The 550,519-nt window shown below is 51.7% G+C and overlaps 35 protein-coding genes and 2 non-coding genes across 83 annotated transcripts in view; 19 read left to right on the forward strand and 18 right to left on the reverse strand.

Annotated features, from left to right (window-relative positions):
• Positions 1-1,333: 1,333 nt before the first annotated feature.
• Positions 1,334-11,927, reverse strand: SLC12A9 (solute carrier family 12 member 9). Its single transcript, XM_055817465.1, has 13 exons — positions 11,681-11,927; positions 9,345-9,479; positions 9,049-9,186; positions 8,540-8,839; positions 8,208-8,315; positions 8,015-8,126; positions 7,778-7,935; positions 7,431-7,513; positions 6,953-7,077; positions 5,406-5,598; positions 5,060-5,234; positions 4,065-4,211; positions 1,334-3,617 (listed from the first exon to the last, which is right to left on the reverse strand). The coding sequence occupies exons 1-13, from the start codon at positions 11,865-11,867 to the stop codon at positions 2,773-2,775; spliced, it is 2,706 nt and encodes a 901-aa protein (XP_055673440.1). The 5' UTR covers positions 11,868-11,927; the 3' UTR covers positions 1,334-2,772.
• Positions 11,928-14,353: 2,426 nt separating this feature from the next.
• PRSS56 (serine protease 56) lies at positions 14,354-21,643 on the forward strand. Of its 3 annotated transcripts, none has more exons than XM_055817585.1 (17): positions 14,476-14,619; positions 15,443-15,604; positions 16,235-16,432; positions 16,977-17,030; positions 17,382-17,571; positions 17,675-17,783; positions 17,863-18,022; positions 18,181-18,323; positions 18,470-18,629; positions 18,746-18,934; positions 19,042-19,203; positions 19,344-19,407; positions 19,675-19,837; positions 20,240-20,384; positions 20,515-20,610; positions 20,896-21,002; positions 21,130-21,643. In XM_055817585.1, the coding sequence occupies exons 1-17, from the start codon at positions 14,598-14,600 to the stop codon at positions 21,301-21,303; spliced, it is 2,298 nt and encodes a 765-aa protein (XP_055673560.1). In that variant the 5' UTR covers positions 14,476-14,597; the 3' UTR covers positions 21,304-21,643. The 3 variants fall into 3 exon arrangements, with proteins under 3 accessions (XP_055673561.1, XP_055673560.1, XP_027643145.2); XM_027787344.2 differs by having other exon boundaries at positions 20,237-20,384; positions 21,130-21,642; XM_055817586.1 differs by lacking the exons at positions 15,443-15,604; positions 16,235-16,432; positions 17,382-17,571 and having other exon boundaries at positions 14,354-14,619; positions 20,237-20,384; positions 21,130-21,641.
• Positions 21,644-21,818: 175 nt separating this feature from the next.
• CHRND (cholinergic receptor nicotinic delta subunit) lies at positions 21,819-26,667 on the forward strand. The gene is made up of 12 exons (XM_055817587.1): positions 21,819-22,432; positions 23,107-23,252; positions 23,444-23,488; positions 23,598-23,707; positions 23,813-23,968; positions 24,205-24,320; positions 24,547-24,747; positions 25,095-25,206; positions 25,329-25,443; positions 25,661-25,862; positions 25,965-26,083; positions 26,166-26,667. The coding sequence occupies exons 1-12, from the start codon at positions 22,381-22,383 to the stop codon at positions 26,346-26,348; spliced, it is 1,557 nt and encodes a 518-aa protein (XP_055673562.1). The 5' UTR covers positions 21,819-22,380; the 3' UTR covers positions 26,349-26,667.
• On the forward strand, positions 26,495-32,707 carry CHRNG (cholinergic receptor nicotinic gamma subunit). The gene is given in 14 exon segments (XM_005237761.3): positions 26,495-26,498; positions 27,239-27,399; positions 27,401-27,458; positions 27,887-28,026; positions 28,139-28,183; positions 28,392-28,501; positions 28,596-28,751; positions 29,034-29,131; positions 29,925-30,128; positions 30,422-30,536; positions 30,805-30,919; positions 31,264-31,468; positions 31,571-31,704; positions 31,788-32,707. Coding segments are annotated over 14 exon segments (1,713 nt in total). The 3' UTR covers positions 31,956-32,707.
• Positions 32,708-36,892: 4,185 nt separating this feature from the next.
• On the reverse strand, positions 36,893-57,107 carry EIF4E2 (eukaryotic translation initiation factor 4E family member 2). 2 transcript variants are annotated; one of them, XM_055817023.1, is made up of 8 exons: positions 56,974-57,107; positions 56,075-56,189; positions 54,678-54,812; positions 52,135-52,239; positions 49,007-49,159; positions 48,782-48,918; positions 39,925-40,003; positions 36,893-37,382 (listed from the first exon to the last, which is right to left on the reverse strand). In XM_055817023.1, the coding sequence occupies exons 1-7, from the start codon at positions 56,991-56,993 to the stop codon at positions 39,958-39,960; spliced, it is 711 nt and encodes a 236-aa protein (XP_055672998.1). In that variant the 5' UTR covers positions 56,994-57,107; the 3' UTR covers positions 36,893-37,382; positions 39,925-39,957. The 2 variants fall into 2 exon arrangements, with proteins under 2 accessions (XP_055672998.1, XP_055672999.1); XM_055817024.1 differs by lacking the exon at positions 39,925-40,003.
• A 162-nt stretch (positions 57,108-57,269) lies between these two features.
• On the forward strand, positions 57,270-177,031 carry LOC101917686 (cytochrome P450 2J2-like). 2 transcript variants are annotated; one of them, XM_027787240.2, is made up of 15 exons: positions 57,270-57,384; positions 65,546-65,652; positions 67,781-67,882; positions 69,272-69,361; positions 107,093-107,186; positions 151,590-151,655; positions 166,738-166,851; positions 167,903-168,065; positions 168,623-168,772; positions 170,154-170,314; positions 171,814-171,987; positions 172,216-172,357; positions 172,989-173,176; positions 173,989-174,130; positions 175,895-177,031. In XM_027787240.2, exons 7-15 carry the CDS (start codon positions 166,756-166,758, stop codon positions 176,071-176,073), a joined length of 1,395 nt encoding a protein of 464 aa, XP_027643041.2. In that variant the 5' UTR covers positions 57,270-57,384; positions 65,546-65,652; positions 67,781-67,882; positions 69,272-69,361; positions 107,093-107,186; positions 151,590-151,655; positions 166,738-166,755; the 3' UTR covers positions 176,074-177,031. The 2 variants fall into 2 exon arrangements, with proteins under 2 accessions (XP_027643041.2, XP_013154870.2); XM_013299416.3 differs by lacking the exons at positions 57,270-57,384; positions 65,546-65,652; positions 67,781-67,882; ... (1 more) ...; positions 107,093-107,186; positions 151,590-151,655 and having other exon boundaries at positions 166,439-166,851.
• On the reverse strand, positions 75,243-93,531 carry LOC101921222 (cytochrome P450 2J6-like). Its single transcript, XM_005237763.3, has 9 exons — positions 92,597-93,531; positions 91,124-91,286; positions 89,835-89,984; positions 88,597-88,757; positions 86,520-86,696; positions 84,655-84,796; positions 82,743-82,930; positions 81,458-81,599; positions 75,243-80,356 (listed from the first exon to the last, which is right to left on the reverse strand). Exons 1-9 carry the CDS (start codon positions 92,765-92,767, stop codon positions 80,178-80,180), a joined length of 1,473 nt encoding a protein of 490 aa, XP_005237820.1. The 5' UTR covers positions 92,768-93,531; the 3' UTR covers positions 75,243-80,177.
• LOC101917344 (cytochrome P450 2J2-like) lies at positions 109,698-126,450 on the reverse strand. 2 transcript variants are annotated; one of them, XM_055817022.1, is made up of 10 exons: positions 126,162-126,450; positions 124,018-124,131; positions 122,692-122,854; positions 121,437-121,586; positions 119,455-119,615; positions 116,773-116,949; positions 114,188-114,329; positions 111,676-111,863; positions 110,848-110,989; positions 109,698-110,158 (listed from the first exon to the last, which is right to left on the reverse strand). In XM_055817022.1, the coding sequence occupies exons 1-10, from the start codon at positions 126,168-126,170 to the stop codon at positions 109,980-109,982; spliced, it is 1,425 nt and encodes a 474-aa protein (XP_055672997.1). In that variant the 5' UTR covers positions 126,171-126,450; the 3' UTR covers positions 109,698-109,979. The 2 variants fall into 2 exon arrangements, with proteins under 2 accessions (XP_055672997.1, XP_013154871.1); XM_013299417.3 differs by lacking the exon at positions 126,162-126,450 and having other exon boundaries at positions 124,018-125,095.
• LOC101921395 (cytochrome P450 2J6-like) lies at positions 131,531-140,114 on the reverse strand. Its single transcript, XM_005237764.3, has 8 exons — positions 139,758-140,114; positions 139,246-139,395; positions 138,095-138,255; positions 135,749-135,925; positions 135,053-135,194; positions 133,454-133,641; positions 132,238-132,379; positions 131,531-131,713 (listed from the first exon to the last, which is right to left on the reverse strand). Exons 1-8 carry the CDS (start codon positions 139,918-139,920, stop codon positions 131,535-131,537), a joined length of 1,302 nt encoding a protein of 433 aa, XP_005237821.2. The 5' UTR covers positions 139,921-140,114; the 3' UTR covers positions 131,531-131,534.
• On the reverse strand, positions 149,108-164,907 carry LOC101917519 (cytochrome P450 2J6-like). Its single transcript, XM_055817025.1, is given in 11 exon segments — positions 149,108-149,522; positions 150,699-150,840; positions 151,189-151,192; positions 151,983-152,166; positions 153,456-153,597; positions 154,373-154,549; positions 155,207-155,367; positions 155,807-155,956; positions 158,068-158,230; positions 159,531-159,581; positions 159,583-164,907. Coding segments are annotated over 11 exon segments (1,467 nt in total). The 5' UTR covers positions 159,697-164,907; the 3' UTR covers positions 149,108-149,343.
• A 140-nt stretch (positions 177,032-177,171) lies between the features above and the next one.
• CAPN10 (calpain 10) lies at positions 177,172-191,515 on the reverse strand. Of its 10 annotated transcripts, none has more exons than XM_013299487.3 (15): positions 191,408-191,484; positions 191,065-191,144; positions 190,766-190,973; positions 189,800-189,931; positions 189,367-189,563; positions 187,853-188,070; positions 187,163-187,304; positions 185,536-185,702; positions 184,699-184,982; positions 183,992-184,194; positions 181,730-181,985; positions 180,602-180,691; positions 179,865-179,910; positions 178,018-178,043; positions 177,172-177,836 (listed from the first exon to the last, which is right to left on the reverse strand). In XM_013299487.3, the coding sequence occupies exons 3-15, from the start codon at positions 190,907-190,909 to the stop codon at positions 177,759-177,761; spliced, it is 1,983 nt and encodes a 660-aa protein (XP_013154941.1). In that variant the 5' UTR covers positions 190,910-190,973; positions 191,065-191,144; positions 191,408-191,484; the 3' UTR covers positions 177,172-177,758. The 10 variants fall into 10 exon arrangements, with proteins under 10 accessions (XP_013154941.1, XP_005237822.2, XP_055672991.1 ...); XM_005237765.4 differs by having other exon boundaries at positions 180,492-180,691; XM_055817020.1 differs by lacking the exons at positions 177,172-177,836; positions 178,018-178,043 and adding an exon at positions 178,055-179,081.
• A 4,671-nt stretch (positions 191,516-196,186) lies between these two features.
• RNPEPL1 (arginyl aminopeptidase like 1) lies at positions 196,187-216,356 on the reverse strand. 2 transcript variants are annotated; one of them, XM_055817015.1, is made up of 11 exons: positions 215,550-216,353; positions 208,839-208,979; positions 208,028-208,179; positions 207,484-207,600; positions 206,066-206,301; positions 203,637-203,750; positions 202,488-202,600; positions 201,451-201,559; positions 199,797-200,024; positions 199,350-199,492; positions 196,187-198,685 (listed from the first exon to the last, which is right to left on the reverse strand). In XM_055817015.1, exons 1-11 carry the CDS (start codon positions 216,264-216,266, stop codon positions 198,413-198,415), a joined length of 2,343 nt encoding a protein of 780 aa, XP_055672990.1. In that variant the 5' UTR covers positions 216,267-216,353; the 3' UTR covers positions 196,187-198,412. The 2 variants fall into 2 exon arrangements, 1 of the variants encoding a protein (XP_055672990.1); XR_008749366.1 differs by having other exon boundaries at positions 198,548-198,685; positions 199,241-199,492; positions 215,550-216,356.
• A 3,274-nt stretch (positions 216,357-219,630) lies between these two features.
• On the reverse strand, positions 219,631-268,850 carry ABCC5 (ATP binding cassette subfamily C member 5). Of its 11 annotated transcripts, none has more exons than XM_055817006.1 (32): positions 268,667-268,850; positions 267,142-267,316; positions 256,055-256,093; positions 253,772-253,932; positions 253,375-253,530; positions 252,519-252,666; positions 247,610-247,843; positions 247,326-247,499; positions 245,862-246,009; positions 245,209-245,357; positions 244,461-244,568; positions 242,331-242,681; positions 240,752-240,823; positions 239,893-240,017; positions 239,226-239,298; positions 238,470-238,673; positions 237,921-238,064; positions 236,021-236,123; positions 235,124-235,308; positions 233,918-234,064; positions 233,436-233,565; positions 232,733-232,886; positions 232,459-232,587; positions 230,920-231,106; positions 229,545-229,634; positions 227,126-227,315; positions 226,236-226,395; positions 225,726-225,804; positions 224,651-224,764; positions 223,430-223,594; positions 222,636-222,719; positions 219,631-220,085 (listed from the first exon to the last, which is right to left on the reverse strand). In XM_055817006.1, the coding sequence occupies exons 2-32, from the start codon at positions 267,268-267,270 to the stop codon at positions 220,026-220,028; spliced, it is 4,392 nt and encodes a 1,463-aa protein (XP_055672981.1). In that variant the 5' UTR covers positions 267,271-267,316; positions 268,667-268,850; the 3' UTR covers positions 219,631-220,025. The 11 variants fall into 11 exon arrangements, with proteins under 11 accessions (XP_055672981.1, XP_055672982.1, XP_027643138.1 ...); XM_055817007.1 differs by having other exon boundaries at positions 253,772-253,929; positions 268,667-268,849; XM_027787337.2 differs by lacking the exon at positions 268,667-268,850 and adding an exon at positions 267,873-268,040.
• A 19,437-nt stretch (positions 268,851-288,287) lies between these two features.
• EIF2B5 (eukaryotic translation initiation factor 2B subunit epsilon) lies at positions 288,288-307,975 on the forward strand. Its single transcript, XM_055817301.1, has 16 exons — positions 288,288-288,470; positions 289,718-289,842; positions 290,659-290,844; positions 290,943-291,120; positions 292,176-292,256; positions 293,008-293,085; positions 293,166-293,478; positions 294,099-294,244; positions 294,561-294,699; positions 295,335-295,436; positions 296,076-296,183; positions 297,102-297,192; positions 297,921-298,044; positions 303,372-303,497; positions 305,025-305,135; positions 306,199-307,975. Exons 1-16 carry the CDS (start codon positions 288,318-288,320, stop codon positions 306,262-306,264), a joined length of 2,127 nt encoding a protein of 708 aa, XP_055673276.1. The 5' UTR covers positions 288,288-288,317; the 3' UTR covers positions 306,265-307,975.
• A 3,584-nt stretch (positions 307,976-311,559) lies between these two features.
• On the forward strand, positions 311,560-347,246 carry DVL3 (dishevelled segment polarity protein 3). 6 transcript variants are annotated; one of them, XM_055817328.1, is made up of 17 exons: positions 311,560-311,823; positions 334,322-334,391; positions 338,268-338,389; positions 338,796-338,902; positions 339,476-339,611; positions 339,896-339,989; positions 340,391-340,460; positions 340,748-340,887; positions 341,085-341,161; positions 341,599-341,711; positions 342,029-342,079; positions 342,201-342,350; positions 343,195-343,326; positions 343,583-343,750; positions 344,369-344,581; positions 344,868-345,266; positions 345,734-347,246. In XM_055817328.1, the coding sequence occupies exons 1-17, from the start codon at positions 311,657-311,659 to the stop codon at positions 345,763-345,765; spliced, it is 2,241 nt and encodes a 746-aa protein (XP_055673303.1). In that variant the 5' UTR covers positions 311,560-311,656; the 3' UTR covers positions 345,766-347,246. The 6 variants fall into 6 exon arrangements, with proteins under 6 accessions (XP_055673303.1, XP_055673307.1, XP_055673304.1 ...); XM_055817329.1 differs by having other exon boundaries at positions 311,561-311,823; positions 341,599-341,666; XM_055817332.1 differs by lacking the exon at positions 342,029-342,079.
• Positions 347,247-347,732: 486 nt separating this feature from the next.
• AP2M1 (adaptor related protein complex 2 subunit mu 1) lies at positions 347,733-377,369 on the forward strand. 6 transcript variants are annotated; one of them, XM_055817200.1, is made up of 12 exons: positions 347,801-347,863; positions 348,832-348,900; positions 359,869-359,981; positions 365,424-365,689; positions 367,068-367,150; positions 371,305-371,440; positions 371,538-371,679; positions 374,044-374,163; positions 374,674-374,809; positions 375,554-375,651; positions 375,809-375,920; positions 376,266-377,369. In XM_055817200.1, the coding sequence occupies exons 3-12, from the start codon at positions 359,908-359,910 to the stop codon at positions 376,398-376,400; spliced, it is 1,302 nt and encodes a 433-aa protein (XP_055673175.1). In that variant the 5' UTR covers positions 347,801-347,863; positions 348,832-348,900; positions 359,869-359,907; the 3' UTR covers positions 376,401-377,369. The 6 variants fall into 6 exon arrangements, with proteins under 6 accessions (XP_055673174.1, XP_055673175.1, XP_055673177.1 ...); XM_055817199.1 differs by lacking the exon at positions 348,832-348,900 and having other exon boundaries at positions 347,733-347,863; XM_055817202.1 differs by lacking the exons at positions 347,801-347,863; positions 348,832-348,900 and adding an exon at positions 348,337-348,358.
• A 680-nt stretch (positions 377,370-378,049) lies between these two features.
• On the forward strand, positions 378,050-389,257 carry ABCF3 (ATP binding cassette subfamily F member 3). Its single transcript, XM_055817466.1, is given in 22 exon segments — positions 378,050-378,223; positions 378,450-378,597; positions 378,667-378,746; positions 379,066-379,121; positions 380,901-380,998; positions 381,115-381,237; positions 381,466-381,732; positions 381,938-382,018; positions 382,562-382,621; positions 382,967-383,023; positions 383,232-383,254; positions 383,892-383,947; positions 384,091-384,291; positions 384,468-384,544; positions 384,785-384,829; positions 385,167-385,299; positions 385,936-386,024; positions 386,227-386,318; positions 386,918-387,050; positions 387,432-387,489; positions 387,491-387,520; positions 388,371-389,257. Coding segments are annotated over 22 exon segments (2,139 nt in total). The 5' UTR covers positions 378,050-378,150; the 3' UTR covers positions 388,530-389,257.
• A 501-nt stretch (positions 389,258-389,758) lies between these two features.
• Positions 389,759-395,309, forward strand: LOC101916414 (PHD finger protein 13-like). Of its 2 annotated transcripts, none has more exons than XM_055817450.1 (5): positions 389,759-389,958; positions 391,946-392,038; positions 392,220-392,832; positions 393,146-393,184; positions 393,294-395,309. In XM_055817450.1, exons 1-5 carry the CDS (start codon positions 389,833-389,835, stop codon positions 393,518-393,520), a joined length of 1,098 nt encoding a protein of 365 aa, XP_055673425.1. In that variant the 5' UTR covers positions 389,759-389,832; the 3' UTR covers positions 393,521-395,309. The 2 variants fall into 2 exon arrangements, with proteins under 2 accessions (XP_055673425.1, XP_055673426.1); XM_055817451.1 differs by having other exon boundaries at positions 393,149-393,184.
• Positions 395,310-395,481: 172 nt separating this feature from the next.
• On the reverse strand, positions 395,482-398,301 carry LOC129785397 (FH2 domain-containing protein 1-like). Of its 4 annotated transcripts, none has more exons than XM_055817448.1 (2): positions 398,193-398,301; positions 395,482-397,342 (listed from the first exon to the last, which is right to left on the reverse strand). In XM_055817448.1, exon 2 carries the CDS (start codon positions 397,316-397,318, stop codon positions 396,191-396,193), a length of 1,128 nt encoding a protein of 375 aa, XP_055673423.1. In that variant the 5' UTR covers positions 397,319-397,342; positions 398,193-398,301; the 3' UTR covers positions 395,482-396,190. The 4 variants fall into 4 exon arrangements, with proteins under 4 accessions (XP_055673423.1, XP_055673424.1, XP_055673420.1 ...); XM_055817449.1 differs by having other exon boundaries at positions 395,482-397,339; positions 398,193-398,214; XM_055817445.1 differs by lacking the exon at positions 398,193-398,301 and adding an exon at positions 397,766-397,875.
• A 2,968-nt stretch (positions 398,302-401,269) lies between these two features.
• Positions 401,270-413,755, forward strand: VWA5B2 (von Willebrand factor A domain containing 5B2). The gene is given in 28 exon segments (XM_055816784.1): positions 401,270-401,457; positions 404,903-405,058; positions 405,485-405,646; positions 405,969-406,182; positions 406,303-406,457; positions 406,891-407,022; positions 407,143-407,267; positions 407,398-407,574; positions 407,651-407,761; positions 407,884-408,086; positions 408,388-408,502; positions 408,577-408,762; positions 408,859-409,018; positions 409,094-409,383; positions 410,522-410,750; positions 410,835-410,902; positions 410,904-411,047; positions 411,049-411,196; positions 411,276-411,414; positions 411,466-411,611; positions 411,854-411,931; positions 412,151-412,217; positions 412,448-412,473; positions 412,476-412,519; positions 412,521-412,567; positions 412,875-412,902; positions 412,904-413,167; positions 413,169-413,755. Coding segments are annotated over 27 exon segments (3,903 nt in total). The 5' UTR covers positions 401,270-401,457; positions 404,903-404,919; the 3' UTR covers positions 413,475-413,755.
• Positions 413,756-413,891: 136 nt separating this feature from the next.
• Positions 413,892-416,944, reverse strand: ALG3 (ALG3 alpha-1,3- mannosyltransferase). Its single transcript, XM_055816780.1, has 9 exons — positions 416,759-416,944; positions 416,324-416,423; positions 416,081-416,228; positions 415,738-415,898; positions 415,468-415,588; positions 415,042-415,247; positions 414,732-414,809; positions 414,385-414,528; positions 413,892-414,279 (listed from the first exon to the last, which is right to left on the reverse strand). Exons 1-9 carry the CDS (start codon positions 416,907-416,909, stop codon positions 414,090-414,092), a joined length of 1,299 nt encoding a protein of 432 aa, XP_055672755.1. The 5' UTR covers positions 416,910-416,944; the 3' UTR covers positions 413,892-414,089.
• A 23-nt stretch (positions 416,945-416,967) lies between these two features.
• EEF1AKMT4 (EEF1A lysine methyltransferase 4) lies at positions 416,968-421,149 on the forward strand. The gene is made up of 3 exons (XM_055816782.1): positions 416,968-417,209; positions 418,065-418,348; positions 420,787-421,149. The coding sequence occupies exons 1-3, from the start codon at positions 417,038-417,040 to the stop codon at positions 421,087-421,089; spliced, it is 759 nt and encodes a 252-aa protein (XP_055672757.1). The 5' UTR covers positions 416,968-417,037; the 3' UTR covers positions 421,090-421,149.
• A 1,047-nt stretch (positions 421,150-422,196) lies between these two features.
• Positions 422,197-426,309, reverse strand: CAMK2N2 (calcium/calmodulin dependent protein kinase II inhibitor 2). The gene is made up of 2 exons (XM_055816783.1): positions 426,041-426,309; positions 422,197-423,532 (listed from the first exon to the last, which is right to left on the reverse strand). Exons 1-2 carry the CDS (start codon positions 426,207-426,209, stop codon positions 423,462-423,464), a joined length of 240 nt encoding a protein of 79 aa, XP_055672758.1. The 5' UTR covers positions 426,210-426,309; the 3' UTR covers positions 422,197-423,461.
• A 5,551-nt stretch (positions 426,310-431,860) lies between these two features.
• LOC101912500 (mitochondrial ubiquitin ligase activator of nfkb 1-A-like) lies at positions 431,861-434,750 on the reverse strand. The gene is made up of 5 exons (XM_055816781.1): positions 434,587-434,750; positions 434,049-434,208; positions 433,718-433,805; positions 433,514-433,634; positions 431,861-433,326 (listed from the first exon to the last, which is right to left on the reverse strand). Exons 2-5 carry the CDS (start codon positions 434,163-434,165, stop codon positions 432,630-432,632), a joined length of 1,023 nt encoding a protein of 340 aa, XP_055672756.1. The 5' UTR covers positions 434,166-434,208; positions 434,587-434,750; the 3' UTR covers positions 431,861-432,629.
• Positions 434,751-434,837: 87 nt separating this feature from the next.
• Positions 434,838-444,227, reverse strand: ECE2 (endothelin converting enzyme 2). Of its 3 annotated transcripts, none has more exons than XM_055816778.1 (19): positions 443,775-444,227; positions 441,952-442,038; positions 441,419-441,563; positions 440,996-441,211; positions 440,768-440,892; positions 440,486-440,632; positions 440,342-440,407; positions 439,963-440,151; positions 439,400-439,542; positions 439,144-439,258; positions 438,778-438,888; positions 438,488-438,586; positions 438,317-438,394; positions 438,005-438,108; positions 437,580-437,690; positions 437,183-437,250; positions 436,347-436,537; positions 436,170-436,265; positions 434,838-436,056 (listed from the first exon to the last, which is right to left on the reverse strand). In XM_055816778.1, exons 1-19 carry the CDS (start codon positions 443,814-443,816, stop codon positions 435,880-435,882), a joined length of 2,310 nt encoding a protein of 769 aa, XP_055672753.1. In that variant the 5' UTR covers positions 443,817-444,227; the 3' UTR covers positions 434,838-435,879. The 3 variants fall into 3 exon arrangements, with proteins under 3 accessions (XP_055672753.1, XP_055672752.1, XP_055672754.1); XM_055816777.1 differs by having other exon boundaries at positions 441,952-442,041; XM_055816779.1 differs by lacking the exons at positions 434,838-436,056; positions 436,170-436,265 and adding an exon at positions 436,941-436,999 and having other exon boundaries at positions 436,352-436,537; positions 441,952-442,041.
• A 1,277-nt stretch (positions 444,228-445,504) lies between these two features.
• PSMD2 (proteasome 26S subunit ubiquitin receptor, non-ATPase 2) lies at positions 445,505-453,075 on the forward strand. The gene is made up of 21 exons (XM_055816776.1): positions 445,505-445,697; positions 446,502-446,558; positions 446,946-447,110; positions 447,347-447,468; positions 447,848-448,072; positions 448,177-448,335; positions 448,622-448,766; positions 448,945-449,005; positions 449,297-449,443; positions 449,641-449,747; positions 450,129-450,256; positions 450,344-450,431; positions 450,823-450,985; positions 451,081-451,182; positions 451,269-451,414; positions 451,632-451,715; positions 451,835-452,003; positions 452,103-452,197; positions 452,369-452,495; positions 452,575-452,693; positions 452,775-453,075. The coding sequence occupies exons 1-21, from the start codon at positions 445,563-445,565 to the stop codon at positions 452,955-452,957; spliced, it is 2,727 nt and encodes a 908-aa protein (XP_055672751.1). The 5' UTR covers positions 445,505-445,562; the 3' UTR covers positions 452,958-453,075.
• A 920-nt stretch (positions 453,076-453,995) lies between these two features.
• On the forward strand, positions 453,996-472,810 carry EIF4G1 (eukaryotic translation initiation factor 4 gamma 1). The gene is given in 35 exon segments (XM_055816775.1): positions 453,996-454,073; positions 455,171-455,231; positions 456,583-456,691; positions 456,790-456,876; positions 458,373-458,447; positions 458,449-458,547; positions 458,900-458,999; positions 460,809-460,921; positions 462,031-462,123; positions 462,200-462,266; positions 462,635-463,510; positions 464,687-464,775; positions 464,973-465,159; positions 465,529-465,662; positions 465,917-466,036; positions 466,228-466,401; positions 466,476-466,673; positions 466,942-467,088; positions 467,183-467,419; positions 467,496-467,600; positions 468,001-468,154; positions 468,261-468,361; positions 468,461-468,563; positions 468,684-468,786; positions 469,443-469,524; positions 469,526-469,700; positions 469,795-469,910; positions 470,077-470,249; positions 470,407-470,532; positions 470,625-470,706; positions 470,938-471,036; positions 471,161-471,295; positions 471,388-471,469; positions 471,544-471,684; positions 471,802-472,810. Coding segments are annotated over 33 exon segments (4,830 nt in total). The 5' UTR covers positions 453,996-454,073; positions 455,171-455,231; positions 456,583-456,616; the 3' UTR covers positions 471,984-472,810.
• On the forward strand, positions 454,127-455,235 carry LOC129785391 (basic proline-rich protein-like). Its single transcript, XM_055817388.1, has 2 exons — positions 454,127-454,947; positions 455,175-455,235. The coding sequence occupies exons 1-2, from the start codon at positions 454,487-454,489 to the stop codon at positions 455,233-455,235; spliced, it is 522 nt and encodes a 173-aa protein (XP_055673363.1). The 5' UTR covers positions 454,127-454,486.
• On the forward strand, positions 464,815-464,893 carry LOC114011604 (small nucleolar RNA SNORD66). Its single transcript, XR_003553581.1, has one exon. It is a non-coding gene; the product is annotated as a small nucleolar RNA SNORD66 (small nucleolar RNA).
• Positions 466,078-466,153, forward strand: LOC114011605 (small nucleolar RNA SNORD66). The gene has a single exon (XR_003553582.1). It is a non-coding gene; the product is annotated as a small nucleolar RNA SNORD66 (small nucleolar RNA).
• Positions 472,811-474,350: 1,540 nt separating the features above from the next.
• Positions 474,351-480,956, forward strand: FAM131A (family with sequence similarity 131 member A). Its single transcript, XM_055817667.1, is given in 7 exon segments — positions 474,351-474,750; positions 474,752-474,795; positions 476,414-476,538; positions 477,627-477,720; positions 478,012-478,194; positions 478,380-478,508; positions 478,925-480,956. Coding segments are annotated over 7 exon segments (1,077 nt in total). The 5' UTR covers positions 474,351-474,694; the 3' UTR covers positions 479,371-480,956.
• A 106-nt stretch (positions 480,957-481,062) lies between these two features.
• On the forward strand, positions 481,063-482,913 carry LOC101917280 (heat shock protein beta-7-like). Its single transcript, XM_013297739.3, has 3 exons — positions 481,063-481,320; positions 482,099-482,250; positions 482,725-482,913. Exons 1-3 carry the CDS (start codon positions 481,218-481,220, stop codon positions 482,911-482,913), a joined length of 444 nt encoding a protein of 147 aa, XP_013153193.2. The 5' UTR covers positions 481,063-481,217.
• Positions 482,914-483,043: 130 nt separating this feature from the next.
• CLCN2 (chloride voltage-gated channel 2) lies at positions 483,044-495,566 on the reverse strand. Of its 3 annotated transcripts, XM_055817594.1 has the most exons (24): positions 495,453-495,566; positions 490,764-490,920; positions 490,153-490,284; positions 489,910-490,038; positions 489,225-489,358; positions 489,066-489,143; positions 488,899-488,977; positions 488,157-488,282; positions 488,003-488,087; positions 487,777-487,878; positions 487,608-487,692; positions 487,375-487,530; positions 486,796-486,865; positions 486,499-486,609; positions 486,032-486,245; positions 485,801-485,934; positions 485,527-485,678; positions 485,340-485,445; positions 485,197-485,270; positions 484,786-484,836; positions 484,245-484,283; positions 483,943-484,047; positions 483,786-483,872; positions 483,044-483,702 (listed from the first exon to the last, which is right to left on the reverse strand). In XM_055817594.1, the coding sequence occupies exons 1-24, from the start codon at positions 495,501-495,503 to the stop codon at positions 483,499-483,501; spliced, it is 2,661 nt and encodes an 886-aa protein (XP_055673569.1). In that variant the 5' UTR covers positions 495,504-495,566; the 3' UTR covers positions 483,044-483,498. The 3 variants fall into 3 exon arrangements, with proteins under 3 accessions (XP_055673569.1, XP_055673566.1, XP_055673568.1); XM_055817591.1 differs by lacking the exon at positions 484,786-484,836; XM_055817593.1 differs by lacking the exons at positions 483,044-483,702; positions 483,786-483,872; positions 484,786-484,836 and having other exon boundaries at positions 485,336-485,445.
• Positions 495,567-497,753: 2,187 nt separating this feature from the next.
• Positions 497,754-505,834, reverse strand: CHRD (chordin). Its single transcript, XM_055817224.1, has 23 exons — positions 505,622-505,834; positions 505,168-505,271; positions 504,496-504,622; positions 503,924-504,070; positions 503,726-503,843; positions 502,745-502,841; positions 502,499-502,640; positions 502,284-502,424; positions 501,666-501,748; positions 501,429-501,576; positions 501,225-501,331; positions 501,026-501,142; positions 500,782-500,938; positions 500,452-500,693; positions 500,251-500,364; positions 499,774-499,986; positions 499,597-499,690; positions 499,408-499,464; positions 499,200-499,303; positions 498,927-499,029; positions 498,651-498,805; positions 498,392-498,485; positions 497,754-498,228 (listed from the first exon to the last, which is right to left on the reverse strand). Exons 1-23 carry the CDS (start codon positions 505,743-505,745, stop codon positions 498,161-498,163), a joined length of 2,856 nt encoding a protein of 951 aa, XP_055673199.1. The 5' UTR covers positions 505,746-505,834; the 3' UTR covers positions 497,754-498,160.
• Positions 505,835-511,730: 5,896 nt separating this feature from the next.
• Positions 511,731-515,495, forward strand: LOC101917806 (erythropoietin). 2 transcript variants are annotated; one of them, XM_005235555.3, is made up of 6 exons: positions 511,733-511,968; positions 512,917-513,372; positions 514,244-514,371; positions 514,459-514,545; positions 514,771-514,935; positions 515,046-515,494. In XM_005235555.3, exons 2-6 carry the CDS (start codon positions 513,360-513,362, stop codon positions 515,190-515,192), a joined length of 540 nt encoding a protein of 179 aa, XP_005235612.1. In that variant the 5' UTR covers positions 511,733-511,968; positions 512,917-513,359; the 3' UTR covers positions 515,193-515,494. The 2 variants fall into 2 exon arrangements, with proteins under 2 accessions (XP_027639756.1, XP_005235612.1); XM_027783955.2 differs by having other exon boundaries at positions 511,731-511,968; positions 512,917-514,371; positions 515,046-515,495.
• Positions 515,496-515,875: 380 nt separating this feature from the next.
• Positions 515,876-518,287, reverse strand: POLR2H (RNA polymerase II, I and III subunit H). 2 transcript variants are annotated; one of them, XM_005235529.4, is made up of 5 exons: positions 518,129-518,287; positions 517,540-517,623; positions 516,735-516,828; positions 516,511-516,594; positions 515,876-516,395 (listed from the first exon to the last, which is right to left on the reverse strand). In XM_005235529.4, the coding sequence occupies exons 1-5, from the start codon at positions 518,199-518,201 to the stop codon at positions 516,278-516,280; spliced, it is 453 nt and encodes a 150-aa protein (XP_005235586.1). In that variant the 5' UTR covers positions 518,202-518,287; the 3' UTR covers positions 515,876-516,277. The 2 variants fall into 2 exon arrangements, with proteins under 2 accessions (XP_005235586.1, XP_005235589.1); XM_005235532.4 differs by lacking the exons at positions 516,511-516,594; positions 516,735-516,828 and having other exon boundaries at positions 516,298-516,395.
• Positions 518,288-540,730: 22,443 nt separating this feature from the next.
• Positions 540,731-550,519, reverse strand: part of EPHB3 (EPH receptor B3) — a 28,254-nt gene continuing 18,465 nt past the window's right edge. Inside the window, exons 4-16 of one of the 2 annotated variants that reach the window (XM_055817406.1) lie at positions 546,625-546,780; positions 546,142-546,477; positions 545,217-545,341; positions 544,884-545,052; positions 544,684-544,789; positions 544,229-544,281; positions 543,921-544,043; positions 543,581-543,828; positions 543,141-543,356; positions 542,901-543,050; positions 542,620-542,813; positions 542,299-542,454; positions 540,731-542,001 (exon numbers count right to left, since the gene is read on the reverse strand). In XM_055817406.1, the coding sequence (XP_055673381.1) occupies positions 541,893-542,001; positions 542,299-542,454; positions 542,620-542,813; positions 542,901-543,050; positions 543,141-543,356; positions 543,581-543,828; positions 543,921-544,043; positions 544,229-544,281; positions 544,684-544,789; positions 544,884-545,052; positions 545,217-545,341; positions 546,142-546,477; positions 546,625-546,780 (2,141 nt within the window). In that variant the 3' untranslated portion in view covers positions 540,731-541,892. Of the gene's footprint in view, positions 542,002-542,298; positions 542,455-542,619; positions 542,814-542,900; positions 543,051-543,140; positions 543,357-543,580; positions 543,829-543,920; positions 544,044-544,228; positions 544,327-544,683; positions 544,790-544,883; positions 545,053-545,216; positions 545,342-546,141; positions 546,478-546,624; positions 546,781-550,519 lie in introns of both variants that reach the window. The other variant, XM_055817405.1, reaches the window with a different exon arrangement.

Raw genomic sequence — 550,519 nt, forward strand, 5'->3', positions numbered from 1 at the left:
CGGCGGGGGAAGCGCGGCTGATGGCAAAGTGCCTTTTTGTGTGTTTAATATGCATTTTTTTTCCAGCGGTGCATTTTCAGGCGGGTAATTTGCTGTCTTTTCAGACCCCGATCAGTATCATTTCTCTGGCAATGACAGCTTTTATTTGCACTGAAATGAATGCTGCGAAATTTCCAAGAAATAGCCAAGGCCCCGTTGGCTGCCCACCCCCGCAGGGCCAGGCCACAGGCACCCACTGGCGCCTGCCCCATGCAGCCCCTCGGCCAGCCCCTGGCCCCTGCTGCCCCCCGGCCAGCCCCAGCCCATGGCCCCACTCAGCAGCAGCGCCCAGGGGTGCTGGGCACAGGCGTGTGCCAGTTTGCATACCCCGTGTTCATAGGTGTGTGCGCTCCCCCCACCCACTGAGCCCTGTGTGCACTTCAGTGCATCGCACCTAGGGGTGGGTATAGATAGACCCCAACGCACGCGCACATATAGACACCCCTTGTGCGCATACACACACACCCAGCACAGCACCCCCATTCTGTGCAAGCGTGCTCACACACACGCACACATTTCTAGTACCCCTCCCACTTGGTATCCCCCCAGACCGCAGCACAGCACCCCTGACTCAGGGCCCCCAGCCACCAGGAGGGTTCGGGGGTCCCTCATGCATCCCTCTCTCCCCAGCACAGCATAGCCCATGGGGAAACTGAGGCACAGAGAGGGCAGGCACAGGTGAGTGCTTTCCTGGCAGCCTGTCGCCTTCCCAGGCACCAGCAGCGATGGGTGGGAGCCTGGAGAAGATGCAGCGTGTGTGTCTGTTTGTCTGCATGTCTGTATATTAGGAGAGAGGAAGAAATGCTGTTCGTGTAGGTGTGTGCCACGTGGGCGTTGTGCGCCACAGCTGGTGCGTCGGCATCCGATGCTGCCTTTGCAGCAGCCATGCATGCACATATGCATATCCACATCTGCACATCTGGGTGTGCACTGTGTCAGCCCCCCGCCCACGTCCTAGCATGTGTGACGGCATGTCTGCAGGACTAGCATGGGCACACACGTCCATGCGATGCCATGAGGGCACCTCTGACTGGGACAGCATCCCCATGTGTGCTCCCCCTGTGTGCCCAGGCACATGTGGCCCAGAGGTGATAAATGGGTGGGGGGTGCCCATGCATGGGCAATGCCGTATCCCCCCTACGATGTCAGGGCTGCATACTCCTGGCCTCAGGTCCCGTACAACCCCAGCCACGCGTCCCCAGCTGCGGTGGAGCTGGTGCCTGGCACAGCCAAGGTTAACTCTGCTGGAGCCCGTCGGCACAGTGCGGGGAAGCTTTAATTTAATGAAGTGTGAGGCTTTTTATGGGCTTTTAATTACGTGGTGATAATTAACATTATAGGCCGCTGGGTCCCACTGGTGCCCGGCTGCCCTGTGCCAGCTCCCGCCTGTTTGTAAATAAAGCCTGCGGGTCGCGCAGTGCCCACCCCAGGGCACCCACCTCTGGCAGCAGGGAGCAAAGCCAGCCCAGCCCCCTGCCCACGCACCAAGGTGAGGATTTGGGCACAACCCACTGCAAAGTGTGGGGAGCAATGCCCCCCCGCCCTTTTTTCTCCCCAGCAGCACCCAGCCTCCTGGGTTTTTCCAGCCCTCCGGCTGAGCAGAGTAGCAACGGGCAGTGCCAGGCTTGTGGAGAAGGGGCACAGGCAGCAGTGCCATGCTTGTCCCTGCCACTGGCGTCCAGCCTGGCCCGGAGCAGCCCCCTCCACCGTGCCGGGGCTAATAGGAAGCAATCCATCAGGCAGGGTCTGGGCATGCTGCCCATCTGCCAGGTACCCGATGGATTTATCACCCAGCGCCCAGGCAATTTCCTGCCCTCCTCTATAATCAATAAGGGAAGGGCAAGGGGCAAAAGCCAGCTCCTCCGTGCAGGTCACGATGGGTGCAGGGAGATGGCAACGCCCCATGAAACAGGTCCCAGAGCAAGGCCAGAGGACCCAGGTGTTTGGGTGAGCCCCCCCAGACCCCGGATCATTTCCATCCCTCCCTGCCAGGACCAGAAGCTCAGACCCCATGGTGGGGGTGGGGGGAAGCTACAGATTAAAGCAGTACTGGGGCTGCTGAGTAAGATCCAGAGTGCCATACCCACAGCCATCATGGCCAGCACCTGACTGCTCCCCCCTGCCACCACCCCCAGCCTCACGCAGGGAACCCAGGCATCCGGGCTCCCCTCCCCCACTCCTTCCCATTTAATTTTTCCTAATGAAAGGCAGGGAGGATGGCGGGGAGCCGGGGCACCAAGGTCGAGGCTGCCTTTAATCAATCCCCGCTGCTGGCTGGGTGCCCGGAGGAGCTGGCGGAGGAGAGGCTGGGGGCTGTGGGAGGGGGAAGCAGGGGGAGGGAGGGGGTGCAGGGTGCAACCAAGGGGCTCCCAGCAGCCAACTGGGCCACCCCGTGCTTGGCATTCCCTGGGACCCCAATATCCCCCCCTCCCCACCCACCCCAAAGAAAAGGCACCGTGAATGCACCGCGCTGCGCAGCCGGTGCCAGGGCTGTGCCCGGATCCTGCCAGGGCCAGCTTTAATCCTCTGCAGGAGACACTCCCCCAAAAACCAATCCATCCCCCCAACACACACACACACACACACACCCCCCAACCTCCCAGCCTGGGGGCACAGACCCCTCCCTGCCCACCAGGGTGAGGACGCCAGGGCTGGGGGCAGCCCCAGGCTCGGGCTGCTAAAGGCACTGGGCGAAAGAGAGTGCAGGGAGCCGAGGGGGAACTCGGGGGTGACCTACAGCTGGGTGCTGGTGACGGCACTCACCCCGTGCACCAGCACGGTGGGGCCCAGCCCACGGGTGAGCAGCTCCAGCTGGTGCAGGTACAGCGGGTAGAGGCTGGTGTCGGCCGGCGGCCGCGGCAAATAGAGGAAGCGCACGGCTGGCGCAGGGCTCTGCTCCAGGACGAGTTTGTTGGCGGCGCAGACGTACTCATCCGACACTTGGGCAGCATTGACCGGGAAGTTCACGGACCCTTCCTCCTCCTCCTCCTCCTCCACCTCTCCGGCAGGCCCCCCAGGGGGTCCCCGGCAGGTTTGCCAGTGTAGGCGGGTGATGGTGTCCCAGGGCACCAGCTGGATCTGGGCCTGGATGCGCAAGTCCTTGAGGAGCTGGCGCAGCTTCTCCTCCTGGGCATGGGGCATGGCGCCTGCCTCCACGCAGAGGAAGAGGCGCAGGCGGGCCCGGCGCCAGGCCCGCGCCATGTTGAGGACGCAGGCCATCTGCAGCAGGAAAAGGCTGCAGGTGTCAGCATAGCGGGCGCTGTCAGGCCGCAGCAGGTTGACGGGCCAGACGTGGATGGTGGGTGGGGGGCTGGCAGCCCGCCGCAACTCCCAGGCCTTGTCCAGGCTCTCCAGCTGCCGGGCCAGCAGGACATTGCGAAGCATCTTCAGGGCATCAGCCACGATGCCCACGTACTCCCGGGCTGACAGCAGCTTGGGGGCGGTGGGCGCCCGCAGAGGGGGGAAGCCCAGGGGGACCTCCTCGCGGGCGCTGGTGAAGGCAGGGTGCTGGGCTAGACCATCCTGCGGTTCTGCGTCATCGTAGAAGCCCAGCACTAGTGTGTTGGGACGCATCCCACCTGCCGGAGAGACAGCGCCGGCCTGGCTGAGCAGAGGTGGAGGGCTCCAGCAGCCCCCCTGGCACTGCAGGTGCCAACAAGCCACAGCTTGGCTCTGGCATTGCTCACCCTGCTGATCTCAATATCATGCATCCAGATGCCTCCAAGACTCAACCTGGCTTTGGCATTGCCCACCCAACACCTTTCCATATTCTGACTTGGCTTTGGCACTGCCCATGCTGGGTGCTTTCAAGCCCTTTGGCATTGCCCGTCCAGGTGTCTTCAAGCCCTTCAAACATGGCCAACAGGGACTCTGTCTTGGCTTCAGCATTGTTCACCACTGATGCCTCCAAGCCCCAACTCAGCTTTGGCATTGCCCATCCAGGTGCCTCCAAACCCCTTGGCACTTCTCACCCCGCAGGGGCAGCATAGTGGACCCCCACCCATACCAGCCCCAGCACCACTCACCAAGGCCAGAGGTGAAGAGGAGCTGCCGGACACCATGTCGCACCGAGGGCGCAAGGGTGAGGCTGACAAAGGCCTTGACGTTCAGCTTGTCCACCAAGCTCAGCCACGAGTCCTGCTGGGGCTGGAGCGGGTCTGAGGGCAGCATGTCTAGGTGAGGAGCAAGAACAACACCAAGGGATCAGGCATCCCATGCCAGGGGAACACCCTGGTATCCCTGCAGCACCTCCCCCTGCAAAACCAATGCCAACTCCTATGCCCACCCCAGCAGCCATGAGACAGGGAGAGTGGAAGCAGGTGCTTCCAGCCAGAGATATGAAATTACACATAAATATACAGGAAAAAACCCCCAAGCAGCCCCATCCCCACTCCCCAATTTCAGGCCATTAGTCACCATGGCAACGGGGGGGCGGGGGAAGGGGGCGTGGGGCAGTGATGGGGACAGTCACGGCATGTGCCAGGGAGCACATGTGCAAACCAACATGCACCAGGGTGCAAACACCACTGAAGCTCATAGACACACAGAAGCAAGCATGAGGTGAGAATGGACTGGCACACACACGGGCAAGGCTGTGCCAAGTCACGTGTGTTCTGGGTGTGCACAGGCACTGACCTGTGCAATGGGACCATGCTGCACAGGGGCCCAGAGGAGCCTAGGTGGCATGTGCCACATGCACACACCAGCACCAACACATGCAGGAGCCCTATGTGCACATGTAGGGGTGAATACTTGAGCACACACATGTGCAAGCTTGCAGCACACATGTGCACGCACGTGCGCACAGGAGGCATGGGACAGAAACAAGCCATCTACATCCCTCATACCAAACCAAGCCCAAGGTGCCATGCATGTGCCCAAAATGCTGACATTCCCTTGCTATGCCCACCCTGCCCAGCCAGCAGCTGGGCAGCCGTGTCACCCCAAGGACCCCAGGAGCCCACCCGGCACCACAGCAAGAGCAGAAGCCATCAGCGCTGGGGACAATGCAGACCCTCACCCAAGTCCTGCAGCTCGACATGGCCCAGGACATAGAGACCGCTCTTCTTGAGGTCATTGACAAAGTCGATGAGGCGGGCACTGCCCCGTGGGTTCTGCACCATCAGCAGCATCTGTGGGCGCCAGAACTTGACATGGTCCTTCCGCACATCCAGCATCAGCAGGTACTTCCGCACCTGGAGGGAGGAAGGGAGAGCAGCAGGTGAGGAACCCTCCTCCTTTCAACAACCCACCCCATGGAGATGCCAGCCTCAAGGACACACTGCCCAGAGCTGCCATGCGGACACCAGCCTGGGGACACCTGCTCTTCACCCCATGAGGGTACAGCCGAGGGGGACAGGGCTCACCTGGTGGAAGATGAGAGCCTGGCTGATGTAGCCCCAGGTGCTGCTGGGTGAGAGGTAGTGGAGAGCAAGGAGGAGGACGAGGAGGAAGCCCAGGCTCGCTGAGGCTGACACGGGGCTGATGAGGAACATCATGACGCAGCAGCCCGCAATGCCCAGCAGGCACGTGTGCCAGGTGAAGTACCGGAAGGTGGGCCTGGAGCAGGGACAAGGGGACACCCGCTACTGTGTTGTTCCCATGGCGGCTGCAGGGTGGGCATGGCAAGGGTGGCTGTGGCAAGGTGTCACACCAGCCACCACCAGTGAACTCCTGCTGTGCCAGCTCAGGGCATATCAGGCTCCCCAGATGCCTGTGGAAGAAGGCACAGGGGGAGATGGCACCTCCCAGGTCACCGGGCACCCCTTTGCTGCCAGCCCCTGGCAAACAGGGGTGACGAGAGTTATGGGGCTGGCACTGCCCTGGCACACCCAGGGGCCAGGTACCGTCAGGCAAATCGTGGCAGTGCCGGCAGCCGCAGTGCCCGCTCAGCCTGGCACAGGGAGGCAGAGGCAGGGAGGCGAGAAGTTGTTATTTTCTCTAATTGTTGTTTTTCCTGAAAGGTAATTAAAATCCTTTTCCGCTGCGCTTGATGGAGACTTCAGTGTGGGGAGGAGGGGGGCACCACCAGATGTGGGGTGGGCAAGAGAGGACTGTCACCACCCACCCCAGCATCTTCACCCCCAGGCACCGACCCTGCCCCATCTGTGCCCAGCCAAGGGAGCAGCTGGGGCTGGGGGGGGGGGGGCAAGCTCCAGCCTGGCACAGACACCAGATCTCCCTTGGAAATGGGGCACTCTGGGGGGCTCCTGGGCAGTGCCACCCAGCCCTGCTCAGGCATCACTTCTGTTGCACCTGGGGGACTCTCCCTGCTTTGGAGTCGCAGCATCCTGCGCCGAGGGCAGCAGGCATCACCCAAGAGGGAGATCAGGCTCTCCCCAGCCACCCTGCAATGCCCCCCTGCCACAGATTTGGGCAGCTCTGTACCAGGGTACCCCACGCCCCACGCCCAGGCTGGGGCTGCCTGCCACACACATTCCTCCCTTCCTGGAAGACCTCTTCTCCTCCCCTCACCCAGGATCCCCCTTCCCTTCCTCCCCCTTCTCTGTTAGTTTAATTAGTGCTAATGGAAAGTGGGCTCCATCACCTCTTGGCAAGCTGCCTGGGGGATGCCGGGCGGGCACAGGCTATAAATTATCTCCGGAAAGCCTAAGGGGAGGGGGCGGGTGGTACCCGGTGGTGCTGGATTTATCTGTACCTGCTCAGCAAAGTGGTGCCAGGGCATGAGGACTGTGCCAAGACAGCGTCACACTGGCACCTGTCCTCTCCTCCCTCCCCAGGGGTGGGGGTGTCTCTGGCCCCTCAAATGCCCAGGAGAGGGGTGGTCAGCATCTCTGCCCCGCAGAGGGGCAGTGGGCACATGGATAGCAGGGGAACCAGAGGCAGACGGATGGACAGACGGGTGCCTGCCCAGCATCTTGGTGCAGCCTCCCTCTCCTGTGCTAGCAGGTACCTGAAGTTGGGGGCTGATGCCCACTCCAGTGCCAGGCAGGCCAGGTTGACAGTGGCATAAACCAGGAGGAAGAAGGTGGTCACAACCCCTGCAATGGTGTTGAGCTTCCCAGAGAAGAGCACCAGCTGCAGAGAGCACAGGAGGGGCACAGTGTGAATGCACCCCCCAGGAGGGCAACCCCGGCACATTCCTGAGCCATCCCTGCTAAGCTTGGGGCATGCAACAGCGGTGTGCAGGGAAAGGGTACGGGCACTGCCACACAGGCAGGAATCCCCACCCTTTGCTACGATTCATCCTTCATTTATGGGCTCAGGGAAGGAAGGACACAGTCACAGCAGGATACCTGGGGCAGGGGAGCTGGGGTAGTGGGGGGGATCCCAGGGTTAGGGGGCCATGTCAGGCTCCACAATGCCCAGCCCAGGTGCCAACCCACCTTCACCTGGTGAGGCCAGGAAAGGAGCATTGCTGGCAAACTCACCTGAACCACCAGCCAGGAGAGGATCACCGCCATCACTGGGTTCCCACTGGAAGATGTCTTCTTAGCCAGCGCCAGCGCCCGGCCTGTGGGCAGAGTGGAGAGGCTGGGCTGGGGCACCCCAGCAGGCACCAACAGGCTCGGCCACCAGCCAAGAGTCCTGTTCCCACCATGGGTGCTGGGGCAGGGGCAAACACCGGGGCACACAGGTGACCCAAATGGGCACATGCCAATCCACAAAGCATGAACCCCACACCAGGAAGGGGGCTCCCCGGTGCCAGGGCTGGTCCCTAGCAGGGACAATCTGCCAGGTGGGCTCTGGCGGGTACCAGTGTGCTCCAGGCACTCACCAAAGAGATCATCCCGGGCCAGGGCATAGAGGATGCGGGATGCCCCGATGAGGTTGCTCATGGCCGCAGAGAGGGTGGCAGCATAGATGCCCACGGTGACCAAGGGTGGGAAGATACTGATGTCACGCAAGAAGCCGTAGTCTTTCTGCAGGAGGATCCTGGAGAGGGACACAGATACACTGGCACCTGCCTCGGCCCTGGCACCGATGGCCCTGGTGAAGGGACAGATGGCCGTACCTGTTGCAGGTGGCACACATGAGGAAAGCCAGCAGGTTGTAGACGAGGTAGGTAAAGAGCACAGCAGAGATAGTGCCCCGCGGGATGGAGTAGCTTGGGCGCTTCAGGTCTCCTGTGGGCAGGAGCGGGCAGCATTAGTGCCCATACACAGCACACCTCTGCTCTCCTCCAGCCCAGCGCCCCCTGCCCATACCTGACATGTTGGAGCCTGCCATGATGCCGGTGCAGCCATTGAACATCACCGCAAAGACGGAGCTGAAGCTCATCACCTGCCCGGTGGTGTAGTCCACCCCGTACCCACCTGCAAGAGACACAGGCACAGGCTGCAATGGTCTGTCCAGGGCAGCAGAGCCCCACCATATACCCTCGCAATGTCCTGATACACAAACCATGGGAGAAACCACCCCCACAGCACCTGCTTTGTGCCCACCAACTGCCCCCAGGCTCCAGCAAGCCCCTGCTGGTGTGGAGCTGCCAGTGCCACAATGGGTACCGCAGGCAGGGGTGGAGGGAGCCTCTCCTCACCCCCCAGGTTTTCTCGCAGGGTGGCAAGGGAGAAGCCGGTGAAGGAGCCATTCTCAGTCTCGGAGACATTGAAGTGGGGCAGATGGATGGGCACCCCAAGGGGCTGTGTAGCAAAGAAGCTGATGAGGATGGTGCCTAGGACACCTGCGACGATGAGGAAGATAAGGAAGGTGGCTTTGGCGTAGATGGAGGCACCCACAAGGCACACGACGAGGCAGAGGGCCAGCAGCACGGTACCGTAGAGCAGCTCATACCAGTAGCTCTGGGGCAGGACGTGGACGCCTGTGCCCACTTTTTGCCCTGGGCAGAGATAAGCCAGCATCAGTGGGGCTCAGAGGCAGGGGCATCCCTGGGATCTGAGAGCCACCGGCATTGTGCCAGGCATGAGAGGCACCAACTCACGGGCCAGAGGACTGGGAGAGCCATACATGGTGCTTGGCATGCCTGGCAAGATGCTGGGACTGCTTGGGTAAGGGACACTCTGCCACCCATCACATGGGGGTACTCACCAGGTGGGATCCCAAAGCTGTCCACCACCGCCTCCACCAGCCCCAGCACGTAGAGGGCACTGCCACACACGTTGGCCAGGAAAAACATGATCCCGATGCTGCCCCCGAACTCCGGGCCCAGGGCACGGCTGATCATATCTTGCTCAAGTCAAAGAAGACACCACCATCGGGTGTCCCCACCCCTCCCTCTCAGGCCAAGAGGGTCCCAGCCTCAGCATGGCACCCCGAGGCCACTGGGTGGTCCCCAGATTTTGTCCCACGTGCTCTGCCCCAGCAGCACCCACGGCAAAGGATACAGTAGGCTCCTCCGGCATCCAGTGCCCCGTTGGTGGCGATGGCACACACGGAGAGCACCGTCATGCCGATGATGAAGTATGCCACTGCGAACATGGCCAGGGCTTGGTACAACCCAGCATGGCCCACCACGAACCCTGCCAAGGACAGGGCAGAGGTCAGCATGCTTGTTAGCTGGGCAGGGAACACTCCCAAGACAGGGTCCCCGGGCACAGCCACCACGCACAGCTCGTCCCACTGAAGCATGCTGGCTGCTCCCATCCCCGTGCCTACAGCTTCCTCCAGACATGCCACCCCCCTTCCCTTCCAGGGTGAGGGGATATCCCAACCCTGGGGTGCTGCCACCTCCCACCCACAGCAGTGCCTGGGGCCAGCCCAGCCGGTGCCCCCCCCCACCTCAGGGCATCCCCACCCTCCTGCCGTGCCAGGATCAGGCCCAGGCGCACCCAAAAAGCAAACAAACAGGGCAGGGGCTCTGCTGCTGCTCGCCCAGCCCCGGGGCACTGCGGAGGGGTGCCAGGACCCACCCTCAGCGGGCAGGGGCTGCCTTGCACGCCAGCTCGGGCACCAGGAACTGATGTGCTCCCCGCGGGGTTCCGTTGCCGCTCTGCTGGCTCACTGCAAAGCGGGAAGCAAGAGCAGCCCTGGGGCGTCCCTGCCAGGTGGGCCCCTGCTGCCTGGTGTGCTTCCCCCCGCCTGGGGACAGGGCACCCAGGGCGCCCCACGGGCCTGCCCAGGGTGACGGGGAGGGGAGCCTGGTGGCGCTGAGGGCAGGAAGGGGCTGCAGCGGCTGCCGGGAGATGCCCTATCTCAGCCGCAAGCCAGGCCACAGCCATGCCCGCAGGGAGGCGAGGGGGGTGCCAGGGCACGGCCACCACAAGCAGCTCCAAGGGAGACAGGCTGGGTTTGGGGGCACCCCCTCTGATCCCCAGAGGGCTGGAGGGTGCCCAAGTGGCAAATGTGAGGGTAGGGGAAATAAAGGGATGCCCTGAAAGCAGTGTCGGGCTAAGTAGGAAGAGCTGCTCAGCCTGGAGATCTGAGGGGTGTTTGAGGCATGGGGGAAGCAGGGGGCTGCCGGGGGGGGAGCCAAGGCCCCGCCACAGTGGGACAGTTCCTCTTCCCGGCAGCTCCCCTCCCCCTCCGCCCTGCACTTCCCTTCCAGCCTCAGGCTCCCTGGGGTTACGCACCCCGGGCTGGGGGCTGGGGCAGGCGGGGGGGGCCCCCGGTGCCCGCCGTGGGAGAGTGGGAAGGTGGTGAGTGATAGCAGGGGAGAGCTATGCCCACAGCCTGGCAGGTTCCCCAGGCAGGGGAAGGGGCCCAAGGCCCCCCCCCAGGGCCTACTGGCCCCCCCTGGGCATGCAGCCAACTCCTGCCCTGGCCTTTCCGTGAGCTGGACAGAAAGTGAAAGAGGAAAAACATTCCCTGTTCCCGGACCAGGGCAGACGCTTTGTCCTGGGCCTCTCTGCCTGCCCTGGGCCAGGCTGGAGCATCTTTCCCCTGCCAGGGCCCCTGCAAAGGGCGAGCGTCTCCCCCAGTCCGTGGCCAGCCTGCTCCCCCTAGTTCTCCCAGGCTTCCCAGTAACAGACTGGGAGCAGACTGGGATCCAGCCTGTGCTGTTTGAACAGCACGGGGGGGGGGCAGGGGGGGGCAAGCTGGGTACCTGATGTGGGAACACCAGGGCCCTGCCCCTAGGACACCATACGGGGTCTGGGAGAAAACTGGGGCGCTGTACTGAGGTGCCAGAGCCCAGCACTGGGGGATGCCTGGGGACCAGTGGGTCCTCTGCACCAGTGGATGGGGGGATACAAGGGCACTGGAATTCTGTTTTAAGGAAGGCACAGGAGTCCTGCCCCAGGGACACTAGGGCTTTGGACTGAGGTCCCTTAGCGGGGACACCGAGGTCCCTAACTGGGTTCCCATCCTGCGGACAGAGCAGGAGCCCCTGAGCCCCAGGCCCCAGACTAGAGGGGTCTGGAGAGAACAGAGCACTGGGGGAGAACTGAGAGAACACTGGGACCCCAGACTGGGAGGGGGGGTGTGTGTGTCAGGAGAGGGCACTGGGAGGACAGTGGGATCCAGACTGGGGGAGCTCAGGGGGAATACTGGGACGTCAGACTGGAAGGCTGGGGGGAAAGCACCGGGAGGGCAAAGGGAGGACACCAGGGCTCCAGACTGGGGGGCTCGGGGTGACCACAGGGGGTCCAGACGCAGGAGGCCTCGGGATGCCACGGGGACCGGACTGGGGGGTACCAGGCAGGGCTGGTGGTCCCGGGGGACTCGGGATGCAGCCGGAGGGGGAGGGGGGGCGGGGGCGTCCCCGGGGGGCGGCGGCACTTACCGAGGCGCAGGAAGAGGACGACGCTGAACATGGAAAGCAGCGTGGGCACCACAACGCCCAAGAAGGTGGGCAGCTTGCGGGGGGCGGCGGCGGCGGCGGCCCGGCCGCGCTCCCGGCCCCGCTCCTCCTCGCCCGAGCCGCCGCACAGGCGGTACGTGAGCAGCGCGCTCCGCTCCGAGCTCGCCATGGCCCGGCCCGGCCCCGAAACGCGCCCGGCGCCGGTTCCGGTCCCGGTCCCGGTCCCAGTCCCGGCCCCGGCCCCGGCCCCGGCCTTGGCCCCCGCCGGCCCCGCCCGCCGACCCGGCCCCGACCCGCCGGGCCCCGCCCGCGGGCCCACCCCTCGAGATTGGCCCCGCCCACATCCCACCCTATAGACCCCGCCTCCGGCCCCGCCCCGCCCGATCGCCCCCGCCCCACTCCCTGGGTAGGCCCCGCCCCGGCTGCCGGATAGCCCCGCCCCTGTGCTGCCCCCGCCCACAGCCCCCCCGGCCGTACCCCACCCTTATCACAGCCCCCGGCCCCAAATGTACCCCCACAGCGTTCCCCCCCCGCCGCACCCCCAGCCCCAGAGCTGTCCCACCCAACACCCCCCCAGTGACCCCCAGCCCCAGCGTCACCCCACAACCCGAATCCCCCCAATCCCCGTCCCCCCTCCCGGGGTCTCCCCAATCCTGGGACCCGGCACTTCCTCCCCCCCCACCTCCGAACTCCCCCCACTCCTCCCGGCCCCCCAGAACGGACCCCGGCATCACCACACGCCCCCTGCCCCCGAGCCCCCAGCGGCCAGCACCCCGGTACCGACCCCCCGCACCCCCAAGCTGCCCCCGGACACCGCAGGGGCTCCGGTGCTGCCCCGCCTCCCTCGGTGCCCGCTCCCCGCGCCCCCCCGCCGGTGCCGGCCGGGCTCGGCTGCCCGCGCCAATTACCGGACAAGCGGGGCCCCCGGGGGCGCCGTCCCTCGCCCCCCTCCCTCCCTGCCTCGCTCCCCGCCGGGACTGGGATCTGCCCGGGCCCCGGGGTCCCACTGCCGCTGCTGCCCGGGGCGGCCGAGCGCCTCGCCAATTAGGTTAATGGGGTTGGCACCGGCACCGGGACACGGGGAGCGGGGGGGCAGGGCACGGGGGGGGGGGGCACGGGGGGGCCGGGGGCGAACCCCACGCCGGCCTCGCGTACCCGCGTGGGCGCCAGCTGCCGTCAGCCGAGCGCGTGACGCCCGCGGCGCGAGGCCGTGCCACCAGCGGGGGGATCCGTGCGGGGACACCGACGCGGGACGGCTCCGCGGGGTGCGGTGGCGCTGTGCGTTTGTGCCCCGTGGCCCCCGGCCCCGCCGTCCCCCGTGGGGCGGAGGCGCAGCGTGCCCCGCGGTGTCCCCGCGGCCGAGGTGGGAGCCCGGCGGGGCCGGGGCTTTCATCTGCGGCGGGCCTGTCGCCGTGCCAGCCGCGGGCAGCGCCGCGCCTTTGATGTGCCACTGAAGCGGCATTGTCCGCGCCCCGCTGGCACCATCGGGGCCGGGGGGGCCCGGGGGGGAGCGCGGCACGGCCGGGGCTGAGGGCACGGAGGCGTCCCTGCCCCTAATAGGGACGGGGGTGGCGGCACGGGCACCCCCCGGCCCCTAAATGGGGATGGGGACACGGGCATCTGCACTGCACGGGGGACAGAAAGGTGGGCGTGGGCAGCCCCTGCCCCCCAGTGGATGTGGGGACACGGGCACCCCCTGCCCCTAACAAGGACAGAGGCCCGGACACGAGCACCCACCCCTGCCCCTAACAGGGACAGAGGTGGGGGCACAGACACCCGCCGCACCCCAAAGAGGTGATGGGGTTGCAGCCGCACCCTGCCCCACCGCAGGAGCTGAGGCCCCCCCACGGGCACCCCAGGATGCAGTGGGGGCAGGGGGGTGGCGCGGGCACCCCGAAAGTGTGGGGCCAACCGCAAGCTGAGCGGCAAGCACGGAGGGGACCGTCTCCAGCCGGGTGGGCAAGCGGAGCACCCCCATCCGTGGGGCCAAATTGTGCCCCCCAGCCCGGGCACGCTGCCCGCTCGCTACCTGCCACTGCCAAGCAAGAAAAGCAGCCGTTGCCCTGGCCCCACCTGCCGCCCCCTGGCATCCCCCCCCGGGGCGCACCCCTCTCCTGCACCCCAGGCCAGGAACGGCTTTAGAGTGGACACGGGGTGCTGGGGGGTCCCCGGGGACAGTTGGTGCGCAGCACGGGGATGCAGTGTCCTTTCACGGGGCGGCCCGTTCAGCCACGGCTGGGCTGGCACAGAAAGAGGGACCCCCCCGTCCCATGCTCCCCTCCCCAGACCCCCGCCAACCACCCCCCCTCCGGGCGATGTCCACCCCGTCCCGCTGCCCGCCTTTGAAGCCCCCGGCGGGTCTCCCACGCCCAGTCCGGGCCCCCCGCGCCCCGCAGCCGCCGGTGCGTTCCCACCCGCCCGCTGTCCCCCCCCCGCTCCCCCCGCCCGGGGCCCGCGGGAGGGACGGTGGCGCGGCCGGGGCTTGGCGTGAAAATGATCAAGGGCCGCGGGCAGCGCCGGAGCGCAGCGCCCGTCTGATGCTGCCCGCCCGGAGGCCCCGTCGAACAAAGGCGGCATTGAGGCCCCGGCTGCGCCCCCCCCCGCGCCCCCCGCCCCGAGCTGGCATCTTGGCGCGACATTAATGAACTCGCCTGTTTGTGCTCCCCCGGCCCCTCTCTCCTCCCACCGCCCAGGGGGCACCGTATATATCCATCCCTCCTCGCCCGCCTCGGGCATTTCGGGGGCTCCCCCCACCTGCCCCCCTTTGCCCACCCAAGGATGGAGAGAGGAGGGAAGAGGATGCAGGGAGCTCTTCTCGGGGCCCGCCTGGTCCCCCCCCGTGCTGCTGCTGCTGCTGCAGCTGGTGGGGGGGGCCCCCCTGGGCCAGGGGCTGTACCCCATGCCAGCCAGCGTCCTGCAAGGTCAGTGGGGCACAGGGGTGGGGGCATCTTTGTGGGAGGGTTGGGCTGGGGCAGCTGTAGAAGCTGGGACTCTTGGGTTCACTCTCAGTAAGGGGGGGAAGCACAAGCAAGATGCCTGGGTCCCTGGCAAAGACCCCAGCCCACGGGACATGCCTGCAGTGCCGGGACTGGGTGCCAAGTGCTTCCCACAGCACTAGGGGACACAGGGGTTGCAGGGAGTGGTGTGGGTCATGGCCCATGGCCACCAGTTCTCCCTCCTGCCCAGGCACCTGTGCCAGACCCGAGGGACCCTCTGCCAGGGCACGGCCCACAGCAGGGTGGCTATGGGTGGGTGCAGGTGGCCACAGGTACAGGCACATGTGGGGATGCACATACAGGACACGCACAGGACTGCACACACATGAGCACATGCAGCGACATGTAGACACAGGCACAGAGATCCTGGCCCGCACAAGTGTGCACCCACGGTACGGGCACAGGTGTGCACAGAAGTAGATGCACACCGGCACACACGGGCACACCTGTCCGGGCTCATACCCTGCTGCAAGCACATGTTCTCACAGGGTCTCCACATACAACGGGCACACACAGACCTGGGCAGGCACCCTCCCCACATCATGTGCCCATGTACCAGCCCCAGCAGGGAGGTGAGCCTCGTGCCTGTCACCCTAGGCGATGCCAGCAGGTGACAGGCCCTGCCCAGCCTGACACCATGGAGATATGGGGGGCGCGGGCACCGGCCAGGCTGGGGGCACTCTGTGGCCACTGTGGGGGGCAACGGTGGGGGTGCCGGGGGTCTGAGCACCCTGCATGTGCCTGGCAGCACTGTCCAGCCGGGGGACGCTGGTGCTGGAGGCGGCGCTGAGGAGCGCACTGCTGGCACTGGAGCGGGCGCTGGCCGAGCAGCAGCAGCAGCGGGGCGCCTGTGGGCTCTGTGCCCCCTGCCTCTTCCCCCCCTGCACCAACCTCACCCGTCGCTGCCCATGTGAGTCATGGCCCCATGGCCCCCACTGCCCCATCCCCAGGAGACCCTGCCCAAACAGGCCCAGTCCCTACCCAAACACTGCCCAGCGTCCCTATCTAAATGCTGCCAGGGGTCCCTGTCCAAATACCACCCCATGCCCAGGAGACCCTACCCTAACACAGACCCATGCCTGGAGATCCTACCCAAATATTTCTTTGGGTCCCTACCAAAGCACCACCTCATCCCCTACAAACCCTACCAAAATGACACCCCAACACCCTACCCAGACGGTACCCCCCTCCCTTATAGGCTTTGCCAAAACAGTGGCCAGATTCCCAAAACATATCCCTGACTGCTAGAGACTACAAAACCACCACCCAGAGACCCTACCCAAGCAGTTCCCCATCTTCTCTAGATCCTACCCAAACATCACCTGGAGCCTTACCCAAAGCAATGCCCAATCCCTTGTCTCCTTCCCAGATATCCACTCAAAAACGTCCCAGCACTCAGGAGACCCTACTAAAACATGCCAACAGAGCAGCCCCATCATGTCCCCTTCCCATCTGCCCCAAAGCAGAGCCTGGACTGGCCTGGGCAGAGGTGGGCAGGGAGGACACAGTGGGATGCCCACAGCCCTGCTTGTCCTTGCAGCACCAGCCGTGCCCCTCACTGTGCCCCCCAGCTGCCAGGTCCTGCTGGATGCCCAGGTGCTGCCTGAGCTGCCTCAGCGCAACTGGGCACTGAGCCAGGCTTGTGCCCCCTACCAGCGCCTGTGCCCACCCGAGGGGGCCCAGCATGCCTGCACCCAGCTCAGTGCCCAGCTCTGCCGCCACCGCCTCCAGGAGTGCCGTGAGTGGGCACCCGCATCACCCATGGATCCTCCCAGAGAGGAGAGACCCCACAATAACAAATGGGGCACCCCCAGGGATGCCTGGGATTGTGTGTGGGGATATGGGGCACTGGGGGTGACAGGAGGTGCTGTGGTGGGGTAGGGAGGCTGAGGAGGTGGAGGTATGGTAGGGTGATGGGGAATCTGGTGGGATGGGAGATTGGCAGGGAGGGAGGGATCTGGGGTGAGAGGTTGAGAGCTGGGGGATGGAGGCACTGGGAGCGATGAGTGGATTGGGGGGGGACAGGGCACTGAGGGGTGATGGAGAATCTGGGGTGGGAGAGGGGAGTATGGTGGAACAGGACAAGGCGGGGTGGCAGAGAGTTTGGGGACACTGAGTCACTGGGGCTGACGAGCACTCCTGGGGCAGTACGAGGGTGCTTTTTTTGGGATGATGGGGGTCTGGGGGGCACTGAGAGCAACCAGGGGAATTGGGGACAGGAGGGACACTGTGGTGACATTGGGAGGGGTGTCCCCACATGCTGTGACAATCTGTCCCCGCAGGAGTGGCAGCCACAGCCTCGGGCCCTGTCGCAGCAGCAGAGGCGGCGATGCCAGGTGAGCCAGGGCAGCCCCACGGTGCCCACCACCCCCCTCCAACACACACACACCGGCGGGTGCCCCTGGCCCCCCGGCTGCCTGCTGGGCCAAGGGGCAGAGGTTAGCGTCGGCAGCTGCCGTGCCGCGGGGTGCCCCCGGCCCGCCGCCCGCTCGCCTCCGTGAGCACAATGAGGCTTGACAGCGCGCCTGGCGTGGCATGACCCCCCCCGGGGGCCACCCGCCAACCCCTCCGCCACCACGGCCATCCTGGCACCACCATGAGTGGTCACCCCGTGCCCACCCGGACGAGGGGGTGCCCCAGCAGCAGGTCTGCAGGACACCCCCCCTTACCCTGGCTTTGTCCCCCAGGGAGCTGCGGGCACCGTGTGGGCCCCCAAGCCAACGCTACGGCCCCCCGAGGACGGATCATGGGTGGCAGCGTGGCCCCACGGGGGGCCTGGCCCTGGCTGGTGTCAGTGCGGCTCCATGGGGAGCTGATGTGTGGAGGGGTGCTGGTGGGACACTCCTGGGTCCTCACCGCAGCCCACTGCTTTGCCGGGTATGGCGAGGGGCATGGCAACATAGGGATGATGTCCCTGCAGAGGGTGGCATGGGGTGGCACCCCTGTCACTCCTGTAACTATCTGTCCCACACTCTGCCAGGAACCAGAACGAGTTGGCGTGGACGGTGGTGGCAGGCAACTACGAGCTTGGCAAGCCAGGCGTGGGCGAGCGGGCAGTGCCCGTCCGGCGCATCCTGCCTCATCCCAAGGTCAGTGGAGGTGGGCACCCCCCTGACCTCTCTGGGCATGCCCCAGGGCCCCCCACTGACTCCCCCCACCTCCTTCCAGTTTAACCCCAAGACATTTCACGGGGACCTGGCGCTGCTGGAGCTGGCAGTGCCACTGGTCCCATCGCCCACCATCAGCCCCGTGTGCCTTCCCAGCGGCCCTGCAGAACCCAGCCCTGGCACCGCCTGTTACATCGCGGGCTGGGGCTCCCTCTACGAAGGTAGGTGACACCCCAACACCTGCAGGGTCTGTGGGGCATCCCCTTTGGTGCCCTCTCCAGTGCCCAGCGCCAATCCACTAAGCCAGGGCAGGGAGGGTGCAAAAAAGAGGGGGGTGTCCGGGCATGGGGGACCCCATAATGGGTACCTTGCCTGGCAGAGGGGCCGGCGGCCGACGTGGTGATGGAGGCACGGGTGCCCCTGCTCAGCCAGGAGACATGCCGGGGAGCCCTGGGCAGGGACCTGCTCACCAACGCCATGTTTTGTGCTGGGTACTTGTCTGGGGGCATTGACTCCTGCCAGGTAACACCCGGGGCTGGGGGCTGCCAGCCCCCCAGCTGATAAATCCCTTGCGGCACACAGTGTTGGGCACGCACCGCAGCCCAGCACAGCCTGGCAGTGCTGTTGGGGTCCTGGCCCAGACCAATGCGCAGGCATCCCCCCCTCAGGGTGACTCGGGGGGCCCGCTGGCGTGCCAGGACCCCTCCTCGCACCGCTTCGTTCTCTACGGTATCACCTCGTGGGGCGACGGCTGCGGTGAGCAAGGCAAACCGGGCGTCTACACCCGCGTCACTGCCTTCACAGACTGGCTCAGCCTCCAGATGGACCGTGAGTGCCACTGGCCATGCCGGGGGGACGGGACAGAGATGCCCAGGGTGCTGTGGGGATACATCGCCCTGGGGGGCAGGATTCAGCACCTCATGGCAGCCCCGGTGCCCTCACAGCCGCCCCTGGCAGCCGGGAACCGAGCTGCTTTGACCTGCTGGCCCTGGCCCAGCTGCCCCCCGAGCGGCAGCCCCCCGAGCGCGCCCGCCTCTGCACCTTCTACACCGGGTCCTGCCGGGCCCCCCAGGGCCGGGCTGCCTGTGCCCGCCTGGCTGAGGAGACCTGCCGTGCCAGGACGAAACGATGCGGTGAGCCAAGGGGCTGTGCTGGGGCCAGGGTGTGAGGAGGGACCCCGCTTCTGGCAGCACGGGGCCAGCATGGTGTCAGGGCCATGGCTATCCCGCTGTGCCCACAGAGCTGCACTCCTACGCCCAGACCCTGGTGGATCTCCTGCGCCGGGCTGGGGACTTCATCCGCAACCAGTTTGACTTCTCCTTCCTCACCCGCACCCTGCCCCAGCTCCTGGGCAAGATCTACGGGCATCTCTTTCCCCACCGTGTCCGCAGGGAAGCCCCAGGTACCCTCCCGGGCTGGGCCACCCTGTGCCTGCTTGGGGTCCCATTAGTCCCCCCTCTACCAGTGGCCGGAGCTTCAGCAGCTTGCCCTGGCTTGGGACCCCTGCCCCTTGTCCCTCCTGTCCCTTTCTTGTCCCCACAGGTTCAGCGGTGGCAGGAGGCCAGCCCAGCCCCACAGCAGAGGGACCTCGAAGACCACCCACCAGGTGAGGCATGGTGGGCCACAGGACAAGAGGGGCTACAGGGTTTGGGGAAGCAGGCAAGATGCCTGTGGGCAGACATGGCTTTTTGGGGACAGCCTGTAGCATTGGGGTCCTACTCTTCCTGCAACCAGGGCACACCTGGAGGGAGGTGGGCATGACCCCTAGGGTGCCCAGGGCCACCCAGGCCCCGCTGGGGGTACATGGGGTGGCATTGCCCTGGGGATGGGTGCCACCGGGCGCCTGCCTGAGCTCGCCCCACTATGCTTGCAGGCGGGGGGCTGGGCGGCCACCCCCCTTTGCAGGGCTCTTCGGGGCTGTGGGGCCCCGGTTGCAGGACTGGGTGGAGGTGCTGAGGGCCATGGCGGGGGGCAGCCCCCTGGCACCCACTTTGGACGGGGGGCAGCTCCCCGAGGAGACGTGGCTCTTCCTGCAGGTATGTGGGGAGGGAAGGCTGGGGGGAGTCCCTAACCCTCTGGTGAAGGTGCCACCAGGGACCAAGGCCCCATCACTTGCCCTGTGTCCCCTCCTGACATCCCTTGGGTCCATCGTCCCCGGTGCAGCCACGAATGTGGTATCTCCCACTCTGCCACCACAGAGAGGCCATCTCATCCTTTCCAGCTGAAACCAGTGCTCCCAGTCCAACCATGGCAGAGCCAGCCATGGGTCTGACCCCACAGCTTAGAATCCAACCCAACACAGCCATAAAGCAGTCGCGTGTCCCCATCTGACACCAGCCCAGCCGTGCCCTGCATTCTGCCACTGTGCACCTGGCTGTGCCCACAGGTGCCCTGTGGGTGCCCCACCACCCACCCTGTCCCACCCTTCCCTTCAGCAGGGTGAGGAGTTGGTGGAGGAGCTGGTGGGACAGGGACGAGCCTTCCTTGCCCAGCTGCGGGCAGAGCTGGACCTCAGCACTCCTCTCGAAGCCACAGAGCCACGCTGGGCACCTGGAGAGCTGGCAGGGACCCTCGCGCAGAGCCGTGAGCCCTGGGAGCCTGTGGGGGGCTGGGGCTGACGGGACAGCGGGATATCCATCCACCAGGCTCTGTGCCCGGGCAGTGTCCGCTAGCCATGTCTCCACCGGGGTTTTCACACCTCTCTTGGTGACAGGGTCCGCGCCGAGGGAGAAACGTGAGCTGGTGCCCGTGGAGTTGCCGGGGATGGAGGAGGAGGAGAAGGAGGAGGAGGAGGCAAGCATGGGCAGAGGTAAGTGCCCAGCAGCCCTGGCCACTGCAGGATGCCGCGCGCCACCATGGGTATGGTGGCAAACCATGCCTCAGCTTTGCACCCCAGTTCCAGGGCTGGTTGTCCCATGTTGGTGAGCCAGCCCTTGGCCATGCCCCCCTCCAAAGGCACCCTCTCTGCCCCTGTTCCCCTGACATCCCCAGAGCATGAGTGCTCCTCCCTGGGGTGGGCAGCAACACGGTGCCCCCTCAATTCCTCTCTGATGTCCCCCCTCCATCTCTCCCCTGCCCATCCCCGGGGTTGCAGCCTGCCCTGGCCTCAACGAGTCAGCGGTGCGGGTGGGTGAGGTGCGGGAGCTGTACGCCTGGGTGCTGCGGGTGCCTGAGCCGGACCTGGCCATGACCTTCCAGGAGGTGAGCACCCTGTCCAGCTACTCCGAGCTCCCACCCTGGCAGCCAGGCAGTGCCACCCCCCAGCCCATCACCATCCCGCTGTGCTTCTGGCTCCCCTAGGACTCACGGTGGTGTTGTCTCCCTGCAGATCCTGGTGGACTTGGGCTCCAAAAATGCCAAGGGACTTTACCGGGCGCAGGTGCGGGCCATGGTGGGGGGTCGCCCCACAGCCTTTGCTGGCCTTGTGGGGCTGGAGAGCGATTCGCTGGCCCGCAGCATGCCTGGACTCGTTGCTCTGGCACTCGAGGCACTGAAAACCTAATGGTGCTCCTGGGACACCGTGCCAGCACGGGGATGGGGTGCTGGGGCAGGGGTCTCTCGTGTCCTTCAAACACAACCCCCATCCCCAGTTCAGGCTCTTCCACCATTTTGTCCTCTATCAAGCCTCAGTTTCCCTCTTCCCACCAGCACTGCCTGACCTCCCAGGGGCAATGGGGCACCACGGGGCACCTGGAGCGTCTCAGCTAGGGAACATGGCCCCCCTCTCCCCTGGGACCCTCACTTTGGCAAGCCCACCCCAGCCCCATTTCCCCAGAGACACCTGGGCTGTTATTTATTTGTACAGAGAAAGGTTTATTTTTCAATAAAGGGCTCTATTTTCCAGTAGCCAGTGAGTGTGAAGTGAGTGCCCGTGCCACACAGTGCTGGTGAGGGGACTTCCCATGGAGGATGTGACATCAGATAACATCCCCCATCCTGTCCCTCCCCGTACCCTGAAGCAATGCCCTCAGCCTCTGCTCCTGGCCCTGGCACTGGTGCTGTGTCCAGCCCGGCACAGACTCCTCAGCCCCCTCCCCAGGGGCCAGACACCCATCCTGCCCCCACAGCACCCACAGCACAGCATCAGTGCCCACCCCTGCTGCTGCCCCATCAGGGACCCACATGAAACCTCCTGCTGGCGTAGGGGCTGAGCGTGCCCTGGGCCAGTGGCAAGTGCCAGGGTGGTGCCATCCATGCGCTCGAGCATCGGTGGGTACCAACCCCTCCTGCTTGTGGGGACCCTGCCCACCCTGAGCAGCATCGCTGAGGCTGCTGAGCAGTGGAAGGCACCGCTCCTCCCCACACCCAGCAATGCCCATGCTGGGGTGCCCAGGCGCAGGGTGATGGGCTGGCACCCACGGGGCCGGCAGGGCCAGCTGTGCCTGCCTGTCTCCCCTTCTCTGGGCGCTGGAGTGCCGGAAGAGCGGGGTGGGAGCGGGTATCCAGTGCCGGTACCCTTCCCCCTCGGCACCTGGCACCATCCATCTCCCGCTCCACCGGCAGCCGGACATCCGCTCGGCCAGGCCAGGCGGGGAGGCAGCCAGGGCCTGGCACGGCGTGAGGGCACCGCAGGCGCTGCATGGGGGACCTGCCAGCACGGCTGGCCCTGCTCGGGGCACTGGTGCTGTCGGGTGAGCAGGATCCTGGGGTCGGGGCTGCCCTGTTACTGGGAGGGAGGGGGTTGGGCTCCCTCGATGGGGTCTGTGGGGGGTGATGGTGGCAGGGTCCAAGCTGGGTGCAAGTGTCCCCAGGGCTGCGTTTTGGGTATTGCCTGGCAAACTCCCATCACTGAGCAGCCCCTGTGCTTCTGTCCTGACTGTGCCACCTGGAGCCATGTCCCTGCCCGGGCTGTGTGTCTGTCTGTCTGTCGGTGAACAGTATCACTGTGTCTGTGTGCAGAGTGACACTGCATCTATGACATATGTCCCTGCATATACTAGCTTCGTGTCCATCTGTCCATGTGTGCCTCTGCGTGTGCATCCACCTACGTGCACAGTGCCACTGTGTCTGTTCCCCAGTGTCTTGTGCTTGTGTGTCCCTGTGTGTGCTGGTTCTGTGTCTGTGTGTCCCTCTGTGTCCATGTCCTTGTCCCATGCCCATGTGTGCCCATGTGCCTGGGCACATCTGTCATTCCTGCATGTCCCGTGTCCACACCCCTGTGCAGCACAGACATGCAGTGTCCTGACCTGCTTCTGTCCCCTCCATCCTTATACCACCCTGCCCTAGTCAAGCATCCCTGTGGGGTGTCGCTGGGCCTAGTAACCCCCCCCAACCCCCTATGGTTTGCCTGACCCCCCACCCCCAGGCGGGCTCTGTGTGAACCAGGAGGAGCGGCTCATCCACTACCTCTTCGAGGAGAATGGCTACAACAAGGAGGTGCGCCCCGTTGTCTCCACTGACCAGGTTGTGGACGTCTACCTGGCCCTCACCCTCTCCAACCTCATCTCTCTGGTGAGCCCCAGCAGGCAGTGCCCACCGTGAGGTGCCCCCCGGCCATGCCTCAGCCCCAGGGCTGGCTAGGTCAGGGCAGCCCTAAGGCTGCTGCCCCAAACCCTGGCTGGTGAGGGCTGGGGGGCCTGGGCTGGGGGGGCTAGCTGCTGGGCATAGCCCTGGCATCTCACTGCCCCACACTGTCCTTGCAGAAAGAAGTGGACGAGACGCTCACCACCAACTTATGGCTCGAGCACGTGAGTAGGGACAGGCATCATGGTGTCAGTTGTGCCCTGAGGCACAGGCAGCGGGGGGGGGGGGGGGCTCAGTGTGATGGTGGGGTGACCTGGGAATCCCTCCTGCCAGGGCTGGACTGATTACCGCCTGCAGTGGAACAAGTCTGAGTTTGGGGACATCGAGGTGCTCCGCCTGCCAGCAGACATGTTGTGGCTGCCTGAGATAGTTCTAGAGAACAAGTGAGCCGTGCCTCAGTTTCCCCTCCTAAACACCCCACGCTGTGCCTGGTGCATGCCCAGGGCTCCCTCTGTCCCTGCCATCACCTCGGCTCTCTTCCGACACAGCAATGATGGGCTCTTCGAGATTGCCTACTACTGCAACGTCCTCATCTACGACACAGGCTACGTTTACTGGCTGCCACCTGCCATCTTCCGCAGCGCCTGTCCCATCAATGTTGACTTCTTCCCCTTTGACTGGCAGAACTGCACCCTCAAATTCAGGTGCCAGGGGGGTGGCTGGGGCAGGGCAGGGGTGGGCAGCAGGGTGGGCATCCTGGCCCCCCATGGTGCCCGCTGCTGCCAGCACCTTCCCTTGCTATTGGGGTGCAGCAAGGTGCCAGTTTGCAGGTGACTCAGTGGCCCAAGTCCATCATGCTGGAGGTGGGGGTGGGGTGGGGGGTGGGTACCAAGCAGCAGGTACAGCCCCTCACTGCCTGTGTCCCCTGGCCGTGGGGCAGCTCGCTGGCGTACAATGCCCTGGAGATCAGCATGCACTTGAAGACAGAAAATGACCCGAAGACGGGCAGGGATTACCCAGTGGAGTGGATCATCATCGATCCCGAAGGCTTCACAGGTAATGCTTGAGCTCTCTGCCATGTCCTGTGGCAGGGGGACATCTGGCATTGGTGCAGCCTGCCATGGAGACACCTGAGTGCCCAGGGCTTTGGCACCCTGGCACCCATCCCATCAGGCCTGGAGCCACCCAGATACAGGATGGGGAGACCAGTGTTGGTGGGGCTGGCAAGGATGGACATGGCAGGTATCCCTCACACCATGTGCTGTACCACATGCCCTGGCAGAGAATGGGGAATGGGAAATCATCCACCGCCCGGCCCGCAAGAACATCCACCCTGACAACCCTCCGGAGAGCAGCGAACACCAGGATATCACCTTCTACCTCATCATCAAGCGCAAGCCGCTTTTCTATGTCATCAACATCGTCACGCCCTGCATCCTCATTGCCTTCATGGCCATCCTCGTCTTCTACCTGCCTGCTGACAGTGAGTGAGCCCTGTGACACCTGCACCAGGCACCGGGGTCACCCCATGGGGCACCTCCATGTCCCACACCAGCACCAGGTCCTGGGACATGGGGACACCCCAAAGCCCAGCATGGGGACATCCTAGTACTGGGACATCCCCATGTAGGACACCATCATCGCAGCCAGGCACCCTGGCAGGGGCATGCTTGGGCACAGGATACCCTGTGTGGGACCCCGGGATACCCTCATAATGGGAAACCCTATATGGAGCACTGCATGGTGGGACACTGGAAGGGCAATCCCAGCATTGGGGGCACTGGGGAGGGGCCTGGAGCAGGGTTTGCCCTGAGCTCCCCTGTTCACCAGGTGGTGAGAAGATGACCCTGGTGATCTCAGTGCTCCTGGCCCAGTCTGTCTTCCTCCTGCTCATCTCCCAGCGCCTGCCCGCCACCTCCCACGCCATCCCTCTCATCGGCAAGTGAGTCCTGGGCACCGCTGGTTGCAGTGGGCACATCACAGGGTCCCTGTGGTGCCAGAGTGCTGCTCTGCCCGTGCCCAGCCCCTGTGGCAACCCCAGCTCCAGCTCCGTGCCCCCCACAGGTATCTGCTTTTTATCATGCTTCTGGTGACAGCTGTGGTGGTGATCTGCGTCGTGGTCCTCAACTTCCATTTCCGCACCCCTAGCACCCACATCATGTCTGACTGGGTCAAAGAGGTGAGCAGGGTGCTGGGCTGGGTGAACTGGTAAGTACTGGGGTGGCACTGTGGCCCACAGAGGCCATGGGACATCACAGCCCCAGCATTGCATCGGGGTGTCCCATCTGCACCCCTCCAAGGGGTTGCACACCCAAGTCGGGGGCAGAAGGTGGGGACAAGGTGCCACTGCAACAGGGAGGTGGCCAAGGGACCTGACACCACCTCCTATGCCACAGGTCTTCCTGGAGACCCTGCCCCACCTGCTGGGCATGTCACAGCCGGCCGAGAGCCCAGCGGGCACCCCGTGCATCAGGCGTTGCAGCTCAGCCGGCTACATCGCCAAGGCAGAGGAGTACTTCAGCGTCAAGTCCCGCAGCGAGCTCATGTTTGAGAAGCAGTCGGAGCGGCATGGGCTGGTCAGCCGCATCACCCCTGCCCGTGAGCCACAGCCCCTCTACAGGGACACAGGGAAGGGGGGTGGAGCGGTGGTCTCCAGGGATGGCCTTTTGGAGCCCATCTCACTGCCCCCCTCACTCCCAGGTTTGGCACCACCAGGCACAGACGCAGGCGAGGAGCAGCTCTACGAGCACATAAAACCTGTCATTGACAATGCCAACTTCATCGTCAAGTACATGCGGGAGAAAAACAGCTATAATGAGGTAGGGGCCATGGGCATGGGGGGGCAGGGGGGCTCCCTGTGCGCACTGCTCCCCACTGCCTGGATCCTCACTCCCTCTCCAGGAGAAGGACAACTGGAACCATGTGGCCCGGACTCTGGACCGCCTCTGCCTCTTCCTTATCACCCCCATGCTGGTGGTGGGCACCCTCTGGATCTTCCTCATGGGCATCTACAACCACCCGCCGCCACTGCCCTTCGCTGGAGATCCCTATGACTACCGGGAGGAGAACAAGCGCTTCATCTAGTGCAGTGTGTGTGTGGGGGGGTCCCATATGCCAGACCCCTGCTCGCTTACCTTGGCTTGGGAAAATAAAGCTGGGTACTTCTTGCTGCAGGGTCCTGAGCTGGTGGCTGCTCTCAGTGTCCCCCATGAGCATGGTGCCCAACCCGAATGGGTGCTGTTGGGTGTCCCGAGCACAGCGGTTCTCAGGCGTAGCTGGAAGGTGTGTTTTCCAGAGGGGATGCGGTGGTGCTAGCCCTGCTGCTCCCACTGGGCTGGGCATTCAGGACAGCATGGGCTGCGGAAGGGGCCGGACCCCCCCCCCAGAATGGCACCATCCCCTGCAGGCCCACTGCAGTGGGCAGAGATGCCATTAGTACCCACATCTCCCCCCATCCCCGTGGCCCCCCTAGTCAGACCCACGAGTGTCCCCCCCAGCACACCCCCTCCCACAGTGCTGCGCCGGGGGCCGAGACGGGTGTCTCCTTGCCCAGCACAGCAGCAGGACGCCAGGGCTCCGGTTTCAGGGGGCGCAGCTGACATCCCCCCCGCAGCGGTGGCCCAGGACAGCTGTCATCCTCTCCGCTGAGCCAGGAATCTCACCCCCTCCACCACCGACCCCCCTGCACAGAGCCTGGCAGGACCTGGAGCCCCGAAGTGGGCATCACTCCCGGCTGGCGTGGTGGGACTTGGCTGCTCCTTCCCTGCCCTACGTGGAGGTCACAGGGCACTGCTGGGGCTGCTTGCCAGGGGACACCCCTTCCCCACGGGCTTCCAGCGCAGGGAGATGCATCCCTCTGGGGGGGGGATGGGGAAACAGAGGCACGGAGCTCATTTTATCCCCAGACCCAATCCCTACCCTGCGGGCACAAAATGCCAGAGGAGCTTCCCAGCAAACTGGCACTATCCCGCCAGCGGGGGGGTGGGTGGGTGCGTGGGGGTGGTCACCCGTCCCTCCCCAGCCCCTGAGGCTGTTGGGAACAGCTGACGGTAGCAGGGGACAGCTGTTCCACCCCACCAGGCGCCAGGCCCAGGACACCACCGCACAGGCAGCCGAGTGGAGCCCCAGCCCCTGTGCCCCACGGCACCGCCATGCGCTGCCACAGCCTCCTCCTCACCCTCTGTGCCCTGGCAGGTAAGGGGTGCTGGCCCCGGGGGGAGGTCTGGGGGGGCGCCCAGGCACTCCCTGCTTTTGCCCTTGGGGGTTTGTCACCCATGGGTGTATGGTGCTGCGCACCGTCCCACCAGGGTGTCCCCATACTGGAAGCCCGCTGTCCCCATGCCCTGCCCTTAGGAGGTCCCTGGGGTGGGGGATGTGGGGGGAACACCCCCACCTCTGCTTGCATGCTGGGACACTGCTACACGCCATCAGGCATGCACAGCCGCATGTACATACTACAGTGTATATGACACATGTGTGGGTATCCCCTCCCCATGCACACCCCATGCCCCGCCCCGCCCCCCCCCCCCCATCCCCCCCTTCCCCCAATAGCGGGTCCCGGGGACATTGGTGGCCCCACCACCCCAACCCTGGGGTGCCCCCATGGCATGTGCCCTCCCCAGGTGTGGGCTGCAGGAACCAGGAGGAGAAGCTGCTCCAGGACCTCATGAACAACTACAACCGGCAACTGCGTCCAGCCCTGCATGGGGACCAGATCATTGATGTCACCCTAAAGCTCACCCTCACCAACCTCATCTCCCTGGTGAGAACCCCTCCAAGTCCCCAGGTGGGATGGGATTTGCCCCCACACGTGGGGCAGCAGGGAGAGGTGGGCAGGGCACTAAAGCAGTCTTCTTCCCTTCCTTCCTTGCCAGAACGAGCGGGAGGAGACCCTCACCACCAATGTCTGGATCGAGATGGTGAGACCCCTCATGTCCAGGCAGGATGGCCCCAGCCACGTTTGCATCTCAGGGTGGCACCCCATGGAGGGCTGGCACCGTAACCTGCACACCATTTTGTGGCTGCTCCCAACCGAGCCCATTTTGGGGGCAGCACGGGACAGGCAGCTGACAAGCTCCCCTCCCTCAGGGAGCACTGTAACCCCTCCCTCTTCCCCCCTTCCCCCAGCAATGGTCTGATTATCGCCTGCGGTGGGACCCTGAGAAATATGACAACATCCAGACGCTGCGCGTGCCCTCCACCATGGTCTGGCTGCCTGACATTGTCCTGGAGAACAAGTATGTGACAGGGCAACGGGGACATATCTCTGCACAGGGGGTGGCAGCTGCCCCTTGGGCATGGTTTGGAGCTAAGCCCACCCTTTCTCCCCAGCATCGACGGGACGTTCGAAATCACCCTCTACACCAATGTGCTGGTGTATCCCGATGGCAGCATCTACTGGCTGCCCCCTGCCATCTACCGCAGCGTGTGCTCCATCCACGTCACCTATTTTCCCTTCGACTGGCAGAACTGCACCATGGTTTTCCAGTGAGCACTGGCTGGGCATGCACAGGCACCATGGCATGTCCTCCTGGGACACAAAGGATTAGCATGGCATGTCTGCCTCTGCCCTGGGGCAACAAGCCCCTGGGCAGACAAGTGCCACATACCTGTCCCCTGGCACCCTGCTGGTGGCAGGAGGCACCTTGGCCAAGCCAAGCACCCCAAAGCAGAGCTGGAGGTGGCCAGCGTCACCCAGTGCCACACTGGCACTCTTTGCCTATCCAACCTGCTGCTGCCAGCCTGTGCCACCCCCTTGTCCCTCCCCAGGTCCCAGACATACAGCGCCAATGAAATCAACCTGCTGCTGACAGTGGAGGAAGGCCAGACCGTGGAGTGGATCTTCATCGACCCGGAGGCTTTCACAGGTAACACCATGGCTGCCCCCGTGGCACAAGAGCATCCCAGCACAGGGGACACCCAACAGGCCTGGCACTACACCAGTGGCTGCCAAAAGCAGAGCTGCAGGGGCTATTAGCAGCTCCCACCGTTACATGGGCACTTAAGTTATTAGTGGAAGCAGAAGTGTGAGAAAGATTTGTTTTTCTAACCCCCCCGGCTCAGGGCTCTCACTGCCTGGCAGCTGCTCCTGGAGAGCACCGTTCCTGGGAGCTTGATTGATGCTGGGAACGTAGCTGTCACGGCCAAACGATGACGTTTTCCATCACATTTTAATTGCATATTGAAGGAACAAAATGCTTTTCAGGCAGTGAGATTTATTTTTTCATTACCGGCCCGAGCTACGATCTTGACTAGGAAAAAAAAATCTATCGCTCCCGCAGATGGCAGGGGAAAACAGTGTGCTGTCACCCAGGATCATGCTCAGCTTCCCCCCATGGCACCCAGGGGGCAGGGAGATGGGGGGACCCCAGCTCCACGTGTAACACCTTGGGAGCTCCCAAGTGGCCTGAGGTGCCCCATATGTGCCTGGCTGCCCCCTCCAACAGTTTTTTGGGTTATTTTGCCAAGGCAACACTTCACAGTGCTCATCTCCCTCTCCAGTGGCTCTAGTGCCTTTCCCTGCACCATGCCCAGCCTGTGTGCCCTGTGGGGCCCGTGCTGATCACCAGCACTCCCCTTCCTCCCACCCCGGGCTGGGGGGCTGGCAGCCCAGTGCCCCTGGCAGCGCGGTGGGACTCACGTGGCACCGCTGTGTGGCAGAGAATGGCGAATGGGCTATCAAGCACCGCCCGGCTCGGAAGATCATCAATTCGGAGCAGTTCACCCCAGATGACATCCAGTACCAGCAGGTCATCTTCTACCTCATCATCCAGCGCAAGCCGCTTTTCTACATCATCAACATCATTGTGCCCTGTGTCCTCATCTCCGCCATGGCCGTGCTGGTCTACTTTCTGCCTGCCAAAGGTATGCACTGGTACCATACCCACTGGGGGCATGGCGATGTGCAAGGTGGGGGCAGTGACAGGCAAGGAAAGGCTCATTGTCCCCTCTGTACTTGGGAACCATCAGTGCCATCTCTCACCCACACCTGTGGTATTTAGCAGGGTGTGTGTGTGTGAATTTCCAGGTACTCCATGGTTAAAGCTTCATGGCAGAACTTGGCCAGTTCAGCTTTGGGGTGGGGGCTTTTCGCCAAAGGAGGGCAATGCCCACACCACTGCCCTGTGCCAACCTCTGCCTTCCCCCCTCCTTGGCAGCGGGTGGGCAGAAATGCACTGTCTCCATCAACGTCCTCCTGGCCCAGACCGTCTTCCTCTTCCTCATTGCCCAGAAGGTGCCCGAGACCTCCCAGGCTGTGCCTCTCATTGGGAAGTAAGTGATGCATGGGGACAGGGGTGCCTGCCCTGTTGTCACACTGTGCCAGCAGGACCTCCGGCACTCTGGTAGCAGCCAGTGCGCAGGGACAGGACCCTGGTACAGAAATAACCCCCAGCTCAGTGGAGCTGGTACAGGGCTACCACGTGCCTGTGTCCCACTGCTGGTCTTCAGTTTCCAGCCCAGGAGGGCACTGAGATGGACCTCACATGCCCATAGCTTGTGACCTACCAGCCCCACGTGAGGCTTTGTGCCCCCTCCCTAGGTACTTGACCTTCCTCATGGTGGTGACGGTAGCGATTGTGGTGAATGCTGTCATAGTCCTCAACATCTCACTGAGGACACCCAACACTCACTCCATGTCCCAGAGAGTGCGCCAGGTACCTGCCGTCATCCCCCTACCTCTTATACATAGGGAATGGGGTAGGTATTTGGGGACCAAGGTCACGTCCCTTGTGGGGTGGGGTGGTGGGCATGCCTTCATCTGAGGGCAAGTCCTCTGGCACAAAGAGGGACCCCAGACTTCCCCAAGAGACCACCAAACCCCACCAAGTCACTCTGAACACTGGGGAGCACAGCAGATGCCAACACACCCAGTGTCCTGGTGGCACTAGGATACCCCACGTGGATGCTCCAGGCAGCGCAAGGGGACCCGGTCACACCCATCGGGTGCCCTGGGTGGTGGTGGTGTGGGTGAGGTCCCCACAGGTGACACTGTGCCCAGGTGTGCCTGCACCTCCTGCCCCGCTACCTGGGCATGCACATGCCAGAGGAGACAGCGGGGCCACCGCAAGCTGCCCGGAGACGCAGCTCCCTGGGGCTCATGGTGAAAGCTGATGAGTACATGCTCTGGAAAGCCCGGACCGAGCTGCTCTTTGAGAAGCAGAAAGAGAGAGATGGGCTGATGAAAACGGTGTTGGAGAAGATTGGTGAGTGCCCCTGGGGGTTTGGCACCACCCTGTGAGGCTGGGAGATGTGCCAGGCAGCCAGGCACTCACTGTGGCCTGCTGAGCCAGCTCTGCTGCCTGCAGAACGTGGCCTGGACAGCGGCAGTGCCCAGGACTTCTGCCAGAGCTTGGAGGAGACAGGCCCCGAGATCCGCGCCTGCGTGGACGCCTGCAACTACATCGCCAATGCCACACGGGAGCAGAATGATTTCAGCAGCGTGAGTCAGGGCTGGGGGGAAAGGGGGACCCAACTGGGGGGCAGGGGGGGCAGCCCTCACCCCCCTCCTCGTGCAACTGGCAGGAGAGCGAAGAGTGGATCCTGGTGGGACGGGTGATCGATCGTGTCTGCTTCTTCATCATGGCCTCCCTCTTTGTGTGCGGCACCATTGGCATCTTCCTCATGGCTCACTTCAACCAGGCACCTGCCCTGCCCTTCCCCGGGGACCCCAAGCAGTACCTGCCGCAGTGATGTCCGCAGGTGCCCACCAGCCATCCTGCTGCCGGGACCACCGGAGCCAGGGGCTGGGCACCCTCAAACCAGCCTGCCTCATTGAGGTCCCCGCAGGCACAGCAGCTCCTGGTACCAAGCATAACACTGGAGGACTGGGGATGGTGGGGCTCTGCCAGCCCCCAGCCGTGGTGGTGATGGGGAAGGGGGGAACACGGGGTGGCCATGCTGTGCTGAATGTAGAAGTAAAGCCTGCGGCAGTCTCGCGAGCCTCCGTGGCATCATTGCTGCATGGCCACTAATGGCATTGCCCCTCTTGGACAGACCGCACGTGCCACCTGTGCAGGCTGCCCACAGACCTCTAAGCCACACAGTCCTGTGCCAGCACCACACAAGGGTGCTCAGAGACAAGACAAGGGGGAACCAGAGCAGAGTCAGGCATCTGCTGGTGCACCAGCACTGGCAGCAAGAGCCACGCAAATTCACGGCAATGGTGGCAATGGGGCAGGAATCACGGATACAGCCCCCCATCCTGGGGCAGCGATGGAGCCACAGAAAGGCTTAGGGACAGGTCATTCCCTCCTCCCAGCCATGGCTCTTGGGGGCAGCTGAATTGCTGTCCCTGCTTCCTAGTAAGCAGCTTGGGGTGGGAAGACCATGGGCCACCAGGCACCCACACCCCCTCAGGGATGGGTGCCCCTTGGCACCCGCTCTACTACGAGCATCATTACGTGACTCCCTCCCCTGCTGGCCCTCCTTGCCATACAGGATCATGTCTGTCAAGCACAGCCCCTTCCCCCCACCCCGGTGCTGCCGCATCCCCCCTCCCCATGCCCCTTACTGACCTCTGGGGCCCCCATGGCTTTGTCCCTGCTGGCAGGGGAGATGCGGGAGGTCAGCCTGGGAACAGTGGCAGGCAGCGTCTGCTCCTCTGTGGTCCAGCTCATGCCACCTGCGCCTGGCTCCAGGACGTGCTGTGTCTCTATCAGCGTCACTGTCCCAGCACTGGCTGCCTCTGCTGCTGCAGGGAGAAAACCAGCTGGTTACTGCCCGTGATCAGCTCCTGGCACTGCCTGCCAGAGGCGAGGGCACCGCAGGCACAGATGGTGGAAGGAGGCAAACACCCAGCAGCTGAGACATCACCTCTTGGACACCTGCAGCCTGGTCACGGCCTGGAGCCACCCTCCAGCTGTGCCAGCCTGCCCACGCTCACTGCAAGGTGGCTTTTCCTGCCCTGTCCCCAGGAGGTGCATGACACCTACAGCACCAAGACCAGATGGATCCAGCGCACCAGGCTGGCACCTCGAGGCAGGAAGGGATGGTGCCCACCAACACAGGCAGGAGTGCCCGGAGGAGCTCACTGAGCATGCAGGGCCCTGGCTGGGTCCTGCCTGCTGTCCCCCTGGCTGGGTCACCTCCCATGGGGGCAGCCCCCAGGGCTATGATCTCAGTGAGGTGACCAGGTCCTGGGGCACCGTACTCCGCCAAGCCATAGCCTTCTTGCCGGCGAGCGACAGCACTGCACAGCACTCCTGTCCCCCCACAGCAATATCCTCTCCCCAGCCCCACAGTGGGGGAGGACAGACAGTCCTGGCCAAGTGTCCCCAGCCCTGTGACAGCCAGGAGCTGCCGTAAGCTGCCCAAACCACAGCACCAGGCACGGTCTCAGTCCCTGAGCTCTCTCTCCCCAAGAAAGTGCAGAATTAATGAGCTCTGGTGTGTCTTTGCCAGGCCGTTTCCCATTGATTACTGGGTCCCTGTTGCCCTGCTGCCAGCCTCCAGGGCAAGGGAGCTCTGAGCAGGGCCAGGTGCTGTCACCCACTTCTCCCCACTCCACAGAGCTGCTGCTTCTTCCAGGTGAGCTCAGTTGCCAGCATATCCATACAGCACAACTGGGAAGAGACAAACTTCCAGCCTGCCAGGAGCACATGACTGAGATCACATTCTCCACCTTCCCCAAGCAGTGGTTTTACCTGCCCTCCATAACTCCCTGGGGTTTATCACCACACTAGAGACAAGGACTGAAACAAAAGCAGTAGCTGGATGCCACGGGTCTTGGGCAGCAGACGTGTCCTCCAGGAACTGGGCTGGGAGGGAACACTTTGCAGGTCACTCCATCCAGAGCTAGCAGGGTGCTGCAGGAAGTGCACTGACAGAGGAAAAGCCCCCCCAGCCCAGCATCAGCCCCACATGACCACACCCCATCAAGAAGCACCAAGACAGGGCAACATCATGCTCCAAGCATCCCCCCAGCTGCTCCTCTCCAAAACTGCCATATTTTCTGTGGGCTGGGAAGCAAATTTCCTCCTTAGCTCCGGCTTGGAGACATCCAGCACGCTCCCTAAACCGCTCCCTGAACCTCCCAGCCAAACATCAGCTCCTGCTTGACCAGCTGTAGCCAGAGACACCCAGGGCCCATAAGCCCACCACAGCCAAGCATCCCCTTGGGAAAGCCCTGCCAGTTTCCCCAAAGGCCACAATGTGGGGCTCTGAAGAAGTTTAAGGGTTGATAAAGCCTTGAGGAGAGCAGCAGGTCATGACTCACCGCAGATTTGGGGCTCCCACGGCTCCAGGCTTGCTTCCTGAATGAAGAGGATCTGAAACCTTTTTCTACAGCATGACAGAGGCTCCTATCCCTCCCAAACAACCCCATGGCTATCTTTACCACTCTTATTAGGAGGACACTGTAGAGCACAACCCAAAAGCCCTGCTCAAAAAAAAGTCTGGCTCCATTCCTCTCCAAGCCATAGGAGGCACCAAATGTGGTGCTTGGCACTGATCAAACACTGATGTTCTTCTGATCTCAGGAAAAGTTGTAGCCTGTAAGAGCAAACTCCATCCCCAGCCAGCTTGCTCCCTTCAAGGATGAACAAGAGGAACCAGTGCTGAGTTCCTCCAAATCTCAACCACAGTAGCACCGGGAGGAGAGGAACAGCCTCCTAGGGAAGGGCTCTTCCACAGCTCACTTGCAAAGCGTATTTAGGGGCAGCACAGCAGGACTGCAGCATTTTCAGATTTAATAGCGAGCCTGTACTCATCAGCATCAGCTTAGATGCGGGGCATCAGCGGCGAGAAGTGGGCGAGTACATGAAATAGCAGAGGTGGACGTGACGCGCAGCTGGGCACAACAGGACTAAAGCCCTAAGTGATGTCATCTGCAAGAAGCTAAATGTGCTGTGAATAAAAGGAGCCTGCAGCTAGTATTTCAGCCTTGCCTTGCAAGGCTATTTTTGCTTAGATTGCCAAAATGTAATTACAACTAAATCCCCCCTAACAAATACTGGAGAGCCGCAGGGGAGAGTTGTACTTAAAAGGAATTTTAAGTAGCAGCCATAGTAGTACCTGATCACAGCAGGGAAAACAAACTGCACCTCGAAAAGTCTTTTGTAGAGAGCTGGTGACAAACAAGTGGCAAGAGTAGGAATAGGACTGTGGGGTCTCAAGAAACACACAGAGGGAGGATGCCACCACTGGCCCTGCTCCCTGCCCAGTGAGGTGCCAGCAGACGCAAACTGCCTGACCACAGGGAGCAGTCCATCATTGGTGTCAGCGAACTGAACATTTCCCGAGACAGCCTGAAAACAAACCCTTCAGAAAACTGAACATTTTAAACTGTTTTCTCTGGTAGTCCTGGCTGATTTGAGTCTAGAGTTCAATAACACAACAAATTTGCAATTGGAGTCACGAGTCTGAAGGTCTCCTGGTCCCAAAGGCCAGTAATTGTCCCAGACACGGGCTGTTAGTTCTGCAGTTGCAACCAAATCAGAGCAAGCAGACCCTTCTCTTGGGAGACTATGCAGGCATGTAGGGCAGGATGTGTGCCCCATAGTTGCAACCCAAGCAGCCTCTTCTCCTGGGAGACTGTGCAGGCATGTAGGGCAGGATGTGTGCCCCATAGTTGCAACCCAAGCAGCCTCTTCTCCTGGGAGACTGTGCAGGCATGTAGGGCAGGATGTGTGCCCCATAGTTGCAACCCAAGCAGCCTCTTCTCCTGGGAGACTGTGCAGGCATGTAGGGCAGGATGTGTGCCCCATAGTTGCAACCCAAGCAGCCTCTTCTCCTGGGAGACTGTGCAGAGCATATAGGGCAAATGTGCCCCATCCATCTCTGGCCACAGCCTCCCCTTCTGGGCCCAACGCAAAAACTCCATTAAAAATGAAAGGCAATTGTGTAATTCCCCAAGGAAAAGGGAAAAAGGCTGGAGCTGTTAATGAGTACAATTAGCATTGTAGTCAAGCAGAATCAGAAGAAATAATTAGCTCCTATTGTTTCTGTGGCATGTGAACTGCAGCCACGCTGGCTTTCCAGGCAAGAACCCATCAGTCTAGCCTCACCCCGGAGGACAGGAGACTGGGTCACTCGCAGCCTCTCTTCTGGTCACAGCTTTCAGGCAGCTGTAAGCAGCAGCCTGGGCCATCACCCTGTTCTGCTGCATCCACCAGGGGTCCAGTTTCCCAGATGGCCGGAGACTTGCAAACCTCAGTGCACCCCAGAAGCACGCATGGCCCTGCATTCAGCGTTTCCTTGGACCCAACACAGAGCAGCACCACTGCCTCTCCACTGAGACAGCTAGAGTCAAGGCAACAAAGTGCCACCAAACATCTCTCTGTCGTAGTTTAAGGGAAGTTTGCAACCCTTTTCCCAAGAAACAGGGCTGGGTGCAAGGCACTGCTAACCAGGGAGTATGAAGAAGGGGCAAAGACAAAACAAGCATCTCATTTTTTAAGCAATGTTACATTTCTAACTCCTCTGCCCATGTAACTCCACAACTACAGCAAAGTTTGGCCGCTGCTGGCACTTGGGGTGCTTTGCTGCTTCGTGTAGGTGGGCAGCTCAAGGAATGTATTTTATGGAGCCAGCAGAAGTAGGCCTGGAGCCTTACCACAGCCTAGAGAAATATCATCCCACTGATTTTCAGACAGAGCCAAAAAAAAAAAAAAGAAAAAAGAGAGAGAGACTGAAAGAAACAAAGAGACCCAATAATTTATTGGCAGAGCTGAAAGGGGGCATTTGAAAATCATAGGGCTGACTCTCCACTGGGAAGCTCCTCCCAGCTGCAGAGAGATTTGTAATACTGGTATCCCTCAGCAAAAGGCTCTGATGTTGAGGCAGAATCCCAGAGATCCTGCATGCCATGTAGAGAAAGAGAGGAAAGTGCTGCAAGATGCGGCCCCAAGGGCACACCGCTAATTGAAAGGTTGGCCTCCCGCCCCACTGCTAAAAAAAAGTTTGTGTATGACAAAATCAGCCTGTATTGTCACCGCTGCTGGAGGACTTCAGATGGATCCTTCCTCCAAGGAAGAGTGCGACAGATTGGCCCATGAGTCCCTTCAGAGGTCAGAGGGCACTGGTGGAGACCTCTCAGTGCTTTCAACACGGAGAGAGGAGCTTAGTGCCAACTCTTGTTCTCACAATGTGATTTTTGTGTTTCGAAAGCTTGAATTATCCCTGGAAAACAGAGGAAAGAAAGAGGTTAAAGGTGTTGCATTCCCTCAGATGACAGCAACACCCCCATTCTACCCACCATGGCTACCAGTGTTACTATCCCAGTATGTCACTGAAAACCAATGCTCATTAAACCTCCTAAGCAGATCTGCTTTCTAACTAGAGACTGTTCACATGAATCAACCCACTGCTCCACAACACTTGGAACAAGGGAGATCCTGGTTCATCCTCATTCACTGAGAAGAAAAAAAGTGTCATCATCTGTGAGCAAAGCGTATGATAGACCCTGGAAACCTCCCTGATAAATTCTGGTGTTTAAACAACTTGCAAGATCTCTTCCTCCCCAAGCATCTCTCCTCAGGAATTCTGCTTGGAGCACAACTATACCGTCAGTCCAACCTCCTCCTGCCTCTGTCCCTCGTATTTAGGCTCCTTCTGTCCTGCTGTCAACAAGCGTAGCTTTCTGGTCTCTCCTACCTTAGAAGAATATCTAATTTGAAGTTTCCCTCAAGTTTAAACAGAAAAGTTTCTTCAGCAGCTTTTACTCACATCAGTACAGCCACATGAGTTGCACAGGCTACTGACAAAGAAAGGACTGCTGGTCCACAAGCTTCATTTGTATAGCCTTGCAGCACATGGCAGCAATTGAAGACGGGGCAGGTTGCAGAAACCTGTGTTAATGCTTACTGCTAGCCTGTGAGGTAGCAGCAACAGGCAAAGCATATTTACACATTAACTGAAAGGCGGTGTAGGTTTTTTAAACTCAAATGGAAATAAATGAGATTACAATTATTTTGAAAGCATAGGCTGGCAGCTCTTCTGATAACAGGGTCAGGGCAGTAAGTTGCCCAAACCAAACACCTAGGGATGCCTCAGCACCCATCACACCAATTGGCAGAGCTGTGCTGAAAAGCAAAAGCTTCAGAAGGAAGGTGCTCTGCAGGACTGTAAAATCCTGCTTAAACCCTTAAGCTGGCATTGTGTGCTGCTAAGAGCTGTAACATCACAGCAAAGTGCATGCTGGAACACCTCCAGGAGGTGGGCTGGAGAGCTGGAGTGGCAGAAGGAAGTAAAAACCCTTAAACAAGTTACTCTGCAGAAAAAACCATGCCGGAGGCCATCTGCAGAAAACTGGGGTTCACCTTTGCACTTGCAAAGTAGGCTGTGCTGCTGTTTGGGAACATGATTCAGGATTAACTGGATTCCAGTTAATTTGCAACAATGGTTTACCCATCTATCCCATACTGTACTTTTCACCCATGACATCTACCTCAGGAGGACAGCACGCTTCAGTTCGCTCTTTCTCAGACAGGTTTCTACATTCCCCCTCCTTTCACCCTTACTGGGGTGCCCTCATCACTACTCTCCCTGCCTAGCATAGGTAACCCAATACAGTTGAGAGCTAAGTCAGCTCTGTCGCTGTTTTTCTAATACACTTGGCACATTTACTGCCTTCTGAGACTGGTATTTCATGAACTGAGCTGGTTTCCTCTTCTGGAAGGTCACTTGAATATCATCTAACAATAACACCACTACTAGATGCCTGCGTAACATTTTGTAACCATTGATCCTCACAAAAAGCCAAATCTGTGAGGAAAGATAGATATTATTTTCACCCGTGACTTCAGAGCAAGCTATGAGGAACACTGCTTCCCCAAAGCTATCGAGGGAAGTTTTGGGATTCCCAGTGGCCCCTTGGAGCTCAGCTGTGTTGGGAGCAACAACATGCCACCATGGGGTGGGAACTGAGCAATGTTATGTTTCCTTCCAGCGGGTTTCTCTGCTCCGGCACTCGGGAGTGCAGCAATCCCACTTGGCTACAACAAAACACAACTCTTATTGCCAGGCCTCCTGCTAGCCCTTTTTAAGAAAAGGGCCTGCCATCAGGAAAGCAGGCACTGGAGGGGAAAAACAATCTGAGCCATGAGGCTCAAAACAGCCCTGGGCTCACCTTGGCTCTTTTCTCTGCACATCGCTGATTGCCACTACCAGAAGTAGCAGGTGGTTTCATCTCATCAGCCACAGCATTAATTTTTCTAAATACAGTAGCTACTGTGTGTCCTTCCTGAACAAGCTTTTGACAGAATATCTACTCTGCTTCAGCCCACCATCAAGAGCAAAGGCACGTATGCCAAGCTCCAGACGCCTCTCTCTGTGTCCACCACATGGATGTGCTTAGCATTCATTACCACTCCGTATCTGCTTACAGTGAACCCTAGGCAACAGCCCAAGCTGAAGACATATCTCTCAGCCTCCTGGGACCAGATCTGGGAACAAGTGCCTTGCACAGAAGAGGACACATTAGCAAAACAGCACACAGCATCACAACAGAAAATGCTGCATGAATGGAGACCGTGGTGAATGTTGGCATCTGGTTAAAAAAAAAAATTAAAAAAATATCATTATGACCTTTGGGAAAGAGCCAACAGTAGAACGGGCCCACCACTAGGCCTACAAGGCAAGAGAACATGCCAGTCCACTGGAAGAGGTTTGGAAGCTGAGAGGTATGCCATGAAGTCACATAAGAAGAAAGATGAGGCCCTACCCTGGGTGTGACAGAGGGAGGGGGAGCGCTCGATCAGCGGCCACTGCTGTTCACCAGGCCATGAAACTCCTCCCAGGCCCTGGCAAGCCAGAGGGAAAAAAAAAATGAAACAAAAAAACCAAAAAAACAGCACTTCAGATCAAAGGCTTCTTAACTTTTAATGCAAGCAGAAACATTCAATGGCGTTTGAAAGGCACTTGTCTTCAGAGAGCAAGGCAATATTCTCTGATAGCCCTAGTGGATAGAAGCATCCTTAAAACCCAGCCAAACATCTGACAGCGCAAGGCAGCTTTAACGTTCTGCACAGACATGAAGCGTTCCCACTGGCTGCTGGTGATATAGTCACATTAATACCCTGAGACAGGTATGACCTTCCCAATCGCAAATAGAATATCCATTTCCTATTGCTAATAAAATAGCTGATGTTACATCTTTCTGGAGGATTATCACGTTCCTTGGCTGGTTGAACTCAGCCAGTTACTGGCCTCATGCTTCACCACATACCTGCATATGTAGTAATCTTGCCAAAAGAGGCTTCTTTTAATGCCACATGGCTTAGTTATTACAAAATTCTTCGATCAGGTGGCAGAATCCAATTGTTATTAGAAAGTCTCATTTCCTATTGTAAACCTGCACTGTTAACGACGACCCAGTAAAAACATTACAGCTATCTGAAACAAAAATGTTTTCAGATAAGTTAGAGGGACAGGCCTAACGCTGTATTCCCTGGTGGAGAATGTTACTGACGGACGAAGCTAGCAGACTGAAAAATTGCTGTCTGTTTTACGAAGGCAGCATACTGAAAGCCCTCTCAGGGAAAAGATGCCAAGGTTAATGTGAGCATGACTATTATCTTCTGGGATCAGAGACATCAAAGAACCTCATAGTTCTCCATGCCCAGCAAAACAGTGCTGGTGCCTACAGCACATGCCAAGCCGTTTACTGAACCCAGGGAGCCCCATGGAGTTGGAGGGACCTTAAAGGGAACCCAGGTCAGTCAGAAACCCAGACTGCCCTGCAGATTTCATTGCTGGTACTAATCCAGAAATGGAAAACCTGTATTAGTCAGCACCTGTGCCAAAACCAGACCACCAGCTTAGCTCTTACCTGAGCTTCACAGAGTCAAGCTCCCAATCAGCATTTGCAAAAGCAGCTCAGGTGTCATATGCTCTTTCCCAGAAAAGTCATAGCCCAAACAAACACAGTCTACTGGCAGAGTGCCTGTCACGTGCACTCTGCAAGACTGTACACCACATACAGGCATAAGCAAGAAGTCTGTCACTGTGGTGTACAGCTTGGAATGTGACACTGCCTTCCCAGACCACAGGACAGCAAATCCCTGTTTTGAAAGCGTTGAAGGTGAAATCCTAAAGATCACAGACTTCAGTACCAGCAGTACAAGCCTGGTGAGTAAAAAATCACTTAAGTTCTTCCCAGTTCAAAGCTTCTTTGACAAAACTTCCAAGAAACAACTAAACCTCCATAGCCCCCCAGGGCACAGGCTCCTGTGACTGCCAAGGTGATCAGCTGGTCTAAGAGAGTTCCTTACCTATGGTGGCTAGGTTTTCTCCTCAGTCTCCCTCCACCCATGGTAGCTCAAAAGCCTCCTGATCTTGACTAGGATAGGCAAGCGAGTAACAGTCGCCCATGGCAGCTCCAAAACTACATGGTATCTCTAGCCAACCCTCAGACATGAGCCCTTAAAGCCAAAGGAAATATGAGGGGAAAGACAGCAAAGAGTGCTGTAGATGCAACAGGACAGCACACAGGACACAGCTGTTGCACACCAGGTCAGATCTGCAATTCAGCTTGAGGTACAGCAGTGTCCTTGTTTCAGCTGGGATAGAGTTAATTTTCTTCTTAGTAGCTGGTATGCTGCTGTGCTACGGATTTAGTACGACAATAATGTTGATAACACACTGATGTTTTAGTTGTTGCTAAGTAATGCTTACTCTAAATCAAGGACTTTTCAGTTTCCCATGCTCTGCCAGTGAGCAGGTGCACAAGACGCCAGGAGGGAGCACAGCCAGGGCAGCTGACCCAAACTAGCCAAATGGATACTTCATACCACAGAACACCATGCTCAGTATATAAACTGGGGGGAGTTGGCCAGGAGCAACCAACTGCTGCCTGGGGACTGGCGGGGACCAGTCAGCAGGTGGTGAGCAACTGTATTGCACATAAAATCCAAGGGGGGGGGAGGGTGAGGGGGGAAGTTATTCCTCTCTCTCCCTCTCCTCTTCATTGTAAATATTATTGTTGTTCTCACTGTTACTAATTTTCACTTTATTTCAATTATTAAACTGTTCTTATCTCAACCCATGGGTTTTATGTTTTTCCAGTTCTCCTCCGGATCCCACCAGGGCTGGGGGGGGCAAGGATGAGTGAGCAGCTGCTGTCTGGGGTTAAACCACAACAAGCAGTATGCTGCTTGGAGGAGAGAAACCCACAAATGGCTCTTTCTGAGCAAGGCAGCAGCTCAGAAGCCCCTAATGGGTACTCCCCCACTGCCAAGTCTCCCCAAACACAGCCCCTTTCAAGGCCACAAGAAATCTTCCAGAGAAAGGAAAACTGCCCATGTCACCCAGTCAGCACATGGTACCAGACACCATGGGAACAACTGCCTCCCTCCAGAAGTTAGGGGGAAGAGAAACTGGCTCTGAAGCCCTCTTAGCTGCTGAATACAGGTTGGAAAGCTTCGCCTGTATCTCCAGCCTTGTCAAGAAGTCCCTGCCTTCATGGTCTTCCCTCCAACCTGCCATGTCTTGAATTTCTACCCCATTTCCATCACCCATAACCACATCTCTCTTTCCTCTCCAACTCGTAACTTCTGTCCTCTACAGAAAGGACATCAGGGAAGATTATTTGTCAACATAATCAATAATTTATTACCCCTTTCAAACCAAGGAGTTCCCTGTTCCAACGTCCCAATAACATCATGCACATAGTCCTTCAGCTGCCAAGTCCTTCTCACAGACACAGAGAAAAAGCTCTTCCAGCCAAGAATTTTTAAGCCAAGACCCTCATACATATTATAGTACTAATTACTCCAACTATCTGCTGACTTGACTGAAAAAAAATCCACCAGGATGTGTCTGCCCTAATGTACCTAAACTATGCTAGCAGAGCAAACTGCTCTCCATTTCGTACTGAACAAGGCTGCCAGTTAATTTCATCTGGCAGGATCTTTACGACCTGTGACGTGCCAAAGGCACAGTGCCAGAGAGTCTAAGAGGTTATTTTTATGTATGGACATTTTTAGTACCTTATTGCTATACTGTCTGCACAGCGGTCAGATACTCAGTGAATTGATCCCCAACACTTAGGTTATTCCCATTGAACAGATGGGAAATGGAAACATTAGCAGGCTAAATAAAGCCAGCCAGAGCTGCTCTTCCACACTCATTCCTGACCCACAACTGTTGAAAACTTCCCACCTTCTCCCACATTGCCCAGGGTCAGGATCCAAGTAGCGTTCCCTTTATCCCCATCAGGTAAGTTGGGGGAAAAACAATGCAAAAAGGAGCCACTATTGGAGATTAGCAAAAAGAGGAAGAGCAGCCACAGCTGCTTCAAGGGGCTTTCCAAGTCACTGTTGTGCAAGCAGCACTAGCTGTTTTCTCCAATCACACTCTGTCTTTAAATCCTAGCAGTTCCCCTTCAGTATTTTTGTGTAGGCCCACCTCCTTACCACCTCCCTCCCCACCTAAAAAAGGAAACAGGGAGCCACAGTGCATGCTACCCTCACAACAGTCACCAAGGTCTTTCCCTTCCACCAGTCTGTATGCGACCTCCCAGCACATTGCCCACTCACTACACCCTGCAGATAATGGTGTCCAGAGCAGCACAGCCTCTTCCTGGGTGTTCCTTACGTTCTGTCAGAGTGATTTGGATTTGTTCAAATCCAGTCAAGAACTTTGTGACAGCCCTGAAAACTAATAGCTTTAAAAAAAATCTAGGATATTCTGCTACCGTGAAATAATTCTTTCACATATCTGGCAGTATCTGTAGCAAAGGCAAACAGGGAAGCCATCATGACTTTGAAATGAACACATCTGAACTCCTTGAAAAGAAACATGAAATAAATAGGTTACAGTCACTTTTTTGGCAAGAGACAGGCCACCAAGATAAGGAAGCCTTTTACAAAGTCACAGACACTTCCAAATAAAGCACACTACAGTGACAGAGGACAAATCAATGAATCCATCATTTCAAAGCCCAGGTCTGCAGAAGTGCTCTTAAGACTTACAGCACCTGGAAATATTACTGGAATTGAAGAATGGAGTGATAAATGAATAAAGCCAGTACTGCAGACTCAGGAGAAAAGGACAGCGATCAGATCTGGAACCTTACTGCTCTCCTCTAGCTTTTACTCCTGCTCTCAGACTTGAAGGAATGACGGTAAAACATTGCAGCTCTCTAGAGCTGGCAAGACCCAAGGCAACCTGCCTTCCACTGACAGGCATCGGGCAGTGTGATGGGTCCCATGTACAAACCCTCTAACTTTAGACAAGGTTAACCCTGCCCACACCATTTAAAATACAGCCAAAGATGACACAACTAGGACAGCAGCACTGAGGAGTCTTTCTAAAGTCTTGGAAATTAGCAATCAAATGGAAACCAGTGCCATAAAAACCAACAGTTATAGAATTAGCTGAACTTTAATGTACGAATGGAGACTTCTCACAAGCACCCCACCACCAGCCTAACGTCTCACAATCACTGATCTTCTTGCCCAACACCTGACACTTTTATAGGAGCTTCTCTTCCTCATTCCTCACTTTTTCTGTCATTGCCCACTTTTTTGTCCCGAGAACCTTACCCCTGCAGTCTCCTTACAGTGCATACCCTTATTCCCTCCACAGGATATCTGCTCGTTTCCTAGCTAAAATATAGTCTGAGGCCATTTCCTCCAGCTGCCTGCAGTGAAATGAACCCAGTTCTAGCCCTATTAAGATCAACTATTCTTCTCATTTACTCGAGCCATCCCATTAGTTATCAGTGGTGACTTTGAAAGGAAAGGATAGTTTTATACCCTGCTCAGCTCTCACTGCAGCAGGCACTTACAAATAACTGAAGCTTTGTTTTCAGAAAAAGCAGCCTTGCTTTAGAGCTGACAGGACAATCCATAAAGTCACACAGCAACCAAAATATTTCCAGACTAGCCTGCCCAGCGGCAGCCTACTGTATGGCCACAGGTCTGGTCTATCCTGGTGTATGAGACAGTATTTCTGAATTTGTCCAGGATTCCTGGATGGCACTGCAGGTGAGAGGTCTCAACACAGGAGACTGTGACTAACCACACAAGTTATCACTGCAGGAAAAGAACCTGGCAGGGGAAAGGTGCATGCAAGACAGCCAAGCACTTCACGCTGCAATGCTCAAAAAAAAAAAAAAAAAAAAAAATCAAACTTCACAGAGATCACTTCCACTCCGCCCCTCTTCCACTCCTCTTCCAACTGCAGTTCACTTGCTACAGGTACTAAATATTTTCAGTGGCTTCACTGAAACATGACCAGACCGTGGCCAGCAATATTTTGCTTTCAGAAAAAGCACAGTGTACCTCCTAAGGCTAAGAGGTTAGGGTTGGGGTTTTTTTTTCCCCCCCATCTTCTTAATTCCAAACCACAGGGACCACCACTGTCCATAACCCACTGTCACTGTTGGACCATGTCACCTCCAAGGTTAACAACGCTGACGAACAGAACCTATTAAGTGGTTCACTACTTCCAAGTGCACCTCTCTCAGTCCACCTCCGAGGGAACAAAGAGAAGCGATTTCTCTCCAGCTACTGAAACAAGGTAGCCCACAAAACGTCACATATGTTCTTTTCAGGTGCTCAGCACTGTAACACCTAAGGTACTATAAATCCCCTGGAATTAAGCAGAGTCCAAGAGGCTGTTTTAGCTCTTCTAGCAAGATTGGAAATTAATACAGCCTAGGCTGACCCTTCCACTCGCTGGGATTTAGGCAGCTTGTCAATATCACAAGCAAGAAAAAGGACAAACACAGGAAAATTGCAATGAAAGATCTGCTTATTGAGCTAAATGCACAAGCCCCACCACTGAGAGCAGAAAGGACAGAATGCAGAATAGCTCCTTGGAATAGCTGTGAAGCAACAGATACTTTTCAAATGCAGCTTGGCAGCACCACCGCTTTCTGAAACAAAGGGGGCTGCAGCCTCACTGACAAGTCATGAAAAATGGTGTCTAAAAATGATTTAATATGAAATGCATCATCACAAAAGGAATATATAAAACCTGAAACACAGGGCTCAGGTTTCACAGTGAGGGGCATGCTAGCAATTTCTACAGAAGTGTTCATTTACAGTGTGTCAAAAGCTAATCCAGGTCAATTCACTACCTAGAAGTCAAGGTTTTGAGAAACGCCTGTTCTTTTCTTGCTAAGCGTGCTCCCTTCCCTGAAGCACAATCAATGCCAATCAAACCCTGCACATGAGCAGAGCTCTAGTGGAGAGATGCAGCCCATACAAATGAAAACTGCCACGAGCCCCCCTTAGAAAGGCAGCCCTGACAAAGCCTACAGCACGGCTCTTCCATTAGGGCCTTTCATAAAACACAGCCAGAGTGTGAATATAGAGTGCTGGCTAGAAAGCCCTCCCGAGTCATAAATCACATGGTACATGCGCAGCATAAGTGGAGTTTATTCATGACGGACAGTATTTCAACAGGGCTTGATAGATGGGTGAGGAAAAGCAGCCAGGCTTTATGGAGGATAGAACGAGTTACACAAGAGATTCTTCATTAGTGAGAGAACCTTAATGATCTGAAGCATAGCCAAGCGGAGTGAGACTGAAAGCTGGGGCTGTCCTGCTCTTCTCTGTCAACAAAGCAGGCACCATCACTTCTCTGCAGCTGCTGCTGCTTGCTGTCTGCTGGTACCAGGCAAGAAAGGCACAAGAAGTCTGTCTATGCATCACTGCACAGAAACTTCGCTGACAAGCACTTCTGCTCTGAATTTACACCAGTGCCCTTAGAAGGAGATGCTGGACAGCACTGCAATCAGACTGCTGCAGCTCAAGCGAGGCAATGGAAAAAACAAGGGCTCTGACAATCCCCTACATAGCAGAAGGTTAATTGCATAGATCTACTTCACTTAGGACACCATCAAATGAACTCCTGATTATCCCCCCTACTCACAGAAGAGTAAGTGGGAGAGAAACTAGTCTGCCTCTTTGGAAGAACTGCTCCCAGCTGTAACCGGAGCTACTAAACTTGATTCCTCAAACACCTGTTATTCTTAGACAAGCTCATTTTGCACCATACGTCAGCAGCACAAAATGAAACTCTGATGCTATGCAGGAAGAGAGGGCAGCAAGCATGGCATGTTACACTTGTTGTAGGGAAATAAGACCACAATATTGGATGCACCATCACTCAAGGACTGACATCTGTCAAAGCAAGAACAGTTACAAACACTGCTATAGCAGTATTCTCTATGCTAGGAAGTGCTGGTGGCAATAGCTTATAAGGGAAAGGCCACAATTTCCATTCTAAACTTGCTACATGAACACCACCACAGCTTAGGACAGTTGGCTCAGCACACAGCTTTCCCGATAGAGACTGAGAGAAGCCAAACACCTCCCACCACAAAGCCGCAACACCACAGCCTGCAGTGTGCTGCTGCTGAAGAGGAGTAAGATACCCCGTCGTGTGTCCACAAGCACTTTGCTCTCTCATCATATGGACAGAGAGTCGATAGTGCCCTCTCCTGGCAAAAAGTGCCTGAGAACTGTTACTGGTAAAAACATGAAAAAAAATCATCCGGAGGGGCTACATGGAACACCAGGAGATGCTCACAGGCAGTTTAAATGAGATCTTTGTATTATTGCTAGGGACCCACACTCAAAATTTGTCACAACTGGAAGCTAACCGTCTGCTAAAACCCAGGATTGATCTCACCAAACTGTCTGACAGCACACTGATGACAGGGTGATTACATTGCAAGGACAAGCTAGCATACCAAAAGGAAGTCATGAAAGGTACCTGTACCCTGATTACGGGTTAGATGAGAAAGCTCACTGCTCTATCATGGTCTTATCAATGTACTTCACTTCTTTTTCCAAGCAGACCTTTTCAAGTATTAATTTAACCAATATGACCTAATCACTGTATTGGTTTATAAAATATGCTTAAGAAAAAAAACCTTACGTTATTTACCTCGAACTAATACCTATATATGCAATTTTTTGTCACTTTGTGGGAAATAAAAGTCACGCTGAATGGCCTGGTATGGTAAGCTATAATATGTTTATCTAAAAATACAGCTGTCCTCTCTGTGTACCATGATCTTCTAGTCTTGTTAAAGAGCCTCTGTCACCAGGGCCTGGAAGACTTAATATACGACGTTTATTATGATTAGAAATCATTTGTACAGCACTGTAAATTCACACAGCACTTTCCTAAGAACATTTATAAGTCTAATGGCACTATAAATTCCCGTTAGCTTCCGCACTTTATTCCCCAGTATCTCTATTTATTCAAATGATTTCATTCCCCCCCCTGCAATCTTGTCTTTGAATACATCAAGCCACAGTCCCACACGGGGCTGCCCATCTCCAGGTGACAGGCTGGGTGTATTGCTAAAAAAACCCTGGACTATACACGTCAAAAAATAAGGTTTTACTATTAGAACCAAACGTCCCTAACAGCAGCATGATAATGACAGATACTTGGCTTTCAAAGCGCACTGGCAACAAATGCTGCTGTTTGTATTACTGCTCGCAGCGAACAGCCCTAATGCACACGAGTACTTCTTTCAATTCTTGTGATCTGTATTAAATTGCTCAAGCACGCATGCAACCAGCAGCAGGCCCTCCCCCTGCCACCACACGTACTTGATGCTATCGGTGTGTGTTTTATATTCCATGATGGTGTTGGGAGGTAGGTTCAGCACCCTTCGTAACGTATCACGTATCCGGGCTGTCGTGGCCTGGTCGCTGGCTGTCTTGTTCCATATCGAGATAATATCCTCCTACAGAATAGCATGTGAGGGGTAAGCAGATGGTACTTTTTGTAGCCCTGCCAAATGGAAGTACATGCCAGTTTTCAGAAGCACTTACCTGGAATCGGACAGAGACGACTGCCCCACAGATTTCTTCTCCCACCATAAACTGTTCTCCCAACATTGCCAGAATGAGATTCTCCCAGCATCGTGATGCTAAGCCCTTTCGCAGACGGATAATCCATTTACCACCATTTTTGTTGGCATCATCCTAGGAAGAGGGGCAAGAAATCAATTTGTTTTCTTCTAGCTATTTTTCTGCTTCCCACAAGACAGCAGAGCCACACACCAGAGCAGATATTGATTGGGTGGGGCAAGGGACAGAATGGAGGTATTTTCATGCAAAAGCATTTTGCTTGTCCCCCACACAAGCAGAAGTATACCACTTACTTTGAATACAAAGTACCTGAAACAATGACTCTCAGTGTTCCAGACCAAGCTCTATGTGTGTGCTGAAGACTTGAGCTCTAGTGTTTTGATACCACTAGCAAAGACGAACACCAGCCTACCAATCTGCACACAGAACCAGAGGCAAGGATCCTAAAACTACTCCTAAACCCCAGACCAATTCCCCCTTTGTCTAATCCCCTGTTTATGTAGCTCCACTTGTAAAACAGGAAAAATCCCTCACTGCAGAACATGGGAGGCAGGGAAAGAGTTTGCAAAGTGATGTTTAAAAGCAAGCAAAACGTTGACAAACACTTTCCTTCCACGTTTCCAGGAATGGGCTCACAAGCTGTGTTAACACAGAAAGGACCAGTCCGTTCTCTGGGAACCACTGACATTATCATATATCATACAGTTGAATGTTTGTTCCAGATTACAGTGACCCACGGAAATAACCAAAAATGAGGGGAGAGAGAGTAAAGAAAAAATTTATGCTTAGCACCCAGTCCATCACCTCAATATTGTGATTCCGTATGTTGCACCTGAAAGAGCTGAAAACTGCTACAGACTCCCCTGCTTCACAGAACGCACACTATGTCAAACAGCAGCTCCTCCTCTGTGCAGAATGCTGTGGCATTCTCTCGTACAACACTGTAGCTGGGAAATCTTACAAGGTGAGAGGGGAACAAATTCCATCCAAAGCCGAAGACAGAGAGGTAGGAACAAGTCAAAGAGGTGGCAGTTAGGAAGGGAAAGGGAAGACAGGTCTAGGACAGAAACAGAGAAGAACAAAGGATAACTCAAGAGGGAACTGCACAACACAGGACATCTCTGGTCAAATCACCAGCAATCCCCTCTGCCAAGCTGGGACACACTTCAAAGATGCTAGGCAAGGCAGCCCTACTCTTCTTAATGAAATGAGATTAACTTTATTTTAGCCTTAATGCTTCTCCAGGGCTCAGATAAAACTAAACATTTGTGTGCTTTTAGAGACAGCAAGTGCTAACAAAGCAATCCTGAGCAATCAAGGAAATGTCAAGGAAGTGCCAGCATAACAGCAGCATTCACCAGACTCCCAGTTTTCAGGTATGTACTAAAGCCTGTACTGAAAGGGGAAGGCGTCAGCTCTGGATAAACCTCAAAGCATGACAGCAGCCACACGCATGGCAAAGAATCCAAAATCAACACAAGTTCTAGGAATGTGGCATACTCCCACAAGATGTGAACCACTTTCTGATTAAACATCCTTGTTTTCCAAATTATGAACATCACACTCTTAAGAATTAAGCCATCTAGGCTTCAGCCTTTAAGCAGGGAGTTGGGTTTAACTCCTCAAACTTTCCACAATGACTAATGGGGGTCAGAAGAGAAAACAGTATTGCTCAAAATATTTCAGAGGTGGTTTAAGCAGGTTCAAGGCTAGAAAGAGAACAGTGATTGGAAAGCAGATGCTGTATTGTGTGTTTTACGATTACTGTTAGTTTTCTTTCAGGTTAAACAAGCTTTGGTTCAGTCAAGCATTTGATTTCCCTTTACCAGAATAATAATGATCTGCAGGCCAGTAAATCATCAGGGAACATTAGGCTTAGTGCTTTTGACTTTACCTAGAAAAGGCACAGATGGATCCAGAAAAAGATCAGAGCTACATACACACATATATGTGCCTACAAGAATCACAGCAAGTAAGCATTAGTTTGGAAGAAAAAGGAGCATGAACAAAGCCCTACAGAGCAAGCAGCAAAGGAAAAGTCAACAGCAAGATCTCCGGTCCTCTTCTGTAAATACAAGAAGGGAATGGGGCCAGAAATAAAAAATACCAAAGAATCTCTCCATCTTAAAATGGCTACAGGGAAGCGTTTTATAGAAATTCTGGTATCACTAACTTGTGGACTCTCTGGTCAACACGTTACGAGAGCAGCTAGCTCAGTAGGAGTCCAGAGAGGGTTAAACGTTTTATATAAATTGTATTTGCAGTAACTGGCTGTAAAACACCTTGCTTAAAGTAATTGCCAACTAGGGTCACATATAAATTTCTCAGGACCAAGCAGCATAATTAGGTACTTCAGAACAACACATAAAATCCTTGTATTGCGAATGGTATTGGTCATTGCTGGAAGCAGGCCAGGAACTGGAGGAATGATTTGCTAGGCAAAGATTTTTTCCCCCCCCTTTTTTAACAGATTTTGACAGGAATGAACAGAAACAAACTGCCTGCCCTGGAACAAAAAAAAAAAAAGCAAATAAAGGGCTAAGTCATCTTTCCATCTCCAGCTCTACATACAGCTGTAGGCTTTTAACCATATGCACCTCTTCTTCCTCTGAAAAAAGAAGGGTTGGTTTCTTAAAAGCTTTGCTGAATTCCAAGAACAGAGGATCAGCCCTTCTACAGGAAAGTCCCACACTGCTGTCACTGGGCAAAGCTGTAATAAGTGGCAAGTGTCTATATTAGGAGGCACAGCACTTAGTTGGGGTCCCCTCTTCACTAGACTCCAGGCAACACTGCCCAGGGATCCTCTGGGCCCACAGGCAAAGGCAGTTCTGCAGCCTTTGGGGGAGTGCAGCTGGCAACTCCCTGTGTCTTCCCTCTCCTCTGCCAGCAGGTTACAGGACTGCTAGGTTACATGGTACAGAGTTCTGACGACAAGTTTACAGGGAACCTGGGAGAAAGGACTGCACCCAAGAGAAACCTGGAATGCCATTGACTGTAGAAGGTGTAGAAGGAAGAGTCCCTTCACTGTGGAAGGTTCCCTCCAGAATACTCTGGGAAGTACCAAGACAGAAATGAGAGCTCCAACTCACCTCCCACATGGGTTTGATTCCCTCTTTGAAAAGGTGGAAGTCACTATGGCCTGTCAGGTCCCCGGGACGTACCATGTGACTGTAAAACCGCCAGAACTGCTCCACCTGCAATGACACGGACCACACAATGAGGCTGCTGAAACTGTTCACAGCCAAGATTCCTACAGAAACAGGGTTCCCTTTTTACACCAGCTGGCTAGACCCACCTTCTTCTCTTTTGTTCTACTTTCTTGTCACAAGGGTGTTGGTTAGGATACCCAGAAGGCAGCAGTAGGATCAGAGCTTGAGTGCCTGTTTCTGACTGGCTCCATTACCAGATGACCACTTGAAATATTCAAGGTGCCTCCAAAGTCACTTGGTGCTTGTCTGAAGAAATCTGTGCTACAATAACTGCTGCTCTAAAGAACAGTTTCAAACATATCTTGTAAATCCTACTGTGCAAACTTCCAAACACTGGATATGTGTCAAGTGCATCAGCTACAGCCAAGCCTCTCTACACATTAGCCCTGTGTTAACCACTGCTCTCTGCAATAGTGGAGACTGCAGGAGCCTCCAAATAAGACTTTTTTTGTATTTAATTTTACTGTATCCAGGTTTTAAGCCAAAAGATGCATTCTGGTGCTGGTTTAAGATCTTAAGGCACCATTCAGAGCTTTTATTTAAATACCTCTTACTTCCTTTTACAATCTGCCATGGTACATTTGGACCACTTCACTTTGACCAGTTTTCATTCTGGCATCCCTGCGTCTACTTCAGACAATCTGGCTGGAAGGCAAAGGAATTATCTTTTGTAATTCTTAAAAATAGCATATTTATCCTTTGAGATTCTCTGGATAAGAAAGGATATTAGAGAGGCTGAATCTTTAAAACAAAACAAGGCACTGGAAGAGATCATACTAATTTCCATATTTTAAGAGAAGTCTACTCAGTAAGACAGTAGCTATTAAGCAGACCAGCAATGAACATGGAAGGGTCAGACACCATCCCAACTACCTCATCAGAGACCTCAATGATTTGGTCAGCACTTGGAATTCTGTCCCAATCTCTGATCTTTGCCATCCAAGCAGGAATTTGCTTTTATAGCCAATAAAACTATGAACCAAGACTGAGGTGAGGTCAGAAGCAATCTATTTTTGTCAGACACATCCAAATGCAGTGTGGAAATTACATTCTTACACTGAGTGAATATGCCCTCTAATGGTTAGCATTTAAAAGCTTTTATACTGAAAAGCAACAAATAAATCTGAACGCAGATTTAGCCTCAGACAATTCTTTCTGAAGCATGTTTTCCCTCCTCAAACAGTACTTGGAACCAAACACATTATCAGATCTGCTGGCCAGTCTCTCTCCACCCTGACTGATCTCCAGCACTTCCAGCCTACGATAGCACCCACAAATTCTTTGCAGCAAACAGAATGTGTGAAGTTCTTCCTCCAAGGAGCTAAAAATCAATGTTAAGTCTACACTGATTTCACAGACTGAGAAGTTATTGCCAGATCATCAAGCAGTAACCACGTTTTTCATTCAATGAACTAAAAGTACTTGCTCTCACAGGGGAATAGGAGCAATAACTACCCATAACGATAGGCTTAGAGCTATTCTTTCCACTCTTATCCTGCGTGGATGCAATTAACACAACCCAGCTGCTTGGACAGGTATAGTTTTGCAGCTTTCCTGAAGGGGTATTTTTCTTGCATTGCAGAAGACAGATTTACTGGTTGGCAAAATTTAACATTTGCAAAGGACTCTGGATAATATGGACAAATACTAGATTTTTAAAAAAAGAATAAAACCAGAAAGCTGCCAACAGAATTCCTAGCCTTGAGAATGGTATTATATGTAGTGCCTCTACAATGGAGACGTGTTTTGCTTATGTATCTTGGGATCTTAATGACTGTTTTACACTGCCAGTACCATGCAACAACCCAACACCGCCTTTCCAGGATACACTCAATTTATTGCAGGTATAAACAACCACAAAGAGTGGAAGGGGAAAAGGAGAGCAGTTTGCCTTTTAATGAACTTTACTGCAACACCAAACTGCACCTCAGTCATCACTTCCAGACAGACAACCAGACACCAGCTGCTTACACAGCACACCAGATGCTTGTTCCAAGCACAGTCTTTGTGGTGGAAATATGGACAGGGGGGAAGTGGGGGTATGGACGGACTGCACAGTCTTTGCTTCACATCTACATTGTATCCAGAAAAGCTGTTCCTTTCTGCTTTTGCTTACCTGTCAAATTCTGCTCCAGTTAGATTTAAGCTATGTAGGAGTTCTTTTCATTTTCTACTATTATTCCAGCTACCACCACTGCTGCAGGTGCAGATGTCTAGCACAGGGCAGAGGGGAACTGCTTAAGACATGTCACCTGCTGTAGGTAATCCAAGAACTCATATGTAAGTCATGGCAAATCACTCACTCTGTTCCTTGACAACAAGAGCACAGCCTGCATGTGCATACACCTAGCACACAGGAAGTAAGCCAGCCACGATGATCGTGCCATGCCCAAGTGACACAACAACAACAGAGATATACTCACGGAGGCAAAGGTGCCAATCTGTTTAATGTTCTGTTCATAACTCTGCGAGCTGGTAGGCCTCCCGGGTGTTCGTCTGGAGTACCAGAAGGTGTAATTATACTGCAAGGGGTGCTCAGCTGGCCCTGGGACAACAGCCTGCAGAACACAAAAGCTTGCTTACCCCTTATGCACTCCTCTAAAAGGGGAATGGGAAAAATTACATTCACAGTATCAGAAGTCTACATGTTCCTGACCTCACAGACTATAAACCAAACAACTGTTCCTCATTTTTACTGAAAAATACTATCTCTGTTAATTGTCTGGAGTGGATGATTAGGCTAACAGCAGCTCACTATTTCAAAGAGTATTAGAAATTTTCAGTACAGGGATGGCTAAGGAAATAACTTAAGCTCAGGACAGCATCATAAAAAAAGCAACCCTCCTAACTATTAAAGATAGTTTTATTCAATTTTCTCAAGGGAAAAAGGACAAACTAAAGAGTGATACGAGAGTTTTAACTTTTTCAAATCAGGAAAAAAAAAAGACACTCTCTTTCTCTGGGAATAACAAAACCCATTTGTACTTTTCCCATATACTTAAACCATGATTCAAAAGCAATTATAACTTTTTGGTGACACTAACTCCCTTAAGCAACCAACACCCTAACACTCTGGGAGGATTAGTCTTAGAACTCGTTATGTCAGCTTTGGTGGAACCCATTGCTAGCAGTGGGCAGTGATCATTTTTCAATTTCCAAAACACCTATTTCTAATTAAAAAGACTTCTAATGAGCATAAAAGAGCCTAACACTCATTACCCAAGAGTCAAAATCGAAAGAAGAAAAACCAAATCACAAAGCCCTTATCTTGTATGAGTCACCAGGGCTTAAATCTCTACTCTCCTCTTGTCTATGATAAGTTTATAAGGATTCCATTACTTTAGACAGAAAAGTTTTCCTAAGCATAAGATTAACAACAACAACAACAAAAAGATGGATAATGTACCTTCTTAACTAGGCTACACTACACATAACCCATCTTAAAGAGTTATTTCAACAGTGGCACAAACACAGCTTGGTAAACCAACCACAAGCCACTACTCTCCCACTAACCCGTCCTCCCCCCAAATTTTTTTTGGGGGGAAAATAAAGCTTTATTTCTCATTTCTACTCAAAAGCCTAGCAAAGTACTAGCTGTGTTTGTGAAGGAAGCATTCACCCTTCAGATTGTATGCCTCCAAAAGTGACATCAAATCACCCAAACGCAAATGTAGCCCCTCTGTCTTCATTACAACAGTAACAGAGCACTAAGCGACCACAGCCCATCAAGACTTATTTTCATTATTCCTGAACTCAGGATTGATTTTCTAGCACTCCTACATCATACTTTAGTGATGGAACATAGATGCCAGCACCATACCTTCCTCTTGGTAGTACTCTGTGGTTTCTCTCGATCATTCTTTTCCTTCTCACTGTCTTTCTGTGTGTTATTCTCCTCATTCTGGTCATGGTCTCCACTATCATCATCTTTCAATCTGATAAAGAAAAAGAATAATGAAAGTGAGTCTTACATCACACAGCTGAGAAGGTCTGTACCAAGCCCCAGCATCTCTGCTTCTAAGCTCCCCCATGGTACAAGAGCCACCAGTATTTGGAAATCTATACTTGACAACCCACACAGTAAAAACTACTACTGCTCTGCACGCCCAGAGCCCATCACAGGCATCTTAGGCACATGTTCTTAAGCAAAGTGAGCAACAAAATGCCTTTACAGAACAAACTCAAGCAGCATCGTGCTAGATACTGATCTGCCACAGGAAACTCCAGGTGCCTGTGAGGGTCCCTAACCAGCCAGGAGGCGAACATGAAGACCTGTCACCGTAACTTTGCTGACTCTCTCCCACCCTGCACCCCATGCCCCTCAGCACAGCAGAGGCTGCCCCTCAGGCGAGCAGACACCACGCCAGCACCCAGCACCCCACAGGTCTCCCCGCCCGCCCCATTCCCGGCCAAGGGCCGGAAAAGACGAGCGAGCAGCGGGGCCCGAGGGCGGCCCGCCCCACGGCGGTGCCCGGGGAGGGATCCCTCGCCGGGAGCTGGGCCTCGTGCCGCCGGGCACTGCCTCCAGCCCTCGGCCCCGCAGTCCCTCAGGGCCGGGCACCGGCGGGAGGAAGGGGGCTGTGCGCGGCCCCGTGACTCATCGCGTCTCGCCCGAACAGCACCGGGGCAGCAGCGGAGGGGAGCGGCCGGCGGGCAGCGGGGCCGCGCTGCTCCCCGCAGCGGTGCAGGGGGCCGGGGAGGGCCGCGCCGCCGACTCACGCGTCGAATTTGTTGTTCATCGTCGCTCGCTGCCGCCACCTCCGTCCACCTCAGCGACTTCCGCCCCGCCGAGTCCGCTCCCCAAAGCCTTCCGCCGCTTCCGGCAGCGCCGCCGCGCCTCCCCGCGCTTCCCCCCGGCGCCGTAAGCACGCGCACCGCGGAAGGGACGGCGGGAGAGGGAAAAGAGCGCTCCTGGCTGCCATTTGAGCGAGGATTGTGTCGGGATCACCCCTGCCGGGCGGCCGCCATCTTAGGAGCGGCAGGCGGGCAGAGCCACCATCTTGGGTGTGGCGCGAGGCGGGCGGGAAAGTGCCGCGAGGTGAGGCCTGGGGGCGGCGCGGGCGCGACTGAGGGGCGCAGCCAGCGGGTTCGTGTACCTTGCCGTTTTATTCCTGTCTTCGTTTGTCCCTGGTAGGTACAGTTTTAGGAGTCAGTCACACTTTCAGGGGTCTGCCCGACATATCTCCTGTAGTGACAGACAAGTCCTAGCCCAGCTGCCAGCCCCCATCCATTCCTTGTCCGTTCAGTGTATGGTGAGGGGTGGCACAGGTCTTGACAGGGGCTGGGGTATGATCCCCACGCAGGCCAGTTATCAACGTCCTTCGCTCCATTCTGTGAACAGATCTGTCAAGATCTACAACTCATTGCTATAGCTGCTGATACTATTTCTCCAGCATGCCTTACCCGAGACATGGATAGTGTCCAGGGAAGGGGAGAGGAAAAATATACTGTGCCAGTGAAAAGCCTGCAATGCCTGAAGTGCTAGTAGATGATAACAGACAGTTTATAGAGGGCAGGGGAGACAGTCCCTTCTCCAGCATCTCCTCACACTTGAATCCATTCCCAGGTTACCCCATGAGCACAGAATCTTCTCATAGTATTTTGAAAACCTCTAACCAATAATTTCTGATATCTAGCAGAATTAGTAAATGATTTCTGACTGATCTAGTTTCTGTTTCTCCACCAATTTGTGATTTGGAGAGTCAGGGAAAATCCATAGCATATAGGTCAGGAAGATGGAAAAAAAGGATATCCAATGTATGTGAGGTACTACATGTCCTCTGTTACTATAGTCTCTGAGTGTATTTATCCTTGCAAAGCACAGTAATGTGATGCTGGTATTCCTGTTTTACTATTTGGAAGCAAGGGCAATGGGTGTCTGAGCAACATCCCTGAAATCATAGAAGTATGGCAGAAGAGGGAAAAGGGTTCTTCCAAGTCCTAGACTAGATATCCTTACCACTGGATTTCTAATCCTGTTGTTTTATAGGCTCAAACCTGTGCTTTTAATCTTAGAAGACAGAAAATTATTTAGAAATAAATATGAGCAGAAATAGTTTAAAAACTCATCAGTTCCTAGTTGGTTGCAGTAACACGTAAATCTTTGTGCTCTGAAGACCAGCAGTTTATGAAAATCTTTCAGAAAGAATGTGTTACACAAATTGCTATGGAGACCTGTTCATAGATAAACCTGATGTGCTGCTTCCTTTGCTGGCCTCAGTCTCTGCTGACGTCAATATTAGTATAAGAGTTCTAATACCTTCCAGGAGCCAGTTCTTAATTAGCCAAAAGGTTTGAATCCCCTGCCTTCTGGAGGAGCTTTAATCAGCCTTTGTTTTCCCATAGGACAATCTACCTTATTACCACAGTTGCATTTCATTTCATTGAGAATTTCAGATACCAGCTAGTCTTAGCTTCTTCTCCTCAAGAAAGTGAAGTTGCAATCTGAAATCACCACCTCCGTGGTTTTTTTTGCTACCTAGACCTTAGGCAAATGAATAAAGATACCCGTGGCAGATCAGATGTTAAGAAAGAAACTTTGCCTGTGAAACAGTAACTGTAGGACAACTGTATGCAATACTGAGGATTGCTCTTACCCTGTAGAAAACAGCATAAAGGCTTCTCTGTTCATGAAGTTTCCACACTTGCCTGGGAAATGGCCAGGGTTAAACTGTCAAGGACTCTCCCATTGCTCTTGATCATACAGAACAGAAAATATATTGGGGAAAATTAAGGTGTCCTCCTGAAAGACAAAATGAACATACAAAGATCTTTTTCACAGAGTCAAAAACTAATGACTTAAATTGCCAAGATATCAATTACTTTCTTGAAATTGCCCAGTCCAAGTGCCAACTAATTATTACGAGGTGAGAAACAGGGTCATGCTGTGCTATCTCCTACAGAATCATTTATTTAGAAATTATTAGGCACTCTTAAAGATTGATTTTAGAGCACCGGAGGATGCAGTAATTACAGTAATCAGAAACTTAAAAAAAAAAAACCAAACCAAACACCACTGAACTGAAGACTTCACACTGATCAAGACTCTGGACTTTGATCTTGATTTTCTCAAAGACATCCCCCAAAGCCACATAGGTCTTATCCACTGGGAAGACCGCCTACATGAGGTTGGATATAGATTTGAAGTATTCTGTTGATACAATAAATTTCACATATAGGCACTGTTTTTTCTAGAATTTCTGTGGGGTTTATACTTAGCTTGTACCAGCTTAAAAGAAGCCTAGGGTCATTATACTGGTACCTTTATAGTGATCTAACCCTTGAAATCCTGTATAGAAGAATGGTATAAGTGATACCTGTGCAAAAAAGGAGAGAAACTGAGTACAGGTTTATTCATATTATAGGATGTAGATGATGTCCAGCATCCTATTCACACTGAAGAGTTCCTCAAGAGTTGTTCAAACTCACCCTTGGGTAGTTTTGCAGCCTAGGAAAAAATATAAACAACATGTGGTGTTTAAATTGGTGAGAAGGTTCTATTGCATGGCTTTGCTTTGTCTAAGGATCATCCCTAATTAATATACCTTAGTGCTAGGAAGCCTTGTAGTGTGGTATCCTGGGTGCACCCTATTGCACTTATGCTGCTATAATGATAATCTTCTCTAGAACTGCAGTTGTGTATGGCAGGATCATTCAGTCCTTATATTCAGTTCCACAGCATGGACCAATGACAACATCCAACTCTTCTTGGACTCATTCTGCAAAATAAAAGGCCTAATAATGAGTATTCAAGAAGGCAGTTGATGTATAGATTCTATGTAGAAACTCAACATTTCCAGAACACCTTACACTGCAGGATCTGGGCAGCTGAGTCAACTGCATTTTGCCTATTATCCTGCCATGAGCAAGGACAGCGACATGTGTAAGTGCAGACACACATGTTTCTCACCTTGTGCTTTCAGATATACCATCATGGAGAGCTCAGCATAAAGTGATAGTGGTGGTACCTGAGCCCGCTATGAAGAGATCTGTGATTGATTGCATTCTGAATGTACAGAGTGGGTCATCCTTAGCCTGCAGATATGAGACAGGCAATGACATTTAAGACTGGTTTAATAGCATAGCAAAATCCCAGCAACAGAGCTTTTTTTCATCACGGAGTCCGTACTGAGTTGATGAAGCTGGGGAGACAGCAGCCATGTAGCTCTGTTTAAAAAAATTATCTTGATGACTGAGAAAGACTGCATACAATAAACTTTCTTTCAGTCTATGGTGGAACAACATTACTCTCTTTGTGGTGGCTACCAAAGAATATCCTCAGTACTTACACCAAACTACCTCAATCTTTTGAGTTTGAATTCAAAGAAAGAAATAATAGAACAGTCTCTCAGGAGGAAAAGGAGAAGAAGAAAGTAGGAGTACAGCTAGAAATACCTTAACTACAAGGATTTAAAATATGTTGCAGCTGCACAAGAGGTAATTGTTACCTTTAACATCTGAGCTAGGTATGCATCAATGAAGTTCTGTGGCTCTGCAGGCACCCAGCTCTTCTGGTGGCTCTTGATCTCATCCTTAATAAGTGTTCACAGAACCCAGAAGTGTGTTAGTGCCTCTAGCAGTCTCATTAACACACAGTGATGGGAAAGTGTTGTAGAGCTGCACCTGGAAACACGCACAAGGAACACCATGACATCTTGGCTTCATAGCGCATTTAAAGCCTGAATGTTCACAGCTGAACTGTGCCTAACCATTGCTACGATCCAGATCTATTACTTGTCTGACGATAGGAAATGAATGACCACCTAGTTAAAAAAAAAAAAAAATACCTTGGAGAGAAGAAGTGTGTGAATGATGACCATTGCCATCCAGTTAACTTTCCAGATTGCCTGCTCTCCACTAGTAACTTTCAGATTTGGAGGATTTAAATGCCCCTGAATACAGTTTTTCTTATATTTTCTGTGTGAAGTCTTTCCCATATGACCTATTCCCTCCTAAATCTTAAGTCAACACTTGGCGGTAGTTCCCAAAGCCACAACCATGTTAGTGTGTCCTGTTTTTTCCAGGTAGTTCTTGCAGCCCAGTCTAACACAGGAAATCAGGGCTATTACAAACCCTTTCAAGGCACCAGCTAAGAGGAAAAACCTGATTCTGGCCCCAGGGCAATATTGATGCTGAATAATATCAATGTAAAGTCAGATCCATTTCTCTGAGGAGAGCTAATACAAGGGATTCAATGGACCTGTAGAGAAAGCAAGCCAGGAATGGTTGCAGAAGTATTATTATTGAGAAAGAAGGGGACAGAAGTGAGCCCCCGTGGTTTTAGAGTTCAGTGTTTATTTAAGAGCTCTTCTTCCTCCCTGTGCATTGGCAAAGAACAACCATTTCATGCCACAGCTTACTGAGTCAGTTCTTGCTCACCTGAGGCTAAGGTGCTGTGGAATTCTGCCACAGCCCGGGAGCCTCTGAGCAGCCTCTGACATATGGCATCCTCTGTGGAGAAGCAATGTCGAAAAAGCACACCAGGAATCACGTTGTTGGTAGAAGGAGTGGGACAGAGATCCATGCCTACAGAGCAAGCTGAATTGTTAACTTCTTTTATAGGCTGTGACATTGAGTTCCCATCTAGCCTGCTCTTGATTTGCATGGGATTACACAAGTAGCTGAGCCTGCAGGAGTCAAGATGCAGGAGTCTAACTGGGAGATGGTTCTTCCGGCTCCTTTATGAGTGACGGAAAGATTCCACCTTATATAAAAGTGCATAATCAGCACAATTTAGGAGTCTCTCATCTGTCACTTTCTCCCATAAAGGGTTAGCATGAAAGCAATGAGTCAGGCATGATGTTCCAGCCAAGTGCAAAATGAATTATGAAAGCATCAGCTGCGTAAACCTCCCATTGAGTCTACTGCAGAAATTGAAACTTCCAGTAGAAAAAGCAGGGTTGAGCCCATGTCATGACCACATACAGATCTATATTTCACCTCTTTATCTGGCAAAAAACCTCAGTCAGGCAGCAAGCTTCCTCCTGGATCCAAGCTTCCAGGCTTTTCTTCCCTAATCCTAGGTTCCTCAGAGTCATGAGGCTGAATTGTCTCTGCTGCTTCCAGGTGTGCCCGTTGGCAAAGGTGATGCCTGCAACAAAATGGAGAAGGACTGGGGAGAAGTATGGGGCTGGTGTATCCATAAGCAGGACTGGTGAATTCGTAGTGGTTCCAAGATCTACCACCATGAGTTTGGAAGGATCCCTGGCAGTATTTATATGGGGAATCAGAGGTGTTTATGCTGGTTTTTCACATCTATTTGATCCTTTTTGCAGGAAAAAAGTCCCATGCCTGTCTTTCCTTTTCTGCTCTTTTACCTAGAACTGTGCAGTCAACACACAATGGGTCCTCCTGGCTGACATTTTTACAGTTTTACACCTTTTACTGCGAAGACTTGAGATAGCTTGGTAACATGCTCAGTAACTAAGAATCGCCATAAGGATATGCAAGTATATAAATGGGAAACATATTAGTTTTGTGTGCTGAATGTATATTTGGGACCTAGTGTTTGAGAAGGACATGCAGCAGTGGTTCTGTGTGGATAACTGGCTAGCTGAAAAGGGTCACATAGACATAGTCCAGCTGGCTGGACAAAAATGCACATCGCTCTCAGCTTATCTGAAGTAAAGCAAAATACGCTGTCTTTGGCTGTCCTTGTTACACAGTAACAGGAAGATTTTGGTGGGAAAAGAATGTTGCAGGTGGGAACAGAAAACTACAGAAGAGAAACAAGGGGCGGGCTTGGTATTTAGGCAACTAACCAATAATGAGCTTAACTTTTGTAATATGTATGAGCTAATTATAAGAAGGCATAAAAGGTGACTGTAAGAGACAATAAACGAAGTCTGCTGATCACTCATATTGAGTGACTGTGTCTTCCCTCCGTCGCGACAGTTCTGCAGCATTCATCTTGCTACCAAGAGCAGTTCCACTTGACAAGAGGCATTAAGAGTAGATGCAGTCATTGTACCAAACCCCATTCTCTAAACAGCTCATTCTGCTAGAAATATTTCAGCATATACAACAGAAAGTGTCATAGGGGCCTCCCATGACATCCTAAAAATGAATGTCACAAGTCTCTCACAAAATTATTCTGCATGTCCAGTCAAGGCATCCTTCACTGCTTGAAATCCATTTAGCAAAATAACTGGTGTTTTTCGTAGCCAGAGTGTGTATTTCCATACATCCTGGGCATCTAGCGAGACAGTAAGACACATGATGACCTAAGGATATGTGACACTTATAGAGAGGCCCTTCCAGTTCTTGGTGGTACTCTTAGGCCAGAGCTCAAAGACTACATCTATTATGTAAGGGCTGTTTTGCAGCTCTTGGCATTGCCCAAGAAAGGGGCAGGAGAAATTTCATCCTGCTGTCAGAAAATAGAAGAGGTTGGAAACATGTTTCACTATTAAAATCTTGAAAGGCTTTCACTATTATTAATGCATTGCATTATTTTTTATGGCTGTTATCATTCATGTATCTACAATATATATAGCCATCAGAGCAACACCTGTGTCATGTTACCCAGAAATACTTCAGTGGAATTTCTTCCATTTACATTGTCCCACTAGAGGTGATTGATGGATACTGCAAAACCATAAATATTGCTTTTATTATCTTTTCGTGTTTATTTGTTTTCCAATCATACAGCTTTTTCAGTGTATCAGTACTTCCGCAAGGAACAGCCTTCATGGTTAAAGTGCAAATTATAGTTGTAATTAATACATGCAGCCATTAGATGGTAATGTTTGCTTACTGTTACACTGAGCATTGTGCTTGCGAAGTCTAGCACAGTGAGCAGTTAAGCCAAATTTTTCAGATGTAGCCATAGATCTGAAGCATCTCCTCCAAGATGTGCTGAGTATTATGAACTGCCTGGGAAGTACTTAGCTCCTGCAGATCCTACTGATTGCCACCAAACTCCAGCTGGAGTTTGGGTTCTCAGTAGTTCTGCAAATCAAGTCTCTGGCAGCTGTAAATTAGAGACCAGTTTTAAACTCTTTGACCCTGGGTAGTTGAGAAAGACCTAGCTGCACAGAGGGAGGGAGGATGAGCTGGTGTTCCCTTGCTCAAAGATTTGGGACTTCAGATAGGAACAACTTCAGTTAGCTTGTGACTGTGGGATAGAAGGTAAGGATTTCTAAACATCTGTTTCAGGGATTTTATAGTATAAAGCAGAGGGATGAATAAATACCATGCCTGCACATGGTTTTGGTATTACATATATTTGTATATGTTACACCAAACCAGATGTAATTATATATATTTATGTAACTATATATGTAAAGTGTGAGCTTTTTCTGAGCAGTTGCAGTACTTCAGTAATATAGGATGGACACTCGAAAGATTAAAAAGTGTATCTCTGCTCTAGGGATTTTCAGGGAACCGGTGAAAACACATTTGTAAACTCATTAAGAGTTTGACTGAGCGCATTTTCCACATGTGCCCCGGCTTTTGTAGTCCGCTCTTAGGAATCCACTGGTAATGTGTTGCTGAACTCACATATGTTGCTCAGGAACATCTATCTATAAACATGACTGCATTTCTCTGGAGGTGGGTGCAGACCTCCTTTGCAATTTTTGGAAACAAAGGCATTTCAGGGATTCTGAAATACGCAGACCATACTGAAAACACATGCAAATATGATCAGGCACCCAGCTGCTGCCACTTGCTGTGAGAAATGGCTGTTTTCTATAGTGGAGAATAATTTGAAGAGTGGTTTTCACAGCAGTTGGAGTCCAGTCTTTGGCCTTAATAGCCTAAGTAAGGTGGAAAGGGAGGAAGAAACAAGTGCTTGAATCCCCATATTGGATTCTATCTAGTACTGGAAGGAACTGCAGAGCCTGTTTTTTTTCTTCTGTACATGCAGGAAAATAGGGAGCCTCAATGATGCCTAGTCTCACACGCTTCCCAGGCTTAATGACTCCCCTTTTTATCAACATTGCTGCATTTTCTAGGATAGCCAGAAATGGGGTCATGGCCTGAATCCTGAGCATGAATCCTTCCTGGCTCACTCTCCAGCAGCACACAGAGAAAGAGGAGGGTCCTGTGGGTCTTTTTTGGCAGATGCAGCGTGTAGACCACATTAAGAAATGTCAGCAACATTACTGTCTTCTGTCTGTGCCTCTAGACTGTCCAAGAGAAAATAAAGGGCAGAAAACCAGTGTGATGATACTCTACCATACCAAATAGTACATACAATGTCACCTAGCTGCAGTTCTGTGCAGCTGCTTATATATGTATATAAGCAAATGAATTAAGACTTTAATCTATCCACTTGATTGTTTTGCAGTGCACATCAGCTCTCATGATTACTGACACTTGCCCTCCAAAACAAGCAGAACTCTGGGGAAGAGGAACTTCTGTCTCAGCGCAACCTTCAAAACTGTAACACCACAGGTAACAAAGCTTTTCTTCATCCTTTCCCCTTCATTCCTATCCTCAGAAGCAAGGACTGCCTTTAAGCAGTAACACCTCCAGTATGCTGCAGTATCAACTGCTTCTGCACTGGCCAGGCCAGGTGTCCATCTGAGGAAGCCTTCCAGGGCCTTGCTATGCCAAGACATAACCAGCCAATGGCAACATTGCTGAAGTAAGGGCTACAGGATTCAGTCCTCAAGCGCATAAGCTTTGCTTTCTGCCTCTTTTTGATGAGTGTTGCTTATTCTTACCATTTCCTTTTCTCCCTCCTTGTAATTTGTACTGTAGTAACTGGTTTCCTTTGGCGTTATTTGTGACTGTGTGACTGTTCAGTGATTTGTACCATTTGCAACTGTTGCTACAGGCCCTGTCCACTCACTACTAGTTCTGTCTAAAGTCCAATAGGGAGACACAGGGCTTGAAGTTCTGCCTAGAACGCTTACAGTTCAGACTGAAGCCAGGAAGGAGCAGAAAGATGCTTTTACATTCTAGCCAAGGATACATTAAGAGTCTATGCCTGAACTATTCATGAAACTATAAAAAGCATCAGTACCTTCAAGAGTGTTCCATGGTGAATTTGGAAGTCCAGTGTCCACAGCTTGCCAGCAGAGGGGAGAGGTGTTGGTCCTGGAGGCAGCTTCCTTTGGGCCCCCTGGATGTTCAGGAATATCAGAGAAATCCAGACGCAGAAAGACAAGAACACCCACAAAAGTTTGGCCTTTAGAAAACATTGCTGTCCTCACGTCCCTCCTCACTCAGCTGCTAGCCCCAGAGCCACCAGCCTCCAGATCCACAGTGCCACAGGCATTAGTCCCATCGGAGCACTGGCACAGCACAGGCAAATCAGTCATATCTAGTGCCAAGGGAATGCAGCTGGGCCACAATGGAGTGTGCCCCTTGAACTGTAACAGAGTGAGCAGGAAGAATGGATCAGGTGAACTGAGGTGGGCCACTTTTCAGCTATCTCGGTGAGAACAAGGCTGGTACCCTGGTATGGACATTAGCTTAGACTTTTAAAGACCTGATTCAAATCCCTGCTGTGCTATAGACCTCCTCTGTGATTCTGGGCAAGCTGCTTCATGTGATTTCATGTTATAGCCAGTTTGTAATCTGGCTATAAGCAAGATGCCTTGAAAACAAATAGTCCCATGCCCTCATTTTCTCTTTCACCAGGGTTCAATCTAGCAACCAGAGAACTATAAAGTGACTGGATTCATTTGGCTTCTCTGGTGGAAAGTCTTTCATTTTTAGCTACAGTAATAGTTTTCTGCAGGGTCAGCAGTCTAAACCCGCTCATCTGCTGGCTGCTGTCTCACTAAGCAGAGGGAGAATATGACCAAGGACAAAAGAGGCAGGACCACCCCTGTGTCAGACTCACTGATCATTTTAGCTGCAGCACAAATCTTTATCTGTGTCCTCTGTGCTTCAGAGTCCCTCCTACTTGAGCTCCTAGGGCTGTAGCTGTCACAAATACATTCCCAGTTAACCACTCCAGTGACAGTAGACAGAGGATGACCCTGTACAGAAATTATATTACACTCTCTGGTGGTTGTTTCCTTCTAATGCACTAAAGCATTCTCAGCTAATGCCCTGATAAGATTTTATAGGTAGTAAGTGTACAGATGGCTCAGGGATAGAGAGACATGATAATGGAAGAACTTTATGGAAGACTGAAAAAAAAAATCTGATAAATTTGATACTCTTCAGAAACATTGTGAAAGACAACGGAGCACTGCAAAACACTTCAAGAAACCATGCAAAAAAGCCCAGGAATTGCCAGCACTGTTATCTCCCCCAAATAAAGCCTTTCTCTGAGAGATGTTTTTAGTTTTGTCCATCTTCAGCATCAGGAAATTAAAGGACTTTCAGGGTGTCTGCCACTGCTGGGAAGAGGCTGTACTGTGGGGAGGACAGTGGTGGCCTGTAAGGGAAAAATTATTTTGATCCCGTGTTGCAGCTGGGTGTTAAGGATGGGAGTTTTCCCTCATTGAATGTGCAGCTGACAGCATGGCTGTCTCATCAGGACCACCCTGGGAGGGGCCTGGGCAACTGGTTGGCTCAGCATCATGGCTGCAGGGACACTGTGCTCTCTACTGCTATCTTACAGGCTTGTTACATGCCCAGCTCCCCCTGCTTTCATTCTGACTTCCATGGAATGGAAGAAACAGTGAATACTTCTTGCCAAGGTGCAAGGCAGCAAGATGCCTGGGTGAGTCCATGGTACTTAATAAATCAAAGACATGTTTGTCAGCTCACAGAGAATACGAACTTCCAGTTGGATGCAGTTTTACAAGTTTACAAGTCTTTACCTTTACACTTTGTGCTGACCTCGGTGTGTTCTCCAAGAAAGCACAATCCAAGTGGGCTTGCATGTGACCTCCTCTGGGATAAGAAAAATATGGAGCAGTGCCCAGTGCAGAGTGGTCATTGCGGTTTCTGTTTCTGCCAAAAAGAGATCATGGAGAACCCAGACCAGGTTGTCTTCATCAAATTGCAGAGCTGGGATTGCCTTTAATATTCAGGCAAGAGAGGGGCAAGTTTAGAGTACAACTGACATTACAACATGTGCAGTCATCAACTTCAGCAAACAATGATTTGCAGAATTTCTGATTTTCCAAAGCAAATAAATGTGAAGAGCAGTAGGAGATAGTAATAATATCTGATAAGTCTCTGTTTCTTCATGTCTGAACAATGTATCCTGTCTCATAGGCAGTGTTAAGAAGTGCTCTGAATGATAGCAAAAGATCAAGCTGAAAGTTTTTCACTGGCAGATGTTTCTTTAAGAGAACTGATTGCTGAATTCGGAACACTCCATGGGATTTTCTTATTTCAGTGAAAGCTTTAGGACAAGTTTATAGAGTCCCACTCCTCCACCACTGTCCTCCTGTGCCATACTGCAGGGACAGAGTCCTGTGGTATCCCTGGAAACTGCATCTGTTGTGCGTTCCCTCTTTACCAAAGAATGTGCAATGCATGTAAGCTCTTGACAAGTTAAAAATTTCTTGTGAAGATCTGGGAAATGGTTCAAGAACCAGGGCAAGATATAAACAAGTATCAAACACACAGCAGCCTTGCCTTTATTCTTTCTACTTAAATTCCCAGCAGTGCTCTCAACATATTAAAGCATCCAAGATAAATTTTGGCAGTAAGAACTGCTATTTAATTTTACTAAGAGATGTGTTTTGGCATCATGAAGCTGGTTCAGTTTCTCTGTTTCAGGACTCTGTTTCTCAGTTTCAGGACTCTGATTAGCAGCATCTAAAATATATATGGCTAGAACACCATTAGGAAACATCTGAAACACCTAATCTGAATGACTACAAAAAAAGAACTCTTTGTTTGTCAGGAAAATTAAGATTCAGAGAAGTCAAAATCTCAAGAAATAGTTTCTTCTCATCTGACAAACAAGCTTTTTAGATACTTTTGCCATAGTGCCATACTGTCAACTAGGATCCAACTGCTGCTGTAACTGTCTTGCAGGCTTTTCATGTTTTGTCCTGTGGATCATACCTGGATTTTTCAGGTTTTTTTAAATTTCTTCATATTGTTCACTATTCCATTTTTGCTGCTTATATTTTTAATTTTCTTTCTCTTGTAGGACTCCTCTGTCTCAGTCTTTCTACATCTGCAAGATATGATCTTCAAGCAGTTAATTGGCTCTCCTGGGAACAGCTGCACAGAACCAAAGGTACTTATAGGAGGTTGGGAGATGGTACCCAAATTAAAGATGTCATTCACTATTCACCTGAATCATGTTCTCTACATGACACTCATGGAGAAATAATTGCTGTGAGCCTAGCAAGAAGAGCAATCAATATTTTCCAGGGCATGCTGTGTAAGGTTGTACCAATGTCTCTCTGGAGGGTGATAACAGAAAGAACCCAGCCCACAGCCAGTGGAGGTATAGAATAGAAGTGGTAAGCCCAGCAGCTTTGGTAGTAAGTAGATAATTCTGTGTAATATCATGTCCTGCCTGAGACGCTAATCACAAGGAAACAGAAATGAAGTTTTCTAAAGCAGAGGAGAAATTATGTCCTTTTAAGTGTCTTTTTTATAACGTTGCACTATTATTGCAATGAATATTTTCAAGAAAGCCTATTTCCTCCTTCTTATATCTTATATAGTCGTATGGTGAAATCTGCATGCTCTGCTACGCAGCAATAACCTACATACAACAAACACCTCTGAAGGAATTTTGAGTGCTAATGTATGACAGTACAGGTTGTTCACAGCAGTGGTCTGTTGACACTGAACAACACTGGAACTAGGGAAACTTCTCAAGTCTTACCTGGCATTTGATGATTAAAACCTCTGAAAACTCCTTGCAATTTAGTGGGGCCTCTGCGACTTCCAAACTTGGTCTGCTGTCATACCACAGGGTTTATACTTAACACTGCCTGGTATGGATTTGTCTATTCAGGGGCACCTCTCTTGAGTCACCTGAGTGCACATTGGTTGCCAAAGAAGCTCAGAATTAAAAGAAGAATGGTGAATTCTCGTAATTGCTATGCTAGAAATTATTATAAAAAGCATGAAGTGGGAAAATACCTGTGAAATGGGTCCTTCCTGCAAGCAGACAGGTCTCCTCTGGGTCATCCCTTCATTGCCTTAGCTATAAGCCAGCAGTGGCAGATCCTGTCTTACACCAGACCCTGTTTTGAGACTCCAGGGCTCTGATGACAATACCTGACAACAGACTGGATCTCACTGTGGCAGTAGATCTCTTCATTCTCCTTCCTTCTGCATATGTTTAAGGGCATTTGTCCGTGTTGCAGCTTGGATTAGTAGCAGACACAGGCAATAGCACAAAGAAAATGTCCTCTCAGCTTGTTTGCATGTGTTTTTCATGGACATTCGCTTCCCTGGTGGCATGTTGATTTCTTTCCCTGGGAACCATCTTCCTGATTAGAAAATCATTCAATACTGGCTTGTCTGATTTCTCCTCTCCCGGGACGATATGGCTTCCTCTCCCAGATGATATGGCTCCCCCTCTAACAGCCTTCATGACCTTTTGCAAACTAGCAAAACTTCTGATTCTGACTCAAGGCGCTGCATTACGTCCTTGAAGACAAAACACATACCTTGTGGAATGCCAAAGTGGCTAGTCATTTTCCCCTCTTCTAGCAGTTTGAGGATCTAGGTTGTTCCATGACATCTTCGTGCCTCATTCTGGAGAGAATTTCTTACTGAGAATTTCTTATTCATGAGGTTACACTGGAGAGTGATAGGTCTTAAGGAATAATGGGCTGGGGAAGAGTGAGTCCTTAACTGAAATGTACTAGTGACTGTATTGGTTACCACCAAATGTGGCAAAAGAAAGGTAGGTAAGTCAGTGTAATTTAGGTTGGTATTTTTTAAGGAGAGAGGCTTAAATAAATCCATATTTATTGAATGGAACACCATGGATTTCTTTGGAAGTTCAGTACTGCTAAATACCATGCCACTTTTAATTTTATTTGAACTTGGAAATCTCTCCGTTAGGCTGCCTGTGCTTGCAACAATAAACTAAAGGCTTTTTAATTGACTTAATTGTTCCCTGAGGGTGAAAATACTGCTTTCTCAGTTGGCTTTTGGCTGAGTCACAAACACTCCATTTTCATTCCCTCTCAGGCTCAGATGGCTCCCCTAAATCCATGCTTTTTTCCATGGACTCCGGCAGTGATGTATGTTTTTGCAAGAGTAAGCTACAGGTACAGCATTGCTCCATATATAACACATCTTATTTATGTGGCATCTTTTGATTATTTTATAATTTATCTGTTAGCTAATTTAAATACATAAGTTGTGTAATTTCCTCCAAATGTTTTGTTGGCCAGGGTTCTATCTGAAACAAACATCCCAAAGCTTGTTCCCAGTGGTGGGGAGAGGAGCTGGGTCAGGAGGGCTGGTCTCCTTTGCTCATCGCAGCTCAGACACTGCTAGGCTAGGGAAAAAAAATTGGAGCTGCTAAATGCTTCCTCATGTCCTTGCTGATCCCTGTTTGTCCTCAGTGCTGGCCACGACAAGAGCTGAACTTCTTTTACTCCAACAGTCCCACCACTTCTCTACACTTGTAATTTTTCTTTTCTGGAACCTCCAGCAGGGCAGGGGCTGCTAGGCTGAGATTTTTTTAGTATATGACGCTTTTGCACCAGCCATTTCTCACCTAGTGCATTGTAGTCTCTCAGCTCCTGCTGAGACTTGCCTCTAACCCAGAGGGGAGAACTGTAAAAGCTATTTTGAATGGAAATTTTATTCCATGTACATGGAGGGAGAAAAAAATTGAAATCCTTTTGATTTGGGCTAAAAAATAGGGCCCACAGCTGCTGTGTTTTTTAAATGTGATTGCTTTATTTCCTGTGGATGTCTCTACAGCAAGAAGAAATCTATAGTTAAACGTATGATTTTTTTTTTCATTTTTATAATATATATTTCCATGTATTTGTGCATATAAAGCCATTGATTTGCTCCAGCTAATATGAGCTGCTCATGAGCAGCAGAGCACTGTGGAACCACCTTAACAGATCATTCATACAGATTTATAGTGGCTCCTCAGACCATGCTGGAGAATGACCCAGATAATTTAGGACTATTTTTTCCTCTATTTTATTGTACCCACATCTGTCTGGGTTTATTCTATCTATTATTTTCTACCTTGTGTCTTCATTTTTATGTTCATCCAGACCAATAAAACCCTTTTTCCTCTAAGAGTTCTGCAAGGAGTTTAGAATAATTTTTAAATGTCACATTGCAAAGCTTGTTCTACTCTTCAATTCTTCTAAATCATCAGTGAGGACATTAAATCAAGTCCAACCTAACACTAGATCACTTTGTACCATCCCTGCTAGTATACCTTACCTTGTTCAGGGAGTATCCAGCCATGCCTGTGAGTTTTTACTGAGACTAATTGAAATGAATCTTTTCATACATGTACAGAACATCCCAAAATAGCCAAATCCAGCCATGGCACTGAGCACAGTAGAGTAGGTGTACCTAGATGCCAGAAGGGTATTTGCAGCAGGCAGTGCCTGAAAGCACCTGCTGCCAAGAGTACCAGCAGCAACGCAGGTTTCAGGCACATGCATTAAGTCTTTGAAGCCCTGGCATTGTACAATTCAAAGGAATCACAGGATGGAAGCTGCTCTGTGGAGGATGCCACAGGGGCATCTCAAAGGTGGACAAGATTACCAGTACTCAGGAGTGCAGGTTCAAACTCATTTTGACAGAGACTAAAAGAAGGAAAAGACTTTTTAAAAATATAAAGCAAACTTAAAATCATCCTGAGACTTGCAGTCACTGTGTCAAGCTGCTTTAAGTCTAAAGCACCCTCAGACCTTATGGAAGGCCAGAAGATGGCTTTCTAGGAGCAGTGGATTGGCAGACTGGACAGAAGTTGGACAGCAGATCTGCCAAGGCTGCTTCTTGGTCCTGGAAAAATAACAACGCTGCAGCCAGTGACAGTGGGGTAGAGCACTGAATGCAGGCCTTACTCTGGAGGGAGCTAAGGTAGCAGCTGTTTCAGTGGAGGCTGGGAATTGCCATTGCCTCAGCAAATGGGAGTTTTCACCAGCATGAAATATAAGGATACAGGCAGGTTCCCATGAATATAATGTCCTAGGCACACACTTGTAACTCTGTCCTTCCCTAGGGATGTCTCAGGTCTAGAAAAAGATCTGTCAGCTTTGGTTTTTAGCTACAGTAGGAGGTATGATTAGAAACAGTCCACATTTAGACCAAATTAAGATTCTTACAGGCTCTTCTAACAGCTGCCAAACCTCAGTGAGGAGGTACTGGCTTTCTACCAGTCATGGCCACTTCTCTTTCTTTTCCCCTGGTGTATCCTTGTTTTCTTCCTTTCTTCCCTTACTCCAAGCACTGTTTTTTGCTCACCTGCCATCTCCCCCAAACTCCTATCCACCTTCTTTACAAGACATATTGTTCTCTCCCTCCAACACATCTTTCTTTGTAAGGGCTCTCAGGCTCAGCCCCTGAACCCCAACATCTGTCCCTAGATTCAGGGAACAGTTTTTTTCCCCAGTACTTTCAGTTCCCGGTCAGATACCTTTTCTCCCATCCTCAGCTCACAGCCTTTTATAAAATTCAGTTACGGCCAAGGCTTCCATCAGATTTCACTAGCAGCAGAAGTGTTTTGCTCTTCAGCTGTTTCTAGATTGGCAGCAAAGCTACAGCCCTTGCCTCAGCACTGTCTATGTCCTGCTGAGGCACTGCCGTCCTGCACACTGTAAGAACAGAATGGGTTGCAAGGACCACTCAAAGCTGTGGAGCCAGGCAGTTGTCTCTTTTGTCCACTGTTCACATTCAAACTGATCAGTCCTATGTAACACAAACTCCTGCTCAGGCTGTGGTAAAATGCCTCTTTGAGAACCAGCTACCCCCATCTCCCTTCACTGGCCAAACACAGCAGTGCTAATAATTAAGCAACATTAATACTGACCACATAAATTGAGTGACATTAATACTGACCACTTAAACTTGAGCTCTGTTATACCCCTGCTGGGCAGTGGAAGTGGATTAATAGATGAGATTGGAAAGTTAAGGCTCCCCTATTGAAAGGATAAATTAATATTAAAGATTGGTGGTTTGTTAATAAATACACTGATAATCAAGTTACATGAACCTTATCTCTTACAAAGTTGACTTATCTCTCTTTGCTGATGGGACAGCTGAATCCTGCGTGCTGTCTTGTAATTACAATCACTCAGGAATTTTGTATGCCATGCAGTCAAGAATGTGAGTGATGCTTTTGGTACTGGCACTCCTAAATAAATAAATACCAGATCCTGACTGGTGTTTGTTGCCCTGAACAAGCTTCCTGCAGCTGGCTAGTTGCCTGTGCATTGGCTCTGCGCTATACCCTCTAAAATCCTACAGAATCATAAACTCATCCCTTACTTTTCCTTTATAAATCATGACTGTGAACTGGTTTGAACTCACTTCAGCTAAAAAAAAATACAAGCAAACTGTTGACTTTGTGAGATTTGGTCTCAGAGAAGGCAACTTCTTGGTAGAGCTGATTAGATCAGACCTGTTCTTAATTACTGTTAGAAGTCACCATAGTGTAATTCAGCTCAACAAATGAAACCAATTTCTAACAGCGTGATTTCAGTCTATCTCAAAGGGCTAGGGGATAAGGATGAAATGAAATTTACCCATGTGTGTTGGGAAAAGGTTAAAGAGCTGACATTTCTTGGGTACAATTTTTATCTAAAAATCTAATCTAACAAGATGACTTGCTGATTCAGATCATAGTACCCATATCTCCCACCATTTGAATAACACACAAAAAGCTGTCTTAGCCATACTGTCTTGAGTGAAGTGGCAAAGCTGTTCTTCAGACCCCACGTTTGCCAGCTCTTGTCCTCCAATCACTATGTGATATGGCTTATCTGCTCTGTTTACATCCAGAAGTAAGCCAAATATTCCTTATGCAGTCCTACTCTCAAAAGGATGCCCTTGCTTTGTTCTTCAGTGTGGTACTGCATATGCAGCCCCAGATCTCTCTTTCTCTCCCTCTTCCACTGAATATTTGAGTTCAGGATGATTTTTGCAGGTATGTTAGCTGTGTTTTTCACACATTGATACTCAGCTGTCTCCAAATGTCCATAAATCTGTTCTTTCATGACAATTAAGTTTGTTGTTCCTTTCAATTTAATTCAGCTGCAAACATTATTATTAATATAGCATTTCACAATCGTAAATATAATGGAGATACTTAAGATAAAAAAGAAGTGGGCAGATAATGACATTTACAGCATAAGGGTTTTATAGGGAGGAATTTCCTCATCTTGGGTTACCCACAATTCCCAGTTCAAGGCTGCCCTGACAGCATGGACTCGAATGCAGAGCTCAAATCTGATGGTGCATGGCCCCTTAACAAGGCATTAAAGGAAGTGTATGTAACTCCAATTCAATTAACATATTATATCTCTTTTTTTTTTATAACCAGAAATTTCATTCTAATGCTGAAGAAAATCTGATTTACTGTTCACAATGCATTTTTCTCACCTGAAGACATCTGGCAAATGAATAAATTAAACTTTGAAAAGAGCCAGCAGCAAGACTTTTAATCAAAGGCAAATTAATAACGTTAAGTACATTTTGGCTCATACTCCAGGATTACAAGTTGCTTGGATGAGCATCATTTTCTAGTCTCCCAAGTTATGTCTCAGCAGGCACTTGGTCAGGGCACTGTCTGAAATGTTCAAATGGAAAACATAAGATTGAGACAATAAATGTTCAAACTGAAGATAAATATTGAGCTATTTTAATTCAGAGTAAATGGCATAAAACTTCAGCACAGCTGTAGTGTTTCTGATGAAAGTTCAGCTAGTCTCATGCTCCATTTCGACAGCACATGATAGCAGATGCCTTAGGAAAGTTTGTAAGAACAGGGCAAACCAGAAACACTGTACTGGTATTAAACAACCCAGAAGTAATTTCCCTGCAGACAATTTATCCAGTTGGTTTTTGAACAGAGATAAATGTTAGGAGAAGTCCTGTAAGGAGGCATAGCTCACCAACAAGGCACACGCAGTGCAATCCCCTGTGGTCCTTTTGAGCAATCTCCCTTTTTGTTGCATTTGCCACCTGCTAGTGCTCCCATTGGAGACACAGTGAACATTTTCTTGTCACCTCCTGTCTGTTCAGGGTTTTCTAGACCTCCTCAAAAGTACAAAAATAGTTGCCACAAATGTGCTATGCTGGTGCAATGGACAATATTTTTTTTCAAAATTTAATCCCATAAACATCAGGTTCTCCCACTACACACCATTGATTCACTGTTTCATACAGTGGAGCTTCAGCAGGGACAGTTTAGCCCAAGCCTTTGACACAAACCAGTTTCCCAAAGAGCTTGTTTGAACAGAAGGGGAAAAAATCAGCTCTTGCTTTTGACCTTTAGATGGCAAAATCTACCAAATTTTTTCACAAGGGTCTCTTTTGTATCTAGTTTCTGCTTTTTCCTTTTGACAGGATAAACAGTGTCCCTGGAGTCTGGCACATAGCCAGCCATATGGTTGTGGCACTAACATTGCTACTGAGAGCCCTACCATGAGAAAGAAAGAAAAGCATAAGAAAAAAAAATAGCAGAGGATCCTGGTATCAGACAACTTGGCAATATTTTCCTGAACTGTAACCTTAGCAGAGCTGAGCACCATATAATGTTAGGCAGCTCTCTCCTCTCATATCTATCACCATTAAATATTTTAGGCTGTCTGGATTCACACACTCCTGCTGTCCTGCAAATATGAAACAAAGCAGCCACATCTGCAGTTCTGTGACATGAACTCACTTTTCTCCGAAGGAATCACAATGCTTTAAAAAGTAATACACCCAGTTAGTTGTGTATCTTTCCCTGGAATAAACACTTGCAACCTGGTTTCAAACCCTTTGAAACCATGTTATTAAGGATGACAGTTCTACCACAGCTAAGAGACCTGAGGCTGTGGTTGACACTGTTTATAGAAAAAAAAAAAAAAAAAAGATGGTGTGGAGGATTACTCATTCCACGTAAAAGAAATGTTACATCACTCCAGTCATGAGCACCAGGGTGTACACCCTTTAATCTGGCGGCTCTTTGATGGCGTAATGCAGACATGTGCCTAGGGGCTGTAACCGGTTGGCATCTCAGTGATGACAAGATGATGGTCCAGAGAGAAAGGAGCACTTGGGGGGACAGGAGGGGAACAGGAAGGGCTGTAGGCAGGGGACTAGGGAAGTCAGCTGAGCCAACCAGAGGTGACTCTCTTGTCCTCTTTCAGCAGCACCTGGCCTGGGATCACTTCAGCTCTTTCCCCCTAACCTGCAAATTTCTCCAGTGCCAGAGGTCAGCCAGTGCAGGAGCTGCAGGTCTGTAATGCTGGACAAGTATTGGGAAAATCATCTCTGGGAGAGGAAACAGAGTCATTCTCCATCCTAGAAGTACTTCCAAGCTTCCCAAGGAAGCAGAGGAAGAGCAAAGTTAGTTTTATCAGATTTCCTGAGTTCCTCTTTTCCTTCCACCATCAGCTCTCTTCAAATCTTTATAGGAATACATGGGTGAGAATTGGTGCTGTAAGTTGCCAAACCTACAACACTAGCCCAGAAAACAGGGTCTGGCTGCTTGACCCATATGAACTAATCCATACAAGAAGCTACACACACCACATTGGCTCCACTGCTCAGGAGTAGCAAAACTGTTGTGCAAGATTGTCTGGAAGCTCAGTCTCCTGAAGGAAGAGCCAGGGATCTCATGCCCTTCAGCCAGGTTTTCAGTAGACTCTTCAAAATCAAGTGTGCTGCTTTGTACTGCTTGGCAGGTGTCTGGTGGACAGGGTCCCTGAGTGGGTGAAATGAGCAGTAGATTACCAGTTCTTTCCACATTGTGCCACTCGTGCGTCCTGCCTAGTCACAGCAATGCTATCTATCAACAGTACTGAGTACAGCTGCAGTCTCAACAGACATCATGTTCCAGCCCTTGAGCACAACCAGTTTTACACACATCATACAATTAAGCTTCTTCAGTGAGTGGCAAGGTGACAAGAGGAGTGGGCAAAGGCACCATCTCTAGCAGGATTAGTAGAGAAGAGCAGGTGTGGGAGGGTAGGGTGGAGGACAAGCACAGATAAAGCTGGAAAGGAGGCTGAGCAGAAGTGTGTAGGCCCTGGAACAGGATTTGATATGCTGTGTGGAGTAACAGGCTGGATTATTTATGACAGTTATTGCTTTTGTGAAACCCCTTACTGTCCTGATCTCTCCCTTCCAGCCCAGCAAACTTGCAGGTATCAGGTTGTGCTGGAGCAGGCCGCTGCTAGAGCTACAAGGCATGCCAAGATCTGGCCCAGCTCAGCATGATTTTCAGTAGTTCTCATTTCTTTTTAGTAACATTCCCACCCGTTTAAAATTCAGGAAGTTCAGATATACTGCAGTGATTTAATTACAAATAGTTTATATTCCAACATAGAAGCACTTTCTGGTCCTCATACAAATTCAACCCTAAGTTTACGGCTGTGTTTACAGACAGCTACACTCAACTTCAATATTTGAATCCTTTCCAAAAGTGATTTGCATTCATGAATACTACAGCACTTTGCTTTAACAAAGCTACAGCTGAACTTGGCTGTCACCTCCAGCTGTATGCTTAAATTGTCTCGATCTTAAGTTGAATCAGTGCCAGTGAGCAGCTATGTTAAGTAATGGATATTTCAGAATTCCTGCATCATGTCATCATTTATGTCTTTTCTTACACTAAGTTACCTCCAGTGCACTCTCCATAGTTAGTGTTCTTTTCATGATCTGGAGCCTCAAAAAGCAAATAAATGAGATCTTCCAAGCTCCTTCCTGAAAACTCATTGATCATTGTTTTCAACTCAGCACTGATTCCTCTACTAATACTTGTGCAAAAAAAGAGTAAAAAGAGACAGAGGCTTGATATGAGAAAGGATGTAAGTGATGGAAAGCCAAAAGGGAAGGTGAATCCTGAAATGGAATATATATATATATGGGTAAAGGTAGGTGGGAGCAGGAACTGAAACTGGGGAAGGAGGATTGGAAAGAGATTGAATGGAGAGCAGGAAGTATGGTATGGGTTGTAAAAAAAGAAAAGGGCCCAGAGAAAATGGGGAACATCTGAATGTTCAGATAGCCCTTAGAGATGCCTTCCAAAGTCTGTACATTACCCTGCTGCAAAGTTAGCAGTGAAATCCACTGGCAAAATGAATGTCTTATCCCACATTTATGCCTCATCCAAGAAGGACTGATAATGGGTGTGATCATAGAAACCTCATTTTAAAAAAACAACAAAACACAAAAATCAACTAACAAACAAAGCGCTTGGCAATATATTATAACAATGATCAGGCTGCCAAGTCACACAATCACATTGTTAGTAAATACCAAATTTAGGTTTCTTTCTTCAACTGTAGATTGACTGTATTCTACGAGGGAGACAACATCAAATTCAGATACTAATGTACCTGCATTCTAATGTGTTTCCTGGGGTTTGGGTGTTGGGTTTTTTTTATTATTTGCAGCCTGTCAAAAAAGTGGCTAAGTTGAGGACAGTAAAACCAAAATAGGGCTTTAAAAGTGCATTTTCCAGAGTCAAGTTACTGGAGGTCATCAAACCACTCACAGAAATGACACCTGCTTGGCTTTTACTGAAATCTTCTGTTGCATTTTACTGAGGTTTGGTCAGGAGTGAGCATCATGATGATTCTGCTTGGCTAGGACAAGGAGACACTGCATGTTGGCTTCACCTGGGAACCATAGCATCTTGCTTAGGGTGCTCTTCAAAATGAGAAAATTGTTAAGATACTTGCAAGAATATCTGGGAATTTCACAAGTACCAGACCACAGTACTGGTAGTCTGAATCTTTGTTTGCATCAGCTTTCTGAATAGCCCTATGTTATATATAGCAATATGCTAATATCAATATCCTGGCTAGTAGAAGAAAGTTTATACATTTGAGAGGAAATTCACTGAGGTAAAGGTGGCTGTCTCCTGCTGATCTGTGATGTGCTGTAGCCTAGCGTGGAATGGCACAAACACTGTATGGGTGGGGCTGCAGTGTACCCCCAAAAATGGGCTCTGTGTTGATCTTCGTCACTCCCTCAGGGAGCCGGAAGGTGAATGCCCGCAGCAGGTTGGCAAAGAAAATAAAGAGCTCGGTCCTCGCTAGATGCTCCCCCAAACACACACGGTGCCCTGCAGAAGGAAGAGGGGAAGTACAGTAGGAATATTGCAGTTTCATTATCACTTTGTTCATTCTTGTTATAAGCAGAAGGGTTTTTTTTTGTTCAAGGACAGGATTGTGAAAGCCACAGAACTAAAACTTTGTGAATTCTTTCTCAGGAAGATCCCATCCAATTTCATAGGTTAGGACACACCAAATGAAAATCTCAATGAAAATTCCTGAGGTACCACCATCATTTCTTTCGTGACCTTGCTTGACATGGCAGAAAATTGTTTTCCTTTTACAGGAGATGTTGAGCTTCAGGGTCATACAAAAAAATAATCTGCCAACTCTTTGCACATGGTATTTTAGCAAGTTAAAGTCTGTAGATCAAAATTACTTAGCATTTGCAATTGAACAAAGGCTTGGTCACTTTACAGGCAAAGCAAGAAGCCTACTGTTAATTTCCAAGGGTTCTACACTGGAACCAATAGCATGAGCAGAACAGGTGAATAATACATTCACATTTCCAGATTAGCAGACAAATAAAAGGAAAGGAAAATCCATTTGCATTAAGACATCACTCCTGGATGAACATCCAGGTGACTAGTCTGCTATATCAACAGAGAAACTAAACCAAAGCAGAACTGCAAAGTGTGATTGCTGACTACTCTGTTATCTTATTTCTTTCTTTTGCAACTGGATTTTCAGTTCTTAAGTTTCTCTTCTTGAGAACTTAATCCTTTGTGTACCAGGATGTATTCTGCTTTTCTTTCAGCTTGTTCCTTCAAGAGGGACGCAAATAACTCCAGTACACACAAAACACATTGCTTCTCAGGGAAAAAAAAGTACATATAAAGAACACTACAGACAAATCTTGTGGCTGATTGCAGCATGCAACAAGCCTAAGAGTTTCAGAAGTTTAAGTGGGATTCCCACTACAGTGTCCTAAGAACAGTTTGGAGTCTGACAGCACAGAAGCATCTCAGCTGGCAGAAACAAGCCAGTACTGTTCTTTAAAAGCAGCAAACAGCAGAGACAGAAGACGTTGTCTGAAGAAATATATCATAGTCTCACACTTCTGTATTCTTCATCTAATCTGTTGGATCAGTTCAACCTGCCAGTGCATTTACCTGCTGAGAATGGTAAGAAGGCTTCTCGAGGTATAAAGTTTCCTTCTTTATCCAGAAAATGGCCAGGGTTGAACTGTCGAGGTGTCTCCCATTGCTCAGGGTCATACAGAACAGATGCTATGTTTGGCATAATGATGGTCCCCTGCAAGGAAGAAACTGTTGATTTAGTTCCAACTACTAGTCTGTCACCCATCAGTTTCTGCCTGGTGGATAAAGCTGCTGCTAATTGCCATTTCTCTGTAATGAGCAGATGTGATGGGGTTAGAAGACCATTATCCTTAAAAAAACAGAGTTTGTGATCATCTTCTGAGTATTGACTGCATTAGTGATGTTGGTACAACTGCATTGTGACCACTTTTACTAGTAATCTTAATAATACTTCCAGTAGGATTCTTTTGTTGATATTCAGATCCCAGTGTTGGAAACCTTGCAGACTCAAGGGAGAAAGAAATGCATCCAGAAATCACTGCAGTACCTCATTGACAACAACCCCTGAGCCCTTTCAGCAGTAGTACTTCTGCCTTTTCCTTTACTGGTTGTTCCCAGCAGACTAGTTTGTGTGCCTTAGCTAGCTGGCTGTCAGAAGCAGATAGAACAGCATGAAACCTTCACCACAAAATGAATTAGGTGGGGCCAGTCCCCAACCCAGTAATGGTGCTGGCCTCTCCCATCTCTCTTGCAATAAAAGCTACCAATTCCTGTTTCTTGTTAGTGTTTTACAGTGAGAACTGGCACCCAGCGTAGCTTATGTCACTCTGAAAAATACCTTACTGGCTGTGAACATGTGTCTTAGGCAGTGTTTGGGAGCAACTCCCTCTCTGTCAGCTGTAGCTGACTGTCTCTCAGCTGTTAAAGATTCAGGCAGATCCCTTAGCTCATGGAGCTGTGGACCTGTGAGCCATACTCTCACAAGTCTTCCTCCACCCCATAAGTGCTGACAAAGCCAAGTTGGGCAGGGATGTCTTAACCAGTGCTTTCACAAGCCAGTTTCTCCTCTTAGTCCATCCCCAGCCAAGCAGAGATGGTCTCTGTGGTTGTGCCGTTGGTCAGCAGGGCAGGAGCTCGAGGCTTTCATGGCAGGGGTCTTATCAGCTGTCTGAGCACCAACATGCTGAATGAGAGACTTATTTCATTGCTGGAGCCACAAATTGTAACCCTTCCCCAAACACCATGTTGCTGGGTTGTATGGATAATAGTTTATAGATGGAAAACAAGTTACAAAACTGGAATAAAAACTAAATGCCTTCTGCTGAATAAAGAACAGAGGCTGAAAACGTGTCTGTACCTTTTTGACAGGGAATCCTAGCAATGTTGTGTCCCTCACGCACATTCTGGGCATGCCAACAAAGACAATGTTGCTGAAGCGTTGGATCTCATGGACCACAGCATTTGTATAGGGAAGTTTTCTCCGATCCTCATAGCAAATTAACTGGGAAGGACCTAAAACAGCATCCAGCTCCTTTTGCACTTTCTCTGTGGAGAAATAGTCACCATTTCAGATGAGAAAAATGCATAAAATATTTTAACTGCTCTCTTTTCTTAGAGCAACAGGAAAATGCGTTATTTCAACATGGTACATTAGGCCTATAACCTGTAATTTAATATGATTTAATGTCAAAGTTTAATATATGAAAATAAAAACGAGCAGGAAAAAAGCCCCAACAGTGTGGTCCAGAATCATAAGCAAGGACTATATTGTAGTTATTCCAGCTCTGACATTTATCTTACAGAATGCTTGGAGGGCACAGGGCGGGTCACTTAGCTCCAGGTTTTGAAGGTGTTTAGGGATTGCTTAGTTTATCTCAAAAATCTAAATCTCATTTGCAAAATGGATATAATGCCTTGGATATTAACTCCCAGTGCAAGGGAAGAGATGAGCAGAATTGGTCCAAGTATGGCAACATACTGTGTGAACAAACAACACCTGAATCATCCTAAAACCTTGGATGCAAATATGCACTCAATAATACATCCTTTTCAGTCTCCTGCTGAGGCTGTGGGAATAAAGGTATTTCTCCTGCTTTCAGTCCTCAAGCACAACAGATGGAAAGGCCACCAGCCCCAGGAGAACCCAAGTCCTCCTTAAATCCTGGCCATATCCTTTCTCTTCCTGACATAGATGCAGATGAGGAAACTCAGTCTGTTTCTACAGAGGCATTCATGGAATCGGTGTTACTTAGATAAGCGACCTCTTTTGCAGTATTAACTCAGACAGGGACAATTTGTGTGTACTGCCAGCAGTTTTTGCCTGAAAACACCTGAAAACATCTACATATAAGATGGCCAGAACCCTCCCCTGAAACTTCTTTTTCTATTTCTGCAGTCTTTCCATCCCTTGCAGATGTTCCACATTCATATTTTGTTTTCTCCTAAGGTTTATGTGCTGCTTGTTGTGAACAAATTGCAACAAACTACTGGTTATTTAAAGACTAGATGCTAACACCATCAGACAGTTATGTGGAGAATATGCTCTACTGAAACCCTGAGCAACCCATATTCCATGGATGCCCACTGCCTAGCCTTGTGCATGAAGCACTGAGCAAACACAGAAAGGAGTCATTGCATTCTTCAAGGAAGCATATGGATTTGCACCATGCAAATTATCTTGCAGCTCTCTACCTGTTTCCTGACAAGAAAGATACAGGAAGAGGCAGCCATCTCTACTAGAACCATGGGCCTTCCTTAGGGCAACCTGCAGCCCTTCATAAGCTGCCAAGATCTGTCCAGCTGGTTTGTCCAGTAAGGGATCCAGTAGGTTGTTAGCAGTATTGGTGTGCTCAGCAAGGAGTGTTGTGTCAGGAGGGGAAGAGATCATAGACTGACTGTGCAGCAAACACAGCAAAGCTGCCTTAACACTCCCATATCGGAATGATGTCTGGTGCAGACAGGAGTCATATTAGAGCTCTGATTACTGTTCCTGCTGCCATCAGTGAGCCTGCACAGTCTCCACACAGAGCACCTCACTGACTTGTCACTGCAAAGAGCTAACTTTTGTCTCACTGCAAGTGCTTTCAGCCACCTGGTTTTGTCAGGTCATGGGATGGGCCTCTGATTTTTTTCCTCTGCTGCCATTCTTTTTGTTTTCCGAGGGTGAGCGCCAGACTCAACCAGTGGCTTTTGTGCCTGCAACTCATTATATTCAGCCATCATTAACATTTGTAGTACCCATAGCATTTCACAGCAAGAATCTCTCTCACCTTGGATGTCTGGATGCACTACCATATAGAGCAGTCCCCAGTACAATGTAGTGCTTGAGGTCTCCGATCCACCGAGGAAAAGATCATTTATAACATATACCAAATTGTCTTCATCATACTTGGGCTTGGCCCCATCTTTAGACTGTAGATGATGATAGAAAGTTGAAATTAAAGCATAAAAGTTAAGCTATCCTGTATGCCTCTTGCGTGAGAGTCCTTATTTCCACAGCTTGCATGTGCAAAAAGAGTTCAAAATCACAGTTTTTGATGAGTACTAAGAGATTAATAGTTTCCCAAATGGATGTGGCAAGTCTACATTGCTCTTTTTCATAAGGTGGAATTTTCTTTCATTAAAAAGCAGGCAATTTTATGCCTGTTGACTTAACCATGAAAATTTTAAAGCACACTACGAGTTTTGAAGTTAGTCTAGAGTGTACTTCTAAAGAGAAGTGTCTAAAGAAGCCCCACAATGTGTCACTCATTTGGCCTTGGTCTTGCCAGTAAGCTATCAAATGGTGCTAGCAAACACCAAAGGAAAAGCTATCTGAATAAAAGAATCTCAACAGAACATCTTGAGACTAATATCTTAAAATCATAACATCATTTAGGCTGGAAAAGACCTTTGAGATCATCAAGTTCAACTGTTAATACAGGACTACCAAGTCCATCACTAAACCATGCCTCTAAGTGCACATCTACACATTTTTTGAACACTTCCAAGGATGGCGATTCCACCACCTCCCTGGGCAGCCTATTCCAATGCTTGACAACTCTTTTGGTGAAGAAATTTTTCCTAATATCCAATGTAAACCTCTCCTGGTGCAACTTGAGGCCATTTCCTCTTGTCCTATCGCTTGCTACTTGGGAGAAAAGACCAACAACCACCTCACTACAACTTCCTTTCAGGTAGTTGTAGAGAACGATAAGGTCTCCCCTGAGCCTCCTTTTCCCCAGGCTAAACCACCCCAGTTCCTCAGCTGCTCCTCATACACTTGTGCTCTAGACCTTCACCAGCTCCGTTGCCCTTTGAACACGCTCCAGCACCTCAGTGTCCTTGTTGTGAGTGTCCAAAACTGAACACAGGGTTCATGGTGCAGCCCCACCAGTGCCCGGTACAGGGGGACGGTCACTGCCCTGGTCCTGCTGGCCACACTGTTTCTGATACAAGCCGGGACGCTGTTGGCCTCCTTGGCCACCTGGGCACACTGCTGGCTCACGTTCAGCCGGCTGTTGACCAGCACCCCCAGGTCCTTTCCCACCAGGCAGCTTCCCAGCCACTCTGCCCCCAGCCCGCAGCGCTGCATGGGGTTGGTGTGACCCAAGTGCAGGACCTGACACTTCTCCTTGCTGAACTTCATACAATTAAGTTAATTCTTCTCTCAGTTCAGGATAGACGTGAACTGGTAGGAGAGAGGTACCCAAGTATTTTCTTCTAATAAGGGAGTAAAATATAAAAACAATTAGAGTAAATACATCATGCAAAAACATTTTAAACAGATTGCAATAACTTGCACCCCTGACACGAAAGAAAGCTGCATCTTTGCCTCTAAAGTGCTTATTTCAGTAAATCTTGTCATATTCATTCAGATACAATGTACAAGAGGATGTAGCAGTTCTTTCCAGAGCCCATGAGCCAACACTGAGAACATGGCAGCCTCGCTGGCTGAAAGCTTATCACCAGAGGTAGAAGCTACATAAACTTCATCTACCCTGGGCAAGAGATGCTTCTTTTAACTCCTGGAAGTATTCCAAAAGAAGCCTATGGAATGTAAGAAACTATGATAGAAGGGATCACACTGGCTGATTTAATGCTCTGTTTGGCCTTATACTCCATAAATGTGTGATCAGGCAGAACAAACACTCACTTTCTCCATCTCAGCCAGGTAAAAGTCAATGAAATCCTGTGGTTCATCCGGTATCCCTCTCTCCACATGTCTTCTGATCTCCTTCCTTGCAAAAGAACTCAGGACATCATAGCAAGATAATGCTTTCTTATGAGGACCAGGGAGACGACACACCAGCCAGGGGAAGATTTCATACAGCTGTGGGAGTGACACACAAGAGGTCATGTGAATTATCTGTCAGTAGCAAAGCTGCTTTTAGAAACGTCAAAAGGCTGAGTTGTCCTGTCCGGAAATATTGATAGTGGAATAAACAAATTTGCATTGCTTTGAGCAGATTTTTGCTATCATGTGGGAAAACTTTACTAGTAATTATAACACACTTTTGGGGGTCAAGAGGACTGACAGTCCTCTGCTCATGCCAGTAAGTTTGTATACTGCAGATCGCTAGAAGACTTTACTCCTAGCTCCCATACATGTAAGGACATCCTTTCTGGATACTGTGGGGCTACTAAGATTAACAAGTCTGCAGCCTCAAGTAACTGGTGGAATTTGCAGAGCTCTCGGAAGTGTAGACTGGGTACCACTAAAAGCTAATTTAATTTTCCCCATCAGAGTCCTCATGACTGCTACAGGACAAATATAATTACGTCTTCAGTCTGCTGAGTGTATTTATATACACATTTTGTTCAGCGCAAAATATTGTCACCTCACTTGGGTAGTTCTCTCTTTGAAGCATCTGCCATTCTACCCTGCCAAGCAAACAGCATTTCTATCTCCTCTCTTTGTTCTTTCAGACCTAACAAACAAAGCCTCTCTAATTTTAAGTGACAGTTTGGAAGTCATCCCATTAACGCTTCTTTACATTTGTTTCACTCCGGACTCAAAGCATAAGGTGTTCAACACCCTAGAAGAGGTCCCACAGATTATTATGCACCAAAACCTACTTTAACACTTCTCTGGCTCTAAAGCGAAAATAGTGCTCAAAACAGAGACTCTGAGATTGCATTTGCCTTTTTTGTCCTGTTATCTGCTAGTTTATACCAGTCCCTTTCTTCTTAAGCTTTGCACTGAAATGTTCTAAGCTCATAGCAGATATTAATCTCATTAATTCATAATATGTTACATAATTTAATTTTGTACTATTACAACTTGTTCCATTCTTATAACTCCAATCCACAGTGCTTACAAGCTCTTGCAGCAGGGTATCCTGAATGTCCTCTGTACTGTTAAGGTCTCCTGTCTTTGATCATCCACAGATTTCCTCTATTTTCTAGGTTTTGCTATGGGAAAGTTGTATAGTATTATTCTCATATGATAGATTTGTTGAAAAGGTTTACAATTACATCAGCATTTTAGTTTGCCTTTTCCTATAAAACTCAAATGTCAATGGAATTTGCCATCCACAGTCCCCATTACACCCAGCTTGTTCCTCTTTAAGGGTCTAAACACAAAGTCTAATTCATGGGGGAAACTTCAAGTGCACTTCAAGATACTTCAAGTGCAAAGTTGGCCTTTATGGTATGTTGTGGGAGGTACCTACCAAAAAGTCTGACAGAACTTGAATTGTGAGACTGTCAGAGAATGTATGTGTTGTTTTTGTAATATGTGAATTGCAAGCTATAATGAATTAATGGAAAGATTCATAATGAATATATTACTATTTGTGAGGGAGGAAACAAAAAGAAAATTGTCAGCATACAATTTACAGAGTAGTAAAAATCAGAACAGTGAATTCAATGATAGTCATTTTTGGAGGAGAGAAGTAAATAGCGGTGGGAGAAGTAGCACTGCAGAGTTCAAATTTATTACAAACTCCAGTCTCAAGTTAAGTTTAAAAGTTTCTGTTGATGGTCTCAGAAATGCTCAAAGACTTAAAACCAGGAGTCAACAGAGAGATGTCCCCTAAACTTGCAGAGAAAATGAAGTTCTTAAAAACAGCCTCAAAACCAAGGGGGCTGTAGTAAGTTCCCCAAGGACACTTCTTAGCTCCCAGCTTACATTTGGCAGTTGCTCTGTTTTTAGTGAAGGACCATTTTTATGACTGCATTTTCTTTCCTACCTATGTCAGAAAAAAAATAGTATATTATTATTTACTCACCTGATGAACAAAGCTGCCTGCAAATCTGAATAAAGTCTCTGTGGCACTGATCAGTTCATGGAAGGTTTTGTCCTCATCAGAGAAGTGATATCCAAAAACCAGAGCACAAATTACATTTGAAATAGAATGGAAAAGAGGGAAAGAAGGATCCACAGGTCTTCCTGCAAACACAGTAACTGGTGTTCACTCTCAATGTTTTCTTCAGGTGTTCCTTATACAGATAGGACAAGATGTTATTAGAGATTACATAAAATGTTCTTTTTATCCAGCTGAGGCATGAATGGGGATGGGAATGTGGCATTAATATACACTTACGAAAATTAAACATAGTTTTAGAGCAAAAGACAGTGTTAAGCTGTTTCCTTATAGCTCTAAAACAATCTCATAGCCCTTCCTGTGAAATAAGGTTGTACAACTTAGATCCATTAGAGAATATCATATAAAATCTGCTGTCCTCAGTTGTGGAAAGGAAACAAGTCTCAGTGGAAGAAAACAAGTCAGAATATGAGAAGGAAGAGGTGTCACTGGAAATGAACTAAGAGAAGACAGTGACAGACATGTTACAAAATGTAAAAACTACTTAGGAGGAAAGATTGAAGGAATTTGGGAAAGTTTAAGGAGCAAAGTAGGTGGATAGGAACTGCAAAGTATACATAATATAACTATTACAGTCTCAGCTGTGAACAGCAGATCACCATATCTCTGATTATTTTTTAGAAGTTATGAGACAGATATCCATAAAAAGTTATTTGGATAGAAATGATCCTGGCTTGGACTCCAGGATGAATCTGATAAGCCACTGAAGTTCCCTCCCACCTCCTGCTTTGATTCTCTTGCCAATAGTTACTTAGACAGACACTAAAATATCCGGTTTATGTCTTGGCACCTTATGTTATTAAAATTTAGGGAAATGACTAAACTCTGCTATACTCTCTAGTTACCTATCATAGGCAGTCTGAGAATGGCTTGGCTGTGCAGTTCAGTGACATTGTATTATTGTACAATCATATCATAGACAGATGATAAGCCCATGGAGGTGGAACTTCATTAGGTTTATGAACAGCTTTTTAAGAAAAAAAATCCCACATGATACTATGCTCTGTCTACACTTTGGGCTTTGGTAAATTTAGATACACCACTCTGGACCCACCCTGACCCTAGAAGGGGGTAGGTGAGTTTGCATACTCAAGATACAGATCCAGGACTGAAAAGCATCTGATTTCTAAGTAGATAGATACCTTTTAGGTTCACAAAAACGTCCACCAGGTGAGATGCCTCCTCTTGCACTCGATACTCCAGGCCTTTTTTCCCCATTCCCAGACAGCGTAAAGTCATTATACCAAAGCGTCTCTGCTGCTTCCAGGAGCGACCACTTGCCAGTATAATACCTGAGGGTATTCTCTGGCATATTAATATTTGCCATAGACATTAACAATTCATTTAAATTTATATTATGTACATGGAGTAAATCAGGGAATACACTGTGATACAAGTATCTTTTTAGGTGAAGTTATCAGTAACCAGAAATCATAGCCAAACATACCCAAACTATAACTAGACCATGTGTTCCTAATATTGATTGTAGCTAATCTTTGAAAAGAGCAATCTAAGGATTTGCTGACTGTTCCATTTCTTGATATCTTAAAAAAACCCCAAAACCTTAAGATGCCTTTTTAGAAGATCTGCTTTAGCCATACTCAAGTGATTGTGCTCAAGACAGGAATAACTAGTTGACTTTCCACAGAGTGGTGTCCAGGGTTGGGGGATGTTTATGGAGATGTAGATCAAACAATGTGATGCATGTAGGCTGAGGTGATGAAGGTGAAGGATAAGTGACATTTAGGCCCTGTTTCTCCTCTGGAAGGGAGACCACTCCACTGATTCTTAAATTGCAGTAGTGGTTACCTGAAGAGCCCTGAGCTACTGCTGTGATGATGCTTTACCTAGCTTTAAACAACCTCTGTTGGCTTTGGTATAGCAAATGCAGGGGAGGAAAAAAGAAAGACTGCAAACTGCTGAAATACCCTAAGGAGAAGTTTCATGTGTCAGAGGCATTCTCACAATCAAAGGGTATTCACCAAATGTTTAAGCGTGACTGCAAACACAGCAATAAGACTTCTGAAGGAGGGTGTTACAGGTCTCTTGCTCATGATGGAAGGTGTTTGGCAACTATAATATATACAGTTATCAAACATATAAACAAGCTTTGCATTCATGTGATATACAGCAAAATCATGTGCAACAAATTGGATTATTCTTTGTGGAGGGCAAGACTGCCAAGTTCTGAGCTGGGTTCACATACACTTTGAACACAGCAAAAAGGTCACCTAGAAACAATCTCATTTGGAGTGTTTCCCAGACTTGCAAAAGCTCCGTACAAAAGGCATCACGGCAAATAATATTATTCTCAGGAGCTAATGGAGGATTTGGACAGTATCTAATGGAAGAGCATTCTGAACAGGAGGGTAGAGGGTCTAAAAGGCAGAGTAGTTTGCCAAGTCAACATTCCTGTGCATAACAATCCTACCTTTTCCTTTGGCCATTGCTCTGAAAAAAGGTGATACCATCCGCCCAGAAACATCTTCAGGGTGTGTAGTCATGCCATCCTTCACTGCTTGATATCCATTCAGTATGATCACTGGGGCCCACCCAAACCACAAAGTATATATGTTGCCATGAGTTTTTGCCAGCTGTAAGTGGAATAGATGCCAGAAAAGAACAGATGAAACTCCATACATCTCAGACAGACACTGTACCTGCTATTCACCAGCCCAATGGACAGTTTTGCGCTGAGAACATCATCCCCATGAATATAATTATAGCTAGAAGCAGAATGAGACTGCTGTTTTTCTGAGAACAAGGTTTTCAGCAATCAATTTTATTTACCTGGGGAGGGAAGTTATTTTATTTTCAAAGCACAGGCTGCAGCAGCACTGCAGCAAAAGAAAGAAAAGTTCATATTTTACATAGCATCACATCCAACCCCACCTCATTAATTGAATGGCCACACTAGCACCTCTCTGCGCATCTATGCTTCCAGCTAGCCCTTCCTTTGCAAAAAGAAACCAGCTGATTAAACCTGCTCCATCTGCCCTGCCAGGAGAGGAGATGGAGCCAGAAACTACTCAACAGCCACCAAGTGCCTGTGGGCTGCAGCTGAGTCCAAGGTTTCCACACAGTACTGATGAGAGCACTGACCATTGGAGACAGCAGAAGTATCCAAGCAGGGACAGGTATATGACAGAGAAAATGCAATCATTTGTGGAAAAAGCTTTGTCTGAGAATGGGACTATGATACAAAGAGGTGGTAGACAATGTCTAAGGTGCCACCAGAATTACATCCAATTAATGATATTAGTCACTCCTCCTCATAATTATTTAGATACTGGCTTTCCTCTCCCTGTTACAGCATTGCTGCATGTCTGAGGCTGCACTGCACTCAATGATCTGTGCATACTGTCTCAAGCATAGATCTGAATTAGGGGTCATCTGCAAACTGTTAGAAGAATTACTGCCAGTGTGCAGGGAGGGACTGAAATGGCCTGGGGAGGAGCAGATGTCTCTAAAAACAGGTGGCAAATAGCTTTGAGGAGGTGCTGGAAGATGGGGATTGTATGTGCTTTCCATATTATAAGCATACATATACATGCACCCACTTTGTGATTGAATTAGACAATGTCAGTGTGTCAGAATTCTTAAAAGTAACACATATGGACTTATCAGCAATGGAGAAGCATCTTTCTAATTATTTGTATACTCCAACTTTAATAACAAGCCAGAAACCCTGTCCCCAAGTTTATTTGATTCTTAAGGACATTAGGTTTCTTGTGAAGATGACATATTCCACATAAGAAGGTGACCTGAATCAAGTTGATCTTTGTATGTCCATACCTTGTCTGTAACTTTCTAAGACTTAAAAACATCACTTTGCTATTAACATAACAGTTTTGTTTAAGCTGTGGCTAAAATTAATCAATTAAGAGCATCTTAAAAGAAATACCTCCATCAGAAGATCCCGATGAAACTGGAACTTCAGGTGCACCAAGTTTCCAAGTAATGGGAGAGGAGCTGGTCCAGGAGGGAATTGCTTGCGTGCCTTTTGCAGTTTGAAAAACTCAACAATTAACAAAAAAATTATCAGGACTACAAAACCTTGAGTTATTGTCAGCATTTCAGAGATGATTTATCAGCTTGTCTCTATCAAAAAGAAGGTAGTGGAACTTGGAAAAGGTGACCTTCCTTCTTGTTCCACCAGTTCTTTCTGAAGACTGTAAAGTCTGTGCTCCTTTCCCTCCCTCTGTCCCTCCCTCCTAAGCCCTGCCTGCCCTTTTCCTGCACCCCATACATTTCCCATGCCAAGATACATCGAGCTGATCCCTGACCAAAAGCACACCTCACTGGTTACAGCAAGCCGCAGTATGAAAATGTGGAATCACTTGTACTTGAGGTATTTGTCTCAAAGATTGTGTTAGGGCACTGCTGGTGTGTATCGGGAGATCTGGATTGGAATGACACCAGGTGACCTTGTTGACCATGGATATGAGATGAGTGAAACTCAAACTCAGTTTCATCTGCCTTGGGAACTTTGAAAACATATGTAGTTCATCTCAGAATGACCGAATTCAGGTTATGAATGTTACGTGTCAGTTTTAATAAGTTCAATTTTCCAGGTGCTTTAGTTAAAAATTATTTAACGTATCTTTAAATGTGGTTGTAAATTCAGATTTGCCTGCTAGTACGCACAGTTCACACAGGCAAAAACAACAGTAGTTGCAGACTAAGCATGCAATTAGAAGACAAAATTGTTACATGTAGCTTCTGAAAAGTGGCCTTGAGTGTTCAGTCAACTTTTTTTTTTCCAGTATATGTGAAAAATAACAGTTTCATCAAGTGAGGATTAATAAGGCACGGAGATAATGCTTAAAAGCTCACACTACCATTAAATAATTAGAAAATCAGAATATTAAAATTTGTTATATCAAAAAATAAATTAAATATAAAATTCCAATTGTAATTATTTTATATTATTTTAGTATGTAACCTAATTGAAGGTTTCATTTGCCTTGGTTTATTTTCTACTCTTTTTTTAATCCATTTCAGAATCCAGGCTATTATTACCAGTTATCAGTAAGTTTACAGGACACATTGAAAATCTGTCCTCTGATAATGAAGGCATTAACACCTACTTTGAAACACAGAGCTGTATGTTTGTTACCAGAGGATCCTATCTTGCATTGCAAAGAGAAAGTGTCTTCACTAAAAATGAGCTGCAAGTCTGAACAAGAAGTTGCCCTGCTTTCCAACACGTACATAAATGAGATATTTTGCAAACCTGGCAACATTAAGAAAGTAATGTGACTCAGTGATATCAATCCACCTCCTTCATTTGGCCACACTTTGCAGGTATTGTAGGTACCTACATGCCTGTATTATACAGCGAAATCAGCATGGAAAAGTAGGGGTTTATGACTCTATCTGTGCAAAACTAGAAAGACATTATGGGCAGGACATGTGGGAAGCAGGCTGAGGTAGGGTCAGTGGCTTTGCTAAAATCGGTGCAAGTCAGGTACAACTGCCCAGTATGAGGCTGACATCACCAAAATGTAAAGTCAGAAAAAATTGTTTCTTCAAATCAGAAGTTAAAAATTTTGAAAAAATGCAAGAAAATTAGTTTTGTGCAAACAGCTGAAGTCAGAAGAAATGCCAAATGACACAAAGTTCATGAATAGACTAAACACAATCATATTCATCTCTTATCTGGTCAATATTCCATTGCTTATTTTTAGACATTTCGTACTTGGTGTAGTATTTTGACATGAGTAAATGAATTCACCTCTTTCAGAATGCAGGTCAGAGTTAACTGGAATCAAATCACCAGTGTCAGAAGCAAGATGAAGTCAAATGAGCCAAGCAGCAGTTTATCCTACTGGGTGTTGCCATCATCTTTCCTTTTTCAGTGTTTTCAGAATTTTTCAAATGTCTGAAGTCCAGATGCATGAATAGTTACTTACACCAGTGCCTGATGTCACTGGATTAGCTGTACTGGAAACAAAACCAAGCTGAGGGATCCTGTGTGGCATGGATCTGTTCCTGTCTGATGCCTTCTGGACACACTATCAGCAATATTTGCTGGGTTTATATTTTTGGCAGAAAACTCAGCTTTCCTAAAATGTAGTAAAGCAAGTAAAGAGCAGTACAAAGAAGTGGACTGGGAGGGCAAGAAAAGCAAGCTTTAATGAAAGCTATCAGGAAGTCAAAGTTTCAATAAGATTTTTAGTGAACCTAAAAGCACACTGAATTAAGTTTCAGAAAGATTAGGATGCTTGCAAAAGTAAATCTATGCAGGTAATGTATCAAACAAGCATGGTCCTGATATCCTTAAGCAAGCAAATGTTTCATTTCAGCTCTGGGACATGCATATACTAAGAATAAACTGTAACACATTTAGTAAGAGGGAATGTCAGGAATTGGGATCTCCAAAGCACAAGAACTGTTCATAGACTGGGAACAAAGTAGCAGTCAATTGCTTTGAGTGAGGCTTCAAATATATAATATTTAGAAGTGGAAATTGCAAATATCTTGCTATGCTTATTTTTAACTCCTCACCCAATTACCTTCAGAAACTTGCAAAATTTACAGGCTATAATGTACCTACTAACTGGAAGCATTAAGGCTGGACTTGAGGTGGCACAAAGAGCAAGAAGAAATCAATGTACATGGCCTTAATATCCAAAATAAAAATAGGGAAAACTAACAGAAATGGGCCTAGCATCCCTGACCCAAATTGCTGCAAGAACTTTGCTTGCAGAGAGTTTGCCAAAGAGAAGAGTAACTTGACATTCTCTAGGTGAAATTACCAGGAACTGGATGATTCCTCCATGTAAGGAATAGCTGGATGATTTGTTTTTGAAGTTTTTGAAGATGCAGAAAAACATGAAGTACTGGAGATCATGTCCATAATTTCTGCATAACAAGGCTAAGGATGCAAACAAAATTCCCCAAAGGGTTAAGAAAATCAATAGGAAAGGATGAGTAAAGACGATGGTAGAGAATAAATTCTAAAGCCTGACAGAAAAACAGATCTCTGTTTTTACAAGAGAGGCTGAAATCAGCATTCTTATGGTAAAAACCTTTTTGTAGGACAACAGACACTGTGCAGATGCTGCTAGCGAGTTTCTTCACAGCACTACTGACTGCCAAGAGTAAGGAAAAGCATGATGACAAGACACTGATGACAGAGCACTTTGAAGTCAAGCTAAACAAACAAGCTCAGCAAGAGACTCCCACAAAGTCTAACAGAAATTAAGCACCCAAAAGTGTGTTTCATAATAGCTTGTCACAAAAGATACACTGAAGTTAAAATCCAGGAGAGATGCAATTCTAGAGTGAATGAAAAAGAGTGAATGGCTTGAGAAATGTTGAAAGCTCGTACTGACCACAGATAAAAATATTTTTTGTTGACAGTATAAAGAAAAGACAACAGTACAAGGAAGAAGTCATATTTAGGTACCAAAATGAAGGCACTTAAAAGTTCACAACAATTAGCAAAACTCACAAGTTAAAAACCTCTAGGGTATCATTGTACATGGGGTAAAGGAACTGAACGAGACAAAGTTAAAGCAAGAACAGTAGCTGACTGCCCATGTTTTGACCCTAAGAACAAAGAAAGCATTACCTACCAAAAGGTATGCATTCTACAGTCTTAAAATTTCATAAAGAAAACAATCTCTATCATAAAACAGATTAGATAAAGTTACTTGTTTTCTTTATTTGAAAATATTACAAATCTGGTTGATAAAGCAATAGTATTGAAGTTACATTACTTAACACGGTTCTCATTTACCTTAAACCATTAATTTCAGAAAATCTAAAAATGTTGTTTATAAAGCTTGCAAAACTCAAGATTGAGAGAACAGTGAAACTCCAGAAGCCAGATCATTGACAGAGGTGGCAGCCATTGAGTCAGTTGCAGTGCAGTCAAGTACAAATACACCAAGTAGTTTGTCCCAAAGAAAGTGGGAAGAGCAAGAGTTAGATGCAGTCTCCTGAAGCTCTGCACTGAGAAGTGCAGAAGTCTTGGCACCAAACCTGCCTCAGCCACATCAGGCCAAGGATTAATCTCATTGAGTGACAGAGCAAAAGAGGATTTGGAAGACACATACCTCAGCATACCTGACCAAGAGATCATAAGCACATCCAGACATAGTAAGGGACAGACAAACTCTGAAGCACAACAATGGGCACCCTCCAGGACAAAGGCATTGACCTCAGAACAGCCCCAAACACAAGAGGATGGCTCTGAGGATGGTATTCCACCCCCGCTTAGGTCCCAGCAGTCTGAAATGACCTGGGCAATCTATCGTTGTGTTCAGAATAGACATATTGCAGAGAAAGTCATTCTCAACTGAAGGAACCAGCCCTAGGGACTCACTTGACATAGCTACATCTTCGCAGCACAAAAAATGACAATGATATTTGAGAAAGATCTTGCTTTACTTAGGAAGGTTATGTCCAGCTTACCCAGCAGGTAACACTGTAGATGAGCATTTCACTCTTGGCATGTTCTTCACCAGACTGCAGGTAGTAAGCTTGGCAGATACATGCCCAGAACAACATAGGCAGGAATGTGGCCTTCTGACCCAAAACAAAAGCATTAGAAAACCCACAGCTTCCAGAAAAGCCATGTGCAAGAGAAAGCTCAAAAGGAATAAGCCCATGGAGAAGAAATACAATTTTAAAGGGATACAGGTGTATGCACCAGTGGTTGCAAAACAAGAAGCAGCTTTTAAAATAGGGTAAGACTTGGAGACAAAGAAAAGCTGAGAAGGTTGCAATGACGTACAAAAGTGAACAAACAAGCTAATAAATGAAGATTGCAAGACCAGTGTGACCCTCACCCTGTCTTTGGCTGTAAACAATTCATATGTTCAAAATGAGTACATTTGGGAGTTTGCAATGTGTATTCTTCTAAACCAGCCTTAACAAAAAAAAAAAAACCCAAACAAAAACAACCAAAAAAACCCCACAACAAAACCCCCAGGATATAAGCACTGACCTATAACTCCAATGTGCTCTATAAAATACTAAAAATAAGCAATGATTTCCCTTCTTTAGTTCACACTGTCAAGTATGTCAGGGTGCTTTATCATTAACAACTACAATTTACATCTATCAAGGCAAAGATACCTATTCCTACATATGAAGGCAAGAAATTACATAGCACTATAGGATTATTGATACTTAAAATGTGTAATGGTGCAGATTTGTTAGTCAGGCAAGTATTAATACCCCTGATTTTACATGGTAGGAATTTAAATGCAAAACATGAGAGGCAGAATCAGCACAACTCAATAATGTATTCTAATTACTACACTCAAGTTACAGCAATACATTATCCCAGATTAGTATAAGCAAAGCTGTACCAATCCCATTACCTATCTCTGCCTTACACTTCCCAAATGCTTTGCAGTCAGGTATATACAACTCCCCAGTCTTTAATTAGGTTGTGGAAAACAGAAGTAAAGCAACAGGAGGTAGAGAGCAAGGGAAGACCTAGATAGAAGCAGCCACATGGGCATTACAGGGGGTCAGGATGGCTCATAACCATGAGAAGGTAACACCCTCTGACCAAACCTGACATTGTGACTGGCAGTTCAGAGTCTCAAGTACACCATCATTTCTCACAGGCTTTTTCCTCAAGCAGGGCTATTTTTAATAATATTTCAGGTTTGAGAGGTTGACTTAGCAACCTAAATAAGCCTCCAGAAATACTCTGGAGAAAGATTTAGGTGACTTTTCTTCATTTGATTTTATATATCTTAAGGGGGGGTGGGGGGAAATCAGGCATTAGCTCAGAAGCTTAATAACCCTCCATCATATACACACACTCCTAAATCTCCAGCATGGTAGCAGGGACTAACCTTTTGAAGTACTGTACTAATTGCATTAGGCTGCTAACAGAGGACATCTGTTTTGCTGAAGCAGCAATGTGACAATTAGCCATGTATAAAGTGCAGTGCCCAGAAGTCCGACGCCTGCCTTTCTTCCCTGTTCAGGGAAGCTGCTTCTTCTTGATTCCAAGGAGAGTTAAATGATGGGGACTTGCACTGCAAGGTGCTAGTATGACAAGAACAGGGGGATTGAGTGTTTACACACTGTGTGTGGCAAGAAATTCCCTTCTCAGTTGAGCTCAGCCAGGACTGTGTCCCAACAAGCCCTATTAATCTGCCCTCTCTCCCAGCATCTCGCCTCTGTGCTGGTGGTTTGTTGCTTTTCTGCAAATTCCCTGAAGGAGGGAGGGTCACATCTAATCAATGCCTCTCCACGTTTATCCGAATCTCCTATGGAAGAAAGCCCTCAGACAATGCTGCTTATGGCTTTGCCATTCAGTGCCTGCCCTCAGGAAATAACTTCCAACACCTATAGCAACTCTGCTAGTGGGACTTTCAAGAAAGATGGCAAGCACACTCAGCAGCTTTCAGCATTTGACAATTACTTACGGATCAAAGGGTAAGCTGGGTGGCAGCCATTGATACTATATAACAAATTAATATGCAAGAGATTAGCAGTTGGTGCTGGCAAAGAAAATACAGTTCTTTAGACACAAGTTTCTCAATCGTTTGCACATGGAGTAACTGCAGTACATGCATACATCCCCAAACTTAAGCAAGAAAAAAAAAAGGGAAAAAATTGACATAATTTTTGTTGTTCCAATTATTATGTTACTGCTTGTGCATTACAGTAGCAATGTCCAGGAAGATCCTTTTTCCCAAAAAATGTTTGGTGGGTGTTGAGTTAGAAGGGATTGAGAAATACCACTTGAGGTCAAAGGTGTTGCTCCTCCTATAGATAATATGCTGCAAGAAATTTTATTGCATTAATACTGCTGAGAGAGGCTTCAATGTTTCTCACACACATCAGAAAAGCCATGTTCTACCACAGGAAACAATATGTATCATCCTAAACATCCATCACTTTTATATATCATCCCTGTCAGCAACCCTGCAGCCTCCAGTTTTGTGTGACAGATGGAATGAGGATTTATGGCAGAGAGTGGGGATGTTGAACATGCAAGGGACAGCACAAGGTTGCAGTCCTGGAACTGGGACAGAGGAGAAGAGTTCTTCAGAGGCTGAAGAACTATTGTACAATTGCAGAAAAGTAGGTAGCAGGAAAAGCAACTTCTTCCAGGTTTATTTGCTTCAGGAAAGATTTTTCTTCAGAACATCTTATAAACCATTTCACCGACTGGAAAATCCACTCAGCTTGCAGAGATTCTCAGGATACATACTGAAAGATCTGTGAAAAGCTACCCCTCCTCAAAACGTCTGTGAAACCTTCAAATGCCTTTCTCAGACCTTTTCCTTTTGCCTCAGGTATTTGCCCTCACTTTCATTTTTCTTGTTTTTCATGGCACTCCTTCCTGTCAGGACAGCCACATGCACAAAGTAGCTCTCTGCTGCTCATGTGCTTCTCCAGTTAAAGAGACTGTTAACATTTACACAGGAGTGCTGGAAACAACAGGGACAAGCACACAGGACAGTTGAGTATTTCCGGGCATTTCCTATGTCAAAGTGATCTCACCCTTTCCATTTGCTGTGACTTTCCAGAAACAGGCACAGCTCACATGGCAGCTTGTAGCTGGGTGTCTCCCCTCAGCTCAAACTTCAGTTACTGCAGCGTCTCCAAAGTGAAGATACTCTGCAGATTTACAATCAGCTTGAACTGGATCAGGTCCTGGAAAACACAAGTTAGAAAAAAAATAATCCATGAATAATTAGGAAGAACGAGATCTCTTCACTGACCTATGAACCTCACAGGCTTTGTTACTAATGAGTATGTCCTCTCCCCTATTAAATATTTATACAAACAGTGGGGTAATTCCTTATGCTACTGCACTTGGTAATTTCTGTCCACCTTCACGAGGAGATCACACCGACTGCTTTGTTTTTTCTGAAACCAGGAGACAAAACAACATGAAAGTTTCTATTTGTAAAAGTGCGTATCATAACTCCAGAAACTGTACAATTAGCAAACACAAAGCAAGGCCAGAGAATGGTGTTTGTCCATATTTCATAGCTGGTTTTCTCCACTTGTCTGTATTAAAAAAATATGCCTGCAGCAACGTGAAGGCCAAACTTTTTTTCTACTAGTCCTTCCTACAGAGATTTAACCCTGTTACATACATGCATCACCCATACCCTTCTTTTACCACTCATCTTTTCCTCATCCATTTTAATAACATGTTCCAGGCTGAAGAGAATGTCATTAATTCTGTCACAAGCAAATTTCTCCAGCACAGCAAACATTACTCCTCAAATATGCCGTCTGATCTGTTTTAAGGCAAAATTTTCTAAACAATGTGGTCACAATTGTATGACATATTTGCAACAAACTGCTTTTAATGAATTTGTGGTTTACCTCCAGAGATCCTTAGGGTATTTAGTTTATGAATGCAAAGAGAGAGAACTGCATGACCAAATGAGAACTGGAATCACAGATGGATAGTACAAACACTGGATTTTGAAAAACATGCCTTATATTCAGAAAATCTCATCTACAATTGGAAACAAAAATGAAACTGCTTTTATAAACAGAATTAACTTCTAACTGTTCAAAACAATGGTCTAAAATTTTTTAAAAGCACTGAAAAGTTTTTTATCCTGTTTTGTTTTTTAATTCAGGCTTTCAAAAACTGCACTTCAAGTGGTGGTTGAACAATATCATAGAAATGGTAGATCACAGGGCTGAAATAGCAAGAAATAAATACTTGTCAGCTGAGCACTGTAATAAAGTTTTATGTCCCCTGTACTATAGGTCCCAGTATAATTGTATTAAAGCAAACAGTACTAGTTGCACAGGTAGGGCTGTAGCATCCTAGTATATTTTAATTTCAAGCTAATTGAAAGAGTCTATATGTCAGTTTGAATTTCTTTTCAAGTACAATGAAAAGGTGGACAGCAATAACCAAAACCAAATATCTTCTCCCATGGTAAAGCTCAGTTCAGACTTAGTGTGCGTAAGGTCTGTAATTATGTGATGTGTTATCCACAGCACTGTGCCTGGCAGCCCCTGCTCTGTGAATAAATTCAGACTGCAGAAAGCTTTGTCTGTTGTCTCAGGCTTCATCTCTCTCATGCTGAATGCTGGTGCTGTCATGAAAAGACAGAATAGCAAGAAAATCTTCTGGCCAAGCCAACAGAAAACCACTTTTGAAAGCTGGTTTCTCACCCTGAATGCCCAGGTACTGCTGGGCAGGTCAGTCCCTACTTGCAGGTGTAGCCCACTGACAATCACACGGTCACTAAACGCAAGTCTGTCTGTAGCCAGCAAAGCTCAGGTCTGGGGAAGCGTAATGTCCTCATAGCTTACAGCCACTGCAGGTGTGCTTGGAATACAAATATTTAATTTTCTCTTCTTTTAATATTTTCATACACAAATGCAAACACATGCTAAGCTGCTGAAAAACTTAGGCCCTAAGCTTCTCCAGTGAAGTGCTTAAGACCATTTGTCAATGTTGGCATAGAGGCTACGAGGACTGTTTCCCCATTAGCAAAATCAGGGTGATGGTACCCGGAGCTGTGAAGATTTAGTTGTTATCTTTTGCGCAGCATTCAGACAATACAATGAGGGTGCCACAGGAAATGCTATGGATACATACAGTCATGCAGTATTTGGTTCTGTGCAAATTTTGGTGATGCAATAAATCTGAATATACCACTGGATGATAAGGATGTAGAGAAACTGAGGGCAACCTTTGCCAATAGCAACATCCATCCTGCCAATGGAGATCCTGTAAATTATACGGTGTGTGATCAAACAGCAATGAAATTTTAGCATGCCTCACAATGCAAGTCTACAAAGAGACTAACTTAAAACCATGAACAATCTTAAAACCAGAATTTCCTAAAGCCTGAAAATCCCGCTACGTGCACATAACAAAGCAGGTGTGTGGTGCAATCAAGTAGGTGCCAATGGGGAGCAACACAGGGAGCTACAGACAGACAGACATGAGAAAAGGTTTAACAGTAACAATAGATTACACTCCCTGTGACCTGTTTTTAACATGGAAATCATCTTTCCAACATCTACACTTACAGTGTAACCCCCTAAAGGAGTCAGTGCTCAACACACCTTTCAGAAAGGGAAGGATGGAAAGTCCTCTATCTTTGTTCATTAAGCATTATGGGTTGATCTGTTGAGACATTTTCTACTGTTCAGATTCATGGAGCACATGGCTTTCTCTGATCAAATGATGGTGTTGTTCAAGGAGAATCATTTTGGTTAGCTCTGTGTTAAGCATCCTGTCAAACACATCGTAAGAGACAAGTAATTTTCAGTCCTGACTTCCGTACTACAAAAACTCATCTGAAAAGCTGGATAAAAACCAAGAACAAGCTAAAACTGATGAACAACAGCTGGAATTATTCTATTCAATATTTTCTATTTCGTTTGGGGTTTAAGCTTTTTGGGTGTTTGGTGTTGGGTTTTTTTTAATTATAGGAAAGTTTTTTCTTTTGGCAGTACTTAGCAAGGAAAGGAGAGAGGCAGGGTAAATGGAACAAATGCTCTGCTTCTAAGCCTCATAGATGCAATTCCTACATTTCAAATTGTATAATTACTTTGTTTTTCCAACATCTGGGCCACTATCTCACCTAGAGAAAATGAGGGTTAATATGAGACACACGGTAATTTATTGGGAGCTTCCTCAGTACACTGCATTCCCTTATGTGGGAGAGACTGTAAGTACAGAGAAAATTATAGACCTCATCTTTTTCAGAGGACAGAAGAGCATGGTCAGAGTGAATAATATCCATGTACTTAGTAATCAAGAAACCCCAAAGATACTGTGTTTTATCAAAATGTTCAAGAAATCTATTAAGGACATTGTATTGTAGCATTTGAACCTCATCCTGAACCAGTCTCATACTGATTGCAAATGAACATGTAATGAACTCCAGGACAGCGTGGTGAAACTGGTTTGTTTCAAGCTGGCCCTTGCTAGGCTAGTGACAGCAATGCAGGCACAGCCCTTTCAAAGAGACCTTTGCTGCCCTCTGCCTGGTTCCTCGGAGGATGCACTGCTGAAATATTAAAATGGGATAATTTTGTGCTGTACAATTCATACTTGATCTATGCTGAACTACCCGGCATTCTTTCTAGCAGCTGTTGATGTTCTTCTTAAGCAAGCTGAAGGCTGCGCAAAGACAACTTCCCTTAACTACAGCATCAGACCAAATACATGCATTAGGACTAGATACCTAAACAGTGAACTCCTGCAGAGATGTGTCCTTTTCTGCCATGACTCAGGCCAATGCCACAACAGCGTCAGAGTAGCAAGCCTGAAATCCTGCGTATCTCTGCCTGCAGGTCCCATTGCTCAATAATAGTCTTAAAATTTACGAGTCAGAACCTATGCTCATGTGACTGCATCATTGGAATAAACTTATTTAAAGTATTCAAAAAAGTTATTTCAAAAAGATTATTATACAAAACAGTCCAAAAATTTTCATTTTCTCTGTAATGCTCCTTAAAATGCATTCCTTGTAGAATATCATCATATCACCAGCTGAACCCGAAACAGAATTATATTATTAGCTCATCCTCTGTTTCATCTGCTGTATCTCTACTGAATGAACTATTCAGGGAAAGGACTGCAATGTTATTATTGTTATTCCTTCAACATTAGAATCACTCACTGCAGGACAGCAAATAAATAGTTTCTGGAGTGTTGGCTAAAAATAGCACAGGCTGGGGGCTGAGATTTCTTCACAGATAGGAGGGCAAATTCATAAGCTTTTCACTAAGAAAAAAAGATACGCAAAACTCAGCTGAAATATTGTTTCAAATTAATCTAGTTATTTCAGATTCTTTCAGGCTGATGATCTCAATGGATAAAGACAGTTTCAAGTAACCCCTCTCAGAAAATTCTTAATGAAAACTTCCTGGGTTTCTCACTAAAACTTTTATTCAAAAAAGCCTAAAGGAAAATGTTTTAGCTCAGGACATCAAACTCGAGTTTGAATGCTCTGGCTTTTAGAGGCATTTTGAGTCACTGCAAAACTAAAATGTATTTTTCTGCTGCAACTTACTGCTTTGTAGGAACCATAATGATAAAAAAAAAAGAAATCCAAGAGAAAACTGTCACTCCAGGAAGAAAGGAAGGAGGAAAGAACCAGAGATGTTGGAATAGGGTCATCCTAAGCTCTCTGGCTGTCTGACATTAAAACTGATAAGGAGAAGTATCCATGTTATGATGGCCTGCATGCTTCCACAAAGGTCATAAATCCAAATAAAATGGTCCTGCGTTTAAGTTTCTGTAAACAATGACAAGTTTGGGAATACTTGTTTCTCACCTTGCTGCAGGCATCAGTTTGGGATCTGATAGCATCAAGAAACTAGACCTTATATCCAGGCTTGGTGTTTATACTAACTATCAAGGTCCTTGATTAAATATGGAATAGCACTAGATCAGGACTGAATCCCATTCAGTGCATCTTTCCAGCTTGATATGTTACTATTCATACGTATTTCCTGAGTTTTCCATTAAATTTTGCAATGCTTCAGATACCCCACATTACCCTAGAGTTTCTGAGATTGTGTCAAAGCCACATTAAAGAGTGGTAAATTACAATAGCAACCTCTCTCCTGAAACAAGACCTCTAGCTATGTCATCAAACAAACCTAAGTAACTGACATTATTTGGTGAGCACTGGCTCTTTCTGTTTTCCTCCTAGTGCTTACAATTTGATTATTTTTCCAAGGTATTTCAAGAAGTGCAATGAGGCTGACTGATTTATAACACTGCAACTTCTCTTACCTGCTGAAGACAAGCAAATGTTTGACCTTTTCCCATCCCCCACAGGTTCTCACCGATAATTGCTAATAGCTCTGAGGTTGATACTGTTCCCTAAATGCCCTGGTATGAATCAGCCCAGCCAATCTGAAAACATCACATTTATCTAGTTATTTTCTAACCTCTTCTTCCTAATGTAGACAGAAATCCTCCATGAACATCAGCGGTGTTAAATGTGTTTGCCTCTGGATCACCATTGCCATTTTCATTGACAACCAAATCAAAAAAGGCATTAAATTATCCATCTGCCAGAGAGCCTTCCTGATGTACACCGTTTTAAGAAACCAGCACTTTCCTTGGTCCTCTTTATACTACTGAAATACAGAACCTTTATTCTTTATTACTTATATGTGCTTTGTGTATAAACTTTAAGGATACATGGAGCAAATCTGCCAGGTTCTAGATGCTGAAATTTTCATCTCATCTCAATAGTCACTGGCAAATTTTTCAAGGAATGAGACAGTGCAGAAGCCTTCACTTTAAGTTGCACTTCTGATGCTGTACAGACACTGGAATATGTTTGTTAAGGCTCAAGAAACAAGGGCAAGAACTGTGTGGAAATTTGTTTTATACAACTCCACTTTATTTCTTGCCCTGCCTTTCTCTTATTCTTTGTTAGGAGCCCCATTTCTGTCCCTGTTAAAGGGGAATACTTATCACAGCTGGGAAAGGTCCACTTTTTCCCTGCAGATGCAGCACAGCACAGAGTAGAGACATCCACGCTGGCTTTGCAAGAGTTAACTTCGATGTCAGGAAAAAGCTCACTGCAAAAAGGCAAAATCCTGCCTGGGCTAATGGCTCCACTGAAAACCAGGGCAAGCTCCCTGCACAGCTGGGTTTGACCGGCTCCTGCTGCCCGAGCAAGGTCATTTACAGCCAGTTCAAAAATCTTGGGGCTGAATGTACGTCCTGATGTCCAAGTACAGCTGTGCAACCACTCTCCCTTCTCCTCAACAGGGCATCTGATATGATGTGTTCCTCCTGTTCCATTGCAGTCACAACTTCCCACACTGCCAAATCATGACATTTATGATCACATTTTGTAGTCGACAACAGGCGAAAGCTGACACTGGTCCATTCTAAGTAAGTTCAAAAAGCAAACAGCTAGAAGAGAAATAATTTGAGCTACTGAAGATTTGCTTAGTCTTCATGTCTCCTTGCTGCTTTACCTGCCTTCTAGCTGATACTGGAAAAAAATTAAATTCTCTCTAATTCTAAGGCTCTCTTCCTGGAATTGCCTTGGTTTTTTTACCTTTCCCCTTTCCTCAGAATTCTTTTTTTTTATTATCACTAGGTAAAAAAAGGACTCCTAGGCCAAGGTGTATTTTAAAAGGTCTCTGCACTAAGCAGTGATCTACTTTTCTTAACCTCTTACCTCTGAGAAAACGTTTGCTCCTCTGTTGAGTAAAGATCTGAGAACAGGAAAACATTTTACATGTTAAATTCAGAAAAATCATGTTTTACAAAGTTAAAACTCTTAGAGAAAACCTTTTATTTCCACCTGATTTTGGAAAAAAACCAAGTTGACCTACATATGCTGTTTTAATTGTCATTTATAGTTACTTGTATAATTATTATAGCTTTCTCTTTCCAAATGCCTTCAGAACAGAGACATAATTTTTTTCTCTTTTCTTTTTATAGTTTGGTCTCAATTTTATCCATAAGGACATCACCTCTCACACCTGCTGACATGAGCTACTCCAGAGACAAAGAGTTGTGAAGCCACCTTCACCAGGTAACTCCTCTGGTTTCAGGGTGTCCTTGCAGATTTCAGTGGAAACAGTTGACTTATAGTATCATAAGGCTCTGAGCCTCTCCAAGAGCTGCATGAACCCAAAATCTTCAACTTTGCATCTACATTTTCTATATTTTCCTTTATATGCAGATCTTCTGCTGTATGATTGAACAGTTGCATGATGCTGCTCTGGGGAGTCACAGAGACAGAGCTCAGCAATGAGGGGAGGGCAGGGTGATGAAGGACAAAGCAAAGAGTTCCATATCTGATAAAACCACTGTGCTAAAGCCTGACACCTTTCCATGTTTGTAAACAAAACTGAACTTGCAGTTTATTTGCAGGAAAAGACAGTGTGGCCTAGCCAAGTCAGTGAGTCCCCCTCCTTGACTGGTTACCCAGGCCAACTCCAATCATTCTCCAATGTTCTGTCTAGCAGGATATAAATTTTTAAGTGTGATATAAAAGGTGTGTGAGAGAGACTGACCTACACACTGCTGTGTGACCCAGCAGAACAGCTGCCCATTAAATGGGGGAAGAAATCGCTCCCCAAAGTACAATCAACTTTACAAGGTAAAAGCAACTAACCTTGGCCATCAGAGAGCGGTTGATGATATGGGAGCAACAGCGCCGTGCGCTGACACCAGCAGGCTGACTAGCATCCATGACACAGAGGACAGAAAGGGTGTGAATCCTTCTCGTCTGTCCTAAAAATAGAGCCTGAGCAAACCACGAGCAATAATGCAGAAGCAATAAATAGAGAAGAGGGAGGAATGAAGGATATGGTGGATGTCTCCAAGACACTCCTTAAGATGAGCAGCCCTGGAGCAATGCAGCTCAGCAGCCTGATGGAGGAGGCACCATGCAGCCAAAGCTGAGAGAGTTGGCATGGAACATGGGAGTGACAGCTGCGCTCCTCTCAAAGCTGCTCTCAGCTTTGTTGGCCTTCTGTGGCAACATCATCCAGGTTTTAAAAGGCTTTTAAAAGCTAAAAAAGACCATGCTTTATTAGAACATGAGCTACAGTGAATCGTTTTTAAAATAGGTCAGGCAAGAACAGAAATGCAAGGGCTCTGGAAAACAAACCTTTCCCACCTCCCTGCTGTGAGCCTGCTGCTGAGGTCCTGCTGCCACACTCGTGTGCTGGGCTCTCCTCTCCTGGGCGTCTGCACAATGGATTAAAATTCACCAGCGAGCAGTTCCTGTCACTGACAGACCACCCACAACCATGAGCAAATAACCTACCCACGTACAATGTGTAGTTTTCCTCTGCATCACCCTGCGTGTCTCCTCTTAAGCATCTGGACAAGCGGCCTTTATGCCTGTTGTTTTGTGTTGTGTTATCCCCGTGGGTTCAGGCAACTCAACCTGCTCCGGCTGCACACGGGCCTTCCTGGGCGAGCCTCCGTCTCGGGCGTATTTATGAGCTTCCTTTTTGGAAGGGTACCTGAGGAAGCACGTGGCCATCAGGAGCGACAGCATCACGTAGCAATGACAGTAATGCTTATAATGCTTACTGATGTTTCCAGCTTCATTTTAAAGAAGCAATGACAGCTCCATTGTTCCCAAATCACAGTGGTTTGTGCTTTGCCTTATCTGTCTGTGCACACATGCAAATCCACAGAGACTTTGACATCTGTTTTTAACAGGGCACACAGTTTCCTGTCAAATAAAATGTCAGGATGTGATCTTCCGTATTTCGCCAATTCTGCCATTTAATTTAATAACAGCTAAATTTCAAGTGCTTACTATTTCGATGCTGTGTTCCATCAGCTATTGAATTAGATATAATGAGACAGGTCTAAATTTGTGGTTCATGGTAAACTGCCTAAACTAATCTCAGTCATACCTCAGAACTAGTGATAACTGATTTAACAGATGATCATCTGTTTAGCTGTCCTATCCTCTCTCACAGGAATAGGAATATTAATGAAGGACAAGTTCACTTACACTTTACAAGTCTTTTGCAGACAATATAAATAAATTCATATTCACCACAGGAACAATTTTTTCCTTTTCTGCTATTATAGACTCTTTCATTGAATTTGACCACTATGACAAGCTTTCGTAGCTTCAGGTATACCGCTGAACTTCAGAGGCATTAAAAAAATAACTCTGGTGTTTTCCATGTCTATTTTTCAATTCACCATCAGCTCTAACTACAGCCAGCTCCTCACCCAGACTGCTCCTTGGAGGAGCTCCTTGCACCTGCTATAGCCACCACACAGTGCTGATCCTGACAGGATTCAATTCACAGGACTAAACAGTTTCTCTGTTAGAAAGGATTTTCCAAAAATTAACTTGGCAGAATTTTAAAATATTAAAAGTATCTGCCTTAAAAGAAGTCCTCTGTCTCCATCTTCACTCCTCACTGAGTTTCAGCCTGCACCTTTTCCCTGCTGGACTGAAACCACTTATCCTCTGGTAGATTTAAAGATGACTTATGCATATTCTGCTGCATCAAATCTAGAAATTCTCAGTGAACTCTAAGTCATCATAAACAAAACCAGTTGCTAATTTTTCCTTCATGTCTTTTATTAGTGACCATCAACAAAAAGTTGACTGAAATGTTATGAGTGGTGACAGTAATACAAAGAAGCAGAATTTTCCAGGTACATTTTTCCAGACTCCTTTGCTTTTGCAAACAGGGTAACTAGGAGTTAATGAATTAATTTTTGAAGTCTGCCAGTCAGTTTTGGCATTTGCTCACCAGCATACTGGATTTAAATCTGCCAGGTCAGAAAGGGAAATAAGATTGCTTAATTGATGGTCTGTTACATACTGGACATGTCCACCCTAGCGTGGAATGGCACAAACGCTGTATGGGTGGGGCTGCAGTGTACCCCCAAAAATGGGCTCTGTGTTGATCTTCGTCACTCCCTCAGGGAGCCGGAAGGTGAATGCCCGCAGCAGGTTGGCAAAGAAAATAAAGAGCTCGGTCCTCGCTAGATGCTCCCCCAAACACACACGGTGCCCTGCAGAAGGAAGAGGGGAAGGACAGTGACTAAATTACCCTGACCTCAAAAACAATCGTGTTCAGCCTCACAAAAAGCAAAGGTATTTTTATTGAGTCCAGAATTTCTTCAAGACTTAATGCAATCAATGACATAAAACTTCATGTAATTCTTCCTTTAAAGAATCCTCCCTGCAGCTACAGATAACTGTGGACCCTTTCTGCTCTGAGTTTCGCTTCAAGTACCTCAAAAACCTCATCTTCATTTGACTGACAACTTTAAAGGAATTTGTTCAATCATGTAAATGAAGAAAAAGGACTTGCCCTTCCTGGACGATGTTGTGATCCAGCTTTGTATGCACAAAGAATCAGCACAGCTGCCTTGCAAGTACTTTTCAAATGCAAGTCTGGTGTTGAAATTTATGCCCCAAGTCAATAACTATAATCATTAGCAGAGAATTTCCTTCAAAAAATAGGGCAAGTTAGATATATACATTTGTCAGTATATCTCTGATTTTCTATCTTATTATTTGTTCAATAGAACAAATGTTTATAATTGGATTGGGAAACAGTACTGAAAATAATCATGTTGCTTTTATCACTGTTTTCCACAAAGAGGTTTAAAATAAATGACCAATAGGTTTTTAATAGGCATCTTAATTCTACAGTCCCAATCCAAACCAATAATGCCTGTGCTGTCAGTCCATTTACCTATTGAGAATGGTAAAAACGCTTCCTGGCTCACAAAGTTTCCATCCTTATCCAGGAAGTGACCAGGGTTGAACTGTCGAGGTGTTTCCCACTGCTCTGGGTCATACAAAGATGAAGCGATATTTGGAAGAACTATGGTGCCCTGAAAGGAGAAAAACACTAACTCAGTTCTCACTGTCAGTCCTCCCCCAGCAGTCAGAACTGGCTAGGCAAGACCATATTCGTTTCCTTTCAGAGCTGTGTTGTATGCCAGTAGGTTCATGTCTCCAGTACGAACTGTGAGGAACATGAAGTCTTTTTGTTTCAGAACGGCAGTCCAAGCCTGACAATGGAAGTGACCACATCAGTAGAAACTAACAACTCTATTTGGACTAAACTCATTCTCACTTCTAACGTTAGAAGTTTCGGTGATTTAGTCTCTTCGATGAAAGCTAGTTGCAAACTTTCATGCTTTTCCCTGGATCTGCAGGCAAAATCAGCAAGATCAGTCAGAAATCTTTCCAATGCCTTATCAGCACAAATCAATCACAGTGTCCTTCAGTATGAATCTCCAAGGTCTTGTCTTCACTCTTCTGTAGAAACACTTGCTAAAATCCCCTCTTCCATCCAGGGGCACCTTTCACTCCTGATAACCCTCTCTCAAGAGCTGTGTCGCTCAACTCAGACTGGCAGATAGTTTATTGTCCTTGTTCCCATTCAGGCTATGAGCCAGAGGTATCCAACCCCACTGCTGTTCAGGAGAAGACCATGGCACAAATAGATTTTAATCCACACCTTGCTCTACTGATGCAGGAAAATTCTGTAGGAACAGAGAAACTGTGTTTGTACCTTTTTGAGGGGAAAGCCAAGCAATGTAGTGCTCCTCACACACACTCTGGGCATGCCAACAGAGATAATATTGCTGAATCGCTGAACCTCATGAACCACAGCATTTGTGTAGGGCAGTTCTTTTCGATCCTCATAGCAGATTAACTGGGAAGGACCCAGAACATCATCCAGCTCCTTCTGCACTTTCTCTGTGGAGAAATATTCACCATTTCAGGGGGAAAAACATGTCATTTATTTTCACTAATTCCATTTTCAAAGACATTTCCCATTTAGAACTAGGAGGACAGCAACAAAATTAACGTGAAAATGTGACTTTTACAAAGAAAATAAAAGTAGGAGTGTGTTGCAACAGCTTAAACGTATGAGACCGGGTCTGAAGTTATTGGATTGTAGATTAAGAAAAGACATTTGTTGCTCAAAATTTAGAACTCTTGAAGAGTGGCCTTCTTTACACTTAAATGCAAGAAATAACTCATTTATCATACGTTTTCTTTTGCCTAGGTACTTCAGGCACCTACAGCCAGTTAGAACCATTGAAGCCACAGCTCTCTGGAATTTAAACCAGGTGGATCTGGGCCTTAAAAGCCTAATTCCTATTAAAAGGAAATGGTTCTTATGTAAGGACATCTGTTAAGTGAAGCCAACTAGAACAATGTCCAAATACCTTTAAAAAACCCTGCACCTCGTTCTTGACACCTGCCTTTTGATCAAGAATAGCGTGATTTAAATAATTTTACTGCACAGGAGTGTTGGGAGCATTAATGTAAACTTCAAGAGAGGCAATACACACATAATAAAAATGCCTTAGATTTTTAACAGATGATCCTGTCTTTTGCCAGGCTCTTTGGAGCAACACTAAGATACAGGGAAGCCCGTTGTGCATTGATCAGTTTGTGCTCATTCACATCAAACCTGTTCAGTGACTGCCAACAGTCCTTCAGAAAACTATGTTAGGTAGACCCTGACAACTTACAGAATTTAAAATGTATATCCAGAAAGATTTCTAAGTAAAGTAAATTTCCTTCTATAAAGAACTAGCTTTGCAAAATCAAGCATGACTACTTCAGGATCCAGGATAACTTGATGTGATCAGTCACTGCTTAAGTATAAATATGTCTCTGTTCCAGGAATTCAGAGAACGAGAGCCCGATTCAGTGAGTAGGCAAAAGGCCAAACTTTCCCATTTGGTACATAGTGGAACTGCATAACATTGTCACTGGGTGTCAACACTGGCAAAAGTATGAATGGGTTCAAAAAGAAGCCACCAATTCCATGAGGACAGATATATGGGTGTCAGTTCATCATGAGAATCTAGATGCAAAGTATGACTCAAGAAGCCCAGGAAGGATTATTCTGCACACACCCTGCTTTCCCAAGTATGTGCAAGGTATTATATTTAGATAAATAAAATTATTTGGGTGAGTCAGTGCTTTCATAACCCTAATTACATTAAGTAATAATAAGCATGCAATAACATGAGATTAAGCAGACCTTCTTGTCTGACAGCTACAAGTTGAGCAATTTTTTCTTATCTTCATCTCTTTCCTCCATCTAAAATCCTGTTCTTATCTGGGTATTTGCACATATTCTGCTATCTAACAATGAGATTTCTGTTACCCAGCATAAGAGATCATTCTTTCTTTGGTTTGCATTTAATGCTCTATGGAAGTGTTTGATGGTTATCTAAAAGCTAGACTTAAAAATAAACTTCTTAAATACACATAGACATAACAGATGAGACATCAAATTTTCCTCCCAACAGGAGTAATTTGTTTTGCAAGAAACTCAAATACATCACAGAGTTAATTTAAGAATAGATTAAAGAGACATTCTGATACCTTAGGACCATAAATGGACTGATGGACAAAAATCTAGTCAAAGTTGCCAAGTGACCTTTAGGTGATTATCTTTCCTACTTCTGTGACTTAGAGAGCAGAAAGAAGGGCAGGACTCCTTGTAGCAGAACTGAAGTTAAGTTTCCAAAGAGTGACATCCCTACTATCACACATGAGTTTCTGGTTAATTATTTTCAGCCATCAGTCGTGTTTATGACCAAGACAGAATCCAAGTCAGTTTCTGGAAGTACCATCAGCATCTCACCAATGGCTGCAGCAGTGACTGCTTTTCCTTCAAGGATTATGTGTGTAAATCCTCTGGCTTCCCAAACAGCAGCTCCAGTCCTCTTACTCGGTTGACCACCCTACCATGATCTTAATTTCCGCTAAGACCTCAACCCCTACCTATCAATCATCCACAATCTCCTATACTGATGCATACCTCCCAAACTGTTAACTCTTTCTGGAAACTGCCTTATGCCTGTGACTGCTGTAACAGCTTGTATACAAATACTCTGGATCTACCAATGCTGCTTAGTGCAGATCTACCAGTAAAAAAAAGGTCCATGTGCCACTAGCCATATACCAGTATCTAGGAATAATCTCTGATCCATGAAGATGTTATGACTTGGCCATTCTATTGCATCAGAGATATTTGTGATGTGCTTTCTACTCACCTTGGATGTCTGGATTTGCCACCATATAGAGCAGTCCCCAGTACAAGGTTGTACTTGTTGTCTCTGATCCACCCAAGAAAAGGTCATTTATGGAATAAACCATGTTGTCTTCATTGTATGTAGACCTGGGTTCACCTTTGGACTGCAAAGGATAAGAAAAGTAGATGTTTATATATGAAAGTTAGAAAAAGCAGAATAGGGTTAAATGTGATTTTGTCACTGGTTCCAAGCTGCAGTGTGTTCTGCCTACAGTACAATACAGAGGGACTGATAAAGGACACCAGACACCAAAGATCATTATCAATACAAAAAGCTAACATTTCACAAATGGACAAACCATGTTTACTCCACTCTTAATCATGAAGCTAAATCACATGTTCTCCACAGAACAGGATTATTGGCTTAATTGTGCAAACAGTGCTATGTTTAGAATGTTTCATAAGTAAAAGTTCCCCTTAAGATGTGTACCAGCATGTGATTCTTCATGCTTCAACCCATATTCCATCCCATAGCTTTCCTACCAAGCGATACAGTGACCAGGTAATGAACGCTGGGCTATCAGAAGTTCTAGCCTGTGGTATTCAGGCTGCTTCTCCACTACAAGGCCACAATGACTCACATATAGCTGCTCCGGGGTTTTACAGTTTTCCGTTAGAAGTGTGAGGACATGTCTGTGCATACTGAAACTAAGAAAGAAGATTATTATGGTTTTAGGGGAATTCATCGTCTAAATTTAGGGAGGTTAGGCTTAGGGGTCTTGAACCTTTATTTTGCCGATGGAACAACTGGAAAGCAGGAAGAATGTTTTCCCCTGTTGTAATAACATCTAATCTTTTTATCTTGCCCCTTCATACCTATTATGGACAGTTCAAATTTTTTAATAAACAAACCTGGATGATTTCCACCCAGGAGACTCCCAGAAGAGCTTGCTGAAACATTTCTGGTCCACTGATGTTAAAGTCTCATAAATCTTAGAACAGCAGTGAAATGCTTTAGAAGCAGTTACACACTTTGGAAGACCAGACATGTTAATATTCTGCCAGTATAAAAAAACCTAAAACAACAGGATCCAAGGAACTAGAAACCAATTAGGCTGGCATCTACCCTGGACATAAAAATGTATGAGCTGATATGGGAATCAATTGATAAAGAATTACCAGCTAGAAATGCAATTGAATGCTCTTTACTATGATATAGAAAACTGATCTTGGCAAGGAGGTCTATTTGGTTCTTTGATAGAATTACTAGCTTGGATGATAATGACAATTTCACAGTTGCAATATACTTGCAGTTCCACAAGACAGTTGCTTTTGTTCCCCACAATAATAAAAAAAGTAAAGCACCACAAAGTATTCGTAAGACACATGCTAAAAAACTGAAGAGCTGGCTGAAAGAAATAGCGAATAGACATTCTTCCCTGGATGCATGTCTCTGTAATGAGACTGAGCACAACAGCAGAGCCAAGTCAGGGAGTACACAAGGCAGGCAGCAGTCCTGGAGGGCAGATCAGTTTCAGCTGTGCCAGGAGATTCAGGATGGGTGCCTACAGCCTGACAATGTTGCAGTGCCCTCTGTTATTGCAACCAGCACTGGACCATGCTGGAAGGGGCAATGGCTTTCCCCAAAGCAGCAGTCACTACACACTTCTCCTGGGGCTGCAGGAATAGATACCCCTGTCTCTAGATATCTCATTTGTCTCTCTGAGCCACCGTTGCCTTATCACCCCCCATTAACACCAGTCTCATCTTGTCACTTTCTCCTCTTTCTCCTTTTTCTTCGTATCACCAAGCAGAACAGGAGGCCAGGGATATGGCCTGCTGCAGTCAAGAAGAGGAGGAAGAAAGAGTGATTAAGTGGAGGCAGAAGGAGTCACAGAGGGGAAGGGCAGCTGCTAGTCAAGGGAACAGGTAGGGGATCCAGTTCCCAAGAGATTCAGACAAAGTGATCCTGGTAAGGTCTAGAAAAGGGAGAGAGCTATGTCCCCACTCACAGCTTATGCAAGCCCCCTACAGCCTTTCAAAACCATAGATTCCCACCTACCTCTACTACGCCTGCCTGCCCCAAATGTCCTTATTTCTCCTAGTTACCTTTGTCTGCTTGAAACTTCACTGATCCTGGCACTCACCTCTTCTCCAGCCTTGTCTGAAACTCCACTGATCCTAGGTTATTTCCCCACAAAATGCTCTCAAAATCTAACTGTCCTCTTGCAGCAACCTCTCTTGACAAATGCTTACCAGCCAAATATCCTATTCAGAACATCCCACTCTGTCTCCCCAAGACCTTCCAAGTTCTGCTTTGGTCCATTTAGAAATTCAGTGTTCTCTCCTTGAGGCCTTAAATCATTTTGTAACTTGTGCCAATGAGAAAAAACACAGTGTATTAACCTGCCCTTTAATGAAAGAATTGCAAAGTGCTGTGGCATATCAATAACTAGAAAGGATTTAGCAAGTCCATGGTTACTGTTTTCACATTAGGATGTCTGTCAATGGTAAGAGATTGTGATAAAAGGGCTCAGAGTGGATTATTTAATGGTCCGTTTCACCTTATTCCTCATGAATGTATGATCAGGCAGAATAAACACTTACTTTTTCAATGTGAGCCAGGTAAAAGTCAATGAAATCCTGCAGTTCATCTGGTATCCCACGCTCCATGTGCATTCTGATCTCTCTCCTTGTAAAAGAACTCAGGACATCATAGCTAGATAATGCCTTCTTATGAGGCCCAGGCAGTCGGCGCATCAGCCAGGGGAAGACTTCATACAGCTGTGGGAGTGACACACAAGAAGTACCATAAAGTCTCTATTACTAGAAAATGCATTGTAGGCCTACTAAAAAGAGAAGGTAGTATTCACGTTAGCGTGTCGTTTTGACGTCATTAGTAAAATATTCTGACAAAGACTGTGCTTATGTTTTCAAGTTGTGAAACAGTACATAAAATTTCTAGCTGTGTCGATGGTGAGATTCAGAGTTCCACAGTCTTTCAGCTCAACCACAAGCCAAATTAGAATGATTATAATTAGAATTAGCTGTATTTATTTATTCAATTATCCAATTCATGTATTCAATTACAATGAACTGTATTCAGACATCTAAAAAGTGAGATCCTGCCCTCCAGTGGAGAATAAATACCAAGAAGGAAGAAGCAAAACCGTTGAAACTGTCTTCATCTGGATGTGCAAAAGCAGCTGATACAACCCAAAGCAAGGGCCAGCTACCAGCAAACACGGTAACCCACCAATGCACTCTCTACTAACTGAGTTCTCGGGGGACCTCAATAAAACTTGAAACATCTGAAACCCATGAAAGCTGAGAAACAGCTACCTGACAATTTTGAGTCTCTCCTCTAGAAAAGAAGATGATGTCAGATGACACAACCAGATTAATTTTATCTTTCTCTTACTGTTCGGGGACATCTGGCCTAAGAATAGCTGCTTGCTACCTATTCTGATAGCTAGGCTAGAAAGTTAATTCTGATTTTCAGCCTATATTTATTCCTGGGTAATTTGTATACATTGTTCTTGTATCTGCAGTGTATTTTAATAGTTCTTTTCCTGCTCAAAACACAATCCCATCATTTATTCATCAGAAGAAGTTTTACCCTTTCTCAGTCTTCATTCTGCTGAGTTCTTGTACTCTCCTAATTATACCACAGAAAGCACATTATTAGATGTTCACTGAAGTCTGGCTGAATTAGATACACTATACTTCTGTCTTTTTGGAAAATCAGTTCTTATTGTCAGACATCCAGTTATCAATTAATCATTGCCTTGTTACAGAAAGGTAGTAGTGCAGCCCTATGTAAATTCACATAGAACTTCATATCCTTTTTGTTTAGTTCCATCTCTGGTAATTTTTCTTTCAAAATCTGTTCAAAAGCCTTACATACAACTGTGGCCTGACTAGTTATGTATGGTTGCCCAGATTACATGCATTCCCACTCTGAAATGTATGCACTTTCTGGCTACTATGGCACCCTAATTATAAATGGAATTTAGCTGTCAATATTCAAGATAGGAACTGAGCCAATCCACTTTCCTGGCTACCAGTCCTGCCAAAACTCCTCCTCTATTTCTGGAGAGGCCCATGCCGCAGTTTTATCCTGTTCAGTGCCTGACAGCATGTAATCCAGTTAAGAAAAGGTGATGTGGGTGCAGCAGTGTCCACTTTTTATATAATACTGAGTACCCTTTGCATTCAGGAAGTGGGAAGACTCCATCTGGAATCGTTTGAACCCCTGTTCTTATTTCCCAGAATAGCATCTTATTGATTGGACTAAAGCAAAGCTAGGATAGGAAGGAGAGAAAAAAAAGAGGTACATTGGCTATGCCAAAACCAGGTCTCACCTGCCACCATTAGACACAACTTACAGGACCAAAGCTAGGCTAAGCAAAAGGGAACCTGATCATCATAACTCAGCAAGAAGAATGCTTCATGGGATGGGGGGGGGGGGGGGGGGGGGGGGGGGCGGCGGAGGAAATCTCTGTATTACAGAGGGACTGCTTGAGTGTTTTACATAATAAGGCTACAGTATAAGATGTATGGGACAACTTTAGAAGTATAACCAGAACTAGAACTCCTGGGCCACTCTGAATATGCTTTTGTGCGAAAAAAGCCTCTTCTAGTGTCAGGTAAGTCCCTGACTCTCAGAAGAGTGCTGATTGTTTTGATTGCCCAGCTTACAGGTATATTTGCTGGCTTAGCATTTTCTGTCTTCTGCTGCCTGCATTTAGAGCTGCTCCTCACTCAGGGTGAAGGAGTGGAATTTCTCTGGGAAGTCTTCATGTCTCCACTTCTTATAGAAAAAAAGGAGATAAGGGGCCACAGGCAAAACACTTAAGTATTTGAATCATTCTTCTCTCTGTTGACTGTATATAAAACAGTGCCTAAACCTGGCATGTGAATCATGCTTTCAGATCTGACATTTAGTATTTAACAATCATGATGCCCAAGGCAGGAATCCGTTATGCGTGGGGGTTGAGAAATGAAGTAACAAACATGACCCAGGAGTAGTCCATCAGCTTGTGCCTTGCTGCAAAGATTAAGGGGCAAAGTACCTTATCACAGTACTCAAACACAGGACAATGAACACAAATGATCAAGGCTGGTATGTAGAGCATTACCACTATGCTTTGAGATAGTGCACTGCCCCGTAAAGCTGCAAGAAAAATCACTCACCCACACGAAAACTTTTGCCTAACAGTTACCTCTTGAATCTGCATTTCTCACTTTCTGTCTTATTTGGAAGAAGGCAACAGATCATTTACTTACACGATGAATAAAGCTGCCTCCAAATTTGAATAGATGCTCTGTGGCTCTAATCAGTTCATGGAAGGTTTCATCCTCTCTAGAGAAGCGATGTCCAAAAACAACAGCACAAATTACATTTGAGACAGAATGAACTAGAGGGAAAGAAGGATCCACGGGTTTCCCTGCAATCATAATAATAAATGTCACTGTTAATACCCCCTATCTGCTTTAGCGAAATGAGAGAGTATTATAGGTTACACAAAGAACTTTCAAGAAAGCATTGCATTTCACAGAGAAGCAGCAATCTTCTTAGAAAATTGTAGTATCAAACTGATTCTTGACAACTATGGTGCAACCTCATAATCCCAGGAATGTGTGGCACCCTAAAGAAATGCCGGATATGTAAAATATTTTGTATATTAGATAGAGCAATTTTAGAGGTAAGGGAAAAAAAATCCATGCAAATCTGCTGTCTGGGAAATTCAAAATAGGTCTCAGCCATGGGAATGACTGAGAACACTGTGGTCAAAGGGAACCTGAGGGGGAAACTGTAAAAAAAGAGGCAGTCTTATTCAGCAAGGACATAAGCACGTGCAAGGCTACTACATTTTGTCTGACCTTGTTAGAGATGTAGAACATCCAGCAAGCTAAAATGCCTTTTCAACCAATGGTGTCAATGATATAATAACTAATGTTAAAGCAATTACTTGAAAACCTAATCCCAATAAAACTATTCTATGACTCCAGAACAAATTACTATAAACAACGATATTTATGCATATATGGATGCAACTGTCCAACACCCAGCGCATGATTCTGATTAGCAACTTATTGTTCTGGGCCTTTTTTCCTGCCCACATGGTCACATCTCAATCCCTCCTAGTTCTTATAACATGGGATTTAGGCTAGATTTAATTACTTTTAAATGATACAGTGCTAGCCCCAGCCTGTCCTGATTTACTGTGCTTTTGCATAATGGTCCATATTGGGAAATCCAACTCACATGCTCCTAACAGGGGTGATCAGGGTAAAATGTAATGAAGACAAGATTCTAGTCACTGCTTTACAGAGTGCATGCAAATGGAATTATGAGATTTAATTCATCAGCACTGATAATGTGTCCATGTCTTTATGCACCAGCACTGTATATGACCCAGCAATGCATCCCTGAGGCTAAGGCGGCCAACATCATCCGGGGCTGCACTAGGAAAAGTATTGCCAGCAGGTCAAGGGAGGTGGTCCTTCCCATCTGATCAGCACTGGTGAGACCCATCTGGAGTGCGGGGTCCAGTTCCAGGCCCCCCCGTACAAGAGAGACATCAACATACTGGAACAAGTTGAGCAAAGGGCCACAAGGACGATTAAGGGTTTTGGAGCATCTGACATAAGAAAGACTGAGAAGGCTGGGACTGTTTAGTCTGGAGAGGAGAAGGCTAAGGGAAGTATCTTAAATGTGTATAAATACCTGGTGGAAGGGAATAAAGAACATGGAACTATACTTTTTTCAGTGGTATCAAATGAGGCAATGGGCAAAAAATGAAATACATTAAATTCTACCTAAATATAAGAAATCTTTTTACTGTAGGGCTGACTGAACACTGGTAAAGTTTCCTCGACAGGTGGTGAAGCCTCCATTCTTGCAAGGTATTTAAAACCCAACTGGATTCAGCCCTAAGAAACCTTCTTTGAGAAGGGGTCAGTATAGACAATCTTCAAAGATCCTTTCCACTTTAAGCATTCTATGATATAAATAATAAATAACCTCCAGTTTTGCTTCCCATTTTTAGTAGTTTTGTAAATAACTCTGGACAAGGATAGTTTCCTTGAAAACACAGGACTGGGGTTTTTGCATTTTCAATCCTTTCCACATAGACATTGTAAGACCATGCACACTTTCTTGTGGAAAAAAAGCTGCCCTTAATTTCAGAGTGGGACACAGAAGTTCATATACAAAAGACATCAGAGTAATGACAAAAAGGAATCAGTATTTATTACAGAGATACCTTTCATACTTGCAAAGAAGGCTACCAGGTACTGGGCCTCTTCTTGAACTCGATGCTCCAGACCTCTTTTCCCCAGACCAAGGTTACGTAGAGTCCTCAGTGCAAACCTCCTCTGCTCCTTCCAGGTGTGACCAGTTGCCAACATAATCCCTGTATCCATTCAAGGAAAATCTCTTTATCTTTCTAATATTTATTATAAACAAAGACTACATCAAAAGATTTACTAGCCACAGAATATAATGAAACTATTATTATGCATTGCCTATGAACACAAAGAAACAAAGGAACAGCTGTGGCATGTAAGCATGTGAGCAGGGCTAAAATGGAAAAATTCAACTGTGTAAAAGGACAATTTGTAGGATTAAGCTTGATCTAAGACAACCAGTTATCTCAGAAGGTTTGACAGCTGCTTCTCTAGACACTCTGAAGTGCGCGCCTCCTGTTCTCTTCTATGATTGGAGCGCACCTGACCAGGGTAATGATTCTCATGAAGGGAAATGGGGAAAGAGTTTTGACTGTCCACAGTCAGGGAGAAAAGTTCCTAAGTTCACTACTTAGGCTTTGTGACAAATATCATCAGGAGAAATAAACATCATATGCTAACAGGATCTTTAATGAAGTATAAGAATCACAAATGACTGAAATTCAAATAAAAAATATTTAGGGAATTAAGTTTCCTTAAAAAATACTGAAGTCCCCCCCCCAGAAAAGTTTGTTTCATAATGTATGTGTTCATGAAAATCAGGAGTTTGGGAATTTCCAGTATGGTTGGGGAATATGAAACCTACAGCAAGGTTGAAACAGAAGTGCACTGAATCTCTAGATGCAACTGTGAGAGTAAGAAAATATTCACAAAAGGAAGGGAATGGGAAGAAGATCCCACCATCAAGCTCACTCTTCAGTTGAAAACGTATTGGTGGGAGGCAGTAATTTCAGGACAAGGAGGTATGTTTCCTGCTCTTCCTCCACTTCTCTGTGGCACAGACTACCACTGCCTCACCTCATCACCTATGAATCTGCTCCAGTGAATGCTTCACACAAGATATTATGAGTCTTTTTTATCTTGCTGATCTTTTCCTCCCTCTGCTATCCAAAGGCTATTTCAGCCTTCCCTTCTTTGCAGTTCACCTGGCAGGCATTCCTCATAGACAAACCCTGCTACTGTGGTACCTTTGGAAGTGGTTACAAGTTACAAAACAGCTGCAATTTGTCAAGATTATGTTTCTGTGCAATATTCCTGGCAAGAAATTCTCACCTTTTCCTTTGGCCATTGCTCTGAAGAAAGGAGTCACTAGCCTCCCAGAAACATCTTCAGGGTGCGTGGTCATACCATCCTTAACTGCTTGAAATCCATTCAGTATGATCACTGGGAACCGTCCAAACCATAAGGTGAAGATGTTGCCATGAATTTTTGCCAGCTTTAGACAGGAGAGAAGCCAGGAAAGCACAGATTAAATCCCACATACTGCAAACAAACAGAGGATGAACCTGTTTTTACACTGATTACAAGACCAGCCCTAAGGTGGAATGGTGTTCTCGATCTTTCCCACAAGATTACAACTATCTGTGACAAAGCATGAATGTCTTTTCTAGTATTCACTGTTGGAAACAACTGAGTATTCCATCTTTGCTGAGCCACAGATCTATGTCAAGAAACATTAGGGAGCTTTTATTATTGTATATAAACCAAGGCTCAGTTCACAATGATTCGTGTGATAAAAGGGTATTTTCTACACGTGGATTTGTTTCAAGAGGGTTTCTATCATTTGTACTGGTAAAGTGGCACAAAAAGAACACAGAAATGTAAGAGAAGGAACTAGCTTTTGGAGACTGGACTAATTACTTTCTTCTTTCCTTCTGCTCATTTGCATATTTAGGTACTGAAATGTGAGAGTGTCCTTACTTCCTGACTGAACCTGCCCTTTGGTCAGAATAACTGCCTTGTCCAAATCAGAATGACAAAAGCCACCTGCCTACTGAGAATCCCAAAAGCACTGTGAGCACTAAAAGAATGAAATAGAGGTGGCTTTGTGCACAGATGTACTCCTCAAAAAACAATTTACAAAATGTTCTTGGGTTTTTTTAGATTCTGTCAATGCAAACAAGCATAGACACACATAGTGCATCTTAAGTATCTATTTACTGCTCAAGCTAGAGAATGGCAGTGCTCAGAAAGCTAAAAAATCCATGCTGTAAAAGTGATTTTTTTAAATACTACTTTTTCCCCTAACTGCAAATCTGATATAATTCTAAATGATACCAATTTTCACATTGAATTCGTCAAATTTAGTGTTAAGGGGTGATGGGTTTAAGCATCAGAATGATTTTCTTACATTCAGAACTTCTAATACCAGTGTTCGTAGCTTGGCGAACTACTTTATGCTGCAATAACTATTTCATATTTTGCCAACTCAACCAGCAATCCCAAACCAGACCAAGTGCAGTACCACAGTGGCTAGTTAACAATTACAGTATGTTACGAATGTAGTTTTGGGAAAGGATGTTTTCACATAGCAAACAACATGAGAAATGGGAAATGACAGACACTTTTATACAATTAGGAGTATCTGAAAATAAATACCTTCATAAGCAGATCACGATTAAACTGAAAGTTCAGCTGTATCAAGGTCCCAAAAATTGGGAGAGGGATTGGTCCAGGAGGAAGCTGTCTCCGTAATCGTTGCAACTTTAAAAACTGCATAATTAGAAGAAATACAGCAATGGCTATAAGAACTTGACTTATTGTCAACATATTAGCAGCTGCTTTTACCAGCTTCTCTTTATTAAAAATAGTCTACCAAAGCTATTAAGGCTGGTTGCTCAACCAGTTTTTTCATAAGGGTTTAAATTTCATGTAATAACTATTCCCCGCCCCTAACCCTCCCTCTTTATTATCAGCCACTCCCTTTTTGTCCCACTTATTCTTATGCTCAAGCATATTTAATCGATGCATACTCCTCTCCCTCTTCTCATTCAGATTATATTTATCAAATATGGATCACAGGATTTGTAGGAATGGTGTCTTAAAAGACTAGGGCCAAGATTTTCCAGGCAGTGTAGATACACATATCCATACATAAATTCTCTGGAACATATTCTGAAACAATTGTGAATAGTATGTGCTCCTACAAATATTTCCTGAATGCTTTTAGAAAAGCAATAGCCATACATACAAATTAAGCATGCAAATGTAAGTGGATATTAAATCTTGGTGGTTTTAAAATGTTTTGTATATATTCCATGTACAAGTATACCCAGTAATGGTGAGGCTGATAAAAGTTAAAAGCCTACATTTGTCTTAAGATACATATATGAGTACCTAATGCTTAATACAAAAAGCAAAATTTGTTAGGCTTTCAAATGTAATTGAAAACATAACTGATTTAATATATAACCTCACTTTTTTTCCCTAATCTATTTGCAATAGCTAACTTCATTGAGGGTTTTGCCTACTTTTGAATTTCCCCTTTCAATCTCGACGTAAAGGTGGATACCCTAAAGCAGGGGTTCTCAAACTATGGCCCGTGGGCTGGATACGGCCCCCCAGGGTCCTCAATCTGGTCCCCGGTATTTACAGAACCCCCCTGCACACACACACCCCGCTGGGGGCTGGGGGGGGAAACCAAGCAGCTGCAGATGACTGCCTGCCACTTCATCCATGCCGGCCCCCTGTTTAAAAAGTTTGAGGACCCCTGTCCTAAAGGATATTTTGATCAATCATCAGAAAGCTTGCCAGAGAAATAAAGCATATGCATACAGAAACTGCATCTAGTGTGAAACACAGGGGGTGGGGGGGTGGGGCATGGTGGGGTGTGGAATATGGGTAAAACCTACTAGGAACCTTGAACTACAACCAGAACTAAGAGCCCCAGCAAGAACTAGTCATGACATGTGTGTACCATACTTGGTGGCTTGAGAATAAACACAAGTCTGTAGCCAGAGCTCTTTGCCAAGACTCAACACACAGAGGAAGTATAAACCTAGCATCAGGGGTGTTTACATGCCTGGAATCAGACCATGAAAACCATGTGAGAGGGCTTCTTCTGGGCACCACCTAACAATGACAGTTTTAGCTTTGTGTTACAGATCCAGACTGAAATGCCAACAGATTAAATGCTTCCTTTGAAAAATGCCCATCCCCTGAAAGCAAAACACTCATAAAAGAAATACATTTTCATTAATCTTCTGGAAACCTGCCAAGACCACTTGTGCATCAGCTTGCTTCTTTCAAGTGCCCTGTCTTTGGGACAGAAACTATTTCACAGGATTTGTGGCTCTGGGACATGAAACACCCTTATCCAGAAAGAACAGCCTGCAGTTTGCCAGCCCGCAGTTTCCAGACCTCCAAGACAATTAACTTCCAACCACTGTACTTCATTACTGCTAAAGCATAACTGGTTAATGTGTATTAACCAAGAAAGGGATGATTCTGTGTCTCTAGAAAAGATTTGTTTGTTTGTACTAAAAAGCTTGTTTTTCAAGGCACTTATTTCTAATTTAACTCTCCTTCAATAGGGGAAAAAAATTTCTCTCTAAAAAAAAATTCTAGTAATTTTTACCTGTTCTGTACCCAGTGTAGTTTTAAAAAATCTACTTAAAAATCACCAGTTTATCAGAATTTTTCATTTATAATCAACGTAGCGCACTCCCTGTCCTTTTAGGTATTCAAAGCTTTTCCATCGAAATGATTTTTCTCAAGAGGAAAAGTAATTTTTGTCCAGTTACCTTTTGCATGTGGAAGTGAAGAAATTAAGGGCCAGGACCTTCGCCACCGCCAGAGCCACAGCCTCACCACGGCACCTCTTTCTTTCTGTCTTTACCCTTGCAGCCTTGAGTTTTCACATTATCAGCTATTTCTCACAAATCCAAGTATTCAAAGACCTTTCAAGCTTAGAAGCTCTTCCTTCCTTATTCCTTTGCCATCATTTCTGTTAACAAGTTCCTCTGACATGGGGATCCATGTCTCCTCTTGTGCTTTGGCCACTTCAGGAGGCTTTAAAACCCTTTTCCTGGTGGTGTGTTCCTGAGGGAGGAAGATTTCCTGTCTTTTCCAGACTGGCTCTCTGCCTCCCTCCATGATGCCACAGCCCTGCCCTGGCAGCAGCAATGTCCTCCTTCCCCATCTAAAACAGGGACACACCAGAGGGGCAGAAGCAGCCAGGAAAAAATAAAAGGTCAGGAGCTGGAGCTGAACAGATAGCTCCGCACTCAGAGTCACCACAGCACAGAGGAAGGGCGAGGGCGTGAAGAGTGAGGAGGCACCCCCACCTCGCTCCAACCGTCGGGAGGCGGCCATGGCGTGAGGCAGCTCAGTGCCACCACAGGATGGGCTGGCAGTGGCAGCCGCTCCCCCGCGATCCAGCAGCCCGCCTTCCCCTCAGGTTGTCTCCAGGATCCAGTCCAAGTGCTTTTTACCCACATCTTTCTGCAACATTTGCCTGTGGCAGCTCAGTGGCCTCCCTGCTGCCCACTCAAGATGTCCAGCACAGCCTTCTCAGGGGGCTGCCTGGCTCCTAAAATGGCTTCCCTCCCTCAGCATGCGGTGCTGCTGGCATGGCCTCACCCGGCCGTGCTGCCTGCCTCCTCCGCTCTGGTCAAAGACCAGATTTCTCTCTGGATTCAGCTGGAGTTTCTCTGTCTCCTCTTCACACAGCATCACCTGACTCCGCCTGAGGAACCACATTACCTTCTTTCTCTCCACCAGGTAACAATCTAGGGCTTAAATAGAACATATGTGTTTTAACATTATATTTCTATGGCAGGCAACAAAGGTTCAGTTTAAATTCCAGTATCCACCTTAGATATCCATTTTCTTCAGGTATATCTTTGTTTCTGCCACATTTTCCAAAGTGAAACTCTGAAACATTGGGGCTCACTTAATTTTCTCCACATATTTCTCTAGGGTGGCACAGCTCATTGGATCATGTGTATTAAACACAATAACTCCTCCCCAGTGATGATTTTTTCAGCAGTCAGCTTTTCCAAGCCTTTTAGCAGAATCCAGGCACTGCAGGATGAAGCCAAAACCCTCCCAACAGGATGGGCTCCAAAATGATGAAGCAACAGCTGCAGGGACTCGGTCTAACACCAGGGACAGGGAAGATCCTGGGAGCATGGGCTGATATTCAGAAAACCAAGAAACAAGGGTTGAGTCATTTTTCTTTCATGTGCAGAAATTGTGATACTCTGATGCTGATTACATTCTCCAAAACTAAACATATTTTCACAATGAAATAAATGCAGTTGACAAGGCTATTAGCAATGACCTACCAGAGAGAGGAAGGGAGAAGCTGCCATTTACCCACTTGGTCTTTTTCCCCTAAGCTTTCTGACAACCACTTCTTTTTCAAAACGGTATGTTCTTACCACTGTTAGTGACAATAGGGCCTCAGGCTGCTTTCTTCAACCATGACGTTATTTCCCTGTATCTTCTGATTGTGGAGGTGAAGTGGCTGCAATCCATACTGTCATTACCAGCTTTCTATCTTAACGCATACAAAGCAATGCTGTTGAGGAACATAACTATGGCTACACTGCATGTAATTTGAGAAACTGTATAGAATAGGGAAAGGCAAACGACTGCATAGTGTAGGAAAGGGAGTAAAACCAGAAAGAGGATACGAGAGACTCAGAAAGAGGGTGGAAGACACTAGAATGAGGAACACCTGTCAAATATATTTTACAACAGATGGGAGTGAGAGGAATAGGTGGAGAGATTTCAATAAGGAAAGCATAAGAAGCAACAGCAGACAGCATGGACCTTAGAAGGTATCTAAAGAAAAACTTATAGGAGATGGATGACATTGTGTGAGGAAAAAAAAATGAATGGAGGAATGTGCAGGTGAGTTGAAAACACAGATATGAGAAAGTACATTAAATAGAAAGGGAATGAACCAGCAAGCGACTACATTAGGAGACGGGTGTGTTCTCCCACAACAGTATTTTTGTGCATCAGTTCAGCGTTAAGCTCTCCACCAAGTTCAAATAAACGGGCTAGAGCTCCCTCCGAAGGCAAATAGTAAAGACGTCTTGTTATATGAGCCAGCTTCCTATGTGTGAAAATTACCACAAGGTACTTCAGCCCTACCTGGATTCACTACAGCATACACAAAGTGCGTGTGGTACTCCAGAAGCTTATTTCACACCAAACTTTGTGGCCAAGAGTGAAACCAAATGCAGCCAAGCTGGGAGAAAATTGAAAACCAGGAAGGCAGACCAAGCAAGAGAACACCAGAAGTAGATTTTGGAGATGAGATAGAAGCAAGGAAAGGACAGTAGAATGATCTGTGGGGAATAGAATGGCCAGTACCTTCTTCTATGTTTGCTTCACACGAATCTTGCACTTTTCTTTTGCTTGGTGGGGACCCCATCCCCTCCCAGTCCAGATAAAGCAGGGTAGCTAGAAAACTCACATTACTTACCAGAAAAGGTGAGTGTGTAGTCACCTTGAGCTGTTAGTCCTTCTGTGCTCTTCTACAAATAGCATCAGCTCCTGGACGCATTAAAACGAAGCCACCATATTTTTTGTATTAAGTTCAGTTGGCTGCTCTCTCCTTCAGCAGGCACCAGAAAACACAGCAGGGGAAGTGGCACTGAAAGGGAGTGGCCCAGGAAATCCAAGATTGTCGTTTATTGTTATTTACTTTTTTTTCCCCTGGTATTGTCGCTTAGCCCAGGAAAAGGGATGAAGGGAGCTGGAATAGTGGTGTTTCACCCTCTCCTCTCCTTTCTAAAAGGGGAGCAAAGCTTCCTTTGGAGCCACTACATGCAGCTTGCATAGGAAGGATGTTCAAGCTGAATTTCATGCTCTGAAATGTTTACATTTAATCTGGCATGTGTAGTTGTCCTAGAAAGTATGAACAGACACTTACCATGGATTACTACAGTGTAAGGGTATGCAGATATGTTTTTATCTCTTATTAGGTGACACTGCAGGATTACATTCCAGTTTATCTAGGAATATTTTATAATCTACTCAGATCCTTAAGGCTCAAATGTCCAAGACATATTAAAAAGAACCTGAAAAGAAAATCTCATTAATTCTCAAATGATCCCTAAGAACTTGTCTGAAGGGTAGGCTCAAAATTCTACTTTTAGCCACTTGTCTAGTCCTTCTAGAACAGTGAGGGTGACTTGTACTCTACTAATTTCTGAAACTGAGTGACATCTTCTGGTGGAAGAATAGTCAAGGAATAGCCTTGACTCAATAAAAATGAAGAGAAAAGAAAGTCAGGATAAATGAGAAAATGAGATAAGCTGCAAAGACAGTACACACTGTAAATGGAACACTTTGGAGAGGTGAGACAGACAGAGGAAAGAAGAAAAGGCAGAGGTTCTGGAGGGAACCAAAGTGTTGCACAGGTGGGAAAAACCTCATTTGTTGACACTTCCTAGCTTCACACCTTACTTGTTTTTGAGCTCAGTAGACACTTTAACCAGTGGTGCCAGCTGGAGCTAGCCTGGAATGTGATTCTCTCACACTGGAAAAGGAAGGTGACTGTGGGTAGTTTTAGGTTTGAGGCATGGGATTCATCTTACTTTATTTGATGGCAAATGTATTTATGAGGTTGCTGAGGCTCCATTTGCTTCATAATTACTAAATGCAGCCAGAAGCAGCATTTTGTCGGTGCTATCTACCAGCTATTCTTTAGGATTAGTGATTTTTAACTTCGGTGCTAAAGGCAAGGAACTACTGCTGTCATTGCCTCTCCTCCTGCTATCCATGTGGATACAAATGAAGCACCCCCTTACCAGTGTGGAGCTGCTGCCAGGGGGTTGTTTGTAGTTCCAGCGTGGAGGGGACCACACCAATCGCCTGCCTGTCTGGACATGCTGCCATCCAGCCCACAGCAGTGAAAAGGGTTGAACCAGCCCATAAGGGTAATCCTGGAGGGGAAGACACTGGCAACCCAGGTTTTACCCTGTGTGCAGATTGCTGATTTTACATGTCTCTGCCTGTTAGACTAGGGCGCTTTAAATACAAGGCAGGCAGAGGTACTTGAAACAAACACAGCTGACCATGACTTCAGTCCGGCAGACGGCACTGTCAGCTAAGCAGTGTAGAAAAATAACCCTTCATGTTGGCATACAGTATCCACTTTGTATGTCATACAGGAAGAAGGTACTCCCAATGCTGCCAAACACCACCCCCCGCCCCCCGTTAACTGTCAGTAACCAAACTAGCAAAATGTTAAATATCCACTTTTGACAAGTCCTTAAGCACCATCCTCATCAAGGGCTTCCAATAGTGCCAAATCTTCTGTTGCTTGTGATATGCTAATTTGTGCTGACTGATGTGAAGTCAGCTAACTGTGATAAAGAATCCATTAAAGACCTGAAAGAATAAATGAAGCTGAATAAATTATTGGAGGATCTGGAGCAAACACCACCAGAAATTAGCTGTCATGAAAAAGATGTTCTTATGTTGCTGTCAACCAGTGGGCTCATAAAAAAGCAATTTATCAATACTCTGTGTCCACTCCCTGTTGTCATTTGCCTTCCAGTCCTTGCTCCCTACCTGTATTATGAGGGTGAAACCCTCAACTGTCTTGACAGGTGTCAGTGATAGAGTTGTACACAACAAGCTTGCACAGCCACAAACCTGATCAGTCTAAGGGAATCACACTATCTGCCTCTCTAGAAAGCTTCCTCTAAGAGCTTCTTTTAATTCCTGCACCCACTAATATCCTGAGGCAGACTGAAAGACCTCTAAGCCTATCTCCACAAATGCAACTGTGGCTTACAAGAAAGAATGCACAGATCTTTAACGATGAGACTTCTAATTTCTAGACTTTAAGTTCTTTCTCTGTAAATCCTCTTTCCAGTTAATAAATAAAGCCCAATTCTATTTCTTCCCTTAATGTCTTTATTTGTTACACATCAAAAGAAATTTACCAAGATTTTCCAAACAGCAAACAAGAATGAAAGATTAACTCTTTGAGGTATAATCCTTAGGATACAACTGTCCAAAAAGCATCTTTCAGGGTACTGGTTAACCAAACCAAGAGGAAAGCAAAAATCTTAAGACATGCAAAAAGAAATTCACAAGCAGAAACAATCTTGCTGAGTAAGTTCCCTGAAACTGTGGGGCACCCTTCCCTACCGAGGAATGGCACAGAGCTGGTAGGGAGGTGGCTTCATTGTGGCTCCAAAAACCAGCTTTGTATTGCCTTCTTTCACTCCTTCTGGCAGGGTGAATGTGAATGCCTGTAACAGGGTGGAAAAGACAATAAAGAGCTCCATCCTTGCCAGCAGCTGCCCCATGCATACTCGGTGCCCTGTGAAAAGACAGAAAAAACAATCAGCCAAGGGGTTTCTATTGCACCTCCCTTTCTAATCTGCTTGGCTTTTAGTTTGTTTGCTTGTTTTCTGCAGACTTAGTCCTTTTCTCTTAACTAACTTCATCATTTAATGATCCAGAAGTGAAAGGCTGCTTGAATTTCCACTGGAAGTTTTGATCTGTGTTTACAGCAGGCAGCAAGACATTATAGAAATGATCACCAGGGTTTTATAATTTACATTTACATTCTTCCTAGTACTGTGCATTTTGCTGCTACTATCTTGATAACTGGATCTCTCCTCCAAGAGAAACTGGATCTGTCTTCCAAGAGAAACTTTTCTAAGTGTCATTCCTTCCAATCTTTTCCATGTACAATTGGACTTCTCTCTTCCTGGAGATCTTTAAAACAGCGGGATGTGTTTATATACCTATTTGTAAATGTTCTCCTTTTTATGCTGGGGAATGAATGGCTCTTAAGGTGTTACCACAAAGAGTGAATAAAACCCTGTTCAGTGCACATACCTATTGAAAATGGTAAGAATGCATCCCTGTTTACAAAGTTTCCATCTTTATCCAGAAAGTGGCCTGGGTTGAACTCATCAGGTGTCTCCCATTTTCCAGGGTCAGACAGAACAGAGTCAATATTTGATAAAATTATGGTGTTCTGAAAAAAAGAGCAGTGGCTTCAGTTCTGTCTTATTGTTCATATTAATCAGATAACAAAATAATGACAAAGGAGCAAAGAATTTAATGTCATAATTTAAAGTCTCATTTTTCTCAAGAATGAAATCAAGCTTTAAAAAATTTCATAAGGAGTTTAAACTTTTGAGACTATTGCTACTTGCTCTCCTTTATTACTTGCTGCCACTAAGTGCAATAAAATAAGTGGTTAGGATATTATCATGTTTGTATTGTTAAAATGTTTTACTTTTATTTTTCCTATTGTCACTAAGTATTTTTATTACTTATTCAGCTTTTGAGCTATAGAATATCATGATTATCAGTTTATTTTTTCCTTTTGTTACTCGATGATGTCTGCAACACCAGAGTTGCTTTGAGCAGATCCAGAAAAAGGGAATGAAAATGAGGCTACATGAAAAGCAGCGATGGGAGTATATTTAAGAACAAGCCCTTATGTGCCTTTCAGTTACAACTTGAAAATACTTCAGTTTCATTATAATATTTGCAAGATATTGCATTTAAAAATTGTGATACAAAAATAATTTCACATTTGAAAGTTTTTCAGTAAAACCTTTTTTTTCCATTTTTGAATGGCCTCTGTTCACCAGCTGATAAGCCATTTTGACAAGGGACAGACCTGAGACTGATGGAAATTAGTATGTTTATTTCCAGTCACCATTCACAAGCTTTCTGTTGGGAGAAATAATGATATAAGAATACTAATAGTTAGGATGAAGTGCACATTTCCTTGAAGACAGTCATAGCTTAGGGCACTGCTAGAACTGATAGGGCACAAGAATTCTTGTCCTCAATCAAGAAAACCCTCAAAAGCCTTTCTAAATGCATCTAATGTACCAAAGACCTACACAGCAGTTCTCAATCATAGTTGCTTTTCAACTAAATGAGCAATTACATCAAAAGCAACTAAAAAAGGAAAGTATTTTGGGAATCACTAGCTGAGGTGGCTTCAGTTGTTAAAAAGTTATGTTAAATCAGTTTTAAAAACTGTTGCAAGCGTACCAGACATCAGATATTCAAATATGCAGCATATTTCTACCTTTGGAACAGGAAATCCCAGCAGCTCTGTGTCCTTCATGCTCTGTCTTGGAAGTGCAATTAAGACTATGTTACTGTATCGCTGGATCTCGTGAATTACAGCATTTGTATAAGGCAACTTCTTTCTGTCCTCGTAGCAAATTAAATGGGAACAACCGAGAACATCATCCATCTCCTTTTGGACTTTCTCTAAGGAGGAATATTCAGCTTTAAATATACAACAAATAAACTCTACATATTTTTTCCTATTGCTTTTTACAGTAAGAATAACATCCAACAAGATGAAAAAGATATTTTATAAAATAAGAGCACCTTCAAATTCCCATACAGATGACCTGAATAAAATTTGACTCTGAAATTGTTTATAGGTTGCATACCCAAGTAGTACTTTAAAAATAACAGTAGCAAAGTCATTCTTTAAGAATATTTAGATTCCTGTTGTGTTACTGCTCTGAGGTAATTCATAAAAATACTTTTATTAAGATTTATTTTTACAGTCAGGGAATCAACTGGAAAAAGAAATTTAATTGTTTATTGGGAGACCAGTTTAGTAACTAATGAGGGATTGTTCTTCACTCACAACCACATAGGTGGCCCAGTCGCTATTCTGTAATTACCTGCCCTGGGAAGCACTTACACGAATTAATTTTTCTCAAGGCCTTTTTTTTCTTCTTCTTTTTTTTTACTTAAAATCTGAGCTGAGATGGTAATTTATGATTAATTTCTGATCTGAAATGATCTGATTAGTACTATAGCCTTTATAATTGCAATTAGATTGACCCTATGCATCAGGAAACTTAAGACTATTTTAATATACCCTGCAAGGGTGAAAGATCATGTTGTGAAAATTCAAGTATGCTCAATCCAATCTCTAATTTTAGATCTTTTGAAGAGTTTTTAGGCACCAACAATGGGACATCCTTTCTCTTTACCATTTCCAACATTTTCTTCTTACTAGCCTCCTGCTGTGCCTGGTACTCAGCTTAAACTCCCAGATATGAGGCCTTTGAAGTGATTTGTATACCTTTCAATCTTTTCTATCCTATGCACTCTGACGCTTCCTTTTCACTTACTTTGCCAAGCTATATCTTTCCTCTGTGAATATCATTATTAAAAACATACGGTTTCAAGCTACTCACCCCAATCTTTTTTTTTTTTAATATCTGTATGTGGAAGTCTATGTTTGAAGTTTTAAGTTTCATGGAATAACCACACATATTAGCAACCTCCCACTGTACTGAAATAATTTCTGCTGCAAAGAAGCCAGGAGCACTTCAAAGAGTAGCAGTCATGGGATGGAAAGGATGACCTGAACACTCCACCTTGTCTTCCGTGGAAGTCTAATCATTATCTTGTCCAAGACTAGACTCCTCCATCTGATCAGAAAAATCACACCCTGCATTCTGCATAGGTCTGTTAAAAATGAAACCTAAAATGGCTGGCCTGTATGTTGGAAAGGATACAGCAAGAAAGAGATACATGCAGTTCACCTGATTCACACCCTAATAATTAGTTCCTCTATTATTCTTTGAACAAGCTGCACTGCTATTTGAACATGTATGATTTCTAAAAAGTTGCAGAACTGTTTGGGTGTGCTTACCTTGAATATCAGGATAAATCACCATATAGAGCAATGCCCAACGTAAAGTGGTGGCTGTTGTTTCTACACCTGCCAGAAAGAGGTCAAAAATAGACTGGATCAAGTTTTCTTCATCATAAGTAGCGTCAGCATCTCCTTTAGTCTGCAGATATGAATTGAAAAGACCAAGTTATATCACACAAAAAAAAGAAGTAAACCACTTTGCATCACAGGAATATTTACTGATACTATCCAAAATGAAAAAAAAGAAAAAAAAATAATCAAAGCGCTAGAAAATAAAACCTTCTGCCTAAAATGAAGACATTTTCTAATATTTTCCAGTATACTTGTCAATTTATCCTATCCATATAAACAGGTTTTTCTTCAGCCATGACAAAGTTACTAATTGTACATGCTTTCTACTCCTGCTGCAAAGTCCACCATAACAGTGATTTCTAGTTGTATCTTAATCATATGCAGATCTGTTATTATTGAGGTTAAAGCTAATCTGCCTGTGAATCTATTTACATTATTACTTCATCATCCTTCTGCCATCTCTTAGTGTCAACTTTTTTTAGTTCATCTACCTATAAGCTTTTCTATGGAGAAATGGTATACTTCTAAATTTATATTAGACATCATTATAATCAAAGCAGCACTTAAAAACAACTTAAAATCGTTGTTAGTGGGGCATAAGAAGAGTTCAGAGGTACTCACTTTATCTATCTCATCCAAATAGTAATCAATAAAATCTTGATTTTCATCTGTTCCTCTTTTTTTTTTGTGGTTTTCAAGTTCCTTTGCTAATAGAGTGTTCACAAAATTTATGCTGGCCTTAGCTTGTTTCATTGGTGCTAGGAAACGACTTGGAAGCCAGGGAAAGATTTCACATACCTATAAAAGAGATATTTTAGACATGTGGTATTACTGACACGAGCAAAGTAAATTTGAATCCCAATATAGGCTTTTGGGTAGTAGAAAAAACATGGAAGGGATAATGCCTACCCCATGATTCATTAAAGCTTTTCTTAATCCCATTTTTCCCTGGAGCAGAATTTCTCTTAGTTTTACGCTATAAATTTTCCATTGTGATGCATAAAGAATAAATAAAGTTCCTCTATACCCCAATTATTTGCTAGACTGAACTTCAGTACCAAGGACCTCATATAAAATGTGCCCCTGTTCTCAGTTTATCCAACATACATATCATTTCTATCTCATTACCAAAAAAAAACCATATCGAGGCTGACTTCCTTGATATATCTGCTAACCGAAAATAGAAATATCTAAACCCAGGACTGTAGGACACTGAATGCATGGGGATTTTACGAGATAGGCCTTCTCATAGATAAGAATCAAACACATCACATCTGTGTGATATGCAAAACAACTTGATGAAGTAGAAATACTGAGCCCTGTGGATTCCCTGCTGTTTATTCATGGTCTAAACCTATTCACACTCTTGGACTTGTACTATTACAAAACCGCATCTCAGCAGAAAAGAAAACAAAACACTCCTTACATTAATTCCATTCCTCTACTTCATTTCCCTTTCTTTTTTCTCCTTTTACAGATTGTACCATGTCCTTCCAGTTTACAGAATTACTGCAGCTTAAATTATGTATTAGGTCATAACACTTGGGCTCACCTATTTAAATGGCAGCTGCATTACAAAGATTTATCTTCCCACAGACCTGTTCAGATTCCTGGCTTGTATTTATTTGTCGTCCTACTGCATAATTTTGCTTAAAAATACCTGTCCACTTACCACAAAAACAGATTAGTACAGATCATCATTAAAGGATTGCACATCGCTGTGAAAGCACTGTGGAGAGCAGGACAGAATGAAATACTGGACTAGAATGTTTTTGTTGGCTGTGGCCACACTATTAAGAGTTTTTAAGAACACCTTGTAAAAATACCTACTGAGACCACTTTGGAATTAGCTGATCCTGTGTTTACCCTAATTAGAAGATAGGTTAGGAATCATTCTACCTGCATCTTCTGGGAGAAAAAATCATAAGTAGTTTCATTTTTTTTCGAGATCTCAAATTCTCTAGGACTTTGATTACAGCAGTTTCCAGTTAGTAAGAAATGTTGGAAACCATGCAAGATACAAAGCCAGATGTGTTCCAGCAAGTTCTGCAGAAGCAGGCTGCATTGTACATTGGTAAATTGACTTCTTGACTATATACAGTATTGTGGTTCCAATTTATAAATGGTTAATGATAAAACCGCCCTTGTTTGAGGCAGTCTGTTCTACTGGTTTTGCAACTGCAGTCACAGCTTCACACAGAAGCAAGATAGCATTTTTTTCTGTCCAGTGGGCCAGATGTGCAGTCAGGAGCTGCGGCCTTGGATGGAGACAAATATCCAGCAGCTAATGGAGTGTGACTTCCAGTATGTATTATCGAATTCTCATAAGTACATGCAGATGTGGTACAGGTGTTGCTGCCGAAAACTATAGGAAAAAGCTACCATTAAGCAATTTTATGATATGTTACATTTGCACAAAACGGTTACTCTACTTAAATTCATATGAAGTTAGCTAACAGTAGTGCAGGAAGCAGTAAAGCCCGTGTTACTCTTGACATTTGTTGACAGTCATATGATTTCACACAGCGAAGAAAACTACTTTGTTAGGTAGAATTTAAGATAAGCCTATTTCAGAGCTGTTCTTTCTTTTTTTCTTTTTTTTTACTTTTATTTTTAACTATATTTTACTACTGGTTTTCAGTTATAGTTTAAAACGCTGTTTGTACAGGAAACACAGTTGTACAGGCAGCATTTCTGCAAGACTGGCCTTTGTGCATCTCCCAAACATGTAGCGAGCCTGTGTTTCCATTCCCATCCACCAGACGTGAAATTGCTGTGCTATGATGAGGAATAAGCAATTGAAACAAGCTTTGAACTGCATCTGAAAATATTATTCTGATGAGTACTCCAGCAATTCCCAGTGCATTAGTATTTATTTTTGTTATAAAAGTAACAAGCAAGCTGCCTTTTTCATTGTCTATCTATATAAAGTAAACAAACAAACAAACAAAAAATCATTTTCCTCACAAAGAAAGAGACGCTGTTCATAAATCCTGCTATAGTATCAATGGATTCAATCAACTGGTGAAAATTTTCATCATCTTTAGAGAAGCGATGTCCAAAAATCACAGAACAGATCACATTTGAGACAGTATGAACGACAGGCATAGTGGGGTCCAGAGGTTTTCCTGTAAACACAGTCAACAGCATTCACCATTAACACGTAATGTTCCTGCTTTTCCCACTGAGAGGAGAGCTGATGAGATTTTACAAACACTTCTGACATTAATTAGATTGCTGAAAATGATTCTGAATTAATTAAGGTTGAAATTAATTAAATTGCAATTTATTGGTAAAAGGCATGAATAAAGAGTAACTTCAGACATCTAAAAACACTGTTGGTTGAAAAAAGGCAAGACTACTGGTGGGAGTGTAATTAGTAGTAGTAATTATAAAAACACCCAGATTTCACAGAACCTTGGCATCAATAGATCTCATGTTTGGCAATAACCATGGTACAAAAAAGGTCAGCTGAGACATTGTTATGAACAAGCAGCTGAATTGAAAAGAGAACCACCTTCTATCCTTTGCTCATCTCCTTTTCACCTCAATAACAGAATAATTAAGCAAACCTATAGATCATCCTGTCATTCAGCAGCACAATCTGAACAAACGTCTTTCCTTACTGAGGTGACTACCGCAAGCTGTGTGAGGTGAGCTTTTTCCACTGCACTTGCCAGAGCAGAGCCATAGGGTTGTGCAGCCCTGGTCAAAGCTATTAACATTTAGTGCCTTGGTTTGGGGTTTTGTTTTTTGGTTGTTGGGTTGTTTTTTTTTTTGCAGAAGTATATCGGCTGTTGTGACACTTACTTTGTTACTGTTTCCTGTTACCCTGATTCTGTGACCATGAGAAAGGTAAAACAGACTTAAGTAGTAATAACACTAACAGACAGGGATCATGGAGTCTCAGTCCTAAGTTCATACCGTGGGGTTTCATGCGTAGCACTTCTGCAAGGAAATGTCTCGTGCAAATCATATGTTACAGAGCTTCGAGACTCAGCTCTGCATGCACACTTTAAATACATATTTGAAATCAAATAGTTTCAAAAGCTACAGGTGACCCATTCTTCAGCAAAATCACCCATTGCACCGCCTGACCTGCATATTGAGTCACATACCATTCATTTTCTGGAAGTATTCCACCAGGTGACAGGCCTCCTTTTGTAGCTGATACTCCTGGTCTTTTTTCCCCACTCCCATTTTCCTCATTGTCGCAAGTCCAAAATGCCTCTGTTGCTTCCAGAGATGACCATTAGAAAACATAACACCTGGGACCATAATGAACTAATGCTGTTAATGCTTCATAAATTAATGAATTGGTACAGTTAATATGCCAAAGAAGCTTCTCTTTCATTCTAATTTTTTCAAATTTTTGCCAGCAGTCTGGCAGCATTCCCCTTTCCTCTTCTTTCTTCTTATAGTTTAGCCATCTGTCTCCTGTGTAGAAACTCTTACAATAGCTATATTCTGCCATTGCTGTTCCGCCAGAATCAAAAAAAGAAGTATATTATAAAACCTCATGAAAATATTAACTTTTTTCCCCACTATAAATTAAGGACTTCAGGACTCTAAATGAGTTTCCAAAGCCAGACTTAGAACACACAAAAAGATTTATGAAAATAATAATTACCGTTTCCTTGATTCAGCATGTGAAAGACTCTGCTTGTTGGCCTTCCAGCAACATGTTCAGCATGAACAGTCAGACCTTCCTTCACTGCCTGAAACCCTTGCAGGACAACGACAGGAACATTTGAAAGCCATAAGGTGAAGACGTTACCATGAATTTCGGCCATCTGTAGAACAAAGCAGCATCAGAATAACAGGCGTGAGAACCAGTACATTTAAATCGAACATGATGAACAAGATCTTTTCCCTTGGCAGATGCCCGAGGAGTGATTGACCTTGAGAAGAGCACCAAATCTATTCTTGCATATAACATAGCCTGAAGTCAGGTTTCTATTGAAAGTCTCATTTACTAAAGATTAAGATGTTCCCAAAATGTCAGCTATTGCCAAAGCCTATGATGCTATTGATCATGTCTTACAATTCAAACTCTTTGCAGATGAATTCTTACACATTTGTAAGAAGAAAACATTAGCTCATGAGTTTAAGTGAACATCTACAGATTCCCCTTTGTGTATTGTGTAGCAAAAGCAGCTGAGGAGGTGAGCAAAGCAGGAACCACCCCCTCCTTTCTAGCTAAACTGTAATAGCCCTGTCTCCGCAATGCCCTGCACACAGCCATCACTAGAAGTAGGCAGGACAGTCCTTTCCCTAGCTGGAGAACTGGGAAATGGAAAAGGCTGAGGGAAGTGCAACAGTGCGTAGGTCAAAGCAGCAAGTCTGCGGGGCAGAGTAGGCTGGGAAGAGCGTGGCATTACCAAAACATCCCAAGAACTGCAGAGTTCAAAATTTTGCTGCCTGGGAGCAAACAAGAGGGAACAGATAGGCATGTTGAGCAAAAAGTTATACACATGTGCTTGCACGTTTGTGTTTAACTTCATTTCGAGAAGGACTAATTCATAGCTTTTGATATCTTGGGATGAGCACTACTCTTCAGGTTTGGGAGGTCAGAAATAGAAGAAAACAAGGCACACACTGGCTATAATTTAATGTTGTGGAGTCATACTACTTTGCCTTGAAATATACAACTTGGGAAAAGAAAACTGGCAAGACAGGAAGGCTGAGAACAAAGAGTGAAAGCAAGGTGCTGTTATATATTTAAATGTTAATTATTTTTTTTATATATGAGGAATATAAAACATTAGGGTACAAATTCTAGAAGTGCTGTGCATTACAACTGGACTCAGAAAAGAGTTTGAGCATAGGCACGCAATTAATTAGCTCAGCTACTTAAAAGCTCAATCAGGCTCAGCAGACTGAACTCTCTTGTTAAAATCTAACCAACAGGTATGTCAGAAAAAAAATTTACTCTAAGATCTTTGAAAAATCTGTTGAATAAGTATAAAAATATTAATCTTTTCTATACTGGAAACACACATGCACTCAGTAGTTATTTCATGGGATATCTGGAAACTGCCAGTGCAACAACAGTCAAAATACAGACCTGCAAAAGACTGCACAGAATTAAAGACTCTGCTTTAAAACGTGCATTTTCCTACGTGTAAGACAGGAACATTATCATCAGTATTATTTTGTTCATATGCACATAAGGTTTTAATGATGTTTCATAGCTGGAAATTTTCATACCTAAACCCAGATATTTTAATGATCCCCACCTATTTTCACATCTATACAATTTAGAATAAATCCCTCCCAAATAAAACTATGTTAAATGCTTACGTTTACTTTTCAATCAGCTTATGAATCCATTAATTGCTTGAAAATACATACTTTTTTAAGGATCTCATGATGAATTTGGAAGTTCATCTGCAGCAGATTTCCAAAGAATGGGTACGGAGTTGGTCCAGGAGGAAATCGTCTTCGCATCCATTGCAATTTCAGAAACTGCATAAACAGCAGAGACACCACAAAAAACACCAACACCACACTTACTGTTAACATTTCACTTCTGATTTACAAGGCTATGTTGCCGTTGAAAAACCACTGTATAGGCAGAGGACAGATCTGCTTTATCTTGCTTTGCTGGTACCTCCCTAAATAGAGAAAAAGATATTGAAGCTTCTGTGCCTCTGTCCTTCCCCCTTCATCACTTTATTTCCTCACCCCAGAGAATGAAATGTTCTTATTTTTAAGCATATATAACATCATTCCATTATATTGCAGCGATAAATCTGACAACTGTCAGCTCTCCAAGGGATACAAAATGCAGGTTAATCATATGCCTCCTCATGCCATGGCAGTCGCTGTGACAAAAATCCCTGCCCACAGTACTCGTTTCATAAACAGCCTCTTGCAAGAACAGAGAAATAAAATTTAAAAGTCCTGAGGGTTGGCTACTCACCCAGGCCAGCAGGATTACTGAAAAGTTCAGGCTTATCAGTAGCCATCATGTGCATCAGCCATGTGCACTGCTCCTTCACTCACCTCACATTATTGCTTGATTCTGACGCTCTCTGCTATTCCTTTAGTAGTTTATTTTTCTTCATGGCTTAAATTGTAAGCTCTTTAGGAGGTGGCTGAACCTTTTAATTTTGTGCCTAGAGCACATAAAACAGAAAAGACTCTAATCCATCATTGGGTAACAAGAGTTTGACGGTTATAATGGCGTAACACCAAAGTGTTCTCACACTCCCTATTCAGCTGCACAGATAAGCGGGGCTGCAAGGTCTTCATGACCAAGTAGAAAGCAAAATTTCTTCACCCCCTCCAGATGCCTGTCAGCTAACTCCCACTGTATTGCCTGCAGCAGGGGTAAAGATGACATACAACTGTCTGCGTGAGCTTCTTTCACAAGTGCTCTCGTGCAACTGAGCAACTCCATTTGGGAGCTGTGGATTGGTTTTCCTTTATGGAGGTAGATCCTGTGCCCCGGCAAAGGGGATCATTGCGGACAACACAGCTTTGGCGCTTCTTCTGCGCTTGCTCAAGGAACAGCACTAGCTTAGTCTCAGCTCATCTGGCTTCGACAGCAGCATATAGCACTCTGGAAAGTCACCTAGATGGCTTAGCTGCTCACATGCCAAACTTACAGAGCTGGCACAGCTAAAAGTAAAAGTCGTGAGGTGTTGAGCAAGTTGGTTCACTCCAGAAGTGGGGCAGAGTGCTAACATTTGCACAGTCTTACTGGTCAGCGATTCAACTGAAAGCTGGAATCAAACTAAACTATCCACTTCAGAGACCACTTGTGTGACTTGTAGTTCCTTCACTTGCGGTACTGCCCTTTATCTCAGCAGGTCCCAACTCTGAATTTACTGTTTGCCAAAGTCTCCTTGGGAGAAGAAAGAGTCACAGTTGTGACTGTGGCAGCTGTTCTGGGATGATACCCCAAACGAAATGATTCTGTCCTTCCTGGACATTGTCTGTGAGGAAGACAACGTGGACAGTGATTTTTGTCATGGTGATTGCACTGGCCCTGGCTGACTAGCTGTTTAACATCCAGAAGATGTGCTTGACTTAGTGGGATTTTCATCCCGGGGGGGGGAGTGTGAGAAAACACCAGCTGAGGTGCCCAACTGTTGCATGCAGAGGCTGGTATCACAGCTTCACCTTCCAGAGAGCCCACATCCACCCACATTCAAGGGCACAGCTGCTGTGGTGCAGATTCTCATGCCCCCAACCCCTCCTGGATAGGTGTTAGACCCAAGTCCACCACAAGTCATGCTCAAGATCTTCGAGAGCAGCCTGCAAGGCCTTTCACGTTGGGTAGTGGCAGTGGGAGACTTCGAGAGGATCAGCCCAGGCTCCGCATGAGTCCTCAATGGCATGGTCTCTGCCAGGTTCCATATGATCGCTTGCCCAGGGCACCTATGCTACATGGACCGCAAGACCTATCAGTGAGACCTAAAAGGGGCTTCTCCCCAGTGTTGTTACTTTCATAGGGTGAACAGAAAAATGACAGATTCCACATATATTGCTGGGAGAAGGGCTGTGAATGTCCTCACGGCCCATGAGGCTCACCTGCCTTGCCTGCTTGCAGCCCCATCCGGCCCCTCCATCTCTTCTGAGCGATCCTGTCCGGCTGCTCTGCATCTCCCCTGGCTCTCCAGGCTCGCTCTGACTTTTCCACACATATTAGCCATGTTGTGGTGATGGTACCTCACAGCCTATACATGAAGTGCTTGCGTTTAGAAAGGCAGCTGCCAAACACCTTTGCCGTGTCTTTAGGAGAAGATGTTAAAGGGCGTACAGCTTGCTTTCCTCTTCAGATAAGATGGTGCTGGAGGACAGGGAAGAGGGAAGCCTGATAAAATGCACGATTTGCCACAGTTTCCATAAGTGAGAATTGAATGCCTGGGGAGGCAGGGGTGACAGCAGGCTGACAGCTCAGCAGAACAGAAAGCTATCCCTCTTACCAGCGAATCCTCCTCTGTTCCCTCTCCCCAGGACAGCTGTTGACCCATTCTCATCTCTCCCCTTCCTTTCTGCTCTCAGAGGAAAGGATCCATTTGCCCTGTACTTTGGCTTTTGAACTGAAACATGCTGTGGCCTGTGCCCTACCAGCTTCATGGCAGCTTGTCTGCATCCCATTGTTTTCCATGCCCCAAATTCAGTTGCAGGACTAATCTCCATCTCCCACCCACAAAGCACATAGCTGCTAGGGTACCTTCCAGGGAAGCACTAGAGCCAGATACTCAGAGAGGGAGGTCACCCTCCCAGGCTAATAATAGTGTTTCAGGACATGTTCCCCGTCTCACCTGCCTGTTGCAGTACCCTGAGGAGTGATGCAAAGAAAGTACATCTTTTTAGATGCCATCTGAGAGGGGTGAGCAACAGCTAAAGAGAAATAGAGCAGCAGAAGCATGCAAACAAAACCTGACTCTCAAAGAGGGGCAACGCCTCCTATAATTTGTAGGGAGAGAGTCTTCAGTAGCCCAGATTCATGGCAGTCCCTGGCAAGAGCACAGGTTCCTCCTCTTTGCTCCTCTTGCATCAGCTCACACCGACTGCTTGGGGACACAGTATAGGGGCTCTGGAAGAAAACAGAAACAATCTGCAGGAGCTGCCTTCTCTGCAAGCCCCCCAAAGTTGGGGATGGAAAGGGTCCTGCACCCAGCACCTTCCCTGCAAACTTGAAGTACCTACATGATGCCATGCAGGGTCTCTATGCCCGGCAGTAGGACACGCATGGCCAGGGGAAGTCACAGAAGCACGACGTGCTCGTCTGCTCTCCCCCATTTTCTGCATGAGGGGAGGTGCCTTGCTGGGGGGAGAGGGGAGAGAGGAGCATCACTGCCACTGCCCCTTAACCCAGACACTGAGCTTCGAGTTGTACTGCTTACAAGGAACCAGTGAGAGCAGCCACATCCACAGTCCCTTCACAGACCTGAGACCAACGTCTTCGCCTCACCGGGACCCTCCTGAGCTTCCCCCTTAAAGTTCAGCCCAGAAAAGCAGTGCATCTGCCCCGGCTGGAAGCACACTCCCTGGCACACAGGGCATGCTGAGGCTGGCCATGGTGGGAAACGACAAAAAAGGTTTCACTGGACTAAGTGCAGACAACTTTAATTTTATACAACGTTGATCAGTCACCCCATCTTGGTGCCCATCTTGAGAAGATCAGTCCTCCTCTGGAGGAGACTTCGGTGCTGTCACAGCCCAGAGGAGGAAAGCACTGTCAGGAGCTCCAAGGCATGAGACCGCCATGAGCTGCAGCCTTGCTAAGAAGAGTAGAAATAACAAACAAGTAGGGCTGCAACACAGCACACACCAAAACAGAAGGAAAGATGAGAAAATGAGGTATAAACAAACAGTGAAAACTGGCACAAATACATGCTAACTTCAGGTGTTTGAAAGTGTAAGGAATCATGTTTTGAACTGTGTGAGTAGCTGTGTGGTACTTAGTTGCCAGCTAGGGTTAAACCACAACACGTGCAAAGACTCTCACCATTTAAAAAGAAAAAAACCAAAAACCAAACTAAAAATTCATCTACGACACTGAAATTACAATCCCTGTTTATGCAAATTATCAGTAATGGTACCAATAAATACTGTCCACCTGCCCTACATTTGGCTTCATATACTAACAAAACCAAAACATTCAAAATGGTAACTTAATAAATATAAATATTAATATTGTAATAATACAGGCAATATTTTAATCACAAACTAATCTTTACTAAAGAATATGGCGTTAACAAAAATACCAGACTGGGCCAGTCAACTGCACATAAAAACTTAAATCCTTTTGTTGATCAGCTAAATGTTAATTATAAGGCTTTTTTAAATACTCTGATTAGATTTTATGAAAGCCATTCGCTGCTTCTCCGGTTGTAATTTATTAAAGTTAAGATTGCTTACATTTGGCAACTCCAGCACAATGAAATTTTTTTAACACTGAATTGCACAGGTCAAGCCAGTGCTTAAAATTTTACTTGCTGACTTAACTCTGTTGGTTTGAGATGTGAAAAACATTTGCATCCACACTGGCATTGCTGCACTGATGAAATCCCTTCTGTGGACAGGATCATGATACTAGAAATTTATCAGTTTTATCAGCCTTTTGGAGATGCAGGGCCACCCTGTTGGCAGAAAAGCTCTAACAGAGCACACCGCTCAAGAAGTTCCTCAGGCTGGATAAGGCAGAACAATCTGCAGGGTTCGTTATCCACTCACACGATGGAATCTGACTGCAGCATTGACCCGCTTCTTACAAAAGAACTGCAGATGTTGTAGCCATTTATCTAAATTTTGTTCAGACTCCTTTGTCTTTTACTTTAATAAGGAACATAAAAACTTACCAGATAGAGCTGGACCAAGTTTGGAGGGTGGGAGGGTGGTGGGGTGGTGGTGGAATCTCATGTGATGTTCACTGCATTGCTAAGTTTTGGGACATGAAAGGCAGAACCAGGACCATTGCACCATCCCTCATCGCCAGGCGACCCCAATTAAACAGTATACTCACCCCTTCCTACTGATTTCTTATTTTTCTTACACTGATTATACTTTCTTGTTTGTTGTTAAATTTGAGGTATATTTTCTCTTCTTCTTGACCGTTTTGCAGCATTACAAACAATCTGAAAGAGCAGGTTTGCCCTTAGGAGCAGTACTGACTACATGGACATCAGCTTGTGAATCACAGGTCTGAATAACAGTTTTAAAACAGTGGCCATGGTAACAACCGTATGAACGCCCAGTGCTGCTTGAGACAGGAATTAGGAACGAGATAGCCACAGCGTGTCGTGCCAGGCAACCAGAGAGATGAACACAAAATATTCCTTACTGAGGTTTGTCCCGCTAAGACCACGGAGCAGAGGTCTCAAACAGCTCAAGACTTGTAGGTCTATTTAAAAATCAGAGTTAATCAGGGTTTAAAGCTGGTTAAAGAAACATTACTTCTGAGTGAAAACTCTTCCAGTGCTACTTTCTTGCTTTATCTACCACATTTTCTTTTGCCTACCACAGTTTGTACCTTCACGTTTGGGGAATGAAATTCCAGTATTGAGCTACCAACAGCAGAAATAATGCAATCCAGACCAGCAGCTTTCGCTTCTGGGCTTCAGACCTCAACGGATCCTCAGCCAACCTCTGTATGGTGAAAGACAGTTAAGAAATGCAGATTCATAAATGCTATTCAGCAACATATAAAAACCTTTTTTCACCAGTAGTCTCTAAAAAATTTCCCAATGGAGATACAAGTCCTTTGTAAGAATTTGTAAAAGAACTTGTAACTCTGTTGGGAATTTTTTTAAAGAGGCTTTAAGTGAAAAAAAGATTTAAAGTAACATGGGTCCTATGCACCTGTTCCTAAACCTTACCTCTTATTCAGTCTTTCACACCTCCTATACTCACAGAGACGAATACACCAAGACTTACTTGGCTGTCAAACACAGCAGACACCAACTAGCCAATCGCCTCATACTCATTTTTGTAACACTATCTTTATAGCAGTAGGAAAACCAAATCCAAGTTTTGCAGTAGTGCACAACCCACCCTCCACTCCTGACGGAATCTACATCAACACAGCACAACGCAGCGCCCCGCAGAGCCAGATATGGACCAGAGAGCAGGGGAGCCACATCAGCTTGATCAGCTTGACCCGCTAAGCTTGGGCATCTCTGCTGCCAAACTCTGACTAGTGGCAAGTGCCAGCTTCAAACCTATGGGAGTCATGACAAAAGCATCCATTTGAGCCCCCCCCCAGAAGCCTGAGAAAAAGAGCACTAAACCTTATGATACCAAGGTCCTTCACAAAAATGAATAATTTTTTTTTCACCAACAGCATTACATTAAAGAAAGAAACCTCTAACATGGTGGATAAACAAGGCAATGACAACTAGTCTTTGTCGTGTAACTGTAGTAACAGTTGTAAAGTCTTTTCCTCAAGGAAGGAAACTGGTAGAGCAACAAAGCATTTGCTGCATCCACTAGTAGCCCTCACTCTGACCTTGATTTTTAAATCTTGCTGGATGACAAGGCCAGCCGCACAGTGTGAGTGGTTTCCGGCACTTGCTCTTCACTAGCCCTGCTTGGGCGCTGTTCCTGCTTCTGCCAGCTGTGTCCTGCACAGTTCCACACACCACACCACCCACCCCCACCCCCACCCACCCCCCCCCCCCCGATGCGCACACCCACACCTCACTAGCAGGCACTCTTAACTCAGCAGCTCTGCTAACAGTCTCCTTTACTCCCCTGCTGGAAGGCTGTCTGCAACCAGCCCTGTCCTCACAAGACACTCTCAAAGAGATTTGATTCTCACACACTCTCAAGAAACACTACGTAACTCTCCTGCCTAGCCCCTCCTTTGCAGGTGCCAAGCTTTGCTTCGCAAGGCTGCAGGCCGTCCCCTGAATGGTACTTTAGGCATCGATAAAGAGACACGGCCAAGCTACGCTCCTGTAGCCCATTAGCAGTACAAACTCCACTCAGTGAGAGGACTCCTTCTCTCATAGAAATGCTTCTCAAATGCACCACAACAATACAGGCAAAAAAAAAGCATTTTCAGGCCAGCCAGCCCATTGGTCCGCTATCATTTACACCCACTTTGTTTCACCAGCAGCGGGGCTCCCCTCTGCAACTCTTCAGCAGGGAGTATGAGAGGTTTGCCTTCACTTTCAGCCCGAGTCACTAGCCTCACACTCAAACGAAGGGTTGCATTGTTGCAGCTCTCCTACTTCCAGATCCAAGCTATCATCTCCCCACGGCTCTTGGCTAAACAGACGAACCAGCTGGCTCACACCTAGTTGGCACATCCCTCCACAACTCTGCTCCCCCACGCAACCATACCTAGGGGCTCTGGCAATGCCCAAAGCCACCACCTCTGGGAAGAGCATTTCTATACCTCACTCTAGATGTGAGAACGCGTGGGAACGAGGGGAAGACCTCTCAACATGTCGCTTTAATGTTCCTTTTCCCTCCAGTAAGATTCCTGTTGAGTTTCTAGTAAGACTAGACACCGTAATGATTTACTGTGTTTATTTCATTTGTAATACAGCAGGAAAAAAAACGTACAGAGATTTTTCAGACACAGGAAAACCAAAGCATTTTTCAGGGCCAGCTTCTTAGACATAACACAACAAGGATAGATTCACACTGAATTTGAGCTGGAAATGAAAAACGTAAAAGCTGCACAGAAGATCAGCACACTAGCAAAGCCGTGGGAATGCCTCTTTCTCAAGTCTGTAATACCCTGCAACCTAGTGAAGAACTTCACAGAGCTCATACGGATGGGGCTTCATTGTACTCCCAAAGACAATGTCTGTATTGACTTCCTTAACTCCTTCTGGTAGAGTGAACTTGAATGTCTGCAGCAGGCTGCAGAAGATGATGAAAAGCTCCATCTTCGCCAGCACCTCTCCCAGACAGCTACGGTTGCCTGCAGAGGGAGATGGGAAAGAGCGGTCAGTCCCACAGAAGTCTGTAACCAGCACCTGCTTCCACGCTTTTCAAAAGAACATCACTCAGCCTCAGCAAGGAACAAGAGGCTTTGCTGAATGTGATGTTCTCCCCTCAGATTGAACTGACCAAACTGAGATGTCAGCAATCCTTCTTTGCAGGATCTGCCCAGATTATAGAAAAAGACACCAGAGATGCTTCTCAATAGTTTCATGCTTTCCTTCCTAATCTATAGGACTCCCCATTTCTATAATTCTTTATTTCTGTAATTCTATATTTCAGTCTCTTGATTCCAATGAGAATTACAAGAAAGCATCTTTAGGTTCCCTCGTAGCTTCCACTTCGTACAGGCTGACTTTTCTTCACTAATAGCAGTGAAAAATCAGAACACAGAGGATATTCTACATCTGATGACATATTTTCCTACATAATGCTTTCAGTGAAAACAACTTGTTAAAGAAAAATCTTTTCCCAATTTATCGATTAACTGTGTCCAAGATATAATTTCCAGTCAGAAAAAGAGAGTGACAGACCCTGAAATGCAGTGGTTAGGCCATTCAACCTGGATGCAAGAAACAACTGTTTAAATTTCTGTTCTGCCCTGTTTAGGCCAGGAACCCGAGCCTGACATTTCCACGTCTCAGCTGAGGGCTCTGACAACCAGGCTATTCCATCCTGGCATGATCCCCCACAGCTTTTGTTTGTTTAAGCTTCTGTAAACTCACACACTGGGTGAAAACATGACTCCAGAAGCCCCCCAGAAAAGACATAGCCATCTAGGATGTACGTGATCCACCTTCACATTTCTGCACTTATACAAAGTCAATCAGCTCCAGCAGAGCAGCCTGCCACAGAACAGCCACTTATAGTGGATGACAGAGGACAGCAGTACAAGGACTCAATTCCCCAAATTATTGGCAACTCTAGGGCCTTACTTCTTTTACCTTCTCTGCATTTTCACAGAAGTCTAAGATGAAAGGTTTATAAAATTACCAAACAACTTATTTTTGTAATCAAACATTTTTCTGGGCTGGGAAAACCACGTGCTCCTATAGTTTGGAATGTATTGCATTTGGCCTTCTCTGCAATGAAAATAACACAGCTTTACACTCACAATCTAACCCACACAATCAGGTTCAGTTATTGGTGCACCTACCCACTGAGAAAGCTATGAAGGCCTCTCGGGTCACAAAATTTCCATCCTTGTCCAGGAAATGACCAGGGTTGAACTGGTGAGGTGTCTCCCAGTACTCAGGGTCAAAAAGAGCCGAGCCTATGTGTAACACAATTATAGTGCCCTGAAAGGAAGATGATGTTGGCTCAGCTGTCTCTCACACATCAAAGAACACCACAAACCGATTCCAGCTATAATTCAGCACATGCTGGTCACATGGAGAGGCAGCAGAAATGAAACATTATTTTATTAGGAAAAAAACTTCTAATCTCAAACTGTTCTGAGGTGGGTTTTCTTCAAAGTAGTAAATAAGAAAAGAAACTTCAGTATTTCAGATTCAGGAATTTCCCTGCTGTATTCCTTCATGTGTGTCTGTCTTTTTTTTTTTTTTTTACCCCATTCTGTTAGCAAATGCAACAGAATGCATGGTTTGCAGTTCTTTACAACCTTATCCTAAATCTACCAAAATTACTTTCCTACTTCTGACAAGCTTTGACAGGTTTTGACAGGTTTCACCCTAGAAATGAAATTGTATATTTCAAATTCTCTTTCTGAAGGTGGAGGTGGGAAAGGTGTGCATGACAAACAGAGGGGGTTGCAGGAAGATGCCTCCATGCATGCCTTTGGGGAGGTTTGGCATTGAGGTTAAGGTTGGAAAGGCTGGACACGCCGAAGAAGCTGGAAGAAGCTTTTTATTTGAGGTTAGGTGGCAGCTCAGAAGCTGTGGGGAAACATCTTCGTTACATTTCAAATATGATGCCAGAGAGGTAATAATAAGAAAAGAAGTCCCAAGTGAATGAGGTTGCGTAGACACTTGGTATTGTCGCAGACGTCACCGATGAAGAAATCATTCCATCTCCCATTTGTCCGCAGGGCAGACAATATCCTAACATGAATGGTTTGCTGCACCTTCCCTATTGACACCACTGTACATTTCTGGTAAGTATTCTCTGACATGTTTTGAAAGTATAAGAGCTCAAACGTTTATGAATTATTTTAAAACCACAGGCTCTTAGAAAGACTCTGCAGTGCTCTCACAGCACACTAGTTTCATTGGTGTGCAGCTGTGCTCTTGGCGAGCTTTTTGACTCACTGTGAGACAAAGTCACAGGCCAGAGGGGATGGGAGGGGACGAGCGCTGTCTGCCAGTGCTGTCACCAACACCCATCTGTCCTGAACTGGAGAGAAAGGGGGTTAATGGTAAACATGGCTGCAGGGAACTGAACTCAGCCAAAGATCACATCGGAACAGAAAGGATATCCGTACCTTTGGAAGTACCCCAGAACAGTTGTATCCTTCACTGCTTCTCTAGGAAGTGTAATTAAAATAATGCTACTAAAGCGCGTGATCTCATGAATCACAGCATTTGTATAAGGCAGTTTCTTCCGATCCTCATAGCAGATTAGATGGGAGGGACTCAGAACAGCATCTAGTTCTTTCTGGATTTTTTCTTAAAAAAATAAAATAAAATCCATTATAGATAAAAGAACACCGTTTTGCATGAAACAGAGCTTTGATTTCCTTTTTGGATTATAGTAACAATGTAAAAAACTGCCGTGTGTAAATAATTTATATTTACCATGTCTTAAAATGCGAATACATTTATACAACTCTAGTTATGATTTTACTACGCTCTAGTAGTTCCTAGTTTATAGAGTCTATGTTCAGATCATCTTTCCACAAGCCAAACAGATTTATTGAGCTTCATAGTTAAAGGAAGGGGAGTGAACTATAAATAAAGCAAGAACTTATTAAGAGATCAGTTCAGTTAAGCTATTATTTTCACTCCGGCTAAATAGAGACTCACAGCACATTAATCGGCATGTTGCAAGGGAGCCATCGTATCAAGCTGATTCACATATGTAATGATGAGAACTGGAACAGGATAATACTACCAAACCAACACCAACTGTTAATCTCTTTTGGCTGTTATCCAGGTTTCAGTAAGTAACATAGTTTATACAGTCTCAGAGGGTTCAGGGTCAAATTTCATGCTTAAAAGTTAGGCTAGTAATCTAAGAGGGTTTGTTTGCTTTTTATTTCATTGGAATTTGGTACATTTATATATGTGTGCATAAGGCTCTGTTCTTCCAGCATTCTAGCACCGAAAGCATGAAAAGAAGGATTTTTAGCTCTGAACCCCAGGGTCAAGAACACATACTTGGCACAGCAATTCATCATCTCTGAAAGCCCTGTATCAAATAATTCAAAAATTCTGAAACTACTGTACAACTATGCCCCATTTTTAGAATTTTCATCATATTTTTATCTTTCTTCTCTGCTTAACATTTCCTTATGTTACGATAAATATATTTATTATATAGAAATATAAATGGTGTCTCAGTAAGGACAAACAATGTATTCTTATTACACGTTCTGGATACCAGAAAAGTGTCACTTTTCCCTAACCCGAGCTCATATTTCACCTCAAGTGTCTTCAGCCAGACTGTATCTTCCATTATATGCTTACAGTACTGAAACAATCCAAAGAAAATCAACAAGACAAAATACAGTATCAGAAGCTGAATATCCCTGAAATTACTTTAAAATCTCTGTCTGAAAATTTTCTATTTCACTGGCTTCTTCAAAGCAAAGCTCAAAAATGTGATCTTAAAAAAAAAAAAAAAAAGAAGAAAGCTTCATCTTCAAAAAAACTTGATCTTAACCAAACAAAGAAAAAAAAGTGTAACATACAATTGTTCTAATTGAAACATACCCACGTTTGTGTCTGCAACTCACCTTGGATGTCAGGATAAACCACCATGAAGAGCAGAGCCCAATGCAGAGTGGTGGCAGTGGTCTCTGAGCCACCCAGGAAAAGGTCAAAAACAGACTGCACCATGTTGTCTTCTTCAAATGTAGAACTGGTGATATTTTTAGTCTACAGGTGTCAATGAGAAAGGTAAAATGGCATATACCTGTTTAACAATTAGCACTAAGACAGACAGCGTCCACTATATCTAAATGAACAGTCTTTCTAGAGGACAGAGAAAATGCAGATACTTGAGCAAAACAAAGATCTATGCAAATATTTTCCTCAAATAAGTACATTGATCCTGTTAAGTTACAGGTGCAGTTGAAAGAGTCAGGTGTCTAAGGTCCTGTTATGCTGCCTTCTAAGTGACTTGTTGCCTTGCTGCTAACTTCCATATCTGAAAAAAAAACACTTCAAAGTAGTTTTATCCCACCCTTGCCACTATCTGCACATTTGCTCATTTCAGCTATCTATTGCATATATAGTATGTTATCCTTTTAAAAGATTTACGCTTTTTTTCAGAGCAAAGACTGCCATAATTTTAAGATTGGTATTAAAACCATACAGTACTACTAAGCACAAAGATAATAAATGCAAATATTAGTAAGACACAAAGAATCAGAATCAGCCAGCCATCCAAATATCTGCACCTTCTCAAAGTCCTCCCTACCACCCACCGCTCAGCCTGCACTAAGGATTCTACAGTATAACAACAAACGTAATTAATTTATACTTCTAAAACAAGTTATTAAACTAAGTATTTAAAGTTTGTATTTGAGTTCGACAGCAGAGTTTTTAAACTCTATCTGTAGAGCTCTGTAATAATGTTGCTATGTACAGAAAACTGTAGGCTGTAGGAAAGGTGCAGGGATCTGTGTCCCATACAGCGCAAATTACTCACTTTCTTTATCTGATCCAGGTAAAAGTCAATGAAATCTTGTGGTTCATCTCTTATGCCTCTTTCCCTGTGGCTTTTAATTTCCTGCCTTATGAAAGAATGAACAAAATCAGAGGAATATGCCGCTTTATGTGCAGGTCCTGGGAGGTACTCTGAAGCCCGTGGAAAAATTTCATACATCTGTGGAGCGAGACAGATGCAGTAAGTTAGATTACATGAACAAGGCTATTGTAGAGATACAGTGTCAACATTTTTGGTGCTAAATTGCTGAATTAATTTCTTTAGGAAAAACACTGTAGCATTAAAGAGAAGTGTTGGGTACATCACACACACTAAAACCATGAATTAAAGACAACACGGTTTTCACCCTGGATTCTTTCCTAGCCTGACCGCATAACTCTACTTGTATCTGCCTGTTAATTCACCAGCAAAAGAATTCAGTTTCACAGACAGATTTAACATGTATTAATATTAATAAATGCTTATATATAATTACGTTAGCAAACAAGAAAAAAAATTCTCTTTTATTCCAATGCAGAGTACCACCTTTTCACCTTAGCAGTACTGATGATTCCATTACAGAAAAGTTCAGCGTGACCTTTGCCAAGAAATTCTAATGAAGATTGTTAATATTAATATAATAATTGAACAATGTCAAACCCAAAACACTGTAGGTCCAGTTCATATTCATAGTCAGAATTTTTATCAGCATTTAATGTGTACTAAATAAAGCAATAACTATAACAATATATGATAGCATAATTATATTGCATAATAGTGCAATAAATGTGCTCAATAATAAAATAATTTGCATATTAAATAAGTCATTTTCCTCACATAGTAAAAGTAGCTGTTCCCAAAAGCCACTATACAATTGCATGCTTCAATCAGCTGGGGGAAAGTTTTATCCTCTAGGGAGAAACGATGTCCAAAAACCACAGCACAGATCACATTAGAGACAGCATGAACAATGGGGAAGGAAGGGTCGTCAGCTCTTCCTGCAGACAGAGATAAGCATTCATGTCCAAAGCACTTTCTTTAGCTCCTTTGTTATTTCAGAAGCATGATCACAATGACGTTTTATAATACATGTCGTCTGTGCTATTTAGACTGTTACCCTAGAACACCCAAAATTCACCAGCAAACATAATGAAAGATAAACCTCATTCAAAAATGAGGACAGGAAGGCCTCAGGTCTTTAACTCCCAGCCTTGGCTTTTTTTGTTTGCTTCTTTTTAAAAAAATAAATCTTGATCTTGGTGTTGATACCAAAATACACATTGCTGAGGTCTGACTGTACAAACAGTTCTAAACTGTGCTCCAAACCCATTCTTTTCTGGAGCAAAACCAGTTAGTATCTGCCCTTTAGAGTTACGCAAACAATGTTCTATGTCAAAAGCCCAAATGCAGTTCCCAAGCACCTTGTCCATGGCATACCGTTTTTGTCCCTGAAGAACCCAACCAGATAACGGGCTTCGGTTTGTATCCCATGCTCCATTCCTTTATTCCCCATTCCCAGTTTTCTGAGAGTTCCAATTCCAAAATGTCTCTGCTGTTTCCAGATGAGACCATTTGAGACCAGGATACCTTCAGCCATCAAGAAAAATCAATGTTATGTCACGTTAATGTTCATATAATAGTAAAAGACATACACACTAAGAGTCCCATTTTTATCATGCTGCCGCTCATAATGAAGACAGCCTCATCAGGGCAGTGTTCTTTTAATTTATTTTGCTAAAGACAGAGAAACCACCTCGGTTAATATACTCTCACCTCTGCAAAAAGCCCACTCAATCTCAGGATTCACACACCTGCCTTCCTGTTCTTTCTGAAGCATCCAAGAACAGTGGTTATTTACTCGAAACTCCACCCAGCAGCCTGCTACAAGCTGTAAAAGACAGTGTGGGTTGGTGTTGCCTTCTATTTGCCCATGCTTTGAGCAGAAATTAATCTAAATCCCTAATCACAAAGAAAGGCTTACAGCCCAGCTCATCTGATGTCTTATAAGATCTCATTTATTATGTTATACAATCTTCTCATACAATTAATACTTACTGGTAAGCTATGTTTGCCAGCATGCCTATATGGACATTGTGTTCTTGCAGATGTTGCCACAAGTCAGCTCTGCAGGAGCGGCAAAGACAGCTTTCCTCAACGAACACTAAGGTCAGGTTTCTACAGCCTGGAAATACGATGGTGTCTCTCACCAATCTACTCATCGTTGGGGAGGTCTAAGCATTTCCTATGCTTCTGATTCTAACTTTACACAAACCTTCTGGAGATTATCGCATCTCCCTGTTAGTACCGCTTCAAAAAGAAAAACTTTATTGGCTAGAGCTGATAACTAGTTGGGAGCACATTGCCTGTGCTACACAGTCTCTGGCTTTCAGGGGATACTGCTTTTGCCAGGCTGTTTGCACCAGAGAGTGAGTTCTTGTCCTGGCCCAGGTCCCTCCTGGAAAGACAATGAAACCAGGGCAAGAACCACCCAGCAGGAACCAGAGCAGGAAGAGCAGGCTTTAGCCCATCTACAAACAGCTCCCTGGGACAAGAGGGTCTCACGGTGGGACAGGAAGGCACCCCAGGCCGCTGTGCTGTGAGCCTGTGTTCTAGCAGACAGCCCAGCATAACAAAATTTAATCACATGGTGGAGAATCGCTTCACCAGTCTAGCCCATGCTTCTCCCCTGGGAAAGCCAGCTTGCTCCACGAGACAGCTGCTTGACCACAGCCTGGAACAAGTCTCCCCTTTTCCTTTCGTTGTCCTGGGAGCCTGTGCGAGCAGAAAGGAGCCAGCCCAACAGGCAGGTATCTGTGTCGCAGATGCCAACCCGCAGCTGTGCTGCAGCTGTTTGTTAAAGCCATCCCTCTACAAATCACTAGCACCAGGGCAGCTTGTCACAGCCCAGCTACTTTACTCCACATCTCCCAGATGAAAGGCAGCAATAAAGACCCTTCCAAATGGACTGAAGTGGCCCCAGACAATCATCTATATTCTTTAAAGATGTTTTTCTCTATATGAGCTAGAATTACAAATTAAAGCTCTCTAGATCGTAGCCCACAGGCAACAAAGCCTGACCAGGATAAAAGCATCTGCTCTATATCCTCTGGATAAGAGGCTGGTGGAAACACGTTCAGTCATTTCTGTTTTAAACATGCCACCCTTTTTATTCTCCATCCACCGTAATTCAGCAACGTCTGATGTAAACGATCGCACAATAAGAAGCTCTGAACAAGGCTATGTTGCACCTACGTCTGGCTAATCTGTTTAAAGCTCCAGTGACCTTCCCGTGCCTTTGGACTTCTCAGAAGCCTAGAACTTGTTCAACAGCTCTGCACTTGCTCTCCTTACAGCCGCTTTTGCTGTAAACAAACAACTGGGAGCATAAGGAATTACTTTAGCCTCAGCTTGCAGAGGAGGCTGCAAACTCCAGATTATTTCTAATCAGGTCACACAGTTAGACAACGCTAAGAACGGGCAAGCAAGACCTAGCTAGGCACAAATATTGCTGCTCTGATGAGATTCGGAAATACACATGTGACAGTGGGACTCTGGAGACAACAGAATAATGCTGCAGAACTGTATCGTTCACCCTGAGCAGACAGAATGGTTGAATTGGGAACTAAGGGCTTACTAGTAAGGAAGACATGAGAGGAGAAGTCAAGGATTAAGCCCTTCCACAGATATGAACGTCTTACCCTTTCCATTTGCCACTCTGTTGAAGACTTAGGTCTGTACTCGCCCAGAAACATCCTCGGAGTTGGTGGCGAGAACATTCTTCACAGCTTTGAATCCATACTGCACCACCACACGTCTGTGACCCAGCCACAGGGCACAGATGTTGCCGTAGATTTTTGCCAGCTGTCTGTTAGATCAATGCCAAAAAAAATACCCATGGGAGAAACATCAACCAAAATGCACATGGTGGGCTGCTCTGTTCCACCATGACATTACTCACGGGTTCCGGAAATGAAAAGGGACAGTGGTTTTGTTTTGCAGTGTGAGTGCTTACCACAGCGAAGGCACTCTCTGGGAACCCTCCATGCACCGCGATGTGCATGATAGAAGAACAGATGCTCTCTCCCTCTCTAAAACTTGACCTGTGTTGCCTTTGCAATATTAACAATTAGGAAAATGCCCTCAACTGAGTGTTTGCAGATCTGTATTAGGTTTCACATGAGATTTCACCTGCCCATTCTTCATTACATTTTTCATTTTTTATTTTCCTCAGCCGGCAACTAGAACTTCCCGGTGTAACTCTCCTTCTAGTACTGCAGACCAAGTTCCAATGGCAGGACCTCTTCCCCTCTGATACAGAAGCACTGTCAACTGAGGCATCTGAGCATAGATCCCACCTCTGCTTGGGCAGCGATGGGGACCGCTCTCAGGCACCCCTGTGGGCATTTAGCAAGGACAAAGTCCCTGATTCTAGGCAAAAAACCAGCACAGCTCTGTCCTCCTACAGTGATGAACAGGTACCCATCAGAAAAGTTTAGCATCAAGATCTTTTAAGTTCCCTTTTCCTGAAGCCAACATTCTCCAGCTGCAGCCACCTACCCCCTGACATGCAGGTTGCACTTGGCACCTAAAGAAAGGTTGCGATTTGAAAAATATACCAACACGCTGGATTCTCTCATGGAGTTTTGGCTCAGTGGAGGACGTTGAGTACTGAAAGAACCTGTATTAACATGTTTAGCATGGACCTGATTCTTTCCATCAGTTCCTTCTTTTTCCTATCTTTTACATCTTTAGCTCACCTGCAAGGAGCAATTCTCAGAAAGGACTTCAGAAAAACAATGGAGCTAACATTCTGGCTGCATGTGGGATACAACGTTGTTTCCATCCCATGATAGAATGATCACGATAGATTTTCTGTATGCACCTTTGGTGAGAAATCTGAGAAACACTTTTTTCTTCCAAGGCAAAAAGCCTCCCTTAAAAACAAAAAGTCTTTTTTGAGGCAAAATTACTGTCCTTAGTTCTAGTACTAGTACACATACTAGTTTTCATATAAATTAGACTGCAAATTTTACTTAACTTCCATAATTCACCTTCTCTCAGGATTAGGTTCTCCTTTCTACCACATTAGCCTGCCAACAGCCATCATGAGTTGTTACAGTTTTTGCTCAGTAACCTTCAGTTCACATATGCAGTTCCATACCTTTTTCAGGCTGCCATGATCAGCTCTAAAATTTATCCACCACATGCTTCCTAATGATGGGAAATGGGGTTGGTCCAGGAGGAAATCCACGACTTTTCCATTGCATTTTCAGGAACTGTGCACCCAGAAGAATCAAAACCAGGGATATGAGAATTACGCTTATCATTTCACACCTCCAAACTACTCTGTCACTGAGAAAAGTGCTATGAATCAGTCTGTTGAAATGACCCTATGTTGTTGTTCTTAAGTCTTCCCTGCTATATTTAAGCTTTCTGAATTTTTCTCCTCCCTTCTTTCCTACCATGCCTCCTGATCTCAGAAAACGAAGTGTTCCCATTCTCCAGTGTATTTAATACATCACTATGCTGCAATACGCTAATAGCCACCATCCCTTTAAGATCCAGTAGAGGCTAGAAGGCAAGCACCTCATCCAGAAATATCCTTTTGCGCAACCAGTTTGATAGAATATGTCACTCAAAGCACTGACTACATGCAAACAAGAGCTCAGATACAAAGCTGCAGCTGCCTTCCAGGTACTGCGTACGCAGACAAGAACAGGGGCACTCAGCGGGTAGCACTGTCTGGGCAGAGGCAAATGAAGCAGTCAGAAGCCTTGTATGAGTGGTTGCAAACATAGATTTGGGAACTAAGAGCAAGGAAGCATTGCAATGTGAGTTTTCACAGTAAACAATACAGGCGAACTGCAAACAGCACAGTGAAGAATCAAACATCACTGGTACTATGGACAAAAAGCTTAACAGATCTGCCCTGGTTTCAGCTGGGATAGAGTTAATTTTCTTCTTAGTAGCTGGTACAATGCTGTGTTTTGGATTTAGTGTGAGAACAATGTTGATAACACGTTCATGGGTTTAGTATAAAAACTACCAAGCAACAACTAAGTCAAGGACTTTTCAGTTTTTCAGGCCCTGAGAAGTAAGGGCATATCAGCTGGACATTTCCTATACCCACACTTTCATACGGAGGGCCTTATCTTCCTCATCCCACATTTCTGTCCAGGTATGACAGCTGGGGTTTTCTGCGCTTTTTTTAAATTTGTTTTTTTATCTGAAGGACTCAGGGACACATTTAGCACTGCCAGCTTCTTCCTGAAAACCCAAGCAGAAAAAGAAACTTGAAAACAGAAATACTTCTTCATGGCACATTTTCATCATCAGTCTTCGGTTCGCTCTAGAAATGAGACAAGCAGCCAGTATCATGAAGATTTTTCTTTCCAGGTTTTCCAAAATATTTTAAAGCACAATTTCCTATTTAAAAACACACACACACACAAAACCACATACAAAACAATGCCTCCCTCCCCAAAAAAAACAAACCAGCAATTCCTACAGAACTAATTTCTGCACCGAGGACATCAGGTCTGACCTATGCCTCTGCTTCAATTCCATTGGATTTCCCCCCCTGTGAGCAGGGAAAAAGGGCTGCGTTCTCATTCGCCACATTTTGCTATTGCACATTCAGCAACTATAAGTATTATCTTTTGCTAAATAACGGGGTAAGTGAGAATTCTTAAGAGCTGCATATGTTTTTTGCTTCAATCTGCCCATGCAACAAGGTGAGTGACACTGTGGTGCCACGTCAGAGTAAATTCAGATGCAACGTCACACGATACACTGCCCCATGCATTCCGCAGCATAACAGGTTGGCTCCTGTTCCATAGCACCTCCCCGCAGGTGGGTGAGCACCACAGGCACAGCTGTACAGAAGGGCAGCGATTCAGCTCACTATAGTGTGCTTCGTCCTTTCCTAACAGGCGAGATGGGACCAGGGAGGGAAGAACACCATTATTTCTCCCTGCTTTTAGAGTCTTAAGAATTGAATCTCAGGTCTACAGTACCCAGCACAAACCTGTTTTCAGGCAGTTATAGCAGATGACCATTCTAGCTCAAGGTAATAATTTCATATGAACCTCGTTGTAGGGAGGATGTCATAGGCTGCACTAAACCTCACCTGCCTGAGGTTTCCAAGGATAGGGCATGAAGTCAGCTCCTGAGGAAAGCACCTATGCAGCCATGGTGACTTCAGGAGCTGCACAGTCAGAAGACATGACCAAGAGTATAAGAGCCTCACTGCCTGACAGCAGGTCACTTCTGTTTTACAAGAGACTTGGGAAGCAACAGCTGTGGATGTACCACCTGAAGCTACTCTATTCTGCTCTGAAGCATCCACTTCTGAAAGGGTTCTTGTCATAACCAGGATTAACGGGTATCTCATCACCTTCTCTTTTGACCCCCTTTTACCCTTCCAGACTACTAGGAAAGTTTATTCATTGGATCTTGTGCAACAAGCTTTTCTCTTCCAACATGCTATGACAATAAGAAGAAACAGTTTTCCTTCAGGTAATTCAGCAGACAAATTTGTGAAGTGGAACCATGGAGCCTGAGCAAATTTCTTAAGAACTAATTGCAAGCACACGGAAGAGAAGTTCCACGTTTAGAGCTGTATGGGTCAGGAAACAAATGGAACAGTCAGCAGTGTAATAATTGTGATGGAAGATGGGCAGGCTTTTCTCAGATACTGAAATATTCCACATGCAAACTGCACACCTAATACTGTGCTGCAACTTCTGCTTAACTTACAGTATCCCATTGTTTCAATGTTACGTTTTCTTCTACTGCCAGAGTTCTTTTCACTACATACTCTCTGCATTTTTTAAATTATCGTGTTCTTTGTAGCAAAACCCAATTTTAATTAAGTGCAGGGGCCTGACCCATGGCAGAAGCCAGTAGATGCTCTTTTAAAAATAACAGCTGAAGGAGGTCATTCACACACAAAGCTGAGCCATATAAGCACACCCTTACATCTATCAAACAAGTTATTTATGAAAGTATTTCAATATTGCCGGATCCCTGGCTGCAGAACTTCATTTGATACACTCATCTTACCAGTGAACTTCAAGCTTCAGATTTGCTGAGAAAATAAGGTGCAAGAAAGAATATAAACTAAACTGAAAAACTGTCGAAAAGAATGCTGAAGCTGCAAAGAGTCAAACATTAGGAAATGGCAGAAATAAGAGGGTAACTGACCTGATGAACTATGGTTTAGCCTATGAAATTCGTGTGCCTCTTCAGTTCCTCTGCAGCTGACTGCGGAGCGCTGACAAGATTCTACAGCACTTCACAAACCAGCGAGACTGAAAGGGTGCTAGACTTTTGTAGCTCCCACACCTTTACAATATACAGCACCACAGCACCAGTGTAACGTCTGCATTGCTTTCACCTAAGTAGCACTACAATACAAAAAAAAACCCCAAACAAACAAAAAAAAACCCCACAAACAAAAAAAAAAACCCCACAACCCCATCAAAAACAATGGAAAAACAAGATGAGGAATGTTTACAACAATATTTTCCTCCCTGTTAGCTAGGACTCTAGCTTTTAGTAACCCTGCTCTCACAGCATGTCAGTGATGCACAGTCTCAGCCTGCTACACCCTCAGAAAATGGCTGAAAATGAACAAATCAGTAAAAATGCTGTGTTGATCAACCTTGGTAAATCTCTCTAAGATTACATATACTATCTGGTTTTACTTTGGGATGACCAGGTACCTTATTACTAGCAGGAAGAGTTAAAGCGATGGATGTTACAATTCATTGTAATGCAGAAGTGATAGCATTTAAATGAACTCAGTTAATGTGCACAAATTGTGAATTAAAGGACCAAAATACAAACAAAGTATTTGTGAGATCAAGCAGATATAGGCGGGTGTTTACAGAGAAGCTTTTTGCAAGCAGGTTATTTGGGGGGAAATCAGTTTTGCTTGGTCCAAAATCTTCAGTATATGTGAGCAGCACCTCTCATTATTATGCAAGCCTTGCTCATTATTATCTGACAAATACTATAGCAACACCTCACTGGTAGAGATGACAGAGGTGGTTAGTCAGCTCAGAAAACCTGCTTTGCTAATGAAGCGTTCAGGCCATAGCAGTGGGAAGAAAATGCAGGGGACAGGGAGAGAACAGAACAGAAACAGTCATAGCTGCCATATACATCTTGGATTTCATTAGTCAATCTTAAAGCTCTTTTGAAAAGTGAACGTCAGGGTTGATTAGGCCCAGAGAGCTAAAGCAAGTTCCTGAGAGTCACAGACAAGCTATGAACAGATCCAGGAACAGAATTTGAAGTTCCCAAGTCCCATTCCAGTTCTTTATCTATGCAACCTAAACAGCTCATCAATCTTCAGGTCCCAACAACAGATGACAGTAGGAGGCAAAAACCTACCTTGTTTATTTATAATGCATGTAAGCAAGTTCTCTTTTCCTGAACTGAACAGAAACATAGAATGGGAACTTCCTTTCCTCACATCTCCCAGCCTCATGTTCATTCTAGTTCTGTACTCTAAGCAACCTCCCTCTCTCAGTGCTTGCCTAGCGATAATGTGTCTGTATCATTCTCTTCCCGAAGAGAAATTCTGATGCCACCGACCAATTAACAGCTCCTGTTATGAAGCTTTTGAAAGACTGGGGGGTGCAGAGGAAGAAGGAACAGCTAAGTTGAGAAAACCAAATTAGTGTCTCCACTGAAAAAAAAAAAAAAATCAAAAACCTAACCAACCAAACAAACAAAACCCAACTGCTTAGGAATTGTCTGCTCTGTTTAGCTTGACATCAGGCCAGGCAGCAAGCACACGCTACCACGCACAGCAATACACGTGCAACACGGAACCAGTCAGCGTCCTCTAATGCACGCTGAGCCTGTCTCTGCGAAAGAAAAAAACCAAGCCCTGGTATTTACAGCATAGCAGCTGACACACACCCTGGGCAGAGGTGTACCAGGAACCATTTCCAACCCTGGCGTGCCACGTTCATCATTTGCTTGCTTCACACCTTTCTGAGCGTGTTCTTTCCCCGTCCTCTGCAGCTGTTGCATTTGCTTCCCACTCCTGTGGCCTGAAACCTTCATTACAAAAGCAGATTTCCTCATCTGTTCCAAACAATCAAACTTAACATCTGCCATCTTGACTGGTGAGCTCTTGCAATAATATTACACAAATACTATTACACAAATACAGAGGAGAGCGAGCAAGATCCAGATGAAGAGCTACTGCTCACATATACTGAAAATACTAAAATGAGGAGCATTGAATTCTTCTAACACAGCTTCCTTGCTTTTCCCTTCCTTGTAAACTTCACCCTAAGCTTTTCTGAAATAAGTTTGCCTCACCATACTTCAGCATGCCCACAGCTCTCACCTAGCAGTGGGAAAACACACTGCCCACAGCATCCACACAGCCAGGCTCAGACTCAAGCCTCGCTGGGTGCAGCCTTACTCAGCAGGACCCAGATTTACCCTGCAGAAGGGTCTAGGAGAGCAGACGAGGGGCAGAAGGATAGGGTCACTGCAAAAGTAGCAAGACCACTCAAGCGGGCTATACTGTACAAGTTGCCTGACGGATTGTTGCAATCACATGGATTCTCTTTAGCTTCTCTACACACTTGAAGATATAAAATTAGCTGAGTTCTTGATTAAAGTGTTGAGATATAACATTAGCTTAGTTCTTGATCAAAGCAGCAAAAAATCCAATGTAATATATCAGCTAATAAAAAAACCCTATACACAGTAAGACTTCATACAGAGACCCACAGGGCACCAAATAATCAAGAGATAAGGAAAGCTGTTTTACAGTCACAGTATAAGGGATGTAAACTACTGTAGCTAAGGCTTACATTCAGCTAAAAGATGGTATTTGGGACCAAAGTCTGAAGCAGCATACACATTAATATGACTCAGCCTGGGAAGTCCCACACATTTGTGAGTCATACATCTTTCCTTTGCCTCCTAAATTCTGAAGATGATGGTTCCTGACAATTCACTTAGCAAACAGAGGCACCCTAAGTCATCTCCAGGTTCACTACTGCAACTTGCTTTTGGCACTTCTAAATCAGCAAGTTTTTCAGCCCCTAGGCAATGTACAAGCAAGGAGTAGAAGCAGCTTTGAGAGAAAACAGATTTTGCCATGCCAACAGGAACAGATAAAATGGGAGATGAGGTCTGAAATCCTATCCCAAATGAGTAGTAATAAAAAAAATTAGCTGAAAGGAGACCGGAGAGATTTCTTAAATCCATCATCTTGTCCCAGAACACCAGAGTTCTGCCATTTCTGTTTGCTTTCCAGTGGTGGAGATTCCCAAAACTTTCAAAGCCACCTACTATAGTCCATAGATTATATCAAAGTCGGTGAATAACACGTAAGAAAGGTAAGCCTCTTCAGCTAAAATCTGCTACACGTTGGTACAAACTTCTCCTGGAAAGCTTATGGGGTCCACAAATCAATACAGATTAAAAATTTTGCTTGCCTTTTCAGTTTACTTGATCTTTTCCACAAATTAAATAGAACCTGTGCATTTTTTTCCACCTCCAAAATTTGCACCAGGAAATTTTAATCCTTACCATAAAAAAATAATTTTGAAAATGCCAATCCACTGGACAGAACAATAATCTCTTAATTGTTCCACATGACATCAGAACTTAATCTGGAATACGATGAAACAGAAAAGCAGATATTCTCCTAATACTTAAATTCCACTATTTCCCCCCCCTTAAAGACATTAATTTAGCTTTATGTTGCATTAATTACATTATTTTTCATCTCAGAGACCATATCCTAACAGACAGGTATTGTGTAGATGTTTCTTCTATAAAAGAAAACCACATAATAATTGTAGTATATCAGAAAGGTGACAAGTAATACACCCTTGGTATTTTAATGTTTAGCATAAACTGCATGAGGTGTTACCATTATGCAAGACACTTTATGTTGTTGGATAACTGTTCAATAATTAGCACGCGGACCCAGTATCAGTACTAAAAAGGAAACAAAATCCTAAGTGAAGAAAAGAGACAGATCACAATTACAAATCATAAAAAACAGTAGGTGTGGCTTGGCTATTTGCAGAGGATCACGTATTTCAGTTTTCTAAGGACTTCAGCTTGGGAAAACTGTAGATTGTCCGAGAGAGAGAGAGAGAGAGAGAGAGAGAGAGGGCTAAAGCAGACATATATTCTTTAGAAAGACTTTGATTTCAGCAGAAGCAAACTCATCTACACAACTCTATTTTCAGAGGAAGTCGCATAAAAAACCTAAAAAAACAAAATAAAAAAACCAAACAGCTAGAAATTAAAATTTTGATAAGATGTTGGAGATGGCTGAGTTTTTTATAGCTCTAGTAGTATGTCTCCTGATTTTGCAGTTCCTAAAGCTGCAATGGATGCGTATGCAGCTTCCTCCAGGACCAGTTCCCCTCCCAATATTTGGAAATTTGTGGCTGTTGGACTTCAAACTTCGTCGAGAAACTCTCACTAAGGTATTTACTTATCTCTATGTATGAAAATCAGTTTGAATGTATTTTAACTTAAATTGCATAACAGCAGTCTAAACTTGGATTTTGTTTTTTTTTTTAAACCTCAAGCTTGATTATCAGCCAATTTCAAAGAATCCAAGGACCCTGCACTATTAAAAATATTTCTGAGTAATGAACACCTTAATTGCTTTACTACTTGTTATTTTCTTTCTCTTTCGGAGACAGTAACATCCATGCATATCATTATCACAAGCACTGTCAACAGCAGGCTATTCCATTGACACGTTGATTCTCTCTTTCTGTGTCGGTATCCAGCCCTGTAAGCCTCCTCTAGCAGAGTTTCCTTTGCCTGACACCAAAGTTACTGGAACACCTCCAGGAGATGAGTGGTCTGATCTCCTTTACAAGATCAAACATATACTCTAAGCTGACTCTCTTTTTCTTATTTGTACAGCGAAAAGATTTATTGTCTCCAATAAACAGACTATTACTAAAACAAATCAAGAAAATTTGACTGCTGTTACGTTCACAGCATGATTCCTTTATAAATCAATTAAAACTTCTGAAAAAGTAAGGAAGTTGCTTCCAGCTATTTTAAGGAAAATCACAAGCATGATCTGGGGAAAGACAATAAAGGAAAAAATATCACATGGAAGGTATAAGAAAGAGTACAAAAACATTACTTTGCTGTCTTCAGAAGTTAGAGGCAAGAAGATACAATAGTTCTGGTTAATAAAATAAATAGAAAAGTTCTGGGATTTTGACTGTATTCATTTGTTCTTTGATTCTGAGCTGACAGAGAAGATCTGTTTCTCTTTCTGTGGAATTTTCAGAGGTGGTCTTCTGCAAGATGTCCTTAGTATCTATTCCATAAAGTACAATTATCTCTGTTCCCAAAGCACATTACAACAGAAGACTGAATTTTTCTGAAACCCGTAATTCAATTCAATGTTGGCAGACAAGTTTAGTTAAAACTACAGAAAACTCTTAAATTAATATAAGTGTATGCATTCCCTGGTTTATATTTATTAATTTACTGTTATTAATTCTTCAGTTAACCAAAATCTATGGAAACATCTACACATTGTGGATGGGACAGACACCCATGGTTGTACTGAATGGATACAGAGCAGTAAAAGATGGCATTGTCACCCATTCAGAAGAAGTTTCTGGAAGACCTCTCACCCCATTCTACAGGGACATGATGGGTGAGAAAGGTACAAGATGTTACACAATACTGAAATATGAATGAGATTTAAAGAAGAAAGATGCCTTCATATATATATATATATACACACACACACGAGTTACTGCTATGCAAGTGCATACACTGGGCTTACATAGTGAAAAGGTTCCATGCAGAGCTAGTGTATTAAGAAAAAGAAAAAACAAAAATTTCTCCTTTGATAAAGCATACTACTGACTTGTTGTTGTTGTTCCAAATAGCTTCAGAGGAATATTTGCCTACAGGAGTTGGCTTTCAGTTGTATCACTTCTAAAACAGAAGACTGTTCAAGCAGAAGACATCTATAGACAAAGCTGTTCTGTCCTTACCAAAACCCACTACCACTCACTTCCCAGGGTCACATTTATAAGCAGCTATATAGCTGGGAGTCATAAAAAACAAAGTTAGCGACCAAAAGTCAGCATGTGCAACCAGCACGCACAGTATCTTCTTTGCTAGTGAAATACAACCTAACTGAAATCAAATTCTTCTTCCTGCAGTGAATAGACTTCCCTTCCCAGCAATGAAATAAATGTTTGTGCTCTTCAGGTATTTTTCTGACTAGCGGGCACACCTGGAAGCAACAGAGACGCTTTGGCATGACAATTATAAGAAGCCTGGCGCTTGGTAAGAACAATTTGGAAAATCAAATTCAAACAGAGGCCTGTCACCTTGTGGACATCTTTGCAAACATTAAAGGTAAATACACTGGAAGAATAACACTTAGAACATTTTCTGAAATATAGTAGATTAGGGGAGTAAAATTTCACAGTAAGTTTTTATAAGTAATAGGTATTTTTTGTATTAGTAGGACTTTTACTGGCTTGTTAACTGCATTCTTCACAAAAAATGTTTTGTCTGCACAGTGGGCAATATAAAATCGGTTTTTTGAAACAAGGATAGTTTAAAAATGCTTATTATCAACAGTCTTGAGGACAGCTGGTAACAATTTTTATAGTCAAGAAGCACAGAAAACCCTATGTTCTCCATAAAATACACAATTTGTGACCTGCTACAAGTCATTCTAGGACAGCAGGCCTTTAGGGGTTTGGCAGAGAAAGAACCCCAACACAAGGAATGTATAATTCAGTTGTCCAACAAGATTTCTTTTTGAGGTTTGGATGAAATAGAAACCAACAGAGTTTTAGCAAAATGCCAAGACAAAGCAATCAAATATAAATATTCTGAACAGCCAAATCCCTCACCCACATAGTGTTCCATACTGATGTGAAAACACAGAGAAGTTGCCTAAGGTCTCTCCAACTCTCCTTGCACTAGACACAGCAAAATGGCCCATCTCACTTCTGAGAGCAACACGTTCACAGACCTTTAAAACGTAAGAGATGAACAAACCATCGACTCTGTCCCTGTACAGTCCAAATCTTTACCTTCCATGCAATCCTTCCTCAATGTAAAACTCAATAAATATATTTACTCTTTCCAAGAAGGACTACAAGCATTGGACTGATATCAGAGATGCATAATCCACCATTCTCCATTGTAATACAATTCAAAGTTTGTCCTTGTCATTGAAACATACTTAATTTTTTCTAGATTTAACCTTTTTTTAATGGGAGACATTTTCTATCCTATGATACAAGTTTTGCCTTTTCAGTTTGTGTGGAAAAAAATTATAGGTGGATCGTTAAGCTGTACATGAAAACCAAAAGGAAACAAGTCATTTCAACACTACTAATAAATTAAAACTTTTAAACTGTTTGAGGAAATTTCCCCGCCCCCCCCCCCCCCCTTTTTTAGTGGTGTTGTTTGGGTTTTAATTGCCAAACTTAAATATCTGCCTCCAGGTCAGAAGGTATATGTTCTAATTAATTGCTTGTGTTTCCACACAAGCCAGATGCCAAGTCAAAGAGGGGAAAAGAGGCCCAATGTTTGTCTTCTCAAAACCAATAATCGCTGTATTTTACAAGAGTAAAAAGCAGACCGAAAATAAAGATTCCCAGCACTTACAATCCACGTGTGAAACTTATCTAAAAGTAGTCTGATGTAATATTGTTTCTACCATCATGTTTTCTCACTGTAGTCTATTCAGAAATACTCACGGTACCTCCTATACTCACAGGCAAACCTTTCGATCCCCACACTTTCGTTGTCCGTGCTATTGCAAATATAATTTGTGCTGTTGTTTTTGGTCATCGCTTCTCCAGTGAGGATGAATCTTTCAGCAAGCTTATCAAAGCTATTTATTTTGTGATCTACTTTCAAGCTACTATCTGGGGCAGGGTAAGAATCTGATTTTCTTGTTCTTATTCCTTGAAGTGCATTTGCACTTCACAAGTCAAAACAAATTAAGTGTCAGTGACAATTCTTCCCAAACATTTCCATACCATTGTTCTGCAAGCTATCGTGCAGTAATAAATTAATACATGCCTTGCATATGTCATTACTGCTTTATATTCCTTCTATATGTTAGTAAATTATGTGTCCTAAAATTTAAATTATAGATCATCACTGGTTTTCACAGATTTCCAAAACATATAATGAATTTTGAAGGAGTAATCATTTGCAGAGTACAGCATATATAAGATTCTTAAAATGAAAGCAACTTTTAAAATTTAATTTTCATTTAGTCTTAAGAATACAGAAGCGCTGTTACTAAGAATTAAGCCTTCAAAGTTCTATTATTTTAAGAGATCTTGCTTCTCATATAATTCATATTACCACCAAGACCGGAGTTATTCTGAGCTTCCTATAAGATACAAGTGACAATTTCATCACACCAAGAAGAATATTTTTAAGTTCTTGAAAGCCTCGCTGTTGCTTGTATTGTGCAGATTTTGGCACACTGGCATTCTATAACACTGTCAGGTTCTCCAACTCTTTCATACAGAGATGCCTTAAAAAACCAAATCTGAGTAAAAATCAAGGTTGAGGAAATCTGCTTGTGAGCCAGATTCAGCCCTCAGTTACTCCAATTCACCCATTTTCAAAAGCCCCTGTTGCATTATTAGGTATGCATCCAAGAAGTGAAATATAATCATTGTCCTGCTCTCTTGTGACCTGATAACCACTATTACGTTGACATTTTGGTCAGCTGATGAAGATGGAGAAAGAAGTCCACACTAGCCAACAGATTCCTAATCACAGGCCACAAATAAAACAAAGGCTTTGCCAGTAGTCCTAGAGACTGAAGTCCATTCACAAAAACACACACAAAAAGAAATGAAAATAATTCTCTTTCCTCTCAAGAAACATACTTGTCAGTTTATCCTGGAGCAAAGCCTTCTAAGACTGAGAGGTCAACTCAGCTTCTATACCTTTTCAGTCTTCAACCTATCTATCAAGGATAGAAAGTGTGGTTCTTGAATATTGACAACTGACTAACAGCTCATTAACAAATATCAGACAGGTTTTCCTCAATGCCAGTTCACTTAGAGGGCAATGAAAAGCTTTCGCAATTACTCTTAGAAATGTAGAATAATTTACATTAGAAGGAACCTCTGCATGTCAGCTAATCTAACTCTGTGCTCAAAGCAGGTCTAATTAGATCAGGTTGTTTAGTGACTTGTCTGGTCATGTCTTGAAGTCTCCAAGGATGGAGTTTTCACACAGACTCTCCCAAAACCTGTTCCCACTACTATTTCATCTCCAACTTGTGTCTATTGCCTCTTATCCTAATTAGGAGTGCATGTGTTGCAGTGACTTCACAGAGTTATCAGGAAATCAGAATTGGGTTCTCAATTTAGAAGAGCTTGTTTCCTCCTTTTTGTTTAAAATCACAGATGTACGATGCTTTCCCATGGCTTATGCACCGCCTCCCAGGACCTCATCAGAAAGTGTTTGTATACAATGACTTCATGCACAATTTAGTTATGAAGGAGGTCCAGACTCATGAGAGACAGAATGCAGGTGATCCACAGGATCTCATTGACTTCTACCTAGCTCAAATAACAAAAGTAAGTATCTGTTTTATCACACTATCCCCTCCTTGGCCTCAACGCCTACCACAAATACTCGCTGTTCAAGTAACTGCTACGGAATTTTTATATGCATACTTTATTTGTTTAGCACTGACAATTTTTGTTTTGGTGGGCTGCTCAACGTTTCCAATGACAATTTCTATGTGACCAATGAAATGTTTGAAATTATCCACTTCATAGTCTCCTTGTGAATATACCCTACAGACCAAAGATGACCCTACTTCCACGTTTAATAAAGACAACATGGTTCAGACAGTGGTTGATCTTCTGCTGGGAGGGACAGAAACAACAAGCACCACCCTTCTCTGGGCACTGCTCTACATGATACAATACCCAGAAATCCAAGGTGAGCAAAAGCATTATCAGAGAAAGCTGCATCCAACATTACATCATAATGAACATCATTAAAATGTAAGTATTAGCTCAATCACTTGCAACGCATCAAAATAACCCTTAACAATGTATATGAATGGTGGTACATCAACAATTGAGAAGCAGAAAATGGAAGTTTAATAAATGAAACAAATGTGCTTTCCCCCCCCAGTTCACCAACAAGCAACTCTAGCAGAAATCAGAAGTAGCCACTGTTCAATCTCACTAGAAGGGGATGGGCAAAGACAGAACAACATGCTAAAGATATTCCTAACCTTCAAAGTGGAAAAGCTTTTAAAAAGATACCTGGTCTGATGTGCATTTATAAACATCATAGAAATTACACCTGTAATTTCAAATTTTAATCCTTTTTTGTGAAACGTAAAATTGTATCATCCTCATCACCAAGCAGGATGTGTCTTAAATGAGAGATCACCTTGTGCTTTGGGAGATATGCACTTTCTTGAGCAACTGAAACCAACACAGCAGTGAAACCACATGCCAATGCATTTCATAGCAACAACATTTCCGCCCCCCCCCCCCAGTCCTGGACATACTGCTAGAAAAAAGGGGGGGAAAGTTAAAATATTTTCATTTCTCTGCAGAAAACGTTCAAAGAGAGATAGAGGCTGTTCTGGAACCCTCCCACCTCATCAGCTATGAAGACCGTAAAAAACTGCCATATACAAATGCTGTGATTCATGAGGCTTTGCGGCACAGCAACGTTACTTCTGTTGGGGTCCCTCGACTATGTGTGAGGAATACAACTTTGCTGGGGTTTCACATTAAAAAGGTACAGAATATACCTCTGTGTTTCTTAAAGCTTTGAGAGCTATTAATATTTAATATTTATATGACATTAGCTTATACAATTCCTAACTTTGCACAGAGAGCATGTGGTAGCATGTCACAGACATGAAAGCTCAGTGCTCTGAACCAGGGCTAAGTCTACATTAGCAGATGCAAAAGAAAGCTTGGGAAAAGGCTAACAGCACAAGTAGCAAACATAAGGAAAACTGAAGTCTTTCTTCCCACTAAGGGAATATGGATGATGTCAGGGCATCAAAGCAGAACATGTGTTAAGGAATGACGAAGAAATTATTTTATTAAATGTCAAGCCAGCTAACTTTCACACATAAGACAGCAGCCTGGAGCAACCTATAGTCATCCCTGACAAAACACACACACACACAGCTCAGTACAGCGAGAGATCTGACAGTCACGTTGGCATGACATAAAACGTCCCAAATATATTAAGCATAAAATTGATGTGATAGAATTGTAAGATTCAGTGAAGAGTGAAAAAAAAAAAAAAAGGTGTTATGATTAGCCTATCAAGTACAGAAAACAATCCAAGCTGCACTTTAGCTTAGACACGAAGACACTTCAGTAGTCCTGACAGAAGATAACTTAGACAAAGGCAAACATGTAGTAAGTTATGACAAACAGAGGATATTAGGGTTTATTATGCCTAGATGTGCACAGGAATAGACTGAGTTGAATCCAAAAACTGGGCTGCAGGCATAGGATGGCACATAATCTACCAGAGAAGGAAAGTCCAAAAAAGAATCAATCACACATGGAAAATATAATCTCTTCTTACAGGGCACACTTGTATTGCCAAATCTGCACTCTGTTGTGTACGACTCTGAGCACTGGGCAACCCCCTGGAAGTTCAACCCAAATCATTTCCTTGATTTGGATGGCAACTTTGTGAACAAAGAGGCATTCTTACCTTTCTCAGCAGGTAATGCCCTGTCACTTGAATATTCCTGCTCACTGTGTCTTGCAGCAAGACCAAAAATACTATTTCTCAATTCTAAAATTTTAAAAACATACTTTTATAAAAACATACTTAACACAAAGATTTAAAGTCAGATGTTCTACTGTAAGAGCCACAAATACTGTCTTCCATTTTTTATTTTTCATATATTCAAACAGAGGACGAGTACGGCTAAAAGACATAATGCTATCTCCTTGGTATACATATGGTTCCTGCTCTAAAGGTATCTGGGCTCCTTAGTCCCCAATATATTAAATTCCGCTAATGTACTGATTAATTTATTCTCACCTTACAAACAAAAATCCAAAACCAAAAGCGATATGACTTGTCAAAATGTACAGAGAAAATTCGTGATAAAGCAGGAAACTAAACCTCAGTCTCCCGAATCCTACAGTAATAGTCTAGCACCAGGCTCTCTTATATCTCCAGAAAAATAGTAAAATCCAGTCTTTTCAGTAGAATATTACTGGGCAACTAAAAGAAATTATGAACTTTTCAACAGTATATTATGAGGTACAACTCACCTAATTTACAATGCAAAATTCAACAATTCAAAGACATGGGGAAGGGAAAAAAGAAAAAAAAAAAGCATGAAAAGCAGTGCAAATCATAACACTGAGAGCTTCTCGACTACTAGCTTCTCCAATAAACAGATTATGAAGAAAAGCAGCACAAAACAGGAAGCTGGCATTATTTACTGAAAATTAAAATATAAAAATTAAGCAATAAAACCACTGGGAAACAGCTGAGGCTTTTTGATCATACTGTGACAGATTATACTATTATATATTTGTTGTAGATAAAAAGCAAATAGTATACTAAGTAATGTACAAAGTAGTCAGGATAAACATAGTAAATCCAGATTTTAAAACCATTTGCCCAAATTGTAAATCCTAAAATCGTATTTGCAAAACAGATATTTAGCATCTTACTACTTTTACTCACCAAATGTCTGCTAGTTTACATGAATCAAGACAACTGATTTAGGCTACCACTTCAACCCAGGCATAGGAAGTTGGGTTTTTTTAACTTGCTTTGGTTGTTTTTCTGTTTATATAATCCGAGTGTTTATATATCCTGAATATATATCCTTTAAGTCTGGAATACATAGATATCCTGAAATATACTGTGGAAACAATATGCCAAAATGAGTCACTGAGTCTATATATCACTGCACACGCCTATGTTTCATTCCCTTAGCTTACATACCTGCTCCTGGACAGCGTTAGAGATAGTGAGCTACAAGGGCCCAATACAGCCTTCTTAATTTCTGTTGAAGAAAGCCTGTTTATGTCCTCCTACTTCACTTCAGAATTGCATCCTGCATTGCTCCAGTCCTCCCCTCCTCAACAACCAGAAATAAGACTCTGAAGTACATGAAGCCTTTTAAAATCTGGCTTAACTGAGAAGCAATTCATGGTTCTCACAGAACAAAAAGCAAAAATGGAAAGGGAGAATCACATACATCCTCCAGGGATGGGGTTAGTGTGCATTGCGGCGGGACCCAACCAAAAACCCAGACCAAACATTTAATAGGCATGTACAATTTCTCAAATAATTGTTTCCCCCCACCTCCAGAGAAATCTTCTGTCCTTAGGGAAATAGGGAAGGAAACAGGAAATAATTAACTTTCCATAAATTCTGTTAAGAAACTCAGTAGAATTTTGTTTGAAGTTCTTTTTCAAAATTTAACTTTATACAACTAACTTTTTCCCCCTTTTTCTGCAGGACACCGTGTATGTTTGGGGGAACAGATGGCACGAGTTGAACTGTTCATCTTTTTTACCAACCTCCTTCGGGCGTTCACATTTCAGCTGCCTGAGGGAGTAAAGGAAATCAATTCGGAATACATTTTGGGTGCAATACTGCAGCCACATCCATACAAGCTCTGTGCTATTCCACGCTAGTCTGCAATATGTTACATTGCAGAGGTACTTCAACCAGTCAATAATTGCAGTTACTTTAAAAACATATATCAATTGTATTCAAATGTGGGTCGCTCAGTATAGCAAATTAATACAAAATGTTTTTATTTAGGAGGTCTGACCTCATATAGCTGAACTGTTTGAAACTGAAGTGTACTTGCCAAAGCTCACATAATCGCATCTTAGGCATAAACAAATACATTACCAAAAAAATATCTTTTCACACTTACAGTAGCAATGAATTATATGTAGGATTTTAGAGAAGTGATCTGTATCAAGCAGTTTCCTGCATAGTGCTCAGTCAGGTATCACACTCTTAAAATGGCACAACTGTTCTGATGCAGCAGGGATGCCTGAATGAAAAAAAAATAAATACTCTTCAATATGCTGTTACTCCTCTGTGTTCACAGAAGGTCTTTGCTTACATCCTTTTGCAGAAGGTAACAGAGTATACACAGTTAGTGTTGACTCCTTTTCCTTTCACAGTCCCGTAAAGCACTACATATTGTAGTATAAAATTCACACACACAAATGATTGCAGAATGGGACTTGTTATAATCATAGCCCATTTAGAAATCCTTACACCTTTTTCCTTTACCTCCTCAGCATCCAATTCCTATTTTATCGCAACTCTCAGATCCAGGTGCTTTCATGAACGTTTCCTTCTTCTGTTTAGAAACACTACTATATCATCCAATAATCTTCTATCTGAAGGGAAAGGAAAACCCCTTCAAATAAATGAAAATGCCAACATTTGTTAAAGCAGGCACAGTAGAGATTTATTACTCATGGTGTTTTCTTTTGCTGTCTCATTATTTCACAACAGACGTGGAAAGTTTTGACCACTAGAAATTCAGCTGCAAGCATCCTAGATGCTTTCAAAGTTCAACAGAAGCAAGCATAAATTATGGTAGGAAGTAGTTAAAAGTAGAATATTACATATTTCTCAGACATAAAAGTAACGGAAGACTTGATTCTCCTCTCAAATATTTCCAATTACTCCCTTCCGCTTGGTAAAAGCCCCAGGGCTCTAACACACTCTAAAGTTTGCTACTGCAGAACAAATGCAGACTTGACATCGACAGTTTTCTCCTTTTTAATAAAAGACATTTTAAAACTTTCAACATTACCCCATTTTTATTGAGGAAAATACAACATCTAAAAAAACCCTCCTTGAATTAGAAACACTTTCAAACATAAATTAAGTAAAATCTCTTAACCTTTGTATTTCTTACTGTGAGGGCAGATCTTGCATAAAACACATTCTTACAGATCTACAAAACCAGTCTAACATGATAGTTCATTAACAAAATTTTTCAAGTCTTATCTTTTTCCTCTGTGGTGTTTATTTAAGAAAAACTCAACAAAAAAAAGAATCTTCCTTTTCAATCCACCATTTGCATGCTTCAATAAAAAGCCCACGATAAAGTGCTCAGCAGCATGACTGGCAGTGTAGGATTCAAGCTTGGACTTTCCCTACTCCAGTGTATTTTGATGGTTCTTGAGGTATGTCCTACCTGGAAAAAAGACTACAGTTTCTTTCCTCTAGGTTTACCCCTTTGGTCTCCTGAAGTTATTCTGTAAGCTTGATTATTATTTTTTTCCCCAAAATATTATTTCATTTTGCATGTATGTTTTCTCGTTTTCCTCCAAAACTGTAGTTTGGGTTAAAACATGCACATATTCTTCATCTGTATTTTTGAAGAACTGAGGTACGTTATGATTTGCTGTACACAATGCTGGTTCTAAAAAACATGGGAAGAACAAGTATTCAGAGTGTATATGATTAAGGAGGTATTTTTACAAAGTTGACATCGTAGGCCTGAAAGTTGGTACCAGTGAAAAACAGCTGGGCTAGGATATCTTCTTGTTATTCCATTCAAAACTGAAAACAGCAAGACGATAAGTGTGAGAATTCCAAATTACCTTTTCATAACAGTTGTAAATGAAATCTGTAAGAAAATGAACAATGAAGAAAATAAGCTATTTCATGAGTTACCTTTTTTGTCAAGAGAAGAAATTCATACGAAGTAAATCAGACAGAAGAAAGATTTTAAAATTAAGGAAAAACTGCAAGCTTTTCCTGTGAAACATCTTAAAAAAAACCCTTAAACCTCAAAATCCCATCACTCCAGTAATTAGAAAACACACAAACTTTTAGAAAAACACAGTGACATCCAGCTCTGCTTCAATGCACCCCTTAGAAATCAGTAGCCCAACTTCTCAGTAAGGCAGACTGCCGAGATCCTTCAGAGGTTAAAGCCCGGAAAGCACTGAATGATTTAAAGTCCAGTCTTTAGAAAAGCCTATGCTGCTGAAGATTAGATTCAGAAATTAATTTGTGTCACTGATAAGAAGCTGCCATTTCCAAATGCTTCAAGTTTTCAAATCCTAAAGAATCTAAACTGTTTGTTCCCTTGATGTCAGGGTGCACTCTTTGCCCAAGTTCAACCGTTTTCATGGAATAATATAAGAAACATTACCTTTGAATATATTCTTTCTGTAATAACAGCCTTGCAATGTTTTGATTCCAAAGCAACAGCAATAAAGGACTTCATTACATACTCCAGCTCCCAAATATTAAAATAACAAGCACCATGAGGAAAGTGCATACAGGTCTTCACCCATTTTTGTGAAGCACACAAAATCCACGCTGTTTGTGTGGGTTTAAGGACAAAATGTAATCCTTGGTCACCATGACCCAGATTAAGAAAATTAGTAAACCAGCTCTAATATTCAGTGAAGAGTTTTTCCCTATGATTTTTGTTTTGTTAAAACCTCAAAGAGAAAGAGTCAAGTATCTAGATGGTCTTGTTCTCACCTAATAAGCAGAGTATTATCAAGGGCATGCTTTGATCCACCAACCAAATCGGGTATCTTTAAACAAGTGTTAAAATAATACAATCAAATTTCTCCTCTTAGGAAATATACCATTAAGTATCAGGTAGTGCACGCTCACATCCAATCCTTCAACATTACATGCACATCTACTGAAGTAAAACACAATACCAAAATATTGAATAGGTGACGTTAACTTGATCAGAATGGCTCACACACCAAGGAGGATTATAATGGTAGGATGCTACATGGGCTGGTTGTAAGGAAACAAATACAAATCTAAACTCTAGAGTGGTGAAAGCTAACTTTTGGATGGCCTGTTTGCTTTTCTTCTCTTTTTCCTGTGTCTCCTTAAGTCTTTACATTATAACGTTATTAGAATTTCTAAATCGCAAGGCGCGTGATTTCAAATTAATATCAAAGCATTAATATCAAATCTGGATATCAAATCAGTATCAGAGGGAGGAAGGCTACAATGCATTTGTGTTTAATGGAAAAGATGAAAGACGGGTCAAGAAAAAAAAGGAAAAGAACAGTAACAGCAAGCCAGTCTACTGGCGGCAGTGCTGAATAATAATGCTAGATTAAGAGAACAGGGAGGTGGAGATTTCCAAGGTAGAAGCAGAGGAGAAAATTTTAAAAGTAATGGATCTAGGTTAACGCTGGACTTGATCTTAAAGGTATTTTCCAACCTAAGCCATTCTATGATTCTAAATGTAATTAAAGCTAGAAAATCTAACAAGAATGAATAAATCAAAATACATCCAAATGCATAAAATGAACTGCTTTACTGATTATCAGTTTGCAGCAAGTAAATGGGAACATTCAAAGTCCAGTCCACTAGTGTGTGGGTTTCAATATTAGTTAATATATATGCCTTGATGATGCCTCTGCAACACCTCTAGAACAACTGAAATTGAAAATGCGTCACTTACTTCCTGTAATACTTGTCCAAGTGTCTCCCGGCTGTGAATGCGCTTCCTGTTGAAAACCCAAACCACACTTATTTCTGCACTAAGCACTGGGGATCTTGTAAATTACAATCATTTATCCCACTTCAAAACCACTGTTATGCTAGGCTTTGTTCCACATTCTTTCCCTTATGGAATCTTGATGTAATTTTATGGCATCTTACTGCAGTCTTATGGAATCTACAAACTCTGATTCAGATCTGTCATTTTTCACCTCAGGAGGAGCTATGTGGAATAAGGCCTGTGACTCACTGCATTTTCTCAAGAACAAGCACATTTATTAAAAAGCTTAGTAAAATTTCAGCATAAATCCCAACATCCAGATATAGCTGGTAATCAGTTGCTTTAGTGCCATCTTCTCCAGCACTAGACATGTTATTCAGCAACTGATGCAAGAAGGTTAAGAAATACTTTTTTAGTCATTCTTTCAACATTAAGCAGTATGCAGTGCTTGCAAACATAACAGCAATAAAAGACTTAAAGATTTTCTATCGAAAGTGAGAACATGTTACTCAGTTATTGTTTCCAAACATCCTGTAATACATGCACTAAAAATAATAGAAATGCAAACAGAAGACAGCATATTTTCACCTGTCTATTTTGGTTGCTATGATCACTGTAAAACTGCCTTCTGTATTGGGCAAATAGGTAGAAGGTATAACGACATAACTTCCTGCAGGAAGCCTGCAAAGCTGGCTTACTTCCTGTGAATAGCAGTGAGGTACACAGCTAACCAGTGGCTCCAAGTGTAGAAAAGAGGAAATATGTGGTTTCCAGCTGCTGTTAGGCACCTGCAAAAAAGAATGAAAACATGGCTATCTTTTCCTATATTTCAGGCCTCACAATATTAAATTCTTAGTAAACCATATTATGGTACGTTCCGTATTTATTCCACTCCCAATACTCCCTTTTCTGTACAGAGCTGTAGAAGAGAGGGATGGGAAGGCTTCCAGAGAACCCACATGGCAGTATTAAGCACAGACAAACCATTCCTAGCATGTTGGTAGACAATTTATACAACCCACCACTCGCACAGCTCAAAAGCTTTTTCTATTGTCCAACATTACTCTTGCTTGCTGCAGCCTAATGCACTTTTCACCTCACGGACACGGTGAACAGACTGTCCTTCCTCTTTCTAGTGGCCCTTCCTGTACTAAAAATTAGTATTAGACTTCTCAGTCTCCTATAGGCATGAAAAATGCCAACCTTTCTTCACATGTTGTACATTTGAAGCTATATTAATCATTCCTGATGTTCAACTCTGTTGAAGCACGTTTTCTGAAAATAAAGCCAGCTTTCCCTACGAAACAGCTACCTAACCAGAAGCTTCCCATCCTACATTTATGCAGCTGATCACTGGCACATACATGTAGAACCTGTATTTGTCCATACCAAATCATATCTTGTTTCAAATCAACACAATTCAACACATCAGTCATTCGATCTCTAATCTTGTCTGCAGATCCAACATCACTTGCCAATGGACAAATAAATAATTACTAGAGATGAAGAAAGCAAGTTTTCATGGTGAATTACTAAAAACTCTGGTCCTCAATCACTCAGATGCTGAGATTTTTTGCAAATCCTCAAAAGTGTTCACAATTTCTAAAACTAATTCAGAACAGTGAAAGGATTCAGCAGAACCAGTTACCTGCTTACTATGCTATGTATTATGGAGGTACTTTTATCTCTCACAGGCATTACTTCATAGGATGAGCCTGCGTTTCTCCTGGTGGCAGCAAGTCCCTCGCCAAGTACCAGGAGCACTGAACTAACTGATGGGCTCACCTTCACCCCGGGCAAATGAGCAAACTGACCATTAGTCTCACCTGGAAAATATGGAAACCTATTGGCCGACACTTGCTATCTTGGCAGTGCTGACGGAGGGTAACTTTCACACTGCTTTTTCCTGGTGCTGCAGGAATGGAGAGGGGAAAGCAGGGATTGATATGGAAGGAGGGGAAGTTCCTGCTACCTCCAGCACTTTGCCCATTTTTCCAGCATCCATGCAGCTGCACTGTCTCCCATTCACCTTCTGGGAGCTCTTCACTGAGGGCAGCATCTGTGGGTGGTGGCTTTAGTTCACTATAAAACGTAACAGAGAAAAGAAAATAAAATGTGTAGAACTTGTATGATTTCACAAAATCTAGAACACCAACGCACAAAACCAAACCTGTATTACATAAACACACACGAATACAATTCCTCCAAATTTTCAGCAGAGAAAAAGAACTGTACAACTCTAAGTCCTTACATAATTCACAGAATTCTGCAGGAACACTATACATATACAAACCATGCACTAAAACCAGGTAAGATTTTTTGTACATTCATGAAGTAATGCAGTTTACATATTTTTTCCTCAATGCCCTGGTGCTATTTGTCCTACCTGAAAGCAGTATAACTGACAGTGTCTTCTGGAGTACCCATGAGCACCTCTGTAAGTCCAAAGCATACGCTACATTCTTTTTTATATTCACTATGTCTTTAATCAGGAAAAACTACCGTTCTACCTGCTGTCTTGATGCTTGTTAACCCTATTTTGATCCCAGCCCAGCACTGGCTTTTCACAGCCATATGAACAATTTAGTATTATTATCAGTTGTGCAACATTTGAAACCGCATTTCAGCATAACTTGAAACCTATCATCTGTTCTTATTTCCAATTTTCCAGCTGAGAATGCATAACAGCTATTATGATATTCTGTGATTGTCCACTCCAGACACACATCCATCCAGGCTGGCACCTCTGTTTCAGTCTGAGGCAAGAAATATACAACCTGCACCCATACAGCAAAATTAGGGTCATAGTTTTGCAGACCTTTATTCAGTCTAAAACTTGATGCCACTTTGCTTCCAAATTCTGCAGAGTAAATGATTAATGCACACTCTGGCTCTGTAGTGTGATTTTCCAGCTTCTTTCCAAGGAAATACGAGTTGATAGTGTACTACCAGAATATAACAAAAATTTGAACAGCTTTTAAACACCTTGCCAACAGTTTGTTTTGCTTCTGTGTACAACAGCTTGCGCCAGGTAAGCTAGACAACCTCAGATTTTTTCAGGAAGAAGGTACAACTTTGCTGACTCCACACACCTGTCAGACACATCATTGTGTCTTCTTAAGTATTTATTTCAAGGCTATGGTCACCAACACAGAACTCCTCACAAATAATTGACTAAAGTATTGAGATAGCTATGTAGTTTGCTACAGTTAAAAAAATCAAAAGTTACAGACTGGACCGATATTGCTGATATTTTCTGTTGGATAAGCAAGCATTGTTAAACAGAAAGAAAAGATTGTTCCAAGTCTGTTACAGAAGTCTATTTTGTGTCACAGGTTATGAGGAAATATCAGCTAGAACACAACACACAGTTATCCTTCCAAGAATTTTATCATAATGCTGGTAAACTTCTTGAGGCCTCCACAGTTAAGTTCAGCTGTATTGTCAGTGTTGAATGCTTTAATTAAAAAACAATTCTTCATTCATCTAAAGACTACAGCATAAATGTCAGTGCTATTTTCCACACTTGTCCTAAAAAGATGAGCACTGTGAGCATTATCTCATCTGAGTCCACTGTTGACATTTCATTTGCATTTGAAGCTGTATTGCTCGCTAATAATGTAATCTGTCAGGCAATCCGTTATTATTTTCCAGCATAAATAATATACAGCTTTCCTTTTCTGTTGCTGATTACAATAACAACAGCTGTTTTTAACTTCTGTGGTACATCTTCATTTTTTCCATACATTAAGAAAGAATTTCTACATATTGAGGAACATGTTCTGCAGAAACCTATTCAGTTCTTTTACAAAATATGCACATTCTCAACCCTGGGCTGCAGTTTAGGGTCAAAAATGCTACTCATGTGATTACTTCCAACTGATATTTTAACAAGAGGTAGTAGCAGCTTCATGAAAAAGACAAGAAGATAGAACACTACTTATATGAATTCAAAGACAAAACAATCTTGTTACTTAATACTCTGCGCAACGCTTCAAAACATTTTGAACACTTACACTTAGTGCTATACTTCATACATTTATTTATGTCAATGACTGTAACAAATTTTTGTTTTGTTTTAAACCTACCTGAGAGAGATCCTTCCCGTTGAAAATACACGAAGCAAGAAATTCCCTACTGCATCTTTCAGAAAAGTGCTGGGAACAACAAGATAAAACCCAGGCGAAAGGTCACAGCACACATGCACTTCTCTGTCATAGGAATGGCAGACGGTACCTACAACTGGAGGAGCAGAGAGTGTCTTTGGAAGGTTAAATCGTTTCTTCTCCACCTAGAATAGACGCATAATGATGTATGGTGTTTTAGGAAAAATGAAGAGTTTTTAATGAAACTAAAAATGATCAAATATTGTTTAAAACATTTTAAAACATGCATACATTTACAAAAGGAAACAAGTAAGGATGAGAATATCAGCAGATACGCTGAACATCAAAAAGGTGTAGAAAGAGTTAATATTCAGAAGTAAATTCAGGAACAATCATCAAATAATCAGCCTGAAATGTCATGCACTAATTTGGAACAGTCCCAGAATTTCTGCTACTTGGCACTCAGTAAGAAGAAAGTACCAGTCCACTGACAGTTTGTACAGGCAGTAACTGCACTGTGAGATAAACAGTATCATTCTAATGTAAATCAGAGATGGAAAATGTGTGAATAGCTGATTCTATTTCATTTCATATAACCACGCTGTAGAAAATGAATGATTTTACTCAGATGTTTCAGTACCACTTTAAGATTTCCATTTGCAAAAAGAAAAATGTCACTCCCATATTACCTTCCAGACATGCAATCCCACAGCCTGATAATTCTTCCCCTGTATGCCTTCAGTCAAAGATAGATTTTCCTCTGCTAAGTGAGTCACATTTTTAATTCTTCCGGCCCAGTCAGCACTGTATTTCCTATGTTTCTGCAGCAGAGCAATGCACACCTCACTCTTTTCACAGACTCTCAGCCAGAATTTAGGGTTGGTAGGAAAGCTGCTGTTGTTACGGCAGCCACCTGCTGACTGGCCTCTCACCCAGGATCCAAAAAGATTCTGTGAGTGGTACAGCACTTTCTCTAGCAAAATAAGAAAAACATGGTGTGGATTTCAGACACCAGAGGCTATTTGATTTTATACAACACATATACGGCAGAGATTCCCCAGCCCAAGAAAACATGCTGTCATAGCCCCGGCACCTTCTCCAAGCAGATATATATGACTCAGATTTTGAGATGGATAAGAATTAATGTCACAACTGGTAATGGCAGATTGGCGACATGATTTTTAAAATAAACTGTTTCTAGAAATCTGAAATGTATCTCCCATTAAAAAAAAAAAACCAACAGGCTGTCCAGAACAACAGACTTCTAAATAGATAACATTAATCTCTCAAGAAACTAGCAAGTAACTAGATTCCAGAGAAATATCAAAGACCTGTCTAAAGATCTTAAATTGCCTCTTGTCCCTCTATTCATCCCAGTAGAGACAGAAAAGGCCTATGCATCTAAAGGAGTGGGAAAGACTGAGAAAGAGGAATTATGGTCTAGTTGCATCTGTTTGCAATTCGAATCGGTCTTTCCCATTAACATAACATTATTTGCATGAGAAAGATGTTTTCTCATACCACACCTGTATAGAGGCTCTGAAGCTGTCCTTCCTCATTGACTGGAAAGCCCACGGTAATCTCATCAAATTCCCTGAAAAATTCTTCTTCATCAACCCAGAATTCTCCCTCTTGGATCTGCGAGAGCAGTTCTGAGGCAACTACCGGATCTAGCTGGCTCCATCCTTGACCACTGCACATAAGACAAAATTTAACGTTTAGTTCTTTGCCCAATAAAGTTTCAGTACAATATTCTATCAAATACCCTGTGGAGCAGGACAGTAGGAAGAGGTTTCTTCATTTTGTCAGATACTTGCACTGAACATTTCTGGATACACGTGAGAGGGATAACAGAAAGTATGAATCCCAACGTAACAAAAACCTAGAAACAACCTAACAGAGTTGGATACAGCAACCTACTTCTAGGTGCAATAGCTACTTTGTACACTCAAAAGTGTGAGAGCAAAATAAGGATTTTAACAGTTGTTAAAAATAGTGACAAGAAAGTAAAACAAGCTGCACAGTGACTGTTCTGAAAGAATTTTAACAGTGCACAGTGAATGTCAAAAACTACTGTCTGTATGAAGCAGCTAGTTATCCCCATGAATCTGCTGGCTAAGTCATGATAAACCAAGGATTTAAACACCTCATTATTTGGGGCCCATTAAAACCTAGTACTTTCAAGGTTTTTGATTGTTGCACTACCAACAGTTCTGCACTTGAACAAAATTGGGCTCTAAGGCCACCCAATGAAATGCTATCCTCTTGCAACTACACAGCAACTTACTGTTTGGCAAAGAAACTACAAGAGACCAAGCGTATAACCAAAAAATATCAAGTCTCAATTAATGTGTCTTTTTAACTCCGGGGAAAAAAGCCCTTATTTCTCAAAATGTTTATTGAGAATCAAATTGTTACCATATTTTAATGCTGAAAGCTTGCTCCTTGGGTCAAGAATGGCATGTTCTTCCATACAGTCAAAATATGCTAACAGTTTTCAAAATAAGCTAGGAGGATCTGCCCTTTCATTCCCGTTACTTTGCTATATGAACTGCTACATATTTCTGTGTTTCCCTTAAAATAGATCTCTCCTTTATACCTACTTTGCATCTACTCAGTTCAGCTTGTCCTACTCAAATTAATCTACAGAAATGAAAGCACACAAGCAAAAACCATATGCATCCTTCCTTCTGCTATATTTTGCTTTATACGTACTCCTTTGTTGTCTTCTACAACCGAGACAAATCAAATGAGAAGAGTCAAGTAAAGCTGACTAATTATAAATCACAAACATCTTATGAGCAGACACTTACTTAGATCAATTGCAGAACAAAAAAGCGCCACAAAAATCAGAGATAGAAAATAAACCAGTATCTGAAGTTTATCTCTATGGAAAGATATGATGCTTTGATAAACAAACAAAAAAAATCATTATTAAAAAAAATATACATTACCAGAACTAGTAGATCAAAATTACTAGCCTTAGAAGCAATGAGCTGTGTTAACTACTGAACTCCCTAAAGGACGCCGTACACACTGAAGTCTCTCCTCTGCTATAATCTATTAGCAATATTTGCCTACGCAATACATAGATATGCTTCGTGCTTCAGGACTTTCACAAATGATTTTCCAGATGAAAACAAACCTACTCACCCTTCACACCAGGGACCTCTCCAGCACCGCCTCCCCCAAGGATTTCGTATTCGTAGCAAGCAGATTTCCTTGCCTGACACTGCAGACAAATCCAACATGTCTATCACAATAAAGGCATGAAATTCTCCTAGTTCACTTGCACCTGAATAGCAGAAATAATAAAAAAAAGCATTTGAAAGCAAACAACAGAACCTGCTCTATATTTGACAACAAATGACATTAAGCTTTCCTGTGAAATAAGGCAATTTTGAAAGGAAATTGTTTTTAAATCAGTATAAAATCAGCAAAAAAAAACAACTCAAGTAGTTAGTTTTTGTTGTGACTATATAGAAATGAAAAATCTGAAGTGTATTAACTCACTGCTTGATCTCAAACATCTACAAATTCCTGAATTTGTGCTGAAATTCATTGGGGTTTTTAAGGCTGCTTTTTAGGTCCTTTTTTAGAGGGTGGTGCATTTTTTTTGTGAACTGACCATATTAACATCTAATATAAAAGCACTCCTGCAAAGCACCCTCCATCCTGAACTCAATAACATCCCTTAAATCTGTATTTATCCAAGGTTATATCAAATCACACCACGAAACTCATACAGTACTAGAAGCACTATGTATTCTCTGGCTGCCTTGTGCTCTGAACCCTGTTAAATAGAGACATTTACTTTAAAAATGTCTGCACCTTTACTGTTACCTTGTCTAGAATTGAGGACTGAGCAGCTTATTACACACCGTTCCTTCAGATTCATTAATCTTCTGAACACCGCTCTCTCCAAAACCATGCCAGTCTTCTCTTTCTCCACATTTCTTCCAGGGCCTTTCAGAGTCCATCTTTCAGCAATTCCTCCAGTCAGATCAACCAAAGCATCTGCCACCTGTCCTGCCCACAACTGTTCGTAAGATCCATGCACTCTGTAAAAAAAAAACAAGCAAAAGTTTCTACAAACAGAAGACCTAAAGAACCATGTTTCTTATGTACTTTTAAGCCCACTCTATACCACAACCATGACTGTGTCTTACCTCATATCCCCAAGTAAGCAGGAGAAAGCATATATTATTTTATTTATATAAAATACAACATCTAAAGAGTGTGTAAGCCATTAGACATTCCACTGTTTGATGGGAAGTTTATTACAATTCATTCCATCCTACACGGAAACCGCTCTAGTCTGGTACAGTCATTTGTACCTTATTATCCATGCACTACATCTTTTGTGATATACTAACTGCATTCTGTATAAATAAATAACCTTTATTCCTCTTCAATTATTCTTTGTTCACTCTGCACAAACAATCAGAGTAGCACTTTCTTCAACAATTTAGAGTAAATCATGAGACTACCTGATGCAGCAGATGCAAAAGAAATCAAGACTATACTAGAATGATAAGATAGAACAATAAGGTCTCTACAGAAAACAGGCAAAGAAAATTACATTTCAAACCTACAGAGAAGCTTTAACATGCCTTTGCTGCTCCACAACTTCTGCTGAATCTATCTACAGTTGAATAAATTACTTCATACTTGAAGTCTTTTTCTGCCCTCTGCTGGCAACCACACAAATCTTTCATCGAAGTTCTTTTGGACATCTGATGTCTCTCTTACCAGTGCACTTTGTCTCCAAATTGTTTTGTCCATCTGGACAGCACTTTGATGGATGTGTCATAAAGCATAAAATAGCTGCATTTTCAAACATTAACAATACGCTTGTTTCTTCACAAAATAATAAACTATCAAATTAAGTAAAAGAGCAGTGAAGCTCATGCAATCAGAGCCTCAACTAGCATAAACTTACATAAAGTTTTGCTTTCCATGAAAATACTTGCATGCTTTCTGCTCTTCATTGAGCCCTCAGCTTCCCTCAAATGCTGTACTAGTAAAATATTTCCCTTTAATAAATCAGGTAACCAACAGATAGCGACTTAATGAACATAATTTGAATCCTGATAATTCATTGCAGCCCTTACTTTACATCATAATTCTCCTCCTAAGACTACCTTACCTCATATGCAACTAGAAACACACCTTACAGATCTACGGTTTAAAGAGAGACCTCTGCACAAGCCAGTATGGGAAAGCTAGCAGCCACTGTACTTTATATTGAATAAATATACAGATCTACGCCCAAAGCAGTCAGATAAACTAAGTACAAAGAAGGTGTACAAGTATTGTACCTCCCTTTACTTCCGTCAATAACAGTGTTCACATACTTTGCATAAGCTTTTTCCAGTAGTGGAAGCCAAAACAAATCCTCTGTCTGACACTGGGAAAAGCAGAGTTTACCACCAAGGCAAGGTAAACGATCATCAATGGTCACTTCCACCCAGTGTCCAAACTGCCAGACTCGACAAGTGAAACAGCCTTGATAAGACTCATCTGTCCAGCTGGGCTGACCTGGAGGGATTACCTAGATGGCAAAAGCCAAAATCAAGACAAATAATGAAAACTTTTTTGTAAACAAAACCAGTTTAAAATATGCTGAATATCAACCATTTGCAATAACCACAGGAAAAAATATCACAATAAAATCAGTAAAACTAAGCACAACAAAACTGATACTCATATGGAGGCTTGGGATTGAAGAACAATACACAAGTGTAAATTAGGTGAAGAAAACTTCTGAAACATGAAACTTCTCTATACCTTATTCAGTAAATATTTACTCTTCTGCAAAGCTACACAGGCACACAGGAACCAACAGTCTCCCAGAATTCCTTGTTTCACTTGCACATCCTGCAGATTGTTTGAAAATAACCGAGGAGTAGAACAAATGTCCTAAAATTAAAAGAGAATGAGTTAAAGCCAAAGCCTGCATGACATTCTAAGGAAGTCTGTATTTCAGGGAATAGGAGGGCTCCAGAGACCTCTCGTATAAAAGGGGAATTTTTACCTTGAGTATTTCCTTTTCAGACACAGCCTAAGAAAGCAGTAACAAATTACTGCCTTGTGACTATTTTACAGGTTCTTTATGTGAGGTAAATCTAGTTCCCACACGAATTTTAGTACACAAGTGTCACCATCAGGTGCAACCTTAGCAGAGGTACCAATAAGTAAAAGACAAGGTAATTCATCAGCTCCTTGCTAGACATATGATCCACTGTGATAGACCTGATGCCATTCACATTGAATTCCACATCCCAAGTTACAAAAATCTCCAATTAGTATAAGAGAAAACCTTTCCAAGGGCAAATAAAAATAGATGACTTCTAGCAAAAAAGTAATTTCAAAAGCAAATACCTGAACACTTAATTGGATTGGAAAGCGAGCTTTTAAAATGGTTTGTTCTCTCACCTGTAAACACTGCTAAAGATGGAAATTAACTTATCAGCCCTCAATAGTGATCAAGGTGTAAGGTACCAAAGCAGAAAGTTGCACACTGGGCCCCGTGAAGTCATTTGTTTGCCAATTCTATCTGCTAACCAGCAGCTCTATCACTGTTCTACAGCCATCCCCAGAAGCAGGGGAGAAAAACAATACCACTAAAGACAACATGCTTTTTTTTCTCCATTACGTTTGTAAAGCCTTTTTTTTTTTTCCCCCCGTTTTCCTTCCAAGCAAAGGCAGTCCAGTTCTGCTAAAATCACAAGTCTTTTATACCTTAAAACTCACCTTAGGTCTCAACCAAGATATCTCGCCTCTGAATTGGGCAAGCGGGGTGCAATAATCAAAAAATATAGAGGTATCACTGGCTGGAAACGTGGGGTCTGTGTAAAGGTCTCTTTTCACAATTAATTGCTTTTTCTCTCCCAGCATTTTCAACACAATCCCAAGCAGCTTTACCAGTTATTTCCACGACTTTATATTGCCAAGTACCAACCTACAAGATAAGTGTGCGTTACTTGTACTGCCATTGTAACTGAGAAGCAAATAAGCAAGGCAGATTTATTCAGGAATAGAAAGCCTCTCACTCTTTACACGGAGCACCCTGAACCACGCCATTGCTGGCTTCTTTCAGCACCTGACACCACCCTAGAGGTTCCCTGCTCTCCTGGAAAAGAGAAAGGGGGCAGGGGGGGTGGGGTGTCAGAGGAGACCTACACCCAGGAGCCCACTCAGACCCCTCCCCACAAGGCCCTCTCCACCACCACCCCCTTCCCTCACAACCAGCCCCGGCAAGGCCTCTCCACATACACACCACCTCCTCCTCCTCCTCACCACCACCACCCCACGCAGACACTCTTCACCACAACAGGCCTCGACCAGCTAAGCCCCACAAACGTCCTCCCCACGACCCTCCCGCCACCTCCTCACCGCGGGGCCCGCCGCGCCGCCATGCCGGGGGCGGCCGTTACCGCGGCAACGCCGGGCACTCTCGCCACCCCTCAGCCGCCCGTCCGGAGCTAACGGACTGCGCCGCCGGCCAATGAAGAGGCGGCAGACGGGCACGTGGCGCACGCACCACCAATCACAGCGCTGCCGCCCGCGGGTAAGGACGGGGCAGGTCCCAGCGTACCCCGCGGCGGCGGGCGGGGGTTAAGAGCGCCTCAGCAGCTCGCGGGCTGGCGAGAGGAAACTGTATTTTCACGAAGGTTATGAGGGAGAAAGTGACAGAAATCGTTGACCCTCACAAAGTGGTTTCTCAAGAGAATGGCAGAGATACGTTTTCAGAGAGTTTATCACTAAATAATTGCCCGAGGGCTAAACTGAAAAAGGAAATACACTGCTTCTCATACTCTGATCGCCTCTACAGACTAGTGAAGTAGCAAAGAAAAAATCCATTAAAAAATACCGACTTGCTGTAAACAGACAGCAGTGACAACAGCAATAAATGCAGGAACACAAAGCCCCTTGCAGGCCACCCTTCAGTAAACCAGCACCAGTCCCAAGGCCTTGGCGGCTGGGCATGGCCTACGTGGGCCTTTTCTGTCCCTGTTTCTCCTGAAGTTCAAAGCGTGGTCAAATAAGCAGGCTGCTGAGTCAGCAGGACAGGGCATGATGTTTACCAAAAAGCTGTTTTTCACGCGTAATAACAGGTTTCAGTCTAAGGGTTATGCCACCTGGCCCTTGGGTAGAGAGGTTGTCTTAATGACAGAGATCCACAGAAAACATGGGTCTGATTTGTTTCTATCAGAAATCCTCCCCTCAAACCTCTGACTCGGCAGAATGGAAATACTCGCAGGTGACTGCAGTACCTGTCCAACCACTGCCTCATCCAGGAACATCCTATGCCCCTTGTACAGGCACAAGGCTTCTCCCCTACATACAGCAAACTGAATCAACAAGCAAGGCACTTCACGTTTGAGTCTTGACCCTTTCAGGAGCAAAGGAAACATTGCTGCCAGTAAGAAGAAGGACCCCTCTTGTCTACGGCTCATGCAAGAGAGCCACAGCTGCACAGGCTGCAAGTGAGCCGACACAAGAGAGGTCTGTTGGGGGAGGGAAAAGAGGGGTGGAAAAAAGGCCTCTGTCTCAGGAACAGTGAGGCTCTCATCTGTGTGTGATTTCACCCTTGCTGCTTTCTTTAGGAGATGGCGATCACAGATCACAACTGCATAAATTCTATTAAAGGACAGATTCCAGAAAACAGGATTAATGTTGAGCTCTAACTGTGAATATAGCATATCTGACCTGGAACAGTGAACTAGTTAAACACAACAGTATTTATGATGTTACTAGAAGAAAGAAAGAGATGGCTGTTACCTTGGTCTTAAGCTATCTGATATGCTCTCCTTGCCCCACTGCAAAGATGCAAATGGCCAAATTCATCCATTATGCAGCTGGCAATGTTTTTTTCCTATTAATCTCAAACTCTTGAGAACAAAAGAACACAATTTTCTCTGTTGCCTTTTGGCAATCCTGCTGGATGAAACTAATCCTGAAGGCAGAAACACAGGTCTATTTAGACAGTAAGTCTTGAAGAGAACATTTTAAGACAAAATGACACTTGCCTTTTTGCCAATCTGTTTCTCAGTGCACTTTACACAGGTGCTTTTTATTTCCTGCAAAAGAGGAAAGCAGACACGGAAAGGCTGAGTCCAGTTGCTATGGAAATTTAAACAGTTAAAAAGGATTTGCCTTCAGTTAAATAGCCAGCTCATTTCCATGTGAATGAAGGCTACCCTTTGACAGAGTAGTATCTGATATTTTCATGATTGTTTTCCAGGTTTTTGGGTTTCATCAGCCTCACATTTGCTTTCATCTCCAACTACAGATGGTTCAAGGACAGAGAGACTGGTAAAAGCCATCAAGCAGTGGTGGTAGGACCCAACGTGTGTGTGTATTTCTGCAAGCTCTGATGCACAGATGTTGTTCAAATCCCACAGGGAAGCTCTTCCAGTTCTTTGGATCCTGGTCCCAGGCTTAGGAAGGCCCATGCTTAGTCCCTGCAATACCACTAAATTGACAGTGGTCGGGGCTGTGTCAGGGGAACAGCTCAGAATGTCATTTTGCTTAAGAGAGATTTTTGAGGAGGTATTCAGGGTTTATGCTCAGAAGAGCATGGTATGGCAGAAGTCTGATGGTTTTCATCAGTCAGCCAGAAGCAGCCTGGTATTGCAGTGCTTTCTTCAGCTGCTGGGAAGACAGTAGGCTGCTAGACAAAGATATCCCTCATTACCTCAGGCACACCTGGAGGCAGAGCACAGCTCCAAACTTTCGTGCTGGCTACCACAGCACACAAGAACAAGGTGGTACAAGACACCAAAATTAAAACAATGCACAAATCTGATTCTTCCCTAGGTCATACACCTAGGATCATACCCCTGGAATATCAAATAGTCCCTGGAACACCTTCCACCAAATCATAGGAGCATGAAGAATATCTCATGTCTCACTTTTTCCTGTCACCTCCCACTCTTCCTTAAGACCCTACATCTCAATAAGTATGCTTTTCGAAAAGCGTCCAACACTCTGCAAAGCCCGTGAATGCAATTTCTTAAATTATATAGAGAGATATTTGTCTCTACTATATTCTAACATCTTTCCTGTGGGGCACAGAGCACACCATTTTCAACATAATCCAAAGAAATCAGAGCTGTAACACTTGAGTTTTCCAGTGCAGAAGGTGCATGCAATAGAGGAGGAGTGAGAGGAAGTGTTCACACAGGCTCAATCATTTGATGCAGCTAGCTAGTCTCCCTCTATATAGAGTGAAAAGTCACCTTCAGTGTACGGAATAGCTTTTCTCTACACTCCCTTATCTATAGAAGAGAAGGTTGCCATATCCACGTAAGACATGTTCCAACTGGTGCCCAAATTACCACTATAATTATTGAAAACACAGGTTAAATGCACAATATAAATAAAAAATTATTTTTAAGTTGGTACAGAATACACAGGAGGGTTTGAGGTAATTTTTTTTAGAAACAGTGTGTAATTTCCACTTTAAAAGGATGCTGAAACATTGTGCTGCACCCTAGAGCTAAAGCAATACATGAAGTGTGGAAGACATACCTTGCAGCAAGAGACCAAACAACTCAATCTGTTTTCTTCAAGAATTAAGAGTTACTTACATGGGAAAGAGGTTAGTAACAGCAAACAGTTATGTTTCGTAAATAAAGCAGTAGCTTCAAGAGCAGGAAGCTGAAACTAGACAAATCCAAACTAGGTATTAGGTATGCAGATTTAGGAATGCATGTAATCAAAACCTAAAACAACTTACCTGGGGCTGCAACAAATTCAATGTAATTTAATTTGCATCCTTCCAACGGAAAAGTAATTCTGTGTCTCGGAGAATAGTGGCTTCATAAATCTCAAACTGTGATTTCTACTGCAGTTTCTTTTATACACAAAGCTTGATATTGTGGTCACAATGACTTTAAGCTTTTATCAATCTATAGTAGAAAGTGTGAAAACAAGTGTCACATGATTTTCAGTGTTGACTATTGTGTTGTTTTATCTTTGGACAAACACAAACAGGGAAAACGGACTGAAGATGTGTACTTGACCTAAGTGAATTGTCCAGTACATGTGCTTAGTACAGATGTAAGAAGCTCCTGTGTTATCTGAAAAAGGCAATGGCCAATGTCACTGCAGTGTGAGAACATGAGAAAATGTTGGTTAAATCAGAATGTCTGGGATGCTTGCTAGAATTGTTCTTGGTTAATGGAGTGCATTGTTAGGATGTTGCAATATATCATGACAGCAAAATTACTGGTACAAGCTTAACAGAGTAATATAATAACAAGAATTACACTTAATGTATTAACCAACATGGCTATGAAATGCTGAAAAATTAAGTTAGTAATATTCCATTTCATTAAAGAGTTTGGCTCTTCAGAGCTTTTCCACAAGTGGTATTTCTAGATCCCATGTTGCCCTGCTAAAAGCTGCAATGAAATAAAGTAACAGCCTTCATTTTCAAAATAAAGAAGATAACCCTATCTCTTGGCATCTGCTTAAATAAAACCAATTTGCTGTACTAATCTTATTTTAACAGATCAGAAATGAATGTACCAAAGATAAGGCAAATAAATAGTTCCTATTTGATCTTGGTCTAATTTGCCTGTCACATGTGAAGTCTACTACAAATCAAGACAGAAAGTAGCCTGAAGCATTAATTTATTTTGTGTCAACAAAAGGAAAGCTTATCTCCACAAACTTGCTGCCAGTTTTTTGTCTCTTCAAAATAAAAATGCACTCCTTGCTCACAGAGGGAAGCAAAAGTACCTGAAGAAGGATATATGGAATACTTTCAACAAATCTTATGCTGCTTCTGTGTTTCAGAAAACAAGTCTTAGGAAAATAGCCATCTGATGGGGTCTCGGACACGAGAGCAGAAACACTGAGATCTCACATTCAATCAGGACACACTGTTGGGTTCAGCCAGCGTTTCCCTGCTCCGATGCACATATATGCAAACACGCAGCTGATCTGATGTATTTCAGGCAGTTGTAGTTAACAATAAATAGTATTTAATTTTCATTATTTGCTTTTGCTACCTCTCCAAATTCTTGCTGTGCAGCTTTTAAACAGCTTCCATACTCCCTCCATGCTGCATTCCAGAAAAGGACAAAACAAAGACAATGCACCAGGTTAGCTCTTCCACACATCTATAGCAGAGACGCCAAAAAACTGCCCAAAAGGCTAAACTTGTCACAAAGCTTAGTTTAATTTGACAATCATCATAAGGCATCCATGTAAATTAAAAATTCCCACCAGGGTCACATACATTCTCCCACAAAATAGAATGTGTTAATCCAGAGGCCTGGGATTCTAGAAGATGCTAGTGGTTACTAGTCTTGGCCAGGCTGCCGCTGCTGGAAGTGAGGTCCAGGAGACACAGCACCGACAGCGGCAACTCAGGAAGTGGAAAGTCAGCTTGCACAAATCTCTTTCAATAGAGCAACAAAAAACAAAAGGAAGATATTTGTACAGAAAATATCAGTTCTCCATCCTTTCTGGGCAAACAAAACAGAATGAAAAAGATAATCCCATTCAAGGAGCAAAGAGCAGGGCTTGGAGTTCTGAAGCCCAACAATGCTGATGGCCCATTTTGAAAACTGATTAAGCACTACAGAGGCCTGAGTTTATTATTGCTTTATCCTAGTTCAGCCCAGGCTAAGGCTACGGTGAAGTCCAAATTAATTTAAAGCCAGAAAATGCAGATCCAGTAACAGCACCTAAGTCCCCATCCATACGTGGGTGTAAACAGATACTTTTCGTGAAAAAAAAAAAAAAAAATAAAATCTCCAGAATTTCCCCTCTTCCTGTGCTATATAGATCCCCTTGGCAGGACTAAAATTTGCCCTGAAGTACGTAACAGTTTCTCTCCCACATTTCCTTTAGCTGAGCTTCTTCCAAATGTTTCACCTTATGTTCAAACTAGCCCTCTATCCCGGTGATATATCAGCTCAGAGATGCTTCATGGGAGCTCGCTGCGAGGCACACAGGTACCTTCATGTTAAAAAGAATGTGGCACAGAGTCTAAGAACTATCATTACCTGTACTCTGTAATACCCAACGATGCTTTGCCCTCAGCTTCCTGAGACCAAACGGCACAGACAGAAGAGAGCATCTTCCCATCTTGCTTGCCTGGCCAGTGATCAAGAGAAATAGTATGCTGTGTAAATGAAATGGCATCTTACCACCACCATAAGTCAGAAAACAGACTCAGGTAAAGCAGGGCTTAAAAGTTTCACATCAAGAAAGAGGGTGCTTCCCTCAGACTATCATATGGCAGGGCAACTGTTATTCAGGGTAAATGTTCAAGGCAGTAAAATTTTAGTATAGCTATTTCCATCGTTGTCTTACAGGCCCAACAAATGCTAGGGATCTTTAAAAAAATTAAATTAAAGGTCCTGTTAATTCTTCCGAAAGGACAGAAGAGACAGTGCATCTGATGAATGCACATGCTACACATCAAAACACACTAACGAAGGCTGCAGCTAGACTCATCAAAACAGTTAAAAAATTTTAGGTATCCACCTAGTACCAGAATTGATGGCATTTGGGCACCCGAATTTAACTTTTTTTGAAAATTCAAGCCTACACATTTCTTTATTGCTTGTCCCATTGAGTGCAAAGGGAAAACTGAGGGTAGGGTTAACTACAGAAGGATTTCAAATACATCATAAGGTTTCCCTGTTCTTTTATATATATATATTTTAATGTGTGTGTATATATATATATAAAAAGCATTATTATCATTATTATTATTATTATTTAGCCACCTGGGGGAAGGGGGGAACAGGAGCTATTTAAAATTAGTTTCTTAATTATTTAAGTATTAGTCCCCTACCTCCCAAATCACAATACCTCTGTCACAATAAGGAGCATAACATGAAAATGTGTTTGCTGCCACTGACAATTCCTGAGTCTCTCCTTTGCAGAACTTCAGCCCAAATACCAGCATAATGACAGCTTGACACATATACACTCCCCAGCAACATACACACAGCGAGTAGGACATGCCTTAGTGGCCTCAGACACAAAAAAAGAAAAAAAGAAAAAAAAGAGATAAAAAAAGAAAAGAAAAAAAAAAAAAGAAAAAAAACAAGCCACCAACCAACAAACTTGGGAGAAACCATCCTGAAGAGCCCCAGGAAAGGGAACTACCCACTTTCCGTGGAGAGGCAACTGCCCAGCAGTCCCTGCCCAGTATAAACTGAACCAAAATATCCATCCCACATCTGAAGGAGATCTCTGAAACCTGGCAGTGTCACATGCTGGATACTTGAAGGCACATTTGCTTTGTGTTTTGGGAGAGAAATCCAGTTACAACAACACACTGCAGCTGCAGGGCTGAGGTGACACTTGGTATCTTCCCTATGTTCCCGTCCCCATTTTCAAGCTTCATGGCTGGCATGAACTGGTGATCTAAGCAGACACATTAACATCCCTGAGTGAAATGGCACCATTTGTGGCCTCTGAGACTTTGTCCTCAAGCACCATGGCTGGTGTGTCTGTAGTAACTGCTGTAGTGTCTATGGCAGGAAGTGGATTCAGGCCCTGTGATAAGATCTGTTGGATGGTTTTCCGCAAATTGGGATGCAGCTGGTTTTGGGTCTGGTAGAAAATTTCTAAGGCAAAAGACTTGAGGGTGCCAGTGCAAAGGTCCTCATAAAGTGGAATTGTGTACATCCGAGACATCTGCAAAAGAAGAAAAACTGGATAATATCATTTCGATAAAAGTCAAGAGGTTCAGCTCTCCTACAGCTACACTCCAACAGCCCTGAATGATTTCAGACTGGAGACAAGCAACGCATTTCTTCAAAAGACAGCCAAGTCTACTCTAAATAAGTTTAGTGCAAAGATTTTTATGAATGATAATAAAAAAAAAATGGTTCTATAAGACTGAGCTACCTCCACAAACAACAGAGCTATTTTAAAAGGCCGCAGTAAGCACGTGCATTAACCTTTTGCTCCTGCACAATAAAAAGTACTGAAAGGAATTCAATGAGTGCTAGCCTTGGTTGAAGTGTAGATATTCAAACACACACATGACTTAGTAGTGTGAAAATTTCTGGTCTGGAAAAGCCAGGGCTGCTACAAAACAACACAAAAAATGCACCGGGCAGAGCTGGGACAAGGGTATCGAGTTAGGCTAGAAAAGCAGAGATTTATCTGTCGGCATTTCAAATTACATCTGCCCATTCCTCCCCACCCGGCAGCAGGTGAGCCATGCTCAGCCCCTTCGCAACACACCTGGTCTACACTTGGCCAGGAAGCAGAAGTTCCAAGGTCTTTCACGTCGCATGTCTCATGCACATGGCTCATGCACTGAGAGGTGCAGTGATTTTAATCCAGTTAGTACCTGGTTTTCCAAGAAGCGACGGACTTTGTAAAGGTCTGGATAATAGTCATTTCGGACTACAATCTGCAACCAGCGGATACGGATTTCTGCATTCATGGAGTCCAGCTGAGAGGAGTAACATTCCGAAAGCTTTTTTATCACCTCTGAAGAAAGCACATAGAAAGAGAAAGAACTATGACCTATTTCGTCAAGTTTGAGGGTCATCAGAGAATAATGAATTGTAAAATCACAGAATCATAGAATGGTTGGGGATAGAAAGGAGTTTTGAAGATCACCTAAGTTCAAACCCCCTGCCAAAGGCACGGACACCTTTCACTAGATCGGGTTGCTCAAAGCCACACACAATCTGACTTTCTGTGGATGATAAAGTCAATGACAGGTAGAGTTCATTAGAATTCAACTAATTATTGCAAGAATACTTTTCTATGTCCTGGTAAGAGTACTCACCATGCGGCAGTGGTGACCCATCCAGCAATCTGTCCAAGAAAAGCACGGTTTGGAACGTTCTCCATTTAGTGAGGTCAACACTGCTGGCAGCAGCAGCAGAGTCCAGAGGCTCTGTGGTCCAGAGTTTGAAGAGCGTCTCCACTGGTCTGGTCAAACTGGATCCCTGAGATAAGTCTGGCTCAGCTAACGGAGGTCCTGTAGCATTGAGCCAACGTTCAAACTCCAGTCCTGGAACGAGGAGCACCAGAAATGTTGAGGAGGAGTCTCTGCAGGTGGCCTGGCTGCCTCAAGGTATCAGGACTGCTTCTAGCACAGTTAAGACAGTTTCTAACAATAGCAAATCAGACCAACCTATAGTTACAGTAATGTAAGAGCCTCAGCAGTCCCATCAGGCTAGCCTACACTACACCTGGAAGAGTGCCAGCAACACCTCTCCAAATTTAACCATGAGTTTTCTAGAGTTCAACATTACAGGGAGGAAGTACAAGAAACACATGTGCTCTTAAGACAGCCAGGCTAACAAGTAACCATGACCAAACTACGTTCTAAAGTAAGAATTTGTTGTGCATGCATTTCTCTTTCTCGGAATTTTGAGGAAGGCTGAAACATATGGGGAAAACTGCTTCATAAAAAAAGGAGGTGAGAGGACTGACTAAACTCTTCCTACCCACCAGCAAAATCAAGAAATTTTAAATTTGTTTATACAATCAGTAACTAAAACCAAAACAAACTTTCTCCATAAGGCAGAGGTAGCAGCGCCTGGTTTCCAGCAGAGCTCTTCCCTTTGACCCTTTCCTAACCCTTGGCAATTCTTCCTGTTCCACACCATCTCTACCCTAGAACTCCACTCTCCTGCATCCCCTGAATATTAGCCATGCAAAAGTTAGCATGTACTGTGGTTAACTCATCAGCCATCCAGTGGGCCACATAAAACGTACAACTGCTGAGCTCATGCTGCAGCTTTTCCCACAGTCGGTTCACTCATCTGCATCTCTCCACAGGCAGTTTCCACAGAGCCTCTAAGAAGTCAGCTGTACTCCACCACCGCTCTGGCTTAAACTGACCGACGGGTTCCATAATTACTTGCAAGGATGGACAATGGCAGGATAACATTAGTCTTATTTCTTTAAGCAAGTGGGCTAATAAGCACCTAGTAGATTACAGACCTTTCAGAAATCCACCAACGGCTATAAATAGGGATTAAATTCACTAAGGGAGAGTGAAACATTATGGAAGAGATTTTATATTCATGGATAGGACCTTGGGAAAAGTCACAGTTCTCAAAGCAAGTTTTCTGTAATTAAAATAGATGAAATTTCAAAGTGCGTTCACCTTTTCCATACATTTGAGCATGTGTAAAACTCACATGCACCGATTAATTCTGCCTGCAGCGTGAAAGACGAGTTAATGAGAAAGTTAACTGAGAGCCACTCAGCTAATTAATGCCAAAATTGTCAGCAATATAGGATGTTCTCATTTCCCAACATGGAGGCAGTAACAATAAATCACCACAACCACTTCTATCATGAACATCTGGCTATTGCTAAAGGGTTTTGTTTGCCTTAGCATTTTCTTATACACTCTCCAAGCCAAGCAAAAACTACATCATCCAGATTTGCTACAGTGTTGACAGTTAAGTAAGTAAATTTCCTACCTGCTTTGCTCTCAACACATTGCTCTTTCAGCTCTGGAAAAAAATTCAGGAAAGAATCCAGAAGATCTTGAGCCACAACGCTGGTAAACTTGTACTTCTCAATGTAGGCCTGAAACAGTAAAAAGGATAAATTATGGTTAAAAGACAGACAGCTTCCTTTTGATGTAGAACTGCTGCATACAATTAACAAAAAAATAATAGAGACACAGGTGAGAACAAGTATTTGGAAAGCTTTTTAAAAAAAAAAAAAAAATCAAGAAAAATATTATCCCTCCTCTCCCCGAATGAGGAAAGCACCATAACAAGAATAAAATTCAGCAGCTGCAAATACATTGACAGCTGAGTGCCAGGTTTTATTCTGATACAGATACATTAACCTGTCAAGGGCAGGAAAATTTCCTTGCACTTAATACTACTGAAAAGTCAGAACACAGCTGGCCACTGTATTAGTCACTCATAGGTCATGGGCTAGTCATACTTACAGAACTAAAGATAAAGGAAAAATGGAATGGGGGGTGAATGGGAAGAAGAGATGAGAAACATACATGCAAGCAAAAAGAAAAAGCAACGAGATGTTGTCACTTTTCAAAAACAAGTCAACAGCTGACATAATTTTCTATAGGTTTTTCAAATGTGCTCCAAGGCACCAAACCTGCCTCAATATAGGAAACCATGCCCTCTGCCACCCTGGCTAAAAAACCACAAGCTAATACCTTTTAGTAATGAGCGAAGTCACAGAGAAACTACACTGGACCAGCTTTCTAATTATCTGGAGCACAGAACAAGAGGTAACAAAAATACGCTGCTACTCTGTATTTGGTACCTCCGTAAGCTCAGATTCTGAGATGAAAGAAGAGCAGGAGCACAGTCACTTAAGAGAAATCTCGTAGAATCATCTAGGTTGACAGCCAGGTTCTGCCATTCTTCCACCTCAGACACACTTGTATTCAACTTTACTCCTATCAATTAGCCACAGTGGCAAAACCCCAAATAGCAGCTCTAGATCTGAAGAGAAACACGTGCTTATTCAAACTCACTCTTAGGAAGGAGTCAAAGTGTCTTGGGTCACCACAGAGCTGGGACAGGTAGTAAACAAAGCAGTAGCCTTTCTCATAAGTGAAAAGGTTCATTAAATTACTAGGATTTACACCTGAAAGAAGACAACAATGTTATAAGACACTCTAATGAGACAGTAATTTCCAACTCTCCCAACTTTACAGACCTCTCAGAGATCACCGAGTTGAGATGTAGTGACTTTAAAAAAAACAAGCCTGTTGTCAATGCATTTATTTTACTGCAATAAATTAAATGGAAGCAGTCCAAATACACAGGCTGGGGAAAAAAAAAGGAAAAAAAATTAATCATTGTAAGCTAAGCATTAATTCCCAATGGAACAAGTCACTTCAAATTAAAAGTCACTGAAAACACACCTAGAATTTGAGAAATCCTTTTTTTTTCCCAGTGCCAAACTGGAAACACCATACCATACATTCTTGAAGATATCCATATAAAGTAATCACTACTTGCTCCTTCTCTGAGACTTCCAACACATGCTTTTCCATTCCATTTGGTTCCAATACCATCTCCACTTGCATTTTAGATTGTTTTAAATATCATCTAGATTTGAAGACTGCTTCACATCTCAATGGTGACCATAGAACTAGAGAACTATCAATGAAGAAGATACATGATGGTACTGGAGTGCAGACATGCATCTGGCTCAGGGGATAACCAAACAGCCTCTGCATAGCTCGTTCGACAGAAGAGCCAGTATGTATGTTTATCCGTATGCTTATGCATACATGTGTAGTTCTTACATGAACACATAAGAAGAGGAACATTTAATAGCGCAGTATTTTATATGATGTTTCCAAATATTTTAATTATAAACTACTTTATTTTACAAATTCAGAAGCTCAAAACCACACAGCTTTCAAGGCAGTTTTTCACACTTTCTACTCAGTGTGTCCTGTTCTTAAACAGAACAATATTTATAAAGATGAGTTAGCCAACTTTGAAGAAAACTTCAAGGCAAGTTTCCTTATTTACTTTTAGACTGGTTTACAAACCACTATTTCTTTTTTCTTCCTTTTATAAATGGTATGTAAAAATTAGTCTTTTTGGTGTATATTCCAGCATGGATATACAGAAATATTGCATACAGAAGCTTCAACAAAAAGCAATACCTGGCTCCAGTTTAACCTGAAGCTTGCTGACCGGGTTGTCTTCTCCAAGGAGCTTCATCTGTCTGTGGAGAGCATCAAGGCGGAATGCAGTCTCCAAACATGTGAAGGCAGCTCCTACCCCAGAAAGAAACGTATTATTTATGGGAAAATGACTAGCAAAACCTGTGCAGAACTGCACAGATACAAAATAAAAGCTACTGAAGGCATAAAAGGCACAATAGCAAGATAGAATCACAGTAATGTCGTGGCAAAGAAACGAGTGCAAAATATCCTTGCAAATTGTAATGGACAGTCAGAACCTAAACCAGTGCATTTACTCACTCTGATTGTGCAACAGGCTGAACTGAAAAACAAAGCAGCATGAAAACTATGCTAAAGTTTACATCCTTTGACATCATCTTATCAGTTCTTGCATAATAAGTAGAGCAGCACTGGAATAAGTATTGTACAGGTAACTTTCAAGGAGCAATGAAGTGCTACAAAAAAGTCAGTATCACCAGTAGAATAGGAGACACGTGATTCCACATTCAGTGCCAAGGATATTACTAAGTGAACGTCAGCTCTTGGGTGAAAACAGAAAAGATTTAGTTGGTATATTACAGATCTTATGGATCTTTTTTCAAGCCTTATCTCGCATCCTAGGCATATTGTATCATGCAGTTTCCACCTTCTGCTCACTAGGACTTCTTATACAGCTGCAGCTGCGCAAGCTACTCTTTCTCTTCTAACTGCAGTGTAGAGCATTCCATGCTTTCAAGCCAAACTAGCTGTATTACATACAGGCAAGTCAAGAGATCTTTCCTATGACCTTGCAGATGTAAAAAGCTGTGGAAAATGGATTTTCAGATTCAGAGAGACTTAACATCCAGCGCTATTAATACTTTAGCTTTCTCTGCTAAGTCTTCAATGATAGGACTTGTTACATAGATACAGTGTCAGAGACTTGATACATGTACACAGGAATCTGATATAAGCAAAATGAGAATTAAGAACTGGAATATATTTTGAAGATAGAGAACCTGTACTGGCAGAGAAAGGGGCAGATGTGCATCACAGGGAACCAGGACAGCTAGTGTTAAGGGCAATTACTTCAAGCTACAGGGAGGAGGATTAAGCAAGATCCAACAGGTGTGGTAGTCAGTGGACTCCCAATTTCTGTAGACAGTGTCATTACGAAAATGCTCTTTTACTAACAGTAGAAGATACTCCAGAAATTATGTCAGATATGGCAAGATTTAGGTCAGAGGTTTGTCTCAGGAACAAAACAGAATGCAAAAGAGCTTACTAAAAATGGCACAGGGAAAGGCATTTCTTAGTTTCTTAAACAACTGCTTCTTGAAACAAGCATGTGTTTCAAGGTAATAGACCAAAATCAGCAAGGATCTTGTCCTATGTCAGAGGGACACACTAAGATGAGATAGAGAACAGGTCAATATTTTCTGACCTATTCGTATCATTGCAATGATACGAATAAAGTGACTTAGAAGAACAGTTCTAACACTGCGAATTACTCAACATAAAAGAGCTTTCAAAGATACATAACATAAATTGTAACATCTCCATATATGCTCAGAGCACTTCTTTTCCTAAACTTCATTATCATCAGCCCATCTCCAAAACCAATACACATGAATAGGTAAAGGCATCCTTCTAAACACTCTCACTGACAAGATTTCGAGAAGTTTTTCCAAGATTGTTTACTCTGAACATATGAGAATACACATGCTACAGGCTTTTAAGAACAGACAAACTAAAGTGTATGCTCCCATTATTCACTTAAATAAAAATCCAATTAAACTGAAAAGCAATAGGAATTATTTACTACTTATATTCTAAAGACAGTACCATACAACTGACCTGTGAAATTCACGAGTATGAGCAAAGGCAGGGCTGTACGATTCTACAGGAAGCCTCAAGCAGACAGACAGCGACGGGGGGGAGGGGGGGTGCGGGGGGGGATGTCCCCTAAGTGCTATTGCCATCATTCTTTCCAACAGTAGGTAGCTACTAACTGATCAGGATTAGAAAGACACTTGTTCAGAAGATAGTTACTTCACAATGTAACCATGATAAGATTTCTTACATCTCTCTCTGAAGCATCCTCTGCTCACCTTGCTCTGACACATACGAACACTTGCCTGGTACCCACAGTAGTTCCAAAGTTCCTACAAACGTCCACACAACACTGCGCTAGCACACCTCACTCAGAGCCCCTATTACTGTGTCAGGTATTGATTCCACCCAAACCCAAGACAACGTCAGACTCAAGCATCTAAGGTGTTCAAATACACAGTTTGGGGCCGTGTGTGTTGCCAAAACAAAAAAAGATCAGCTCCCTACAGACCTGAGCTCCGAAGGCAAATACTCTGCAGCCAACTCTCAATTATTGGTTAGACACAGCATAAGGAGAAACGTTTCTGCATCTATACCATAGGTCTCTGTGGTGATCCGGCGCTGTGCATACGTGGCTAGCCCCTCGCTCAGCCACATCTCCTCCCACGTAGCATTGGTGACTGCGTTTCCAAACCAGCTGTGGGCAACTTCATGAATGACATCAATGATCAAGAACTCATCGCTCTCCAGAATGGAAGAGATGATGAAGGTCAGGCATGGGTTTTCCATAGCAACAATAGGGAAGGATGGAGGAAGAAAAACAATGTCATATCTAGTATTAGGGAGAGAGAAGAAAGAAGAGAGGAGAAAGGAGACAGGTGAATTACAGCTATTTCAAAAGAAACATAGTAACTTCTTCCTTTCCTTTAGGGAAGGCTCTTCTGAGTCTTTTTTGTGACTTCAGGAACAAACTTTCTAGACTGGTGGTGTCTAATTCTTCTGATCAGGGCACCACAGAGTTTATTATGTTGGCCAAGGACCTGCTTACGTTTGGACATAAAGACTAGACACTCTTTTCATGTGCAGCAGATCCAGTACTTCCCAGAAGCATCATGCTTTCTTCACACAGGCAAAACTCATCACGAGCTGTATATCTGAGAGCCAGAACCACTAAGTTTACACTACATACACTAAGACATATACAGTGTCAATACCCAGAGGCTCCCAGGAAAGAGAGGCTGAGAAGCTATTTGAATGAATTAATTGATTTGGTGTACCTGCAGTGTCAGCAAAATAACTCTGTCTGCTTCAGAACGTAATAATACTATTTGTTTTGTTTTCTAAATTTCTCCATCAACAATCAGCACCGACACACTGGGCTATGTTCTCAGATTATTTCAAGCAACACTTTGTAAGTTAACAATACCACGTTCTTCCTGCTTACCTTTAGAAAAGAAATATAGGAAGCCTTTGTAAACATTTTCTCCCATCCAAAGAATGAAAGCATTCTTTAAAAAACACTATCTTTTAAAAAATAGTCAAGCTTAACTTCAGAAACTATTAATGTTTCTAGGGACTAAGACTCGCAATGACTCAGTACAGAGTCAGGTTTTCAGCATCCTCAGGCATACCACAATAAATATCCCGTGTCAAGTACCATATGTAAAAATAAGTAAGTAAAATGGCCATACATTTTAAATGGTGTCTGGCCCAGTGCTGGACTTGCAGCACAAAACACTACAGTATGAAAAAGCTTCACTTGTCAGGGAAGATCCACTGTTCATAAGCCTTCAGTTCTGCCCATCATACCAGGCAAAACACCACCACGCCTCCACAGTCCTCTTTGTCACTTGCAGAGACAAAACTCCCAAGTTTGCTTCCAACTACTACAGTGCTGCCAGTTGAGAGGCTCATTTGCCCTGCTATTGCTAGCACAGGGAGAAAGCATGATAATTTCTCAAGATTGTTTTATTTTGTTCCCATTATACATTGCTGGGAGACTTATTAAACTCACCTTCCCCATATATATGGGCCATACAGACTCTCTGCAGCAGTCAACCAGCGCTCAACAATGCCAGAAAGCTTGCTGATGGCTGTTGGCAGCAGGCAAGGCTCTGCCCACACTCTGCTCCTGTCAGACAACAGAAAACATCAGGTGATACTTCAGCAAACTGAATTATCTCTTGGGAAAAACAGCCTGACTTCTCATCACACTGCCACATATGGGAATAGCGCTAAGAGGTCTCACAGCAGATTTGAGCCTTCTTTAGGCTAGATACATGGCAAGAAATAATCAAAGATCCCTTAAATAAGGCAATGAGACAAGTAACTGTAATGACTACAGGGGATACAATGAGAAATATTTATGAAAGAGGAAAATATCTTTGCGTGGCAGTGCCATGTATTTCTTTACCCCCAGCTAAACCTCAAATTCTCTGAACACTCATAGCTCATGGTCCCAACTGTTCCCTTTTCAATGGCCCCACGTATTTACTACTTACAACATGAAGCACTGTACAGAGTCACAAAAAGCAGAATCAGCTCACTGCAAATCTCACCTTGGACCTATGTCTGCATGTATAAGGTCTCCTGCCACCAGGGCCACTAGGTAGGCAGGAACTGGATATTCCATGTAAAATTGGTATACACCTTCCTCTTCTAAGTAGGTACTTTGGGTGGCACTCATCAACACCTGTATGCCTGCTGGAGCCTGGAAGACCAACATCACGCATATCAACTCACTAAAGGCGCACAGCTAAATGACTACACCACAGACCTCTGCTTTTTTTCATCTACGGCTGAGTATGTACATTAAAAACAATAATTTAGATAACACAAAATGTAAGATTTCTGTGAGGTGTTTATACCACAAACTAGCAAGCCCATGAAAACGCACCAACCAAAAATGTTACTCCTCCTGTATTGCATGGGCTTTTATGCCAGCTGCCCCAGAAGGGCCCACATATCAAATTATGTCATCTACGCAAAACGCAACATTATTTGATGCTGCTTTCATAAAACTTTGGGGTTTTTCTTTCAAGAACTGATAAAATACAGTTGTACGTTATCATCAATAACCACTTCTGGAAGTGACCAGTCAAATTCTCTCTTTCATATCGCCCATTTCACAGTTACTTTTTCAGCGTTAAGTATGGGGAAGGCGAGACCCAAGGGTGACAGGCAACAGACCTTTGTGGCAGTACCCAGGATTCTGGCCCAAGAACCACAACAGGACCTAATAAATCCAGTATTTTTTGTAACACTTAATGTCACAATTAATATTTTATACCATACACACATACTCAATGCTTTCAGAAGTTAACAGCACTAAGTGTTCCACGAACCATTTACAGCCATTCGGTCACTTACCTTGACAGTAGCCGAGTAGGTGCATTTCACTGCTGGTGTGTCAAAGCAGGGGAAGAAAGACCGGTTACACACCGAGTGGCCCTGCGTGAAGACAAATGGCTTGGCGTTGCCATACGTCAGTTCTGGATCCAGCCACCAGATCTGTTGAAACGTGATGTGAAGAAGAGGTGAGGGAAAGGGACAAAAGCACTAGGATGAACCACCAAAAAACAAAACTTGAAATCACGAGGATTGTGGAAGAGAAGAAACACCCCAGCTGTTTGGCCTCCCAGCTGAATACCTGGCACAGGGCACGTTTCCATTTCTAACAATACATCTTTCTGCTCCTGTTTATTTGCCATGACTACTCGGAGTAATTTCTTACTGTCTGGACACCAAGTGGTGCCACAGAACACAGTGTCTTCCAGCCACTCGCTATTTCTGTTGTATCTATTTGCTGGTTGATACCAAGTCCCTAACAAATATCCGCACAAAGTTTTTCTCGGAGGGAGTAATCTGAGTATCTTCATGTTTTTCATTCAACATGAACAGGAGTAGTAGAGGTCAGGTAAAAGCAAGCTGGAGGGGAAAAAAACCCAAAAAAACAACACACCACCCCAAACTCACAAACAAAAAAACCCCTGAGGCTGAACAGTGTACACAACATTATCTCTGACCCTGACACTGCCCTGCTGGCTGAAGCATCAAACATTTTGACACTATGCAAAAAAGTCAGTATATGTAAGAAACATCTGGTCAGTGACACTGGAGGCCTCTTTTTAGAGGGCAGATAAGGAGGTTCTGGGTGGTCACAAAAAAAAACCCAACAACAACAAACACCACTGAGCATGTTAATTTTCACTATCAACCAGCAAATAAATCATGAGTCAAACCCTCAGAAAATAATTAGAACAGATTAAGAATAAAATGAGAAAGTGCAGTTATTTGCCTTTTTGGGTTTTCTCTTTCAAATGTAATGTTTATGCTTTCACATGCTTCCTGCCTTCAACTTTGAAGCGTAGGAACAATTTTAAATGAGGGTTTTCTTGTAATCCTAGACCTCTGAAGCTGAACTTTTTTCAAAAAAAAAAAAATCAAATATTGTGAAACTTGCAATAAAGTCAAAACCACTGGAAGTCTTCAGAACAGTCAAGCACAATGAATAAAACTTCTGAGTCTACCGAATTCTTAGATCAAAGCAACCAATAAATCTGAATTCAGGGAACAGCAGCTAGTGCAGATACTAGTTCAGCTCTGGTCCTCAAGAGAAAGCAATAAAATACAGAAGAGAACCCTGGGTACTATGTCTGCTCTCGTTTTAACAACATACTACAATTCTGTCTCCCAGTTAATCTCTCTGTGTCCTGGCAAAGTTTTCTCTCTCACCCTCCATCCTACAAGGTTACTCTTTGTTATCTTCTTCCCTTGTCTTTAGACCCTTTCCCTCAGATGCCAGTGTGCTCCTCTCCCAAATCATCCACTTCAGCAGCACCCCTGGGGATCAGTGAAAGGTAAGGAAAGGAAACACTGTCAGCAGCTTTCAGTTATTCATATAGAGGTTCACACTTCCACTGGCAAATGGTTTGGTTTTTTTTTTTAGGTGGGAGGCATCACAAAATAAAAAAAAACCCACTTTTATCTAGAAGTAAAATTAATCTCAGAGCAGCATTCTTGTCTTGAGATTTGTTTTAAGATTACCCTCTTCTGTTTCAAGCCTGTTGGGCCAGCAACATGCTTAAAGCATGACTTCTGATGAACCTTGCCTCACTTACACCATGAGGGCTAAGGCTACGCGACTATTCAAATCCATGTGCTGCATTTCAGCACATCACTGGCCAAATCCCTAGGTCACAGCAGAGGTGCACCACATAGCTACAGATTTCCACTCCATGGATACCTGCATTTCATGGCAATGAACATCATCCCTGCGTTATGTGACATTGTGGAACTGGAGACCACTATTCCAGAAGGCATCTGGGGACACATGTCTCATTAAAAGCCACAGTTTGAAACTTAATAGCTTCCACCCAGAACACACATTCACATAAAAATGCAAGCGCTATGTTTTAAACCAGGGTAGTAGCTTTCTAATGACCCAGGAAGGAGGCTCAGATACTAAGTTTTTAAAGCTCTGCCCCACTGCCAACTTTTAAAAACACTCTTCTCATCAACAGCTCTGCACTCGCATCGCAAGAAGTCTGACTTACAATCTCTATCACTGGCCTTGCTGAAGAGACTCACCTTCAAAAGGTTCTGTTGCCTTTGCTTTTTGAGACAGAAAAGGCTAACAAAGAAAACAGAGAGATAAGACACCACCAGACCTAAGTTGCAACACTCCAGTAGGAAGGAAAAAGGGCTGGCAGACACGTCTTTAGGGCAGAGAGATAAGGGGAAGCTCTCCCTGACCAGTGCAGGAAGAAAACATAAGCAGGAAGCAAAGAGGAACCGAGAAGCTGATTCTCACTTACAAGAAACTCCATAAATTAAGGACAATTTCTTTTCAACCAGTCTCCCTTTATTTGACATTTGAAGTTAAATGAAGCACCAGCCCCACAGGCCGAGAGGGAAAACATTTGCAGAGGATGAAGTATTTTTTTCCCCTGTTTCCTAATGTCTACAGCTACATGGCAAGCCTCCGTCTCTCTTTCCAGATGCACTTGGAACAATGATGAAAGTTATCCTGAAACAATATAAATAGATGTGTAATATAAATAGATCAGGCTATGCTGTCGGACAGAGGCAGGGCTATGGACTAGGGAAAATGAGAATAAGCAGCATCCCAGAAAGGAGCACAAGGAGCAGGGTACTTCAGGGGGCAGGGGTGGAGCAGCACACAGGGACAGAACAGCATGCGGGGCCGTATCACCTACTCTACGTCCAAATCCCTCCTGTGCTCCCCTTTGGAAATACACATGATGTCATCACCATGCTCGTTATTTTTATCTAGTTTTTCATGTATACAAGAGAGCGGTTTCCCACATGAAAGCTGTTCTATGATGCATTTCAAGTGAAAAAAAAAAAAAAAAAAAAAAAAGGGAAAATGTGCTGCTTAGCTCCTCTGCTGAACAGAGGCTTTGGGCAGTCCAGGTCTCCCCCTGCCCCATACTACAAATAAGCTCACATTTTGTAAGGCACCTGCCAAGAATATCATTTTTATTGACTTAGATTATAATCTTTTACCCAAATCCGGCAAATGACAAAGGCGATTAGCTAAGCCTCTTTCAATTTTAAATCTCTCCATGTTTCTACCTGCATTATTGACGAAGCTCCCAGGAAGGGCTGCAACACCACAGCTTCTGTTCTAGATAAACAACAAGCTGCTCCATCTGATGACAAAGTAAACCGCACGTGTGAGATACGGAGGATGTGACAGGAACAAGGCACACCTGGACAGCAAGTCACTCTGGGAGGACTGAGGAACCAGGACAAATCTAGCAGAACAACGGCGAAGTTTCCAGCACTGCGAAAAGGGCTGTCCTTTTTGCTAAATCCTGAAGATGAGGAAACACTATCATTTTTTTTTATACCAGAACACAGAGCAGGGTTTGCATTTAAGGTTGTCATGGAAAGAAAACAGCACTAGCGTTAACACGCATACTGCCAAATCTGAGGTGTGACACAGTGGGCAAGAGACAGATGTAGATTTTTCTCTCAGAGAGGTGGGGGAAGTGGCAGGCAGGCGGGAATAATAATAAAAAAAAATTCTTATGAAAGATTTGTAGGACTAAGAAGTAAAGGGCGAGGGAAAAGAAGTGATTGGGAGGAAGATCAGGACAACTGTCACTGACACACCTGATCAGTGTGTGCCTTCAGCCCACACCATGAGATAGACACAATGTTTATGACAATCCGGCTACTGATGCAAACTGGTGATGTACCGAGCATATGGTTTCCTGACAGCACAGGGAGCTGGAACGCTCTGTGAAGGCAGATTTAATCTCTCAGCTGTCTCTCAATGTCCATCAACCAACCAAAGATCTTGGCTCCTTCCTCCACGCAAGAAATAATGGGACAGTCAAGTAACATATCCAGATGGCTCAAACCAAGTATATCAAGGCAACAGGTTTCCAATTTTAAACAGACTACTATCTCCGCTGCTGATCTTACTGCCAACACATGAATGCTGCACTGTAACATGAATTTACTGTTCTATAGGTCCCACAAGTATGCTAAGGGTACCATAGAAAATAAACAGCGATCTAAAAAGATTATATTCAGAGAAAGGCCAAAGAAAACAGAACTTTTAGAAGAGAGAGGTCTAACACTGCGAAGTTGCTTCACTTACACAGAGAAAAGGGACTGTGAGAAAATGCACTAGATATGAGTATAAACCAGTTCACCCTTATACACATACAGGTTACTCATCCCTATTAAAATGCAACGCTAGGCTGAAAAACAGCAATGACAGATAGCACTACAATAGCATGAAATAACTTTGGATCCCAAAAAAATAGTTCAGCGCGCTGCACATGAAGGGTTAGAACAGGTGCTACTTGAGGACAAATATTTTGCCAGCCAAAATCTACAATAGTGTTCGAGGAAACATGGTACGATAATTTATGTCAGTGAGCACGCCTGCTTCTACTTTTCAGTATCACTTGAAAAGGGCAGTGCATGCCCCTGACACCATAACCATCAATAATCTTGACAAGACACTACTCTTTGTAGCTTCATTTCAACTGAAGCAGTACACGCCGTTAAAGGTACAATAAAGACTTCAAAAGACAGGACGAAGAATAGCTAGTTCACATCTGATCCAAGGGAAGCAAGACAAACAACAGACGGAATGGAAAAAATGCCCTAATCCGCATCCTCAAATACATGACATTTGCGCTGGATTGTGCGCGGGGCCAAGGAGGCGGCGTGTTGATGCAAGGTGGGACGAGGTGAACATCACCCCAGTCAGTGCCCTGCACCTTCCAGTGGTTTTCAGATCATTTCTAAAGCCAAGACTCAGATGGGTATTCTGTTACATCTGAGATCATTGCTCTATAGACAGGACAGTCTGCCCCTTTGGCAACAAGGCTGGCAAAACCCAGGAGAAAGCACAGGCCAGCCTAAAATAAAACAATTTGCTCACGAGGAGAAAAGTATGTTATCATGTACTTTGGGAGGTATGGCTCAGCCAGACTGAGAACGGTTATAGAGCGCACAGCAACACCAAATTAGCTTTAAAAAGAAACAGGTTTCTTCATGAAATCTTGGGGGGGCGGGGGGGGGGAGAATCTTCTGAATACACCACGGCCCTGAAAGACATCTCCCATGTACGTCTTCAGTGCAGAAGAACTACAGCAAAGTATTGTACACCAAGAGTTCCAGAGGTGAAAAGGAACAGTATCATCACTTACAAGTGGATCTGGATTTTAAAAATGCCGGAATTTCACCTCATTTATGCACTTTTAGGGAAGGACCAGCATGTTAAAAGGTCACCGTACAATAAAAGGGAACCTCTGTCAACAAAAATGTTCATGTGGAACTCACTATAAGCCAATATATTAAGACTATCCAGATCATTCTGAGGCGGAAGCTACTTTTGGGGACTTCAATGTAGCTTTAAAATATGACAGAAAAATGTCCAGCGAACTCATTCGATTCAGCAACACTTCAACACTTTCATAAGGGAACGGCCTCGTATCTACTTGCTGTTGGGTTGTTTCGCACGGACCTGTTACGTTCAATTCCCACTCTCCTTAAATACGTTGTAATAGTTAAACAGATCCACACATTTACTGGTTTTGACCATCGCAACAATACCAAACCAGCAGGCTGAGAGCCAATTCCACCAAGCAAGACAGAAGCATCAAAGCTGCAAGACTCTCAAAAAAGCATTCCTTTTACAAATAGATTCAGGAACCACATGATGAAAATCACAATTAGTTTAATTCCCAACCTGAACAGACTATCAAGGAACAAGAAGAACTTAGTGTTTTCAGTGACTCAACTTCTTGAAAACACAAGCTCTGCCAGACAGCACCTAAAGGCTAGGAAAACAAAGTGCTTCTAGATACCAGGGGTTTAAAACAAAGTGACAGAATTTACGAAGTATGTCACTACTGAGGAAGGCTAATCCACACAGTGGGCAGGGAAGCGCCTCTGACGGCCACAGGGAAAGGGGCGTTTGGGGCCATTTTTTTTTACATTTGGGTTCTTTTTTCCAGCAGGTAACTTGTAGGTATAGGTGGAATCTCCCTCTGCTCTTCTCAGAGCTGAGCGCGGCTTGTTGAACCATCAGCCTAGGTACGTCGGGCCTGATTTTGTAAGCACCTGGCAAACCCCCGAGGGAAACTCCTGTATTTGCAGATTACACAACTCGTCCCGCAGAATTCAGCCGAGGCAGGAGCCTGCTAATTCGCACGCCCGTCGCCAACAACTGCTGCAACGCCTTTACAGGACGCAAAACTTGCAACTGGCGACCGGGACCGGGGACGAGCAGCCTCGGGGGGGCGGGGGGGGGGGGGGGGGGGGAGGCAGGAGGGTCCGAGCATCCCGCGGAGCGCGGCGTGGGACGGGGCGGGCGGCGGGCTGGACCCGGCACGGGCAGGTGACGCTGCTGGACGCGGGGGGACGGGGCCGTTGAAGGCGGGGGATGGCGGCGAGACACCGGCCGTGCCGCTGCCGCGGCGGTGCCCCGACGGGCAGCCGCAGGAAAGGCGTGAGGAAGGGGGGAGCGCACCGCCCCCGCCCCGGGACGCGGCGGCCGGTCTCCCCCCCCCCCCCCCCCGCGGTACTCACGGCGGGGCCGTCGGCCGTGGTGTAGCGGACGATGATCTGGAAGGGCTGGTGCGGCTGGAGGGCGGCGGGCAGGGAGACGGTGAGGGACGAGCCGTAGTCAGTGAAGGGGTCCACCCTGAAGCCGAGCGGGCAGGCGGCGCACGGCGGCTGGGCGAAGAGGGGCAGCGGCGGCGGCGGCTCGGCGGCGGGCGGGGGGCTGGCGGGCGGCTCCCCCGGGGGGGCGGCGGCGGGCAGCGGGCCGGCGGCGATGCAGGGCGCCGAGAGGAAGGTGGCGGTGCAGGGCGGGCTGGCGGCGCAGGGCGGCGCGCAGGGCGGCGGCGGCGGCGGCGGCGGCGGGCAGGGCGGCAGGGGCAGCGGCGCCGGGGCGGCCTCGGCGGGCGAGAAGGCGAAGGAGCAGGGCGCTTCCCCGGCCGCGGCGCGGCGGTAGGCGGCCGAGAGGACGTGCAGGGCCGGGTGGACGTCCAGCACCAGGGCGCGGGGCTGCGGCCGCAGGGCGCAGAGCTCCAGCACCAGGCAGCCCGCCAGCGCCCGCGCCTCGGGCCGCAGCTCCAGCCCCAGGTGCAGGTGGCGGAGGCTGAAGAGCTGCGAGCTGGAGGCCGACGCCACGTCCGGCGGCGGCTCGGGAGGCGGCGGCGGGGCCGGCGGCGCCTCCGGCCCGGCCGCGGAGCCCTTGCGGCAACAGCACAGGCCGGGCGGCCGCGGAGCCGGAGCCGCCATAGAGCGGCGGAGGAGGCGGCGGCGGAGGCGGCGGCTGCTATGTGAAATCCATGGGCGGGCGGGGAGGAGGGAGGCCCCGGCGGCCGGAGCGACCGGGGCGGGAGGGGGGGGGGTGCGGGGGGGGGGGGGGGGGGAAGGCACCGGCCGAGGGAGCGCAGGGCCCGGGCCCGGAACAGCCAGCCGCGGGCACGGCCGCCAGGGGGCGCCGCGCGGGCCGCCGAGGGGCGCTCGAGGGCAGCCCCGCCCCCCCGCCCCGCCCGCCGGCTGCGCGCGCAGCGGGGGACGCCCGGGCCCGGCGGGGGCGGCGGGCGGGCGGCGGAGGGCCCTGCCCCGCACCCTGCCCCGCAGCAAGCGCACCGGGGTCCCGCTCGCCCCGCGCTGTGCTGCGCCCGGTGCGCTGCTGCCGCTCACCTCTGCGCGCCCCCGCCGACGCGTGCGCAGGAGCCCCCCCCAGCGCGCACCCCCCGTGCAGCCCCGCACGCCGGCGGCTGCATCCACCCGCGCCCCTCAGGGACCCCCCCGGGCTCACGGGGCAGCTCAGAACGTGGGCGCACACGCACACACATCACGCACGGAGCTTCCCCGCGCTCCTCGCACCCCCCTAGTCCACCGTCACCCCCCTCCGGCCCCTGCCACGCCGACCCCCGGTGTCCCTGCGCTGCGCACGGGCACAGTGCCCCCCCGCCCTCACAGCCCGCTCTGCCTCCTCCACACATCCCGAAGGCTTCGTTTTCGCCTTCCCACCCCCCAGCTCCAAGACAAACTACCCCAAGCCCTGCACCTCGCGGCTCCCGGCAGGGCCGGTGTGTGCACCCCCACCCCACTGGTACCCATTTTGGCTGCCTCCATCCTGCTCCTGGTCATGCTCCTCACACCGAGCTCACAGGCTAACCCTAACAGCCTCCCTCTCCCAGCACCCCCCGCAGCCCTGTTTTTCAATCTCTCCCCTCGCACCTTGCTGCCTGTAGCTGCCAACACTCACCCCCAACTGCCTCCAGATCCCAGCTCAGACATAACCTGCTTCACTCCTCCCCAGCCCTCGAGGCGATCAATCACACACCATCCACACTGCTGCCTTCCTAAAGGGGAAAGGACAGAAACCACAAAATTATCATCTTTATACAGCCACTTGTTCCTCTGCACGGCGGTGGTAGGAGACAGTCCGCTGGAAGGAAGGAGGCGTGCTGGAAGCAACTGCGATTTGAACTCGACGCAGCCCAGGAGCGGCGTATGGGAAATCTCTCTGCCCCATACAGTGACACTCGTGTAAGTTATTTTCACCGTTACGCTTTGCCTACCTCAGCTGCCTGATGTGTCTGCAAGGCATGTCTTGGGGATGACACAGGAACATTTATTACATGGTTGTGGGTTTAACAAGCCTATAGTGGTACATTGTAAAAGCCTCCCAAGCCTTATGCTAGCGACAGCAGCACCTGCACCAAGCTCCAATTGAGTTTCCACTGTACCGTCATACTCGAGGCAGAAACTGTGGCCCCAGCACCGCGTAGCTGCTGCCACCAGCTGAACCAAGGGTAAAACAAATCACAGTATTATCCCAGACCAACCTGAAGCTGGGACCATAAGGAAAACCTTTGTACGATTGCTCATATATAGTAAAACACACACTACAGTTGCAGTAAAAATATAATAAGGCAGCATTCAGGCAAGCTCTTTGATGACGGCATTGCAGCCACCCTGCATCTTCTCGGCACATTCTTTTGAAGCATCTTCAAGAAGTAATTTTGTCTTTGCCCAGTCCTCTTCTAAGAGAAACTTTCTGTCCTGCCACATTTTCTCTCCGCATCCTCCTTTTATAAATCAAATTTCCTGCATTTATCCTTTCCTTCTGTACCCTCACTCACTCGTACCATTTGCCTTTTGAAGCAGTTGTGCTTTCTCAAACTTTGTTCCCAGCAATCTAAGACTGCTTGCTCTCCCTCCGGTTTTCATCTAGGGGTCATATGCAGACCACAGCCCCAGCAACCTCAGGATCTGATCCTGACCTTTACCACAGGTAATGGTGACATCTCCTCAGGTGTTCAAGCTAGCACGGCTTCAGGGCCTGACTCTGGACTTAATTACACCGTTCTAACTGCACATTAACTCCACAGGGTAATTTTAGAAGATTCCTACCTGCATTTTGATTGAAGTCCCAAGCAAGTGCAACGTTTCCACTCATCGGATAGATGAGCAGGAACGCATTCTCTCCAAGAGTCTCTAAACTTACGGTAATGAATCAGGACTCACTGCATTTGGACAGAAAAGCAAACTGATGCAATTGAAATTCCAGAGGATAATACAACAAAGCAATTATCCCAGGCAAATCTCTCCCAAGCTGCACACCTGTTGGTCTTGGGCCACAGCCTTTAGCTATATACTAAGAAGGTTCCGGCTGGGGTAGAGTTGATTTCCTTCATAGCAGCTGGGATGGGGCTGTATTTTGGATTTGTGCTGAAAAAAAAATGTGCCCTTGATAATACAGGGATGATTTAGTTACTGCTGTGAGCAGCGCTTACACAGCACCAAGGCCTCTTCTGCCTCTCACACCGCCCTGGCAGCGAACAGGCAGGGGGTGCACCAGAAGTTGGGAGGGGACACAGCCAGGACAGCGGACCCCAACTGACCAAAGGCATATTCCAGATCATATGATGTCATGTTCAGTATATAAAGCTGGGGGAAGAAGGAAGGGGGGAACGGTCGGAGTGATGGCGTTTGTCTTCCCAAGTAACAGTTACATGTAATGGAGCCCTGCGTTCCTGGAGATGGCTGCCAATGGGAAGTCACAATGGAATTTGGTTTGCTTGGCTTGCACGTGCGGCTTTTGCTTTACCTATCAAACTGTCTTTATCTAAACCCGCGAGTTTCCTCACTTTTACCCTTCTAATTCTCTCCCCTCCATCCCACTGCAGGGGGGTGGGGGGGTGCAAGTGAGCAAAAGGCTGCGTGGTGCTTAGCTGCTAGCTGGGCTTAAACCTCTGCCAAGGGATGCGTTACCTCTGTGCTACCTTAGGTAGTATCTCTTTAAGGAAAGCCTCTGTCCCAATCCCAGTTTTATTCTGCTCCTCACAGGTTGAAGCCTTCTCTGGGATATCACACTATAAACTCTAAAGCAGGATCCAGTTCCTGAAAATTCCCATTATCATCAACCTCTTGTAGAATGCGTCGAAGATACAGTTATCTCAGCCTCATTGGTAAATACTGATGTTCCCTCTACTTCAGCGACAGGGCCCTGGGCCAGGCCTCAGCTTGCTCCTGTGGTTCAGGACAAAAGCCAATAAATACATTGCCCATGTGAGAAGCAACACTTCTGTACTGTCTGTGAGAAAAGCACCAAATGAAGCAGGTAAACGATTACAGCAGAAAGTCTGCCAGAGAGAAGTGTTCTCTTTAATTCCAAAGTAACAACGCTGAAACAAAGGTTTAACAAAATGGTTGAGCTAATCCCTGCTGCCTGCAGGTGACTGTTCACCTGCTCCTTCACAGGCTTTTGTTTGACACCTTTTATTGAGCTGTTTCAGCTCGCTGAAGCAGCAGGGGAGTATTCACCTTTCTAGGAGAGCACAGCTGGGCAGCAGCAGTTTGGTGCAATGAATCATGAGCGCGGTTTCCTCTCACCCCTACGCTAGTGTCACAGTTAGCACCTACTGAACACAGCAGCCCGCTTCGCCTCCCTTCCAGGTGTGCCCTCCTGTCTCCTCCTTTGTACAGCATGCCTCTTTGGGAGGGTGAACTTTCTGCAAGTTAGGTTTCTGAACTGGGTCACTGCTGGACTGGGCAAGAGCCACTGCTGGCATCGGGAAAGTGGAAGGAACTCCCAGCCTGGAAGAAGAAGGAGGACAAGGTCAGGATGGCTCCCCCGAAGGCCCAGACTGCCATTAGCTCAGCCTTAGCTGCAAAATGAAGCCACACACTGACCCTAGCGGCACTTGAGAAGTAGGTTAGCCTGGGATTAGAATGTTAGCCCTTTTCCTTCAAGGGAAATACTGGAGTTCATGGGGTAAACTCAGATCTGCAGGGCCCAAACAATCCTGCCCTGACAGTTACACATGACAACGGACTGACCTGTTCTAACCACAGTCTTAGGCAGAAGCATTTCACGTTCTCTCCCTCTCCCTTTAAGGTGTTCAGCCTTCACCTTTTACATTCTACGCAGCTCTACTTTCCGTACCTCCCTGGCCTAACACCCCTGCTCCCTTGGGCCTCTCCTCAATTTCTTTTTGTCCTCAAGTTTCTGATCGAAAGTGACCCCACCCCCCACCCCCCCACCTAGCCGGCTGTTCTTTGGAGAGGACTGTTACTTCTCCCTTTCCTAACCACAACATACAGCCACTCTGTTCCCTGAATTGAGTAACACAGCAAAACGGCAGCCAGCCCTGACAGAGAGAGCTTGGGTCCAGGCCTGTGAGCAGGGCAAGACCTGTGCTAGTTCATTCTTGCTCAGGACAAGAACTACTGCAACAAATGATGCTTTTCGTGCCACCTTCAAGCTCCAGTCTACATTCTGTTAATGCCATGATTTGCCTACAGTATTGGTAGGTAGAAATGCATGTTTCTGTTACTTGCAGTCACATCACATTAAACAGTAACGTTTGCAGGTAAAAAAAAGCGGAAAAGTCTGAGTTTAAGATGAATCTTCTGTATTCTGTCTGACCTCCTCCCTTGCTACTTGACTTGTATACTTGCACTATAAATTATTACTTCCCGTACTACTCAACACAAACATATATATATTGCACAAAAATTACCCACTACACTTTAAAGAAACACTTCCACTCTGAAGGAATGAAGACCAGGCCATGGTATATAGACAAGGGGGCTGAGGGGAAGCCTGCAAACACTGTCCCCCAGGGCTCAAAAGGGTGAGAAGTGATTTACGTGCCCAAAACAAACCACTTAAGCCAATAAAATTTACAAAACCCAAAATAGTTTTATTTACTTTTCAGATTTCTGCCTCAATGAGACATTTTGCAAACATGCTAAGGCTACAAAATGTCCAAGATGACAAAGACATGCAACGCTGACCATTCAATAACTCACGGCTATTATAGGAGCGACTGTGCCCACCCAGGCCACAGGTCCTGTAAAACAGGGATGGTGTACAGTGATCATGGCAACATACCACACAGGACCTAGTAACCTGAGGTAGGCTTCTTTACAGTAAGAAAACTATGTCCTACACCAGTGTTACATCCTGATCAACAGGAACCCATTTAAAGTTCCAGAAGACGTGGGGTGGGGGGACCGTTTCCTTAACAAGTGTGCAATAAAGAAACAGGAAATATTGATGTCATTTAACCTTAGTATAAGTGAGCAGAACAGAGAGTTAGTGTTACCCATGCCAATGAAAGCCAACCTAAACCTCTACGGAGTGTTAGCAGCTTCCAGATACAGGAGTCAGTCAGCTGAAGCAACTGTGAAAAGGCTTTCCTGCTAGCATACAGGGTACAATTTGAACCTTATGATTAATTTGTTACAGATCATTCCATGAACAGTTAGATTTTGGTTGTGTTAGATCAGCGAAGCAGGAAGAGCTTGGGCTTGCTTGCATTAAAATAAGCCCTGCTGACACAGTAAGAAGTACTGCATCAGGACACTGAGAAAATACGAGGCCTTAATGTGACCCAGAAGTGGTTCTCCACTCAGGAGATCACTAAAAACCCTGCTTTGGGAAAGCATCATGGGAAGCAGCAGCTGCTGCCGTGGTGAACATTAGCGATGCTCCAAATAGCTTTGATAAACTACAATGCAATAGTTACACCACAGAGCTCTTCTCCCCTGCGCTAGACAACAAAGATGTGACAATAAAGGACACTATTGCAAAGCTTCACTTCCACTCAGACACGCAGAAAATCCGGCACTAGGAAAAGACCCACTGTAGAAGACAAAATGGTGTCTGATACAGTCCGATAACAAAGCCAGATTTCTGGTACCGTAAACTGTACAAAAATGATAGAAAAGAATATGCACTGTTATTAATACAGTGCTTATTTTAATATAAAATAAACAGCTTACATTTCCACTGTAAATATAGGCTATATACAGAATTATGTATAGATATAGCTACATGTATAAAGCTTCATTATAGGCCTCTGATACATTTATAACTATGGCTCCCTGAGCCATTTGTAGAGTGCACTTAACAAAAAATTAGTAATATGATTATGGAATAAATACAATAATAAAAACACGAAGAATTCTTCTGACACTGTTTTAAAAACTCTCTGGCTTGACATATTGTGCTAAAAATTAAAAGATGAAAAGGCAATAATCTGCTTGAAGGAGGAGGAAGAGCTGGCCTGCCACAGGCAGGGAGTATAGCTCTCCAAAATTAAAGTGACTTTGCCCTGAATTTTAGCCCTTGACAGCAACCTTGTTCTCCGCAGCAGCAAACATAGCATAGAAGCGTGAGTTCTCGTTGGCCAGAAGGGCAGACGGCGTGTCGAATTCCACTACCTAAAAGCAAACAAGGCAGGTAAAATAAGTCAGTAAAATCCAGCAGAAAATGGATTCCCACACCTTGGACTTGTGACATGGTAGTGAAGAGGCCAAAACATGGCATTTGTCTGTAGAGCAGAAGACAAGCAGTGAAAGTGTGTGCATTTATGCATCCATATTGTAACTTGGGATGCTTCAAACGAGCTCACACAAACACTGGAACTACCCAGCAGGAAGCAATCCTCCCGTGGCTCTGGCAACAGAGGCAGATGCTATGGGGTTTTGCCTTCTCTACCTTTAAAAGCCTTGCCAAATGTTCTTACGTTTGATATAACTGTTTATGGCCCCCACATGGAAGCCTGTAAAATCGGGTAAGCCATCTCTCTCATGGGCCTCTTTGATAGCACAGGGCTTCGTGAAAGGAAACTGCCACCTGAGCCCCAGCAGAGATGCTTATGTTATTACCCATATCAGAATTAACCTAAAAAGGGAGTTTTAAAAGCTAAACCGTTACTCTACGGTACTTCAAGTGTGCAAGAAATCTTGCCTTTTTTGGTCTTGTCACAGTCAGGCAATAACCGGTTCTATTGGAGTATTATTACCAAGGATGTGAAGGAACACAGAGGATTTTCTACCCTGCAATACAAGCTGTTCCTTCAGTTCAGCCTGCACGTATGGCACCACCAGACTGCAACAGGAACTGCAATAACAAAAGCCTTTCTGCTTACCTGTCCTTGTGTTAGCACCATGATCCGATCAGAGCCCAGTACCGTATGCAGGCGATGAGCAATTGTTAACATAGTGCAATCTGCAAATGCCTCTCGAATAGTCTCCTGAATCAGTAAGTCTGTCTCTGTGTCCATAGCAGCTGTTGCTTCATCCAGTATCAAAATCTGAAAGCAGCACATAATCCTGGCTGTTACCCATAGTAACACTTTCCCTTCTTGAACATAAAAATATGTAGAATAGTCAGAATTACCATAACCAAGAGCTGTCCCAACTGGCAATCCTGACAGAGCTGTGGTCACAAAGGTAGTTTTTACAAGCACCCTTTCAGTTTTCTTTATGTAATTGCTTTCAACAAAGTTACCCTATGGATCACATTTGCATTTTACAGTCACATCCTAGAGCCACAAGACATTTGGGTTCTGACCTGGGCCTGAAGTTTCCACTACTTTCAGTTTCACACTCAGCAGCTAAATCTCAGACACAAATTTCATTGGTAAACTAATGTGACACATCCTTGGTGGTGACATTCCTTCTGGAATGAGCCAATACTGACTAGGTTTACTAGCTTTCTTATGCTGGAAAGAACTACTCTTCTTCTCAGACTCAAACTGATTTGGAGTGGTGTCCTGTCAAAGCTAAACTAGATTTGTTTTGTGCAGGTACTGCAGAGACAGCAGTAACTTCTTCTGAGTAGCTTGACTTTAAAATGGATGCAGTGAACCTGATGGTGTGCCATGTTTAAGAAAAAAGTCAGAACCCTGGTCAGTCTCAATCCAAAAGCCCTTTCTCACTAATTATTTGACTTCCATTCCCACAAAATCTTTAACTTTGCTGGCATAGCATGGTCCCAAATTCCACAGAGTCTTGAAAACTACATTTTAGTGGAACACCATGTAGAAGGAAAACACTTGGGTGACATTCACCAAAAGGTGGAAGAACTAAAGAATCTGATGCTCTCCAGTAATAGGACACAAGAAATTATTAGGCCAGTCTGATATCCTATTATTAACACTAAAAAGCAGTACCTATCTGATGGCAGGACATTACAGGAGCTAGCAGCTGGCTACAGACACCTTCCTGGTTGTTCTAACCCTACACCTCTCTGGGTTGCTGTAGATGTTGGTGTCATTCCTTTGATAGAGTGAATCTGGCACAAAAAAGGCGTGCTCAATCCTATCAGTCTGGTATCTCCAGCTATTTCACTCACCACTATGGCTCACCTTGCAACGACGTAGTAGAGCTCTAGCTATGCACAGTAACTGTCTCTCTCCAACGGAAAAGTTTTCCCCATTTTCCATCACTTCTGAATCAAGTTTCATAGGCAGCTGAGCAACCTGCAGGGGAAAGAAACAGCAAAAATCTTAGGAGCATTGCTCAGACTTTTTGAATCTCCATGGCATGAGACAGTTGCTCCTCCTGCAAATCTGATTTTGCCCATGTTCCAAAATATCCATCACATGCTGTCCATCTCTCCCTATGTCTGTTGGGGAAATTAGTAACAAGCAACTAATGCTAGAACAGCAACACAACATCAGGCCTGCTCAGTCCAGTTGAAATGCCGTGACTCAGTGACAGCTCCTGAAAACACCACTGTGACTAAACTAGAAGAACCATCTCAGTAGGCAACCTTGGTCTTACTTAAGTACAAAGTCTTTCACCTCTAACAAAACAGTGTGCCAAGTACAGTCTTTCACCTCTAATGAAACAGTGTGCCACGGACAAAGTCATATCAGCGTGAATACAGAGCTCCTGACAATCTTTCTCACCATGAGAAAAGCAGTCCTAGTCCCTGCAGGAATTACTACCTGCCACAGTCATACATGCCACTTGACTTACAAGAAAAGAATCAGAAATGTCATGGCAGCGAGACTTGTTGCAGAGGGCCTCACAAAGGGCAGATTTTAAGTTCAGTATAAACGTGCATGTGCGACATTTACACTCAAAAATGTAAATGCAGAGTGCACATCTAAGGCACATACAGAAAAATATCACTTGAAATATTTTAACACCCTAGGAGACCATGTGATGAAGCAGCACTCTGTCTATGCTATACACTAAAAAATACACACTCAAAATACGGCACACAAAAAAAATCAGTCTGATAAAATAAGGGGTAGGAGGGTGGGGGTGGGTTTGTGTGTGGTGTGGAAATCTGTGAAATAAAGCATAGCCAACAAGGGGTAAAAACTGCAAAGAAAAAACTTTATCTAAAGGTCTCTGAAGTACCTACTAAAGAACATGTTGGTTTGGAAGTTAAAAGACAAACATGTATCTCACAGGGCACATAATACTTACACACTCCTTCATGTGAGTCCTTTCCAAAGCATCCCAGATTTGTTCCTCACTGTACTGATTGAAAGGATCTAAGTTTGATCTGGAGGGGGAAGCAGAAAACATAACCAGAATTTTTATTCAGCAATGAATGGCAAAACAGCAGTGTGCTAATTCATCCAGATGGATGATTTCCATCTAGCCTTCCACTGACAGCGTTTCCTTGCCAAGGAAATCAGATGCTCCCAGAACACTAGGGTTAGAGTAGCTAAAAGACAAAAGAGTAGAGATGGAAGATAGATACAAATAACTTCAATCATATCTAAAGGGAAAGCAAGACTTCCACAGAGGATGATCACACCCAGTTATGCACTGGGCCAGCTAAAATCATTTACCTGTGCTTTTTTTTTGTTTCAAGACAGAGAACAGAAGCCAAGATGCCCAAGAACTGACATCTCACCAGGCATCTATACGAGTTGAAGTACAAGCTGGTAGCCCGCTTAGTCCTTCTTGCCTTTTTATGGTCTCACTAACCTCACGGTGCCGCTGAACAGCACAGGTTCCTGAGGAATTATTGAGAGTTTGCTGCGAAGATCTGCCAAACCAATGTCATTTATTTTCACTCCATCAATTTTAATGCAGCCTCCAGACAGTTCAACAAGACGAAAGAGTGCCATTCCAAGGGAAGACTTCCCTAAAAGTGAGACAGGAAATAGAATACTAGCGTTTCTACAGAGTCGTGGTGGCTTTGAGATGAGAAATAATTTTAAAAGCTGTCCATGTGTAAGAGAAGTGTTTTAAAATGCCATAAAGTCCTGGCAAACAATGCTGGTAAGTGCTGAGGTTCAGCATTTAAACTTCTAAGCAATTGCAGGGATAGTTCCTAATCTCTTCTCACAGAAGCCACCCCTGCAGTGCTGCCCCACCTTGCCACATAAACCCAAAAAAGCAATATTAATTGCTTATTTAAAAACTACATTTTGGAGTTGACTTAAGTCATCTCACAAACAAGGGGTTTGATTCTTTGCATTACAGACTTCTGAGACAGCTTAAAGCCAAACCTGGCTGCAGCATCAATAAAAAAAAAAAAATTTCAAGAGAATCAAATAAGCTGCAACAAGCACACTGTAGATAGCATACTGTGCTGGTAAGTGGCTTGGGGTGTTAAACATTACAAGCATACTGCCTCAGACAGAGTAGGATAGCCTTCTACTTTAAATGGAAACTTGTTTTCATTACTATTTACAGGGATCCTGCTTATGTATGCACATGAACAGAATCCACCGCTGACAGGACCTCTCCTGCGCAATTCACAATTTATTCAAACACAGAGAAGACAGAGAAGAACCAATAACTGCCCCACTCTATTCCATTCCCATTCTATAAAAATAGTAATTTAACTCTGCTTAGTGTTTTTTCCTTACCTGAGCCTGTCCTTCCCACAATGCCAATCTTTTCCTTTGGTTTGATGGTAAAGGACACTTTTTTAAGTACCAGAGGGAGGTTCTCTCGGTACCGCATCTCTGCATTTTCAAAAACAACTTCACCTTCCTGTGGCCAGTCCAGAGGAGGAGTTTTATTCTTGATCCGAGCAGGAGCTTCCAGGGAAAGTGTCTTAAAAAACAAAACAAACCAAACAAAATACAGAAGTTCTGTTTCCAGTAAACAGAACACCAGAAAGGAAAATTACCAGCTGCAGCTTTCAGCAGCTCTTCCCTGCAGATCAATTTATGGTAGTTTTATTATGAACTGTGCAGCTAGATGTCAGCTTCACTGGTTCAGACGTTTGCTGTATTACATGGACCATGCATTGTTCTCCTCCTGTTGCCTCAACAACATCTGTCCTTCTACTTGACAATATTTTTCATCAATGGAATTAAAAAGTATTTTAGGCCTATTATTTATGAGCACAATCCTTTCAAGTTTTACGGCACTCCAAAGACTGGATGCTTCTGGATGCAAAATCTGCTGTATTTCTGTCTCATTTGTTATGTCATGCCAGGGCCACCTCTGCTGATTCCAACACAGAAGAGAATGCCACGTGACACATTGTACGAATGCTACACCTCTCCCTTCTCTTCCTTATTTTCTCATGTTCTATTAAATCACTGAGTCAGTTGGGCCCCTTCCAGCTTACTTTTGCTATTTTACTCTGCTCCTTATTAGGTCCCTCATTAAGCAGTTCACAAACTAAACAGAAAAGCAGAACCTCTGAAAGCCAATCACATGCCTTTATAGCACGTTTAGAATGAAGCCAAGGTCACTTTCCCATATTTGGCACAAGCAGTTTCAAAGAATGGCAGAAATCCTGTCGCAGGATTCACCTCATGTAACTTTAAATACACACAAGAATCTCCAAGCCAACTAGGTGTCGCTACAAAGAAGCTAGCATTTCTGGAGTGTAGTTTTTCTCACTCTAGTATAAACCCTTAGAACAGGTAATAAATTGCCCTCTGGAGATACCCATTTCTTACGTGACCATAGAGAGATCCCACAGGGACTCTATCAGTTGTGGACATCTGCAATATCTAGTTGAAAGCAGATTAATTGTACCCCAAGGGTTTGAGAAAAACAGTGATCTGCTACAATAGTGCTCCAATCCTTTGAGCTTGGGGCGCATAACAGTAACCCTGGAGGCCGCACTGAGAGAAGGCAAGCCTGGGACTTGGTAAGACACAGAACCTGCATGGTGTTTCATTGCACACCCACCTCTTCCCTTCACATTCAAACTAGTTTTACAGTTTCAAAATAAAATGGCTGTCTAGACAGGAACTTAAAAAAAACCCAACCAAACAAAAAAACCGAACAGCCTACCACCATAGGTTTTGCCACTGAAAGCCTGACAGTGACAAACCCATCTCAGCCCAGTGAGATGTACTGGGCAGTATCCGGCACACAACTGTCAGCTTGCAGGGTCACCAAGCCTTCTTATACAAAGAAATTTCCTGCTTAGATGCCACAAGATGATTTGTTTATTTAACTGGGGGAGTGGGCATTTTTTTTTCTCTTCGGTATGAAATCCATAGGCTAAAATAAGATTCTACAAATAGCAACTACTACATAGCCCAGATTTTATATTGCACTCCAAAGTTCAGAGCAAACGTGTATTGTATGTTACATCAAAAAGCCTTTCACCTCAAAGACCAGACCCAGTAGAAGGCTTTCTCCTGGCTACAGTTTCCCCATTGACCTATCCCCAGTTCCGCATACACAAATGCCAGTTATAAAGAAAGGGTTACAGATAATCAGAGCAGCTTGCTAAGCATTCAGCCTGGCATATTTCTCATGTTTAGCCTAGCACATTTCTCATGTTTACAATGAGAGCAACTCCCTGACTTTTTAAGCATACAAAAATATGTTATATAAGATAGCTGAGGGAAACAATAAAAACCACTTACTAGGATGAAGCAGAATTACATGTAAAGTAACAGTTATCTGTGTTTAAATGAAGCAATTCCATTAGGTTTAAAATGAAGGATGCCAGAACATTGTTCTTTTACTGTAAGATATAGCATTGACTTCTCACTTACCCCTTTCATACACTCCACCGCTGAGAATGTCAGCAAACTTGCGATCGCCTATGTAACTTCAGTAATGCCGGGCAAATGATGCCTGCAAGCTTAGTTACCTACCAGCTCCTGTGCTACTCATCCTGCCAATGCTTATATATGTGCTTCATAAAATAGATTAACTCTGTAATATTATAGTACATGCATTAATGTGTTTACAAGATCAGAAACACACATTCTGTACTAAGGCAACTATGGCTGACACTTCTTTTATGCCACCAACATGACAAGCAACAAGAAATGTTACAACAGGCAGCTGAATGTATTATCCTACCTTGATATAGTGATCAATCCTCTCCACTGAGGTGAAGCGAGCTTCTGTCTCTGAAGCAAGTCTGACTGTAAACTGGAATAACCCTGTTAACTGGAGTGATGGGAGAAAATGAAGACAAATTTAGAGCTGTGATTTATTACTGAATTAAGAGATGAACCTAATGGATGTTGTGGCCAGAAGAACTGGAGAAGTGATTGTCCCCCTGTACCTGACACCTCAAATCCTGTGTTCAGCCTTGGGCCACTCACTGCAAGACAGACCCTGAGATGCTGGAGCATGTCCAAAGGGCAACGGAGCTGGTGGAGGTCTAGAGCACAAGTGTTACAAGGAGCAGCTGAGGGAACTGGGGTGGTTTAGCCTGGGGAAAAGGAGGCTCAGGGGAGACCTTATCATTCTCTACAACTACCTGAAAGGAGGTTGTAGGAAGGTGAGTGTCTGTCTCATCTCCCAAGCAGCAAGTGACAGGACAAGAGGAGACAGCCTCAAGTTGTGCCAGGGGAGGTTTAGATTGGATATTATGAAAAATTTCTTCACCAAAAAGGGTTGTCAAGCATTGGAGCAGGCTGCCCAGGGAGGTGGTGGAATCACCATCCCTGGAGGTATGTAAAAGACAAGTAGATGTGTCACTGAGAGACATGGTTTAGTGGTGGACTTGGCAGTGCCAGGTTAATGGTTGGACTTAAGATCTTAAAGGTCTTTTCCAACCTAAATTATTCTGATTCTGTAATATTTGATACAATATGGCTAAGGTGCCCAAGGCAAGTTCATTTTACTTGACAGTTAATTTTAAAATAACCACAATTTATTAATCACTTGGAAAGCCAACAGTTTAGAAAGGTTTCCCGCAAACAACACCTGCAAATACTAGCCGTCTATGTTTTGTAGTTTCACCTTTCTACCAGCAGGGGGCAGAAAAGGCCAAACAGCTCCAACTGCAACAGCTCTGAGCCCTGAAGTCCCTAACCCGCACAGCTGCAACGCTGGATGCTCTTTGTGAAAACATACCGCAGACAATGCACGAAGCCATCAGCTCGGCAGACGTCTGACGTACCATCAATCCAATTTCTGGAAACATCCAGGAAAATTGCGATTTGCAGCACACGAAGAGCCTCAAACGTTTTCACTTCACCATTTAAAAAAAAGCAGCTCCCCACAACAATAGCCTTAAGCACCTAACTCCTCCTAAATTGTAATTCGGCTGCTAGCAAAAGGTCCTGACTCTGAGTTGCTCTCCCCCTCATTGCCAAGAGGGGTAACAGTATCTTCTTGCATTCCAGTGCATTAAGGAAAGTCTTCAGTGGTGTGTTACATTTACTCATTAGTGATAACTGCATTAAATGAGAAATTAAATATCACAATATGTGGCCATACTCACCTGCACAGCATATGAGATAGCCAGCCCGGCATAGGCAGGAGGAATCTGGCCGTGCATTAAGACAATCATAAGGCCAGTGGTTGTGATAAGCGCAATGCTGATAATGTCCAGCCGTACAGCTAGCCAGCGCATTGCACAGCTGAACAGGTAAAATGGTGCCTGATTGTCATCTAGGAGCTCCTGATACCTGAAACAAATACAGGAAAGGTTAGCAGACCTCCACAAGCTTGATGTTCTACAAATAGCAGAGCAGTATCAGAATTCAGGGTGGAAAGCCTAGTCTGTTGTTGACAAAGTTTCAAACTAGGCCATGATAGCAGTATTTACAAACATTCCTGAACAATGTCGGGTATCTACTTAGCACAAACTTTTGAAAGTCAAATTACCAAGTTTCTGTGTACAACAGTAAATTAGTCGAGTGAATCAAAATTCAAGCACATTACACACACTTTCACTACAACTTCGCCTACTGAAGACCTTCAGAGGATGCTCGATAGCTACAGATTACTCCAGGGGTAACAGCAGCAGTCCTTCCGAATATCTGTTGTTTTATACACAAGTGTGAGAGTAAAGTTACAGGAAGTTTTGATAGGACTGGCGACACTAATTAAAACACATCAATAAACACGTAATTTACAAACCTGACACTGCAGACCTGAGAGAGGAAGTTTAAGGGGAGACACTTGAGAGATTCACAAAGCCAGCAACGAGATTTTCTGATCACCCAACTCTGTTTTACACTAATCACTGCTGCAAGAGTGTGTGCAGTGCCGTAGTGCTCTAGCACCACCAGCAATGCTAAGGGATTGCTCTTTGCACCTCTGCGATCTTCCATCTAAGCTGGTGTAAGCAGTGTCTTTCCAGAGATTCTGTGGCAATTTTCCCTGTGCTCCCACACTGCTGGTCTCATGACCTTGCACCTGCAAAGCCCTGATACTGCTGTGGCAGGTTCTCAAGGGAAGTGACTACCACTCGTGAGAAATGTTTCACTTTCCTTAACATCTGTTTTGCAGTTTTTAGTTTATACCAGAGAAAACCAAGCACAGTGCACAGGGTGGCTAACAATCACTTAAATACTTGATAAATGCTATCCAATTATACACGTGCACAGAGACTTAACAGCTTATCAACAGGCACACTGAGGTTTTGTTAGTGTGCTCTAAACAATGCTAACACCATCACAAGAAGCAATCAATAGAAAGTATGAGCAGGACCCGATGAAAACTATATGCTGCTAGGGAAAGCGTATAGCCCAAAAAGTTGTCCTCGCCATTATCATTGCCACCTGCTGCACTACAGAGAACTCCAGAGGAGGGCATTCACCTGGGACATCACCACTGTTCTTCCCAGTCGGCTACTGGGGAATTTTCCCTTACCCTTCTCCTTCTTTTTCTCCCTCATTTTCCCCCCCCGAAAAATAACTTTCACACTTGGAGCCAATGCATGCCATCAGCTATAGACCCCATTAATAAATCTGAATGTAAACCTGTTACACCCTGCTCTCTGCTTCACCACTCCCAGATGGGTATCCAGACCAACCTTTGCAGAAATTCCTGTCCTTTGTGGTAGGCATGGATTGTGGAGAGACCCTGGATGCTAGATGTAATATGAGACAGGAATGGAGACTGTGTGATATTGTCCAGACGTTTGAGCTCTCGAATAAAGACTCTGGAAGGAGAGAAGCACTATTAAGTGCATGTACAACCACCACATGCCAACCACTACATTGATGCATATATACTTCAAGAAGCCTGTGTCCTTACTAATAGGTCAAAGTATCTTTACTTTTACTCAATGCAGCTGATGCACTTACCTAGACACAACATGCAGAACTGTGAACAGGACAATGAGGGGCCCCACTGCCACCAGGAACCAGGGGAAAACCCCAGAAATCACCCCCACACAGAAGAACACAAGGATGACATTCTGGATGAACATTTCTGCTTGAAATGGCAAGCGAACATCAACTGGAAGAGATGAGGGAAAAGAGGAAGATCTTGAGTACAAAAAGCGAAAACAACTTACATAAAGCAACTCAGTTCATCTGTACATCATCGACAAGGACAGCGATTTCTCATGGCTTCTTCAAATTAACAATGTACATTTTCATTCGGGGTGCTTTTATCTTCTGAGATGCCAGTAGCCTTTTCAGTTATTCCCGTTTGCAGAAATAGCACTAATGCAACTCTGACCTTATTACCACCTTTGCTGCACATCACCTTCACCCTGACACTCCAGGTTCCCCTGGCAATAACTGCTAAGCGTACATATGCAGTCTGTAGCACAAAAGCAGCTGCATATTTTATTCTTCAAAAGTGAATGGACAGACTTGAGACATCAGCTGCCTTCTAGAATCATAACTCAGGTATGTCCCAACTCCTGCTTTGTCTATTACAAGTACATATTTGGCAATAGATACAGGTTATGATCACACCAACAGCAAGAGACTGGAGAGTATTAAGGAGTTAACTGGGAGGTCCAAATATGGGATTTACAGAGCATGCAGTGAGAGATACCTTCATCCATGTCTTTGGAAAATCTGTTGAGAATCCGCCCAGTGGGTGTAGTGTCAAAGAACTTCATGGGGCTACGCAGAATCCGTCGGAAGAGCTCATCATGGAGCCTTGACGATGCTCTGAGAGTTCCCTGACAATGCAGAAAACATCAGTGTCATGAAAGAATGTTTGCTTTCCTGTCACTGAACCTCCCCTGGGCACCAAAAGATTCTGTTGATTTTCTGTCTCCAACCATAATATTTGTTTCCTTGCGTTCCATCCTTCCAACCACTGGGAGGAAGCTATTAACTCGAGCAGAAGTTTAACAGAAAGTATGGTGCAGCCCCAAGAGATGACTAATGGAAACCTCACAATCCACGATCTGACTTCCTCTAGTTTAAAAGTCTCTCTTGGGAGGTGACCAAAAGAACCACAGTGACAGCAATATACAGAAGTAGGAGGATGGGCGGGAGAAAATGAAGAACAGCAACATTGGCACGTACCTTTACAAAGACAACACCACGAACAGCTTTCAGGATCAACATAACTGCCATGGACAGTGCATAGATGCCAGCATAGTAATGCATATGAGGGTTATCTTTCATACTGTTGCTTATGACAGTATCATTTCCCAAAGTCACAGTGGTGTTCTGCAGAAAATGCAAGGTTTTGGTGAATAGTTAGTTAAGACATGGATTAAGCATACACACACTATACGTGGTAAAATTTAACTGTCTTGTGTCCCCTCCCACCATATGCAGAATTTCTAAATAAAGTACTTCAATAATCTTTGAGTACTTCAGAAAGTTTTCCCTAGCAGAAATACTTGACTTGCAGATTGGCCCTTTTCCTACAGTATCTTTGACAATACTACCACAATACCTACTTCATTTAATTCCTAATCTCTCATTTCATGCTTATTATTTCTTGTTTTCTTCTGAACACCACTAGATACTTGCATACCACCACTCTTATTACACAGCAATATTCACCTTGGATACGCTGTACAGTCTTCTTATCAAAAAGTTGTTATTTTCTGCCAGTATGCAGTAAATTCTTTACTGTCACACTGTCATACATTCTCATTCTTTCTTTTAATCTTTAAGTATGTTTAAGGATCTCATTGCTTATTTTAATATCGTTGGCCATCCACACTTCATTATTTCTTATCTGAGGTTAGTAGTTTGCTCCCTCCACCCCACTCATCCCCCAAAAAATCTTGCAGTTATATTTGAAACTTCAAATGCAGTAAGACTTGCAGTCAAAACCCCTAGAGTGGGAAAAGTCTCAAACCATTGCAGCTCATCACAATCTTCAAAGCAACTCCCAAAATTAATTTGACTTAAAGCCATATAATTTAACAAGATTATCCTGTTTGATGTAAGGTCACATTCAAACGAAAAACAGCACTAAAATAGTAATTCCTCCTGCAGCTGGTTGGCTCCTTTCACATTTTCACTTCCTTTTCTCAGACTAACCAAGGCAAGGAACAAGAGGGCAATGCAAAACCACCTGAGCTATATTCTTACTAGCGGAGCTCACTAATTCTTGAAGATCAACACTCTTGGGGAGATGACCTCCTGGGGAGCCTTACAACTTGCTTAAATTAGGAAGCGCCATTTGGTCTCATAAGACTGGTTTGGATTAGTCTAGGAGAGCAATCCCCCTGCCCATTAGACACAAGAGAGTACAAAAGCTATTTATCTTACTCCACTGCCTTGCTTGATCCAGAAACTCAGCCACCAGTTGCTAAAAGCTGTACTGCCCACATTCAGCACAAACAGTGCCATGATGATGAGGAATGCAAAGGGGCCTCCAGCTGCCTGAATGTAGATACCATAAACAGACCAAGGGACAGAGCCTTTGCCTTTCTCTTCCAACTGGACCAACTGGCCTGTGAAACAAAAGGAGGAAAAGAAAGGGGGAGTGAGGAAAAAGCTGTTCCATTAAGATTTCTGTAAGTTTGTGAATATACACAAAACTAGTCATCTTCAAAATGTACAGAAAACTTTCAAAAATACAGAAATTACTTAATACGTAGAACTTAATGATTCAAACATTTTTCAAAGCGTCACACTTCCTTGCAGAATCATTCACATCATAGTACATCTGAAAAAGCGTAATCAGCACAGACTTAAATATTAGGCTGGCATCAGCCTCACTATTTTTTTTAAAGCCCGCTGTAGTTCGAAGTTAACATTCAACAGAGAGAACCACAAATCAGAGGTCAGACCTTCCAATTCTTCATACATAAGTACCATGTCCTGCCCAGGACTCTGCAAGTACCAAGCCACACACATTACCCCTCTTGGGATAGGAGGGAGAGGCAGCGTGGGGGACAGTGCGCTGTAAGCTCCTTTATGCCAATGGCATCTGACCAGCAGCAGCCTGATTGAACTTAAAAACATTGTGCAGGCACCCATATTTAATGAATGAATTAATGTTCAGTGCCCACTACCTGTGCAGTATCAGCCACACTGAGTGGTCAGGACTTGAGAAAACTTCCCAAAGCTGGGAGGTACATTCATACTACACTATGAAAGCAAATGTTTTGATCTTATTGGTGCATAAAATAACTACAGCCAGAAATCTGATTACATAGTTACCCTCTTCCTTCTTTACAACTTTCTCCTTCTTCACAGACCCTGTTTTGGTACTCTTATCCTGGGGTCTTTTCAGTGAACTGTTTGTGTTCTTCTTTATATTAATCTGCAGGAAAACAATGACACTAAACATAACAAGAGTATTTCCTTTGACATTTTCATATCTGAACCCAAACTTTTTATAAGCTGCCTCCTAAGGACAAAGGTTTTCAACAGCTTAGCATTCACATCAAGGAGGATATTAACTTCACCATTATTACAGATGACTGCCAACTCTGGTGGATTAAATTCTCCAGCTTGATTAATCTGAACTGCTACCAATCTGTACCGGTAGCGTGCAAGTTTAATTTCCAGAATCAGTGATACTATAAGCACACATGGTAGAGGAATGACACCCGTATTACCAAGAGACAGATGTAATCCCCATCCCTTCTAAAATCACAGTTGTAATTCACAACTGCAACTCACAATTTTCTTAAAAGCCTTTTTTTCCCCAAACACCCTAGGTACTTCAGAAGAAATCTCTCATTAAATGACTCTAAAGATGAAGTCAGGTTAGTTTAGTCTTCCAGAAATCAAATGTCCAAACACCAAACTGCACATACAATTACTGTTCTAAACCCAGCCATCTTCCCACAAATGGAAGTTACTACCTGTTCAGAAACAGCCTACATTAACTGAAACCCCCTACACACCATCTTCAGGGCCATCTTCCCACACTATGTGAAAAGAGACATCTCACATATGTCAAACCACTGAGAATCTAACTTTACCATCCATTTCTTATCCTACAGGGAATGCAAATTAATGCTCCTTACAAGAGCTAGTGTTCACAGGGAGACAGTGAAGGTCAGTCAAGCATGCAGACAGGAGAATCTCATCTTAACTGTCATTATATTAATCTTAAAATGGCAGAACTATAAGCTTCATGCCTCAGAAAGGATATGCAGAGTAATGAATGCATTGTATTGTTTTGCTTCTTTCACCAGCATCTCCCTAGAGAAAACTTCACCAAGCACCTTCTCTGTCTGTATATTTTTTCCAACGCTACCTTGTCAGAAACACATTTTTTTTTAAATGTCTGCAGCCTGTGAATAACAAGCCTCTCAACTCTTAAAAAGAGAACTGCTGATGTGCTCTGTAATCTCTTCTTACTAAGAGAAAACACACACAAAACTTAGAGAAGTAAATCATCAAATAAAAAACAGCCAAGTTGCTTACTCAAAGAATAAAGGAAATAACAGGAGAAAAGTGGTAAAAATTTAATTGCTGCAAATTTAAATGCATGTCCTACTAAATGGTTCTTACTATTTTCTAGATTTATATTTTTTCCATCAACTAAAATACTAGAGCATAAATCCAAGTTTCCATTTACAGCCACTGTCTCATAACAGAAGCAATGTTAAGCAGCCATTTTTCTTCTCAAAAGCCCCCAAACCAAAGCATTTTCAGCTACATTCCCAAAGTACTGTCACATCTAACTTTTGACAAGTTGTGTCACTTTTGCTGTGCCTCCGTCACACTCTATGTGGGAAAAAAAGTAACACAGCAAGAATTTTTTCAGGCAAAGGTTAGTCCAGGTCTGTGCTAATTTGGAGGTAAATTAAGAAGCAAGGTATACAAGAAACAACAAGCTTCCTGCTCTGAGCATCACCAGAGGAGAAAATACATTACTTTCATGTTCAATTCATGATGTTCATTGGCAGAGTCCTCTCTATTACACATTTCCTAAATACTGTGATGCAAATAAAAAGTGCTAACAAAGCACAGATTATTCTGCATGAAACCTATTGGTCAGATCAAACATGAACATGTGAAGGCATTTTCCAGTCTTCCAACTGTGTCATTTGGTTCACCTCACCAGAAAAGTCAACATTCAAAGCACTTTAAAATAAACAAGTACCTCAATATGTGGCGTCTCTCCCAGCTGTAGGTTATTAAAAATAGTTGCATAGTCCCCATTTAAATTCATCAGTTCCTCATGACTTCCTCGCTCAGTAATGCAGCCCTCTTTCATGAAGATCACTTCATCGCAGTCAACAAGATACTGGAGAAAACAGCAATAAGTCCAAGTCTCTATCATTACGTCCAGTAATCAAACACACTCCCAATTAAACCCTTTTCATTAATTTATAGACATCTGCACGTAACATGCCTCCTCCCATGTAAAAAACATCTTAATTTTCAAAGGTCCTGCATTGACTAGAACATCATGATTACTCTCACGCTACACAAAGTTTTTATGTTCTATCAAAACCAATCTTTAGCCAAATGTTACCAGTCACAATCAGACACCAAGCACCACTGGCATCAAATCAAGAATTACATTGTGCTTGCCACTTATTTGCAAACCTAGCCTGTAAATGTAAACATGCATCTTATAGATGGACAGGGTTGTCCTGTAACAGCATTTTGAGGAAGTCCAAGAAAGAAAGTATGAGAGATGTAGTACCTGAAGCTGATGAGTAATGAAAAGGACAGTCTTTGATTTCAGGTGCTTCCTTATTGCACTGTTAAAAATGTGATTTCCAACATGAGCATCTAAGGCACTAAGGGGATCATCAAGGATGTAAATGCTCCTGTCACTGTACAGGGCTCGAGCCAGACTGATTCTCTGACGCTGTCCTCCGCTCAGGTTAGCCCCTCGTTCACCAATCTGTACAGACACACACCCATTATTTTATTTCTACAGCACCATGCAACATAGATACTCAGAGCTCAAGAGGTGACCAGAATGAAGCACAGCATATATATTATACATACATAGATGCACACACCCCATAATATTAGATATTGTTCTAATACATATATATATTCTACTTCAGGTGTTCACTTCTTTGTTATACATTCAAACTCAAGGTTAATATACATGAAATGTGACAGTACTTTTTTTGCTTCTTTTACTTTTTTTATATTAACATAGCCATGCTTTTTTCTTAGCTATTTTAAATGAAGTTCAAATACATCCTGTTAAGGTAGATTAATTTACAACACAAAAACACCTCCCAAACTGTCAGTATCTGAGTCAAAATCATGACACAACGCTCAGTAGTTCAGGGCTTGGACTGATAAGCTCAACTCAACATGGTGTATTCAACAGCTTGGCTTACAAGCGTACCAGACTGATGTTCCCCTCACTCCAGTCTAGTCTGCCAAATCAAAACTCGTCTCCATCTACTGATTAGTTTACTATAAGCAAAACTTATACCTCTGTCAGGTCCCCATTTGGAAGGATGGCTAGATCAGGCCTTAGACAGCAACCATTCAACACCGTATTGTATCTAAAGAACAGTTAGAAAACCAGTAAGAACACTGTTACTTCCCCCACATACCTAGCTAGTACAGCATCATCTCACTTTCTACACCAATGTCCGACATTCCTGCAGCCTAACAAAAATTATCTGCTTTGGATTCCCAGGAAGAAACTGAGGATAACAATTAATCACCTACTTCTGAAGTACTGTGAAGGTAAGGAGGCAATTTCTTTCTGGGGACAGCTAGCACAGGCCACAGGCAAGGCCCTCACTGCATCAAATGCCAGTACCTTGCAAGCAGCAGTTGTGTTTAAAAAGGGCAAGGCCAGGACAGCAAGAGGCTGCACAGCAGCTGCTAAAAACAGAGGTCAGACAGTACTCCTGCATGAGGTATAGCCCTCAGCGCAAATGAGCTATGACAGATGCATGGACAGCCATCAACCACAGTGACCATGGGCAAGAGAGGCAGGCTCTTAAGTCTGAGACTTAAAGGAATCCTGAAGATAGACCCTAAAAGGATACACAGACTTTAACTGCAGCGTACTCTGCATTAATTTTCCCCCACACTCTGGGCAAGAATTACTAAGCTTTCACGAAAATCAGCAAACAGTTCTGACAAACCTTTCTTCATCATATTCCTTGCCAAAAAGAATGTTGTCCCGAAGTGTAGCATTGAGAATCCACGCCTGCTGGGCCACATATGCAAATGTTCCACTTACTGCAACGCTACCCTCCAAAAGGGTCATCTGAAATTAAAGGTAAACTCTGAAATTATGCTATTCCATGCTTAGAACAGACTTCGCTCTGCAGAGTACAAGTAAGTGAAATGGGAGACAGGAAAGAGAAGAGCAGAAGTGTTATCTCACAGTTTGTTACCCGGTGTGCAAAGAGCCAATCTCACACACAGAGCTGAGATACCATTTATTGCATGTCTGCGCAGAGATGCGTATGCAAATCCACAAAGCTAGCAGCACCTCTCAACACACAGTAAAACATTTTATACACTCGGAACAATCGTTTACAATTATGTTTAGTTACATTTAATTCTCATAGGTTCTAGCAAGCCTCCCCTCCATCTAAAGGTACAACATTCTGGCTTTTCACCTCCCAATTCTTTAGAGAGGGGGCTTTCTTTGCTCGAGGGTGGATCTTTTAGTATGCCAATTAGGACAATTCACATATAGTTCAAGTAATTTTCTGTTTGGTCTCATTAACCATTTGGTTCTCCTTGAGCTTATCTTGTTATGTCCCAGCTTGACAGAGATATGGCAGCTATTCCTTCTCCCAAGGCCATGTCTTGTTAAGTATTTGTAACATCCTCTGTTTTTCAAATTCTTTCTTGTTTTTCATTATAGATATTTACATATTTTGTCTAAATTTCAAGTTAACAGACTGACCTTCTATTAACCACATATATGCATATGTCTTATCTAATACTGAGCCCATCAACTACAGAAGCAGTCAAAACAGAATTTCTCACCTGTCCTAAAATTGCTGAGATAAGTGAAGTTTTTCCACTCCCCACACTGCCGCAAATTCCAACAAGTTTTCCCTAGACAGAAAAAAACGTAAGTTATGGTACTCATTTCTTACACTCTCCATCCCTTTCAGAATTTGGACTACCTTCAGTACCTCCGAAGGGACAGCTGGACATTAATGACAGCTGAAAAGGGACATAACAGACAAAAAAGCAAGACAGTCAGTATTTTAACTCTCAAATAAAGATATGATGAATATCATACCAACAAGGAATGCTATCCCACAGTGGACTAATACTGAATCAACTCTACAGGTAAAAATGAATGTATTTTAAGACCATCTCCCTTTCGACCAGGCCTCATACGGGCCCCGGGAATGCTGCACTCAGCAAAAGGCACCAACGCTTGCCTGAACAGAATGCACCAAGATGCTTTTGAAAGTGGTAAAAAAAGATGTAAAGACAGAAAGAATGAAAGAAAAGCAGAATTTAGGATATATGGGTCCAGTAAATCTCCCTGTCTATGAGATTCAGTTTGCTAACAAACACATACCAAAAAAAGGCTAGAATTCAGTCACTTTGAAGTATGTCTCTGAAAAAAAAAAATAGATGGGCGAGCTGACACCCATATTAAATAATGAATTCATCAAAACTATTTTTGTTCCTTTCGTAAAAAAAGGTAAAGTGGATAAAAGGATATATAGCCACTTGTGGAACACATTACTGGCTTCTCGTTTGCAAACTTCTGACAGAAAACTAGACTTGATATTTTCAACTGTGTACTCTTTTTTTCAAGGCTGTTTTTTAAAGTAAATGCATCCTCCTCAGAAGTTTAAAATATAGGGGGGGTTATAGTTTAAAATAGTCTAAACCATCCCACTACTCATCTGACTATAGAAAACAATTTAACCACAAGTATCTTGATAAATACATGGATCCTATTACTACAACACCCAACTGCCAGACTGCAAAACTGTTGTATTTGTAGAAGATGTCATATATTGAGTTCAATGCTTTTTCTCTGACATTTTACATCCTTTTACCCATCTCGGAATGAGAATTCCAACTACTTCTAAACTCTTGAAAGTCTCTGTACAAAAATTCTCAAGGAAGAAAACCACACATTCTTCAATGAAAAGCACTGTTATGCTCCATTAGAACACCTAATCACCTAAACAGTTCACAAAGAATATAGCCGAAACCCTGAAAAATTATCAAGCAGCTGCAGAAATACACTATCCACCAACACCCCACTGATAAATAACCCTGTTGCCCTGCTGATTCTTCAAGCTTGTATACTTTATGAGAACTAGAAACAGCAAAACCATCACATAAATGTGAAACCTATACAACCTGCAGTCATTTCATAGGCTGTTTGCAAAAATCTAGTTTGCTAAAATGGCACAGCTGTTTACATCAAGATCATACACTGCATCCTGGACACCGCAGTTGCTATGGATATTACAGGAGTGCACAAAAGCAATATGCTCCATTTCATGCAAAAATACACCGTGTCCTATTCCAAGGGACACATAAAAATGAGGCCTTCTGAAAGCTCAGATTTCCTCCTTTCTTCTCTCACCTTTTCTATCTCCAAGTCAATGTTGTAGAGAGTCCTCTGAAGCCGAAGATTAACCAGGTGGATGATTTTGTTCTCCTCTTCAGGGCTAGGATGGTCATCATTGTCCACTAGAAGATGGCCCTTCTGCTCTGCCAGCACAGCTTGCTGTCCCTCATTCTGTAGCTTCATTTTCTCTTTCTTGCCCTTGGTGATTTTCTTGTCTTTTTTCACTTTGGGGGTCAACTTTGGTGAGCTCTGGACGCTGGCGTGGGAGAAGTCCCAAGCCAAGGTAGCATTTTTCACCTCTATCGCGGTGTGAGGATTGGCTGGTTTTTTCTTTATCATATGAACCTCTTCCATTACAAATAAACTCTGATAGGAGTTGTGAGAGAGGTGTAAAGATGAGACACCTGATCAAGACTGGGAGACAAGCCTATGGCACACTCACGCAGCAAAACACATCAGGCTATATAGTAGGAGGAAGCTGAAGAGCAAAAGGTAGCTCATTAGTGTAAACTAACTCCAGGCCTGCTAAGTGGCTGGGGCATTCCTGGATGTGGTGGAAGTACTTAGATACACTAAGACTTTTACAGCACTGCGATACTCTGGAAGCAACATCAGAAGGGCTTATTCTTTTAACACTGTTTGCAACCGCAGCTCTGTAACTTCCAGATTAAAAACAGGAGTAGAATACATGGGTTGGAGTGAAGAGGTCATTTTAAGGGAAAGTGACTGACTTGTCCTGCACACCAACTCATTATGGAAAGAGATGGAATGACTTTTAACTTCAGCTTTTACCCTTCAACATTTCTGCTGGGAAAAAAGTCATCTCTCACAAGTTTAGCTGATCTGTCTTGGGCTGCTTGACAATAAGAAGACATTAAGTCCACTGTATCACGTTTTCCACCACATCCATCAGTATTTACAATCAACACAGATTAGGAAGAGATTTTTCACACAGTTTAATTACAAGATAAAAAGCTTTCCACTTACATAATTTATGACTTGAACTAAGAAGCCTTTTGTAATTAAAGACTTCTCAATCCTCTGCCTTATATACTCTTACAATTGCTATGGTCAAATCATACATTCGGAAGAAAGGTCACACTCATTTACAGAGCCAAAAAGCCAAGTTACATTTTTACTGTGATGTTAGACTATCCCCACCTCTTGTTATACTCCCTACACAGATTACCCTGTTTACAGTCAGACTGGAAGATAATTACAATTTCCCCTGTCCTTGTCTTCCCCCACCCCCAAAACTCCCTTCAGCACATTTGGATTTAAGAAAGTCTGGTTTAGGGTGACTCATGAGATGAAACAAAGATGCTCCAAAGCAATGGGATCTCAAAACCATTCTGCAGTTCCTATACTTCTCACACCCAGATTTGTTTCATGAATGCACTGCACAGAATCCATGTATCTGTCAATGCTTGTGGAATCCTATTTGGAAACTTCTAAAATGTCCAATGCACTATTGTCTTCAAGAGACAAGACAAAATTAAAAGGTCTGTCTTCTGAGTTCATACTGAAGTACACACAGCGCATTTACTTCACAGGGGTTGAAGGATGAGGTAGGGCTGTTTGTTATAAGGGGTTGAATTTTCTGCCGTAAATTCTGTTTTGTCAGATCACAACTGCATTTTATTCACCTACTAGAGTTTCAGTCACTTAACTAGACTGGAAATACAAAACTTCAGTTTTTCGTTACTACAAGCAAAATTCTACTGGTTTCTGCAAAGCTGCCTACATAATACATGATATTTTTCCAAAAACAGTTTCATTAGCAAAACAAAGTTTCACTGCAGATATACTGCACTGCCTTCTCATACAGATGGGTCTTTAAAGGGAGTTTAAGAATCATTATGCTCTGAGTCATCTAGTCCTGTACTCTTATCCCTTACAGTGGCCAACATAAAAATCATTAAATAATAATATTTTGCTTCCCACACCGGTATTATCTTAAACTTCTACTATTCCTTCACTAGATTTGTATCTCTTCCACAAAATACAGTGATCTGCAGTGCTAAGTGTAAATAAAAAGAACTCCTCAGTCATTAGAACATTACCTTTCAAGTGTTCCCTTAGTATCTATTGTACACATACAACATTCCACACATAGTTAAAATGGCAAGGCCAAACGCTGCTTACCTTAAATCTGTCAACAGAAACAGATGCCTCAGACAGAGACTTCACTGAGAAAGGTGTTACTTTTAGAGCAAAAGTCATTGAATTAAAGACAGTGACCACTGTGAATGCCTAAAAATGAGACAAGACAGATTATCACATTTGGATGCAATACGCTAACTTCAACCTTCTAAAAGCTGAAGTGTCACAACAGCAATTTAAAGCCATAGAAAAGGCCCACAGTCCAAGAATAACTATTTAAATATTCAACATGTTCTCAAACAGCCCAAAAGAGCAGATCTGCACAACTCTTTCTCCCGTGCTTTGTAACAGACCAAGACAGACACTTCAGTGTTTGCAGGCCTACCGAAAGCAGCAGCTAGCACAATCTGCATTAACCTATTACGTGAAGACCTAAGTTCAAATCCTGTTGTAAACCATATGTGCCGTTTTCCATCCAACCATGCTGCAAAACAAAAACATCCAGTAATCCCAGTGCCCTATCTGAATAGCAAACAGGAGTGCTCATCTACGTTCAGCTCCAAACCCATTCTGGGGAAGGTCAGGACTGAAACAGCACTGAGAGGTTTTTGTGCAAAATGTAAGATTACATCTGCTGCTGTCAGACCTATCAGACGTTCTCTGTGAGCAAGGCTACAGCCTGGCCCCACTGGCACAGCCACAAAGCAAAGAATACGATAAAGAGAAATGACTTAGCAGAAAAGGTACTGTAGCAATATTGTAAACAATATGTTCAACACCAGTAAGTTACCTGAGCTGCTGTAAGATCGTAGCCAAGGATCATGTGGACAGAAAAGGTCACCACGCTGGCAATGACTACAACTATGGGAGCCACACCCACAGTGATGCTCTGGAAGTAGCCTGCACGCTCTAAAATTTTACGTTCTTCCTCACGAATTTCTAGAAATATAAATAGGGGCACCACATTTGAAGGAGGATTCGGAGGGTACATACACAGCTGATGCTACCATCAGAAATAGAGTAAGACAGGCCTAACTCTACGCTTTAGCATTTATCATATTATATATATACCTTCTCATAAAGACCACAGTTACAGACAGGCAAACTATAATGGTCTATAAATCTCCGTAAGAATAGAGGTCTGTCTTTATTTTAAAATGGAGCAGCTAGCACATTTATTAAATTATAAAAAATGGAACAAAATTCTAAAAATTAAGATTAGTGCCAGGACACAAACATTATTATGCTGGAAGGCAAAGCTTCAGAAGCAGATCTGTTCATCCGCCCTATCGTGCATAACAAATAGGAAGCCCAAAGGATGAAAGTGTTACCACACTGCAGGTACATCGACACCTATGGTACTAAGCTAGGAGGATGCACCAGGCTACTAAAGCAATGGGGCATCTGCACAAAAGGAGATATTTACAGATTACGTGAACTCACTTTGAACGTTCTGAGAAAATGGTTTGACCCAGGCATACATTTTAATGAACTTAATGTAATTAAGAACTTCATTCATCTTTTGCACACGTTCATCCGTTGTTGATACACATTTTCTTCTGAAATAAGCTGTGAGCCGTGACACAAACATCTGAAACAAAAGGCAACACCATTAATGGCAACTCAGAAAGAGCAAGTGCATTCAACTCCTCCTAATTACCAGAGAAAGATGATTTGGAATCCGAAAAAGGGATTCAGGGATGGGGCAAAGTGACTGTTGTTTTAACATAAAAGTCGGGCTGAAAACACTATTCATATCCTCCCATCCACACTGAGCACCACACTGACAATACCAAGTTTCAACAAAAATAAGATTTGTGAAAATAAGGCTGTGCACTTTTACCAGCACTGAATAGTACCAGTTTTAAGTTTTTTAAGCACCAAGACTACAAACACATTAACCTAAAAACACACCAAGTTGACCCTCATAGCAAAAGAACAGTAGAACCCATTTTAGCCAACCTTTTAACCTGGTCCCACTACAAGCCCAAAGAGCAAGCTGGACTTTGCACAGCCAGATCAGTTTCTACCATATGCCAGTGCTATGAAGGTGGTAACACAGTTTAAACACTTTTACTAAAGCAATCTAAAAATAAATAGTTTTTCACATGTTTCTAAATATCTGCTACTCTTGCATTCATCCCATTCCTGGTCTGAAATTAAAAATCAACACACTACTTTAGGAAGTTTTCACCTCCTTGCCCTTCTTCATACTCCTGCAATGTCTTTAGAGTCCCCACCAATAGAGAAGGACTGCTGAAAAGAACTGGAAAAGATGATCAAACTCCACTCCTCATTCTCCTCTTTAAAACAGAATTCCCATTATTTTGATCATTACAATAGGACCAAAGTGGACTTTAAAAAAGCATGGAGGCTGAATACTGTAAAATTTGTATCATGAATACAGTGACAAATCTTCAACAGCCTTACAGGGCATTTTAGAGGCAAGAAGAATCTGGCTTGAACTAGCCTATTTCAGAGCTCAGCAGAAGTAGAGGCAGGAGTAACTAATAAAGAACACCCTCTCCCAGATGAGGTGCTTTTCAACATCTTTTGTTGAAGTCAAGAGCAACATGCTCAAGCAACAATGAGCTCCTGTACAGAAACTGAAGGCAAGTGTCTTTCCAACCCTGACCACAAGCACCTGAGCATTCTGGAGTTTAATTTAGCTATGCATATTTATCTCAGTCAAATCTATCGGATTTCCTATTTCCATTTCCTAATTTTCTTTATCATTTTGAGCTTCCCGATTCCAAATCTCTGCTTCATACACCATCTTCAGAAACATGTTCAATAACATGCAGTGCCATAAATGGACTAAATCTAGCACATTTCAACACCTATTCACAACTATACGTATGTCTGCCCTAATAAAAAGGAAGTAAGTCTTAACTCTTTCCAACTCACCATTGCTGGGTAGAAAAGGATGAAGACAGCAGAGCCCAAGAAGCCTGTCGGACCCAGAATAATCACATTATAAACCATTCCTAAGATGGCCACAATAGGGCCCCCAGCCAACAAACTGCCAACTGCTGCAGCTTCAAACATCCTCTGACCATCATTGGAACATACATTTATGAGCTGAAAAAATACATAACATTATTTAGATATAAGGCACAGCTCATTCACAAAGGAATATAAATGCATATCCCTTTTCACACTGCAATTTCCAAAACAATGTTGCAGCTTACCTCTCCAAGAGACTTCTCCTTTATGTTCTTCAGCTTAAGAATTTTTTTAAACGCCATTGTCAAGATAGCTCCACGTAGTCTAACCCCCGTGCGGTAATTCAAAGCCCAGGTTAGTGCAAGGGACCAAGATCGCACTATTTCCGTCATAAAGATGCCAAAAACTAAAAACAAGCTGTACTGCAGGTTGGACTCACTCTGTTGGGTATACTCCAAAAGGTGTTTCACAACGAACGCCTACAGGAAGAAATGCAAGCTTGCATGAACACCCCATCATCCCAGAAGACCATGCAACAACTTTATGTTAAGTTAGAAATAAGCAGGCTACTTTGATTTTAAAAGAGCCATTTGAAAGAGAAAGGATCTTCTTTCTAGAAGTAAAAGGTGTCAATACAAGAAGTACTGTAACACAAAGCCCTGCTGAGAGCCAAGCACTGAGTCAAATTTAGTAAGTAAAGAGAGTTTAATTTGGAACCATATTCCTCGCAGTACACTTCTAATCTTCCGTGTCTTCTAACTTAACATAAATCTGTCAGTTAGCTGAAAGCAATGCATTATCATATAGAAGAGTTTTAAAATATAGTCACTACTACTTATACATCTGCACACATAAACATTCCTTTACGTGACATTAAGACCTTTTTTATTTTATCTTTGGTTTGCTTCAAACGTGCTTATTTGATAAAAAGGAACAATGTACCTACAGTTGTAGAGGGGAAGAGTGAGAAGGACATTTGCAAAACATTCCTGGAAATAAACATCAGCAGTTTAATAGTAAAGAAAAAAACAAGCAAAAAGCACAAGGTACGCAATACCACAAATCATTGGGGACAGGGGAGGAAAAAAAAAAAAAAAAAAAGACAAAAAAATTAACCGTTCGATCCCTCCCCATACCCTCTCCCCCCAAAAACATAAACACTTTACCTCAGGAATCACATTTCAAACATCACCTGCAGAAAGAGGACAGCCCCCAGAACCACCGATTCCCACCTCCAGCTCTTTGTGGTCCAACGGCACAATATAACATCATACAACTCACAATCACCAGCAATATTAAATACTATTGACTGCGAAACAATAGGCTTTTATTTGAAATAAAGTGCCACCTTAAACGGTAACATCTCAAGAACACTGTACAACAGGTAGAGCATTGTATAAACATACAATCTGCACATACAGGATAATTATAAAGGACTAACATCTAACAGTCAGTCTTAGCCTGTAACAAACTAGATTTGAAACTACGCACAAAATTATAAAGATACAAAAACAGAACAGTATTTGTTCATGAAGTCCAAAAGAAGTCAAACTTGCAGGTGCCAACAGAGAAGGCTTCTGAGGCTGCACAAATTCTGAAATCTGGTTTAAAAGTATCCTACAGTAAGGCTTCACAGACAGCAAAAGATTTCCTAGAATGTTTTTCAACAAATGATGCTTTAAGATACTGGTGCTTTTGATATGCTAGTACAGAGCAGAGAATTACCTTTGCCCACAATAAAAAGCAACAAAAAAAATCTGAGACCAAAGAAAATATTTGAGAAGCCTTTCCCATTCATAGTCCGTTGAAGTCCTCTTGGCTAAACCAGGTTTTGCAAATAAGAGTTCTGTATAGTTTGAAGAGAGGAAAAAACCAAAACACCCCACTACTGCAGCAAAGGTATTGATAGCTATAGCCCAGCACCAAGTAACAGAAAAAAATGGAGATCAAATTCATCTGTTCTGAGGAAAATAATTCTGCACATCAGAACCAAGGAAACATGCTGTAAATAATTTTGCTCTTTCGTTTTTCACAGGTGTGAATTAAAGCCAGATGTCCGTCAGGTTCTAGAATGGCCACTGAGAAAATTTACATACCAATCCCTGAACAAATGTGAGGAGCTCACATTCACAGATCTAATGCATTCCAACTTTCTCCTTACTTGGATTTAGTTTTACATCGACTGTTTGGACCACAACTGCATACAGTTGGTTTGCAGTTACTAAGGAGATTACTGACTTCTTTTTCCAGTATTCAATCCAACGTATGCAACCGAGTCACTGAGCAACTGGGGTTAAAATTCCCCTTTTTCCTCATGAGCTGTAACTCAGCATGGTCGCAGACTGCAAGCATTTTCTCGCACACCACAGCATTGCTGAAAGTCTCCAAGAGAGGATGTATAAAGATAGCAGATGTTTCCTGGGGTCTCATTCCTCCCAAAACTTTTTAGTGCAATTTTTCAGCACTATTTTATAGATTCAGCATCTCCCGTGATGAAATAGAGACCAGCTTACATTATACCCCCATATTATTTTTTTTCCGGAAGAAAGAAAAGAGGAAACAGCAGATTAAAGGGTTTTGAAAAGGGAGGGGAAAAAAAGTCACACAGAATTAACATTTACATCTGAACACATACTATTTGAATTCAAACTAGTTTAATGACAAGAATCCAGTATAAAGTTATTTACAAAACAAGAAAGTTACAGTACAGAAACTAAAACTCAAGCTAACGGGGAAAAAGGAACTCCTGCGACTATTACCGTAGTAGCTGGTACTAGTTGCTTGGCTGTCTTAAGCATTCCCATTGAATAAACATTACCTTACCTTTGCTCTTGGCGTTCGCTCTGCCCAGCAGGACTGTCTCATTCTGACGCAGAAAACAGCCATCCTGAAAATTCTGAAGAACAGCTTCTGTCACTGGTCCCACTGCAGTGCTGGCATCCCTGCTGCAGCCAGCGTGCGACAGCACGGGGCAGGCTGCAACTGGAGCCAACTGGGAAATTGGGAAACTTACCTCCAGCAGCTTACCACTCCCCCCTCCAGTAACTGACCAAACTGTCAAGCTGTACTCCACTAAGATAGCAAGTTTCCCCATCTCCCAAACAGGAAGACTAGCTCTGAACAGTTGCAAACATTGTTCAGACCTGGAGTTAAACCGATTATGTTTAGTAATCAAAAAACTTCTTAGCTCCTCAACCCAAACTTCAAAGTTTTGGTAGCTGACCAAATGGCAGCAAATATTCACTGGGAATAAAAGGTATCTCACCTATACTAGTACATTCCAATGGCTCTTACAAGGCAGTCTGACACATGCAGCTGTCTCACCAGGTTACCGGTCTGGATACTGTGCCAGATGCAGAATTTATTAAAATAAAATTAAAAAAAAAAGACCCTTGAAGGATCTGTCTGATATAAAAAAATCCCCACACAGGAAGTCTACAAAAACTCCTTTCCAGTTATAACCATCACAATGCTCATCAGCAAAGCCACAGCTCTTGGCTGGCATTTCAAGGTCATAGACATTCAATTAGAATTTTTGAAGTTTAATATAATATAGTGTTTAACTCCATTTTTATAATTTTCACAAATACATGAGGTCAAGTCAAGTGCTTTTCCTGATCTCCCTTTTCACCTTCAGGTGACTGAAAGGATGTAACAATACAAGAAAGCACTGATACTTCTGAGGAGACAGCACAGGCATATCTATGAGGCATGCCATTTTTGAAAACAGGGAGGAGGGATGGTAAAGACTTTTTTCATGCCAAATGATGGAACCAAAAGGGAATTGTTCCTTATTCAGAGAAATGAATAAGGTTGCCTATAAATGGCCAAATGTCCACAGATAATTTTAAATCACCCAAATCGAGCATCAGTTGCAGCAGTAGCCCCCAGCTTAGTCAAGCTGGTTTGTTTTTCTCCCTCCCCTCCCACTCTCTCATTCAGCAGTTCAGCTGAGGCAAATGGAGAAAGTTACACTACAGAAATTAGGGGCAATCCTGCCACAAGTTCTTTGCTAAAGCTAAAAGCAGCTACTAAAGCCCTGTAGTGAAACAATGACAGAAGCTCTTCTTGGGGAAAGCTAGCGCTGTTAAAACCTTAATCATGATTTATTGTTAATTGCCAAAGTATGTTCATATGTTTTATAATACAAGCTACTATCAATTATTACCAAGAAAATAATATCACAGAAACATTTATTGTTATTCATATTACATGAAACAAGGCAAACTTTAAAAAGGCTTAAAAAGCAGAACATATTGATAAGACATTTAAAAGCAGGAAAACATTTTAAAAAGACATTTCACCTAACAGTGCACCCAAGTGTACTTACCCAAGAAATGAACCTTCAGCTTACCAGCACACTGAAACGTGTACTACTAGCAGTAATACTGCTCCTACTCCTCAAGGGAAATGTGTAGAGAATAAATTTAGTCAAAATTTCAACTGTAAATCTGCACAGCACGTGCAACAAACAGGTGACAAAAATGGTGTGAATGTCAAGTCCCATATGTTGTTATCTTCATTACGACCCATAGCAACAAACAGCAGCAGTTCCTAGAGGCAATAACATGCTCTAACACTTCTACATGAAACCTGTCTAGACCATTCTCTGTAGGATCAGCAAAGGCTACACCCACAGACTTCTTGAAACCTGCTCACATTATTTTTCAAGTAGTACTCTAATAGAATTGTTTTGTTCCACTTCTTGAAGACTGTGCTATTAATGCCAGTGATCTACAATTAGTGTTTTACCTAAACTGAATTTTATTCCGAGATAAATTTACAGAATTGCAAAAAGAAAAAGAAAACAATTAAAAGACCTGCACATAAGAACTTTATGCAAAAAAACCACATACCATTTAAGGAAGAACGTTAAACTATACTCAAAACCAAAGAGAAAAACCAAGTGTGCATTTCCTCCAAGATACCTAAACTCCCCCTCCCTTCTCCAAGAACTTGCCTCGGTACTCAGCAACTGATCCACCAGCTGTCGGAAACCTATCTTGGATTATTGAAATCACTTTGGAATTTTGCCCCAAAATTTCTAGCTAGTCAAAACATTTAAGTGATTCTGCAATGAAACCTTAAGATTTTACAGTTGGCCATGAGATGGAGCCCTCTGGGGTTGTTAAAAAAAGGATGGATATTACTTACTGGTCCACTAAAACCCGCAAGCTGCGTGATCATCAGACACACTATGGAAATGATGAGCCTGGTGCGGCAGAAAATCCACACAACCCTCCGGAGAGAAGCATCTTCGGGCCCACTTTCTTTCAGTTCTTCCTGCCACAATCTCTCCAGCCTAATAAAAACAGAAGCCTTGTGTTAGGAATTTTTCATAGTAAGAGAAGGTACCATCTCATAGGTACTTCTTTGTGAAAATCCCAAGCACTTCCTAGCTCAGAGCAACAAAAAATTGGTATCAACTAGATATGAGAAATAAACACATGGTACATTTTGTGAGGTAAAGAGAAACATCTGCACCTTGAAATACCTATGTTGTGCTTTGCCTGGAGTCTCTTTGGCAATATTTAATGTACTGACTTGTTAAGAGTCTTTCCTTGCTGATCTGACAGAAGAGTTGTGGAGTCAAAGCCCCAGAAAAACTCTCATTAGCCATAAAAGGTTAGCCTGATCACGAGATCTGACCCATATTCAAATCACTTTTTACTGTCAGTATTAGCTTTCATTATTTTAGCACAAGATTTCTTTTCAGTGTAGCCTTAAGAACTTTGTTTTAATATAAAATAGCTTAAAGACATGCAAAATAAGAAAAACAATTGCAAAACACTCCTAAAGACAGACTCCTCTAAGTTTACTGAAATCAGCAAAAGTACAGAAACAGTGCAGGAAGAGAAAGTGGTCTATGAAGGATAAAACTAAACTCCATTATTCTAAGAAAGGCAGAACAAAATATCACTGCTGCTTTCCTAGGGCAATACTGTATCACTGCCTATGAAATAACATATAAAGACAGAAATAAGAAAATAATAAGTAACAAGATGTCTACCTTCTACAATTGACATCTGAAGACTCATGCCTTGATAAAGACCATACATCACCCATAAACAATTCCCCCTTCTTGTACGCTCTGTGGGCCAAAGGAGTGAGCCAGGAGAAGGTCATGCAGGAGAAAAGCCCAGCATTATCAACAGGGTGCTGGTGTCTAAAAGGAAAAAAAAATCACAAACAGATGAAAAAGGAAACAGAATTGTAAGTCCCTGAGAAAAACAAAGCCTCCTCTCACTGGAAGTACTCAGAGTACCAAATGGCCCATGTAGCCATACTTGTCAAACAAAACCTAATGTTTTCAGTATCAGTCAGCAGACCTACAGCTACAATCCTGCTTTGTAACTGGTCTGAAAAGCAAATGCTCTATCAGTTCTTTTGTAACCCAAATAACTTACTTGGAAGTAGTCCGTATAGGTTTCAGAACATTTAGGCCATGGTGATATTTTCCCTTGTGATGCTCTTCGTCCAGCATTCTCAGCTGGGAATGCACGGAGGTGTCCAGTGGCAGGCCCTCTGCCCGAGCAGCTGCTTCCAAGGCATCCTGGCATTCAATCTGCTTTTAGAAGGAAGACAGGAGAGTCAGACTTTAAAACTATGTTTAAAAATCCATGACTCCTGACTCCAGCAACTTTGCACCTCCTCCTTCGGTTAATTATTGCACAACAGCAATCACTATAATTTAAATGTCTTAGGAGGACACCCTGGCAGCAAGGACTTGGAGGGCACACATCCTAGATCTGCATTAGATTGCTGCACTTGTAAAACATAAATCAACACCAGTATTGTCTCTGTGCATTCAAAGGATAATAAGTGGACAGACAAGACTAATCTTGCATGCTGCCACAGGAAATATAATAGAGAGAAATTACAAAATCAAGTACCTATGACATCAGAAATCAATGACTGGCTTACGCAGCAAAATTAATACATGCATTCTTGATTAATTTACACCCCCTTAGTGTAATTTAGCTATTCCTATCTGTGGAAAAATCAAGTTATTTTCAGAATACTACCGAAGTCCTGTCTTCGAAAAATAGCTTGGATTAGATCAAAAAACAAACATGTATTAAGCAGAATTGTACTTTTTTCAGTTCCTGCTTTTTCTCTTTCTCCCTGAACTAAAGGGAACAAAGATGACAATTTTCTCTGCTCCCAGCCACACAATTCAACCGCTCAGCAACTTTATTAACAACCACTTAAAAGGCAAGCCTTATCTCGGGGGAGTTTTTCCACAGCCCTAGAGAAAGACAGACCTATACGCTAATCTAAGAGGAGAAAGGAAACAGCAATGATATGGAGTAGTCAAAATGTTGCAGAGTTCAAACAAATCTTTTGATCAGAAGCCAGCTGTGGTAAAACTATCTGAGATTAGCTTGCTATCTGTACTTGCAGAGGGCTCACCAGTGGTTCTGCTAACTTAATGGACCATTTATTGCAGTGCCAAGTTACCTGTTTGTATTTTGGTTTCTGAGAACTGGAGCTACTTAGTGAAAAAAAATCGGTTCTGAAGGAAAAGTCTCCCCAGCTGTCTCACAAACAGAGATACTATTTTTACCCTTACTAGCTGCCTTGCAGAGCAAAGTTATTTTATTCCTTTGAAAATAGCAGCTCTAAGTGCCTTGTAGCCTCCTACAAAACACAGTATCTGCAGACACCAAAAGCACACCAATAGCAAGCACTTTGTTCCCAACCTTCCATCATGTAATTTTTGTCAGAAATGCCACCATTTATCAGACTTTGTCTGTACTACATTAACATGTAAGCATATAGCATATTAAGACATCTAGCTTCCACTCATGTGAAAGACAAGAGCAGGAAACAGATAATAGCATAAACCTGTCCTTTATCTATTTAACCAAGGTACTTAAATAGTGCCTAAGCATATTCTCAATAATCCATGGTCCTGTTCAAAAAACTTATTCGCTAAAGCTATGATTACAAAAGAAGATACCAAAGTCATAAGAAAACAAAAGAGCATTATGACACATGGAGTGACTCAAAATTATGCAGCACTTGAAATCTGAATTAAAATACTTCTCACTCAATTTATATTAAGTTACTGACTCATTAAGGGCAAATTTTAACCCCTTTACCAAATCTACCCCAATCAGTCCTAACAAGGGACCTGCCAAAGATGTCTCAAAGGACTCAGTAGCAGGGAAAGTTCTGCAACCACTGCTTTTCTGGTTGCAGCAGAGTAATTCATAGCTGGTTTGGTACCTTATCCTTTGTCAAAGCCCCAGGCAGATCTGTCCAAACACTTGGTTGCTGGTAACATGCTTGTTTGTAAGTGATGCCACAGGCTATTTGCAGAATCATTGTTTTTCAGAGCATGCAAAAAGTGCCCATAAGTTAAAAAAAAAAAAAAAGCCTTCCAAAACAAAACCCACTGTATTTGTCAGCTTATAAGTTTTTCACCACTTACAAAAAGGAATAGCTTTTTAATAAGAAAGCACAATTGTAAGACGCTATATTTTTAGGCAGTCCAAAGTTAACGTACTTGAACACTCACTATGAAAAATAATTAAACTCTCCAGAGCTGCTTAACAGAACTCTCTCAGCAAAGGTGGAGAAGAAGCACTGATAAAAGACTAGGGCACTGCCTTTAAAAGGCCTTTATAATGTCTGGCCATATAGGCAAGTATAAGTACAAACCCCTAGTCAAGAACATCGCTCACCTCCATCTTGGCAAGGCTGTCAAAATCCCACATGTATGACTGTCAAGAAACAAAAGCAAAACACTGCTGTACAATGAAGATTCTAAGAAAGACCATACAGTTCTGTGTCACATTAGAAAATCTTCCAAGCATAGTGTTTATCAGGAAAAAATGAGACTCCTAAGCGGGTCTACAATTCATTTCTAGAGCAAAAGACTGAAGAACAAGAACTAACAACAATCCCCAAACTGTTAATTTTGGTTTCTGAATCCCTATTACTTTTTCAGGTGTTCATCAGCTGGCAATATCCTGATTGCCTGAATGCATGTACAGTTTTCTTGGAAACTAAAACCTTGAAAAAGTCATTAGCAATGGGATATAACAGGTTCGAGCGCTGCTTTTGAAAGAAATGTCTAATAAATCAACACTATCAAACAGAAATCAGACAGCAATTCAACAACTTATTAATGTACCAATACAAACAATGAACCAGGTGATACACAGCATTGATAACACTGAAGAAATGCTTACAGAAACAAAACAAGCCTAAACTACGTATCATTAACTGGAGGGGGGGCGGAATGATTCAGACATTTCTTGAAAAACAGCAGCAGTATCACAAAGGCCAAAAGACACAAAGAACAGAGCAGGAAACATTACTATTCCACTTAAACACCTAGGGTTTGCCCCTTTTTTGAACAGGGGAGTCAGTCCCCTATCACTTGAGTTTAAAAAGGGTATTATACTTAAAACTCTTTCTGGAATTGATGAGAACAGTTATGATTAGAACAGCTTCCACACAAGCATATATTTAGGACCTCTCAGCTGGACAGAAGAGTGAAATAAAGATAAGGTACAGTATTTGAGAGGTCCATAAAGTCATGAATTGCATAAAGAGGAGAATGAGAGAATGACCACTAACTGTCCTTACAACTAAAGAACTGGGGACTCTGAAACTGATTGTTTTCACACAATGCACACAGATTTAAAATTGTCATAGGATGCTGTAAAGTTCAAATGTATAAATGGACTAAACTTGGAAGAATTAAACTCACACAGGGTAAGCACAGTATGGTTTATTAGACGCACAACAGAGGATAACAGCAATCTTATCAATAGCTGGTGGATTAAAAAAAATTCTGAAGCCATGGGCAGCTTCTAACAGAGGGCAATAGTTCTGTACGCTACACTTTGTGAAGCTGTGGCAGACATGGATGCAGGCTGATATGATTCAACAGATGACTGGGAAAATTAACAGATGAAGAAACAGTGAAGCTTTTAATCCTGAGAGCAATCCCTGGGAGTATGGAGGATACTGAGGAAATATCACTACATGCATGATCTTGACTTGTTCTTTTAACTCCACAGCTAGCTCACAGGCAGGCAGGCAAAGAGAAGCATGGCTGGTGCTGCTACCACAGAACGTATGTGCTCCCTCTAACTTTCTGCAACTTGAGCACCCAACAAAACCAGCACCTGTTATCACAATTTCCTTGTCCAACAAATTGGTCACAGCAGCGGTAAGCACATAAGGTAATGTGAGAGCCAGAAAGATGACATGGGTGGCTCAAGACATGCCATGACAGAAAGTCTGGGTGAGTGGAGAACACTAAGTTGTTAAGGGCAAAGAAAAATATTTGCTCATTAAATTAGAGACAGCAGTACCAAATTCACAACCCACATACCAGGGTCATGTGAGAAGGCCACAAAAGTACAGAAAATTCAGGAGCCAAGCTACAAAACTGTCAAATATGTATGTCAAAGGTAAGAACGACAGAAGTTATGTAGGAAGCAAGAGAGGCATCATGAACATTACTTGAATTTGCTTGCCTTTCTGTGTATGTGAAATAAAGTAACACTTCTGAACACCTGTTAAGCAGCCAATATGGGCATTTATCTCTGAGGATGGGGAGCAGGTGAAGAGAAAGGCAGCAGTTGTGTTGTATACAGGAAGAAAAAAAAAAGCCAGTGAAATAAGATCCTAGCCTTTCACACAGGCAATCTCATATTTAACAGAAAAGGTAGGAATATATTGATTTGACAACTGTAACATCAGATAATAGCAAAACCAGACAAGCCTGGAGGCCAAGCAAAACAGATTTTTTTTCCATTCCTTTCTCTGCAAAAGGCGTAAGTATGTGATATACATGCAATCAACATGTGACCCAAACCCCACCCACCAAACAACTACTGCCGCCTCTTCCATAAGGCAGAGCATCTTCCAGGGCTTAGATCACCACAGAGAAGCAGCTTCATTTCTTCTGGTCATACTGCTACCTGACAGGAAACCAAAGCAGACATACAAAGGTTTCTTTTATTAATCGCTGCAGCCAACAAAATACAAAAGCTCCTGTGGTTTATTTACTATTACATAAAGTTGGAACTTATTTAAATAGTAAAGAACTCCAAGTTGATTCCAAGTTAGGGCCTCTGTCTTCCTCCGCCTCCTGATGCATACAAATGAAAGCTCATGTCTCTGCTGCCTTCCCAGCTTCAGCTACAAGGAAAAACAGCTCTTTACAGCACCAACCATTTATCCAAATGCAGGAATAAGCGCAGCTGTGCCACATTTATCTTAAATGAAAAGAGAATTAGCTGTTCAGAAGCATGCTCTGACTTGCTACAAGAATTCACAGATGTGACAGCTTCAAGTCCAGCCATTCACTGTAACACAGTTAGATGCGACTTCGTTACACAAGACTTCTGCAGTTTTTCTTCTGGGCTAGGATTAGAAGAGGTTGAATTAGTGTTCGAGTCATGGTTTCAAAGCTAACCTGAGTCTATGCATCCTCAGACTAGAGGAGAAGTCTGCCAGTAGTGTTTGACACTGATACCAGGGCTCTGCAAACAAACAACCAAAGGCTATGTGTGTTTGTGATGAGCCTGACTATTTTAGTCACATAGATCGAGCACTTCTACTTCATGCAGAGAGTCCTTGCTGAAGACAGGTATACCAGTTTCTTCGGGGAACATTGCTTATTTGACCTTGCCCCTGAATTCTGACAAGCATTAGCACTGATGTGAGATGTTCTAAACCATTCCCTGGCAAATCCACTTATTCCTGCAATCCAAGAAACACAGAATTTGGCATGTGGTGCTCGTTTTAGGATTTTGCAACAGTAGATGCTATGTGTGCACCTGATTAGCAGTTATGCACCTGTTTAGGCTTCTGGTATACAGGAATCCAAGTCTTTTGTTTTACATTAAAACTAGTATTCATGATCTTGTAATCGAAGAATATAAGATTCATTCAGAGCTGAGGTTGTACACCGATCATCCAGCACTAAAGCTACATAGTTCATGCACACCAATAGCACAGTAACAGCAGACTCCTGTGGAACTGGAAATAACAACCAACTTTATAACTTGCCTTACAGAACTAGCATCCTATATGTGCTCTGCCCACAACGCTGGGAAACTAATTCCTCACTAAACAGATCAAAGTAGCACAGCACAGGCTGAGGATTTGACTCCCAACTTGCTCAGGTAAGCTCTGCTATCCCGAACCACATGCAGACAGCCTGCCATATGCTGGAGCTGTTCTTCCAGCAATATCCTTTACTCTGGCCATACCTAAGCTAGGTCACAACAGAAGCTGCACATGTCAATTTAGTACACCAGGAATACCCAGGGAGTCTTTAAACTCAAACTTCTGTAGAGTGAAACCACCTGTGAATGACAGCAGAAGCCTTCACACCACAGCATTTACCAAGCCTAACACAACAGCCTTTTTATTCAACTCACCTTCCTGTACCAACACATGCTTCCAAAAGCAAGAGGCATCCCACTCATGTGGCAAATGAACTAGTAAACTCAAAGTAAACACCTCAGGGCTCCAAACATGTTGATTTTGAAATTTAACCTTGATCCTCAAAAAGAACTGAAATACAGATTTTGTTTGTGGAACACCTGTTCACAGTATGCAGAGTTCAGACCACAGCTGACTATTCCTTAGCACTAGGATATGAATGTTCAACTAATAACCTTCTCCAGGCATTACAACTCCCCGTGTACCAGTGAGTTGTGATTCATTTAAGTTCGCCAGTAGTTTGGGATAGATCCACTAAACCCTGGAAACTCTTGTAACTGTACACTATGTTTCTGAGACAGCCACAGGGCAGAATGTGTCCAGCATTAGATATGGAACACTACAATGGAAAAAGATACTACAATCTTCCTTTCACTGATTGTTAACCTGCTCCTTACACACTGTTGGCCAAGAACAGGCTGACTTACCAGTCTGCTTTAGATAAAGGAAGAGCAACTAACAGTGTCGTCAAAGACAAATACTGACAAGTGGCCAGATCTGGTGTTTCATCATGCAGCTAGGACTTGGACAAAAGGTGGTTAGTCCACTAAAGAAGGCAGCAGAGTTTCAATGGAAGCCATGAATTAGACAGGACACTGGTGCTCCTCTAGAGAATGTCTCTACCCAGTGAAGGATTTTGCCTTTCTGTTCTTCCTGTTACTAAGTGTAAGGCTTCTTAGAGGAAAAAAAAAAACAAACATGCCTTCAGCATATAGGCACTTGTCTAGAATTGCCTTCTTGAGTTCATTATGTAAACTTATCCTTGAGTTTCAGCTCTGCTGATCACACTGAGGATGTTCAGACAAATTTCTGAAAGAATCACCAGAATATTGGTGATCTCAAAATTGAACTTGAGAGCATTTTACATGCTCCTGATAGAGCTGCACTGTCTACTCACCCCTTAAACATCTGTTGATAGCATAACAGTAAACCAAAGTAGAAGCACTAAGAAAAGTAAGAGTTTTCATCTTACCTCCTGTGCAATGGTTAGAAAGGTTAAATACCATCAAACTTATAACAGGAAGATTCTCTCGGCTAACAACATTCACAGATATTCTAGGCACTATCAGGGCAGTAAAGTCAGTGAAACTGGGTTTGAGGGGTGCTGTCCTTCAGTTTCATGCACTGTTCACCTTAGCCCCCTTCAGCATGGAAGCTTTTATGTTCCATTTACCCTCTCCTTCCTGCCACCTCCCTCCTCTCAGCATGAGACATTACAGTGGCTGCTTTTTCCCCAGAAGACTCCTGCCCATACAAAGTAGTGGCTTCTCTCCATCTATGGACCCAGCCTACAAGAACTTCAGCTTGCCAATGCCCACCTATTATAAATACTCTGGAACAATGAACTGTAGCAAAACCATTGCTCTGAACCAGGAGTTCCCCAGCTCCCCAATTTTAGAGGTTTATTAGCACAATGTTTCTATCCACCATACTGCGTGTGTTCAGATACCACACAAATTCTATCAGTTGTGGACTCTGCATCATACTTTGTTCCTGTGACAAGCATATACCATAGTGTTCAGTTAAAACTTTACCAATTAAGAATAAGGCATGTAGCACCTTTTATGGGCACTGTCCACAGAACTGGTCTACCCATCAAGTCACTCAATTCCTTGCTACTTCAGCTGCTCAACTACAGCTCTAGATCTTCAGCCTTCAGAGCTGACATTACAGATAAAGAGATCTGATCCACTGCCTGTTAGTAGGAATTGGTTAATTTTACAACGTGTCATACCTACTCCCTCCATCAGTGCCCTTACATTGGCAGCAGTTTGCTCACAGCATGGGAAGAACACACCAAAGAAGGATCCATACAGGAGCATGCCTCACCTAGCATAGCCTTTTATATAAGGCTTCCAAAGACCACTGGACAAACACTGTTTTCTTTCCTACTTTGTAGAAAAGTCAGTTGACAATAAAAAGTTTAACAGCATTAGTTTCCAATTTTACTGTCATAGCCCCAGGAAATCAGTATCTCCTTGCAGTCAGACTCTGCAGCAGAATACATAAACGCATTACACTGCAAAAGCTGAAATTCTAATTCTAGGTTGAAATTATTGTAGCAATTCAGACTTCGTAGATACTTGCACCTGTGTCAATTTTATATGTTTTATGCCAACACTACCTAAATGAAGTATTCCCTCACCTTCTATGCAGCTATGATCTGAGAAAATAAAGTATTAAGACTGCATTTGTGCGTAGTCTGTTATTAACAGACAAGACATCCTCAAGCTGCTACATGTAGCCACACAGAGCATGACAACAGCACGTACAAGTTTCAGAAATACATGAACATCCATATCAAGATTTCCTCTATCCCTGCACATCTCTCCTAGCATAGCCAACACCAATGAGATGCTCAGCTGGGTGGCAATTAAAACAAATCTAGCACTTGATCTTGATCAAGCAGTCAACTCCAGTTTCACCTTGTCACGCAGTGAGCACTGGCATCAGCTCAACTACAGTTTCTAGCTGTGATCTGAGCCAGTCATATAGCAATACTTTTGCGCTGACTGATTCAGAATACCTACAGCCCTTAAGAGCCTATTTGGGCTGTGATTCCTAAAGTTCTGTGTTTACTTAGTTATGAAAATAAGGAATCTTCTGGAAAAACACAGAGACATCCAGCAGCTTCAAATAAAATTAAAAGCTTATAGTTAAGCTGTCTCGAAGGCCTGCTCTGAGCATGGAGTGCCAAGGAACTAGTACCGAGGCTATATTCACATTTCTCTTTTTGAACATGTTGTTCAGCACAGTTGGTTCAGACACTTCAGATGCTCCAGAGGGGCTGAGAGGCAGCATTGATCCAACTACCGACAGTCAGACAGTGATAAATCACTTCAAAGCTATCAGCACTTGAAGGTTTTACATCAACTCCAACAAGTTCTGATCACATTCTCTGTCTTTGGCAAAAAGCTGTCAGACAAACCTGAAAAATAAGAGATCAAGGTGAAGACAATAGTAGGGCTTCTGATAGCTAAAGTTAGCAACACATTTTTCCTGCATGTTTAAAGCAATCTCTAAAGTTCCACACTGCCCAGTGTCTTGAAATGCAGCAATCCACACTTGAGGCTTACCACAGATGCTGTAGATGCTTCAGCATCAAGAACCTAATCCTGAACACTGCATTCCACTCAGAACCAATTACAGCTTTGAGTACAATTTGTCAGTTAGTGCCCTAACATTGTTAACTGGGGGACTCAAATTTCAAGAGCTGAGTTCTCACAAGCACTGTGTATCATGAAAACAAGCTGCTTTTACAACCTCCTCTGTTGTTGCAAATATAATGGGGTAGGGGACCAAAATACTCACTTGCCTGCTGTTCCATGAAATAAACATGAAGTCTACATTTGAGATGAGCTTATTGCAAAATCACTGAGAAAAAATTATATCTCTCATCTGTTACTTTATACTATATTTCATGGATACAGTAAGACCTGTCCTCCTCCTCAGGACACACTGTTTCCATGAGAAAAACTTAAATACAATTTCTTCAGATACATTAGCAGTGAATAAAAATTGAGGGACGTGCCCGTTGAGTTGTAATGGCTTCTTACAGATCAAGACTACTGACTGAAGTGCTAGGCAGCAAGAGCACCTAGAAGCCATCTTCTTTCAGAAGAGCCATGCCCCCACATACAATAAGCCTGATTAGTATGGTATTATACATTGGGAACATGTAGTTAACACCCTGTTTTGTAAGTACATTAAGGACTAAGGACATAAAAATCTATTGTTATAAGAACACACTGCAGAAGCTTATTCATCAGGTGAATATATGCATTGACAAGCTGAACAAAAATTGTTTCTTGAATTTCAGTCCTAGAGTGCCTATTTCCAAGGTCCAAATTTCTATAGCAACATTCCCATTAAGCACCAGGAAGTGCTGGATTAGACCTACTTATATTGCAGCATGACTTCAATTATGATTCCAGGAAGCCTATTTGAAAAGCTCCTGTCTTTCAAAGAAGTGATCTTTCGGGCTGTGACCAAACAGCATTTAAGTTTTTAAGATAGGAATTGCAAGTTCTTATTCATTCTCATCATGAACACCCATTACAGCATCCTTTCAGCAGGGAACCTGAACATCAGTATGAAGGTTTCAAGCCAGAAAGAGCAAAGATGAATACAATCTTCATGCAAGGCAAAAAAAAAAAATAAAAATTTACAAGGTCCTGGCACCTTGGCTCAGTAGTAAAATAGGTCTTTCACCTACAAGTATCTTGATCAGGCAATCAAGTAGTCTTGTCCACTGCAAGTTAAGAAGGATGTATAAAAATGCAGCAATACAGGCAACAGAAAAATCAGTAAGTCACATTATTGACCAGCCAAGTGTACCTTTAGTCTTGCCAGAAGCAGTCACCACCACTGGCTGTTAACCAGTGGCCCTTGACTACCAGAGGCAGCACATTCCTGTATCCTCCTCAGCAGGAACTACAGTTCTATCTCGCTCTATGAGGTACCTATGCAAAATGTTAGCAAGAAGTCTGCTTCATGTGGTATAGTCTGCTGCAAAACAGTCCCAAACCTGTATTCCACAAAGATCTGAAGTTAGTGGTGAAACAACAGCCTTAATCTGCTTGCAGCATGTTACTTGCTATATAGATCATGCTTACAGCTTTGTCATTTTCTGGTCAAGCTAGTTCAAATCTGAGATAGGTTTTCTACAAGAAATAAGAGTACCGAAATCTCTATTAATGGCACACCGGACTCTGTTGCTCAAGTGACAGAGTTTCACTACAGCTTAATCCCTCTACTTGCAGAAAGGTAGGACTACAGCAGTTCATCACATCAGCCTTCCACTGCATTCTGTCACCAGCTGTCCCAACATGCGCCCAATAAGCCTGGTTAGGCATCTGACCCAATACCAGGTTTCACGAAGGATAAAGCAGCAAAGGACACAGTCCCTTCCCTTCCCTTGAAACAGCCTTCTTAACAGCTGAGCTACAGCTTTCACTCATTTCTTACAGACAGAGGGGATGTGCTTGACCAAACAGGCAAAGTTCAGCCTTATGAAAGGCAAGTCTTTGCTCATCCCCATTAACAAAAGTATAAAGCACCCCAACACATGATAAGGCCAAGAATGCTGCTGAAACCAGAGCTTGTTTCAACTAGAAAGCTTGGTACCCAAACATGAACATTAACTTAGATAAGATACTACGAATACAACTCCTTTTATTTAACCTCAGTATTTTTGCAAGTAAGCAGGATTTAATCTCACTGACATGCAGCAACAAATTCAGAGCTGTTTGTGTTTAACAATTGTATACAAGCTTAAGGCTAGCAAAACAAGAAGGGTACCAACATTTTAGCTAGAAATTAATCAACCTGGCATATTAAAAATAGCTAGCAAGTAAAATGGGTAACCTGTCAGAACTAGCCCATTCCATTAGAAATATTAATTAGGTTCATCCATCCACTCAGAGAAAGATAAAAGTTGTAGGTGAGAACTAGGGTGAGCCATTTTCTCACATCAGTAATCACAAGTTTTACAGAACCCCTGTTTTGCAGTCAATTACCTGGGTCTACCACCCTGTAGTCATAGGCAGCAAATGAAATGGTAGAGGTAGAAGGGTAAACAAGGCTACAACAACAGAGTTAAGCTGACCTGAAGCTACCTCGAAGTTAAGAGTTCTTAACACCACACTGTACAGACATGCAGGACTTGGCTTGGTATCGCCGATTTCATTTAGAAGGTTTAGAGATAAAGATTTTCTCCTCAAAAGTTAAACCAGGCATCAACTTGATTAGATGATGCAGACCACCGGGCAGAGGTAACATGCTATGATTACTGCTCAACTCCATTGCCACTGGTCAGGAAACAACGCTGTCCTCCAATAGCATCACTGTTGTCACCACTAATTTCACAGAGCAGATTTGCTACTGGATCATGTGCAGTGGACAGCAAGCCCATGACATCAGTGTAGTAAGTGTCATTAGGAAGCTGCACTGTGACTCCAGAGGGCTCTTAGCTCTGCATCAGTGCTTGCTCTAATGCAATCACTCTACCTTCCTCTGAATACTGTCAGCAAGTCTGCTGAGTCATAGAGCCTGTAGGGACACCAGGAGCTGCAGGGCCTGCAAGCGCTAACTGCTCTCAGCCTGCTGCAGAGCAGATCACTCCCATCTCAAAAGACAGCAGTGCAGCACCCTTAACCCACAGAAAAAAACCAAAAACGATCTAGCAAAACCCTTCAAGCCCCAGTGAAACAAGGTAAGCCTTATCTTAAGTACATATTACCTCCACATCTAGTATAATGCAGCAAAACTTAAGCCTTTTAAGAAAGTCTTCACTATTCCTCTATGCAAATAGAGCTCCCCACTTCACAACCCTCACACCAGGGCCATCACAGGCAATCTATATTGAATGCCCAGCAACACATTTGCAAGCACACTGTCATCACAGAAATCAGACATAGGTAGTATTAACTTTATTTAGTTTCAGAAATTTCTACATTAGTATTTTAGGAAGTGTTAAGAATAGGACATGCAAGAAAATACGTCAGTGCTAGCATTCAGAGCAGCTAATATTTTTTATGATCTTCAGCTGGCACATGTTATTAATTTCAGACTGTCTTTCACCCATGCGGGTGTTCCCACTTACCTGAGCGGGTTTTTTTGCCCTATATATAGCACGTGGTACATGCACTCTTTTCAGTGAGAAGCTCTAAAAATTAGAAATTCAGAACAGTAACATGCAAACTCTAAGTCAGTGGTTATTTCAAGACCCAGCTCAAATTAAACTAGAATTAGCTATGACAGCATGTTATCATGTTAACTACACAGATGCACAAGAAACAGTATTCAATACAAATTACTTCCGTCTGAGGGAAAAAGTAGAAGTCTTGTTATTAGATCAAGCTAGACATCTGCTTTAGAAAATTAATCCTCAAGAAAAACATGGCATGATTAAGAGTTTTTTCAGCTGCCAACACTGAACTGTGCATGGTCAGTGGAGAGCTCTCCACTGTTTTTGCTTCGTTGTAGTGATTCTCTTAAGTACAAACATTAAAACATTTCCTGCATTCAACTTCAAGATCGGAATACCAGGAAAAAGTCTGTTTTGTTAAAGTGTTACTAAAAAGTCATATTTAAAAGTGAAAAATGCTTAAGAAGTGCTCAGACTTACTACTAAGATAGATACAGCACCCCTTGGGATGACCTCTTCCACACAAAAGGGAATATTCATTATTGACCTTCAATGCAGTGAATCTATATAGAGCTGGCACAGCAAAAAGGCTGCTGCTGCATGTAATTTAATAAGCATAGATAGCAAAGAAAACAATGAAAGTGAACTGACCTGATGCTTAGCACGCTGAAATTTTGACCCTTCCTGCTCTTCATGCTGCACTGAGTTGGCTCTCTCCCTTACACTTCTATACCCAGGACTGGGTATAATGTACTCTTTTCCTATGTCGATGTCTTTCATCTTCTGTAAACGCCAGGGTTTACAAGTGTATTTTCCCCTCAAATATCTGAAAAATAATTAAATTCCACTTTAACTGGTGTGTCAGACATAGCATATACTTTTAGTCACCTATTTTAAAATTTCTTTTGAAATAAAAATCAAAAGGTAACTGTGAAAGAGTTATTACAACAGGACTGTAATAATGAGACTTCAAAAACCCACACAAGACTAGCTTCTCCTGAACTAGTTTAAACATACCCTGAGGTAACCGAACAGTACAATGATTCTCAATGCACTGGAGTACTGTCATACTTCCACCCTCAGAACTCTGAAATACAATTATGCAACCTGACAGATCAAATAACTGCAGCATTTAGTTGAAACCTTAACAAATATGCCTTGGAAGATCAAATCCCTGAAATAATTTGTTAGTTTCTGAAATCACACAGCTTACCAGTATGAAGTTTTGCAAGACTGACCTCTCTAGAGGTATCACACAATAAATTTAGTCCTTCTGCTAACACACTCTACAGAAAAATATATTATTTCTCTATAGTATTATTCACTTACTCTATAGGCTTGAACTATTATTAAGTATGAACAGGTTCAGGAAGGCATCACACATTTAGTGCCGCAGGTTTTCGCCTCAACCCATCAATGTGCACCGTAAGGTCACAGGGAGAATCAGAGTCCCGAAAAGACAATCACCCCCCACCGCAGGACTTTGCTCTTGCATTCTGTCACCTGCCTTCAACTAACGCCATCGAAGAAGCCTGATTAAGGTGGATTAGTCAGAATCTGCATCAGCGGGTCTGGCCCGGCGCACCAGGCTGCCAGCCGCCCCCCACTCCCGCAGAAGCAGCCTCCGTCCCCAGCCGCTGACACACGTCGCCTCCACCGCCGCCCCCCGGCTGCCCCCCAGGAGCCAGCCCCAGCCCACCGCCCCCCTTCGCAGCTCGGCAGTGCCCCCCACCCCGGGGCCGCATGTGTCAGCGCCGGGGGAGGATGCTGCAGAACCGCCGGCCCCGGGGCTGCTGCACCCTGCTGGCTCCGCATCCCTCCTGCAACAGGGATGCGAGACAGCCCCCCCGGCCTGCCGCCCCCGCACAACCCGGGGGGGGGAAGTCCCCCTCCCCGTGCCTGCGCCGCACCGGCGTAAACAAAACAGACCACACACACACGCCTCAGGGACAGAGCCCCCCGCCCCACTCGGGGCGGGACAGACAGCGACGGCTCCGAGCTCTCGGCGCGAGGGGGGCACAGGCAGCCCCTTCACCGGAGGGGGGACACCGGCCGCTTCACAGGAAAGCGAGGGCAAAGCCGCCGCCTCAGTCACGCGCAGCCCCCTCACCCACACAAAGGGCCGTTTCCCGCCCCGGCACCCGCCCCCGGTAACGGGCGGGGCGGCCCCGCTCACCTCCTCCCGGCGACTACCCCCGGTGTGGCTTCTCCACTCAGCGGCCGCGCAGCCAAACAACGTCCCTTATAGCGGTTCCGGCGGCCGCGCTGCGCCTGCGCGCCCCGGCGGGGGGGGGCTGCGGCGGCCGCTCCTGCCCGGCGCCCCACGGGAAACGCAGTCCGCGCCGCGCGCGAGCGCCCGCCGCCTGCCCGCCCGCGAACTGCGCTCTCCAGAGGGCCCCGCGCGTGCCGCCGCCGTTCGGCCCGCCTCGCCCGCCCGCGCCCAGCCCAGCCCCTTCCCGCCGCTCCTGCCCTGCCGCAGCGTGGGGGGTCTGGAACGTTCCCCGCCGGCCGGCGGTTGGGCTCGGCGCGGCGCGGCAGCAGTGACAATGCAGCGCGCCGCAACGCAAACGCGACGCGGTGCAGCGCGCTGTAACGCATTGCAACATAGCACGGCGCGGCGCAATGCAGCGCACTGCCGCGCGCCCGCCGGGACAACCGCGCGCCCAGCGGAGGCACCTGGCGCCGGGCGGGGGGCAGCGCACGGGGCAGCGCACGGGGCAGGCGGGTTCCCGCGCGCGGCCCCGGCGGCGGGAGCTGCCGCAGGGCGCTGCCCGGTGTGAGGAGGTGGGGCGGCGGCGGGAGCGGGCGGCCAGAGCGGGGAGCGGCGCCTCCCGCTGCGGCGGCGCCGCTGCCGGTTACCCACAGCGTTTCGGTCGGGGAAAGTGCGATCGTGGCCTTATCTGGGGCGTAACCTTCAGCCCGGCTGAGGTGGCGGAGCGGGCCGGGCCCCCCGCAGCCTGGAGCGGGACAAGCGGGGGGCCAGGAGAGCCCCTGCTGTGCCCCTCAGAGGGGGTTCAGACCGGCTGAAGGGACCGTGGACTTGCCCCAGGGCCTCCCCTGTGCCCAGGGAGCAGGGAGGGAGGCTGGGAATGGCCGAGGGGCGGCAGCGGCACCGGGCAGCCAGCCCCGCCTGGGGACGCAGCGGAGGAGGAGACGGGCAGCGCTGCGCTTCCTCAAAGGGCTGTAAATATCCTTAACAAACCCCGAGCTGTAGCTGCTTCCCTGCTGTGTTTAAATACTCTGTCCTCGGCTGACATCTTTCTACCGGCCAAATTCGGCTGATGTCTCGTTAAAGTGGTTTATGTAACAAGTGCTGGGTTGCACCGCAGTCCTTGCGCTCCTGTCAGGAATGTTTGTGAGAGTCAGTTGGATAGAAAGGCTGAAATAGACTCGGGTAAAGATGAGAGATGGGAATCTGGAAGTACAACTGGACCCAGAATATTCCTTCCAAGCCCACAGGCCAGCGCTACAGGTAAAAGGTGTCACCATGCAAGCAACAATTCAGGGGCATCCTGAAGGTACCAGAGCTCCCCAACACATACTGTTACACATCTTGCAGAGCTCCAACTCCATTTCTGGCAGAAATGAGAATTGGCTCCGTTGCAGGTGCTATAACATTTTGAGACAGTAGACCCAACAAACAGACACGTAGAAACAGGGCCCTTGCCATGGTACGGCAGCGGAGAGCACGCATGGCTGCTGCGTTTTCCTGCTGTCTGTTCCCCAGGATTCACAGTCATGCAGTTTCAGATTGGTTTGGCTGAGGTTTTATTGCGGAAGAAGCTGCAAAGTGCACGTCATGCTTTATAAATGCTATGTCCCGGGAAAAGGTGGATTTTAAGACAGAAGCCAGGAAGCAATTTAGAGCAAGTCTCAGAACAGTTATTAAACAGACCTTTGTCTGCATCAAACACACTGGAGTGTAGGGGTAGATATGTGCAGTTACTGAGCAGTGCAGTTAAACCACATAAACAGAAAGGACAGAGTATGAATGATGGAGAGAATTAAACTGTGTTAAAAATTCAAGGTGAATCACTTGTATTATATTTCAGGGTGTTGACCTGAAATTGTTCTGAGCCTGAGCGTGTCTTTGGCCCCTGGGCTGTGGAAGCAACCAGAGCTACTTTTCAGAGGTGCCTCACTGTTTTTGAGCTAATGACTTGTCGAAGCCAAGGCTCTGCATGATGTACCTAGAGGGAGGGAAGAACGGGAACCTCCATTATGTCAAAGTGGTTGCAAAATATGTTAGGAGAGATAATCAGAGAGTGTTGCTTAAGCCAAGGGAGCCAGGGCCCTGCCTACACATGCTCTGTCCTCTATCCCTCCAGTGCTGGAGCATATCTGAGAGTAAAAGGGAGGGCGTGAGTGCTAGTAGAAAACTGTGCTGATAAACAACAATGCATACACTCCACCCAGACTAGCTCTGGCCAATGGGCCGGCAGCAGCAGCATTTTCACACCTGTGGTCCTGGGAGTGTACATACACCCTTAGTATGATAGTAGGAGGAAAATGCTTATGTAGGCATAACCCACTTTTAAGTGCATCATGACTCTCCTCCAGCGTTTGTTCTAAAGGATATAAATGTACTAGTGCTACCAATCAGAGGAATTACAACTTCAGCTCCAGTATCAGCAGCTAATGCTTTTAATGCTGCAAGTCCTGGATTCTTCCCTGTGGGATGGCAGCTGTTACATAAACAAGGCGTGTACAGTATTAAAACTTGCCCTGATTCAAGATCCAGGATTTGTAGTAATCGGCCCTGACTGCAGCAAGAAAAGCACAGCCAGACCAAAGAGCCAGCCACAGTTGCAAAGCCATGGCCTGCAGACCATGTGGGTGAGGAGACCGCACCTGACAATCCATTTTCTTATAGATGTCCAGAATCTGCTCTCCTTCACCCCAAAACAAACATCAGCACATTTACAGCAATACTTGAAACCAACAGACTTGAGCCATTGGTGCTGATAATGGAGCACGTCCAGGCTGACCTGGAAAACCAAGACTCAATTTGTGGGAGTGAAGGTCTTTATTTATCCAACTCTCCTACTGTAGAGGAATGAAGCTGGGTTAATTAACATTGATAATATACAGCTGTGGCCTGGCTTCAGGGGTGCGGGTTTGCTGATGTGGATAAGGTGCAGCTGTAGCTGGTTCCTGTGAAGTGGTTAAATAGCTCTAAGGGGTAGAGAAGAGAGCAGCCAATGGAGAGGAGAAAGCAGTGTATGAAGAGAGGGAGATCTGGAAGAAGCAAAGGGAGGAGAGAGAGTGTGCCTGTGAGGAGGAGAGATAAGGAGAAGGCAGCAGAGGTGAGAAGCAGAGAAACTGGCCTGAAGGGTATGAAGAAACAGTATGAACAGTAGATGGACCTTTGGGACCTTATGGGGGATTGACAGGGTGTGCTAACTACTTATTGAAGTTAATTTGGTAGGTGATGGTAGAAGACCTTGTTGCAGCTGTCTAGTTTTGAGAGTGCTGTTACAATTGGTGCCCCATGTGAGGCTCAACCTCAGGACCTTCAGATTATGATGAGACTGAGTGTAATGAGTGGTGACAGCAATAATGGCTGTGCTGGGGGACAGCTGAAGTTTTGAACAGTGATGGTGGTGTCCAATGTAGCAGAGACAGGTGGGGATAGCCTGTGATCCAGATTACATTGAGATAGGTGGGAGAGCCTGGGGATCTGGATCAGACACTGGTAAAGGTGAGCCACTGGGATCAAAGAGAAGGAAGCCTGACTGCTATGGAGTTAAGAGACTAAGGGTAACAGGCAATAGCAGTGGAGTACATGGCAGTAGCCTGCAGCGGTGGTAAGTCCAGAGCAGGTCCAGCTAGACAGCAGCGATGGCTGTGCTGGGGGAAGGCACAGGAGCAGCATGGTGCTGTGGGTGGCTCCTGCTGTTGCTGCTACTGCTTGGCCTGGTGGTATTCTTTCCAGTGTTTATGTGCTTATTGAAGGTGTCTCCATTTGTAGAAGAAATGAGCAACCACAAGGATGTTGAGAAGCTTGTTGGGACATGGAGTAATGTATTAGTGCTGTATTCTAGATCTGCTGCTGTTCAAAAGCTCATTCAGGTTACTGTCTGGTGTGACCCAGGAGGTGAAAGGACGACATACTAGAAACTCATTAGAACTTCCCTCTGAAGAAAACAAAATCCCAGATTTCAAGAAAGCAGATGAGAAGAAAGGTGATCAGCCCCCAGAAGCTGAAAAATCCCTTCAATTTTATCTTGGGCATGTGTATGAGTTCAGGGACAAATTGTCTGGACTGTATGAGAACTTTATTTGTGGAAAAAGTTTTGATGGTTAAATACATAAGGCATGGAATGTTAAGAAAAAAAAGGAGTTCAGGGACAAGTTGTCTGGACTGTATGAAAAGTTTATTTGTAAAAAGGTTGTGATTAACATTTTATACCTTAGGTATTTAACAATAAAAAGGGGGAATTGTAGAGGAATGAAGCTGGGTTAACTAACATTGATAATATACAGCTGTGGGCTGGCTTCAGGGGTGGCAGGTTGGCTGATGTGGATAAGGTGTAGCTGTAGCTGGTTCCTGCCAAGTGGTTAAATAGCTCCAAGGCAGGGGTCCTCAAACTGCGGGCTGGATACAGCCCCCCAGGGTTCTCAATCCACCGCACACACCCCCAGCCAGGGGTCGGGGGGGGGGAAACCAGCCACAGATGACTTCGTGCCACTTAACCTGCACGCCAGACCCCTGATCTAAGGGGTATGGAAGAAGAACAGCCACTGAAGAGAGATCTGGAAGAAGCAAAGGGAGGAGAGGGAGTGCCTTGGAAGAGGAGAGACAAGAAGGCAGCAGTGGTAAGAAGCAGAGGAAATGGCCTGAAGAATAAGAAACAGTACGAACAGTAGATGGACCTTTGAAACCTTGTGGGGGAGTGGTGGCTGTGCGGGGGCAGGGCATACTAACTACTTATTGAAGTTAACTTGGTAGGTGATGGTAAAAGACCTTGTTGCAGCTGTCTAGTTTTAAGAGTGCTGTGACATCCTACCACATCTTTCCCCATAGGTTCTGGAGGACCTGGTTCTGCCTCTTGGGGAATACAGAGCACATGCTGCCCAGGTGACAACTGAGATGAACCTTGGATGGAAACAGACCTCCTTTCAGGAGGTGCTCCAAGCTTGAGGAGCATTGCAGTGCTAGTTTGGGTTCACAGCACTGCAATTAAGACCGGAATCTCAGATGCACAAGCCTGTTAGACACATGACTTCAGAGCGGAGAGTTACTTGTGTACTGATGAGACCCAAATGCCTGGCAGGCCCAGAAGGCACTGGCTGCACAGGTTGGGTGGGGAGTGATGGAGTGGAGTAGTCATTGCAGGTTTTTGCCAGTAGTAAAACCAATGAGGTGCTAGGATGAAACAGCTTATCTCTTTGCTCCGAAGGAAAAGCTGTCCCCCAAAGAACCAGCAAGATGTGATTGGCCTAATGACCATGGAGATACGTGGAATACCAGGAGATGCCTTGGGCTAACAGGAGCATAAAGCTGTCATATCAGGCTTGCCACCTGCCCAGCACCTCCTTCCAGACCTGGGGCTCTGCAAGGCTGGCTGGGGAACACAACATGCTTCAGTCAGAGTGGATGGTGCTGGAAGAGGTATCTTCCTTTGACACAAATCTCTATGTCCTTGCAGAGAGCTAGTTTTCCCTCTCTCCCAAATCTCCTTTCCTATGTACCTCGTACACAGAGGACACCTTATCCTTCCCTGCTGGGCTGCCTGGTCTTGACTGCTGAGGCTTGCATTTTCAGTACAAGTTTCCTGGGTTCAGCCCTCCTGATGAGCATGCTGACAGTTGTTATGCTTGCTGGTGCTTTTTTACACTCCTGCTCATCAGAGCCCTCAGCCATGAAGTGCAGAACTCAGAAATCAATTGGACATCTTAAGTAAAAGTCCCATGACCTCAAATTTAGCCTGAAGTGCTGCAAACCGTAACAAGTCCAGAAATAGGGAAGTCTGGAGGGACTGCGTTCATCAGCTTGTACCTGATTCTCTATCCCTGTGCAGTGCCCAATCTTTTATTACCCATCATTTCCAGGTCTCCCTCCCACACACATTCAGGACTTTGAGCTCTCAGAGCAGGCTGAAAGATTTCCCATTGCATTGCAGTGACTGCAAGGCACTCTTTCAGAAAGCAGTAATTAAGCCTCAGCTGGGCTGCATTTCTCTTTCCTGGGAGCTGCCAACCCATGTGGGCAGCTTGGCTCAGGTAGGTACAGGCTGCCTACAACTGGAGAATGGAGAGACATCATTACTCATTTTCCTTTGTATCTAATATTCGCCTTCACAGTTTAAGAGGAAGAGGAAAATGTTTGTGGCAAAAGCATCAACAAGAAGATGACTGAGAATAGTCATTCTTAGTCCATTATCCTTAAGTTCCAGAGTTAACATCCCATTGAGGAGACTAGGAACCAGTGTGGTACTTGTAGCAGGGCTGTCAGAGACTGCTTGATTTGCTCAACTATTCCCCTCTTAGATCCCACTAGCATACAAAATGTTTCTGGACATCAGTGGACTGTTTGTCTCATGAAAACCACAGCCCGGTTTCCTGCAAAGACATTAATAATCAGCAATAAAGTTGTTGCATAAGAGGTCATTACTTGTTACAGCCAGAAATGGGTAGGGTTGCCTTTAGTTTGAGAAGTTATGGTATCTAATGGATTTGGTCATGGCTTGTGATTGAAGAACAAGAAGAGTCACAAATATTCACTGCATATATTTAGTGCTGCTGGCACCTGAGTCTTCCTAAAAATCCTGCCGCTGTGTGCAGGGTCTGAGGAGGCTCATGGCCACTGCCCTCCAAGCTGCCTGTGGCAACACCTGGTTAGGCATGCCTGTCCATGCCAGGTGTCTCCCTACCTCCTGGACTGCACATGCTTATCCACAAGACTATGCACACACCACCATACATGCTTTGTGCCTACCTGGCTCCAACTAAACCCACGCCACAGAGCTATTAACCTCCCTGTACGAGCCTGATATGAAGCCCTGCTCCCCTCTCCTGGTTGTAGCTGCACACAAAAGGGTTAGCAGGGTTAGGGCATGAAAGACCCAGTGCCGTGAACCAACCGTTTCCTGGAACTCGGCATTTGCTGCTCTGATTTTCAGGGTGTGTTCAGACATAGGACCTTGTGGGATGCTTAAGACCTAAGCAATGCCCCAGGGACCTCTTGCTTTGCAGCATGGACACTTTCTGAGCTCCCACCTTTTCATTACTGCAGTCTCATTGTGCTTGCAGCTCTGCAAATGACTCATTCAGACAGTCAAGTTCATATGCTTTATGTTGCTTCAGTGCTGAGCAATCTGTGTTGCAGATCAGAAACTGGAGAGAGTGGAGGCCAACTCATGCAGCACAGTAGGAAGCCATAATTTTCCCACCCTTCCCCCAGAAAAATACGGAACTGATGTATTTGGACCTAGAGAAAAGATGAATCTTTCCCTTTCCTCCTGACCTGTTTTAGGCAGGAGTTCATTAATATCTTAATATACTTGTGCATTCAGCTTTCCTGGAAATGAACTGTACTTGCTTGATGTTTGTGCAAAACTGTCAGCAGTGTGGGCGTTCAAACTGTGACTGTGTTTCAAAGGATAAGGCTCCTGGGCTGATTCAGGGGGTGATAACACTGCAGGCTACTGTGGTACTGCCCATCATCTTCAGTTCACGTGTGAGAATGAACCTTACTTGCCAAGCTAACAGTATCTTACTCTCATTCTCAAAAGCTTCTACAAATAGCCATGCTTTTGCAACAAATGCCTTTCAGTGTTATTTTATATTTTTTAGGTTTTGGTCACCCTGCCCTATTTCTGCAGCAATTATGCTTGTCAGGGTACAGAAGTAAAAGTTGTAATACTGTGCTGTATCACACAGATTAAATTTGTTTTGCAATTCATCATTCAGGTCAGGAGGAGAGAGCATGGGAAAAGTGCACAGCTTATTTCTTATGCTACTTTCTCTGGGCTTTGGGAGGGTGGGACACAAATAACACCCTCCCAGCACAATCAGCAGCAACTAATTCAAAACTTTTTTTCTTAGAGGGAAAAGCTAGACGCTCTCAAAGCTGTTGCAACACTGAAAGTGTAATCCAGTCCAGCAAACCAGTTCAAGGCAGTTCATCTCTAGACTGATTGCTCGATCTTTCTTCTATAAACCTGATGATTGAGAGGACAAGATCAGTTCAAGGGCAAAGCACTGCCCAAAGACCAGAAGCCAATGCAGACCTGTACACAGCAGCAAGTTGTGTGGTTCCTACAGCTTGTACCACACCCATGGTTAATGAGTAATCAATAGAAATCAGCAGTACGGGCCAAACTGCTGCACAGCACAACAGACTGGAGCCTTGGCTGTGTTGGACAGCCAGTTACTTGACAAAGTTAGTGGAAAGGCCAAACAATGCTACAATCAAAAGCTAGAGATGTGTCTGGATGAGCATTAACAGGCTGGGATGCATCCTAATTACTCCACTCTGGTTTTGGCAGTTACCTCCTTTTACCTATTACCCATAGTCTGCAGATGTGCAGTAGTGGCTTTGCTTAGTCTGCAGCACTAAGCATCTGTGGAGGAACTCCTGTAACCCTTCCCCGAGACCGGTCCAGGATTGTCCCCAGGCCAGAGCATAAGGAGAGGACAACAGGCACATCAGAGTGGTGTGTCCAGTTCAGGCTGCTTTTCTGGAGCTGGTTTTGGGCTGGCCAAGCAGCTGTGGCTGGAACCATGCTGGACACAGGCTGTGGCAGGGGAACTGGTTTAAACCTTACAAAACCTTGAGATGACAGCCAGAGCATGACACAGCATGACCTTCCCGTCGGCTCCCAGGGACATGGTCACAGCCCGCTGCCAGGGTAGGGCACGCTCTGTCCAACCCTCTTGTGCCTCTGCAAACACAGAGCTGTGGGCTGGCTGAGGTGACGGTGTCACTACTTCCAGCTGTGTGGAAACAGCAGAGCCTGACATAGCAATAAGGTCACTCAGCTGGCCTGTAGTGGGATGTGTGGGTTTTTTACAGCGTATGTGGCTGTACAGGGCCTGCTAGATGGGCACCATCGGGGCGTACCATGGAAAAACAATGTGTGGATGCAGCTGTGACAGCCCCATGTAAGCATGCAAAGTGTTCTCTCCTGCTGTTCGCCCTGCCAGCACCCACAACACTGCTGCCCCTCCGAGCAGCTCCTGGTTCATGAGGTGCACATCAGGCACAGACAAGCACCACCTCTTTGATCTTCCAGCAGATAAGGAGCTTGTCAGTAGCCATGTCTTCCCTCGCATTCCCCCGAAACCCTCCCCATCTCCAACATCTGCTGTGAAGTGACCCTGTCAGGATCCATCCAAGATCTCAGTCATGCTGTGTAGCAGTGACATCCAACACCTTCCTTTGCTGCTCTCTCCTCCTCCAGGACATGGTTTGTGGGTGCCATTAGCTCTCTCACCACCTGCTCTCATCCTCTGCAGAGATGCTTATTGATGATAGCTCAGCTGGCCATTATGTACCTCACATCTGTGCCAGCCACACTCCTGGGAAGATGAGATGTTTTCCTGGTGTCTGGCAGTGGGTCCGTAAGGAAAGCAATGCTGCAGAGACTGCCGCTACCACTGGAGTCAAGGTCTCTGTTTCCCCACATGTTCTCAAGCCCTTGAGCTTTTCTGTAGCACATCCTCTGCCACACAGCCTAGCACATGCTACCAGGGAACCACCAACCTGTGTTTGCCCCCGTGGTCCCAGGCATCCCTCCAAGGTGCATGGGAAGGATGAGCCAGCCTCAGTGAGCACACGGCAAGCAGCCTGTGGGGACAGAGGCTTTCTGTCTCATTGGGAACACCGAAAGCAACATGAACAAAAAGGGCTTCAAAAAAAGGAAGAAAATAATTAAAAATGCTGGGAGCCCCTGATGGTGTCTGGGATCCCATGTGGAAGAGAAGAGGCCAGCTGGGATGCCAATTTTGGAGCTCATCAGTGTGATCAGCCAGTTTTAGAAGCAAATGAGGACAGCCAAGGTCAGAGAGTGTTGGGCCTCTGGGACAGTTACTGTGCAGCTGAAAACTGGGAAAATGGGGAAGCTGTGAGTCAGACAGCACCGTCCTTGCCAGCGCAGCTGGTGCTGGGGCTCTCCTGAATGCCATGGTGGCCAGTTCGCAGGGGCCGGCCCTGCTGCACATGGGGTGATAGGAGCAAGGAGCTGTTTTTTGGAGACTCCTGCGTGGGGTCACAGGGGAAAGCAAGCAGCTCTGTGTCTAAACAGCAAGGGGATGGGAACTCAAAGCAGCAGTGTGTCATTAGTAGGGCTTAGGGAGACTCACTCTGCTCTGTTGCTGGGGTAGAAAAGGAGAGACAGTTGTCTCCTGCTTTCTTCCCCCAGGAACAGCAGGATTGGTTTCCTGGGGGCTCCTAAGACAACCTCCCTTGTGTGCATCTTGTTTTGCTGAACTAATTGCTTTTGCTTCCCCGGGAAGCTCTGCCTGAACACCAGCAGCCATGCTGCAATGCCACCAGACACCCAGGTGCCTGTGTGCTCAGGAGCCCCACGATCCCCTCCACCTCCACTCCTTACTAACCCCAGCACCCCCAGGGCTCAGTTAGCTGTTAACCCCAGCACCCCCAGGGCTCATTTAGCTGTTAACCCCAGCCCCGCCAGGGCTCTGTTAACTCTGTGAGACTGGCACAGTGAATGGGAGGTGAGCACATGTGTCCTGAGGGACTCTTGGCCCCCAAGTGAAGGGCTAGAGCCACAGTGCAAGGAGGATGGGTCTCGGGCTGGGTGGCCACAACATTCGCTCATATCTCCTCTTGTTGCATCAGCTGGTGGGACCATGGGTACCACTGTTGTGGAACACCAAAAAGTTTGGATAAAGCCTAGGCGACAGCCTGGGTTATCCAAGGCAAAGCTTGTAGTGAAGATGTACCCCAGAAGGAAATACTGATCAGTCTGAAACCTTGAGGCTGTTTATTGAAGCTGCAGAAATCCCCAAACGGGAAGGCATGTGTCTGGAGCAGGTTTGCTTTGCCAAACAGCCTTGTCATGTGCGTGTCCCATGCTCTGCAGGTGGGGGAGAGTCCCCCAGCTGTTTCTGAACCACTAATAGGAAAATCACTGTCTGTAATCATAGCTCGATCATGTCAACTGGAAACAAAGCACTCCGGCAGCTGCGTGCTGCTCTCCATCACGACTTGGGAGGACAGGAACCTTCCCAGCCACGGCTGCAGAGATGAGGCCAATGCTCAAGGAGTGAGAAGCGGCTCTAGGGTCTGCAGCCTGGTTAACACAAATCACAGCCCCACAACCCTAATAACAAACCCAGCCTAATACTGATAACCAAAGCATGGCCCAACCTCCAGACCCCTGTGCTCTCTCCCCAGGACTGGGAGTGCAGTGGGTAGGAGTGAGGGGATGTAAAGACTAGAGGCATCAGGACCACCTCCTTCTGCATGTGGTTACAAGGATGGGAGCAGGGTGACAGTGCTGGGGTGATCCTGGGGTGATCCCCAGCTTGTTCTGTGACTACAGCTGTATCGCATTGTGAACTCATGGCTCAGTTCCTCCTCCTAAAAAATGTGTGGCTGCTGGAAACTGTGACAGAGGTAAAGGAGAGTCAGTGTACGAAAAGCAGAGCAAGATCTCAGACCACTGCTGTGCAAAAGATCCTCCCCGTCAGTGAGCATCTGGCTTCCTCTTAAAGACAGGAGATTAAACCAGTTTGAACTAATGGAAAATACCCTGTTCAGACCCAGCTCCTTGTCGGAGTGAGGTGCACGTAGCATCAATCACCAGCTGCTCCTGCTTTGAAAATACAGCAGCTCTTCATGTGGGTGGGAAAAATGAGCTCAAGCATTGCACGGGCTTTGCAAATCCTATGCTGCCGCCTCTGTCTTTAAAAAAAAAACAGGGCTTGCTCTCTGCAGTGCACTTAATGTGGCTACAGTCTGATATGAATTAAGTCCAGCTTTCAGTGTTGGCTTGTTGCTTTTCTATTTCCTTGGTGTGTTTGCGGTGGTTTGTACTGAGGAATACACAGAGATGGTTTAAAACACATTTTACTGCAGGTGTTTATCAGATCACACGCTGATGTCCTGTGAATGCAGGCAGAAATACAATTTAGATCAAGTTTCTAGCTGAACATCTGAGTCACCTATAGGTAAGAGTAGGTCTGGGTGATGTCTGTGTGCAGGGGTGATCCCTCCACCGTGCAGCAAGGGGAGGGGAGAGGTGAGCCCTGCCTGAGCATTCAGGGCTGCATGCTCTGGACTCTCTTCTTGCGTCAGGGCTGAGTTACTACAGTCGTAGTGTCTTTGGGCTTACCTTTGGCCTGTTTTGCACTTCACGTCATTGCAGACACCCCTTCAAAGCCCAGGCCAGCCCTTTACACATGCCTCTACCCAGGAGGTTGTTCGTGTATCTGCACTGCAGGGATCAGAGCTGTCAGGTTATCTCTCAGGGCCAAGGACCAAAGCTGAGTATTACAAACATACTAAGGGTGTTTATTCCTATATATCCTATGGGCACTGCAGCCATGTGTGGAGTCCTTTTTTGGAAGTGGTGGGTCCAGACAGCCCCAGAGGCACTGCAGCCCAGATCTGACAGCGTGCATCAAGCCTGGCTGGGTCAGGAGCTCTGTGAGTGCCAAGGAGGGGGTATATTGCTGCCCCGCGGAGATAATATTTTAATTCCATCTCAGGTTACTGCATCAAGCAAGGAACAATTTGGATAACTACAAGGTGGCAGGTATTAAACCTTGTGACTGATGGTGTCACCAGTGCTTCAGAATGTGGTTGATTGCAAAAGGATGAAAAGAAGTAGAAATAATACATCTGTTCAGGGCACCCAAGCCAGCACTCGAAGGAGAGTGCTGCAGATAAGCAGAGGCTGGGAAGCCATTCCCAGAGACAAGATATCTCAACTGCCTGTGCCTAATACTCCCACTGATGTGACAGAAAAGTGGTGGGAGCACTGCAATGAATTCCTCAGCATATCTTAGTTGTAGACCCTCATCACACGGCTTAGCGCATTGCATTATAGCATTATTAATTGCTTTGACCTGGAAGAAATGGAAAAAAGAACCTCTAATCCAAGAGACTCAATTTTTTTCTAGTTTATAGTATATTACCTTTTCTTTGGTATCTACCACAGCTGGAACCAGCACATCTACGCTACCAGGAAAAAGTCATTGATCAGCTACTTCTTCTACTTTTCTGCAACCATGTGCATATTACATCTTGAAATATATCCCTGACAAATTAAAAGAAGTGTTGGAATGAGTCCATGGGAAACATAAGTTCAGTAACCAGATCTGTAGTGTACAACACCTGTCAAGATAACGTGATCTCTCACCGGCTTTGCTATGAGGCAAGGGGGTTGCTGCGTTCCCCTGAGAAAGTTCCTCTCCTCTCACTTTATTAATTAGATCTGAAGGCAGCCCTAACACAAAGCTTTTCTGAAACAAAACTCTGGGTGCATGAGCAACTGAATGGATCCTTGAAATGGCACAGCTACTGAATATTACTCAGCTCACAGCCATCCCTGGAAATGTGAAGCCCCTTGGGCTGAGAGCTCTGATAAATGTGTGGAGCTCCAGGCTCGTAGGAATGGAAGGGTTAAAGGAAATGTGCCCTCTCCTCTGAACAGGGCCCTTGCAGGAAAGGCAGTGATCAGAGCACAGATAGCTGTGCCTTGATCAAAGCTCCCCCTGCTTCTGGCAGCTCAGGCGGTGGGAAGCAGGGCTGCCTCCTTCTTGAAATTATGCATCTGGTGCTGGCAGGAGGGATGGACAACTCCTCCCTCAGCATCTCCTCCAGGCAGGGCTGGGACTGCCCCCGGAGGGGATGCTGCAAAAGCCCTTTTCCTTCCCTGGACAAGGTGAGGGATGAGGAATAACCCTGCCCTCTGCCCTCACACAGGAGAGCAGAGCAGCCCCATCTTGGAGCAAGGGAGCAGAAACAGAGCAACAAATCCTGGTGGCTGCTCTGTGCTCTCTGTCGGTGGCATAAGGCCCCCACGTGGGAGGGAGTGGAGGCATGGGCTGGAACCAGCAAGGGAGCTCTGGAAATGAGGCCCTGGGTCAGAGAGTGGCCAGCCACCCTCCTTCTGGGTATTTTCCCTGGCTGTGTAGAGCCAGGGACTTCCCTCCATGCCCCTGGCAGCCCTGACTTGGCACCGTGGGTTTGGGTCTCATGATGCAGGTGACACCAGGTCCCGTCTCTGTAACCCTCTGCAGCATGGCGTTTCCCTGCCCATCCCCACAGTCCCAAGGTTGCAGTCACCCAGCCTCATGTCTTGCTCAGCCCTTTGTTTTTCCAAAGGAGACATCTTTTTCTCTCTGGCTCAGCCCATGAATCCCTTCCTAGCAGACGCTGTTATTACTGAGGTGTGAGCCTCTCTGGGCTACCCTTACATACGTGCTTGGGAAGGGCTGTTCCTAGCTTCTCCTGCTACAGGAATCCACGTGGATCAGAGCTGGAAAAAGGTTAGCTGGGAAAACAGGAAGTAGCTCTGCTGCCTCCCCACTTGTGCACCACTGAACTGGGAAAGGGAACCTGCTCCCGTGGCTCAATGCAGAGCCAGATGGGAGCACAAGGCAGGGGGTAAACCCTGGACTAACGTGGGCTTTGAAGGCTAGGGACCCCAGGGAAGGAGGTGTTACCACTTGTAGCAGTGGTGCATAAAGTTGTATGTGAACAAGGAACAGAAATAAAGGAAGTATTATTCTGCAGACTTGCTCAGGGAGAAAGGGGTCTGGATGTTTGTGCTCATACAGTGCTGGGACTGGGTTCCTGCATGACTGGGAGTGCTGGTTCCCATGACTCCTCCAGCACTGTCCCAAGTGAGAAATGCGTTTCACTCTTCAGAGTTGAGCAGCTTCTGGGGCCGTGCAGAGTGGGGCTGGGGCACAGGCCAAGCCCACATGGCCACCGACTCATTTCCCACCCCTGGGCAGGGTGTCCTTGCTGAGGTGGCTGAGGAGCCTGCACCTGCCATGCCTGAAGCCTCATCAGTCTCTGAGAGTGAGTGACTGGAGAGATGAATCAGCAAAGGATGGAACCAGAGCATGAGCAGCAACAGCAGCAGAACAGCACGCCCATGCCCCTGCATCTGCACATGGGGGACACTATGGTTACCTGGGGAACACCGTGTCTGCAAGCTGGATGTGAGCACCATTGCTCTGGGGCTGGTGTTTCTCCTTGTGAGAGTACCTGGTGAGGGATGATGGAAGCAGTGTCCTGAAAGGTGCATCCTATCACACAGACTTCATCCAAGAGCTACCTAATCAGCCTGGAAGTAACCGTTGCTTCCTGAGGCCATGGGGAGAGAGCAAAACCATTGCAGTAGGGAGAAACTGGAGCAAGGCTTGTAAAGTGCTGGAAACAGCTAAAATACCCAGGGTGATATAGCCTACAGCCCAGTCTGTGTCTGTGAGGGGAGAACCTGGGGCCAGGAAAAGCCCCAGGGAAGAAGTAAGTTAGAAGTTTACTCCAGGATTTAGCTGTGCTTTCCCTGCCTCTCCTCTCATTTCAGGTTCCTGAGCTCCAGGCAGGGTTGGTCAGTGGCAAACTGTCACATGGATGTCCCTTCTCTAAGCAGTGGGGCACTTCTGGTGTCCCCTGTCCCTCCAGAGAGACTTGTGCCACCTGTAGGGAACCTGCTCAGCCTGGCATACCTGCGTGGTACCCAGTGGCACAGGATAAACATCCACCAGCAGCATTCCCCTGTTGCACTCTGCTCACCATGGATGCTCTGCTCCTTGCAACGGGACCCCCCAAGTCCTGACACCACATTCTGGCAGCTGGGGAGGTGCCAGTGCAGCAGCCATCTCTTTCATTGCCCATTCCCTCTGGCACAGACGCAACACGAAGCACAGGGCATCTGAACTACAAGGAGCTGTGGCGGCTCAGAGCTCAGGCAGAAGTAATGCATCCTCCCTTTTAGCAGGTGAATGATGCAGTGCCCAGCATCTTGCTGGTAGAAGGTGGCACCAGGGACTCCTGCAAGTGGCACCCTAGGGCAGGTGGAAACCTAGGGGGACACAGACAGGGTGGCCTCATGTCTTTGCCTCCCCTTCTCAAGGCTGCCAACTGAGGAGCAGCAGTGTGCTGAGAGTGGAGGAAGCCCAGCAGTTCATCTGGCAGAAACCCTCTGCTGAGAAGCGCTGGAGAGGCCCAAATGAGCAAAGAGTGGAGGAATAGCCTGTGAGTCAGCGTCCCTGCTGTCTGCTTAGCCAGAGCCCAGGGTGTGGGAGGGAGGGAGCAAAAAGGAAGGGTCAGGAAGCAGAGTCCATCTGGCTTTCATGTTTGCTGACTTACTTGTGGGCTGCAGTTTTCTTTTTACCTGCAGGACTTGGTTCAGTGCTCAGGGAAATCTTGTGTCAGCCACAGAGCTGTTCAGGCATGCAGGAGGGCTGGACAACATGAGCACGTCCTGGCTGTTGCCTACCCCTTCTCTCAGGGGCAGGAGCTCCTCCAAGGGTGCTTGGGGCAGACAGACTCCTCTCTACACCTGGCAAGCGAGCATCAGCCATCCTGGGTAAGCTGAGGACAGCCCCCTGAGCCCAGACACCCTGTTCCAGGGTTCATTGCCTGCCCCTGTCACCTCTAACACTGAGTGGGGATAGCCCCAACCAAACCATGCTCCCTGCCAGCATAAAATGGGCCAGGAAGAGATGAGTTTAGGCACTAATTGCATCCCTGACCTTGAACTGAAATGACACACATCTCATAGCTCTGTGGAGGCACCAAAGAATGCTCCAGGGCCATCAGAGCTGCCACCAGGCACGACATGTGACGGGAAATCAGCCTCATGCTAGGTACATAGTTTCTCCATGCAGACCCCCTGTATTCCTCCTCATTGCAAGTCTCACCACCCTGGGGATCCCCTGACACAGGTCCCACTCAGCCCTGATGAATGTGGAGCCCCAAAGCTGTCTAAAACAGGACCAAATCTAGAGCTGCCTGCCAAGGCTTAGCAATGCCTCGTGGGCCATTGTCTGTGTAGAGGGGAAAAGCCAGGGAGCAACCAAATGCTCAGAGAAGACAACAAACAGAAAAGAGAGAAGAGCTAAAAGTGTAGGAACAGGGACAAGGAGGATGCCCCAGAAAGCAGAGCATCCCCACCACACTCATAGTTCCCAGAGCTGGTGGATGCTGCCCCATGATGCTCTGTCCAAGCACATCCAAGGATGAGGGAGTAAGAAAACACCCCACAGTCTATGCATTTTCCTACCCCTTGCCCAGCCACTGTTAGATACTGGGATTGATGGGTCTCCAGTCTAACCCAGTCCAGCCTCATTTCAATTTTTGTGAGCTAATTTCAATTTTAAAAGCTCCCCTGGAATTATATCACTACAGAAAATGTTTGGCCTGGATGCTACTGGCCTGCAAGTCCCTGGTGAAACCGAAGGGAAATGTGTGTGCAAAGCCTGAGGAATATTTATCAGGCTGATTTTGAGTTCAGTTCATTAGCAATTACCTTGATTTGTCTTCCCCTGCTCTTGCCAATTTACCAGGGCAACGTCTTGGAAATTTGCCTCATTTGGAGAGAACAGGATGTAATTAGCCAGATAATCTGCTGATTCTTTTGCCAAGCTCTGTATGCCCGGTCTTGACATGGGCAGTGGCTGTGCAGGCTGGATCAGACCTGATTTCTGGCGCTGCTTATGCACTTAGTGCCACGTAGGCAGGAAGGAAGATGCTGTCCTGCCCTCAAGCAATGACAAATCCACCTCTTGGATTGTTCCTCAAGCTGTAACCCCTGGGCTGAAACCATCTGGGAACTTCTGTTCTGGGGTTAGCTTCTTTGCCAAGGCAACAGGATTCCCAAGGGTAAGAGGATACCTATTTTTTAAAAGGATGGGGATGATTTATTTCCCTAGAGCAGGTATTTTCTATTTTCTCATTGTGTCCATCCTTGCTGCTTTATTCCAAACCACTAGATAAGGTCAAGCAACACAGCCGCAAGGTACGGCACAGCAAGGGCTCAGTCACAAGTTGCTGGGCGCAGATGGCACCACATAAGTGATGCTTGAACATTTTAACTGGTAAGGGAAATTTCAGGGAATACCCAGTGCTGCAGAGTCCTTCAGGAGACAGAGGAGACTGTTTTCTACTATGTCAGTCATGAACCTGCAATTCAACCAGTGAGAATCAATGCTGCACGTTGCATATTACATTCTTCTCCCTCTCACCAAAGACCCCTCAGCACATAGACTGTAGGTCTACAATTGAGTTGTGCGTCCCTTAATTTCCCGTCACCAGGATGGAAAGGCCATACCACGTGCCTTGGGCTGATACGTGTGTGTCAGTTTCCACCCTGGGGAAGGGCCCTGCATTGGAGGCAGGGGTGCAAGTGTCCTGTGTTTCGCTCAGGATCACAGATGAACTGTGTATGAGCCCCTTGAGTCTCTGGCTTGAGTCAGTGGGTAGGTGCAGAGTTGCCAGCAGATGAGACCAGTGAGGGCCAGAGCAGGGGGTCATAGTGGGTCAGTTTATGGGAATGAGGGACAAGAATCCAAGAGAAGCTGGTGAGAAGACAGAGCAGGGGCTATGAACACCTGTCCTGTGTGGAGAGGGGCAGAAGTGTGACAATGGGGCAGGGCAGTGAGCACCAGGTTGTGCAGCACCCGGCACTGGTAAGGGCCCTCCTGCCACCGGGCTCGGGGCTCTCCACAGCCCTCCTGCTGCCAGTCCGTTAGGAGCTCCGTGGGGAAGTCTCTCAGCCTGTTTTCCTGGTTTTGAATGCAGGGGTTGTCACACAGTTTTCTCTAGCTGAAAAATGAGCAAGCAGCAGTGCTGTGTGAGCTGTGCCAGGTAGGAGGGACTGACGCAGCACTGTCACTGGCAGCAGAGAGACGCAGCAGAGGAGGGATTCAGCCGATGGCATAATTTCCATGCTAAAGACTGTATGCGGCTGACCCCCTTCTGAAGGCCAGGCCAATATTGAAGCAGATTGGGAGGGACAACCAGACCTGCATGAGGGCAGAGCCTGGGCTGGGGCAGGGGTGGCTGTGTGGGATCAGGATCCATGGAACTGACAGTACCTGGGCAGGGGGCACAGCCAGACATCGTCACCTGGAGCACCCAAGGAGGGGCTGCTTGGCCAGGCTGGGGAGAAGACAAATGCCACCTTCACCCCCAGAAACCATGTCTGCTTTCCTCCCCCGCCTCTGAAGTGTCTCTGTGTGGGCTCCCAGAGGTTCCTCAGGGACTGTGGGTTTTGGGGATAACTCCGTGATGGAAGGCGTGTGCGCTAAAGGGCTGGTTGCAGCAAGGCTATCCCTTGCAAAAACAGCAGCTGGACATCTGGAAAAGCAGCACAAACACATCACAGCTGGGAAGAGTATCGAGAACACGTAACTGTTCCCAAACCTGGAAATCCCGGGGGTCACACCCGAGCACTACGCGCCCCGAGGTGACCCGGGGGATGTCTGTGCGGGAGATTCAGACCTTCCCCTGGCCTCTGCCCTGCTCCCGCGGGCCCTGCGGGCCAGCAGCGCTGCTGCGGCCCCTGCGAGGGGCCGGCTCCCACAGCCCCGCCTGAAGAACACCCGTTCGGCACCGGCGGGCCCGCGGCTGGCGGAGGGGGCGCCGGGCTGGGGAGGCGGCGAGGAGCCCCCGCACCCCGCCGGGAGCCGCCCTGCCCGCCTGCGCTCTGCGGGGCTGGCGCACGCAGGGCAGCGGGGACCCGTCAGGGCCCGCCCGGCTCCCCGGGGCCGCGAGGGTGGGGCCCGCGGCCGCCGCCAGCCGCGCTGTCCCCGCCGAGCTCCCGTCGCTGCTTCCGGCGCCGCTTCCGGCGCCGACCCGGAACCGGAAGGGGCGGCTGCGGCAGCGTGAGGAGATGGCGGCGCGCGGCACGGCGAGGCGAGGGGCTGGCGCGGGGGCGGCCCGCGGCACCGACCCGCAGGAGGAGCCGCCGCCCCCGCTCCAGGCCGTGCTGGTCGCCGACAGCTTCAACCGCCGCTTCTTCCCTATCTCCAAAGACCGGCCGCGGGTAAGAAACACCCCCCTCCCCCCCCGGCTGCTGCCGTCTCCCCCGGGCCGGTCCGTCCGGGGCCGCCTGTCCCGGTCTCCGCCGTCCCTGGCGGACCGGAGCGGGCAGGCCTCTGCCGAGAGGCGGAGTGCTCGCCGGCAGCGGTCGCGCTGTGCCCCACCGCCAGAGCCCCGGGCTGGATCGGGCGAGGCGAGGCCCCCCAGCCGCTACCGGCGGGTCCTGGGGGGCTGCTGGGCCTCAGCGTCCGCCCGGGGCTCGGGCAGCCCCCCCGCGCTGTGGGAGCCTCTGACGAGGGGTTGTCCTCGCTTGTAGCAGTCTCTGTTCCCCTCTGTAGAGGCAGTGGGGATCCAATTGCTGCCTTGGTGCTGTTTGCTTTTCCATATGGCGAGGCGAGCTGTGCTGCTTGCTTTTCGTCTGTCACTGATGCAGCAGCAGCAGTGGGTTTGGCAAGCTCGGTTCTGACAGAGGAAAGAAACAAAATCTTTGTGCTTGCCGGCAGTAATGGGTTAAAGAATATGGCCAGAAAAATGCATGGGGAAAGCGCTTTAATTACCCAGATCAGAAGGCTTTATATTAAAGGAAAGAGCACTTCTGGAGAATTTAGGTCTGAACGAGTCTTACCTCGTTTGCTGATTAAATGTTTGTGGAGGTCATGATTATACACGCGAGCTCAGGCCTGAACCGAAACAGCAGCAAAAATTAATTAGAGAACAGTATGAGATCACTCAGTTGTGAATCAGTAACTCGGTTTAAAAGTGTGGCTTGAGTCTCAGGTCAAGTAAATACTCACTTCACTTTAGGTTGGTTTGGTGGGGTTTTTTCCCCTTGTTTAATTCTGGACACTCATACTCCTGTGGCTTCATCATTCATGTCTGACAGGTTTTTCTTGAAGCAGTTAAAGCCTGAGTCAGGGAATTGGCACTCTGGGATTTCAGCCACTGCCTCAGTCTTTCATTTGTCTGAGTCGTCTTGAAGTTTTGTATGTCATAGCTTTGCATTTTTTTTATGCCTTCCTATCTGAACTGGCATCTGCCCCTATAGGAGATCATAAATTAGCTCTTACTGTTTAGGTAAACTCTAAAAATTTTTGATAAAAAGTGGTGGAGCAGTTACTTGTGTTATTTTTTTTTATATTACTGATACTCTGTCCTTAAGTTGGAAGAGGCTGTTGCTGATGTTGAGGTACAGAGTGTTTATTCAGCTGTCTGTATGGTTTTGGGTTGGTTTTTTTTTGGTTGTTTTTTTAGGCTCTTTTACCTATGGCAAATGTGGCCATGATTGACTATACCTTGGAGTTCCTAACAGCAACTGGAGTGGAAGAAACCTTTGTTTTCTGCTGTTGGAAGTCAGCTGAGATAAAAGAGCATTTACAGTAAGAATCTCTTCTTCTCTTTAGCTTTATCATGGAAAGGATTCTACTGTCCTCCAACAAGCCTCAAAGGTCTCAGTGATCCTTATGAAAACTCTGTGCAAGAGATTCCCTTTCAACAATTGTCTCAGTATATGTCAAAAAAGACTATTCCTCCTGTGAAGGAGTGTGGTTGTTGAGTGTATTAAAAGGGTTGAGTGATTTGGGACTTCGTTTATATTGGCATTTAACTTTTCTTGTCTAAAAGCAGGGGTTTCCTGTGGGTAGCCATGTAAATTAGAGTACTTGCCCTTTGCATTATGCCATGTCTTGGTGTGCCATGCAGGAGCGTATGGAAACAGCTCTCTCTGCACCTTTGCCTCTGCGTGCTGCAGGTTTGCAAGCTAAAGAGAAATGTGCAGTCTTTTCCCTGCCTGAGTGTTGTGGTTTAACCGTGGCTGGCAACCAAGCACCACACAGCTGCTTGCTGCAAAAATTAACTCAGTCCCAGCCAAAACCAGGATACTGAGGCACTGCTTTCCAAGGAAAAAAAAAAGTTTGGGTTCTGTGTAACTTTTCCTTTTCCTTTGTCAAAACTTGGCTCACAGTAGAATTGGGTTTCCCTAGGTTTCCGTAAGCTACGGTCACAAAGTCTAAACCTCTTCAGTTTATCCGCTGTGTGCAAATGAGCATGCCTAAGCCTATCAATAGTGGGCTCACTGTAACAGGATTCTCCTTGCATGGACTTACAGATGTGGCATGCACTGGGGCACTGTGTCCTAGTGTGTTCTCTATAGAATAGCCTCTTTATGCCTTCCTGATGTGTTTTTCTCCTCCCAGAAAATCCAAGTGGTGCCGCCACACCTCTCCCAACACGGTGCGCTTTGTGACTTCTGACCTGTACCGCTCCCTTGGTGATGTGCTACGAGACGTTGATGCCAAGTCCCTTGTTCGTTCAGACTTCATTCTTGTCACTGGAGATGTGGTGTCCAATTTCAATATATCCAAAGCCCTGGAAGAGCACAAGTAGGTGTTGAAAGAGTGTATGCTTGCCTGGTGTGCTGAGACTCTGGGCTCTTAACTCTCTGAAGAGTCATTTTTAAACTTCTGCCCTTCTTTTTCAGGTTGCGTCGTAAGATGGAAAAGAACGTTTCTGTGATGACGATGATATTCAAGGAGTCTTCACCTGGTCACCATGCCAGGTGCAAAGAGGATGACATTGTAATTGCCATGGACAGTGCCACAAGCCGTGTCCTTCACTACCAGAGAACCCAGGGGCTGAAACGATTCCGCTTTCCTATGGTGCGTCTGGAACTTGACAGGTGGAAAAGGGCTGTGGTGGTGAAGCAGCCCATCCCAAGGAGGAGGTCCTCCTTGAGTGAAGGCCAGGGAGCTGTGCTTGCTGCTGCTTTTGGGGGAGCAGGTGGTAGGAAGTTAACTCTTCGTAAACTGGCCTTTTACCTTTAACTTTTATTTGAGGCTTGGTGAAATTGTGTTGGGATGCACACATTCGGGACTTGTTTCACAATTTGAAGATGGGGCAGACATATTTCTCACAATTCAGGTTTTGCATTTGTTTGATTCCTTTTCTCCATGTGAAACGGGAGTTGAATGATTTGTGCTATCACAGTGGTTCCCAAATTGGGATGCATATACCACTATTGTACACAAACCATTTTGAAGTGGCACTGAGCCTGTCACGGAGGGTGGAATAACAGCAGGTGGAAGGGGTAGTACCTCCTATTACCTCTGCCTGTACTGTTTACCTAATAATGTAGAAAATGCTCTGTAAATGTCTGTGGAGGCACTTTCTCCAGTGAGATAGATGGATGTTTTTCTTTTTTCAGCTCAAAACTAAGACTGTGATTATATGGCATTTTCAGCCCCAAATCAGTAATCAGTAGATTATTTTTTACCTTCAAGTGAAAACACAGATCACTGTAGGAAGCCAAAAAGGAAAAAACAAACCAAACAACAACAACAACCCACAGCTGTAAAAACCTACAGGGGATATGAAAGCTGCGACTTGCGTTTTGATATATCAATGTTCTTTGCACACTTGTAGCACCCAGTGACTAAGGTAAGGAGCCTCCTGGAGGAAAAGTGATTGTTCAAAGTACAAGCTGTATCTTGGAGAGCTGCGCTGTGTAAGGATGAGGGCAATCTTTGCTGACTGACTCTGTATGTGACCAGGCTGTGCCTGCTAAGCTTGTATCTCTGTAGATTGTAGATTTCTCTGATCTTCAGAACTTAAGCTAGTTTAATTATTCAACCAATACTGCCCCGGCTTATAGAAGGCATTTGGGGTTTGGTACTGTATGAGGCACTCAAATCACTGGAATTTTTTTCTCTTTCAGAGTCTGTTCCAGAACTCTATTGAGAATGTTGAGGTGCGCCATGACTTGCTGGATTGTCATATCAGTATCTGCTCTCCGCAGGTGAGCTCTACCCTTCTGAGGGTCCAAAAGTCAATCTGCATTGCTTCCTTTGTCCTGCTTGTGCAGGGGATGCAGGTGGCCTGAGTGTAGTAAGTTTGGGAACCAGAACTCTCAGCTTTTCTCAGTGATTGAGCTGAGAGCCTGAGTGATCATGTGGCACTCCTCCGTGGGCTGTATGGGTGCTCGGTCTGTATCTGGCATCCCTTGCTCGAGCCCAGGCAGAACTAGACAGTGGATGCATCAGTAGACTGGCTGATTTGGCGCAGGATGAAACTATTCTGGAAAATAAGTGCTTTCACTTTGAGTATATTTACATCTGTGGAGCAGAGGTGAAGGCTGTGCTATGGAAAAATGTCAGTACTTGCAAGCTGGTACCATGTTAGGGTAACATTCAGGGTTATTCCAGCCTAGGCTTGCTAACACCTCTTCCACGTCTGAAAAAGCTGGTCTACAGCCTTCCTTTGAGCGTGAAACTACAAAGTGAGGCTGGGCAGATTGCTTGGAAATGTTAAAGCAATGTTTGTCCCCTTCTGAAAATCAGAATCTGTTCATAGTCTCCGCTAGGAGTAGGAGATGGGAAGGTCAACACTCCTAGCAGAAGGATTCAAAGCTTTATTCAAGGCAAGAACATCACTTTCCTGTGCTATATAACACTGCTCTCTGAGAACCACTGAACAGCCATTAATTGTCTGGCCTCTCTGGCAATATTTTCTGCTAACTGTATTATTTCCTTATGTTCTGCTCCTGGCAGGTGGCTGAGCTGTTCACAGACAATTTTGACTACCAGACACGAGATGACTTTGTGCGTGGTCTGTTGGTCAATGAGGAGGTAAGGAGAGGGTTGTTAGAAGGGACATCCTGTTGCCTTGCATTAGAGAATCTTCTGACATGCTCCTCCCTCTCTCTCAGGTCCTGGGGAATCAGATCCATATGCACGTAACGACAGAAGAGTACGGTGCTCATATATGCAATCTGCTAATGTACGAAGCTGTGTGCTCTGACATCATCCGGCGCTGGGTTTATCCTTTGACTCCAGAGATGAACTTCACTGATGACAAGAATCAGAGTTACACCCATTCTAAACACAACATTTACCGAGGGGTGGATGTTAGCCTTGGCCACGGCAGTGTGCTGCAAGAGAACGTACTCATTGGGCAGGGAACGGTCATCGGCAGCAACTGCTCTATAACAAACAGCATTATTGGGCAGAACTGTAGGATAGGTGAGTAAAAGAATGGGGGGGCATGTAGGCCTTGCCAGGCAAGGGTGCAAGTTGTTGGGATTTAGTTTTTAATGTGCATTTGGCTCTGAGAGAGGATGGTAAGTGGGTATTGATTGACTTCTAATGGGAAGAAAGGAGAAAAGTTTGCTTTTCCAGCAGAGGAAATAGTTTTCAGGGTACCATAATGATGATGAAAGGTGGAAGGTACTTCATGCAAGTAAGTTGTTTTGATAGTAGAGAATGCATGACTTTTACTGATCTAGAGTTATTACCTACCAACATCCTGCAAATAAGGGACATCTGTCTCTGTTTTTGTGAACTGCCTGGTACTCCTTGCTAGTCTTGGCTGGAATTTTTTTGTGATTTGGCTGTATTTATGCAAAACCAAGAAGTCAGTTGTTACTGTCAGCTTGTTAAATCTTTGTAGAGATCAAACCTGTCTTTTAGCTTTGGGTAAGAAGTAGCTGTAGGCCTCTAAGGCCAATTTTTACCTTTCATCTAACATCCGTCATGCATCAAGGGCACTGGGATTCAGCAAGATGCTTTCTAGTGGACTCAGCAGTGTGGGAGAGCAACACACTCCCTTGCTCAACGTATTTGTGCTTGGTGATGCATAACAGGTGATAAAGTCATTTTGGATGGAGCTTTTCTCTGGGACAGAGTACACATAGCAGATAACGTGGAGATCTGCCATTCTGTTATCTGTGATGAAGCTGAAGTGAAGGAGAAAGTAAAGCTAAAGCCCCGCTGTGTCCTCTCTTCTCAGGTGAGCTGTATTTATGTCTGTTCTGCTTTTTGTCTGTCTTGGCAGGTTACTAGGCTTACACTAGACCATACCAGAATACCAGCATGCCAAGGCTACTCCAAGCCTTTGTGCAGAGGTGGGGGATATTCTACTGCTCCCACCTTTATCTTATTTTTTTTTGGCTAGGGTAGTGTGATATGTGATCGAGCAGTGCTGATCTTTTCAATTATACTTGTTAGTATACAGCTTGCCTGGAGCAGCCGTTGTCTGTGCTGGTGGAGATACATGGGGGCAATCAGGGTATTTCTTCATTAAGATATGTTGCACATACTTGCAGGTAGTAGTAGGTCCTGGCATCACTCTTTCTGAGGGCACAGTGATCTCTCTGCACCCACCAGATGAGGAGGAAGATGATGATGACCAGTTCAGTGATGATTCTGGCGTGAACAAGCAGGAAAGCAAAGTGAAACTAAAAGGTATGAGGGTCTTTGGTTCCATGCACTCAGGCTATGCAGAGGGCTTTGCCTTGCATGATCTTTTGGGGTCTTTCCCTCCCCCGTTGTAGACTCTGCAGTGCCAGGTTGAAGCTTAGTGCAACAATCAGCTTGGAACATGTTTGTTTTCAGCAGGGCAAGCAAGGATATTCAGCTCAAGTTGGACAGTGAGATGTACCTCAGTATCCCAGTATTAAAATCTTTGGAGACTCAGCTATTTTTCCATTTTTCTTAGAGTAGGGGCCTTGTACGAGACAATAAGGTGAAGTTGGAAGAGGTGTTCACAGTTCAAGGCAAGTTGCAAGATCTATGTCCTCATACCTGGACTGTGTCCAAGGACTTTGTCCTCGTGAAGTGCTGTTTCTACCAGTCTGGGTTTGACAAGAGATCTAAACACGGTCAGCTGAATGTTGCTGCTGTAGGGAGGAGTAAGTTTGTCACTTGTCAAGGCAAGTGAGAAGATAAAAGCTGAAATATGTATGCATCTGCAGGAATCCCAGCTCCCTCTTGATGAAGGATATTCAGGGGCAGTAATGTGCAAGTTATACCAGTCTATTTCAGGTTTGCCTGTAAGCAGATCCAGTACATCTGCCTCCTAATCACTGTTTCTTTTTCAGGTTACAATAAAAAGGATGTAGGCTCAGAGGGCAGAGGCTATCTCTGGAAAGCAAATGACAAGAATGAAGAGGATGAAGAAGAGCAGAGACAAAGCCTATGGGGTGAGGAAAAGTTTAGTGTAGTCACCTGGAGGTGGACAGATGGACCTGTGTCAGGGAAACTGGCTGAGTGGGACACTGGTAATTTTGTCTAGAGTAAGACCTGGGCTTTGTGAAGCAGGCTGGCTCCAGATAACGTGTATGGAGGCAAGGTGAGAGGTGAAAGCAGGTGGTGGACCAGATTCTCTCTTCCTGTGCTCTGTGGAAGATGTTTGTTGTGTATTTGTCAGAAGCTAACACACAGAGCTGCCTGTGGTGTGAAGGGTGCACTATGGGATACCAGGCCCTCCCTTAGAGGGAATATGCTTTGGCTATTCTGGGTACTGCTGGCTTTCTTCCTGCTAGTGACAGTGTCTGCTGACATTGCTCCATCGTGAGTCAGCAGTCTGCATAAAATATGTCTGCTTCTGTCCCTGTCCTTTGTTGTCTGCATGCAGACTCTTAAAAAAAGTCCCATTATCCCAGTGCCAGCTGTAGCATTCCCTCTGCAGCAAATCTAATCATCTGGACCCGCAAGCAGAAGCTTCCTTGCAAGGACAGATAGTTGCTGACTTAGTTGGGAAGTCTCTGGGACACCTGGTTCCTTATGCATATGACAGCTGCAGCTTTCGAGTGTTCAGTGCTGCATCTTTTCTTCATCAGGCCCAACTATGCATTCAGAGGAAGAGAGCGAGTCAGACAGTGACCTGAGCATGGGCTCTGAGGAGCCAGACAGTCGGGCAGCATCCCCTCAGCTAGATGACATCAAAGGTGAGAGATGGTCTGTTAAGAAGTATGGTGGGTCTGCAAGATAATGCAGTCAGTGTGAGATTTGTGCTGCTTTCTCTAGGTGTATTGGAAAATTTGTGGAAGTCTGTAATATATTTGTTTCCTGACCTCACTTCCTGCATTTTCTACAGAGTTCTTTAATATGCCCAGTATTGTTGTTGTGTTAACCTGAGGCAGCCAAGGATGAGGAACCAGTCAAAGATTCTCCATCTTTTTCACTCCTGATCCTGGGCCTTCATGAAAGTGACCTCCCTGAGTTGTCGGTTTAGGCAATGACGCTGCCATTTATTTAAACTCAGAGATTATGTGATGGTCCAGCAGAGTTTCCCTGTCCAGACAGCTTACTGCTGTGGTCATGCTGGCAAATTAAATGTTTTTGTAGGAGCTGCCTCTTTTGGCAGATAGGCTTTGGTTTTCTGTTCCGCTGTGTTAAACTTACCTGGATTTGAAAAGAGTTCAAGCCAAACTGGGGGGGGGGGGGGGGGGGGGGGAAAGCCTTTTTCATGTTAAAATACCTTCCCAAAGAAAATTAAACTAGTAAATTTTAAGTTTGAATTCACATCTTTAGTTAGGGGAAGATGAGGTTTGTCTGAATGAGAAAGGCTAGATTGTGAAAGTGTAATAGAAATTCTGCTCTAAAAGGTTGCACAGATAAATAGCTTTGTGCTGGTTTGTGTGGCTAGATCAATGATACCTAGTAGGTAATCTCCTTTATTTAATTATATTCCACTATTTAAAAGTATAGTTGATGTGGTTTTGTACCAGCTTACAGAGAACAAATAGACATCTGTGTCAGAGTGCTTGCTTTGTTAAGAGCATAGAGTTTCTTCAGTAATGAACAATTTGAAGAACCTGTGCTTTTCCCTGTCATGTCTAACTACCTGTCCTTTTTTACATTAGTTTTCCAGAATGAGGTTCTGGGTACATTACAGAGGGGTGAAGAAGAAAACATTTCCTGTGACAACCTGGTCCTGGAAATCAACTCCCTCAAGTGAGTGTTCCCTAATGCTGAACAGTTGGGTTTGAGAGCAGATATAGAAAGAAGTGGAGAAACTATGTGAATACCCGTGTTTGGTTGTTAAACACTAATGTTATCAGTACAGAGCATGAGAAATGCGGATTAGAGGTCATAACTGAATGACAACAGAAACTGATGGAGAACTCCAGCTGCATCTATAGGATCCTCAGTGGTTAGGCTTTTCCTGCCCCGATTCTGTAACGAGAGATTGAATTGCTATTAAGTAACTGTGGACTGAAGACAGCGAGCCACTTCTTGGCACAGGCTGCCTATAAGTTCATGCAGGGGCTGCTGCTCTGTGCATTGCAACATTTGGCCAGCTGCTTACAGCTGGGGCTGTGCTGGGGCGGAGCTTGTCCACTCTTTTTTACAGTAGCAAGTCTAAAGCACATAGAGTGTCTTTTACCTAGTATTTCTCAGATACAAACCCGTTTCCCTTCTCTTGTGCAACAGTATTCCTACAGCACTCTAGTAAACGTGAGGGTGCTGTCCCTGCAGCAGCTCGTTCCACAGTGATAGCACATTTTCAGGACTTGTGGCCTTATGCAGGGCCTGATGCAATGCACGGTGGTTTTGTTGTCTGAATACTTGGAAAACCAAACAAATAAAAAAACAAGCCTGAAAGACGAAAAGCAAATTTTCTGCTCTATGTCTGTGAAGATAGTGTGAAATGTTGTGGGGTTTTGCCTTTTTCGTTGCAGGTATGCGTATAACATTGGCCTGAAGGAGATGATGCAGGTGCTCAGTAAAGTGATCCTGGAGTTCCCACTGCAGCAGCTGGATGCAAACCTGGACTCCCAGAACTATTTCTCAGCATTAGTTCCGGTGAGTCCTGCTTCATTTGACTCTTCTTTGGGCTTTTCTCCTAGTGTGTAGGACTCTGCCTGGATGCCCCAAGTAGTTCCTTGCTGAGAAGACTTTTTGGTGAAGCTAAAACCACCTGAACTCCTCGAGTTCATGAACCTCTTTGTCTTCTGTAGAAATAAAAGTGAACTGTAATTATGCTACCTGCTTGACAGAATCAGCTGAGACTATAGGGGTGGGGAGCCTTACTTCAGTACCGATGGTTGTTTCTGTTCCCAGTGAGTGATAGAATAAGTGCATCACTTGTAGAAGAGAAAAGAGAGGGACTGTTAGAGATGTCTTTACAGCCTTGTATTCCAGAAATCCAATTCCAGTTCATCATAAACCCTGTCTCTGGGGCATCAGAGAGTGCTCCTCTCCCAGTGGGATCTATTCCAAGGTCTTACTTGTCTGCATACTTTTAATTAGTGCCAATTTTTTTCCAGCCAAATGCAAAGCCATGATATTGTTGCCTTGAGCAAAGATAGAGGGTTCTGTTGCGTCTCTAAAGAGACGGGTTGTATAATAGGGTGAGAGCAATTTCTATTTCCTGACTTAAGGGAGACAAAATAGGGTAGGATTTGCTTTAAAAAGCAGGCAGTCTTATCTTAATGGTTTTCTTGATCCAAGCTGAAGTTGTATTTTTGTCTCTTTGCTATAGTTCGCTTATGTAATTGAGTTTTTCAAACTCTGCAGGTTACAAAGGTGCTCTTTTGGGATGAATGGGTTTGGGAAGGACTAGTTTAATTTGTTTAGGAGATGGAGCTAAAGAGGAACACTAGACATCCTCATAATCCTTTCTGTGAGGAAGTATGTACTTTCAGTTGATGGGGAAGTGTGGAAAACTAATTCTTCTTTACGTAGGTGTAAGCATGGCACTTAAGTAATTTCCTGGACATGTGGAGATGCCTTCTGTAGGAAACATCCATGTGAACTGATCTGTTCATCAGATGGTTTAGTGAGACATTGCTGTTCACTCTGTTTAAATTCTGCTTGCTTTTGTTCATTTTCCCAGACTTTGTTGATTGAATAACACGTCCTGTCCTGGAAAAGGAGAATTAAAGGAGGAGAACTGAAGAGAGTGTTAGAACAGGTGTTAGACTTAAGTGGAAAGCATTATATCTAGACAGGAGGTTGTGTGGAGTTGGTAGCTGTGTAGGACGTTTGGGTTTTTTTTTTTCCCAGCTAGGCTATGGCATCTCTTTCTGTTTCCCAGATTGGGCTCCTAATCTAGCATGAGTAGGACAGGAGAAACTTTGTGTCAGAAGACATTCTAGTCTGGGATAAGGGATGCTACTTAAATGCATAACGTTTTGTGTAATTGCCCAAATCCCTTTAGAAGCTGAAGACAACGGAAGTACATGAAGGCCTTAACTCTGGGTAACTTTGTGTATATTTCATGGCAGAAAAGCTGATGCTCATGGTTAACAGCAGAGACAGGAAATCAACTTACTGACAAGTGATAATAATCTAAATGCAATATTCAGGGTGACCGTGCCCTGTGTCATGGAGAAGTGGAATTTCTCTAGGCAGGGAATTGTATGGCACGTGTATTTATGAAACTGATATTATCCATAGATTTATCAAAGAGAGCTAAGTGCCAAGCCAATTAACTGTCATGGTAGCCAGTTTCTCCAGATGGCCCTTGTAAAGAACAACCAGGAAGTTTCTTAGAGAGTCCTTCTCCAGGATGGTTTTGTGCCTTGGTGTCTCTACTGCATGCGGAATTGTTGTGCTGGCTTTCTGTACCGAAATCAGCAGGAAGGCAGTATCCTGGTAAGGTGTACTGGTAATGTTGAATTACACACATGATATTAGTCACCATTACGATAACCCGATATGTTTGAGCTGAGATGTACCTCTGATGGAGGCAGTGAATCAGCCTTCAAAGGCTTATTAAACAGACATCGATGGTCTTCCTGGGCAGCGCTGCTTTGTATATTTACCAACAGTGCTCTGAAGAAAAGAGACCAGTTCTTCTGGCAGAACAGAACATGCATGTTTGTACAGCATCTGAAACAGTGGCTTTTCTGCAACTTGTGGTTCTCTAGTTAGTAGAAAGTACCCTCCATTAATTTACTAATACTGACTTACACCCTGAGAATCCCAAGTGCTAGTTTGGTATAGGTTAGTACATAGTGAAAGCACGTTGCTGAAGTGCGTAGCTATGCAGCTAAAACTGCCTCAGTCAAGAGCAGTATTAGGCTGAGATCTGCTTATGATGGTTTACATATGGCAAAGTGTTATTTTGTGTGAGATGGGGATACTTGCCTTCCGAGAGTGGTGAATATCGGAAGACCACTGAACTTTACAGAACTGTTTTATGTTTCTAACTCTTTGTACCTCAAGTCTGACTAAGAGATGCTGAACAAAGATGTGATGCTTGTGTAAGAGTGATGGTAGAACAGTCCCAGACACCTCAGGAGGGGAAATTGTGGAAATGCCATAGTTATGATGTATGGTTTTACTTGAAACCACAGTATGTGCTCTGAAATGCTGGCCCCTGAGCATGAAGCTCTTAAGTGTTGCAGCAATTCTAGGAAACAAGCATCTGGTAAAGGATATGCCTCTGGGTATATTTCAGATGAAACATGGAGGCTTGAGAAATAGTTACCCAGTTCGATGTATGTCAGGCATCTTGTTCAGCTCTTGTACAAGTTGGAAAGCAGAGATGGTATAGAAAACCAAACCTTTCCTAAAACTGTAGACTTGATTTGAGCAAATGTGGCTGAAGCTGCTGATAAACTGAAGGTTTCGCTTCTGTTGTCACTGAAGCAGCAGCAAACAAGGTTACATAGGTGAGGATGTCTGAAGAGAGCTGGGGAGGCAATATAGCAGTTCAGTTTGCTGAGCTGGCTAGTGTCTGCATTGCTGCCCAGCAGCTAGCATGTGTGGTGCACCTTGTCAGGTTTCTGTTAGGGCGCCTTACTCTTTTGCAATGTCATGCAAGTGAACACAACCTGGGATCGCTTATTCAGGGACCAAATGGATCTCTGCTTTCACTGAAGCAGTTTATGGTGATTGGCACAGATGCTGTTATGGTGTAACAGGCTGGAATTACAACTTCGTCCCTTGTGCTTTGCACATGCTTCATGATGGTGTTCTGCGCTGGAGGTAGGGGTAAAATAGGCCTGCTGCCAGATCTGATGAAAAAATGAAGCAACCTGTCAGAGAAATTTGCTAGACTGTAGATTGTTTTGAGGAGTTACTCAGGTAGAGTCAAAGCCTGGAAAGTTACATTGTCCGTAGGGCTCTGTCAGGTATCTTTCCACATTTTTCAGTCTTTTATTCAATCTAAAGTAATTGCAAGCTTCTAGTTCCCCAGTTCAGATTTTCATGAAACTCCAAAAACAGCTTCTCTGCTCGTACAGGCTTATTAGGGCTGTTTTTGCTAGGGGCTCTGTGGGGCTGTGCCCTGCTTTCCCCGTTAGCACCAGTTACATACAGTGCATGTTCTTGGCCTGAGATGGTATATTTTTTCTTCCTTCCCTTTCCCAGCAGTAGGCATACTGGATTGAGTCCTGGGGTTGTGAGTGTTTATAGCACTGCTTTCTTTATAAACAACTTCCTTTCAGAAACTCACGGATTCTGGTTAGAATTGGGCCAGCTTACGATTTAAAGGCATTAACAGAAAGGTATTACGAAATATTTCTTAGCCTGAAAAGAACTTGCTAGTAGCTTTATTATATTTGAAGTAAAGAATTCCAAAGGATAATAAAAATGCAGGAGATGGTTGTAGAGGAGGGAAGAGTGTTTAGAATTAAGCATTTTATTAAAGACTAAAATACTTTCTGGAAGTATGCCACACAACCCTCAGTTTTTTGTTGTGATACGGTGATGATTAGGATCATTCTGTACTGTTACTGTTATTCTTTGAACCAGTGGATGTACTACTATACAGATCAGTTAGTACTAATCCCCTTCTTTGTTTCTGCTTAAGGCATGCAAATTCCAGCATGGTTGCGTAGCAAATGTGTCTGAAGAGGTGATGGAGTGTATGTAGTACTAGGGAGCAGCTGAGCAGTGTTTCCTAGTACAGGCACCTTTGGTAGTCCACACTAGCTTGGGGTTCTAGCTCTGCTATATGTCCTGGAGCTCTTTTTCTGGCAGGGCTACTACCGGGACAGAATAATTCTGGTTAACCCTGAATGTAGGTGACTCAAAGCTGCTTCATTACACCCTAAGCCTCTGTGAATTACCTGTTTCCCTTCAAAACGAACCAGATGTATTCTGTAAGGAGACACTTTTGAAGGCACAGCAAAACAGTATAACTGTAAGGGCATGCCAGGGATGTAGTTGCAGTAATGCCTGCTGTTTAATTAATCCATTTTAAAAGATGTGGAACTCTGATTTAATTTCCTAACTGTTTTTGTAGGATGGTCTGGTCATGACCTGGCCAGTGAGGAATTTTTTGTATTGTATCCTAGTTCTGATACCTTTTAAAATAGTTACGGACAGGGGTCTAAGTATCTTTATTACATTACCTACTATTCCAGATTCAGGTCAGTCTGCATTGCTTTGCAGAGCTTTCCTTGCTGCTTACTTTCCAGATATGTACAACAAGTGGAAGAGCTGTGGGGGACTTGGACAGAAATACTGTTTGAAGAGGCAGCACCAAAATCATTAAACTAAAGATTTCATAAAACTAAGCCTCGGAGGAGAGAACTGAGATCAGCTAATAGTGCAACAACTTCTTGCCCTTCATCCCTGCTACCCATTCCCTGCAGCAGACTCCAGGATTGACAGAATAAGCGTGTCAAACACACAAACATGTAACGTGTACTTAGGGGCTGCTCCACTGCATTCCTGGTTTAGGGGTGGCTATTTTGCACTGTCCATTTCTACTCAGCTGGTAATTATCCTGGCATTGTCTTTTTCTCATTTTTCTTATTTGCTTTTCTGCTTTGAAGGAAGGTTCCACTGAAATGTCAGCTGCTTTGTAGGGGAAAGGTTTGAGTAGCATGTGTGTACCTCTTCTGATCCATCTGCTGTGAAATGATTTTCTGTAAGACTCCATTAAACACATTTATTGTGATAATCCAGTATTCCACCCAGAGAGGCAAAAGCAAGAGAACTAACAGATATCCTCAGAGCTGCTTAGTAAAACTAGGTCCTATCTGCATATGTGAGACTTAACAGCATCTGTTTCATGGACAGAGTGGGGCAAATATATTAAGTGGTCAGCTGAATGGTTTCTTAAAATGCTTCCCTGGGTCAGTTTCTTAGCGCAGCACAGCTGAGGAAAAGCAGGGCTGAGTGCACACATCCATCTTGTAGCTCAGGAACTCTTCTGTGTGTTTTCCCTGCAGCTGTTGAAGAACTGGACCCCGTTGTTTAAGAACTACATAAAACGGGCGTCAGATCACTTGAATGCCTTATTTGCCATTGAGGAATTCTTCTTGGAACATGAAAGTCTCTGCACATCAATAGCTAAAGTGAGTATCTGCTCCCAACTCGTGAGGACCTGTTTTTGCTAGATTCATTGTGAAATGCATCCTGTTTGCATCATTGGCTTGTCAGCTTTAGAGGAGAGAATTTTTGGGTCTCAGTGGAGAGTGTGTATAGAAAATCCATCTATAACAATTGCTTTTTTTAAAAAAAAGAAGTCTGTGTCTGTTTGTGCCTCTGAGGGACCACAGCTGAGGGTGAGTATTAATTACCAGCATGCAGCCTGAAGGGAGCTATTATTTTGCAGCTTCTAACCTGGATGCCCTTGTTGTGTGATGCTGGAAGAGGTGAGGCCAGAGGCTTGCTTAAGGAAGAGCTTTTCTTCATTTGTCTCTCTATGGTCCCTGGGATCCAACTGCCAAATGGTTTATCCTGCTTTAGAGTACAAAACAAGCAAAGCTGGGAATAAGGGTGGGATTTCTTATTCAGGCTGAGCTAGTTATGAAACTGGGAATAAAGGGGAGCTGACCTATCTCCCCACTTCTGAGAGTTTTCAGTATATTCCTCCTCACCCTCCTTCACAAATATTTTGTCCCTGCATTCCTTCTGCCCTGTCACACTGAGAGCATTTGACTTGGATCGGAAGTCTTTCCTTTAGCAGTGTCTCAGGAAAACCCTGTCTCTTTTGGAAAAGCTCTCCTAGAGCCTGCTTAACTCTTGGTTCCTTAAGAAAGAGTAGTCCTAACTTCTGCTACCAGTGCTTCTGGCTAAATGGCAAAGCACTTAGGACTGTAGCCAAAAGCCTTCAGTTTGGTGAGCCAAAATGTCCTTGAAGTACAGCAATGGTTTGGCATGTGTCCATTGTTCTGGGGGCCTGAGTTTCCCTGGAGGCTGGGAATTGAAGTGACACTTGATATTTGGAGTTGGCAGCCAGCTTTGTCACTGCTTTGCCGCAAGGAGACCGACTGCAAAGTGCTTGCTCTGCCTGAGCACAAAGGCACCCTGAGAAAGCATGATTGCATCTTACCCTCGCTGCACTGTGCCAGAGTTTGAGCTGATAAATGACCAATTGCTTTGACACCTGCCATAAGGCAGTTTTAAGAGAGAACTGGCAGGAGAAGGGAGTCTGAGGCAGAGCTGCATAGATTCATACTCTTCTGGGCACATGTCACCGTTGTGTGTATGTGGGCCAGCGTAAGTTGTTTGTTAGATCTGTTTTGGGGATGGGTTTTGGGATGCTTTATAAAAGAACTTAAGTAACATCTTGAACTGACATCCTCTGCGGCCCTTCGTTGCCCACAGCTCTCAATCATACCCAGCATTCTCAGAGCTGAAGCTGATGGGGCTTGAACTCAGACTCATTATGTGTCATAGCACGTAACTGTCAGGAACATAAGGCTTGGTAGGAGAAGCACAGTTATTTTTAACAATAAAAGCAAAACTAAGCAGACTGAGTGCCTTCTGTTGAAGATGGAGCCGGGAATCACAGAGTACGTGCAAACTTTGTACTTGGACACGTACTAGGCTCAAAAGACTTTATAGAGAGCCCTGTTGCTCTTTTCTAATCAATGCAGGTGTTGATGACCTTTTACCAGCTGGAAATTCTGGAAGAAGATGTAATTCTCAATTGGTTCTCTTTGCGGGACACATCTGACAAGGGAAGGCAGCTTCGTAAAAACCAGCGGGTAAGTCCCAAAGGTGTTTAAAGAGGTGGGGGGAGGGGGAGGAGAGGGACAACAGCTGCTGAAAGAAACTATGAGTGGGTGCCACTGTTGCCTTCTGTGGAGCAGCTGCCATTACATGGTAGGCCAGTAATGCACCAGTGCATTGAACACTAAGCAACACAACTTTTTTCTCCAGAGCAGACATTTCTGTGCATTCTGCCATAATCCTGTTTGGATGGGGAATAGAGGTAGTAGGAGAGGGAGACTGGTTTTAGTAGGGGCTCTGTAGCACGAGGCCAGCACTCTCTGGAGTAGTAGCGCGGCTTCTCTAAGCCAGCACCCATTTGAAATGGGCTTTAGGCCAATGCCCTGTGTGCTGGCCCCATGCAGTTCCTTTGAAGCTTTCATTCCTGGCTCGCCAGTCCCTTCACATGTATTTCTGAGCGTTTGCTGTACTGAGTGGTTTCATTTGGCTTGTTGCAAAGGAGCACATAAACTTCCCCCCCTCCATCAGGCAGAACTTCGTGCTGCAGTTTGGCTCAGCCCTGTTCCAGTCCCTTTCCCTGGATCTGGAAGAGGAGCAGGGGAAAAAAGCAATCTCTGAAGAACTCCAACTTTGTTTAAAACCTTTGCAAAGTCAGCTCTTGGTATAAGTCAGCAGTGCTTTCAGCTGCTTTTCGAGCCCAGTTAAAAGGTAAAATGAGCTGCCTTTTCTTTACAGCAATTTCTCAGGGAGTAGGATTTTCCCAGCAGTTTTCATAACATGTCTTAGCTAAAGTGCAGCTGTCATCTTTTCTCCCTCAAGCTCTGAAAAAACAGAACTTTTGTCTTTTTGCCGAGTGTTGTGGGGGAATTGTCTGACTGGAGGAATCTCCCTCAGGAATCTAAACAGTCTGTATTTGTCCATGGCATCCCAGTTGTTTTACATCTAAACTTTGGTCTCTCCTTCAATCTGCCTCCGTTTCCATATCTCCTAGAAACACTCTTTCTCATGCATAATAGTGGTACTCACTGACACAGTGTGGTTGTTGAGCGTTCTGTTTGGTGTCACTTGTTACCCAATTACATTGTATTCTCTCTGCAGCTCCAGAAGTTTATCCAGTGGCTGGAAGAGGCAGAGGAAGAGTCGTCTGATGGCGACCAAGACTGACAGGGTGGTTCGGTATGAGAAGAGGCACTCCCTCTGCCTTTCTGGGCTGAGTGGGCAGGGCAAGATCAATGCCAGTGCATGGTGTGTAGATGTGGGGCCTGACATCGAAGTGACTGACAATCCCATCATAGTTGTGTGTTCCCAACTTTGCCACTTCCCTCCCTCCCTCACTTGCCTAGTGCCACCTTATGTTGGATGGTTGGAACCCAATGTCAAAACCATAAGGGAAAAGCAGGAGGTGGTGATACCTAGGATCCCTCTGGAGGCTGGATATGATATACTATAAGCTATCTTTTGGAAGGTCTTTGTTACTAATACAAAGGGAGAAAATAGATGCAAATGTGTACAACGCTCTTATAAATTTAACTGCCAGGGTTGTGGAAGACTGGTCATATAGCTAAGTTATTTGGAGTCGTTGCTTCTGTAGCTAAGAGAACTCCTACTGAAGAGACACTGGCAAGGTTGGTGAGTTGGGAGCACATGGATTAGGATCTGGAGTGCAGGACTCAGATTCAGGAGTTCCTGTGCCTGAAGAAGATGCAGTTGTCTGAGGATGCCCAAGGCATTTTGAAGCCTAGAAGGCACTTCTGTGATCTTTCCAAAAGGGAAAATCTTTTGCCATCTGCTGTGCTAGGATCTAACACAAGGTTGCACAGTAGAGTTGGTAAAACATTGTGTTTCCCCCTTCCGTAGAGTAGGGGATAATGTGTGCTCCGTTCCCCCTGCGGGGGTTGGCTAACAGTGGATGTGCACTGACCAGTGAAATGCTGCATGGATCACTACATCTTAGATGTGATCTGTCTTCTGTGTGTCCCCAGCTTGGCAAATGCTTTAGAAAAGTGTCTGTTCCTTTATTTTTTTTATAAAAAGGTAGTGGAGGTGCCTGGCTGCTTCTGCTGCACCAACCTCACTTGTGCTTTGCTCTGAGGGCACTGACCACGCCAGCTGCTTTAAGGAGGATGCAAGTTCCTAAGTTCTGCTCCAGTGTGAAAAGGAGCAAATGGTATTTCCTTCAACAGCACGTGCTTTGTGTTTCCACATGACTTTAGTTACACAAGCTTGCTTACTACATGTCCTTTTATTTATTTGAAAACTTCCCTTCCCTCAGCAGGGAAAGTGCTGTAAAGTTCAGCAGCCGCAGAGCAACTCGGCATGCAGCAGGGAATGAGTGTGCCTCTGGCACTGCGTTGCCAGCACAGACAATGTGTGGCAGTAATAAGGCGTTTAAGAACAGCTTTCTTGGAAGTGTCACTGTGCTGTGTTCTTTCCTGCTCTCAAAGAACAGAGCACAAAAGGCATAGCGAAGAATCAGCTTGTGTTCATAGGTTATTTGTTGGATGTGCTGACCTTGCCTCTGCCCCTTCAGGAGGAGCACGGAATAAATCCTTTGGGGGGGGGGGGGGGGGGGAAGTGCACTGGAGCTGCCCACTCAGGATATTTACTTGGCTGTTCTGTGGTGTCACAGTTGTCAGTGAGGGGACAGCGTTAGGTGCTGGAGACCAGGGATACTGCCTCCTAAAAACTGACGTTCAGGCAGGGTGATCTTGTGCACTCACACTATCAGTTGCCAGGATTGTGCATAAATGTGCTTGTTTTCTGACATTGCAAACTCAGTCTTGTAAATGTTGGGGAAATAGTTGGTACCTGAATTTTCTGTATCTGCCAATATTTAATTCAGGGAGCAAATAAAAACTATCCTGGTGTTACCGGCTTCTTTGCTTTGTTTGACTTTGAATTGTATGTCTCCAGTTGTGCCACATGCCTGAGCAGGGCTTAACTGGTAAGCTAAATAACTCATTGCTACTTTTTCCTCAAGAGATTTTAAGCGCATAATAGGTAGGTAGGTAGGCAATCTGCAGGCCATTGAATCAGTATAAATGTTCAGTGATAACTCATGACCTCACTGTTTACAAGTAGAGAACAGTTAATTAAAACTTCTGAACTTAAAATCCTGAAATGGGTGAGGTTTGGTTTTGTACAGGATTATGTTGCAAAGATGAACCTTAAACCCTGTGAAACCTGTTATCCTTTGCCATGATGAGAATTAGTGGGAACGCTGGCTGTTAGGTACTGCATTGTGTCCTCCTGATGTGGGGGAGTAAGAACTGGCAGAGAGGGGGAAGGACAGCTGCAGAGCTCTTAGTAAAACCATTTACAAACCAGCTGCAAGACTTGGTATTTTTAAAATTTCTTTGGACATCTTAAGTATTTTTTTCCTTTTACAATGTAAAGATGGCTTAAAAAGTAGGTTTAACATACTGTTCTGTAAATGGCTCAATTTTGCCAGAGGCTCTTGATCCTTTGTACCAAGTTTTTTCCGTTCTTTCCTCCTTTGCTTCATAGTAGCAAGCTTGTTCATGGTGTGAGCTGCTTGCTTTACCCAGGGATTAAGATCCAAGGGGACAATGTTGCTCTGTGGCCAAATATCCTTATCCTTCAGGCCTTGGTGGTGTGTGTGGGGTGGTGGTTTTACAGGTGCCGAGAACAGAGTAGAAAAAAGGAGACAAAGTAGGACATTTTATATTCTCCAAGGTGAAGTTCTGGCATGGCACAGCATCCTTACGGGCAGGTAAGTATATACTTTTTAAAGGAGCGTTAATTGCATTGCTTAAGTATAGGGTGGGCTTGATGTTTTCTGTTGTCTTCAATCAAGATTTGTATTTGGTTGGAAGACTAGAAATGCCTTTGAGACCAACCTTGACTGCACAAACTGCATCCATCTTTTTGAGCAATGTAAGAAGTATTTTTATTTTCTTCTAAGGCCATAGTAGTCAACTTGTGTGACTTTCCATCTGACATGGATGGGTGGGTGGATGAATGGCACCTGGTGTTCCTCCATCAAACCCAGAACTTCAGTTAACAATAGCGCGCCTTTTAGAAAAAGATAGTAGTTTTGTGCTACTTAAAGGTGTAAGCGATGGAACTCAAGTACATCCACTTCTGCTTCGGGCTGTTTCAAGATGCACTAAAATGCCTGGAGCCTGTTTACTCTGTAAGGAGAAGCAATGCTATCGATGCCGCAGTTTTTAAATGTAGACATAAGCCAACAGGCTGTTCAGAATCCCCTACTGCTAATTTATTTGGCTCTGTGTTCCTCCATTAGGAGTGAGTTGTACTTCCCAAGACCTCTGTGAAAAGTTAAATCAATCTATTGATTTGAGTCTGTTCAATCACTTGGCCTGCTTTAAAAGAAAAGGCTGCTATAACAATGAGATTTCATCTGCTACCACCATGGGTGTGAGTGTGTGTGACACTCTTCCTCTGGGCTGCATGTGCTCCTTCGTCACCAAAAGGGCAATTTTTTGAAGTGCTGAGCTCCCAAAGGTGTCTAGTACATAGAATGCAGGCTCCAAGGTGCATCCACAGCTGTGCTGGGAGGTGGGCGAGAGAGTGGCCCTCTCGGGGGAAGACTTCTCATTCTTTCACAGGAGCCCAGCTTTTGGGGCAGGGAGGTGTTGCAAAAAGACTTCGAGATTAGCTCTGTCAGGATTGACACGGTAAGAAAAAGCTTAAAACTAAATATTTCCATTCCTGACCTGGATTCTTCTTTCCAGGTATGCTGGCTTTTACCACAGAGCTCCAAGCATGAGCAGTCTTCCAAGAGCTGGTGTGGAAACATGGGAGAGCCTCATGCCTCTTACAACTTCTGCTAACCTGAGGTCCTCCCTTGAAATTTTTTTTTTTTTTAATGTCAGATTCTTTACCTAGTCTAGCAGTGCTGCCCAGATAATTGCTAGCAACGCCTACAGGACTCTTTCATGCATGAGGAGGCTATTTAGCTCATGCCTGTGTGCCTGAGGAGCTTGGCTCTGTTCTCTAGAAGATCTCTCTGGCTCCTCTTCCTACGGCAGGTGAGTCTGGTGCTGAGGGCTGGTGATCTACTCTCATGCCCCATGCAGGCCCACGGTGTGGTTCTTCCCTGCACTTGTTCCTTCTAATCCAGGACAGTGCAAGGCGGTTCTGGCCCTCCCTGGTGGTGGGTGTTGCCCAGGCTCCATCCACCCCAGCTTTGCTCTCCGCCACAGCTCCAGGAAACTGCTGATGGAGATGGTTCCTTGGCGCCCTTTGGGTGCTGGCAAGGTTTCCAGAGGGGAAGCCAGTCAGCCCAGGATCGCTGCAGCACCGAGGCAAGTCCTAGGGGCTGGGATCACAGTGCTGGTGACTGTAGGCGAGAGAGGGATAGAGTCCAGGGAGAGAGAGGATGGGGAAGGAACCACAGAGCCAAGGGGCTGTTGGAGTTGATACCGTGGCCTCTTCAACTGTGCACGTATGTGGAAAGGAGGATGCTCATGCAGAGCAGAGGAGGGAGCCTGCTTGGTGAGGAAATGAGGCTGGGGAACTTGAAGGCACCCAGCGCCCAGGTGTAGGGGGTGGTTGTTGCATGGTGACAAGGGGTTTGGAGGGAAGTCACAGCTGGAGGGGAATTGGGGTGGGAGGTAATGTGCTCCTCTTGTGCAGCAGAGTCCCTGTATGGGCTGGTCATCAGAGATAGAGCACGGGGAGTTCAAAGGAGTCTGGACACGGGAGGACAGGGTGGAACAGGATACGCTTCATGTTCTGTAAGCTGTACTCAAGGGACATGTAGTACGAGGAGCGTGGGGAGGGCTGGAAGGTGTGTGAGAGAGGACCAGGGCTGCAGAGGTGGGAGGCCTGGGGGGCGTGCATGAGAAGCAGTGGAAGCGGTGGGACCCAGGAGCACGTGTGGCACAGGAATGAAAAGTGTGAAGCAGCATCAGTGGGTGCAAGAGGGGATGAAGGCTGAATGGGGTGGGAGCCCAGGAGGGGTGCGTGCCGCTGAGGACGGGGGCTGTGGGCGCGCGGCGGGCACGAGGCTGTATATAAGGGGGCGCGGATGTAAAGCAAAAATCCGAACCCGCGCACGGGCAGCGGGGCTTTGCCGGCCCGGGGGGCGCACGCCCAGGTGGGGGGCGGCGGCGGGCGCGTGGCCCGGGGGAGAGGGGCGGATGGCGCCGGGGGTGGCTCTAGCTGCGGGGGGCGCCTACCGGCGCGGGAGCTGGCGGGGTCTGGCTCGGGGCTGTGCCGAGCCCTGAGCCCCCGTCCCGGGCTGCCGGCTCCCGGCTGCGGGCTGGGTGCGCGGCGCGGCCCCCCGCGGGGCGCCGGTTCCGGTTCCGGCGGAGCCGGGGCGGCGGGCGGGGGCGGAGCCGCCGGAGCCCGAGCCTGCGCTCTGCGGCCGGGCGGCGCTGGGACCCGGAGAACAAGGGGCGCGGGGGGACCGGGCGCGCGGGGCCGCAGCCGGGCCGGGGCCGAGGCGGGGCGGGGGCCGGGCCGGGCCGGGCGGGGACCGGGGCCGAGGCGGCGGCCGGGGGTCGCGGGCCGCGCCGCGGGCGGAGGAGGGGAGGCGGCGGAGGCCTGGCGGCCGGGCAGGGGCGCCATGGCGGCGGCCGAGACCAAGATCATTTACCACCTGGACGAGCAGGAGACGCCGTACCTGGTGAAGCTGCCGATCCCGGCCGAGCGCGTCACCCTCGGCGACTTCAAGGGCCTCCTCAACCGCCCCAACTACAAGTTCTACTTCAAGTCCATGGACGACGACTTCGGGTGAGCGCGGACCCGGGCCCGGCCCGCCGCCGCCGGGGGGGAGCCCCCCGTGCCCACGCGCGGAGGGCGGGCTCCCGGGGGGGGGGGGGGGGGCTGCTTGGGCCTCCTGGGGACACCCGCCCCGCACGCTGCTGGGGCCGGCTGCCCCCCCACCCCCCCACGCCCGGGGGGGCTGGGACCCCCGGGGCCGGGCGGTGCCCTTCGGGACGGCGGCCCCTCGTGCCGGTCTGGGGAGGGGGACCCGTGTCCGCCCGCCACCCCTACTGCCTTGCCTTGGAAGGGGGCAGGGATGGTCATCGCCCCCCCCATCCTGTCCCCCTGTCCTTGCCCCCTGTCGGGGGGAGGGCACCCTCGCGTGCACCCCATCCAGGGGCGCGAGCATCCCCAGCTACTTCACCTGGGGGGGCGGGCTGGGAGCGATACCCACCCGTGCACCTTCTCTGGGGCCGGTGGTCCCTGTGTGCTGCCTCTGGGGACAGTCCCCCATCCTCCCTTCCCCCACCCCCCCCTTCTCCCGTTAGTTCTGGGGGAAGCTGCCCCGCCCCCCCCCCCCTCCTCCCCCCCCAGCTCGCTCCTCTGTGGGGGAGCTGGTGGTATTCTCTGGGCACCTTCTCCAGGGCTGCACCCTTATGTCTGCCAGAGGCACCCTGGAGGACACCATCACCCCATCTGAGGATCACTCCCTCCCCGTGCTCATGATGTTTGGGTAGCGCTTTGCCAGTGCAGCCCACCCTGGGGGTGTATAGGGGTGGTGTCCCCCCACGTATCCTACTTGGGATTGTTATTCTCCATCTAAAGGGCCTAGGCATCTCCCACTGTGCCTGCCCGGGGAGGGCTGCCCCTTGTTCCCTCAGCCAAGAGGGTGCAGGGGTAGTGCCTCCTCCATCAGCTGTTCCCAGAGAGTGGATTTGGGGACAGTTTTGTTCTTCGGCCATCCATTTTGGGGAGGACCATCCATTTTGGCAGCTTTGTTCTCCGTATCTCATCTTTGGGAAGAATGGGTAAAGGGGACCAGCTTTCTCCTCCTGTGCCTCCGTGGAGAAGGAGGGAGAGCTCTCCACATGCTGCCCATCTCTGGGCAAGGGGTGTGTGCAAGACCCGCTGTGCGAGGTACACGTTCCATCTTCAATGTAAGATGTCCCACACTCGATCTCTGAGATGGGTCTCTATAGAAAAGGGGCGCTGCCCTGCCTCACATCCCATCTTCAGGGCAGCTCTCTTTCAACATTGGTATTTTCATCACTTATTTTGTGATGATGCCCTTTGGTTTCTTCCATCATGTGTGGCTGTTTGGAGGTGAGGAGGTATACTCTGTCCCTTGTTTGGACAGTTGTACGCACTAGTCTTCTGGAGAGCCCTTGCTGTCTCCTACCTTTGTAAAGTCAGTGACCACTCTGCGGAGCAAGTACCCTGCGAAGCCGGCTCTCTGTAGGACCCTTTGTCCTCAGTTTTTGTCCAGCATCTTCCTACATCTGTATTTCCTCTAGCCTTTTTGAGGATCTCTGTTTCCATCCTGGGAGAGTAGCTTCTTTTGGCTTCCGTAATGTGTGACCCTTTACCATTCTGGGCACTTTGGTATTTGAAAGATTTGCGTGATCCTCCTTCCTCTAGATTTGTTTGTCCCTTTGAAGATTTAAGTGTTTACAGTATGGAGGCTGGGACTGTAAAAAGCTTTCAGTTTTGTAGTCTTCCTAGTGTCATCTTATTGCGCCAAATACCTCCCTAGGCTGTGATCTTGGCTCATACCCTACGTTGAACAGGGCTGGGCCTGTTCAGGGCTTGGATGGAGATCGGTGTGGCTGCCTCAGCAGGGGGTGCTCTGCCCTCTGCAGCCAAATTATCCCAGTGCCCAGGTTCCCGTTAGCTTGGGAGGTGCCAGCTTTCAGATGAGGCTTGAAATTTGGAGTCACTCTTTTGACCACAGTCTGGGACGCTTTGCCTCCCTAAATTCCTCCTGACCAAGTGGAGAGCTTTGGTCCTCAGAAGCTTCTCCGCTCTCTCCAGGCAAAGAAGTCTCCAGCCCTCATTTTCCATAAATTTCCAAGGCAGTATCAGTTGTCTGTGGATCATTTCCTGTCCCTCAGCTGTTGAGTAGCGTTGGGTGCTATGGAACAGCTGCCTCTCCGTGTCTCGGAGGGGACCGTGTTCATTGGTGGGAGAAGCGAATTCTCCGTGCATGCTGTTTGTAAACAAATGCTTCGGGATCCTTTGAAATGTTGTTCTTGAAGTGAATTCAAACTTGTCTTGAATGAAACATTGCCATGTGGGTGGGAGAGTGTCTGCGTAACTATAAACAAAGTTTAGTAATAAATAGCAGCGTCTCGCATTGGGAAGAGGGGTCTGGTGGCAGCAAAGTTCTGTGCTGTGCCTTTTCATCCTCCTCTGTTTCTTTAAGGCTCCACAAGAGGAGGCAGATGGTAGATTAATGAAACTCGGCAATAAAGCAGTGTAGGGAGTTGTTGTGGATGCTAGCAGGGAGAGGGGAAAATCACTCAGGAAGACACAGCGAGTTTAGTTGCGTCAGAAATGCACGGGGATGAGATTTTTGTTGGGACTGATTCAGCTGATTCTTCTGGGAAGAGTGAACTTCTCTGGAAGGGAAGGTGTAGCTGAGGGGGGTCGGAGGCTGCGTGTAGGCAGCCTGTTCCTTGGCAAAGTCCTGTGTAATGAGTTGTGCAGTTGGAGCCAGCGTGTGGCAAGGCCTTGTGTGGAACAAGGAGAGAAAGCCTCTCACGGTGCCACCATGGATGTCCCATCAGGAAAGCTGGTTTTGCTCCTTTCTGGAGAGCTGAAGAATGTGCTGGTGGTTAGCTGGAGCATGGTGGGGAACAGCCAGAGCAGTCCAGCTGCAGCCTTGTTGCTGAGAAGCCCTGTAGCCCCAGGCACCATTCAAAATAGAATCACAGAATCGTTTAGATCGGAAAAGACCTTTAAGATCATTGAGTCCAACCAAAATATTTCATGATCCCTGGTAGCTGGTGTCCAGGAGAAAGCAAACCATTGGTCTGCAGGGAGAGACCGGGACAGACGGACAGGAGCCATCTCAGCTGCTTGACTGTAAATGCTCGGGCAGTTAGTGAAAACCAGGAGGAGTTTAACAATGGCTGTATTCAGAAGCTGTGTGCCAAGGAAGGGCATTGCACTCTCACACGTGTATCCCTCTCGGCCCCTTCCCCCAAGATGCCCTCTGCCCAGCATGGAGGGTGGCCTGCTTTGTGCTGGCAGTTTCAGAGCTGGGCTGGTTTTTGTCACTTGTGCAGTATCCAGAGGTAGTACCCAGGGTAAAGCCCCTTCATGAAAGAGATGAGCCATTAACAGTGGATGGCTTTTATGCCAGCTGATCGAGGAGGAGACCTGCAGATCCCGATGGCTCATGCTTTTTGTCAGTGACTGGACCTTTTGCAGGATCCCTGTGGCATAAGACTAAGTTTTCCTCTCGTCAGGAGTAGAGGCATCTCACCTTCCAGGGTCAGCTGCAGCAAGACATGGTCCAGCGTTTCCTCTCACCTCTGTTGCCCAGACTGAATCTGTTTCTCCCTTTTCCTTCTCTTTCCAGGCTGTGGATCTCCAGCCTGGCATTCCCTTCAGCTCACCCCATCCCCAAGGCAGTATTACAGCCGCAGTCTTGGTGTGTGGGATTTTTCATTCTTTTGTTTATCTTGTTAATATTTGTTTGCTCTGAGAATCAGGGTGGTGATGGAGCAGCTTCAGTGTTTACATCTCCTTGGAAATGTGAACTGAGGCTCCCCTGGGTGGCTGTGGAGTTGTCGGGTTATGCCGGGAACTAATCCTAGTCAAAGCGCTCAGCCCCAAATTAAGATGACCCCAGAATGGTGTCACCTCTAGGTGGGAAGGAGGAGAAATGAGATTTCATGCACCTGATCCTGGGGAGAGGAGCTGTGAGCAGCAGGAAGGCTGCAGGGTTTCGTCACCTGGTGTACCCGATGTGTAGTGGGCTACAGCTGCAAATGGAGAATCCAGCCTGAGCCCAGCAGTGTGGAGCACGGCACAGGGTGCAGACATTTGTGCCCTTGTTAGCTTTGTGTATTGCTGATCCCAGGGCCTGGAGATCTGTGGAGCAGCTAAAGCAGGCTGATGGTGGAAATACGGCAATGTATAGATACGGTACACTCTTCTTGGACCTGAGATACTTTGTGTGGATGTGCCTCGCTGTGAAGTGTGGAACTACCCTTAGCCTGCTAACCTTGCCCTCATCAGAGAAGGAGGGCGTTCTTTTTCTACAGCTTGAGGCTTTTTATTCAGCATTTTACAGGTGAGATCTGTGTGCTGGTCAGCAGGAGAGCACCATAGATCAGTGCAGTGCTATGACTGCTTGCGAGACCCATGTTCTCCATCAAGCCACCCACAGGTTTTTCATGGGGTTTTGAACAGACTTTTCCATTTCTGTCTTTTTTGTTCCTGTAAAATAGAAATTCTACCAGTGCTCCTGTGCCTTGTTTTGTCCACTTGACACTGTGAGTTTCTTGGGCAAAGATTTGTGTGGATCTTACTGTGGGAGAGCTCTCGGTTCTGTAAAAGTGCTGCAAGAACAGTATTGTAAATTCTCCTGGGTACCTGTGTTGTTGGGAAGGGAACAACTGTGCTGATGGTCTGTGGTAGTCTGTAGTATGCTGGGATGCGGGCTTCAGTGATGTGTAAAGTGTTGCCTCCTGCCCAAGTCCATCGTGAGAAGCATACCTGTCTCTGGGCAGCAGGGATCTTCTCGCCAGCTGGTTGTGTGCGTGTTCGCCCCAGCTGCACTACAGGTTTGACTTTTCATCTGGCCAGGTGACTGGTACAACTCTGAAGATATTCTTACATCAATTGAAATGTAGTTTCTTTTGGCTCGTTTCTTGCTTGTAATTGATGCTGCTCATTTTCTGTCAATCGAAAGGTGTTCCCATAGGGGTGTGCTAAAGTTTAGATTAAACTTTTCAAAGCAGTTTCCATTAAAGGAGTGCAGTTTGTGCATCCAGGTAAGTCCTCAGCACCTGGCTTGAAGTTCTATCTCATCTTTCCATGCCTTCTGGAATCCCTGAACGTTTGAATTTCATCTGCGTGTGGAGAAAGCACTTGGGTGATCATTTTGCATATCTCCACTTCACCTGGCCACCTCTCCTTTTCCAGGCTGGAGAGCAGAAAGGCCTGCTTCTCCTGCAAGGGGACCATCCCTCCCTCTCCATCTCACCTACTTGTTCTGCATTGCTGGGAGGACACCAGCAATTCGTGGTGGGGTGCTGCTCCTCCCGCTGCTGCTGGTTTCTCCCTCTCGCAGGTCTCAATGCCGGTTTTAACTTCAGAGCTGTGGTGAGTGATTCCTAGGTCTCAGCTGTCAAATGAAAATCGGTATTATTAATCACTAGCCCAGTATCTAATCCAAACCTGCTTAATTATCACCTGCTCTCCAAAGCCGGGTATGAGGCAGTGATTAGGGCAACACTCTGGAGGCAGAACAAAACGGGTGCTGCTGGAATTCCCAGTGCAGGGGTCAGATGCCGTTGGTATTTGGCGACCTCATCTCCTGCACATGTGCATGGGGAAATGCGTTGACGCTCACTGAAAGGCTGAGTGATTTATTTTTATTGCAGGGTCTTTTTGAAAGTGATGCCAGCAGTGACTGTCCTTCTGGCTGAAAGTGTTTGGAGCCGGGGAAGGGATTCTAAACTTAATAAGCAGTGTCAGTCCCTGAGCAGTGGTGAGCCGCTGGCATGGTGCCTCTGCTTTTCATGCCAGCTCTTTGTAGCACGAGTTGGGGGAGTTGTTTTATTTTGATTTTTGGAACTTTTAAAAAAAAATATTAGTTGGAAACTTTGCTGTCTGCCTTGTGCCTTTGCCTGTCCCATGCCCCTGACGTGGAGATTACTTCCATGTCAGCATGGATTTTGTGCAGGGAGAGGTTGGCAAGAGGTCTGTGAGCAAAAGGGCCTACAAAATTCCCTTGTGTGCTCACATCCTTTGTGGTGCTCTGTCCAAGTGACAGCATTGACCCTGCTGTGAGGTAGCCATCGCTTTTCTCCATTTCCTGGCCAGTCCCTGTCCTTTCTGTGACATGTGAGAGGCCTCAGCACCCCATGTGTTATGCTCCCTGCTCTAGAGGATGTGTGGTTCCCTGTCTGCTCGCATGAGATGTGCTGCTCTGATTAGCTAGGGTCCACTGGAGGTTATTTTTTGAATATTTTGCAAGTAGGTTACTGCAGCCCATGCCTCTGTCTCCTGAGCTGCTGAGGATTTGGCAGAGAGCTGCTAACCACTGTCTGCGCTTGTGGTGGGAAGTTCCTGTAATGCTGCCCATGCTGGGGGGTGGCCCATCCGCACTGGAGCTGGTCCTGGCTGTAGCGGCTGCTGGAGGCTGTTTTCAACCGTTGTGGCGATGGTGGTGGTGCGGGGGGCACAGCGGTGCCAGGGCTGGGGTGCAGATGGAGAGGTTGGTGGTATTTGCTCCTTCCCTGGTTTGTATTGTCTGCGCCAGGCAGTGTGTGTCCTGCTGTTTAGACCCAGCTATTACTGACTCCGTAGGTGTCCGGCTTTCTCTGTTGTGGTTGGAGCTGTGCTCCAAAGGCCACATTGGATGGCAGTCATAGCCTGGTTTCTTTGCCCAGGGGTGGTGTTCAGAAAGCCAAGTTAGCCAAATCGGGCTGCAGACCAATTTCCCTAAGGCCTTGTCTGTACTATGCAAACAATGAAGCTTTAAAACAGCTATTGAAGTTGTTTGCAGCTAGAGCTGGTCAGAATTTTTTTTTTTTTTTTACTAAATGTATTTTCTCCCAAAATATGGTGTTATGTTGAAGCCAGCATTTTTCTTGGAGAGGTATTGTTTTCAATTACGTTTTTGATGGGAATGTTTCTTAATTTTAAGCCTCTTTTGTCATCTTTGAAAAAAAGAGAAAGAAAGGTCAAGAAAAACCTTTCCCCTTACATGAGAATGCAGCTGTTCTGATACAGTTCTGTGTTTTGAAACCATCTGGAGGACTCCAGTCCTCCAAATTCCTGCACAGAGCAAAAACCTACCTCTATGTGTCAGAAATGGCCGTGAAGTAAATCTGTGCGCCCTGACTGTCTGTGATGCAGCTGTGCTCCAGCGTGGTTCAGTCTCTGAGGTCAAGGCCCAACACTGTTAAAAGTGGCTCATAAACCACCATAATCTGAGTTGTGACCTGAGGATTGTTTGTTGTTACGGGATGATGGTGGTGGCCCCACTGCTCGGTCTTCTGGTTCCTGCTGAAGTTGTATTTCAGCGCGTTTCATCTAGAACTTGGCCATTTCTGAACCTCGGACCTAGTCTCACCCCCAGAGTGGGATCTTCTGGGTGGCGGCGCAAGGAGTGATGCTCCTTCCTGCGTGGCTACGGTGAGAGCAGGATGGGCAGCTGGGAAGGCAGTGTTTTATAATGGACTCTGAGAAAGAAGGGGCTGGCTGGCAGGGACAGAGGTAGATGGCCCATGAGCCCAAGGCCCGTGTGCTTGGAGTGCTGAGCCTTTAGTAAGTCCCTCTTCTCCAGCATGCTCCTGGTCTCCTCTACCAGGTCTCCCAGCTGGCAGACACATCTGGGTCTGCGGCCCTGTGGCCTGGACTCTTGAAGGTAGAGGTAGTTAGCCACCACCATGCCTTTCGGTACGCTCAGGGAAGGGCGCTCTGAGAATAAGCAAAGAAAATCTGGTTTCCCCTCCAGTTTTTCTGCTGCACAGATGTGTTTGGCTTTGGTCCTCTCTCAGGGTGTGCATCAGGCCCTCCATCTAGATTTGAAGGCTGTATATGTAGAGGTGTAGGGAGCATAGTTAAAATTCCTCAAGTCCTGTTTGAGTTCATGGTACTTAAAGTGGTGGGAAGTCTCTTCCATGTCTGCACAGCAGTTGCTCAACTGTTCTGAGCTGAAGGTATCTGCTGGAATTGGAGTGCTACTCCTCCACCCTTCACTACATCCAAATAGATACAACAATGTTGTTGTTTAGGATATTTGATCTCTGCAAAAGCCCATGAAGGAGACCTGGGCTTGCAGAACACAGCAGAGACTGTGCCTGCAGGAAATTGCCTTCATGTTGTCACACCAGCTTTGCATCGTGCTGCACATCTGATGAGGCAGCAGTCAGGGCTGTGTGTTTTTGGTGCTTCCTATTGATTTCCTGCCCTCTCCATCCCTTGTTTGTTATTCGGAGCCTGCCCTTCTGACCTGTGCTGGATGGATGGTGGTTTTCCAGAAGGGGGATGTGGCACCACGTGGCTGTGTTACTGTTTGTCTCGGTGGTGCTGGTTTGTTAGGCAGCAGCTGGCAAGTTAAATAAAACTTAATCCTGCTGGTGGCTGCTGTTGGAAATTTTTGGACCAAATCCTTTTGTGAAGACTTTTTGGAAGGCGTTGAAGTAAGGTACAAATCTGGGAATTAGTCTAATCTCTGTGACTTTGCTTTGTCTATGTGCTTATCTATGTAATGCAGTGGTGGCCTTAGGAGAGTATGTGAGCTCTTGGGCTGTGAGTAACACTGTCTCCAAGGACTGCACTAGCTTGCAGAGCTGAAGTATTAGTATCTCCGTGAGCCCCTCCTCTGAAGCTCTTGGTTTCACTTGTTTCTATCGCTGTGTTGTTACTGCTGTAGCACTGATATTGAGCCCATGCAGGAATGGGCTGGGATTCTCTGGAGGCTTTGGCAGGCAGAGATGCCTGGTGATGACCTTCCTGTGCCGTGTAATCCTGTATCACAGTGGAGGGTTGGGACTGTTGTGGTTGTTGTATCAGTTATTTATTAAAGGACATGTGGCAGAGGCATTGTTTTTCCAGTCACAGCTAGCTATTGAAGGCAGCAGAAGCAGCATTTGAGTAACCTGCTCCACTAAGTCATCTGTGTTGGTTATCCCCTCACCGGGGCATCTGTCAGTGTGTCTTGTTGGCTAAAATTTCCTATCTTGCAAGAACTGGAGGTAAAGAAGGTACAGTGAGCAGTAACTGAAGCACTGCAGTGGGAGTCCGTTCTTCTGGTCCTGGCTGAAGATGCGAGTTGAAGCGGGGAAGGCTTCTTCACATGACTTGGAGCAGAGATCTGTTTCTGGGAGAGCTGGCACCGGCTGCTGTGTGGGAAGGTCTTTTCTCTGCTGGTTTTTGACCTGCCCCTAGGGTTTGGAGAGGAATTTATTTGCTACGTGGCCGCTCTGATCACTGGCAGCTGTCTCTGGGAATTCAGGGTCTGGGTAACAGAGGCTGTGGGGTTGTCCTTGTTTTCTGATGGCTGGCAGCTCCTGCCATGTACAGGCTGGTTCTGAGGACACTGAGGGTCTGCCAGAGGGTTCTGTGTTTTGGGAGCTCTGGCTCTGCATGGAGTAGCATAGCAGGGAAGCTGGTGCTAGCACGTTAGCCTGCCCACTCGCTGGGCTTCAGCTTTTTCCCTCCCCATTGCACTGACCAGCTTGAGATTCATGGTCCTTTTGTGTCTCACCATCTGTGAGCAAATAGGTTGTCCCCTGTACACTGCAATGTGCAATGCCGCCGTTGTTGACAACCAGACCAGTGTCAGGAGCACGGTGACAAATGTGGCTTTGTGATCAGCAGGGCAGGGGCTCGGAGAAGGCTGCTGCTGTGCTGGTGGCTGTTAGCTGGTTGGCCCCAGGGCGCAGCAGCTTCTCAAATTGAAGCTTTTTTCCAGAAGCTGTGATGGATATGCAAACTCTGTACTTGTGTTTGCATACAGCTAACAAGCTGTCCCAGTTCATTCAGCCCTGCCTAGCTCAACCAGTATTTTAGTGCCTTTCACAGGGAGACTTGCCTGTGGGCCCAGCTGAAGCTGTGCTATACTGGAAGCCCATACAGGGCCTTAATGTAGAGAGTCTTGCCATTGCACTGTGTTCATCTGAATTTTTTCTCACTGGCTTTTGTAGCTCTCAGGAGAGTGGATTTTCTTCATGGGTCTAGCAGCACAGCTGAGTCCCTTATGGCAGACCTCCCAGTTGCCTTCGATCCAGAGCTAGTAAATGCACCTTTAGGTCCTGAAGGGGTTCCTGTGGGATGGATTTTTCTTCCAGAGTGAAAATGTTTTGTGTCAGCTGGGACCAGAAAGTGGGTTAGTTGGGGAAAACTTCTATTCCCTGCCCAGGCATCCTGGAAGTGGCAGAGGACTTGCAGGGTGGCAGCATCTGCTTCAGCTTAGTAGAGTGTGCTCTGCCTGGGTTTCCTTGGGGCAGCTCTGACTTAATGCAGAGGTATGTGACATCTATACAGCGTGTGCATGTTGAGTCTAATGCATCTGAGTTGGGTCAGCCTCGTGCAGCACGTGTCCATGCTTCTGGATCCCCAGTGCAGAAGCATGGGAGCCCACTGCATCAGTCTCTTTTTTTTTTTTCTTTTTTTTTTTCTTTTTTTTTTTTTCTGTGCTGATACTACAATGTGGGACACCACTGGAAAAATCTTTTGGTGCCTTCGTATGATGTTACTTTTGGAGAATTTGGGACCTGTGCTCTGATAGGAAGCTACATGGTATACATGCTTTCCCATGTAGAGGTGTGTATACTTGAGGTGGGGACTGTCTGTCCATGTTATCCGTAGGGACCAGGTGAGCTCCTGGTCAGTCAACATGTGGTGCTGTCACTAAGTGCCTGTGGTGACTTTACGTGTAACTAAAGAAAAGATGCTTTGCAGGAATTTGATGTCAGTATCACAGATAATTAGGAAGCTCAAAATCAGGGTCTTGTAACATATCAGCAGATCCACAGACGCAGGAAGTGGCCCTGTTGCAGTAGTAACTTGTGATGAGCCTTTCTGGGCTCCCATTCAGAATAGTTAATGTGTAGAGTGAGTAGTTCCACACAGTTGCCAAGCTCATGGGATATTTATAGGCTGCAGATAGGTTGTGCTGTCTTCCACTGCACCTCTCCATAGTTGAAAGACCTGGGAGTTGGTAGCTGTGGCTTTGAGACCCTCCGCAAGAGGAACGTTTCATATCCCGTGTGATGGTGACTTCTGGAGGTCACTGACTGTTATCCAGCCTTTGGTGCAGTTGTCAGAAATGGCAGGTGGGAAGGTTTTGAATGGTATGAACAGGGTCAGGCCCAGGAGTTCAGAGTGTCAAAGAGAAGCAGCAGCTCTGAGTTGGACTTGGTCCTGCAGAGGTCGGGTATAGTGCTGCAGTGTTCCAAAGCCACTGTCCTCTTCTAAACTGTGGGGAGGCTTACCCTCTTGTTGAAAAGGCTGCTGATTCCTGGTGTAAAGGTGAGTCCCAGCAAGTTCTGTACATGGCACTTCACACAGACTATGGACTAATGCCAGTCATCACTTACAGCCAGGCTGCTGAAACAGAAAAACCTGGCTGCTTGTGGAAGACAGCTTCCTTCCAGATCAAGACCATGGCTTGTGCCCCATTTCAGTAAATCTCTGACACTCCTTTGGAGGAGTCCTAGGCAGGTGATGGTCTCCTGACTGCCTAGATATTGCTTTGTCTGGTGGAACATCCATCCAGTGTCAGGAAGGGGTCCCATGGACCATGGCTTTCATAAAGGAAGGGAAAACTAGTATTTTCATTGCTGAGAGTAAACCAGCAGCAGGATGGGAACAGCTCACATTTCCCCTGCTTCTTGGCTAATCACATTCCTTTTACAGTAATTGATTGGCTCCTGCTTTATGGCTCTCATCTGCTTTCTGGACCTCTAGTTGCGTGACTTGTGTGCCAGCACATGCTTGGTTTGGTTAGGACTGGAGCATCTTTCTTGTCTCTTTCTTTCAGCAGTTGAACAGTATTAGCTTGTTTGCTGGGTGCTGGCTGGAGAGGAAGCTTGGCTGGCCTAGTAAAGGATGCTTTGTAGGAGATTGCTCATTGTATTGTTCGAGGGCTTGGCCCTGCGTCTTGAAAGAAGTTTGGTGAAGATGACTGCTATTAGCTGAAATTAATGAAGTATATAAAAGGCTACTAAAACATGCTGTTTGCTGTCTCTCTGTACAGGGAATTTCTTGTACCGTCCCCTGCACTGACGCCATCAAAAGCAGGAGACCAGGTGAAACAGCTAGCCTTCCTCTACCTTTGGTTTTGTCTACTAGTAGATGTATCTAGGAGCTGATTGTTTAAACCATTGGTTTTCTCTAAGGTCTTCCTGGCTTGCTGACAATTTCCTGAGAGTGAAGTGAATATTTCAGGTTGTTCCAAAAATTAGCCAGGGCCCAAAGGTGAGGAAGAAAAAGAGCATGTATCCCTGTCCTAGCAATGGTTGGAAATGGTTCTTTTGAGCATTTGGATTCCTCATGCTGTCTCCTACCTCCTGCAGTTTAGAACCAGAGGGACGTAGCGTCGTCGTTTGTCCTTTTTCAGAGTGCTGCAATAGCCTGGGATCGGGGACAAAGTTCTTTCTTTGCCACCATGCAGCTGTTGTGACTCTGAAAGGCTGCTCTTTGCATGAGTCCTTCTCATTGTCTTTGGCAAATGTTTTGTGGTGGAACTTAGTTTTGAGCTTTATTAACTCCCTGTTGGTTTTATAGAAGTTCTCTCTATGTCTTATAGACACAGTTAGGAGAGGTGTTGTTGATGGTAGCCCAGCTGGATGTGAAAAGTAGGTGCAGTCATCTACAGCTTGTTACGCTTCAAGGCCCCTTCCCACCATGTAGGAGGTTGGGCTGGTTTAGTTGGGGGACTTTTGCAAAGTTGTTTGTGCTAGGAGAGAGTAATGTGAGCTGGTCAGTGTCTTGAGGGCAGGACGTGTGGAAGCTGCTTTGTCATCTCCTGGTGAAGATCTGTCATTAAATACAAATTAATTGTTAACAAGGCGGGGGAAGCGAGCCTCACTTCTCCTCCCCACAGACATGTGCCTCAGTCTGTGCCTTCCCAGACCTGCTCTGGTGGTGGCTGGGCAGCAGAAAGGTGCTGAGAGCAGGGAGCTGGTGCTGGGCAGGGCTGCTGTGCTGGGAGCCTGGGATAAGAGGGTGCTGGCGAGCAGACTGCTCTGTGGCAGCTCCCTGCTTGTCCAGGTGTGGAAGTCCAAGCTTTCAGACTTTTGTTTCCCACCCTCCCCCTCTTCCCGTTTTCCCCCTCTTCTCCTCTCCTTGCTCTCCTGCTGAGTTGATGCTTTTCCAGGAATGAGCTGTACTGCTGGCCCAGCACATTCCACAGCAGCAGCGCTTTCTTGGCAGGAGCCTCGTTTGCTGTTAAAAAGCAGAACTGACTTGGCGTCCCTCAGCTGAGGGCCAGAAAAGGAAGGCCTGGTCCTGCCTTCCTCGCGGTGCATGCAGAGCCTTCACGGACATCACGGCCCTCTCTCTTGGCTGTTGTATATGTGCTAACACCACACCATACCCTCAACACCCTTTGGAGCCCTTTACAGCTCCTTGCTGTTGTCTTAATCAGTGTGAAGTCCCTAGGCATTGCAAGAGGGGCTGTTGCTTTTCTAGCCAGCCTAGAAAGGGCTGAATGACTTCTGTGGAGCTGCAAGGAGTTCCCTGGCACCTATCCATAAGCTTCTTGGTAAGGTGGTGGTGTGCCCTTTGTGTTTTGCTGCTAGCAGTAGCTGGGTAAGCCCTTTTTCCACCTTTCTGTATAGTTCCCTTCTCTGTGTCAGCGGGTGCTGCTGTGTTGCAGCTCTGCATTGTGGGCTTTTCCTGCCGGCCGTGTCCAGATGGAGCCAAGTGTCACAACAGAACAAGCCTCCTCTGGTTTGCTTGCTGTCTCTGAACATTCATGTGAACCATAGCAACAGCATCAGGGATTTTACCTTGTCTCATACACATTTCTCTGTTTGGCAGGGACTTCCTTGGGCCTGTTTCCTAACCCACCTTGAATTCAAGCCCAGCTTTTGGTCACTGTTCTGTCTGTGGATTTACCTCTGTTCCTCTGAAGGTCTTTTCTGCAGACATGTAACCTCAAATCTTTGTTTCTCACAATGAGCCCTTGCACTTGTCTTGTATCCTTGCATTGGGCTGTGCAAGCTCTTAGGGTTGTTGAGGAGCTGAAACTGATCTACCAGGGTGAAGAGCCTGGCTGGGCTTCTGCTGGGAGTTCCCGTTTGTCCTGATTTCCAATTCAAAGAGCCTGAAAGTGTCACTGAACCTTTGGGGGCCTGGAGAATGCTTGCTTTGATGATGTCTCTAAATGTCCTTCTGGGGGTTGGAAGCATCGCTTGGGCAGGGCGGGTCGGAGGCCAGGCCTGTTGGGCTTGTTTGCAGAGCAGTGCTGCAGCCAGATGGTCACTCGGAGATCAAGGCAGGAGGGGCCGCCTGGGCTCTTGGGCTCACTTCGAAATCAAAGTCTGTAGCTTTGCTTTGATAAGTGCTGCTCCCGGGCAGGCCTGTGAGGTCGGGTAGCTCGTTCCTAAATGCCATTCCTTTTCCAGTCTTTGGGCTAGATGAACAGGAGGTCTGTCCTGTGTCATCTGCCACCCAGTGATGCCGGTAGGACTGAGTGCAGGTCCAGCTGGAGCCAAGCATCTCCTGGACAGGGGTGTTGTGGTTGTCCTGGTGTGTGTCCAGTGGAGTGATTTCAAGTGTGTTGATGAGGGGTTGCTGTGGAAAACAGGTGCCATCTTAGATGTCTGTTTGGCCCCTGCCTGAGTGACAGTGGGGGGAACGTGCGGAGGCTGTGGGGCAGTAGTGGTGAGCATGGTTGAGCGAGGCTGTAGAGATTACAGCCTAAAAATAAAGGAGACTCTTGCTGTGGTTTCACTCATGGGCGCAGTGTCCCTGCTTCTGAGGAGAGTGGGTAGTAGCTTGAAATGGCGTGACCTGCTCCCCGAGGAACCCTAGTAAAGCTCCCTTGATTTGTTAGGAGAACGGAGGTGGCCTTTCATGCTCAAATGCAGAGCTGTGTTATCATTTTGTTAGCAGGACAGCTGGTTTGTACTTCTTGATTCTTAAAGCACCCCAGGTAAAGACAGTGCTGCAAGGGAGCTCATGTTCACACAGCATGTGGGGACAGACAGGAGCACAGCAGCTCTTCTGGGCAGGAGGGTCTGAACAAAGCCACCTACAAGTCTGTGTGTCTCTTCTTACCCTGTGCTACAGCATAGAGGAGCAGTGGAGCCCTGTGTGGGGGCTTGGGAGGGACATTAAATGCGAGAGTGATGGTCTCTGTTTACGCTCCGAGAGCCCTTTTCACCCCGGTGCACCGTGCAATTTGTATCCTGTGTACTGCTCCTCCTCGCGCAGGGGGTAAAAATAAAGTGAAGAAGACGCAAAGAATGCCCTGGCTTATGGACACAGACAACTCAAATCCTCTCATCCTGTTTGATGCGTGCTTTTTGCCTCCAAAGCCCAAGGTCTCGCCAATACACGTGTGGTGTTGGCGTGTGTATTCTTTGGTTGGGCCTTGTAGCCCTTGAGGGGATTGTATCCCCATGGGAAGCACACGTGTCATGTCTGGGCTTAGTCGTAACAGGCGACTGTTTCCCATCTGAAATCTCAGCTTTGTTGGACAATTGCTGTGTCCAGTTTTGTCTTCTGGTGAAATGACTGCAGAGCTCATCCCTGCAGCCCCAGCATTTGATCTTGCAGAAGAGGGGAGGATATTGCTCTAGAGCTGGGAGATGCTCACATTTGGATAGTAACACATGGAGGTGCTTCCTTTTGCTATGCAGCAATTATTAATTTGGAGACAAGACATCTCTGCCCTAAGGGGTGTGTACTATAGATGGTGAAAATGAGATCACATTTCTGGTGTGTAAATCCCTGAAGCTTGTGCTATTGGGTAGAAACGTCTCCTGATGTTTTTTTTGTTTTCTTTTTTTCTTCTTATGGGGGCTGTTAAGCTCAGAGGAGTGACCTACCTAATCTGCACTTTTGGGAGATTGTAGTAGAAGATTAAGTTTAATGTTGATTTTCTGGGCTTTGCAATGTTGGAAAAAACGTCTCTGTTGTGTAAAGTTCGTTCTTCTTAATAATCAGACTAAACAAAGGAAAAGATCTTACTGGTTTTCATTAGCTTTACATCTTTTTAGCGTGAAATTGTCACTGTTCAGTGTTCTTCCCAATCTTGGCACCTCCCTAGTAACAAACTCCTTTTCATTCTGGCCACTGAGCTGTCTAACATGCTTGAGGGGGTCCCCTTCCCTCACCTCCCTTGGTACTTCCCCCCCACCCCAAACACCAGATTCAGCTTTTCAGATCACTGCCATGTCCCGTGGTCGATCCTCTCCAAGTATCCTCCCCGTTGTGAGCCCTTGGATGGACAAGTTGAGGGACGGGACCACCAGAGACAAGCAGCGATCGCTGCTGAGCTCCAGCCTGCATCCAAATCTGAGGTTCAAATCCTCCTGCTGGCGCTTCTGTCGATGCCTCTTGGATTTCTTCTTTCGCTGGGATTGCGTTATTCCATCCAAGTTCTTCGCTGGGGCCTCGCTGTGGTGAGCAGGTCCTGCTCGGGAGAGACCAGAGCTGGCCGAAGCTAGAAACTCCCTTGTATCCGCAGCCTTGGCCGGGCTGGAGGCCACCGAGGGGAGAGGGGGAGGCTGGGAGCACAGCAGCTGCGCTGGTAACGCCTGCGCAGCCGGGGGTCTCCGACACGGCGCAGCCGGCTTCGAGGCTGGGGTTTTATGGCCTCCTTTCTCTCCTGTGCACCCTCTCTTGTTCCCCACCTTCCCTTCATTCCTGGGACATGACTCTGTGATACAAAATACCCTCTTAATTTCCTGAGCCAGGCTGGGGCTCCCTGGAGAAGGCAGCGTCTGCCCGCCTGCCCCTCGCCTGCCTCTTGCATCCTTGTTCCAGGCTGCCAGCCGCTCCCGCTGGTGGGGAGCGGACGGGAGGGAAGCTGGGAGCGTGGCATCTTCCCAGGCCATGGGGAGAGGGTCTGCTGGCTTTTCCAGAGAAGCTGGTGGGAGGGTAGGGATGGAGCCAGGGTTGGTGCTGGGTTTTCTCCGCTTCCCTCCCCGCTGTCGGGGCTGCCCCGTCCCCTCCCCCAGCTGCATGGGAGCAGATGTGCTGCTTGTGTCAGCCCTGGCAGCCCCCTCTGCACACTCCAGCCGGGCTCCTGCGGCAGCCAGAGCCTTGTCCCCTCCCCCGTGTCGCTGGGGATGGCGGTTGAATCATCCGCCCACTCGGCTTGCCTCCCCTGTAACCCTCCCTCCTTCCTCCCTCCCGCAGGTCTCTTTGTTGGAAAATTCAAGGCAGATGAGTGCCGGGGAGCTCGGCCTCGGCACGTCTGCTGGCCCCGGGGCCGGCGAGCGGCCGGTGTGCTGGGTGATGCTCCGTGCGGAGCGGTGGCACCGAGGGCCCGGACCCACGCTTGCCCGGGCGAGCTCAGCCTGCCGCTCCATGGAAGGGGTTTTTCCTGGCCACCGTTCTCAGCTGTGTTGTGCCCAGCCCCCAGCAGGACTTGAAATATGGGAAAACCTGAAACCGAGCTGCCCTGATGGACGCTAAACTAAAAGCAGTCCCTTTGAAATCAGCCTCGGGCAGATGTTTTCCCTGGGCTGCGCTGGCTCCAGCCAAAAGGAAAGGCTTTGAGAGATCCTGAGCTCCTGGCCTGCTCTTTCGGGATTCCTGGGCTCAGGCCCCGTCAGCTGGGGGCTCTTCCCAGCACGTTCACGGGATGCTTTTCCCTCCCAGCACAGCCACCGGGCAGTTCCATCTCATGGCCGCCTCCCGTGCAGCCGTGGAGGGGAGACGTGGCACTGCTCACAGCTCCCCCAGAGGCTGCTCGCTTGGTGGCTTCTGCCTCAACCTGCGGGCCTGTTCCTGTGAGAAGTGTGGCTTGAAGAGAGTGGTGAGAGGTGGGGGGAGGAAGGCTGCAGCCCAGGGCTGAGGCTGGCGAGGAATGCAGGGCACAGAGGGCTGGGACGGCGCAGGGAGTGACAGACACGAGCAGGACCACAGAGAGATTCCTGCTCGGCTTGTGTCCAACTCCAGCGCTATCAGGTTTTGCTCTGTAGAGTCTAAATATATAATCCATTGTGCTCTGACAGCTGGGTGATAAATAGTGATAAATCATGCAGTGGCTGGGGAAGGAGGGAGAAAACTGCTCCAGGGTGGAGCTGACCCCTGGGATGTCTGGGGCAGCAGTGGGGTAATGGGGTGACGAGGGACCAGCTCTCAGGACAGACGGGGCTTGTTCTCCATCGAGCATTGCAGTTGAGGGTGGGCAGGGGGTCTTGTGCGTTGGTTTTCTCTGTCCCCACTGAAAGTGGAATAGTTCATTTGGGCTTGGCGGTTGGTCACCGTGACCCTGCAAATATATCACCCTGTCCTTTCACCCACAGGCAGGGCTCTGTGTCCCTGAGCAGGCAGCATGCAGCACTGAAAATTGGCTCTGCCTGAAGTTCTCTCTAGGAATTGGATGAAGTCCAGGCTGCTGGCGACAGTATGAATGGATGCTAGTGCAGCCAGGCCAGGGTGCGTGTGTGTGTGTGCGTGTGCTTGGAAGCGAGGAGACAACTTGCCTGCATTGGAAAGGGTTGACATGGGCACCAAAGGGGACAGGTCCTAGGGGGACTGTCTGTGTTTGACACTCACCTTGGTCAGCAGGGACTTTGGGCAGAGGCTGGCACAGGGCATGCTGAAGAAGCATTAAGCCAGCAGGGTTTTAATCCATCCTCACTGCTCCTTTCCTGCTTTTTTTCTGCTTCTCCATCTGTGCAAGAGGAATTAACGCACATCTTGGGAGTGGATTAGACTGCTCAAACCATGACCTCCTCATCTGTGCCTTCTGGAGATGGGAAGCGTTTGTCCAGTCCCTTTGCTGGCTCTCCAGTTTGGGCAGGGATTGTGAGTGCCAGCTGCCAGCAAAGACGCGGCAATGTGCTGCCTTTCACCCTGTGGGACAGCCCTTTGCTGAGGCTGCGCGTCACTGGAGCAACCAGCACAGCCAGCAGGGTGGAGTGAGCCTGCTTTCCGGGTTTTGGTCTTCCAGCACTGTTCATTTGCCTTTTGCTGATGCCTGGCAAGTGTTGGTGAGCCTTGCTGTGCTGTTTTCAGTGAGTTTGGGCAGCTGTTGGCACACCAAGGAGCACAGCTGGGAGCACAGAGTACCTATTTCTCCAAACCCCAGTGTGCTGCAACTGGATGGCAGTGCCTGGGCTGCTTGGCAGTCTGGAGTAATGGGTCACAGCTCCACATCCCACGCTTGCATCCTCTTCAATTCTCCGTGAGTTGGGGACTGGCTTGGGGACCCTTCAGAGCTGTTGGCGGGATCCCACCTCTGTGTACTCTGTTAGTTACTTATAAGCTACTTCTTTTTTAATGCATAGTTTTCCTTGTTCTCATATTTGTTCTTTTATTCTTTTTCTGTTGGATTCTTTTTCTCTTCAAACATAAATTATTCACTGTTTTGTTACTACTTTTTTTTTTTTTTTTTTAAAGCACAATATGTGTCAAACTATCTTAGATATAGCCTGGAAGGGGAAATTAATAGCATGAACTACTTGTAAGATGTCTTTGTGTTAAATGAGAGTGGTTAAAACATTGTCATTGGATAGAAAAGAAAATGAGCTTGTTAAAGCCCATTTTGCCATTAAATTTGATTTATCAAAAGATGTTATTAATTGAATCTGGTGAATTTACAAGTTGTTTTGATTGCAGACTCAATGCCCAGTGACATTTAAAGTAGAAAGAATAAATTTTCCCTCCAAAGAAAACTGATTTTTTTTTACTGTTGGGGGAAAAAAATTATCAGTGGCTCCCTCCACTGTGAAAACTGATAATAACGTGGCTGTTTGTGTAATGCGGGAACATGACATTGTGGCAGAACTATAAAGCTTGAAGTGATGTTGAAATATTATGTACCTAATTAAAAAGCAACAGTAACATTTGGGAGGCAGCATGTTTGATGTATTTCACTTTCATCTGTTAGAAATCTCTGGCATAGGTTGTGATTCTTTCAGAGCATTATAAAGAAGTTCAAGTTATGTATTTCTTTAGAAATAAGTGAACTGGTGGAAATGTCTGCTGGAAACACAACACAGCAGGGAGGAAACAGTCCAGGAGGTTCCTGGAGTGTGTGGAAGAACTTCCTGACCCAGCCGGTGAGGGAGCCGGCTAGGGAAGGTGCCCACTGGCTCTGTTGTTTGTGAACAGAGAAGGACTTGGGGGTGATGTGGTGGTTGGAGGCCGTCTTGGGCATAGTGGTCACAAAATCGTACAGTTCCCAGTTCCTGGAGAAGGAAGGAGTGGGATCAGCACAACTGCTACCTTGGACGTCTGGAATGCAGACTTTGGCCAGTTTAGGAGGCTGTTTGACAGAGCCCCTTGGGAGACAGTCCTGGAGGGCAGAGGAGTCCTGGAAGGCTGGACGTTCTTCAGGAAGGAAATCTTAAAGGCACAGGAGCAGGCTGTGCCCGTGTGCCGAAAGACGAGCCAGCAGGGGAGAAGATGGTCCTGGCTGAACAGAGAGCTTTGGCTGGAACTCAGGGGAAAATAGGAGAGTTTATGACCTCTGGAAGAAGAGCAGGCAACTCAGGAGGGCTAGAAGGTGTCGTGAGGTTGTGCAGGGAGAAAATCAGAAGAGGCCAAAGCCCAACTAGAACTTAATCTGGCTACTGCCATAAAAACAATAAAAAATATTTCTATAATTACACTAGCAACAAAAGGAGAGCTAAGGAGAATCTCCATCCTTTAGTGGATGCTGGGGGGAAACAGTGTCAAAGGCTGAGTTAATGCCACCTTTGCCTCAGTCTTTAACAGTAAGACCAGTTGTTCCCCAGGTACCCAGGCCCCTGAGCTGGGAGACGAGTACAGGGAGCAGAATGAAGCCCCCATAATGCAAGGGGAAGTGGCCACTGACCTGCTACACCACTTAGATGCACGCCAGTCTATGGGGCTGGGTGGGATCCACCTAAGGGTGCTGGTGGAAGTGCCCACTGAGCCAGTCTCCATCATTTATCAGCAGTGCTGGCTCACTGGGGAGGTCCCAGTTGACTAGAAATTGGCAAATGTGGTGTCCGTCTGCAAGAAGGGCTGGAAGGAGGATCTGGAGAGCTACAGGCCTGTCAGTCTGACCTCGGTGCTGGGGAAGGTTATGGAGCAGATCATCGTGAGTGCCGTCATGTGGCATGTACAGGACAGCCAGGTGGTCAGACCCAGTCACCACAGGTTTATGAAGGGCAGGTCCTGCTTGACTAACCTGATCTCCTTCTGCGGCAAGGTGACCTGCTTCGTGGATGAGGGGAGGGCTGTGGATGTTGTCTTCCTGGACTTCAGTAGAGCCTTTGACACCATTTCCCACAGCATTCTCCTGGAGGAACTGGCTGCTCGTGGCTCGGACGGGTGTACTTTCTGCTGGGTAAAAAACTGGCTGGATGGCCGAGCCCAGAGAGTGATGGTGAATGGTGTTACATCCAGTTGGTGGCTGGTCACAGGTGGTGTTCTCCAGGGCTCAGTACTGGGGCCAGTTCTGTTTAATATCTTTATCGGTGATCTGGGCGAGGGGATCGAGTGCACCCTCAGTAAGGTTGCAGACGACACCAGGCTGGGTGGGAGCGTTGATCTGCTGGAGGGCAGGAAGGCTCTGCAGAGGGGTCTGGACAGGCTGGATCGATGGGCCAAGGCCACCTGTGTGAGGTGTCAGGTCCTGCGCTTGGGTCACACCAACCCCACGCAGCGCTGCGGGCTGGGGGCAGAGTGGCTGGGAAGCTGCCTGGTGGGAAAGGACCTGGGGGTGCTGGTCAACAGCCGGCTGAACGTGAGCCAGCAGCGTGCCCAGGTGGCCAAGGAGGCCAACAGCGTCCCGGCTTGTATCAGAAACAGTGTGGCCAGCAGGACCAGGGCAGTGACCGTACCCCTGTACCGGGCACTGGTGGGGCTGCACCTTGAACCCTGTGTTCAGTTTTGGGCCCCTCACGACAAGAAGGACACTGAGGTGCTGGAGCGTGTCCAAAGGGCAACGGAGCTGGTGGAGGTCTAGAGCACAAGTGTTACAAGGAGCAGCTGAGGAACTGGGGTGGTTTAGCCTGGGGAAAAGGAGGCTCAGGGGAGACCTTATCGCTCTCTACAACTACCTGAAAGGAGGTTGTAGTGAGGTGGTTGTTGATCTCTTCTCCCAAGTAACAAGCGATAGGACAAGAGGAGACAGCCTCAAGTTGTGCTGGGGAGGTTTAGATTGGATATTTGGAAAAATTTCTTCACCAAAAGAGTTGTCAAGCATTGGAGCAGGCTGCCCAGGGAGGTGGTAGAATCACCATCCCTGGAGGTATGTAAAAGACAAATAGATGTGGCACTGAGGGACATGGTTTAGTGGTGGACTTGGCAGTGCTAAGTTAGCAGTTGGACTCGGTGATCTTAAAGGTCTTTTCTATCCTAAATAATTTTATGATTCTATGATATGTATCTGAATATTTTTTTTTTACTGATTAAAATGTGAATTGGGGGATGAAATAGCTGAGTGCGCATGGGAGAGCCTGTTCTGCCCTTGTCTTCTCACCTCCAGCCTGCCAGTCGTGGCTGTGGGCATAGGCAGTTGTAGCCTGGCAGCAGGAGGGAGCTGCTGGCCCTCTCCCCACCCCGTTGCCAAGCCTGAGCTCTACCTCCTGTTGGGTGCAAACACCTGCCTTGGGAAAGTCTCCTTTTCCTCTGAAGTCCTGGACCCAGCTCTGACTGCCTTCTCTCCCTTCTGCAGGGTGGTGAAAGAAGAGATCTCTGATGACAATGCCAAGCTTCCCTGCTTCAACGGCCGGGTGGTGTCCTGGGTAAGCAAGCCCCTTGCTTCGGTATCTCGCTGCCTGTTTCTGCCCTTTCTGAAAACCACCGTTAGGTTGCATAGTGCCAAGTAAGGCACAGGGACGGCTCCATACTGTCGGCGTGCTGACTGCGATCGAAGCTGATGAGCTGGATTACCACACTCCAGTCCCTCAGATGGAGAGGGTGCTGCGTGGTGCTGGGTCCCCCATGCCGGGAAAGATGTGAGATGCCTCTGTGGAGAACTCGCAGTAACTGATGCCTGGCAGAGGTGGTGGTCCTGGCCTGTCAGCAGCGTAACTCGTGTGCCCCTATGGCAGGGTCAGCTTTCCAAGGAAAGTCCCGCTCCTGTGACTGGTGCAAAGGGCTTAAGTGACTTTAGTGCTGGTGAAGCGGACTGGATTTGACTGCCCTGAAGACTGAAGGTACTGCCTGGGCAGCTGCAGGACAAGCTTCTCCCTCTGTGCCGTGCCATGCACACGCTCTGTCCCCTGCCCGCATGCCTCCCTTTGCCCCCAAGGGGACCCTCTGTTCGTGTGGGGAGGTGGTGTTCAGCCTCCATAGCCCGTCATCCCTTTTTCCCCCTCTGCTGAGCTGCAGTTTGTGCTGATGAGGGTGCGTGGATCTACACCAGGAGCAGAACCAAGACCCAAGTGCCTTTTTCCAGAGGCCACCAAATAGCCCCTAAACAGCAAAAATCCTCAGTAAATCAGGCTAGGTGGGATGCAGTGCTGCATTTGTCCCTTCACCAAACAGCTAGATCTGGGCCAGGAGCCGTGAAAACACTGTGTTTTGGGAGGGAGGGTGTGGGTGACAGGACCGGGTGAGCAGGCGCTCTGCTGCCATACTGGTTGCCCATGGGACACTGGCCAGGGGAGCAGCATGGCCAGTAGGGTCCTGCCCTGCACCAGGAGGAGAGGGTGCACAGGGCTCCCACACCAAGAGCCGGCAGCCAGGCGCCTGCGGTCCTGCCTCTAGCAGCTAGCCAGGCCGGTCGGAAAACAGCCCGTCCAGCGCTTGGCCACCATCCCTGCTGCTGCTGCATCTGCCCTGAGACACCTCCCCACCTGTCCCTTTCCAGCTGCCTTTTGTTTTCACGTGCTATATGGGGAATCCCAGTCTCTGAACCTTTTCCATTGCTCTTTTTCTACCTGACGTGCTTTTCCTTGTCATCCACGCATCCATGCAGCTGCTAGCTTTCTTTATTGGGGCTCTCTGGTTGCTCAGTGTGAGCAGCATGGGTCCGATGCAGCTCTGCTGTGACCAGGGCACTGTGCTGCTGCCCTGGTGTGCTGGCTCCTCGCAGGGAACTTGTGCCTGGAGTTAGCACTGCTACTGGCTCTTGTGCACAAGGGGTGACGGCAGTCTGAGTCCTTTATGCACAGCTGATGATCCCTTTTTCTCTCTCTGCTGAGAGTATCCTTGTCCATGGGTGGTTTGGGGGCTGAGGGGGCAGCACTTGTTTCGCTGCTTCTGCCAGACAGGCTGGGGATGCAGCTATTTTAGGAACTTGGTAGTAATTTTAGCTAGAGGGAAAGATGGGGGCATGGATCCAAGTGAATATTTCCTGACAGTGCAAGAGGCAGGAAAAGTGCAGGGTGGTTATCAAAACCTTCCCTGGAGGAAATCCCAGCCCCAGGAGTGTTGGTGGAAGGCAGCATCAGTCCCCAAGCTTGGGAACACCCCCGCTCCTCTCCTCCTCGCTGCTGTTTGACAGCTGCCTGTGGCTATTTCCCTCTGTCCAGATCTATTTGCCTGGTCTTGCCTTGAGATCTCCAAGCATAGAGTGTTGTATGACTTTTCCTTAGGCAATGCTGGCCACTTTCAGCATCTCTTCTCCCCTGTGCTCCCAGGCAATGGCTGCCAGAGCAGGGATGTGGCCCTCAGGGAGTGGGATGTGTCCTGGGAAGACAAGTCACCAGGAAGGTGCCAGGAGCAGAGCCGGGCATGTGCCTGGGGCTTTCTGGAGGGAGGGAAGCTGAGCTGAGTGTGAGACACTGAGTGTGAGCTGGTTAGACAGTTGCGAGAGCAGGAGCCGTTGGGCTTGTCCTGGGGCTTGTGAGACAGGCTCTGCAGCTTTTGACACCCCAGGGTGCTTTCTGCCCTGTCTGCTGCCTTGGCTGTGGCTTTTTCAGGGCTGCTCTGTCTTCCTTGCCCAGCTGCACCCGTTTCTGTTCCCCATGCCTCTCTGGCAGCAGACTTTTCTCTCTGTGCCCTAATGATGATCTGTGGAATCCGTCCCCCCTTCATTAAGGTTTCCGCAGTTCCGAAAGATGGGCAGGGCACAGCTCTGTGTTTCATCAGTGATTCTGGGAAGCACTCAAGACCTGTGAAAATGGGCTGTGCCTCCAGCACCTGGGTTGGCATCTGCTTCTGCCTCCATGTGGATGTGATCCCCTCGCCAGCAAGCAGCAGAGCTGCCTCTGCATTTACGCTGGGCATTATGGCTTGGGCAGCAGCTCTTGGCTCCTTTCCAGGCTGTGGTTCATGATCCTTCTGTCCAGACCCACAGTCAGGCATCCCTCATCTCTGTTGGATCAGACCTCTTCTGTGATGGCTGATGGCTTGGCAGTTGTTTCAAGTACACAGGCTGAGGCTTGACCCCTGTCCTGGTCTCCTCACTGTGCTGGACTGGCTCCAGGTGACCCACAGCCTGTTTAGTCTGGGGCAGATCAGGGTGCTGGGCCCTGCAGTCCCTCCCTGACACTGGGAGAGAGCCACCCTCCCTGCTTGCCCATGCCATACAGCAGACAGGTGTGGGGCAGATGTGAAAAGCACATTGGAAGGTCCTTAAAGATGGAACTTGATCTTCCCTTACACGTGAGCTCTAGCTTGTCCCTGGGGATTTGCTCCCTGGTCGAGGTGGGACTCCTTTCTGGACCTTGTTACCTCCACTCTGAGGGTCCCCAAATGTCTCTTGCAAGGAAAAGGCTTTTTGTTGCTTTCCTGCCCAGCCCTGTTGGGATTAGCCCTGCTCAGCCCAGCTTGAAAGTGGGGAGAGTGCAAACCTGCATAGGGAGTGATTTTGGGGAAACCACTTTCCACTGAGCTTATTTGAGCCATCTTCTCTTTCATCCCACTGGTGAGCGCATTCCTCTCAGGAGAGGCTCCACCTCATTCCTTGAGCCCTGAAGTTGGTGGTTTATCTTAGAGCCAGAGGCACAGATGTAGGTGTGTCTGGGCTGCCCCAGACCATGGCTGGTATAAAGAGTTCCTGGGGTTTGACCCTTTCCTGAATTTCTGCACTGAGGAAACTGTTGAGCCTTCCAGAGGTTGGCTGGAGATTGTGCCCAAGCCAGTTCTTTGGGCACAACCTGAAAGATTGCAAAGTGCATGTGGAAGCCAGAAAAAGAGCATGTTGAAGTCTTATTTCAGTGCCAGCCTCAGCCCTGAACTCTGTTACCCCCAGCTCCTGTGGGCTGGGAAGGTGAAAGTCCTGCTGGGACCCACAGCTTGCAGGGGGAGGTGTAGGGGCTGGTAACGCTGAGAAAAGGAATGACTGACAGCTGCCTCTTCTGATGTAAGAAGAACTAGGGGAATCCACTCTTTGCTACAGGACGTGTGCTAAATGTTACCTGAGTGTACAAATTGTGCAGTGTGGGTGTACAGATGATGTCAAAATCTCCAAGCAGGGCTGTCAGCCACCCGGACTTCACTGCTGGGTCAGGAATTCCTGAGCCACAAATAGTCAGTGTCTGGGAAGGCGTTAAGGGGGAGTGTTGCTGCATGCTTGGCCTGTTCCATACCTGCTCCTGGGCATCTGCTGTTGTCCACTGTCAGAGATGAGGTCCTGGGCCAGGCAGGCATTTGGCCAGCTCATTTGGCCACTCTTGTAAGCATTTTCCCAGTGCCTCAGCCATTTCATTCTCTGTCTGTCGTCCCTCCAGCTGGTGTCTGCAGAGGGTTCCCATTCAGATGCTGGCTCGGTCTGTGCCGATAACCAAACGGAGCTGCCACCCTCCATGGAGCGCACGGGAGGAATTGGAGACTCTAGGCCCCCCTCTTTCCAGTAAGTTATCTGGACACTTGTCCTTATTTCTGAGGGACCCACACTGACTTTGCTGTAAATCCAGACCAGGGACTGGGACACTCTGACCCAAATTGGTAGAGATCACAGCCAGCTAAGGGGGGAGGAGGATGGGACTGGGAGCAGGTTCGAAGTGGAGCTGCATTATTCAACAAGCAAGGGCATGCTGAAAATCGTGCAAGGAAGATGGCAAAGAGCTGGCACAGTTTCCCCCAGCCCCTTGCCCTGCACTCATAGATGTGCTGTGGTTGTTCCCCACCACCTCTGCTCTTGTCCTTCAAAGAGACAGCTGGTGGCTGGAGGCTTACGCTGGCCAGCATAGAGGTAGGGAGAGCCTGCTTTAGGTTGCTCCCTGTTGGACATATTTGTTGCTTTTATCTTATCACAGCCCTAACACTGGGGGGAGTCGGGAAAACTTGGACAATGAGACAGAGACAGACTCGGTGGTGTCATCGCAAAGGGAACGACCTCGTCGGACAGATGGGCCTGAGCATGGTGAGTGTTGGTAACATGGCAAGAGCTCTGCAGGGCATGGCTGGGGCACAAAGGGGGCACCAGCTCCATAAATGGGGCAGCTCTGCTCTGCAGAACCTTCCCACCTTAGAAGGGCTGTTCAGTGATCTGAGGCCGTAGCCTCACGTTGGAGGCAGGAGCTGTGTTGCATCAGAGCTTGGTGTTGAAACCTTTGGGGGCAAAGGAGATGTCTCCTGTAGAAGCCTCAAGAGCAGGAGACAGCAGCGCCTCACTCCTTGGTTGAAAAGCAGAGTGCTCTAGCCTTGTCCCTTCGTGCTGCTCCTTGCTCTGCCACAGAACCAGCTGCAAGGCTTCCATGAGTTTAGCAGCATTGTTTCTAGTGGCCCATCAGCCTGCTTCCCATCCTGTGGTGATAGAAGAGGTATCCCACAGAAGATAGATCTGATCCCAGGGTGTACTTAGAGCTGGCTGGCACTCGATGGGATTGTCTGATGACCAGATTCATGCTGAGAAGGTTGCCGTGAGCCCTGCATAGGGGAGGGGATTGTTTACCTGTGACCTGTCTCAAGCACACTGAGTCTTGACTCTTCATAGCACCCAGGGTGAATGGGACAGTGAAGGGAGAGCGACGTCGAGACCTGGGCGGGTACGAGAGCTCCTCCACGCTCATGAGCAGTGAGCTGGAGACCACCAGCTTCTTCGATTCAGATGAAGATGACTCCACCAGCAGGTAGGGGAAAGCTTAGGTCCTGGAGGAACACTAGCTTCCCACTGCCTCCCAGCACAGAGATGCCTTTGCAGGGCACTGTAATCCTGTACTCCAGGGTTGTGCTCAGACCTGCCTCTGTCTCAAGTCTGGCCCAGCAGACCCCTCTGCTGTTTTCTGTCCCCCGCATACATGTTCTTCCCCTCTTCCCCTGCAGTCTTCTATTCCCTGTGCCATTTCTGTGGCTATCTTGCTGCCAGAGCCACCACCCTGGCAGCAGAAGAGCTGACTCTTGCTTTTGCCTCTAGGTTTAGCAGTTCGACAGAGCAAAGCAGTGCTTCCCGTCTAATGAGGAGGCACAAGCGACGCCGGCGGAAACAGAAGGCTCCACGCATTGAGCGGGTACCCAGGGGCTGGGTATCCTGGGGAGGGCAATGCAGGGCAAGGTGGGCTGCCTGGTGGATATCTCCACTCAATGCTGCAGGGCTGATCAGCTGTTTGCTGTGGGTATAGCTGGGGACAGGTGATGTCCAAGTGCTGAGACTTCATAAAATGCTGTAAACCTCTCCCATGCCAATGTAGCCTCAAGAGCTGGGACTGTAGACCTTGTCCTGGCTGTGGAGAGGTCATAAGAACCATGGCTGATGCCCTCTGGCTCTGCAAAGCTCCCGGCATAAGGCTGGAGTTGTGGGTGGTGGCTGTGGTGTGCCACAGGGAGTGACAGGGAGCACAAGTCGAGGGAGCTGGGGCTGGGAATGTTACTGAGGCAGAGGAGGATATCTCATGTTTCACTTGTGTTCCAGTCATCGTCCTTCAGCAGCATCACAGACTCCACCATGTCCCTGAACATCATCACAGTCACGCTGAACATGGGTGAGTGGGTGGTCTGCATGGAGCCTGTAGTCCTTCCAGAGTGAGATGGGGTGGCGGAGAGGGAACTGGGAAGCGGGCAAAGAGAACACATGTGGGGAGGAGTGAGGAGATGGATTCTGTAGGCTTGTCTTGAAGCACTAGTCTTTCAAGAGTTTCTCTGTGTCCCTGACATCTCTCTGGGACAGGAGTGCAAGCGACCAACATTAGAACGTGGTTTGTCTGAGGTTAGGGCTGCTTGTGGCAGCTGCTTTATGATGTCTTACTTCTTTCTCCTTCCATCGCTGCAGAGAAATACAACTTCCTGGGCATTTCTATTGTGGGACAGAGCAATGAGCGTGGGGATGGAGGCATTTACATTGGCTCTATCATGAAGGGCGGTGCTGTGGCAGCTGATGGCAGGATTGAGCCAGGAGACATGCTCTTGCAGGTACTTCACGCCCACATACCTCCATCTTTGGGCCTGGGAAAGCAGTAAGAAAAGACCCAGAAGCCTCCCTGTGCACTTTGGCAGGCTAAACCCAGGAAGCTGCACTTGAAAGAGGGAAGCTGAGTCACTGCTGAGCTGAGTGGGGAGCTCGGCTTCTGGTCACATCTCTGAGACTCACCTTTTTGTGCTGTTTGCAGGTAAATGACATCAACTTTGAGAACATGAGCAACGATGACGCTGTGCGGGTGCTGAGGGAGATTGTACACAAGCCGGGGTGAGTAGTCGGGTTGTTCCTTACCTCTGTGGGCAGCTGTACAGTGTGTGCTTGGGGTTGGGGGTGTGTGTTGTGTCTTCCAGCCACCTCTGCCAGTGGCACTGCAGATTCTTGGAACTTTTGGTGGTTTTGGTGTTACTTTGATTCCTGGGTTTTCATGCTTGAAGCAAAAATTGAAGCCAACAGAATGGTGGTGAATTGGGGTCTGTGCCCCTTTTTTGTGGGGATGTCATGTTATTAGGGTCATCAGCAACCCTCAGCAGGGTCACATCATTTTGTCCATGCCACTAAGAAAATCCATAGCTGGAGGGGAACAATGGCACTTTACTGGCAGCTTCTCCCTGTCTTGCACAAAAGAGCTCGAATACCGTGTTGGCCTATCATGCAGAGGTTTGTGCCGCTGGGCTCTTGTTCTAACTCTTGCCTCTTTGTTGCAGGCCAATCACCCTGACGGTGGCCAAGTGCTGGGACCCCAGCCCCCGGGGCTGCTTCTCGTTACCCAGGAGTAAGTGGATAGCTGACCCACCCTTAACGCTGGTGCCCAGCTCATGTGAGAGCCCTGCCTTAAGCACTTACTTGGTTGTTGTCTTGTTCCTCCCCTGTGTGTGTGAGATCCCATGTGGCACTGAATTGGGGTTGGATGGGGTTTCAGCTCTCCTGCTAGGAGGCTACTATGTCCTATTCTCAGGCCAAAAAGCCCATAAGCCCAGCCCTCCTTCCCACATCACGCTGGGGACGCGTTTCACTGGGGCAGGGGGGTCACTTGCTCGGGGCGCCAGAGGAAAGAGAAACCCCTCCTTGAGCCATAGGGGGATCTCTCCCTCTGCACCTCTCCTGCTGACCCTTCCTCTCTTCTTTCTCTCCCAGTTGCTCCCCAGCGGATCTGGGCTGGGCCAGACTCTCCATGCTCCGATCCGGGTGAGTCCCGGCAGATGCTGGGGACGGAATGGGCTGTGCTGAGTCCCTGTCCTTCCCCAGAGGTTGATTGGATGAGGGGATAATTTCTTATAGCTACTAACTGACTCTTTCTTCAATGCAGGTGAGCCCATCCGGCCCATCGACCCGGCAGCCTGGGTGTCTCACACAGCAGCGATGACTGGCACCTACCCAGCGTACGGTATGAGTCCATCCATGAGCACAATCACTTCCACCAGCTCCTCCATCACCAGCTCCATCCCAGAGACCGAACGTAAGTCCTTGTGCCTCCGTGCTCCACCCGCTGCACGGCTTCCTCACCTTCACTGTGCTGTAAAGGGAGCAATACATCTGCTTGGGGACAGCTGGGATGGGCAAGATGTGCCCTGCCAAGGGACTAGGAGGGAGGGAGCTCTCACCAGGCAGGCATCCGGATCAGTGGGAGTTCTGCCTGCATGAATTAATACTCCATTTTTCAGCCTTCTGTGTAAGGGGAGTAGAAGAGCCTGGGTATGATCCAGGAGCTGTGGCAGGTGCAGAGGGAAGGCTCAGAGCAGTCAGGGGTTATCGGCTGAGACTGCGGGGCTGGAGGGGGTCAGCTTGTCCCTAGAGCAATTGCCCTCCCAGACAGCAGATAGGGCAGGGTGGAGGAGGCAGCTGGGAGCACAGTGCCTTGCAGTGGGGCAGAGTCCTACTGAGCACAAGGCTCTTGGCTGCTTTCTGAAGGTTTTGGGCGATTCTAGGTTACAGAACCCTGAAGCCAAGGGTCTGGAGAGCTCAAACGGGGCAAAAAGCCAGGAGTTTGTTACAGGTTTGTGAGGAGCAGAGAGTTCTCTTGCTGGGCTGCATGGGCTCAGTTGGCAGCTTTTGGATCTCAGCTGCTTGGGACTGGCTGGAAGGAGGAAGACTCTAGCCTGGGTTTGGCACAAGAGGAAATGGCTGACACGTGAACGGTACCATCGGAAGGCTGGAAGGGGGGTTACACAGCATGCGCCCCAGGGCTGTCTGCAATGTATTGTTCCCTGGCCCATTCTTCCTGTGTGTGATGCTTCCATGTGGCTCTGTTGTCTTTTCTGGCCTCTCTCATCTCTGCCTCCCTTCCTTCATTTACACCACAGGCCTGGATGATTTTCACCTGTCCATCCACAGCGACATGGCCACCATTGTTAAAGCCATGGCCTCACCAGAGTCAGGCCTGGAGGTGCGTGACCGCATGTGGCTGAAGATCACCATCCCCAATGCCTTCATTGGTAAGAGACTGTGCTGCTTGCAGCAGAGGCAGGGGCTGGGGAATGGGTGGCCTGTTTTCCAAGCAGATGCCCAAGGCAGCATCGCTGTCACCATAAACTAACTGTTGACCAGGCCAGAATCACAAATTTAACCTGTGGCTGTGCAGTCTGTTTTCATCTTTTCGCCCACTTTATCTTGGCTCCAGTGTGGCCCACTGCCTCAAGTGCCACTGTCTTCCTCTGTCTTGCTGTATTTAACTGTGATGTTTGGTGGCAGGTTCGGATGTGGTGGATTGGCTCTATCACCATGTGGAAGGCTTTACAGACCGTCGTGAATCCCGCAAATATGCCAGCAATCTGCTGAAGGCTGGCTACATCCGACATACCGTGAACAAGATCACCTTCTCGGAGCAGTGCTATTATATCTTCGGGGACCTCTGTGGAAGTATGGCACTTGGCATGGGTGGGAGGGAGAGGATGAAGGGGTAGAGGACTTGCAGAGCCCTGCCAACACCATGGGGACATAGCTACAGCCATTGCCCATCAGGCTGAGCCCCTTGTTTTACAGATTCTGTTAGAGAGCGATGAAGAATATCGCAGCTCCCTTGTCGTGCTGCTGGGGTAGTGAATTTGGAAGCAGTGTTGACAGTGCCACCTACTATATGATCTTTCTCCTAGGCAGCTATAGCAGAGTCTTAGTCTTTACTGTCTTCAGGCTCTAAACATCCAATGCTGGCAAGGGGGGTGGTGCTCAGACAACTGGGTTCTGTTCAAATAATGAGGCATGGGGGAAGTAATTGGCAGGGTGAGATGTAGCTCTGATGTGGTCCTTTCCCACCAAACTGGTCTCTGTATTAGAGTGGCAGCTCAGACTCACACAGCCTGGCTTGCTGTCCAGCCAGGAAGCACAAATGGTTGCGTTGACTAGCAGGGAGGGTGCCAACTTCTTGTGTCTCCTTGCGTACCCGATCCTTGTTCATCAGCAGGGGTGGACAGGGAGCTTCTTCATCACAGCTGGCTGTCTTTCCACTTGGATTAACCCCTCTTCTCTACTTTCTTGTAGACATGGCTAATCTATCTCTTCATGATCATGATGGCTCCAGCGGTGCCTCCGATCAGGACACTTTGGCTCCGCTCCCCCACCCAGGAGCTGCACCCTGGCCCATGGCTTTCCCGTATCAGTATCCACCGCCTCATCCGTACAACCCCCACCCCGGCTTCCCTGACCCAGGCTACAGCTATGGAGGGGGCAGCGCAGGCAGCCAGCACAGTGAAGGTGGGTGAAAACGACTAAAATATGCCTGCAAGTGGGCAGATGTCCTGTTCAATACAGGGAGGCAGCAGGAAAAGGCTGTTTAGGCAGGGCCCTGTGTGTGGGGAGCCAGGGCAAAAGCAGTCTCAGAAGGGTTGTGAGACTTGGAGTTGAAAGGAGACGGAGAGCCCGGACTGTGCTGGCAGATGGCTGTGCTGCAGCATGCTGTAGTCCTCTCTCGGCCAGAGGAGCATCCTTTCTGCCTGGCTTGTCAGAGCTGTCACCTAACCTTGCCTCATGCGCTTCGCAGGGAGCCGGAGCAGCGGTTCCAATCGCAGCGGCAGTGAGAGGAGGAAGGAGAGAGAGAAGACTGGGGAGTCCAAGTCAGGCGGCAGCGGAAGCGAGTCGGACCACACCACAAGGAGCAGCATGCGGCGTGAGCGCGCAGCCAGCGAGCGCTCGGTGCCAGCCAGCCAGCACAGCCAGCGTAGCCAGCACTCTCTGGCTCACAGCATCCGCAGCCACCACAGCCAGCAGTCATATGGGCCTCCCGGCCTCCCCCCTCTCTTCAGCCCCCCCATGTTGCTGATGCCTCCACCACCTTCAGCCATGGGGCCCCCAGGGGCACCGCCGGGCCGTGACCTGGCCTCTGTGCCCCCCGAACTGACAGCCAGTAGACAGTCCTTCCGAATGGCCATGGGCAACCCCAGTGAGTTCTTTGTGGATGTAATGTGAAGCGCCCATCCCCTGTCTGTCTGCTGCCCCTCCTTCCCCACTCCATCCCCGTCGTTTGTCTCCTAGGACCAGCCCTGGCTTCACCCCTTGTTTTTTGGGTTTTGTTTTTTTGGTTTGTTTTGTTTGGTTTTTTTTTTTGGTCTTGATAACGAAAAGAAAAAAAAGGGAAAAAAATAATAAATGGAACTAAACCTTGATTCTAATCCCTCCTCGAGCGGGGTGGACGGGCCTGGCAGGCCTGCTGGGTGCTGCCAGCCCATCCCGCCAGCAGACTTGTGTATTGCCAATGGTAATTCCCTCCTTCCATCCTCTCTAACCCCATTAATCCGCATCCGTCCCAGCACCCTGTGCTGCTTGCCCGTGTGTCGCTGCTGCCTCGGTCCTTCCACCCTAAACATCTCTTCTTTCTTTTCACCCTTTTGTGTTTCTTCTATCAAGCAGCAAAGAATTACGGGGTGTTTGACTTTCTCTGAGCCTGCCGCCCATGGGGGGGAGAGCTGGAGCATGGTGTGGCCCGACAGGAGGACACGGAGCTCCAGGGGCGCTGGGCACGCATGGCGCTGAAGATGGCTTCTTTCCTCCCCCTTGCGGAAGACGCCCTGCCCTTCCCGCAGCCCTGAGAGGGGAGCAGGGACCAGCCTTACATATGCGTTTCAAATTCCATTGTAGTTGCCTTTTGGCTAATGCATGAATGTTCCAGGGCTTCAGTGCCTCCGGGGAGTGGAGCGATATGCTGCCTCTTCCCTCTTGCTTCCCTCCTCTTGCCCACATACTGGGCCAGGTCTGAGCCCATGGCAGGACCCTCCTTAACCTTGCCCAGGCTGGAGTCTCAGACTGGGGCTGTACCGCTGCATTCAGCCCGGAGCGGCAGTAGGTGCCTGTACAACTCGGGGCCCTGCACCACCCCTTGGGTACTCGAGGGGGATTTAAGGGCAGAGTTCTTCTCCCTCTGTCCTGCTCTTTGCCCTCCTGCCTGTGACATGCTGCTGCCAGTGCTGTATGTAGGGGCTGTCCCATGCCTGGGGGTGGTGGTGGCAGCAGCTGTGGCCTCCTGCTGTTGTGCTGCTGCTCAGCAATGTGACATCTTCAAGCGCCTGGATGGATTTTGAAGGCGAGGGAGGGGCACAATTGGTTTGTTTTCACGCATTGGGGAAACATGAAGGTCCCCAGTGTTTGTCCTATGAAGAACCAGTCTGCCTCCTGCTTCGCCCAGTGCTAGGAGTGCTGCTGGCCTGGCTGCCTCGAGGGACGGGGCTCTGGGATGGAGCTGGGATGCTTCCTCCAGGCTGTGAATGGTGTCCGGTAGCAGCACAAGCTTTCCAGGGAGGGAGGCTGCAGCCTGAACTGTGGGCTGTGGCCTCAGTGCTTGCAGATATGCCAGGACAATTGAGTCCATTTGCTTTGGTGCTCCCTGCCCTTTTTCCTTCCTCTCCTCGGTACTTGGGGACGTGCCTGAGGCTGGGGGAGCCCCCTGCCCCGGGGGCCGAGCACGGTATGGTACAGGCGTGCTTGGCCATGTGCCTCTTGGTGCTGGCACCCCGGCGCCCTCCTCCTGCACTGCTGTGGTGGCTTCCTCTGCCAGCGTTGCCTCCTCCATCTTTCTTGTCTCTGTGGGTTTTATACGCTGGAGATGAAATGTATTTTTGCTCTTCGGGGGGGTCTGCGTTGCCCCTGCAACCCCTCTGCTAGCTCTCGCGTGCCGCCATTCATCTCCCCACGACTCCCTAAAGCCTCCCCTTGCCCTCTGCCTGCCGGAGCCAGCGTGCCCGGTGCCCGTGCCCTGCCACCCTCCCATCCCGGTCCCGGCACCAGCCAGCTGCCGCCTGCCCCCACCTCCCGCTGCCACCAGCAGCCTCGCTGGCCACCCGCACGCCCTCGTCCTGCCCTGCCCGCTGGGTTTTATAAAGACGAAACCGATCTCCTTGTTTTTATTTATAAACATAGTTTTATTGGACTTCTGCCTTGTGTTGGTGGTTTTTTCCCCCCTCCCAGCCTCTTCTGCCCAGCCTTTCGCTCTGCAGCCAGGTCCCAGCGGGGTAAGGGTGCGCCGAGCCCGGGCTCCTGCTGCCACCGCCCCACCCCGGGGTGGCCCGCGGGGTGTCCGTGCGCGGGCGGCGCCCCGGGTGGTGCCAGTGCCGTGGGGAGCCCGCAGTCCCCGTGCAAGGCACACGGCGACTTAGGGCCGCGACGGGGGGAGAGGCGCCTCCCCGGCCGGGCGCGCCCCTGTGCCCCGCAGCCGCTCCCGGCGGGGACCGGGGTGGGCCCGCGCCCGCAGCTCCGGCGCTGCCTCCCGCCCCTCGCGTGGGCACCCTCCCGGACTACAGCTCCCAGCGCGCACCGCGCCGCAGGACTACAGCTCCCGGCAGGCCCTGCGCGGGGCCGCCTTCCCGCCCCGGCCCCGCCTTCCCGCCCCGGCCCCGCCTTCCCGCGTGGCGCATGCGCGGCGGCGGCGGGGCGCGGGCGGGGCATGCGCGGCGGCGGCTCTGCAGTGATAGGGGGGGCGCGGAGGGAAGGGGGGGCGGCGGCCGCCATCTTGGGCGCTGGGCAGTGAGCGGCGGCGGGCAGCGGCAGGTGAGGTGTCCCGGGCCGTTCTCCCCGCTCCCTGCTGTGGGCTGTGGCCCTGCTTCCCTTCTCTGGGTGGCTTCTTGCGGCGGGGCTGTCTCTGCGGCTGCGCCCGGGCGGTGGCCGAGCTGCCGCGGGTGGCGGCTCCCTGGGCGCTCACTGGAGGTGGGGGTCCGCGGGCCTACCCCGCGGGGCGCGGCGCGGCCCTGACAGGCTTGGGGCGGCCTCCTGCGGGGCTTGGTCCTCGCCGGTTGCCCTTGAGGGGGGCGCGGAGAGCCCCTGGGGCTGGCTGCCCCTTGCGGGGCCGTGTGGGATGGAAGCGGGGCCCCCTCGGGAGGGTTTTTCCTCAGCCCCCTGTGAGGGGATGCTGGGCGACCCCCGCCCCGCCGAGGCTGGCTCATCCGTTGGCACGTTGCTTGGGGTTGAAGGGGTTTATTAATTGTTTCTGTTAATTAACAGTCTGCCTGGAATACCTGGGGTGGCAGCCCGGTGGTGCTGAAGCAGGTGAGGGTGGGGACAGAGTTAAGCTCTGTGTGGCACAGGACGGCTGGGGAAGGCCTGCACCCATGTGCTAGGTCAGCCTGAGCAAAGGTCTTGATGTCAGGTTGGGGAGGAACTTCCCTTAAAATTATTTGCCTGTACTACTGGTACAAATGTGATTTAGCTAGGTCATGGCTTGCACCCTTTAGCTTCCTCCCTGGAGAACCTGCAGAGGCGGAACGTAGCGCTGTTGATGCTAAACGGTGCCTGTTCTGAGGCTGAAAGCAGGCTGTTATCCAAGGGCTCTTCTAGATGTGTTTCCACTTCTATTCTTCCCTGGGCTAGGTTTTTGGATTCAGTAAAGCTTCAGGAAATACAGCCTGTATTTATCACCCAGTGTAGTTGACTTCCCTCCTCACTGGGAAATTACTTGCTTTTGGTCTAGTTTTCTCCTTGTAAGCTCTGCGATTCCATGATCTGTTTTCTGCTTGCTTTAGTATGACAAAGCTGCTATCAAGTTTTAGCCTCAGGCTGCCAAAATCCGAGCCTGGAACTTTCCCAGATAGGTGAGTCTGGATGGCTTCTGCGGCTTGGAAGTCTAGGTATTACAGGTTTCTAACTGCATATGGACTCATGTGTTGTCTTGTTGGGCAACATTTGCTGAATGCTATCAGAGCTGTACCTATTATTTTTTCCTGTAGTAAAAGCTGTACTTGTCCCTGTGAGCTCTGCTTGGGGGGACAGTCTATAATCTGAAGAGATGCTGCTGAACTGCCTACCTCCATATTTTCCCTGTCAGAAGGGAGGCATCTCTTCTTCTCTGTAGGAAGTGCCATGTTACTGACATCTAGTGACAAAGATACCTGGTGTTCTTTGGGCTGCAAACTGGCCATGTTCCAGGGAGAGCATTTCAGATATCTTTGAAACGTATTATGGCTGGCTTCCTCCTCCTCCTGAGAAAGCACAATTCTGGCCTTTGAAGAGTTGAGTCTTGAGGCTGCAAAGGGTTATGCCTTGAGTTCTTTGAAGCACAGATGACTGGAAATGCACTTTGGTTTGATAGTATCTCATTGGGGTTTTTTTGATTGAATGGGAACAATCGCTAAACAAAATGGGCTTTGTAAATAAACTTCCTCTGACCCTAGCTAAACTTTCCTTGTCTCATCCCTGCATCAAGAAATGATGAAGCCAGGACTGTCTTTTGCAGCCCGTCTTGCACTGGTTTTCTAAGCTTGTTAAAGACCGTTGGAGTATTTAAAGGCTGTTCTAAGGGTTAACTGGAGGATGGACAGAAGTACAGCGAGGGGTGCTGAAATGTAATTGGTCTGTATGGCAGAGTCAGCTTTTCTCCTTTAGTGAATGACTTAGAGTCAAAAGTTACTAGTGAGCCATACATTTTTTTGATCTTGGCAGCTGAGCTGAAAGCTTGCAGGCTGAGGTGCAGAATGTGAAATCCAGTTATCAGCTGTACACTAATGGTAGAGAGAGAAACGCTGGCAAGTCAGGGCACCTAGATGATTACTGGTCTGCAGAATATAAGCTCTTATTCAGACTACAGTCCATGTCTCTAACCTCTTCTGTTAGAAGATGAATAGAATGCAAGTCACTGTTAAGGTTTCTAGCTCAAGAGTGAAAAGCAAGTAGAAGTTGTTTCAGACTGACTTTAAAACTGCCTTGGAAGAACTGGTTGTGATGGAAGAAGGCATTGGGGCTGTTCAGGTAAGGTTGGACTCAAAAATAAGGTGGAGAGGTGTGTTAAACACTGTTCCTGTGACGTTTTACCAGAGTAAGGGTGTTTTCTCATGTTTCCCTGTGTCAGTATTTATCTCTTGTTACTCTTCAGACTGGTTGTGTGCAGTGGCATGCAGAAGTAGACTCTAGGTGAGCCTGGTAAGAATTGAACGTGCTTCTCTTTCCTACCCACTGGTTATGGGGATTTATGGGATTGGGTTTAAAATAGGAATGGTTTCTCTGAAACTGATGGGCTTATCTCAGTAGCTCTTTAGCTCACGATATGCCTCTTAATTAAATTATGCAGCACGTCTTCCCCAGGATGAGGTGATTGCAGCTACTGTTGTTTAAAACCAAGTGTAGTCTGTGGCCTCCTGGAAAGCAGCTAATGCAGCCTGCTAAGCAAAGGTTAGATGCTTGGATTAGCTGGTGGGGTGATGACATCGTTGTAAGCCTTAAGCCTTTTGGTTTGATAAAGGCTAGTGCTAGTCTGAAAGAGCTGCTTTTCTGAGTAACTCCAGTTTGCCAAAGCAGCCTGACTAATCCCCTGCCTGCTTCAACTGTTGTCACTTATCCAAGATCATACTGATTTCTGGAATGCAGAAATTGTTACAGTTGGTGATTTACCCCCAGCTCTCTGGGTGAGAACTGAAGTACCTCCCTTGCTTCCTGGATGAGAACTCTAGCAGCTAATGTACCTTGAACTGCTTAGTTAGATAAGCTCATTAATGCACAGAAGTCGTACTTACTGTTAAGTCAGAACCCAAACTTTCTTTTAATAGACTACTAAATGGGTTGGTTGCTTTACACCAGCTTATTAATTGACTTGTGATTGCTGTTCCCTAGATGTGCTGTGTAGTTTTCATTCGTAAGTGATGTCTGCTATGGGAAACTTCTAGCCCCTTAAGGGGAGTGACACAGCCTAAGTAGCTGGGTCTTGGGCTCACTACTGGTCATTTTGTATTTGTTCATACGCTGTACTTGATGGCACAGGAAACTCAATGAAGCTAGCAGCTTGGCCACAGCCCCACTGTGAGACAAAATGGCCTCAGCTCTGCTGATCAAGCCTCAGTGGCTGATTTGAAGGTAGCTGACAGACCGTGTCGTACACTTATTTTCACCACCTAAAGTGCTAGACTCTTCTCTGGAGAGGTATCTCTGTAGTGAGAGTGGCACCTGCGCAGCTGGCTTAGTAAAATACAGCTGATCCCAATGGACAAATGCACTCGGTGCTATCAGTGCCTGCTAAATCCTGAGGCTGTTGGTCCTTGCGTGGTAATGTGAAACTGTAGTTACGTTGTCGGGGGCACGGTAAGTAAGTTCCTATCCCTGCTGACAGGCTGCCTCTGAGCATTTATTTTTGAGCTGCCATGGTACCACTGCACCTCTGAAGAAACAGCAGAGAATTTGACCTGCCATGATAGCAGCCACGTTTGGCTCAAGAGTTCCACAGCTTCTGCCTGCCCTGAACTTAGAGAGACTGGCATGAGAGGATACAGACAACTGCATTTGCTCTTTCCTGAGGCAAAAATACTAATATATGCCTAAAGCCTATGATGGCTCCGGTACCGTTAGGCTGTAGGCACATTGCGAATGACATTTTTTCCTACAGTACCTCATATTTATAGAGCTAGAACAAGCATCTCTTGCCTGGATGTGAAGCTGTGGTTACTGCAGCCATGTTGTCTTGTGGCGCTGCAGAAAACTGACTAACAACTCACCGTTTTTCCAAAACAATGAATTTGAGCAGATAGCTTTTTGTTTTGTTTTCATTTGTGCAAATACAGTTACAAGAGGCAGACAACTGTGTTCCAAAGTTTGTGGTATAGGTTGAAGCTAGCACTGTTCCTGATGGTGCAAGGAAGGATGTGGTGTCACCTGAAAGACTTCAGGTTATGGGACAAATGTATTGGAGAAAATTGTTTGTTTGAATGTCTGTGTGTCTGGGATTTAGGCTAGAATTCAGCTTTGTCTTTCATACCCTAATGAGCAGATGACTGTGGTACTACAGTGGTGTCTTTTTACTAGTGTGATGCTAATGGCTTCTCAAGTAGAGAGACCAGGGGAAACTAATGCGCTGGACAAAGACTGGAGAATTGGTACTGTTTGCTGTGGTGTTTCTGGAAGAGTTACTGCAGATACAAACTGCCACAGAGAGAACAAATTATGCTTGTTAGTTTGCCTTGTTTAGTCTAAGAAAGCTCTGTGCTGTATGTTGTTTGTTTTTCTACAGCTATTCTAGGTCAGAATCCACAAAGAGGGAATGGAAGTCACAAGCTGGCTTCTTACCTACTTGCAGGAAGGAGCTGCTGAGTTTCCACTCGCTAAGTGCAAGTTCAGTGCATCTTCTCACTAGGTAGCTCCCAGCTCAGCCACTTGTTGCATCCTAGAATATGTAAAGCTACTGACAGTCCAGCAACAGGATCCCGCTGCCTGAGCCTATGCTCCTGACTGCACCTGTACATTCCAAGCATGTGGCACAATGTGTGTCTGAAAGGGCACAGTCTGATGGCTTTTGGAGAACTACCTGTCTTTAGGTCAGACTTAATAAATAGAGCATTTTCATCTGTGATAGAATTGGTAGGCAAACCCGGGTTTTGAGATACTATGCTTTATTGCATCTTTATCTTTCTCTGGACTCCCTTGGTTATGGTCTGTAGCTACCCTGCTTCAGGCTGGCTTCTGGTGCTTCATCAAATATGTCATGATGTTTGAGAGGGATACTTCCTAATGCACATCTCCTGCACAGTATGAGCAGTGACATGATGACATGATTTGAGATGAGTATGCTTGATTCTTTTAAGAAGGTGCACATTACTACGTCAGTCACTGTAGGTCCAGCTAATCCTGCTGCTTTTCAGTTATGTAACTACTGAAATACATTCAAATCTATATCCCAGCATTTTTTTTACACTTTTTTTTTTAGCTGGCTGTCCTAATATTGTAACTTTGCCACAGTTGCTATGAAGGTGTATCTTAATGCTCTCATTTTCACTTGAGTGAAAGGGCATTTCCACATAGCCTTAACTCCTAGTCTGTTTGTAAACATGTGTAAATGTGTTCTGTCTGTGATGTTCTTCCTGACCCTTTTCCTTTCTATTTGTGGGTTGAAATAGAAGTATATGGGAATGCAGGTACTTGGCAGAGAGTAGGTAGTGTACTAGCCGTAGGTATTTTGTAGGAGCAACATTCAGATGTTAGATTTCACTCATACCCCAGTAGCTAGCTGCTTGAAGAATGCAGAGTGTATTGGGAGAGGACTGTTGTTCCTAAATTAAGGTGATTAGTCACCAACTGGTGTGAATTCAACATACATGTGGATTGTCTCTGTACCTTAACTAGAATAAATCCATCCATGCTATAACTAGAAAACAGGACTGTAGCTAGCAGTGTGGAGCAGGTTGCCATATGTTCAAGCTAGTGAAACAGAAGGAGTGGAGCTGCAAAGCGCTGAAAATGCAGTTGATGGACCTGTAACTCGAAGGCTTCAGCTAGAGTCATCTTGGTTTTCAGACACTTAGTGATGAACCGTTGAAGTGATGGGCTTTGCTCTTAAGCTGTGTCTTGCTATTAGCCTGAGGAAGCTCAAAAACAGTGTAGGGTAAACTCCCTAGAAAAGGCTGGCTGGAGACAAGAGCAGAATGAGTCATTGAAATCTGATTGAGCAATGCTGGGAAGCTTTCTGAGTCATGTCGCTTAATGCACAGCGAGCAGATGAACCCATCTCCTGTGGTGGATTTCTTATTCTGGGCCCTTCTGATTCCAGCAGCCGTGAGTCACTGAATGTCAGTCTCAAACTAATTTAAGCTCTGTTCCCTGCAGTTCTTAACCATTGCAAGCACTAGGATCTTTCATTTTCAAAGCCGGTCTGAAAAGAAAGCCACTCATTATTTAAAAACATGTGGAAGATCATACCAAATCTGAACTGTACTACTATAAACCTCATTCTAATTGCAGTGTAACCTTGAAATAATTGAAACCAGTATCTGTGAAACTTGTGCTGAAACACAAATGAGGATCAAAACAAAGCAGGCTTATTTTTACTGCAGCCACTTCAAGGAGAGCCATTGTCATTTTAGAGAGCCATTCTTCTTGCTGAGCTTTAAGCAACTTTCTTTTGCGTGCTGCCCTTTGTATAGCTTTACTCTCATCTGTTCATATATCTCTCGACTAGTCATTCTACCTCTTGAGTTTCCAGCTGTGTGGACATGCTCCCATTAACTGATGGAAGTAACTGTAGTGGGGAGGGAGTGTGGTACTCCGGTCTTGTGCCTGGGAAGGGTGTAATGTAAGGCTTGAGCAGAGCACTGTAGTGTTGTCAGTGTTTCCTGAACTTTTGTCACAGGCAGGCTTGGTGAAGGCTGGCAGAGAACGGCACTGCAGCAAGCCAAACTTGCTGTAAGCTGTGTTGATGCTGCTGTGCTGTCTGTCTGTGCTTGTGACACTTGGAATTCTTCAAAATGCTGGACTACAGAAGTCAAACAGAGCAAGGAAAATCTGCTTATAATTGTGTTAAATACCTTGTGCACTTGAGATCTCCTTGGTCCCTACTGTCTTTAGATGGGAGTGCAGCAAGAGGTTTGTACTGCATGTGTCCTTCAACTACCGCAGAGGCCTGACAGCTGGTATAGTCAGGTTAGTCATCTAAAACTGTTTCCTTGTATTCACTGTCCTTAGTCCATGTGACTTTGCATGGTACCTGGAGACACTTTACCAGCTGTCTGACAAGTTAAGTTAGGTAAATTGCACTTAAATGTGAATTCAGGTTTAATCTGTAGAGCTGTAGAATTGTGAGGTTTTTTCAAGCTTGAGGAGAATTGTAACCAGTATGGAGGCAAGCTGCTACTACACGTGAAATAACGCTAGTGCATATCTCTCGGATATATTTATGCTGGTAGGTTGCTGTTATAAAACAAACTGGCAGAATGGTCCTGATCCTGTGGCTGTATCTGTAGTAAGTGGAACTACCACCTCAGGTATTAACCAGGGGTTCACATGGCGCAGAGCCTCTCTGACTCCAAGCAAGTTGTTTGATACTGAGTTGCATTGCCAGTGTAGCATGGCTGGTATGCACCAGCTGGTTGGTGGCAAATCTCCCTGCATGTTACTATTTTGTAGTAAATGATGATTTGCAATAAGAACAACTCTGGTCAGTAGTCATGGCAGGGGGTGGTGTGTAGGTATGAGGGTATTTAGAGTAGTAGGGGCAAAGTAGGTCAAAAACACCATAGAGGTACTGTGGATGGCACCATAAAATGGCATGCTAAATTTGCATAAGTGTACAATGGTGCATATAGCAAGTAGGTTGATTAGGGAGCAAAGGCAATTGTAGCTTCACCTGTAATGTGGTTAATCACCTTGAAGACTGAATTCAGTCTGATCTTGGATCATTAGCTTCTTGCTGAGTGGTGGTGAAGTTGGATATCAAGAACCACTAGGAAAAGATCAAAGCGTATGTATGATTGTCATATTGTCTGTATCATAGTTTGCTTGCATCTTGAATAACTTGTGCAGTTTTGTGCTCACTTTCAGGAGGAAAACATTTAGAGAAGGCACTGAGAAAGACCAAAGCATAAAGCAATTTCCTTGTGAAGAGCAGTTGAGTAAGGTGGGAACATCTCATCCTGGGAAAGGAGCAATGAAGGCAGTGGAGAAGGTGGAGATGTGTGGGGTTTAGTTCTTAATTGCTTCTTCCTGCAATTGAACTGGAGGCCATTAAACAAAGGTGGGGGAAGGAAGAAAAAGCAGGCTTAAAACAAAAAGGGAGAGTATTTTATACAGTGGTTATAAAACTAGACATTTTTTTTTTTTGCTGTGGGAATGCTGCTGATGCTGAGATTCAAGAAGAAACTGAGCAAATACCTTAAAGAGAGATCTATTGAGAGTTTTAAAATAAGTCATTGCAGAGGTATCTCCTGGGGAGTGTTTTCTTGACCTGTCCTTACTGTTATCTGACTGTCCCGTCATTGTTGACATCGGAGGCTAACAGATCTGCAGTATGAAGCATGTGATTCTTAAATGTGCAAACGAAGCTGTTTAGGTTAGGAGCTAACCGTGCATGGGAAGTTTGAAGCCTGAACTCTGCTCCCAATGTGTTTGTATAAGGAAGAAGCCTAGCACTTCTTTGCATTGACAAATATATATTTTTTTTAAGGACTGAATGTGTTTGAGAGTAGATACAGAACGATTCAATCTGACAGGTTTTTACTAATGTATAAGTAAGCAGTTGACTCTGCTGCTTAGTGCTGTGATGCAATTAAAAATTCTGATGTTTACTGGTAACTTAAGTAAAGCTATTACAGAATATGTTCTAACCTAACATATGAGAAAACATAGCCTTGTTACCTCAGTCAACGTTCACAGTTTGTGGATCTTCCTAAGAGAAGACTTTTAATTTCCAACATGAAGCTTGGTCAGCAGTCTTCTATGCGTTTTGTAGTCATGTAGTAAATATTCAAGTCAAGACTTTTTCAGAAAATGATTAGCTTGTCATGCTAGCAAGAGGTTTTGTCTTGTATATACTGTGTGTCTGATGCTGTTGCTCATCAAAGCAGACTTTTCCTTTATGCTAAAAATAGTGAAACAAATAACTTAAGCAGCGTTAAAACCCAAGAGGGTGATTATTTTTTTTTTTTAAGACTAGGATGTGCTTTCTAGGAATCTTCTGGAAAGGGTTTGTAGGATTCATGTGATCCAGCTTTGACCAGTTGCATAAGCTTCCAGGAAGCTATTCTATGCAGTATAAGTCTTAAAGAGGATGCAGGATCTCTTCTTTACCTTTGGTAGCAGTAGTCCATATCTGAATGTGGAAGCCAGCACTGTAGCGGTCTGAAAAGACATCCTTGTCTCTTAGCTGGAATGAGAAAATACTAATTAGGAAAGAATTTCCTAGAGCAGGCAGCAAGTTACTGTCATTCTCATAATGGTTCTTTTTTTAACCGTTTGGCCTGTGTGAATGACCTTTCAAATGTTTGCTGGATTACAGCTTCAGCATCTGCCAGACTTGTTGGGCAACTGTATTCAAACAGATAGTCTTCATGATTTGAGGTCTAGCCCTGCAGGCCACCTTTCAGTGGCCTCCCTCATGCTTGTCAGGGCTGTGTGTGTGTTTCATTTAAGTAGCTAGGAGTCTGTGGTACAGCCACTTCCTTAAATTTGAGAACCTGGGTTTGTTCTGTTCACCAACAGGATTGTCTCTGTCTTCTGGCATAGGGATGCTGGCCTTGCTGCCAGCTACACCATGTAGCCCTGGTTCTCCTACATGGGACAGTAAGCAGCTACAGAGGGCTTTTCCCACTCTGTAACTACATGGGAAATTCAGACTCTGTGCTGCCTGTCTTAATAGGCTTGGTTACAGAGACTTGTACTGGAAGTAAACAAAATACTTGTATCCTGAAGTTATGAAGTGTCATTAATGGGAATGGAAGAAAAAAACATATTTGAAAATCTCTTCTGTGCTAGATGGAGTCATGACGGTGCTATATGAAGCCATTGACAAGTGGCAGGAGGCAGCCTGTTAATAGCCAGAGACACTCAACCAGCAGAATGTGGGAGTAAAAGCCAGGAAGCTCACTACTGAGCTTTCGGAAAACTGCTAGTCTGTCTCTTTCTCTCTATTTTGACTTAACAACTGACTGATACTTTTTTGCCTTTTCCTTTTAATGAGCAGAATCGGCCATCTGGTAGCTGAAGAGCTATAGCAGAGAAGTATGTGTAAGTTAGTCTCTGAGGACTCACTAGATATAGCTAAAAATGTTGGTGTAAAGGTTTATGACATTTGAAGTTTGTGTCTCTGAAATTAAAACTAGTGGCTGTACTATAAATTAGTTTTAGCACAGAACTTGCATCTGCAGCGGTCCCTTCAAATAGACAGCTACTTTAGTCTCTTGAATGTAACATCTAGAGGTTATGTTACACTTAGTGCTCCAGGCTTCTACCCTGGAAGTCCTTTTGTCCCTCTGATGCGTGTATTGCTTTTGTATTCTCTTTTTTTTCCTGGCCTTTGAGATGATCTGAGGCTAGGTCACTTTAACTTCACTTTTGCTGTGTTCCTGAGCAAGTATCTGTTGACTGTTAGCATCTGTCTCTAGGCCAGCCTCTCCCTATCCTTTCCGTCCAGCCCAGACAAGTGGGTGTAGGCTAACCCACCCCAACAACAGTGTGGAGATCGTTGGTTATCTAAGGCTCTGCAGTGCCAAAGCTGAGAAATGCCGATGTGATTGTCACGAGGCTTGCCCTGTCACATTTGTAGTGCTCTTCTCTGTAAGCCAACCAAGCAGTTGCTGGAGTGGGTATTATGGCTTGGACTTAAGTGAATAGGGGTGCATATGGCTACAGGAATGGGATCTGGTGAAGTAGCTGTGTACTTTAAAAAAAAAAAAAAAGTCTTCTGCGTCAATAATGTCTACCAGCTTTGTAGCTCTCCAAACCAATCTTCTGGTGAAAAAGGAGAGGATTACCAGTTTAAGAGGGTAACTTCCGAGGCACTAGCCCAAATTAAAGTGGGTCATAAAGAGATCTCCCATTCCAATGGCACCTTGTGGCCAAACTGGTCTTGGTTTGGTCTCTGAAGCGTTACTCAGTATGCTGCTGCTGGGGATCAGCAAAGGCTGTAACATTGCTGTAGCAAAACCATATAAAAGCTGTAATAAACCAAAGTGTACTTGCTGCTGAGAACCCCCTGCCATACAGTAATAGGCTTGGTAACATCTCAAACATTTGTGTGAACTGCATGCAAGAAGACAAACTAAGAATCTCGTCAGGTTTTTATCTCAGTCATTGGGGAAATAGAGCCTTTGTAGTAGAAATAAAGGGTCTATGATTTGCTTGTAGTTCCAGGCCTGTAGTTTTTTTTCTTGTGTTCAGGGGATAGGTCAGGTACTACTAACACTTGAGGCTTGATCTATCTGTGCTGCCGAATGGAATGAGAAGTGTGTATCTATTCCAGTGCTAATTTTAAGCTTCAGTCCTGGCTACAAATGGCAGTCACATTCAGAGCCTCATGTGTTATGGGATGCATGGTAGCTGATGTATACACCTTGACCTCAGCTCTTGAGTTGCTTCGGATGATCTCAGGAAGTCACTCAGCTGGGCCTCTGTCAGGATCCCTGTGGTGGCTCTTTAGGTCTGGAACAAGGCAGTTTGTTCCCAATGGGCTTTCTCATTGGGTCCTTGTTACGGTGTGCCCCCAAGGGGCAGTTCTGCAGCAAACATGAGGGAACGCTGATCAGGAGAGACTGGGATGTAGTTGGGGCTTAAATACTTAGTCTGTACTGTGCATTGGGAACATGTACTTTTCCATAGAAAATCCTAGCAGATAAAAAAATATAATTTGTAACTGCAGCAATAAGGCTACTTCCCTCCTCTCCAAAGTAAAACACTGTTTCTAATAGAGCTCCTTACTTATAAAGGTCTGTTCCCTCCAGCGTGTAAGCATGAGGCAGGCAGTTGCTTCCAGCACTAGAGCTGCTCCCAAGTTTCTAGCTGTCCTGCTGAGGCTCAGCCATGTGCTAGCCTGGCCAGATGTAACAAGATAAATTAGCTGAAGTAGCCCACACCATCAGACTTCCAGGAATATCTCTTGTCCCTCCCAGCAGTCTGCTGGAGTTGGTATTCTGTGGCATCAAGATGTATGCTGTAAGGTCCTCACTACCACAGGTATTGTAAGAATTGTCTTCTGCTTGAGAATGGGTGTGACAAAAGGTGTCTGTGCCCTGGTGAATAGCCAGCAGGTGTCAAAGTCTGTGCCTGCTTTACTGCTTGCTGCCATGCAGCCTACTGATGTATGCCCTCTCTTGCTTCAGGTCTTAAGCAACATGGGAAGAGAAGACTAAAGTTCCATCATGATCGGAGGCTTATTCATCTATAATCACAAAGGAGAGGTTTTAATCTCTCGAGTCTACCGGGATGACATTGGGTAAGTGTTTGTGTTGCATCCCTGGTCCTTGCATTTCTGTCTCATTTTGGTGCAGTCAACAACTCAGAGCTGCTTTGTTCTGCTTTAGCTGTGCATGCATGTAAGACTGCAACTTAACTTGCTGCTCTAGGCTTAGTTCAGGGGAAAAAAAAAGCTTGTTAAGCCCTGGTCACCTCCAGATGGTAGTAAAGAATGGCCTGCAGCCAAACCTGGGACTTTATGTTGGATGGTAGAGATCTGGCTGTTGCTCCAAACGCTTCAGCAATGTGAACTGCCACTGTAGGAGTCTACCAGCCTCACTGGTATAACTTTATGGGAGCGGTAATGTGGGAACTGTCTGCCATGCATTATAACCAGGGCTCTGAGTTTCAAACAGATGTCTAACATCAAGTATAGGCATACAGAAGATTCTGGTCTTGGAAAGTTATGCCAAGCAGTCTCATAATAACCATAGCTGTACACTTAAAGCTGGCATTCTGTCCCCCAGCTTTGTATGGCAGCCTTGTATATGAAAAGCTTATATTCATTAGGTAAATAAAGTTGTGGGAAGCACTGAAAGCCTTTGATAGATTGTAGGTGTGTCATTGTACTTCACACAACTGTTACGATGCTCACTTAGACTGGATCTGTACAGTCCTTAGGCAGCTAGCTCCCAGAAGAAACCCTACTAAAAATTTGGTGTCTTATAGGCAGTGGATAGAGATATAAGGAACCCAGTACCAAGCGATGATGATGATTGAACTGAAAACCTTAAGTGACTTTCTTGTACATTACTTTTCCTAGTGGGTTTTCACTAGTGTTAGGCATTAGGTGGAAGTTAGTAACTGAAGTTAGTGGAGTTAAAACATAGCTAATGGAATGATGACTGTGGTAGATGTTAATTCAAAGTCCAACGAGAGCACCTGGCCAGTTCAAGAAAAAATAGTTTGTACCAGGTCTCCATAATGAATAGTAATAGGATGTGCTGTGAAACAACTTGTTGCCACGAATTACAAAAAACTGTCAAGCCAGTCTGCCTTCAGACTGCTCTGGTCTGAAGCGTGTGTTCCTTCTGGTTATGGATTGTCTAGTAGAGGTTAAAAGTTGAGGTAGAACTAGTAGCTAGTCAAGTCTTGCGGTGTTTCATTGATGGAATAGCAGTCAACACAGTGTCTGTAATAATAAGGCTTCACCTAATGAGCTTTAAATCTCTTGGCTTGTTCTGAATCAACAAAGGCAGAGTAAAGTAGCTGTTCTAAGGTTGAGTAAGTTGTTCCAGGACTTCCACACAGAGCAGAGCCAAGGAAGCATTGTACTTCTGAAGCAGAAAAATACTGGCTGCAAAGTTTTTTACCTCTGGTGTACTAACTCATTTTGGCATTGCATACTTGTTTGATTTGCTCTGAAGAGCTTCAGCTTATGCCACATCTGATTTTGTAAAGTTCTCCTAATGAATAGATATCACAGTGATGGAGCCAAGCCAGTCTGGATTATAGATAAATTGTGAGAATACATTGGGTGGTGGGGGAGAGGGGGCTAGGGACACTGTTACTGCAGTTTCTGTCAAAACCTTACCTTTTTAGTGGCTTGTGAACTTAAAGCACTTAACGATAGAATCGTACTCAAAGCAATGTTTATTCAAGAAGACCTTTTAATTTAAAGGGCATTCGGGCTGTGCAGATGTGAGCTGGGGAGTGAAGAAGTTACTTTTAATGTAGTGATCTTCTATTGCTTTTAATTTTGACTCCTTCCTCTTACAGAGCGAGTGACTTGTGTTCACTACGTGATAAAGTACTTCCTGCTGGCTGGCCAGGCAAAACTAAAAAATGTGTTTTCCTGTCTGATCTGTCTTTTTCATTTGGCAGAAGGTGCCAAAAAGATTCAAGTGTTTTCTCTAGGACTTCAGCAGTCAGTGTTCCCTTGAGTGAAACCCTCCATTCGGTTCCTGTGGAAGTGTCAGTCTTGTGACATAGGTGGAGCTGGTGCTGGCTGTTACCCAAGCTTGCTCCCCAAGGTGTTGGATTCCTTCTGAAACAGGCCTTCAGACCTGGTTTGGAATTTTTTTAGATATGTAACCTTACATAACAAGTTATCTTAAAATGGCTGCGTCTCATCTTGTGGTGTAACAAAATAACTGAGAATCTTGCCATTTCCTAGCCTGGATGTTAGCATCAATACCAGGTCTACTTAAAAGCTTTTTGTATCCTAACCTTCAGAGGGGGAGGTAGGGAAAGGAATAGCCATGATACTATAGCTTGTACTCAACACTGAAGGAATTCTGTCTCTAACCAACCAACCAGGTAATAGACTTCTAGAATACTATACAGTTGATAATTCCTAAATGATAGATCTGGAGTGCTGAGGGCTGAGCCCACCCAGCTTGCTGGGAGTTACGTTGAATGGCAAATGAGCATAGCTGCTGCTTGTCTGTGTGTGAGTGACCCTTAAGATTCCTTGGTCTTGCGTTTGCCTTTGGCATTCTGAAGGCTCAGCTTCTGTGTTGGGAGAGATTAAACTTTAATCAGTGGTTATGAGAACCCCTCCTCTTGCACAGTTTGTCTAAATAAGCACATACTAGCTCAAATGTTAATGAGCAAAGTGATGGTCAATGAAGAAACCCTTCCCTTGACTTTGTTAAAGGCAGAAGTACCACAAAACTTGAACTTCCTTTGCTTGCAACTTAGAATGGCTTTAGTGCATGTAGTGCATCTGTCCATACAGCAGCTAGCTGCATGTATAAGCAGCTTCTCAAAAAAAAAAAAAAAAAAAAGCAAAGCACCGTACATTTAATTCAAGATACTATGGAGGCCTCTACTGTGATCTTCAAGTGCCTTGTTCTTCAGTGACGTAGTCATTGGGAGAACCTACCTGCATTTAAGAATGTAGCTATTTAATAAAAATAAGCTATTTGAAACTGAGCAGCTTACATGACAAACTGCATGCACTTTATAAATGTAATAGGCATTTGGTTTCTGAGCTTCTTATACATCACTACAGCTTCATGGCTCTTGATCCTTAAGGAAAAAGTGCAAGCTGGATAGAGCAGTATCTGAATCTGCAGGATGTGCTGTATCTTTCCAGATGTGCTCCAGCTCTATCAAACTTGCTGTATTTCCTGTTGGCTGGACCAAGTCAGAAAGCATCAACCCAAACAACTTAAAATGAGAAGTACTGTCATAGAAATGCCCGCTTGGACTTGCAGCCCTGTTCTGAGGCAGGCTGGGAAGAAGATGCTTGATATTCTGTGGTCCCCAGGCAATGCATCAGATTGAGGCCTTGGGGTTTTTCCCCTCCAAGGTCTGTTACATGTATTAGCAGAGTAGACTGGGTGTCACTGATGTGGTACAGATGCAGCTCATCTGGACTAAATGTCCAGTTAGCCTTAAAATTCAGCTAAACACAGGTCTGTCCATGCTGGCAGCCTGACCATGGCATGTCAGCATTGTGGCTTGCGAGGGCTTCGTTGCTGCCACAGCTTGTTAATGTCCATCCAATACCACCTTGGCCTTTTGTGCCCAGGAGCAGGGGGAGGGGGTGTTGTTTGGTCTCTTCTTATCTCTTTGGATTCATTGTGCCTTGTGTGTGTGTGTGTTTCTAACCCTTTCTCTTGTTGCTGTCACTCCTCCTTTCTCCGCTGGCGCCATTTCTGTCCATCCCATCTCATTGGCTGCTGTAGCAATAGGTAAGACACGCGTGGTAGGCCATGACTGGCACTGCACAGTGGGCAACTGGTGGGCTAGAAAAGCATCGCCAACCTGAGGCTTCTCCTCTAGCGTGCACCAGTCTGGTTTCTGGTTCTGGTACTAGTTGTAGTGGGTTAGAACTTGAGGCTGGGAGGGCTAATGCTCCAGAACAAGCTGAACTTTCCTTGCAAGGCTTACTGGAGGGGAGGAACGGGGCTTTTAGATATTGTTATTTCATAGTAGATCAAATTGCTTTCTTATGGAAAAATTAAGATAGAAATGAAACATTAATTTAACTCAAACTTCCAAACATTCTGGAGCAGTAAAACCTGAGACTTATTTGAAAGCCAGAACTTTACTTACGGGGGAGCATGTTTACTGATGGAGCTTCTACATATATACTCAGACCTTCAAGGAACAAACACCTGCTGTGGTAGCATATGTTCCCTTGAATATGCTTTGTTTTCAAACTTGGAACTGTCTGCTGGATTGTTGACAACCCTCAATGCTTACAAGCATTTGTATGCCTGTATCTTTGCTTGTAAGGATGCTGTTACTGTCTGCTCTGAAACATGGTGCTGCATAATCAGTACCATGGCCTCGATGCTGCAGTCAGAAGACCTACTGTTCCACACAGTGCCTGAGAGTATGAGTAGTAAAGCACAATTAGATGAGTCTTGGCTTGGTGTATAGATTACTGCTTTAAGTCTTGGTCTTGTCATATAAAGCACTCAGGCTTCCTTCCTGTGTTCTTAGGATTGGTGGACTTAAACTTTTATTTGGGGAGTTTAGCCTGACTTGTAGCTACAGGATAAGGAAACTCTAGTGTGGAAGAATTACATCCGGAATGCCCTGTTCACCCAGGAGGGATTTGTTTAGTGTCACTAGTGTATAGACAGCTTGGATTAAAGATGGCAGCAGCTAGGGGAAGCTTGCACAGCACACTTCCAGCACTGTGCAGAACCTCTTTACTGTAAATGGTGCTGGACTGTCCAGTGCATGTAATGCAGTGCCACTAGCATGCAGCACTATAGGGACCTTAAGTCCACATGCAAGAGACCTGTTCTGAAGCCTAGCAGGCTTGAGAGGACGTGTAACTGGAAAGCCAAAAGTGTTCCTAATCCTGCTTGCTGCTTTGAGCCTGCCCTCTGTGGTGCGTGGGGCATGGAGGTGAGGCAGATCTGAGAACTAAATCTCCCTTTTGTGGTATACCTGGACACTGATGTCCGTCAGGTGACCCGGGTAGGTTTTGCTGGTGTTTTCCTCGGTGGTATGTCTGGGAGGCAATGCCGTTGACATATATCTTGGGAGACTACAGCTTGCTTTGGAGCAAGAGTATGAAGGCCTGGGCATGCAGAGTAGACAGTAACTAGGTGTTTAATCGGAAGCGGGCTTTTCTTTGAGCTGTAAGACACTACTATATTTATTCCCAGCTATGGCAAATCAATTGGGAGTGCTAGCAAAAGTAATTGAAGGGAAGGCTCCTTTGCCATCTGACTCCAGATGGAGGTTAAGTTCTCCTTCTGACTACAGTTACACTGTAGTGCAAAGCTCTTTAAGAGACCAGTAGCACTGTCTTTCCTTTAGTTTGTGCAGAATTTAATGTCTAACGTTGCTCAGAGCCTTTACTTGTCCCTCTTAGAGACATCCCCGGGCACCCTTCCTAAGTGAGTTTGGTGTATGTAGTTCAGTGTCTGACTGTAATCGCATAAGCAGAACTGTGTAGCCAGCTTGTTTTCATGTGTGCTGTGCTAACTTATCTTTGGTGGTGATCTTGTAGGCGGAATGCTGTTGACGCTTTCCGCGTCAATGTCATCCACGCACGGCAGCAGGTACGCTCACCTGTCACCAACATCGCCCGCACAAGTTTCTTCCATGTCAAGCGCTCCAACATCTGGCTGGCTGCCGTCACCAAGCAGAATGTCAACGCTGCCATGGTATTCGAGTTTCTTTACAAGATGTGTGACGTGATGACTGCCTACTTTGGAAAAATCAGTGAGGAGAACATAAAGAACAACTTTGTGCTGATCTATGAGCTACTGGATGGTGAGATGTTTCCGTTATCTGCTGTCTGATACTGCATTTGGTCATTCTAAAACCCTTAGCTTGGTGTAGTAATAATCCTTGAAGTATTTTTAACGTGTGACTGAGTTCAAAATTACTTGTTCTGCTTTCAGATGCCACCTGTACTGTAAGTGTGGATAACATCTTAAGCCTCATACCCTTGTGTTGATCATGGCTCTCTGCTGAAATGTTGGCACCTGTGCGCTTGTATAAATGAGGCAGCTGGTACTGCACCCCAGCTTCTAGGTGGATCCTGTGTAGATGTAGGGCTATCTTTATCCTGAGGGCTGTCATTAGCATCTCTAAGGCCATCTGTCCCAGCTAGTGCCCAGGTGGCTCTAGCACTGTATGGTAGCAGTCACCCCAGGCTGCAGCTAGTTGCCTCTTGGGCAGTTCTGAGACGGAAGGAAATCAATAAAACCCAACCTGCTCTGTACCAGCCCTACCTCCCCCAGTGATAACGGCTCCAGATTTTACCACAGAATAAGAAAACAGTGTCCCTTCAGCTGCTCGCGATATCAGCCTGCCTGTAGAGATTGCCCTTAAGCTGTCCCTGTTTTGCATAATATGAGCACTTTGTTTGTATTAGTTAAGCTTCAGTTTGTTTTCTGGACAAGGCACCACACGTGTGTCCTGGGTTTCGTAGCCAAGGGTCACAGTGACTGATGGTTTCTCTGTTTCCTCTGTGGGCAGATTGAGAGACTGCTGTTTCTCTGCTTTGGTCAGTCACTGCTGTCTTCTGGTAGGCACAGAGAGATCAAAACCTGTCAGCGTGGTGTTACTCGGTGTTCATGTTGGTGGTTGTCTTCTCCCCTCTAGATCTCTTGTGGGTTGTTCCTTTCCTTTTTGAGGGGAGTGGGTGTTAAGTGCACTGTCTGTGGTTAACATCTGTTTCTCTCCCACACCGATCACCCTGCAGTGCCACTATTCTGCTGTTGTTTTTTTAGGTTTTGATTTTTTTGATTACATCTTCATAAGAAAATAAAAACCTAAATAAAATGCTGTGAAGATAGATAAGGGTTTATCCAACAGCAGAAAAAGAATTTTTATTGACTCCTCTGTGTGCCCTGTGCACGTGGCTAGACTAATTGATATTTAGGCCTAAAGTGCAGTTGCTCTTAAAAAGCAGCAGATTCGTCAGCTGGACAGCTTTCCATCACACCTTCTCTCCAAAATATTGCACTGGGAAGTCAATTTAGCAAGGCTGTTTCTTTTTTCTTAGTAAGGAGTACTCTAGCAACTTACCCAGAAATGTAATGTGTAAGCAGTGTCTGTGCACTAATTGGCTCTCTCCTCATAGGACCAGCTGGCACGTTTGTACCTTGCAGTTCTGAACTAACCTCCTCTTATCCTTCTGTAGAAATCCTGGACTTTGGCTATCCTCAGAACTCTGAAACAGGGGCCCTGAAGACCTTCATCACTCAGCAAGGCATCAAGAGTCAGGTAACCACAGGAATATAGGGTACAGCACTGCTCTCTCTGCTGGTTAATTTTCTGTAAGCCTGTTCAGGAAAGTACAGTCTTAACTACCAACTAACCATTTGATCTGTGCTGAGTGGAGGTGCCAGAGTAGATAGAGGACACCCTGGCAGGGATATAGTTCAGGGGCATCTTGTTGTAAGTATCTCTGTGCTTGTGTGACCTCATGTTTCCTGGCACATGATAAGATGTAGGAGGAAGGGCCCTGAGCTAGGATAATGCATATAAATGATTGCTGGCTTTAGACTCTGCTCTCTGTCAGCTTCTGACAGAGGATAAACAAATCTACCTGATGAACCAGAAATAGCTCTTCTGTGTGTGAATCTCGCTGAGCAGGTCTGTTCTCCACCAGTCTTCAGTGCTTTGAGTTGTCAGGCTTTCAGGCTTGCCTTGTAATGAACTGTTCTTCAGTCTTGTGAATCTTGCTGTCAGTCAGGGAGCTGATGTTATTCTGTTGCTGCCTGTGCATCTTTGCAGATGAGCATCAGTACAGTCTGAGCTTTCTCATGTTAGAGATGAGAGTCTCTACTGTGAGTTTGGCACAGTATTAACCCTTGCAACAAAGTTTACATGGAGGTAGAGGATAAAGGGTACCTAAGGAAAAAGATGCTTAAATTGGACTGTTCTTGGGAACATGTTTTAGACTAGCTCTAATCCTACTCCAGGCTACACCCCTCAAAGCTAGACATCCCATCTTGGACAGCTCATGTTCAACTTCTGAAAACAAAGGATTGTTATAGTCAGTGTTTCTCATGTCCCCAAGGAGTATTGCTCACCTTGTCCATCTAACACAGCTACGCAACTCATAATGAGGACTTAGCCTAAAACTCACTAGTCTTCCCTGTGTAGCAGGTGAGTCAGGAAAAAAAGCTGGGAGTCAGTTAGTACTGAAACGTTACAGATCTGAGTGAAGCTTCAGCCCCAAGATACAAACAGAAGCAAAGTGCTAAACAAGAGCCTGCCTTGCAACTGTTCTTGTCTAGGGTAAGTGGAGGTCATAGTCTCTGGAGGCTCTGTTTCAACTCTGTTCATCAGCACTGACTTCCTAAGAACTCCTTTTTTAAACTTTCAATCTACTAGCAAGACTGGCTGCATCGCTCAAGAAGGAGGTGAGAGCGAAGCCGCCTCTGAGCAACAGATTTCCTGCTAGAACAGCAAACAATGTTTTGCAAGAGGGCATGGATATATCAGTGGCCAGATGTGAGCGCATCCGGTCTGTCCCCCGTCCCAAGCCCTAGTGTAAATCACTCTAGCCTTCTGCAGTCTGACATTTTGGGCAGTCAGCATTCAGATAGCTGAGTCAGCTCCTGTTCCTAGGAAAACTCAAAACTAACCACCACCCTCACTTCCTTCCCTCGCTCTCTTTTTGCTTTTGTCTGCTTTAACAAACTTTTATGCTGTTTGTGTGCAAACCACTGTCACAGCATCTTACTCCATTCAACAGCAGATTTGGCCCTTCCCTTACAAAGAAGAGTTTGGGCTTCAGCTTTATGTAAGTAAGCAGTTATTCTGCTCTGGCTTGGAATTTTCTGCAGCCCACTGCAAAAAGCGGAAGTAATCCTTCCCAGGCACGGTATGGCAGGGCATCAATTCAAACAGTACTTGCCATGTTCCCTTGTCTGCTCTCTACCCTGGTACATTTAGCCTCCAGCTCCTCCTTCACTTTACAGCCAACTTCTGGCAGGTACCTTGGACCAAAATCTGGGACTGGGTGGCCTGTTGTCAATGTTCCCTTATCCCTGCTTAGTTCCTGATGAATTTAAGGAGAAAAATCCACAGTTACGGCAGACTTGCCAAATTCAACTTTTTAACTTTGTTCCCAATGAAAGATTTGAGGCATGCTGGGCTGCTGCACTCTGAGAATGCCCACCCTATGTGGCCACAGTGGTCTTTTCAGGGCTGGTGATCTTGGAAAACAAGACTGCCTTATCTTTCTTGGAGGTGGGTCCAGTATTGCTGTGTTCCTTGCCATAGGAGGCACCCTTCTGCTCTGGGAATAGGGTGATGTGGCACACAGGTTTTAAAAGGTGCTAGTGTGCAACATGGTTTCACTTCTAGTTCCTCCCCATGAAGTAGCCCACTACTGAAATGGCAGGACTACAGGCTGTGCTGATTGAAGTCTTCTGTCAGGACTGGTGCAGGTATTGGCTCGGATATCTTTTTCCAGCAGAGGCTAAACCTGCTTTTACAGCTCAAGGTGGTGCTGTGCTGCGTGTACTCAGCTCTCACTCTTCAGATCATGTCAGCATCTGCCCAGATTTCATTAACTAGATGAATGCTGTAACTTTCTTTCTCTCCAGGTGCTTTCTGGGAGTGAGTTGGTCAACTCATAGTTACAGTGTTTCCCCAAACTTTAAGACATAATGTAGTGCTAAAATGCTAGTGTTACTTCTTGAAAGAGAGGAGAGGGCTGCCCCCAGCTGCAGGAGCCCAGGAAACCTGGTAGCTGTCTGCCTTTAATCTAGTCAACATCCTGGTAACTGAGTACAAGTTGTTGGATATTATTGTCCTGTTTTAGCTGACTGACTTGGAACTTCCCTGAGCTGGACCAGTTGTGAGAAATTTCAGAGCTGGGTGTCTCCAGTCCCTCCCTTGGGGAACACTCATGCTACTGGGTGATCTCTGCTTCAGCACTCCCCAGGCACCTGCTTCTACATCCGTCCAGTCACTTTTTGTAGCAACCAGTTGAGGTTCTTCACACTTACACTGTTGCAGGAGATGGACACTGATCATGTGCTGATGTTCCCCTTTGGAAGCCAGAGAACTGGAAGTTGTATCTACATGTGCCTCTTGTTCCTCTTAAGCCTGAACGAAGCATTGAACAAGGCAGATAAGGAGGCTTTTTTTGTGGGACAGACAAGGGAAGTACTGTTGTACTGCATTGAGCATTTACCTAGGCAGTTCCCGGGGGAGTATAAAACTGTCGCTTAGAAGTTATGATAATGACTCTGCTTGCTCAGGAAGTGATTCTGTCTGTGGCAAGAACGTGGGTGAAACAAAGTGCTGCTGCTTTAAAGCTGAGATCATGTACTGCCACCCTGTGGGCCCAGTGCAAGGCTGGTGTGGCAGGACCCACTTCTGTGTTGTGCAGTTGTGGTGGAAGAAGCAGAATTAATAAGAATATAACTTTATACAGGACCCAGACTTAAGTCTGCCATCCTGGGTGCCTGGTGCTTCCCATAGTCTGGGTGTCTGTGCCATGGTGAACATCCAGGGCTTGCTTTAGGAGTGGCAACATTACTGGGAGTGGTGTTTGGCCTGTCTGTCACTCCCTCCGCTTTACCTTGTATCTGGGTGGTACATAATGGGCCAAGCCTGAAAAGCCATTTCACTGCTAGGAGTGCTGGGTTCCCCAAGGGGAGCTAAAGGTCAAAGCCCCTCATCTTGTTTGTACTAATTGGCTGCCTAATTAATGAGCTGGCCTGCTTTGTTCCTGTCCTGAGGTAGCCTTAAGCTTAACCTGCCTCTTTCTCCCTTCCTCCCTTTTCTTGCTATTGACCTGCTTGCCTGTTAACCCTGTGTGTACCACACTTGCTGCTATACATCTACTTCTTGACTTTCTTCGTGTGACTGGATCCCGCCTATAGCATCAGGTAGGAAACCTCCTTGTGCCTCTCAACACAGTCTGTAGTGCTCAGAGCCTGGAAGCTGTTAGATGCAGGTTAGGTTAGTGTTGGTACGTAGCTAATGACTGCAGTCATTAAGAAGCAGTCCTTGGGGACTAGCTGTCTTGTGGCCCTGGGGTGTTGAGTTGGATAAGGGTGTGAACTGGCCTGTCAGCTGCTTCTCTGCTTAATGTGGATTGATGTGACAGTCCGAGTCATGATTTGAATGTCATTGGTGGAGCCCATGCCTCCCTGCACCTAGATGTAGCTTAATGGACTAGCTAACAAAATGGGAAAACCTTTCCTGCTGTTATGACCAATTTTTGGTTAGGCATAGGATTTGCTGCACTGAGGAGACAAGAACCAAATCATGGGGGCTGTGATGGCACCCGTATCTAAGCATCAAAAGCAGTTGTGTGTAATAAATGGCACGTGGTCGCCTTTAGATTTAAAGCAAGGTTTCTTAGTCTTTGAATTAATCTAGATGTCTAAGATGTCATCTCTTCCCTTCAGACTAAGGAAGAGCAGTCCCAGATCACTAGCCAGGTGACTGGACAGATCGGATGGAGACGTGAAGGGATCAAATATCGTCGCAATGAACTCTTTCTTGACGTGCTGGAGAGTGTGAATCTTTTGATGTCCCCGCAGGGTAAGTAGGAGGCATTGAGCTGGCATCCTTTTCCCCTTCAAGGTTTGAGAGTGGAGACTTGCATAAGTGTTCTGAACCGCGCTCTTCTCTACACCAGGTCAGGTTTTGAGTGCCCATGTCTCTGGCAGAGTGGTGATGAAGAGTTATCTGAGTGGAATGCCAGAGTGCAAGTTTGGCATGAATGACAAGATTGTAATTGAAAAACAGGGCAAAGGGACTGCAGATGAAACGGGGAAAAGGTAAGAGACATTGGAGTAAAAGCCACTTGCCACTAGGGGCTCTTATGAAAGGGCAGCACTTAGTAGTTCTTCTGATTTGACAGACAAAGCTGATCTTTTTGTCCCTTCAGACATTACTGCTAACTCTTCTCTGGGTAGGTCAGTTGTCATGCAAGCTACCAGCCTGAGTGCCTTAATACAGAGGGCTTCTCTACAGCTCTTCAGGTATTAAGATTCAAATGCAGTGTTCAAAAAAAAGCCCACAAGATTCAAAAAACGTTAAGTGTGGAGTTCTTGCAGCTGGAAACACTGCGAGATGGATTTTCGCAGGGTTTGTCTCTAGCAGTCCTAGTCAGTGCAGAGACTCTTATTCATAGGATGCAGTAGTAGTGCTCTGAGGGAACAGTGAAGGAACCCCTCTGACCACAGCCTGCTTGACTGTTCCCACGAACTGGAACAGCTGACAGACTAGCCCTGGATAAGCCCCTCCTGACATACATGTGGTCAGTGGCTGTGTGGATTAGAGGCTCATCTCTTCCAGGAGCCCAGCTACCTTCCTTCCCAGCTGCACCCTCATCAGTACCCACACTGAAGCTGAAAACGGGTCTTATGCCTTCTCCAGCCTTCCTGCTTGGGGTGAAGAGATAAAAGCAAAGGGACTACCACTTTTCTCTCACTAACCATTTGTAACTCAACTGTGTTTCTCTTGGTTGTTTGTTTTTGTTTTTTTTGCTGACCCCAGTGAATTGGGAAGGTAGATAATCTGCTTCAGCTATGTGTGCACTCTGCTCTCCCCCTGTCTCTTGCTTCGTGTGACTTGTGCATGTAACTTGGATCTCAGACACTTTCCATGATGGTTCCTGTAAATGGAGCTGAGCTGCTATTTGCCTTTTCTCTCAGAACCAAGCCAAGAGCTATCGCTTCACTGTCACCTTTAAGCCATCTTTCCTGTACTTGAATCTAGCTAGTAAAATGGATGAGCCTCATGTGGCTGCCCAGTAGGGATGTAGTCTAGTGAAAATGTCATCTGTGTAGGCGTCTGCAGAGTCAGTAATGCTGTCCCAAAGCTTCTGTGCCATGAGTGCCTTTGCCTGTAAGTGTGCCATTTTCTTGAGTTCTGGAAGTAAGATAGACAGGGACTCTTGCTAGGTGGTTATCCCTAACTGTCTCTTCAGTGGGCATGAGCTTGGAGGTGTTACTCTCCAGAAGCATTTAGTTATGAGGTGACCAAAAGGGACAGCTTCTGCCGGTTGCTTTTTGGCATCTAGCGTGTAGCAATGCCAAGCCCTGAGTAATGCTGCCTGAGACCCGGAGCAGTGTTAGGCAGCAGGGCTTTCCCAGCAGATTTCCAAAGAAACAGGAACTAGTTGGCTAACATTGGCTGTTACCTGGCCAACTGGTTAGGAAAGATTTAACTCCCACTTAAAAAGCACCAAGTGCCCCACTGGTTTGTGTAACTAAACAGCCAGTCAGCCTGGGGTCAGTCTGCTTCCCACTTGTGCAGGTAATGGTGATTCCCAGGACAGCTGAACCTGCCTGTAGTGCTTGTACTATCAGCACATTTACATGGTTGTCCTGTTAACCCAGCACCTGAGGCAGCCTAGATATTGCAATACTACACTGCTGCACCTTCTCTACACCGCTGCCTCTTCTGTTTCTACCACCTTCTCATTTTCTGGTCCCTCTCGGTAGCGAAGAGGTCTTGTGTGTGACCTCTGGATATGTAGCAAGGAAAGTATTCTCAGACTAGAACTCAGTACTGGCAGGTTAGGCTAGTGCATCTACATGGACAGACTGTAGCTGTGCAGATTTTTTTAAGAAGTGAGAGATTAAAACTTTATGGCATAATATTGTGGTCTTCACCAAATCAGATCAGAATCGAACCACCTGCTAGCAGTGTGGAAATCAATAGCTGTGAAGAGATTTCTGAACAGGAGGACCACAAACCTGGCATCTCGTGGCTGTGTGGCAGTGGGATAGCTTTGGACAGGAAAGTGTTTTCTCTCCTTTTGAACTGTGCTGTGAGAAGACTTGGGCTTAGCGGAGTTGCCTTTGCAGTACTAAGGTGCTGCTGGCAGGCAGACCCAAGCATTATGTTGCTGGCTATGACAGAAGGGTGCTGCTGTAATCTCTCTCCTCTTTGGGGAGAGGAGGGAGAGAATTCCTTTGAATGAGCTTCCTGAAATAAGATTTTTGTGGTGGTGAAACAAGGAAAGTCTGAGCCAAGAGGCTGCTGTCCCTTAAATCTCTCCCTGCCTCCCCATTTCCTGGACACCTGTGATGGCAACATGCTCTGTAGAGTAGTTTCTGCCTGGGCAGACTTTGACTGCACCAACATATCTGGGCTGCAGCTTGCACTTGTTTAACTGTGTCTCGTGTTTTTAGCGGCAAACAGTCAATCGCCATTGATGACTGCACTTTCCACCAATGCGTGAGGCTCAGCAAGTTTGATTCTGAGAGGAGCATCAGCTTCATTCCACCAGATGGAGAGTTTGAGCTCATGAGGTACTGTGGTGGGGGATGAGCGGGCTGGCATTGGCATCTGCTTGCTGCTACAGTAGGGTTGCTGCTCTCGAGCAGACTTGCAGCCCTTGAGCACCTAACAAATATGCACTTGCCTTCTTGTTTTGAGTGGAATCTGTAGGGTGTCCCACAAATTCTCCTTTAACAAATGTGGTAGAAGCCCAGCTGCGTGATTTTCTTTGCCACAACTGTAGTGTTGGATGTGGGTTTCCTTACCCTTTAGCTTGCTGTATCTGTGTTTTCAGTGTTGTAAAATTTGTATCCTTGAACAGGGCCATTGGCAGGAACCAGATATAAAACTTGGGACTCATCTGTGCTGCCATACGGCAGTGATTCTTACTGCTGCTTCCTTCTAGGATGGCTCCCGTTCTGGCTGATGTTTCTGAGCTGATCCCTGTGTGCAGAGAGGGTCGCTTTAGGAAGGTGGTACAATTTAAGACCATAAGGGAGTTAACTCCTCCTCAGACTTCACTGTTACTTCCATCCCTGCAGATACCGAACCACTAAGGACATTATCCTTCCCTTCCGTGTGATCCCCCTGGTGCGGGAGGTGGGTCGGACCAAGCTGGAAGTCAAGGTGGTCATCAAATCAAATTTCAAACCTTCCTTGCTGGCCCAGAAGATAGAGGTAAGAGGGGGACCAAAAAAAAAAACCCCAACAACCTATGGTCTCTTGTGCCTGGGAATTGTGCTGCTTTGTCCCCTGCTGCGCGTCCTCACAGATGAGTCCTCAAGCTTGTACAGGCCTACAAGTGAACTGGATGCCCCACAGATGCGTGATGCTGTGCTATGGAAGGGAACCACTGCAAGTAGGGAGCGGGAAGTTGTTTCCAGTTGCACAGCCTCAGCAGAGGCCTCATTCCCTGCAGCAACTGTTCACTTAATGTCTTGGCTGCTGTGAGAAGTGCATGTTCTGCCTACGTGATCTGATGGTATGTCAGACAGGCAGCAGGCTACGAGCTGTGTAAGACAGGCTAAGGGTGGCTTTGCAACTTTGTCCCCTCCTGGGAAAGGCTTACTGCTGCAAAGCTGGGCTGTCCAGAGCCTGGTGCAACCAGACGTCCCTGGCCAGCCCAGCATCCTTCCTGAGCTCATCTTTCTGGCCAGGCTTCCTGCAGCTTGAACTGGGGAGCTCTGCCCTGTTCCTTGCTGACTGTTGTGGATTCTGAAAACATGTTTGAATCTTTTGCTTGAAAACGAGAAACTGGAGAGCTAGCCTAGGATGCTTTGTGGTAGCTGATGTTCTTTCGGCCCTGAGATGGGAGCAGGAAGGCTAAGGGGGGGTCCAGGAGAGGCAGTCTTCCCCTGAGACTGCAGAAGAGTGCTCAGGCTGCAGTCTCCTTGCCTCTGTTCACCAGATCTTGCCTTCCAGGTCCGGATCCCAACACCCCTCAATACCAGTGGAGTGCAAGTCATCTGTATGAAAGGGAAGGCAAAGTACAAGGCCAGTGAGAATGCCATTGTCTGGAAGTAAGTGAGCGTGTTGAGTCTGGGGTGCTGCAAGGGCAGGGCTGGCTTGGGGAGGCAGAGTCTGTTTAGCGTTCCTGCCTGTCCTGAGCACATGTAGCGAAGGGGAGAATATAACTCTTCTTCAGGCACCCTCTCACTTCTGGGCTTTCTCTGATAGGATAAAGCGTATGGCCGGAATGAAGGAATCCCAGATCAGCGCGGAAATTGAACTGCTGCCCACCAATGACAAGAAGAAGTGGGCTCGGCCCCCGATCTCTATGAACTTTGAGGTGAGTCCCTGTCCGCCTTCCAGGGCGCAGCTAACCTTAGAGCTTTTTCGGTCTGCTCCCTTCTGCCCTCACGGGGATTGCACAGGTTTGAGTGCTCCCTGTCCCAAGCTGACGTGTGACTCTTCCTAACACCAGGCCAGCCAGCCAGCAGAACTAATGGAAGAAAGTTGCCCTTAAAGCCATTAGGGTCTGTCACCATGTGATGTGTGCAGGGAGTAGGGAAGGGAACAGTGGTTCTTGGTGTCCGTTCCTAGGTGCAGAGACCAGGGTCCTATGGCATTTTGTATGGAGAACGTCTTGCCCCTCTGTTCCAATGCTCTCTGTTGCTTTTCCTTTTCTCAATAGGTCCCATTTGCACCCTCTGGGCTGAAGGTGCGCTACCTGAAAGTCTTTGAGCCAAAGCTGAACTACAGTGACCATGATGTGATAAAATGGGTGAGGTACATTGGCAGGAGCGGGATCTATGAGACCAGATGCTAGCCCCAGCAGGCTGGTAGGCTCCCTCTTCTCCAAGCCATCCTCCACCTCTCCTCAGTCTTCAACTACATTCAGAGAAAACATCTGCCTGGCCCCTTCTACGCAGATTGAAAGACCCTGTGGCTCACCTTGGGAGCGGACTTGCCTGCCTGTGCTCAGTTACCACCCATGCTGCAGATGAAGTTCAGAACCCAACCATGCGCAGGGGTGCAGTCAGCCTCCTGCTCCCCGTCCCAGGGTGGGGAAGGGCTAGTCTAACTCCCATCCTCTCGTGATCTTTCTAGGGAACGTCCACCATTAAACTCCTCTTCTGTTGGTGTCTCACTACTTGCATCATATCCTAGTATTTTTGAAGTTCTTGTGCATATGTACTCGTAGAATAGACCTAAACATAGACTGGACAAATCCTGGCTTCTGTACTAGCTATTGCTGTTGTGGTAGATGTTGCTGGCCAGTCCGAGATGCCTGGGGGGTGAGTTTGTCGGGCCTCCACCAGAGGAGGTGGTGGGCTCGCCAGATCTCATCGCCACCTTATATTTCTTGCAAAGTCGTCGGTATAGAGTCCTGCCGTGGGAAGGTTTGTGACCAAAAAGGATGAGAGTTTAGGCTCCTGCTGGTGTGTATGTGGGTGGCACAGCATTTCAGGTCCTTAGAGCACTTACCCCCACCCGCTGCTGGCTTGAGCCAGTGTGTCCTTTCCAAACAAATTGGAAACGTGGCCCCTCTGCCCCAGGGAGTGTGGGTCAGCTGAGCTCAGTCAGGATGCGAACAGGGTCTGTCCTCGGGGAATCCAAAATGCAGTTGGCACTAAGATCCCCCTGCCCCAGCCTGCCCTCTCCACACTTCTACCAAACGCTTCTGGGCCATAGGAATGCTGCTGCTACCCACAATCCCGCTTCTGGTAGTGTGGTCTCCATTTTGTACACTTTGTGATTTGTCCAGCTCTGAATCTAATAAAGTATGTAGAACAGAGATGGCTGCCTGCGCTGCTGTGTGGGGCTTGTGGTGCCGGCGCTGGGGCTGTGCTGCAGGGCCCGAGCGGAGCGCTGTGCGGCTTGCTCCTGTGGTTCCCCGGCCCTGGGCTGCCACGGCGTTAGCAGGTGGAAAGAACCAGCCGTGACTTTATTCCCAGGGGGGCCGGTGATGGCTCCCAGGTGCTGCCGAAGATGCTCAGGGCTCCCCCCAGGGCCGGGCCGCCCCTCACCGCTGCCGCCGGGGGGCAGGCCCAGCCCCGCCGGCCTGGCCCGGGGGAACGTGGGTGGCTTCGCCCTTGTGAGCGGCGGAGGAGGCAAAACAAAAAGGTTTTTCCTTGTGCCTGGGCTTGTGGAGGCCGGGGGCGAGGAGGGGGCAGCGCCCGGCGGTGACGGCGCTTGGCCGCGGCGCCGGGCCGGGCCGCAGCCCCCTGCCCCCGCCGGCTGCTCCGCGGGCCCTGCAGCCCCCCGCCCTCGGAAGCTACAACCGGGGAGCGCCGAGGCCCTGCCCGCGCCGCTGCCGCCCAGCGCCCCCAGCCCGGTCCCGGCGGGGCGCGGCGGCCCCGCCCCGGGCGGCGGCTGCACGTGGCGGCCCGCGGCGCACGCGCGCCCCGCCCCGCCCCAGACTCCACTTCCCAGCGGCCTCCGCGCGCATGGCGGCCGCCCGCCTCCTTCCCGGCAGCCCCCGCCCGCGCGCCGTCCCTTCCGCCTCTGCCGCGGTGCCGGGGCTCCGTGCGGCGGCACCGGGCCGCGCCGCGGCCGGGCCCCGCTCCGGCTGCGCCATGGCGTCCTGCGCCGACATCCTCCGCAGCGAGTTCCCCGACCTGGACGGCGAGGTCTTTGCCTACGTGACGGGTGAGCGGTGCCCGCCCGCCCCGCCGCTCGGCCTCCCGCCCCGCCGCGTGTCGCGACACCTCCCCCCTGTCGCGACAGGCGGCCGCGCCCGAGTCGCGACAGGCGGCCGGGGAGGGGCGGGGGAGGGCGAGCGGGCGGGTGCCACCTGTCGGCCGCGTCGCGACACGCGGCCGTCCGTCGCGACAGCGCGCGCGCGGGAGGGGTGTGCAGCGCCGTGTGCCCGCAGGGATCCTGCACGGCGGCGGGGCGGACTTCGAGTCGGTGGACGAGCTGGTGGAGGCGGTGGGGGAGCTGCTGCGGGAGGTGTCGCAGGACGCCAAGGACGACGGGGCCATCCGGGAGATCTGCCAGCGCCTCTTCAACACGCTGCAGCTGTAAGGGCCACCCCGCCCGCCCCCGCGGCCGCCCCCGCGCCCCCTCACCCGCCGCCTCCTCTCTCGCAGGGACGAGGGCCGGGCCCAGCGCTGCAGCCAGGTGCTGCTCGACGCCCCCATCCAGCTCTCCCAGATCACGGACGGATACGGTGAGTGCTGCCCGCCGGGGACCCCCGCGCCAGCTGCCCCCTGGCTCGGGACATGGCCGCCCCACCCTGGGGAGCGGCTCCCCTGTCCCCTCGCCTCGGGCTCCCTCGCGCAGGTGCACCCCGCTTTCTCCTCCCGCAGCGTCCAGCGGTGCCCGGCTGCCTGAAGCATGGGCTGGGGTGGAGGGAGAGGAGCCACCCGTTGGTCCCCTCGTCCTGCTGGGAGAGGGGACGTCAAGCCCGGTCACGGGCAGCCCCTAAGGCAGCGCTTGGTGGGGCCCCCCCGGAGCACGTGCTCACCAGCCCCACCGTCTTGTTGCAGCAGATGCCAGCGTGGACCTGCTGCCAGGGCTGCTGCTGAAGAGAGGCCAGACCTCGGTAAGTGGGGCCCGGGGACCCGCTGGGAGCCACTAACACTTCAGGGCACCCGCAGGCACCCTGCCTTGCTCCTGTCACCCGGCCCTCAGAGAGCGGCCGGGGCAGGCAGCTGTCCTGGTTGGGGACACAGCTGCAGGGGGTACTGCTCCTCCTTGTCAGGTTTGGGAAAGTCTTGACCTTGGTCTGATAAAGAGCCTAAACAGGAGTTAATGGCTTATTAATTTGACAAGATCTATTTTACTCTAGTTCCTTAATGAGCTTCAAAGCGTGGTCGATGCAGCGGTGGCACTTAGAGTTCTCTGACTTTCATGAGGACCTTTGGCTCCTACAGCAAGGCCTTAAATTGAGAAAACAGGATGTACCAGGATGGCATCTTGCCGTATTCAGTGAGAGATAAAATCCTGGCTAGTGGTTGGGTGTCGGGGTGTTACAGGTGAGGAGTTAGCAGGGAGCAGCTCTTTTCCAGAGAGCTGCAGCGGGGAGGTTGTAAGCCCAGCTTTAGAAATGGCTGTGGGTTGTCACGGTTTGAGACAGAAGAGCAGGAGCAGAGAAATTTGGAATCAGTTACGCTCCATGACCTGGAGGAAATCAGAACATCTTTACCGATGAAACGCGTAGCCACTCAGGAGCGACCTGGCTTGCCCGCTGCATCGGACGTGCCAAAGTTTTGTGTGTGGGTGAGGAGTGGTTGTGCGTTTGTAAAGCAAGGATGGCAGTAGCTGTACAGGGTGGGCAGTGTCTCTGCCAGGCTGGTCTCGCATAGAGCTCTTCCTTCCTGGGGTGACGTTTTGAGGACAAGAACCCGTTGCTTGGAGTCTGAGACCTAACGTGATCCCCGCGTGTCTGAATGGGAGTCTTAAGTGAAAGCTGGCAGCTGTTGCTGGTTTTGGCACTGGAGTTGTTGCTGCTGGGTTCACTCTCTGGCTCTTGTGTCCGCAACTCAAAAAAAGGATCTGGAGAAAAATTGGAGACGATTCAGAGAAGGCCTTGGGAGGCCTCTCAAGTTTTGCAGGACACATCTTACTGTGAGATTCAGGGGGCTCTGTATAGTTCACAGAGTGACTCGGTCTGTCTGTAGGTACGGGATCACAACTCCAGTAACAAAACGCTCTTCAGTCTAGCGGGCAGGTCTGTAACATGCTCCAGTGGCTGCAGAGTTGCCTAGAAATATCTAGGAGTGTTCTTGGTCAGCCACAAATATTTGACTTGACGTAGGCATACGCCGGAGCGGGCTGAGAGCCTGGCCAGGAGCAGAGGCCAGGTTAAAACACTTGGCTCCTTCTTGCCTTTGGGTTTAATTAAATGCCTTTTGCCTCTGTCGTGATTGATCCACTGCGTAAGCTGAGTTTGTTCCAAACTGGCTAAAGTTTAACGTGTCGGGAAGGGAAACACCTCATGGTCCAGGTGAGGGTGGTTGCAGGGTGTAGCGGAGGAGGCACTGGGACAGCAGGTTGCGGCTGTTGAAGTGACTTGGTTGACCCAGGTCTCTGGAACTACAGAAACTGGCCATACGTTGGGGTCAGCCAAACCGTTTGCCTCGCTGAGGCAGGAGTGTTGTGTATGAGCAGTTGATTTAGGACTTCATTCCTGAAGTGACTTCCCGGCCTCATTAGCTTCTGCAAAGTGCACTTGAATCTGTCCCAGTTCCCCTGTCCTACCTCCTTCCCTCCCTTCCAGACGTGAAGAATTGGTTAATCTCTTTTCTCTCTGTAGTTGGGCTTTGGGGCTTTTGCTGAAGATGCTCTCTCTCTTCTTCAACCTCTCTGTTTTGTGCCCCAGATGGTGAATGCCAAGAAACTGGAGAAGGCGGAAGCCAGGCTGAAAGCCAAGCAAGATAAGAGGATGGAGCGAGATTCCCTGAAGTCATCTGGCCCTCTGTGAGTATGGAGAGTGCCTTGAACATCCCCATCCCCTTCATCTGAGCATGTCTGGGATCTGGCTGCACTGGAGCCTTCCTGTTGAGCCCCTTCCTTGGTCTTCTGCCTGCCCGTAGGGTCCTTGAGGAGGCATCTGCCAGCCAAGCTGCCAGCAAGAAGGAGACTCGCATGGAGTCATCAGGCAAGAACAAGTCATATGATGTGCGCATCGAGAACTTCGATGTGTCCTTCGGTGAGCGGTGAGTGTGCAGGTGGGGAGGTGGGACAGATCCTGGCGGGGGTTTCAGACCATGGGAGACTGAGACTGGATTTTGGAGAGTGGTTGAGAAATCACAGGGGGTATGGGAAAGATCAGAAAGCAGGATGGGCACCTCACCCTGTTGGCTTTGGGCAGGAGCAGTTTGTGATGGTTACCTGGCTCTCCGTGGGGCAGTCTGACCAGGTACCTGCCTCTTCTCTTGCTTTAGTGTCCTACTGGCAGGAGCAGACCTGAACCTGGCGTTTGGACGGCGCTACGGGCTGGTGGGCAGGAACGGGCTGGGGAAGACCACGCTGCTGAAGATGATCGCCAGCCGGAGCCTGCGCATCCCCTCACACATCAGCATCCTCCATGTGGAGCAGGAGGTGGCAGGGGATGAGACGCCGGCGCTGCAGAGTGTGCTGGAGTGTGACACCACTCGTGAGAGCCTGCTGCAGGAGGAGAGGGACCTGACAGCTAAGATTAATGCCGGCAGGTGAGATCTTGCCACTGGGTCTCCAGCCCTTCTGTGGCCTGTTGACCACAAGGTCTCGTTTTGAGGTCTCTCCTGCAAACGAAGGGTTCCAGCAGGGCTGGGCTGCATCTTGCCCACCTTAGTCCTGCCTGGGGAGATCAGCCTCCCCCAGCACTCAAACACTGACCCTGGTCAATCCCACACACTCCTCTTTGTCCTGCCCCAGGGGAGAAGGGACAGCAGGTGCCAGGCTGTCTGAGATCTACGCGAAGCTGGAGGAGATTGAGGCAGACAAGGCCCCAGCGAGGTGAGACAGCCCTGTGGGCTCCACTGGCTGTTGGCGTGGCCAGGGCTGGGCAGTGGTTTGGGGCCTGGGGCGCGGAAGGGTGATGCTGTGGCCCAGGGATCCAGCACGTGGAGCCAGGGGGATCTCCCAACTGCTCTTCTTGTCTCTTCTGTCACGTCTCTGCTGGGTTAGGACTATTGAGCTTCCCACTGAAGCTTTTTTGCCCCAAATGGCATGCTTTGTTGCTGCTGCTCCTCTCAAACCTCCCCAGGTTCCTGGTGTCTCGGGAACATTTCTGGGATGTTGGTGGTAATGACTCTTTTCATGGCCAAAGAGCTGAAAACCTCTTGCAAATCTCTTGGGACTTCATGTGGTTGCTGTGCCCTGCTGGGCTGCATTTCCCAGCCAAATGCTGCTTTTGGGTGTGCAGGGACGTTTTCCTGCACCAGAAGGACTTTAAGCCATGCAGCAGAGTCCCCTTGATGGCTCTGGGTCCGAGACGTCGGACTGTGCTCTGCAGTTGGATGCTGTAAATGGATCCCAGTTCTCTCCCCTTTTCCCCAGGGCATCCGTCATTCTCGCTGGGCTGGGCTTTAATGCAAAGATGCAACAACAGACAACCAAGTAAGTCTCCAGCTCCGGGCAACAAGACAGAAGAAATGGGTCTGGGGAGATGTTCCTAGTGAGACCCCCAGACACTGTTGTGACTGTTAGGGAGGAGGGCCCTGTGGGAGAGAAGGGTCTATTCCTGCACATCTTGTGTGGTCTCCTGCCATGAGGGTGCCAAGCCACCTGCCTGGTGGACCTCGGATCTTGTGCTGTGCCTGGGATGTCTGCAGGGACAAGCTGTCTCTGGGTGACAGCAGAGCCAAAAGAGCTGCAGGGGAGCAGGGAGCCTGGCAGGCAGGCAAACACAGAGTTGTTCTGTGTTAAACGGTAACCCCTCTCTGCAACCTCTTCTCTCCTCAGAGAGTTTTCTGGAGGCTGGAGAATGAGATTGGCCTTAGCCAGAGCCCTGTTTGCCAGGTTGGTGTCCAGCCCTTCATGCTGTGGGGTGAACTCTCCTTGCTGTCTGTGCTGTGAGGGGCAGGGGTGCTGCCTGGGAGTCCTCTTGACTCGGGCTCTCGGGGTGGGAGCGTTGGAGCCATCACAGCTCTGCGCGTGTGTGTGGTGAAATGCGCTCTGCGCTGCCACGGTGCTCTTTTTTCTGATACCCACGTCTTGCCTTTCCTAGGCCAGATCTCCTTCTGCTGGATGGTAAGTCGATACTGTGAGTCCCCTCCGACACCGCTGCTGGGCCTGCCTGTGCCCTTGGTGGGGTTGGGAATGCGCCACGGCCTTTAGCTGCCTGCTCAAAATAGCCCTGTGTGACAGGGCTGGGCTGGCAGGGCTGTCGGTGCTCCCTGGCACAGCGGGCAGAGCTGGCGGTGGTGCGGGGACATCGGTGTGGGCAGCTGCTTTAGCTGCGCTCAGCAGAGCTCTGCTCTGTGCCCCAGCCTGGTGACCTGCATGTCATCCTGCCCCAAGCAGTCCCCTTTCCCTCGCCTGACGCTGTTATGTGCCCTGGCTGCCAGCTCACACTGGGTCACCGCAGGGGGTGACTGTGGGGCGAGGAGGTCCCTGTCTCTGGTGGGGGGTCTGGGCGAGACTCTGCTGCTGGGCGTTGGGGTCTGGGTACTGGTATGGGGTGGGGGGAGCGTCCCTGCGTGAGCCTCATCCCCCGTGCCCACATCCGTCACAGCCTGCCCACGTGAGTCCCCTGAGCTGGGGGGGCAAGGTGCCCACACAGGGTCTCTTCCTCCACACTGCTGATTGCTAGATTTTGCTGCGTAAAAAAGTGTAACCCAGCCATCCTCGTCCCTCCTGACCTTGGTGCCTCTTCCCCTTCCCTCAGAGCCAACGAACATGCTGGACGTGAGGGCTATTTTGTGGCTGGAGACCTACTTGCAGGTAGGCGGTGGTGGAGGCCCTGAGGCTGGGCGAGCGAGGGACGGAGTCCTCCAGGCTGGCATCTTTGCCTTGCTGGGTGGTGGGACCAGGCCCTGCACTCTGGCTTGATGGTGCTCAGGCCTCCCTCTCACTGTCTCCTCCAGACCTGGCAGTCGACCATCCTCGTGGTGTCCCACGACAGGAACTTCCTGAACGCGGTGGCCACGGACATCATCCACCTGCACTCGCAGCGGCTGGACACGTACCGCGGGGACTTTGAGAACTTCATGAAGATCAAGGAGGAGCGGCTGAAGAACCAGCAGCGAGAGTATGAAGCCCAGCAGCAGTACCGTGAGCACATCCAGGTACTGGGAGAAGCCAGTAGTGTGGGCTGGGGCACTCATCTCCCAGCCTTGTCTCCCTTTCTCTGTGCTTCTAGACCTGTGGATATGGCTGTATTGTTGCAGGAGCCTTGGCAGCAGAGCTGGGTGGCTGAGGCTGCAGGGGACCTAGGGCTCTCTAAGGCTTTTCTCTCTTGTAGGTTTTCATTGACCGCTTTCGCTACAATGCCAACCGGGCGTCCCAAGTGCAGAGCAAGCTCAAGCTATTGGAGAAGCTGTGAGTGCCTGTCCTGCCTCTGTCTGGAGGTGGGGAAGGGGCAGTGCTCATGGGAAGAAACAGAGGTTCCCAGGGTGCCTGGAAGATACAGGAGTGGCTTGGGCTTTGGGTGCTCTGTCTCTGGTCCAAAGGCTTTGGCTACAGTGAGGTGTCACAGAGCTGAAGGCGCTATCTCGGCTTGTGGCATGGGAACAGACCCCCAGTGCAAGGCACCTGGTTATGTGTCTCCTCTTTTTGCAGGCCAGAGCTGAAACCTGTGGACAAGGAGTCTGAGGTGATCATGAAGTAAGTGTCCCCTGAGCCCTTGCTTGGAGGGCACCTGGCTCTGTTTCTGACATGAGCTCCTCTTGGGTCCTGTCCTGGTTGGGACAGCCACCCTTCCTGCAGGCCAGCCTTACTCTGACAGGGAGCCCAGCCAGGCCCCCATGTTCAGGCTGGGTTCCATTCTGGGGCCAAGGCTGCAGATCCATGTCCCCTTCTTGTGACTATCCCTCCCAGAGGCCCTGCTTGGTAGGGAGCCCCCCTGCCTTGTCACCTGGAGGGTTGCAGGGGTTGTCCCGGGGGGCTGGGAGCAGTATCTCTGAAGTTCCTGGCCATCTCTCACCTCTTCCTGCCTTCCCAGGTTCCCTGATGGCTTTGAGAAGTTCTCCCCCCCAATCCTGCAGCTAGACGAAGTAGACTTCTATTATGACCCAAGTCACTACATCTTTCGTTCCCTCTCTGTCTCTGCTGACCTGGAGTCCCGCATCTGTGTGGTATGTGGGATTGCAGAGTAAGGGTGGCTATGCGGGATCTTGGGGGGTCACTGCTCAAAGCAGGGGCAGCTTTGATGTGTAGGTCAGGTTGCTCAGTTAATTCTGGAGATCTCCAGGGAGGACTGTTTCTCCCATTCCTCTGGGTCCCATTGCAGCCTTTGATCGTCTTCATTTTGAGGAACGTTTTTCCCAATACCAGTTAGAATTTGTGACTTGTGCCTGTTGCCCTTCATCCTTTCACCAAGCGCCTTTGAGAAGAGACTGGGTCCATCTTCTCTGTAACTCCCTGTTTGCAGACGACAGTGGCATGTAGCAGGGGCTCCTGCCGTGTTTGGATGGGGCAGCAGAGAGATGCTATGTGCTTGTAAATGAGGCTGGGAGCAGGTAATCCTTAGGCTTGAGGGCTGGGAGGGCAACATCTTCTGGCAGTGCTGCCTGTGCTTCTTGTCAGTGAAAGAAACGCAGCTTCCAGATAGCCGGAGTCACTGGTTGGACTCTCATCCCGCCCCACTCCGTTGCGTGATCATCCAAGAGAGCTGAAATTCCCTGATCACTGCCCCCTGCCCGCCCCCCTCCCCCCCCCCCGGGTTTCATCCCCAGGTTTCATGTTCTCCAATGCTGCTGTTGCTTCTCTAGGTTGGGGAGAACGGAGCTGGCAAGTCGACCATGCTAAAGATCTTAATGGGGGAGCTGGCACCAGTCAGAGGGATCAGGCATGCTCACAGGTACCTGGTAGGAAGGGCTGGGGGGCTGGGAGGAGTGATGCAGCTGGAAGGCTTCTGGGCTGTGCTTTGGAGTGATGGCTACCCAAGTGATGGGATGGGTCCTGCACACCCACGCACATGCCCCCCTTCTTGTAGCTGCAGCTGTGAGTGCTGTGGTTGCAGGGTTTGGTACCAGCTCCCAGTCACTCTTCTCATTCCGCAGAAACCTAAAGATCGGTTATTTCAGCCAGCACCATGTGGATCAACTGGACTTGAATATCAGTGCTGTAGAGTTATTGGCAAGAAAGTTCCCAGGTGGGTTCTGGAGATCCCAGGGGGTCTGGTCCATTGAGGATGGCTTGGCTGCTTTGCCATGCGTGGAGCAGCGTGGATTTGTCCATGGCCCTGGGTAGAAGGTTCTGTCACATCAGTGTTTAAGGGACCCTGCCTGCTCTGGGTAACTCCCCACGCCCAGCCAAGGTCAGGACACCAGCCCTGAGAAGCAGGGGTAGCTGGCAGCCTGCAGACCTCAGGCTGGTGCTCCACCGTGGCCAGGTTTTGGGGCAGGTGACCGGCTTTCCTGCTGGGCACCGAACGAGCACTAGCTCCCCCTTTCCCAGCTGCCAAAACCTCTGGCTCCCTTCTCCGCTGTTTGACGTCACGTGGTGACTGGGAATTGGGGGCAGCATCACTTGGAGCCAGTCACCAGCCTTACAGCTCCTGTCCTGATTGTGTCAGGTTTTCCCCACAAACCCCCTGCTTGGGAGGGAATTGCCTGGAAGTGGCTGCTGAATTCCTCCCCCGCCATGCTGGCCTGGCACAGGCTGCCCAGCCGCGGTGCCCGCCGAGCTCAGGGTGCTGAGGGCCCCGTGTCACACCGGGGTGTGCCATAGCTGTGTTACACGCTCCTGCAGGGAAGACAGAGGAGGAGTACCGGCATCAGCTGGGGAGCTACGGCGTCTCGGGAGAGCTGGCCGTGCGTCCCGTGGCCAGCCTGTCTGGAGGCCAGAAGAGTCGCGTGGCCTTTGCCCAGATGACTATGTCCTGGTAATTTTCTCCTAGATGCTGTTAATTTCTGCATGGCTTCATGCCTGGTGTCTGCTTCACCGGGAGGAAGGCAGGCATCCAGGGATGGCCTGCTGCCCTATGGAAGCCTCGTACTTCGGGACTTAGATGGGGAGGGAGGTTGTCACCCTGGGGGGACTCTGTGGAAGGGGGCAGGTGGCTTTCTCCTACTGCTTTGGGCTCACGGGGGTAAGAGGTATCCCTGGGGCCTGGGCAGTGCTGACCTTGGGGCCAGGCGTATGCCGATGGCTGTGCACTGAGTGGCAGCTGTTGCAGCTGGGTGGAGGTCGCTGCAGCACGGCAGGCTGCGGACCCAGCCCAGGACTGCTGTGAGTGCACACTCAGAGCCGTCTTCTCTTCCAGTCCAAATTTCTACATCCTGGATGAACCAACCAATCACCTGGACATGGAGACCATCGAGGGCACTGGCAAAGGCCCTGAATAAGTTCCGGGTAAGGCTCCCTTGACAAGATCTCTAGTTTTTCTAACTCTTCCTGCATCCTCCAGCTCAAGTTACTTGGCATCTCAGCCAGCCAGGTGGGTGGTCAAATACCAGTGGTGGCTTCGAGTCCAGGACAGAATTTGGGAAGTCGGTCACATTTCTCCCTTAGCTGTCCGTCCTGGTAGTTTGTTTCACTTGCTGGCTTTGTCTAGGGGTGGCTGAGACACAACAGCAGACCAGGGAGCACCTTGTCCCACATTCTTGACCACTCACCTATGCCCTGTGACTTCTCACGTGCTGCATGCAGCACTCAGCCCTGCCTTGGGGTCGCTCAGATCTTCCTCAGGGAGCGTTTTATGGGCTGATCTCCAAAGACTCGGCCTCCAGATACTGCTGCCATCAACCTAGTTCTTGCTGTTTTATAGTTGCTCACGTTGGGGCAGTTTTCCTGTGGGGGGAAAAAAAAAACCTTGACTCAGGTTGCTTGGGACCTTGCCCGGCTACCTTTTGACTGTTCTACACTCCACCTGGAATCTCCATCCTTAGAGTTGTCAGAGATCTGGAGAGCCAGGAACGAACCCTACACTTGTCTTCCAAGAGGGGAGGATACATACCTTACTGGTGCACGTGCCTCCTTGGTACATGATGTGTCTGACCCCCCGGAGCAAGGAAAGGCTGCGATTAGGTCCCTGCCAGTGAAATAGCATCCGGTTTTCCCTGGAGCAGATGGAAACCTGAAGCCCTGGGCACAGGCTGGATGGGGGGCGCAGGATCTCTGTGCCACCAGTGCCAGGCCCTGGGTTGTGCTGCACTAAGTTCCCTTTTTCCGCCCCCCCCCCCCCCCCCCGGTGTGTTGGCAGGGCGGTGTGATCCTGGTGTCCCACGATGAGCGCTTCATCCGCCTGGTGTGCCAGGAGCTGTGGGTGTGTGAGAATGCCACCGTGACCCGCATCGAGGGTGGCTTTGACCAGTACAGAGACATCCTGAAGGAGCAGTTCCGGAAGGAGGGATTCCTATAAGGGAGGCGGGAGCCGGACTGTGCCGGGGGGCTGGAGTGCAAAGCTCGGCCGCCTCAGCATCCATCCCAACTGTGCCTGGCAGAGCGCCGAGGACGCCGCTGCCCGCATGGACAGTCAGCCATGCCATCCGATGCCACCTGAACTGCTCCCCCCTGCCGGGGCCGGCCGAGGGACAGCGGGGGGCGGGCAGGAGCCGGTGCTGCGCGGGCCGGGGGTTCTGCTGGGCCGGGGGCTGCACCTGCCGCTGTGCTTAGGGGACGGCAGTGCCTGGAGCTGCTGCTCTGCCCCGAGGGAAGGAGGTGGTGTGTCCTGACCCCCCGCGTTAACTCCGTGCTCTGGAGGGCGGGAGAGGAGCTGTTCTCCATGTTTTGCTTCCCACTCTGCCTTTTTCTTTCTTTTTTTTTTTTATTTTTTGTGTTTTTAACTGGCTGAACACTAGTCTGGCTCCATCACATGCCCCCGTCCTCCCTGCCGCCCTGGAGGGAAACGAGGCCTTTGCTGCTAAAAGTGACCCCCTGCCTCTTCCCCCCCCCCCCCCCCAACCAGCCCCTGGAAGCTGGGGCTCCCGTGGCCGGTGCTCACCGGGGGCTGGTGGCCGTAGTGCCGAGGGAGTCCTGGGCTCGGCCCTGCTCCCTGCTCCGCTGCTGCCGGTGCCTCCCGCCTGCATCCCCCCCCCCCCCCCGCCGGCCCTGCGCGGGGGTCGCCGTGTAAATAAACCCAGGACGCAGTGGGTGCGCAGCGCTCCTTTCCTTGGGGGGGGAGGGGGCATCTGCTGCCCTGAGCACAAGGGTGCTCGGAGCGCGGGGGGCAGTGCCTGGCTGGGAGCTCTTGCCAAATTAAATGGCTCCGCGGGGGCCGGGGGTGGGGTGAGGGGGCTAAGCCTGTGTCCCGGGGGGGGGCACGGAGCGGGGCCGGGTGTCGGCTCTGGCGGGCGCAGGATCCCGCTGTGGTTTGGGGGCTGCGGGAGGGGGGGGGCAGAGCGGAGGGGGGGGGGGGGGGGGGGGGAGCGGGGGGGGACCTGGGCAGCGGTGCGGGGCCAGCGGCCGGAGGTGCCGGCATGGCCAGTCCCGGTTGCCGGTGGCAGTCGGTGCTGCCGGCGGCCCCAGACCCGCGCCGGTAGGAGGCGGGCACCCCCGCCCCCCCCCCATCTCCCCCCATCCCACCCCGGGGCGGCCAGCGCGAGGCCCCGCCCCCGCCTTCCCCGCCACCAGGTGGGTCCCGCCCCTGCGGCCGGGGCGGCGCTCCAGCCTCGCTCCGACCGGCGGCGGGCGCCCACCGCACCGCACCGGGCAGGGCCGGCGGCATGAGCACCGGCGGGGAGGCGGCAGGTGAGGGGCGCGAGGCCCCCGGAGGAGCCGTCCCCCGCGGCGGGCCGCGCTCGGCGGGGAGCAGCCCCGTGCCTAGCCCCGGCTCCCCCGGGCCCGAGGAGGTGAGCGGGGCGGGTGGGGGTCCCCGTGGGGGGGCTGCTCGGTGAGCGGCTGTGTGCCTGCGGCGGGGGAGCTGCGTGTGGCTGTGTGTGTGCTGGGGGGGGCTGTGAGTGTGTGCGGGGGGGGGGGGGGGGCTGTGAGTGTGTGCGGGGGGGGGGGGGGGGGGCTGTGAGTGTGTGCTGGGGGGGCTGTGAGTGTGTGCTGGGGGGGGGGGCTGTGAGTGTGTGCTGGGGGGGGGAGCTGTGAGTGTGTGCTGGGGGGGCTGTGAGTGTGCGCGGGGGGGGGGGCTGTGAGTGTGTGCTGGGGGGGCTGTGAGTGTGTGCTGGGGGGGGCTGTGAGTGTGTGCTGGGGGGGGGGGCTGTGAGTGTGTGCTGGGGGGGGGGGGCTGTGAGTGTGTGCTGGGGGGGCTGTGAGTGTGTGCTGGGGGGGGGAGCTGTGAGTGTGTGCTGGGGGGGGGAGCTGTGAGTGTGTGCTGGGGGGGGAGCTGTGAGTGTGTGCTGGGGGGGGGAGCTGTGAGTGTGTGCTGGGGGGGCTGTGAGTGTGTGCTGGGGGGGGGGGGCTGTGAGTGTGTGCTGGGGGGGCTGTGAGTGTGTGCTGGGGGGGGGAGCTGTGAGTGTGTGCTGGGGGGGCTGTGAGTGTGCGCGGGGGGGGGGGGGCTGTGAGTGTGTGCTGGGGGGGCCGTGTGTGCTGGGAGGGGGGGGGGGGGAGCGGGAGCCGTGAGTATGTGCTGGGGGGGGAATGGGGCGTGAGTGTGTGCCGGGGGGGGGTGGGGGTGGGGAAGCCGTGAGTGTGTGCCGAAGGGGGGGGGGGAGCGTGAGTGTGGGTGGGAAGGAGCCGTGAGTGTGTGCTGGGGGGGGGGGGGGCCGTGAGTGTGTGCTGAGCGGGGAGGGGGGGTGTGAGTGTATGCCGGGGGGGGCCGTGCCTGAGGGAGGGCTGGAGGGGCTCTGCGTGTGCCGGGGGGGGGGCGCGGGGCGCTCCGTCCGTGTGCCCGCGGGTGGGGCTGCGCGCGGAGCCCTCGGAGGGGGCTGTGGGCAGGGGGGGGCTGTATGAGGAGCTCCCGGGGGGGCTGTGGGCACGGCGGGGGGGGCTGTACGCGGAGCCCCCGCGGGCGGCGGCGGGGCCGGGCTGTACCGCGCCGTGCTGCCCCGGGGGGCTGCGTGCCGAGGCGGGCCCGGGGGGCCGGAATGCGCGTGTGTGTGTGAGCGGGGGGGGGGGGGGCGCTGCCGGGGGGGGGGGGGTCCCGAGCCGGGGCGGGTGGTTCTCGTGCGGGGGGTGTCCGTGTGCGGGGGTGGGGTCGCCCCCCCGGCGGCCGGTTGGGGCAGGACCGGGAGCGCGGCGCCATCTTGGGAGCCATCAGGTGCCCGGCGCGGGGACGGGCGGCGGCCGGGGGGGGCCGCCCCCTGCCCTGCCCTCCCGCCCGGCCGCGGGGGACCGATGCGGCCCGGCGCCGGGGCTTCTCCTCCGCCCCCAGGACTGGCGGGGCGGGGGGGGTCCCGCTTCCGCGGCCCCAGCCCGGGGGACGCCGGCGCGGGGCTGGCGGGGCCGCGGGCTCCCGGCGGTTGCCACACGCGGGGCCGTGGGTCCCCGGCGCTCCGGCCGCGGGACCTCGTGCCGGGCTGTGCCGGCTGCCCCGGGAGCGGCCGGGTAAGCCCAGATCGCAGGGTGTCCCCCCGTCCCCCCGCCCTCTCCTGCTGGCCTTGAGTCAGTGGCTGTGGGCGGCCGGCCCGGAGCTCCCGAGGCTCTGACTCAGCCCTGCCGGGCACTGCTGCTCTCCGGCTGTCCCGTGTCCCGTCCCTGCAACCCGGGTTTCAAAGGGACGGGCTGCATCTCCCGATGCAGGCAGGTTATGGGAAGGATGGATGGATGGGTGTTCAGGTGACCTAAATATTATGTGCTTGTATAATTGCCTGGCGGTCCAGGGCTGCCTGCCCTGCTCGGCTCAGGTAGGTGTATCCAGGGGGGTTAATCGACACGCGGTGTTTGTTGTAGCCGTTGCAGAAACGACAGAGAACGGTGGAGGATTTCAACCAGTTCTGCACCTTCGTTTTGGCCTACGCAGGCTACATCCCCTACCCTGAAGAGGTAAGCGGGCTTGCAGGGTGTCCCGCTGCAAAAAGACTGGCTCCTCTGGGCTCCCTGCCCTGTGTGGAGCCAGCTCCTGATCCTTCTGGATAGTCGTTCTCCATCCCCTGCCCCTTTCTCCTCACCCTGAATGCCTGCGCTGTGGTCTCCTATGCTAGTCCTGCATCTTCCCCTCTTGCAGAATGAGCCCTGGCCCCACGGAGGCAGCATGAGTCCCCAGAACAGCACGGGGAGCACTCAGGACAGCGATAGCTGGGCCTCGTCCCACTCCTCTGACTGCCACGTCCTGACGGACGACGGCAGGAGCAGGAACACTGCAGCAAGGGGGGCTGTGGACAGCAGCCTGCTGGTGAGCTGCCCTGCCTTCCCCGCCAGCTTCTACGATGTCCGGCCCCAGCAAACCAGGCGGAAGAAACCACCAGCAAAGAAACTCATTTTGGAGCAGGAGGTGGAGAAGAGGGTGCCGCTGAGTGCCAGGAAGGGCTTTGGGGCAGAGCAGGATGGGGTGAAGGAGCTGGCTGCGCTGGAGGGACAGGTGCCTCCCATGAAAGAGCAGCTCTTGGAGCCTTCCCTCAACCTGGCTGGGGACCCCCAGCCCAACTCCCTCCTGGAGGAGCTGATGGAGGAGAAGGACTGGATGCACGGAGCGCAGGGGACCAAGAAGCCAGCAGGAGATGATCCTCAGCTAAAGGAGCATGACCCCTGCTCTGGCGGGAGGAAAAGCCCCAGTTCTTTTAGTACCTTGGACCAAAGCGAAGGGGAAGATGCGAGCAGAGGGAGCTCCCAGCTTAGTGGTGAGTGTCAGAGGGGGTGCAGAGGGCCCTGTTGTGCTGCAGCCAACGCTGAGTATCATCCCTCCCTCAGCTGGAGCCACCCGTGCTGGCTGCAGGGAGGGCTTGTTGATGGCCTGAGCCTTTCCCAGCAAGGGGACTACCTTCAGGACCTGGAGGGGCTGAAGAGCAGAGGGCAGGGAGCTGGCCTGCCCGTTGGCAGCTCTGTTCTACAGGGCAAGCAGTACAGACCTGAAACACGTCTGAAGTGAGGTGTAGGGCTGCCTTACTAATCTTTTTTTTTTTTCTCTTCTTTTACCCCGTTTTGCAACATTAGCAGTTGAATTTGCAGCAGCTCCCAACACCAAAGCAGAAGGTGAGTGGGGGGCTGTCCCATTTAACACCAGCAGAACTGGCTAGTCTGGCCACAGCCGGACCCGTAGCTGGTAAGGTGGTTTCTGACTGGTGTCTCTCTCCCTGACCAGATGACGATGCCTGGGATCTGATCACCTGCTTCTGCCTGAAGCCCTTCGCAGGGAGGCCCATGATCGAATGTAATGAATGCGCTACCTGGATCCACCTCTCTTGTGCCAAGATCCGCAAATCCAACGTGCCTGAGGTTTTTATTTGCCAGCGATGCCGCGATGCCAAGCAGGAGATTCGCCGCTCAAACCGAGCTCGGACGGTGCCCCGCAAGCGCTTCTGTGACTGAAGCTCCTCCAGAGCGGGGAGGCGGGGGGGTCCCCTTTTTAAACTGAAGACTGTAGCCCGGTTTGGCTAGACAATCAATGCACAGTAATGGCAGGGGAGGGGCTGGGCCGCAGGGCTGGGCTGTCCCCCTTGCACTTCTGACTCCTGGAAGCTGCCACGCACATCCTGCCTGGGGATGGGCCGTGTTGGCCACGGAGCTCTTGTTACCCCAGAGGTTGGGGGGGGGGGGGGGGGCTGAGGGTGGTCCAGCCGCGCGCTAGGTCGCTCAGAAACATCTCTGTCCTCGCACGAAGCTGGCTCAGTGCCTTTCCCCCAGGGCAGCTGAGGAAAGCCTAGTCCAAGTAGTTTTTCTGTGGTGTGGTGGAAGCTTACACTTATCCCAAGATGTGACTCCCCTTCCTCCTTTTTCCTCACTATTTTTCCTTTCCTTGCCTTGGACCTTTGGGTGGGATGTGACAGCAGAGCCCTAGAGACTTAACTTCTCCTCCAGCAAGTAGGTGCAGCCCAGGCAAGCTCCTTCCATGGAGTGTGCCACTCTCCAGGGCCGGAGGGAAAGGGACCTTGGTCCTGCTGACACCTGAAGCAGACTGGGGCTCTGCATTTTGAGGGTGTTGGTGGAGCCATCTCTGGCTCATCAGCCTTGTAGGCTGCACAGGGGAGGCCCTTCCCCTGGCCCATGGTGCTGCTGGTTTTGTTTGCTGTGCCCATGGCCTCTCAGGGTGGTCCTGCTAGGTTAGAAGCAGCAAAAGCATCCTCTAGTAGATGATTACAAAGGCTGTTCTTGCTGAGCAGCCCTCCTTGCTTCATGTTCTCCAGTTGCACTGAGGTCTTCTGTGTGAAGCAGGGTGGGATTCCTGGTAGGAGATTGAAGTTACCTTCAGAGCTGGCCGTGGCAGGACTGGGAGCCATTTGGAAGGGGAGCAGGAGAGTGCTCTGGTTAGCTTTCCATGTTTTTCACTTCCAGTTTAAAACAACTGGAGCTTGTACCCTGTGGCCATCTCCTGCCTGCAGGGTTGTCTGGTGGAGCATCTGCTTCAACACCAGCTGGATGCTGAGACTTGAGCTTGGATGGAGCCAGGAGCTGGGAGGCCCTTGCTTCCCAGCACTCCCTCCATCAGAGAAGTTGGCTTTTTTTTTTTCCTGGACGTGTAGAGTAAAACCTAAGGACTTGTCAAGAGTGGGCCCTGAGCCCCTTCTGCTATGCAACTGCTGCTCCAGAGACATGGGATGTGCCCTCTCCAGGCCCCTGGTTAAGTTTGGCAGCAGAAGGCTTTTTCCCCTCCATGTCCCCTGTGTGTGTGTGTGTGTGTGCGCGCGCGCGTGAGTGACCTGGGGCCCCCGTGTGCACTAACCGTTGGATCCCACCTCCTCCTCACGGCCCCTCCAAAGAGCCTGGCCCACGTGCCTTCTGCACTTTCCCTGGGGGACACAGGCCCTGCTCCTGTCCTGGTGACACGTGGCTTGGCCCCTGTCACACCACTGCCCACAGTGGGGAGTGGGACAGCACCCACTTAGCAGTCCCCATGACTATTTCTTAACTGGGTTCTTTCCTACTTGCACATCTGGTTACTGTGGGACCACAGCTGGGGGAGGGTGTGGGGCAGCCCCCTGTCACTCAGCAGCCCCCAGGCTTGTCCCTGTGCCTCTCCTCCTGTGGAAAGCCTGGGCCCCAAAAGTGCTTTATGTTTTTATAGTTACTTTGTATTGATATGTAAAATAGCGAATTCTGGTCCTTGCCCTGTGGAGTGTGGCTGGAGTCTTATGTATATAATAAAGTACTTTTGCCATAATGGTGGTGGCTTTGGCGCAGCTTGGGGGGCCTCGGGTGTCATGTACCCCTGGGACCTGAGTGCTCCCCTTCCGCTGTGGCTGAGAGGAACTGGTACAGGGATCTCACTCAGCCACGCTACACCCCCACCCCAGAGTAAACACCAAACTGCACAAACAACAGGGAACAAAGAGGCCAGTACACTTCCTATTTAATAGCGCAACGAGCACCTCCTTGCCCTGCTGTGGCACATGGGGATGCTCCACAGGAAGGTCCTTTAGAGGTGCATGGGCTGGGGGCCAACCTCTTCCATGGGCACCATCTTCCCGAGGCTGCAGAGAACTCCGAGCATCATCCATTACTCCAAAGCAGCAGCAGGTCCAATTGCATGGGGGGGGGCATCCACACGCCCTTGCTGCAGCTCTTAAGGCACATCACAATTTAGCTGAATAGCTGTGTTTTGCTTTGAGCTCTGACAAACCTTCCCTGGCTCTATCTCTGCTCCGGCATAGGGTTACGATTTAATCTTGGCAGCACTTGAGGTGTCAAAGGATCCAGTTTTCTCCACAAAATAAGTGTTATTCCAACATAGAGGTATCACTGGCTTCCTGTGCAGATCTGGAGGTGTGCCAGCCTCTGCCAGGCAATATCAGGGGTCAAGCAGGGGATACGGTGGGGGAGACAGGACAAGGTGGCATAGGGAGCAGAGCGCTGGCCTGGCCAGGGCAGGAGGAGTCACTGACTGTAGGGACCCTTACCAAAGCAGGGTCCTGCTGGTACGTTTCGGTCCTGAGACAGTTGCATTGGGGCAGAGGCACTGAACCGTCCAAGAGCATCAGCAAAACTAGGTGTAATTTCTACATGAGGGGCCAAAGCTGGGTTTGTGCAGCGAGACAGCGGGGTTTACTCCTCCTTGGCCCAGACGGAACCAGCTGCCTTCTCCTCCAGGTGGGGAATCACTGCCTCGGTATAAAACTTCTCCAGCTTGGGCACTGTTTGCCCCCAGAACTTCGCGTCAAACTCCACGGGGACCACGGCTGTCTCCTTGGTGGTGTGCACCACAAAGTCGGCCTGCTGGAAGCCAGTGGCTGCCAGCTGGCACTGGACCTGGGTGAAGTAGGCATGATCCTTCTTCAGGGCATAGGAGTCCCCATCCACCTCCAGGCAGAAGTCCTTGTCCTTGCAGGCCTCGCGCACCGTCCTGTTCCTGTGCTTGTAGGGACACTTCACCTCCAGCAGCCCCAGAGCCTTCCCCGTGGCTGCCTCCTTGATGATGCCATCGGGGCTGGCGGCGATCCACTTCTTCTCCCGGTGAATGAAGAGGCCGCAGTCCTCCACCCGCACCGGCTTGCCCTCCGCCTGCGACTTCAGCTGCTCGTAGGCCTGCACGGCCACCTTCTCGTTGCGGACCCCCCAGGACATGGCTGGCGTCTGCACGCTGGGGCTGGAGCTCACCACTGCTTTCAGGTAGGACTGGGGCACCTCAGCCGTCTTGCCATTGGCAAACTTGCTGTTGGCGATCCTGGGGGCCATGGAGGCGGTGATGCGGTTCTCCCGCCACTCGTACCACTTGGGGTTGCTCCGCTGGCCCCGGGTCTCCTTCTCCACCCACGGGATGTCCTGGCTCTCCAGCGGGGGCAGGAACTGGTCCCAGGCCACGCTCGGGTCAGCCCCAGGCTGCTTCTTCTGTGGACGTGGGTCAGGTCCAGCTGGGCTAGCAGCTCCTTTGGCATCAGGTGTCTTCTTCTGGGTTGCAGAGCAACTCCCGGCAGGTGCTCCACGCTGGTCCCCAGCACCTCCATGGGCTCCGCGGGATGCTGCAGGTCGCGGCTGAGAGGAGCCTGGCTTTGTCCCCCATCCCCGGCCAGCAGCCCCAGCAGCGGGAGCACTCCTGCGTTGGCCTCCCACAGCCACAGCCTTGGCCCGGGCGGCCGAGGTGGAAGGTGGCGGCTCGGCAGGGGCGGTTTTGGGGGCGGCCGTGGCCGGCCGAGGGGAGGACGCGCCAGCAGGCTCCTTCCTGGGTCTCCCCATCGCTACGGGTCAGAGGGTCTCCTGCTGTGGGTACAGAACACAGCTGAAGGCATGTCCCCAAAGCCCCGGTCCCCTTCCTCCCACACACCCCCGGGGTACCAGCGTCCCCTGCCCGCGCGGCTGTCCCCACACACTACAGCGGCACGCCGGCTGGTTCAGCAGTGCCTGTGCCACCCGTGACACCAGCCCTGCGTGGGGCGGGGGCTGCCTGCGCCCCTGCCCCGGGGCGGCGCGGAGGACAGGGGGCTCTCCCCGGTGCCCGTGGGTGCCGCGGCTGCGCGGGAACTGGGCGGGCTCCCCGCGGGGCACCGGGCACGCGTGGGGAGGCCGCCCAGCGCCTCCCCGGGGCACCCCACGCGTGCTCCGAGGCCGCGGCGGGGGACCCGCAGCTCCCCGGCCACCGGCGGCCGCTCCCCGCCGCCGCCGCCCGGTGCCGCCCGCTCTCACCGATCCGCCGCCGCGCCGGAAGCGCGCCCCGCCCGCACCACGTGCCCGCGGCGGCCCGGGGCGGGGGTGCACCCGGGCCCGCCGAGCTGCCGCCGCTCCCCGCTAGAGGGAAGCAGCCGCTCGGCCATCCCGCCCGTCGGGGCCGGGCCGCCGCCGCCTCGCTCCCCCGCTGCCTTCCCACACCGCCCGGCCCCCGAGCAGCGTCCTGCTCTGGGCTGGGGACGGGCCCCTGCAGCCCCCCGCGCCCCGGGGGTCTTGCGGGTCGGTTCCCCTGCCGGTTCCCGTCCTCCGCTCCCTCTCCCGGCCCCGTCTCTCCCGCCTGACCCCTCAGCCGCCGCCCCCGGGCGGAGGCCCCGGCGCCCGGCGCTCTGTCCCCGCCTGCGGGCAGTGGCCGCGCCCGGCCCCCAGCACGAAGGGACGGGCTGACCTGGCCGGACCCGGCCGCGCTGCCAAGCCCCGACGGCCGCCGCGCCACCGGCGCGCCCGCAGCAGCCCCGCGGGAGGAGGGCAGCGGCGAGCAGCGGGCGCGGTAGCGCTCACCCGGTCGAGGGCTGGGCCGCCGCGCAGGGGGCGGGGGCCGCCGCCAGCAGCGCCGCCGGTTTCGGTTCCCGACACCCACGGAGTTTCGCTTCCAGCAGGAGCCGGCTGCCCCGGCGGGGGGGCTGGCCCGGGACCCCGCGGCTGCCCCACGGCTGCCAGCCCCCGCTGCTTTCAGCCGCAGGCAGAGGAGCCAGCCGGCACCGCGGCGTGTCCTGGCTCTGGCAGAGCTGGGCTTCCAGCCCCATCTCCCTGCACCAGCATCTTGGGAGAGTTTCGGTTCCACCAAGGCAGGAGGAACGCTTTCCCAGCCTCTCTCCCCAGGGGAGCCATCTCTGTCCCAGCCGATGTTTCCTTTACCTGCTGCCTTCTCCCTCTAGCCCCGCGGTAACCCCCGGCAACTGGGCAGGCCGATACTGCGCAGGGTAACCTAAGGTGCACCTCATTTTGACCTGGAACACCAGCATGCTCCACGGCTACGTATCCTCAGGATCTCTTCAGTTTGAGCTGATGAACAAGCAGCAGATAGCTGAACAGGACACCTCTGCCCCTCGTCCCGCAGGCAGAGCCTCTGCCTGTGCAGCCCCTCAGCTAGGTCTGAGGAGCCACAGCTGCTCCCAGCCCAACACTGGCTGGTATCTCCTTAGGCTTCAGGTTGTTTCCTCCCATAGCACTAAATTTGTATGGCTTATCAATGCCTCAGGACCTGAGAGCATCTGTCAGAGCTTTGTGGTCCATGCTCCCTCCAGCCAGCCATGCCTCTGGGTGATAATTCAGCTCAACAAGCCCAGGACAAGGCACAGGTGATTTGGGTGTAAATACCTAGACCATGACCAGTCCCATGGGCAGTGTGGGAGCTGCTGGTGAGGGCTGCATGGGGTTGCTGGGGTGTGAGGGCGTTGAATAGAGCCATTGGGCTGAGCTGGGTCTGCGCTTGCAGGATCTAATGCAAGCCTGAGCTCAGCGCTCTGCTGAAAAGCAATGCTGAGCTCCCTGGGGGTCTATTTGTGGCTGTGATGAGCTGCTGTAGGGAAGCTGTGATGGTGCAGAGTGAGGACATGCATGCCTGTTGTCTGATGCTGTTGTGAGCGCTGTACGGAGCAGGATGGAGCCTGTCTGCATCCCCTCAGGGCTGCTGCAGGTAGCTGGTGGCCTGGGGGAGGCTCGGCTGTGTCGCCCACGCTGTGGTTATTCACCTGCTGTAATGCCGGTGCCACAGACAGTGTCTGATGATGTGGGCTGGCCAAGCCCTGTCACCCTGGCTGGTGGCACCAACCCAGCACTTGCATTTGGATGCTTTTCTTTGCCTCAACTTGGCCTAGAAACAATATCTCAGAGAAAAATCAAAGCTTGCATTATTTTTTTTATCTGGGGCTGGAGCAGCTGCAGCGCTTGCTGTGACGATGGGAGCGGGAGCCCCATGCAGGCTGCATGGATGTGCTGTGGTGTGCGCTGTGCCTCCAGCAGCACGCAGAGCTGGCGTCTGTCATGGGGGGGTAATATATGGGCTAGCATCCTTCTCCTGCGGTCATAAATGACAGGGAAGGAGAGCAGCTGCACACTTAAGCTCTCCTCTCTCCCTGTGCAGCACAAGGAGGGGAAGCAGTGTGCCGTGGGGCATCTTGCACAGAGAGAGGGAATGGCTCAGCATGCTCTTGCAAGCACCCCAGGGATGCACAGAGTGCCTCTCTGCCAGATAATTGTGTTGGCTGAAGTGCAGGGTAAGCGACTGGGAGGAGGGAGTGTGCCCTGGGCTACTGTGTGCGGCAAAGGGCATCTTCTGCTGAGATTTTCCTCCTTTGGTCCTGCTGTCACCTGTGAAACCCGTGCTGAGGAGCCGAAGCCATAGTGGTGCGTGGGTCGGCTTAAGGTGAGATACAATGGGGAAATGCTGCTTTTCCAGGCCTCCTTGCTCTGGTGCCACACCAAACCCACCTACCCAGGACTGGGGACTGCTCCCTTCGCCAGCGCTGCCTGCTCTTTCTGCCCTGGTTTGTGCCTGCGTGGCTGGGCTGGCTCCGGGTTTGGCGTGGCTGTGATGGTGGGCTTTGTAGTGCACGGGAGGGGGGTGGCTCCCCTCTGCCTGCTCTATAAAAAGAGCCGCAGCAGCACAGCCCTATCTATAGCACAGCGAGGGAGCTGCCTGGGAGAAGCAGGGCACAGATTAGCCCCAAATCTGACAGTTTTCTCTGGTCCCGCTTGGGAATGCTGAGCTGGGAGTGGCAGTGGAGGGATTCCCAGCACTCCCTGGGTTATGAAATGTCCCTGCCAGCAGACGTGTCCTGGCTTTGCTGGGATTTCCTGACTGTCTGCACCCTCCCCAAGGGGGCTTGCAGTCACACTTGTCACCCAAAGGCTGGGCTCTCCCCAAATCCCCCCTCTTCCCTGCTTTTTGGGGCTGGGATTTCTCTGCAGCACATGGAGGCTAGTGAAGATGTCCCCAGTGGTACCCCAGGGCATCTGGGTTTGGAGATGGTTCAGCATCCACCTGTGCGTGGTCCTCTTGTGGCAGTCTTAGGGCAGCTGAGACCTTTCCTAACAAAGCTGGTTGTGATGCCTGTGACCCATGGAGAGTTCAGCTGGCTGATGGGGGTTTGCTTTTTGCCCTGTGCTTTGTTTGTGAGGGGACACAGGGGGCAGCTACATGTCCTTGGCAGCCACACCCCATGTCTGTGGGTGCAACAGCATCACCCTGGTGTCTCACCAGCACCCAAGTTTGCCTGGACATTGCCCCACTCTGGGTGCAGAGCAGCCCACAGCAGTGGGCTCTGCTGTTGGCCAGTGCCTGTCACCCCCTGGGAGTGTTGGTCATCCCCTGAGACCCCCAGCACCACCCACCAGCGTATCCCCCAGCCCTCCCCGAGGCGGCGGGTACCAGGGAGTGTGTCTCTTTAATGAGGCTGGGCTTGGAGCAGCTCTGCTGCTGGCACAGGGAGCGAGGGATGGAGCGAGGGCGGTGAAGGAGCCAGTGCCAGAGAGGGAGCCTGCAGCAGGGAGAGGCCGGGAAGGACCGCTCATCCCCCCGGGGTACTGCAGCCCCCAGGCCAGAGGGGCCGGGAAACCCACCCCTAGGGCAGAGGGCTCTGCAGAGGGCAGGGACCCAGCGGGTGCGGAGCGGAGCCTGCAGTCCCTGTGTCATCCTCCTCTTCCTCCAGGTAAGGGCAGGGGCGGGGGAGAGTCTGGAACCCCAGTGGCCCGGGACCCTGTGAGTATCCTGCAATTCCTGGGTGCCCCAGGGTCACACGCGGGCTCTCGGGGCAGTCCTGGATTGCAGGAGGGGTGAGAGGCGGGAGATGAGGCAGCAGGGCCCCAAAAGTGCTGAAATCACCATCCGGCATGGACCCAACAGGGCTGGCTCTACTAACTGCTGGGAACACGCCCCAGGGTATCAGCCACCGGTCCCTGGCCTGAGCCAGAAATGTCCTGTGGCCAGAGGAGCAGTGGGACCCTTCTGCAGGGCTGCTCCACCTGCGTGTGCCTGTGCTGGGGGAAATCCGTGGGGCTGGGACCTTTTATTTAGGGGGTGCCTGTGTCAGGGTGCATTGAGGGCAAGTAACTCCTGCTCCGTGGCACGGGACTCGGGTTTTCCAGGGGTTTTAGTGGCTCTGGAGGGGTGAGAGCAGCAGCACAGGTCCTGGACGTGGTGGTCCTGCATGTGGTGCGTGTGCCAGAGTGTGTGTACATGTGTGTGTGCAGCAGACTCTGTTCTGACTTCCCAGCAAATGAAGAAGCAGTGCCAGCCAGGGCACAGCACCACAGGCTGGAGGCTTAGGCTGGGGACAGCTCTTCACCCTGTCCCCTTCACCTGCAGCTGCCAGGGAAATCCCTTTCCCCTCCGTTCCTCCTCTTTGGGCTCCCTGCAAAGCGCCATGCCCCATGGGTGCTGGGCAGCAGCGCCATCACCTCCTGCCTCCGTGGCCTCCTCCCTGCCTCAGGAGTTGGGACAGATCTCACTCTCCTGCCCTTGTGTCTTGTCCCAGCGGAGCCATGCAGGAATATCCTGCAGGGAAGGGAAGCAAGGGAAGCAGGGGGTAGGTAACGCAGGTGAGCAGGAGGGGCAGTGATGCTTCCTCACTCCAGGTGCTGCCACAGAGGCTTGGGCTCCTCTCCTTCCATCCTCCTCTTGCACCGGTCTGTGCCTCTGTCACCATTGGAAATTTTCACTGGGTTTGCCTGTGCCAGGGCTGGTCTCATCCTTCCCCGGGATCATGCTGCACCCTGGGGTGGGCGGCTGTTTCTGCAGCAGGTGAGACTGACAACTCTGCAGACAGCTAAGGAGGGTCTGCTGGGCTCAGGCACCTGGCTTGCTGCAGCAGCCACGCTAGAAAACTCAACCTATCCACGGGTGAGAAGAGAAACTTTAAGTTATTCTGACCTAGAGAAGAGTTAGCTCAGTCTCGCCTTCACCAAGGGTTTTTTGCCACCAAGCTGGTGAGCTGCACCCAGCCCTGCTCTTGCTGCGACCCCCTCCGTATGTGGGATGCTGTCAGTTAAACCAGCTCCTGTGAGCAGCAGGTGGGAAGGGAGGAAGAGGAAGGGGCCGTAAAGGCACTGGTGACCATGTTGGGGACGGGCCCAAGGACCTGTTGGTGATGCCATGCTGGCACCTGGGGACAGTTTGCTGCCCCAGGGGACGAGGACTAAGATGCTGGGGCGAGGACCATTGGGTCTGGTTTTATTCATTACCACAGGGCTTAGAGCAGCCAGCGTAAAGTGCAGCAGGGCCAGATGGGGCCTGTTTACTCTGTGAGGGTAAATGTAAAGAGAAGTGATAAAAAGCAGCTGGGATGGATTCTCCAGTAAGTCCCTGGTAAACAAGCTGGTAGTGCCCGGGCCAGCGGGCAGCATGGCAAATAGCAGGCACGTTGCTGAGCATCGAGCTGGGTGCCTTGGGAACAAATGGAAGGGTTTTGAGGGGAAATCAGCCTTCAATAGCTCACTGTGGCTGGGCTGGGAGAGTCCCAGACCCCACCTGGGTGCTGTGGTCAGGGCAGGACCTGGCTGGTGATGTTCCCAGCAGTGGCACAGCCAGTGTGGAGGAAAACCAGGCTGTGCAGGGACCCTGTGCTGCTGCTGGGAGGGGGTTGGGGGGGGGGGGGACGCTCAGCAGCGTGTGCAGCATTCTGCATACAGGGTGGAGGACTGGTGATGGTGGTGGGTGCTTGGATGGCCAGAGCCTGCCAGCATAACCCTGTGATGCCAGTTGAGCAGATTAACAGCTGCCCTCCTGCATAATGGACTTATTTTCCTGGGATGCAGCTACCTTGCTAATGCACTTCTGTGCTTCTTGGGGGCTCCCTGCCTTGCCCAGCCGTGGACTCCATCCTGGTGCTGTCTGCAAGGATGTAGCCCTGCTCTGCCTTCAAGGATGCTCTGGGAGAGGCACCCTGTGACCACATACCGGGGGCACCCTGAGCCTCTTGTTACTGACACTTGTACAAGATGTTCCTGAGATGAAGGCCACTGGAGTGGGGGGACCAGATGTTTCGCTTGTACCTGGCTTTGCCCTTGCCCTGGGCACGTTGCATGCTGGAGCACTGGCACACAGTGTGACATGGGGACCTCGCTGCTGTTGGGTTGCAGGCACTTGGGGTGGGCAGGGGATACAGTGTGGAGGTGTAGACCCATGCCTGGAGTGGGATCCACACGCACTGTTCACAGAGAGGTAGGGCTAAGGCTGACCTGAATATTTCACACAAGTATTTGATAGCACAGGGTGCATTATGTTAGAGAGATGCCTTGGCTCCAGGCAGTCATTTGGGATGCTTCTCCCAGGTGGTTTTTCCAAGGGGAAGAGGGGTGTGGAGTGGGTTGGTGCCCAGCCGCCTCTCTTCCCACAGCTGCTGCTGAAGGGTGGGATGCTGGACGCATCCATCTCTGTGCTGAGCGTTTCTCACCCAGAGGCAGAGATCATCATCCCCTGAGCCAGGCTCCCCCACTGCAGGGCCTTCCCCTCTGTGCTGCTCTTCAGTGCAGCACTGACCTTGTTGTTAATTATTAAACCCCCAGCAAACACTGCTCGTTGTTTTGTCCTAGTTACACTGTGGGCTACTCACCCTTTTTAAAAAAAAAAAAAAAAAAGCGAATTACACTGGTGAGCTCTGTGGGTGGATGGAGATGGGAGCAGCAGGTGCTCCTCTCCTGGCCAGTATGGGAGATGGTCTGGGGAGGCTCTGAAACCACCCAGCTGCTGTGGGTTGGCTGAGAGATGGGCTGTGTGCTGCTGGCTGTTATCTGTCCTGTCCAGGAGTCTCTGCTTGTCTGGCAGAACTTGGGGCTTGTATGTAACTGCTGCTGCCCATGGGAGAAGTAATTTTGCTGCTCAGCAGCAAGGCTTATTTACCTGTGGGGCAGAATTGCTCTCTGCAGGCTCCTGTGGCTCCAGACCCAGGTTGCAGGTGGGCTGGGGTCTGAGCAGAGATCTGGGTCCAGGTCCATGTGTTTCGTCGATGCTGCAAAGCACTGTCCCCAGGATGGGGAGGGATGGGGACCTGCTTCCCCCTTGCAGGCTGGGCAGATGGATGCAGCTTGTGCACGTAAGCCCCTTCCTGGCAGACCCCATCCCCGAGCACCCAGCACCTGCCTCCCCTCTGCCCGCAGCTGCCCGCTGAGGGACCATGCCTGGCCTGTACGCCCTCTCCTCCTGGGAGGCTCTGCCCCTGAAAAGCTCCAGGGTGAAGGCTTGTGCCAACGGGTACTCCCTGAGCATCACCGCTCACCTTGTGTACACCAACCCCCATGAGGAGCCTGTGGAAGGTAAGGGGGAGCTTCTGGGGTTGGCAGGAATCTGGGCTGCCTGTGCAGCCCCAGAAAAGCACCCATGCTGGAGAGCATCCCGTCTCCAGCCCACTTGTGTCCTGGCCCCCAAACCTTGCTCAGTTTGGGGAGCAAAGGCAGAGGCCACCGGGGAGGGCAGAGCACGGCAGACACGCAGCATCACCCTGTGGGCAGAAGAGTGAGGCTGAGCAAACCCATTGCCATCACTGAGGATGAGGGGGGTTTCATCCTCCCTCCCTTTTCTGGGCTACTGAGGCTCTGGGTCCTTCCTGTGTGTTGTCCCGCTCTCGGGCAACTAAGTCACCCGGTGAGTCAGTCAGACTCTGAGTGGTGCTGCCACGGGCCACGCTGTGCCGTGGTGGTGTCCGTGCTGGGATCTGCCTCAGGGTTCTCTTCCACCCACAGGCATCTTCATCTACCCGCTGGAGGAGTCGGAGGTGGTGGCTGGCTTCGAGGCGGCAGTGGGCAGCCGGCGGGTGACATTCCAGGTCCAGAACCGGCACCGGGTACAGGACTGCTGCCTCCAGTGCAGCCCCAGCCCCGGCCGGCCACGCCGCTGTGCCAGCGGTGAGTGCGTGGCACGGGTGATCCTGTTGGGTTCTCCGGGCTGGGAGGCTCAGAACAAGGGGGGATGAAGCATGGGGCGATATGGGGGGGCTGAGAGCTCCTGCCAGGCTACCCTGGTGCTTTGGAGGGTCTCTGGGACTGGAGATCTCAGACTCCTCTTTCCCCTTCCTCCACCTCTCCTGGGGTTTTACCTGTCCCTTTGCATGCCCCTTGTTACACCTGCTCTCTGTTGTCCTCTTTGAAGGTAATTAGTTCAATTAATGCCCCCCGCAACTTCACACACCCCACTGACACCCCCCCCTCCCATCTCTCCCCTGCCCAGGCCACCTCGTCCTGGATGAAGATGTGGAGCGCTCCACCTTTGTCATCGTCACAGGCACGCTGTGCCCAGCAGAGAGCCTGGCCATCACCCTGAGCACAGCGCAGGAGCTGGCCACGCTGCCGGATGGGGCCCTGCGCCTCCTTCTCCCCCCTGTCCTCATGCCCCACATCCCCGCCGCCCCCGAGTGCGAGCCGGCAAGCTTGTGTGACGACAGGTTGGCTCTATGGTGATTTTCATGGCTTCCTCAGTCTCCGCCATCCGGGGGAGGGGGGGATGCTGATGCTGGGTGAGTGGGGCGTGGGGGTGGGAGCCATCACAGCCTCTCCCCTCACAGCCCCACCAGCTGTTTCGGGGGGCCAGGTGCCCGGAGCCAGCCATCCCCCACAGTGCCTGTGGAGACCATGGATGTCTTTCGGGGACAGCCCTGCAACCCTTTTCCTTACGAGTTTGCCTTTGAGCTGCTGGTGAAGGGCCCCTGCTTGCTGGCAGGTAGGGAGGGCGGCTCAGGTGGTGTTGGTTGTTGGGCAAAACCTCCCCAAAACGTAGGTGATGTCCCCCTGGTCCCTCCATGCTTCTAGGAAGAGCTGGGCCCCCTTGCTCTGGTGTCCTCTTGCACTCCCTATGCACAAAGAAGCCCTTTCCCAAAGGGACCCCCCAAAGTCGCCCTGTGTGTGGCTTTGTATGGCTCTGGGTCAGCAGCCCCCTTCCCTGAGGAGGTGTGGTGGATGTGGGGCAGTACAGGCAAGGAAGGGATGCGGGTTGGTGGGGACATGCTCCTGCTGCCAGCCCAGTTAATCCCATTAGAGCTGGAAGGGAGCAGCCCCTGCTGCAGCGCCAGGTCTGGCACAGGTATGGAGTCCAGGGGCGGGGGGGGGGTGTCAGGGGTGCAAGGGTCTGCCCTGCTGCTGCCTTCTCCCCGCAGGGCTGGAAAGCCCATCCCACGCCCTGCGAGCTGATGCTGATCCCTGGGCCAGCTCTGCTGCCACTACCTGTGTCACCCTGGCTGAGCCCCACCGCTATGACAGGGACCTGGAGATCATCCTCTACCCCTGCGGTGAGGAGGGACCATGCCTTTGGCGGGTTTGGGGGAGAGGGGTATTGCCTTAAAAGCATCTGGGGCATCCTCAGCCCCGTGTGGCACAGGGTGACTCTGAACACCCCCTGTGCCCCACAGAGCCCCACCACCCCCACCTTGTGATGGAGGATGGCACCGTGACATACCCTGAGTATGAAGCCCACATCCGGAGCCGCCGGGATTATGTGCGGATTGCCAGGAAGGACAGCAGCGGTGAAAGACAGGTGACAGTACACAGCCACTGGTGGCCCGGCAAGGAGAAGGAGGAAGGTGGGAGGTGGTGGGATGTGGGTGAGGAAGACCTCAGCATGGGCCAGGGGGTGCGAGAAAGCCCCTGGCCCACCTGGCTTGCAGGTGGCTTTTGTGCAGAGACGTTTCCACAAAGACATCTTCCCCAACCCCGTGCTGATGCTGAACTTCTGCCCGGTGGCGGGGGGTGTCCCTGGGGACCTGCAGAGCATCACCCGCGAGGTCCTCTTCCTCATTGACCACAGCAGCAACATGAATGGCCCTGACCTTGACAAGATCAAGGTGAGGCAATGGCCACGGGGCCAAGGATGCTCCCTGGGTGGCTGGTCCTTAGCAGCCCTCCCTGCTGTCACCCTAGGAGGCTTTGCTGGTGGCCCTGAAGAGCCTCCCGTCGGGGACGCTACTCAACATCGCTGGCTTCGGCACAAACGTCAAGCCGCTCTTCCCATCCAGCCGCCTCTGCAGCAACGTGAGTGCTGCTGGGCAAACCCCCCCACCAGCCCCTCTCCATCCCCCCTCCCAGCTCCCTGGCATGGGGTCGGGGCTGGCGAGCCAGGGGACCGCTGCGAGGCCAGCTCTCCACGCGGGCAGGAGACTCTGTGGCGTGCCTGCGAGCACCTCGGTGGGCTGCGGGTAGACGCAGGTGGCACCAACCTGCTGGCAGCCCTGGGCTGGGCGCTGGCGCAGCCCCTCCACCATGGCTACCCCCGCCAGCTCTTCCTCTTCACCGATGCGGCGGTGGGCAACGCAGGCAGGATCCTCCGGCTGGTGCGCAGGCAGGCCAGCACCGTCAGGTATGCACCAGCACTGCGGTGGGATCACGGTGGTCTCTGTCCCCTGGACTGTTCCCATGGTTTCACCTTCTGCAGCCCCACATCTCCCCTCCATCAGCCCCAAGCATGTTCTTCACCCATCACGTGCCCCAAGCCCATCCACTCAGCTTTCCCCGGGGTGCTCCCACTCATGCAGCCGGGGCAGCATCTCTGGCTATCAAATCCCCCTGCCCATCCCCCCATGGCAGGGCTCACCACCGGGCTGCCCAGTGCCCAGCACTGGCCTGGCCAGGGCTTTTCATCGCCTGGCTCTCTCCTGCAGGTGCTTCAGCTTTGGCATGGGCCGGCGGGCATGCCGGCGGCTGCTGAAGGGCTTGGCCAAGGTGAGCCGGGGCTGCGCTGAGTTCCTGAGCCCGGACGAGAGGCTGCAGCCCAAGGTAAAGCCCAGGCAGGGATGGGGGGACACAGAGGTCACAGCGATATGTGACACTGGCTCTTCTCCCTGCCCCAGCTGATCAAGTCCCTGAAGAAAGCGATTGAGCCAGCTGTCAGCGACATCACCATCGACTGGTATGTCCCTGACAGCATGGAGGCTCTGCTCTCACCGACCGAGCTCCCAGCCCTCTACCCCGGCGACCGCCTCATCAGCTACTGCGTCCTCTACAGCATCGCCCGCTTCCGCGACAGGCGCCCGCTGGTACAGCCGCCCTGGCATGGGGGGGATGGCACACTCCTGGTGCCACCACCTTCACCCCGTGCTGGGGTGCTGACGGCAGTGCCTTCTCTCTGCCAGGGCCAGGAAGGGGCTCATCGGGGCTCCCGGGGCTCAGCATTCCCTTCCCAGGAGGAGGTGCCCAGTCCAGGAGAGAACCGACAGCCACCCTGGAACACCCCAGGATCTGGGGACGCCTCCCTGGAGCTCTTCACTGGGGGCACGGAGGCATCCGAACAGAGTCAGTGGGGCCGGGGCTGGGGTGGGGGGCAGGTCTGGGAGCCGTGGGCTGACAGGGTCTGCGCTTGCTGGGCAGGTGTGGATCCCATCTCAGGGGGAGACATCTGGAAGCGGATTTACCAGCCCTCCTACATCCAGGAGCAGTACGTCCTGACGCACTGCTCTGTCAGCACCGACCGCAGCCGGGGGCTGCTCTCCCGCAGCTCCACCAGCAGCGAGTCCACCGGCTCCCGCGATGTGGCCCCTGAGGGTGGCTCATCAGCCCCTGGCACTGATGTCACCTCCCAGCAGGGCCAGAAGAGCCTGTCCCTCTGCGAGTCCTCCACCAAATCCGCCCCGCTGCCCTCTGCCCCAGCTCGTACCAAGGTAAGGATGCCAACGGGCTGCAGTGGCTCATGCACGGTGGGGTGGAGCTGCTCCTGGCTTACCAAGGGTCTCGCTGCCCCATTGTGCCCAGACACGTGGTCACTGGGCTGGAAACCAGTGATGTAGCCTGGATTTTAAACGAGGATCAGCTGTGGTGCTGCGAGGTGACTCCTTGGGTAGTTTTGCCCTACTGGAATAGGACAGCTGGGGACCAAGCAGCTGGTCCCCCAGCTTCCCCGGCCAGCAGTCAGCTGGGTGGCTAACAAACCCCCTAGCCAGTTCCTTGTTCAGGCCACAGAAATTAAATGAAAATAGCTGGGCCGGCATCAGGTAATGAACTTGCCAAGCTGGAGAGGAGGGGGTGGGCTGTCTAAGCCTCTGCCTGGCTCCTTCAGCCCTTGGCCAATGCCACCCAACACTTGGTTAGTGATGAGCCAAGTCTCTGCTGCTTCGTACCTGGGTTTAAAACCCAGCCAGGTCGCTGGGGGACAGGGAGAGGCAGCTCCCCCGGTGCTGATGGCTCCAAGGCCAGGTGAGGCCAGCTGTCACCCAGCTCCAGGACGTGCTCCTGGCTGGTGGCACAGGTTAGGTAACCTGCTCCCACCACACGGCAGCACAGCTGGCGGCCTTTGCTGCTGAAATGTCAAGCGTAAGTGATTTCCCTGCAGTGCAAACGATCCTCCCCTGGCTCCACACTGCCAGCACGAGAGGCAGCGCAGGCACTGCTGCCCTGTGGTATCTTTTAGGTGAAGCACCCTGGTGCAGGGACATCACTCTGCACTGGGGACTGCATCATCCAGTCTGAGCAACTGAGCTAAGCCCCCCACTCCGCAGACATGGAAATCCCTGCCAACGGCTCCTGCCTCAGCGGCAGCCTGAGTCAACCCCCAGGGATGTTTGCAAACTCCTGTCTCCGTGCTGTCGGTCCTTCCCATGTGTATGGGGAGCCTGGCGAGCATCACCCACCGCCCTGGGAGGCTGCCGGGTGCCAGCCTGCAGAGCGGCAGGGCTGGGCGTCAGCCAGCGGCTCCAGCCAACAGCCGGCCGGGGCCGCAGGTGCCCCATCACGGCTTGGCGCAGCCTGCGCTCTGTGCCAGTGCCTTTGCCAGGCTCGCTGGCAGCCTCCCCCCTGCTGCAGGTGACAGTGGCCCTGAGCACAGAGGAGCTGGCGCGGCAGAAGAAGGCATTGGCACGCACTGCCCTGGCCGGCCGCAGCTTTTCCTCGCCACATGGGGAATTGGATGCCCGCCGTCTCTGTCGGGCCCTGGAGAAGGTGTCACAGAAGAGGAACCAGTCCCTGGAGGGGCGGCTGGATGAGCTGGGACCCCAGGCACGGCAGCGGCAGCCCAGCACAGTGGGAGTCAAGTGTGTGCTGGCTCCAGGGGATGAGGGCGACGGGGATGGAGCTGGATGCCCCTGCCTTGCTGAGCCCACTTCTTGCCATTGCCCAGATAACCTCCTCTCGCCCACCCACCTGGACTGGGACATGCTGGTGGAGCCCTCCTACCTCTTCAGCGCCCTCGCCAGCACCCGAGCCGGGGGAGCCCAGCCTGGCCGATGCCAGCGTGGCTGATGGCAGCCTGCCCCTGCGCTGCCAGGTGGTGATCCACGCGCTGCAAGCTGGCAAGCCAGTGTCCTGGGAAGTGACAGCCTCACTGGAATCGCTTGCTGCAGCCCCGGGAGGGGCTGGGCAGGGAGGACCCCCCACGGCGGGCAGCCAAAGCCTGGGACAAGCCACTGCACTGCTTGGCAGCTCGCTCTGTCATCCGGGACAACGAGAACGCGGCACAGCGGGAAGCCGAGCTGGAGCAGGGTGGGTGCCAGTGCGTGTGTCCCCCTGCCCCAGCGCAGCCCTGGCATCCCCCCACATCTAACTGCCTCGCTCCGGGCAGGTTTTGCCCGCCGTTTTCGCCTGAAAGCCATGCAAACCAGCAAAGCCTGCAACGTGCCTTCTCTCTACACCCGCCTGGTGCCTGTGGACACTGCCACACACGCAGCCCTGCCCACAGCCCCCGAGGTGTGGGGCACAGGGTACAGCCAGGGGGCTCAGGGCGCTGGGGACGGGGCAGTGAGGGGACAGAGGGCTGAGGTGGCACCGTTCCTTGCAGCTGGCTCAGCCAGCCGGCCCCAAGCCACCACGGCGGGGAACTGGCACCACAGGAGCTCCTCAGCAGGTGTGGACCAGCGGAGAGATGCGGAGGAGCAGGATGAGGCCCCTGTCGCTGCAGGTACCAGTCTGGGCCCTTACATCAGCTTATGCTCCCCAGTGACCTTCCCGAGCACCAGGGTCACTGGGGACCCTCAGCTCACGGCTGCATGGGTCTGGTCCTGGCTGGAGCACTGTGGATGCCTGGAAAGAGGCACCTGCCCCACACTGGGACGGGGGGACATGGGGGTGGCAGCACAGCAGCCCCTGTGGATGTGAGGGTGCCGGGAGCCCAGGGGCCCTCAGGGCTTTGTTCTTTTGCAGAGCGAGATGAGACCCCAGGGTCTCCAGCCAGTGTCTCCTCCCCTACTTATGGCTCGGAAAAGCAGAACTGCTCGAATGGTGCGTCCAGGGTGGAGGGGGCCAAGGGCTGGATGGTGGGGGACTGGGGGTGCCCCCAACACCCTGTTGCTGGCAGCTGAGAGCTGGAGCATCTGCTGTGCCCACGCCTGCCCTCATTGCCAAGGGCACGGGCACAGAATCACCCTCACAGGTGCTAGGGAGCAGGATGCACCTCTGGGTGCATCATGGCCCCCCATCTTCAGCCCTCCCCCCTTGCAGGGCCTCCAACCAGCCCCTCCACCTCCATGGGCTCCCAGAAATCCACGGAGAGCATCACTGGCTCCAGGTGAGGCTGCAGGGTGGAGGGATGCCAGGGCCCAAAAAAATGGCACATTGCACAGAGAGGGGGACAATGCCACTTCTTGGGTGCTGCAGGTACAATGCTCCCTGCCAGCTCCTGCAGCGTAAGGGGAGGGGTTTGGTGCTCCAGCCCCATCCCTGCAGCAGGCTGGGGGTCCAGCTGCCTTTCAGAAACTGCACCCCTCTGCCCCTTTAACTCTCCTCTTTGCCCCGCAGGTTTAGCCTGAGCAGGCGCAGGGGCCCAGTCTGGCACTGCGGCCGCAGTGCCTCAGCCCAGAAAGCGAGCGGCCCCAGCAACCACGCCAGCCACGACTACCTCCCGCTGGTAAGGGCCCCGTCCCCATGTCCCCATCCCATCCCGGGGTGTGCTGAGCAGGCACCTTCCCTGCTGGGCTGCAGCTCAGCTGCCCAGGCAGCACCCAGCAGCGCCAGCAGTGGCACCCAGCTGAGGGTGCAAACCCAGACGGTGCTGTTCAGCCCTGGGGGCCTTTGCTGGCTTTGGGGATGGGGGGGGACAGGGCAAGTTGTGCAGTCCCTGTGCCCCAGGGACACTCCTGTGGCCCCCACCAATGAGTGCTGGGGGCTGCACCCCTGCCTGTCCCCTCCCAGTCACCTGCGCCCCCCAATGCAGGTGCAGCTGCAGCAAGCCCCGGGGGCCATTCCAGCTCACCCGAGAGCTTCTCCGAAGTAGTGCAGATCCCCCTGGACCGCCTGTGCCGGGCCTCTCCCTACGCCTCCCACCGAGCCAGCCTCAGCCCCGTGTCCCCCGGGGCCAGAAGCAGCCCTGAGGCAGGGCCCGGTGGCGAGGAGGGCGAGGAGCTCACTGCAGCCTCACAGCCTGGCTCACCCCCGTCCCGGAGCACTTGCTCCGAGGTGCCCAGTGCAGCTGTGTGGGCGCAGGCGGATAGTGGGCATGGCTCTGAGTCCGACACCGGCCCCCCACTCAGCCGCTCCCTCTGAGGCTGGCATGATCTGGCAGGACGTGGGGCCAGAGGACCTGGAGAGTGCCAGCTGGGCCACAGCAGTGGCTTTGGCGTGGCTGGAGCATCGCTGTGCTGGCTTCTTTGAGGAGTGGGAGCTGGTGGCGGCCAAGGCAGATGCGTGGCTGCAGGCACAGCGGCTGCCCGAGGGGGTGGACGTGGGCTGTCTCAAAGGGGCAGCCAGGCACTTGTTCTTGCTGCTGCGTCACTGGGATGAGAACATCAAGCTGAACATGCTGTGCTACAACCCCAACAATGTCTGATGGCTGCCAGAGGGGCCAATAAAGACGCCTGGCTCCACACCGCCTGCACAGGTGTCTCTGTTATGGGCAGGGAGCCACTGGCCCTGTTCAGGGCACGCTAGGGCTCACCAGAGCCCTGGGGTGGGGGTGACCCCCTTCCCGGCCATCTCTGGTGGGAGGGAGCACACAGGAGACTAGGAAAAGCCATCTTGGAGGGATCTCTGTGCTGCATCAAGGCGATTCAAACCTTGAGGCAAAGGAGTTTTGCAGATCCTCCGTCTTAACCTCACCCTGGAAGCTGCGCTCCTGCCCTGGGCAGTGCTCTCCCAGGGCTGGGAAGGGAGCTCCCGTAGCCCTGGTGGCTGCTCTGCCTTCCCCACGGGTGGAGCAGGCTGAGGCACGGCCATCCCGACACTGTCACGGCACGAAGACGCTGCGGCCAGGGAAGGGCACACAAAGCCCCCTTTATTGGTGAAGTCCTGCCTGTTGGGGGTCCCCACGCTGCCCCCTTTGCAGAGTTCCAGGGCTCACGACCCTCCTGGGATGGCTGGGGGCAGCCTGGGAGCTGGGTGGGGAAAGAGTGAGCAGAAGGGGCAGTCCCAGAGGCCAGTTCCCATCACCTGGCCAGCCACACTCTCACTGGGCTTTCTTGGAGATGGCTGTGGGCCTCCTGCTCGGTGCCGGCGTCTGTAGCACTGGTGGGGGGGCCATGCCGTACCAGAGTTGGAGCAGGACAAGTCCATGGCAGATATGGAGGGAGAGAGAGCTGCAGACTGTGGAGGGGTAGGTGTTCCAGCAGAGCTCGATCATGCCCAGCAGCAGCACCCTGCAGGGGTGAAAATTGGGGGTCAGCAGGGAGGGGGGCACACCAGCCCCCCTCGCTCCCATACCCCGCAGCAGATGGGAGGTCCCCCTCCCCAGCAGCACATACTTGGGCATGTGGGCAAGCTTGGAGGTAGGGCTGCACCAGAGTAAGTAGGGCAGCGTGTGGAAATACCAGACATAAAACTGATAGTGCAGGGAGCGGCTGCAGCAGACACCCAGGAAGTTGGAAGAGAAGAGGACAAAGACGATCTGTGCGCTGGCGTTAAGGGGACAAACACAGGAGGCTGGAAGTGTGATCCTGCAAAAGCTCCCCAGCTGTACAGCACAGGTTGTTCCCCCAGGACACGCTGGTCCTGACGGCACTGCAGCACTGGGAGTTTGCAAATGCTGAGCCCAAGGTCCACCCTGCCCTGCCCTGCCTTCTCCACCCACCTCCCACCCTGCCAAAGGATATTGTTGACGGTCAAGGGAGGGGATGCATGTTTCCTTTCAGCAGGATCCTTCAGCAGAGCCAGGATGCTCTCTTTGGACCTCAGGGGGAAGCACAAACATTGATCTCAGCTGCTGAGTCTTTCCCACCCCAACCTTCCCGTGAGTCACGACGCCTGCGCAGTGCGCTCCCTGAAACAGAACAGTAACTCCCCCCAGCTCCCACCCGCAACCCCAGAACTGCAGCATCGTGGGGGCAGGGGAGTTGCAGACCTGTACCCTACACCATGGGGGCCGATGGGGACCAGCACCCATGGGGAACCCCAGGTCTCACCTGTGCCACCGATGGACTGCAAAGAGCCCCAGGCCAGCCAGGTGAGCCAGGAGCAGCATGGCGTGGAAAGCCCGACTGTGGAAAACCTCTTCTGGGAGGAAGCGCCAGTTCACTGTCCATTTGAACTGGAACTGGCGGCCCAGGTCAAAGGAGCGAGTCAGATACCCCACAGGGTTCACCAGCAGGAAGGGCAGCCCTAGAACCACCTGCCAGAGACACGTCAGCACCCTTACAGCAGCTGTAAGCTAGGTCTCTGTCACCCTCGCCACCTCCCAGGAATCCCAGCACCACATGAGACATACACCCAGAGGTCTCCAGACCCTGGGACAGCCGGGCAGGATGCTTCGATGCAGGCAGGGCTACCTGCTACCCCCTGCCGATGGGGATGCCAGCCTGCCCCTGTAGCCGATGTGAGCAGGGACCCACCTGTAGCGCAGCACAAATGCAGAGCTTGGGGATACAGCCGAGGAGACCGAACCGTTGAAGGAGGAGGAAGAGAAGTCCGGGCGCGAAGAGCAGGATGTTCATCTTCACAGACACAGCCAGGCTGAGCGGGAGGCTGCATTACCGCTGGAGGCACCTGTATGGCTGCCCAGGCAGCCCCTGGGCAGCGTGCGGCCTCCTCCCTGGGTCGAGCTGGCTCACACTCACAGCCTGCCATGGAAGGCAGCCCCCACCCCGCCCCCAGACCCTCACCTGAAGAAGAAGCAGCCCCAGGACCAGTGCTCCTCCAGGAAGAGGTTGATGGCCAGGAAGAGGATGGCCATGGCAACAGGGTCGTTAAAGAGACGCAGGACAAAGATGGAGTGGATGCGGTAGGAGGCGCAGCACATGAAGAAGAAAACATACGGGGGAACCTTGCCGGGGACAGAGGGACAGGAAGGCAATCAGCAGCATGTCCTGGAGCCCCGGCAGCCACTGAACCTCTCCAAGGCTCAGACCCCAGCCCTGAGGGCCCACCCAGCCCGCCTTGCCCAAGCGAGGGCTCAGCAGAGCAGGAGGCCCTGAGGCAGCCAGCGAGGCCCCTGGCCCTGGCTACCTTGTTGGTTCGGCAGTAGATGCGGAAGACCAGGAGGAGGTTGAGGAGGTAGAGGCCAGCAAAGAGGTACTGCGCCAGGCCGATATCCCTGCCGCGGCCCGTGGCATAGTACAGGCCAAGGAAGATGTAGACGAAACCGGCAGGGTAGCTGCGGAGAGACAGGAGTGAGGGGCCAGGCCCTGCCACCCCCCTGTGCCCGCCGGGCCCCCCCGGTGGCGGGGAGCTGGGCCATCCGTCACTCACACCAGCGGCCCAGTGTTGCCCCTCAGCTGGGTGTAGTCGAGGGTCCCGTTGGCAAACCCCTCCACCTCCTCCATGTAGGCCTTCCAGTCGATCTCGGTGTCTGTGGGGATGGCCAGGGGTAAGCGGGGCTGGGGACACCGCGGGGGAACTCCCCCCCCCACCCACCCACCCCTACGCCCCCCGCCTGCCTGTCAGCCGAGGCTCCAGGCCCCCCAGCCCGGGGATGCTGTCACCCACCCGGGCCGGGGGCAGCCCTGTCACCCCGCTAGCGGGACCCCCCAGCCCCGCCACCCCAGGGGCGCAGCGGCCCAGCCCGGGGCCGAGCTGCCACTGCTCGGCGCACCGGCCCACGCTGCCGGGCCCGGGCCGGCTCCGCCACCCGCGGACAAGGCCCCCCCGCCCCGCCGCCGGGCCAGGCCGGGCCCCGGCACTCACAGGGGACCCTGCGGATGACCCAGAGGTTGACGCCGCCCTCGGCCAGGCAGAGGCAGGCGGCCACCAGCGGGGTGTAGCTGGGCTCCAGCAGCGCCGCCCGCCGCTCCCGCCAGGCCCGCCGCAGCGCCGCCGCCCCCCGCCCCGCCGCCATGGCCGCCCCGCGCCGTGTTTCCGGCCGGAGCGCTCAGGACGGTGCAACCGCCGGGGCCGGAAGTCGCACGTGGGGGCGCGGGCGGCACGTGGCACCCGGTGCTTACCCCCCCCGCCGCCCCGCCCGGTATGGACCGGCGGCGCGCGCCCGCCGCTAACCGCCGCTACCGGCAGCGCCGCTTCTGGGACGCGCTGTACCGGCAGGAGGGCGCCGAGCCCCGGGAGTGGCTGGGGGGGCTGTCCCGCTTCCTCCCGCAGCTGGAGGCCGAGCTGCGCCCCGGTGACCGCATCCTCGTCCTCGGTACGTGCCCGGTGGAGGGCGGGCGGCGCTGGGGGGGTGCCGCCGGTGGGTGCGCTAGCACCGGCCGCGAGGGGGCGGTGTGGCACCGGACCGGTCACCGGGCGCCCGGCCCGGCAGGGCGGCTGCGCTCCCGGGGCGGCGCGCGGGGACCGGTATCGCCGCCCCACCGTGCCCCGGGCGGGCGGGCTCACTCCCGCCGGGCGGCCGGGATTAGGCGGGTGTAATCACCGATCCTGTTAGCGGATCAGCCGCCGCCAGCTGCGCTTAATAGCCCCCAAATCCGCCCGCCCTCCCCCCGCCGGATCCCCCCCGGGATCCCCCCCGCGGGGCCGCTCCCTGTGCCCGCCGCACCGGGGGCGCCGCGTCCCGCTGGGGCCGGCCCGGCACCGGCTGGGCAGGGTGCTGCACCCCCGGGGGGGCCGCTCCTCTGTCCCCCCACCCCGGTTAAGCTCCCCCAGATGCTGCGCGCTGGCCCTGTTGGGGGCACGGCCAGCTACTGCAGCACCGCACACCGGGGGGAGAGCTGGGGATCCCCCGCACCCCTCCCCTGCATTCAGTGCCTGCAGGGCCACCGGCACATCCTGCCCCAGACCGGGGGTTGGGGGGGATCCCCTGCGCAGGGGCCACTGTCACCCTGTGGTCCTGCAGGGGCAGGACCCCAAAGCACTCCCTTTGCCGGAAGGGGGTAATTAAGAACTAGCCCAGCATACACTAATTAGCGGCAAGGCCATGGCCTGCTCCCCATTTAGCTGCCCAGCCCATCCTCACCCTTCCCTGGGTCTGAGGGCAGGGGGTTGGGTGCCAACAGCCCTGCCATGGGCACCCCGAGCCCCGGCTGAGCCGTGTCCCACGCAGGCTGCGGCAACAGCGCCCTGAGCCACGACCTGCACGAGCTGGGCTACACCGACGTCACCAGCATCGACTTCTCCCCGGCCTGCATCGACACCATGCGTGCCCGCTACGCCTGCTGCCCTGGCCTGCGCTGGGCCGTCATGGACATCCGTGCCCTGGCCTTTCCTGACGCCACCTTCGACGTGGTGCTGGAGAAGGGCACCCTTGACGTGCTGATGGTGGAGGAGACCGACCCGTGGGACGTCTCACCCCAGGCAGCCGCCGCGATGCACCGCGTGCTGGCAGAGGTACGGGATGTGGGCAGCCGGGCAGGAGGTCACAAGGTGGACTCCATCCCCTTTTTGAGGGGCTGTGGGGTGTAGAGCACCTCCTCACCATCCTACTTCCCTGGGGATCCCCCAGCCAGTGCCTGTGCCCCGCGCAGTTGGTGCTACCTCTGCTGCTAATCCTGCAAAGGGGCACCTGAGGGGCTCCCCGCACCCCTGGGGGTGGGGGACCCACCCCATCACCCTCTCCCCAGGGCGGCAGATGGAGCAGGGTGCATCCCTGGCGGCTATGGGTCCGTGTTGGGATGCTAAGTGACCACCTCCTTTATTTGCACTCTAAGTATGGTGGGATGGGGCAGTAAAAATGGGCCCCATCCCGGCATGGGTGGCTGTAGGAGCACCCAAGGGTGCTCGGAGGGGACCCAGGGACACACACTGAGGTGGCCTTGCCTGCCCAGGGCAAGGTGATGACTGCAGGATCTCGTTTGCCGGAGTCCCCATTGTCCGATCCAGGGTTGTCATGGCAACCCCCGTCAGCATCGACAGGGCTCTGGCGTTGTCATGGGGATGGGCGATGCCTCTGGGCACGATTAATTGGTGGTGGAGGAGGCAGGGGCCTGATTGAACCTGCCCTGGCATGGAGGTGTGGGTCCTGGCAGCCTCCCTTGCCCTGCGGGAATAACTGCAAGGATAATTAATTGCTGCGCCTGCTGGGAGGGATGCTTGTGGCTATTGCCCCCACCCCACCTCTGCTCTTTCCCCCACCGAGCCTGGGAGGGAGCAGGACCCCAGGTGCTGCAGCCCGTGGGGCTGTCCTTGCCATCCAGGTGCTGCCTGGCCAGCACTGCTGCCTGTCCTTGTCATTTGGCCAAATGATGAGGATTTAGTTATTTTTTTTCCTTTTTTTTTTCCCCCGTTTTAATCCCCCGCTCAATCCCTGCCCTCCCCCTGCATTGCTGGGTGCTGGCCTCCGTCCGCAGCCGGTCCCCACTCTCATCATTCCCAGAGGGATTCGCTAGGTCTTCCCACCCACTTGGTCCCTTCACAGGGGTCTGGCCGTGGCCAGCACCTTCCTCCTTACCCCCATCCCCCTTCGCCAGGATGGGGGGAGACACAGGGTTTTCACAGCCTCTGTCTTGCTCTCCCTGTGGGGGGATGTAAAGACCCAAAAATCTGCCCTGCCCGCAGGGATGCCCCAGGGACACCCCTGTCCCAGTGATCGGGGGCAATGGGGCGGGGAGGACAGTGCCGGAGGGAGAAGCAGCCCCCTCACCCCCCCCTGCACCGGCTGGCGGATGGGAAGGTTTCCTGTGCCCGTCTCTAAGCAACGGCCGTTAGTGCTCTATTAAGGAGGGATGGGATGTGGGGATGTGGGATGCCTCGCTGGGCTCCAGCAGGAGATCCCTGCCTGCCCCCAGCCCCCGGGGACACCCCTCGTGCCTGTCGGTTGGGAGGCTGTGGAATCTTTCCAGGACGGATGCATCTGGCGCGTTGCAGGAGGGATGCTGAGCTGGGTGCCGGGCGGGGATACGGGGAATTGCCATCCCCTTTTCCTGGCCAAAACCACTAAAGATCTTGTTCAAAAGCCACCACCGCATTCGGGGGACACACACAGGCTGCCTGTCCCCTCTGTGTCCCTGGCCCCAGCCAGCGCTGAGCCATGGAGCTTCCCAGCAGGATTAAACCAGAGCTCGGGAACCCCCCCTTGGCCCCAGCCCTCTCCCTGCCGCAGTGGCTCCCTGCCCTGGCCTGGGAGGGCTCTGGGGGTGTCCCTGCCGGCGGCAGGGTGCTGCGGGGGGGGCAGCTGGGGGGCTGGCCACCCGCCCGCCCCGGGCGCTGCCTTTGCATGCCGAGCACGCGAGCGCTGGCCGTAAAAGCCTTTTGACATTGGATAAAGCCAAGCAAGAAAATTGATGTTCTTTTCCATCCTGTTAGCGGGGCTTAGTTCCAGCGGGGAGAAAATGGTGATTAAAAGGGTCGAGTCCTTTCACATCCAAACACACACAACCCAACACCCCCCCCCCAGATGCTGGGGGTTGGTAGGGATGTAGCACTGGGTGCCCTGGGGAGGGGGGTGGTGATGGAATGGGGGTTCTGCACTGCTTGGCGGGGGGGCGGAGGGGGGCTGTGCCCAGGAGGGTGAAGCCTTTCCCAGCCCCAAGGCTGGGTCTCTGTGCTGTCTGCTGGGGATGGGGGTGAAGGGTTTTGGGGTGTAGGGAGAGGTGGGGTGTGGGTACCCCTGTTCCTCATTGCTGCTGGGCTGTGGGTAGTCTGGGGACATGTCAGAGCTGTGGAGGGTGTCTTGGGGTGGGGGAGAGGGAGAAACTGCAAGGTTAGGGCAGGAGATTTGGGGGGGCCATGGGCTGGAGGGGGGATCACTGGGGATGGGGCTATCTCTGCCAGAGGGGGTGAACCTCACTGTGTCCCCCCACACCGTCCCGGTGGTTCTCCTGCCGCAGGTGAGCCGGGTGCTGCGCCCGGGGGGCTGCTTCATCTCCATCACCTTTGCCCAGCCCCACTTCCGCAAGCCCCACTACGCCCAGGAGGCCTTCGGCTGGTCCCTGCGCCACACCGCCTGCGGGGACGGGGACACCGGCACCTTCCACTACTTTCTCTACATCATGCGCAAGGGGCAGCCCCTGGACCCCCACGACCTGGCCCTGGGGCGCCGGCTGCACCAGCCCCCCCCACCCCCTGCCCCCCCCCCACCCTCTGCTCCCCCAGATGACGACGAGGACTATCTCCTTGCCATCCAGCTGTGACCCGGGGGGGCTTCCCCAGTGTCCCCCCACCCAATAAAGCCTTAAGCTGCTCCACCCTCATGGATGGGAACAGGGAGCCAGTGTGTGCCTCCCCCCCCCCCCCCCCCCCCCCCGCAAGCTGCCCAGTGATGTGAGTAATGGGCGAAGGGGGGGAGGGGGTTGGCCTTCTCCCAGGGGACAGCAGGATGCTCCGGGGAGCGGGTGATGCTGTGCCCCCTCCTGGCCCTTCCCTCGCCGGGCTGGAGAGCAGCCAGAGCTCGGGGCTTTGCGGCTGGTAATGAAACCAAATCGGGTTTAATTCCACCCATCCATCTTGCGGGGAGTGGTTCCCTGCCGCCCCCCCCCCCCCCCGGCCAGCCAGCTGGGCTGGGGGCAGGATGGGGGGGGCAGGGGGCAGGATGATGAGGGGGGGGTGCCTGCTGCCCCCCTGCCTCTTCCTGCACCAGGACCCCTGGACCACCCACCTTGGCCATGTGGGTGTGCAAGGGCACTGTGTCCTTGCCACCCTCCAGCACCAGCCGGGCAGCGAGGGGTCCAGGCTGCGATGTGCCAGTGTGGGGCTGGGGGCACTATGGGGCACGTGTGCAGGCAGGGTGGCATGTCTGCCCCTGTCCCCCTGCTCCTGGCTGCGGTGACAACCCCGATGTGCCAAACATGCCTGGCCTGTGTCTGCCCATGCCTGGGGCCAGCAGTCCAGTGACATGTGTGTGCCAGGGCTGGTGACACACGTGTGCCGGGGCTGGTGATGGGCATGCCATTGCTGGCAGGGCTGGCTGCATGTGGGTGCCAGTGTGGTGGGTGCACATGTGCCACCAGGGTGTCCCTACGGGCTCTTTGTGCACCAAACCCCCGCCCCCAGCGTGGGCAACAGAGGGGACCCCTCCTCAGAGGGACAGCGGGAGCATACCAGAGAGGTGTGAGCTGCTGGGCTGCTATTTCTGGTGAAAGGCGTAAGTGGGTCAGCCGGTGGCTCCCCCCACGCTGGGAGCTGGCGAAGGACTCTGGGGTCAGTCCCCCCACCCCCGCCATGCCACCCCATCCGCAGGCACCCCAAAAACCAGCTGGCGCCTGCGAGGGATAGAAAGGAGCAGGCAGCTGCGGCCTCGCCTCGGTACATGAATGTATTTTATTCATTGCATTTTGTTCACCAGTACAGTGAAAAATGGCATTTAAATTTACAATGGATCATTCGTAGAACATCATGACACAAGTATCTTTTTTTTTTTCCTTTTTTTTTTTGTTTTTTTTTCCTTTGTTTTGTTTTTTGTTTGGGGTTTTTTTTGTTGTGTTTTTTTGCGTCGTTGTCTCCATAAATGCCACTCGTAGGTTATTGAAAAAGATGACGAGTTTCTCATGCACATCAGACCCCCCCGAGAAGCTTCTTAAAAAATAAAATTAAATTAAAGTACAAAATTAAAAACAACGACTCAGGCCGGTCCCTGCCCTCCCCACTTCCCCCCCCCCCCCCCCCCCGCCCCGGCCCCACACCCTCGAGCAAGGGGCAGCACCGGGACCCCCTGGCACCCGCAGCCCCGGTGGGCTCTGCCCCAGTGCTGCTGGGGGGGACACACTGTGGTTGCCGATGGTGCTGCCAAACCCTCCGGCCGGTCCTGCTGCCAGCGGAGGGGGGGGTCAGGCTGGGGGTCCCCGCTCCCCTCCCCCCACCTTTGGCTTTCCTTGCACTCCCTCCATCACTCTCGCCCCCCCCCCCCTTTATTTTTCCCCCTCGGTTTTTTCTTTTTTTGTCTTTTTTTTTCTTATGGAAAAAAATATGAACCTTTTTTTTTTTCTTGTTTGTTTGTTTGTTTTCCCGATGCGGTTATTTCGACATCTCAACGTCAGCAGATCGTTTTTAACAAAGATTCGGATATAAAAATACAAATATGAGGAGTTTCTGTTTAAAAAGAAGCGTGCCGGAGTGGTGGGGCTGACCCTCGGCCCCAGGACCGGGCTCCCGGGCCACCAAGCTCATGCAAAAAACGATGGAGCAAAAAATGTCTCTGGACAGCAGCGCTCCCCCCCTGCTCGTGGGGCCGGGTCTGCCCCGGGATTTGGGGACCCCCCGCCAAGGAGGATGGGGGGGGGAGGTCACTACCCCCCCCGGGGAGGAGGGGGGGTCTTTGCCCAGGGTGGGGGGGCTGGGCGGGTTGTCCCAGCCCCAGGGGAGGCGGAGGGGTAAAGTGCATGGCTCGGGGGGGGTGGGGGTGGGGGTGGGGGGTGGTGGTGGTGGCCGCAGAAACCCCCTCCGGGCCGGGGAGGGGGGGCACGGGCATGGCCTCCCCCTCCTCGTCGGCTCGGCAGCCCAGCCAGCATGCGGGGCCGGGCGGGCTGGGAGCGGGCACGGCCGGCGGGTCCTGGCGGCGGGTCCCGGTTTACACCCCCGGCGGCGACTTCTCCGTCATGCCCTTGAGCACCTCGTCTATCCGGTCATCCTCGATCACCACTGCGGGGACAGGCGGGGGGCCGTGGGCGAGGGGACTTGCACCCAGCCGCTGCCCCCGCCCCGGCCCCTCCCCCCCCAGGGCTCCAGCTGTGCCCCCCAATGCTGAGGAGCGGGACAAAGGGGTTCGGGCGGGTGCGATGGCGGGGAGGGGGGGGAATCGCCCCCCCAGCCCGGCTTGGGTAGGGGCAGCATCCCCCCTGCAGCCAGCAGGCTCCTTCTGGATGGGTGGTTGGGGAAGGGGGGGCAGGAACAGACCAGGAAGGACCCCCCCCCTCCTCTGCGGCAGGCGCTGATGAGAGCAACAGGACTGGAATGGGTAATGACCCAGCGGGGGGGGCACCGCCAGCTCGGCGGGGGGTGGCAGCCAGACCCCTGTCAGCATCACCCGCTGCGCAGGACACCCCCACACACACCGTTGGCATCACCGTCAGGGGAGCTGGACAGCCCCCCGTCATCACGGCGGGCTGCACAGACCCCCACCATCAGCACCACCACTGGGGCTGGACAGGCCCCTTCAACATCCCCCTCCAGAGAGCCCCCCCTCAGCATCACCTGCTGAACAGCCCCCCCCATCAGTATCACCAGTGGGAGGCTGGACAGACTCCCATCAGCACCACCATCGAGGGGCTATACAGACCCCCGTCCCCCTCAACAACATCACTGGCTGGGCAGAGCCCCCCATCACTGTCATCCCCAGGGGCAGAGGACAGACACCCCCCCCCTCCCGACATCACTACCGAGTGGTCAGCAACCCCCCCAATCACCACCCTGGGGGTGGATTGGCCAGATACCCCCCCCCCCCACTATCACCAGTATCACTGGGAGAGCAGCCACCACCACTACGGTGGGAGAATCCCCCCACCCATCACCCCCAGCGGGTTCTGCTGAACCCAGCTACCACCACCGCAGAGGGGGGGCAGGTGGAGCAGCCTGGGGTGTATTTGCGCTGGGGGGGGACTCTGTTCCCCGCTTTTGCCCCTGAAGCTCAATGAGGGGTGTTTGCTTGTGGAGGTCCCCCAAACAGGTGGAGGCTGCAGGGGGAAGGCAGGGGCCATTCTCAGGGGTCCCCAAGGCATCAGGGAGGATCAGCGGTGACAGATCGGGGCGCAGGGGAAGGGGGAGTATCTGTTTGGGTCTTGATGGAAGCAGAGGAGCTGCTGATTTTGGGAGGGGGTGTGTGTGTCTCTGTGTCAGGTAGTAAAGCTGGGGGGCCAGGACACAGACAGGTTCATGGAGTCCTGGGGGGACAGTAAATCAGAGGGGGTGGGAGCGTGTGTGTGGGTGTTTGTTGATCAGCATTGCCAGCAGCTGCTGATGGGGGTCTCTGCAGCAGGCAGGAACATGGAGGGAGAGAGGTTTATGGGGCTATGGGGGCAGTTCCTGGAGATGACGGGGGGGGGGGCTTGTTTATAGGGAATGATGGGGGGCAGCCCGAGGGGATGTGGGGACAATCCCAGGGGTACTGAGGAGCAGTTCTGGGGGGTACCAGGGGCACTTGCAGAGGTGCTGGGGGGCAGCTCCAGGGATGCTTGGGGATAGTCCCAGGGGCAGTCCCAGGGATGCTGCAGGGTAGTCCCCGGGGGAGCCCCGGGCTGCAGGGGCTGTGGGGCAGCACTGGGGGGACAGCGCTGGTGTCTGGAGCTGAGGGGGAGGGGGGCCTGCGGTTCTGGGGCAGTGCTGGGTGCCAGGCGCAGAGCTGGGATTCCTAGGGATGGTGCGGGGCAGTGCTGGGGATGATGTGGGGCAGAGCTGGAGATTTTGGGGGCAGTACCAGGGGACACTGCTGGGGATGCAAGGCAGAGCTAGGAGTCCCAGGGATGCTGTGGGGCAGCGCTGGGGGTGTAAGGAGCCAGTGCCAGCAGTACCGGGGATGCTGTGGGGCAGCGCTGGGGATGTAAGAGCCAGTGCTAGTGGGGATGCTGTGGGGTGATGCTGGGGATGTAAGAGCCAGTGCCGGCTGGGATGCTGTGGGGCAGTGCCGTAGGTGCAATGGCAGAGCCGGGTGTCCCGGGGATGCTGTGGGGCTGTGCCGAGGATGCTGCAGGGCAGATCCCAGTGATGTTGTGGGGCTGAGCCGGGGATAGTAGGGCAAAATCGGGGATCCCAGTGATGCTGTGGGGCGGCGCTGGGGATGCAAGGGCCAGTACCGAGGATGCTGCAGGGCAGAACCGGGGGTCCCAGGGCAGAGCCAGGGATGCAGGGACAGATGCAAGGGTCCCGGGGATGCCATGGGGTAGCGCCGGGGATGCCAGAGCCAGGGTCAGAGATGCTAGGGGTGCTGCAGGGCAGATGCGGGTGTCCCAGAGCAGAGCCGGGGATACAAGGACAGATGCGGGGGTCCCGGGGATGCCGTGGGGCAGCACCGGGGATGCCAGAGCCAGGGTCAGAGATGCCAGGGATGCTGCAGGGCAGACGCGGGGGTCCCGGGGACGCCGTGGGGTAGCGCCGGGGATGGCGTGGGGCTGAGGCGGGGGTCGGGGTGGGCAGAGGCGGGGGGTCGGGCGGTACCTCTCTTGGCGCGGCCGATCTGTCCCAGCTTGGGGGGCCGCTTGCCCTGGTTGCCCCCGAAGAAGGCGTTGGTGTCCTGCAGGCGGCAGCTGAAAGGCAGCTCCCCCGCCTCGGGCTCGGCGCCGTAGCGGCCCACCTTGTCCTCGCCGTAGGGCAGCACCTGCGACATGGCGGGGCCGAGCGGGCCGAGCCGCGCCGCGCCGAGCCGGGAGCCGGTCTGCGGCGGCGGCGGCGGCGGCGGGGAGGAAACCCGGGCGGAAGGATGAAGTCATGCATCCGGGGGGAGCGGGGACCCCCCCGGCGGGGGGCGGCTCCGGAGCGCCGCGGCCCGGCCCGGCCCGGCCGGGACAGGGACAGGGAGCCCCGCGGCCGGTGCCCGGCGCCAGCCCGCTTGAGATGGGGACCCTCCCGCCAGCCCCTGCCCCGTCCCCAGCGCAGGATGGTCCCCCCCCCGCGCAGCCTCGCCGGGGCCGTCGCCCCAGCTCGGGGGTGCCCCTGAGCACGGGGTGCCCCAGGGGAGCGGGGAGCCCTCGGCACGGCCGGACACCTCCGGGTCACACAGCCGAGGACCACCAGGCACAGCCGGGACCTCCTCCCGGCGCACCCAGGTGATGTCAAACAGACCCCCCAGCAACCCGCTCAAAATCCCTCACCCAGCTCCCAGCCTCCTGCAGCCCAGCAGGCTCAAGCCCCCCAGAAACCCCGGGCCAGCTCCCAGCCCGGGTCTCCCCATCCCAATTGTCCCCAGCCCCCCACTGGTGCCTCTTGCCCAGCACCCATCGAGGCAGCACCCCCCACAGCCCTTTCCCCAGCCTTGGCGTCCCCCCTTGGAGCCACCAGCCCCTGCCAGTCCCCTTGGCCCCCCACATGTGAGTCCCTGCACACATGTGTGCATGTGTTTGTACATGTGTGCCCATCACTATTTGCAGGACTGTGGGGGCCACAGGCATGTGATTCTGCAGGTACCCATCAGTGTGGCCCATGTGGGGACTGTGCCCGGGGACACCCCTCACCCCACGGTTTGGGGCTCTCTGTGGACAAAGGGGAGGGCTATCCCCCACAGGGACCTGCCATGGGTCAGCAAGGAGAGACCTATGAGCGTGGCCCCAGTGCCCCCAGAAAGCCCTGTTTGTGTCCCCTCTGCACACCCCTGCCCCAGACCCACCCTGGCCCTTTCATCCTGTATTTTCCACTGCCAGGGCAGGGATTGCACTAATTGGCATCGGTAGCCCTGAATGACCTCACCTGGGACACACCCCCCATCCTGGTCACCTGGGGCTGGGGGGACTATTTAAGCTCAGGTTGGGACCGCTGCTTCTTGCCTGAGCTGTGGGTACAGGCCTGGCCCCTGGACCTGGCTGGCCCCTGGACCTGGCTGGCCCCTGGACCTGGGGATGATGCTGGTGGTTGTGGCTGGTTGGAGAGGACCACATTGTCATGGGGCAGCCCTGTTCCTGCTGCTCCCTCACATCCAGGCACCCCTGCTTGTGTGGGTGTGCTGAGCTGCAGCAAAACCAGAGCCCTGTGTGAGAAGATCACTTGCCAGCCCCATACTAACCCCATGAGACTCTCTCTCTGGGTGCCTCAGGGGGGCAAGAATAGGGTTTTACAGGCAGCCTTGTGATCCATCTCTCCATGCCAGCATCTCCACGGCCTGGGATCTGGTTGAAAGGTGCTGTAGAAGAGCATCAGCTGGGCTGGTCCAAGCAAGAGGGCAGGTACTTCTATTTCAGGAAGACCCAGCCATGCCTTTTGCTTTGTGCCCTGCCCTGCAGAGCACTGGTCCCTGCTGTTCCCTCCCAGACCAGGGATGGGGCAGTGGTGCCTGCTTTCCTGGCAAGGCAGTGCCTTTATTCCTGCTTTTGCTGGGGAACCAGCTTGAACTTTTTCATGTGACAGCTTCTGCTCCTGCAAAAAGCACCTGGGAAAATAGGCAAGAGGCCCACGCTGAGATGTGGCCTGCTTTTCCCATCGCCAAGCCCACGTGCCACTGCCCGTGGGCAGGGACCGGCAGGCCATGGCACACGCGGGGCCGGGAGTGAGTGAGAAGAGGAGCAGATGGGCTGTGTGGGATGTGAGCGGGGTTGGTGCTGCACTCTGGGAGGGTTTCCAGCCTGGCAGGCTCCTGGGGAGAGGCTTGTGAGGGGTCACCCTGGGAATGGCCCTCCTTATCCCACACCTGCACCTGTATCTATCTGTACGGTGCCTTGCACCCAGGGGAGCTGCCTGGCTTGGCTGTGGGGTGGGGGTTCTGTGGGGCTGGCTGGGGTTTGGGGGTGGCGGGGGACCCTCTGCCCAGCCAAGGCAGGAGGAGGGGTGGATTTCATGCCAGCACAGCTGGGCTGTAGGTGGGACAGGGCAGCACTGTGGCCCTGGGCACTGCACCTCCTTGGGTTGTCCCTAGTCTCTGGCTCCCCAAGGATGGTGCATCCCTGGGGATGGGGGTCAAGTGGGTACTAGGGATGTGAATGTGGCTGGGTGGGCAGGGGCGTGCAGGAGGGACCCCACCCTCACCCCTGCCAGTGCAGGCTGCATCCCCCGTGGTGAGCCAGACCGCACACCCTCCTTCCCCTGGCTCTCATCCCACCTTCATTATCCGCCTTTTAGCAGCCACCTAATCTCCTTTCTCGCTTCCTTTGCAGCCTTTTGTCCAACACAAAGCCGGCTCCAGCGGGCAGAAGGGGCTGTGGCAGTGGGAAGCAGGTGGTTCTTTCTGCCCTGGCTCCTTCAACCAGGGCTGCAGGCCTTGAGGTGGGGCACCTTGCAGGTGATGCAAGGGGCTGGGGGCGAGCTGTGATCCCCCTGGGGTGGGCATAGGGCAGGGGGCACGCAGCCAGGTTCCCAGCCAGAGCAGGGCTGGCGATGGAGATTGCACTGCACTGCCTGGTCTTGGGTGATGCTCCAGGAGTCCGCTGGTGCCTGCTGTGACCCAGCCCCACAGCTGGATGCTGCTGGACGCAGGTCCTGAACCCTTGGTGGGGATTTGGGTGCTGGCTCCGGGTGCTGGGATGGAGGTGAGGTGTTTCTGTGCAGCTACTGGTGCTTCAAGCGGTTTTACAGTGGAGAAATGCCCTATGTGTGCACAAGCGCCTCGTGGTAGAGCACATCCTGCCCAGGCTCTGCAGGGACGCCTGGGGCAGCTGGAGTTGGGCTGGATGGGACCCCGGCTGGTCCCTGAGGCCTGGCAGAGGTGGAGTCGGTGGTCTGACAGGCAGCAGCTGGATGACAGGGAGCCTGGAGGAGGCAGGAGGCATCAGCCACCAGACTCAGGGCTTTCTCTGCTACAGGTCTGGGAGCCACCACCTGGGGCTGGGGGTGCTGGGGCTGGTGCCACAGGGCTGGGGGCTGCAGGGGTGTGCCTGGAGGCCAGCATGGGTGGCTTCAGCTGTGCTGCTTCCATCCCTGCAAGAAATATGAAATGGCTCTGCAACAGTGGTAACCGTGGCCTGGGGAGCCTCACTGAGCTGCTGGCACTGCTGCCGTCTTGAAGCCCCCATCCCCAGGGCAGCACAGGGGACTGGTGAAGGTCATTGACGAGGTTAAAATGTGTCCAACCTTGGCTATTGTCGCTCTCGGTAGCCAAAGCCAAGGTGGGGATGCTGCTGTGCATGCTACCTGTGCTGTGGTCAGGCACCTCCTTTCATGGGTGTTTTGGGGGAGTGGAAACGCCACAGGCTGGGTGTTGGCAGTGGGATGGCCATGCCTGCTGATGGCTGTGGTGGCCCTTGTCACTGTAGTGAGGAGATGTTGGGGGACAGGCACCCTGCTCAGTAGCTGTGCTGTGGGTAAGCCCAGGGCAACCATGCAAGAGCAGTGTGTTCCTTGCCCTGTGCTGTCCCTGCTGCTGCTGATGTGGAAAGATGAGGCCAAAAAAATCTCTCCCTGGAGGGACAGCACCTTTCCCAGGGAGGAAGGTACTAGTGAGATGGGCTTGCCTGTCCCTGTGCACAGTCTGGCTTCAGGAGAGGGGTGCTCCGATTGTAAGTCAGGGCAGGTGGAAGGGGGATGGCATTGTCCCCATCCCTCCACGAGCTGCCCAGGGCACAGCTGTGGCCTCAGTGATGCCAGGACTGCATCTGAGCAGATGGGGCACCCCCAGCATGCTGCCTGGGGCTGGGGCTTCACGGGGGGTCCCTGGACAGGGCTGGGGTGAGGGGAGAGCAGGAGGATGGGGGATGCCGACCCCGCTGAACGGAAGAACAGCCCTGCTGAGGTGTGAGGCTCCATCCTCATCTGTCACCACATCTCTGGTCACCATGACAACAGACAAGGAGGCAGGCAGGAGCAGGCTGGCAGCCCTGGGGGGCATGGGTGGGGGCCATGGGCATGGGCTGGCACCCATGGGGACCATGTAGAGGGAGGGCAGTTGGCAGGACAGCTGGATCCCTCCTGGGCCTTGGGTGGTGGGGAGGGAGGCTGGGCAGGGCTCAACACAGGCGTTGTGAGCTCCCCACTGTCCTGCTCCCGACTGAAAATCGGAGGGGGGATGGACACAGGACAGGACAGCAGGTTCGTCCCGGGGCGCAGGCGCTGCGGCACGGCTGGGCAGCCCCTGTGCCGAGTGGTTTGGCACAGCAAGACTTTGGCTGGCGGTCTCAGCGGTTGAGTCACGCTGCTGCCCAGAGCAGTGCCAGGCAGGGCTGCTCAGCGAGGTCTGTGTGTCCAGGCCACTGCGGGGCTGGTGGCCTCCCAGGGGTGGCAGAGACCCGAGGCATGGTATAGGGTAGGGCTGTGCCCCAGTACAGCGTGGCAGGAGGGATGCACGTGGTGGCAGCCTCCCTGTGAGCCTCCAGCACAGGGGATGCATTCCCTGCCCCAGGGACCCTTAGCACCCGTGGGGACAGAGGGGAGCAGGTGGCTGCAGGTCTCTTTCTAGCTGTCCCCATCCCTGGCTGGCTGCTGGGCCCCAGGGAACAAGGCGAGCAGTCTCCAGCAGCACAGGCACCCCCCACCCTCCCCGGCCCATGCGCCCACTCGCGCCAGCAGCTCTTGGCACGCGGGCAGTGTGTTCCTGGCAGCCCAGCCCTCTCCCATCTGGTATTTATCTCCTTCCCGAAATCCCTCCTGCTGCGGGGGGGATGCCTGGTTCCGGGGGGGACCCGGCCCCACTGCTCACTCTGCAGCATCAGTCACCGTGCTGCCATAGCGAAGAGGCTGAGCTGAGAGACTGGGGGAGGATGGTGGTGGTGGTGAAGGAAGGGACCCCCCCGCCCCCACACACCTCAGCCCAAAAATCCATGGGAGTTCCAGAAGGCTTCACTGGGTGCTCCAGGGCATCACAGCTGGCTGCGAGCCCTGAGGGCAACACCACAGGGGCACCTTTGCCCCAAGCAAGCTTCCAGCCCCGAACTGGCACCAAAGGGGGCCACTCCCCCAGGGAGGGGGCACATCATTCTCCCCCAACCCCAATGCTGCCTTCTGGCTTCCAGTGGCCTGCCAAGCACAGTCATGTCTGTCTGTTCCCCACCCCCAAATCCTGGGTGCCCCAAAGCCGCAGGAGCCAGGAGAGCCCGTAGGTTGCCTGGGCAACTGCAGCCAGGCATTGATGGGGAGCGGTCCAGGGGAGCAGTTGCCATGGAGACCAGAGGAGCGCAATTGCCTTGGCAACAGTCCTGTGTGTGTGTCCTCCCCCTGCGGGGCTGTATCCTGAGGAGGTGCACCCCAACCGGGGGTCCCCTGTCCACCAACGGTGAGTGTGCACCTGGGCCAGCTCCCCGGGTGGGGAGGGAAGTGGTGGTGCCCCACCGCCCTGTGGGACAGCCTCGGCTCCCAGCACGTCCCCCCAGTCCCGACTTAATGGTGCAAAGGAAGAGGCGAGGCTGAGCTCCACTCCTTGGCTTTATCACTCCACACAACACCACAAACTGCTCCTGCACCCAGTCCTGGCTGGGAGGCAGGCAAGAAAGCTGGCTGCAGCAGGACCAGATGTGCAGGTAGGCTCCAGGGCACCTCAGAGCTGTTCTCCCATGCCAGGAGAGCCAGGACCTTATGGAGGGAGATGGAGGGACACTGTCCTCCTCCTCAGGCGGCAGAGCAGCTGGTGAAGGGGCATACTTCATTGCCATCAGTGCCTGGGTGCCCCCCCCAAGTCTGGGCAGGGGCACACGGACTGTGGGGGAGGACAACAGTGGCACCAAGGCGTGCCACTGCAGTGGCTCAGAGGGGTTGGACCTCTGTTACCCCACTGCCCCGGTCTTGCCCCTGCCAATCTCCACATAAAGCTGCACACTGGAAAAGCAAAACAAGGGAAATGTCCTGTGTGGCTTTAGGAGGGTGAGGGCTGAGAAAGGGGCATGGATCAAACAGCTGGTAGCCAAAGGAAATGCCCCAGCGTGGAGCAGGGGACTCTGCTCCTCGACTCAGGCACTGAGTACGTTTCCCCCAAGCCTTCATGTTCATGGAGAGGTTCCTCTGGCAGATAAAGGGAGGATAAGGAGGCTGATAACTCCGAACTGATTGGGGGGCACACCAGGACCCCTCCCTCCCAACAGGAATCACACAGCTGCACATGAGTGGGCAGCTGAGATTTCTGCAGGTTCCAGGCTGGTGTGGTTTGCACTGCCCCTCCCTGGGCACCCCCGAGGTGCTCTCAGGCCTGGTAGAGAGGCACCACGCGGTCAGTGGGCCCCCGGCAGATGGGGCAGAGGCGGGCGGGCAAGGCCTGGAAGCAGCGGAAGCAGCAACAGATGTGGCCGCAGCCCAGAAGGACACAGTCACGGGGCCGTGTCAGGCAGATCACACAGGAGTCCTCAGGTCCCCAGTCCCCAGCCTCCTCCTCATCCAGCTCTTTGTCCTCAGGCTGCTGCTTGAGGCGGGCACGGCGGTAGGCACGGCACAGGGCGTGCAGGAGGACAGCCAGGCCCGCTGCGGCACACAGCATGGCCACCCCCTTCCAGAGCCCACTGGCCGACTCCATCTCTGCCAGCACCGTCTGCCAGTCCCCCAAGCACAGGAAATACTCGCCCCCCTGGGCCGGTGGCTGGAGGTGCAGGGAGCCGTCGGGGTGTAGGGCCAGCTCCCCAATGCCCGTCAGCCCGGCCCCCACCCGCAGCATGTCCTCTGTCTCCAAGATGCCCTTGGGCTTCTCTCCGCTCAAGTACTGGCCCAGTAGGTCGCGGAAGCCGTGGGCCGGCTGCTGGAACCGCTCATACACTGTCTCCAGCGGCAGGCAGACAGCTCGGAGTGGGCTCTCCACACTCACCTGTGTCACCGCCTCAGTGTACGGTGAGGCCAGCAAGAAGGGGACAGTGTAGACCTGCTCTGAGAGCACCCGCTCGCTTTCACTCCTGCAAGCAGAGAGTGCAGTGCTGGGATGCAGACAACACAGAGGAACCCTGAGCTCCTGGGGCTGAGCCAAGGATAGGGACTACAGCTTTTAACTGAGCTGCTTTCTGCCACCCAAATGGCCCCAGGGGATGGGGGTCTGGACCCACTGGTGCAAGCCCACCCCTGCTGTCACCTCCAATTGCTCACCAGCTACGGGCCAAACTGTTCCAGATCAGCCGATGCTCTTTTAGAAGCAGTTTCTGAATCACGCCCTGCAGCCCCTCATGGTAATGGCTGGTCAGCGCAGCCTTGGCTGGCAGCACTATGCCTGAGGACCAAGGGGGATGCATCACAGGCAAAAGAGAAGAGCCCGGCCCCTTCCCCTGGTGTGGGGCTACAGGGTCTCCTTACCTTCCAGGGCAACGTAAGGCAGGCACCTCCCATCAGCCGCAGACACCAGTGCTGGTAAATCGTCATCAACCTGGAGTTTTGGGGCCTCCTGGAAGAGCATGGGCTAAGCGTGAACACAGGCTGCGGGAGATGGTCTGGGTCATGCATGGGTGTGTGGGGATCTCTGGCAGGATATGATCTGCCTGGCCCTGGGCATCGTGACATCAGCAGAGGATGCAGCAGGCTGCAGCCATCAGCGAGGTGCACCCAAATCAAAGGCTATGGTCCAGGCAGTGTAGGGCAGCGGGGAAGGGACAGCGGGCAAAAAGGAGCACCTGAGGGACAGGGCTACCTGTATGCGTGCCACAACTCTGGCTTTCTTCCTGTACAGGTAGTAGCAGAGGCCGGAGAAGGCGAGGCTGGAGCCCAGACATAGCAGCTCCCCAGGCGTGATGGGTGGTGAATCCATGGTGCCAGGCTCGGGCAGTATGCTTGCAAGGTGAGCCTGTTGGCTGGGGGATGGGGCTGTGTTGGCCCAGAGGCAGGGATGTCCCAGTGCCCCCTGTCCCCAGGGGACCGATGTCCCACTGCTCCTGTCAGGGCCAAGCCTGCCAGTGGCCCCAGCCTGGAGCAGTTCAGCTCCAGCACCCACAGGTGCCTGGCAGCCCTGGCCCGACCGAGCACCCCTGGCCCAGTCTGGGCCCAGAGGTGCCCGCCTTGCTCTGCACCCAGGATCGCCCCGCGACCCAGCCCCGCGACACAGTCTGGGCCCTGCCCACAGGGTCCCACCCTGCCCGGCCCCAGTCCGGGCCCGGCCCCCCCGGCCTGGCCCGGCCCCAGCTCCCGGCTCGGCCGCGGCCCCTTCAGGCCCGGCCCGGCCCCGCCGCTACCTCTCACGCTGGCCGGCCCCGCTGCCCCCCGTGCCCCCCGAGGCCGGAGGCGCCCAGGCCCGGACCCTGGCCCGCCGCGCTGCCTGCTGGGAAATGGAGTGCGGAACCCGCTGAGCGGCGGCGGCGCGGCGGTGTCCGGAACTACTACCCCCAGCGTCCCTCGCGTCGAACTACAGCTCCCGTCGGGCCTTGCGCTCGCCCCGGCAGGACTACGACTCCCGGCGGCCTTTGCGCCCACACCTCCGCCCCTTCCCCCCCCTCGTGGCCGAGCCCCCCTGGGCTGGCGGGTCCCGGTTCAACGGCGGGGTGCAGGGCTGCGGGGCCGGGCAGGTCCCAGGCGCTCCGCAGCGGGGGCTCGCCCGCGGCCTGGCCCCGGGGCAGGATGGGGTCACCCGCGCTGTCATCCCTGCCTGGGGGGGGGGGGCGGTGGGACCCCTCGGCTGGCCTTTGCACCGGGGGCACCCCGCCGCGCTGGGGCTGGGCCGTGGCCCTGGGCCTGCCCCGGCCCGGCTCCTGCCTGCCCGCAGCCGCCCCCGGTGCCCCCCCGCACCCCGCAGCCGGCAGCACGGCCTCCCCCGGTGGCTGCCCCCCCCCCCCCCCCCTTGGGGTGCCCCGTGTCCCCCATGTCCCCCGGGTTTTGACTCGGCCTCTGCTCCAGATCCCATCTCCCCCACCCCGACAGCGTGAAGGACCCGGAGCTCCCGGAGTAAGTGGAAACTGCTTTTATTTGTTAAATAAATTTAGCGACAGCCACCCACAGCTGAAGGCACCAGAGCCCCCGCTGCCGCCCGCTGCTCCCAGCAGAGGTGGATGGGGAAGCCAAGCCGGATCGGTGGGGGGGCAAGGGCGGAGAAGAGCCCGGTAGCCCCCAGCCTCCATCTCTGGGGGGCTGGGGGGCTCGGCTCTAGTGCTCTCCCTGGGACCACTCGGACCTGCCCGCCCCAGGGGTGGACACAGCGCTCCGGGGACTGGGCTGTGCCCGTCTCTAGGACATCAGGGCTGGGGGGCAGAGCTGCGTTTTGGGGGTGCTACGGCTTCTCTGCCAGCCGTGCCCGGCCCCAGGCTGTGGATGGGGGCTGCGGTGGGTGCCCGCTGTGGGGCCAATTGTGCTGGGGAGAGGGGCAGCGGTGGGGCGAGGAAGTGTGCAGTGTGTGCACAGGGGGGGACCACGACGGAGGGGGACCCAGAGGGTGGCCCCGCTCTGCCCGTGGGCCAGCTCCGGCAGCCGGTGAGGGCTGGGGGGCGGGGCACAGCAGAGCATCGTCCCCGTTGTCCCCAGCACCCTCCCCGTCCCTACCAGACCTCACAGTGCTTGCCGGGGTTCATGGGGGAGCCCAGGGGGCAGCCAAAATGTTCGACAAAGTCCTGGGAGTTGCTGAGGGTGCCGATGACACGATACTTGTCGGGGCTGTGGGGGTCGGTCACCAGCCCTTCATGGGAGCTCTCAGGCGTCCGGACAGAGCACCACACCTGATGGAGCGGGAGCAGCCTCAGGGACAGAGGCAGAGCTTCCCCCCCAGGCAGGATAGGGGGATGTGGGGTGTCTCCGAGGGGCCAGGGGAGGGATGGTGAACCCACCATACCTGTGCAAAGCCCACGAAGAAGAGCTGGTGGTTGGTGAGCCCCAGGGCTGGCAGGCGCTTCTCCTCCCCGTTTTTCTGCAGCCAGGATTTGTATGCCTGCGGGAGAGGCACTCTGAAGTCCCAGAGAGGGACAGACAGGCACAGGGGTCCATGTCCCCTCAAGACAGTGGCACTCACATTGTAGGCTGCCTTCAGCCCGCCATTGTCAGCGATGTTCTCGCCCAGCGTCTGCCGGCCATTGACCTTCTCATGGTGGACAGTGTAGCGGCCGTACTGCTCCATCATGCATGCCGTCCGGTTCTTGAAGGCCTCCAGGGAGGAGTTCTGCCACCATGGCCGCAGGTTGCCTTCCTTGTCATACTCCCGCCCTGTGGGACCGAGCCGTGCGATGGGACCGGGGGACACCGGTCCTCTACAGAGCCCCCGCTGCAGGGGGTCCCAAAGCAGGGTGGGGTGCAGTGTGGACAACCCCAGGGGACACCGGGAACCTGGCACCTTGGGTCCATGCCCAGGGAAGATGATGCCCCCTAGCCCCTGCTCTGGGCAGGCTCTGGCTGGGACTCAGCTATGCGCTTGGGTCCCCAGCCATCCCCTGCTGCATCCCCACTGTCCCAAGATGGATTTGTCATCCCATATTCCCCCATTGACCCCATCTCAGCTCCAGGACTGCAGTGAAGGCGCAAAGCAGAGTGGATGCAAGAGGGACCCGCTCTGCACCCCACAGGGAGGAGGATGAGGAGGGGGCTGGGGCTGCAGACACCGTGTTCTCACCAAGCAGATGGAGCGAAAGCTGCACAGAGAAGCCGAGGGGAGGTATCGGCAGGTGCCACCTGGGGAGACAGGACGATAGAAGGTGGGGGTGGCCAGGGGAGCACGAGCACGCATGATGCAATGAATGGCAAAGCAGGACCCCTGTGTGCCCGTGGCACCCCCTCCCCACGCTGAGGGCAGGGGGCTGGAAGGGGACAGGAAGGTGGTGGGGATCGGGGCCAGCGCTGCCTATGGGCTCTCACCTTGGTCGTCAAACGCATGGGTCAGCTCATGCCCCATCACCACGCCGATCCCACCGAAATTAAGGGCTCTGTGGGGCCACGGGAGAGAAACAGGTAAGTGCAGTGGGGTGATAGCGTTGCAGCCTGCCCATGGCCCAGGCACCCCATCTGTGTCTGGGCACCTGGCAAGACTGCTCCAGTTGGCACCCAGCTGGCAGTGAGTCCTGCCAGGAACACTGGTGGCCCCACAGGGACTTTGCAGGCTGTCTTGGCTGCAGGTTGTAAAGCCTTGAGGGACCACGAAGCCCCGCAGGGCTTTGCTTCACGATTGTAGAGGGCTCTGTGGGGTGCTGGCCCTGATCCAGCCCGTGCCCCCCCACCCCTAGAAGATTGCCCCCTATCCCCATGCCAGGCTCACTTGGGGTGGTTGCGGGCGTAGAAGGGAGCCTGCAGGATGCCGGCAGGGAAGACGATCCCATTCTTGGTGGGGAGGTAGTAGGCATTGACAGTCTGCGGGGTCATGCTCCACCTGGGGCAGGGAGGTGGGACAGGGGACAGGCAGGGATGTGTCCCCTCTCCCCCCAACCCCAGCACCCTCCTGTGCTGTCTCCCACCATGGTCCCCTGTGCTGCCCTGCCTGGGACTGGCACTTTTGCCTCCTCCCCATGACCAAGGGACCCTGTCCCAGGTACAAGCCAGAGCCACCATGGGTGACCTACAGTGCTGTGCCACCCCATGAGGAGGACCTTCCAGTGAACCAGAGCCACCCAGGCCATGCTGGGGATGGTGCTGTGACAGCATGCCAGTGTCACATCCCCTGCCCTCCCACACCCTCCCCCTTACTGGTCACGGTTGGGAGGTTTCCGGAGCTGGTCGGCCATCACTTTGGCAGAGAAGTTGTAGAAGTTGAGCATGTTCTGGAAGAAGGAGTCCTCCGAGACCTCATACTGGTGAGGAAGAGGAGGGATGAGGAGGGGTCCACAGGGGTGGTTCCCCCAACCCTGGTTAGGATGTGCTCAGTGCTGGGGTGGCTCCTCTTAATGCCCCATCCCAAATGGGTCCCTCAAAGAGGGACATCACCCCACCATGAGGGCCCCCAGGGCTTGGCATGAGCAGGGACCAGACCCCCTTCTCATGAGCCGGGTGCCCCCCTACCCCATCATAGACATCGTCCAGCTCCTTGTTGTCCAGAATGAAATCAGGGAAGCCGATCATGTCATAGATGGCATCCGCCTGCATGGGGAGAGGCCCCAGCAGTGAGATGGGGTTGGAGAGGCTTACTGGGACAGGGGGAGGTCTCCCACCCACTGCCCTCTCTGGGGTCACCTTCTCCTTTGCAGCCTGCCTGGTCTTCTCATCCATCCAGTCCAGTTGGTCCAGGGACACCTCAAAGGCTGCCCGGATCTCGCTGATCATCTCCTCAGCCTGGGGAGGGAATAAAGCCCACCCCCCCGCCACAGCCCCTCAGGCATGGACCAGGTGGGCAGGATGTGACCTCCCCGGAGCTGGGGGTCCCACTTCCTGGCTCCCCGCCTTCCAGCCCTGGGGGTTGGGGGTGGGAGGGGGGGTTCCCACAGACAGTGATGGGGAGGGCACGGGGACAGAAGTATCCTCACAATGGCCTTGCTGTCCCGGTCGAAGGTGGCTTTGACGAAGAGGGAGCCCAGGGCAAAGCCCAGTGTGTCATCTGTGTTGGAGATGCAGGTTTGCCAGCGGGGCGTGCAGGACTGTGGGAATGAGATGGGGGGGTCTGTGAGACCCCCAGCTCCCTCCCCTGATCCCCCTCCTTCACTCAGCCTGGCTCTGCCCCCTCCCCAGGGGGGAGATGCTCAAAAGCTAAACCCTCATCCCAAAAGATGATCCCTGGGTTCCCTCTGCAGCATCCAGGGCTCAGCATCCCAAGGGCATCCCAAGGGCAAAGGTGGTCCTGGCTGCTTCCAGGCTGGGGGAAGAGGGGGCTGGTCCCAGGGCCCCCACATTACCTTTCTGGTGCCGTAGAGTGTCTCCAGCAGTCTCTCCTGGGCCGTCTCGAAGCGCTGGTCCAGGCTGGAGGCTGTCTTCTGCACCAGGTTCCAGATCAGGTAGTTGTTCAGGATGCTGCAGGGGCAGAGAGACACCACGGCTCACCACGATCCATGGGGATGCCCCAGCTCCCAAGCCACTGGTGAGCCCAAAGCATGTCCCCGTCATGAGGGCAGCCCCAAACGGGGCATGACTGGGGGCTCACAGGAGCCTCACCTCCTGTCGGTGCCATTGATGAGGTCGGAGACCTGCTGGAGATAGGTGTCCCCGTACACCACCACAGGCTCAGTGTCCGCCAGCTCCAGTGGGGCCAGGGCATAGGACAGGTAATCCAGCCAGTCGATGGCGGGGGCGAGGGCCTGGAGGGAACATGGGGATGCAGCACTCGGGTGCTTGCACAGCTCTGTCCTGTCCTACTCAGCACGGGGGGATCCCTCAGGGCAGGGGTTGTGCTCCCCCAGAAGGTCCCAAAGTCCATCACCACCCCAGATCCTTTCTCTGCCCCCAAACACCCCTCCTGTGGCTCCCCACTGCCCTCAATGCTGCCGGACAAGGAGGGGATCCCAAGACACACCTCCATGCAGGGTGGCAGCTCCCCCCAAATCCTAATGACCCAGGGGATGAGCACCTCACTCCAGCACCCAGCGCATATCCCAGAATGGACAGGACTGCTTGGGGTGTCTGGGGGGAATGGATGATGACAGCAGTGGGCACCCACCCCTCGGTGTCCCTCTGCACAACCTCCCCTTGCAGAGGGGTTTTCCCCAGGCTGTGCCTACCTGCAGCTCGGTGATGCTCATCTTGTGGTAGATCTTCTCATCGTCCCGCCGCTCAGCCTGGGGCACGGTGATGTTGGCCAACTGGGTTTCGAAGTCCAGCACTTGCTGCATCTGTAGGCGGGTGGGCTCCGGGGCTCCCCCCAGCAGTGTGCCCAGCTCTACCATGTAGTCCAGGTATGCTGCCAGGACCTGGTGGGACACCAAGCTCTGCCTCAGCGCTGGCCGCAGCTCATCCCTAGGGGGTTCCAGCTGCTGCCTGGCCCCTGTGCCACCCAATGGGCAGGGTGCAGGTGACAGGTTTGCCCCAGCACTGCTCGCACGCCATTGCTGTGGCGTTCCTCTGATCATTGCCAGCAGCATGCCTGGTGCCCAGCCTCACCCTCTCGTTGGCGGTCTTGTTCAGGTAGTAATCCCGGGATGGGAGGAAAAGCCCCGACTGGTCCACCTGGAGGGAGAGAGGGGCAGCATGGGCAGCCCAGTGCCCCCCCCAGTGCCCGTTGCCCCTCAGTGCCAAGGTGCACACCTGGATGATGTTGCTGTTGGAGCTCTTGGAGTCTGCACCCACGTACACTGTGAAGAAGGGAGTCGCCCGGTATGTGCCTGACACCATCTTGAGCACCTCCATGAAGCTGGTCTGGTTCCAGGAGCCAGTGATGTTCCACCCCCCAATCTGCCAGCAGATGGACCTGGCACCTCATGGAGGAGGGATGGGGTCCATCCCCAAGGGCTGCTCCCTCCCCAGTTACATGGGGGACGTGCCAGGCTGAACCCCGCCAGCTCAGCTCACATGGGAATGGCCGCCCACCTTGTCGATGAGCTCCATGAGGGGCTGGGAGCCCAGCTCCTCTATCCTCTGCTCCTTGAGGCAGGACAGGTAGTACCTCTGCGTCTTCCGCTCCGCCTCGCTGCTGGAGTTGAAGGTGGCGTTCTCTGCAGGAGGCTGCGGGTCAGCCCCAGGGGCACCAGAGCTCTGCCCAACCGTGCCTAGAGGTCACCCCCGCTGGTGGCTGTGACCGCCCCCCCCAGCGCCCACCTAGGAGATGCTTCATGATGGCCTGGTTCTGGTCCCAGATGCTGTTGAAGGTGCTCCACTTGGAGCGCCCATTGGGCAGTGGGTTCCGCTTGATCCAGCCCCCACACGAGTACTGGTAGAAGTCTTGGCAGGGGTCTGTCTCTGCATCCAGGGCCTCCAGGATCTTGCTGGCAACCCGGACACAGGCGTCCGTCAGGCACGTGCTGTGAGAGGGATCTGGCAGGGAAGGCATGCCCGGGGCTGTTGCGTGTGCCAGGGGAAACTGAGGCACGGAGCGGGGCTGAGCCTTGCCTGCACTCTGGGGTGGGCAGAGCACCTGGAGCAGGAGCCCCAGGCTGACCCGTCCCCCTCCATCCTGCCATGTGCCCCCCGGGTGTGGGGACACCACAGCTGCCCCAGCAGGGCCGCAGGGCTCCTCCCTACCTCTGTGGTACTGGATGGCCAGGGCGATGACAGCAACGCTGAGCAGCAGGGCCAGGGAGACGGTGACGGCGCAGAGCACCAGCTCCAGCTGGCTGCGCGAGGCCAGGCGGCTCAGCAGTGGCCCCGGCCCCTTCCGAAACCCCACCTGGGCAGGAGCAGGACCTGCCATCGCACCATGGGGGGATCAAACTGCGCCGCTCCCCCTTCCCTCCCCTATCACTCCCCAGTGCCTGGCTCGGCTGCATGATGAGGTGGGGACCAGGGCATCCATCTGTGGGACCCAGGGCACCAGCCCCAGCAAGCCGGTGGTGGGTGCTGGCAGCCCCCCCAGCTGCAAGGAAGGACAATGGTCCAGGCACACTCTGCCGCATTTTGGCTGCCTCCCAGCACGTCCCTGGGGACAGCCAAGGCTGGCTTGGCTCCTCGCCCTGCTCCTGCTGCCCACCCGGCTGCAGGCAGGCTCTGGCTGAGGGTGAGGAGGGGTCCCAGGGAGGATGGAGAGGGGAAAGATGGAGGGGCCAGGCAGACCTCACCTCCACGCTGTCGGGAGAGGTGCTGCCATCCCCTGCCGGCTCTGCCCCCTCATCGTCCTGCAGTGTGGCACGCTTGTAGTTGGGCATCTGCTGAGGGAGGGAGTGGGCTGGGACAGGGGCATGAGGGGGGCTGCCCCTTGACCTGCCACCCCCTCTGGCTCTTACGGCAAGGGCCGGTGCCAGCTCAGCAGGTACAGGGGGGGCAGCCCCTGACCCCCCTAGGTGTGCCTGGGCCCCTCCCCAGAGGTTGTCCTCAGCCCCGGGTGGCACCAGGGAGCACAGGGAGAGCTGCTGGGGGGGGGGGGGGGGGCGGCTCGGGGGCTTGCGCTGGAGCATCCCTCCGTGTCGCCATGGCAGCTGTGGCATCAGCCCTGCCGACAGGTGCCACATTGCCACGGAGATGTGGTCCCCGTTGCCAGGCAGCCGTTGCCTAGTGCTGCTGCCTTGCCCCTCCTCCCCTGCCTGGAACTTTCTATGCAGATGTGCACCGGTCTGAAACATCTGGAAGCACCTCCCACCCCATCCTGGCCCCAGGGGTGATGGGGTGCAGGGCTGAGCCTGTGGGGGGGGGGGAAGAGGGGGCACTATAGGGGTGCCAACCAGCAGGGCCGGGTCTCCTTTACTCCTGGCCTTGCGAGGCAGCCCGGCAGGGGCTGCTTGCACCGACCCAGCTGTGAGGGCTGCCAAGGACTCAGCCAAGAGGGAGGTGGTGGAGCTGAGCCAGCAGCTTTGGAGGGGGGGATGAGCAAGAAGAAAAAGCTAGAGGCTTTGGTGGACGACAATGAGCAATGCTGCTGCTTGTGAGCCATCCTTAGGCTTCAGAGTTAACGCTTTGGGTGTGTTGCAGCTCACTCCAGTGAGGTGGATGCCCCAGGGCTGCCTGCAGGGCTGGTGCTGGGGGCCAGGAAGAAGCTGGGGTGGGAAGGATGGATGATGGGCAGGGAATGAAGCAGAGCAGGTGCCCGTGCCCAGCTCTGCCCGGTGGCACTCCAACAGAGCAGGGAGGGGGCTTTGCCAAGGGCTGCCACGCTGGGAGGGGTGAGGCTGGGATCGACAGCTTGTAGGAGCCCCACACCAGGGAGGCTTCCCAGGCACCACTGGCATTAAGAAGGATGGCTCATCACCCTGTGGGAGCCAGGCACCCCCACTGCCCTGGCACCCCGACATGCTCCTCTTCCCTCCCAGGTGGTCCTCCTCCTCCTGGGCATCAGCCAGCAGTACCCCCTACACAGCACCTCCTGTCACCCTTGAAGCAGGAGAAGGACCTGGTACTGGGTCTCCTGCCCCCTCCATGGGGCTGAGACCCAAGGGGACAGGGCCCCCTGCTCCCTCCAGGGGTGCTGCCTGGGGGGGGGCACCGTACAAGCAGCATCAATGTACCCCGGGTGGGCTTCATGCCTCAGCATAGCAGGGTGTGTGGGGCCGTCTCTGAGCCACGCCAGCTCCCTCTCCCCAGACCCAGGCAGGGATTTTGGGGGTTCTTCCTCCTCCTTCACTGCACCGTGGGGAACAGGGACCCTCCAGCCACTCAGTTCCCCCAGCCCCACGCAGCCCCTGCATCCCCCAGGCTCTTGCTCCTCGGACCCCCCCAGCCGTTCCAGCCCTTCCTCCCGCAGCTCCCACAGCCGTTCCAGCCCCTTGAGTCCTCCAATCCCCAGGGTCTCCTCCGCCCCGGCCCCCTCCTGCCCCGCCGAGCCGCCCCCTCTGCCCCCCGACCCGGTGCCCTCCGTCCCCCCAGCTCCTGCCCCACTACCCGCCCGTCGCCCCCGCCCTGCCCCGCCGCCACCCCCGGCCCGGCCCGCGCCGCTGCCCCGGGCACTCACGGCGTGTCCGAGCTCCTGGAGGGCCACGTTCATCCTGGCCATCCCGGGCCGCCTCCCGCCTAGCTCCGCTCCCCGCCCGGGCCGCGCCGGGCCCCCGCCGCCGCCGCAGCGCCGCCTGCCTCCGCCGCCGCCATGGTCCGCACCGGCCGCCGCGCCGCCGCCACGACCGGGACCAGGACCGGGCAGGGCCGGGGCCGCGCCGGAGGGACGGACCCGCGGGGGCTGGGACCGGCGGGGCGCGGCCCGCGGACACCGGGCGGCTGGGACCGGCGCCCCGGGAGGGGCTGGAGTGGGGGCACTGGTGCCCAGCCCGATCGCACGGCTCCGCTCCGCTCCACCCGGCCCGGCCCCGCCGCCAAGGTGACCGCCGTGCGCACGGGAGGAGCCCTGCACCGGTACCCGCACCGGAGCCTCACCGGCACCACCAGCCTCACCGGCACCCGTACAGGAGCCTCACCGGCACCGCCAGCTGCACCGGCACCTGCACGGGAGCCTCACCTGCACTGGCACTGGCACCAGCACCGAAACCCCACTGGTACCCATACGGGAGCCACAACAGCACTGGCACCCTCACCAGTGAGGGAGGTGCACTGGCACCGGCTGGCACGGGGAGCAGCACCTGGGCTCACACCCAGGTTCCTGCAGCGGGCAGCGGCATAATGACACACGTGCCGACACTGGGCTTCAACACCCAGGGGGCCACCGGCACCACACAGGACCGGCAACCGGGTGGTGACAGTGCAGAGCCACAGCAACACGCTCTGCTCTGGCACCCGGGCACATCCCCCAGTGCAGCAGTGCACACCCGGGTGGGTGCACACCCACACCCACTCCGTGACACACCACTGTGGTACCCCAAGGCACCTCGAGGTCACCCGCAGGCCCGTGCTACCACACACAGTGTGACACTGCTGCATGTGCCCAGGTGTGCACAGCCATGGTCACCGCCATGGGGTGAACGAGGGGCAGGCTGCGGCACAGCCTCACACCCTGCCTCAGCACCTCCCAGCCCTGCCACACCACCTGCCCAGGACAGGGTGTCACCGCAGGTCACCCACTCGGGGCCTGGGGTGCTGCCAGGGGAGCAGTGGCCTGTGAGGATGTCTGGGTGCAGGTACCCTGGGGGCGCAGGGCACAGGGTGGCCGTGTGGGTGCCCGGGTGTGCGCAGCAGCGGTGCCTCGAAAACCCTCCGTGGGGGGACGGCTGGCACCTCCACCTCTGCCCGGGACTCCCCAGGGAGGGCAGTCTGGGTGCTGCCCGAGGGGAGGGGAAGTTGCCCGGTGGGGCTGGCCGAGGCAGTGCCACCTGCCCAAGCCGCTGCCTGGGGCACAGGGCGCCACGTGTGTGCAGGAGGGGTGTGTGTGGGGGGGGTGTGTGTGTGTGTGGGTGCGTGCATGTGCCCACGGGTGCCCGTGGCGCGTCGTGGCCCCTGCCAGTCCCGGGCAATGCCACTTAACTTGCCCGGCTGGGGTGGCACCGGCGCCTGGTGCCAGGGTGGTGGAGCCCCGGGTCCACGCCCCCGTCCCCGGCTGCCCGCGCTCCCCGGCAGTGCCGGGCCGGGCCGGGCCGCTGCCGCTGCCGGTGGCGCTGCCGGTGCCGGTGCCGGTGCCGGTGCCACCGCCCAGCGCTGCGCAGCGCCGCGGCACGTGGGGCCGCCCCGCCCCCTACCCCGCCCCCGGCCCCGCCTCCGGCGCGCGGCGGGGTCGTCACGGCGGCGCCGGGCGGCGATTGGCGGCGGGAGGGTGCGGCGCGCAGGCGCACAGCGGCGAGTTCGCGGCGGAGCGGCCATGGACGCGGGCGGCGGCGGCGGGCAGAGTCGGGTGCAGGGCGGTCCCGGGTCCGGCGGCGACGAGAAGCCCACGCCGCCCTGGGGCCGGGACCGCCGGGAGCCGCCCGCGGGGCCCGAGAAGGAGCAGGAGCTGGTGAGCGCCGCCGCGCCGCGGGCCGCAGCTGAGTCACGGCCCGGCCGGGATCGCGTCAGCGGCGGGGCGGGACGTCATCCCACGTCACGGGGCGGCCGGCACCCCTCCGGGGGCGCCTGCAGCGTCACCGGGCTCCCTCCGGCGAGGCCGTGTGACGTCACCGGGCGCGAGGGGCTCTCTCCGGAGGGGGCAGTGACGTCACTGAGGCGAGGGGCTCCCTCCCGAGGGGGCAGTGACGTCTTGGGGGTACCCGCGTGACGCAGCTGAAGGCTCCCCGCCCTGGGGGGGAGAGCTGTGTGTGTGCCGTGGGGCAGGGGGCTCCGGCGGCTGCTGCTGGAGTGGAGTGAGGGGACCCATGATGTAATTGGGGCACATGTGTGACGGCGGGGACTGTGCAGGGGTCCCCCCTTTACCCGGCACAGGGTTGGCCTTGGCACTGGGGGTCCCCTCGGGATGTGGGGAGCTGCTGCTGGGTAGGGGGGCTGCTGTCATTGAGGTTGCACACACACACACACACACCCTCCTGTGCCCCTCTCCATGGAGCTGTTTCCATACAGCCCGGGGTAATGGAGGCACTTCTCGCCACCAGGGAAGGGCGGTCTCTGGGGGGGTATATCCCCTGTAACAGGAGCGTTGACCCCCCCGGCAGCATTGGGGCAGGATGGTGCCCTGGGCGGGGAGGGTCTTGCTGTGTCCAGATCCTTGTGTTGCTTGGTGTGACACCCCCCACCATCTTCCCCCATCTCATTAGGAGCGTCTGTGCTTGGCACCCTTAACTCTGCTTTCTCCTGTGCATTTTGGCAGTCTGAGGAGGACAAACAGCTGCAGGATGAGCTGGAGATGCTGGTGGAGCGCCTGGGGGTAAGTCTGTGGCATGCTTTCAGCAAGGAGCTGTGGAGCCAGGAGCCCTGGCCAGGACTTGAGTCTGTCTGTCCCTTGCTTATGGTTGTTCCTTGTGCAGTGGTGGTGGGGGAGTTTCATCGAGCAGGGCCACCACTTGTCTGCTGTGCTCTGTCCCCCAGCATTGCTGCCTGTCTGACCCGTGCCCAAGGGACCTCTTCCTCCCCCTTGTGTGGGTGGCTTTCTGCCCCACTGTGCCCTCCCTCTCCAGTGCCTGGGCTGAAGAAGGCAGCCCTGAGGGGAGGGGCTGCTCTGCTCAGAGCCATGGCTGTGTTTGGGGGGAGGGCTGGCAGGGTGGTGGTGCAAGAACCAGCCCTCTGCTCTCTGACAGGCAGCTTGCCTCTGCAGGAGAAAGATACATCCCTCTACCGCCCAGCCCTGGAGGAGCTGCGGAGGCAGATCCGCTCTTCTACCACCTCCATGACCTCTGTTCCCAAACCGCTCAAGTTCCTACGGCCCCATTATGGCAAATTGAAGGAGATCTATGAGAACATGGCTCCAGGAGAGAACAAGGTAAAGGCTCTTGGCCCCACCATCTCATGTGGCTGGAGGGACAGTGCTGGGGCAGGTGACCGCTGAGTCCTCTGGACCCTGCGGTCTAACATCAGCCTCTGTGATTTTCTTTGGTGGGTTAAAACTTGCCAGGGTTGTGCCTTTGCTGCCTGTGATGGCTTGTGGATGCAGGGAGGGTGTTGTGTCCTTGGCTACCCCTGTTTCCATGTGTCTGGATCTCTGCATTTTTTCCCCAGCGCTTTGCTGCAGACATCATTTCTGTTCTGGCCATGACCATGAGCGGGGAGCGTGAGTGTCTGAAGTACCGGCTGGTGGGCTCCCAGGAGGAGCTGGCATCTTGGGGGCATGAATATGTCAGGTAAGCCTGAGTGGGGAGCAGGGCTTGGGGAAGGACAAGGGCTCAGGGGGATTTCCTTGGGCACTTTCACACTGGCCTGTTTGGGAGGTGTCCTGACTTGCTGGGATTGTGTTCAGCTGTCCCTCTCATGCCTGCACGTGTGTCACCTCATCCTCTATCCACAGTGATTTGCTAGCTACAGAGATCTTGCTGCTATGGCCTCTGTAATCTCTGCTGTTAACCCTGTTCCTCCTCTGAGCTTGTCCCCCATAAGCTCTTGCAGGAATGTGCACCCTCTGTAAACAACACGCAGCCCCAGCCAACTGGCAGCAGCTTCTCCCTATCCTTTGGGCTGGGTGTACCTGGCTTCTGTGGCAGTCATGTCCCTTTGTCCCCACAGGCACTTGGCAGGGGAGGTGGCCAAGGAGTGGCAGGAGATTGATGAGGCTGACAAGGCTCAGAGGGACACGCTCCTCACCCTGGTTAAGGAGATCGTTCCCTACAACATGGCCCACAACGCAGAGCACGAGGCCTGTGACCTGCTCATGGAGATTGAGCAGATGGACATGCTGGAGAAGTACATTGATGACAATGCCTACTCCAAAGTGTGCCTCTACCTGACCAGGTGAGGGGGCTTGGCAGGCTGAGGCGCTGGAGGGGGGCATGGTCCCTGCTGGACCGAGGTTGCCTGGCATTGTCATCACCCTTGTGTCTGTCTCCTCCTTGAAGCTGTGTAAGCTATGTCCCAGAGCCTGAGAACTCTGCTCTCCTGCGCTGTGCCCTGGGCATCTTCCGCAAGTTTAGCCGCTACCCTGAAGCCTTGCGCCTGGCTCTAATGCTCAATGACGTGGAGCTGGTGGAGGACATCTTCACTTCCTGCAAAGATGTGTAAGCAGAGACTTGTTGCCCACCCTCTGGGGTCTTTGCACATCGTGGTGGGGCATGGCTCCCTGTCTGGGCAGAGTTGGGTTGGATCCTGCCACCACTGGAGTTGTCTGGGGCTTTGGACTGAGGCTTTTGTCCTTGAAATCAAGATGGGCCAGAGCAGGTTGTGTCTGGACTGCTCTTGTGTGCCTCTAGAACAGGGCAAGTTGGCTCACCGTTTGGTGAAGATGTATATGTGCTGGGGCTTGCTGGGGTCTGGGCACTCGTGAAACCTCTCCCCTATGTGCAGAGTTGTCCAGAAGCAGATGGCCTTTATGCTGGGCCGCCACGGGGTCTTCCTGGAGCTGAATGAGGATGTGGAGGAGTACGAGGACCTGACTGAGATCATGTCCAACGTCCAGCTCAACAGCAACTTCCTGGCTTTGGCCAGAGAGGTGAGTGTCCCAGCTGGGAAAAGAGCCCTGGGCTGCCAGGCTCTGCACAAGGTCTGGGAAGAGATCTTTCACCCCTATGAGCTTGGCCAGGCACCTCCTGGAGAGGTGCCATTGCCCCAGGCAGCTGCCCTGGGGTGTGCTGGCTGGGAGGTAACCCCCTTTTCCCTCATCTCTGCAGCTGGACATCATGGAGCCCAAAGTGCCAGACGATATTTACAAAACCCATCTGGAAAATAACCGTAAGGGCTTCTGCTGTGGCCTCTATTGTCCCTGCCTGTGGGGAGTTACTGGGGCTGCAACGCAACCTGCGGGCCGGTGCAGTCAGCTGTGTACCCCGAGGTGGGCAGGTGGCCTGCCCACAGTCCCTGACCTGCTGTGGAGCAGACCCAGCTGCCTGCCGTGGATTTGAGCTTCTCCTTCCTGCTGGTGGGTGGGACAGGTCCTTGTCCCCCCATGGCGTGGGATGGCTGTGCGGTGGAGGGCTGGCAGGGTTTCTCTTGTCACTGGCTCACCCTGACATCATTCCCCAGGGTTTGGGGGGAGCGGTTCCCAAGTGGATTCAGCCCGGATGAATTTGGCCTCCTCCTTTGTGAACGGCTTCGTGAATGCTGCATTCGGACAGGACAAGCTGCTGACAGATGATGGCAATAAATGGTTGTACAAGAACAAGGACCACGGTGAGGGAGCTGGGTGGGCAGGGCTGGAGGTGCCCTGAGGCTTGGGGTTGCTACCTTCTCCCTTTTGGGGACCTGCTGAAAGGGGGGCTGCACAGCGTGGCTGCCGCTGGGCTGCTCTGTGTCCCTGGCTGCCACAAGCCCCAGGCAGGACACATTGATTCAGGGCTGATGTGGACTCTTCTCCCCTGGAACTGCAGGGATGCTGAGTGCCGCAGCCTCGCTGGGCACAATACTGCTGTGGGACGTGGATGGGGGGCTCACGCAGATTGACAAGTACCTGTACTCCTCAGAGGATTACATCAAGGTCGGTGGCACTGATCCCAGTGCGGGCTCTGTGGCTGTGTGGGGCACTGGCTGGCGGGGGGTGACAGTTGACTTTGCCTTGGTCTGCTGTGTGGCTCAGCTCCTGTCCGGAGAGAGGTCTGATGCCCTGTGTCCCAGGTTTTTGAGCAGCTCACAGCAGGGTGGGAGGCTCTTGGGGACTGCCTGAGGCACCTTTGGGGTCCCCTGGTCACAGAGCTATGAACTTTGGACTGCTCAGCTGGATCCAGAGTGACATTGCTCGCTTAGTACCAACTTGCCCATCCCAGGGAGTGGACGTAATGGTGGTATGGCATTAGTCACTGGCTGGCAGGGAGCTTTGTGTGTTGCTGGCCAGCGCATGATGGGTGCTTCTGCCTTGCAGTCCGGAGCCCTCTTGGCCTGTGGCATTGTCAACTCAGGGGTGAGGAACGAGTGTGACCCTGCCCTGGCCCTCCTGTCTGACTACGTCCTCCACAACAGCAACACCATGAGGATCGGAGCCATTTTTGGGTAAGGGCTTTTTTGGTAAGCCCCAGCCTTCCTGTGCGGCACAGGGTGGCACAGCCACCCCCTCACGCTCCTCTGGACTCTCCGCAGGCTGGGGCTGGCCTACGCAGGTTCCAACCGTGAGGACGTCCTGACTTTGCTGCTACCTGTGATGGGAGACTCCAAGTCCAGCATGGAGGTAGGGAACAAGGCAGAATTTGCCTGGGGTTCCTGCTTCCATGCCTGGTCTCCAGCAGCTCCTGGGAATGCAGGGGCTGGCCTGCAGTGTGTTTGGGCTCCAAGAGCAAGGCTATGTGTCCCTGCTTGGTGCTGTGCTGTGCCAGAAGAGCAGGACCCTATTTTCCCCATCTGAGCTGCTCCCATGATGGGATTGCAGCAGACATGGGAGGCTAGGAGGCCATCAGATCTCCCAGTAAGCCCAAATTTTTTGCACAAAGTGAGGACCAAGGGTACCCAGTGCTCTTTCGGGCTGGGCAGCTGTCAGACTGTTCAGACCTGGCTCCAAGCTCTGAGCCAGCTCCCTCTGCGCTGTCCCCATGTACGACATGTCTTCTTCCTTCCTTCACCAGGTGGCTGGCGTGACTGCCCTGGCTTGTGGAATGATATCGGTGGGCTCCTGCAATGGGGACGTCACCTCAACCATCCTCCAGACCATCATGGAGAAATCTGAGACAGAGCTGAAGGACACGTATGCTCGGTGGCTGCCACTCGGCCTGGGCTTGAACCACTTGGGTAAGGCTAGGCAGTGCCAGTGGCTCACGGGTTGGGGGACAGGCTGGGAGCATCCCTCCTCTGCTGTCCTCTAACCACTGTGCCTTTCTCTGCAGGGAAGGGAGAGGCGATCGAGGCCATCTTGGCAGCGCTGGAGGTGGTGTCGGAGCCATTCCGCAGCTTCGCCAACACACTGGTGGACATCTGCGCCTACGCGGGTGAGTTGGGCTGATCGAGGTGGGGGAGGCAGGAGCGGGTCCCAGGCCCTCCACGTGCTAATCTTGGCCGCCTGCTCTCCCCCAAGGCTCGGGGAATGTCCTGAAGGTGCAACAGCTCCTGCACATCTGCAGTGAACACTTTGACTCCAAGGAGAAAGAGGAGGACAAGGACAAAAAAGACAAGAAAGAGAAGGAGAAGAAGGAGAGCTCAGCTGACATGGGGGCTCACCAGGTGGGGAAACATGGACTGGGACCTGTGTCCGTGGGGCAGGAGCTGGCTTTGGGGGGTTCCCTAAGGCCCTTGTGGGATCAGAGCTGGAGGAAAACAGTCGCCAGCAGCATTCCCTGCTCTCTGTCCCCTTGGGCTCAGGGTGGATGCAGGGGCTGTAAGAACTTGAGTGTTGGGCTGGGTGCTCCCTGCCTGGTGCTCAGTGCCCATGTCCCCACAGGGCGTAGCAGTGCTGGGGATTGCACTCATTGCCATGGGTGAGGAGATTGGCGCTGAGATGGCCCTGCGCACGTTTGGCCACCTGGTGAGTGATGCTGGGGGGACAGCACAGAGCCGGGAAAGGATCTGGGTGTTGCTATGCATCTCTTTAGACCTCGCTGTCCTTGGTAAGTGGAGTGTAACACCCACTTCCCCTCGGCACAGCTGCGGTATGGGGAGCCCACCCTCCGACGTGCTGTGCCCCTGGCTCTGGCGCTCATCTCTGTCTCCAACCCCCGGCTCAACATCCTCGACACTCTCAGCAAGTTCTCCCACGATGCTGACCCTGAGGTCTCCTACAACTCCATTTTTGCCATGGGCATGGTGGGCAGCGGTAAGCCTAGGGGGACAGCACAGTTCGGGGTTTGTATGGGGGGGAAGGTGGGAGACTTGAGCTGTGTGCCCTACTCTGCCTGCACCCTGTTTTCCCCAGGTACCAACAACGCCCGCCTGGCAGCGATGCTGCGGCAGCTTGCTCAGTACCATGCCAAGGACCCCAACAACCTCTTCATGGTGCGGTTAGCCCAGGTGATGATCCTGCGCTTGCCACTCCTGGTGGGGAAGGGGTGGGTTGGGGTCCCTTCCCTGGGTGTGGGAGGGGAGGGATGTCCTGGGGGTGTCACCTTCCTGCTAGGCGGGGCTGTGGGGGTTCCAGGCGTTGCCCCACTGCTCTCTCACCTGGTTTCTCTGCCACACCAGGGCCTGACCCACCTGGGCAAGGGGACACTCACCCTGTGCCCGTACCACAGCGATCGCCAGCTCATGAGCCAGGTGGCCGTGGCCGGGCTGCTGACCGTCCTTGTGTCCTTCCTGGATGTGCGCAACAGTGAGTACGGCGGGCTCAGCCCCCCTCTGCCCCATGAGGTGCTCGTCACTCAGCCCCTTTACTCCTGTCTCCCCTCCAGTTATCCTGGGCAAGTCCCATTATGTTCTCTACGGCCTCGTTGCTGCCATGCAGCCCCGCATGCTGGTTACCTTTGACGAGGAGCTGCGACCTCTGCCCGTGTCAGTTCGGGTAGGACAGGTAAGGGGCAGCCAGAGCCAGGGATGGGGTGCTCCAGCATCCCTGCGTGTCCCTGGCATTTACCTCGCTCCTCTCTCGCAGGCTGTGGATGTGGTGGGCCAGGCGGGCAAGCCTAAAACCATCACCGGCTTCCAGACTCACACGACACCGGTGCTGCTGGCACATGGGGAGCGGGCAGAGCTGGCCACAGAGGAGCACGTACCTGTGACGCCCATCCTGGAGGGATTTGTTATTCTACGCAAGAACCCCAACTATGATGTTTGAGTGGGGGGTGGGGGGGGTGGAGGGTGTGGGGTGGGTAGGTGGTTTGGGAGGGGAGGGAAAAAATCCTACTTTGTTTGTTTTTGTTACTGAGAGTCCAGGAAATAAACTGTGCGGAGACTCTAGCGCTGCAGTACCCTTGTGCTGGGGGCATGGGCTGGGTTCTGATCCCCTCGGGGGTACCTGCTGCCTGGCAAGGACAGGCACAGCGCAGACCCCGAGTAGCGGGGGCTGGGCACAGGTTGTAGGGTGCCATGGGTGCTCCTGCACTCCTGGGGGTCTCCCCACACCTCGCCGGGCTGTGCCCCCCAGGTGTGTGGCCCAGGCACGGCAGGCTGTGCCTCTGCGCCAGTGCCCACCCGAGCCTGGCGCTGCCTGTCCCTGTCACTGTGCTCCTGGGGGGTCTTGGGTAGCAGCCCCCGGGGTGCAGCTGCCCCCCCCGCGCCCTAGCCGCTGGGGGGCGGGGGGTGCTGGGCGGGGCTGGGATGGGTGCGGGGTAGGGCCTGTGTCTTCCGCGGGGGCGTCGCGGGTAGGTGCAGCCCCGGGGCGTTGGAGGGCTGTGGGCGCTGGATGGGTGCGACTGGCAGCGGGCGGGCCCGGGGTGGGCGGGGGTCGGGGTGGTGCCGATCCCGGGTGGGGGTGTCTGGCCTGGGTGGTTGTTGGGTGCCGGGTGGCGCCCACCTCGCCGTGAGGCCGGGTCACCGGTGGGTGTCCGTCCCGGGTGGGCGCCAGTGGGGGGAGGTGCGGGCGCCGGCGGGCGCCGAGGGCGGTGGCTCGCCACGTGCCGGCGCACGGGCCGCGCGGGGGCGGGCCGGAGCGGTGGGCGGGGCCCGCCGGAAGGCGCGGCGCGTGCGGGACCGTCCCCCCAGCCCCACCCCCTCCGCCTGGCCGCGAGGAGCCTCCTCCCGCCCCGCCCCGCCTCGTGACAGAGGCGCCGGCGTCACGTGCCGCGGGCGGTGCCCGCAGCGGCTTCAGGCGCGGCACCGGAGCTCCGCCCCCCCGCGCCCCTCCCCCGCGGCGGCGCCCGGCCCCGCCCCTGCGCGCGGCGCGGCTCCGGAAATGGTCGTGCTGCGCTGCGCTGCGGCTGCGTCGGGCCGCGCGCGCTGAAGGAGACTGAAGGTAACGGGCGGGGGCGGGGCGGGCGCGCGCCGCGGGGGGGGGGGGGAGGGGGGCGCCGGTACCGGGCCGCGCGCGCCGCCGCCCCGGGCTTCGCGCCGCCGGGCCGCGCCGCTACCGCCGCCGCCGCCACCACCACGTGGGCGCCGCCCCGCCGCCGCCGGTCCCCTCCCTCGCCCTGCCCCGTCCCGCTCCGCTCCCCGCTGGGCCTGGCCCGGCCCGGCTTTGCCGCCCCGGTGGTCCTGTGCGGCGCCGCTCGCCGCCCCACGTGCCGGCCGGTGCGCCCCGCCGCCGCCGCGCACGTGCTCCCGCCGCCGCGCCCGCCTAGGCCCGCTGCCGCACGTGGTGCGTGCCCCGCCGCCCCCGTCCCGCCGCGCCCGCCCGTGCCGCCGCCGGTGCTGGCGGGGCCGCGGGCCATGGCCGCGGCCGGCAGTGACACGTGTCCTTGGCAGAGGCCGCCGCGGGGGGGAGCGGGGCCGCCGGATGCCGCACCGGGCCCCGCGCCGCGCCCCGCCGCCCCGGCCCTCCCCGCGGCCTGCCCCGGCCCTCCCCGCGGCCCCCTCCCGCGGCCAAGATGGTGCCGGCGCCTCGGGCCTGGCCGCCGCCTCGGGATGGGGCCGGCAGCGGCAGCAGGCAGGGCCGCCGCCTCGGCCCGGGGGCGAGGCCTGGCGGGGCCGGCTGCTCCCGGGCCGGCGCTGCGGCCTGGCCTGGTCTTGCCGCCGGGGACACTCCCCTCACCCCCCGGCTCCTCGCCTTGTTCTCCCCCGGGCGCCCGGCGGCTCGGCCCCTGCCGCCGCGGAGCCCAGCCTTCCGGTGCCCCCGCTCGGACGGGGCCCGGCTGCCCCGGTCCCCCGCCTCCCCTAGGGCCCCGCCTCGGGTAAGGACCCCCCGCCCCGGCCGCGGGCCCTGCACAGGCCGCGGACCTGGCCTCTCCCGGCGCGGGGGAGGCAACGGCCACGGCGGCCTCTCCCGTTGCAAACCCTGCCGGCGGTTCCCCTTCCCCAGGCCCGGGACGGGACCTGCCGCGGCCCGGAGCCGGCCGGGGGGGGCAGAGCAGGGCCCAGGCTGATCTCTCTCTCCTCCTCCCTCCTCTCTCCAAGTCAGTCGGATGAACGGTCTCTGCAGGCCCGCTCAGCCGGCCCAGGTTTTTCCCGCGGGGGGGTGAGTATCCTGCTCGCTCCCGGTTGTGCTGGGGGGGGGGGGGCGCAGGGAGGCTGGGGCTGTCCCCAGGTGTCCCCATTCTCTCTATGACACCCCCCCATTCCCCACACCAGCTTTTGTTTGGGGTGACTGGTCCTAAGGCCGACCTAAGATGGTCCAGGCCGCTGCGTCCCGGGGCTGGGCCGTCCAGGCGTGCCGGGCTGCCCCTGCCAGGCTCTCGGCTCCCCAGTGAGCCAGGGCCAGGGGGAGCACCCGGGAGTGCAGCCCAGCCCCTGCCACCTCCTGGAACCCCATCAGGACCTATCTCCACTGGGGTTGTGGCTAGGGGACCCTTGTGATGGGATGGCACCCCCCCGATACCAGGCTACAGCCCCGGGGGGTGTTGGGGGCACCCAGTGGCCTGGTGCCGGCGGGGACGTGCCTGGCAGTGGCTGCAGCAACGGGGCTGGGGGCCGGCAGGGCCGGCAGTGCTGACGCGGCCGGGCATCAGGTTACAGGAGGCACCACGGCTGCTCCCTCGGGTGCCCCGGGCTGGCAGCAGGCTTGCCAGGTGCCATGGGGTGCAGGGGACCCCCGATGGGGTGCAGAGTGGGAGCACCGCCTCTCCTTCCTGCCCCAGCGGCCTTTGCACTGGGGCGGGGAGAGTGGCACCAGCTGCCAAGTCCCTCCCGGGACAGCCGGGAGGGTGCCCGGGCTGTCTGGGTTGTGGGGGGCTGCGGGCTCCCTTGGGTAGGGCAGTGGGCAGGAGTGGCGTGGGGGGGACGTGGTGGGAGCTGCTCCCTGCCCTCCCTGGTAGGCGTTTGCGGTGTGTGCCGGGGACCCAGCGCCACCAGCCGGAACAGGTTTGGCCGGCCGGGGGAAGCGCTTAGTAGGTCAGCTGGGGTGGAGCAGGGCACGGCTGACGCCGGGGTGCCGCTGGCCCACCCAGCCCCCCGGAGATGGTGGTGGCCTGGGTGCTGGTGGCAGGTCACGGGTACCAGTGCCTGCTTGTGTGGGGCGCTCAGCCAGGCTCAGCGGGGTCACCTTGGGGTGGGGGGTCAGTCCTGCCAGTGGGTATGGCTGGGTTTGGGGTGCGATGGGGGGCTCTGTTCCGTAGGGCGGGGGGATCTGCCCGGACTGGGTGGCCTAGCAGTGCCCACCCCTTCCCTGTTGCCTCAGTGGGGCAGGAGGGGGTGGCTGGGGGTCTGCACCTTGGCAGGATGCTGTCTGTGGGGCATGGTCAGTGCCTGCCTTGACTTTGGTGGGGCTGAGGGGCTGGAGATGCCCCATTTTGGGGGCTGATGTGGACAGGAGACAGATGTTTGCGGTGCTGCCTGCTTCCAGCTTACGCCCGCTGTCCCTGTCCCTGCAGATAGCGAGGGGATCCTTATGCACAACCCCATGAAATGAACAAAGCTCCACAGCCCACAGGAGGAGCCCCGACAGCCCCGCACCCTGCCCCTTCTCCTGGACTGCCGCAGGTAACCATCCCCTTTGGGGTGGGGGGGACCCAGCTTTGTGTGTCTGGTTTGTGTCGGGGGCAGTGGTGCCATCTCCTTCCCTCCCTGCCTCCCTCCAGCCGACGTTCCCACCTGGTCAGACGGCACCTGTGGTTTTTAACCCGGCACCGACCTCACAAATGAATACGCCTTCTCAGCCGCGCCAGGTAAGGGCTTTGTGCCCAGCTGGAGGGGACAACAGTGGGGATCCAGCAGCTTTCTGCCTCCTGGCCAAGTAGCCCCTACTGCTGGGGTGCAAGGAGTCCTGTGGTGCCCCTCGGGGCTGGTGTGCGCCTGTGAGGGGGAGCATGCCCATGATCTGGACCGCAACTGCTGCCTGGGGACCTCGTGGCCCTGGGGTGGGGGGACAGACGCTTCCGGCCAGGGGTGCCCACCAAGTGACTGCTCTTCTCTCCTTCCTCCCCTGTCCCAAACCTCCCTCTCCTCCTCTCTCAGTTTCCAGCAGGGCCTCGGGCTATTCACCAGCAGGTACTAACCCGCTTCTCCCACCCTGCATGCTGAGCACCCTGCCCCGACACTGCACAGAAACACCCCCCTGGGCATGAAGTGGCAGGGGAGCACGGTGGGGACCTTAGAGCTGGGGGATGTGCTGGTGTGGGGAAAGTGGGGAACACCTGCTCGACTGTGGGGGGGTTTCCCTGCAGTGTCTCCCCAATTCCCTCTTTGCATGAAGCCTGCAGCATGTGGCTGTGCCTGTGCTAACCCCAGTCCAGGCTGCTGCTTCTACCTGTACCGTTCCTCATCTTCCTTTTCCTCCCCACTTTGTTGGGGTCTGTCAAGAGGCCTTGTGATGCTGTGCAAGGCTTAGGGCCTTGCCCTCTTGTGTGGAGGAGCTGCTGGGGACAGATCTGGTGATGTCCTTGGTTGTGTTGATTGGGAGCCCCTCAAACCCATCCCTGCCTCCTGGGGGGTCCCTACAGTGGGCCCCAGTGGATTTGGAATGTGGGCGCCGAACAAAGGGCTCCCCAGCCTCCTGTCCCCTCCTTTGCCAGCCACCCTGAGCCCAAGCCCTGTCCCAATGCGGGTAACTCCTGTCTCTCTCTTTCCCCTTTTCCCTCTGTATGCGTGCGCTTGCTAACAGGGAGGATTCAGGTCTCTTCAGGTAATGCTTTCTCCTTGCCCTGGGGTGTGTGCGCGGACCTTTCCTTGCCCACTCGCTGCTGGGCTTGAGCTGCTGCTCCTGGGGGTGCTCCTGCCTGGCGAAGAAGCTGGGCTGGGATGAACGGCATGGGCCGGGGGGGCAGTAGCCGGCTCCGCACACCCAGTTGTCCCGCTCCGGTGTGGCTCGGCGCGGCAGGACTACAGGTCCCAGCATTCAGCGCGAGCGCCGGGAGCCGGTGTGGAGCACGCTGGGACCTGCTGCCGCCAGGCTGCGGCCACGGCCGGTGCCACCGGAGCTGCTGGCCCCTGCCGTGCTGGGCGGGAGCCATGCTGGGCATAAGCTGGGTCAGGTGGACCCAGGCGGCCCCGCAGGTGCGTGGGGACAGGATGGTGCCAGGGTGGGGGGCAGATCTAGGGAGCACGGGGTGGGGTGGGGGGGCGCCTGCATCCTGGGGTCGGGGTGTGTCTCCCCAGTGTGCATGGCTGTGCCGGGTGGGGGTGCTGGTGCTCCGTCTGACACTGTGCCCTGTCTCTCCCCAAGCATTTCTACCAGAACAGGGCGCAGCCTCCCGCCAGCGCGTCCCGCGTACAGAGTAACACGACGGCCCGGCCCGGCCCCCCCTGCCCATGTGTATCCAGCTGCTTCCCAGGTGATGATGATACCCTCCCAGATATCCTACACACCTTCCCAAGGAGCCTATTACATTCCTGGACAGGTGAGGGCCGTGCCCCAGGCTCTGGGAGGGGGCTGGGGTGGGTGCTGGTGGGGGTGTTGCCCGGGGTTGGAGCCCAGGTCTGTTTTGGGAGGGTGCAAGGGGTCCCCCAGGCTCTCTGAACACCTGTTTGATTTGAGCAGGGTGCTGCTTGGCTCTGTAGAGAGGCATTGGGCCACGCTGGTCCCCCTCCCTGGCAGCCCCCTCAGGCGCCTGGTGCCCACTTTGCCTGTGTCCTTCTCCCTGCCCTGGTGCCCAGCCAGTTTACAGGCAGGTTTGGGGATACATCCGTGGTTTGGGGGCACATCCATGCCCTGCAGGGGAGGTAACTGAGCTTTCTTCTCCCTCATTGCAGGGTCGCTCCACGTACGTCGTCCCGACCCAACAGTACCCGGTCCAGCCCGGTGCCCCTAGTTTTTACCCTGGAGCCAGCCCCACAGAGTTCGGGACTTACGGTACAGAGGGGGGGTTGCTCTGCTCCCTGGTGCTCTTCAAGCCCCAAACACTATGCAGTTTTTTTCGCTCCTCTGCCTCTGGCTTCCCTGCAGCCCCCTGCACTCAGGAGCTGAGTGCAGACCTCTGTGTCTTTGCCAACTTGCTGGGACAGTCTCTGTGACTCCATTACAGGCGGTTTTGGGGGACAGGGGGTGTTGCCCATTGCCCAGCAGCACTGAGGGCTGCACATCATGTCCCACCGGTCCATCCACCCCCGCCCTTTTCCAAATCGTGGCAGTTTAATGTTTAACTCTCCTGGCAGAGGGCTGGGACAGACTTTATTCCCTGTTCCCCCTTGCTCACTGTCAAGGTGGTGAGCAGTTTAGTGCTTGCTGACGCCCCTGTTCAGCTCCCTGATCCCCAAGGAGCTGAGCCTGGGGTGCCGGGGCCACTCCATGCCTGCCCTCTCCTGGCACTGGGGAGCAGCGGTGTGAGCAGCCCCTCCTTCTCCCCGCTCGCATGTGGCCACCCGGGCTGTGACTATATTTAGGCTTGGTCGGTCCCCGGAGGCCTGGCAGACACAGAAATGTGAGCTGAGGCCTCCGGCCCGGCCCCGGCCCAGCAGCAAAGCATAAGTGGGGCAGAGATGGGCTTCTCCTGAGCCAGGTACGTGTCTGTCCTCCCTCTCTCTCTTGTCCCAGGGCCCAGTTGGCCCCTTGGAGGAGGGAGGTGGCCCCCAGCAGCAGCCGGCTCCCACACTCAGGCCAGGGCACAACTGCTTCTTTGTGCCTGGCACTGGGGCATCCCTTGGGTGTCTCTGTGGGGTCCTGGGATGGGTTTGCTCCCTGGCTTTGCTTTTGGGTGGCGGCTGTTCCAAGGGGAGGTGGCAGCAGTGTGCCCCTTGCCCACAAGACTGTGTGGGTGGCCTGGCATGGTGTGCCCCTCGAGGGTAAGGTGGGCCAGCCCTCCTTGTCCCCCGGGCTGGGCAGCTCAGGGCCTTCCCCCCCTTCACTCCCCCTGTGTCTGGCCCATCCCTGGGGTGCGAGGCCCTCCTCGTCCCTCTTGGGCAGAGAGGGAGGTCCTTGGCTCAGGGATGGGGCAGTCGGCCAGTCGCCAGAGCACCTTGGTTGAGTTCTGGGCTCAGTGCAGCCAAGAAAGCATGAGCTGGGGGGTCCGGGGCCCAGCTGTGACCGTGCCTTTCTCCCCACTGCCTCGCGCCTGTATCCCCATGGCACTGTGCTGGGGATGATGCTGGCAGATGCCCTGGGAGGAGCGGAGTGCCTCCTGGGGGCTGGGCCAGCCCTGGATGGGGTCCAGCTCTGCCTCCGGCCCACAGCACAGCTCCTTCCTCTGGGCTGGGCTCGCCGAGGGCTCGGCTGTGCAGGGAGCCGGAGCCCCTTGGCCTGGGTGTGAATGGAGGGTGCGGACAGGGCTGCCTGGTGCCGCCCTCGGGCTGGTGCCGGCCCCGGGGAGATAAGGGCGCCTGCAGGAAGGTGGCTGGCTGTGGAACCCGGACGCCTGTACCCAGCATGGCCGAGTGTCCCTGCGAGGCCATCGGTGGCATGGAGCCGGTGGGCACGGCGGGTGCCTGCGGGGCCTGGCTGGGCGTGGGGGTGGCGCGGGGACGCTCTGCTTCACGGGGAAGGAATTTGGTCAGGCCTGTCAGGCGGGTTGGGACAATCCGGGCCGGATGCGATGGGGATTTGCTGCAGAACGGCACGGGCTCCCCAGGCTCCTGACAGACCCCTGTGTTTGGGGGATCAGGGAGTCCCCAGGACAGGCTTGGAAGATCTGAGTTGGCCAGTCTGACACATTCTCCTCTCCTCCAGCGGGTGCTTACTACCCGGCACAGGGGGTGCAGCAGTTCCCAGCGGGGGTCCCAACTGCCCAGGTCATTGTGAGCCAGCAGCCTCCAATCCCCCCAAAACGAGAGCGCAAGACGGTAAGGAGCCATCTGCCTCCGGGCGTGGGGGGGGCACGCATGCGGGAGGGGATGGTGCTGGCCCTGGGTGCCCGCATTGTGCAGGATGGGATATGGTGCTGGGATATGGTGCGGCGTGCTGGAGGAGGGTGGTGCTGTGGGGCTGTGGCAGCCCCCGGTCTGGGGGGGCTTGGTGAGGGGACTGGGGGGTGTCGTGGGTGCCAGCGACCTTGGCCGTCCCGACGGGGCAGCGTTGTGCTGAGTCATGGCTCCCAAGGGGGGGTGGGGGTGGGGTGGGCGGGGGGGGGGTGGGGGTGCCGCGGCTGCCAACTGCTGTCTGCTCCCGGAGATGCCGGCACTCGGAGGCCTCGTGCGGGGCCTATTTATAGCGGGAGCCAGGCGGCTGCCGGCATGGCCCTGTGCTGGGGAGCAGGGGGTGCTGCCGGGCTGGAGACGGGGATGCTGGCATTTCCTCGGCAGGGGGGCCTTGGTGCCCCTTAGGCTCTGGTCTTGTTGCCTTGGGAGCAGGTTGTGTTTGGGGGTGGGGACAACAAGACCCCTGGCTGCGCTGTGTCCCCTGCCAGAGTCTCAGGCCTGCGTCCCCCCCATACTCATCACCTGGCAGGGTGCCCTGCTGTTCCTGCTGCACCCACGTTGGGCACGGGCCAGTAAGGCTGCGGGCGTATGGGCTGTGCCTCGGGCGGCACAGAGCTCATCACAACTTTTGTGTGTCAAGGCCAGTCCCCTGTGTTGTTCTTGAGGTGTAAGGGGATAGTCCCCACAGCCCCTGTGCCAGCATGGTGATCCCTTGGGATCCCCTGACCCCTGGAGATGGGCACTGGCCTGGGGACATGGCACTGGCTCTGGCTGCCTGGCACGATGGCTTGCAAGGCTTCAGGACAGGACAGTATGGGATGCTGTGCCCTGTGGGGAGGGGAGGTGATGCCCACTGGTTTCCAAGCTGTGTGTGGCCAGAGCAGACACAGGCCAGTGCTCAATGAGTGTCTTGCCTCTCCCTTTGGAGAAGGAGGTGTCCTGGGGGTGTCGGGCCAAGGGAAAGGGGGTGGCCAGTGTGCTCTGTCCCCCACCCCACCGACAGCTTCCCCCTCTCTGCCCTGATCCACGGACAGATCCGGATACGAGACCCCAACCAAGGTGGCAAAGACATCACTGAAGAAATAATGTCCGGAGCAAGGACCTCATCCACCCCCACCCCTCCACAGGTAAGGGGACCCCCTGACTGGGGCAGCGGGATATGCACAAGGCCCTGCTGAACTCCGTCTTTGCCCCCTCCCGCAGGCTGGAAGCAGTTTGGAGCCCCAGGCCAATGGAGAGACCCCCCATGTAGCAGTTATTGTCCGGCCAGGTAAGTGCCTGTGTCAAGGGTGGGCGTGCCACCTGGCATCAGCTGCTGCTTGGTTCCCTGTTGGCACTGCAGGGTGTGAGATGCCAGCTTTGCCATTCCTTGGTTCACCTGGGGCTTGTGGGTTCACATGCCTTCCCTACATACCTGGGGACTGGTGTCCCCATGCCGACTCTAGCAGAATTTATGGGGGCTGTCTGCTCGCCCCAGCTGTCCCCTGAGTGCTGGAGGATGCCTTTTGTCCCTGTCACCTGTTTGTGGTGTGGGCTGGCACATCTATCCCTACCCATCCTGCAGATGGAGGGATCTGGGGGAAGTGCAGGGTGAGAGGGGGATTGGAGAGCCCCTCATTAATACCATCTACTTTGCAGATGACCGCCCGAAGCCCGCGCTGGTGGTGAGCAAGCCTGTCTCCCTGGAGCCCAGCAAGTCGGCGTCCCCATCACCTCCCCCTCCCCTCATCCCCGAGGTGGAGCCTGTGGTGCTCTCGGCTGTGACGCTGGTGCCAATGGAGCCCCCCGTGGACGCGGACACTAAAGTGGAGCTGGGCGAGGCGCCGCCCGACCCACACAAGACGTTTAGCGCCATCACTACAGTGCCAGGGGCTGTGGAGCTGCCCCTCGTGCCCGCACCCGACATGGACACGGTGGCCACGGAGGAGGAAGAGGAGGAGGAGGAGGAGGTTGCCATTCCCCTCCCAGAGCCTGCCCCGCAGGCGCCTGTGCCCCCTGAGGTGCCGCTGGTGCCCGTTGTCCCCACAGTGCCAGCCGTGCCCCTGGTGCCAGCCGCGCCATCACCGCCGCCCGTCGTAATGCAGGCCCCTGAAGCACCTGCCAAACCTGCATCTCCCAGCCCCCCACCACCCCGGGAAGAGCCCTGCCCTGAGCCCCCTGCTGAGGCCAACGGGGTCTTGGAGGAGGTGCCCGAGCCGGTCCCCAAGGCACCCGTATGCCAGCCGGTGCCTGCACCTGCACCCGCGCCTGCCCTGGACTCCCCCATTGCCCAGCCCGAAGAGCTGCCCCTGCCCAACGGGGTGGAGGGCACTGGCAAAGCAGAGCCGAGCAAGGAGCAGCCCGAGTCGGACATCAGTCCTATCTCAGAGCCTGAGGAGCTAGCCCAGCCCAGCACCCCTGCTTCTCCCCCAGCTGAGGAGGAGGAGGAAGAGAGTGAAGGCCCTGGCGAGGCCCAGGAGCGGAGCTCGAGCCCAGCCCCTGCCCCTTCGCAGACCTCAGAGGCGACCGCACAAGGTTGGGGACATTGGGCTGGGGTGTGCAGGGTCACAGGGTGCCCCAGGGTGGGTATTGGGTGACGTGGGGCAGGGGGGTGGGTGTCGCCTGCGCATGGGTTGTGGGGAGGGTATTAAGAGAGGGCAACAGGGTTAGGTGACCCAGGACGTGGGTATGGGATGCTGGGTGGGGATGAGGTGCCTGTGGATGGCAAGATGCGGGGGCAGATGTCTGGGGAGCGTGTCTGTATGCAGAACTATGGGGTGGGTGGGTATAGAGGTGTGCCCTAGGTCGTGGGGTGCCACGAGGAAAGTGTGTTTTAAATGCCTTATGTGAGGTTGTAGGGCAGGTGTTTTGGGGCTGTGTGTGAGGGCTGTCCCCAGCTGTCCGAGGGCACGGGGAGGTGCAGTGGGTGGAGGGGTGGCAGGGGAGACGCAGAGCTGCCGGCTGTAGCTGTGTGGGGCACCCTGTGTAGGGGTATGCTGGTGTCTGGGGAAAGTGAAGTGCTGTGAGGATGTGCTGGGGCAGAGATACGTTTTGTCTTTTTTTTAAATTTTTAGGCATCCTACACAAGAGTGTGGGGGTTATATAGCGGTACTGGGGGAGGGTGGGAGAGATGGGTACACAGGACATGTTCATATGGAGCACCCTGAGTGGGGATATAGGGGGCCTATAGGAGGGTGACCTGGTGGCACATGTACTTCTGGGGAGTGCCTCTGTATGGGGTGGTGTCTGGGGGCGCCGGGGAGGGGAGTGTATGTGGGGGCAGAGGTGTATGCGGGTGTCCCCCTAAGGGCTGCCCTGCAGAGGGGCATGAGTGTCTGCAGGGATCCCCCGTGCTAGGGAAGAGGTGTGGATGGGGTGCTTCACAGAGGCCCGGGGTAAATCAGGGTGCAGCAGGGAGATGGGGAGAAGTGTGAGGTGCATCTGTACAGGCTATTCTGGGGTGCACGCTTGGGGACCGGGGTACCTTGGTGGGCTGTATGTTGGATCTGCAGGGCTGCAGATGCCCAGGTGGGTACACGGTGTGTTTGGGGCTGGGGGCTGTGCTCGGGACTACGTCCCTGTGGCTCCCCACGGCCCCACCTGGAAGCTCATCTGATGTTGCTGGGGCCCTGCTCGTGACCCTGGACCTGGTGTCAGGGTCCAGGGGGCTGGGAGGGTTCCTCTCCTTCACCTCCCTGCCTCTCCTCCCAGTCGCCGTGTCGGTGCCAAAGAAGAAGCGAAGGATGAAGGAGCTGAACAAGAAGGAGGCAGTAGGCGATTTGCTGGATGCCTTTAAAGAGGTGAGTGTCCTAGGGGTTTTGGGGGGGTCACCTTGTGTCCTCCTGTGATGAACTCTGCTTTGTGCCATCGTGTCTGGGCCACTGATGTTCTGTGATGGTAATGAGGATCTGAGAGGGGGATGGATGCCTGGGTGTGGGGTGGAGGGGACAGGACCAAGCTCACAGGGTGACTGCTTTCCCTTTACCCCACAATGCAGTCTCAGATCAGTGACAGTGCCTCAGAAGCAGAGAACAAGCCCCCCACGTCTGCCCCTGCCCGTGAAGCAGAGGATGTGGCTCCTGCCCGTCCACAAGAAGAGTCAGAGGAGACGTGGGAGGAGAAGGAGGACAAGCTGGCTCCTGAGAAGGGCAAGTCTGCTGACCAGAAGTACCGCTACAAGGAAGGTGAGCCGTGCCTTGCCTCAGGCTTTTCTGGGAGCCACCACCTCTGGACCCAGCGGTCGGGAGGGTGGGGGTGCCATGGTTCAGCTGTACTCTACCCCACACTCTTCTCCTATCTTGTCACCAAGCCTGGCGTGGGGTGGGGAACAGAGGCCCCAGCAGGAGGGTCCTGGCAGGAGGCAGGGAGCTGGTGGTGTCAGGCTTTCTGTTGAAGCAAGCAGAGTTGTACTCATGGTGTACCAGCCTGAGGCAGCTCGATGGTTGTCTACATCCCACCTCACTGGTCCCTGGATGGGCCTGGACCTGCCACAGCTTGGGGTGGAGGATATGGGACAGGCCACATCAGGCTTTCCCTCTTGCCCCCCACTGCAGAGCAATGGAAGCCACTGAACCCTGAGGAGAAGAAGCGGTATGACCGGGAGTTCCTGCTGGGCTTCCAGTTCATCTTTGCCAGCATGCAAAAACCTGAGGGACTGCCCCAGATTACAGATGTGGTGCTGGACAAGGTTGGTGCGGCCCTGGAAATTGGGGGGGCAGGGGTCTGGCTGCTCTTTGTGCCTTGTCAAGGCAGGGCAGGGACTTACCTGCTGTGCTTGGGGTCCTGCTGCAGCATCTGCAATGGACCTTGAGCCTGGGGTTGGTGGTGGTGGGGCACTTCTGGGGCCTTCTTTCCAGTTCATTGTCCCGGCGCTGAGGCTGGGGGATGGATCCATCCCACTCCTCTGCCCCCGGGCATCCTCAGCCGTGTGTACCTTCACAGGCCAACAAGACCCCCCTGCGGGCGCTGGACCCCATCCGCCTTAGTGGCATGAACTGCAGCCCTGACTTCACCCCCTCCTTTGCCAACCTTGGCCGGCCCGTCATGGGCAACCGGGGCCTGGTGAGTATCTCCTTGCTTCACCCATGCTGTTCCTGTCTGCCTTTCTGTGATGATCAAGCTTTTGAGCCACTGTGTCTGGGCCACTGATGTCCGTGATGGAACTGAGGATCTGAGCAGGCAGATGGGGACACCCTGGGAGCCAGCCCAACTTGTCCCAGAGCAAGGAGCTGAGTTTCTTCTTCCCGTGTCAGCCCTCAGGGTTGGGTCCCCGCCGTTCCCAGCAGAGCCAGAGGAAGGAGCCCCGCAAAATCATTGCCACTGTGTCTCTCAATGAGGATGTCAAGTTGAACAAGGCTGAGAAGGCCTGGAAACCCAGCAGCAAGCGTGCCTCCGAGGAGGAGGATCCTGAGAACATCAAGACGCAGGTGGGAGCTGGGGCAAGCGTGTGGTGGGGGGGCGGGGGCGTGCCTGACTCTCACTGATCCTGCTGTCCTTGCAGGAACTACTCCGCCGTGTCCGCAGCATCCTCAACAAGCTGACGCCCCAGATGTTCCAGCAGCTGATGAAGCAGGTGATGGAGTTGTCCATCGACACGGAGGAGCGGCTCAAGGGTGTCATCGACCTCGTCTTTGAGAAGGCCATCTCAGAGCCAAACTTCTCTGTTGCCTATGCTAACATGTGCCGTTGCCTTATGGGGGTGAGCAGGAGCTGGGGGGGTGGTCTCCCGCCAGGCTGACTGGGGTTTTGTGTGGGGGCTTTGGCTGAGCTCAGCAGGGTGCAGGTCCTTCCGTGTGGTGTGGGGAAAACAGAGTGTGTGGACGAGGACCAAGTCCAGAGTCTTGGCAGGGCATCATGAGGGTGTAGGGTGGGTTTTCCCTGGTTTGAGCAGTGCCTGGGCCTTAGCTGGTCAGCTTTTGGGGAAACATGACTCATGCTTCTTGCCTGGGTTGTACCTCTCCCTGCAGCTCAAAGTGCCCACAACAGACAAGCCCACGGTGACTGTGAACTTCCGCAAGCTGCTGCTCAACCGCTGCCAGAAGGAGTTTGAGAAGGACAAGGATGACGATGAGATCTTTGAGAAGCGACAGAAGGAGATGGATGATGCCAGTGCTGTGAGTTGGGGTGGGAGGCTGTGGCCAAGGGCTGGTGTGGGCATCTTCTGGGTGGCTTTGGGCTCTGAGCTGCCCTGCTGTGCCCTCCCCGCAGCCCGAGGAGAAAGCGCGCATGAAAGATGAGTTGGAAGAGGCACGGGACAAGGCCCGCCGACGATCTCTGGGGAACATTAAGTTCATCGGAGAGCTCTTCAAACTGAAGATGTTGACGGAGGCCATCATGCACGACTGTGTGGTGAAGCTGCTCAAAAACCACGATGAGGAGTCTCTTGAGTGCCTTTGCCGTCTACTTACCACCATTGGCAAGGACCTGGACTTTGAGAAGGCCAAGGTACCCCTTGCCCTGCTTTGCCTTGCCCTACCCTTGCCTTTGGGAGGGATGTGACCATGACTCTGTCCCTCTATAGCCCAGGATGGACCAGTACTTCAATCAGATGGAGAAGATCATCAAAGAGAAGAAGACATCATCCCGAATCCGTTTCATGCTGCAGGATGTGATTGACCTCAGACGGGTAAGGCACGTGGCCTGTTATTGCCCGGGGACTGCCCTTTGCTCCCTGCTTGGTCCCAGGAAAATGCTGGCCTGTGTCCTCTGAGTGCCAGCAGTCCCTGGGAGGGGAGAGGTGGGTATGTAAGCTGTGGCCAGCCCCAGAGACACCATGCTAGCCCTCAGCCCTTGGTTAGCATGGTAGTGGTAGTGGGCACACAGTAACTGGCGGCTGCTTAATGCAGGGGGGCTCCAGAAACTGAGCCCTTTTGTGCCAAAAGCTGCCACAGCACACAGGGAGTTGTGATGGCTGAGGCAGATCAGTCTGAGACTTCGAGGGTGGAATAACTGGGAAGTAGGAATGTCTCAGTCTCCATCCTCCAACCAGCTCAGTGCCCTCTTTCCTTCTTCCCTGCCCTCTGCAGAATAGCTGGGTGCCGCGGCGAGGAGACCAGGGCCCCAAAACCATTGACCAGATCCACAAGGAAGCAGAGATGGAGGAGCATCGGGAACACATCAAAGTGCAGCAGCTCATGTCAAAGGACAAGAGGAGAGGACCCCCTGGGCCATCCTCCAGCAGTGAGTGCCGAGGCTTGGGGACATCTGGGGCTGCCAGGGTGGGTTGCTCCTGCTGGGCACAGCTTGAGGTTAGGCTTTGCCTTATGTCTGGCCCCTTTCTGCTCAGGTGGGCGTGGGAGCCTGGTTGCAGATGATGGCTGGAACACAGTGCCCATCAGCAAGGGCAACCGGCCCATTGACACCAGCCGGCTAACGAAGATCACCAAGGTGAGGCTGAGGGTACAGTGTGGGCAGTTGAGCCAGCTGCCTGGCATGGATCCTGCCTTGATGCGGCGTTCAGAGCTAACTCTGTCTCTCCACCTGCAGCCTGGATCAATCGACTCCAACAACCAGCTCTTCGCACCAGGTGGGCGGCTGAGCTGGGGCAAGGGCAGCAGCGGAGGGTCTGGCGCAAAGCCTGCAGATTCAGGTAGGCTGTGTGGGACTGGCTGGGTGCCATTGGATGGGGCAGGAGGGGGGATCCTTCCCCCCAGCGGCTCCTGTACCGGGGAGGTGCAGAACTCTGAGACTCCCCTCTTTTCACACCCAGCATCTGATTCAGGGCGACCAGCCACGAGCACCTTGAACCGCTTCTCAGCGCTTCAGCAGTCAACCCCTGCCGAGAGCCTGGAGTCCCGCCGTGTGGTGCAGAGGTGAGGGGCCAACCCTGCCTTGGGTGTGTGGGCACGTTGGTCTGCAGCCCAGGGAGGCCCCCCCAAATCAGGCATCGGTCAATCAGTAGTACATAGGCAACCATATGCCATCTGTGCTGGAATAATCCCCTGTGACAAGATGGGGCTTTTTTGGGGGGCTCGGAGTCAGTGGGGAGTCCTTGCAGCAAAGAAGACTGACCCCACCCTGGGCTTCCTCCTCACTGTCCAGCACTTAGGGGACCATACCTGGGTGCTGGGTCCACTCTGGGGGTCCTGGGACCAGATGGACATTGATGGGCTGGAGGGAGTCCCATGGAGGCTGGAGCATGAGATCTGCAAGGAGAATTGGGCTTGGGTTTTGTTCAGAAGAGGGAAACGGAGGATCTTGCTACAGCCTGCAGCTGGGCAAAGGTGTGGGCAGGATGGAGCCAAGCTCTGCTCAGCCATGCCAAGGGTCAGAGCGAACTGCAAAGGGCATGAGTTAGAGCGGGAGAAACAGGGAAAAGTATTTTCCCTGGAGGGTGGTCAGGTGCTAGAAAAGGTCCTGGAAGGGGCTGGGGTTGTAGTGCGACAGCCTTGCCTTGCAGAGCTCTGCAGTCTGGGGTCAGGGAGGGGTGGCAATGGGCTCTTCATGCTGTGTCTGTCCTCCCACCCAGGAGCAGCTCCAGCCGCGACAGGTCAGAGAAGGCTGGGGACAGAGGGGACCGGGAGTCGCGTTCAGAGAAGGGCAGCGACCGCCTTGAACGTCCTGACCGGGGGGGAGCGGGCAGACAGGAACAGGTCTGCCCTCACGAAGAGGAGCTTCAGCAAAGAGACAGAGGACAGGAGCCGAGAACGGGAGAAGCAGGGCGGCCCTGAGGCTGTGCGCAAGGCTGCTAGCATGACGGAGGAACGGGACAGAAGCCGAGAGACCAGTGAGCTGGCGAGGAGTGGTGTCCTGGGGGTCTGGCTGTGGCCTGGGGCTCTACCTGTCCCAGGTGGTGCCTGATCCTTGCTCTCTCCTCGCAGTTAAGCAAGAGCCAGCACCTCCTGCAGCATCCCCCAAGCCCACACTGTCAGAGGAGGAGCTGGAGAAGAAATCCAAGGCGATCATAGAGGAATACCTGCACATCAATGACATGAAGGTGAGAGGAGTGGGTGGGCAGGCACAGCACCATATGGCCCCTGTAAAACACTGTCTGCTTCCCTGGGCAGTAGTGCTGTTGGGCAGGATGCCGGCAGTGCCTGGATGAGGAAAGGGGCAGCCAGGGCTGGCCATGGGGCAGTACTGACCCCACCTTTTCCCTGCAGGAGGCCCTTCAGTGTGTGCAGGAGCTGGGCAGCCCCTCCTCGCTCTACATCTTTGTGCAGAACGGCATAGAGTCAACACTGGAGAGGAGCACCATCTCCCGTGAGCACATGGGGGTCCTGCTGTGCCAACTGGTGAAGGCGGGCACGCTCTCCAAGGAGCAATACTACAAAGGGTGAGGGGCTGGGCCAGCCTGGTCCCAGGCTGGTTATTGGCTCAGCTTTGAATTTGGCTCTGCCTTGGGTAGGGCTCATCACTGAGACCTCCCAAGGTCCCTGCAAGCTGAGGGCACTGGGGCCACTGAATCCCAACGGCCCCCATCTGCCACACAGGCTGCGGGAGATCCTGGAGATTGCAGAAGACATGGAGATTGACATCCCACACATCTGGCTGTACTTGGCTGAGCTTATCACCCCCATCCTGCAAGAGGAAGGCATCCCCATGGAGGAACTGTTCAGGTGAGGGCTGTGCCCCTGTGTGGGACTGCCATGGGGTCCCAGGGGAACTCCTGGGGGACAGGTAGCTCAACCAGGTCTCTTGTGCCCCGCAGGGAGATAACGAAGCCCCTAGTGCCCATTGGGAAGGCCACCACACTGCTGGTTGAGGTGCTGGGCTTGTTGTGCAAGGGCATGGTAAGTGCATGGGGCTCGTGTAGCTGCCAGCCGCTGTCTTGGGGATGGCAGCCTGCTTGTGGGGGCAGGTTGGCATGTGGGGATTGAACACCTCTGCCAGCAGAGGGGATGGCAGGGAGCATCCCTTGCTGTGTCTGGGTCATGGAGGTGGCATGGCCAAGCCACAGTATCTCCCTCCCTGGAGAGAGAGGGCATGGGGTGCTGATGCTGACTGTCTTGTCTGCCCTACAGAGCCAGAAGACTGTAGGCAAGCTGTGGCGGGATGGAGGCTTGAGCTGGAAGGAATTCCTGCCTGAGGACCAGGATGTCAACAAATTTGTCACAGAGCAGGTGGGAGCTTAGTGGTGGCAAGGGGCAGAAATGGGCCATGGCGGGACCCTGGAGGGTCCTGCTGCCAGGAGCATGGTTTTCCCCTGTGCTGCCCCTAACAGTTTGTCTCTGCCCGCTCCCCCAGAAATTGGACTACACAATGGGGGACAGCTCAGACACGCCGAGCCACAAGGAGCTGACCTCAGAGGAGTTGTGCAAGCAGATGGATAAACTGCTGAAGGAGAACCCGAACAACCAAAGAATACATGACTGGATCGAGGTGAGGGTGTGGGCACAGTGTCTGTGGGTCTAGGGGCTTCCTCCTAGTTCCCTCCCCACCTCACCTTTTTTCCTTTACTCTTCCTTCTTCAGGCCAACCTGAGTGAGCAGCAGGTCTCGTCTAACATGTTTATCAGGGCCCTGATGACATCTGTGTGCCACTCAGCCATTGTCTGTGAGTAGCAGGGTGAGGTGGGGGGTGTGTCCCCCTGCCCACACCACCCCCATCTCATACCCAGTCTCCCACAGTTGAGACCCCCTACCGTGTGGATGCCATGGTCATCCGCAACCAAGCCAAGCTGCTGCAGAAATACTTGCGGGATGAGCAGAAGGAGCTCCAGGCGCTATATGCCCTACAAGCCTTGGTGGTGAAGTTGGACCAGCCTCCCAGTGAGTGTCGTGGGATGGGTGGGCTGGGGGAGGCTGGGTAGCAGGCACATCCCCACCCCAGCAGGGTGGCTGGTGGCTGGGGAATAGCAGGGGGCTCTCCCTTTGTGCTCCCTCCAGACTTGCTGCGAATGTTCTTTGATGCCCTCTACGATGAGGATGTCATCAAGGAGGAGGCATTCTACAAGTGGGAGTCCAGCAAGGACCTGGCTGAGCAGCAGGGCAAAGGAGTGGCTCTCAAATCAGTGACGGCCTTTTTCACCTGGCTCCGGGAAGCCGAGGATGAGTCTGACAACAACTGAGCAGCCGTAAGGAGGAAGGGGGGAGAGAGAGTGGGGCACCCCGGGGAGTGTGACTCCATGCCCTCCCACCCCCGGCCCCCCTGGACTTGCTGACGCCAGGGCTGAGGGACCTGCTGTGCCCCCTGCAGCCCCCCCCTCTCTCTTTCAGTTCTCCTCCTCTCCCTCCCACCATCCCGGTTCTGTTTGCGAGGCCTGTACTAGTTTGTCATGATGATAATAAATGGATGCTGATGGAGGCGGCTGTTGCCGTGGGTCCCCTCAGGGCCCCTACTCTCCTCTCCTCCCTCCCAGCACCAGGCATACCAGGTCTCTGGGAGCGGGGCAGAGCACCCCTGGACTCATGTCATGGGGAGGGGGGGATGGGATGGGGACAGTATCTCTCCCCTCCTCTCCTCCCATCCTCTTCTTCCTCCCCACTTCTTGCTGAAATATAGAGAGATTATATATATATAAACTTATTAAATTTGGTTTGGGGACAGGAGCGTGATTTCTCCCCCTCCCCTGTCCTCTCTCTATTCCTCCATCACTGCCTGGACCCACCCCCCCTCTGTGGTTTTTTTATTTTAAATATAAATCATTCCCCGCCCCCAGCTCCTGCTCTGACACCTGGGGAGGATGCTGGGGAGGAGGGGGGGGGCTGACCCCTTCTCTCTGGGCCAGGTGGAGTCCCCTCCTCCCCCTCAAAGTCCCCATCCTCCTCCCAAACGTTTAAGGCCACAATTGGGCAAGCGACAGGGCGGCCCCCCATCCGCGTCCCCTGTATTTATAGAGCGCCGGATGTGACGAGCCGCATGTGTAATTATTAAAACAAGGATTCAATTACTGGTCACGTGAATTTGTAAATAATTTTTTTTTGCCTTTTTTTTTTTTCTTTTCTTTATGGAGTATTTAATTGAAGATTTAAAGGCATCTTTTCACCTTAAAACTGGAAATAAAAGAACATTGCTAAATAATGCCCCGTGTGCCGCTGTTGCCGCCCCATGTCCCTTGTGCCCAGGCTGGTGTGGGGGTGCCAGCCTAGAGCCCAAGCAGGGGCCAGCCTCCCCTGGCACCCCAAGGCAGAGGGTAGGTACCCCCCCACCCTGGGGCTGGGAGGGTGGCAAGGGGGTTGGACGTGCCTGGAGCCAGGCCGCCTGGGACTCCTCTTGCCAGCGCTGCCTGGCGCAGGGTGTCTGTGGTGGAGCAGGCAGCCCTGCCAGCGCCCTGGCTGCGGAGCAGAGCCTCGCTGTCCCTAAGCATCCCTTTTCCTATGGGCACAGAGTGGCAGGACCTGTGCCATTTCCTCTGTCTCTGCCTTGGGGTGGGAGATGAGAGTTATGTGCTGGACTTCCCTCACAACTTCCCTCTTGGGGGGCATTTTTCTCTTGGCACCCTCCTGTCTTGTCTTGCAGGTGGGGTAGGGAAAGGCTGGAGGATTCCCTGCTAGGGACAGGAGCTGGCCCCCCTTGGGGTGGCTCTGGGCTTTGCCGCGTTGGGCTGCCTCTTGCTGAGTCACCCTGGCTGTGGCCCAGAGGGTACAGAGCAATTAACGGGAGGCTGGTTCCCCAGATCGGAGGCTGAGCGGCCTGAGCTGCAGCCCTGGCAGCACCGATGCTGGGAAGCAGCTGGCAGGGAAAGGCCAGCAGGGCCTGGGGGTGGCTACTGGCCAGGAGCTCCCCATGCTCAGGAGTGAGTAAAGAGGGAGCCCCTTGGGCTGCTCCAGTGCCCTGCTTGCCAAGGGGGAGGGTGGCACCCCATTAGTGCACTCCCGTGCCCCTCTGTGCCAGGGAGAAGGTACCGCAGCGTTAATTGCTGTCAGTAGGTTTCAGAATGAACAGACTCCTTTGGCTGCAGGTTAACCTGTCAGCCTGGCATCGGCGCTGGCCTGGATCTCCTGCAGGGGAGGTCGATGTGGTGCCATCGGAGGTGATGCCTAGGGCCTGTGCCCACCTGTGCACTCCCAGCTCCGCGAGGCGGGACCCCCAGCACCCCAGCACGCGTGGGCTGTGTGCCCTCTCCTGCACGGCGCTGCCAGCCCCTCGGGGCCGGGGGGGGGGGGGGGGGGGCAGGCGGGGGCACAGTCCCTCCGCCTTTCATGGGCAGGCCTGGTGCTGAGGGGTGCCGCGTTGCTGGAGGGTCCCTGGCCCTGCCCCTTGTGCCCCCCGGGGGCTCGCGCGGAGCCGGGGGTCCCTGGGGGCGGTGGTGCCCCGGGGCCGGGCGGGGCGGCGCTGTCCGCGGTGCTGGCACGGCGCTCTCCGCGGTGCCCGGCCTTCCTCTCCCCCTCCTCCTCCTCAGCCCCCTCCTCTTCCTTCGCCCATCCTCCTCCTCCTCCCCGCGCCCCCCTCCTCTTCCTCCATCCCCCTCTTCCTCTTCCTTCAGCCCCCCTGTTTCTTCATCCTCCCCGGCTGCCTTCATCCCCCTTCTCCCCTCTCTCATCTCCCCTTCCTCCTAACCTCCCTTCCTCTTCCTCATTCTTCATCCCACTCTTCCTCCCGCCCTTCCTCCCCCTCCTCTCCCTCCTCCCTCCGTCTCCCCATCCTCCTCCTCTTCCTCCCCATCTCCCTCCCCTCCCTCCCGCCTCCCCCTCTCCCTCTTCTTCCTCCCCCAGCAGTGACGTCTCTCGACGTGCAGCTCCCCGGCCCGGCTCCGCACCGCTCGGGGCTCCGCCACCGCGGCCCGGCCCGGCCCGGCAGCAGCCTCCGGCGGGGCGCGGGCGCTGCCCGGGGCCGCCCATGCGGCCGGGGGGCGATGCGGGCGGCGCGGCGCTGGCGGTAGTGCCCGCACCGGGGCCCCCCCGGGAGCATGGGCTGCATCGGCTCCAAAACCACCATCGGTGGGTGAGCGGCACCAGGCTGGGACCGGGGGGCGGGTCTGGGGACCGTGCGGGATCTGGGGGCATGAAGGCTGGAGGGGGACTTGGGGGAGGGGGGTGCTGGGGGCGCGGGGGCTGTGGGGAGGCTGCTGTAGGGGGCGTGGGGTGATGCAGTGAGGGTGTTGGGGATACGTGGGGAGCTGAGAGGGTCTAGGGGGTGGGGGAGCGGTGTGTGGGGTGCTTTGTGGGGTTTGGGAAGCTATGGGGGCTGGGAGATGTGGGGAGGTATGAAGGTGGGGAGGGGAGCACAGAGGGTTTGGGGGGATACAGGGAGCTTGAGGGCTCTGGAGGACTCGGGTATGTATAGGGGGATGGGAGCTATGAATGGGTCGGGATCTGGGGGCTGGGGATGCTGATCTGGGGCAGCTTGGTGGTACAGGGGGCATGGGGAGATGGAGAGCGAGGATGTGTAGGGGTTGGGGGGGTTGGAGGGGCTGGGGTGCAGTGTTAGGGGAGCTGGTGGGTGGTGTGTGGGGTGCAGGGGGCTGGGAAGGGGTTGTGGGGCTGGGGTGCTTATGGGGGTGTTATGAGTGGGACAGAGGTGTTTGGGGGGCTATTGGAGGAGATATGGGGGCTAGGAGGGGTGGGCTGCAGGGTGTGGGGTGCTGCAGGGGTGCTGTGGGGGTGCCACAGATGTCCTGGGGGTGCTGCAGGAGGGATGGGGGCTGTGACTATGATCCGAAGGTGTTCTGGGAGCTGGGACGGTGCTGGGGGTGTTGCAGGCATGCTGGAGGGTGCTGGGGGTGTTGTTGCTAGAGTGGTAGGGTTGTTGATGCTGGGGCACCACCACGGGGTGCCCCTGCCCACAGCTGGGGGTGGGGGTGATGCCATCTGCAGCTTCCCCGGGAGCCAGGGGCTACCCACAGATAGGGGTTGGCAGGAGCGCTGCTCAGCTCCCCAAATCCCCCCTTACAGCCAGTTTACATCAGCTCGGCCCACCTTGGTGAAGGGGGAATGAGGCTCCTCAGGAATGTCCTGCCTTGGCCATTGGGAACCGGCCTGGCCTAGGGGCCACAGTGACAGGGGACCCTGCCTGGACTCTGTGCTTGGGAGTCAGTGCCCGAGGTGTTGGGGACCCATCCATGTGGGGTGCTGGTGCCAGGGGATTGGGCTGTTGTGGTGGAGGTAGAGTGTGGGTGCTTTTATCCCCCCCTATCCCTTTTTGCTCCTCTCCCTCTGGCCCCAGGGATGTGGAACTGGGAAGGGGGATTTTGGAGATGGTGAAGGAATGCCAGCCCCTCCCCAGCATGGCCCAGTGCCGCCTCTCTCCACGCACCTAGCGCCTGGCCCGCTCCGTCCCCTTCAGCCTGGCCCAGCTGCCCCCACCCCTCCCTAAAGAGCTGCCAAGCCGGGACAGGCGCCCGGTCCCCGGTGCCAGGCTGTGGCCCTGCGTTACCGCTGACACAGGTGGAAGATTTGCCCGGGCTTGAGTCACTTGTGCCGCAGCACCTGGCTGCTCCGGGGCAGCCCTGCAACGCGTTGTGTCTGGTCTCAGATTTGGCGAGAAACTGCTGCCCTGAGGCTGAGGGGGCTGATGTGGGGACAGAGGTGCTGACACTGGCCCTGGCTCTTCCCACAGTGGCTGTGGACACGACGCTGTGCGTGGAGTGGAAGGAGGTGAAAGCACTGTCACCGCTGAGTGCTGCTCGCCCACTGCCCCGCCTGGTGCGCCAGGCCTCCTTCGACAGCCAGGACTTCCTCCAGGTACCACCAAGCCCCACCGTGCCCAGCCAGGGTCCTCGTGTGCTGTACCCCACGGTGGGGCACCTGTCCTGGCCATGGCCGGGGGAGCGGGGGGCTCTGGTGCCCGCTGCTCCGCTGCTCACCCGGCCCTGCCAGCAAGCAGCCGGCTCTGGGGCTGCTCTGACGTCAGCTGCAAGCCGGGCTGTATCCTGGGAGAAATCAGTCCACGGTGCCTCGTTGCCATGGCAATGCAATTTGTTGCGCGCCTCCAAATCCTGCATCGCTTCCCCCGTGGCCATGGGCTTGAGGCCTGGTGCAGCCAGGACAGGCAATGGGGACATGCAGCGGGATGTTCGGAGCGGGCACTGGGGAGCCTGGCCATGGTGGCCTTGCACACGCACATGTGTGTGTGTGTGTGTGCACATGCACAAGCTGGAGAGGACAGACAGTGGCACCAGCTAGCACAGGGCATGCACACGTGTGTGTGTGCGTGTGCACCTGTGCAGGTGTGTACAGCAAGTGTGTGTGTGCGGTACATGCACACATGGATTGTGCACAGTGAGCACACGTGTGCATGTGGTGAGTTCACATGTGCATAGTGAGAAGGGCCCCTGCAGTGAGGGGATGTGTGTGTGTGCATGTGTGTGTAGCAAGTGCACGTGTGTGTTTATGGTCTGTGCATGTCTGTGAGTGTCTGTGTGTGTACACGTGGTTACGTGAGTAGGCACGTGTGTGCACCGAGCACGTCTGTGCGTGTATGTATGTGCATGCACTTATGAGTGCAAGATGTATGTACATGTAACAGCAGCATAGGGGTGTACTAACAGCCTATGGAGGTATGCACACAGGTGCAGGTGTGGATATACCCACTGCCCTACATGTAGTGGCTGTAACCATCCCTCTGCACGCCTGTGCATGTGTGCCTGTAACACATGTGTGTCTGTAACACACGTGTGTGCACAGACACCACCGACCTCATGGGGTGGGCACCAAGCAGGGCTAAGCCTCCTCCCAGGCCATGGGGTTGACAGAGAGGGAGCAGTGGCAGGCAGCAGGGAAGGGGCGGGCAGTGTGGCCCAGGGCTGTGACACCCCTGCCCGCTCCTGCAGGTCAATGTTGAGGATACTGTCGAGATGCTGCCCAAGTCACGGCGCGCGCTGACCATCCAGGAGATTGCTGCCCTGGCCCGCTCCTCACTGCACGGTAACAGCTCGCCTGCCCGAGGGCGCAGGAGTGTGTGTGGGAGCATCCAGGGAAGGGGGGGTCTCCTGTGTCCAAGGGGGCTGAGCCTCTTGGGGCAGGCATTGGGGTCACTCCTCTGGGGTTTGGAGGGCTTAAGGTGTCCCTGGGGTCCCTGGCGGTACCCCAGAGGAGGGCACAGAAGTGTCATGTCTCAAGGGCTGGAGGCGGGGGGTGCTGGGTCCCAGGGTCGTGGGCTCCATGGAGGGGACTCGGGGTGTCCAGGGGGTGCTGACGCAGGGGCACATCTCGCAGGCATCTCGCAGGTGGTGAAGGAGCACGTGACGAAGCCAACGGCCATGGCGCAGGGCCGTGTTGCCCACCTCATCGAGTGGAAGGGCTGGTGCAAGCCTGTGGAGCCGCCAGCTGCCCTGGAGAGCGCCTTCAGCTCCTACTGCCACCTGAGCGAGGGCGAGCAGGAGGCACGCTTCGCTGCCGGTGGGCACCGCGCAGGGCACGGCCAGCGGGCACATCTCCTGCTGCGGCTGGGGGCAGGGGTGGTGGGGCTGCTTGTTCTCATCCATCCACTGGTGCCACAGCACTGTGGGCACAGGGATGCTGGGGCAGGGGGTTGTTGGGGGCACGTCCCAGTGCATGCATGACCTGTGGATGTCCCCTGCCAGGTGTGGCGGAGCAGTTTGCCATTGCTGAGGCCAAGCTGCGAGCCTGGTCATCGGTGGACGGGGATGACTCCAATGACGAATCCTACGATGAGGACTTCATGCCCTCCACAGAGAGTTCCCAGCCCAGCGGTAAGTGCCATGGGGAGCAGGCACCCGCCGTGTTTTAGTGCGGGTGTTGGTGTCCCACTGTTGGTGCCAAGGGTTGAAGGAATGGGGTGCCTGATGCCTGGCCATGCTCCCCAGCCCGGCCACCCCCTTACGAGGCAGGGCCCCTGCCTGGCACCATGGCAAAGCAGTGCCCATGCCAGGGATGGGGAAGCCCTGCAATGTGACACCCTCCCCAGTGCCAGAGCATATTTTGCTTTTCCTTTGGTTGTCACCAGTGCCACACACGCAGCAATTTGCGGGCAAAGGGGGCATGGTGCCTGCTGTGGGGCAGCTCCCCTCCCACTGCTCCCCTCCTGTGGGGCCCAGGGCAGTGGGGACCTGGCAGCCCCTCATGCCATCAGCCCTGGACTGACCCTGCACATCCCGATTCCCTGCAGAGCTGCCCGGCACGGTGCCTGCCAGTGCACTGCTGCGAGACCTACTGCAGGGCCACCTGTGCCAGCTGGGCGTGCGGCACAGCTCCTGCGAGCCCGAGAGCGACTCATCGCACACCCTCTCCCCCGAGACTCTCTGCTCCAGCCTCTGCAGCCTGGAGATGGTGTCCCCCTCCGAACTCACTGCCAAACTGCTGGGCTCCCTTGGGGGCGAGGACCTGCTGCTGCCCAAGCTGCCTGCCCCGGCCAGCCAAAGTGCCTTGCAGGGCCTGGCACGGCTCCGGTGCCAGGACTCCCTCTACTCCGTGTCCTACGCCGAAGCCTGCCTCTCACCCACTGAGGATGAGGTGGTGCTGAGCAAGGACTTCCCACTCCGCCGGAAAGTCTCCGACGTCGCCTCCTCTGGGGTGGCATCGCTGGAGGAGGAGGAGGAGGCCGAAGAGCCCTGATGCCCCCTGGGGTGCCCTGCCTCTCCGGGCGGGGGTCCAGCCCCCCCTGTCACAACCCTCTGGCCGGACCCTGTGCTGGGCGAGGGACAGGCCCTACCGCTGCTCCCCCTCGCTATCGGGGTGCAGGGGGGGGTCGGGAGACCACCGCAGCTCCCCTTCCAGCCAGTGTGCCCCGCCGTGCCCTGGCCCTGCTTGGCCACATCGTTGTCCTCCTGGATTTTTGCATGAGAGTGGGGAAGGGGTGCAGGGAAGGGCTTGAGGGGGTCCGACCTCTGCCCTGATGCCCAGATGTGCCCCCAGAACTGGCAGGACTGAATCAGTGGGGCTGGTTCTTCGCATGTTCCCCCCCAAACCCCACCTGGGCTTCCCTTTCGGGCACAAGCCCCCCCTGCCCCGTTGGCATGGCTGAACCTCTCCGAGCACCCTGTGGTGCCCCCACTCCGTGCCTGGCACCCTCGGCTCGGGGCGGCTGGGGGGGGTTGGGGAGCAGGGGGCTTTTCTCTCCCCAGCCAGCTTTTATCGGACCGAGTTTTAAACTGTGAACTTCTGTCTTGGAGCACAGGGCCAGCGGGGGGGGCGAGGCGCTGTGAATGTGCCGCCGTGTCGGGGGCTTTCTATACTTTTGTACTTGTGGGGGGCTGGCATGGGGAGACTGTGGGGCTGGGTGGGGGCCGGGTGGGCACAGGCCCCCAGGCTGGGGGCTTTGGGCCACCAGTGACAGCACCCCCAAACCAGCACCGCAGCAGGGGGCTCAGCCCAGCCAGGGCCCCTCCGGTCTGCTGTGGGGCAATGTGGGGTGGAGAGAGGGGGGAGGCAGCGGGACTGATGTCCCCATCCCTGAGTCACTCACCCCTAGCAGGGAACCAAGTGCCTACATGAAGGGCAAACAGCCCCCCCATCCTGGCTGGGGGTGGCAACCCGGCTCGGGGGTCCCCAGGGCCGTGCCAGGGGTCCAGGCACGCCGTTTGGGGGAGGAATGCCAGTTTTTTGCCAATGCTTGCGCCCCGCTTCCCGCATGGCACGTGTTCTTGTGGGGCCGCTTGCCCGCTGCATGCTGCTCCTCGCCCAGCCCGGCCACAGCCCCCCCAGCCCCGCACCCTGGGGTGCCCCCAGCACCAGCTATGCCTCTGCTCCCATGCACCCCCCCGCACTGCCCATCAGCCTCCACCGGGCACAGCACCCACTCTCCCTCCCTGCCGCGGGGTGCCTGGCACGGGGCTGGCCCCCCTCTCTCTGCATGGCCAAGCTGTGAGGGGGTGCAGGGGGCAGCCATGCTGATGGGCTCCCTGTCACCTGCCACCATCCCCTTTCTGGGGACAGCAGATGCTCCCCACAGCACCAGGATGGGCTGGGGGGCGCAGGGTGCCTGCAGATGGGGGGGGGGGGGCTATGCTCTGCGTGTGTGTGTGCACATGTGCGTGCGTGCGTTCGAGTGTATGTGCATGTGCACGTGTGTGCATACCCGCGGGAGCTGCCTGAGCCCCCCGTCCTGCTGTGGCGGTGCCCGTGGGGGTGCCCATGGGGTGTCCACACCCCGGCACCCCCCCTCCATCCCGCCAGGTCTCAAATAAAGTCCATCGTGTGAGTGCTGTGGCAGGCACCTCTTCTTGTGGGTGGGGGGCAACTCCTCGCCGGGGGGCCGGGGGTGGCAGGCTGCCGGTGGCGACACGTCCCTCCCCGCGGCCCCGCAGGGTGATGGCGAGGCCTCGGCCCTTATCTCGCATTCCTGGGGCCGGGGTGCCTAATTATGGGCATCTGGTGGTGGCAGGCAGCCGGCCCCCTCCCCAGTGCCGGGGCCCTGGGGGGCGCGGGCAGCAGGAGCCACGGCCTCGCTTGCCTCAGCACCCATGTACCGTGCCTACGGCCAGGGGCATGGTGAGCCCCACTTCGAGGGGGACCGGCGGCACGGACCCTTCGGGGCACGGGCACACGAGGTCTTCGGGTACCCAGGTAATGGGGTGGGGGCGTGGGGGTCCCTGCTACCCCAGGGAGGGCCCCTCCGAGGACTATCCAACTGCCCTGTGCTTGGGCGTGGTGTGGGACACCCCTCAACATAGACCAGGAGGGCTGAGAGGGGAAGCCTGACTGCCCCCCAACTGTCCTACGGGTCTCTGGGCTGTCCTCCAGCCCCCACCCTGTCCAGTCCCTTTGTGCATACCCCCAGGTCCCCAGTTGCCCCCTCCCCAGACCCTTCTGAGCCTCCCAGTGTCCTCAGAACCACCCCCATCCCCCTTTCCCACCCCTCCAGACCTTCCTGGCTGCCCTTATGTCCTCAGCCCCACTGAGCCACAGACCCCTCAGAGTACCCTGCTAGCCTCCCACTTCCCTGTACACACCCAGAGCCCACCAGTAACCACAGTGCACCCCCCAACCCACTCCCCCCGGATTTCCCTGGCTATTCTGTGTCCCCAGCCTCCTGCTCCATTCCCCTGCTGTCCCCAGGTTGTCCAGTGCCCCCCCAGACACCACCCCCCAGTGCCCTCGGGTGCCCCAGATCCCCCGGTGCCTCCTGCTACCCCCAGACTCCCACTCCAGACCACCCAGTACCACCCCATACCCCTGGGGCACCCAGTTCCCCCTGCAACCCTCTAGCACCTCCAATGTTCCCAAACCTCCAGTGCCACTTGCTACCCCCCAGCCACCCCTCCCAGTGTCACCAGGCTTTCCCACACTGCCTCAGCCCCTGGGTCCCATGCCCCTGTGCCTGGTAGCCCCCTGATGCTCACAGGGTCCCCAGGAGCCATGTGTCCCTGCAGCCTGGGCACCTGGGTGCGTGCCCAGGGTGACACCTACCAGGTGGTGGCCGACGTCAGCCAGTTCAAGCCCCCTGACATCGTGGTGACCATCTCCAACTGCCACGTTGCCATCCAGGCTGAGAAGGTGAGACGCCCCAGGGGGACAGCATATCCATTCTGACCCTGCTCTGGCCATGCAGCAGCGGGGGTCCTGCCCTGTGGCACCCTCTCCTGCAGTGAGAGCTAACTGGGAATGGCCCCTGTTGGCACTGGGGTAACTGGGGGCTGTCCTCCAGTGATGGGACAACAGGTAGTTCCTGCTCCACTGCGCCTCTCCTGCACTGGGGTAACTGGGCACTGTCCTCCCTGAGAATGGGGCAACTGGGAACTCCTGCCCCCTTGCATTCTTTGCTGGTGGTGATGGGGCAGTTGGGAACAGTCCTTGCTGGCAGTGGTGTCACTGGTTAACTGGGAACTGCCCTGTTGAGCTCCCTGCTGCAGCTGAGGTGACTGGGAGCTGCCCCATCACTAGCACTGGAGTAACTGGGAATGTGCTGTGCACCACCATGCTGTGCCTTGCCATGCCCTGACCCAGCATGCTGGCACTGCCTCCCCACAGGTGGCTGAGGATGGCACTGTCTGCGACACCTTCACCCACAAGTGCCAGCTGCCTGAGGACACGGACCCGCTGTCAGTGAGCTGCACCCTCACTGAGGCTGGCACGCTGGTCATCACTGCCCAGCGCCATACCAGCACCCGCCCCGGTGAGCCCCCGCAGCTGCTGTACCGCAGCGAGGCCACGCTGTAAGCTGGCGCCGGGTAAGGAAAGGATTCGTGCCCCAAGTGATGCCAACCCTGGCACCATGGTGAGGTTTGGCTGGTGCCCGCTGGCTATGCCCCCTTCCCACCTCCAGGCTCCTGGTACTCTGGCTCTGTTTATAAAGTCCTTTTATTAAATTAATATAAAAATCTCTGTATTTACATGGGGTGGGGAGGGGTGCACAGCGGAGAGGTGGTAAGGACCCCCCTTCCCAGCCATGAGATGCTGAGGAGGGAGGTAGTGCCCACCCATGTCCCCGTGGGCACCCCAACCTGATGCCCCTCTGCCCCTTGTGCCACCCTGAGCAGGGACACTGTGGTGCCCATGGGGGTGCTGGCTATGCTGGGGGGCACTGGGGGCTGGCGGAGGCAGAGGTAGCAAAGTGGGAAGCCCCAAGAGCTGGCAGGGAGGTGGGGGGCACCTAGCTAGCCCCTGGCACAGGGAGGGGCAGCAGCAATGGATTGAGGGTGCCCACCCCATGCCGAGCCTGGCACAAGTGGGCACAGGGTGGGCATACCCCTGCAGGTTCTGGGGGTCCCTGTGGCACCTGGGGACACACAGGGGGACCCTGTCTCACTGGCCTTTGGGGGTGTCATCATCGTCGCCCACAGGTCCGGCCTCACGGGGCATGGTGTGGTGCTGGTGGCGGTCCCAGAGCTGGTGCAGGGCGGTGGTGTCAGGCTCGCTGGCGCTGGCGGTGCTGTCACGGAAGCTGGCGAGCGGTGGGCGTACCTTCACCCCCTTGGCTGTCAGCGAGCCTTCAATGGCCTTGCGCAGCTGTGGGCACCCCAAACCCATGGGCAGGTGGCTCTGGGTGCCCCCACCCTTGGGCCCCTCCAGCCCCACTGCACCCCGCTCACCTCCTTGAGGGACACCATGCCCACCAGGCGCCCAATGCTGGTGACATACGCGTGGTCCAGGCCCAGCAGCGAGAAGATGGTGTGGGTCTGCAGGAAGAGGGGGCTGAGTTGAGGGCCTGGGGGGTCTGGGCGGGGGTCAAGGGGGGTGCGGGTGCACCTTGTGCAGCGAGGTGTGCTCCACCAGCTGGAAGGGTGCGGGGTCAATCTTGGCGCTGCTGAAGTCCACTGGCTGGTCCAGCTGCTGCTCCTCCCACTCCAGGATCTGTGGGGGGAATGCCATGGGGCAGGGTGAGGGGCACAGCCCCCGGGGGTGTGTAAAGGACTCCCTGCACCCAGTGTTACAGGGACATTGGGGGTACGCATCCCTACCCCCTGCCCACTCAGGCCTTGGCACCCCATTGGGGTCTGCTGGGTGCTTGTGGGCAGGAGAGTCCTGCCCACCTGGGTGCACCCCCTCACCTCTGCAGGGGTCATCCTGTCACCCAGCTCCATCTCCTCCTGCAGAAGAGGCAAGCATGAGCAGCCTGGCAGGGCAGCAGGCAGCCTGCCTGCACGCTGGTTACAGGCAAGGAGCCGGCAGGGCGCAGGCAGCAGGGAGCAGGGCACTGCAGGCAGCACGTGCAGGCAGCTCGCAGGTCAGGTTGAGAGGATGCAGGTCACACCCCAATTGGCCAAGGTGGGACGAGCCAAGCTTGTGATTGGTGGAGAGAACACAGGCTGTGCCATGATTGGCTGAGCAAAGTGGGGCAAATCCCATGGCCATGACTGGCCGAGAGGCTCCGGGTAAGGCCATGATTCGCCAGGAAGGTTTGGGATTGGCAAGTCACACACTGATTGGCTGAGCAGGATCAGGACAGTCCGAGATTGGCTACATAGACACAGGCCAAACGTGACTGGCCAAACAGAATCTTGCCAGCACCCTGATTGGTTCCTATAATCCATACTGGGCTCTGATTGGCTGAGAGGAGCTGTGCCCGGCCTGCAATTGGCCGCAGCTTACCATGATGGAAACACGGACGCGTTTGGCTTTGCGATAGGCTGTGCCCTGGGCCTGGCACCGCGGGGAGAGACAGCGGCGTTAGGGCATGGCCAGGGGCAGCCACCGCAGGGGCAGGGACGGCAGGGACGGCGGGGATGGGTAGGGATGGGCAGGGACACAGATGGGCAAGGATGGGCAGGGCCGGGCCGGGTTGAGCAGGAATGGAAAGGGATGGGACGAGAATGGGCAGGGGTGGGCAGGATAGGGCAGGGATGAGAAGGGATGGAAAGTGGTGGGATGGATGGGCTGGAAGGGGCAGGGACGGGCAGGAGCAGGAAGGGGTGTGAAGGGATGGAAAGGGATGGGAGTGATGGGAAAGGACGGCAACAGGTAGAAAGGGCCAGGCAGGACCAGGCAGGGCTGGGTGCTCACCTCGGTGGGCTCTGTGGTGGGGTTGGCACAGAAGAGGCTCTTGAGGGCGATGCCGGTGTGCTCGGTGGTGCCAGCTGTGGGCAGGGAGCGGGTGTCAGCGGGGAGGTGCAGGGGGGGGCTGGGGGAGCCGGGTGCAGACTCACCCGGGGGGCTCTCAGCCGGGCTACTGGGCACCCGCTTCAGCGCTGGCTTCAGGGGCTTGCGGAGGGCAGTGTGGGCAGGGGCGCCTGAGGAGGCCTCCGTGCTGATCTGTGGGGGGACGGGGTGGTGGAGGGATGGTGGCAGGGGGCACCTTGGCCCGACAGCCCCCGCAGCGGCCACCCCCCTCACCTGGAAGCGGATGCTGGCATCAGAGAGCCGGTGCCCATCCTCGGCCAGCATCTTCTGCCGCAGGGCCTGGAGCCGGCGCTGGGGGCTGAGCTGGTGGCTGAGCAGGGCTCCCACTTGCGCCCGCTCGATGGAGCCCAGAAGGATCATGGACTCTGGCAGCGGCAGTGAGGGGCCATGTTGGCTCCCGATGTCCCCTTTGCCACCCTCACCCCCCCATCCTGGCACGCTGCATGGCTGGGGTGGGTGCCAGCAGAGCCCCCTGCCCACATCTCACCAGCTGACTCCACCAGCGGCAGGCTCTTCATCTTGGTGCTGTGCAAGACGTGCTGCAGGTCGCGGTACTTGCAGTTGAGGGTGACGTAGCGGATGTCTCGCACCATGATGTCCTCCACCCGCACGTTGTATTTCCTGCCCAGGGAGGGTGAACAGTGGCCTCAGAGTGATGCCACCCCCTCCCCTTGTGCCTGGCGAGGGGCTTGGGGACAGAGCAGGGGGACACACTGACTCGTGGTGGCCCCAGCCCAGCTCAGGGAGGTAGGGCAGCTTCTTGATGCGGATGATGCTGTCGTAGAGGGAGGGCTGGAGGCTCTGGGCCACAGCGTTGGCCAGGATGACGGCGATCATGACAGGCAGGATGTGCGAGATCTGCCCTGTCAGCTCGAAGACGATGACGGCCGTGGACACCGTGTGGGTGACGGCACCTGACAGTGCAGCTGCCCCTGTGCCCATCCCCGGGAGACACAGGGGTGGCTGTCAGGTGCTGCCTGCCAGGCTGGCTCCCCACCCTAGGTCCCCACCCCTAGGACATCCACCACACCCAGAGCCCTTGGGACCTCCCAGGGACATCCCCAGTGGTGGTGTCACCCCCCAGCACCTGGGGATACCACCTCAGCCCTGGGGAACCCACTGGCTCCTTTGGAGTATCTCCAAGTGATGCCCACCACAGTGTCCCTGCGCCAGCCCGGTGCTTACCCACCACAGCGTAGCCCCCCGGCACGATGCGGTAGGTGTTGCTGTCGGTGTGGATGCCGTCAGGGAACCAGGCTGCCATGCTCTCCCCCACCAAGCGCCCGAAGGCTGCCCCTGCCCACAGAGAGGGGCTGGGAGAGGGTGTAGGGGCTCTCCCGGCACCCACCCCAGCCTCATGCCCTCTCTCTGCCCTGGTGCTGCTGGGGAAGGGGACACCGGGGGACACCCATGGGTGCCCCAGCATGGGCTGGCAGGCAGCTCCCTGCTTCCGCCATGCCTGTGCAGGGTACAGGCTCTCACCAATGACGAAGACAGGCATGAAGGCTCCACAGGGCACTGGGATGGTGGTGGCCAGGGCTGACATCCAGAACTGCAAGGAGGTTGCAGAGACCTGTTAGTTGACCCCCACCTCCAGCCCAGCCCTGCCTCCTGCCCCTGCCGTGCCCCACAGCCAGCTGGTGTGGAGGAGCACATGGGCACAGCACTGTGCCATGGGGCAATCCCGCTCCTCCCAGAGGGCACCCTGCCAGCACCTCCCTGGTGGCATCTGGGGGCACCTGGCCAGCACCTCCCTGGTGGCACGTGGCCATACCTCCCTGGGGGCACCTGAGGGCACCCTGCCAGCACCTCCTTGGTGGTACCTGATGGCACCCTGCCAGCACCTCCTGCTGGCACCTTGGCGGCTCCAGACAGGAGTTCTTTGATGGCATATCAGCAGCACCCAGCCAACACCTTGGTAGCCTCTGAGAACAGCCACCCAGTGTCTCCTGGTGCCGCCCTGCTGGCAAGCATCTAGCACCTCCCTGGTGGGCATCCAGGACCCCCTCCCCAGAGCCTCCTGGTGGCATCCTGGGGATGGCAGGGGCAGGAGGCACGCACCTTCATGAGGATGAAGACAACAAGGGTGACGAAGACATTGGAGCGGGGGTGGCGCCAGGCCTCCAGGATGCCCAAGTATTCGAACTCATCACTGAGCCCCTGCTTGGCCCACGTCTGGTTGTCGAAGAGTGTCACCAGGGTGTCCTTCTGGGTGAGCTGGTGATGGGCAGGGGTCAGCTGGGGTTGGTGATGATCCCGGGGTGGGGACTGGTATGCCACCCCATGGTGGGTACCTGGCCAGCCATGAACTGTCCGAAGCCAGGCGGGAAGGTCAGCGTGGAGATGAGCAGTGTCACCAGGGCAGGGAAGAGCAGGCGCCTGACGGGGTGGCATGGGGTGGGGGGTGAGGTCGGTGCAGCCCCAGCTCTACCGCCCTGGTGCCAGGGACCACCAGGCACCTACTTCTTCATGAGAAAGCGGTTGATGGTCTTCTGCCGGCGCATGAACTGCACAATCTTGCGGTTGAGGTAGACAAAAAGCGCACCCCCGAAGCCGCTGGCGATCCTGGGCAGAAAAAAGGGATGAGCATCCACGTGTCCCACTGCCACCACCGCCATGGCCATCACCAGTGCCACCATCCCGGCCATCCCTGGGGCCATGGGATGGGCACAGGGGAGGCCACACTCACCCAATGACAGCAAAGGCGGGCAGCTCCTGCAGGTCAAAGGGGAAGTCAAGGCGGAAGCGGGTTTTGAACAGCGCCGTGATTGTCTCTGAGGGATGGCAGGAGTCAGCGGGGCTGGGTGGGGTGGACCCTGTGCCCCCCACCCCACTGGAGGTACCTTCATCCTTGTTCCAGACAGCAAGGACACGGAAGATGAAGGCACTGAAGGTGGCGGCGAAGAAGCCACGCCAGTAGTTGCGGACAGCGAAGAATGTGGAGGTGACCTCGATGCTGAAGAGGACCCCTGGCACCGGGGAGAAGTGCACGAGGGAGGCGGCGAAACCCAGGCGGACCCCTGGTGCCTGGCATGCTTTCCCCCCGCCCCCCCCCCCGAGCCTACGCTCGTGCACAGCCCGCAGGGGCCCAGCCGGCCCCATGGGCATGCTATGGGGCAGTTCAAGGGCTTCCCTGGCAAAGCATGTGGCCCATCCCCAGCTGGCCACAGTGGGCACAGTGGAGCAGCAGTCAGCGCGAGCGAGAGGGTAGCGCAGGGACACAAGCAGTGACATGGCAGGTGGCACTGGGGTGGGGTGGGGTGCACACGGATGGACAGAGAGACAGCTGGGGCAGTGCAACAGGCAAAGGGCAAGGAGAGAGTCAGACACATCACCAACCTACGGGCAGAGCTCAGCAGGGCTGGAGTGGGGAGCTCCCTGGAGCGCAGGGCGGCAGGGGAGAGGACGAGAGCAGATGTTACACCTCCAGGAGGATGGTGCCTGCTCCTCCCTTCCTCCTCCCTGCTGAGCAGCACTGCCCTCTCCCTTGCCAGCTGTCCTGGGGGTCCTGCTTGCCTCACCGGGCAGACCCCGGTGCCGGGGTGGGAGGTGTGTGGGGGTGCAGGGGGCCCGGGGTGACCCTACCTCCGATGGGGGCGGCGAAGCAGCAGCCAACACCAACGGCGCAGGCAGACGCCAGCATTTCGATGTTCCTCGCCTCATTCTGCAGGTAAGCTGGGGGTGAGTGGGCACTGCCCAACCTGCTGGGGGGCACAGGTGGAGTCCCCCCCGGACCAGCCTGCACTGCTTACCTCATAGATGCCTCCAAAGAGGGATAGGAAGCGGCTGAGCAGGGCTGCACACATGCTGGCAATGTGGACAAAGGGACCCTGCAGGGACAGCACAAGGGCTGAGGACAGTGCCCCGCCACCATGGCCCCCTGCCCACCCCACCCCAGGCACTGCCCTCACCTCCTTGCCCAGGGGCATGCCGCTGCCCAGGGCACACGTCAGCCCGATCACCTTGGCCACAAAGGTCTTGAGGGTGAGGTACTCCTTCAGCACAACACCCCGCAGGATGGTCTTCATCTCGGGGATCCCTGAGCCTGGCACCGCAGGGACAGCCCTGACCCACAGCCATGGAGGGGGGACACTGGGGAGCCCCTGCTCCATAGTTCTGGGGGGGATCCTTGATGCTCTGCCACACCCTGCTGCCATAGGGAGACCCCAGAGATACCTCTCCCCACAGTACAGTTGGCAGGAACAGCCCCATGGCTGTGCAGGGACAGCTCAGCCCATAGCCCTGAGGGAACCCCAATCCCACAGCCCCCAGAAAACCCTCTGAAGACCAGCTCTTAGCCCTAGGAAGACTCCCAAGACCTCTAGCCCCATAGCCAAGAGGACATCCACCCCTTAACTCACAGAAGACCCTCTGCAGACCAGTCAATAGCCCTTGGAACACCCCCAGCCCCATATCTCAGGAGGACATCCACCCCATAGCCCCCAGGAGACCCTCTGAAAACCAGCTCTTAGCCCTTGGAAGACCTCCAGGATCCCCAACCCTCATAGCTCAGGAGAACACCCAGGCAGCTCCCAACCCACAGCCCCAGGGAGGGCACACCCTGTTAGGGTGCAGGCAACCCTCTGGGTGCCCTACCCACGGCCTGGGGGGCAAGGATCTGGGTGAAGCCAGCAGAGAAGGTGATGAGCACGGTGGGGTAGGTGACCCAGGCCAGGTACTGCAGCAGCATGTTGGTGTCCAGGCCCCCATACATCCACTTCTGGGCTGTGGGCACAGCCAGCCAGGTGGGTCACGAGTGGCAAGGGGCATGGTATGGTCCTGTGGCACAGCCACCTCATGCCCCACCATGATTCCAGAAGCCCACAGATGCCCACTCACCTTGGAGGCAAGTGGCGATGGCGAAGTCCATGGCCCAGCTGACCAGTGCCATGACTAGCCCCAAGAGGATGAGGAAGACCCAGTCCTCGCCCACCTTGGAGATGAAGAACCGCTGGCACTGCAAGGCGCAGACTGTGGGCACAAGGACAGGCTCAGGGCCAGGTGCCCCAGGGATGGGCACACAGGGACACAATGCTTACAACCAGCTGCACCAACCCAGCACTACCAGCACCCTCCGGTGCAGAAGCACCACCGTGCCCAGCCGTCACAGCCCTGCCGCAACCACCAGCGGGCAGGAATGACAGGCTGCATAGCTGCACACAGTGCTGCTGGGCATGCGCCTCCCACAAGCACAGCCCCCCTGGCACAGCCCCAGGCGGAGGGGCTGGGGGCCCCTGGTCCCCGCGGCATGCCCGGCTATTTTGGGCCATTGTGTCCCTGCTGCCCGTTGGGCAGGTGGCATTGTCCTCGGCGCCGGTGTCCCATGACAGCCAGAGAAACTCTACCCGCCACCACCGTGGCACGGTGGGCAGCTGTGCCCCGACCATGTGCTGCCATGGGGCTGTGCCCACTGACGCTCCCCCCATGTCCCTGTCCCCAGCGGCCCTTACCACGGCAAGGGGCACAGCGGCCCTGGGTGTACTCCAGCAGCTCTGAGGGGCGGCGGGGCCGGGGTGTGTCCCCCTCCCCATGCCCCTGTTGTAGCCGCAGCCGGGCTGCTTCATCCTTGGCGAAGGTGCCCAGGTCCTGCGTGTAGCGCCCATACATCTGTGGGAGGAGAAGTGAGCAGGGGTGTCACTGGGGTGCTGACACCCCTGGTCCTATGCCCAAGTGGGGAAACTGAGGCAGAGGAGCAGTGAACAGGCTGGCATGGCCTCCTAGCACCAGGGCACACCAGGCGAGGGGACAGGCAGCCATGGCACCCCCAAGGGAAGGAGCTGCCGTGCCTCTGGGGGTCCCTGGCTGCCCGCCGGGGGATGGGAGGGGGCTGGGCAGATAAGGTGTGTGGGGATCATGGCGATCGTTTCACCCACACCCCCAGAGCAGGCAGCCAGCACTGCTGGTACCAGTCTCTGGCCCTGCCCAGGTGCCCCAGGCACCGGGCTGGGCTGGCAGAGGGTAGGGAAGGGCCTCCAGTGATGGGAGCGCAGCCAGCCCGGCCAGGACTCTCTGAGGGCTGGTATTGAGGTTGTGCTGGCACTCTGCGGGAGCCTCCCGTCAGCATCACTAAAAGCAGGGCTGGGATGCCCCCCTGGGAGGCTGCCTCAGCAGGCCACACGTGACACGAGCTGGCCAGTCTCAGCTGACAGCAGCGAGGCAGGAGGGCAGTGGGGGGCAGGGTGTACCCCCAGTCCCATGGGAGAGCACTGGGCACAGAGTGGTCCCTGGGCTGTGAGGAGGGGGTTTTAGGGAGCAGGAGGTGTGAGTGGCTCCGTGCCCACGTAGGGGGCACCCCCTCCTCCTCGGCTGCCTCCTGCCTCACCGTGGCATGGCACGTGGCCTGGCCCTTGTGGCAGGGGGGTGGCCCTGGCAGTGCCCGCCGTGCCAGCCAGGAGCTCTTTGTGCCCGTCCTCCCCGCCGAGCTGGGGGCATTGGTCCCGCGCTGGAGGGCACTGCCAAGGACTCGGTTGCTTGGTTTCCACCTCACTCCCCCCAGCGCGACCTGAATGCCAAGCGCCAGAGGTTGGCCCGGCACAAAGGGAGACTTCAGGGCTGCGGGGGCCCTGCCAGGCTCCCACGTCGGGGCGACGTGAGCCCCATGCCGATGGTGTGCCCACCCGCCGTGCTGTGCCAGTGCAGCGCGTGGCTGCCCAGCCGGGGCGCCTGCCTCTGCAGCATGGCCGGGGCTGGCGCCCGGCGCGGGGGCAGCGACACGGGTGGGCACTGTGCTTGGCACGTGGGCGTTTACACCCATTGGTCCCATTTACACCCCTTGGCCTGCTGGCATGTGCCAGCTCTCCGTGGGGACAGCATGAAGGTACGTTTCTCACGGGGCATTACTCCTGCCCAGGTCCCTTTGGCAGGGAGCAGAAAGCAGCCAGAGCGGCGCCGGGTGGATTCTCTGCTGTCTAATACCTGGGTTGTGCTCAGCAGCGGGAAGGAGAGTAGGGAGGCAAGCAGGGAGGGAGAGGGCACGTTAATTTCCATGCTGACCCCCTCCTGGCAGCGATTTCACCCCAAACTCCTGCTCAGCACAGGCTCAGCAGTTCCTCTCCCTATGGAAATGTGCTGGGGGGAAGGCATGAGGCAGGTGGGGATGCCGGCACAGCCACCTCGGGGGGCCGGATCCAGCATTGGCTGCCAGGAGGACCCCAGCCCCGCACGGGGTCCTGCATTCAAAGGCTCCCTTCGGGCAAAGCTTGTTTCCTCTGGAACACGAAACAGGCCGGCACCCTGAGGAGTGCTGTCACCCTGCCAAGCGCCTGCCTCCCCCAGCCCCGCTGCTGCCCCATGGCTGGCCCCGGCCAGGACTGGGGCACCCCCAGGCTGAGTGTCCCTCGAACTGGCTCCATGCCCACCCCCTGGAGCCGTGCCAGGGGCTGCCATGCTGCACTGCGGGTGATGGGGCACCAGGGGGATGCCCAGCCCCAGGGTCTCCAGCCTGGTTAGGCGGGGGCGGGGGGGGATCCCCCTCTGCCCCCTGTTTGCAGCCAACCCCACCGGCAACAACAGGGATGCAAGCAAAGGGGCTGTGCCACCCCATGCCACCTGTCACCCTGTGCCACCCCGCCACTCTGTGCCACCCCTCTGCCCTGTGCCACAGCCCTGCAGGCAGGACATGGAACCCTGGGGCTGCCCTGTGCTGGGCAGGCACAGCTGCTGTGCCCGCAACCCTGGGACGGCCGTGGGGCTGTGATGAAGGCCAGCGGTGGGCTCTCTTCTTCCTCCTCCTCCTCCTCCCGCTCTGGTTATTTTTCCACAAAAGCCTTTTGAAACACAAACAGCCCCGGGACTCCGGCCTCCGCCACGAAGCAGCTGAACAATCACAGTGCCGGGCAGGCAGGGAGCGGGCACGGGGGGGCCTGGCGGGGGGCACCCAGGGACATGGGCAGGGGCCAAGGCCGCTGTGTCAGTCCTGGGCTCCTGTGCTGCAGGCACTGGCTATGCCACAGCCCTGGGCAGTGCCAGCCCGCGGTGCCTGCTGCACCCAGGCGATGCTGTGCCTGGGGCAGGCGCTGGCATCTGATGCTGCCGTGTCCCCGTGCCACCCTGTCCCATAGCACCGAGCTTGCCTGGCAGCGGTACCCACCTCCACATGGCTGATGCCAGCCAACTTTTCCCCCAGAACTGTGATCTGGGGGGCAGATATTTAAAGGCAGGGGGGTGTGGGGTCCCCTGGGCTGGCAGTGGGCAGGCGTAGGCCGGGGGTGTTTGTCACGCTGCCTGTCTTAGCCAGGCTCTAATCACCCTGAGCCGCTCCACAGTGAACAAGGGCAGTTTGTCAAGCTTAATCCCCTGCCCTGGGGGCCCTTTGGTCCCCACCATGGCAGCCTGGCATGCAGGGGGCACCGGGGCTGCCATGCACACCAGCACCCTTGGCAGAACTGGGGTTTCTTATGGGCACCCACCCAGCATAGGGTCCCCAGGGAGGCAACACTGTGGCCTAGGAAGACCTTTAGGGCTGGTGCTGTGCCAGCCCCCACTAGCACCACAGTCATGGCACGCCACAGCTGGTGAAATCTGGGGTGGCGGAGGGGTAAGGATGTGGGGTGGGGATGGGGCTCATTGGGCACAGCTGGGCACAGCCCTGCAGTCTGGCTGTGAAGCCCCGGCAGTCGACATGGGCAGCAAAAGCTGTCCCCAGGGCTGTCCGCAGGGCAGTCTGGCTTGGACCAGCCCGTGCCAGGCTCCAGCTGGATTCTGACCCTCCTGGCAGGTGCTGGCACGAACTCATGTTGGCTCAGATGCGCTGGGGAGGGCTGGGCACCCCTGCTGCCCGGCATGTACCCAGGCAGCTCCCAAAAGCTTGGCGTGAGGCTGTGGGACAGGAGCCTGCACCCAGCCTCACCCACGAGCCCCAGGCAGTTTCACCAGCCTCTCACGGGGAGGCACCCTGGGGATGGGCACCCTGGGGCACCCAGGGCAGGGGTGCTACCCCGCCCGGGGCAAAGGAGGACAAAGTCTGCCTGCCGGCGCCGTGCAAGGCTGCCCAGCGTGCCTCTCGCCTCCCACGCTGCCCGCAGGCTCCTCTGTCCCGCCATGCCTGGCTGGGCTGACCTCTGTGCCCACCCACTGCGGACACAGCACCCAGGAGGCAGTCTGGTGCTGGGGTGGGTGGGGAAGGTGCCCCACGGCGCACATCGGACAGTGCTGTGCACCCCTGCTCGTGCCCCCCCTGCTCCCCAGCTCAGCTCTGCTAGCGGGGCACCGCGGGGTGGGTAAGATTGTGGAGATGCTGGCGGCACAGCCAGGGCTCCCATGGCCGGTGGGGGCCCACAGCCACCCAACAGTGATTGGGAAGGGGCAGCTTGGGGTGGGCACTGAGGGATAGCCCCCAGACAAGGACTTTGGGTGCTTGGGAAGACAATGCAGAGGGTGCCCGGCGCAGCAGTGCCTCGACACTACCCCGTGCCCACACGCCAGGTGGGTAAGCCTCAGCAGGGCCGGCCCCACTCACAGCAACTGACTCAGGCTCCCGGCAGACTCGGGCAGAAGCACGGGTACCGCTTCCCTGCCCACCTCCCCGGCCTTGCCTGTCTGAATGCCTTTGCCAGGGCAAAGTACCCATTTGCTGAGCCACCCCGGTCACCATCCCAAGGGGAGGCCAGGAAGAAGCACCTTTGCCCGGGTGTCCAAGGACCACGGGCATTGGAGGGGCCGCAGGCACAGTGGGGAGGGAGGACACCCCCGGGACAGCCAGGCACCTGGGTGCCAGCAGGGAGGCCTCGGAGGGGAAGGAGTCGCAAACATGGGGCTAAGGCTGAAGGTGGGGGAGATACACTATCTTGGGGGCAGAGGGCTGAGGACGTGCAGACAGGGGGGTGAAGGGTGCCCGGGCAGTGCCCCTGGGAGTCCCGCATCTCCCCCTCAGTGATGGGGGGAGGGGGAATGAGGTGCATGCAGAAGTTCTGCCCTGGGGTGGGGGCTCAGGCTCCTCCACCGCCGGGGGGGGCTGTGGGGTGGCACCCCGTCCCCATGTCCTACCCAACCACAGCCGGGAGACGGCACCCCAAACCGGGTACCGCCGCCCTAAACAGGGCAGCACTCCCAAACCGCCCACCTCCCCTAGGCTGCCGCCGCGCCCCGTGCCCCCCGGAGCCCCCCGGAGCCCCCCGGCACCCGGTGCCGGCCGCACTCACCAGGGTCTGCTCATACTGCAGCGCCCGCTGCGCCTCGCTCTCGGAGGCCATGGTGCCGCCGCTCCTGGCCCTGCCGGTGCCGATGCCGGTGCCCGCGGCGGCGGCTCCTCCCGGGCCGTGCGAGGCGGGCCGGGGCACTGCCCGGGGGGAGGGACCGGCCGCGCTCCGCCTCCACCGGCAGCGCCCGGCACCGGCAGCCAGCGCCGAGCACCGAGCGCCGGGCAGGGGCTGGGGGGTGTCCGGCCGGGGGCTCTGCCCTGCGGCGGCGGCCCCTCCACCCGTGCTCCTTGCCCACAGGTTTCCCGGCTGAGGAGGGCACTCGTGGGCAGCCGGCGGGGGCGGGTGGGAGGTAAAGGCTGGCGTGGGGTGACGGCGGGTACGGCTGCCCCGGGACACGTTGGTCCCTCTTCCCCCGGGCACGAGGGGCTGGCACTGCCACTGGACCACGGTTCCGCCCGGTTCCCCTCGGTGGGATGTGGGCAGCGGGGCTGGGGCAGGGAAGACCGCGCAGGGGGTACTGTGGACAGCCAGCCCCCGGGCTCATGGCCATGGCCAGGTCTGGGGGGCAGAGTGCCTGAGGTCTTGGCATTGAAGGCACAGGGGGACCCGTGGTTGCCTACGGGTGACAAGGCACCTCGCTGCTGTTGGGGTCACCAGGGGTACCCTGAAGTTGGCAGGGAGCGCATCCTTACCGTGGTGCTGCTCAGTGTCCCAGCACTGCCAGCCACAGGGGTGGAAGGTGGGCTCCGGTCTTCACTGCTGAGCCTGCTGGGCCGCGGTGGCTCGGCCCGCTCCGGATGGGCACACGGGCAGAGCTTGGCACTGGCAATCCTCGAGCAAGGCGCTCCAGCATGGCAGGCTGGCTGCTGGGACCTCCGTCTCACCACTGCCACGGGCTCAGGGGCAGCCGGCAGGGCTGAGCTCACCCTCCTTTCCACGGCACTGCATGGCACCTTCGTGGCAAGAACTGGTGCAGGGAAAGACGGAGCTGTCGCACTGCTGGGCTGGTGCTGCGGGACCGGGAACGGGCTAGTTCTCACCGCCTAGGTGCCACCCTCCAGTTTGACGTTGGCAACCCCAAGGGTTGGTGATGGTGGCCGGGCTGGGGGCTGGGATATGCCCTGCGCCAGCCTGGGAGGGTTCATCACCGGACATGAACTGGTTTGCGGCAGGGAGGTGATAAAATGGGCTGCCTGCTCATTGTGTGCCCGGGCACAGAGCTCGTTCCTCGCTCGTCAGCTCCTGGCACTGTCCCGTGGCAGCCGGGACACTCATCCGGAGGTGCAGTCCCATGCCAGGACGCACCCTCTGCCTGCTGCCACCAGTGTGCTTGGCTGCAGGCCACCACCACACTGCAAGGCCACCACAGGTTCTGCCATCCTGCTGGCACAGGCACCTGCATGTCCATGGGCATGCACAGGGCAGAACACCTGGCTCAGCATCCAGGGCTCTGTGCCAGTCCAGTATTCCCCATCACCGTCCTCCTATTGCCCTACTACCATCCCGGTCTAGCCCAGTGTCAGCTCTGGTGCAATGCCAGTATAGGCTAATACAGTCCCACTATGGCATTGTTATTGTGCCAGTATGCCTCAGTGCTGTCCCAGTAAAGCCCAGTGTTACTTTCCCTACATGTGTTCCAGTATAGCTCTGGTGCTGTCCCCGCCATCCCAGTGTATCCCAGCACAGTGATGTCCTCAGAGGTGCTCTGGTCCTCCACACTGGGGACAAAAGGGCAGGTGGCAGCACTTGGGTTCCCATGGGCTCCATCAGGCCTTAGTCCAGTGCAGCTGTACTGGGGTGACCGGGGGAGCATTGCCCCAGAACATGCACCATGGTCTGCCCTGGCACCAGTATGGGTAGCTGTGTGGCACACCCAGCCCCAGGCACTGGATTGCTGTGGGTGCTGCAGGCAGGCACCTCCTTGTGGATCTTTGTGCTCCTATGGAGGTGCAGGGCACAGAGCCCTGCTGTCCCTGTGCCAGTGGGCACCGCTGCCAGGCGCTGTGTCTGCAGCCCCCACCATGAGCTCAGGCAGGGCTGGCTTCACAGCCCTGGCTGTGGACACTGGACCCTGCTCTGGTCCTGTCCGGTGCCACTCTGCGAGCACCACCCCACCAGCCAGTGGCACTGGCTTGCAGACCCTGTGCACCCCAAATACCCACCCCCCACATATGCACCCACAAACCCAGCAAGGCCAGGGCCCACAGATTCCACTGGTGCCAAGTGTGGGATGCAGGGGCACAGCCCCGTGCCTGCTGCTGCTAGGAAGAAGCAGGGAGCCGGGTGGGCAATAGCTCCAGTTTTAATAAATACATTGGGACCCCCATCCACAGGCACCATAAATTATGTGACAAGCCCAGCCAAGCCAGGATAGGTGCAGCAAGACAGGGGCCAGAGAGATTTTACACTATGTACAAGGCGGGCACGATGCTCACTGTGCCTGCCGGCCAGGGGGGCCTTGAAGGGGAAGGGCAGCGGGTGCCCTGGCCTCCACCAGCCCGGCTGTTGCCCACTGGCATGAGCAGGCAGGGCAGCCCCGGCATCGCAGCCGTGCTGAGACGGGGTGCCCAGGCTGGGTGCCTGGCTGTGTCCACCCCACCATGCTCCTCTGTGCCCCCCGCCCTGTGCGGGGGTGATGGGCGGCAGGGACCCCCCCCAGCCGCCCAGCCTCACTGCGCACTCGCACGGCTCTGGGCAGCGATCACTGCTCAGCGGCTCCACATCTCTGCTCTGGCATCATGGACCTTCTCTCTTGCATCCAGAGGGGCATCTGGGGCTGCGGGGTGGAAAGCAGGGCTGAGAGACAGGAATGGCAGGTGCCAGAAGGGCACTTGGACTGGTCCCAGCCCTGGCTCAGCGCCCAAGGGGGCTGGGGAGGTGTATGGACCACCACAGGCTGCTTGGGGGATCAGTGCCCACATGTGAGCACTCGCACTCACCACGGCACTTGGCGCAGCAGGGATTGTCCTTCCTGGCAGCGCTGGTGCAGGCGGCCGGTGGGCACTCCTGGCGCTGGCAGTGTGTCTCCCCTGACTGTGGGGCAGAAAGAGGGGCTGAGCACGGTGGCTGGGGGACTGGCAGCTCCTCAGGGTGCAGTGGGTCCTTAGGGTGCCACTCTGGGCTACTCTCCTACCCAACCCTGAAGCACGGGGGACTGGCACAAGGGCACCTTCTCCTTTCCTGGCCTGGCACACTCACCACACACCAGCACAGGATACACTTCATTTCTCCGAAGGGGGGCACGGAGGGGTGCCAGCTCTCATTGTTGAGGTACCAGCGGCGCCCGAAGCGGCATGCCCGCGGCCCGTCTGCCTGCATGGTGTCGGCCAGTTCGGGGACACTCTCCTCTGGGGCTGCAGGAAAAGGCACTGGGAGGCTGCCCACCCACGGCAGGGGCACCCCATGGCATCACCGGTGGTGGCACGCAGGGACCGTGCTGGGACAATGGAGGGCAGAAAGGGGAGGTGTATGTACCTGGGCACTGCTTGCAGCAGTCGGAGGGGCTGGCGCGCACAGGGTTGGCACAGGTGAGCCGTGGGCACTGCACCTTCTCGCAGTGCACTTCGCCCGTGGTGCCCTGCGGGGAGTGCATGGGGCTCATGGCAGGGAACAGGGCAGATGGTACAAGGCACGTATGCCCCTCCCTGGTATGAGCCCCTGCTACAGTGCCCAGCAGCTAAGAGCACCCGTGGGTGCTGGGGCAGCATTGCTCCCAAACCGCATTGGGGGTCTGGGACCCACACTCACTTTGCAGGTGCAAATGGCACATTTGATGAGGCCAAAGGGGGGCACAACAGGGTGCCAGCGGGTGCCAGAGCCTCGCCATGTCTTGTCCCCGTCAAAGTAGCAGCCTGGGAGAGGAAGAGGAGGAAGAGGTGGGCACAGCCCATGCGGGGGTGCTGGCGAGGCCAGAGGGGCATAGCTGCCCCCTCAGGCTGCGTCCCCTAGGACTCACCCTCACTACTGTCCCGTGCCCGCTCCAACTTCAGCTCCTCCTGCCCGGTCTTCTTCTCTGCAAGGATGAAGAGGGCCATGAAGGGGTGCACATGGTACCAGCAGCAGAGGCTCAAATGGGGACACCCCCACCTTGTTTCCACAGCTCCCCCAGACCCCTGCCTGGGACCCCTCCCCAGACCCCAGGTACCTTCACAGATGGGGCAGCACAGCTCCTCAGGGTGCACCTGGTGGGTACAGTTGAGGGGCTGGCACAGGATGGGGTCACAGATCACCGTGCGCTTCTGGGGGCAGCAGGTATGGGGCTCGTTACAGGGGGGCACTGCTGATGGGTGCTTCCCCCCCAGCATGTCCCCTCGGCCTATACCTGGCAGCTGCAGATGGAGCACTTCTTGTCATAGTCAGGTGACCAGCGCGTGCCATGCGCTCGGTGCTGCCCCTCAAAGAAGCAGGAGTTGGGGTCCTTCTTCAGCTGCTCCAGGTCCCTGGTCTTGGTGTCCTCAGAGAGCTCGGCCTCCCCCAGGGCCTCTCCCGGGGCCAGGCGGGTCCCTCCTGTGTGGCACCGGTTGGGGATGTGCACCTGGTGAGGGGGCATTGGACAGGAGGTTTGGCGCTACCGGGGGAGCCTGCTCCCCATGCCAATGCCCAGCTTCCCTCCATGGTCAGGGCTGGCAGAGGAAGCACCCATGACCACAGTACATGTCATGTGGGATTGCTGGGACCATGCCACACTGTGCTCCCCAGCCTGTGCCCTTCTCACCCTGCTCCAGGCAGTGCCACCCAGCTGTGGACCCCGGGCAGTGGTGGGGATGGGTGGGGGTGCCCTGCCCAGATGAGGACCTACCCGTCCCCGCATCTCCCCATTGGGGTGGGCTTTGGTGCTGACTTGCAGAAAAGCAGTGCCCTGGGCCAGGTGCTGCAGCAGGTCGGCATCCAGGTCCTTCACCACCCCCTGAGCCTGCCGGGGTGAAAGGGGCACCAGTGGGACACATGAGGGCTGGCCTGACCCCCGCCATGGGGTGCCCCAACCAGGTGCCCACCTCACCTCAGTGCTATAGAAACCCTTGAGCAGGCGCTTGTGCTGGTGGGGACGGGCACCCATCTCGCCCAGCTCGGCCACGCCGTGAAGGTGGGCACTGACGGTGCCATCGGCTGGACGGCCCAGCCCCGCCACAGAGATCTCGTAATGCAGGTGGCAGTGCTCGTCCAGTGAGAGCCAGGCATGTCCCCCGGCGCCACTGCCCACCGGGGGGGACACCAGCTGCCCTGCCAGTGCCACGGGCATCTCTGTGCACAGACAGGGGCCGTGGGAGGTGGTGGGGGTGTGGGGTTGCCCCACTGCCCCCCATTACCACCCCCGGTGCCCCCTGGGTACCTGTGTAGCGGGCGAGCAGCCCACTGTAGGGCAGGGAGATGATTTGGCCCCGCAGTTCGCCCTCTGCCCAGTCCTTGGTGGCCACGTTGAGGAAGAGCTCATTCTGCAGCAGCATGTGGGCATCACGGGCGCTGGGGCTCTGCCAGGTACCCCAGGCCTGCCACCGGTGGGAGACCACACAGGTTGGGACGGGGACTCACCCAAAGCCCCTGTGCCACCCCCACCAGTGCCACCCAGTGCTCACCAGCCCGTCCTTGTAGCTGGGCGTCATGTCAAACAGGACATTCCTCTTGCTTTTCCGCCGGGGTTTGGTCTCCAGCGTGATGCCCACCACCTCACTGGCAGTGCCCACCACCTGCACCTGCAGGCAGGGTGATGAGGGGCAGTGCTCGGGGAGACACCCCTGGGACCCCTGGGAGGGAGATGGGTGCCCCCCCACTTACCTGGTACTCCAGGGTGCCATTCTCATGCAGTGCCAGCTTGGCTGAGCCCACCGCCCCCGTCTTGGTTGGCAGCAGGGCATCTGCTCCGCACAGCACACTTTGGATGGCTTCAGTCCAGGGAGAGAGGCATGGGGTGGGGTGAGGTTGATACAGGGGGGGCATGGCCACCCACCCCGCACCCTAGGGTGCCTGCCCCGTGCTCACTGTCACAGCTGCGGCGGATGGTGATGGTGCCCGCCAGCTGCCGTGCATGCCGGCCCTCCGTCTCGGCCACAATGCGGAGCTGCCCCTGCACCAGCCACTGCAGCTCACGGGCAGACAGATCACTCAGCACCTCTGCAAAGTCGGGGTCCTGCCAGGAAGGGGCACAGTGCCATGGCTCAGCCCTGGTGCAGCAGGCACCGTGGCTGCTGCAGCATGCAGGGGAACGGGCGGCTTTACCTCCATGGTGATGTTGGCGTGAACCTCCCGCAGCATCTGACCCTGGTGCAGGATGCGGACCCGCAGCAGGACCCAGGGCGATTCTGTCCGTGGCAGAAGGAGTTGGACCTCCTGGACTGGGGGTCTGCAACCGCTGTCCCTCTGCCCCCAAACCCACCCCTCTGTGCCCACTGCCCCCAGATCTCTGTACCCAATCCCCCACTTTGTTGCCGGCTGCCTGTCCTGTCCCACACACCTGGACCCCTACACACACTGTGAGCCCCACCATTCCTCCCTCCACCCCCCAAGTCTTCACACAATCCACATGCCAAACCCATCCTTCTCCACACTGACCCCCTCATTCCGTACAACCTTCAGCACTCCCTGGCCCCACCCCCCCCATAGGTACACACCACACACACCCCTATGCATACCTCAAATTATGCAGAAACGCCTATGCACGCCTAACCCCCCACACCATGCCCACCCTGAACCCTACACCCAGCCCGTGCATCCACCCTGAGCCCATGGGTGCTGACCCATGCTCGCTGAGCCACATACATGCCGTGCACCCCTCCAGCCCTATGCAGCCCCTCTAGGCAGTGCCAGGCCCCACGGGGTGCCTGTGCCCGCCCTTACCCCCAGCACCAGGTTCCAGCAGCCCCCGGGCCATGAGAATGAAGTGCAGGTTGTTCTCACTGTCGCTCAGCGTCAGCATGGCCATGCCCCCAGCACCCAGGTGCGTGGGGTCTGATGAGGTCAGGATGGCACCAAACGTCTCTGTGCAGGAAGAGGGAGTGTGAGGGGCATCCCCACGGGCACCCACTGGGTGGGCATGCAGGAGACTGACTTACCTGCAAAGAGTGCCCGGTGCTTGAGGATGTGCCCATGGACCTCTCCGGAGGGCTGTGCCCGGGTGACAAGGGACACACGGAGCTGCTCCCCCCGCAGCAGCTGAATGTTGGCCTTGGACACCGTCCTCCACATCCCGCAGAGCTGTGGGTGACAGCAGGGCTCAGCAGGGGCTGGGGTGCACCTCATGCTCGGGCAGGGGGAAAGGAAAGGGCACCATGCCCCCCTGCCCTCCCGGCCCTTCTCACCATGCCATCCTCGGGGGCAGCGCTCTTCTGCACGGGGTGTTCAAACAGCACATTGCCCTCGGGGTCACTGAAACGCACCCGGCTTGGCCGCCCCAGCCTGTGGAAACCCAGGGGGTAAGCAAGGAACCCCCTCCCCAGCACCACCCTTGCTCAGCACTGGGCACAGCAGTGTGTCAGGGAAGGCACGCAGGGGTCACCGATTTGGGTGGGCAAGATAAGGATAACGTCCCCCTGGGGTGCCAAGCACCATGCTCTGCTCGCCCACACCTGGGCTGGCCCAGCACTGCTGTCCCACTGGGTGCCAGCTCAGCACGGGTCCCCTGGGCTCCCCTACCCCAGAGCAGTGCCAAACTGGCGCTGAGCGGGAGGGGGGTCCCCGCCAGAAAAGGCAGCAGGGCAGGACCTGCCGGGAGCAGAGCGCTCAGGCCTGGCTGTAAATTAGGAGCATTTTCGGCTCCGTTTGGCTCCCCCCCGGCAGAGCTGGAAATTAGTCACCACTTTACTATGCAAAGGGGCCTGGAAGCGAGGAAGAGCTGAATAAACTGGAGTGGGAAGGAGGGAGGGAGAGGAGAGGCTCCGCCGCCGGCAGGCATCCAGGGAGGGCATGGCGAGGATGGGGGACCCTGGCAGCACAGCCCCGGCGGGCACCGCCAGCAGAGCCCGTGGTGCGGCACAGCGCCTCTGCCGTGCTGTGCCAGCGGAGCCCTGGAGCTGTTCCCATTTGTTCCCACTCCAGACCTGGAGGCGAATGGGTGAGGCCGGACCGGCGCTGTGGGTGTGCCGAAATCCCGGCTGCTTGCCCGGCTGGACCCCCAGCACGTTGCCCCCTCCCCAAATCTCTTGCCTTGCCAATGCAATGCTGTGGCACCACAGGGGGATATGGGAAGGGAAACTGAGGCACAAACACCATTGCATCCCCCCTTTTCCCAGGAGGTTGTCTGCTGTGCCAGCCTGAGACGGAGGACCGGGGGCAGGACTCACCGCTCATAGCTGATGGAGAAGAGCAGGTAGGAGCGCAACAGGGTGAAGTGAGCCTTGGCCACTGCGCTGGATGTGGGGTGCCATGGCTCCGGGCCACTTGTCAGCAAGGCCACAAACTCTGGGAAGGGGATGCTGATGATGGTGGGGAACAAGGGGGGTGCCCTGCACCGCTGCTGCCCACTCAGGCAGGTGGCTCACCTGTGCGGGCATCATCACGGGCCAGCCCCTCGGAGCTGAGGTAGGAGCGGTCGTTGTAGGGCTTGTCCAGATCATCCTCCTTGTCCTGGAAGTACTCAAAGGTGTCGAAGGGGGGTGCGGGGCTCTTCTCTGGGGGGCCTGGCAAGGCTGGCATAGGGTGGGCACAGGGGGAGACCAATGCACCAGGCTGCTTGTGCCCAAGGGCATGGAGTGGGGGGCAATAATAAATCCCCCCTCCTGAGACAGACCGAGATGTGCCCTGCGAATCGCTGTGGGGCTCTGAGCTGGGGTGTGGGGGACATGCTGGGTGCAGGCAGATGGACAGGCAGGGTACTGTTTAGCCCTGTGCATCTCTCTCTGCACCCCTCCCAGGGTAGCTCGGGGGTGGCTGCGCCCATCAGGGATCTCTCCTGCCCAGCACCTCAAAGGCACCCTGAGGGCACTGACAACCTCCATAACAAAGCCAGAAGCCCTTTTTTGGGGGGTGTGTGCAGTGCCCCCTTTCCCATGCCCACGGGGGACCCTGTGGGTGCTGGAGGGGCTCCCCACAGGGAGGCACCTGCTGGCCTCACCTTTGGGGCAGGTATGGCAGCAGTGCCCGGGCAGCAGTGTGGCCCGGGGACAGGCGGGCACAGGGCAGTCCTGCTTCATGTTCTTGCAGTTCACTTTCCCTACTGGTTTCCCTCGGCGGTTCCTCTGCTGCGGGGTGGGGAAGAGCCCAGGAGAGCAGTGCCAAGGTGTGCCAAGCCGTGCCAAGCCGTGCCAAGGTGTGCCAAGCCATGCCCCCCCGGCACAGCCTGGCTCCCCCCATCCCGGCCCATCTGCAGACCCCGCGGGCAGCCCGGACACCTTGCGCAGCCCCCAGCTGCCTGTACAGCAGCCAAGCCCGGGCCCCCTCCCCACGGCCCCCAGCCCCCTGCCCAGCTGTGTGCGGCCCCGCCAGCCCCGGCCTCGGGGGGCTGCTCGGAGGGAGAGGGGGGGAGCCGGGGGGCCATCTCCGAGGAGGGGGAGGAGGAATGAAGCCTGATACTTTAAACCCCCCTCCTCCTCCCCACTGCCGCGGGGGAGGACATCCAGGTGTCCGGCTGGCTGGAGGGATCCCCGCTTCCTTCTTCCCTGAGGCAGGGGGTGCTGAATGAAAGGGTCGAGCTCCCCCCCCCCGCCAGCCCCCTCCCCAGCAGGGCCGGGTCCCGGAGAATGTCCCGGGGGATGTCCCGGGGGAAGGGGGTCCCGGCGGCGCTCACCGGCTCGCAGTGGCAGATAACGCAGCGCATGATCCCGAAGGGCTCCCCCAGGTCCGGGTGCCACGTCTCCTCCAGGGCATAAAAGTGCCGCCCGAAGGCGCAGCCTGCGGAGACCCCCCCGCCACCCACCACCGCCGCCCCCGGTCACCTCCGGGCCGCGGGCACCCCCCTGCCGCAGCCCCGGACAGCGGCCGGCACCGCCCCGCCGCCCGCTGCGCACGGCGGCCGCTCCCGGTGCCGCGCCCGGTGCCGGTCCCGGCCAGCCGCGGGGGGGCCCGGAGCGGGATGCAAGGAAGGGGAGCGGGAATGCAGGCATGCGGGGCAAGGACGGAGGTGCGGGTGGCAGGGAGGGGGTGCGAGGAGCGGGATGCACGAAGGTGGGGGGTGCGGCAGCGGCTTGCATAGGACGGGGGGTGCCCGGAGCGGGGGAAGGAAGGCGGGGGAGGTGTCCTACCTGCCGCCCCCCCGGGAGGCAGCGGGTCCGTGTCGGGCCGGATGGGCAGGGCGAGCTTGGGGCGGGCGGCGCGGCCGGGCAGGAGCAGGGCGAGCAGCAGCAGCAGCGGCGGGGCGGCGCGCATGGTGCCGGCCGGCCTGGGCAGGCAGGCGGCCGGGGGCGGGGAGGGGGGGCCGGGCGCTGCCTGTCGCTGCCGCCGCCTCTGCCCGACCGCCGGCTCCGGCTCCGCTTTATAGGCGGCGGCATGGGCAAGCGGGAGCTGCGAGCCCTGTGCAAACAAAGGCCCCGCTAATGAGGCGCAGGCAGCGGCCGGCCGGGGGGGGACGCGCCCCCGCCGCGCTCCGACCCCCCCCTGGGCCCCGGCCCCGCCGCCCCCGCCGGGCGCGGGCCGTCCTGCGGCACCCCGGGGGGCGCAGCTGCCCCGCCGTGCAGGGGTACCGCCGGACTCGGGGTGTGCTGGGGACCCCCGTGCCCATTGCCCCCACCCCCCCCTTCCCCCGGGCACGGGGTACCCCCGGGTGTGGAGCATCCCCACTCAGATACCAGCCCCAGGGCACAGGGTACCTGAGGGATGCCTTCATCCACATACCCTCCCTCAGGGCATGGGGCACCCCCAGGGGCTGGGCGTCTTGGGGACACCCCTTACCCCAGCTCACACAACAGCCTAGGGACCACAGGGCACCGTGAAGACGCCACCATCACCATCCACACCCCTTCCACAGAGCTTGGGTTGTTCCTGTACACTGGACATCCTGGGCATGCCCCCATCCACATGCTCCCACAGGACATGAGCCCCCCCGGGAGTCTCCTATCCACATCAGCCCCCTCAGGAATATGGCATTTGCTGCGCACTCCCACTCAAATGCTCTCCTTCTCAATCCATATACTCTCCTGTAGCACGGGGCATCTCCTGGGCACAGGGCACCCCGGGGGCTCCCCGTCAACACAGCCCACCTTCAGGCATGAGCCCTCCCGGGGCTTATTTTGCCCCCCCAGGCATGGGATATCCTGGGAACTCCTCCATCCACTCAGCCCCCTCCCAGACCACTTGGCATCCCAGGATGTAGGGCACTGCAAGGCACTGTCCATCCACACAGTCCCTTGTGGCGCACGGACCCCCTGCAGACCTCTCCCCCATGGCCAGCCCTTCAACAGCACATACAGCTCCTCCATCCACTCAGCACCCCTGAGCATGGGCCCCCGAAGCATGTGCTCCCCCCTCCAAATCCACATTACACTCTGCAAAGTCACATGCACCCCACAACTTGTGCCCTTGACATCCCCAAATCCCTCTGGCTGCTGCCCACCCCGGGCAGAGGAAGGCTCCAGAGTGGGACCCTGGGCTCCTGCCCACCAGTGACAGCGGCTGTAGGGGGACAGGAGCCTGGATGCCTGGGTTCCCTTGCCCAGGGAGGGGAGGGGGCAAATGTGGAGGAGACCGAGAGAGCAGCACCCAGCACTGGTCCCGCTCTTCACCCACATGTGCCTGGGCTGGCAAGGGTGGCAGTGGGCAGTGAGCAGACACCATGGAAAAGCCTGGGGAGAGCATCATCCTGCTGGGGAAACTGAGGCATACGCTGCAGGGAGGGGCGGCTGGTGGGGAGGGGGACCAGCATGTGCCATCCATGTCCCTCCCTGCCTTGCCACCCCTGCCGAGGGTAGCAGGGAGGGGTGGCATGTGCGTGGCGGGCGGGCGCCCGAAGAGGGGAAGGCGGGTGGGGAGAGGAGGAGGGGGAAGCATGGGGCTGCCAAAATCAACTCCGGGCGGTACAAACACCCGGCCAGCTGCGCGGTGTAGCTAGGGAAACACGGCACAGCTGGAGCACAACAGGCTCCTGCCTCCCCAGAAGGCTCCTCCTGGGCCACTCCATGGCCCAGACAGTGGCTGGGGGGGCTGCAGCCCACCACCCCGTGCCCCCAGTGCCTGCCCGCCTGGGATCACCCATCCCTGGCTCACCCATGGCTGCCCCATCACATTTTCTGCCCTGTTTTGGCACGTGTCCCCGTGCAGCGGACATCCCTCCCAGGGAGGGCAGTGGGGCACGGGGGCTTGGCCATGCCGGGGACCTGCCCCGTGGCAGGAGCTGGTGCTGGCATCAGGCAGTGAGGAGCAGCCAGACTTCCCCTGGCAGGACAGCCTGCTGGCATCGCCAGGGCTGGGACACTGCCAGGGCCCTAGGCATCCCCTGGGCATGGCCATGCCCTACACCCTGCTGCTTGCAAGCATTTCCTGCAAGCAGGGACCATGCCCAGCAGCGTGGCACCCCCTGGGCCCGTGCCCTCCCCACTGTCCCTGGTGGTGCCACTGACCTGTCCCCTCTCCTCTCTCCCGGCGTCCCGGCTGGCCTGGGATCTAGCAGCACGGCAGGCAGGGGAGGGCTGGGGTCTGCGTGGCCATGCCAGTGTCGCCATGCAGTGCCCGCTACGGCACGGCAGCGACCCTGGGGGACGGCAGGACGCGAGTGGGGCTGAGCAGGGAGGAGGCAGGCGATGGCTCCCAGCCGCCCTGCTGGTGCCAGGAATCCGGCGCTGGCTCCGTGCACCCAGAGCTCGTCACAGTCTCCTGGCTCAGCTGTAGGATGCAGGGAAGCAGCAAGGGAAGCTCCCTCCCCTTTCCCATGGAAAGGAAGGAGAGATGGGGAACCTGCCTGGTCGCGGCCCTCAGCATGGGGGAAACTGAGGCAGGGGGTGGCAGCCTGAGGGAGAAGGGTGCTGCAAGGGTGTCCCAGCACTGCCAGGCTGGGACCGGGGTGGTGCGCTGGCACTGGGCCTGGCAGGGCAGGAGGGCACTGGGCATCCCTGCCTGGGGAGGGGGCATTGCCACTGCAGTGGGGGCACACAGGCAGGGAGGAACAGATGCTCCAGCTGTGCCTGGGCATCCCTCATCCACAGCCCCGGCCGCCCCTGGAAATGCCAAGGGGTGCCCCCAGAAGAGGGGCAGAGGGCAGGTTGCCAGAGCCTCGGGGGTCCCTGTGCTGGTGGGGAGGGGGTGGCGCCGGCCGGAGCGGCACTGGGAAAGGGTCCCGGTCCCGCCAGCTGCTTCCCAGCGCCCGCACATGTGTGCCGGCAGCGCCCTGCACAAAGGCGGCTCTGAGGCGCTCCAGAGCCCGGCCTGGCGCCGGCACAGCCCCAATGGGGCTGCCGGCTGCGGGCAGCTGGAGCTGCACAGGGATGGAGCCGGCCGGCCGTGGGCAGCCCCAGACACCCCGCCTGGCACCCACACCCCCGGAGCGGGCACCCGGCTCTTCCCCGGGTGGGCGGGCGGAGGCTCCGTGGGGTGCCGTCCCATCACAGTGCAGGTGGGACACCCCGACGGCACCCTCCCAAAGAGCCGGCAGCACCGCCAGGGCTTTGAGGGCACGTGTCCTGCCCGGCGGCGAAGGTCCCGCGGCGGGTCCTGGTGGGCCACGGTGGCGGGGCTGTGCCGTGCCTGGCATGGGGGTGTCGCAGCGGGCCCTCGCCAGCGTTCCTGCCCCACGCAGATCGCTATTGTCTGGCCTCATTAGCTGCTGCCTGCTCGCGGCTTTGAACATGAGCCGGGCTCTGGGCGGCAGGAAGGAGCCTCTGCTCCCCGGGGATGGGGTCAAGGCAAAACCGCATGCCCCGACCCCCCCCTTCCCACGCCTCCCATCGCCTCCCGGGCACCCCGACACCCTTCTCCCTGCACCCGTGCCAGGTGTGAGCCCGGAGCTAGGAAGGCGCAGGGGGCACCCCCTCTCTTGAAAAAGAGCCCCCCTTGACCGACAAGCCATTGGCCTCCCCAAAGCTTTGTGCTGAGCGCGGCTTGCCCCGTGACTAATCCCCCCAGCCTCGCACACACGCGGCGGGGCGGGGGGGGCTGTCGTAATGGGTGGAAATATCTCATAATTCACGTTGGACACGGGGATTACAGCCGTTCCGGCAATATTTGCACAACTGGTAGGCGGCTTGCAGGGCTGGGCCGCCCCAGACGAAGGCCAGGGGGTCTGTACGTGGAGGGGGTTTTGGGGATAGCAGGTATGGGGACGGGGATGCAGCCTGGGGGGGTCACGGAGCAGGGGGGGAAGTGGCTGTTTTCTGTCTGCGGACACATGGAGTTTATTAAGGCGGGCGCGTTGCCAGCATGGCGGGGATGGCTGGGGCTCTCACCTTCGTTTCAGCCCGCTGTGGTGGGCACGGGTTGGGGAGCAGGATGGAGACCCCAAAGTAGCTTCATCTGCAACGCCAAGCAGATCCTGGCTGTGCCCTGGGGCACTGCCCCTGCTCCTAGTGCCCTGTCAACTCCACAGAGCTCCCTGCTTATAGGAGCACCCAAAGGTGCTGGGGTCCTGCCATCCCCAAATGCCCCCTCCTCAAAGTCCTTGCGGGGTGACCCCAGTGGGAGGAAGGCAGGGGGCATGCAGGGCATGGGGGGGCCGTGTTTGGCATGGGGATTAGCAAGCTCCCAGAGCGATGGTGGTCTCCCCCCTCCCCACCGGACATGCAGGCAAATATTTGTGCCCAGACTTCGCAGGACAGCGAGAAGGAATTTCATTCTTGCGCCCACCTGCGGCTCGGCCGCCTGGCATTAACCCCTTCGCCACCCAGTGGGATGGAGAGAGAGGGGAAAGGTGCCCTCCTGGCACGCCCCATGCCCCCCATCAGGATGAGGAGCTTGGCTGATGAGCAGGATGGGGGGAGGGGGCACGGTGGGATTGCCCCAGATGCCAGCAGGGCCACTGGCACAAGGTGCCCTGGCACAAGGCAGCGACTGGAAGGTTTGCCCATGGGCATCCTCTGGGCAGCACCCAGGGCTTCGTGCCTGGGTGCTGGGCAGCATGTGTCCTGCTGGGTATTGGGAAAAGTGGGGAAAACCCTGCCAGCCTTCACCCCCACTGAGCTGTGGCTCCCTGGCCAAGATGCCTCTTGCAAGCCCCTTCGCCCAGCAGCACCACCGTACTACTTCTCTGGGACAGGCTGTGTGGAGCGGTGCAGGGTGCGGAGGGTGTGAGGAGCAGGATTTGCCCACGGATGTTTATTGGCAATTTGCAAATGTAAAAAAAGGCCCAGAGGGGTCAGGGGGTACCCAGCTCCCGGGGGCTGCATGCACACAGGGAGGGGGCCAACCTGGGTAGAGGGTCCCTCACTGCCTGGCACCCCCAAGAGCCCCGCTGTGCTTCTTTCCCTGGCCCCGGGGCCATCTGTGTCCTGAGCAAACTGGGCTGTTTGCTCACACCGGGATTAGCTGCTCTCTTTGTTCCTTTGACTTTCTCTTCCCTTTATGCTGAACCCTTTTATGGGGGCTTCAAAGGGGGCTGGGACCCCCCTCCCTGCCCCTAGAAGCCCAGGGTTGCTTCCCATGCCCCCCCACCCCCTGCCTTGCACTGACATCCTGGGGATGCCCACTGAGCACATCTGGGTGGCCTACAGGAACAGCAGCTGTGACACCCATACATGCTCTCCTCCCCCCCACCCCCCACCCCACCCCCCCCGCTGCCTGGCACCTCCGGCTGCCCTCAGCACCTTGCTGAAGTGGGTGCGAACGGCTGCCCCCCTGCAGCGGGATTCCCGATACTTTGCACCCTGTAAGGAAAGGTGGGAAACTTGGCACCAAGATCCGGCCAGCTGCACAGCCCCACAGCCCCCGCCCGGCTTCCTGCCCCCTGCCAGAGTCCTGCCCGGCTTGGCCAGAGCCCCCATGTCCCTCTTGGGGTCCACTGCCCCCACATCCCCTCCCTCCACAGTACACAGTATCTGTGGATTTGGGCTGGGGGAGACATGGTGGGCAACTGCAGGGGCTCCCCTCCACATCCCTCCCTGCCCCGCTGGCATTGCCCTTTTCAGCAGAAGACTACTGGGCTGCCTGCAGGCGGGGGCTCCCACTGCCCACCAGCTGTTGGCACAGCTGGAAAGGAACCTTTTGGAGAGAAGGGGCTGTTGTAGGCATCTTGAGGTGCCTCAGTGCCCACTGGGGTTCAGCAAATATCCAGTTTCCAGCTGCCCTCTGGTTTACCCTGATTGGTTCGTTTGCCTAATTATGAGGGCAAGCAGGGAGCGCAGGGCACCGCAGCTCTCCAGCCTGGCATTGTCAATGGTTTTGCACCCAGAAAGGGATGGGGATGCAGGCATGGCAGAGGCACGGCAGGGACTGGCACAGGGCCAGCAGTGGGAGCAGGGCCAGTGCTGGCAGAGGGGCTGAGGGTGCTGGCTGGCGCGTTTGCAGCTTGTCACGTCCGCAGAGACGGGGCACGGCCGTGTGTGGGAAGCCTGACGGTGTTTGACCCCAGTGCTCTCCACTCCGGCTGCTGCCAGCTGTACCCCAGGGGAGCTGGGCTGCCAGTCACGGCACCTGCTTGGACCCCCCATCTGGGCACCCTGCGACCCGCAAGGTGGGCTGCCGGGCACCGAGCAGGGCAGGGGGCAGGTGGAGCAGGGCTGAGGTGTTTACTTTGACTGTTGTCACCCGGCCAGGCACTGCCGGGAACTGCCGGCCGCAGGGAGAAGGGTGGGAGCGCGAGACAGCAGGGGTGTGAGAAGGAAGCGCACAGGCTGTGGGGGGACCAGGGGCAAGAGGATGTGGGGTGGCAGGGGTCCCCCCAAAGGGAAGCCCAGCCCCAAGGGTTATCTAGGAGTGTACCCCCACACGTGCTGCAGGAAGTGCATGTGTGCACACGTGGGCTTGAGGGTGCACATCGGGGGTGTGTATGTGTGCGCCATATGGACACACAATGGGTGTGTGCACCCCCCCGTCTGCAGCCAGGGTGCTCTGCGGGGGCTGGGTTTGCTGCAGGGCTGGGGGTGACATGGCCATGGAAGGGCCTGGTGCTGGACAGACCCCTGTGCTTCTCCTACCCAGTGAGGGGCTGTTTGTGGGTGCTTCACCTGACCCACCCCCAACCAACACCCCTGGGGAAACAGCCCCAGGGCCATGTGCCAGCCAGTTCCCTGAGCTCCATCACTCCCCCCAGCTTGGAGGGGTCCCCCTGCACCACAGCCACACCAGGGTTCTCCAGCTCCCAGTTACCTCTAGGTAATGGATACAGGGCTCAGAGCCCACCTCTGGGCAAGGGTCACTGGGCTTGGGGTCCATCTCTGGGCGATGGATACAGGGGTCAGAGCCCACCTCTAGGCAAGGGTCACCAGGGCTGGGGTCCACCTCTAGGAGAAGGTAACTGTGCTTGGGTTCCACCTCTGGGTGAAGTTGACCAGGGACGAAGTTTACCTCTGGGAAAGGGTTTTTGGTGGCCTTCAGGCCTTGCTGCCACAGCACCACCCTGTCAGAACTGATGGTCCCAGGGCCGCCCAGCACAGGATCACCAACACCATCTCTTCTGCAGGTACCAAGGCCACCTTCAGCCCCTGGCCAGGCACAGCCGAGACGCTGGCCGCTGACATCCCCACAGCCAAGCGCTCAGGCCGGGGGGCAGGTGAGCAGCCCCGGAGGGCGCCCGGGGACGCCCTTCCCGTGCCCTGAGCCAAGGGAGGAAGCGGCCGGAGGCAGGAAGCCGATCCCCGGGCCCGGGGCCCCCGCCGCGATTTTGCTGGAAGGTCAGTGGCGACACAACAGGAAATCGCGCTGCCTGGGCTAGGCGGCCCGGCCGGAGCCGGAGAGCTGCGCCCTGCCGCCCCAGGGGCGCCCCCGGCCCCCGGCCCTCCGTCCCGGCTGGGCAGCTCGCGGGGAGCCCGCGCCACCACCGCCCTCCATGGAAGGGGGACGGGAGCTGGGGAGCAGCCGCTGGCCGCAGGGTGGAAGATACAGGGCCGAAGCCCCCAGCTGAGCATGGAGCTGAACAGTGAGTGCGTGGCTAAAAGGGGGGAACGGGAACCAGCAGGAAGGGGCATTGTGTGGGCAGCGGACATCACAGCCACACAGCCAGAGCGTTCCCTGCATGGGCGCCGCAAGGGATGAGCCCCACAGATGGGCAGCAGACCCAAGAGGGTGGCTCTGGCTTGGTTGGACCTGGCTTCCACCTGGACGCAAGGGCAGTCAAGCATCTCTCCATGCCCATCCCAGGGAAGCAGGCTGCGCTGAGGGCTTTTGGGGACAGATGCAGTGCCAAGGCAGGCGGCGAGGCAGGTGGATGCACAGAGGGCCTTTGAAGAGGAAATGCCTCTTGCCAGGATGGGCAGTCACTGGGCACAGCAGCCACCTGGCTGAGAGGTGTGCAGGGCAGCAGCATGCCAGTGGCACTGGGGAAGGCAGTGCTGGCAGGCGAGCCCTCGGCCGGAGCAGCAGCAAGTAGCAGACTAGCACTGCAGGATGCTGCAAGCAGGGATTTTTCCCAAAGCGCACGTCACACCCAGAGCTGCTCCTGGCACAGATCGGGAGAGTTGCTCCCAGTCTGTGCAGGGAATGCAACCCTGCTCCCCACCTGCAACAGTCGAAAAACCTGGCACAGATGTGACTGTGCAGCCCCCTTGGCACACACCACCAGCACGGAAACCCTGGCTCTCCCCAGCGAGCACCGGGCACCCGCACTGACTGACCCAAGGGCGGCAGCAGGCCCTCCTCAGCCTCCCTAGACCTCTCCCTGCACCCCTACCGCAGGGCTGCCAAGGCCACCACTGGGCTGCGGCGAGATCTTACCACCGCAGACATGGCCCTGGGCTGCAGCTGCCCAGGGAGGCATGGCACAGTGCCCATGGTAACCCTGTCTCCCCCAGGACTGCTCCTCCTCACATCCTTCCTCCTGCATATGGAAGAGGGCCGTGCCAGCCTAACACGGTTGGTCTGTGACAACAGACTCATCCAGAAGTACATCGGAGAGGCCAAGGACATGGAGAAGAGAGTGGTGAGGATACAGTCCCCCACCAAAACCCAAGGCCAGGGATGGGCACAGTTCCTGGTATCTCACCTCACCATCTCCTCTTCCCCATAGGGCCAGTGCCAGGCACTGCCTGCACTCAACCCACCTGCGGTACTGCCCTTTGTGGGCTTCAGCCACCAAGAGTGGAAATCCAAATCGGTGAGAGGGGCTGGGAGGATGGTGCTGGCAGGATGGTGCTGCCACTAGGGTGCCCACGGGGCTGTAGAAGGAACCCCTGGGATGGCACAGGCACCAGCAGTGTCAAACAAGGTGCCTGTGGGTGTACCTGGCGGCGTGGGGAGGTGGAAGACCCCATCCAGACTAGAGTGGACATAGGAATGAATCAGGCCCACGGGTCAGCCCGCTCACTGCCTGTTCCCCCAGAATGAGACCAAGCGGCAGGAGATCCTGTGTGACCTGGCACTGCTGGTGGGTGCCGTGGCAGGGGCCCAGAGCCAAGTGACTGAGGAGTGTGGGTCCAGGCAGCTGAACCAGCTTTACCAACATGCCAACTCCTTCCTCCTGCTCCTGCAGACCTTCAGCTGGGAGGTGAGACCTTCCTTCCCAGGTCAGACAGACCACCCTGGCACTGGTGCCGGCTGCACTGGGCTGGGTACAACAGCGTTCCTCACCCCTCTTGTCCCACTCTCACCCTTCAGGCAGGACCCTGGGAGCCAGGCTGCTCCCAAGGCTCCATGGAGCAGACCCAAATCACTGGCATCTTTCTCACCTACCGGCAACTGGTGCAGGGCAAGCTGCACTTCTTCTTCAACGACCTGGCCAAGAACTTGTGCAAGCAAGGCTAAGGGTGTGACAGAGAGCCTTGGTGCAGGGCCCAGTGAGGCTGCACACAGGGTTCACCATCGATCCCAGGTCAGAGCAATCCCGCTGGACACTGAGCTGTGCTCTGGGTGCCCAGGAAGGTGTCTTCAGGGAAAGGGTTGGCTCCTGTTCCTCAAGCTTTCAGCAACTGCATGGCCCATGGAGGCAGACAGCAGCAACACCCACGCACCAGTGGGCAGAAGCCCTGCTCCCACTCCGGCAAGCACCTCTACTGTGAATGCTTTACAATTAAAGAGCTATTTTTCTAAAGAGTTGTTTATATCCTCCTTTTCCCTCACTACTGTGGCCTTGGCAGGGGGCCTGCACACCCCCAGGGGCTTCAGGAAGAAGCAGCCCCTCGGGGACCTGCTCCTGGCCTCTCCCCTGCACCCAGCTGCCTCCCGCGGCAGCCACCAGCTCTGCAGGGCTGGCAGGCTGTGTCGGGTTCCAGACCCACTTGGGGACGTGCGCTACCACTCCTCGCCCGCTACACCCACCTGCCTCTTCCTACCCCCAGCATGCACCGTGCCCAGAGGGGTGGCAAAGAAGAGCCCAGGGCAGGTTTGGACTACCTGTCCTTTGGGAAAGTGGTATGGGCCCCCTTTGCCCCCCATAGGCGTGTACACGCTCCCTGCCAGCCTCATCTCTCAGCCAGAAGAGCCAGATCTAGAAAATGCATCCTAGTTTAATGAAGAACAAGCCTGGCCTGCCTCAGGATGGCTCCTTAGGAAACGGTCCCCAGCCTCGAGGCAGACAGGCAGTTGTCCCAGTCCAGCTGCCCTGGCCAGAGCCAGGGCTGATCCTGCTGTTGAAGCACGGGATGGCAGAGGTGAAGAGACTCCCAGCAGGCAGGACTGCGGAGCACACAGCAGTCTCCACTTGGCCATCAGGCACCTCTCTCCTTGTAAGAGGCGGTTGCGGATCCCAGCAGGAGTCAGAAGAAGCTGGGATGAAGAGGGGACTTCTCCCTCCTCCCCAGCTCTGGGACATCCTGCTGGATTTGGGGTCACAGGGCTCCTGTTTGCTTGCCAGCAGAATGTCTTTGGGGCAGCCCACAGAGGCAGGTTTCCTAGAAGGCCAGCTTCTTCATCAGCAGGTAAACTCGAGAATCCACTTCAAAACCATGCAGATTGTTTGCGTCTCCCTGCAGCCGCATAAGCAGCCCCCCATAAGACACATAGGCAGAGCTGGGGTGGGAAAAAGAGGAGCAGTGAGAGCAGGGAATCCCATGGGAGATCCTAGTGCCTCCCCCACACCACCTCAAGGCACCACGCCTCCCCACTTCTGCCAACAGGCACTCACAGGCGCGTGGCTGCTTCCGTGGAGGTCTCATCCCCTTCAATCCTGTACACCTTGCCATACATCACGTACTCGAACTGGTCTGCCCTGCAATGGGAGTTCAAAGAAGAGTCAAACCTGGGTATTCCCCCAGCTAAGCATCCTTTGGGAGAAGGCACCTCACAGCCCCTCAGCACTTCACTTTTTCTCTCACCCACCCCACGTAGGTCCCAGCTGGACGCCCATACCTGGACGGCCTGTCGTCCGTGGGGTTATACTCGCCATCATCCAGGGTGCCATCTTCATACAAGGTGCTGGCAATGACCAGGCGGAATTTGTCCCCTGGGAGGAGAGGGCAGAGGAGCGGTGAGGAGGCAGAAGGTGCAGCCACAGCAGATCTTGGGGTGATGGCAAGAGTGGCAGGTTTAGCACAAACCCTGTCCCTGCCTTCAGCCCTCCAACAGGATTGTGGGAAACAAGGGAAAGATCACACTGGATCCTCTTTCTCCCCATTCCCCACAGGCACTGGTAACCACCATGGAAGAGACCAGATCCACCAGGACACCACCGCTGATGTTTTCACAGGACACAGCAAGATACTCTCGTGGAAGTCCCAGAGAGCCTGGCTGGACCCTGGGCAGGTACACAAGACCCTGCAGTGTCAGTTCCAGCACTTCTGTGCTTCACAGAGGGTAAGCCTTTCAATCATTCAATATATTTAGCCACAGAAGCTCATTTCAAAAGGTGTCCTTTAAAGCTCAGTTGCCACCAGCTGAGGCAATTTCACTAGACAGCATCTCTGTGGAATGGGCCAGAGACATGCCTGAACACAAACAGTGAGGGCAATCAGAATCTGGCTCAGCCCCAGCACGCCGAGAGTGCCCAGTGCCTCCTGTGATCTGGAGACAGCACAGGGGCTCAAGGACAGCTCATTCCTTGTTCACAGCAAATTCAGTCCCCCTCCCCCAAGCACCAACACACACCTCTCTAACCTTGCCTGCCCGTGCTGCCACTGCCTCAGGCACACTCTGGACTAGCAGCCTAAGGGCTTACCGAGGTCCACAGGGTAGATCTGGATGTTCACGTCCAAGATGAGGTCCATCTTGAAGGACTCACTCTCACAGTGCAGGCGGGACACTGGAGAGAGAAACAGAGTCAAGGGCAAGGACAGAGATGACTCCCAGGGGCCATGTGGCAGCAGGGTCCCCACCCCAGGCTGGCACCTAAGCTATTTGTAGGGAAGGGGTGTACAGCGCATGGGGATGGATGCCAGAGTCTGGGAGCTGACTGAGGTGTGCACAGATGGGGAGAGGAACACGGTGGTGCGGGGATCCGAGCACACCAGGAGCCGTGGGGGTGCGAAGGGGCACAGAAGCCGGGCTGGGGAAGCAGGGTGCACCGGTGTGCAGCAACACACGGTGGGGTCGGTGCCAGATGATGGTGAAGGAATGCGGCACTGGGGACACCGCCGGCGGAATGGGCAGGGGGGGAACCAGTGCGGGACGGGGACGCGCTGAGGGAGCTCACAGGACCCCGGCGGGAGGGCAGCGCCAAGCACCTTCGGCCTGAAGCGGCGCAGGCCCAGGCTGGGGCCCGGCGGGAGCGCCGGGAGGGCGGGGAGGCGGCGCGGGGCCCCACTCACCACGGTCGAACTTCTTGCCCTCGGGGTCGATGTCCTTCACGTCGAAGATGTCCTCGAAGAGTATCCCGGCCATGGCGGCGCCTCCACGTACCTGCTCCCGCCAGGCGCCGGCCGATGACGCGCCCTCACTTCCACCGCCCCTCGGCCAGCAAAGCGCCCTTCCGCCGCGGGGCGGAAGTAGCCTCAGGGTGGGCGGGGCGATCGGGCGGTGGCGGGAGTCCGCGCGGCCCTAGTGCGCGCCTCCCCTCCCCTCCCCGGGCTGCAGATTCCCGGCGGGGTCACCGGGCTGCGCTGGCACCCCCGGCGCCGGGGCACCGCGATTGCGGGGGAACACTGCAAAGGGTGGCGGCCAGATGGGGGTCGTTGCAGTGCGGCGGGGGCGCGCTGCAGTAGGGGTGCATTGCGATGGGGTTGCATTGCAATGAGGGACACTGCAATGGGGATGCGCTGCAGTGGGGGCGCACCGCAATGGGGGCGCACCGCAATGGGGGCGCACTGCCATGGGGGCACTGCAATGGGGGAATTGCAATGGGTGCACTGCAATGGGGGTGCACAGCAGCGGGGGTGCATTGCAGGGGGGTGGGCTGCAGACAGGGGTGCACTGCAGTGGGGGGCCGGCCTGGCCCGGGCGCGGCCGCGGTGCCGTGGGCTGCCCCCCGGAGCCTGCCGCCGGCGGGGCTCCTGCGCTCGGCTCCCCCGGGGAGGCGGCCCGGCCGGGTGCCGGCAGAGGGAGCTGCGAGGCCGCGGATGGAGCCGCGCACGGCGCCGAGTCCCCCACGGCCGAGGGCGGGCCCCGGCCCAGGGCCGCCCCCAGCCAGCGGCCCGGCCCCGCGGGGGCGGGGGTCCGGGCTACCCCGCGGGGGGCTCACAGCGCCCCCCAGCCGTGGGGCAGAGGGGCTTCACCCGCCCCCCCGGTCGCCGCTGGGCACTGGTGTGATGAGCTGCGCAGCCTCAGCAGCCAGGGGGGCTGCAGCCCCCGCCGGCACCTCCCCCCTCCCACGGCAGCCACGTGGGGGAGGGGTGGGGGTGGCCCCCACTCGTGGCCTGCCGATGAACCGTGAGGGGAGCGGGGGGGGACGACGACGACTGGGGGCGGCTTCAAGTGCTGGGGCACCACGGGGTGCTCGCACCTTGGGCAGCTGCCGGCGCGGGGTCGAGAGTTCAGCCCTGCCCCCCCCTAGCCCCCCAGTGCCCCCCCCATCTGGCCTCGAATCGATGCTGCCCTGGCTTGGGCCAGATGGGGACAGAGGGGACCCTGCCCCCCCCCGTTTGGGCGGAGGGTCCCTGCCCGGAGAGGGCAGCGAGGGGGCTGGCACAAGGGCAGGTGGTGGGGCAGGTGTCCCGGTGTGGTGGGGACCGAGGAGGGCGGATGGCACGGCATCATGTGCGTGGCACATGGCAACAGCTCACTGGTGACCACGAGGCCATGAGTGGGGACATCTATGGGACACCGGTCCGTGTGTGTGGCCCTGGTGCCTACAGCGAGGTGGCTGTGTGGGGACATAGCCCACGCTGTCCCCGGGAACCAGACGTCTCCAGGATGTGGCCCGGGGCGGTAGCCGGTGCCCCCCATCCCTGGATGTCTGTGGTACCCTAGTGCACCCCTGTGTGACCTCTCCATGGCATGTCCCTGCCGTGACACAGTGCCAGCGCATCTGCGAGGCACAGGCAGCGGGACAGGGCAGCATGGTGACACGCAGCGGGGGGCTCTGGTGTGCCGGGGAGGGGGCTGGTGGGCTGTCAGGGGAGGCGTGCAGGCGGTTCATGGCGGGGTCACCCTGCGGCTGTGGCATTCAACGGGGACAGCCTTAATGCGCTGGGACATAACCCCGGCTCTTTCTAATCGTCATCCGGATGGGTGATGCTCCCCCCCCCGCAAGCCTTGTGCCCCCTCCCTACTCTGCCCACCCAGGCTCGCATGGGGCACAGACCTCCAGATCCCCCTGCCAGGGTGTGTGGCCATGGCCAGGCACCCTGCCTGATGCGAGGGTGGGGTGTGGACCCCCTCCTCAAGCCCCCTGCGCCCTCCCTCGCATCCTGCAGCCGGGGTGCCCCTGCCTGCTGTGGGGGTGCAGGGCTGGGCTGCGAAGGGCAGCCGGGGCTGTGCACATTGCCAGGGGGTGGCAGCAACACACAGAGCATGGCAGAGCACCCCCGGGGTGTGCCAGACAGGGGGACGTCTACCCTGGCCGGGGGGAACCCCTGCCTCAGCTAGGCTCAGCAGTCTGACCAGTTGCCCCCTCCAGCATCCCCGGGGTCCTGTCCTGGAGAGATCTGACCCACCAGGTGAGGGGCCACTGGGCTGGGGGAGGGGGGGGGGGGGGCAGGGCTGTTTTTTGGGGAGGGGCCCATGTGCCAGCCCCCACTGTGCTCAAGGGTACCCCCTGGGAGCCCACTGTGATTCAGGCTGTGGAGGGGTGGGCCTGGCAGGGTTGTGCCCCCTGCTTGGATGCTCTCAGGGCCACTGCAGGGTGACACAAAGGGCTTATCCTGCCCAGCTGTCCCTGCTTGCCCCTGCTGAGACCTGGCACACTTGGTGCAGGCCGGCAGGCAGCCGGGGCTGTGCTCACCAGCCGGTGAGGCAGCCCCCCATGGGCACTGCTGCCCGCGGACCCTGCCAGCTGGCAGTGCCGTCTGTCTCCCTGCCCTTGCGGGACCGGGGCACACCTGAGCCCCGACCCTGGGCACAGGCGGGCATGGCCCCACGCAGAGGTCACGGGCACACAGCCACCCGCAGGACCAGCTGGTGGGGCAGAGGGGACACAGGTTTCCAGGTGCCCCCCAGATGCCATGGGGCCGGGGTGGCAGCAGGAGCCTGGCATGGACCTGAACCCGCGGGCACTGGCTGTGTGGCATGGCCACGGTGCCAAGCCCCCTCCTCAGCCCCAAGCCCTTTCCTCGGCCTCATGCCCAGGCAGCCTGTGGGGCAGGATCAGCTCGGGGGGGCTGGCCCTGGCGTAAATCTGGCCGGCATTGGCAGAGACCAGGGCACCCCGCTTTTCCTTGCATTACATCCCCATCTGCCCTGGCTCTGCCTGTGTGCTTGCTGCCTTGCTGACCCCATGCCATGCCGTGCCATGCTGTGCCATGCCACAGGAGTGGAGGTGGCCAGAGGGACCCATGTCCCCAGCTAATGCCAGCCCTGTGCTGCTGGGGAGTGAGCAGATGGTCCTGGGGCGTGTGTGCTTGTGGGCACGGGGAGGCTGGCACTGCCTTCAGCACCGTTGCCGGCAAGCACCCGTTTGCCAGCCAGGTGCCTGGCGTCGCCTCCTTATCTGGGATTAAACAAACCCTCCCCAGATCCGGCGCCAGGCACTGCCCCAGTGCCCGTGGGAGCAGCTCTCCCCTACCCCGCAGCCTCCCATGCCTGCTGCTCCCCCCACGCTGGGCTGCGAGGTCACCCACGCTGTGAGTCCCTGGGGTGAAGAGCCCCCCAAAAGCTGACCCCAGGCTACTCTCGCTCTGGTCATGCTGTAGCCCCCAGGGTCTCTGCACAACGGGGCAGCCAGGCCAGTCACACCTGGTGGGGGGAGTACCCAGCCAGTACCTCCAAAGCAGGGCACAGGATGGCACTCTCTCTGCCCCTGCCTTAGGGCACCCCTAAAGCATCCTGACACAAGATGGCACCTGCTGGGGGGTCCCCCTGTCTCATCGTGGCTGGGGAGGTGCCCATGCCCTCAGCATGATGGATCCCGGCAGCCCCAGTGCCAGTGGTGCCAGGCACCCTGGAGCAGGGGTGCAGCCCCCCTCGTTAGCCGCTTGGCTGTTATCTTCTGCCGATAAATTATACAACACAAGCACGCCTTTGAAACGCAGCCAGACCTCCATCCGGCGGGGTGGCCTTTGGGGGCCCGACATCAGCCATTTGTGGCTGGGAGGAGGTCAGCGACATGGTTTCAGGCGCTGCCCTGGTGAGGGGGTGCTGGCGACAGGCTCCTGGGCTGTAATAGGGACCCGAGGGCAAAAGCAGAGGAGCAGTGGGGCTGGGAGCCTGCCTGCACCCCTGCCTGCACCCCATGCCCATACCTGCTGCATGCAGCTCTGCCTGTACTGCCACCCACCCTGCCTGCATTCCTACCCATAGCCCCTGCCTGCAGCCCCTGCCTGCCCCCCTTGCTCGTATCCCTGGCTGGTGCCCCTGCCCATTTTGGGGTGCAGGGCAGCAGCGGAGCCCAGCCGGCCGGTGCTTCAGAGGCGGCGGCGGCCCTTGTTATCCACCGCCACAAAGGAGCCGAACCGCCACCGCCGTTACCGGAGCAAACAAGGGCAGGGCGAGGCTGGCAGGGTGGGCAGCTGCCGGCACCTGCGGGCACCCATCCCCGTGGCACCGTTGCGGGCTGTGGGGCGAGGGGCAGAGTGGCACTGTCCCCATGCCCAGGGATGGGGGTCCCCCCATGCACCCCGAAGTCGGGGAGCCGAGTCTGGGGGGCTGCCCAGGGGCGGTGCATGCTGTACACATGTGCTCCCCACCAGCTCCGTGGGTGCCCCCGTGGGGTGCAGCAATGGGGTGCAGTGGCCTCCCTGCACCCTGATGGGTTGGTCCCCACCTGGGCCGGGGGCTGGGCAGGAAGAGGTGAAGCTGAAATTAAGCTGTTAATGAGCCCGTCTGTCACCAAGGCACCAATTATGCAGGCTGGGAAGGAGGAGATGATGGAGGGTGGTGTGGCTGGGGGAGGGGAGCAGGATGCCAGGGTTCACAGCATGGGGGCAGCTGGGGGGTGGCACCCTGTCTCAACAGCTTCCCCATCACCACCTGCCACCGGCTCCCCCAGGGACTGCCGGACACGTCCTGCAGGCTGGGCGACAGAGGGGACCAAGGGGTGGTGGGGCCACAGCTACACCATGAGCCCTAGGGAACCTGGGAAGGAATTAGCCCCTTCTTCCCCCTGGTGAAGCCCTGGGTGAAAAAATGAGCTTCTGGGGAGATCAACCCCAGCCACTGTCCCTGACTGGCACAGGGGGTGTCACTAGTGTCACGAGCTGGCTGTTTGCTGCACCCAGGGCATGGGGGGGCATGTGCCTACAGGGAGCAGAGACACTGGTTGTACCCCAGGATGCTCTCAGACCCTCTGGCTGCTCCTGGCCCTAGGAAGGGGTACAGCAAAGAAGGGGGCTTATAGCCTCCCCCGCCACCACCCCGCTCAAGACTGCTGTGGTGGGTGCATGGCAGAGGCCCCTGTTCCTGTCCCCATCCCTGTCCCCAGCTGGGATGGGTCAGGGCAGAGAAATTCCTCCGGGCTGATGCTGATGTCAGTTTTTCCGCAACACCTCTTGGGAGTGGGGCCGGGTGCCTGGCCAGGCTGGTGGAGGGACAGGCCATCTCCCTCAGCTGTCATCACGCCCGCCTGTCCCCGCGATGGCCCTTAGCAGCACCCGGCCTTGGGAGGGACCTGGGGGCTGCCGGAGCCAGGGTCGGAGCCTGCAGGAGTGGGTCCCTGATCTTCCGCGGTGGCAAGGGGCTGCCTGCCGTGTCCTTGCCAGACGCACCCAGCAGAACCTGGCTGGGCGGGAGGGCAGGCTGGGATTACAGATGGGGGATTTTGCTAGGACTCCAAATTAACTTAACAGCTTTGGAAGACAAACAGATTAGGGAGCTGCAGGGATCGGGGCAAGGATCAGCTAAATTGGAAGCAGAGGTGGGCGGCAGCATCCTGCCCAAACCCTGCTCCCTCCTGCCCAAACCGCCAGCCCAGCCCCAGCCCTGCAGCACTCCAGCCCATCGCCACCCTGCCAGCCCAGGTTGCTTCCATGGGGTCCTCAGAGTCCCCTCCTGTGGCCAAGCCAGTGGCAGAGCTGGTCGGGGCAGGCTCTTCCCTCCAGCCTGGGTCTTGGCCGCATGTCAGCAGCCTCCGGGCGTTGCTGCCTTCCCCTTCCCTTTCCCTGCCCGTCCCTTTCCCGCTCTCCGTGCCCCCTCTCCCTGCCCTCCCCTTCCCCAGCACCTCACATCCTCAACGTGCATCCCACCCGCCCCTTCCCCAGCACCCCACATCCCCACCTGCATCCCCTCACCCCTCTCCTTGCATGCCATGAAGTCGCTGCCAAAAGAAGCAGTCCCGAAATAAGCTGCCTTCTGGGCCCCCATAAATCTTAGCAAAGCACCATGTTGGGGGGCAGTCCTGCAGCCCCCTTTGCTGGCAGGGTGCCATGCCTCATCTCTACATGCCCCCAGCTTCCCAGGAGGATTTGGGGTTGCATTGCCACCCCGATAGCATCAGGTCCCTGGGGCAGCCCTGCACACTGGAGATGAGATCACAGGTAATGAACAACATCTGAGCATGGGGGCTGGGGACAAAGCAGGCAGAGGGACAGCCCTGTCCCCCTCCAGCAGCCAGGCAACATCTCTGTGGAGAGTAGGCAGTGCTAGACTGGTGGTGGGCTTCGCTGCCCATTTCAGGGTGACACCCCCATGGCAGGACCTCCAGAGTCATTTGTGACCCAAGCCTGGCAGGTCTCAGCCAGCTTTGATAGGGCAGCAGGGAGAGGGTGCCAGGCTGGGGCAGCCTGGGGGTCCTCGAGGAGGAGGGGGCTGTGGCAAGGAATGCCGGGTGTGGGGGACAGCCTCCTGCTGCTGCAGCCCCCCTGGCCCCCCCGGCCACCTCCCACCACCGCTTCCTGCGCAGGCGGCCTGGGGAGGCGATGAAAGCAGCCCCAGCAGATGTTTCTGGCTTGTTTTCATCTCATTAACCGTTTCCTCTTTTATTATGGGATAAATTATTAATTGTTTGGCACAAGGAAGAAAGGAAAGAGAAATCCTGATGGAGAACCCGCGAGCCTGGGGGAGGGAGGTGGGCAGGGGCTGACGCAGCCCGGAACAAGGGGAGGGCAGGGGGGGATTTGGGGTCCCTGGGGTGGAGGCAGCCCCGTGCAGTGTCACCAACCCCCAGGCATCCCCCATGAAAAGGGGAGCAATGCAGGGTGCGGGAGGTGCTCCAGGGGCTGGGCAGGGGCGAGCTGTGTGGGGGCTGCTGGCATTGGGCCTCCATCAGCAGCTGGTGGAAGTAACCTGGGCAGGCAGGGTGATGGCGAGACCCAGACTGCAGGCACCTGTCTGCCAGAACCTGCCCGGAGACCCCCCCAACCCCTTCTCCCTGCACCCTCCAGCTGAGAACGGACACGCTGTACCTCCTGGCCAAGGGACAGGGCTCAGCCCCAGCTCTGCCACCCACCCCACCCCCGCTCCCACAGCTCCCCAGCCCTTGCCCCCCTGAAATATTCATGGCCTGCAATGACGAGTTAATTTAATTGCCCTGATGAGGAGCTGAATAATTTACAGTCTTTTTGAGCAGGTTGGGAGACATCATTAGCAGCTGATCTTGGAGCAGGGAGGGGAAGTGGCTGTACCCCCATCCTGCTGCTCGGGGACACCAGGTGGGAGACAGGGACCTGAAAGCATCCCCATCCCAGTGTCCCTGTGGCTGTCTGGCGTGTGGGGAGGTCCAAAGCACCAAGCCCCACTGCCCATCCTATGATCCCTGGCACTGTGGGGTGGGAAGGTGGCCCCAAGCCCAGCACTCCATGGCTCCCCTGGTCCTGGGGTCCTGGCAAGCTCCAAGACACAGCCTCCCTCCATCCCATTGTTGCCACTTTGGTCTGCGGCCAGTGGCGATGGTTGGGATGAAATATGGCTGGGAGAAGGGGCCGGCGCGCTCCGGATTCCTGAGATAACGGGGACAGGCAGGACATGGACTTTTATTTACATTTTTTCCTTGAAATTTCAGCCACTTTCTAATGAGACCCCATCCGGCTGCCATGAAGATAAGAGGGGCTGGTGAGGGGGCTGTTGGGGGTCAGGATGTGTTTCAGGGGGGTTATTCCACCCCAAGCCCAGATTAACCATTTTGTTAACTCACCCCAGTCCATGCACCCTGGTGGGTGGGGGGCTTGGGACTGGCTCATTCCCCATCAGAATCCATGTTTCTTCCTCTCCACTGGTGTGATGGGGACCTGGGGAGCCTGATCCACCCCATCCCCCCACCCCCGCAGGTCAGGGGGAAGCTGTGTCTCCTGCTGCCTTGGCCCCCCTCCTTGGTGGAGAAGGCAAAGCCCAGGATAATGCTGTCGTGATGGCCACGCCAGGAAATTTCAGGCCAGAGGCCACGGCTGGGGCAGGGGCTGCAGCTAGCCACCCAGTAACGCCTGGATTTCCTCCCAGTGCTGCCCGACGTCCGGCTGGCGTGGGGGGGGGGGGGGGGGGGGCTGCGGTGTGCGGGATGCGCATCCACAGCACCCTGTCCCCAAGCAGGAACAGCCCTGGCTGCCCCATGGCCCTGGTGAGCACAGCAGGGCCCTGCGGGGGTCCTGTGTTCCAGCAGCGCTGGGGGTCCTGGGCTGTGTGCCTCTCGCAGCGCTGGGAGCATCGCTGTCCTGGGGAGGGACAGGGGAGAGGGGCTGCAGTGACCCACAGGTGCCTCCTGCACCTGAAGCCCTGGGGGTTCCTGGCCCCTCTGTCACCCCCCACACAGGGCTGGCCCCCACGGTGTCACTTGAGGGGGCTCCCTGGGAGGTCCAGCATGGCCGGGGTGTGAGAGCAGAGCTGAGGCTCGCCGCTGTCACCCCAGGTGCCAGAGCACAGGGGTATCCCTGCACCCCACAGGGGCATGCAGCCATGCACATACATTTGTGCACACAGACACTCCTATATATGCACCCCTGCATGCAGCACTGACATCCCACACACACTCACAGACACAAATACACACTCCTCCATGTGCTCAGGCACACGCAGACAAGTTCACATGCATGCACGTACCTCCGTTTGCGCACACATGCACATATGCATACACCTATACATGTACAAAAACACACGCAGGTGTACACATCAGCAGACATGTAAGTGTGCACACATATGCACTCATGCACTTGCACACATACACACAGCCCCCTGCAGCTGCACTCATGTAAATCCACAGGCATGCACATACGTGTCCATGCACATGCACACAGATGTGCAATCCCCCGCGCACATACAGACCGCCCTGTAAGTGCACACACACACATGAACGCACACAAGCTCTCACACACACACACATGTATACAGACAGACACAGGCGCTCACTCCTGCCTGCACATGTGTGCTGCCTGCCTGGGGTGCCAGCGGGTGCTCCCCACACAGCTGCTGCACCCCCCAGCCCCCCACCCCCCCCTCTGCCTGCTCTCTGGAGTTTAAGAGTGAGGAGGAATTTTAAATGCATTGACCCCTGACCCGGCCCTGCCTGCGAGGGGAAGCCAGACCCTGGGCTGCCCCCAGCCGGATGGGGCCGTGGGGGGGGGACACGACGACGCACGGGATGATGAGCCCTGAAAGCCTGCGGCAGGCAAGGGGGAGCACCCTGCGTGCTTGCCGCCTCAGGGAGCACTGACAACAATCACCCCAAACCCTTGCTGCCTGCAGTGCACATAACTTGGGGATGCCACAGCTGGGTGCCCCACACCAGGGGGCTCAGTGGGGGTGGGATGCCCATGCCATGCCTCCTGCAAAGGGTCCCAGGCCCCCCACCACACTTCTGCCCAGCTCGTGGCATCCCTGCCTCCTGTGCAGAGGGGCTGCAATGATGGCGGTGTAATTAAAAACGCAATTAAGCGCTGCCACTTAGCAGAAAAGTCATACAGTTTGGGGATAATTATCTGACAATATAACAAGTTGCCCAACATTAATCAGGCACTGATCTGCTCCAGCAGCTGCGCTCCCCACTCGGGCCGCTCCCTTAATGGCATCCTTCAGGAGACAGCAATAAATCAGGCCCTTACAGGGGCCCCGGGGGCAGCATGCTGTCCTCTGACTGCTCCCTGCCTGCATTTGGGGTTTTTTGGGGTGCCAAAGTAGCACCCTCCTTGCCCAGTCCCAGGGTGTTTGTTTCCTGCCTTTGGATGCTGAGAGCCAAGGGGCTGGTCCCAGTGGCTTAGCCCTCACCCCAAGCTGGGGGACTGGGGGGCACCCCTGAAAGGACACCTCCCGGGGGAGTATGGCCATGCCAGGGGGAGATACCCCAGGCTGGGGGCTGCCTGCTCTTTGCCAAGGGGCAGCCAGCACCCCCCACCCTCCCTAGGGATGGGGCTGACAAAAGAGTCCCCGGGTAGGTGGGGGACATGAGGTGAGGGCACACCAGCTCCCAAGCCCATCAGTGATGTGGGGAATTAATGAGTATTTATGGCTTGTATTTGCCAGTGTTAATGAAGTGTTTGCACCGGAACAATATTGCACGGAAGCAGAAGTGGGTCCTCCCACTGTGTCCCCCCAGCATCACCTGGGGACTGTCCCCATGCCAGGACAGCCCCAGCCATTGCCCCATCCTAGTTGCCCTCCCAATGCCATGTCCTGGCTTGGATGCTGTGGGGTCCCATGCCAAGGGTCCTCTCAGTGCTACATCTTCCTGGCTTGGAGATGGGCTCTCTTGCCCCCCTGCCCCAGATTTGCCCCCATGGCCAATGTGTTGATGCAACTCGCTTGCAGCTGGTTCCTCCCACGCTCCTTTCCCGCAGCCCCGGGCTCTGCCAGTCCGGGTTCCCATCCCTGTCCCAGCCTGCCCGTTTGGAGGGGGGGATACAGCCCTGCACAGCTCTGACTTCTAAGGGCTGGAGATAAAAGCGGAGCTCTTTGCCTTTGTTCGGGCTCTGGCCGGCGTGGGCCGGGGAGGGGGAACCTGCCAGAAAGAAACCAGCAGCTTAACACATTCACTTCGCCCCTAATTTGCCGGTTCTGCCACAAAATCCCATTACAAAGGGCTTAGCGGCTGCACCCAGGAAGAGGTCACTGCTGGAGGCCCCCGAGGAGATTTACGGGCCACAAAAAATGCGAGAAAAGAGCAACCCGGCTCCCTTGGGCACTCCCCGGCAGGGCAAGGAATGGGCACCGTGTCCCAGGGTCCTGCTGTCCCCTGCCAGTCCCCTCCACCCTGCACCTGGCAGCAGGTGAGAGCGGTTGCAAAGGCGCAGCTGGGTTAATTCACCTTTATAACTCCAAAAGCAAATAAAATGAGGCTCGGCATTGATCTGCGGGCATTGAGCCGGGCCATAAAACACCGGCAGTAGCCGACAGGCACTGCCTGAGATCCGGCTGTGCCGTGCCGGGTCCCTGCAGTTTGATGGGGGATGTGGCTGTGGTGGCCTCCCAAAATGTGTCAAAGGGGCTGGGGTGGCCCCGCAGCTGGGTGCAGAGGGAGGGTGCTGGGAGCTGCGGGGAGCCCAGAGTTGCCCACCGTACCCCCGTGCTGAGGGGCTGGCTGTGTCAGCCTGGGGCACCCTGCTCAGCCTGGGGTGGGGGGCATTTGGGGGGGCCTGAGGGCAGGGAGTGTGCATGGGGGTGCAAAAAGAGGTGGGGTGTGCAGGGGCAGAGGGGGTATGCATGGCTGGAGTTGGCGGTGGGTGGGTGTACGTGAGTGGGTGCATCCACGCAGCTGGGCGTGTGGGAGGTTCATGCAGCCAGGCGTGTACCTCAGAGCATGGTAGCCCGTGCGGGAGCATGCAGACGCACCTATGCAAGTGTGCACAGACACGGGGACCCGTGGTGGGCTGTGGAGGGACCAGGACAGATCAGCTCTGCAACTACTGCGTGGGGTGATGGCGCACGGAGCAGCGGGGCACGCTGGCGGTGCAGGTGTGAGCGCCTGGGATGGGAACATGCCAGGCTGGCGCCCAGCTGTGTGCTTGGCACTGCTTCTGCTGGGCTCCGGCTCGCGGAGCGGGGAGCAAGGAGAAAGGAGCAGGGCCATCATTGCCGGGCAGAATGGAAATGAGCCCCCGGGGGTCCACGCGGCACAAAGGAGCCTGCTGGGGTGGGCCGAGACCTTCCCAGCCCCTCACCACAATGTTTGCAAATACCGGAGGCCACTTATGGTGGGGCCGCCGGCAGGGAGGACAAGGGGGGCTGCCAGCATCCGCCCCCAGCCGGGAGCTCCCAGAGCACTGCTGTGCTGGGGGTCAGAGCCAGCCGCAGAGCCCAGCCCCGGGCCTGACAGTGCCCCACAGATGCCCCATGGAAGCCCAGCTGGGGGGGCTGAAGGTGGGCAGGGGCTGCCCATTGCCTTTGTTGACGGCCCTGGTGCCGGAGCCAGGGGAGCGGTGAGCGGTGGGGAGGAATGTCCCTGCTCAATGCCCACCACACAGGGGCTGACAGCCCTGAAATTGGGCTGTCACATCCCGTCTGGGCAGCCCTTCGCCTCCATTTGTGGGGGCCTTGTTCAGCTCCCACCGCATTCAGGCAACACAAACGCAGCACTTAACCCTCCGGCTCTGCCGGCCCGGGGTGGGGGCCCAGGCGATGTCGGCCACCAGGCATGGGGATGTGCCACTGCTATCCTGCCACACCATCTGCAGGGATAAGGTGAGATGCCCCGTGGTACCAGGCTCTCTGGAAGGGGGGGTTTAGGGTCCCCAGGACCTCCCACCCTCACCCCACAGCCCCCAGTGGATGCCCTGAGCTGGGGACTCACTGCCTGCCCCAGGACCGGGGGCTCACACCAGCCCCCGTGTCACCCCACACCCTTCCACCACCACCTCCCTCCAGACACCACGACCACCCCGAGACCCTTTCCCACCCCCCTGCAGGGACACCCACCCTGCAGCCGCCCCGGCTGCTGATGAAAGCGGGAGCGGGAGCCTTTCCTTTGACACAATTAAGCAGCTCGGGGTCCCAGCGCCTCGCTTCGCTGCAGTGTGTTAAATTAATGTAGCAGAAAAAATCATTATGCAGGGACACAGATGGAAGTGACCAAGCAGAAAATGCGATGTGCAGTGGCGGAGGACCCCTCTTACCCGTGTAAACACTACAGGGAAGGACAGGTTTCCCAGCTCCCAGGCGAGGAGGTGACCGCAGCCTGCTGGGGGGCTTCCCCTCCACGTTGCCACCAGAGCAGACCCCCGATGGAGCCAGATGCGGGGGTCCCCCGGGCGGGTGAGGGGAGCGGATGGTGGGACCCCCCTGGCAATGGCTAACCCGGGTGCGGCAAGGGCTGGCTGACAAGCCGGGCAGTGCGTGTGGCCAGACCTCAGCTCGCAATTACCATGTCATTATGTGCCGGCACAGCCGTGGCTAACGGAGCAGAAAAGCAGCCCCTGCTCAGCACCCAGGATGAACGGGCTGAGGAGGCCCTGGGGGGAGCCCATGGGAGCACCCAACTACACACATGCATGCACCCACACATGCACTTAATACACGTGTGCCCAAGTGGGCGCTTGTTCTCCAAGTACCACCAACATTGGGGATCTTTTCCTGGGCGCACAGCCTCGTTTCTTATGCCTTATGCCCCAAGAGATCCGCACCCACCTCTGGGGACCCCCTCAGCACCCAAGGGAGCTGCCCCAGGAAAGGTTTTTTCTTCCTGGGGAAATAAGCCCAGGACAGACAAGGCCCTGGGGCTTGGCTCTAAGCTACCCTGCAAACAGCAAGGGCTGCGGGGCTGCTCACGGAGAGCTTGCATACTGGTAACCCCAAATATCGCACAACGGCAGGCTGGAGTCCCCACACAGTGACCCAGCATGGGGCACAGCAGGACACAGAGGGAATGGAGGGATGCTGGGCACGTGGGAAATGTGGGATCTGTTGCCAAGGCAAACCCTCCTCCACCTCCTCTCCCACTGGGTCCTACCTGCTGCCTGGACAGAAGCCGGAGCCTTGCTGTTTGAGCTGACGGATGTTTCAGGGGGCCAGGCTGCCCCTGCACAGGAGTCCTGCAGCCCCTTGCAGGGGGTCCCCGTGCAGTCCCACTCCCCTCCTGGTCTGGCTGACCTTACACCCCACAACCTCCTTCAGCCTGGATTTCACCCCAGCTGGCCACTCTATGGCAAACGAGGACTAATTACACACTTGCCCTTGTTTGCTGGGAGCACCCAGGTGTCAGTGTTTGAGTGCTTCCCATGCCATGTCCCTCCAGGGCCCAGGGTGGTGGGACACAGGGACAGATGCGGGGGTCAAGGGGGTGGCCAGAGGCTGCCGTCTGCCCCGGTGCTGGTGGGGGTTATCACACTGGGGTGGCACAGGATGATAACCAGAGCTCCCTGCTGTCGGCACCGTGGGGTGTGAGAGTGGGATGGGGATAGGGACGGTCCCCAAGGCCCTGTCCTCCGCCTCGGGGACGCCCTGGGACAGCGGCTGCCTGCTCCCCACTACCTCCCCAGCCAGCTTTGTTTCCATAGGGCTGTGTTCCCACCAGCCCAATATTCATGTGGGCCCCTTCCCACCCCGGGGGGCTGCTAATCCCACCGAAACGGGCCAGGGGATTGTTGACCGAGCTGCCATATCCCTTGAACAAGCAAGCCTGGGCTCCGCAGCTGCCGCCGGATTAAGAGACACCCTTTCGCTGCCATAGCCCCCGCACCAAAGCACCCGGCCCCCCAAGCATGGTGCTTGGGGTGAGGGGGGGGCGGCAGCCGGCAGGAGGGGAAGGGGATAGTTGCTTGGGGAACTCCCACAGTAAAAGCTGACAGGTTCAGTGTGGCTTTCCCAGCACCCAAAATGCCTGATCTGCTGCACCTGGCGTGTGTCGGCAGTGCCCAGGAAGGGGGTGCCAGGAGTGCCACCGTGCAGGGCTGAGCCCAGGGAGGGCACACCTGCAGTGTGGCACCGGCACTGGCATCGGTGGCTCCCTGGTCTGTCCCCTCCCTGCTGCCACCAGCCATGGCATGTGCAGAGCTGTGCACAGCTATGGTAGAGGGTGAGGAGCAGCTCTCCTGCTCCAGAATTGTGGGTCATTGGAATTAGATTAATTAGCATGTGCTAATGGAAGCTAATTAGCACCCAGCCATGCTGATGCAGAGCTTGCAAAGTTGGGCACCTGTACCCTGCCCTGCTGCCTCAGTTTACCCACCTGCAGCATGGGTGAGCCTGGCACCAAGCTCTCTGTGATGCCAAGGGACAGCAAACCAAGGAGGAAATATCATCGCAGGGAGAGGGGACCAGCTGCTGACTTGTTATCAGGTCTGGCCCTGCCAAGTGCCCCTGGCTGGGGCAGCCTCTGGCTATCTCATTATCTCAAGAGCTTGTTCTGGGTCGGGGTGGACATGTCCACACGCAGAAGTGGGTGTTGCTGGATGCCCAAGCCACCCTGCCCTGGGCATTGAGGGGTGTCTCAGGGGGGTGAACAAATAAAGATGGGAAGGACAGAGCGCTGGGCTCTGTGCAGCTCCTGCTGTGGGGAGGGATGATGGGGCAGCCGTTCAAAGGGGGAGGCATGCACCCATGGGTGCTATTCATACCTGAAGAGACTACAAAACACCTTTTGGCTCCATCAACAAGCCCTAGAGCCCCGTGGCAGCATCCCTCCCAGTTAAGTGCACAGGGCAGATAAAGGGTCCTTGAGAGTCCCCAAGGAAATGGCTGAGACACTTGCTGTCTCCAGAGTGTGTTTTGGGAGGCAAACAGCCCATCCCTCCCTCAAAGGGACCCCGCAAGCCCTGCAGCAGGCCCAGCAGTGGTGCTGAATGCTCACTGGGCTGCCTGGGGGGTTGTAAAGTGTTCAGGGGAAAAGCTCTTTCGCTGCACTGTGCCCATCCCAGCCACTCGTGGAGAGCCTCTGCCTCCCGGTGACACGTGGCCTTTACTGGGGACAGCAGCTCAACGGTGAGCCCCCCTCCCAAAGCAGCTGATGCAAAGGGTGCCATCCCCCGGTGGGTGGTCTTGACCCCCCAGTCCTGTAGGGATGTCCCCAGGGCTGAGGCCAGTAGCTCGTCCCAGCTCCATGGGACATGGAGGGTTCCCCAGTGCCAGCATTTTGGGTATTTTGGGGCATTTTGGGGCCAACCTCATCTGGGCAAGGGGGTGGTGCATGGGGAAAGGCTACTTCAGAAATTGCAGATGCTGGCACAAGCTGTCCTGCCTTCAATGCAAGCGGCGAGTGTGAAGTTAAGAGATAAAGAGGGAATTAGGAGATAAAGTCTGCGTAATCCCAGTTGCTCTATGCAATTAAAATGAGCTTCACCCCGCTGTAATTGGATGGAAGCTGCCTGCCAGCGTCAGCGCGACCGGGAGCATTGGGCGAGCAGGCACGGAGGATTCGCTGCGCCGAGCATGGAGACTTATCTCCCCGCCAGAAAAACCAAGGGGGCAGCGGCACAGAGAGCGGGAGTTAATGAGATGAAAGTGGAAAGCCTGGCACAAAGGATTAGCTCCTGGCCGGCTCTGCTGCCGAAATCCCAAGGTTCCTTGGGAAGGCTTTCCTTGAACCATGACTGCATCCTGCCTGGGCCTGCTCGGCAGAGGGATGTGCTTGAAGCAGCAAAATTTGGCTTTTCTTCACCAGTGTGACCCCTTGGTGGGGACCAGTCTCTCTCTGCTCCATCGCATCCCTACCTCAGTGCCCAGCCCTCCTCTGGAGGGTCCCTGCACAAGACCATCCCTAACAGCTTTTACAGCTGCCAGAATTAAGCAGAAAGAAAAACTCTGAGTGCAGATTAAAAGGACACTGATGAAATGCCAGAAGAATTACAGCCCTAATAAACCACTGCCTTCTGCTGGGGGTGGGCGACAGGGGGGTTTACGAGGCCATTTAAAATTCACTGTCAGAAAGGTGTATTACAGCCATAAAGGCCCAGTTGCCTCTCCTGTCTCCTGGATGCCGGAGCACGGCTGTGGTCATAAATCCACCTGCTCGCAGACTGGGGTGAGGGGCCTGAAGCCCCTTGTCCCTGGGAAAAGCTGGGAGGAGCAGCAAGGCCTCCTTGGCTGGGGTCTTGGGGGCTGACGTCAGCCCTGGCGTGAGATAAATGCCGGCCGCAGGCCGGCGGTGCTGGCAGGGATGGGATTATCTCAGCGCGGAGGCTGGAACATGCCTCGTCCATCACCCACCACCCGCCGCCGGGAGCGTGTGAATGGGAGCCTGTGACCCCCGTGCCAACGAACCCCATCCCCTGTGTGCCGCCTGGGCCCATGGGGACAAGGGACATGGACTCAAGCTGCAGCATGGCCGCCGTCACACTGCCAGGGACAGCCCCTGCTCCACACCAGACCCCAGACATGCTGTGCCGCAGCTCCATCACTCAGGTCCTCGACCTCATGAGTTCCCCCAGTGCTGGGGCTGGTGCAGGATGGGCTTTCCCCATCCCTCTGCCTGGCTCTCCTCCATCCCCACGTGGTCCCACAGGTTTGTTTGCACAGGGCTGATGACGCCAGCTCAAACACCTTGATGCTCCTGCCCCACTGCTCCTGCCCTGGGCTTGACTCATCCTCCTGCTCCCCTTCCTGCAAGGCTTGGCTGTGGACAGAAACACCTGCCATCTCCCCCAGAGCTTTTCACCTGCCTGCTCTCCATCGATGCTTCCCATGGGGTCCTTCTGTGCTGTGGCACTGTGGCACTGTGGGATGGGGATGGGGACAGGGACGGGCACAGGGATGGTGCTGGTGCTGGAAGGTGCTTTCCAGCACAAGCCACATGGCACAGCCTGACTCACCGCCCTGGGATGGGTCATGGTTTCAGCTTCACCCTCCTGGGGCGCAGTCCTGGCTCCCCTCCTGGGTGACGATGGGGACAGCGGGATAGGGGAAACCTGCGCCGAGGGAGTTGGCAGAGGTTGAGCCACCCCAGGGTAGTAGTGGCACGGGGCACCTTTCTCTTGGGGCACCAGCATGGGGCTGCTGGGGTGGTGGGGCTGTGCTGGGGGCCAGTAGGGCTGGCCAAGAGCAGGTGGGACCCAATGGGGGACTAAGGTGGGTGGCTGGCGCCTCTCTGCCCACCATATACTATGCTAGGAGGAGCCACTCGCCCCCTCCAATGCCCCAGTTTGGGGGCCCTCGGCCCCTGCCACTTCCCACGCTGGCTCATTAGCAAGTTCAGAACAAGGAAACCCGTTAACGGCACGAAGTGACTGCAGGCTGCGGGCGCGCGGAGCCGGAGCCGAGCCCAAACCCTCATGCAGAGCAGGAACTGCTGCTTTTTCCCTTCCCTTTGAACTTTCCCAGCTGCCTGGAGCTGCGGTTCCCCTGAGCACGGACCGGGGCAGCGGGGCACAGCAGGGTGCAGCACCCGTACCTCCCCCCCCCCCCCCCCCCCCCGCTGCCGTGCCAACCCCCTCCCCAGGCTCAGCCCATCCATGCTGGCTTCAGGGCAGCACCCGGGCTCAGGGCATCACTCTGACATGCCTGGCTCTTGCATAGGGATGGGTCATCGGAGTTTTGGTTTTGCCAGGCTCTCGGTCACACCATCCCCAGGGGAACGGGTGGGGAGGGGGTGCTGCCAGGGCCCAGCAAGTGCCAGGCCGGGGTGAAGCAGTGTGCCGGGAGGTGGCCCGCACGCCCCCGTGACTCAGCCTGCCCCGGCGGAGGCAGAGGTGAGGTAGCGATACCGGAGCTAAAAAAAACCCGGCCGAGCTCTGGGGAGAGGAAATTTCTCATTAGCCAGAAATGTGTGGCTGAACCTGTCTGACACCCGGCCGCCCCCGGCCCCGCGGTGATGCTGGCCCTGGCTTCGAGGGAGATCAAAGCAGGAGTAGGGAGCAGGGCAATAAGGGGGCTCAGCAGCTGGCTGGGCGGTGGGCATGGAGGGAGCAGGGGGCAGGGGCAGGGGTCTCCCCATTTCCCCTGAGCACTGCTCTGGGAGAAGCCAGACTGGGGTGGCAGGAGGCGAGCAGTGGTGCAGGTGCTGCTGTGTGGGGCGCCGATGCTGCCATGTGGGGTGCAGGCAGCGGCACCCACTGCAGGGGTCTGCACTGACTGGCCGCACAGGGATGGGGATGGGCAGGGATGGTGGCCAGTGAAACCCGGGCGAGGCAGGCTGGCAGGGACCAGGGTGTCTCTACCTATCGCTGCCAGCCGTGCAGAAGCTCCTTTGCTCCCCTCTTTTCCAAAGCAGCCAACACTTCCAGCCAGGGCAGCTCGCAGCAGATGAGATGCAGCCCCCAGCCCCAGCCCTACCAGCAAGGTCACTACAGCTTTCCTTCTGACTTCCCCCTGTGGAGCCAGCCTTTCCCAACACCAGACCACCACACCACATCCAGGCATTGCCCTGGTCTTGTTTAATAACACAAAGCTGTTTTTTGCCTCCCAGTCCAGCATCGGGTCAGATTCTGCTCCTCGAACAAGGAAGGCAGGCGCAGGGTGATTAATGCGGACTCGTTTGCTCGCTGGCTGCATGCTGCCAAAGACGATGTCAGCTCCCAGGCATCTGGGGGAGAGCTGCCTCCTGTTCCCCAAGGCAGTCCCCCGGCCCCCAGCCCTTCGATCCCCTTTTTGGGAGCATCCCAGGCTGGCTGGCAGCTCCTTGTGCAGGGATGCTGGGCACTGCTCAGGGGTGGTCATGTCCCCCATGGTCCCCCTGTAGGGACACCAGCCCTGCTTGAGGGGGCAAGGATGCAGCCCCGGCAGCCGTGTGCAGGGAGGATGGGCTGTGGTGGCAGTCAAGGACGGGCGTTGCACCATGTGCAAGCCCCCCACCAGCTACCAAAGAAGACTGGAAGGAAGGAGTGGGAAGAAAATTATTTAAAAAAAATCTTTTTTTTTTTTTTAATAAAAAAAAAAAGCCCTGGGAAAAAGCCGCGTAGGGTCCTGGCACGTGAACAGAGTCTGTAAGTGGTCTTAAAAATTACCAATAAATAATCTTAACGGGAAACAGAAGGAGCAGAGCCGGGGCGTTCGTGGGTGTCTCGCAGCTCCCTGCGAGCATGGGAAAACTCGCTGGGTCCTGGCCCTTGTGCTGTGGGGACAGCCCCTTCCCTGGGCCACAGCATGGCCCTGGCTGTGGCCAGGACCCGCCTGGCTGGCGTCCATCCCACCCTGGCTGAGCACAGGTGAGGATGTGGTCCCCAGCACAGCCACGCTGGCGATGCCCATGGACGCAGGATGGCAGTGGGGATGAGGCATGGTGGGGGCCGTGGGGGTGCCAGTGCTGCCGCTGCCCTGTGCCCCAGGCTGGCCCGCTGGGGCACGGCTGTGCTGTGCTGAGCCGAGCCGTGCTGAGCCGTGATCCCTTCCAGCTGTGCCGGCCCCAGGCGGCTGACTGGGCTGCGGGATCCTCTCCCTGCCAAGTCATCGAGGTGTCAGCCAAGAGTTAGCAGGGAAAACGCCAAGCAGCCGACGAGCCGGCCAACCCATCATCCCCAGCCTTCCTCCTCGTCCTCAGCTGCAGCGTGCTGCCCAGCCCCCCGCCAGAGCCCTGAGCCCCCGGCCCACCCCAGCAGGGTCTCCTCTTAGCACGCGGCCTGCCTTCACCCCAGTCGTGCCCCTGGGACCCCCCCTCTGCCCACTCCCAGGGTGTCACCCCCATCCCGGCCCCTCCACCTGGGGCATGCATCCCCCTCCTCTGGGCCTGTCTGGAAAGGGACGGTCCCCCCCTCCCCGAACTTTCCAGCTCTCTGCAGAGCGGGAACAATCGTAGCCTTTGTCTTCCCTTAATCTCTTGGTTAGGAATTAAAAGGGGGGGAAAAACCCAGCAGCACAAAAGGCTCTTTTGCATGGGCTGGGAGGGGGGAAGTGCAGGGTGCAGGCAGGTCTTGCCTCCCCCCGCCCCGCCCCCCCCCCCTTACCCCCCCAATCCCAGTCTGGTCACCACAGTCCCCAAGGGCCACCCCATCCCATCCTCACCACCCCAGGACATCCCCATAGTGTCACCCAAGGGCTGGTGGCTCGGGGAGCGTCACCTGCTCCCCTCAGCCCCCCAAAGTTTCTTGCCCACCGGCTGCCCTGGGAGTGGGGAGGCTCGCGCAAGGCTTGTGCCCGCATGGGGCCAAGTGCCTCCCGCTTGCTGCCACGGACCCACTTTTACACACACAAGCACCCACACATACCCACCCCCCCCCAGAGCAGGGCTGCCCACCACCCAGAGCCACCCCAAGAACCACGCAGGCACTGCAGACCTCCATAAAATTCCTTAAATAATTTAATTGAAAAAAAGTCTTTCCGTTAAAAAATATTTTTACAAATGCACGCTCGCATTAATTTCCCTTGCTGCTGTTTTTCACTGTTGCTTTTCTTTCACAATTGAACACGACTTTCCCCCTGTACACATCTGTATGCAGAGGGAGGTGGCAGGTATGGCACGTGAAGAGCCGCTGGGTGCAGCCCTGGGTGCAAACCAGGCAGTGGGAGGGGGGCACGAGGCTGGGGGAGACCTGGGGCCGAGGCTGGGAGATGCTGCGTCCTGCCCCATGGAAGCAGGGTGGGCATGGAGGAGGCTGGGAGAAGGGGTTGGTTGTGGGTTTGCTGTTTAAAATGAGCAGACCTCCCCCAAAGCAAAGCCAGGCCAGGGTGGAGGGTTGAGGTGGGCATGTTGGGGATGCAGTGGGATGGGTGGGACCCCAAACCTTGCAGCAGCAGGGACAGGGGGAGCAAGGGTGGCAGGGGCAGCCCCTGAGACCACCAGTGCTTCAGGCTGGGGTACTGAAGGCAGTTGAAAGCCAAAAATGGGTTCTGGCATATATTTGGCTGTCTGCTCTTAAAAGCCTCACAAGCCCAGGTTGCTTTGCCTGACCTGGCAGAGGGAAGAGGTCTGCCCAGCACTGCTGTTTGGGGTCCCACCATGGCGGGGGGCAAGGAGCATCCAGGGTGGGGGGCAAGCTGGAGCAGGCAGGGATGGGAAACACCAGCAGAACCGGGCTGTGGTGCCGCTGGCAGCCGCATCCCCAACACATCCCGTAGCGGAGGATGGCGGGTGCGCGCGGCCCGTCCCCGGGCGCAGGACCTGCTGCCAGCTGCCATCCCAGACTTGTTTACTGTTCCCTGGGGAGAAGGACGGGGTTAATGAGAAACCCAAGGGCAGGCGAATTTCAAGGAAAGGGAAAAAATAGCACCTGCTAGGTCAGCCTGGGGAGGAGGGGAGCAGGGTGGAGCACAGGGGTGCACCCCCTCATTTTGGGGAGCACCCACTTGCCCCTCCGTACCGCCAGCAAAGCACCCCTGTAAGTGAGCCCACTGGGTGTGCTGCAGCCACGGGGATGTTAGGACCCAAAAACTGCCAGCATGAGCGACCGGGGGTCCCACTTAGCTACTAGGGAGCAATTCCCCCTGGGCTGAGGGCACAGAGACCCCCAGTCCCGCTCTCCCAGGGACAGCAGCCCCTAGGGGGTTACCTTGCCTGCAGCTGGGCCGGCTGCCTTGGCACGCTCCCACCCGGCTCAGTAGCTGCCAATTCATGGAGAAGAGGAACGAGGCCAGTGGTCCAGGGGTGCCCTTGGCTGCTGCAATGCTCCTGCCTGGGGAGAGCAGAGGACCTGCACTCTGGGGAGAAGCCCTGGGGCTGTGGGGACATGGGGACACCCCGGCCCTGGGGCGGGCAGTGAGCACAGCTGCTCCCCCACTCTTCGCACACCGGGTTCGGTTCCCACAGTTCCAGCTTGACTCAGGGAGGCGATGGGGGTGGGGAAAAAAGATGAGCATCTCTGAGTGCATTAGATGGAGTTTCACAGCTGGCTCTGCCCTCGCTGGGACTCAAACCCTCCACCCTACGCACCCGCAGAGGGGCACGTGCCGGGTGCCCAGGCACTGCAGGGTGGGCACAGCACCACTGCCTGGCCTGACCCCGCGGGACCACTTGGGTACACGACAGCAAGAGAAAGCGGGAGCAGAAAGGGGCTGAGAGCCAGCCTGGGGCTGGCCAGGAAGAGGAGGACGACTCTGGTGGGCAGCAAAGCCACAGGCAGCTGGGCCCATCCAGTGAGAGCGCGATCGAGCAAAGGAAACTCCAGTAAAATTCTTATTGCCTTTATTCTGCCCATTGCCTCACACAGTCCTGCCGGCCAGCACACACCCACGCACGCATGCACACACTCACGCACACTCAGGCACGCTGGGAGTCTCTCCCTCGGCTTGGAGGAACCGGGCTGCAGTGAATCCTCAGGGAAAGGTGAGTCTTTTGGCAGCAATCACAGCGTGTGTCAGGAGCGGGGTGGCCGCGCCGGCGGCACCCGCTCCTTCTGCATAAAAGAGGAGGCTGGGGGAGGCCGGGCCTCGCCCCTGGCGCAGCCCCCGCCCCAGCCCCGCTCTCCGGCCCCTCGTGGGGAGCGCGGCTGCCGTGGGTCCGGGGGCAGAGGGTCCCTGTGCAAACGTGCTGACGGCCTCGCTCTGCAGTCCAGAGCCGGCCAGGAGAACCAAGAGGGTAAGAGATGCGGAGCTGGGCGCCTGGTCCCCCTCCCTCCCCTTTCTGCTCCCTCTTTTTTTTTTTTTTAATAAATCTCTTTTTTTTTCTTTTTTTTTTTTTTCTTTTTTTTCCTAACTCCCTGCATAGTAAATTGGGTTCGGGTTCTGGCGTGCAAAGCCAAGAAAGGGAGCGAAGCCTTCCCTTTGGACATGTTCCAGTGCAGACCCTCGGGCGGAGGGGCCGCCAGGGCTGGAGGAGTGATTGTCTGGGGCCAATGGCACCGGCCCTGTCGCCGACTCGGCCTCCCCCGGCTGCTTCCACGCAGGGATCAGAGTTAGGGAAGGCTTCGGACATGTCTGACAGACTCAGCAAACGGGTCAACAGTCTGTGGCCTCGAGGACGGGGGGGGAAGTGAGGACTTGGGGGGAAAATTGGGTGAAAAGAAATCCAAGAAGCAGAACAACTCTTCAAACCGATGAGCACCGAGACAGGGCGGGAAGCGGGATGTGCCATCTCTGTCCCATAATCCATCTTCAATATGAAGATGCGTTGCTGCCTCGCCGCTCCAGGACACAGGACGAAAAGCTGGGCTCCCTCTCGGCACGAGTGCCTCTGATCCAGGGAAGGGCGGCCCGTCCTGTCCCGTCCCAGGCGACCGTCCGAGGCAGAGGAGCGCCGTGTGAAGGGGGAAACGGGAAGCCGGGCTGCACCGCAAACTGAACCTGGTTGGCAGGTTCCCTCGGTCCGTTCCAATGCAGAGTCCCCTGTGGTCAAACCTGCACTGGGAGTGTCTGGTTCATCTGCAGCCTCATGTCCTGAATGCTGCTCAGAATCTTCTTCTGGTGCCCTGCTAGCGTCACCCCTATCCTCAGCAGGTCTCTGCAAGAAGAAGGTGAAGACTCAGCCCCCTGCTAGCAGCAATACCAGCACATGGCCCTGCCCCAACTAGCTGCTGCCAAGGGACCCATCCATCTTCATTACAGCCCTCTGCCAAGCTCCAGTGTCCCTCTAACTCCACAAGGGAGTGAACACGGCATCCCAGATCTTAACTCACTTGCGAAAACCCCATGCACAACTAAGCCCTCCACAGGAGGAGCTGGTGGCCAGAAAGGCGAGGGACAAGGAACAACATGCAGCAGCCCCAGCCTTCTCCCTCCCCTGCAAACAGGGACTTACTCCGCAGTCATTTGCGCCACCAGGTCGAAGGAGGCAAAGCCGGCATTGACAAAATTCTCCTTGTACCGTCCCATTTTGATGGCATCCAGCCAGTCTCCCACGGTGGTGAAGGTGGTGTAATCCGGGACGGTGCGGTCCAGGAGTGGCTGGGAGATGCTAAAGGGCAAGAGAGACACATGTCACAGGGAGCAGGGGACAGAGAGGTGTAACTGGAAGCAGGGGAGATTTCTTATCTCTGCCCTCCCACATCTTCAGTCCCAACCACTCTAGTATTTCCTGAGCTTGGGCGAAGCCCTGGCTGGAGGTGGTGATGCCACTGACCCAGACTGGACGCTGGCGATGACTTTCAGGCTGGCAGCATTGCGGATGAGCTTGTCTAGTGTATTGACGATCTGTGCAAACTTGGGCCGCAGGTTGCGGTCCCGCACCCAGCAGTCCAGCATCAGCTGGTGCAGCGCTGTGGGGCAGTCCATGGGAGGTGGCAGGCGGTAATCCTGCTCCACGGCGTTGATCACCTGCAGAGAGACGTGCAGAGGCAGGCTGTGAGCCATGTATGCTCCCACAGGCAACCCACAGCTCCCCGCTCCCCAGGGAGCACTTACGTCCTGGTTGGACATGTCCCAGTAAGGTCGCTCCCCGTAGGACATCACTTCCCACATGACAATGCCATAGCTCCACACGTCACTGGCTGAAGTGAATTTGCGGTAGGCAATGGCCTCAGGAGCTGTCCATCTGATTGGGATCTTGCCCCCCTGCACAGATACACAGCTCCATTATTTAGCGCATACCTGAGGTGTCTCCCCCATCCCCAGATTGGTGGATCCCCCCAGAGCGTTCCATACCAGGGAGCTGGTGTAGGTGGGGTCAGCTGGGTCATCCTCCAGAAAGCGAGACAGCCCGAAGTCGGACACTTTGCAGACCAAGTTGCTGTTGACCAGGATGTTGCGGGCAGCCAGATCCCGGTGCACATAGTTCATCTCTGAAAGGTACTTCATGCCAGCGGCGATGCCTCGCAGCATTCCCACCAGCTGAATGACTGTGAACTGCCCATCGTTCAGCTGCCAGAGGAGAGATCAGAGGGGTTTGCAACACCCCAAAAGGATTGGGGAAGGATCCCAACGTGCTACCACCTCCTCCCTACAGCCACCCCTCTTCCCCCACCCCACAATGCCTACGTACAGCTTGGCTCTGGGGATGCCAGCACTACACAGAGAGGGCTCAGAGCTGCCATCCTTCATGTGCTGCAGCCCCCAGCCCAGGGCAGGAGGGGATGGACACTCACCCGGAGGAAGGAGTCAAGCGCGCAGTTCTCCATGAACTCAGTGATGATCATGACGGGGCGGCTCTTGGTCACCACACCCTCCAGGTGGATGATGTTGGGGTGGTCAAACTGGCCCATGATGCTGGCCTCGCTCAGGAAGTCCCGCCGCTGCCGCTCTGTGTAGCCCACCTTCAGTGTCTTGATTGCCACAAAGATCTCACGGCGGCCAGGCAGCTTCAGACGCCCGCGGCACACCTCACCAAACTCCCCTGTGGTGGGGAAAGGGAGAAAGGGGTGGCACAGTGAGCCATGTGACAGGGCAGCAGTCTCAGTAGCTGCTGTGCCCAGGCCTGGGACTTGCCTGCTCCAATGACCTCCTCAATTTTGACACAGGAGATGTCAATCTCTTTGGCAAATTCCCGGACAGCTTCATTGGGGTCCTCATAGGTGAAGGGATCAATGTAGACCTTCATCCCAGGGGTGACTGCAAAGGCAGAGGAATCATCACCAGGAGGGATGCAACATGGGTGACAGATGCCAAGCCAGGTTGGCTGGCTGTCAGCCCATCCCTCCTGGTCCCTGGCTGGCGAAGGCTGCCCCTTCACTTGCGCACAGGGCAGGAATTGGGAGAGGGCAGGCAGAGCCCACTTGCTGGGCTCTCACACTCACCATATTGCTGCAGCTTCTCCGTGTACTCGGGGTCCGTGCTGTTGCGTTGCTTCCTGCCCAAAGGAGACGAGAGGAGGTGTTCAGTAACCATCCCTTTCCTGATGGGGCAAAGACATTCACTGCCAGCTTCCAAATCCCAGCACAGACAGCCCATGCCAGAAAGCTTCCCCTCTGGCAGCCTGCAAGCAGAGCCACCCCTCCACCCCCCGTGCAATGGGAGAAGATGGCCTAGTTGTGCTGAGAGAGGACGGCAGGAGCCTGGGCAGAGCCCCAGCTGGTGCTGGGGAAGCAGGGATGCACAGTCCTCCCACAGGACCCATGCTCTGGTACCCACGTGCAGCAGGTCCAGTCCTTCGCTCTCAGTCTGGAGCTGTCAGAGCTCTACCCACAGGCACGGGGCAAAGCTCTGGGGCAGATGCGAGCAATGCCCAAACCCAGTGCTGACCCCCCAGTACCTGAAGCAGACGATAGCGATGATCACCACAACGATGACGAATAGCAGCCCCGCAGTGGCCGAACCCACGATCAGAGGCAACTCCTGGAAAGTCTTGCTGGTGGAGCCTGACAGAGGGGGAGGCAGGAATCAAAGTCAAGCAGAGGAAGGAGCAAGCACAGGAGGGCTGGGAGATGGAGGCAGCCCAGTCCTGGTACCTACCGTCCTCTGCAGTTGTCTGAAACTCCATGGGGAGGCTGTAGCGGCCATAGCCAGCCACTGTGCGTGCCCGGACCTGCACCATGTACCGAGCGTTGGCCTTCAGCCCGTCCAGCCGCACTGAGTTCTTCTGGCTGGTGACTGTGTTGGCAATGCCATCGCTCTGGCCTTGCTGTAGGGGAGACACGTGGGTGTCACCGTTGTGAAGCAATCCCCCTGTTGCTGGCTCCCACATCCCCCAAGCACTATCTGCACAGGGACCCCCCTTTGCCATGGTGCTGACAGCCAGCCGGAAGGGCTGGAGGAGGGAAAAGGCTGCTCAGCCTCCTGCTTTACCTTCTCCGAGTACTTGATCTCATAGTCAAGAATGATGCCATTCGGTCTCTCTGGGGGAGTCCACGACAGCGTCATGCTGTTCCCAGTGCTGCTGTGCAGGTGCATCGTAGGCACGGGAGACGGGGCTAGGAAAGAGGACAGAGGAGGAATGAGCCATCTGTGCCAGGCTTCCCTCTCCACCATCCTGCACCAGTGTAGGGGGCTCTCTGCCTGGGATCTCCTCGTATAACCTCTGTGGAAAGGCACGGAACAGCTTTACCACTGGCCTCCCACAAGTCTCCACGGGGAGGTGCGATCTCAACATCTTGCACTTAAGGTGACGAGGGACCCAGGGGGAGCCTCAGAAATAGCACCAAGGTAACATTTCACCCCACGTCTAGCTGCAACCTGGCCTGGGAAAGGGCCCTGCCAGCCCAAACTGGGGCTCCCTCCCCTCCACTCCCCAGGAGCTCCGTGCACCACCCCACCAACGAGACCCATGAAATCAGATCAGAGCACGGCGGCTGGAGATTACCAGCATGCTGGAGCCAGGCCAGAGTGGGAGGAAGGAGGGAATGGCAGAGCACTCGGCTGGCTGCGAAGATTTGGGCTGGTGCTGAGCCTTCCCAGGCCCACAGGGGAGAAATCTCATTTCCTTCCTCCTCCCTTCACAGCAGGCACAACGTCTCTTGGGTAGGTCTAGAAGATCCAGAGCTCTCCGGAGCATCTGCCAACCCTGCCCTTCTCTGCTTGCACGTGTTCTGATCTCATCTCCTCCAGGGACACGCGTTAAACGGAGAGAATTTACCCAGGGGATTAGATGCAGGCGCAGAGAGCCAGTAACGCGGCAGCACAAAGGACTGCAGCCTCCAAGGCTGTCAGCAAGAAATCCCCACTCCGCTCTGCAGCGGAGAGCTAGCTCCTGCTCTCTGGCAGCTCCACTGACCTGCCTGGTTGGTGGTGATGTTGACAGAGGCAAAATGAGGAGGGTAGGGGCTCTTGTTGGAGATGCCGTTCACAGCCTGGATCTCAAAGGTGTACTGGGTATGGGCCATCAGGTTGCTGATGTAGATGCGACGCTCAGTGAGGCCAAGTTGGCGCGGCACGAACTCCACGTTGTCATCACAGCGGGTGCACAGGCGCCGCTCAACGCTGCACTTCTTGCAGATGACGTTGTAGAGCAGGTCATCCCGGCCGCCCGTGTCCTGTGGCTCGCTCCACTCCAGCACCAGTGATGTCTCATTCACATTGGAGATGACACTGCGGGGGGCAGAGGGGACGCCTGCGGGGGGAATGAGGTGGTCAGGGATGGTGTGCCTCCATGCCTGGCTCACCTCTGTCGCAGGCACAGCACACTCCCCCTGCCCCAGATATGGACCCCCACCACCTCCACAGCTCCCCTCCCCTCATCACCCAGGGCAGGACTCACTGGTGCAGGCACTGTCTGCAGGGTCCGTATCTGCCCGGAAAAAGCCATTTCGACAAGTGCAGACTGTAGCTGCTCCAGAGGTGGTCCGGCTGTTGGGAGGGCAGGGAGAGCAGGGACCTTCCCCCTGCTTAGACTTGAAGGTTCCTGGGCCACATGCTGGGGAAAGGGAAAACAACTCGAGTTATTAAGTGCACCCAGAAAACATCCACTACCCCCTCCAAGGCTGGGCAGATGTTTCTTTGCTGCCCTGCCAGACCTCCCCAATCAGTGGCTTGAGGACCACAGGCCACCTACAAGCCTTTCCATCGCTGTCAGCTGTGCCCAGGAACGCAATGCCCCTGGCCAGGCAGGGTGGGCAAGAGCAGGCTGCCAGCACAGGGCAGGGGCACTCGCTAGCGCAGGCACAGCTCTGCCCCGGGGCAGCTGTGCTCCAGCAGCAGAGCCGGGGCAGTCAGAGATGGGAAAGAGCTGGTCACCACCAGCAGTGTGGGGCTCAGGGCAGTTTCAGCCAGGAGAGCACACCCTCAGTTTTGTTTCTTCACTGCACCTCCCCAGCTGTCTTCCAGGCCCAGCACCCTCCATAGGGCCAGCACCCCATTCTCTGGGGAAATAAGGCTGGGAAGGAAAGGAACCCTCAGCCCTGCCCGCAGCAGCCCCTGTGAGAGGCCTCTGTCGCCCAAAATGCAGCCACTCAGCCCCAAACCTTCTGCCTTGGGCTCTTCAGCCACTTCTCAGCCCCAGGGGTGGTGGCACCTCCTGGGGCCAGCTCAAGTGGAGCACTGAGCGAGATTAAAACATTCCTGCAGGTCCTTGGCTAAAGAGCTGCTTCAACATCGCTGCCATCTCCTCCCCCCGCTTCCGTTCAGGGTCCTTCGAGGAGCCACAAGTCCTGGGATCCGGCCCAGTTGGCACCGCCGGGTGTTTAGTTGTAGCGAGGGGCATATGAAAGGATTAACAGCACTTGAGTTGAAGAGCAGAGCAGCCTCGGGAACCTGACCCACACCTTGAAATAGCCTTATTTATTGCAGTGTTGCCCCAGAGAAGTGGGTCTTGTGCTCTGCACTCGTAGCGGATGAAGCGGCGAGAGACCCTCTGGCACGGCTCTGCTTTGGCATCACCGTGTTTGTCACAGCCAGGGCAGCATCAGCACCGATGGCCCCAAAGGAAGGCACATCATCCTCACTTCACCAGGGCTAGGGCAGCTCCCGAGGGTGTGTAACCCTCCCACCAGCCCTGTCCCACCTCTCATGCCTGTCGCACATCACCTCGTAAACAGGGGGAGGTTTCCTGGTGCTTCACTGGGCTGTGGCAAGCAGAAGTTTCCTCCTATGAGGCATATCCTACATCCTCCGTGGAGGTTTTCTGGCTGGTTGCAGCCCCACGCGTGGGGTGTGGAGCGCTGCTGACTCACACGCTGCTGGGCTGGCCCCACAGGGACCTGCAGACATCTGGGGGGTGCTGTCCTGGCCCCCTGGTTTGCCCAGGCACCGAGTAGCAGCAGCCCTAGGGGATGAGCCCCGCTTCATTGCGGTGCTGCTGGGCAGGGGGACATGCGAGCAGCCCCGCTGCGGTAGGGAGGCACCCTGCTGCCGAGGAGGGGACCTGAGGACTTTGTGCTCTCCATCCCCCTGCCCAGATGGGCGGCAGGAGCTGCTTCCTGCTCCCAGGGTGCGAACGTTCCAGCAAGGAGACTATTCTTTGGTCAAAACAGGACCAGCCACATGGCTCAATTCGCTCCAGCTCCTTGACCCAAGTTCACCCAGCCTCTGGGCCTTCCCTTTGGAAATGAAAGCTAGCCCATCCCGACTATGCAGGCTGGAGGGCAAAGGAGTGCACAGACCTGCTCCTCTGCAAGTGATGGAAGCCCCTGGCCAGCAGGTCCAGGGCTCCTGTCCCCCCAGCCCAGGCTGCCCTCACTACCACGGAATGCAAAGACGTGGACAGCAGATGCCCAGGGGTAGCAGAGCAGCCTTGGCACAGGCAGACCCACCCCAGCCAGAGTCCCGGGCGGTTCAAACTGGGTGGATGCAGATTCACACATAAGGAACCAGATTGCTGAGGAATGAGAGATGACTGAAACCTCTTGGACAGGAACGCTCTGGGCTCAGAAAGCTGCCAAACATGCTTTGGTTATGGACAGGAGCCCAGACCCATCAGGGACAAACCCCCCTGAAATAACAGGCTTGTTGAGGGGAGAGCGAAGCTGGAGCAACCAGAGCTTGTGAGAAGCCGACAGCCCAAGCACAGCACGGCAGCCAGGGCAGTGAGGTGCTCTGCAAAGGGTGCAGGAGGGATGATGGTGCTTGGCTTCCTGCATGCTCAGTGCCAGCTGGTGCCTGGTGGGTTATGGGCACAGAGGGGACAGTGACCTCCCACGCTCCTGGACATAGAAGGAACTGGCAGAGCCTTGGGCAGCTGCCTGCCATCCCGCAGGAGTGCCCAGAGCAGGCACAAGGGATGAAGGTTATTTATTTGCACCCTCACGCCACCCTGGCAGAGGGGGCTGAGCCACATCCCAGCCCTGTTAAGCAGGAGAGGGACTGAGGCCCAGATGCACTCCAGTGTTTAAGTTTCCAACTCTGCTTAATAAATCAGAGCGTAAAGACCTCGGTGGCAGCATGACAGCTCTCAGCCGCCACATTTGAAGGCTGTAACTGAGCTGAAAGCTGATCCCAGGTCCCCAGTGGATAAGCCGCTGTGTCATCTCCTCTCTGCAAGAAACTGCCTGTACAACAACCACTGTGTTGGCCAGCATGTCGGGAACAAGCCCGGGAGCTCCAGAGCAGTAGCATGACTCTATCTAGCCAGAGCCAGGGACCCAGGCTCCCCTCTCCCCACCGAGAGGTTTGCATAAGTGCTTTTCCTGCTGAAGTGTCCTCAAATAAAATAACAACCCTGAACCTCCACATACAGATCACATCTCCTGGTGCTGGGCTGCGGTCACCTCTGGGGAGAACATGACAGTCACTGACAGCCACAGGATAACAGGTCAGAGAACCGAAGCAGAGCTCCCTGGCCTGAAGAAGAGCTGCTGGTTTGATGGGAGGGAGGTGCAGCCTGACCTGACAGCAGGGATCGGCTGCGGAGGGGATTTATGTGGCATGCGGGACGGAATGGGACAGTAACGCAGCCCTGGGGCTGCTGCAAAACTGCCCCTGCACCCTCTATGGGGCATCGCACACCTGGCACAGCACCCACCGCCGGCCATCTGGCTGCTTCTGCCAGCCTCTCCGGCATTTTCATCAGTCACCCACCTCTGGGGCCTGATCCTGCCTCACAGAGCTGCAGCACAGGGCTAAGGGAAGAGGACGGCACTCTTCCCAAATACAATCCCCACCCCAGTGAATAAAGTCCAAGGGAGTGAGCTGAAAAAAACACTGAAATAAAATCCTCCTGGCAGCAGCAGAGAGCAGTGACTCATCCCGCAGGCAGCCTCCATTATTGCATGGGATGTGGACAAGCAGCAACGAACCCTGTGTGCATGCACAAAACTTCGGGGTCCCCTCCCTTGGGAAAGGGAGGAGGGATAGCCCATAGCGCATCGCGAAATACCAGCCCCAAACTATCCCGTTTCAGGTCTCAACTGCTCTCCTATCCACACAATGCTATTCCAGCTCGGGCAGCATCCTTCCAGCTATTTCTCCTGTAGGACTGAAGCATCACGCCTCACTTGAGCCTAGATAAATTAAACCGATCACATCCTTTTGTCCAGCAACCCTGTAATTTCTTTAAAGGCAGCAATCGAGTTTGCCTGGGACAATCTGCGCTTTACGAACCTGCACGGCTCACTCCCTTCCCGCTTTCGTAAGCGGCTGCAGATGGATTAGAGCCGTGGAAGCAACAGCCTGGCTACAGCTGAGGCGGTAACTCTGTTTTTAAGTCTCTCTTAAACGGC

The sequence above is a fragment of the Falco peregrinus genome, chromosome 12, assembly GCF_023634155.1.
Source record: "Falco peregrinus isolate bFalPer1 chromosome 12, bFalPer1.pri, whole genome shotgun sequence".
NCBI classification, from domain to species: Eukaryota; Metazoa; Chordata; class Aves; order Falconiformes; family Falconidae; genus Falco; species Falco peregrinus.

Excerpts from the sequence above, each read along its gene's own strand:
- SLC12A9 (XM_055817465.1), bottom strand. The coding sequence starts at position 11,867 with ATGGCGAGCTCGGAGCGGAGCGCGCTGCTCACGTACCGCCTGTGCGGC. Across the intron at positions 9,187-9,344 it reads GGATGCCGGAGGAGCCTACT|ATATGATCAGCCGTGCCCTG; the intron begins GTATCCTTTGCC and ends GACTTGAGCAAG. Across the intron at positions 3,618-4,064 it reads CCTCTTCACCTCTGGCCTTG|GTGGGATGCGTCCCAACACA; the intron begins GTGAGTGGTGCT and ends TCTCTCCGGCAG.
- PRSS56 (XM_027787344.2), top strand. The coding sequence starts at position 14,598 with ATGCCAGCCAGCGTCCTGCAAG. Across the intron at positions 14,620-15,442 it reads GCCAGCCAGCGTCCTGCAAG|CACTGTCCAGCCGGGGGACG; the intron begins GTCAGTGGGGCA and ends TGTGCCTGGCAG. Across the intron at positions 20,611-20,895 it reads GGAGGCAAGCATGGGCAGAG|CCTGCCCTGGCCTCAACGAG; the intron begins GTAAGTGCCCAG and ends CCGGGGTTGCAG.
- CHRND (XM_055817587.1), top strand. The coding sequence starts at position 22,381 with ATGGGGGACCTGCCAGCACGGCTGGCCCTGCTCGGGGCACTGGTGCTG. Across the intron at positions 23,253-23,443 it reads TCTCCAACCTCATCTCTCTG|AAAGAAGTGGACGAGACGCT; the intron begins GTGAGCCCCAGC and ends CTGTCCTTGCAG. Across the intron at positions 23,969-24,204 it reads AACTGCACCCTCAAATTCAG|CTCGCTGGCGTACAATGCCC; the intron begins GTGCCAGGGGGG and ends GCCGTGGGGCAG.
- EIF4E2 (XM_055817023.1), bottom strand. The coding sequence starts at position 56,993 with ATGAACAACAAATTCGACGC. Across the intron at positions 54,813-56,074 it reads AGAGTACTACCAAGAGGAAG|GCTGTTGTCCCAGGGCCAGC; the intron begins GTATGGTGCTGG and ends TGTGTTCTGCAG. Across the intron at positions 40,004-48,781 it reads ACACACACCGATAGCATCAA|GGCCTGGGAGGAGTTTCATG; the intron begins GTACGTGTGGTG and ends CTGGCTTGCCAG.
- LOC101921222 (XM_005237763.3), bottom strand. The coding sequence starts at position 92,767 with ATGCTGACAATAACTCAAGGTTTTGTAGTCCTGATAATTTTTTTGTTA. Across the intron at positions 88,758-89,834 it reads CGTTTTTGTGAACCTAAAAG|GAAGACCTGTGGATCCTTCT; the intron begins GTATCTATCTAC and ends CTGTGTTTGCAG. Across the intron at positions 80,357-81,457 it reads CTTCTTACCATTCTCAGCAG|GGCACCGTGTGTGTTTGGGG; the intron begins GTAAATGCACTG and ends TTCCTTCTGCAG.
- LOC101917344 (XM_013299417.3), bottom strand. The coding sequence starts at position 124,188 with ATGTTGACAATAAGTCAAGTTCTTATAGCCATTGCTGTATTTCTTCTA. Across the intron at positions 116,950-119,454 it reads GAGGCAGCTTTATTCATCGT|CTGTATGAAGTCTTCCCCTG; the intron begins GTAAGTAAATGA and ends TCACTCCCACAG. Across the intron at positions 110,990-111,675 it reads TTGGCTTTCCCCTCAAAAAG|GGCACCATAGTTCTTCCAAA; the intron begins GTACAAACACAG and ends TTCTCCTTTCAG.
- LOC101921395 (XM_005237764.3), bottom strand. The coding sequence starts at position 139,920 with ATGGCCGAAATTCATGGTAACGTCTTCACCTTATGGCTTTCAAATGTT. Across the intron at positions 139,396-139,757 it reads CATGCTGAATCAAGGAAACG|GTGTTATGTTTTCTAATGGT; the intron begins GTAATTATTATT and ends TTATGGTCCCAG. Across the intron at positions 133,642-135,052 it reads GATTTATCCTGATATTCAAG|AGAAAGTCCAAAAGGAGATG; the intron begins GTAAGCACACCC and ends ATTCCTCCTTAG.
- LOC101917686 (XM_013299416.3), top strand. The coding sequence starts at position 166,681 with ATGTTGGAGATGGCTGAGTTTTTTATAGCTCTAGTAGTATGTCTCCTG. Across the intron at positions 171,988-172,215 it reads ACCTAGCTCAAATAACAAAA|ACCAAAGATGACCCTACTTC; the intron begins GTAAGTATCTGT and ends TATACCCTACAG. Across the intron at positions 174,131-175,894 it reads ATTCTTACCTTTCTCAGCAG|GACACCGTGTATGTTTGGGG; the intron begins GTAATGCCCTGT and ends CTTTTTCTGCAG.
- CAPN10 (XM_055817016.1), bottom strand. The coding sequence starts at position 190,909 with ATGCTGGGAGAGAAAAAGCAATTAATTGTGAAAAGAGACCTTTACACA. Across the intron at positions 185,703-187,162 it reads AGAGGTCCCTGGTGTGAAGG|TGGTCAAGGATGGAGCCAGC; the intron begins GTGAGTAGGTTT and ends TCTTATGTGCAG. Across the intron at positions 184,983-185,535 it reads GCTTCAGAGCCTCTATACAG|AGAAAGTGCTGTACCACTCA; the intron begins GTGTGGTATGAG and ends TTATTTTGCTAG.
- RNPEPL1 (XM_055817015.1), bottom strand. The coding sequence starts at position 216,266 with ATGGCGGCTCCGGCTCCGCGGCCGCCCGGCCTGTGCTGTTGCCGCAAG. Across the intron at positions 208,980-215,549 it reads CCACGGCCGACGGCCCCGCC|ATCTGGTGGCTGGATCCAGA; the intron begins GTGAGTACCGCG and ends ACGTTTCAACAG. Across the intron at positions 202,601-203,636 it reads TCAGGTTAAACTGGAGCCAG|GTGTAAATCCTAGTAATTTA; the intron begins GTATTGCTTTTT and ends GTCTTCTTTCAG.
- ABCC5 (XM_055817006.1), bottom strand. The coding sequence starts at position 267,270 with ATGAAAGACATCGACATAGGAAAAGAGTACATTATACCCAGTCCTGGG. Across the intron at positions 246,010-247,325 it reads TCCTTTTCTACCCAGCAATG|ATGTTTGTGTCACGGCTCAC; the intron begins GTGAGTTGGAAA and ends CTTTTGTTTCAG. Across the intron at positions 231,107-232,458 it reads GGACAGGAATTTCTGCAAAG|GTATCAGGAGCTCCTAGATG; the intron begins GTTGGTCTGGAT and ends TATTTGTTTCAG.
- EIF2B5 (XM_055817301.1), top strand. The coding sequence starts at position 288,318 with ATGGCGGCGCGCGGCACGGCGAGGCGAGGGGCTGGCGCGGGGGCGGCC. Across the intron at positions 291,121-292,175 it reads AACGATTCCGCTTTCCTATG|AGTCTGTTCCAGAACTCTAT; the intron begins GTGCGTCTGGAA and ends TTTCTCTTTCAG. Across the intron at positions 297,193-297,920 it reads CTGGAAATCAACTCCCTCAA|GTATGCGTATAACATTGGCC; the intron begins GTGAGTGTTCCC and ends TTTTCGTTGCAG.
- DVL3 (XM_055817328.1), top strand. The coding sequence starts at position 311,657 with ATGGCGGCGGCCGAGACCAAGATCATTTACCACCTGGACGAGCAGGAG. Across the intron at positions 339,990-340,390 it reads AGGCTCCACGCATTGAGCGG|TCATCGTCCTTCAGCAGCAT; the intron begins GTACCCAGGGGC and ends CTTGTGTTCCAG. Across the intron at positions 345,267-345,733 it reads AATGGCCATGGGCAACCCCA|CAAAGAATTACGGGGTGTTT; the intron begins GTGAGTTCTTTG and ends TCTATCAAGCAG.
- AP2M1 (XM_055817199.1), top strand. The coding sequence starts at position 359,908 with ATGATCGGAGGCTTATTCATCTATAATCACAAAGGAGAGGTTTTAATC. Across the intron at positions 371,441-371,537 it reads TCTTTTGATGTCCCCGCAGG|GTCAGGTTTTGAGTGCCCAT; the intron begins GTAAGTAGGAGG and ends TCTCTACACCAG. Across the intron at positions 371,680-374,043 it reads GCAGATGAAACGGGGAAAAG|CGGCAAACAGTCAATCGCCA; the intron begins GTAAGAGACATT and ends TCGTGTTTTTAG.
- LOC101916414 (XM_055817450.1), top strand. The coding sequence starts at position 389,833 with ATGAGCACCGGCGGGGAGGCGGCAGGTGAGGGGCGCGAGGCCCCCGGA. Across the intron at positions 389,959-391,945 it reads GCTCCCCCGGGCCCGAGGAG|CCGTTGCAGAAACGACAGAG; the intron begins GTGAGCGGGGCG and ends TGTTTGTTGTAG. Across the intron at positions 392,039-392,219 it reads ACATCCCCTACCCTGAAGAG|AATGAGCCCTGGCCCCACGG; the intron begins GTAAGCGGGCTT and ends CCCCTCTTGCAG.
- LOC129785397 (XM_055817448.1), bottom strand. The coding sequence starts at position 397,318 with ATGGGGAGACCCAGGAAGGAGCCTGCTGGCGCGTCCTCCCCTCGGCCG.
- ALG3 (XM_055816780.1), bottom strand. The coding sequence starts at position 416,909 with ATGGCGGCGGGGCGGGGGGCGGCGGCGCTGCGGCGGGCCTGGCGGGAG. Across the intron at positions 414,810-415,041 it reads GCAGTCCATCGGTGGCACAG|GTCCAAAGAGAGCATCCTGG; the intron begins GTGAGACCTGGG and ends CTTCCCCCTGAG. Across the intron at positions 414,280-414,384 it reads AAGCTTGCCCACATGCCCAA|GGTGCTGCTGCTGGGCATGA; the intron begins GTATGTGCTGCT and ends TCACCCCTGCAG.
- EEF1AKMT4 (XM_055816782.1), top strand. The coding sequence starts at position 417,038 with ATGGACCGGCGGCGCGCGCCCGCCGCTAACCGCCGCTACCGGCAGCGC. Across the intron at positions 417,210-418,064 it reads TGACCGCATCCTCGTCCTCG|GCTGCGGCAACAGCGCCCTG; the intron begins GTACGTGCCCGG and ends TGTCCCACGCAG. Across the intron at positions 418,349-420,786 it reads TGCACCGCGTGCTGGCAGAG|GTGAGCCGGGTGCTGCGCCC; the intron begins GTACGGGATGTG and ends CTCCTGCCGCAG.
- CAMK2N2 (XM_055816783.1), bottom strand. The coding sequence starts at position 426,209 with ATGTCGCAGGTGCTGCCCTACGGCGAGGACAAGGTGGGCCGCTACGGC. Across the intron at positions 423,533-426,040 it reads GATCGGCCGCGCCAAGAGAG|TGGTGATCGAGGATGACCGG; the intron begins GTACCGCCCGAC and ends CTGTCCCCGCAG.
- LOC101912500 (XM_055816781.1), bottom strand. The coding sequence starts at position 434,165 with ATGGATTCACCACCCATCACGCCTGGGGAGCTGCTATGTCTGGGCTCC. Across the intron at positions 433,635-433,717 it reads GCCTTACGTTGCCCTGGAAG|GCATAGTGCTGCCAGCCAAG; the intron begins GTAAGGAGACCC and ends CTTGGTCCTCAG. Across the intron at positions 433,327-433,513 it reads AACAGTTTGGCCCGTAGCTG|GAGTGAAAGCGAGCGGGTGC; the intron begins GTGAGCAATTGG and ends CTCTGCTTGCAG.
- ECE2 (XM_055816777.1), bottom strand. The coding sequence starts at position 443,816 with ATGGCCAGGATGAACGTGGCCCTCCAGGAGCTCGGACACGCC. Across the intron at positions 440,893-440,995 it reads CATCATGAAGCATCTCCTAG|AGAACGCCACCTTCAACTCC; the intron begins GTGGGCGCTGGG and ends AGCCTCCTGCAG. Across the intron at positions 440,152-440,341 it reads ACAAGACCGCCAACGAGAGG|GTCCTGGCAGCATACCTGGA; the intron begins GTGAGGCTGGGC and ends GTGTCCCACCAG.
- PSMD2 (XM_055816776.1), top strand. The coding sequence starts at position 445,563 with ATGGACGCGGGCGGCGGCGGCGGGCAGAGTCGGGTGCAGGGCGGTCCC. Across the intron at positions 449,444-449,640 it reads GTACAAGAACAAGGACCACG|GGATGCTGAGTGCCGCAGCC; the intron begins GTGAGGGAGCTG and ends CTGGAACTGCAG. Across the intron at positions 450,257-450,343 it reads AGGATCGGAGCCATTTTTGG|GCTGGGGCTGGCCTACGCAG; the intron begins GTAAGGGCTTTT and ends GACTCTCCGCAG.
- LOC129785391 (XM_055817388.1), top strand. The coding sequence starts at position 454,487 with ATGGCCGCGGCCGGCAGTGACACGTGTCCTTGGCAGAGGCCGCCGCGG. Across the intron at positions 454,948-455,174 it reads CCCCTAGGGCCCCGCCTCGG|TCGGATGAACGGTCTCTGCA; the intron begins GTAAGGACCCCC and ends TCTCCAAGTCAG.
- LOC101917280 (XM_013297739.3), top strand. The coding sequence starts at position 481,218 with ATGTACCGTGCCTACGGCCAGGGGCATGGTGAGCCCCACTTCGAGGGG. Across the intron at positions 481,321-482,098 it reads CGAGGTCTTCGGGTACCCAG|GGTCCCCAGGAGCCATGTGT; the intron begins GTAATGGGGTGG and ends TGATGCTCACAG. Across the intron at positions 482,251-482,724 it reads TTGCCATCCAGGCTGAGAAG|GTGGCTGAGGATGGCACTGT; the intron begins GTGAGACGCCCC and ends GCCTCCCCACAG.
- CLCN2 (XM_055817594.1), bottom strand. The coding sequence starts at position 495,503 with ATGGCCTCCGAGAGCGAGGCGCAGCGGGCGCTGCAGTATGAGCAGACC. Across the intron at positions 490,285-490,763 it reads CCGCTGTGCCCCTTGCCGTG|TCTGCGCCTTGCAGTGCCAG; the intron begins GTAAGGGCCGCT and ends TTGTGCCCACAG. Across the intron at positions 484,048-484,244 it reads ACAGGATGACCCCTGCAGAG|ATCCTGGAGTGGGAGGAGCA; the intron begins GTGAGGGGGTGC and ends TTCCCCCCACAG.
- CHRD (XM_055817224.1), bottom strand. The coding sequence starts at position 505,745 with ATGCGCGCCGCCCCGCCGCTGCTGCTGCTGCTCGCCCTGCTCCTGCCC. Across the intron at positions 502,641-502,744 it reads CTGCCCCCGAGGATGGCATG|CTCTGCGGGATGTGGAGGAC; the intron begins GTGAGAAGGGCC and ends TGTCACCCACAG. Across the intron at positions 499,465-499,596 it reads GTGCTGCCCCATCTGTGAAG|AGAAGAAGACCGGGCAGGAG; the intron begins GTACCTGGGGTC and ends TCATCCTTGCAG.
- LOC101917806 (XM_027783955.2), top strand. The coding sequence starts at position 514,177 with ATGGCCCTGGGCTGCAGCTGCCCAGGGAGGCATGGCACAGTGCCCATG. Across the intron at positions 514,372-514,458 it reads AGGACATGGAGAAGAGAGTG|GGCCAGTGCCAGGCACTGCC; the intron begins GTGAGGATACAG and ends TCTTCCCCATAG. Across the intron at positions 514,936-515,045 it reads TGCAGACCTTCAGCTGGGAG|GCAGGACCCTGGGAGCCAGG; the intron begins GTGAGACCTTCC and ends CTCACCCTTCAG.
- POLR2H (XM_005235529.4), bottom strand. The coding sequence starts at position 518,201 with ATGGCCGGGATACTCTTCGAGGACATCTTCGACGTGAAGGACATCGAC. Across the intron at positions 517,624-518,128 it reads GGGCAAGAAGTTCGACCGTG|TGTCCCGCCTGCACTGTGAG; the intron begins GTGAGTGGGGCC and ends TTCTCTCTCCAG. Across the intron at positions 516,829-517,539 it reads GATCTACCCTGTGGACCTCG|GGGACAAATTCCGCCTGGTC; the intron begins GTAAGCCCTTAG and ends CTCTCCTCCCAG.